We start from the raw sequence: 576,716 nt of genomic DNA on the forward strand, positions 1-576,716 counted from the left end.
GTTAACTAAGTTGCAAATGCAAAGGAAAAGCTCTTGAAGGAAATTAAAAGGGCTAATCCAGTGAACACATGAATGATGAGAAAGCGAAGCAGCCTTATTGCTGATACGGAGACAAAGTTTTAGTGGCCTGAATAGAAGATCAAAACAGCCACAACATTCCCTTGAGCCAAAGCCTATTCCAGAACAAGGCCCTAACTCTCTTCAATTCTATGAAGGCTGAGAAAGGTAAAGAAGCTGCAGAACAGAAGTTTGAAGCCAGCAGAGGTTGGTTCATGCGGCTTAAGGAAAGAAGCCATTCCCATAACATAAAAATGCAAGGTGAAGCAGCGAGTGCTCATGTAGAAGCCGCAGCAAGTCATCCAGAAGCTGAGATCTAGCTGAGACAACTGACGAAGGCGGCCACACTACATAACAGATTTTCGATGCAGACAAAACAGCCTTATGTTGGGAGAAGATACCATCTAAGACTTTCACAGCTAGAGAGGAGAAGTCAGTGCCTGGCTTCAAAGTTTCAAAGGAAAGGCTGACTCTCTTGTTAGAGGCCAATGCAGCTGGTGACTTTCAGTTGAAGCCAATGCTCATTTACCATTCCAAAAATCCTAGAGCCCTTAAGAATTGTACTAAATCTACTCTACTTGTGCTGTATAAGTGGAACAACAAAGCCTGGATGGCAGACATCTGTTTACAACGTGGTTTACTGAATATGTTAAGCCCATCGACAAGACCTACTGCTCAGAAAAAGAGATTCCTTTCCAAATATTACTGCTCATTGACAATCCACCTGGTCACCCAAGAGCTCTGTTGGAGATGTACAAGAAGATTAAGGTTGTTTTGATGCCTGTGAACACAACATCCATTATGCAGCCCGTGGATCAAGGGGTAATTTTGAGTTTCAATTCTTCATATTTAAGAAATACCTTTAGTAAGGCTATAGCTGCCATAGATAGTGATTCTTCTGATGGATCTGGGCAAAGTAAATTGAAAACCTTGTGGAAGGGATTCATCATTCCAGATGCCATTAAGAACATTTGTGATTCATGGGTGGAGACCAAAATATCAACATTAACAGGAGTTCGGAAGCAGTGGATTCCAACTCTCATAAATGACTTTGAGGGGTGCAAGACCTCACTGAAGGACGTAACTGAAGGTATGGTGGAAATATCAAGAGAACTAGAATTAGAAGTGGAGGCTGAAGATGTGGCTGATTGCTGCAATCTCATGATAAAACTTTAACAAATGAGGAGTTGCTTATTATGGATGAGCAAACAAAGTGTTTTCTTGTGATGGAGTCTACTCCTGGTGAAGATGCTGTGAACATTGTTGAAATGACAACAAAGTATCTAGAATATTGCATAAGCTTAATTGATAAAGCAGTGGCAGGGTTTGAGAGGACTCCAATTTGAAAGAAGTTCTACTGTGGGTAAAATGCTGTTGAATAATATCACATGTTACAGAGAAGTCTTTCATGAAAGGAAGAGTCAATTGATGCAGCAAGCTTCATTGTTGTCTTATTTTAAGAAATTGCCACAGCCTCCCCAACCATCAAAAACCACCACCCTGATCCATCAGCGGCCATCAACATTGAGGCAAGACCTTCCACCAGCAAAAAGATTACAGCTCAGATGATGGTTAGCATTTTTTAGAAATAAAGTATTTTTTAATTAAGGTATGTACTTTTTTTTTTAAAATATAATGCTATTGCACACTGAATAGACTACAGTGCAGTGTAAACATAACTTTTATATGCACTTGGAAACCAAAGAAATTAGTGTGACTGGCTTTATTTTGATATTCGCTTTATTGCGGTGGTCCGGAACTGAAACCGCAATTTCTCCAAGGTATGCCAGTGTCCATTATGTGATAATTTTATCCATTTCCCTACTGATGTACATTTAAGCTTTTCATGGAAACTAAAGTTATGGGAAAATCTTCAAGGTACACTGTTAGGTGAAAAATTCAAAGTACATGTAACATAGCAGGTTATTAATATGTTTTGTTTTCTAAAAGAAGATGGTAAAATAAATGCTTGAATATGCATACAGTAATTCTGGGATGATACCCAAGAAACTGGTCACAGTTATTGTGTCTGGATCAGGGAAGAGGTGGTGGAGGATAATGAAGGAGAAACTTACTTTTTACACCTTTTGAGCTTTGTACCATATACCGCGATCTACAGACACAAAGGGATTCAACACAATCTCTGTCAAAATCCCAGCTGACTTTTTGTAGAAATTGACAAGTAGATCCTAATATTCACCTGGAAATGCCAGGGACCTGTAATAGCCCAAACAACCTTGAAAAAAGAACAAAGTTGGAAAACTCATACTGACTGTGGAAGCTATTAAATAAATTGTTTGAAAAATTAACAAAATGTAATAAATTAAAAAGGGTCTATTTCATCTTTTTTTTTTAATTAATGGAGTAAAATTTTTTACGCTATTCTCAAAAAAACCAGATGGTTTTAAGTGCATTGCAACTGAAACACATCTTAAGTCAGGGAGTATGTGGACATATATATCATAATCACAGTATATATACATATATTTACACATGTACACAAAAGCGTACATGTGTGTATGTATATGTATATCATTATGATAATCCTAACTTCTAATCTTTTATGTTTTTGTTGCTAATTGTGAATGAGGTCACCCCATCTTATTGCTAAATAAATATTATTGTTATATAGGAGAACATGGAAACCCTTTTGGTGTAGTGGTTAAGAGCTATGGCTGCTAACCATAAAGGTCAGCAGTTCAAATCCACCAGGCGCTCCTTGAAAACTCTATGGGGCAGTTCTACTCTGTCCTGTAGGGTCACTATGAGTTGGAATTGGCTCAACAGCAATGGTTTGTTTTTTGTTTTTTTATAGGAAAGCTGTTGAGTTTTGAATATTTGTCTTGTATCCAGCTGCTTTACTAAGTTCTTATTAATTCTATGTATTTTTAAGTTGATTATCTTAGATTATCTAGGTGTATAATAACATCTCTAACACTGGATAGCAGTGGAGCATTGTCTGATACAGTGCTAGAACATGAGCCCCTCAGGTTGGAAGGCACTAAAATATGACTGGGAAAGAGCTGCTTCCTTAGAGTCAATCTTAATGACGTGGATGGAGTCAAGCTTTTGGGACCTTCATTTGCTAATGTGGCATGACTCAAAATGAGAAGAAACAGCTGCAAACATCCATTAATAATCAGAAACTGAAATGTATGAAGTGCGAATCAAGGAAAATTGAATGTCATCAAAAACAAAATATAATGCTTGAAGATTGATATCCTTGGCATTAGTGAGCTGAAATGGGCTGGTATTGGCCATTTTGAACTGAACAATCATATGATCTACTATCCCTGGAATGACAAATTGAAGAGGAATGGTGCAGCATTTACTGTCAAAAGGAACACTTCAAGATCTATCCTGAAGTACAATGCTGTCAGTGATAGGATAATATCCATATGCCTACAAGGAGGATGAGTTAATACAACTATTATTCAAACTTATGCAGCAACCGCTAATGACAAAGATGAAGAAATTGAAGATTTTACCAACTTCTGCAGTCTGAAATTGATCAAACATGCAATCAGGTTGCATTGATAATTACTGGTGATTTGGGTGCAAAAGTTGGAAATGAAGAAGGTTCATTAGTTGGAAAATATGGTCTTGATGATAGAAATGACACGGGTGATCGCATGATAGAATTTTACAAGACCAACGACTTCTTTTTTTCAAAACATAAATGACAATCACGCTAGATGAAATTCCCAGGAATCAAATCCACTACATCTATGAAAAGAGACGATGGAGAAGCTCAATATTATCAGTCAGAACAAGGCCAGGGGCCAACTGTGAAACAGACCATCAATTGCTCCTATGCAAGTTCAAGCTGAAGAAAATTAGAACAAGTCCACCAGAGCCAAGTACGACCTTGAGTATATTCCACCTGAATTTAGAGACATTCTCAAAAATAGATTTGACACGTTCAATACTAACGACAGAAGACCAGGCCAGTTGTGGGAAGACATCAAGGACATCATACATGAAGAAAGCAAAAGGATATTTTAAAGACAGAAAAAAAAAAAAAGACCAAAATGGATGTCAGAAGAGACTCTGAAACTTGCTCTTGAAAGTAGAGTAGCTAAAGTGAAAGGAAGAAATCATGAAGTAAAAGAGCTGAACAGAAGATTTCAAAGGGTGGTTTGAGAAGACAAAGTGTTATAATGAAATATGCAAAGACCTGGAGATAGAAAACCAAAAAGGAAGAACACGTTCAGCCATTCTCAAGCTGAAAGAACTGAAGGAAAAATTCAGCCTCAAATTGTAATATTGAAGAATTCTATGGGAAAAAATTTTGAACGAAGCAGGACTCATCAAAAGAAGATGGAAGGAATACACAGAGTCACTGTACAAAAAAGAATTGGTAGATGTTCAATCATTTCAGGAGGTAGTATATGATCAAGAACTGATGGTACGGAAGTAAGAAGTCCAAGCTACACTGAAGGCACTGGTGAAAAATGAGGCTCCAGGAATTGATAGAATACCAATTGAGATGTTTCAATAAACAGATGCAATGCTGGAAGAGCTCACTCATCTATGCCAAGAAATTTGAAAGACAGTTTCCTGGCCATCCGACTGGAGGAGATCCATATATGCGCCTATTTCAAAGAAAGGTGACCCAACCGAATGTGGAAATTATCATTAACAATATCATTAATATCATATGCAAGAAAAATTATGCTGAATGTAATTTAAAAACAGTTGCAGCAGTACATCGACAGGGATCTGCCAGAAATGCAAGCCACATTCAGAAGAGGATGTGGAATGAGGGATATCATTGCCGATGTCAGATGGATCTTCTCTGAAAGCAGAAAATACCAGAAAGATGTTTACCTGCGTTTTATTGACTATGCAAAAGTATTCAACTGTGTGGATCATAACAAATTGTGGATAAAGTTTTGAAGAATAGGAATTCCAGAACTCTTAATTGTGCTCATGAGGAACCTGTACATAGACCAAGAGGCATTTGTTCCAACAGAACAAAGTTATACTGCATGGTTTAAAATTTCAGGGAAGGTGTGCATCAGAGTTGTATCCTTTCACCATACTTATTTAATCTGTATGCTGAACAAATAATCCAAGAATCTGGACTAAATGAAGAAGAATGTGGCGTCAGGACTGGAGGAAAACTCATTAACGACCTCCATTTTGCAAATGACACAGCCTTGCTTACTGAAGGAGCCCTGGTGGTGCAGTGGTTAAGAGCTCGGCTGCTAACCAAAATGTGAACAGTTTGAATTCAACAGTCATTCCTTGGCAACCCTATGCGGCAGTTCTACTCTGTCCTATAGGGTCTCTATAAATCAGAATTGACTTGACGGCAACGGGTTTGGTTTCTTTTTATCTGCTGGCTGAAAGCCAAGAGGACTTGAAGCAGTTGCTGGTGAAGATCAAAGACTACTGCCTTCAGTATGGATTACATGTCAACATAAAGAACACAAAAATCCTTACAACTGGACTAGCAAACAACATCATGATAAACAGAGAAAACACGGAAGCTGTCAAGGATTTCATTTTACTGGGATCCACAATCAACTCCCATAGAAACAGCAGTCAAAGATCAACATACTGTATTGGGAAAATCTGCTGCAAAAAACCTCTTTAAAGTGTTGAAAAGCAAAGACACCACCTTGACTAAGGTGTACCTGACTCGAGTCTTGGTATTTTCCATTCCCTTATATGCATGCGAAAGCTGGACAATGAATAAGAAACACCAAAGAAGAATTGACCCATTTGAACTATGGTGTTGGTGAAGAATATTGAATATACCAGGACTATCAGAAAAATGAACAAACCTGTCTTGGGAGAGGTACAGCCAGACTGCTCCTTAGGAGCGAGGATGGAGAGACTTCGTCTCCCATACTTTAGACAGGTTATCAGGAGGTACCAGTCCCTGGAGAAGGACATCATGCTTGATAGAGCAGAAGGTTAATGAAAAAGAGGAAGACCTTCAACGAGATGGTTTGACACAATGGCTGCAACAATGGGTTCAAACATAGCAATGATTATGAGGTTGGCGCAGGACTGGGCAGTATTTCATTCTGTTATATATAGGATTGCTATGAGTCAGAACTGATTCAATGGCACTGAACAACAAATAACAACTATAATAACATACTCTGAAAGTAATCATAATTTTATCCTGTCCTTTCCAAAAGCCATATTTCTATTTTTGTTTTATATCCTACTATTTTTTTTATATTGAATAGGAAACCCTGGAGGCATTGTGGTGAAGAGTTCAGCTGCTAACCAAAAGGTCAGCAGTTTGAGTCCACCAGGAGCTCCTTGGAAACACTATGGGGCAGTTCTACTCTGTCCTATACGGTTTCTATGAGTCAGAATCAACTCGACAGCAATGGGTTTGGTTTTTTTTTTTTTTTTTTAATTGAATGGAACACCTAGACTCTATTGAATAATAATGATCATAATTAGGTATTTTTGCCTGGTATTAGTTTTAATAGGTATGCCTCTAAGTAATTCACCCTTTATGATGATGGCTATTATTTGTAAAAGATATTATAATTTTAATAAGAACATGTCCTTCTATTATTAGTTTTATAAAGACTTTTTTGATCAGACAGAAATTAGTGTTTAATTTTATGAAGTGCCTTTAGGTTATTTACTGAGGTGATAACTTGATTCCTTCGGTTTATTGACACAAATTCTTTATTAATAGATTTTCCAATATTCAATATCTTGAAAACCTGTGGGGAATCCTACTTAGAGTAGATGATTTTATAATTTGGTTGGATTATATTTTATTTAGGATTTTCATGTCTAGATTCATAAGTGATATTCTAGAAAAGATAATATTTTTCAAGCAAATATTCTTTTTCTTTGAGCGTCATGGTCATATCAGAGCTTTCTTCCTCTAAAAACATTTTGGTCACTCAGAAGAACATGGAAACTTAAAAATCACATCTAGAGAAGTCTCTAGCTCCAATGTCTATGCTTTGGGATTTCAGTAGAGCTGAAACTGAAACTTTAAAAAAAAAACAAAACAAAGCTGTTCTTTTAAAATTGTAAATTATGGCACACTGAAACAATTTGAGCTGGACCCACCTTCTGCTGATAAAAACTCTGTATTATAAAAAAATTAGCAACCTAGTATTATGACAAGTTTCTAGAATGTTTCAAGAAAAAAAATGGATGAAAATGTTAAAAAGTATTTAGCATATTCAAAGGAGATGATGGTTTTTAAGTATCCCAAGTATAAATGAAAACAAAGCAAACGCTTATATGTTCTAAGTGCTTCATGTACGTTAACTCAGGTAATCCTCATCAACAACCCTGAGTAGTAGGTACTATTATAACTTCCATTTTATAGAAGAGGAAAATGAGGCGCAGAGAGCTAGGTAACTTGGCCAAAGACTCTTACTGAGGGGTGGATCTCATTGAGTCTGTGCTCCTAGCACTGGCTATGTTGAGAGAAAGTTTAGAATTGTCTTTCTCTGCTTCGTATACTGTTCCGGCCTGACTTCTTTCACCCCTTTGCCTAACCGCTAACCTCCCCTAGAGGTAGAGCTACCTCCTGCTTTAACAAGCTGTTTTTCACCAATTTCAAACTGCTTTAGGACTTCTAACCTCATATATGAGATGACTCTGGAAAGCTTGTGTTTTGGCTCTCTCCCCACTGTCTGAACTGACTAGCCTATTTGCAAACAATTAGTAAACCTGGTACAGTCTGATGCAGTGACTTTGAACTGGAGGAAATGACAATTCCTAGCGCTAAAGCATGGATTGCTCCTTCAGTTCTCCTTTGACCTTTCAGGCTATTTAGATAGATGTCTGTTGGCTATTTCCTCTGCTTGGCAATTAGCTGCTGGATAACACAGATGGAAGCATTAGCCAATGGTGTCTGCGCTGACTACTCAGTTCCCAACCTAAGGGTCTGTTTATAAATGGGTTACCGGATGGCTGGCTTGTTGTGCGTGGCAAAGGGCCAATCTTTTTCTCTAATATGTGCAGGAGGGGTTGTGGGACCTCCAGCTGGCAGCAACAACCAGGAAGTTGAGACCACCACCCCCAATCTGAAAATAACAGCATGGGAGAGGCAGAAAGAAGGTGGAGAGATGGTTCGATTTCTTAAAATGCTTTTTGCGACTTAAATTCTCTAGTCTCCCAATTTATGACTTACTTAAATCAATTTTTATTGAATGAGGAGCTTTACATAACAAGTTCAAAAGCTATGTGTACTTTATTCTAAAATTTCAAGTATAGAAACACTACGTTTAAGTAAAGTTGCACGGCATTATTTCGTGGAACATTGTTGTTTGACTATACAGAACGATCTTGTATAGATGCATAACTGAGTTTTTTGAAGATGAATATTTCATGGCAACTGTCCAGTGCTCCCCCGTTCGCAGGCTCTTTATCTGACAGTCTTTTTTCCTCCAGATAATGGCTGGCAGCAACCATTGCATGGAGGTTCTGTGCTGCACTTTTGAAAAAGCCTTGAATGGAGCCATTGTTCCCCTGAGATGGTCTGCGTGTTTCACTGAACAGAGAGCAGGGTGTAAAAAAGGCACCTTGTGTGCAACTGTTGGCGAGGTTGGGGAGTGAATTAAAATCTCCAGAAAGTCTGGGCAGTGCTGTTCAGAGGAGCAATGAACCCTCTGGAAGCACTGTTAGCTCAGACATTCCAATGCGGTGAGGCAGCCTTGGGACACGGCTCCCTCCAGTCTCATTTAGAGAGCGAGTGAGGGATCGGCAAAGGACATTTTGATCCGGATCTGCCCTCTTTGCAAAGATTTGGGAAAGCTTCCATTTCCAGGGATGGGGCATTGATTGTCACATTCTGATAACTTTCTGGCTCAACCAAGCTAGACCGGACTTGGTTTCTAACAGAGCAATGACTCATTCGGAGGATTCAATGTTAACTGCTTTTGCATCCACTAGTTTGAAGCAATTTAATTCCTATGCAGCCAATTTTTTTTTTTTTAACATCGAGGGTCTCAAAGTGATTGACAATGTTTGATATTACTAGTTTCATTAAATAAATTAACATAAAACTGCCTACTAAATAAACAGTCCACCTTATTTATTGCCAGTGATGTTTCCTTTATCTTGCCTCCTCCACTCACCTGTTCAGGACAGAGTAGGGTCAGCAGCTGGAGTAAATGACTGACTACTCTCCACTGTTGTGGCACTAAACTCTCACTATCTTAGTGAACAAAGAGTTTCCTCCGAGCCCTCTTCAGAGACCTTTCTGAAACCAACTCTCTAGGGAGGAGGTAATGGTTTTCATTTAAATTTTGGTTCTGAGAAAACAGGAAAAAAGTGTAAAGACCAGCTAGCGGATTTTTCTGGTAGGCAGAATTTTTGGGTGCCTTCCAGGGCCTTCCTGCAACCTCTCTCTGTTCTGGAGGTGGGGTGGGGAGACACTTTTGAGATGGACCTGAAAGAAAGGGTTCCAACTTGGGAAAGTGTGTTTGGGACGGTGGTGATGCTCCAAGTAGGTGGCTCAGCTTAAGCGCAGGTACAGAGTTGGAATGGGAGGGGCCAGTTCAGTGCTCCACTTAGCTAGGGCATGTTTGGTTCCTGTAGTCTTAGGGAGTTAGTATGGAAGGCAGTAGGGGGACAATAAGGACCCCTTGTGGCACAAATGGTTAAGGGCTCCAGAAGGTTGGTGGTTGGAACCCACTCAGCAACTCTTTGCTCCTCAGAAGATGACCTCCTGGCTTTCTGCTCCCATAAAGATTACAGCTAAGAAAACCCTAGTGGGCAGTTCTACTCTGCCACATGAGGTCACTATAAGTCGACTCCATGGCACCTAAGACAACAACAGGGGGCCAGTGAAGGTTTCTGTGCAGACCGAAGTTGTAGAAGAGGGAGAATAATATGACTGTGGTGTGAGAGCTGACTTGGCCCAAGGGAGAGGACAGATGGTTGGGGCTGTGGGCACAGGAATTGGTCCTGATTGGATGTAGGAAAAGAGGTCAGAGATATGTAAGGGTCGTTAATAAGAATATGAAAGAGGGAGGAGGAGTAGGATTAGGGGAAAGGGAAGAGGAAGATGATTTGATTTACTTTGACTCTTGTACCCCTTGGGTATAAAGACTGTCCCCAGCGGCTAGGGAGGTTGGGGCAGAGTCTGTAGTTTCTCGCAGCTGTGAAAATCTTCATTTTTGCTTCAGCAATGAAAGAGCACTGGATGTGGAGTCCGCGAACCTGGATGGCCACTATAAACTGCAAAAGGAGTATCTCCAGTGCCTGCACAGCGCCTGCCACATTGATGATGCTGAAAAAATGTTTGCTAAATGAATGAATGAATGAATGAATGAATGAATGAACAGACTGGAGACTTGGTGCTGCCATTTACTAGAGTGGCTTTGTTCAAGTCTATCCACCGTGAACCTCAATTTCCACATCTGTCAACCAGGGGTGATCCCCTCCGGGGTACTTGTGAGATTAAATTCCCGCCGCGTTGCGGAGGTGGCGGCGAGAGGCGTGCGGAATTCCCGCCTTTCCCAGTTCCCGCCTCGCGGGAAAAAAGAGATTGCCCTGAGGCGCCCCGGGCGCGGGTGCGCGGGGCGGGCCGGGCCGGGTGGGGGTCGCGCCGCGGGCGGCCGGGCGGGGGCGGCGGCCAGGCCCGCCCTCCGCGCCCGCCTTCCCAGCGCGGCCGGAGGCCGGGGGCGGGCCCGGCGCAGGCCGCTCCCCCGGCGGCCCGGCGGCCCGCGGCGGCTCCAGCAGCCTCTCACCCGAGGCGGGCGGGCGAGTTCTGGGAAAGCCCGGCCCAGGGCGGGGGCCCCCGCTGCCGCCCGCGCCGCCGCGGTCCGGGCAGCGCGCACAGCTCAGCGGGCGCGGAGTGAGGGTGCGGCGGCGGCCCGGGCGCACACGGTACGCGGCGTGGGCGGACCCTGGTGAGCTCGCGGGGCCGGAGGGACGGTGGGAGGCGCTCACCACCCTGGTCCGCGCGCCGGGCTCTGCCTCCCGGGCACTAGCATGGTTCTCGCGCTCCCGGGCATCCGCTGTGCAATTGACACACAGTAGCGGGGGCACCCGACGGCGCTAGCTACAGGCGCAAGGACGGCAGGTCTCCAGAGAGACGCTGCATTTGGAGACTCGGGTGCGACTGGCCAGAAGAGGCAAGGTGAGGAAGCGACTCTTTATTTGGGCCGTTAAGGATCGGAGAAGGGGAGAGATGGGCAGTTTATCTCGGAATCCAGCCAAGCGGAGCAGCTTAGCTTCGCATACCTGGGGGAAGACTGTTCCCACCCACCACCAGGGAACTGAGGCAGGCGATTCCCCAGGGAATGCAGGCCAAACATCGCTTGGGCTTGAGACCGCCCTGTGAGTCCTTTCTTCACTCCTGCAGTTGTTTGCCTCAGGTCTCCACTTTATTTTGTGTGTACGGTGTGGAGGTGGCGAGTACAAAGAAGAAAAATGTAAGCTCTTTTTGTGGCGGTACCTAGCAACAGTATTTCAAGGAAAAGTGCTCAAGAGTTTGTTCCTGGAGAGATGTATCTGTGTCCAGCCCTAGAAAATTACAATGTTGGACCTGGTCCGACTTTTACTGGTAACTAGGAGAATATGTCTTTTCTCTCAAAGTCCTTTAATGCTGTAATAATGAATAACCTCCTCTAGAGCTGGAAGATCTTGGTGATGGCTGTTAGATGTGGAGTGTAAAATTGTGGATTTTTTCCCCCTTCTTGCCCGGTGTTTAAGCCATAAGACACTTGGTTCAACTGACTCAACCCATTATTCAGTGTAAAAAAGATTCATCGTTTAAGGGCTTATCAGCATATTTTGAAGTAGTGAGCTCCCTGGCTACATGTTAGATAAAATCCTCTTCATAGAAAAGTTTTATTTATACACAGTTCACAACTTAAGTTGCACTATGCAGAATTTGCCTTGAGGTCATTTAGATCAATGCAGGGTCAGTGTGTTGCCATGTGTTGTTTCTCGGGTAGATAGGTAGGAATGTATCCTGGATGGGATGGGTAGGAATAGGGTGGGACCATAGCCTCAGAAGGGGTAGAGGGAGGCCAGGAATACTTGACTCCACTAGGCAGAATTTTTAAAAGCCTGTCTTGCAGTGTGGATGCAGGTGACCCTAGAGGTACCTGCACAGATGCCAGTTGTCACTGGAAGAGAGGAAGGGGTGGACTACATCTTCTTGTAGGAAACCATGCCTTTTCAAATACTTTTTTGAAGAATGCCTTAAGATCCTTTCGTCTAGAACATCTTTTCCTCTGCCTTGGTGTCCCATCCACCCCCTTTTCACCACTCTAGTTCCTAACAATCCTTCAGACTGAGTTTTGTGGCCACTGTGAGGCCTGCCCTGATACCCTAGCCCCAAACAGCCAACTTTCCCTGCACTGATTCTGTGGCATTTTACCTTACTGTGCCTATCTGCACCCTGCCTTCTATGAGAGATATTTATGTAGACGTCTCATTTCCCTGGTTGAAGGCAGTAACTGTGGCTTTCTTGGCACAATACTTGTACTTTGAAGTCCCTCTAAATAATTGTGGGCCATATTAAATGTTAATATTTTGGTTCTATGGTGAAAATCTCTATTTTGGACAAAGAGGTAATATAATTGGAAGAATTTAGAGAAGTGTACAATACTTAGCATTAGCAGTATCCTCAATTTGCAGTTCCACAGGGGAAATTTTCTTTATACGCAGGAGCCATAAATATAATCATCTTTGGTTCATGCCTTGGATCCAGATAAGGGGCAAGAGTAAGCTGGAGGGACATCCTTCTGTCCTTCTGCTAACATAAGCTCTTTGGATGTGACCCAGGCTTGACCTGTATCATTAAAAATTCCATGCTCAAGTGGATTGTGGTAAAGCTAGATTCCAATGAAGGTGGTTGGTTTTCTTTTTCTCTTTGCAACCATTCTTAGTCACATTCTTCTCTGGGATTTTGTTCTATAGTTTAAAAAATCGTTTGATGTGAAATTTGTCACCTACAAATTTCTCCATGAATAAAGGGAGATTGACAAGAATCTGCATGGTGGAACAGTTTTCCAAAGCAAAGAAGAAGGGAGGTTTCCAGTGCTTGGGCAAGAGGAGGGATTTGCACAGAGCAAGGCTGTTTTGCACGTTGGCAGTCCCTGCCTTCCATACCCCTGGCTGACAAACAGCTCACATAGGACAACACCTGCTCCAGCCCCAACTGCTTCCCCCTCCGCCTGGGCTACTTCTGGGTGGAAAACAAAAAATAAAAAATCTCAGAGCTTCTGGGTTCAAAAGGAGAGGCAAGGAAGAAGCCAGAAAAAGTGGGAAGAGCGCAGAGTGAGAATTTATTTGATCCAGTTGTTTTTCTCCCAACATCTGGTTGAGATCTTTGGCACTGAGTGGGAGTTTGGTAGGCGGTAGGGCAGGCAGGTGACTGGGTAGCTTGGTGCTCCTGGAGGATGGCTGGGAGGTATTGATAGGGGCTTAGGGAAAAGCATGTGGCACAGCAATGTGGGGTCCCAAAGAGGAGGGTTGGAATTGGGAGTGGTTAAAGAAGGAGGAAAGGAGCCCTGGTGGTGCAGTGGTTAAAGCTCCCAGCTACTAACTGAAAGGTTGGTGGTTCAAACCCACCAGCCACTCTGCAGGAGAAAGACATGGCAGTCTTTTCCTGTAAAGATTACAGCCTTGGAAACTCTATGGGGCAATTCTGCTCTGTCCTCTAGGGTTACAATGAGTTGGAATTGACTCTGTGGCCATGGGGTTGGTTTAGTTTTTTTTTTTTTTTTTTTAAAGAAGGAGGAAGAAGATATCAAAGACGTGCTTTGCCAAGGGCCAACCACAGGGCCTGGAAAGGAAGAGAAAACTCTCTCTAGCATCATGTGGTTATTTCTGCTCCGTGGGTGCCAAACTAAGGCTTGTTTTTATTAATGCTATAATTCAGCTGTGTTATTGCTTAAATATGTTGTCATGGGCCAGGTTGGGAACCAAGCCTCCTACGGCTGCACTGTCCATTATAGTAGCCACTAGCCACATATGATGAGGCATCAGTGGTTCGGTGGTAGAATTCTCCTTTCCATGAAGGAGAGCCAGGTTCGATTCCCAGACAGTGCATCTCATGTGTAGCCACCAGTGGAGGCTTGTGTGTTGCTATGATGCTTAACAGGTTTCCGTGGAGCTTCCAGACTGAGATGGACTAGGACGAAAGGCCTGGTGATCGACTTCTAAAAAATAAGCCAGTGAAAACCCTGTAGATCATAGTGGTCCCATGTACAACTGATCATGAGGATGGTGCATAAGGTTGCCATAAGTTGGGGCTGACTGGATGGCAGCTAACAATAGCAGCAGCCACGTATAACTAAACCCAGTGCCCTCGGTTTCACATATGACTAAGTACATTTAAATTTAAATCAGTTAAAATTGAATAAAATTCAATGGCTAGTGGCTACCATACTGCACAGTGCAAATATGAACACTTCCATCATTGCAGAAAGTCTTGTCTTAGAGTACTGCCTGTTAACCTCCACGGTTTTGGTTTCTAAACCAAATTTAAGCATAAATTAAAAATTGCCCTAAAAACCTGTTGCCATCGAGTCAATTTGGACTCATTGCGATCCTACAGGACAGGGTAGAACTGCCCTATAGGGCTTCCAAGCATGTAATCTTTATGGAAGCAGACTGCCTCATCTTTGTCCTGGGGAGTAGCTCATGGGCTTGAACCACTGACCTTTGAGTTAGCAGCGGAGTGCTTAACCACTGCTCTACCAGGGCTCCTTAAAATTTTCCTAGCAAGTCTATTTAGATTAGAGTATTAGTAGTAGTTGTTGGTAACATTTTTTAGTGCTTACTTCACTACCTAGGCCCTGTTCTATACACCCTATATCTATTAACTAATTTAATCTTTACAACACTAGGCAGAGTCTTAGTTATTAGTGCTACTATAACAGAAATACCACAGGTGGGTGACCTTAACAAACATATTTTCTCACAGTTTAGCAGGCTAAAAGTCCAAATTCAGGGCACTGGCTTTAGAGGAAGGCTTTCCCTCTCTGTTGGCTCTGGGGGAAGATCCTTGTCTCTTTTCAGCTTGTTTCTTGGTTGCTTAGAGATGTCTTGCGGCATGGTGTCTCTCTGCCCCCATCTCCACTTGCTTCATCTGCTTTTATATCTCAGAAGAGATTGACTCAAGACAACCTACCCCTGTGCTTTCTCATTAGCATAACAAGACCCATTCTCAAATGGGATTATAACCACAGGTATAAAAACCCAAAAACAAACCCATTGCTGTTGAGTCGATTCTGATTCAGTGATTCTGTAGGACAGGGTAGAACTGCCCCATAGGGTTGCTAAGGAGCAGCTGGTGGATTCGAACTGCTGATCTTTTTTTGGTTAGCAGCCAAATTCTTAACCACTATGCCACCAGGGCTCCACAAGTATAGGGGTTAGGATTTACAACACATATATTTTGGGGACACAATTCTGTCCATAACAAGTGGTAAGTGCTAGAAATCTGTTATCCTTCACCCACAATGTGAAATTCAAAACAGCTCTGAAAACTGCTTTTCATTTAGCTAAAAAACTTGGTCTGAACTGATACGAGATTATTATAATCTTTATTTTTCTTACTTGGTGAGAACCATTCATATATTTTTACTTCAGAAATGATGGATGTGTTTGTTTTCCTGTGGACCCCACTGGGAGTGCTCTATGGTATATATGGTCTGTGCACTGTCGTACCATTAAAAAATCCAAAAAAACTTCCGAGTTACAGTTGCTCTACAGATTTTGGATAAGGGAGTATAGACCTTCCTTATTATGCCCATTTGGAAGAAGAGAAAACTCAGTCACTGAAAGGATAAGTAACTTGCATAAAGTCACACATCCAGAAAGTGTGGGAGCCAAGATTCAGGCGAAACAGGCTGCCTCCAGAATCCACCCTTTTGGCCACTCTGCCATCTTCATTGGCTTCTGGGCTCATCATCCAAAACAAATGTCTGAACCTTTTTTGGCTGGGTGAAATCAAATAGCTTTAACTCAGCTCATTGGAAAATTTCAGATAGGGCTGTGGCTAAATTTTTTAGTGGTTGAGGTTTTGAAATGTTACGGATAAACTGTAATAGCTGTGTTTACCAATTATTTAGCTTGTCCTTTTCCACCTGGTGCCGACCACACTTGGTTTGAGAGTTTACTATGTAAAAACTGGTAGGAAAGGTTGCTCATTGTGGGTGCTGGTAGAACCATTGGGTCTTGTTGAAACCTGGGGCATGTGGGAGTTTGCATACTCAAAACCATTGTGGGATGGAAGGTGGGGATGGCTTGGCCCTGGTATGGACTGATTCCGGGGCTATGCAGTGGGACCATTCTAGAGGCCCATGGGGATCTTGAGACTTCTTGGTGTCGTTTTAGAGGGTTTAGGTCAATCTGACTCAGTTGAAAATCTCCCCAGGTGAGACCTTGAATTTCTCATTTCTTCTGGGAGGTTGGCTGGAACTACAGGGCTGATCCAGGGTTAGGAATGGATTTTTCACTCTCCCACCCCTAGCAGTGGCAGGCCTAAGTGGTCATTTCTTGTTCTTTGTTTGTTTTTTTAACATTTAAAAAATTTGTTTGGCACTTTGAGGGACAGAGTAGTAGGGGTGGGGGTCTGGAGACCATGGTTTCAGGGGACATCTAGGTCAACTGGCATAACAAAGTGTATTAACAAAACGTTCTGCATCCCACTTTGGTGAGTGGCGTCTGGGGCCTTAAAAGCTAGCAAGTGACCATCTAAGTGCATCAATTGGTCTCAACCCGCCTGGAACAAAGGAGAATGAAGAATATCAAAGACACAAGGAAAATATGAACCCAAGAGACAGAAGGGGCCACATAAGCCAAGGCCTCCATCAGCCTGAGACCGGAAGAACTAGATGGTACCCAGCTACCACCATTGACTGCCCTGATAGGGAACACAATAGAGAATCTCTGATGGAGCAGGAGAAAAGTGGAATGTAGACCTCAAATTCTCGTAGAAAGACCAGACTTAATGGTCTGACTGAGACTGGAGAGATCCCAGAGGTCACGGTCCCTGTACTCTTGTTAGCCCAAAACTAAAACCATTCCCGAAGCCAACTCTTCAGTTAAAGATTAGACTGGACTATAAGACATAAAATGATACTGGTCAGGAGTATGCTTCTTAGCTCAAATAGACACATGAGACTATGTGGGCAGCTCCTATCTGGAGGCGAGATGAGAAGGCAGAGGGGGACAGGAGCTGGTTGAATGGACGTGGAAAATACAGGGTAGCGAGGAGTGTGCTGTCACATTGTAGGGAGAGCAACTAGGGTCTGTGTGTATGAGATTTTATATGGGAAACTGACTTGAACTGTAAACTTTCACTTAAAGCACAATTTAAAAATAAATAAATAAAGATTAACAAGTAATCAAGGAAGCAGAGATGAGGTAAGATAGATGCCAGGTCATATGGAGCTCTCTAAGAAACCAGGAAATGGAAGCTGAAAAGACAAGGACCTTCCTCCTTCTAGCCTCCTAAATTGTGAGAAAATAAATTTCTGTTTGTTAAAGCCAAAAAAAAAAAAAAATTTTGTGTGCTGTACTTTTGGTGAAAGTTTATAGCACAAGTTACTCATTAAAAAATTTATACACAGAATTGTTTTGTGACGTTGGTTGCAGTCCCTGCAATGTGTCAACACTTTCCCCCTTTCCACCGTGGGTTCTCCATGTCCATTTGTCCAGTTTTCCTGTCCCTTCCTGCAATCTCATCTTGCTGTTGGACAGGAGTTGCCCATTTGGTCTCCTATATTTGATTTATTTGTTTTTATAGGCCTGTTTAATCTTTGGCTGAAAGGTGGCCTTTGGAAGTAGCTTCAGTTCTGAGTTAGCAGGGCGTCTGAGGACCATAGTCTCAGGGGTTCCTCCAGCCACTATCAGACCAGTAAGTCTGGTCTTTTTCGCTGAATTTGACTGTTGATTTACATTTTTCTCTTGCTTTTGTCCGGCACCCTCTATTGTTTGGATGTGCATGTAAAGCTTCTATGACTTTGCCTTGGTCAGGTTTGCTGACTTCCCTATATTGTGTGTTGTCTTTCACTTCACCAAAATTGACACCTGACGGCTATCTAGTTGGAGCCCTGGTGGTGCAGTGGTTAAGGCCTTGGCTGCTAACCGAAAAGTTAACAGTTCAAATCCACCAGCTGCTTCTTGGAAACTCTATGGGGCAGTTCTACTCTGTCCTATAGGGTTGATACGAGTCAGAATTGACTCCATAGCAACAGATTGCTATCTACTTAGTGATTTCCCATCCCCAACCTTCCCCTCCCTTATAACCATCAAAGATTGTTTTTTTCTGTGTGCAAACCTTCTGTTGAGTTTTTATAATAGTAGTCTCATACAATATTTGTCTTTTTGTGATTGACTTATTTTACTCAGCATAATGTCCTTCAGATGCATCCATGTTGTGAGATGTTTTTCAGATTCATCATTGTTCTTTATTGTTGTATAGTATTCCATTGTATGTACCATAATTTGTTTATTTATTTATTTGTTGATGGGCACTTAAGTTGTTTGCGTCTTTTTGCTATTGTGAAGAATGTTGCTATGAACTTGGGTGTGCATACGTTTATTCTTGTGATGGCTCTTATTTCTCTAGGATATATTCCTAGGAATGGGATTGGTGGGTCATATGGTATTTCTATTTCTAGCTTTTTAAGGAAGCACCGTATCGTTTTCCATAGTGGTTGTACTGTGTTACATTCCCACCAGCAGTGCATAAGATTTCCAGTGTCCCTGCAACCTCTCCAACATTTATTATTTTCTGTTTCTTTGATTTGTGCCAGTATTGTTGAGATGAGATGATACCTGATTGTAGTTTTGGTTTGCATTTCTCTAATGGCTAATGATCACAAGCATTTCTTCATGTGTCTGCTAGCCGCCTGAATGTATCCTTTGGTGAAGTGTTTGTTCATATCCGTTGCTCATTTTTTAATTGTATTATTTGTCTTTTTGTTGTTGAAGTATTGAAGTATTTTGTAGATTTTAGAGATTAGACCCTTGTCAGATATAAACCCGAACTTCAGATATGTTGTAGCCAAATTGTTTTCCTAGTCTGTATGTTCTCTTTTTACTCCTTTGGTGAAGTCTTTTGATGAGTATAAGTGTTTAATTTTTAGGTACTCCCAGTTATCAAGTTTATCTTCTGGTGTTTGTCCATTGTTAGTTACGGTTTGTATTGTATTTATGCCATGTATTAGGGCCTCTAGCGTTGTCCATATTTTTTCTTCCATGATCTTTATTGTTTTAGGTTTTATATTTAGGTCTTTGATCTATTTTGACTTAGTTTTTGTGTATGGTGTGAGGTATGGATCCTGTTTCATTTTTTTACAGATAGACATCCAGCTATGCAAGCACTTTGTTAAAGAGTGTCTTTTCCCCATTTAATGAATTTTGGCCTTTTGTCAAATATCAGCTACCTGTAGACGAATGGATTTACATCTGGGTTCTCAATTCTGTTCCATTGGTCTATATGTCTGTTGTTGTACCAATACCAGGCTGTTTTGACTTCTGTGTCTGTATATAGTATGTTCTAAGATCAGGTGGTAACACTGGTAGCATAGTGGTTAAGTGCTGTGGCTGCTAACCAAAAGGTCGGCAGTTTGAATCCCCCAGGCACTTCTTGGGAACTCTATGGGGCAGTTCTTCTCTGTCCTATAGGGTCGCTATGAGTTGGAATAGACTCGATGGCAAAGGGTTTGATTTGGTTTTTTAAGATCAGGTAGTGTGAGGCCTCTCACTTTGTTCTTCTTCAATATTGTTTTACTTATCTGAGACCTATTCCCTTTTCATACAAAGTTGGTAAAGAATGCTGTTGGAATTTGGATCAGGATTGCATTTTATCTGTATGTAGATCACTTAGAATAGTTTTGACATTTTCACAATGGTGAGTCTTCCTATCCATGAAGATGGTATGGTTTCCCATTTATGTAGGTCTCTTTTGGTTTCTTGCAGTAGTGTTTTGTAGTTTTCTTTGTATAGGACTTTTATGTCCCAGGTTAGATTTATTCCTAAGTATTTTATCTTTTAGGGGGCTGTTGTAAATGGTATTGATTTCCTGGTTTCCTTTTTGAAGTTCTCTTTTTGGGTGTAGAGGAATCCAACTGATTAATCTATCTTGCTCCTTTGCTGAAACCTTGTGTTAGTTCCAGTAGCTTCTTGTGGATTCTCTGGGGTTTTCTATGTATATGATCATATCATCTGTGAATAGGGATAGTTTTACCTTTTCCTTACCAATTTGGATACTCTTTATTTCTTTTTTCTTGCCCTATTGCTCTGGCTAGAACTTCCAGCATGTCAAATAAGAGTGGTGATAAAGGGTATCCTTGTCTGGTTCCTGTTCTCAAGGGAAATGCTTTTAGTATCTCTTTGCTGAGAATGACGTTGGCTGTCGGTTTTGTATAAATGCCCTCTATTACGTTGAGGAATTTCCCTTCTATTTTTATTTTCCTGAGAATTTTTATCAGGAAAGGATATTGGACTTTATCAAATACATCTTCTGTGTTGATTGAGATGATCGTGTGATTTTTTATTTATGTGGTAGATTTCACTGATTGATTTTCTAATGTTGAACCATCCTTACATGCCTGATATGAATTCTACTCGGTCATGATGTATTATTTTTTTTGATATGCTATTGAATTCTTTAGTGGTCAAGAGCTATGGCTGCTGACCAGAACGTTGGCAGTTTGAATCTACCCAACGCTCCTTGGAAACCATATGGGGCAGTTCTACTGTATCCTGTAGGGTTGCTATGAGTCAGAATTGACTTGATAGCAATGGATTTTTTTTTTTTTTTTGAATTCTATTTGTTAGAATTTTGTTGAGAATATTTGGATCTATATTCATGAGGGATCTTGTTGGTCTGTAGTTTTCTTTTTTGTGGCATCTTTGCCTGGCTTCAGTATAAGGGTTATGCTGGCTTTATAGAATGAATTTGGGAATATTCCTTCCTTTTATATGATCTGAAATAGTTTGAGTAGTATTGGTATGAGCTTTTCTGTGACTGTTTGGTAGAATTCTTTAGTGAAGCCATCTGGGCCAGGGTGTTTTTTTTTTTTTTTTTTTTTGCAATCTCTTGTTTTGTTATGAGTCTGCTTAGTTTTTCTACTCCAGTTTGTGTTAGTTTAGGTAGGTAGTGTGTATCTAGAAATTTATCCATTTCCTCTAGGTTTTCAAATTTGTTGGAGTACAGTTGTTCGTAGTATTCTGTTATGATCCTTTATTTCAGTTGTGGTATCACCCATCTTATTTCTTACTAGGGTTATTTGTTCGAGTTATAGGGTTAATGCTTTGATTTTGGACCTTTCTTCTTTTTTGATGTGTATGCTTATTGCTATACATTGACCTCTAACATTGCTTTTGCTCTTTCCCAAGGGTTTTGCTAAGATGTGTTTTCATTCTTGTTTGATCCTGTGAAATTTTTTTTTTCCATCCTTGATTTCTTCTATTACCCAGTAGTTTTTAAGCAAGGTATTGTTCAGTTTCCATGTACTTGATTTTTTTTTTCCTTGCTATTCCTGTTATTGATTTCTACTTTTGTGGTGTTGTGATGAGAGAAAATGCTTTGTATTATTTTGATGTTTTGGATTTTATTGAGGTTTGCTTTGTGGTTTAAAATGTGGTCTATTCTGGAGAACGTTTTATGTGTGTTGGAGAAGAATGTACACTTTTCTTCTCTTGGGTGGAGTGTTTTGTATATATCTCTGAGATCAAGTTGGTTGATTATAGCATTTAGATCTTCTGTATCTTTATTGAGTTTCTTTCTGGATGTTCTGCCCTTCACCGAAAGTGGTGTGTTGAAGTTGCATACTACTTGTGGAACTGTCCATTTCTCTTTTCAATGCTGTTAGAGTCTGTTTTATGTATTTTGGAGCCCTGGCATTGGGTATATATTTATCCTGGTTATATTCTCCTGGTGTATTGATCCTTTAATTTTTATATAGTGTCCTTCCTTATCCTTTATCAGAGTTTAATTATTGCCACTCCTGCTCTTTCTTGGTTATTGTTTGCTTGATATATATTTTTCCCATCCTTTGAGTTTTAATTTGTTTATGTCTTCGTGTCTAAGGTGTGTTTCTTGTAGACAGCATATAGATGGATCATGTTTTTTAATCCATTCTGCCATTCTCTGTCTCTTTACTGGTGCATTTAAGCCATTTATGTTCAATGTAATTATCAACAGATATGAATTTACTGCTGTCTTTTTTTTTTTTTGGTGTTGTCAGCTTCTTTGCTTAATTTTCTGTGCTGAGTTCTTCTTGCTTGTGGATTTTCTTTTCATTTCTTTTGTTATTGTTGATTTTGTGTTTACTGAGTCTTCATGTTTTCTTCTTTTTTATCTTGATGATTAGGTTAGCTTGCTTTATTGTTACCTTGAGCTTTATCTTCATTTTCCTAAGTTTAAACCAGTCTTTTGTTTCTTGATATTGCTTTGACTTCCTCTCCATATGGAAGTTCTGTAACTACACTGTGTATTCCCTCTTTTTTGTCTTGATGGTGTTGTCATTTACATATTGATGTCACTGGTTCCCTATTTTCAGTCTTTTAGCTTTGTTTTATTTTTGAAAATTCCCTATCTGGGTTTGTATCTGGTTGATCTGTCCTGTGTCCTAATCTTCGATTTTTGTCTGATGTTTTTTTCTCTAACCAATTTTGGTCTGGTTTTTATAAATTCCCTTCATTTCTCTTCATCTAAATGTCCTAATTTTTTCATCATATTTGAGAAGCAATTTTGCTAGACATATAATTCTTCGCTGGCAATTTTTTTCCTTCAGGGCTTTATATATGTCATCCCATTAATTGCATTCTTGCCCGCATGGTTTTTGCTGAGTAATCAGAGCTTAATCTTATTGGTTCTCCTTTTCGATTTTCCCTAACCACTGTCAAGATTCTTCCTTTGTGTTCGGTTTTGGCAAATTTGATCGTGGTATGTCTTGGTGACTTTCTTTTGGGGTCTTTCCTGTGTGGGGTTTATTGAGCTTCTTGGATGATATCTTCTCGTCTTTCCTGATATTAGGGAATTTTCCACCAGCAAATCTTCAACAATTATCTCTGTGCTTCCCGCTGCCCTCCCCTATTCTGGAACTCTGATCACACGTTAGTTTTTTCTCTTGATATTATCCCACATAATTCTTAGGCTTTCTTCATTCCCTTTTCTGATTTTTCCTCAGACAAATTGGTGTCAAGGTATTTGTCTTCAGCCTCACTAATTCTGTCTTTCATTGTCTCAATTATGCTCCTGTGTCCTTCTGTTGAGTTGTCTAATTCTGAAATTTTATCATTAGTGTTTTGGATTTCTAGTTGCCATTTTTGTGTGGTTTGTAATAGCCTGTTTATTCTGTCATTTTGTTCTTATATTGTTTTTCTGACTTCTATTGCTTTGTCTGTGTGTTCCTTGTCTTTTTTCTGTGTTTCCCCTGATCTCTCTTTTAATCTCTTGGAGAGCTCTGTATATTAGTCTTTTGTATTTTTTATCGGGTAGTTCCATTGCCTTATCTTCCTCCAGAAGTTTTTTTTTTTTTTTTGTCCTTTATTTTAGTTGCTTGCTGGAGCCTTCATGTTCTGTTTCTTTCTGTGATTTGATATTGTCAGTTGTCTACGAGGCATCAAGAAGTTATTATATTTATTTATCGCATTTTTTTTTGCTGTGTCCTGATTTGTTTTTGTTTTGATATATCTGAGTAGGCTAGGCATGTGTCCTACTGTGGTTGCTAATCGCGCTGCTTTGAAGCTCTCACCTCCTGTGTCGGGGTGGATGGAACAGTGACTAGGTGTATGAGCCCGGCTCCCTGTTCCTTGTTCTTGTGGGGCTGCTGAGGGTGTAGGTGGGGTTTTTGGTGAGGCGATTATCTGTCCTGCTGGTCATCTGTCTGTAGGTGCAGGGGGTGTTTGTTGGTGTTGTATGTGTGCTCTGCTGCTTGCTTGTTGGTTAGGGCAAAGGTGCCTGGGTTGTCAGTCACTGCCGAGGGTAGTGTGGCTATTCTCACTGACTGTCCCGGGCAGTCATTGTTCTTTCGGTCCAACCCCACGTCTGAGGAAATTCTTGAGTAGCCCAAAGGGTTCTCCTCTGAGCATAAGAAAATGTTCTGGATGCTCTGCCATTCGTGAGAATATGGGCTCACCAGGTTCCCCCCACCCCACCATCTCTGTGTCCCGGAAGCGTGTATACCTCTTGTGATATAGTCTCTAAGGCACCTAATGGTCCTGGTGATTAAGTTAAGGATTTTGAGATTATCATGGATCACAGTCTATGCACTGTAATCACAGGAGTCTTTATAAGAGGGAAGCAAGAGGATCAGAGTCAATAGTAAGAAGTTAGAGTGATCCAAGGAAGAGGTCAGAAACCAAAGCATGCAGGTGGCTTTAAGGAGCTAGAAAAGGCAAGACAACAGATTTCCTCCTAGCGCTTTCGGAAGGAGTGCAACCCTGCCAACCCATTTTAGGCATCTGACCTATAGAACTGTAAATGATAAAATTGTATTGTTTAAACCAGTATGTTTGTAGTAATTTGTTATAGCAGCAATAGGAAACTAATACAGTGTGGAAGAGAAAAAAGAAAGTGATCAGAAGTGAAATTATAGCTACCAAAATAAGAAAACAACAATAGCCAGCATTTATTGAGACGTTACTTTGTGCTTGGCACTGTTCTAAACACTTTACATGCATTAACTTGGTGGCTCTGTGATTAAGAGTTACAGCTGCTAACCAAAAAGGTCAGCAGTTCAGATCCACCAGCGACTCCTTGGAAACTCTATGCAGCAGTTCTGCTCTGCCCTATAGGGTCACTGTGAATCAACTTGAGGACAATGAGTTTGGTGTTTTTTTTTTTTTTTTTTGGTGTAAGCCTCACAACAACCCTCTGAGATAGGTACTTTTATTATCTGCATGTCCCAGATGAGGAAACCGAGACATGAAGAGGTTAAATAATTTACCCAAGGCTATGCAGCAAGTGTTTCACAAAGTGGTGGAACTGGGACGTGAACCCAAGCAGACTGGTTCTCTTAATGAATCCCCTACACCACTCCCAGACTTAGGGATTTCTGTCTGTAGAGTCTGACAGTATCAACCACTGGATGATATGTTATTGTATGTAAGGAAAAGACAAAATTTGAATCAGCAGGAAGGAGAGCAATGTATTTTTTTTTTTCCTAAAACACCGGTTATTAAAGTACTTGGTAAGTTTTGCTATTCCTATCTCATATAATGTGTCTGGACAGCCTGACGCTGGGAGGACTATGGCTCTGGGAACAGTTCCTGTGCTGGCCTTCCTCTCTCGCTCCCACCTCTGTTCCCAAGGCAGCTTCTCCAGCTCACCACAGACCGCTGGCCCTGGCGCCCTACTGGCTCTGCTTCCCACCTCTGCCTGTTTATTGGATTTGCCTCATTCCTAACTCTCTGCTCTAGTCCTGAATTCCACCTACTTCTGGCCCCTCAAATGTTAAGACTGGAGATGGTTGGTGTCAGGGCCTCAGTGGGTGAGTTACCTCTGTGACTGCTCCTGGAACACAGTTTGAAAACCCCCCATACAAACCAATATCACTCTGAATTATGTGCTTGAGAAACAAAAGCCTCACAGCTAGAAAACCAAAAACACCCAAGGAAAACAGTGAAAATAAAACCCCACTAGCAGTCACAAAATCAAATCCCACTGTGACTGCTAGTGGGGTTTTATTTTTGCCTTTTTCCTTGGGTTTTGCTGGCTTTCTAGCTGCACGGCTTTTGTCTCTCAAGCACATAATTCAGAGTGATATTGGTTTGGACCGGTAGTTTTCAAACTGTGGTCCAAGAGTCTTTGGGGCCTCGGCAGGCTGAGGGAGATGCCGAGGGATGAAGATCTCAGTCCTCACCCTGCTTCTGCTAGAGCAGCCCTGCTCTTACTTGTTTTATATATTGGGGTTTTGCCTTAGATTAGAGGAGTTTGTAAAGAATGAAATCCATAGTTAAGGCACTAAATGTAGTAAGTATGATATGCAGCCCATAGACTTGAATTTGCAAGAAATATAACTTTCCGTATTTGTTAAAATTGTGTTTTACTAGCTTGGGGTCTGGAACCAGCTTGCTTGGATTTGTTTACATCCTGGCCCCGCTGCTTACAATCTGTGTGACCTTGTGCAAGATACTTTGCCACTTGGGACCTCAATTTCCTCATCTGGATAATGAGAGGGGTGATAGTAGTACCTACCTAATAGGTGTTGTGAGAAGCAAATGAGGTAATGTGTTTAAGGGGTTTAGAATAGTGTTATTGTTGTTCACTGCTGTCTAGTTGATTTTCGACCTCATAGTGAGCCAATGTGACAGAGTAGAACTGCCCCATAGGATTTTCTAGGGTGTAACGTTTACAGGAGCTGATCTCCGGGTATTTTCTGCCCTAGAGCAACTGGATAGGTTCAAACCACCAACCTTTTGGTTAGCAGCCAAGTGCTTAACTGTTGCGCCACCAGTGTTCTTTCTAGGAATAGTAAACAAACAAACAGAAAAACCAAATCCATTGCTGTTGAGTGGATTCCAGCTCATAGTGACCTTACAGAATGGGGAAGAACTGCCCAATAGGGTTTCCAAGGCTGTAATCTTTATGGAAGCATACTGCCATATCTTTCTCCTGTGGAGCACCTGTTGAGTTCGAATTGCTGACCTTTTGGTTAGCAGCTAAGCGCTTAACCACTGCACCACCAGTGCTCCTTAGAGTAGAACTGCCCCAGGGGTTTCCAAGGCTGTAATCTTTACAGGAGCAGACTGCCACATGTTCCATGGAGGGTCTGGTGGGTTCACACCACCAACCTTTTGGTTAGTGGCCGAGCACTTTAACCACTGCACCACCAGGGCTCCTTTTAGGAATAACATCTGACATAAAATAAGAATTCAGCAAACATTAGCTATCATTATGATTATTTTTGTTATTTTTTACTGACTATTTTTTTATGGGATGGCAGAAAAAGAGTTTAACCTTATCTCTTCATGGGGTTTTCCTCTCCAGTCTTGGTGGTGCTGCAGTTGGTGGAGGGGCAGAGGTCTTGTTTTGGTCAAAGTGCTTCACCTCTCTCCTTGCCTGGTTGGTATGGAAACACCCCTTGTTCCTAAACACAGACCCCTTCAGGTACAGTGATGCTGGGCTTCTTTTTGTGCCTGCGGCAGCCGCTCTTCCAAAGTCTCTGACGTCTCACTACCTTCTGCTAGGGTCAGGGTGCAGGTCCCCTCTGCTTTCTGGACCTTCCTTCATCTTTCCTTCCCAGCCTGCCAGCCAGTAGGGGCTAGGGTGGGAGGGTCAGTATGAAGCTTCATTCTCCTCTCTGCTTTAGCACCAAGAGATTTGTGGTCTTTACTTATAGACCCTAGAAGGAGCCCTAAGTGCTGGGCTGGTACCCTTAACCATAAATGCAGTTCAGACCCACCCAGTGGCTCTGGCCATTTGCTCCCATAAAGATTAAGCCAAAACCAAAACCCATCGCTATCGAGTCGATTCTGACTCATAATGACAGCCAAAAAAAAACACTGTGGGGCACACTATAAGGAAATTGACACAATGGCACCTAATGACAACATAAACTCTATACCCTTGAATCCTTTTCCTTCTATCCTTGAGGCTTAAATTTTGAAACAAAAGCGATGAAGACTCACAGGCTCTGTCTCCTTTCCCTCCTGACTCATCCCTCCCTTGAGGCAATGAGCTCAGGTCTTACCTCTTGTTTGGATGAAGGAAGGGGAAGATATAAGGAGAAAACAAAACAAAGCTGCTACTGCTGTGTATTTTCAACAACATAATCTTGACAAGATTATTGGGCAAAAGATACTGGCCAGTGTTATTATCAGTAATGTTTGACCAAAACCTCTTATCCCTCTCTCTGCTTAGCAGCGATGTTGTTGCTGGCTGTATTCTCTCTGCTTAGTGGTGATGTTGAGGCTGGGGTAGACTCGATGAAATGTGTTTATAAAAACAATAAAAGATCTTCAGGAGAGCCTTATTGTGCGTATACACAGTTCTGGAGCTGTAGCAAAGCTCAGCAAGCATTTAAATATTTTTATTGCTTTGTAGGACCAGCTACCTTATAATAATAAAACAGTGTAAGGCTCCTATACTCAGAATTACAGAAAAGGCAGAGGCAAGAAGAGACTTTGTTTTGATGACTTCATTTTTAGGTTTAAACTGTGTAATATCACGGACTATGGAAAATCCAGGGAATGGAAAAAAAAATCATTGGGAAAATGCATGTGACCAAGTACATACTATACACATCTGGGATTAGGATATCATATAACACAGTTTAATTTGGATATCATTGGAGTTGTTTCAAGTTACTGTCATTTTTAAAGAAAGTTTTAATTCATTTGTTATTATTAATAACATGAACTCAGGTTTCATTGATGAACGTATTTTCACCTATGAAATGTTTGCCTTGGAAGAATTAAAAAAAACCCACCAAACCCACTGCCATCGAGTTGCTTCCAACAGGGCAGAGCAGCCCTACAGGGGCAACAACTGAGGATTAAAATGTCTTTCTAATATGTGTTGGAATGGGCATATTGTAGCAACAAGCGTAATTCTAAAATCCTGCACTAAGATTCTAGATACCTTAGAAAGTATTGCTGAAGACCAGACACAGCAGCCCTACAGGACAGAGTAGAACTGCCCCATAAGGTTTCCAAGGCTGTAAATCTTTGAGAGCCGATTGCCATATCTTTCTCCAGTGGAGCGGCTGGTGGGTTCGAACCACTGAACTTTTGGTTGGCAGCTGAGTGCTTAACCACTGTGCCACTAGTGCTCCTTGGAAAAATTAAAGTACTCCCTAATAGCCAGTTTTGTCAGTCTTGGAGAGGTGGATAAAATTCATAGAAGTTAAAATACTTCTGGTACAAAATTGTGTTCCTTTTTTTTTTTTATCCAAAGGCAGAATGAATTTGGATAACAGTCAGAGCTTGAGCCTCAGACTTGGTCTGGGTCTTCTGCAATTTTCTTAAGTGCTGGAGTCTGAGCCGATTCTCAACTGTGCCACTCAGCAGGCTGATTACTCCTTAACTCAGCCTGGTTTGCTGGGCTTGAGGTTTTTCTTTCACAGTGGCTGGGGTTAGGCTTTGAAATTCACAGTGGAAAAGCTAGAGGGAGTTAGGAAAGAAATACACTCAGTTATTACTGGGATTTAAGAGAAGACAATAACTTCTTGAGCTATGTATAGAAGCGACATATAATGGCAAAAAGAACTCCAAAAACTGAATTTCTCATGCAATCAGAAAGCCTTGTGTTACGGGTGCCATCTCTTAGACCTAGGTTTTTGCCTGCTCTTTGCTGACTGCGAGTGGCCCGGCTTCCCCAAGGCCAAGTCATGGAATGGTGACAACAGGTGAAGTGTGTTCTAGTTGCAGGCAGGCAGGCCCTGATCAAATTAGTCACAGAGGCTAAGAGAGACAGCGTGCTTATTTCTAGCCATCCTGCGTAGTTCTAGTGAACTATGATTATCTAAGTAGTCAGATCTAAAATATGCCACCGATGTAGGCGACGCTAGTTTAAAAAAAAAAAAAAGGAATCTTTAATCCAAAACATAATTTTAACAACTGAAATTTTGTGTTTTATCTGTTAATTTATTAATGCAGACATTATGTGTCTGTTCATGATTTATTGAATTTTTACTATATGCTATTTCATCCAGTAATTAAAATTGAGGACTGGGAAAGAAGAGGTCCTAGTTTGGCCCCCTTACTTTTGGAGTTGAAAACTGGTCTCCTCAGAAGCAAAGCCACCTAGTTGGGGAGCTCTAGAACTGACAGGACTTTTGTTTTCAAACAAAATTGAAATCATATCATACATACGTAACACACAGTTTTGAATCCTCAATTCCTTGCTTGACATTCCATCATGAAGGTGTTTCTATGCCAAACCTTGATTTTAATGGCTGGATCTTATTTATCATGTGGTTCCATTGAGAACTTACCTATTCCCTTATTATTGATCCCCCCTATTTAAATAATAGTCCGTTGTCCAGATTTCAAATTCTTTAACATAGGGTCCTAGAAGTGAAATACTAGGCTAAAAGGCAGAACTTTTTAAAAGACCAAAATGCTCTCCAAAAAAGTAGTACCAGTTTTGCCCTTCTACTAATGATGTGCTAGAGTGATTTTTTCAGTGTATTCTTACCAGTTTTGTGGGGTCTCTTTTTTATTTTTCATTTTTGCCAGTTTGATAAGCAAAACTTGGTATTTCATGGTTTGAAGGTGCATTTCTTTTATTAATAGTAATGAAAAGCATTTTAATATATTACCAGTTTGCTTTTTCTTGGTAAATTACTTAATCATGTTCTTTGCCCTTTTTTCCCCCTAATGAATTAAGGATATAACATCTCTCTTTGGCAAGTTATTTCCTATCATTGTCATTTGCTTTTTTTTTTCCAACCAGCATTTTTTTCCTGATTATAAAATAATACAAGGTGACTTTAGAAAAATTGGGAAATAGACACAAACGTGAAAGAGAAAAAAATTTTTTTAATTAATTTTTTATTGTGCTTTAAGTGAAAGTTTACAAATCAAGTCGGTCTCTCATACAAAAACTTATACACACCTTGCTTTGTACTCTTAGCTGCTCTCCGCCTATGAGACAGCACACTACTCCTCTGTACCCTGTATTCCCCGTGTCCATTCAGCCAACTCCTGTCCCCCTCTGTCTTCTCATCTTCCCTCCAGACAGGAGCTGCCCACATAGTCTCATGTGTCTACTTGAGCCAAGAAGCTCATTCCTCATGAGTATCATTTTCTGTCTTATAGTCCAGTCCAATCCCTGTCTGAAGAGTTGGCTTCAGGAATAGTTCCAGTCTTGGGCTAACAGAGGGTCTGGAGATCATGACCGCCAGGGTCCCTCTAGTCTCAGTCGGACCATTAAGTCTGGTCTTTTTACGAGAATTTGAGGTCTGCATCCTACTGTAGAGAAAAAATTTTTACATCACCTGGAGCGCTGGTGGCACAGTGGCTAAGAGCTCAGCTGCTAACCAAAAGGTCGGCAGTTCGAACCCACCATCTGCTCCTTGGAAACCCTATGGGACAGTTCTACTGTCCTGTGGGGTTGCTATGAGTCAGAATCGACTCGACAACAACGGTTTTTTTTTTTTTTAAGAGTGATTACTAACATTCGATGCCTGGCTTTGTAGGTTTTTTTTTTTTCCTCCAAATTGGGATCATGCTGTCCTGTTTCATAGAGTCCCTGGGTGGTGCCAACGGTGAATGCATTTGGCTGCTAACCAAAGGTTGAAGGTTCAGATTCACCCAGAGGTGTTCCTGAAGAAAAAAGGCCTAGTGATATACTTCCCAAAAAATCTGCCATGAAAACCTTATGGAGCACAGTTCTACTGTGACACACATGGGGTCGCTATGAGTTGGAATTGACTCAGCAGCAACTGATTTGGTGTCATGTTTCGTAACTTGCTTTTTCACCTAACATGTTCATCTTAAGCAAGTGGATTGTGTTTATTCCTACTATGAGACACTATAAATATTAAAATTCATGTCTTTGAAATGTTATCATGTTTTTTAATGTACAGAAAATTTTAATTTCTTCGTGGTCAGATTTGTCTATCTCCTATCTCATGATTTCTTCCATGGCCTTTAAATTTTTAGTCTTTAGCCACATGCCAAGATTAGCTATTTTTAGCTTTTAGTTATACATATTATGAATGGAAGACCTAACTTATTTCCTAAACACTTAAGCAATTTTCCTACATTATTATTGGATAATTCTAGGCAATTCCTTATATATGTTTCTGTGATCAAGTATTAAGGTTATATATTGTAAAATCACTTTTATGTCTAATATATATACCTCATTCAGAAATTTATATATTTACATATATATTATAGGACAAGTTCCCTCATTATACTCCCTCAAATTTTCCTTGCTTATTCTTACAGATGAAATTTTGTAGAAGTCTCAAAAATTCACTGAGATTCTGGTTGGGATTACAATTCAGGTAGAATTAATATTTTTACAGTATTTTGTCTTTTCATTCTGATATGTAGAACTGTCCCACAGGGTTTCCAAGGGGCGGCTGGTGGATTTGAACTGCCTGCCTTTTGGTTAGCAGCCAAACTCTTAACCACTGCACCACCAGGGCTCCATGTAATTCATTTAAATGTTTTTATCTCTCTCAGTCAAGCTCCGTGGTATTCTTCTTATTCATCTTTTACTTATCATTTTTTTCTAAATGTGTTATGTTTTATCTGTAATCAACTTAATTTCTTAGCTGATTCTCCTGAGCTTTCTAGGTAGAGAAATACATTATCCACAAATAATGATTCTTTCTCTTTTAAGTCGGTACTTATAGAACGTGAATAACTAAAGAGTAAAGATAATAGACTTAAAAATTTTATTCCTGATTTTAATGGAAATGCATTTATGTCCACTAGTAAGTATAATATTGGCTTTTGCTTTAAATCACTTTGAGGAAGTAGGTTTTATTCCTGGGTGGATGTAAAAAACACAACTTAAAAAAAACCATGAAAAGGACCTGAATTTTATCCAATGCCATAAATAAATAAAAGTAATCTTCAAGGTGATTGTATATATTTTTCATGTCTACTGGTATGTTATGTTAACAGATTTTCTGTCATTAAACTATGTTCGCAGTTCGGTTGTGATTGGTTGTTATTATTTTGGTGATAGATTACATCTGTAAACTAGAGATACTAATCTAGAGCCCATTCAGATTTTTAAAAAAATTAGCTCCATTTTATCCATGGCCATCACAAGCTAATATTAAAGTTAGCTTGCTGCCCCTGAGTATGCAGAGATTGAATTCCAGGGAGCCCCTGTGCACTGAGAGTGACTGGGCAGATTCAGAATTGGGAAAGGGCTCGAGGCACTGTTTATGTGGGAGAGAGTAACGGGAATAAAGTGCATACCATGGTTTGGCTAATTGGGTCTTGTGCTCCTGTAAAAAATTTCAGTGTTAATCAAGCGTAGCATCCAAATTTGTCCTTGCAAGGTCAAACAGAATGTCATTTTAAAGCTGGGAGGAAGCCCTCATTTCTTTGTGCTCCTCACCAGATTGGCCGAATTGGAACTCTACTGTTAGAAAACTAGGGTACTGTCCTTGAGGGTTGCAGACACAGAATGTAGACCCCTTTTCTGGAGTTGTCGTTAGGTGCCGTGGAGTCAGTTCCAACTCATAGCAACCCTGTGTTCAATAGAACAAAACACTGCACTGTCATGTGCCATCATCGCAGTCAAAATCATTTAGTAGCATGCAAGTTCAATGTCAAGTTTTAGTTCTGGAGAAAGGTTAAAAAAAATGGTATACAGAAAGGAAGAGGGAAAACAGCTATAGAGCTTTAAAAGATTGAATAGCAAATGCTTAAAGTTTACATTTAACATCATCTATAGAATTCTGTGGAAACCCTGGTGGTGTAGTGGTTAAGTGCTATGGCTGCTAGCCAAAAGGTTGGCAGTTTGAATCCACCAGGCGCTCCTTGGAAACTCTATAAGGCAGTTCTACTCTGTCCAATAGGGTCGCTATGAGTCAGAATCGACTCAATGGCAATGGGTTTTTATAGAATTCAGAGGAGTCCTGAGGTAGTGCCCAACTGCTCACCAAAAGGTTGGAGATTCTGCCAAGAAGTGCCTTGGAAAAAAGGCCTGGCAGTCTACTTCCAAAAAATCAGCCATTGAAAACTTTATGGAGCATAGTTCTACCCTGACACACGTGGGGTCACCATGGGTCGATGGACGCAGTTCTACTCTGACACACGTGGGGTCGCCGTGGGTTGAAATCAACTCAATAGCAATTGGCTTTACTGGTTATAAAACTCAGAAACTGACCCAAAGTTTTAGCTCCTGTGTTTTGGAGCCCTGGTGGCACAGAGGTTACGAGCTCAGGCTTCTAGCCAAAAAGGTTGGCAGTTTGAATCTACCAGCTGCTGCTTGGAAACCCTATGGGGCAGTTCTACTCTGTCCTGTAGGGCTGCTTTGAGTTGGAATCGACTCCACGGCAACAGGTTTGGTTTTTTTGTTAGTGGGTTTATTTGTGGAGAAGTGAACCTTTGTGGACAAATGAGACAAATCTGAGCCCAAGATGTAAGAGGGTGGTTCGTTGTCTCTTCAGCTCAGCTTTCTTCACACTCTTGCACCATTTTTGTGTCACCCATCATTCCCTGACTCCTTGTTTTTTCCTATGATCTTGATTTTCCCAACCGTCTTTTCTTATCCATTCAATACTCGTATTCAGCAGCCATTTATTGAGATACTCCTGTGTGTCGACCTATGCTGGCTGATGAGGGGACACTGGTCTGTAAGATCTCCATGACTTTTGTCCACCTGAGCTTAGAGCTCAAATGACAGTACAAGTGACAACCTTGAAATTTCCAAAATTTGTGAAGCAAGGTATAGCTAACTCTCCCTTTCTCAGTTTTTTTTTTTTCTGTAGTGGGGTAGTACAAAATATCAGAAGTGAAGAGTTATTTCTAAGATTTTAAGTTTCGACAGTTTTTGTTTAAGGGCCTCCGGTAAAACTCTAACTTGACTCATGGAAAGAGGCTTCTATTATTATCGCTACTTGATGTTTTCTTCAGTAAAACATTTTCATCCTCGTTTCTTCTTTTCTGAAGAAATTTCTTCCCCCTTTGAAGAATTCTGAAAGCTAGGGCTGCTGGGAATGAAAGCACTACATTCCAAGGAAGAGACTAGGGGCACAGGAGAGGCAGCCAATGCTCACCTTGTGACCACTTCTGTGCAGTGCAGAGGCTTGGGAAAACTTGGAAAAATGCCCAGGACATTGAATGCTATTCTACTGAGGAAGCCATTCAGGTTCATCTGGAGTAACTAGTTCACATAAATGTTCTACTATTGATTTACTGCCTTATTACTCTTGTTGAAATTTAGTAGTTTTGGTTGGTTCTGTGAAGAGAATGTTAACTGCATTTCTAAATGTAGACCCAGGTCTTGCCATTGAAGAACTTGCGATCCAGTTAGGGAGACAAGGCTCAAGTACCCGAAATGTTCAATATTGCTACCCAGAAATGTGCCAGAGTCCCCTACCAGCTGTTAAATGGCATGAGTCCAGGAGAGGGAGGTCTAGGCAGGAGTTTTCTGTACAAGGCAGGAATTGACTTGATGTAAAGGGTGCAAAGGTTTTCCTACTTGGGGAAGAGTGAAGCAATCCTCAGAAGGCTAGGTCCCAGGAGAGCATTAACTGGCCAGCTGGGCAATGTCTCCTATGAGGCTTTCACTTTACTTGTTCACCTTGCATATGTGTTGGGCTTCCTCTGAGTTTTGACATCCTCCTCCATGAGTTGAGTTTCACCTTTATACTGATCACTCCAAATCTCTCCACAGCCCACTTACCACTGAGCTCCAGACCTGCATATCCAGCTGCCTATGGGACATATCCCAAAAGCTCATGTCCCAAACTGAGGTCTGTCGTTTTTCAAACATATTTCTCCCGTGTTCTCTATCTCAGTGAATAGAGCTTTTAAACCTGTTTGCTAAGACCAAAAACCTCAACTCTCTGAGGCCACCCCTGACAGAATCCATGGTTTCTTAGCACTGGGGGCTTCTCCTTGTCCAGCACTCACCAGATTGCTAACTTCCATTTTAATGTCTGTCTTTCCCAATAAGAGTGTATGCTCCATGAAGTGTTTGTCCACTTTTATTATCTCCAGCACCAGCAGAATAGTGACCCTACAACAAAAGTGCTCAATAAATATCTGTCAGCTGTTCATACAAATGGAAATTTCTTTCCATTCTACCTCCTAAATATCTCTGTAATCAAGCAGGCCCAGGTTTGAAATCAGGCTTTGCCACTTACTAGCTGGGTCACCTTGATTAAACTATTTTTATTAGGCTGGTGGTTTGAACTGTCCTAGAGTAAGAATGCTCACTTCTGTTAAAGTAAAAGCAAAGAGATTTATTGAGGGTAGTACATTTCATGAATTGGGGAAACAGGGCAGAGAGGAATCTATGAAGTGCTCCCACCTTTGGAGGGAGAAGTGAACTTTTTGTTTGGTAAGACGGAAGGATAAATGCATGACAGCTCATGACTAATAGAAAATGGGGTGGAGTATCAACACCATCATCTTCTCTTAACCATCAACACCATAATCTTCTCTTAACAACAGCAAACCCTTCCTGGAACAGCCACATTCTCACCACCGCCCCCTCCCCCACACTCTTATTTGCTAAGAGTGATTACAGTTTAAGGAAGTTGCAGGCTACATTCTCAGGAATGCGGAGGCAGAGGCTTTGGTCAAGCTAAAGTCTGATTCAAAATGGAGTCTAGTTAATAATATGCAGTTTGATTCAAATCAGCAAGTCGCCTCAATTTGTAGTATTCCTGCAGAACCCACGAGCCTTTCTGTGGGAGAAAAGACCTGGTGATCTGCTCCCATAAAGACTGCAGCCTAGGAAACCCTATGGGGCAGTTCCGCTACGCCGTATAGGGCCACTGTGAGACGGAATTGCCTCAGTAACACACAACAACAGCAGAGCGTGTATTACTGTGTTTGATAGTTGGTATAAACCAAACCAAATCTACTGCTGGTGAGTCGATTCCGACTCATAGCGACCCTATAGGACAGAGTAGAACTGCCCCATAGGGTTTCCAAGGCTGTAAATCTTTACAGAAGCACCTTCTTCCCTCGGAGCAGCTGGTGGGTTTGAACTGCCAACTTTTTGGTTAGCAGCCAAGTGCTTTAACCGCTCTGCCACCAGGGCTCCGACATGTGGTAAGTTTGTATTATTACAGAGGTGGGTTTAGAGCTAATGTGGAAAGCTCTAATGCAGATTAAGAGGCATGTTCTTTATCCTTCAGAGGTTAGAATCCATGAAACACTTGCAAGTATGTGGCAGGAAGAACATGAGCTTTGGAGTCAAGCAGATATATGTTCAAATAAAAACTCTACCACTTAACTGCTATGAGATTTTTCACAAGTTACCTACCTACTCAACTTCAGTTTCAAAACCTCTAAGATTGGGATAACATTACCTACAGTACCAAGAATTGTTGTAAGATATAAGTTAGGCAGTATGTGAAAAATGTCCAATGCTAAAAAAAGATATTTTTAAATATTCCCTCCTCCGGTGAAGCTCTGGGCTCCCTTGGAAAGAGATCTTTCCAAGGTAGTCCAGAGATTTGTCCTTGGCTCAGCCTCATTTAAAAAATTTATCAGATATTTGGACGAAAGAAAACATAAAGCCGTTTCTCCGAATTCACAGATGACTCAAAGCTGAGAGGATAGCTGATACAATAGGTGATGGAATGAAGGTTCAGGAAGACCTCAGCAGCCTGGAATATTGGGGCTTCACCAAATGGGTAGCATCTAGGAGGTGGATCAAAGCAGTCAGGGGCAAGGAGACCACTTAGAAGGCCCTTCCACTAGTACAAGGGATAGATAGAAAGGATCTGAACTGGGACCGTGTCAGTGGCAACAGAAGGAAGCTAACAGTTGAGAGGAACCTTTCAGAAAAATCACCACGATATGGCAACTGACTGGATATTTGGGGTGAGGCGTGTGGATAAGGTGGGCCAAGATGACTCAGAAGTTTCCTGTCTGGGTGCCTGGGAAAAAGAAGGTGCTAGTTAGAGGATCCCTGGTGGTGCAATGGTTAAGAGCTCAGCTGCTAACCAAAAGGTTGGCAGTCTGAATCTACCAGTCGCCCCTTGGAAACCCTGTGGGGCAGTTGTACTCTGTCCTGTAGGGTTGCTATGAGTCAGAATCCATTCCACAGCACACAACAACAATAGTTAATAGGAAGGAAGAAGAGCTGAACTGGGGAGGAGGGGAAGAGACATGAGTCTGGTTTTATACATGGTGCATTGGCTCTACCCAGCAGGAAGTTGGAAAATCAGGACTGTAGCTTGTGGGAGAGGCTGTGTCTAGAAAGAGGCATTTGGGAGTCATCCACATAGAGGTGATAGTTGAACCCATGAGTGGGAGGGGAGGGGATGGCCAAGGAGTGGCCCTTGCTGTTCAGAATCGTTAGCATTGTTGGCTCCAACTTGAGATAAGCAGGATAAACAAACCCTTGCCCGAGTGGAAATGTTTTCTACTGCCTTCCTCTGGCTATTTAACTCATTAAAGCAAAGGATGAAGAATCTCATGATAATTTCAGGTTTTTGATAATTATTCTTCATTAAGTTTTAATCACATAAATAATGCAGAAATACATTTTTGTTTGTAAAGACTGCAAACACTGTAGATGGAATAAAAGCCTGCATTACATTAATCCCTACCCAATCCTATTTTCTTTTTCAGAATAACTGTTAATTAGTTTGATGGATCAAACTAATTACAGGCTTTTTTCATGCATTTATGTGTGGTTTTGTTTTATGCAAATGGACTCATGCTATATATTTTGGTCCTCAATTTATTTTTATTATTTTTAAAATGTAACACTATGCCCTGGAAATCTTTCCAGGTAAATTTGTCTGAGTCATAAAACCACACGCGCGTGCGCGCGCGCACACACACACACACACACACACAAAGTTTATATAGAATTGGTAGGTATGCATGTACCATGTTTATTATTTAATCATTCCCCTACTGATGGAATCTCTTTTGATTCCAGCTTTTTCATCTGTCTGTCCTGCAAGTGCAATGTGTAGGAGACTGCCAGGCAGCGACCGGGGTGAGCTAATAAATAGCAAGGGAGGAGTTTACAAGCTGTCAGGAGCAACAAGACAAAAGCACACAAGGAAGAAAGGAGGCAGAAAATGCTACTTTTTAAAGTTGCCGCATGCTGGGGTGGCTGAGGAAGGAGACCTCATGGATTTGGGGATGCAGAAGTAGATGAGAGAGGCTGAGCTGTTTGCCTAGTTTTTACAGGATGGAAAGACAGATGGATGGTTGAGGTGGACTGTAATTACTGCCCATTAGTATGTGACAAGGAACACGGATGACCCAATGATTAAATGCTAGGCTGTTAACTGAAAGGTTGGCAGTTCGAGCCCACCTAGCTGCTCTGCAGGAGAAAGACCTGGCTGTCTCCTCCCATAAAGCTTACAGCCTAAAAAACCCTCTGGGGCAGTTCTGCTCTGTCACATGGGGTCACTATGGGTCAAAATCCACGCCACAGCACTTAACAACAACAGTGTCTCACAGTCTTAGCACCCTCTCTGGTCAACTGTTCAGAAGCCATGAACATCTTCCAAAAAAATCCAAATCCACTGCCGTTGAATTGATTCTGACTCATAGTGATGCCGTAAGACAGAGCAGAACTGCCCCATAGAGTTTCCAAGGAGTGCCTGGTGGATTAGAACTGCCAACCTTTTGGTTAGCAGCCGTAGCACTTAACCACTATGCCACCAGGGTTTCCATGAACCTCTTAGGGACAGCGCATTTCTGGGTCAGGCTCAGGGATTCACTGTGCTCAGTGTTGCCAGGACTCTTAGTGCCTTTAAGCTGGAAGAGTGATTGTGGGGAGAAAAGGAACAAGTGAGTGGATGCTCTCCAGATGGGGCTTTTACCTCGATCCCAGGTCTAAACCTAAGTGATCGGTTTTGGGGGGGTGGTGAGCCCTGATTTGAGAATATTTATCTTTTCACAAATATCATCAAAATGAATATATAAAGTTTAAAATTCTCACATGGGAGTCCCTGAAAGTGTATTCCCTGTGAGAAACTGGTACGTTGTTCCCTCTTCTCTTGAGTCCATGGGGGAGTGAGGCAGCTCCAGCCAAAGGACAGTCGGGAAAGGAGAGGAAGGGCAAGTCCTTTCTGCACTGCTTTATCCCAGCATGGCTGATGCTGTCTCTGGCTTTCCTGCCTTTGATGATCCTAATCATATCATGCCTCATGAGTTAATTTGGGGTAGAAGGTATTTTTTGCAAAATTTTGCAGAATTTCCCGTCTCTTCATTTCTGCTGCCACCACTGAGGACTCCGAAGAGGTTCTTCTTTGGGCTAAAATGCATGGAGTCAAGCTGCTTTTTTCTCTTCTGGTCAGCACTGACTCAGCGGCTGCCTTGTTTGGCTAGCCTTGTTAGGAAGCTGCACTGCCCAGGGTGAGACAGTCCAGCACACAGCTTCACAGGGGCAGTTCTGCATAACGACAGAGTTGCTGCTTTCCAGCATGTGAGTCAAGTCTGGCAGAAAATTTCTTCCCCTGGTATAGCTTTCCAGTTCCCCAAGCCTAGACTTCCTCCCCCTTCACTGCCCAACTCAAGTCCGCCCTGCTTGCAGCAGAGTGAAGCCTGGAGTCAGAATTAACTCAATGGCAATGGGTTTTTGTTTCTACTGCCAGCTAAGCTAGACTCACCCTCTTTCCCTGTCCTCTGGGCTCCTGGACCAATAAATGGGCTCCTCCTTCACAGGGCCTCCACGGAATGTGCCTAAAACAGCTCTGATAATATGGCCACTACTCACCTCTCTGGGTGCACCTCCCAGCCCCTCGCCACTGCCCACTCCCCACCCTTTCCCTGGCACAACCAGATACTCCAGCAATAAATGCCCAGTGCTTTCATTACTTGGTCCTTCCTTTCTGTGCCTTTCTTTGGGCTACTCATTCTTCCCCAGTGCTCTTTCCACTATACTTGAAATTCAACTTAGGCATCACCCACTGTAGAAAGCCTCCCCGACTCTCCAGCCTGGGTTTACCATCTTGTATTCTAGCTTTCTGTGTAATGTCTATCTCCCCCAGCCCGTGTGACAGAGTCTCAATCACTTCTCCCTGCTGGGGCCGAGCCCTGGAGTATACTGAGCACTGGCTTCATGCTTTGTGCACCTTACTAACTTGGAGCAGAAAACATCTTTTTTTTTAAATTGTGCTTTAGGTGAAAGTTCACAGAGCAAATTAGTTGCTCATTTAACAATTTATACACAAATCATTTTGTGACGTTGGTTGTGATCCCCACAATGTGTCAACATTCTCCTCTTCACCCCGGGTTCCCTGTTTCCATTTGTCCCATTTTCCTGTCCCTTCCTGCCTTCTCAAGCTTTGCTTTTGGGCAGGTGTTGCCCATTTGTTCTCATTTACATTAGAAGCACATTCCTCACTTGTGTTTTGTTTTATTAAAAAAACAAAACCAAACCCAGTGCTGTCAAGTCGATTCTGACTCATAGCGACCGTGTGTAATCTTTGCTTGAAGGGTGAACTTTGGGACAGACTTCAGTTCTGAGTAGAAAGGATGTCTTGAGGATTCCTCCAGTCTCTGCCAGACCAGTAAGTCCGGTCTTTTTTTTCTGAATTTGAATTTTCTTCTACATTTTTCTCACACTCTGTCCGGGACTGTCTATTGTGACCCCTGTCAGAGGGGTTGGTGGTGGTAGCCAGGCACCATCTAGTTCTTCTGGGCTCAGCCCGATGGAGGCTGTAGTCCATATGGTTCATTAGTTCTTTAGACTAATAACTTCCCTTTTATCTTTGGTTTTCTTCATTCTCCTTTGCTCTGAACATAATGGGACCAATAAATGTATCTTAGGTATTTCTGTTATAGCAGCACTAGATGACTAAGACAGTGGTCTCATACAATATTTGTCTTTTTGTGATTGACTTATTTCACTCAACATTATGCCTTCCAGATTCACCCATGTTGTGAGGTGTTTTATGAATTCATCATTGTTCTTTATTGTTGTGTAGTATTCCATTGTGTTTGTGCCTATCCATTTATCTGTTGCTGGGCACTTAGGTTTTCATCTTTTTGCTTTTGTGAATAGTGCTGCTATGAACATGGGTATGCATATATCTATTTGTGTGATGGCTCTTATTTCTCGAGGATCTATTCCTAGGAGTGGGATTGCTGGATTGTATCGTATTTCTATTTTTAACATTTTAAGGAAGTGCCATATCACTTTCCAAAGTGGTTGTACCATTTTCCATTTCCACCAGCAGTGCATAAGATTTCCAGTCTCCCCGCAACCTCTCCAACATTTATTATTATTATTATTATTAGCCAATATTGTTGGGCATTATAGTTTTGATTTGTGTTTCTCTAATGTCCTGTAATTGTGAGCATTTCTTCATATGTCTGCTGGCCGAATGTCTTCTTCGGTGAAATGTCTGTCCATATCTTTGCCCATTTTTAAATTGGGTTATTTTTCTTTTAGTTATTACGGCATTGCAGTATCTTAAAGATTTTAGAGATTAGATCCTTGTCTGATATGTTGTAGCCAAAAATTTTTTCCCAGTCTGTAGGTTCTCTTATTACTCTTCTGGTGAAGTCTTTTGATGAGCATAAGTGTTTAATTTTTAGGTACTCCCAGTTATCTAGTTTATCTTCTGGTGTTTGTGCACTGTTAGTTATGGTTTGTATCCTCTTTGTGCCATGTGTTAAGGCCCCTAGTGTTGTCCCTATTTTTTCTTCCATGATCTTCATCACTTTAGGTTTTATGTTTAGGTCTTTGATCCATTTTGAGTTAGTTTTTGTGTATAATGTGAGGTATGGGTCCTATTTCTCTCTTTCTTTCTTTTTTTTTTTTTACAGAGGAGTATCCAGTTTTGCCAGAACCAATTGTTAAAGAAACTGTCTTTTCCCCATTTAATGGACTTTGGGAGCAGGAAGCATCTTTTGGGCTCTTTCCTAGGTTTGCCCTCCTGGAAGATCCCTGACTTTGTAAGTAGCATCTTGTTATCTGAGCCCTGTAGTCAGAAAACTCCCTGAGAGGCCCCACCTTGTAATAAATAATTTTTTTTTTTTTGCATTCTGTTATGATCTGCAGGCAGAGGATCATTGTTTTTAGATTATCGACAACTCTCTCCCTAGGAAGAGTGGAGAAGTGAGGAGATGCTACACCACTGTGCTGAGGTCATGGAAGGCGGCCTCTTGAGGCACTCAGGGTTTTGTGAACTACCTCTTTACTCCCACAAGGACAGTGACCCCACATTTTTGTTGCATATTTCCTTTTACAAAGCACCTTTGTATACCCAGTCTCATTTGACCTTTCCTACCAATCGCCTTGTAAAGACAGAAAGAATTGATAATACAAAATGAAGTAAATGAGGCTGAATCATCTATTTATTATACAAATATTTATTGAGTGCTGACGGTATCTCAGATGAGGCCCTGGGAGTATAGCAGTGAACAAAACCAGCACGTTCCCAGCTCCCTGGAAGTTCAGATTCCAGCCAGGAGAGAAAATTAAGTAGTGTATAAATAAATAATAAACGATTTCCAATCATGGTCGGAGCTCAGAAGACAATTAGACGGGGTAATGTTGCTGAAGGGGATGGGTGCGTGGGGACGAGGGGCTGCTTTAGAGCAGGCAAAGCCTTTCTGAGGAGATGACTTTTGAGCTGGAATTAGAAAGAGGTGATGCCTGAGGGAAGTGGAGTGACTTGCTGAAGGTTGAGGATGAATCTGGCCCTGGAGCTGACTCCTGAAGACTCCCAGCATCCCTTGGGCTCCTGTCTTTCCTCTTTCTCATGTCCATGGAGATATGTGAGTCATGTTAGGGATAAGCTATTGGTTTGTTGTCTCTTTTCTAAACCAGTGGGAAGGAGATGAGGCATGGTTAAGTGTGTCAGGAACTCTCACTTGAGCACAGGCCATCTCCCCTAAACTTTGAATGTGCACAACCAGCCCGAAGCCGAAAAGTGGCCATCTGAGGGCCCAGCTTTTTTTCACCTTTTGTCTCTCAGTAATCCCTTCCCAAAGAGTCTCTCAGAGTTAAACCTTACCTTTTTCTAGGCCAACAAGAGCAGGGGTGTCAGAGACACCTTCCCCAAGGCAGCTAAGAGGTTAGCATCCTGCCATTTTTTTTCAAGCTCTGATGGATCGTGGGTAATGAGGAAGTGAGTGTCATTTTACAAAAAAGTCTCTCTCCCTGGAAGGTGGGGTCTTGCTGTACTCAATACAGTGTCTTTCAGTGGAGTCTGAAGACTACTAGTACCAGAAGGACCTGTGGGCGATAGGTGTGTGTTAAAAAAGCAAGCCAACCCCCCATTTCTGAGTCAGAATCACTTGAGCCAGCACCCAAGCATATGCATTTCCCGCCCCCCACATGATTCCGATGCTGATGTAAATGGGAGAATCACTGGTCGAAATCTCACGGGAAGAGCTGTGAGGATGAATATTAGCCAGGGTAGATGAGATAACTCGCAGAGAAGGCCTGCTCTGGGCAGGCAGCTGTCTGGAGTTGAATATCTGCTTCACCAGTAGCTACCTTATCTCTCCAAATCTCAGCTTTCTTATCTCTAAAGTAGAAATTATAATAATAAACATACCTCTTTGAGGTTGTTATGAAGATTAAATAAGATTATACACATAGGTGCTCAACATGGTGTCTCACGTGAAATAAACCCTCAGATCTTGATGTAGTATAGACGTGGTGGGTGTTTCGAGTATATCTTGCTTTACACACGGTAGTTATGCTTTCTTGAGGGATTGAAGTGCTTTATCTTCAGCTGCCATTCCATTGCAGGAAAGCAACTGAGGTTATTAGTCATGATGGAAAAAATTATGCCAGCAGCAATGGAAGGGGAGAATATTTTTCTTGAAAAAGCTGAGAGAGAGATTCAGGTGAAATTCCAGAGAGAGAGTGGCTAAGTGATTAGTAATAATGCAGTTATTGCTTAGCTGTGGAAAATCATAAAGAAAATGAGGCTCTGATGCCTCTCCTGGATGCTGATCACCACCCTGCAAGGGCAGTCAGAGTTGTCTAAGGAATGTTCTGGGTGGTTGGTGCTGCAGTAGCTCGAGAGTGAGGTTTATGGACATGGATCAGAAAAGCTTCCTTCATAGAATGTGGCTGGACAGAGTGGAAGATGGAAGGGCCGGGGAGTGATAAATAGGGCCCTGAAGAGAAAGTGAATAGGCCGGGTTCAGGAAACAGGGGACTACACCACTGTGATTGAGGTGAGGTGTCACATTGATGGATGGGAGAGGCTAGTTTGATCAGATTGTAGGAAGCTTCAAATGCTGGCTCCATTTGGCATAATTATCATAAATTAGCACCTTAACTTAGCAAGTATCCTGTGACAAATTTCATGTAGACCCATTAGAGTAGTTTTATGGATTGTTATATTCAGTGCCTAGCACAGGGCCTAGTACGTGGTAGGTGCTCAAAAATATTTGTTGAATGAGTGAATGAATGAATGAATAATTCCCATTGGTTGATCAGCTCATGGAAGAAAGATTGAGCAATCTGGTTGTTGTTGTGCCTTCAAGGATGAGGCAAGGTTTACAAATATACAAAATATGTGAGATTATGCATGATTTTAGAGGAACAGCAGTATAATTTTCCATGCCCCCCTTCCTTTTAAAATAACATTGAGGACTTTGAAAAAGGAATTGCTGATATTTATACAGATTTCATGATGTCCAAAAGTTATTTCTTTAGACAACATAGTATTAAACAAAAGGAGCAGGATAAAATCTGAATGTACACTATAATGTCAGTTCTGTAAAAGATATATGTCAATGGAGAAAAAACTAGAAATCATAACAAAATTAAGACTTACCAATGATATCTTTTCTACTTTATACTTATCAGCCTTTTTTCAAGTTTTCTGAAAATATGTATATAACTTATAATCAGAAAAACATAACATGTTATTTGTAAAAGAGTGTGGAATGTGGTACACTTTTGCCAAAGCTTGCTTTGTTTTGTTCATCCTTGGCACTGAGAAAATCATGAGTGGTGTTTGAAATAATGACAGAAGCATACCAGAAATGGACTCTACCTGCTGCACTTAGCAAGTGTAGTAATACTTGTGTTATGTGTCACAGCTGATTTGCTGAGAAGCTCCCACCATCAAGGACCTAGGTTTATCATACTGTGGCCCCCTCTTTTTCACCTTCACATCCCTCAACCTCCCTATGCCCCATCCGAGGCTCAGGAATGGCCTGAAGCCTGGTAGTGCAGGTCACAGCAACCCTGCTTGCTTGCTTAAGACTGTAGACTTAGCAAATAGCTCTGTATGTTTTGCTTTGAATTACCAACCAAACCCGTTGAGCAATTCCATCTCATAGGGAGCCTATAGGGCAGAACTGTCCTATAGGGTTTCCGCAACTGTAATCTTTATGGAAGCAGACTACCACATCTTTCTCCCCATGCAGTGCCTGGTGGGTTTGAACCACCGACCTTTCGGTTAGCAGCTGAGCACTTAACCACTGCACCACCAGAGCGTCTGTTTGGATTACACTGCCCTGGAAAACAGCAAGAGTGCCAAGGTATTGGCCTGCAGATGAAAGAAATTTAAAAAATCAAAACTTGTTTGCTTCACTTTTTTTTCAGTCAGGTAGGAAGTATGAATAATATTGCTTCTCCCCACTGGATGATGACTTCTTCCTGGTAAATCAAAGGCACAGCTGAAAGAATCTTTGAGTCTTAACGAGGTGTTCTATTTGCATTTTTAACTCTACCCAAAACAAGCCATTAGAGTGACATCAAGTATTTGAGTCAGATGTTGGCTTGGGCTTCTACCCAGAATTTAATGTCATTGGTGGACAAGACATCCATGAAGAGCAGGAGTAATTTTTTAAGTTTGTTGATCAGAAGTCCTTCGCTGGTGCAGGTGTTAAATATAACGTAGATATAAAAAAGAAAATGGCTGGAAATGGCATTATATACATTAAGTATATGGATTTAAATGCTTCCCATCTGCCAAGGCTTTGTGGAGGAACCTCTGTGAAGCTGTTATGTAGCTGGGAGAAGGTTGAGTTTTAGGCTAGGAGTTAGATGTGGAGGACCCAAGCAGGAAGAGGGCTGGAGGCATAGCCATGAAGAAGAGGCTGCAAAAGCTGAATCATATCTTATTGTGATTAAATCAGGATCATTTTATGAAGAAACTGTAATGTGAAACTGTGTGGGTGGTAGGTAGCTTTATTATGTTTATCTCATCTAGAATGAGTTCGTTTTCATAACATGTATTTTGAAGTCTTTGGAAAGACAATTACATTAATTGAAGAGTGAATTATAGAATGCTGTTTGAAAAAACATTTAGTGAATGGATGTGTCAATGTTGTGTAGCCACCATTTGATTAAAATTTGCTTGTAACGTGTGCTGTTGTTACCCCAGATGAATGAGGACAATTGGCTGCTTGGGGAAGCCCATTATATTTTTGATGCATGGGATGTGTAATGCAAAACCTTCAAGAAGCAACCCTAGGTTCTTCCCACTTTTCTCTTCCCTTCATTTCCAAGCTTCCAAAATGTGCTGCCTTGGCCTGGCATGAGAGCTTTCCAGCAGATTGGTTCTACTTCTTCTGCTGAGATTATGCTTAGCAAGGACAGAGCAGCTTCCAGGTGACACCGGCAACCCACGACCTTCCATCCCAGCTCCCAGAAGTGACTGTGGCTCTCTCTCTCCCCTGATCTCACTTCCCAGAGCAGAGTCCTCTTTCTTAGACCATTACATTCTCTGGAAAGTTTTCCCCAGTGACTTAGGTTCATGGTGATTTCTACCTTTCTATCTGTATTTTTTAAAATCTGCTTTATAATTAGTATTTACTGTTGAACAATTTCCTCACCCCCAAGACCTATCAGTACCTGTAGGGGCGGGGGGGCAGAGCCAGTTGCCATTGAGTTGATTCCAACTTACAGCGGCCATATAGGACAGAGTAGAACTGCCTCATAGGGTTACCAAGGAGAAGCTGGTGGATTCGAACTGCTGATCTTTTGGTTAGCAGCGGAGCTCTTAACCACTGTGCAACCAGGGCTCCATACCATGAGTACTTTATTAGTTCACATGCTATTGTGTAACATGTTACTGTTTCCTGATTTTTTTTTTTTCTTTATGAATTGGCTCTCTAATGACTAATGATTTCCCTGTAGGCAGGGGCATTGCATTTCCCTTCTTTGTCTCCAGTAAACATGTAGTCTCCAGTAAACATGTAGGACTTTAAAAAACATTTAGCTGAATGCACTAGATAAGGAACATTATCATGTACTAACATACAAATAGTACTCTACACAAAGCAATAAGTAAGCAAGTATTTGTTAAGTCTTTATTATTACAGGGCCGGGAGATAATTTAAAAGAAACAGACTTGGTCCTATATCAGGAAGTAATATGTGATGTCTTTGGAGAGATTTTTTTAATAATAAGAAGAATAAAAGCTACTAGTTTTTGAGAGGTTACTACTTCATAATTATTGTGAACATTACATGAACGACTATAATTTTTCCCATTTTACGATGAGGCAACTGAGCCTTAGCAAGGTTGTTCTTGTTAGGTGCCATTGAGCGGGTTCTGACTCATAGCAACCCTGTGTACAGCAGAACGAAACACTGCCTGGCCTGAGGCATAAGCACAGTCATTGTTATGCTTGATCCCATTGTGGCAGCCACTGTGTCAGTCCGTCTCATTGAAGGTCTTCCTCTTTTTCGATGACTCTATACCAAGCCTAAGATCCTTCTCCAGGGACTGGTTCCTCCAGATAACATGTCCAGAGTATGTGAGATGAAGTCTTGCCATCCTTGCTTCTAATGAGCATTCTGGCTGTACTTCTTCCAAGACAGATTTGTTTGTTCTTCTGGAAATCCATGGTGTAGTCACTGTTCTTTACCAACACCGTAATTCAAAGGCATTAATTCTTCTTCGGTCTTCTTTATTCATTGTCCAGCTTTCGCATGCATATGAGGTGATTGAAAACACCGCTTGGGTCAGGTGCACCTTAGTCCTTAAACTGACATCTTTGCTTTTTAACACTTTAAAGAGATCCATTGCAGCAGATTTGCCCAATGCAATGCATCATTTGATTTTTTGACTGCTGCTTTTGTGGGTGTTGATTGTGGATCCAAGTAAAATGAAATCCTTGACAGCTTCAGTCATCATTTATCATGACGTTGCTTATTGGTCCAGTTGTGAGGATTTTGTTTTCTTTATGTTGAGGTGTAAGCCATACTAATCTTCACCAATAAGTGCTTCAAGTCCTCTTCACTTTCAGCAAGCAAGGTTGTGTCATCTGGACATCACAGGTTGTTAATGAGTCTTACTTCAAACCTGGTGCTACGTTCTTCTTCATGTAGTCCAGCTTCCCAGATTATTTGCTCAGCATACAGATTGAATAAGTATGATAAAAGGATACAACCTTGATGCACACCTTTCTTGACTTTAAACCATGCAGTATCCTCTTGTTTTGTTCGAATAAGTTCCTCATGAGCACAATTAAGTCTTCTGTAATTCCCATTCTTTGCAGTGTTATCCATAATTCGGTATGATCCACACAGTCGAATGCCTTTGCATAGTCAATAAAACACAGGTAAACATCTTTCCGTATTCTCTGCTTTCGTCCATGATCCGTCTGACGTCAGCAATGATATCCCTTGTTCCACATCCTCTTCTGAATCTGGCTTGAATTTCCGGCAGTTCTCTGTCAGTGTACTGCTGCAACTGCTTTTGAATGATCTGCAGCAAAATTTTACTTGTATGTGATATTAATGATATTGATAGATAATTTTTGCATTCTATTGGTTCACCTTTGGAATGGGTACAAATATGAATCTCTTCTAGTCGGTTGGCCAGGTGGCTGTCTTCCGAATTTCTTGGCATAGATGAGTAAGTGCTTCTAGCGCTGCATCTATTTGTGAAACATCTAAACTGACATCCCGTCAATTTCTGGAGCCTTGTTTTTCGCCAGTGCCTTCAGGGCAGCTTGGACTTCTTCCTTCAGTACCATGGGTTCTTGATCGTATACTACTCCCTGAAATGGTTGAATATCAACCGATTGTTTTTGATACAGTGACTCTGTGTATTCCTTCCGTCTTCTTTTGATACTTTCTACATCGGTTAGTATTTTCCCCATAGAATCCTTCAGTATTGCAACTCCAGGCTTGAATTATTTCATCAGTTCTTTCAGTTTGAGAGTGTGTTCTTCCTTTTTTGTTTTCTATCTCTGGGTTTTTGCACATTTCATTATAATACTTTGTCTTCTTGAGATGCCCTTTGAAATTTTGTGTTCAGCTCTTTCACTTCATCATTTTTTCTGTTCACTTTAGCTATTCTATATTCAATAGCAAGCCTCAGAGTCTCTTCTGACCTCTGTTTTGTTCTTTTTTTCCTTTCCTGTCTTTCTAATGACCTTTTGCTTTCTTCATGTATGATGTCTTTGATATCATTCCACAACTCGCCTGGTCTTCAGTCATTAGTCCTTAAAGCATCAAATCTGTTCTTGAGATGTTCTCTAAATTCAGGTAGAATATACTCAAGGTTGTACTTTGGCTCTCGTGGACTCGTTCCAATTTTCTTCAACTTGAACTTGCATATGAGCAATTTATGGTCTGTTCTACAGTCGACCCCTGGCCTTGTTCTGACTGATGATATTGAGCTTTTGCATCATCTATTTCCACATATGTAGTTGATTTGATTCCTGTGTCTTCTGGCTGGCAAGGTCCATGTGTATAGTTGCCGTTTATGTTGTTGAGAAAAGGTATTTGCAGTGAAGAAGTCATTGATCTTGCAAAACTTTGTCATGTGATCCCCGGTGTCGTTTCTATCACCAAGGCCAAATTTTCCAACTATCAGTCCTTCTTTGTTTCCAACTTTCACATTCCAAGGTTAAGTGATGGTAAATGAGTTGTCTAAGGTCAGGTAAGTTGCCTAAGTGGCAGAGGCGAGATCCAAACCCAGACTGATGGGTTCCACTATCCTGGTGCTATGTGATCTTTTGAGATTTTCTGCATCATACCTTAGAGTTGAGCAGGTTGTTCACTGCACATAGGCACCTGGCTGAGGGAGCAAATGGAATTGAAATCCTTCCTGTGATCCAATTGAAAATCTGATATGTTGGGCAAAGTGTACTGTTCAATGAGTATGTATCTGTGTAGCCAGCATCTCAATCAAGGTTGGGTTTCCATCATTCTTAGAAGGTACCTTTAGACTGTTTTGTAGCCTTTCTATCCTCCACCCTTCCACCAGCCCCAGCAGCCATTGATCTGATTCAACCTTCATAGCTTAATTTTGCATGTTTTGGAACAGCACTGTCCTGTAGAACTTTCTGCAAAGATAGGCTTTCCAGTCCAGTTGCCACTAGCCACATGTGCAACTAAGGAACAGAATTTTTAATTCTACTTAATTTTAACTAATTTATGTTTAAATTGAAACAGCCACATGTGTCTAGAAGAAAGGGAGGAAGTGACTGTGTCGGCAAAATATTTCTTTTAATCTCTTTGCAGAGTGTTTCTCAGGGAAGAAAATGCATAAGTAGATAATTGTCCCATGGTTGGTTGTTTGGCATACACACAATTCAAAGATAGTCAAAGGGACTCTATATAAAGTTTAAAGATGCAAGGATGACTATAAAATTCTATTACAAGCTTTGATAGTTACCTTAGTGTTTCGTTTCCATGATGGTGTAACTACTGAGCAACTTTCACTTTCTTTGATTGGATGAAATGTTCCCTTAAAAACTTCAGATGAATTCATGGTTGTCATAGAATTTTCCTACCGCTGAATCTTTCTTTACACTGTTCCCTCTATCCAGAGTGTCCTTTCCTCTGTGTGGACACAAGTAATAGTTATCTCTGTAAAGTCCAGCTCAAACCCCTCTTGATTAGGGCTTTGTTGGGTCTGTCTTAGTCATCCAGTGCTGCCATAACAGAAACACCACAAGTGGCTGGCTTTAACAAAGAGGAAATTATTTCCTCACGGTAAAGTAGGCTGAAAGTCCAAATTCAAGGCGTCAGCTCCAGGGGAAGGCTTTCTCTCTCTGTTGGCCTTCTCATCAATCTTCCTCCAGACTAGGAATCTAGGAAAATTAGAAATAGTCAAAAATGAAATGGGACACATAAACATCGATATCCTAGGCATTAGTAAGCTGAAATGGACTGGTATTGGCCATTTTGAATCGGAAAATCATATAGTCTACTATGCTGGGAATGACAACTGGAAGAGGAACGGTGTTGCATTCATCATCAAAAAGAACATTTTAAGATCTATCCTGAGGTACAGCGCTGTCAGTGATAGAATAATATCCATACACCTACAAGGAAGACCAGTTAATACGACTATTATTCAAATATACGCACCAACCACTAGGACCAAAGATAAAGAAATAGAAGATTTTTATCAGCTGCTGCAGTCTGAAATTGACTGAACATGCAATCAAGATGCATTGATGATTACTAGTGATTTTAATGCGAAAGTTGGAAACGAAGAAGGATCAGTAGTCGGAAAATACGGCATGGGTGATAGAAACAATGCTGGAGATCGGATGATAGAATTTTGCAAGACCAATGACTTCTTCATTGCAAATACCTTCTTTCACCAGTAAAAACAATGACTATACACATGGACGGAAACCCTGGTGGCATAGTGGTTAAGTGCTACGGCTGCTAACCAAAGGTTTGGCAGTTCAAGTCCTCCAGGCTCTCCTTGGAAACTCTATGGGGCAGTTCTACTCTGTCCTATAGGGTCGCTATGAGTCGGAATCGGCTCAATGGCACTGGGTTTGGTTTTTTTTTTTGGTATACACGTGGACCTCGACAGATGGAGCACACAGAAATCAAATTGACAACATCTGTGGAAAGAGACGATGGAAAAGCTCAATATCGTCAGTCAGAACAAGGCCAAGAGCTGACTGTGGAACAGACCATCAGTTGCTCATGTGCACGTTCAAGCTGAAACTGAAGAAAATCACAGCAAGTCCACAAGAGCCAAAATATGACCTTGAGTATACCCCACCTGAATTTAGAGACCATCCCAAGAATAGATTTGATGCATTGAACACTGGTGACTGAAGACCAGATGAGTTGTGGAATGACATCAGGGACATCATCCATGAAGAAAGCAAGAGGTTGTTGAAAAGACAGAAAAGAAAGAAAAGACCAAGATGGATGTCAGAGGAGACTCTGAAACTTGCTCTTGAACGTCGAGCAGCTAAAGCAAAAGGAAGAACTGATGAAGCAAAAGAACTGAAAAGAAGATTTCAAAGGGCAGCTCGAGAAGACAAAGTAAAGTATTATAATGACATGTGCAAAGAGCTGGAGATGGAAAACCAAAAGGGAAGAACACGCTCGGCGGTTCTCAAGCTGAAAGAACTGAAGAAAAAATTCAAGTCTCGAGTTGAAATAGTGAAGGATTCTATGGGAAAAATATTAAAGGATGCAGGAAGCATCAAAAGAAGAGGGAAGGAATACACAGTCATTATACCAAAAAGAATTAGTCGATGTTCAACCATTTCAAGAGGTAGCATATGATCAGGAACCGATGGTACCGAAGGAAGAAGTCCAAGCTGCTCTGAAGGCATTGGCGAAAAACAAGGCTCCAGGAATTGATGGAATATCGATTGAGATGTTTCAACAAACAGATGCAGCGCTGGAGGTGCTCACTCATCTCAGCTTCCTGGCCAGCTGACTGGAAGAGATCCATATTTATGCCTATTCCCAAGAAAGGTGATCCAACCGAATGTGGAAATTATAGAACAATATCATTAATATCACACGCAAGCAAAATTTTGCTGAAGATCATTAAAAAATGGCTGCAACAGTATATTGACAGGGAACTGCCAGAAATTCAGGCCGGTTTCGGAAGAGGACGTGGAACCAGGGATATCATTGCTGATGTCGGATGGATCCTGGCTGAAAGTAGAGAATACCAGAAGGATGTGTACCTGTGTTTTACTGACCATGCAAAGGCATTCGACTGTGTGGATCATAACAAATTATGGATAACGTTGTGAAGAATGGGAATTCCAGAACACTTAATTGTGCTCATGAGGAACCTTTGCAGAGATCAAGAGGCAGTTGTTTGGACAGAACAAGGGGATACTGAGTGGTTTAAAGTCAGGGAAGGTGTGCGCCAGGGTCGTATTCTTTCACCATACCTATTCAATCTGTATCCTGAGCAAATAATGTGAGAAGCTGGACTATATGAAGAAGAACGGGGCATCGGGTTTGGAGGAAGACTCATTAACAACCTGCGTTATGCAGATGACACAACCTTGCTTGCTGAAAGTGAAGAGGACTTGAAGCACTTACTAATGAAGATCAAAGACCACAGCCTTCAGTATGGATTGCATCTCAACATAAAGAAAACAAAAATCCTCACAACTGGACCAATGAGCAACATCATGATAAAAGGAGAAAAGATTGAAGTTGTCAAGGATTTCATTTTACTTGGATCCACAATCAACAGCCATGGAAGCAGCAGTCAAGAAATCAAAAGACGCATTGCATTGGGTAAATCTGCCATAAAGGAGCTCTTTAAAGTGTTGAAAAGCAAAGACGTCACCTTGAAGACTAAGGTGCACCTAACCCAAGCCATGGTATTTTCAATTGCATCATTTGGATGTGAAAGCTGGAGAATGAATAAGGAAGACCAAGGAAGAGTTGACGCCTTTGAATTGTGGTGTTGGCGAAGAATATTGAATATACCATGCACTGCCAGAAGAACGAATAAATCTGTCTTGGAAAAAGTACAACCAGAAAGCTCCTTAGAAGCAAGGATGGTGAGAGTGCGTCTTACACACTTTGGACATGTCAGGAGGGATCAGTCTCTGGAGAAGGATATCATGCTTGGCAAAGTACAAAGTCAGCGGAAAAGAGGAAGACCCTCGACAAGGTGGATTGACACAGTGGCTGCAACAATGGGCTCAAACATAACAACAATTGTGAGGATGGCACAGGACCAGAGAGTGTTTCATCGTGTTGTGCACAGGGTCGGTATGAGTCGGAACTGACTCGACGGCACCTAACAACAACAACAATCTGTATGTGTGTTGATGCATAGAGAGCATTCGGAAAGGAGGTTTCCCAAAGTATTAAGAGTGGTTGTCTCTGGGTGGTTGTGGGATTTGTGTTAAATTTTAGAAACTTTTTATTTCTTGTGCTTTTTTGCAGTGTTTGAAATTTTTTACCCTAAGCATAAAAAAAAAAAAAAAATTTTTTTTTTTTAAGCATATACCTACAAAAGTCTTAGAGACATTTCCCAAAGAAAAGCAGAATGAAACCAATTTGGAGGGAGGACGTGAAAGGTGATAAGGTGTTGAGCTAGGTCGTAGCTGCTTATTTATTGTCTGTAAAGTATCTGATTGATAGGGTGTATATCTTTAAGGGGGTTGTGAAGACCTGCATGTGCTGTGAGCAGATGAGAGCTTGTGTTTACCCTTGAAAGGACATATATGTAAGGGAAGAAGGGCAGTTGAAGACTACTGGGAAAAGAGGAAGAAGGGGAAGAGGGGCATCTGTGTAGTAAAGGGCAAAGTCAGGGCAAAGCTGGTATTAGCAGCAGTGTGCATGCTGATCAGTTGTCTTGGGAAGCACAACTTTGCCTATAAAGGGATGATGTTCTTGTCTTGGGCATCCTCTGAAGTCCCATAGTGCCTTGCAAAGCCTTTGTGATTGCACTTTGCCACATTAGGTTGACATTTGTTCAATGTGCCCTGGCTTTATAAATGTGTGGGGAGGTACTAGCTATCTAGTTTATAATACAATACTCACCATAGAGCAGGTACTCTGTAGCTTGGAGAGTAAAGATAGGCTAAATTATGTTTAAAATCATGCCTTTTATAAATTAAATATATCTTTGTCTATTGCTACTCAGGGAAATTACTTGTTATTCAAACTAAACAGAAGTTAAAGAAAAAATTAAAATTTTTTGAGGGGGAATAAAACTGGAAATGCTGCCTAAAGCTGCTTTTCGAAATTGTTTCAATCTACTATTTGCTTTCTGCTTGTCACATTTATTCTTGGTTCACTTTGTCTTCTTTTTGATTAATGGAATATTTTTTATGATTCTGATTTTTTTGGCTTATTACCTGTATCTTTTTTTTTTTAAGTGTTTGCTTTAGGGTTAACAGTTTACATCTTTAACTTATCGTAGTGTATCTTCAAGTAATATTATACCAATTTATGTAGAAAATAACTTCATGACAGTATACATCCATATCCCCCCCTTTTGATCTTTGTGCTATTGTCATACATTTTATTTCTGCATTTATTAGAAGCTCCCATAATACGTTGCTAATTTTTTGGTTTAGACTGTCAATTATCTTGTAAAGTGGTTTAAAAAATAAGAAAAAAAATTTATATTTACCCATTTATTTAAGATTCCCAGCACTCTTCATTCCTTTGTGTAGATTCAGATTTCTACATGGATCATTTTCCTTCTGTCTGAAGGACTTCTTTTACCATTTCTTATAGTACAGGCCTTCTAGTGATGAATTGTTTCAGCTTTTGTATATCTTTAAAAGTATTTTATCCTCCTTTTTGAAAGATAGTTTTGCTAGGTATAGAATTCTAAGTTGACGGTATTTTTTCTTTTAATATTTAAGAGATTTGCTCCACAGTCTTCTGGTATTATTGATTGTGATAAGAAGTCTCCTGTCGTCCTTATCTTTGTTCTACTCTTCTTAATGTGTCTTTTTCTCTAGCTTCTTTGGCCTCCCCAAATTCTCAACTTTTTCTCTTCAACTCAGGAAAACACTGAGTTCTACCTGAATTCCTCTTTCCTTCTCTGAAACCTGGAAACTCTGTAGACAGTAAGCTAGGGTATTTGTAGGGCTCAATTCATTTGTTTTTAGCTCTTCCTTCAGGAATTGCTGTCCTGTGTTACCTGTAGTCCAATGTCTGAAAACCACTGCCTTTTTTTTTTCTTCCTGTTTTTTTTAAAATTGTTTAAGATGGTATAATAAATCTGGTCCTCATCTGGAAGCAAAAGTTCTGAAATGTTACATAACAAAAATGAATAGCTAAACATTAAAACTAATTTCTGATTATAAAACTCTTTCCTCAAAATTGGTCTGTATTTTGTCTTAGCTTAGATTTATGAGCTCATTTTACAAAATCCATTTAGTGCCATAGTGTTTAACATTATTCCTTTTCTTACAGGACGTATTAAAACTGGATTTTTAATTCATCGCAAGTTGGCGATGGATCAGAGTTGCAGAATGCAGTCTCGACTAAAAGTCTTCAAAAGAATTTCCTTCAAACAACAGAGGAAAGACAAGTGATCTACTAAGTTAAAATTCTAATCTAGGAGAACATATTTTAAAGGATAGAAAGTTATAACTGGGCAAATTCATTTGGGTCTTAATGTACCGGAATGAAAGAAATTTCCATTTTCTCCAAAGAATTTTATATATGAGATTATTTTAATAATCATTCATTTAAAAAAATTTTGATATGATCACCAGAGAGGAGAAAAAGAACAATAGCTAAAATCAGTGTGTTGGTCAAGATGACTTCTGAAGAAATGGCAGCTTCTGTTCTCATGCCTGTGACTCAGAGAAAAGCGGTATCTCCTCAGTCAGCTGCAGATGAAGTTAGTGAAAAGGCCTCGGACATCAGTGTTCTGAAGGCACATACAGTCACTCAGTGTAGACAGACTTCTCATACCATCTCATGCCTGGACAAACTTAAGAAAGATTCTTCTGGAAGCTCCTTCCCCAAAATTCTCTCAACAGCAAGGAAGGAAGTAATGAGCGATGAGAACAGTAATGAAAAGTGTTGGGAGAAAAGCATGCCAGATTCTGTGAAAAACCTTAACATTAACTGCAACAACATATTGAAAAACCATCGGCATTACCTTCCTCCGCGCCAGTTTTATGAAACGTGCAACTCTGTTGCAGAGGAAGGCCTGTGTTTAGAAACTGGAATTCCTTCTCCACTGGAAAGAAAGGTGTTCCCTGGAATTCAACTGGAAATAGGCGGACCTCCCATGGGCATTAGTCCTTTAGGAAATCAATCAGAAATCATGGAGACCAGCGGAGCACACCCTGACAACAACATGGCGGTTTTTCATTTTCATTATGAAGTAGACAGAAGAATGTCTGACACTTTCTGTACCCTATCAGATAACTTAATTTTGGATGATTGTGGAAATTGTGTGCCACTGCCTGATGTTGGAGGGAAGCAAAAAGAAAGTTACATGGCATATACTTGTAGCTTGATGGAATTGGCAAAAAACTGTGATAATAAGAATGGGCAATTGCAATGTGATCACTGTGACACCTTGAATGATAAATACTTGTGCTTTGAAGGTTCTTGCCAGAAAGTCAACATGTTATATTCAAGGGATAGCTTTTGCAAGGAAGATTCTAGTCTACCTGCCAAGACCTTCCTGAGCCATTTTGAGAATTTCCCTGATAATTGTGAAGATGTAGAAGAAGACTTTTTTAAAAGCAAGAAGGAGCGGTCCACTCTGTTAATCAGAAGATTTTGTAAAAATGACAAGGAAGTTAAGAAATCTGTGTATACTGGAACAAGGGCAATTGTGAGAACGCTGCCTTCTGGCCACATTGGGCTGGGTGCTTGGAGTTGCATAGTTCAGAAGAAAAATGATCTCTTATTGCCTCATGAGAGAGTAATGGAACATCTGTCAACAGTGTCTAGGCAAGATGGAAGCTGTTGCCTGTCAGAAGCCCAATGGTATCCGGTAAGAGTTTAAGGTTTCTTTTGGTCATTTCTTCAAGCTTGATCTTTTTAAAACTGAAATTGCCAGTATCTTAACTCATGAAAAGTTTTAAGCTATGTCAAAGTATGGTCCTTAGGGGAAGAATTTATAGTTACAGAAAACCAGTAGGCCTAACAGTTGTTAACTGTCAAGATTGAGTTAACTCTTCAACAGTATAAGTAAGTAACAAAATACACATGCATGTGTCATTGGAAGTAGAGAAATTAGGGGTATTCTTTGGTACTGAATGCAGGATTACAAAATAAAGACTCCTAGTAGTGGAAAAGTGACCTAGCCACTGATTGTTTAGTTGTGTCATTTGGAGATACATGCCTATGTCCTCTTCTACCATGTAGTTCCTGTTCTTTTAGATCGCAAGACCTAAAGGCACTTAGGGAGCCCTGGTGGCATAGTAGTTAAGATCTCAGCTGCTAACTAAAAGGTTGGCAGTTCAAATCCACCAGCTGCTCCTTGGAAAGCCTATGGAACAGTTCTACCTTGTCCTCCTGTAGAGTCGCTATGAGTTGGAACCTACTCAACCACACCTAACAATGACGACAACAAAGGCACTTAAATCTGGCTTCAGATCTTTTTCAACCAATGGTCCCAGTTTCTTCCTTCTTGTGGGCTTTCTTAACCTCTTTTATGCCATGGACCCTTTGGTGGAGGGTGGAGCTTATGGACCCCTTCTCACAGTAAGACTTTTAAATGCGTTAAATAAAATACAAAACATTATAAAGGAAAGAAATTAGAAATATATTTATCAAAATACTTTTTGAAATTGTGAGATAGCAATATAGGTGCTTCTTTATTAACGCACCAAAAAAATGGCATCAAGCGATGTGGTAACTATCATCATTCCCAAGTAGTCGTGAATATAAGTGAGGTAACGAACCATCCTGGTTAGCCTGGGGCTTTCCCAGATTTAACGCTGGAAGCCCCACACCCTGGGAAACCCCTTAGTCCTGAGGAAACTGTCGTGGTTGGTCACACTAAAGGTAAATAATATTTTAGGGTATCTGCCTCATTTATAATATGATATGGAACGATCTGTGATTTCTATTGGTGACAAAAATCACAGGTATTGCTAATAACTGTTGAAATATGTTGTCTGTATTCATAATAGAGGGAAATGGTAAATTTCCATTTGAGATTAGGGAAAATAAAGATTTACCTTTTTTTAAAAAAAAATCCAAATTTCCAAACCCACTGAAGTCTGTTCACAGACCTCCCTCTCTAAGTTAAGAATCCCACTCAAGAAAAACACATGATGAAACCACCCCCTTTAAACCAGATTCTTACATGTGAAGACAGCTGCATGTGTCCTTGTTTTCTCTTCTTGACTGAACAGCCCTGTTGCCTTCAACTGTTCTTTTGTAAAACTGTTTCTAGAACTCTCAGTCCAGTTTGTAACAGTCCCTTCAAAACCTGGCCCGTATAGTCACATGTCTAGGAAAAAAAAAAATCCCTTTTATTGAACTATAACTAGAACATTGTTACGTTCATCATCATTATCAATCATAGTAGCTAACATTTATTTATCATTTAACATGTGCCAGGCTTTGGGCTAATTGATTTACACACACAGTCATCTCAACTACCCTGATATTGGTATTATTAACTCCATTGTATTGCTAAGAAATTCAGGAAAGTCACGCGTCTTCTCCAAAATCACTTAGCCAGTAAGCGTTATAGCCAGGATTGTAATCCAGGCAGCCTCCACTGTTAGGTAGCTTCTCAAGGTCCGGAAAGAAATAAAACTTAGAGTAAAGGGATAGAGGAATTTTGTTCATTTCAGAGTCTGTAGATTGAGGAGTCCCATTCACCAATGCTTATGGTACCTCAGTCTTGGCCATGTTAAATATGCTAGTTCTCAACCCTTGGATGCCCATTAGAATCACTGGGGGAGGGAGTTCATAAAAAATACTGGCATCCAGGCCCCACCCTGGACCATTGACTCAACATCACTGGGGTAGGGCTCAGCCTGGGTGTTTTTTCAAAGTTCTCCTGGTGATTCTATGAAGTTGAGAGCCACTGGCCAGGAGCTTCAACTGAGCTCGTAACTTTTTTGGTCAGGACATTTTGGAAAAATTTGCTCTGTTCTAAAGACTCTGACCCTATCTGGACTCTCAGGAATGTCAGGGCTGACCTTGTACTCTGTTTGTAGATCCTTCTTTCTATGCATTCCACTGCTAACACCCAGCAAGTGTCAGCAGACTAGTTTCTGCATCCCCACATGAAACCTGAGTCATAGGTAAGGTGATTTCAGCTACCAACATGGTGTCTAGCTCTCCTGTCCAAATTTTTTCTACACAGGGAGAAAGGAGCCTGTCACAGGAGTGTGTGTCCTCTTCTGCTGTGTTGTGCCCTGTGATGACTCGCATAATACGCCCCCACCCTTCCAGGACACTGCTGCCAAAAGTAACATATCATTCCATTTAAAAATGCAGTGATTTTAAAAATCATGTATTCTTTGAGTAGAGCATTAAGAACAAAACTGGGACAATAGCAACTCGAAAGATGAGATGGGAACCTTAGGGGGCAGTGAGTTTATGTCATTGAGGGAGGAACTACTCAGAAAAGGAGGGTGAGAATGGTTGCACAATTCTAAGAATGTATCCAGTGTCATTAAACTGTACATGTAGAAACTGTTCGATTGGTGTATGTTTTGCTGTGTATATTCTCAACAACAAAATAAATAAAATTTAAGGAAAAAAAGGTCGATCAGAGGTTGGGAAAAAAAAAAGAACAAAACAGAAATGTAACTATAGTGAAGTGAATGGAAATACATTTCTTCAGAACCACTGTAATAGTCCCCCACACACTTTATATAGATACAAGGGTCATGAATCTGGTATAAATTTAAGAATACTTTTTGGCATGCCTGAACTCATTCTTCAGTTTACCTTTCTGCAGTCCTGCCGCTTCTTCTAAGGATGTATTCACTCATCCTTAGCTCAATCCTGCCTCTTTCAGTTTGTCAGATGCCCAGGGATGGTTAATTTCCAGGGAAGGAACCAGAGAGATGATGCAGCTCCGCTCCTCCCTGCTTCTTTGTCCCTGGAGGCTGGGTGAAGTTGCCATAGCTCTGTCAGGGTAGACTCCAGAAACTTCTTTCCTTTCTCTTTGACCAGGCTTAGAAAAGCCTATAGGCATTTTTATTAAGTCAAAAATGACTTGACAGTACCTAGCAACAACAACAAAGGTGAATCTGAGGGGTGGGCTGGCTGTCCTTCTGACCTTTCTTAATTAAGGGAGATTTCTGACAGGTAGAGCCCTTTCTGAATGTTCAAACCACACCATGGCAGGGGTTAATCAGTATTTCCTAGTGTGGTATTCTGTGCATCTTGTTTTTTTGTTTAGAATCTGCTGAAACCCTTTTTCAAAAGTTGCACAGATGGATTGTAACTACGTTTGCCTAGCCCCTATGAATTGTTTCTTTCGCCTAAAAAATGCAGACCATAATATTATGCTTCCTGTTCTTGGTTTCTGATTATTTTTTCATATCTGTCTATTCTGGTTCCCCCAGTCAAATTGCAAATTTATGTCACAAAACAATTTGTGTCTTAACTGTTTAATGAGAAACTAATTTGCTATGTAAACTTTCACCTAAATCATAAGAAAAAATGTAAGTTTATTTAAGGGCAAGAACTGGGTCTTATCCTTTTTTTCTCTTCTTCATAATGCCCCTCCTCCCCAGAAAAGAAAAAAAAAACAGTTGCCATGGAGTCAATTCCAATTCATGGTGACCCCATGTGTATTAGAGTAGAACTGTACTCCATAGAGTTTTCAATGGCTGATTTTTCAAGTCTCTCACCAGGCCTTTCTTTTGAGGTGCCTCTGGGTGGACTGGAACCACTAACCTTTAGATTAGCAGCCAAGCATGTTAACCCTTTGCACCACTGGACTCCTTATTCTCCATAGTGTAAGCTTAATGTCAGGTATATAAAAACAGGACAGTGTCATGGTTAGCAATATGGTCTGTGGAGTCAGTCTGCTTGACCTTAAAATTGTGACTCTAACTTCGCTGCTTACTAGTATGTGACCTCAGGCAGGCAAGTTGTTTAATCCCTTTGTCTCTAATTCACTTTATATGTAAACTGGGAGTAATGGAGTTATTGTGAAAATTACCTGAAATGCTACCTGTAAAGTCCTCAGCACAGTGCCCAGCCTGGTGTGATTCTGCTGTTCTCATCCTGGCCATTTATTATGTGCTTTTTTTTTGTGAACAGGTTCACATTTGGCCTCACCTGCTCTTTGCTAGCTTCTTACACAATGAGTTGATAGCCGTATGAATTTGAATGTATGGGCCTCAATCTGTGATGTGGTAGCTTGAACACTCCTTCCCATGCATTTAAAGAAAGTCCTCAACTGTTAACCAAAAGGTCGGCAGTTCCACCCACCAGCAGGAGTCCTCATAAACGTTTAAAGCTAGTGTTTTCATGGTTTGGCTTATTATGATGTTAAAAAAAACACAGGTTTTAATGTTAATATCGTGTAAATGTACTCACCTTGGGAAACTATATGAATGATAGTGTTGTACTGTGATTGTATACAGCTGTGAAATTGTTTTAAATGTTATAGGGTGAAGATACTCTTACAAAACCATCATGAGATTGTAATGCTCTAGAGTCAGTATATATGAAAGTAAATGATACTGCATGTAGACATGAGGTAGGTGGGGGGAGCAAGCATAATCTTAAGTGTTAAGCTGCTCATCAGAAAAATTATAAAAAATCTTTCGGAGTGTTCGCTGTATTAATATTTATGATAAATAAATGTAAAGGAACATGCAAAAATAAACAACTAAAAAAGAGGTCGCAGGCTGCTCTGTAAAGATGTACAGCCTTGGAAACCCTATGGGGCAGTTCTACTCATCCCATAGGGTCCCTATGAGTTGGAATTGACTTGACGCTGGTGGGTTTGGTTTTATTATTTGTCCAATTAATTCCTTGACCTCCTGTTTTTAATTTTTTTCCTGGATGCATTGGTCCAAATGATCCAATTAATTTATATTTGCACAGCTGTGTAGAGAATAGATTTGAAAGGAAGACATTAGTGAGGATTAATGTTTGCTGACTAATGATATTGGTATCCTCCTCCTCCTGCTTGTGAAAAATTAAAACCTGTTACAGTCCTACTCCCCCTCTCCTGCTCTCCATTTATTGGCTTCACAGGACAGGATATTTTGGCAAGAGGCTCAAGTCTCCAGGTTAAAGGTTCGTTAAGGGTGTTTTTTCTTTTTAAAAAATTCTTTACCTGCCTAAACTTAGGGGAGTTTAGATACCTAGTTATCTTGAACGTCAAGTACAGGAAGTTCCTGCTGGATTCGTTCATGTAACCTGAGTTCCACAGGCATTATGAAGAAAGCAAGGTGGCTGGGGCAGAAAGTCCACCAACTCTTGTATTATCACTTCATTGATTTCTTTGCCTTGACCTGCAAGAGGATTTACTGTACAAGAATGTGTATGTTAGAATAAAATAAGAATATTTTTTTAAATATCGGACTAAAAAAATAAACCAAAAAAATGGAAGGTTAAAATCAGCTTCTCTGTTGGTAGTTGCTATTCTGCGTTCTTCTTCTAAAATGTGTCTTTCTTCTTCACACTTTATCCTGCTCTCAAGCTCAAAAAATTAAACTTAACAGGCAATGATAATTTTTCGAGTGTCTGGCAAAAATACCTATGTCAGTTTATATGTCCTTGATTCTACGTTTTGACTCTTTCAAATTGAACTGAACTGAGCCTTGGGAGAGAGATAATGCCTCTATTATGTATAAAGGGACCAAGTGACGATAAATTTATCTTCGAAGTTGTAACTTTTACAGATGATCAAATTTCCATTTTGGTCATAGCCAGCTTTTAGCTCTGCTAGCCAGTGTTTTAATAGCCGGCTGTTGAAATAGCAGCATGTTTTGTTTTCTGGTCCAGAAATTTGGTCACCAGTAGGTTGGGTACAAGTTGAACCTCAACATAACTCAAATTTAACGCGGTGGCTTGCCAGGCTACCTCCTCTGTTACTAAGGGTTGTGTTGAGTTCATGTCATGGGTACTGATCGATGCCAGCCCTTCCTGCTGAGCACAGTGAAAGAGACTCCAGCTCCAGTTAGCCCTGGGCCGTTTAGTCACGTCTAGTACATCAGTGGAAAATATGATGGGCTCTGAGAGGCTGGTGCTATGATGATTGGATGACTTTATTAGCTGCACTGGGCAGTTTAGGAGACATTTACTTCCACGTCTCTGTAATTCGTATACTACTCCTTGGCAAGGGATGGAATGAAAGCCCTGACCCCAGCTCTAGTTGAAGGTAAATGCACTCACGGCCACTGTTCTTCTCATGGTAGCCTTGGAGCAGGATTTCTTTTTCCTTTTCTCCAGATGTCTGCATAACGAGAATTAGCAGCTGGAGAGGCCCCATGTCTGAGAATGGGCCATGGTTAGTATGTGGCCAGAAAAGGATCAGGGCCAGTGGGCAAGAATAAGATCATCAAGTGGGCCCCTGATCTAATCCACACCCTGCATTTTACAGGGGAGGGGCTCAGACAGCACAGCCCCTAGAATGACCTCTCCAGAGTTGAGTGATTGGGGGTGACCTCCCCCCATCCTGATTCAAGTACAAAAGTCCCCTCTGGGCTTATAGATGTCCTGGGGATAGTGGGGGAGAGAGGCTTCCTCTCTGGTGACCAAATGACTCAGACTTCAAAGATTTGCAGCATTAATGGGGTGGTGACTGCCTCCTTGTCCCCCATGACTGGACTAACTGGTGGATCAGGCAGGGCCCTGCCTGAAAAGCTGTTCTCAGGCCGTGGTCATTTTCTTGCCCTGAAGAGCCCCAGGATACCCAAATGGTGCATGTCAGTGGTTCTTTTTCCTAGTGGCTGGCCTGGGCATAGTCAGAGCCTCAGATTAAATAAAGTCCTGCAAAGCTCAGACATCCAAGCTTCTAACCTCAACACTTGGCCCCTTGCCTTGAACCCCAGGCCCTTCCGTCTCATTTAGGCCATCACCCTCAAACCCTCAGAAAGAGCTTGGCAGGAAGCCACCTCAGCCTTCAGCAACACAAACACTTGCTATCATCTTTCGAAGAGTAAGGAGAGCCCCATCTTTTGAAACACGGTACACAGTAGCACTTCTCCTTGGAGGGGAGGAGACAGGGTTTGATTTCTTCTTGCTGAGTCATCCTCCCCAAGAATGAGCCAAAAGGACTCTTAAAGTACCAGAAAATAATAAATAAGTAAATAGTCGGCACAAGTTGGATATTCATGTTGTTCAGCACTTGCAGTCAATGACAGAAATAGACCAGAAATTAGTCTGTTGAGGCAGTTCTTCTCTGTCCTGTAGGGTCGCTATGAGTTGGAACCAACTCAGCAGCAACCGGTTTGGTTTTTTGGTTTGGAGCCAGCTTAGAGCAGGTCCGACAAGAAATCAGAGGATTAGCTCTGTTGAAATGCAGGGAAGAAGTCCGAAGGCTTTTGAATAAAGCAGAAATGAATTGAAACCCACTCTTACGATGCTTGGGAGGTTTAAGAGTGCATTCAGGAAGACACATGACCGGAAACCGTTAGCGGCGAATGACAGACTGTCACTGAGGCAGAGCGACGGAAATACATTAGCAGAGCAGGGCTGGAACCCCAGTGTTGTGGTAGTGCTAAAGCATATGCAGTTGGGGGGCCCCTCTTTAAAAGAATGAACGTAGAATTAGGTACAAGAATAAATATTTATTTAGGATGAGAAAAGAAATCACAGCAAATTACAGCATATTTTCTTTTTTTCAAATTACAGATTTTTAAAAAGCTTCCAAATTTGGAAAAATAAGCTTAATATTTTTAATTAACTAGTTTCCACGATGAATCTTTACAATACTATACTTATGTAAGTTAACTATATGTGTTATACAAATTAGTAGCATAATCCTACATTTGGGGACTGTGTACTCTTTTTTATTATATATATATAATTGTACTTTAGATGAAGGTTTACAGAACAAACTAGCTTCTCATTAAACAATTAATACACATATTGTTTTACAACATTGGTTACCTATCCCATGACATGTCAACACTCTCCCTTCTTGACCTTGGTCTGTTTGTTTTTTTACATATCAACGATTTTGTGATAGCGTAGCATAGAGAGATAATTTGTCTTTTATCTTGCATTTGAGCAAAATGCTAGAACAAATTTAACTTTTCAAATAACCTTTGAGATATAGCTGAGATATAATTCAAATACCATGCAGTTGATCCATTTGAAGTATATAATGCAACGTTTTTTAGTATATTCACCAAACCAAAACCAAACCCACTGCCATAGCAACCCTATAGGACAGAGTAGAACTGCCCCATAGAGTTTCCAAGGAGCACCTGGTGGATTCAAACTGCTGACCCTTTCGTTAGCAGCTGTAACTCTTACCCACTACCACCAGGTTTTCCTGTATATTCACAGATTTTGTACAATTATCATTACAATCTAATTATAGAACAATTTTGTCACCCCTAAAAAGAAACCGTGTACCTATTAACAGTCACTCCTATTTCCCCCAAATTCCCACCAACCTTAAAAAAAAATCAAAACCAAACCCGTTGCCATCAAGTCGATTCCAACTCATAGTAACCCTATAGGACAGAGTAGAACTGCCCCATGGGTTTTCCAAGGAGCGGCTGGTGGATTCGAACTGCCTACCTTTTGGTTAGCAGCCGAGCTCTTAACCACTGAGCCACCAGGGCTGTAAAATGTCTGTAGTCACTCTAGTACCTTACCACACAAGGGGAAGTGTGATGAAAGGGTAGATGGTGAGGAGAGAGATGCTAATTCTGGTTGGTACATGATATTTCACATAAGGGAGTTTTCCAGGTAACTGAAGTTTATTCCCTAAGTGTCAACCATTTTCTTTTAATAAAAAGCGTCTACATAACAGTGATGGAAAAATAGCATTAAGGGTAGGGTTGCACAGTTGATTATTGTAATTGCCGTCAATAAGATGTACACCTGTAAAAAGCTGATATATTTACAACAATGACAAAAAAAGAGTAGCCGCTGCCCTGAAAGGAAACACGACAGTGAATCCCTGATGGAGCAGGAGAAGAGTGGGATGCAGATTTCCAATTCTCATAAAAAGACCAGACTTAATGGTCTGAATGAGACTGGAGGGACCGCGGAGGTCATGGTCTCTGGACCCTCTGTTAGTCGAAGACTGGAACCATTCCCGAAACCAACTCTTCAGACAGGGATTGGACTGGGCTGTAAGTCAGAAAATGATACTGGTGAGGAGTGAGCTTCCTGGCTCAGGTAGATACAGAGGACTCTGTGGGCAGCTCCTGTCTGGAGGCGAGATGAGAAGCCAGAGGGGGACAGGAGCTGGTTGAATGGACACAGGGAATACAGGGTGGAGAGGAGGAGTGTTCTGTCTTTTTAGGGGGAGAGCAGCTAGGAGAACATAGCAAGGTGTGTATAAGTTTTTGTTTGAGAGACTGACTTGATTTGTAAACTTAAAGCACAATAAATTAAAAAAAAAAAAAGAGTAGCTGCTGAGGCTGCTTACGTACAACCAGTCCTTGAACCCACGTCTGGCTGCCTCTGAAGCCTATGCTCTTAACCATTCCTCAGATGTTCCTCTGGAAGATTCTGATGTAACTAACTCCCTCTTATAACTTGGTAGAGGCAGAGATTCTCTTATTAAATGTGCAACTGTTGAGCTGGATGCGTCCTTGAGTTGTTCTTTTCTTTAAATGTGAGCTGGGTGTGACCTTTGGATGAAATAGGAGACTCGGGGAACAATATCAATTCTTAATGTGAGGAGTGTGCTGGCTATTGAAATGGCTAAGATTTATTTTTATGACTCACCCTGCTAGGGGGAGAAAACCAAGCCCGAAGGTTTGAACTTTTTACTGCATTGCTGTAATTTAGAAGTGCATTTGAAAAAGTTTTGTAAGTAAGTAAGCAAGAACACGGTCCAAAGCAAACTGTACACATCTATAGCTTATTTATGATCATGCTGCAATACCCCAAACAACCAGGAACCTCATTTCATATTTTTCCATTTTAATTTAAAGCTTTCTGTGATCTTCAAGGGTTCTACCAGCTGAACTGACTATGAAAAACATTACTCAGAAACATTTCTTTTCATAGTCACCCCATTAAAATGAAGATTTCACCTACTTCACAGGGTTATGAGGCAGGAAAAAAAATTAAGCTGGTTATGTATTCAAGTGCTTAGCAAGTATTATAAAATCTCCCTGAAACTATAACTTTTCTTATTCCATGCTCTAAGGATGTGGTTCCTTTTGGATTTAGGTATCTGAAGAAAAAGGTGACCCAAAACTATTGCAGAAATATCTAGACTAGGCAAACACACAGAAACAGAGCTTATTAGCTAATACCAGAGACAGGAGGGAGAGAGGATGGGGAGTTATTGCCTAAGGGATTCAGACCTTCCGTTTGTGGTGATGGCACCATTTTGGAAATAGATAGTGGTGACGGTTGACCCACATGGTGAATGTAATTAATGAATTGTACACTTAAAAATCATTTAAAAGGCTATTTTTTGTTGTATATCTATTTTACCACATAAAATTGAAGTAAAACAAAACCTATCACGGAGGCAGCAGAACAAAACCTGAGGCTGCCTGTTTCCTTTCATAAATGCTGCAAGCATCGAGTTAAACCTCCTTACCGAAACCCGACTCTCTGGTTTCCATTTCATGGTGCTGGCCTCGTTTCAATAACTTTATTTTCAACTTGAGATTAGGTAATTTCTGTTGCCAACACCTAGTTCAATATATCCCTATGGTTTAATAGAGTATAGAATCAATTTGTTAGTAGACTCTGTTGAGTCGTTCAGCTTCAGGAGGATTTAGCACCATATTAGGAATGGTGACACTTCAATAGTGAGTGTGGGTGTGCCTCAAGAGCCAGCATGTGGGAGTTTGGCAGTTGAAAAGGCCCATGGCTTCAGTTTTTCCAGATTGTGTACCCTTCCATCAAGGACTAATTTCTTAGCCTTAAAAAACTCTTTTCTACAACAAGGGAAAAATTTATTTCAGCTCTGAATTGGTGAATCCAAAGCTTGTTCCGTAGCAAATGCATTGTTTCTTTAACAAGGCCAAGAAAATGGTCTCAGTCCCTGGATGGGCCAGCCAGTTCTCCTTTTGATGGCCACAAACCAAATATGGGCACCGTCATGGTGATGTGACTGTGGCATGACTGATATTTTGAGGATAATTCCATTATTATGGTGACCATATTTTCCAAATAAAAAATTGGCAACTTTTTATTGAGAGGACAGAGCAGCAGGATATTTGAAATTGAGACTGTCCCAGAAAATCCAGAATGAATGGTCTTGGTCACAGTATAGAGGAAAAAGAATGTGAGTGAACCAGTGCAAAGGTGTCCTTGTACAACATGCCCAACCAGAGTGATCCTGGGTAGTACCATGTGGAGTAGAATCAAAAGAGCTACTGGAGCCCAAGGCTATAGTTTTCTCTTGGATTCGTTTATTGTGTGTCCAGCATAGTGAAGTCCAGTGAGTTCCAGTTGCCTAAAATAGGAAAATTGGTCCAGCATGAATGCGTCTCTATTGTTACGTGCCTTTGAGTCGGTTCCGATTCATAGCTACGCTGTGTACAACAGAACAAAACACGGCCCAGTCCTCCGCCATCCTCACAGTCATTGCCATGTTTGAACCCATCGTTGCAGCCACTGTGTCAATGCATGTCATCGAGAGCCTTCTTCTTTTTCACTGACCGTCTATTCTACCAAGTGTGATGTCCTTCTCCAGGGACTGATCCCTCCTGATTACATGTTCAAAGTACATGAGACGAAGTCTCGCCACCCTCACTTCTAAGGAGCATTCTGGCTGTACTTCTTCCAAGACAGATTTGTTCGTTCTTCTGGCAGTCCACAGTATATTCAGTATTCTTTTCCAGCACCACAATTCAAAGGCATCAATTCTTCTTCCGTCTTCTTTATTTATTGTCCAACTTTCACATGCATATGAGGCGATTGAAAACACCAAGCTTGGGTAGGCGTTACCTTAGTCCTGAAAGTGACGTCTTTGCTTTTCAACACTTCAAGAGGTCTTTTGCAGCAGGTTTGCCCAGTGCAGTATGTCATTTGATTTCTTGACTGCTGCTTCCATGAGTGTTCATTGTGGATCCAAGCAAAATGAAATCTTTGACAACTTCAGTCTTTTCTCCATATATCATGATGTTGCTTATTGGTCCAGGTATGAGGATTTTTGTTTTCTTTATGTTGAGGTGTAATCCATACTGAAGGCTGTGGTCTTTGATCTTCATCTGTAAGTGCTTCAAGTCCTCTTTGCTTTCAGCAAGCAAGGTTGTGTCATCTGCATATCACAGGTTGTTAATGAGTCTTCCCTCCAATCCAGATGCCTGGTTCTTCTTCATAAAGTCCATTTTCTTTGATTTTTTTTTCTCAGCATACAGATTGAATAAGTATGGTGAAAGTATACAAGCCTGATACACACCTTTCCTGATATTAAACCTCACAGTATCCCTTGCTCTGTTTGAACAACTGCCTCTTGATCTATGTACAGGTTTCTCACAAGTACAATTAAGTGTTCTGGAATTCTCATCTGGAATTCCCATTCTTCGCAGTGTTATCCATAATTTGTTATGATTCCCACTGTCAAATGCCTTTGCATAGTCATTAAAATAAAGGTCTCTAGATCGGTGTAAAACAAGTATTTGGTAATTAAATTAGTATTTTTGAGCTGGAAGGCCCATCTTCTCCACCCTTATCCAGCGCCTCATTTTATGCATAAAGTAGCCAAGGCCCAGACAGGTGAAGCGGCTTGACTATGTTCTCAAAGCTAATGGAGGAAGACACAACCAGAATCCGGGTCTCTATAGATTCCATCTCCTTATCTCTAAAAAGGGATGAAGATATGTATATGTTCTGATAGAGTGTATCACACTAGATGCTCTATTAGTGTCAGCTGGTTCTGAGCCCAGATGCCTATAGGGTTCCCAGATCCAGGTTCCTAAGACACAGCCCCTGCCCTGGAAGGGTTTGTGATGGAATGGTGGAGGCAGACTTGCCATGCTATCTCTCATTTATTCCACTGTTTTCCCAGATTGTAGATAACCTTGATTGGTGCACACTTTAGGAGATTTGTCCTGCGTTCCCTAATCCATTCTGGCATGGTTTATCCTAGCTTCAATAATTTCCTTAAGTAGCTGGCTCATCTTGTTGCGATAACATTGTTAGTTCTTTAAGCACTCCAAGATGCTCTTTTAATTTGCACATAGCCAGGTTTCGTGAGTTCATTTCTCCTCTTAGTTTAGTTTCTTTCCATCCTTCACTTGGCAGGTAGTTCTCTCTGGTTAGTGATCATAAGTCCTTCAAAGCATACAGAGCAGTGGTGAGATCCCGCCCAGTCTCTCAGGAGGATATTTTCCCTTGTTCTTTTTCTTTTATTTATGGGAAACCCCAGAACCCAGTGCCATCGAGTCAATTCCAAGAAGCAGAGCTAAATGCAAGATGCCAAGCCCAGTAGGAGGGGCCAGACTTGACCTAGGAAGAGCCAGTATGGCCTGGGCTGGGAGGGATTCAGGCTCATAAAACATTAGCATGAGAAGGACCATAGAGATCAGGCCCAACCCCTCATTTTATAGAGGAGGAAGCAGAGGCTAAGAGAGAGACCATAGCCTTGCCCAGGTCCAGTCAGTTTTCAGTTTCAGAACCGGGCCTAGAATCCAGGTTGCTTTTAAGCCAGCTCACCTGCTCCATGCCAGGATGCCAAGCACTATTACAGACCCACGGGGTATGGAGCTATGCTGATCATATAATAACAGTAAGTTGTTGAGAGCTTAGCACTCCAGTACTCCATAATGGTTAAGTGTGTGAGCTTGGGAGCCAGTCTGTGTAGGTTCAAATTCTGGTGTTGCACTTACTAGCTATGTGACCTAATGGAAGTTACTTAACCTCTCTGTGCCTCTGTTTCCTCATCTGTAAAGTGGGGTTACTAATAGAGCCTACCTCTTAAGGTTGATGTAAAGATTAACAATAACTGCCACTATATAAGTGTTTTGTTTTTTCTTTGACCCTTAAGCTTCAGTTTTAACATGCCACACACCCATTGTTGTCAAGTCGATTCTGACTCATCATGACCCCGTATGACAGAGTAGAACTGCCCCATACAGTTTCCAAGGCTGTAACCTTTATGGCAGCAGACTGCCACATCTTTCTCCTGCAGAGTAACTGGTGGGTTTGAACTTCTGACCTTTTGGTTAGCAGCCAGATTGTGGTCTAATTTTGCATTTTACTGATCCCTGATGGTATTTACTGTATCTTGATAAGTTTATTGGCCATATGTATTTCCTCTTCTGTGAAATGCTTTATATCATTTGACCATTTTCACTGGGGTTGCTTGTGCTTCTTATTGATTTGTAGTTCTTTATATATTCTTGATATTATTCTTTTTTGTTTATGTGTATTGCTAATATATTCTCCCAGTTTTAGATTATCTTTTCTTTTTTTGTAAGATTTATTTTGATAAACAAAATTCTTTATTTTTGTAGTCAAATTTATTAAATTTTTATTTTATGCTCAATGTCTTTTGTTTTTAAGGAGCCCTAGTGGCTCAGTGGTTGAGTGCACAGCTGCCAGTGGCAAGGTTGGCCGTTTGAACCCACAAGTCACTCCGTGGGAGAACGATGTCACAGTTTCCATAAAGATTACAGCCTTGGAAGCCCTATGGGGCAGCTCTTCTCTGTCTTATAGGGTTGCTATGAGTCAAGATCAACTTGATGGCAACGGGGCTTTTTGTTTTTGGTTTAAGAAACCTTTGTCTACCTGATATCTTTTATTTGTATTTTCCACTAGGAGCTTTAAGGTTGTTATTGACATTTAATTCCCTAATCTGTTTATTTTCTTCATTTTATAAATGGTGTGAGGTAGGGATCCATTTTCATGTATTTTTCATATTGATATTCATTTTCTAGTTCTCATCTTACATGCCACTTCTGTTACATATACACCAAAATCTCATACATGCGTTGGTGTTTTCTGGGTCCTTTAATCTATTTCATTGATCACTTTATCTGTCACTGTGTCAGCAACATTTGGAAGTCCTAACAACTTCTTTTCAAAAGTGCCCTTACTATTCTTGGTAGTTTGCTCTTTTTCTTTTTATTGAAGTATAACATACCGACAGAAAAACACACAAAACGTACTAAGTGTGCAGATCGGTGTATTTCACATAATGAACACAGTGATGTAACTAGCACCCAAATCAACAAATGGAACATTAGCACCCTGAAGCCTTCCATGTGTCCCCTTCCAGTATCACTCCACCTCCCCCCAAAAGTAACCAGTCCTGTCTTCTAACATCATAGATTCATTTTTCCAGTTTACTGTTTTGTACCTACTATGAATTTGTCTCATATACTTTGGACATGTTATCAGGAGGGACCAGCCCCTAGAGAAGGACATCATGCTTTGTAAAGTGAAGGGTCAATGAAAAAGAGAAAGACCCTCAATGAGATGGATTGGCACAGTGGCTGCAACAATGGGCTCAAGCATGACAACAATTGTGAGGATGGCGCAGGACCAGGCAGTGTTTCATTCTGTTGTACATACGGTCGCTGTGAATCGGAACCGACTTGACGGCCCCTAGCAACAGCAACTGTTTTGTATCTGTCTTCTTTTACTCAGCATTATGTCTGAGAGATTTATGAATAATGTTGCATGTAGTTGTAGTTCGTGCATTCTCATTGCTATTTCCTGTTCGATTTTATAAATATACCACTCTTTTCCATTCTACTGTTAATGGTAATTTGAGTTGTTCCCAGTTTGGGGCTATTATGAATAGTGTTATTCTGTTTTCTGCAAGCCTCTAAGCCCTTGCCTCAGCTGGTTCCGCCTTATTGTAATGCCTTCTTTTACCCCACTGCTTGAGATCCTGGCCATTTTACTAAGGTTGGATAAGTAGGTCTCATCCCTTCTGGGAAACTTTTTTTAGGCTACCCCATTCTACAGAGTTCTTCTCTGCAAGTACATCTGATCTGTAATTCATAGGTTGAGCCTTACGTGCAACCCTCAGAAGGTTTTATTTTGCAAAAGAAGTTTTTAAAAAATAATTATTATGTAGCAAATATGAACTAATAGGTTCTAACTACTTGCCAAAGAGGTCTTTAGAAGTTTTTCCTAAGCATGTAAATGCTGAGTTCACTTGTAGTCATATACAAGGAAATGAAGGGTAGGGGGAGGCCCCCAAGAATTTGTCCAAATCGAAGAGATAATTGGGATAACCAACTTCCATTTCATCCTTCTTCAAGAGAAAGTGTAGACCTGGTTCACAGCATGATGTGATGGAGAAAATGACCAAAACTGTTAACAACTTATGTGCTTCTGCCCTTAACTATTGCCAGTTTATGGGATAGGCTATTTGGAAGAAGTTGAAGCAGAGTGTTAATATTTAGTTTAATGCTGTCAGATGACTAGGCAATGGAAACTTGTTGACAGCATCTCCTCGGCTTTTTTCTCAGATGAAGGAATTTTGAGGACCAAAAGCTTTTGTGAACCAGTAGTGGTTTGAAATCCATTATTTCTTACTAATAGGGCAAGACATCTGAATACGCTGAATTAGAAAATGAATTCCAAACCAAGCAAACAAAAATAAGCCTGATTTGTTCAAACAAGTATAGATACTAAGACTCAAATGAGACATGGGGCTGAACGTTCATTAGTTTTTCATTTATTCAATAAATATTTAATGAGAATTAGCTATGTGCCAGGTATTATATTATTTAAGCTAGGGAAACAGTAGTGAACAAAAGAGGAAAGTCCTTACCCCCTTGACATGTGTGAATTGGGATATAGGTTCAACTGTGTTAACAATGACCAAAAATAAAAGTAGCTGAAATAAGGTAGAAGTTTATTTCTTTTTCACTCAGGAGTGGTCCATGGTTGTTTAGAAACTGCTCCACAATGTCATCTGGGGATCCAGACTGCATTATCCCTGGTGTATTTATCTCTTTCATATGCTTCAAAAGGTCTCTAGGTGGCACAAATGGTTTGCGCTCAACTGCTAACCTAAAGATTGGCAGTTCAAACCTACCCCATGGTGCCATGGAAGAAAAGAAAGAGCGATCTCCTTCTGTTAAGATTATAGCCAAGAACACCTATGGAGCAGTTGTACTCTCTAATGCATGGGGTCACTATAAGTCAGACTCAACTTGACAGCAACTGCAACTACAGTATGATCTGAGATAACTCAAGTTTGCATCCGTGTTCTCAATGATAGGAAGAAGGCGAGGGGGAAGAAGTGGCATATAAAGTATATACCCCAGGAGTTGTCCACATTACTTTCCAAAACATTCCACTGGCCAAAATTTTAAAATACAGGCACACCTAGCTGCAAGGGAATCAGGGAAATGTAGTCTTGATTCTGAAAAGTCATATGCACAGATAAACTCAAGAGTTCTGTGTCTGTAGAATGGATATTGGAGGACAACCAGTAGTTTCTGTTACATTCTTGCAGAGGGAAGGACACAATAGACAACATATAAATATATAGGTATTATACAGTTAGATGGTGACATGTGATAAGTAAAGCAGGTATGGAGATAAAGGAGGAAGAAACATAAGGGAAGAAATCTCTGATAGGGTGATATTTGATCAGGAGGCAAGAGGAACGTTTATAGTTCTCCCATTTCTAAATGTTCCTGAGCTCACGGACCTACCAGATTACTTAGAAGAAAATGAAATTGTGATTACAGAAGAGAGCAACAGTTTTTCATGAGTAGGAATCATGCTTTAAGATTTTGCCAGCTGCCTTGGTATGTCTGGATGATCAAACATCTGCTTCATCATTATAGCGCATTTTAAGAGAAACTGATTCATCTGAAAAGAAATTATGCTCATCAAAAGGACACAGTAGTCCATACATTTTGGAGATAAGCCTATACATCCCAGAACTAGTCAGAAATTTCCGATTATGTGGTGAAACACCAGGTAATGTTGGAGACCTGTCAGTATTTCTTTTCATGAGACCATGAGCTTATTTTACTAATGGAAACTTAAAGTCACCATTAGTAAAATAAACCTAGATTCAAAATTGAAATGTGCTAAGACTAAATATAATCCACAATTCTTGAGGATAGTTTAGCCTCTCTAAACATTAAAACTCTCATCAACATGAGTAAAATTGAGTACTGACAAGCATAGTACTTATAGACTCACAGGTAGGTTTTTGATCATCTGACTCACTACTTGGATGCCTTTGTTCATGTTTTTATATCTTATCTTTCTCATTAGATTTTATATTAAAAAATACAATATGTAGTATGCGTTGTAAAGAAAAATTGAAGTGTAAAATTAAAAAGAAATTGCTTGCTCTTCCTTCCCCATTTTCTCCCCATTCCTATCCCACTCTCCAAGTTAACAGTTTGCTGGTTCTTGTTCCTTTCCTATGAAATTTGCCTAGGTTTTAAGCTTTTTGGGGTAGGGATTTGGTTTTTATTGAACTTTGTAACCCTATTTACCTAGAATAGTGATTTACACAAAACAGGTTCTCAATACATATTTATTATTTGACTAATCATTGAATAAATAGGGACCAGAGAGGGGAATTTTCAAATGGAAACCTAGAGGCTTGTGAGAAACCAAAAGCAATGCCTTCAAAATTAAATTCAATTCTGTCTGAGAAGTGTTGGTAATAACCTTGGAAGGAGCAAGGGAGTATTCCCAGTGTTCCTTCCCCTCTGGTTGCTGTTTTGCTACCTCCTCCTTCCTCTGTATACCAACTCATAAAGAGATGATAAACAGAACTTTGAGGAAAACAATCTATGTGGTTGCTTCCCCCAAGCACCTCTTTCTTAGAGATTAGACATTAGGAAGCGAAGACTCGGGGGAAGACAGAAGAGGCGCCCTAGCAGTAGATAAATCTGTTACTTTTTGTCGCCTCACTATAAAATTTGCTGTGGAGTATTTTTATTAGTAATTTATTTTACAGATGTTTTTGGAGAAAGTTGAGCTCGTGCTGGTAAAAACACATCTAGACTCCACGTTGCAATTTAAACATACTGTATTTTATTTCCTTAAGTACAAGGGCAGGAATTGTTTTGTCTCCTCCCCTCCCCCCCCGCTTTTATTTTAATTAAAAAGAAGGAGGGTGGGGGGCAAGGAAGGCCAGAGTGTCTTTTCCTACTTGGACTGAAAAATTAATCATTGCTTTGGGAATTAAGGTAGTATGAACATCATGTCTCATTCCTACTTAACCAGTAAATTGCCTTTAAATATTTAAAAAAAAAAAGGATTTTTTAACACACACGTACTCACAAAAGTCTGAAGGTGTGATTCATATTAATTCCCCGAGGTTTCGTTTTTATTTTATTATTCTCCAACTCCATGACTAAAACGTTTATTTGGTGTTTGAAAATTGAAAAAGTCTGGCCTGGAATAAGTCATTTGCCGTTCCTGATGAATTGCCTTGGATGTGCTTTTAAATCCTCCTGGTGAACCTGAAGTGTACTGTCCTAAGGACTGCTTTCCAAGGGAAAATTGTTGGAAGGACCTCCATTTCTTTGAGTTTTCATAATAGTGGAATGTGTTATACAGGCAGTCTAGTGAGCAGTTAAGAGCTGGGCTCTGGACCGACTCCCGGCTCCACTGTTAACTAGCAGTGGAGCCTTGGACAGTTTAATTTATCTCCCCAAGTCTCAGTTTTTCTCATCTGTAAAATGAGAATAATGAAAATAACACCTTATCAGAAAGTCGTGAGGATCGAATGGCTGAGAAGCGCTGACCAATGCACACAGAAATTGTTAAACAACTGTTATTTGCTGCTGTGAGCATTATGATCTCTCTTACTACTATTACTGGTAATAACAATGAATTGTGCAGCTCTGCAGTATTAGAGGAGTGTGCCCTCCACATTTGGGCAGACATTCCACATATTTATTTATTTAGCATGCATGGTGCTTTTATGTTCCTTCTCTGCATTTAGGTGGTTGTTTATCGCCTGTTACCCTTTATAGATCGTAAGCCTCTAAGTAGAAGGGACCTATATTAACCTTTGAATCTGCCAGGGGAATACCAGGGTGCCCCAAGAAAGGGCTATTGAATTGTACCAGGAAGTTCTAAAAAGGTTATCAGACATGAAAGGCTAGGCCTCAGCCTGATCCAGAGTGAGGGTTCTGTCTTAGAAATATCCTTATGGTTGGTGAATGAGGGCTCAGGATAGGAATTTGAGATTTAACATCCCAGCCAGGAACCAGAGCTGCCAAGATGCTAGTCACGAGAGCCAGCCTGCTAGTCTCTGAATGAAGTTGCAAAGTAGAGCAGATTTGGAAAACAGAAGTTAGCCTGTCTTACTGAGTGGCCAGATTAAATTGTCCTTTATTTATTTAGTCTAGTAAATATTTTAATTCCAACAAGTAAATGGTCAGAACTTGAGATTCAGAGTTGTAAACTGCTGCCAGAATCTAAGTTGAAGAAACAAGCAATAAGAATGTCAGTACAAATCCTAAGCCCATTGCTGTCGAGTTGATTCTAACCCATAGCGACCCTACAGGGCAGAGTAGAACTTCCCCAAAGGCTTTCCAAGGAGCAGCTGGTGGATTCAAACTGCTGACCTTTTGGTTAGCAGCCTGAGCTCTTAACTACTACTGTGCAACCAGGGCTCCCAGTACAAATCCTAGTCTGTGTCAAATCGTTAAGGAAAAAATGCAAATCTGACAGTCTCAGGACATAATTAACAGCCTTACAATGTGAGGAGTGACTGGGTTGTACAAAAGGTTGATGTGCTCAGCTGCTAATCAAAAGGTTGGTGGGTCCAGTCTGCATAGAGGTATCTCAGAAGAAATGCCTGCCAGTCTACTTCCAAAATATCAGCCATTGAAAACTTTATGGAACACAGTTCTGCTCTGACACACGAGTTTGCCATGAGTCAGAATTGACTCCACAGCAGCTGGTTTTTGTGTTTTACCATATGAAGGGTAAGTAAAAATAAGCCCTACAAACTTCAGCCATGGAGGAAGCCAGTTTACTAATCTGTCCAGCCAGAGAAAATAAAATCAAACCTAAGCAAAAAAAAAAAAAGCTTCAAAGCTTCTGTATAAAAACAAAAAAGTCAAACCAGTTGCTATCAAGTTGATTCTGATTCATGGTGATCCCAAGTGTGCAGAGTAGAGCTATGCTCCATAGGGTTTTCAGGGCTGTGACATTTTGGAAGCAGATTGCCAGGCCTTTCTTTCGAGGCACCTGTAGGTGGGTTCAAACCACCAACCTTTCGGTTGGTAGTCAAGCACTTAACCATTTGCGCCACCCGGGGACCTAAGTTTTCTATACTGTTCTGTAAATGAAGAGGTAACAGATCGTCCCTGCTAAGCCTCTAGGCTCCAGGGATGGTTTGGAGAAAGAGAGGTCAACATTAAACCTAAGTCTGGACTTGCTCCCTTTCCTGGCCAGTGCTATCTTTACCCCAGCTCATCTTTACTTTTTAGTTCCCTCATTCTTCCAAATGTCTGGTTTCCTGAGATTTCACTGAAGAATTGCACCTTGTTGTTGTTGTAGGTGCCGTCCAGTTGGTTCCGACTCATAGCGACCCCATGTACAACAGAATGAAACACTGGTCGTTCCTGTGCCATCCCCTCAATCATTGTTACACTTGAGCCTATTGTTGCAGCCACTGTGTCAATCCATCTCGTTGGGGGTCTTCCTCTTTTTCGCTGACCCTCTACTTTGCAAAGCATGATGTCCTTCTCCAGGAACTGGTCCTATCTGATAACATGTCCAAAGTATGTGAGACGAAATCTCCCATCCTTGCTTCTAAGGAGCATACTGGCTGTACTTCTTCCAAGACAGACTTGTTCATTCAAATACCTTCTGTGTGCCAAATACTGTACAAGGAGGGCAGATGGATTAGACTCTCTTGGCCCCACAGTACACTCTTATTTCTAAAGCCCTTCTCCATTCCATGTAAACATTTTAAATGTAACCTTTGCTTTATGTTTTCAAAAGGACTTTGTCTTTTGAGTTTTTAAATAATAAATTATTTTATCATTTTGAGTTTTCAAATAATAAATTATTTATGTTGTGATTTCGACTGTGTTAAATTTGTACCTAATTGTGTAGAGGTGAGTGGGGTTGTAGTTGGTTGGTTGACATAATGTTACCTTTTGAGGACATTTCATTTACTAATTGTGATATTGGAATTTGTCTTTCAGGCTTTAGCCAACAAATTAGCTCTTCACGTCTAAATCAGTTTTTGCAGGCCCTTAAAAAGGTTGTTAGCTCTGGGAATACTACGGTGAACAGGACAAGACAAACCTGGTTTCTGCCATGATGGAACTTGTGGTCTAGCGAGGCCTTTCTTCTTTCATCAAATTACAAAGACAGACCACTAGGTGAAAAAAGAGATTACGTGGCAAAGTGGGTAGCTTCTCATTTCTGCACAGTCTGTTAAAATAACAAACACCATGAAATTGCATTTTATGAAACTTAAGTAACCATATCATTATATAGTAAATGAAATACCTTCTAATTTTAGATTCTGGGGTAGACATGTGGTAGGTAGTAAGTGTAACAATTTTTTAAAGTAATTGATTTTTCAGATTTTAACATATTACATATCTACTCTAGAAAATTGAGAAATGCAAGAAGAAGAGAAAAAAAATTGTTGGTAATCCAGCTTCTAAGGGAAGTTTACTATCTGGTGAATTTCCTTTTGATCTTTATACATACACATTAAAAAAAAATTTGGTGTTTGTCTTGTCTTGTTCACTGTAGTATTCCCAGAGCTATAGTTTTTTTTTTTTAGCTTTTTAAAACAACTTTATTGAGATATAATTCATATACCATAAAACTAACCTTTTAAAGTGTGCAATTCAGTGGTTTCTAGTATAGTCACAGAACTGTGCAACTATCACTACTATCTCATTTTAGAATACATGTATCACCCCGCCAAAAAGAAACCCTACCCCTATTAGCCATCACTCTTTATTCCCCCCTCCACCGCGCCACTGGCAACCACTAATCTTTCCCTATGGCTTTGCCTATTTGACATTTTGTATACATGGAATCATACAATATGTGGCCTTCTATTATTGGTTTCTTTCACTTAGTATAATGTTTTCAAGTTCATCCGTGTTGTAACATGAATTAGTACGTCATTATTTTTTTGTTTTGAAAAATGTATTTGTTTATCCATTATTTATTAAAATAATTTTTAGTGGGTACATATCATGCGAAGAAGGCACTCACAGGAATTAAAAAGCAAAATTCACAATCTTTTATCTACCAAAAATATTCCTTAGGGAAAAAGAGATGAATTAAAATGTAGAGAATAGTTAGTTCAAGGCCTTGCATTAATGAATATTTTAAAAAGCTTGTGATGCTGTCAGATATCAGATAAAATGTGGTTTCACAGTAAAAAAAAAAGAAGACCAAAAAACGCATTAAGTAGGTGAAATGTGAGAACCTAGCAACATTGAAATTCATTTTCAAATAGCTTACTAACGAAATGTGCAAAAGAAAAAGCAGTTAATAGAAAAAAGTTACCTTGCTCTGATAAAATCACAAAAAGAAAACAAGCATACAAAAAATTTTTCAAAAGTATGATCCTTATAGAACAATGGGCCTGAAATAAGAAAAGAATATGTCACCCATTATCTTTTTTAAAATTATTGTCGTTGTTGAGAATATACACAGTAGTACATACACCAAGTCAACAATTTCTACATGTACAATTCCGTGACACTGATTACATTCAAGTTGTCCAAGGATTCTCACCCTCCATTTCTGAATTGTTCCTCCCTCATTAACATAAACTCCCTGTCCCCTCAGGCTCCTTTCTGTACTTTCTAGTTGATGTTGTCAATTTGATCCATATAGATAGGTCTTAAAAAAGCACAATGCTCAAGGCGATATTCTTCACTAGTTAAGCTAAACTATCGTGAGGTTTTAAAAAGACTTAGGGAATATTTTTGGTTTGAGATTTAAAGATTATTCCAGGGCAGTGGTTTCAGGGATTCATCCAGGCCCTATGGCTCTAGAAAATCTAGATTCCATGAGAATGCAAAATTCTCTTCTGCATTTTTGCGCTTTTGATCAGGATTCTTCTATAGAATCTTTGATCAAAACGTTCAGTAATGGTAGCCAGGCACCATCGATTTCTTCTGGTCTCATGGCAAAGGAGGCAGTTGCTCTTGGAGGCAAAGTACTTTGTTATTTTATTGACGACTAATATGCCATTGTATGGACCTAACACATTTTACTTATCCATTCATCAGGTGATAGATATTTGAGTTTTTCCTCCTAATTTTTGACTGTTAATAATGTTACTGTGAATTTCATATATAAAATTTGTGTGGACGTACATTTTCTTTCTCTTGAGTATATGACTAGGAGTGGAGATGCTGGGTCATATGGTAATTCTGGAGTATCTTGGGTATCGAAAGTGGTTTGCAATTGGCTGCTAACCCAAAGGTTACCAATTCGAACCCACTCAGTGGCTCTGTGGAAGAAAGGCCTGGAGAACTGCTTCCATAAAGATTACAGCCAAGAAAATCCTGTGGAACAGTTCTACTCTGTTACACATGGGATCGCCATGAGTCGGGGCCCACTGGATGGCAGTGAACAAGATGTTAATTCCCCAAGCTGTTTTCCAAGGTGGCTGTGCCATTTTCATAATGTTTTATTGGCTACTTTTTCATTTAATGTTATATCATGATCGTATCTGTTTGTCACTGAAGCATTATTTGAAAACATGATTTTTAATAGCTGACTTATATTACATCATGTGGTTGTACCACCATGAGTTAAACAGTTCCCTAAATGTTGGACATTTTCAATTATTATAAATAATGATACAATGATGTCGTTTATATGCATCTTTAGAGTAAATTCCTGGGAGTGGAATGACTGGGTCAGTTCCACTTATTGACCCAGTATTTAAAGTCTTTGATACTTATTGCCAAATTTTCCTCTAAGAAGGATTAGTATCAAACACTTCCGCCAAGATCCTTCGACATGAGCCTGTCATGTCCTTTGTCCATTTTCCTGGTGAAGAAGCACCCAAGCTTACAAAATTTAGTGGGAGAATAATTTTAAGTTGAGAAGCTAAGAAAAAGCTGTATCAGTTTTCTCTTGCTGCATAACAAATTACCACAAATGTAGAGGTTTTAAACAACACAATTCATCATCTCAGTTTCTGTAGTGCATGACTCTGGTATGGCATTGCTGGACTCTCTGCTCAGATTCTCACCTGAATAAAACCCAATCAGCTGCACTGCACTCCTCATCTGAGGGTCAGAGTCCACTTCCAGGCAGCCTGGTTGTTGGCAGAATTCTTTTCCTTCTCATGCTTTCTATTCATTTACTTTGTTTTCTGTGAATTAGGAAAAGATAAGCTTTTAGTAATTGGATACACTTTTAGTAATTGGATATCTATGTTCTGCAGGTACACAGTATGAGAACTAGTGGAGTAGATTAATTGTAAGACCAGTGCAAATGGTTAACGTGCTTGGCTGCTAACCTAACGCCTGGAGATTTGAGTCCACCCAGGAAGAAAGGCCTGTGATCTACTTCCGAAAAATCAGCCATTTAAAACCCTATGGAGCACAGTTCAATTCTGACACAGTGGGGTCACCACGAGTTGGAGTCGACTTGGTGGCAACTGGTGGTTCTTAGTGTTATATTTACAATTCTTTGTTTATATGGCCATGTTTCTGCAATGAAATCCTAAATGAAACTGAATTGGTGTAATGCTGCCATTCGGGGGGACCCCTCCAAGTAACAATGACGAAAGAGATATTTCTTAATAGAAAGGTTAACTCTTCTTTTGCTTGTTAAACAAACAAAAAAACCCAAACCCATTGCCATTGTATTGATTCCGACTCATAGCGACCCTATACTTCATGTTAAAATACATTTTAAATTGTCAAGTGCCACATAAACTTTAGCTGTCATTATTATTGGCATCATTTTTTGGCAGAGCTGAGTACCATGTTCCCGTTTCAGAAGTTTGCCTGTCTCTAGAATTAAAAACCTCTTAACCACAGAGATGTCAGTAATTATATTAGCCTTTCAAAAGTGTGTTCTGTGGAACACTAGTCCTGCAAAATATTTTTTGTTATTGTCATTGTTGAACAAAACCTTCCATGATAACCCAGTTTGGCAAATATTGCCCTTCACATTCCTACTTCCCCCACTTCCATCTGCAAAGTCATAGCACACATGGTCATTTGAGCAGTCCTTCAGAAAGAACCTGTTTCAACTAGTAGACCAAGTTTTCCTTGACCATGGAATAAGCATGCTATGGGCAATGCTGATTCAGCACCTTCCTCCCTCCATTAGTGAGGGTAAGCAGAATTGAGTGGAACATCTAAGAGCTGGATGATGCCAGGAGTCTGAAGACCTGAATTCTGGTGATCTAGAACAAATCACTAGCCTGTCTAGGGTGCTCTTTCCTCATCAGTAAAGTGAGAAAGAACCCAAAACCAAACCCATTGCCATCGAGTCGATTCTGACTCATAGTGACCCTCTGGACAGAGCAGAACTGCCCCGTAGGGTTTCCAAGGAGCGGCTGGTGGATTCGAACTGCTGACTTTTGGTTAGTAGCCAATCTTTTAACCACTGTGCCACCAGAACTCCAAAATGAGGATGAGGAATTAATTAATCTTTAAATTTCTGAGTTCTTACATTACGTGATTCTACCATTTATAGTAAAGGAGAAATCTACCACGAACACAGCCTTGCCAAAAATAAAATAATAAAAACTCAACCAAAACAAATTAAAGTCATCTGCTAGACCTAAAACAATCTTTCTTCAAAAATGTGAATTTTTTAAATACAGTCATCACGTAACATGAACATGTGTACCTATAAGCGTGTATCTTGTGGTGATCTAACTGCCTAAATGACAAATTTAGGTGTCTGCTCCTGCATAGCAGACCCCCAAGGGTGATGACAATATATGAGATGTTTAAGGGGAAGGGAGAAGAGAAGCGTTGCTAAATGGAGAGGGCCATAATGGAAAGAGAGAAAAATTAGATGTGTGAAAAGGCATGAGTAGAAATCATTGACTGAGGCTTGGGGCTAATAGGCAGCCACCTTTAGTCCCTGAATACAGAAATAAAATAACAGCATTAAAGTTGTGGTTTAGACCAATTGCTCAGGCTGTGGTGCATAGGACAGATCAGAAGAGAGAATTGCTACACAGACCAGGGATGGGGTCTTGGCAGCAACTTGGTGGGCAGAGACCAGGGCTATTCCAGGTTGATGACTAAAGAAATGTAGAGAAAGGGTTGTTGGAGCCTGGTGACTCATGAGGTCTGATTGTGGGGGTAGAAGGAAGTGGTAACTCCAGGGTAGAGATCTCTGAGTAGGAAGGTGGCACCACTAGCAGTGACAGGGAAGGTCGGAAGGCACAGTAACTCAAAGGTAGAATGATGATTTTCATTAGTTCTGTTGAGTCTTGGGGAGAGCAGTGAGGCAGCCAAGTGGAACTGGCCAGTAAGCTGGGCAGGCGAGCCCATTGGGAAGTAGGACTGAGAGAAAGTAACTGTTGCTTCACTTATCAGAAATATTTGCGTGGCATGGTAATCTTACTTACTCGTGTACTATCGCCCTGGGAAAGTACCTTTGTACCCCATTCAACATGGCTTCTATCTTGTTTGAGGATGAATTTATTACCATGCTTCAAAACATTTGACGTTTATACTGCTTTTTGAGCTCCATTTTCCTTATTTATTTTTTAGTCAATGTAACAAGTGGTCCCTGTTTCAACTCAAGCACTTGGCATTCTCTTCCTGCTCCTTGATGGCTTTTTTTTTTTTTTCTCATTATGGCTTTTAAAGGTGGTGCCTGGATTTGATTAAATTTGACAGTGTTAGATTACATCAATTTATAGTAGAGGCGTTCTTTGTGCTTTTTGTTCACCTTTTAAAAATAAAAATATCCACATGGGCATTTCTTTAATTTTCACAATTTTAATGACCCGCGGTTTGTAGGTCAGGGTTTTGGTGGTGTGCAAGGCAGTGTGCCTTTGAAATTAAGGCTTTCTACATGCCTCATCTTGGTCAAGTTACTTTCCCTGTCTAAGCTTGAGCTTTCTCAGCTGTAAAATGGAACTAACCATGCTACTTGTTCCTTAGCGTGGTCATAAGACTTGGGTGAGTTGATATGTGTAATGATTTAACACAGTGCCAGGCACCTAGTAAGTATACCTAGTAAATAACTTGTCATTGTGTGCCATAGAGTCAATTCTGCTTCATAGCAACACTATACAAGAGTAGAACTGCCCTGTAAGGTTTCCTAGGCTGTAATCTTTACAGAAGCAGATCACCAGGTCTTTTCTCCCATGGGGTGGCTGGTGAGTTTGAACCACCGACCTTTTGGTTCACAGCAGAGTCCTTAACCATTGCACTACCAGGGCTCCTTAGTAAGTACCTAGTGGCAGCCATTATTATTATTATTAGAAATACAACCGTGTGAGGGCTATAGCCGATAAACCAAACCAAATACCCATTGCAGTCGAGTCAATTCTGACTCATAGTGACTCTATAGACAGAATAGAACTAACTGTCCCATGGAGTTTCCAAGCCTGTGGTCTTTACTGAAGCAGACTGTCACATCTTTCTTTCTCAGAGTGGCCGGTGGGTTTGAACTGCCAATCTTTTGGTTGGCAGCCGAGTGCTTAACCATTGCACCACCAGGGCTCGCTCCTTTCCTATAGCTGATAGAACTGGTTAAAAAATTTAGTTATATAGAAAAAAAGTAAAGACATGTAAAAATAAAGTAGAATACGGGAAATAAGATTAGCTTGCTCTAAAAGTCTGTTCCTTAGTTTTGTGAGCTTGGCAAGACTTCACTCTGCCTTGAAGAAATGAGTACTCTTGTGGCTTGCCTTACAAGAAAATTACAAGGATTAGTGCATTTATATTGAACTCCTGGACTCTTTGATTGAAAAGTAGGAAATAGTTTTTGCAGCTGTGATGAGTTAATGTTAGTATGAACCCAGGGACATTTACCAGACTTGTGTTTTTTCTGCCTGTTTTCACCTTTAATGAAATGTTCCTGTGTTCCTCAGTTGCGAGACTAAGCAAATAGCAGAGAACGTGTGAACTGCCCCATAGGTTTCTGAGGAGTGGCTGGTGGATTCGAACTGCTAACCTTTTGGTTAGCAGTCGAGCTCTTAACCACCATGCCACCAGGGTTCCTCCCAAGGGTTCAGTGAAGAGGAAGTGTGGGCCAAGGGTGCTAGAAGCTTAGCTTGGCAGGTGTCAAGGAGAACCCGTGTTGTTGTTTCCTGGTCTGAGCAAACTTTTCACAAAACTTGTTTCTCACTGGGACAAGCTAGAGAAACCAGTTGTGTAGGAAGATTATAACAGGCTGCTGCTGGGAAATGAAGCTCCTTTATTGGAGATCAGAAGATTAGCTTAAGTAGGAGATCTCTAAATGGTAGAAATGGAAAAGACAATAGCAAACCAACACCATGTGTCTGTGGATGAGGATTGAAGGGCCTTTAGGTAAGATAACCAGGGCAAACGCAAAGCAGTAATTCATATCACACCAAATAGCATTGGGATTTTCTGATGATGTGCATACCATTAGCTATCTTAATGTAGCAAAAGGGAAATTAGTTTTTATACTTATGTGATCAAGAAGATATACTCCAGTATTTTTATCCATTTTTTTGTTCAGGCAAGTAAGGAAGTAAAAGTTAACCCACAGGTGTCTAAATTGTAGCACACTGGAAGTTCAAGCACAAAAATTAGTTTTTGTTGTTGCATGCCTCCCATGACACCATTTGGGGGAACATGTCATGTGGAGTGTCAGTGTAGTGGTTAAGAGCAAAGGCTCTTGAGCCAGACTGCATGAGATTGAATCCAGACTCGACCTCTTTACAGCTGTGTGCCTTTGGGCAAATTTCTTTGCCTCTTTATGCCTTGGTTTCTTCATCTTCAAAATGGAGGAATAGCTGTATCTACCTCAGATTCCTAGGTTTAAAAAAATTAATAAATATAAAACATTAAGAACAGTATCTGAAATATAAGCACTAGATATGCGTGTTAGCTATTGGTAAAAATTATGGGCTCTGACTCAGATGGCCTGAGTTGGTGTCTGACCTTAGACAAGATACTTCTCAGTCTTTGTATTTGTTAAATGGTTATAGTAATTATACCTACCTTTTTTTTTTTTTTTAATAGAAATGAGGGGCCCTGGTGGTACAGTGGTTAAGAGTTCGACAGCTAACCAAAAGGTTAGCAGTTCAAATCCACCAGCCGGTCCTTAGGAACCCTATGTGGCGATTCTGCACTCAGAATCATAGGGTCTCTATGAGTTGGAATTGACTCACCGGCAGTAGATTTGGTTTGGTTTAACAGGACTGATGTAAGAATTAAATAAGAATTTGTGAAGCACTTCAAAATTGACGTAGTGCCTGATATACAGTTGGCACTCAATAAATGTTAACTATTGTTTTCTCGAGTTCGCTTGGCTTTAGATTTCAAAGACAACATTGATGTTGTTAGGTGCCCTTGAGTTGATTCCAACTCAGCGACTCTATTGGGATAGAGTAGAACTGCCCCATAGGGGTCCCAAGGACTGGCTAGTGAATTTGAACTGCAGACATTTTGATTAGCAGCTGAGCTCATAAGCAGTATGCCACAAGGGCTCCATGTAAAGCAGCATTATTTGTTTTCCCACTTTCTGCTTGAGAACTAAGACAACGTTATTATCTCTCAAGCATAAAGTTGGAAAATCTGAGAGGGACAGCTAGGAAGCTTGTCTCTACTTTCCCTTGCTGGGAGATCCCTCCCAGGTTTTTTGTTGGCCACTGAACAACTTACTCAGTTGTAGCCTTTCTGGATTCAGTCTCCAGACCACAGTGTTCTATAGCAGATCTTGGCAACACATCAGTTTCCAGCAAAGTATGTGAGTCATCATGGGACTCTCAAGTGTACACTTCTGAACATCATAAAACTTGTGATTCCATTAGCAGATCTCCTAAGCATCCTTCTTCCCTGATGTTCTCACTTCCTTTCATCTACTCAGGTCACCCACCAGCACCCCTTCCACTACTTTCTCATTTCTCGTCTCCACACCCACTGCTCCATGCCCAAGCCACCCCTCCTGCTGCCTTTGGCCCAATCCCAAAAGCATATCCAGCTTTTTCCCATCTGAATTGTTCTTCCAAGTGCTTCCTTTCTCTACCTTTCCTCTTGCACTCTTTGGTACACCTGCTCTTCTGTGAGCAAACCACTCTCCCTGCTGCTACTTTCCCTATAAGTAGCTTGGTTCTTAACTGAAGACATCACATACTCTGCTTTCTTTACATGTGGGGAGCCTTACCTTCTTCATGGGGAAGGAGGAGGTTTGGCTTTCTCATTGCTCTATGCTGGGAGTGGACAATTGAACTGCCACCTTCTCCCTGATTCTCTACAGGATATTCATGCCAGTCTGTCCAAGGACCTTGCTGTAGTATTGCCACATCTCATTTCCATCCTTTTAGGTTGAACACCTAGAACAGAGCCTGGCACATAAGGTGACATTCAACTATGTGTTGAGTGAACTGAATGAATGAGTGAAGATTTTTCCTAAGAAGTTTTAGCAACTGGCATGTTTTTAGCCTACTCTGATTGCATTTTTTCAGTAGATATTTATAGAGATGCTAGGGGGTGATTCACCACTGGAGATACAGTGGTGATCAAGAAGATGTGGTCCCAATGCTCTTGGAACGTGCCATTTAGTGAAAAGAAGATATATTGCATAAATAAATTAATTGCAATTGTGACAAGTGTTTGAGAAAAACCTGCAGGGTTCTGTGGGACCTAACCTAGTTAGGTCAAGGGAGATTGGGAGGAGGAGGAAGGAGTGGAGAAGCAGAGAAGAGTGTTCCAGGCAGAAGGAGCAGCATGTACAATGGCCCTGTTGAGGGAAGGAGCATGATGCACATTGAAAGGGCTGAAAAAAAATCCACAGGTACAGAAGCAGGGGAGGGGAGGGGAGGGTTAGTGAGAAGTGGGCAAGGGCCAGGCCTGGGGACTTCAGCATGCATTTTGATGTTTCTTAATATGGCCATCAACCTGCTGGCTCCACCTCACCCTGCATCTTTTTACCCATCATACATTTCTAAAACTCTTTTTGTCTTGTCTCCAACTCAGGGAGATCCCAGTGACGGGGCCTGGAGCCAACTGATCATGGTCAGGCAGGCTAGTCGGACAATTAACATGCTGTGATTCAGATCCTGGCTCCATTACCTTCTGGCTGGGTGATCTTGGACAAGTTATTTAACCTCTATGAACTTTCATTCTGTCATCTGAAAATGAAGATAATAATCTTTACCACATGGATTTGATGAAGATTAAATGAATGCAGCTTACAGCTTAGTTCATATTAATTGCTTGTTACCTGGCCATGCTTGTCCAAGACTGAGGGATGGGCCGAGCCCCTATGCAGTAGGAAACAAAGTAACCCCAGCCCTTGTTCTGCTTCCTTTTGATCTTTTTAAACAGAGCCCTGAGTAATAACTTGGTGAAAGTTCCTTTTTTTTTTGGTGGTCTTTTCTGCAACTCCTTTCTTGAGATATGATCCAAAGACTTTTTCTCACTTCTTGTTCTATTCTCTGGAGCATTTGACATCTGTGTTTAATCTTGGCCTCTCCTTCCCACTCAGCATTCCTTGGGAAAGCTATCTGTTCTTAGGTCTTCTGCTGGCTTGTCTATGACTGTTACTCTCCATGTTTGTGTATCTCGCACCCCAGCTTCTTGCTTACCTGCTACCATTACCTACCCTGAATTCTGGACATTTGTCTGCCTTGGTTACTGAGATCTGGTTCTTTTTGTTTTAACTGTCCATTGGTCTAGTTCCAGACTCTTGTGTTGCACTGGATAGGTGATACCATGTATTCCTTTTTCTCCCCTTGACTTCCGGGCTCTGGAGCCAAGGCTTGCCTCTGACACCTGCCACCTGGGGAAATTTAAACCTAGGGTTTCTACTCGTAGACCCAGACTCGTGTCAGGTCTTCTCCTGGCCTTGCCCCCTGCCTATAAAACCTCACCCTTCCACTTTCTTTATTTCTTCCTTGTTGAGAGACATGACCCTTGGATTCCTGTTCCCAGTTCTGACTCAACATATTGTAATAGAATTCACCCCTACATACATCATCCTCTCTGTACTTTGGCCAGGTTACAGTCACAGAATCAGTTGCATCATATTTGCCTGCCCCATTAAACTATGAAATCTCTAAGGACAGCAATTGGTGTTAATTATCTCTTTGTCCCCAGTATCTAGTTCGGGTCCTGGAAAATAAAAGAAGACCTTTAATGGTTTTCAGAATTAATTGGAAATGGTCACCCTGCCAGAAGAGAAAAACTAACCTGCACCACTGCACAGGAATAGAACAATTGGCTGCTAGAGGGCAGTAGGGGCCTTACCAAAGTTTCAGAGATGGTCAGCTTCAAATTATCTGGGGAAGTGTTCCATGGTCAGCTGACAGCGTCACTGAGGTGGCCTCCCTGTCTACCTGGGGAGAACTAGATTAATTCTAGATACTGATACGGCACAGAAATTGGCATGTTGATGTTGACAGCCTTTCCCCATCCTCTAGCCTGCTAAAGATAAGTCCATGTTTGTTTTCTCAGTGTCTCCTTTGCACTCTGTTCCAAAAGAGATAGTATTCTGACTTGCTAAGAGAGAAGCTAAGTTTATCTATAGAATAACGGACACCCAGAGGGAGGAGGAGAAGAACAGAGAGCTTGGAGGGGGGGTCGTTTTGCAGAAAGCACTCTTCAGCAGCTAAAGGATGAAATGGAATTGGAGAGGAAAGAGCTGGGGGGAATGGATCCGTCTCGGGCTATTTAAGAAAAGCAAGCAAAAGATTTGGAGGAACTTTCTTTGTCCTTTTTATTGCTCTATCCCTTGATCCCAGCACAATGTCTGGCATGTAAAATGTTCTCAATAAATATCTGATGAATTAATTCCTTAAATAGTATTTATGGCTGTTGGAATTGTATCTTTCAACAAATGATACCCAGACTGAACTATGTAGGCTCCTGTATTCATACCATTCATAGTATTATGGGGTTATGAGCACAATCTTTCAACACCGTAAGTCTAGTATGGTGGGGTGTTAGGGAGAGGCCAGGGCAGATGTACCAACCCGCCCCCAACCTCACAGTGAAATGGCCATGTCCTGGTTTGTTAATGATAGTTCAGTACCAAGGACAGCACTCCCTGTGTGCTCCCCCTTTCATTTTAGAGCTGCTACTCCCATGTTTGTGTGTGATTTCAATATCCTGGGCCCCTTGTCTTTCAATTACACCTGCTCTGCAAGCCTCCCACTGGGTTCAATCCAACTATAGCCTTCTCCATTTCTAGGTTTGGACTGCCAAGTACTAACAGAAAGAAATGACACTGAAGTTCACTGTCTCTTGTCTAAGCACCACCAAGCAGTCCTAAAATATCCCTTGCCCCTCTCTACCCCGTGTCCCACATATGGCTGTTCCACACCTGCATCACTCTAGCCCTTTAGTCCTCCACACCTTTGCCTTAGCGTATGATTCTGCCTCCTACTTCCATGAGAAAATTGAAGTTGTAAAATGAGAATTCCTTTAACTTCCTTTGTACTCTCACTTTGCTTTGCCCACCCTCAAAGAAAGAGGTGTCCTTTGGCCTTCTCAAAGCCAAACCACCACCTCTGGTTCTGATTCTGCTCCCCTTCCACCCATGTCATCTAGCACTAGACCTTACTCCATCTGCTATCCTTCCCCTCCTCTGGATCTCTCTTGGATCTTGCCCTGCTTACTCATCTGTGTTCCAGGCATTTGTGAGGTTCCTTAATAGTCATATGAGGTTCTTATTTAAAAATAGAGATTTGGGGATCCCATTCCAGGCCTGCTGAGTCCTAATTTTCACTGTTGTGCCCTTGCAATCTGTCTTTAACAAGTGCCCTCATTTAGGAAACACCGTTAAAAGCTCTGCCTCTACTGTTGTTGCCCCCAGATCATCCACACAAAAGCCAGAAAGACCTCTCTCAAATGCAGATCTGACCACATCACTCCCTGATAAAAGAAACTCCAAAACCCAAAAAACCAAACCCAAAAGACACTCAAGAGGTTTTAATAAGTCAGGGTCAAAGCGAGATAGACATGGCACACTCAAAATGAGTAAGCAAGGAGAGTTTAACAAAGGTACCCTTTACAAAGGTGTGGCAGGGTTTAGGGACACAGTTGAGGGCTAGTGCAGTCCTTCAGGGGGCCGAAAGGTAAGGGGAGTGGTTACTGGTCTAGAGAGGGCTGCCTGACTGGAGTGGTGATTAGCAGAGAGATACACCCAGCCTGCAGCAAAAATGCAGTAAAGGAGCGAGGAAAATAAATACCACTTCCTTCCTCCGAACTCCTGTCAGTGCTGCCCATTGGATGAGGGCAAGGGAGCCTGTAGTGCAACCTGTATAGGTCAGCCTTCAGGGCGTGGAGCATGGGGGAGAAGGGAGGAGAGTGAATATTGGAGGGGAAGATAGGGGTTGCGCAACCAGAAGTTAGCACAGGTTTCTAACCAGGGCCCGTAGGGTAGGGGCCAAACCCTCATGGTGGTACTTAATTCCCTTTTCCATCAGGCCTCCCCCTTCTGCCTCACATGCCCACCTGCAGCCTCTGTACAGATTTTAGTGGCTCTGGGCAGTCCCAGGTTGTCCCTTCTTCTGTACCTTTGCTCATGCTGCCTCCCGTGCCTGGAATATCCCCTCTGCTCTTGTCCACCAAACAATTGCCACCTTTCTGAAAAACTAAACTCAAGTGACACCATTTCTGTGAAGCCAGTCTTCATCCTTCTCACCAAGTAGAATTGGCCACTCCTTCCTTTTTGCGCTCACTGTTTTCCACATTATTCCATCATCATAATAATAGTTCACATGTGTGGAGTGCTTACCATGTGCCAGGCACTGATCTGAGAAGTTTGCATGTGTAACCGATAAAAGCCTCGTAACAACAGTATTATCCCCCATTTTACAGATTAAGAAACTGAGGCATGGGGTGGTTAAATGAAATTGGATCAGATCACCCAGCTAATTGGTGGAGCAAGGATTTGAAACCAGACAGTCTGGCTCTAGATTGCTTAACCACTGTGCCATAGAGCCTCATAGCACAGCATCACTTGACTGTGTAAATTTTTTTACATGTCTGCCTTCTTCTCCTAAACCATAAATTCACTGAGAACAGGATGGAGTTTTATTTACAATTTTCTCACCACCCCCTTGCCCTGCTCCAGTGATTAGCACAGAGCTTGGCACATAGAAGGTATTTAATAGATGAGTGAAAGGAATGAATGGGGAGTGAAGGAAAAGGAATCTTCTGTAAACATCCTCTCTTCACAATCAGAAGACTACAGTTAAGAGAAGCTAAGTAACCTATACTAGTTATTACAGCTTGTGCTATCATTTCAATCCAAGGTTGCCTGACTACAAAGCCCATGCTCTTTCTACCGTATCAGGCTGCTTTCAAGAAGGAATATAAAACTTTAATGCTATACAGTTGTCCCTGACAAAAATATGGCAAGCCACCTGCTTCATTTTATGGAGTTAGCATAACTCAGCTTGATGGAGACTGAATGCCATTTGAGGTCAAGACCCAAATTAGAAACTCTACCCAGGAATATTAAGCTAGAGCTGGGGTATGGGGATAAGGGCATGGGACAGAGAGAATGGCCCAGGTCAGAATTCAAGTTAATGTCCAAATACTTGAAATTCAAGAACCACAGTTCTGGAAGTGAAGGACAGACATTTGTAGTGAGATGTTTTGACAGCATCTGACCTAGTCCTGCCTCTTTTTGAAGCCGTGACTTGAATAAACAGATAGAAGGTGGCCATGTGTGAGTGTGCTTGTAAGGAACGTGTCTTCTGATAAGTTGGAGTAGGATCTGACCAAAGTCCGATTAAGGAGTAGGTCTGCAGGGCAGCTCTCTGGCGGCTCCAGTTCTGCAAAACACCAGCTGCCACAGAGTCATTTCCGACTCATGGTGACCCCATGTGTGTCACAGTAGAACTGCACTCCATAGGGTATTTTAATGGCTGATATTTCAGAAGTAAATCGCCAGGGCTGTCTTCTGAGGAGCCTCTGGCTGGACTCGAACCACCAACTTTTCAGTTAGTAGATGAGTGCATTAACTCTCACCACCCAGAGACTTTTCCAGTTCTGCAATGAGTCCTAAAATATTACTAGAATGAACTAGAAATGCAGTGCCAATTAACTGAGCTTTCTCTAGGCAATTCCTAACATAACTAGGAAAAAAGAAATTTGCCTTTCCCCCTGGAAGGAACTGGCCCTGAAGTAAAAACTGTTCTAAAACCTGCTGACCAGTGCTGACCTGTCTCCAAAGGAGGGAGCAAATGGCTTTACCGGTGTGTGGGCTATATACTGCAGCTACAGGCATCAGCATCAGCCCAGCAAATGGTCTGCTCTCATCAGCGGTGTTGCCGACTGCTTTTGAAAATGAATGATGTGTGGCATTGTTGTTGTTGTTGTTGTTGTTGTTAGGTGCTGTCAAGTCGATTCCTACTTACAGCAAACCTATGTACAACAGAACAAAACACTGCTGGTCCTACTCCATCCTCACAGTCCTTGTTATGCTTGAGCCCATTGTTGCAGCCACTGTGTCAGTCCATCACATTAAGGGTCTTCCTCTTTTTTGCTGACCCTCTACTTTACCAAGCATAATGTCTCCTCCGGGGACTGATCCCTCCTAATAACATGTACAAAGTATGTGAAATGTAGCCTCTCCATCCTTGCTTCTAAGGAGCATTCTGGTTGTACTTCTTCCAAAACAGATTTGTTTGTTCTTTTGGCAGTCCATAGTATATTCAATATTCTTCATCAGCACCACAATTCAAAGGCACCGATTCTTCTTTGGTCTTCCTTATTCATTGTCCAGCTTTCACATGCATATGGGGCAATTGACAACACCATGGCTTGGGTCAGGTGCACCGTAGTCTTCAAGATGACATCTCTGCTTTTCAACACTCCAAAGAGGTCTTTTGCAGCAGATTTACTCAATGCAATGCATCTTTTGATTTCTTGATTGCTGTTTCCATGGGCATTGATTGTAGATCCAGGTAAAATGAAATTCTTGACGATTTCAATCTTTTCTCCATTTATTATGATGTTGCTTATTGGTCCAGTTGTGAGGATTTTTGTATTCTTTATTGAGGTGTAATCGATACTGAAGGCTGTAGTCTTTGATTCTCATCAGCAAGTGCTTCAAGTCCTCTTCACTTTTAGCAAGCAAGGTTGTGTCATCTGTGTAACACGGGTTGTTAATGAATCTTCCTCCAATCCTGATCCTGCATTCTTCATATAGTCCAGCTCCTCGTATTATTTGCTCAGTATACAGGTTGAACAGGTATGGTGAAAGGATACAACCCTGACACACACATTTCCTAACTTTAAACCATGCCCTATCCTCTTGCTCTGTTCCAACGACTGCTTCTTGATTTATGTACAGGTTCTGGAATTAAGTGTTCTGGAATTCCCGTTCTTCACAGTGTTATCCATAATTTGTTGTGCATGGCATGAGACTGACTTATTATCTAAATTTTAAACAACATAAGATGCCTGATTTAGAAAAAAAAATGTATGCAATTAATCAATGTAATAATTAAAAAAAAAAAAAACCTGTTGGCATCAAATCGATTCTAACTCATAGCAACCCTATAGGACAGAGTAGAACTGCCCCATAGGGTTTCTTTTACTGAAGCAGCCTGCCACATCTTGCTCCTGTGGAATGACTGGTGTGGGTTTGAACTGCCAACCTTTTGGTTAGCAGCCCAGCACTTAACCAACCACTGCTCCTTTTACCCGTTTTTTAGGACCTTTCTTTTGTATAAAGCTGAACTTACTTCTTTCCTCCAGATGTCTTCCTTATACATGCTATGTGCCAGGCACCGTGCTAAAAACCTTAAACCCATTAGCACACTTAATCTTGCTAACGAATCCGTGAAGACACATTACCATCTCTATTTTACAGATAAACAAAGTGAACTTCAGGGAGGCTGAGAAGCTTGCTGAAGATAGCTAGCTAATGAGTGCGGGAGCTGAGAATCAAGCCCTGATCTTGGACAAACTCAGTTCCATGAAACTAACACTTCTTTGGCCAGGGCGTGGCCATCTAACATGGGCGTGTCCCATGCATGGACTACAAGGGCTGGACGGGATGTCCGTGTTCCCGTCCTGCTTCCCTGTTCCTCTCACACCTCGAGGCCATCCTGGCTCAGGATACGGTTCCTCAGTGCCAGTGGCAACACCTTGTGCCCAGCTTGTGGCTCTTCCTCTTTCTTCCTCCTCTGGGAAAAGGCTCCCATTACATAACTTTTTCCTGTCTCTTTGCCTCTTGTACTTCACCCCTCTGGCTGTCCACCTCAGGCAGTCTTTCCCAAGGTTCACTCATCTCACACACATCTTAAACCTCCTTCCCTCTCTGTCTCACTCTTCCAACCCTTGTGTTGTTACACTAGGAAGTCTTCCTCTTTCTTTGCTGTCTCATTTCTCCCCTTCCCCTCCACTGGTTATCACTCTTATTTTTGCCCTCTTCCCTCTCTTCTGTGTTAACTATCGTCATCCTATCTCTGCCCCCTCTTCTCCCTTCCCTTCCATTTCATTCCATTGAGGAGCCCAAAAAAAAACACCTGGGTGGTGGCTGAGTAAGAGACCGGGCTTCAGGGTGCTGTTCAGGGTGGTAGAGGACTGGATTGACTCTAGCTCTGCCACTTCTTTACCTTGAGCAAGTGGCTGAATTTCTCTTCCTCAATTTCCTCATCTCTGAAACAGGCATCAGAGAATTTACTGAGGCTGAAGGGAGATACTTCTATAATATCTGGCTATGATTATTATTATTTGAATTAGAATGTTCTTGGACAGGGCCCATAGTCTCTACTTTGTACCTTCCACATTTCCACGACTTTGTCCATTTCATTTATCACCTTGCCTCCTGTAGGTATTTGAGTTTGTGACTTACACAAATTAAATTCTAAAATATCCCCGAATTTCCATTTATTTCTTTATTCTCCTACAGATAAACCAGGGTTTTTTTCCCTCAAGTATTAACAGTAATACTTACCTGTTATAATTTTTTTCTGTTATGTTATAAACCCTGGAATTGCAATAAGGGTTTTCTGGTTTTGTTTTTTATGTAATGACGAAGATTAAATGAATGTACCCCGGAGCTCATCAGGTGGCCCTCCTCTTTGAGCTGTCCCTAGAAACGTCCACTTACCCACATGGAAGCACTGGTGAGCAGCGTGGAGATTACTGAAGATCTTGTAGTGTTGACAGAAGAGAGGGTTTACATCACACTTTCCTCAGTAACAACTTGTACTCCTCAGGAATTTTTGACTCCAATGTCTCCTCTGCCATGTTGGGAGAGTCGTTATTGTTAGCTGCCGTTAAGTGCCTGGTCACCCCATGCACAACAGAATCGAATTGCTGGGTACCATAGGGTTTTCATTGGCTGATTTTTTTGAAAGTAGATTGCTAGGCCTTTCTTCCTAGTGTGTCTTAGCCTGGGAGAGTTTTTAGTGCTCAATAAATATAAGCCAATAGATTGATTTAATTTTTTCCCCCAGTACTTTGTCTTTCTTGAAATCAGGGCTGGCGACCCTGGGCCACCTACCTACCGCACCTTTAGCCGACATTACCAATCATCATGACATTTTTTGATGAATTTAGACATGGCCTAAAAGTCTTTCATAGACAGCATCCCAAGCAGTCTCTACCAGTTGATCAGAGTTGGAATGAAATAGGGAATTTGTTTGCTATTCCTGTCTTGGTTTAGTCAACCTGGTAATTGTGTCTCTATATGGGAATGTATTATGAATAGCTTTATTAAGTGAAAAATATAGACATTTATAACAACGTTGATATAATTATTCAAATATGATACTGTCTTTCCAGGATATAAATTTCATAGCAACACACCAAAACTCTTTTAATTGATGCAAAATCTGTTTGCTTGTAGAAGGTAAGATGAGTCCACTTACTGATGTTACTAGCTGTATTTGATATTTTTCAGATTCTGTTTTTGCTTTGATCATTTTTCAGACCTTGGCATTGATTTTTTTTAGAGTAATTTTTTAATACTAAATGAGACAGCTGTATTAATAAGTCTTACTCCTCTCTTATTAAATAGACAATTTATGCCTCAACAACACAGGCCTAACGTAATATTTTCCATAAAGACAGTAGGATTTTAAGCGCCCAGGCCTTCATTCTTGGCCCTCTGAGGATTCCCTTCGTTGACTCCCTTCTTCCCTTTTTCCACTTGGCTTACTTCTTATCTTTTTAGAACTGGCTCCAGAGTCATCTTTCCTGAACCTCCACACCCTCTGATCTCCTCTCAAGCAGTGAGTGGTGATGGGAAATTTGGCAGTGATCATGCGTGGTGGTTGTACAACATGATTAATGTAATCGATAGCTCTAAGATGGACTCCTGAAAAATGTTGAATTGGCAAATGTGTTATATGTATTTTTACAACATTTAAACAAATAAAAAGAATTGGCCCCTTTCTCACCTCCATTCCTTAGCATGTTGTTTATGTTCCTGAGCAGAAGGGCTAGTCAGGGACATGTTCACCTCTCCCTCTAGACTGGGAGCTCCTTGTGGGCAGGCATGTGCCCCGCTCACCTTCCCCTCCCTGTCACCGCACACAGTGTAGGGCATACAAAAGGCACCAGTTGCATGCTTTCTGAATGATTGACCCAGTGAGACATTTTTGGTCACAGCAGTAAATCATTTTAAAGTCCCAGGCCACTAGAATTTTCATGCTGTTCAAATGTATTAATGCTCACACAGGTTTACTTGAGAAAGCATCGTCGGTGTAAAATTGGGTGAAAAATCCATAAATGTGGATTTGGGGAGTCATTCATCTTGGAAAACTGAATACTTTTTCTGTTGACTAAACTGCTGGCATTGTATATTTTTTTGCAATAAACGTGTCCTGGGGTGAAAGCATTGACGTTGGTGTCTCACTGTCTCGAGCTGAGCCTATCTCCATTTGCGTGAAGGGAATGTGTTTGGATCATATGACTGGAAGCACGCATGTCATGAGGCAACTATGCCAGCGTTTCTCTTATGACAGCAGATGATATCCTGTCCCTGAGTAAAACAGGAAAAGCGGGGAGTTTGGAGGCCTGCACTGTGACCTGGGGACCTGGGGGAACAAGCAGAATGTGTTCGGCTGTTTGGTATTCCCTTCCTCTCAGCATCGCCCTCAGGTGCCTCAAAGCATCACCCTTTGCCTCGGTTTTCCATCTGGGAAATGGATGAAAGTCAGTGGAATCATTGTGTAATATAAATAGGGAACACTTATTTCTTTTATGTCAAGTGCTGCACAGAATATATGAGCTCATTTCTTCCTAACAATAGCCATATGTGGTGGTAACACTGGGATCCCCACTTGACAGGGGAGGAAACAGCAGCTGGGGGAGGTTTTGTGACTTGCTCAAGGTTGATTGCTAATAAATGGGAAAGTCTGTGACTTGAGCCCAGATCGTTCTGATACAGAGCCTGTGTTTTAACTTCCACACTATGCTGTCTCTAGGGTAGCGCTGGAGAGCCTCATAAAAGAGCTAAATAAATAGAATGAGGGGGAGGGATATTCTTATTAAAAAAAAATATATTAGAGAGTGTTTAATAGCAAGTTCGTAAAGATAATATTTATTGCCTTGAGCGAGTTCTCAGCCTCAAGTAAAGACAGATGCTGCAAAAACTACAATGGTTGATTTGGTGACTTGAGGTCTTTTGAATCACATTAAGCTTATGCACCTGACAGGTGATTTCTGAGACTTTGCTCCATGGCAGCCCAAGTTCAGAGGACAAAGGGCTTTATTAGGGTGCAGAGGGGTGTGAACTGAGCGTGTGAGGCTCATGCTGCCGTTTTCAAAGCTGTACATTGTTGTCTTTTTTCCTACCAGTAGGTGGAAATAGAACTGAATCTTTCAGCACTGGCCCTTTCAGCTGAATCCTGGCAGGATTACTTTAATTTCTGCCTCAAAGCGGGGAAAAAGAAAAAACCTCGGAGATGTTCAGAGTGTGCAGTTAGAGGATTGTTATTCTGCAGTCAGGCTGTACTGTTTCCAGTCGGATGATCAGATAATGGTTTTAGCCTCTTGAACGGCCAGGATGCTGCCACTGGCAGCCCTGGGTCTTCTGTGAGCCCTGCGGACACCCACTTCGAGGTGGGCTTTTTTCCTGTCCTGACCACATGTCCTTTTCCAAGACTTTTATTCCCAGTTTTCAGCCTTTGCACTTGCTGTTAAATTGTGTATCATGACTTCTTTTCAGAAACTACTTTTCTGAAATAAAAATTTACTAAGTTCAAAAAGTTCAAGCTGTGCCTAAATGGAAATAGAAGAAGAAAGTCTTCCACCTCTGTTCCCCTCGCCCTATGAGGTATTCACTAACAGTTTGTTGCATGGCTATCCGAATGTTTTTCTGTACTTACACAGTTATATTTCTCCATTTAAATAAAATTGGTGCCACATAATAAATGTTATTCTGTATCTTGCTGTTTTCACTTATCATTTTATTAGGGCTTCCCATGCCTGTGTTTAGCTTTCAAGAAGTAGGTTCCCACTGGTGGCAGTGTTACCCTCCAGGACACACTTGTCCATGTCTGGAAACATTTTGCATTGTCATGACCAGGGGTAGGGGTTTGCCACTGGCATATAATGCTCAGGACAGCCCCACAACAAAGAATTATCTGTCCCCAAATGTCAGTAGTGCCAAGGTTGAGAAACTTGCTGAGGACCTCCTTCTTTGTTGTGGGTGCAGAGTGTTCTACCATGTGGATTTCCCATCCGTTTTCCTACTGGCAGCCATTTAAGGTTGTTTCCAACTCTTTGCTATTAAAAGTGATTTTGCAATGAACATTCCTTTTACATCATTTTGCGCTTTGAGACTATTTCTGCAAGGCACAGAAGTGAAATGTCTGATTATAAGAACGTTTTTTTTTTTTAAATGGGATTAAAGTTAGCTTTTTTTTCTTTTGTACTTTAGATGAAGGTTTACAGAACAAACCAACTTCTCATTAAATAGGTAGTATACATGTTGTTTTATGACACTGGTTAACAACCCCACGACATGTCAACACTCCTCTCTCAACCCTCAGTTCCCCATTACCAGCTTTCCCGTCCGCTCCTGGCTTCCAGTCCTTGCCCCTGGGTTGATGTGCCCATTTACTCTCATTTTGTTTTATGGGCCTGTCTAATCTTTGGCTGAAGGGTGAACCTCAGGAGTGATCTCATTATTGAGCTAAAACGGTGTCTGGGGGCCATATTCTTGGGGTTTCTCCAGTCTCTGTCAGGCCAGTAAGTCTGGTCTTCTTCTGTGAGTTAGAATTTTGTTCTACATTTTTCTGTAGCTCTGCCTGGGACCCTCTATTGTGATCCCTGTCAGAGCAGTCAGTGGTGGCAGCTGGGCACCATCCAGTTACACTGGACTCAGTCAGGTGAAGGCCGTGGTGGTCATGGTCCATAAATCCTTTGGACTACTCTTTCCCTCATATCCTTAGTTTTCTTCATTCTTCCTGCTCCCGAAGAGTGGGACCAGTAGAGTATCCTAGATGGCCGCTCACAGACCTTTAAGACCCTAGACACTACTCACCAAAGTAGAATGTAGAACATGTTCTTTATAAGCTATGAAGAATGTCATTTTGGAAGTAAAAAGTGATTTTTTTTATGTCCCTCAAGCCTTGAATTCCAAAAAGCAAAAGACTCTAAAAACTGAAAAATTTCTCTTAGGTCTGCAGCCAACTCATTTGGTGGCAAAACCTGATTTGAACTGATGTGAGACTGTTTAGCATGTTTATTCCCTTTAATGTGAATATTGGTACATTTTGTTGCAGAAATATTAACGTGTTTGATTACGAGACTCTGTCTCAGACTCTGATGGGGATATTATGGAATATGTAGTATAAAGATCTCATTTTTTTAGTTCAAAAGTGGATTGCGGAACTCTTCTAACTTTTTGATAAACACAACTCTGATAATCACACCTAGTTGTGTTAAAGGAACGATTTGTCTCAGGAATTAAAAATTGCAGTGATGTGTAGCATTTTGGTCTTGTAATCTCATGTGTTGGGATGAACATAAACTGGTGATTTTTTTTTAAAATAATTTTTATTGTGCTTTAAGTGAAAGTTTACAAATCAAGTCAGTCTCTCACACAAAAACCCATATACACCTTGCTACACACTCCCAATTACTCTCCCCCTAATGAGACAGCCGGCTCTCTCCCTCCACTCTCTCCCCTCGTGTCCATCTCGCCAGCTTCTAACCCCCTCCACCCTCTCATCTCCCCTCCAGGCAGGAGATGTCCTGGGCCAACAGAAGGTCTGGGGACCATGACCACTGGGGTCCTTCTAGTCTCAGTCAGACTAAACTGGTGATTTTGTTTTCAACATCGAAAACCTTTGAAAGGTGATTGAACCTATAAAGAGAAGTTGCATGTTTTCAGGGAATAATTCTTACCAGTGCCTCATATTTTTCTGTGCAAACTCTTGTTGGGTGTTGTGGAGTGCATTCCAATTCATAGTAACCCCATGTGAACTCCATAAGGTTTTCTTGGCTGTCATCTTTACAGAAGCAGATCTTCAGGTCTTTCTCCCACAGAGTTGCTGGGTGGGTTGGAACCGCACACTTTCAGGTAGCAGCCAAGTGCTTAACCATTGCGCTATCAGGGCTCTTTCTATTCAAATTAGCCCCTCAATAATGAAGCATGACCTTGAGAAACACTTCTTGTTTGATATTCATGAATATTATTAAAAACAATAATCATCATACTGAGTATATACTGTGTTTCATACTTAATGAACATTACCAAGTCCAACCTTTACAACGTCTTTATGGAAGTAATCTTTTTATCATCTTCATTCTATACATAAGGGAATGGGCTTTGGGAAGTTGATGACTTGCACAAGGTAAGGTAGCTAGGAAAAGGCTGCAGTTATAGGGCTGTATCCCAAGTGTTATTCAAAATCACTTTCCCCCATGTGGTCTGAGTTTTTTGATTTCTACATCGGTGACCATTAAAGAAAAAAAATTGGTTTTTCTCTCAAGGGTCTACATTTGGACTCGAGGGCAAATAGGTGGATGTCACTCAAGTCAAGTGGATATTTTCTTCAGAACATTAAGAGAAAGTCAGTGGAGCAAATCTGAGGTCATACAACTCTCCCACCAAGAACTCCAGTGCCAAGCATTACTTGAAATGGGGAAACGTTAATGTCCTCACTGGAGCCTGGATTTGATATGATATTAGGGAAAAGCTTTCAGTTATATTTATTTCTCTTGGTTCAATCCCAAGAAGATGTCAGTTTTCATTAAGAAAATCGGAGGTGTAAATAATATTATCTTCTGTTCTTTGTAGCAGAATTAATCCAAGAACCCACACAAGAAATTCCCTTCTGAAGTCAATTGGAATTTCTGACTGCTCAGTTTTTTGTGTGTGACCAGCTTAGGCTGAGGCAGCATCGAACAGGGATGCTCCTACGTTGGCCTTCTTAGCTGCCCCTGACATTAATGTGCTTTGCTGCCTCCGGCTCTAGAGGTTTCTCCCAAAAGCAATATACAAGGATTGTTTCCATTTGTCAATAGTTTCCATTGTTCCTTCCCACTGCAGCTCAACCTACTGACTTATGTTAAAGCTTCAAGATTGTAATTGATTTTGCTACGATGCAGGGAATCCCAGAGTATGGACTGTGTACGGACCAGTTAGGTGCTCGTGTTATTCCTTTGCCTGCCCAGCTTTTATTGTTGCTTTTAGATGTCTGTCAACTTTTCACTCATTGTCCTTCAACCTTTATCTAAGGACAGGGTGAGTTCTTCTGGCTCTTTGGTCTTTGAGGAAGACATAGATGCATCTTTCTTGATGCCTTACTGAAATACTTTTCCTCACAGTACCCTGGACTCTTTGGTGGATGCTTCTTTAGATACTGCACAAACACCTCAAAAGCCCAAGCTCCTTTCTGCCTCATGGCTTTTGTACATGTTGATCCCTCTGCCTGGAACATACTGTCCAACCTATCAGCCTCTTTTTACCTGGTGGCTAATTTCAGTTCACTTCTTCAGAGAAGCTTTCTGTGACTACCACGGCCTTTCCACTAGTCAAGATTGGCCATTATGTGTGATTATTTTATGAACAGCTGTCTCTACCGTAAGACTGAACATATTGTTAAGCCAGGGACCAGGTAGAATATCCCAGTGCAATGAATATACAGTGAATGAACAAGCAAGGCCTGTACTTCTAGATTCTTGGTCAGTGCCTCTCCTTTTAGACATTATTTTCTGAACAGCATTTTCTCTAAAATGTGTGTGTTTCTTCATATCTCTTACCTGTCTTTTCCGCTGCCACCATCTGCCTCTCTTCACTGTCCCTCTCTCGGGAACCTTGGTTCCCATTCTGGTCCCAGCCAGTCCTATCAAAAGTGACCCATCTAGGCATTTCTCTATTCTGTTGTTTCTCCTTGATATCAGTGGGGTGTTTAAGATAGTTTTTTTTTTCTTCTTTTTTTTGCTTGTTCCTAATTACTGTGAAATATCAACTGTATAGGAAAGCACAGAGAATCTTATGACAGATGGCCATGTACACTGCCCAGACTTAAAAAATTTTACCAGGTTTACCTCAGGTTTTAAAAAAGAAATAAAATGCTACAGAAACAGTTGAAGGTCACATTTTTTAAAAAATTTTTATTCTGCTTTAAGTGAAAGTTTACAAATCAAGTCAGCATCTCATACAAAAATTTACACACACCTTGCTATATACTCCTAATTGCTCTCCCCCTAATGAGACAGCACACTCCATCCCTCTACTCTCTCTTTTCATTTCCATTTGGCCAGTTTCTGACTCCCTCTGCCCTGCCATCTCCCCTCCAGACAGGAGATGCCAACATAGTCTCATGTGTCTCCTTGATCCAAGAAGCTCCCTCTTCACCAGTATCATTTTCTATCCCATTGTCCAGTCCAATCCCTGTCTGAAGAGCTGGCTTTGGGAATGCTTCCTGTCTTGGGCTAACAGAAGGCCTGGGGACCATGACCACCTGGGTCCTTCTAGTCTCCATCAGGCCATTAAGTCTGGTCTTTTTACGAGAATTTGGCGTCTCCATCCCACTGCTCTCCTGCTCCCTCAGGGGTTCTCTGTTGTGTTCCCTGTCAGAGCAGTCATCGGTTATTCCCGGGCACCATCTAATTCTTCTGGTCTCAGGTTGAGGTAGTCTCTGGTTTATGTGGCCCTTTTTGTCTCTTGGGCTCATAATTACCTTGTGTCTTTGTTGTTCTTCATTCTGCTTTGCTCCAGGTGGGTTGAGACCAATTGATGCATCTTAGATGGCTGCTTGCTAGCGTTTAAGATCCTAGACGCCACTCTCCAAAGTGGAATGCAGAATGTTATCTTAATAGATTTTATTGTGCTGATTGACTTAGATGTCCCCAAAACCATGGTCCCCAAACCCCTGAAGGCCACATTTTTAACTTTTTTTTTTTAAACAGTACACATATTGTTTTATGTCATTGGTTAAGAACCCCATGGTTCCCTATTACCAGCTTTCCTGTCTCTTCCTGCCTTCTAGTCCTTGTCACTGGGCTGGTGTGCCCCTTTAGTCTCATTTTGTTTTATGGGCCTGTCTAATCTTAGGATGAAGGGTGAATCTCCAGGGTGATTTCATTACTCAGCTAAAAGGATATCTGGGGGCCATATTCTCAGGGTTTCTCCAGTCTCTGTCAGGCAAGTAAGTCTGGTCTTTTTTTGTGAGTTAGAATTTGTTCTACATTTTTCTCCAGCTCTGACCGGGACCTTCTATTGTGTTCCCTGTCAGAGCAGTCAGTAGTAGCCAGGTACCGTCTAGGTATATGCGACTCAGCCTGGTGGAGGCCATGGTAGTTGTGGTCCATTATTCTGAAGGCCCCATTTTCCACCCGTCTTCCTCTCCCCTCAGAGGTAATCACTGTCTAGATTATTGCCAGACTGGCCTTGGGATGTCTCTAAATGGAGGACTTCAAACACTTCATATTTTTATGGAAGCAGATTGCCAGGTCTTTGGATAGGATAAGTTATCTCACTCTTGTTTTTATTTATATTTCCCTGATTACTAGTAAGGTTAAGTTTTTTCATGTTTCTTGTCTACTTAGGCTGCTTCTGTGAATTACCTATTTATATCTTTTGCCCGTATATCTATTTGGTTGTTTGTCTTTTTCTTATTGATTTGTAAATTTCACTCTATATTTGGGTTATTCCTTTGCCTATTCAGTGTGTTGCAACTCCTCTAGTCCATAATTTGTCTCTTAGCTTTGTTTATAGTATCATCAATTTTACAGAAATTTTAATGTTGTCTAATTCATTAACATTTTTCTTTATGATTGCTACTTTAAAATTTTTTGTTTAAGAAGTTCTTCCCTACCCCAAGGTTATAAGGATATTCTTCTATATTTTCCTTATAATATTTTCAGTGTTTTGCTTTTCACATTTTGATCTTTCATTCATCCGAATTTATTTTTGTAATTAGGTAGAAATTTAATTCATTTTAACCAAGCTGCCTTGTACAGTTGGGTATATTTCTTCCTTTGCCATCCTATACCTCATTTGTTTCTCTTGTTATATTACACTGCCTTGTGCCTCCAGTTTAAAATTTAATAGACGAGGAGGCGGGGCCAAGATGGTGGACTAGGTGGACGCTACCGCGGATCCCTCTTGCAACAAAGACTCGGAAAAACAAGTGAATCGATCACATACATAACAATCTACAAACTCTGAACAACAAACACAGACTTAGAGACGGAGAACAAACAAATACGGGCAGACAGCGATCGTTTTCAGAACCAGGAGCCAGCGTACCAGGCAGGTGACCTTCGGAGCCCGATTTGGGGCAGAGCCCAGGGGGGCAGATGGCACAGACAAGGGGCCCAGCCCTAGCCCCCGAACTCGTCCCGGGAGGGAGCCTAGCCGGTTGGCGCGGGCGGCGTAGTGGCGCAGCCGGTGGGAGAAGTCCCCGGGAGGCAGTGACTGATCTTGGAGCGGGGAGAGCAGCGTCCCAGCTGGGGAGCCATCCTGCCGGGAGTTTGGCGGGGAGCAGGCGTGGCGCAAGCGTGGGGATCAGCTATATTTCCCTAAAGCGACCCGGGGGGGGGCCCAGACGTTCGTGCGGGCGACGCCCACCCAGTTCGAGCCTGTGGCGCGGCGCACCGGAGGGAAAAGTCCCCGGGAGGAAGTGACTGGTCTTGGAGCGGGGAGAGCAGCGTCCCAGCCAGGGAACCGTCCCGCTGGGATTTTGGCGGGAGCAGGCGGGGCGTGAGTGCGGGGACCAGTTATATTCCCCTGAATTGACCCCGGGGGCGGGCCCAGCCGTTCGTTCGGGCGACACCCACCCAGTTCCCGCGAGCAGGTGCGGCTCACCGGAGGGAGAAGTCCCCGGGAGGAAGTGACTGGTCTTGGAGCGGGGAGAGCAGCATCCAGCAAGGGAGCCATCCCGCCGGGATTTGGGCGGGCGTGGGCGGAGCGTGAACGCCGAAATCAGCTCTATATTCTGAGGTGCTACACTCCTAGCTCTCTGAGCCCTCCCCCACCCTCCCCAGGCGGCTCCATTAACATCCGAATACCCTGAGCCAGAGGGAGAATTCAGATAGGGATCTGACTGCATTTTTTTTTAGCTGATTACCTGGAAAAACTAGTTTCCCAGTGATGGCTCGGAGACAGCAGTCCATATCAAACCACATAAAGAAACAGACCATGACAGCTTCTCCAACCCCCCAAACAAAAGAATCAAAATCTTTCCCAAATGAAGATACAATCCTGGAATTATCAGATACAGAATATAAAAAACTAATTTACAGAATGCTTCAAGACATCACAAATGAAATTAGGCTAACTGCAGAAAAAGCCAAGGAACACACTGATAAAACTGTTGAAGAACTCAAAAAGATTATTCAAGAACATAGTGGAAAAATTAATAAGTTGCAAGAATCCATAGAGAGACAGCCTGTAGAAATCCAAAAGATTAACATTAAAATTACAGAATTAGACAACGCAATAGGAAGTCAGAGGAGCAGAGTCGAGCAATTAGAATGTAGACTGGGACATCTGGAGGACCAGGGAATCAACACCAACATAGCTGAAAAAAAATCAGATTAAAGAATTAAAAAAAATGAAGAAACCCTAAGAATCAGGTGGGACTCTATCAAGAAGGATAACTTGCGAGTGATTGGAGTCCCAGAACAGGGAAGGGGGACAGAAAACACAGAGAAAATAGTTGAAGAACTCCTGACACAAAACTTCCCGGACATCATGAAAGACGAAAGGATATCTATCCAAGATGCTCATCGAACCCCATTTAAGATTGATCCAAAAAGAAAAACACGAAGACATATTATCATCAAACTTGCCAAAACCAAAGACAAACAGAAAATTTTAAAAGCAGCCAGGGAGAAAAGAAAGGTTTCCTTCAAGGGAGAATCAATAAGAATAAGTTCAGACTACTCAGCAGAAACCATGCAGGCAAGAAGGGAATGGGACGACATATACAGAATACTGAAGGAGAAAAACTGCCGACCAAGGATCGTATATCCAGCAAAACTCTCTCTGAAATATGAAGGCGAAATTAAGATATTTACAGATAAACACAAGTTTAGAGAATTTGCAAAAACTAAACCAAGACTGCAAGAAATGCTAAAGGAGATTGTTTGGCCGGATGACCAATAATATCAGGTACCAGCACAATACAAGGTCACAAAACAGAACGTCCTGATATCAACGCAACTCAAATAGGGAAAGCACAAAAACAAACAAATTAAGATTAATTCTAAAAAATAAATAAATAAACAAAATAATACACATAACAGGGAATCATGGAAATCAATAGATAAACGATCACGATAATCAAAAAGAGGGACTAAATATAGGTGAACTGCCAGATGGAGAGTGATACAAGGCGATATAGAACGATACAAGTTAGGTTTTTACTTAGAAAAATAGGGGTAAATAATAAGGTAACCACAAAAAGGAATATCAATTCCATAACTCAAGAAAAAAGCCAAGAAAAACATAACGACTCAACTGACATAAAGTTAAACATTATGAAAATGAGGATCTCACAATCTACTAAGAAAAACGTCTCAGCACAAAAAAGTATGTGGAAAAATGAAATGGCCAACAACACACATGAAAAGGCATCAAAATGACAGCACCAAAAACTTATTTATCTATAATTACGCTGAATGTAAATGGACTAAATGCACCAATAAAGAGACAGAGAGTCACGGACTGGATAAAGAAACATGATCCATCTATATGCTGCCTACAAGAGACACACCTTAGACTTAGACACACAAACAAACTAAAACTCAAAGGATGGAAAAAAATATATCAAGCAAACAATAAGCAAAAAAGAAGAGGAGTAGCAATATTAATTTCTGACAAAATAGACTTTAGACTTAAATCCACCTCAAAGGATAAAGAAGGACACTATATAACGATAAAAGGGACAATTGATCAGGAAGACATAACCATATTAAATATTTACGCACCCAATGACAGGGCTGCAAGATACATAAATCAAATTTTAACAGAATTGAAAAGTGAGATAGACACCTCCACATTTATAGTAGGAGACTTCAACACACCACTTTCGGAGAAGGACAGGACATCCAGTAAGAAGCTCAATAGAGACACGGAAGACCTACTTACAACAATCAACCAACTTGACCTCATTGACTTATACAGAACTCTCCACCCAACTGCTATAAAATGTACTTTTTTTTTCTAGTGCACATGGAACATTCTCTACAATAGACCACATATTAGGTCATAAAACAAATCTTTGCAGAATCCAAAACATCAAAATATTACAAAGCATCTTCTCAGACCACAAGGCAATGAAACTAGAAATCAATAACAGAAAAACTAGGGAAAAGAAATCAAATACTTGGAAACTGAACAATACCCTCCTGAAAAAAGACTGGGTTATAGAAGACATCAAGGAGGGAATAAGGAAATTCTTAGAAAACAAAGAGAATGAAAATACTTCCTATCAAAACCTCTGGGACACAGCAAAAGCAGTGCTCAGAGGCCAATTTATATCGATAAATGCACACATACAAAAAGAAGAAAGAGCCAAAATCAGAGAACTGTCCCGACAACTTGAACAAATAGAAAGTGAGCAACAAGAGAACCCTTCAGGCACCAGAAGAAAACAAATAATAAAGATTAGAGCTGAACTAAATGAATTAGAGAACAGAAAAACAATTGAAAGAATTAACAAAGCCAAAAGCTGGTTCTTTGAAAAAATTAACAAAATTGATAAACCATTGGCTAGACTGACTACAGAAAAACAGGAAAGGAAACAAATAACCCAAATAAGAAACAAGAAGGACCACATCACAACAGAGCCAAATGAAATTAAAGGAATCATTTCAGATTACTACGAAAAATTATACTCTAACAAATTTGAAAACCTAGAAGAAATGGATAAATTCTTGGAAAAACACTACCTACCTAAACTAACACATTCAGAAGTAGAACAACTAAATAGACCCATAACAAAAAAAGAGATTGATACGGTAATCAAAAAACTTCCCACAAAAAAAAGTCCTGGCCCGGACAGCTTCACTGCAGAGTTCTACCAAACCTTCAGAGAAGACTTAACACCACTACTACTGAAGGTATTTCAAAGCATAGAAAAAGACGGAATACTACCCAACTGATTCTATGAAGCTACCATCTCCCTGATACCAAAACCAGGTAAAGACATTACAAAAAAAGAAAATTATAGACCTATATCCCTCATGAACATAGATGCAAAAATCCTCAACAAAATTCTAGCCAATAGAATCCAACAACACATCAAAAAAATAATTCACCATGATCAAGTGGGATTTATAGCAGGTATGCAAGGCTGGTTTAATATCAGAAAAACCATTAATGTAATCCATCACATAAATAAAACAGAAGATAAAAACCACATGATCTTATCAATAGATGCAGAAAAGGCATTTGACAAAGTTCAACACCCATTTATGATAAAAACTCTTACCAAAATAGGAATTGAAGGAAAATTCCTCAACATAATAAAGGGCATCTCTGCAAAGCCAACAGCCAATATCACTCTAAATGGAGAGAACCTGAAAGCATTTCCCTTGAGAACGGGAACCAGACAAGGATGCCCTTTATCACCGCTCTTATTCAACATCGTACTGGAAGTCCTAGCCAGGGCAATTAGGTTAGACAAAGAAATAAAGGGTATCCAGATTGGCAAGGAGGAAGTAAAGCTATCACTATTTGCAGATGACATGATCGTATACATGGAGAACCCTAAAGAATCCTCCAAAAAACTACTGAAACTAATAGAAGAGTTTGGAAGAGTCTCAGGTTATAAAATAAACATACAAAAATCACTTGGATTCCTCTACATCAACAAAAAGAACACCGAAGAGGAAATAACCAAATCAATACCATTCACAGTAGCCCCCAAGAAGATAAAATACTTAGGAATAAATCTTACCAAGGATGTAAAAGACCTATACAAAGAAAACTACAAAGCTTTGCTACAAGAAATTCAAAAGGACATACTTAAGTGGAAAAACATACCCTGCTCATGGATAGGAAGACTTAACATAGTAAAAATGTCTATTCTACCAAAAGCCATCTTTACATATAACGCACTTCCGATCCAAATTCCAATGTCATATTTTAAGGGGATAGAGAAACAAATCACCAATTTCATATGGAAGGGAAAGAACCCCCGGATAAGCAAAGCATTACTGAAAAAGAAGAAGAAAGTGGGAGGCCTCACTCTACCTGATTTCAGAACCTATTATATAGCTACAGTAGTCAAAACAGCCTGGTACTGGTACAACAACAGGCACATAGACCAATGGAACAGAATTGAGAACCCAGATATAAATCCATCCATGTATGAGCAGCTGATATTTGACAAAGGACCAGTGTCAGTCAATTGGGGAAATGATAGTCTTTTTAACAAATGGTGCTGGCATAACTGGATATCCATTTGCAAAAGAATGAAACAGGACCCATACCTCACACCATGCACAAAAACGAACTCCAAGTGGATCAAAGACCTAAACATAAAGACTAAAACGATAAAGATCATGAAAGAAAAAATAGGGACAACCCTAGGAGCCTTAATACAGGGCATAAACAGAATACAAAACATTACCAAAAACGATGAAGAGAAACCAGATAACTGGGAGCTCCTAAAAATCAAACAGCTATGCTCATCTAAAGACTTCACCAAAAGAGTAAAAAGACCACCTACAGACTGGGAAAGAATATTCAGCTATGACATCTCAGACCAGCGCCTGATCTCTAAAATCTACATGATTCTGTCAAAACTCAACCACAAAAAGACAAACAACCCAATCAAGAAGTGGGCAAAGGATATGAACACGTGTTTCACTAAAGAAGATATTCAGGCAGCCAACAGACACATGAGAAAATGCTCCCGATCATTAGCCATTAGAGAAATGCAAATTAAAACTACGATGAGATTCCATCTCACACCAACTAGACTGGCATTAATCCAAAAAACACAAAATAATAAATGTTGGAGAGGCTGCGTAGAGATTGGAACTCTCATACACTGCTGGTGGGAATGTAAAATGGTACAACCACTTTGGAAATCCATCTGGCGTTTTCTTAAACAGTTAGAAATCGAACTACCATACAACCCAGAAATCCCACTCCTCGGAATATACCCTAGAGATACAAGAGCCTTCACACAAACAGATATATACACACCCATGTTTATTGCAGCTCTGTTTACAATAGCAAAAAGCTGGAAGCAACCAAGGTGTCCGTCAACAGATGAATGGGTAAATAAATTGTGGTATATTCACACAATGGAATACTACGCATTGATAAAGAACAGTGACGAATCTCTGAAACATTTCATAACATGGAGGAACCTGGAAGGCATTATGCTGAGCGAAATGAGTCAGGGGCAAAAGGACAAATATTGTATAAGACCACTATTATAGCATCTTGAGAAATAGAAAAAATGGAGAAGAACACATACTTTTGTGGTTACAAAGCGGGGAGGGAGGGAGGGAGAGGGTTTTTTATTGATCAATCAGTAGATAAGAACTGCTTTGGGTGAAGGGAAAGACAACACTCAATACAAGGAAGGTCAGCCTAATTGGACTGGACTAAAAGCAAAGATGTTTCCGGGATAAAACGAATGCTTCAAAGGTCAGCGGAGCAGGGGCTGGGGTCTGGGGAACATGGTTTGAGGGGACTTCTAAGTCAATGGGCAAAATAATTCTATTATGAAAACATTCTGCATCCCACTTTGAAATGTGGCGTCTGGGGTCCTAAATGCCAACAAGCGGCCATCTAAGATGCATCAATTGGTCTCAACCCACCTGGAGCAAAGGAAAATGAAGAACACCAAGGTCACACGACAACTAAGAACCCAAGAGACAGAAAGGGCCACATGAACCAGAGACCTACATTATCCTGAGACCAGAAGAACTAGTTGGTGCCTGGCCACAATCGATGTCTGCCCTGTCAGGGAGCACAACAGACAACTCCTGAGGGAGCAGGAGACCAATGGGATACAGACCCCAAGTTCTCATAAAAAGACCATACTTAATGGTATGACTGTGACTAGAGGAATCCCGGAGGCAATGCTCCCCAGACCTTCTGATGGCACAGGACAGGAACCATCCCCGAAGACAACTCATCAGACATGAAAAGGACTGGTCAGCGGGGGGGGGGAGAGAGATGCTGATGAAGAGTGAGCTAATTAAATCAGGTGGACACTGGAGAGTGTGTTGGCAACTCTTGACTGGAGGGGGGATGGGAAGATAGAGAGAGAAGGAAGATGGCAAAATTGGCACGAAACGAGAGACTGAAAGGGCTGACTCAATAGGGGGAGAGCAAGTGGGAGAAGGGAGTAAGATGTATGTAAACTTACATGTGACAGACTGATTGGAATGGTAAATGTTCACTTGAAGCTTAATAAAAATTAATTTAAAAAAAATCACTCACGAAGCCAAGAAAAAAAAATTTAATAGACGAATCCTCATTTAATTGATTATACTGTGCTAAATCTCATTTGGAAACTCTGGTGGTGTAGTGGTTAAGTGCTACAGCTGCTAACCAAAAGGTCAGCAGTTCAAATCCACCAGGTGCTCCTTGGAAACTCTACAAGGCAGTTCTACTCTGTCCTCCAATAGGGTGGCTATGAGTTGGAATCGTTTAAATCTCATTTAATTTGATTGTATCAGCAGTAAATAATGTAAGTATTAATACTCAACTTTGTAGGAGAGATGACTGAAACTTAGAGAGGTTAAGTAACCTTTATAGAGTCACACAGCTAGGAAGTAATTAACAGTCAGGCCTGAGTGACTTCAAAACCAAAGTGCTTATACTGCCTCTTAATCACAAATGATTTGGGGAAGAGGTATCCCTTCCACCTTCTTTGCCTGCTCTTGCCAAGATCCTTTGTTTCTAACAAGGAAAGGAAATTTTATTGAAGAGATGCCAGAAAAGCTATTCCAGTGTGTCTGAACAAAACTTATTAGACATTGTTTAGTTTACACCTGCCAAGAGCAGATTGACTTGGCATATTTTATTGCTGGAGGGGTAAAGTAGTAAATTAAAGAACCTTATAAGTATAAAATAGTTTCTATTCCAGAGAGTATAAGCGTTCACTCACGTAATGTAATCACATGTTGGTGGAACTTTAGAAATGGGGGGTTGATCTTCCTAGTAAGTTAACATTCTGGGGAACATTAACGAGTAACTTAAATATCTTCCTTCAGTTGTGTCTGAGTCATCTAGTGCTGCTATAACAGAAATACCACAGGTGGATGGCTTTAACAAAGAGACGCTTATTCTCTCACAGTCTAGTAGGTTACAAGTCCAAATTCAGGGCGTCAGCTCCAGGGGAAGACTTTCTCTCTCTATCAGCTCTGGAGGAAGATTCCTTGTCATCAATCTTCCCCTGGTGGAGGAGCTTCTCAGGCACAGGGACCCTGTGTCCAAAGGACGTGCTCTGCTCCTGGTGCTGCTTTCTTGGTGGTGTGAGGTCCTCAACTCTCTGCTTGCTTCCCTTTCCATTTTTCTCTTGAGAGATAAAAGGTGGTGCAGGCCACACCCCAGGGAAACTCCCTTTACCTTGGATCAGGGAGGTGACCTGATCAGGTGGTGTTACAATCCCACTCTAATCCTCTCAACATAAAATTATAATCACAGAATGGAGCACTACCACAAAATACTGAGAATCATGGCCTAACCAAGTTGACACATATTTTTGGGGGGACACAGTTCAATCCGTGACAGCTTCCCTTCTTCCTTCCTTTCTTTTCTTCCTTCCTTCACTTCCTTCCCTTCTTCCCTCCTTTCCTTCACTTCCTCCCTTCCTCCCTCCCTTCTTTCCCTCCCTCCCTTCATCCTTCCCTCCCTCCCTTCTTCCTTTCCCTCTTTTTTCCCTGTCTCCCTTCCTTCCTGCCTGTCTTTTAAACCTCTCTCTATAAAAGCTTTGAGCCAGCTTACAAAGATCCCTCCAAAATAAGGTAAAATAAGAAGATGAGAAAATTAATGTGGCAAAATAAACAATAATTCTTGCCATGATATCTTCATATATTTGCTAGAGGTTGGACACAATGTAGTTCTGAGCATCCTAGCAACTGAAGCAAAAAAAAAATCTGTTCAGCTACATACTATGGGCATGAGATCAAAATAGAATAGCTGCTGAGGGGATACACAGTGTTTCCTAATTCTGAGACTGTAGAGACACTTCTACCATGGCCTTTGTAAAGGGACCCTGTGTGATGAGGTGGTTGGTGCTTAACAGCATCCTCTCTCTGTGATGCTCCCTTTACTCAACCCTAAGCTCCTTGAAGGGGTAGGTACCATATGTATGTTATTCTTCATTATATTCCGGTGCCCAGCACAGTGCCTGACACATAATAGGTGTTCATAATGTATTTTTTGAATGAATGAATGTTATTTGTAACATCTGTCAGTAACACCAATGACAATGTATAAGACACAACGACAGTGTATAATATACAAACACTGATTGTATTTCTATATACCAGCAAACAAAAATAGCATCAAAACAAAAGACGTACAAGACTTGTGTGCTGAAAACTACAGAACACCCTTGAAAAGCCAATGGCAAACATTTGAGCCAATTGATTAAAAACATTTTTATATGAAGTGAAAACATCAAGACCTTAAGTATGTGGCTTTCTGATGATCTGACTTGATAGGAGACTGTAATTAAAAATTTTAGGAGGAATAGATGGGCTGGATGTACTTTTGGCAATTCTCTATGATTCTAATTTTTTGCAGCCAAGTTCCTAATCAGAAAAAACAACAGAGAACTTAAGTTTATGTTCTTCTGATGTGTAGATATGACATATTGCTAATGAAGAGTACTGCTGGGAGCTTCTAGGACCTTAGCTAAACCCAAAATGTATGGTACTGTAATTTCTTTCTGAATTGGAAAGGTGTCTGTTGGGTAAAATAAAATCAGGAGGCATGTGATATCGTTGTCAGGGTTTTTAGAGAAACAGAGCCAGTTTAAATATATATATATATATATATATATATATATATATATATATATATATATATATATATATAGTGTTGTCCTTAGCTAATATTCATCAAGCTTTTTCATAGTATGAACCTGGCACTTTTCTAAACAATTGCATTATCTCATGTAATCCCACAACTCTATAAAGATTGTTATTATCTCCTTTTGCAGAAAAGGAAGCTGGAGTCTAGGAAGCTTATGCCACTTGCCCAGGGACACACACTAGCGTGTGACTGAGCCAGAAACTGCACCCAGGTCTGGCAGACTCTGCAGCCTGTGTACCAAAACACTCTGCTACATTGTCCTCACTTGTTTCTGGCCTAATGGTAGCAAACACCAGTTTCCTCTGATTAATTAGAAGTGTTTTTCTTGGTTAGCTATGGCATGTTTATGTACTTTGGGGGCTTAGTTTTGACGTTGTTCTCAGGACACCATAATTAAAAAGTAGTCCCAATTTTAAGACTATCTTTTAGGAAAACCTAGAATTTCAGCATAAACAAGTACAGTTTGTATGACATTTGCCAAGGGTTGGCTTCAGAAAATGTATTGCTGGAACAGGGGCCTGGACACAAGGGTAGCTGTGAGACTTCGTTGCTGCTCAGCAAAGACACATTCTGTAAACATAACTGTCAGTTTATAGTTAAGACCTTGGGCATAGTGTTCAAATCCTGGTATAATAATAGAAACTTCCTCACAGCATTGTAAGGATTAAATGAGGCCAACACTTAGGGCACTTAGCACATGAGGCACTTAGAAAGCTTTTAAAAACAGTAGCTGCTAAAACACCCAACCTTTTAAAACTAGACTTCAGGGTAAAAATTACATTTCAACTAACAGCAGGAGCCCAGGTAGCACAATAGTTAATTAAGCACTTGACTGCTAACCAAAAGGTTGGCAGTTCAAACCCACCTAGCAGCTCCGTGGGATAAAGACCTGGTGATCTGCTGCCACAAAGATTACAGCCTAGAAAACCCTATGGGGCAGGTCTGTACTGTCACATGGAGTTGCTGTGAGTTGGAATGGACTCTACGGCACCCAGTAACCGTCACTGCCAGCAATAGCAGCCAGCTGTTCAGAACAGAAAGCAGCTCCATGCCCCAGAGCCTCCTGAGGCCACATGGGAGCTCTCCAGCCTGGACTTTGAAAATTTAAACATTTTTCAAATTTATTTTTAACCAAATTTAAAGAAAAGGGATTCCCACAGTGTGAAGGAGGATGCTGCAGCCTTGCCATTTCCCATGGGGGATGGGACTGAGGGAAGCTTCTTTTTGTTGGTTGAAGAAATAAGGAGAAGAGGACAAGAGCTCGGGGTGGGGAAAGGAGCACGGACTGACTGGAAGTTCTTAGCCAACTGTCTCTTCAGCTTTCCAGCCACCTTTTCTACTTCTTTAAAACCCTGGGGCTGGACTAGAAGTCTCTTCCTGTGCTGACATTCTGTGAAACCATAAATGCCTCCATTGAGCTACAGTTTAATGTGAACCCTCAGCTTTTATGGAGGGGCCATGCAGGTCTGAGCCATTGGGAAGATGTCTCTGTATCTTTTATGCAAGTCTCAGGGAGGCATTGTCCTTTATGTCACCCGGTGCCTATCTATCCTGGCTTATAAATTCCTCTTAAAATTCAGAACCAAGAAAAAGCATGTCTCTCTGCCTGAGCTCTTGCTTTTTTTCTGATTGGGTGACGTCAGTGATACACCTCAGTATGTTTCTCTTTTCGCTCCAGTTGCCAAGAAGCTCAGAGCTAAATGTGGAGGTTAGCCATAGTGGCTTCCCTCAGGCAGCTTGTGTCCCTAGATCCTTCTAAGAACTGGAGCTTGTTGTCTAAGTTCATGTACTTTAACATAGGAACCGCATCAAATCCTTTTGTGGCATGAAACGAGGGATGAATCATTCGTGCAGAACGGTGTACTAAATAGAGGGGGAAATACGTGAATGCTTCTCCTCACTGTCAGCTGCACCTGTCGCCTGGCCCTTTCTCTACTCCCAGCAAGTCTGAAATGACAGCAAGAGGAATAACAACTAGTATGATTAAGGACTTACTCTGGGCCAGGCATGTTCTAAGTACTTTACATGTATATTCTCATTCAGCAACCTTGTTGAGGGGGGCGGGGGTGGTTACTTTATTATCTCTGTTTTTATAGATGAGAAAAGTTAGAAAGGTTAAATAGCTGGGAAGGTCTCAGCTACTAAGATACCGCTCCCCTCCTTCATCTGTGGGGGACAGACACGAAAAGGGGGGCTGTCACACTAGACCCAAAGGATTGCCTTGGCCCCGGGGATCCTAGTGGTAGGGAGGCCTTGTCTAGTGCTAGTTTGTTTATGTGCATAATCAGTAAGGCAACCACAATCAAACAACAATAACCAAAAAAAGAAGGAAGAGGAGAAGAATTGGTGACCACAGAAGCCTGGGCAGCCCAGGTCCCTCCTGAGTTAGTACCTTAGGAGGCCAGCCTGGCTGTGGGGTGCTCTGCGTGTCCATGGAGGTGCTCTGCCCACCCCCGGTGGGCCTGTGGAATCTCCAGGGATTGCCTGACGTCCAGAGTTGGCGCAAAAGGAGGAGCTCATCAGCCCATTCGGCCACAGCCCTTAGCAGACCCTGCACGGTGGCAGCTTTGATGCTTTGCACTCGCTCCTCTTAGCACCAGATGCAGTGGTCTGCTCAAGAAAGGCTACATAGAGGGGCAAGTGGAGAGATTGCCATGGCCAATCATAGCCAGACTGACCACCCAGGGCCTGGCCTGGCCAACCGATGAAATAAGTACAGTCTTAACTTGGCCACTGAGGTCAGCTGGGAAGTCTAAGTGTGACCGAAGGAAACCTGGTGGCTCAGTGGTTAAGAACTCAGCTGCCAACTGAAAAGTCGGTGGTTTGAACCCACCAGCCACTCTGAGGAAGAAAAATGTGGCCGTCTGCTTCTGTAAATATTTACAGCCTTGGAAGCCTTATGGGGCATTTCTACTCTGTCCTATAGGGTGGTTATGAGTCGGAATTGACAACGGCAATGGGGGAAGTGTGACCAAATAATGTTGTTGTGTGCCGTCGAGTTGATTACAATTCATTGTGACTCTGTATGACAGAGTAGAACTGCCCCATAGGATTTCCTAGGCTATAATCTTTATGGGAGCAGATCACCAGATCTTTTCTCCTGCAGAAGCATTGGTGGGTTCAAACCGCCGACCTTTTTGTAAGCAACCGAGTGTTTAACCATTGCTCCTTCAGGGCTATTTTACCAAATAATAAAGACAAGTCATCCAAAATTTTTACATTCAGAAGAATCTCTCATTTAGCCAGTTAACAAAAATTTATTGAGCTTCCCCTCTGTGCCAAACACTGTGCAGAGGCTGGGGACACAGAAGTGAGCAGGATAATCAGGGGTCTGCTGATACGGATCTCAGGGCAAGTGGACAGACGAGTAATTCTGCAGGCTGCTGCTGCTGTTATTGTCAGTGCTGCGCTGGGGAAGCCCTGTCTTTTGTAATCGCTTTGGATGCCTCTGCCTTTAATCTGAAGGATGGTATCCTCGCTCAAAACATTTTGGCACTGCCCTGGAGGAATTGCCTTCAGAGCTAGTCTGGGCCACACAGGAAAATCCGTCTCACTACTTTATAGCCACACCTAGCTTGTGACCAAAAATGGTATTGCCAGCTTGATGATCCACTTTATTCCCCAGACTTGGCTCTGATGGCGCCGCCTGTGAGCCAAAATTTCATCCACCCTCTAAGGATGGCTATTTGCCACCACTGACTGTATTAGCAATAATTTGGATAATTCTGAAATAATTTCTCACTTGCCCAAACTCCCTTTGCCCCTTGTGCCTCTGTTATAACATTTAGGTTTTTTTGTGTTTTTTTTTTTTTTAGTATAACTGAGTCAATGGTCATATCATTTAAAGTCATGTCATAGAAATTTTATGCTGGAAGAAACCCTAGAGCCCATCTAAGGCCAACCTTTTAACTCTACTGAGATACAGTTAGAGAAGCGGATTGATGAAGGTTACACAACAGGCCAGTGCTCCTTTCAGGTGCCATTTGATTCTTGCCCCCACATTGGGCGGTCCCACCTTCTTTCAAGGGCCTTGCAAGCAGGCCAGGAAGTCTGGGGTCTGGCGCTCCTAGGCAGCAGTAGCCAAGGATTTGGTATATACATTTGGGGGAGCTGCCAGCAAATGCTCCTCCTTTGTGCAGTAACACCCTGTCCCTCTGCAGTGTGCAGAGCACATTTATGGTGGCGAGGTTGTGTAGCTTCCACAGCTGGTAGGACAATACAGGCTTGTGGTTAAGGAGCACATCAGACCCACCTGGCACCACTGCTTACCAGCTTACTAGTTGTTAACCTCTCTGAGCTTCCTTTTGTTCATCTCTAGTACAGGAACAATAATGGCATCTACCTCATGGGGTTGCTGTGAGGGCTAAATGAGCCAACATATGTACAGTGCTTAACACAATTCCTGGCATAGGGTTAACACTTTTTAAAATTGAATATTATAATCAGTAACACATTCAAAACAAAAAGCCATCTGCCTCTGGTGTCCCCACCAGTCTAGAGCTAAGCCTTACCTGTTGTATTTCCAAAGCAGATGCTATTGACAAAAATGGTTAGCGCTCCACTCTTAACCTAAAGGTTGGTTGTTCAAGCCTACCCAGCAGTATCACGGAAGAAAAAGCCTGGCGATCTGCTTCCCTAAAGATTAAAAAAAAAACAGCCAAGAAAACCCTGTGAATCAGTTCTACGCTGTAACACGTCAGATCACCATGAGTCAGAATCGGCCGAAAAGCAACCAACAAAAACATCAATCTTCTCACTCACCAGCAACTGGCCACTGGAGGCCCTGATCACAAACCCTAAGATCCTGAATGTCGATAGCAATTGCCCATCAGGAATGGTGTTTGGGACTCTTGGGCTTTCCTATTCAATAGTTACAGGGAGAAAAGCAGACCCTTTGCTTAAAGAAACAGTACCTTTCTTGGGAGCTGCCTTTACCTTTGAGGCGTTCACACTTTGGTGAGCTGGGGTACTCTGCAGCATGCCAGGTGCCCACAAACCTGGCTTGGTGCCTTCTATTACGCATTGATACTGTGTTCTTTGCTCATGTGTTCACACTGGGTTCTGTTTGCTACACTCCACCCACCCCCTACCTTTTTTTAAACCCCTACTGAAACCGTGGGAAATTGGGAAGTTCTGAATTTGTATTTGGAAAACATGATGCTCTTAGTGAGACCAGAAGAATCAAAATAGCCCTAACTTTGTAGGGGCCAGATTAAGAAAACCCAAGGGTGAGTGTCATAGCAGTTCTTACACTGCCCTGACTCTGGATCAGGGCCCTCCCATGATTCTAGATATTACATCATTTCATTTCAGCTAATGTAAACACTCAGCACCCTACATGTTGCAGGATTTTTCACTACACTTTGAGATTGGGCTTCACTTGGTGGGTCGTTGAGGTGATTAATGGTTTCAGAAGGAAGTGCAGCAGGAAGAAGCTTCGCAGGAATGGAAGAGGTGTGGCAGCACCATCTGAGATTCTGCAGAGGGATTAAGATTTGGCACTGGGCTTGGTTTCTGTGCAGCCTCTTAGGCAGAGAGCCTCAGGAGAGGGAAGCAGGCTGTCAGCTGGGGCTTTGCACACTCTCAGCCTGCCTTGAGGGTTGGTTGGCTCTTCCCCCATCTCTGCAGTACCCAAGTTTGCATTGGTAAACGAAGGATGCAGATGCTAGAGGCTTAAAGACGACCAGGTAAGGGTTCCCATTGTCTAAGAAGTCCCCCGATGTTCTTAATGGGTGGAATCCTGGGGAATCTTTCCTTTCCTCGCACCACTGTACAGTGTTAGCCAAAATACAATTCCTCTGAGACATTTTACAAAGAGGATCAGGAAAGTTTCTTTCCTTGTTAAGAGTTTCTAAAATGCTTTAACTCAAAATACTTAACTATCGAGATGCAAATTTTTCTACACTGAAATCACAGCTTTAAAATGACTTCTTTGCATTCTAGTCTACAAGATTTTGAGAAGGATCCTGAAGGCTTATTAGATGTTTGTTTTGGTTCCTTGTACAGTGGCTTGTGGTGTGTTCTGTATAAACATAGTTTAATGAAAACTTCTAATGCATTATATTCTTCAGGATATTAGCTTTTGAATAAGTTGGTTTTGTTTTTGCAGGTTTTTTTTTTTTTTTTGCTTTTGTGAATATGATAATAGAAAGGAAAATCCTTAAGTATAACTAATTTTTAAGAGGAAAAAAATCTCTATTTAGGTGTTCAGTGCAAACACATTTGATAGCATCCCTGTTGAGCTATTGTCACAAATACTGTTTTTTGATGCTTTAAATAGACTTGATTAAAAAAATAAATTTTCAGTGGAAATGTCCATAGCTTGTGGGAAAGATAATGCTGCTTCTCTGAGTGGTGAAGCTATTTACTCACAAACACATTAGACCTTTGGTAAGATTAGCTCAAGAAGAGATCATTGAAAGAGTGGTTTTCTGCTCACCCCCAACTCAATTCCAAATTCTGTTCTTTTTCTTAAAAAAAAAAAAACAAAAAAAAAACCTGGAGTTAAAAATAACCCAGAATAAAACTTAAAACCTGTTTTGTTTCTCTGTATTTGGCTAACTTCATTGCAAAGTGCTGTGTTTAAGGAATTCAAGCTATGAAGACTACTCTTGAAATGGCTCAGACAATTCTATCTGTGAATTCCTAGACCCCTTTACAAGACCATGAGATGTTTTATGAACAGATTAAGCGTTAGCTCCTTCTACAACCCTATGAGATGGATAACAACGTTAAGGAAAAAAAGTGAAGAATTGTGTCAGTGTCGCGATACAAGCTCATTTTCCTGTGTCCAAAGAAGTATGCAGTTGTCAAAGTGAGGAGAGGGGCATTTGGCACACCTCGTTGCAGTGAGGGGCATGGGGTGTCTCACTACCAGAGAATCCCAGTGGCTGTTGTGGCAGACAGAAAGATCCTAATCCCGATTGTTGTGTTAGGTGCCACTGAGTCAGTTCCGATTTATAGTGACCCTGCAGGACAGAGTAGAACTGCCCATAGGGTTTCCAAGGAGCGGCTGGTGGATTTAAAGTGCCGACCTTTTGGTTAGCAGCTGAGCTCTTAACCACTATGCCACCAGGGCTTCTAATCCCTAAAAAAATCCCTATTAGTCGATAGAAAATAAAGCGCTTTTGTTAAATGTAGGGGACTCAGACCCTACAACCATGGCTGGGTGCTCTTCAGTGAGAGGAGGTCTGTGCATCTGGTGTTCTCATTTTTTTATTTGATAGGCCCTGTTTGTTCATCTAGTCCTCTGCTTTTCTTCCTTGATCCCTTTCCTTCTTTTGGGAAATGCTGGCAGTAGGGTCCCTTGCATTTTATCTTACTTTAACCTGGCATCTTTGCCATCGTGAGTGGTTTCTTTTAGCAGGCTGGCTAATCTTAAAGTGACTTGAGGCTCGCTTTGAGAAGGTGTGAGAACAACTATTGTTTATAGGAAAAGAAAATCATGTAATGGTTAAAACATGCAAACTTTTCATTGTCCTAGTTTTGTTCTCTTCTTATTGTTGAAGTATCAAGACAGGCTATTTTTACAAAGGCTTTTCACAGTCCAGGTTAAAAAAACCATGCTGTATAGTACGGGGATGGTAAACCCTGACGTTGCCCTAACTTTGCTCATTGTCATATAGATATTTTCTTATGGCACATCCTTAGTCCTCATACACTTTTGGAAGACTGAAACAAAATATAATTCTGTCAGTGTATTTTACCTTTTCCTCATTCCATCTTCTCTGTCTTCTTCCTCCTTACCTGTCATTTTGGAGAGGGGGAAATTGTGCAAATAAACACTTGAGGAACAATTGCCATGAACTATCGTGTCCTTCTTGGAAACCCTGGTGGTGTAGCAGTTAAGAGCTACGGCTGCTAACCAAAAGATTGGCAGTTCAAATCTGCCAGGTGCTTCTTGGAAACTCTGTGGGGCAGTTGTTAGTCTGTACTGTAAGGTCACTATGAGTTGGAATCGATTCGACAGCAATGGTTTTGTTTTTTTTGTTTTATCCTGTCCTTCTTAATATACCCTTGATAAAGGTTTAGTTTGTGGGTTTTTTTTTTTTTTCCTGAGTTTTTTTTTTTTCTTATGCTTATATTCCATTTTATATAATGGAATTACATAAAGACCTCAGTTTTTCCTTGCAGTATCTTGGGGTTATTTTCATATTAGCACATACAGATTTACCTAGTCATCTTTTCAGTTGCCTGCCATTCCATTTCATAAATATACCAAAATTTATTTAACCATTTCCCCGTTTCCCCATTCATGGGCATTAAGGTTGCTTCCAGTCTTTTGTTACTATAAACATGCTGTGACTAAACATCTATTGTTGGGCACATGGACAACGGTATGAACTAAATTTCCAAAATTCAAATTTCTGAAGCAAGGGTTTTCATTTTAGCATTGCCATACTGAGCAGGCTATTAGGTTTACTGTGAGTGTAGCTGTGGGCTTGAGGTTAAGTGATGTGTTTTAATTAGACCAGGAGAATTGCTCTGTATGCACATTCCTAAAGTAGAAACATAAAGAAGACATACAAGAACTTAGGTTGCAAAAAGCCACTTTTAGTACAGGGTGGCACTCCTGTCGCTTCCACCCTCTAGTCCACATCCTGCTCCGTGGGACTCCACAGAACAAGTCTAGTCCCTTTCCATACGGTGATAGTATTTTGGAGATTTGAAGATGATAGCCATGAATTTCTGAGATCTTTGTGGGTTTCATTTCTGTCAAAATAGTAAGGCAAGCACATGATTGAAAACAATTCAGATAGTTCAAGAAGTGAAACAGTAAAAAGCCTCTTCTGATTCCAGGCACCCAGTTCTCCTGGAGGCAAACTTTGAGAGAATTTTGAAAGGGAATAAACAGTGCCTTAGAGCAATGCTTCTCACTCAGACTTTCGTATGTGTAAGAATGACCTGAACACTTTGTCTGCACCCCAGAGATTCTGAGTGTAAGATTGGGGTCAGCCCCCGGAATTTGCATTTCCAACAATTTCCCAGGGGCTCATCATGCTGGTCCGGGACCACATTTTAAATAGCACTGCTTTAAAGTGAGGCCCCCTTCTGTGTCCATTATTTTCACTTTCTTTTCCCCAGTTTTCAGAGAGGCTTCTGTTGAAATTAACGGCCACGACAACCAACTGGGTGAAAACTGTGGAGGCAAAGAAATCACACAGTCTATTTCTCGTTATCATTCTATGGAGTCACTGGGAACCCTCAACCTATGAATATTGGATGATTGCTCCAGGAGAAATACAGGGATAGCTTTCTGACCTCTGGTCACAGTATTTTCATCAACCAATTAGTATATAACCTTGTTTTACGAGTGTTTCTGTTTAAAGACCCCTTATTTAATATATGTTATTGATTCATTAACATTAAATTCACTGTCAACAGCACCATAATTCATGCCTGAAAGAAGCTTGTCTCACACATTAGTTTTTCCAAAAGGCACATCACAGCCTTCTTTTGCTTAGGAACACTAGACAGCACTTCAACACTATGCTTGGGAGCCATTTTATACAGCAAAATAAACAATAAAAAGCACAAAAATGCAGAAAACATGGCACTAAATAGAGCACCGAAAGGAGCCTGGCTGGTACAAGTGGTTTGCAATTGTCTGCTAACCTAAAAGTTGGCAGTTTGGACCCACCCAGTGACTCTGTGGAAGAAATGCCTGGCAAATTGCTTCCGTAAAGATTACAGCCAAGAAAACCCTATGGAGCAGTTCCATACATTGGGTTGCCATGACTAGGGGGCTGACTCAATGGCAGCTAACAACAACAACAAATAGACCACAGAAGGGACACCTGTTTGCAGAATGAAAGCTGAAATAAGAAGGCAGAGTGTTTGTCACCTTGTTCCACCTCAGCTGGGAATGTGCAACTCAGGTGACTCAAATTTTTGCCCACTCTGTGTATGTCCACAAATGAACTAGAAAGCACACAAGAATTGCTTTTTGGAGTTACAAATACATTTTAGCAGGTAGGCAAATTCACAAATTCAGAATCAACAAATAATGAGGATCGACTGTCATCTGAATTTGGGTGGAGAGAGCAGTAGTGATGGAGGAAGGTATACAGTGTGACTAACTCTGGCATGTGATGTGCACATATTGACTGAAGGGCATTGTGTTATGGCTGATCCTCCATAATTTTTTTACTGAGATTACAATTTGAAGTGATGTCATCAACTAAAGTAAGCAGAACATTCATTAGAAATCTTTTTTTATAGGTTGTAATTTTGAAAACATTTACCCTAATTAAATGAGCTTTGGTCTCGCAGTGGTTAAGCACTTGGCTGTTAACAAAAGGTTGGTAGTTTGAAACCACCGGGCTACTTTGCAGGAGAAAGATGTGGCAGTCTACTTCCTTAAAGATTGCAGCCTTGGAAGTCCTATGGGGCAGTTCTGCTTTATCCTATAGGGTCGCTATGAGTGGGAATCGACTCCACAGCAATGAGTTTGGTTTTTGGTTTTTCGCCTGCAACATGGGGAGATGTGCATGTGTATTCTAATAGTGGTTTCTCCACTGGTGTCTGTCCAATTTGGTGATCCAGTGGAGTCAACAAATTCTACCCATGAGGAAAGAACCATGGCAGCCTCTGCAGATTTGGACTAGTTCAGGAAGCAGGAAAGCCTTGGGGATTTCCAGAACAGTGACACTGTTTTTGCAACAGTTGGCAGAGGGAGTTACAGACTGGCACTAAATGGGTAAAGACCATCTGGTGAAAATGATGAGAACGGAGGTTGGAAATCAATAGGAAAGAAGCTGTCCCATGCACGCCCCGGGGATAAGATGCTTAACTCTCTGCTTTGGTCCTAGTACCACGACTTGGGAGAGTACAATGGGAAGGCTGTGAAGGCTAATTTAGGAAGATGAGAAAGAGACTAAAGATCAGAACTTTTCGTGGGGATCCCTGAACTATAGTTCATTCCCAGCAGCATCCAAGAGACAGGTGGAGTTTCAGTGTCCTGTTGAGAGTTGGAAAAAGGGGTACAAGGAGACAGCTGTTGAGTTTCTTAGGAATCAAAGGCTCTCTCTTTTTTAATTTTTATTGTGCTTTAAGTGAAAGTTTACATATCAAGTCAGTCTCTCATACAAAAATTTGTATACACCTTGCTGTGTACTCTTAGTTGCTTTCCCCCTAATGAGACAGCACGTTCCTTCTCTCCACCTGTATTGCCTGTGTCCACTCAGCCACCTTCTGTCCCCCTCTGTCAAAGGCTCTCTTGAAACAGGTGGCAAAGGAAGGTAAGAAGCCAAGGTCATGAAAAAGATTATTAGAGCCATCTAGAAATCCAAGGAGCCTCAGGATAAAGATGCCATCAGTATATGTCCAGGGGGTGGATATAGTAAATAGTTAATGAAAATATGGCAGGAGAAAGGGGTTATGGGCCACCTGACAAGGATAATGAGATTGAGCTGGAAACGTGAATAGGACTGGCTGAGCTAGAAAATTAGGCCAATTAGTAATAATGAGGGTGTTTACTCACTTGTAGATTGGCAAGATACCTCCCTGGGATGAATTAGGACAAACAATCATTTCCTGTGCTAATGATTTTACAGAAGAAAAGGAGTAGAAACACAGTAGAAGATGCCAGGAGTATATGTATGTGTGCCACTGTAATTTAAAGATTCTAATACGTTTAAGATTAATGGTCTAGTGCAAGAGGAGAAAACCAAGATAGTGTATACATGACAGCAGAAGTAAAGAAAACATGAATAGTAATTATGAAAAAAAAAAAAGATTTCAATACACCTCAAGAAGAGTACCAACTATTAAAAAAAAAAAAAAGGAAGAAAAACCTAAATTCCCAAACACATTTTGGGAAGCACAAAATATGACAAGATTTGAAAAAACATTTGGGGGAATGAGGTTGAGAAGAACTAGCTTCCTTTACCTACCCCACCATCTTTGGCCAAGAAGATAAGAATAAATAAACATTTGCTAAACACTTATGTTGTGCTAGGCGCTGTATTAAACCATCTGTATGCTTTACTTCACTTTACCCTCATAACTCTGGAAGCTGGGATAATAATTGCTATTTACAGATGCAGCTCAAAGAGGGTTGCTCAGGGCAAAAACACTGCCGCAGGAAACTCCTTTGAAAAAATAGAAACAATTCACAGGAGAAGAACAGGGAAGCCTAGCCAGGTAGCCCATATATAAGGGCCGCGTGTATATATATATATATAATTTTTTTTTTATATAATTCAAGGAACATTCTATAAGTAAAAATAGGAGAGTCTTTTAAAGTAACTGAAGTGAAGGAGCTAGCCAAATAATGGTAGAGCCTTTGTAGATGATCAGAATATGCGTTTGAGTAGGAAAAGAAGCCAACAGGGTTAACAGAATCTTTGCCTTGGTCTTTTTCAGAGATGTGTGTTTTGTATATCAAAATGAATATCGCTCTCAAATCATCTTTAGAAACAGAGACACTAGATCAAGTAATAGTAGATGCACAGAATATTCTAGACCTAGTTGACAAACTAGATGTGGATAAACCACAGGGACAGGTTGGCATTCATCCAAGAGTTCTAAAGGACTTCAAGGGTAAGGTTGTGGGGCTGTTGGTTAAAATGCATTTTTAGCTTCAAAAGTCCAGCAACCCCCTAAACCTACATTGTCTGGTAAATTTGCCTGGCTCCATTTCTCTGTACTACATTATTTGAAGGTAAATTTAAAATAAAATCAGAAAATGTGTTTTGGACAGCAGTGATTTTGGATTCCCAAACCCTGTTGTATTGGCCTCTTAAAGATTTTTTCTTTTTTTTGAACATTTCATTCTTGAAATTGCTGAGAATCACCCAGCCCTTTACAATAATGTAAAATAATCTTATAATTTTTCATGTGAACTCAGTAGCAAAAGCACAGAGAAACAAATGGGCAAGTGACTCAGTGTTTCGAGAAAGTATGCATCATACACTGCTGCTTCACTGAAGAGGGGGAAGATTCCTGCAGCCTCAGAAATGGATGCTCATGGCCCATTAATTAGATAAATGGCGTGCAGAGGATTTGAAAACTAATCAGCTTGTTAGCCCCTAACTGCACAGTCCAGCTGGCCAGTTTGTCTGCTGGTCTGGCTCTGCTTCCACTTGGCTCAGGCCTTCTTGCCTTCCTTGGGACCTGACTCCCTTGAGCCCTGCAGCCCAGGTGCCATGTTGTCTGCTTTACTGTAGCTAGCCCTAGGTCTCTATCACCCATGCCCTGCAGTGCATGTAGCAGAAGTAAAATGAGGGGCCTGGCCAGGTCAGAATAGAGTCAGAATTTGTGCTAAGCAAGACCAAGAGGCCAGTACAGGGAGTTGGTCAGAGTCCAAAACTAACAGAAGTAAACAAGAAATGTGGAACATGGGAGATGGGGTGAAGGTATTTAACAGGTATTTTTTGAGCTCTTAGAGTATGCCAGGCAGGAGATACAACTATGAATGAGACAGCAATTATGAGAAAGATAAACAAGTGGACAATTAGAGTGGGATTTTTCAGCCTAGGCTGTATTGACATGGGCTGAATAATTCTTGCTGTTAGGGGGCTGTTCTGTGCATTGTAGGGTGTTTAGCAGCATTCCTGACCTCTACCTGTAGGATGTCAGTGGCAACCTCCCCACACCCTGCCACTCTGCTCAGTTGTGACAACCAAAAATGTCTCCAGATATCTCAGAATATCCCCTAGGGCCCAAATTGCCCCCCTCTCCCAGCTGAGAACCACGGAAGTAGAGATAATAGGAACACATCATAGGGTGGTCAGGGGTGGCTTCCTGGGGGAAATTATGCCTAAGAGGAGACCTGAAGGGTGAGCAGCACTCAGGTGAAAGTTTGGAGGAGAAGGGTCAAGGATGGAGAAGTACCCCCGGTGGCAGGGACAGCTAGGCCTGAAGACCGGAAGGAGGAAGCCATTGGCTTGTCTAGGGACACTCCTTTTGGTGCACAACTGGATCAATCCTGAAACCAGTTGCCTCTTTCTTCTGTCTACCCCCACTGTGACCATTGGTCTTTTCTGGAAAGATACTGGTTACTGGTTTCCATTTCTGGCAGCCAAGCCCTGTGTGCCACACTCTGGGTCTTCCCGGATCTCATGTGATGATGAATTCGTTTGGGGAGGGTGATCTTGGTATCTTCACATTGGCAATGTCTCTTCTGCAGCACACCTCTTCTGGTTGGCTGCTTAGTCATCATTGTAGCTCATAGGCATGACCTTCCTTAATAGCAATAGCTGACCTTGAGCATAATCAGGTCTGGTACCCTACTAGTGGTTTTCATGCAAGATATATCATTTAATTCTCTCAGAAAACCCTTCTTAGTGGTATCATGCTCATTTTACAGATGAGTAACGGGCCTGATTTCACATAGGTAGTGAGGGGTACAACTGGGATTGGAACTTGGGTTTGCTGGCCTCTGAAGCCCATGTTCTTTATACTGCCAGACTAGGTCCTTAGCAACCCCCAAAATGCATGACTACTGGTCAGGCAGGTTAGGGGTGGACACCTAGGCAGAGAGCAAGGGAGTGACCTCAGCCCACACCTGAAGCCCCTCCCCCGCCCAGGGCTTTTTTTTTGTTTATTGGGGTGGGGCGGGAGGGAGTCATGCTTGGTCCTGGTTGCTTGTTTTTCAAATTCCTTTATTTTCCTCAGGCAATGCCCTATGCAGTCTTACCAGAATACTGTTAACATAATGTAGAGGGCATTTTCAGAGACATGTAAGTTCCGCATACCCATTGCTGTTGGGTTGATTTCAACGCATACTGACCCTGTAGGACAGAGTAGAACTGCCCCATAGGGTTTCCAAGGAGTGGTTGGTGGATTTGAACTGCTGACCTTTTGGTTAGTAGCTGAACTCTTAACCACATACATACTAAAATATGAGCTGCAGAGACAAGCCTTTCCTCAATAGAGAATGCTTTTCATCTTTTAATGAGTTAGGATAAACACCCTGGATTTACTAACACTGCAGTTTTGGCACTTGCCAAAATTAAGTTATGATTACATAACTTCTCTGAGCCTCAGTCTCCTCATCTGAAAAATGGGAATAATAAGTGTTCTTGGAAGACTGAATTAGAAAATTACATAAAGGGCTGACTTTGACTTAGTACAGTGCCTAAAGATTTCGTAAGTACTCTGCACATGATAGCTGTCTATGATTTTATTTTCATCATTATTATTATCACCAACCAATGAAAGATAATTTGTTTCACAAATTCTTACTTGGTCTAGTATTCTTTCATTCAACAGATACCTATTGAAAACCTATTATGAGCTGGGCATTATCTTGGGTGCTTCAGGTCCCTGAGTGAGCAAAGCAGGTGAAGTGCCTACTGTTATGGAAATGACCTTCTGGAAGCGGAGACCTACAATAAATAAGTAGGTGGGGAAAGGGGCTTTAAAGAAAATTAAACACTGTAAGAGGAGAGAGTGATGAGGTGATCAGTAAAGGCCTCTCTAAGGAGGAGACATAACTAAGGAGGTGAGCCTGAAAAATTCGTGGCGAAAGAGAGTTCCAGGTGCAGAGACTAGGAAGCATAAAGGTCCTGACTGTTGTATCATCCACACCATATTTTCAGTCTTTACAGATTTCGAGAGTAAAGATCAAAACAACTTTTCTTAAAGCCAAATCCCCTCTGATTTCCCTGTTTAGAAGTTGACAAGCTCCATAGCTGTTTAACAGTCGACGCTTGTTGGATGTAATTTTCTTTTTTTGTCCTTCGTATTTTTTTTTTATTGTGGTAAATGTATATGTTACAAAACGTGCCATTTCAACATTTTTTTACATGTGTAGTTCAGTGACATTAATCATGGTCCTCTTGTGCACCCATCACAACTATCCATCCAGATGTTTCCATCACCCTTAATAGGAGCTCAGTGTCCACCAAGCAATGAGTCCTCCCTTTCCACCTGACTTTCACCTGCCCCTGGTAGCCACAAATAAAATTTGGTCTCTATGCATTTGCCTATTCTGGATATTTCATATAAGTTGGAGCGTATAGAATTTGTCCTTCTGCGTCAGACTTATTTCATTTAGCGTAATGTTTTCAAGGTTCATCCATGTGGTAGCATGTACCAGAATTTCATTTCTTTTTATGGCTGAATAATATTCCACTGTATGTATATGGAAACCCTAGTGGTGTAGCGGTTAAGTGCTACGGCTGCTAACCAAAAGGTCGGCAGTTCAAATCCACCAGGCACTTCTTGGAAATTCTATGGGGCAGTTCTACTCTGTCCTATAGGGTCACTGTGAGTCGGAATAGACTCGACGGCAGTGGGTTTGGGTGGGTTTGTATGTATATACCACTGTTTGTATTTATAATCCAATCATTTGTTGATGTACATCTTGGTTGTTTCCATCTTTTTTAAAATCAATACATTTCAGTTTATCTAAACTGAGGTTGGTTTTGAAATAGGCAATCATATCATGAGCAAATATTTGTAATTTTTTTTCTCTTTTCTAATATTACATCTCGATTTTTTTTTTGGGCCTTACTTCATTGCCTAGAATTTCCAAATCAATGATGAGTGGTGATACTGTAAGGACACCCTTGTCTTTCTCCTATTTTTAATAGTAATACTGCTAATATTTGCCATGAAGTATAAACTTGGCTATTCTTTTTTTGGTAGATTTTGTTAATGTTGGGTTTGGATCTTCCTATTCCTTTTATGGTTAAGAGCTCAGCTGCTAACCAAAAGGTCGGCAGTTCAAATCCATCAACCGCTCCTTGGAAACCCTACTGGGGCAATTCTACTCTCCCATAGGGTCGCTATGAGTTGGAATTGATTGACAGCAGCAGGTTTGGTTTTTTGGTTATTCCTTTTATGCTATGATTTTTTTTTTTTTTTAGTTGTGCTTTAGGTGAAAGTTTACAGAGCAAATTCATTTCTCATTAAACAGTTAATACACAAATTGTTTTGTGACATTGGTTACTAACCCCGCGACGTGTCAGCGCTCTCCCCTTCTGTACCTCAGGTTCCCTGTTTCCATTCATCCAGTTTTTGTGTCCCTTCCTGCCTTTTCATCTTTGCTTTTGGGATAGTGTGCCCATTTATAAAGTCTCATATACATGATTGAACTATGAAGCACGTTCCTCTTGGGTGTTACTGTTTGCGGTATAAACTCATTGCCATCGAGTTCATTCTGACTCACAGTGACCCTGTAGGACAGAGTAGAACTGCTCCATAAGGTTTCCAAGGAGTGGCTGGTGGATTCGAAAAGCTGGCCTTTTGATTAGCAACCATAGCTCTTAACCACTGTGCCACCACCTGTCCAATCTTTGGCTGAAGGGTGAACCTCAGGAGAGACTTCAGTACTGAGTTATTGTGAATAATGCTGCAGTGAACACTGGTGTACAACCTCTCTTTTTTTCATAGCACTTACTTGTTAAGGAGCCCTGGTAGCACAGTGGTTAAGAGCTTGGCTGCTAACCAAAAGGTCAGCAGTTGGAATCCACCAGCTGATCCTTGGAAACCCTATGGGGCAGTTCTCAACTGTCCTGTAGGGTCGCTATGAGTTGGAATCGACTTGACCTCAACAGGTTTTGAGTTTACTTGTTAAAGAAACTATGTTGATTGTCCTGTAGAATATTCTGCCCTTTTTAGAGCACCTTGAATTACTGTTTAAAATTTACTTCTTATAAATACAGTGAGCATGAAATTGTCAGGTGAATCTGGAATTATCTTTCTTGTATTCCTTCTGTCTTAAGAGCCTCTGCCATCATAGCTGATGCTGCTCATGGTTTTTAAAGAGTGAACTGGGTGCCTGACTAAAAAAGGACAAAAAGTGTTTTCTTTACCAATGGTGTATTGAGAGCATAGCGTGAATGGTGCTGTGCTAGGCAACCTGGGAGACGCAGGGAGAGTGGACACACCTTTGGTTGGCTTTGAGGAGGTAATCACCAAGTTGGAAGGAAGAAGATGAAACATGAACCTAATAGATTAGCACAAAGCAGCAGGGTACTGGGGAGTCAAGTATTGGCTCAAGTCCAGCCTTGATACTTAACAGCTGTATGATTTTGAACAAGTCACTTCACCTCTCTGAACCCAATTTCTCATCTTTAAAATGGGGACGATAAACTCTGCCAATTAAGGATTATGTAAAAAGGATGCAACACGGGCCCAGTTCGACAACAAGGAGTTGACTCTAAGCTCTGCTTCTTCCTAATAATATCAAGGGCTAGCAGTTCTCAGGCACCTTATTCTGTGCCAGTCCTGTGCTCGGTACGTCATGAATATTATTTCATTTCAGGCCTTCGGCAACCCATTTTACAGATCACAAAACAGGCTCAGGGAAATAATTTGTGCACATTTATCTACTTAGTGAACTGGAATTTGAATCTAGGCAGACTAACTTTAGAGCTCAAACTCTAAACTACTAGGATATATTACTTTTCTCAAACAGGTTCGTCTTATGGAATTATCATGAAGACTAAACAAGACAGAATATACTTAGCACATAGCAAATACTTGAAAGTATAGTTACAAATAATAAATTATTATGCCAGTGGTTGGACAATTCTGTGAAATGTTAAATTGTGCAGAGACATCCATAAACATAATAGGAATGTGGAGACAGGAGAAGTTAACTTGGGTTGTGGTGAGGGAGGAGGTGGGTGGGATCCAGTGGGTATCTGGCCGGTATCTGGCCATTACAGGAGGTGAAAGTACATTCCAGGATAGGGGAGCATACCAAGCAGGGAGACTCTACAAAAAGAAGTGTTAAAAAAATACCCTCTTTGAACTTACTAGTTGTCCTGTCGAATACAAGAGAGTGTTTAAATGGTCAGGGAAAACACATACACACACACACATTCTTGGCCCATTTAAGAAGGCTCTGTAGGAAATTACAAAAAGAGGCAATGGTTAAGAGCCTGGGTGCCCTAAGGAGAACCTGACCCTGGTTCCGTGAGGAAAAGGGCCATGATAGAGATGGGGGAGCAAAAAGGCACTCCAGAGTCAGTAGTCTGTGGTTCCTTTTAGCCTCCCCACTGTGTGACCCCAGCACATCATTGGCCCCTCTAACCTCCATTTTGTCATGAATGAATGAGGCCTAGACAAGATGGGTTCAGTTCCTCAGTTCCACGGCTCTGAAATTATTTTTAAAGCTGGGGAAAAAAATCAACTATGGAAAACAGATTTCAGTCCTTATTAGGTTGCAAAATGGGAACAGAGACAGAACCTAGTATTGAGAAAGAATTCAAAGAAACATTTGAACAGAGACATCTTTTATATTAAGTAGACTAAAACTCCATGGGCATTCAAGTCAATGCTGGGCTTGGGTTACCAGGCAGGAAAGGAACCACAGAGGAAATCTGAGAAAGATGAGAAAAACCATCCCCTGATGCAAATCGGTATTTGTAAACAAGTGACTGAGAGTCTGCCTGGGGTGAGATGAGTTACCTGGTACTTGGGATGGCCCAGTGGTTGGTGCAGGAAAATGTGCTGGTGTCATGGCAATAGCAACCTGAGTCACAGAGCCTGTGCTCTCCGGATGGGCCATCTTGCGTTAACTCGGGGCGATGCAGGCAAAGGTTCTAAGGCACTGGGGAAGATGTCACTCCTGCCTGAAGGGGTCTGGCCCAGGAGGCCAGAAGCTGTTTGCAGAAGTTGAGTGAGTGCCAGCAGGGCAGGGCAGGGCAGACGTCTGACATGAAGTAGTATGCATGTGGAAGGAGACATGAGGGTGGGGGTGAGGGGGGCGGTGCGGGGATGGTGGTATGGGCACGTACTTGGAGCTGCCTGGGGACCTCTGAGGCTCCATTTCTGAATCACTTAAGAAACCGGATGAGTGAGGCTGACAGCTGAGTAATTGTCTGCTCTGCCTGCTGAGGAGAAGGTAGATTCTGACTAGGAATCCCAGAAAGGAGAGGAGAAAGGGTCTTCCTTCCTGTGGCATTATAACTTGTACCAGATGCACAGAATTAGGCCTCCTCCTCTTCTTCTTCCTCCTCTTCATAACACCAGCAACCATAAGCATCTCTAAAAGCCAAACATTGGGCCAGGCCCATTGTTTACATTATTTCCAAACCTCATATAGTCCATAACGTGGGCGTTATTTTTATTATCCCCATTTTGCCGCATTCCTCTTTACCTCATTTTCAGCCTCAAAACGAGCAGGTGGCAGAAATTAGGATTCATACCCAAGTCTACCAAATTCCCTTTCAGGAGACCCAATATGGATTGCGTTATTTTCAAGTCCATAGCAGTTGTTCCAATTTACCGTGCTCCCAGTAAGGCAAAAGATAACCAGCGTATTGAGCATTATTGTTTTTTTTAGTAAGTATAAAAATGATGTCTTCATATTTCTTCAGTTTGCATTTCTTTGATAACTAGTGGAGTCAAATAACATACTTACTGCCTGCCCTCCTGGATGAACTGTCTTCCTGTCTTTTGCCCATTGGTAGCCCCCTCATATTACGAATGACAACACAGTTCAGTGAGACTGAATCATCTGTCCAAGGCCACACAGCTGGTTATCAGAAGGGCCAAGGCCAGAACTCAGGAGCCAGCCTCTCCCACACAGGCCCTCCTGACTGACTCCTCCACACCGCTGCCCTTGGCTGCGCTCCCAGCCCTCTCTCCAGCCACCTTGGTGGGAGGTACACAAAGCCACTCACTCCCCGGGACTGTCCAGGGAGAAGAAAGAACAGGACAGGCAGCTCCTTGACCAAAGCAGCCCGACATAATCCTTCCTACAAAAAGCCCTAGACTCCTCTGATGAAAAATAAGGCAATCACTCAGACACAATTTAAGCTAACTGGTTTGTTTTGAAATTAAAAAAGAAGAAAAACAGTGGAGGGAGGCAGATGGCATGTTTTAAAGGAGTTCTCACTGGGGATGTGAAAAGCTAGTATAAAAACCAGCTAATAAACTGCCCGTCACAATTCCGATTCAAAGACAAATACACCTAAGATCTCACTGGGGCACTTCGGAATAAGAACTGCACTTGTGGTGAAATCCACCATTTAATGAGTCCCGACTCTCTGGCATCATGTTAAGGGCTTCTGGGATATTATCTCATTTAACCCTCATAGCCACCTGATAAGATAGATACAGTTATTATCACTGTTACCATTTTACAGATAGGCAAATTGGGGGATAGAGAGGTTAAGACATTTTTTCAAGATAGTAAGTGGCAAAGCTAGGCTTGAACCTGGGGCCTGACTCCAAATTTGTGTGCCTAATTGCTTATGCTTCCAGACACCCTGAGGACCCATATGTAGCCTGTGCAGTGGCAACAGCCCTATGGCTGGCATGCAGGGGAGCAATCTTTATTAAAACAAATCATTCCAGCCACTTCAAATAATCCAGTCCAATGCCATCTCATAGAGACCCTATAGGACAGAGCAGAACTGCCCCATAGAGTTTCCAAGGAACGCCTGGTGGATTCAAACTGCCGACCTTTTGGTTAGCAGCCATAGCTCTTAACCATTACGCCACCAGGGTTTCCATGGCATTGATAGTGTCCAGGCCACTTGTCAAGCCCCTTCCCTTCCTTCAGATTAAGATCAACCCCATTTTCAGCTCTGGTAATTGAAACTCAAGAAATTAGGTACAGTAATTTGCTGTAATCAACAACTCTAAGTGTTGGAGCTGAGAAAACCAAAACTCAAGCACCTTGCCTCTTTCTGGGCTATTACTTACCGCTCCCCCAATCCTGTTTGTGTGTGCGTGTGCACACACACATACTCCCGAACTCACTCACTCACACACGAAAGCAGCTAAGAATAAAACAGGTTCAAATAACCCAAGCAAACAGTTGGTTGAAATTACAGACTCCTAGGCAGGTGGGCACCAGGCCAGATCGTTCTAATTTCATCTGTACCAACAAACTCCTATCTCCTTTATAAAGAGAGAAGTCATTTTGATTTCAGCCATCCTGGCAGGAGCTTTTCAATCAGTGTAAATTCCTCTCGGCCCTTCCTAAGAAAAAATGAGGAACAGCTGATCCTTGTCTTGTTTAATGTATGGTTTTACGTGCTCCTTTTATGAGCTGAGTAGAATAAGCAGAGAGGAAGTGTCCTTTAAGAAAAATCAATGTGAGATGGCTCTTAGCTGCCTTGTGTTGCCGCTAGTAACTAAGGTTTATCTTATAAACACATATATACCCACTGCAAAGAGTTGGGTCCAACTCATAGCAACCCTATAGGACAGAGGAGAACTGCCCCATAGGGTTTCCAAGGCTGTAAATCTTTAAGGAAGCAGACTGCCACATCTTTCTCCCGCAGAGTGCCTGGTGGGTTCAAACTGCAAGACTTTCAATTAGTAGCTGAGCACTTAACCAGTGCACCACTAGGGCTCCTTAAACACATATATAGCTTACTGTATAGCAGGCGCCGTTCAAAGCAATGTACAAATAATATCCTCAGCATAACCCCGTGAAGGGGAAACAGGCAGAGAGACGTTAGTAACTTGCCCAAAGACACCCAGCTGCTCTGTGGCAGAGCTGGGATCAGGACTCAGGTAGCCAGACTCGTGGGTAGTAGAGAGTTGCCATTTGTCCTAACATAGAGTTGATTAGAGTTGATTATGCCCTTGTGGGTTTTTCTCACATAGAGAGAAAGGCTGAAGTTTATGTGTTCTGTGACCCGGGGCGGGGACCAAAACACCAACAAGCAATGGGAAATGAGTCAGAGCCTGTTTGTTTTGGTGATTTATTTTCTGAGAGCGGTCTGTTGAATGAATGAACAAATGAAACGTGGCCTTTTTTGGCTTTTGTTTGCCCACTTTGGTATTCTGTAATTTTTTTTCTTTTGATCGTCTCAGCCACAAATTCAGCCCCTCTTTGCATCTGGTACAGTGGAGTCACTGCTTTTCCCCCTCTGTGCATTTGACCTCTTACTCTAAAAATAAGGGCCAAAAGAATGCTCATATTCTTTGGAGAACAGATGATAGTTTTACTAGATGAGAGCGGTTTCTGCTTTAGAACAGCTGCACGTATGGAATGGAGTTATTTGAGTAACCCATTTTCAGACCTCGGCACATACATTTAGCTTAAAGTTCAACATGCGCTTTCTCAAAAAGGAAACAAATGTAAACAACGTTCTAATGTATTACCCTACACATCTGAATCCTGTTTTAATGGCTTCTCTTTTAACTCTGGTGTATAATATGTTGGTAATGGAAAAGGAAGTGCTGTTCACTCATCTCTTTGGAATGACATAAAAACTATAGAATGTGAGAGCTGGTGAGGGCCATGGAGGTCACCAAGGGGGACCCTCTCAGTTTAGAAGAGGATTATGAGGCCTAGAGAAGTTCAGTTCTCCGGGGTCCCTAAGGTCAGTGGTGGCAAACTTGGGACTGGAGCCAGACTGCTTGACTTCAGTTCAGTAACGAGTGGAGATTAAAGAGATCTGAATTGGCTAGTGCTGAAGTGGCTGGGCTGTACAAAAGGTTAACTCATGCTTGGCTGCTAAAGTAAAAGTTGGAAGTTCAAGTCTACCCAGAGGCACTTCAAAAGAAAGGCCCAGCAATCTGCTTCTGAAAAATCAGCCATTGAAGACCCTGTGGATTACAGTTCTACTTCTGACACACGTGAAGTTGGCTATGAGTCGGAGTTCAATGTGACAGCAACTAGGTTTTTTGAGGAGATGGTGGGAATGAACTCTGAAAAGCTGGTGTTCAGGGTTTCCTTGGTTCACACAGCTCCCCACCTGACCCCTCCATCCTCATCCACCATCCAATATCAGGGATCCCTGTCTGTTATCTCAGGTTTTAGATAGCAATTTTGGGCTCCAGGGTTTCCCCTGGAGAGCTTGTTCTCCCTGGGTGCCCCTCAGAGCCCTTAAACACATAAGTAAAAAAAAAAATATATATATATATACACACTTTAGGTAAAGGTTTACAGAGCAAATTATTTTCCCATTAAACAATTAATACACCTATATTTTTTGTGACATTGGTTGCCGACCTCACAACATGTCAACACTCTCCCCTTCTCAACCTTGTGTTTCCCATTACCAGCTTTCCTGTCCCCTCCTGCCCTCTCTTCCCAACCCTGAGCTGGTGTGCCCATTTTGTCTCTGAACCTCAGGAGTGACTCCATTACTAAGTTAAAAGGGTACCCAGAGGCCATATCCTCAGGGTTTCTCCAGTCTCTGTCAGACAAGTAAGTCTGATCTTTTTTGTGTGTGTGTGAATTTGAGCTTTGTTCTACATTTTTCTCCAGCTCTGTCCAGGGCCCTCTGTTGTCATCCCTGTCAGAGCATTCAGTGGTGGCAGCCAGGCACCATCTAGTTGTGCTGGACTCAGTCTAGTGGAGGCTGTGGTAGTTGTGGTCCATTAATCCTTGGACTAATCTTTGTGTCTTTGGTTTTCTTCATTCTCCCTTGCTCCAGGGACTAGTGGAGTATATTAGATGACCGTTCACAAGCTTTCAAGACCCCAGATACTACTCACCAAAGTAGGATGTAGAACATTTTCTTTATAAACTATGTTATGCCAGTTGAGCTGGATGTCCCCCGAGACCATGGTCCCCAGCCGTCAGTCCAGTAATTCGGTCCCTCAGGGAGTTTGGATGTATCTATGAAGCTTCCATGATCGTGCCTCCATCAAGTTGTGCTGACTTCCCCTGAATTGTGTACTGTCCTACCCTTCACCAAAGTTACCGCTTATCTATTGTCTAGTTAGTGTTTTTCCCTCCCCATTCTTCCCTTCCCTTGTAACCATCAAAGATTGTTCCTTTCTGAAACATGTAAGTAAAATTTGACCTTCTTCTCCTATGCACTTGCTTACCCTTTCTTTGCATGGCATCACTATTAATCTAGTTGCCCTTCTGGAGACCTAGGGCAGGATTGCAAACTTGTATCCCAGGGTCCCAATGCAATATTTGTGTATTTTAGCTCAAGGAGTCCTGGTGGCACAATGGTTAAAATGTTTGGCTGGTAACCAAAAGGTTGATGGTTCAAACCCACCAGATGTTGCAGTTTGCTTCAGTAAAGATTATAGCCTTGAAAACCCTGAGGGGCAGTTCTCTTCTATCCAATAGGGTCTCTACAAGTCAGAATCAGCAACAGATTTGGTTTTCTTTTTTTGTTTGTTTTTTTTTAGGTGCTACTATTATTTTACAGATGAGAAAACTGAGTCACAGGGAGGTTAAATTACCTGTCTAAAGTCATACTTCTAGGACAAGGCAGAGCTCAGATTCAAGCTCGGTTAGTGTAGCTTCTTAGCCATACACATAACCACTGTGCTCTAGCTAGCTCTCCTATTAATTTATTTTTAGTTACAAATGAAATGCATGCTTATCACAGTTTTAGACAATCCAGAAGTGCATACATTAAAAAATAACAATTTTTCGCCCTGAAAAAAATTTGAGATAACCAATGTGTATCCTTCTCGATGTTTTTCTTACGTTTATGAAAATATATAAGTTTAAAACTAAAATTGGCTTGTATTATACGTATTACAACTTGCCTTTTTCACTTATTGTGTATTTGAAATCTTTTCATGTTGGTAAATATATCAGTACCTCATTTTTTTTCCACTTTGCCTAGTACACCATTGTGTGTTCTGTCTGTGCTATAATTTACTTAATCAATTCTTGTTGATTAGTCTTTAGGCTATTTCTGATATTTCCCCTTAGAAACAATGCTGCCATGAACATTTCTGTATGTCTCTCTGTGCAGTGTTAACATTTCTTTCCTTATTTTTTGAAATTTAGTTGGGCAGCATTAGTATTTCTAGAGTTTAGTTTCCTTAAAATGGAATTGATCAGTCTTAGGGTATGCACACTGAAAACTGTAGTGGATAAAAATCCCTAGGTGGTGCAAACTGCGCTCGGCTAGTAACCAAAAAGTTAATGGTCCGACCCACCCAGCAACAACCTGGAAGAAACAGGCCTGGTAATCTGCTTCTATAAAGATTACAGCCAAGAAAACCCTGTAGAGCAGTTCTACTCTGTAACACCTGGGGTCTCCTGAAATGAAAACAAAATCAACAACAAAAACTGTAATGGATGCTCATAAATGGTCCTCAGTAGACTCATAAATGGCCTATGTTATCATCCTACAAATAGGGCTTGCTGTTCCCTAGTCACTCCTGTGATTTTCTTTTCCGCCATGTACAAGTTCTAGAAGTGAACGCTGGCTCCCTTCTTAACAGGTCCAGTCCTCTCTAAGAACTCCTGCTCTCAGCTTCTTATGGCCTTCTACTGCAGAGTGAACTTATTTCTTCTTCCCACATTGCTTGGCTATGGCACATCCTCCCAGCTTGTGCTCTGACTTTTGCTCTTGCTCATAACAGAGGTCCTCATTCAGGCCAAGGTTTCTTTGCTACAGTTTCTATGTCAAGGAAACTTAGAGACTCCTTAGAGAAGAGTGAACTCTGTGTTGCCTAGCTATGGTGACCCTTTACATGGAGCTGGTTGGGGTTGGTGCTTACAGTATCAGGATTTGGCTGTGTTGGTAAAGAGGACCCCATCTTGCCCCTTTATTTGAATTGCAGCAGTAAGTGTGATTCAGAAAGGAAAAAAAGAGTTGAAATGGAAGGCAAAAGTAGCGAAGAGCCTTTCAAATGATCCAGAAGATGGAAATAGGAAGGATAAAGGCATACTGCTTGCTGAACATCTCCTCAGCACAACCCCCCTTGCTTGGTGTTTTACATACATTATGCATTTAATCCCCCAGTGAGAACAGACTAAACAGATTAGGAACATTCCGTCTGAAAAGACTGAGGAGGAAGAGAACACAGTTTTCAAAGTTATAAATAGTTCAAGGCTAACAACGATGAAGAAGAAAGGAAACCTCTTAAAGTTGGAGCAAGTGAGTTTAGGACAAGTGAAGGGTAGTAAACGGTATTTCAGTAAGTAGCTAGTAAATATGTGGACTCGATAGCCAAAAGTGTGGTACAGATGGAAAAGGTAAATAGATTCTTTAAAGGTGTTAGGGAAATGCGTGGTAATGTGTTGTTACAGGACTTCTAAGGGGAATTGGAATGCTTAGGGTCCTTAGCCATTCATGTGGATATCAAGTGTTCAACCATGCTTACAGCCTTAAAAAAAAAAAAACCCAAACCCACTGTCATCGAGTCGATTCCATCTCATAGTGGCCCTATAGCCTTACAGCATTAGGGTTCATGAAACTATCTGTGGTGCTAGTGGAGAGGTGTGTGCATTCTGGGTTTCCTTCATCTTTCTTTAAATCAGACTCATTCTACTTCTTATCTCTTATAAGTTCTGGGCTTCCATTTAAGATTTCCCTTGGAAAAAAAAGGTGCATTTTGTCGTTGTTGTTATTAAAAACAACAAGTCTACAAAGTACAGCATCCATCGTTTGGTTCCACTATTGGAGACAAGCCCTGGGTTGAATGGACTGCGGGCCTTCCCCGTTGCTATAGATTGTACCCGGGAACCAGTGCTCCACCAGGACTTCTGTTGCTTCCATAGAGAGAGGGGCTAGGACCTGCCTATCTCATAGCCCAACCTTGATCCTAGTCATGAGGGAGAGTAGTTAAGAGGGAGTAAGTGTCAGCAAATGCTGTTCCCTATTACTGCAGGGACAATTTCCAGTCTGTCTATAAGACATCCCAGCCTTCACCCCTCCCTGTCTCCAGTAGGGTCTGAGCTCACCTGCAGCCACATGGGAGGGGGTAGGGTGGGGGGCTCTTCCTGTGCCCCAGGAGACGGTATTAAGTAGGCTAGGACCAAATAGTCTCAGCCCTGGCTGACAGGTTCATCCCTCCTCTGAATTACTTTATTTAACTCCTACTCTTGCCTGCTCTTTCCTTTGGATTCTGAGTCAGGAGGAAAAAAAAAAAAAAAAAACCAAACCCGTTGCTGTAAAGTTCAATTCCAAGTCATAGTGACCCTATAGGACAGAGTACATAGCGACCCTACAGGACAGAGTAGAACTGCCCCGTAGAGGTTTCCAAGGCCATAAACCTTCACAGAAGCAGACTGCCACATCTTTCTCCTGTAGAGTGACTGGTGGGCGCTAACTGCTGACCTTTCAGTGAGCAGCCAAATTGAATGTGTAATATTTTTTTACTCCAAACCCCTCTACGCCTCAAGCTCCTGTATAAAATGTTTCTGTAACAACCTTCATTGCACCATTACGAAGATTGGCTGAGATAATGCAAGTAAAGTACTTAGCAGAGTGCTTGGAATATGATAAACCCTTAATAAATGGGGTGTCAGTGTTTGTCGATGTTATATCGTTTTTATGCCTCCCACCATCACTGCCTTGCTGATATCCTGGTTCCCAGACCTGTGACTTTTGACTCCTGTAGTGATACTTGGTTATGAGTCACTAATTCCCCACCCCAACATCTGCCTACTTCTTTCCAGTCCCAGGGGTCACCTGATCAGTACCAACTTTTCTGTCTTTGACCATACCTGGGTTGACGTCATGAGGGACCGTACGTGTTAGTACACAATAACAACCTTCTTTGTACTGTTAAATGCATTTAGAGAAGTACTTTGTATTTCCTAAAGCACTTCACATGTACTGTTTCATATTTGATAGTCTTCCTTTTTCAGGTGAAGAAATGGAAGCATTGAGATGTCCATGACTTGCCCTAAGCCACGGGCTTGCTAGTGGCCTAGACAAGTGGAAACTCAGGTCCTCTGATTCCCAATCTGTTACCATTCCCTGCTAGCGTTTGTATTTACACATGAAGAGGATTTGCTTTGCTTTGGTTTATATATGACCTACAGGTTTTCCTGTGAGCAGGAACAAAATGAGAGTTTTACTTCATTGGGGCCATCCTGTAATCAGCTGCTAAAACTTAGAAAAACTGTCTGGGTATTAATGAAAAAAGGAGTATCTTTGACCTGCTTTTTTCACAGTGTTCAGGACTTACCCAATAACAGCTGTTAGATGTTTGTCAAAATTCTTGCACTCCCAAAGGCCTAAATAAACACCTGAGATAAGAAGAAAATATGACCCCAAATTAAATCAATAAATAACATAGCTCCGCTGCCTTCATGGACAGAAAATGGCAGTATGCTTATAAGAAAGAAATTCTAAATAAAATCATTTTGCTTCTATAAACAGCCAATTGAAAACCCTGGTGGCATAGTGGTTAAGTGCTACAGCTGCTAACCAAATGGTTGGCAGTTCAAATCCACCAGGCACTCCTTGGAAACTATGGGGCAGTTCTACGCTGTCTTATAGGGTCGCTATAAGTCGGAATCGACTCGACAGCAATGGGTTTGGTTTTTTTTGGTAAACAGCCAATTCTGCCATCTTAAGGCGTATTAGCTATGTTTCTCTCTGCCAAAAATCCCAAGCACTGCTGTGGATCTTGTTCTCATGATTCGCTGCAATGCTCTAATCAGAAATTTCTGGGATGGATTTTTTTTCCCCTGGCTCCTTTGATGTTCCTCAAATGGAGACACTTCAGGTTGCAGATTTGGAGTGTGCTTTTAGACTGGAGCAGAGCTGTGGTCCAGAGGAACATTTTACATGGGCTTTGATTTTAGTTAGAAGCCTTTGGCAAATCATGCTTGCCCTTCAGAAATGATATCAGGAGTACAGACCCTTTCTCATAGTCATCAAGGACATAACCGCACATTTAGAAAAAGTTCTTTGCACATATATGTAGATCACAGCAGCTTTTAGAATAGTGTAAACCTGGAAACAAGTTGAATTTACAATAATAAGGGAAAGGTTAATTAAATGTTGGCCTGAACACAGGAAGGAGTCTCACATAGCAATGTAACTGATACCTAAAGAGTTTTTAGCAGTATGGAGAAAGCTTGATTTTATTGTTATACAGAAAAAGTGAGATAAATTTTATATAATATCACAACTCAATAAAAATACACAGTGATAGTGGTATTGTGTACGATCTTTTTGTTTTTCTTTTTTTTCCAATTTTTCTGTAGTGAGCATGCATTACTGTGATAATTGGAGGGGGGGGAAGGGTTTTTTTTCTGAAAAAACCCAGGCATTGTTCTTTTCTGTTGCTAATTTTCAGTTTGATTCAGTTTATAGTGCTGGAGAAGCCTTCTCCGATTTGTCTAGAATGGTGTTTCTCAACCTCATCTCTATGACTATTTGGCGCTGGGTAATTCTTTGTTTTGAGAGGATGTTCTGTCCATTGTAGGATGTTGCCGCATCACCAGCCTCTACTCACTAGATGCCTGTAGCATGTCTGCAATTGTGACAACCAGAAATGTCTCCATGCATTGCCAAATGTCCCCTGGCAAAATTACTCCTGATTGAGAGCCACTGCTCTAGAATCATGTGCTGATGCTTTCCCAAATGCCCACTCCTTTGGGCAGAGCCACAGCATGAGAAACCAGAGAAATGAGGATGCAAGGAAGAGAGTGTCCAGAGATTAATCCGGAGGGTTTTGGTGAGAGTCGTGCCTGGGTCATGTAAGGCCTTGGGTCAGGTTAACACGGTAAGGAAGAAGGGTCAGAGAGGAGGAAGAATCCTGGAGTCCCTTACAAGAGAAGGCAGGTGCTGTGGGCACAGCCAGAAAGGCAGAGCTGATGTTCCGAGTACATGGCTCTCATAAAGACAGCATTGTAGCCAGCAGTCCAAGGGACCAGCTGGCTCAGGAGACCCAGCAAGAGGTAGCAGTGGCCTTCAGTTGTGCACAGTAATGGAATATGTAGAAATCGAAGAATGAATGAATGATAAATAAGTAAATTCATTCATTCATTCATGAAACACTTTCGTTTGCCAGAAAGGTATTTGACATCAGAAAAGTATGGCAACAGGTAGCAGGGTTCATTCGAGCTGCAGGGTGGGATTCCAGGGCAGGACTCTAACCCTTTTCGGGCAAAGGTGGGGTGAGGAAGGAGTCTGGCAAGCAACAGGTTCAGAGGGACTGAGATCGAGCAGCCTTGGTCACAGGAAGGAGGCAGAAGGCTGTATTCCCAGTCTGAGATGGGAATGAAAGCAGAAATGCAGTTGACTAGACACGGTGGAGCCTGCACCAGAGAACTAAAGCTCCTTAAATTCCTCCTGACACGGAGCAGGGTTGTCCTCAGAGACTGGGGCAGCACGTGGTTTTCGGGTAGAAAGAGCAGGGCCTCAGATCTGGAGGTAGATGGATGGGTGATCAGAGAGCCCAGCAGGGCATTGCTCTGTGGGCTGTATACTTGGGGACAGACTGTGGACGGCTTTGGGCCTAGACTGAGACATATATACTTGGTCCTGTAAAAAGGGAAGGGAAAAAAATGAATCCATTTTCCTATAGAAAAGATCTCTAGAAATGGATCAAAGAATGTGTCCTTTTTCAATTTTAATGGATACTGCTAAATTGCCTTCAGAATGACAGTATAATCATCAGTGGGTAAAATATCCTTTTGGCATTTTATAGTGCTTGAGTAATAAATTTATTATCTTAAATTTATATACAGGTTTCCAGCTATTGCAGCTTTGCTTTCATGACCTGTTGTTGATCATATCTGTGATTTATGTGACACCTAGTTAGGGACACAGTCCCTAAGCATGAAATTTTTCCTATGGGAAAATGTAACTTGGTTTGTGACAATCCACTTTATGACGTGCTTTCAGGAAATAACGTGTGGGCAAAAGTGGAGGTTGTCTATAAAGCGGATGTTTGTTTTATCCGTTGTGAATTTTTGTGTTTTTGTCTCTTTTGATGACTAATTTATTTTCAGTCATCTTCTAGAGATATATATATTTAATAAAGCTTGAAATTTTCTTTTTAAAAGTGTGTGAAGCACAAGGTAGATAAATGGGTGGATGAGTAAAATGGTTCAGACTGAGTGTTGTATATGTATCTTCTATTTCATGGACTAAATGCATTCGATCAGGTTGGACGATATGAAATATCTGTTTTTATAGGTCAAAAGAGGCAAGTTATCAGCAATTTCATATGGCTCGGTCTAATAGTAATGTTGACTATAAAGAAAACTTGTGTGACATGAATATTCTGGTTTTTATTGCATTCTTAAAAATTTAGAGATTCACTTCCCTGAAGACAGAACTATAAACTTTTGGCTGTGTATCATGCTGGGCATGGCTGGAATTCAACAAATTACTCTTGCTTAGAATTGTTGTTTCTGTTGGAACAAGAGTTCTCAACCCAGGCTGCTCATGGAATCACTTGGGAAACCTTTAAAAAATACTGATACGTGGGCCTCATCACGGGCTGACTAAATCAGAATCTTTGATGGAGTGGGAGTGGGAGGGACTCAGGTCTCAGGGGTTTTTGTTCCTCAGGTGATACTAATGTGCAGCCAGGTTTGAGAACCACCACACTAGAATTTCACTTTGAGGAGCCTCAATAAAGCTTTTCTATGCCTTACCCCCCAACCCATTGCCATCAAGTCAATTCTGACTCATAGTGACCGTATAGGACGGGGTAGAACTGCCCCATAGCGTTTCCAAGGAGTGGCTGATGGATTTGAACTGCGAGCCTTTTGGTTAGTAGGTTAAGCTCTTAACTACTGTGCCACCAGGGCTTCTTCTATGCCTTAAGAAGCAAAAACACAACACCACTGCTCCTAGCCTATTTCTCAATTTTGCTTTGGACCAACAAGGTACAAATATGAAACAAAATTGTGTGGGTCTCAAAGCTGCTTGGGCTCTGGCCACCTCTAGTTGAAAAATTTTTTTTTTTACTTTCGTTAAACCCTTGTTTTTGTTTTCACTTATTGGATACCTACTATATGCATGGTTCTATGCTGGGTGTTTTGGGGAAGTAGATTAATGACTAGTGGAAAGAGAAGAGTTTGGTCCTTTTAAAAAGTCAGAGAGTTACATGAACTATAGGCAAATCTCTGGAGACAGAAAGTAGATTAGTGGTTGCCTAGGGTCAGGGAGGTTGGAGGGAAATGAGGAGTGATTGTTAATGGGTACAGGGTCTTTTGGGGGGGGTGACAAAAGTATTCTAAAATTGTGGTGATGGTTGCACAACTCTGTAAACGTACTAAAGACCATTGAGTTGTATACTTTAAATGGGTAAATTGTATGGTATGTGAAGTATATCAATAAGCTGTTATAAAAAGCTAGGGGGGTATTTTTAGCTAGAAGGACTTTACACAGAATATATGAATTAGGAACCACAGAGGATTAACTCCGTGCTGTATATCTGTTCCTTTCCACTGGGAAAGGTGCTTAAAATGGGGAAAATAACTGAGAGCAAAATAAAGTAAATCCTGCTTGGAGGAATTTAGTTACCGCCTCTATTCCAGATACATCTGTGTGTTACAAATGGTAGATGGGCGAGAAGCCATGCAGGTATCCTGGGACATCCACGGGAGAAGAAAAAACAACAACTTTCATAGAATATTATATTAATTCATTTAATCATCACACAATGATCCCAATTTTACCACAATGAAACCAAGACACAGAGAAGGTAAGTTCCAGGGTCACACAAGTAGCCAAGCAGTGATACTAAGGCAGCCTTAAAGAATGAGTAGGATTCTGATAGGAATATGGAGACAAGGGCGTGTGACGTGATGGGAAGAGATGGGAATATGGAGACAAGGGCATGTGAGGTGATGCAAGAGCAAGAAGGCAGGAAAGCTGGGGTGTGTTGAGGGGATGGATGGAATGTAGCTTGGTTTGACAGGAGTAATGGGTTCGTGTAGGGCAATAATGGAGGAGGAGGCTAGAAGGATGGATGGCAAGCGATCACGTAGGGGCCCTCATGACCATGCTAAGGAAACAAAAGGCTGTGGGGTGGGTGCCAATAGAGATAATAGAATTAGATAATCAAAGCAAGGCTTAAGAAGGCCATGTTCAATTGTCTAAATGAAGAGATATGTGTGAGTCTGAATGGGTGTCTCTGGGTATTCAAAAGCAACTGTAAGTGTATTGGAGTCCATGGGTGGTGCAAAGATTAAGCACTAGGCTACTAACCGAAAGGTTGGAGGCTAAATCCACCCAGAGGTGCCGCAGGAGAAAGGCCTGGTGATCTACTTATGAAAGCCATAGAAAACCCTCTGGAGCACAGTTCTACTCTGGCACACATGGGGTTGCCATGAGCTGGAACCAACTCGATGACAGTTGTTTTGGTTTGGGGCAAGTGTATTGTCTGACCTGGCCACTGGGAACAGCCCCCAAAAGAGAAACCACAACACCCTGGGGAAGCTGAAAAGCCTCCATAGGACCTGCCTGTGTTGTTGTTAGGTGCCCTCGAGTGGATTTCAACTCATAGTAACCCCATATGACAGAGTAGGACTGCCTCTTGGCATTAATCTTGACAGAGCAGATCATCAAGTCTTCCTCCTGTGGAGCTGCTGGGTGGGTTCAAACCACCAACCTTTTGGTTAGCAGCTGAGCACTTAACTGTTGCGCCACCGGGGCTCCTTAGGACCTCCCTTAGCACCTTGTATTTTTTGCAATGATAGTGAAGTCCCAGCCCAGGGAGGCACTCACCAAGTCCAGAATGCTCCCGGCATTTGCCATCAAACATCCTGGACTAAAAGGCAAACCCTCCAAAGGAGAAGGAAAAGCCCATTCTCTGTCGATGTCCCTCACTCTCCCCAAAGTAGAAGCAAGTATGGTTTCCCAGCCTTTTTTTTCCTTCCAACTGGGACAGTTGAGGACAAACAGGAATGTGGCTACGAGGGGCAGAAGAGGAAGGAGGAACATCAGGGACTGTGTCCACCCAGTGTCTGAGACGTCAGTCTGGTCTCTAGCAATTTTTCATCCCCATGAAGGCATTCCCCTCCAACTTCCTATGCTAGCTCTGCCCTACTCAGGGCTCAGTTTATTCATGAAGGTTTTCCCATGACCTTTCCCTTTTCCAATTCCCTGTCGTGCTTGGATCTTTATACCAAGCCATGCAGCACCTCACTCAAAAGTAGCTTTTGCCTCAGCTTTGCCCAAATAGGAAACCCTGGTGGCATAGTGTTTAAGAGCTATGGCTGCTAACCAAAAGGTCGGCAGTTTGAATTTACCTTGGAAACCCTATTGAGCCTACTGTGTTCTATAGGGTCGCTATGGATCAGAATTGAGTCAATGACAACAGGTTTGGTCTTTGTTTTTGCCCAAATAATCAAGTTTATCGCCTGTCTCTTCTTTCCTTTGGCTCTTGTCCCCTAGATCCACAATAGGTTAATGCTGTTATGCTCTGCGGAATGTTTTGCCCTTACATGATTCTAGGCATACAGTAGCTCCTCACTCCCAGTGAATTCAGCCTGTTTCCAGTGCCTTTGGCCTCCTCTGAACTCTCAAAGCCCCAGTTGCCTGAACCCCTCTTTTCTCACTTATTATCTCCTCCTTGATCGTATTAGCTTTCCTATTGCCTGCCCAACCTTCCCAACTAGTGCTGGTCTTGTAAAGAGACACCCGATGAAGCAGAGTTGAGTCATCAATTAACTGGCGAGCACTTCATGGGGTAGTGATGAAAGGTGATAATTGTTCTGGTGTCCAAAACCAGGTTTAACAGTAGGATGTCTCAGGAGCACATTCATGTCAGACACGCCGTTCTCACTCTTCCTCCTGCCCCTGCCTCCTCTTTCCATCCCTAGCTTCAAAATTTTATCTTTCTGTGACTCTCTCCTCACCGACTTCCTTACCTCCTTCCCCCACACACCCCAGTTGGGAAGTAGCTTGGTTACAATTTAGATCTCGTTTATCTTCTCATCTGCTATGCATACAGCATCGAAATTTTTTATTTTCTGTGTCTCGTGTCTGAAAATAATAATAATATTTTTTTTTTTTTTTAACTTTTGTGTGTGGCTTCTGATTGATGTTGCAAGTGGGGAAAGAATTGACGGCATTTGACAGGAAAAGGTTCCCGATATGCCTTAAGAATTCTTAGTATTGTGTGTGGGGCAAAACTTGGAAGAGTAGACAACAAAACCTGTTGGAGGAGACAGATGGAAACCAGAATTAGCCCAGGCAGGGTCAGCCATGCATGCCTTCCTTCCTGATACAGGATATGCTCTGCCTTCTAGGAGAGATTGCATTTGCTTCTCCATGGCTTTAAGGTAAAGACTGAAAAGGAGTAATTTGGAGGGAGGGTATCATAAGAAGAGAAGAAGAGCTCCTGATGTCATCTGTAAACCCCCGACTCTTTCTACAGCCTTCTTTCCAGCTTCTGCCTCTCATTCCTGATGCCTGTGTTTCCTAGTTTGTAGCATTTCATAGTTGCTACCCGTTGCCGTCGAGTCGATTCTAATTTATAGCAGCCCTATAGGACAGAGTAGAACCGCCCCACAGGGTTTCAAGGAACACCTGGTGGATTTGAACTGCCGACCTTTTGGTTAGCAGCCGTACCTCTTGACCACTAGACCACCAGGGTTTCCAGATCATAAATAAGGAAGAGTTGAGTGGTTCACCAGTGGTAACTGGCAACAGTGTGGCCAATGCTGGGTCCCTGTATGATGTGGACCTTCTTCTCCTATCCTGGGTGCAACAAACAGAGCCCTCTTTCTTCTCTCCTTCAAACTCACAAAGTGTGAATGGCTAAGCAAGGTTGGAGATTTTACGATGAGGTTGGAAGATGTTAAGAGGAGAAAGTGTGTAGGTAACCAGCTTCCCAATGAACAAATGATGACACAACATTTGGACCATAGATGATAGAACCCTCCAGCGGAACCCTCATTTGTCCCTAAAGGGGTGCCCATTGACACCCAAAGCAGCTGCCAAAATGACTGGAATTTAAACAGAGGTATGGTCCTATCCTGGAGCCCTGGTGGCACAGTGGCTAAGAGATCAGCTGCTAACCAAAAGGTTGGCAGTTCAAATCCACCAGCCACTCCTTGGAAATGCTGTGGGGCAGTTCTTCTCCGCCCTGTACGGTCACTGTGAGTTGGAATCAACTCATCAGCAGCTGGTTTGGTGTTTTTTTGTTTGTTTGTTTTGTTTTGTTTTTGGCCCCATCAGGAGTCTGTGGGTGGTACACACAGTTAAGTGTTTGATTACTAACTGAAAGGTTGGCGGTTTGAACCAATCCAGAGGCATCTCAGAAGAAAGGCCTGACAGTCTGCTTCTGAAAGGTCATAGCCTTGAAAACCATATGCAGCGCAGTTCTACTCTGCACACATGGGATCACCATGAGTTGCAACTGGCTCAGCAGCAACTGTACTTATATGGCCCCTTCAGAAGGCCCCTCTTTGTTCAGCTCAGCACCATATTCACTGTGCTTCTTTGGCTCCTACCCCCTCTGCTAGGAGTGAGCCTCTACGACTACCCCTCCCTGTAGCTCACCGAATCCGTGTGCTCACATGCCAAACAATGGCTGCATTGACTTCGGTCATCCCCTGCCTTTGACATTACTGATAATGTCTGATAAATGCAGGTGCCAAGTACCAGCTGAAATAAATTCAAGAACTGTTTCATGAGTCCTCATTGTACTGCATACCATGAACCACTAGATCGTTGAGAGTACAAGGCAGAGAAGATCCTTGGAACACCACAACACAGGTGGTTGATCCCAGTGGGGTCATTAGTGTATATATTGTTGTTGGTGCCATTGCCTTTAATTACGGCAGTGGACCTCTGCATAGTGTACTTTATAAGCTCTTAGAAAATAATGGCTGTGCTAATTACTTAGAACTCCCACAAAATGAAGGAGAACAGGATTTCAAATTGTTGCAAGAGAATCTGGAGACAGGGAAAGCTCTTAAGTCTACTTTTTGCACAATAGAGCTTCATACCATTATTCTATATATAATCTTTTCACCAAAACACTGTCGCCTGTTTCTGTCAACAAAAGACCTCTTTGTTTTGATAGCCAAGAAAAACCTTAAGCTCAGTAGAGACAACACAACAGGCTTTTAAAATTGTAAAATATAACAGCTAAAATGCCTTATTTTTGGAATGTAAATTGGAAAGGTGTTTTTTTTCCCCCCATGAAACTTTAGTCCTCAGTTTTTATCAACTTTAGGGTTTTTTTAAATCATATGCATGCAGTTCTTTGGAATGCAGTTCAGGGTGACAGCAGACTAGGCAGGAGTGAGGTAAAAAGTGGCAACTTCCTGCACCCCGAGCCCTCCAGACATGTTGTCTTTGACCTTCCTTTTTCTTAGTATGATCCTACCCCTGAACATACTTGCTCATGTACACAAAGCTGAGAGCCACTGTAACAGGACAGAAGTACTCTATTCAGGCATAGCCGAGGCAGAGAGCTCTTGACTCATCACTATGAACTTGAGTATAACTCTTATGCTACTACCTGTTTACTTATTTATTTTTACTTTGATATTTTGAAACCTCCTTGAGGGCTTACCTTTGCACTGTTGTCTTCCAAAGACAGAAAGAAAGGTGATATTTCCTTCAGAAACTTTCCTTCTCTTTCTGGATCTATACCTCCTACCAGACAAGACCAGCCCTAGGTCCTGGTCCACCCAGTGGGATGCCTGTGAACATGGTTACATTATGGTTCTGAATGAAGTGGATGGTCTCTCTTCCATTCCAAGCTGATGTGTTATGGGCACTTTGTCCCTTTTCATTGGTTTTTTAATTAACAACAAGGGAACCACCAAGTTATAAGAACTCTTAGGGGTTATAATCGCTATCCCATTGTTGCCTTAAGGGCAGAGACAGTCTTGTCTGATATTACGTCTTTAGTACCTAGCATGATACCCCGAGAAGGGGGATATTAGCATAAGCCTCTAGCTGGAAACCTTTTTTTGCTATTGAAGGTGTTTTTGTGGCAGTTTGCTTAGAAAATACTTGTGAGAGGAAATGGTTCTGGGCTAGAATTGCATTCCCTTGTTAGGACCTAGAAGGGCCCTACTTAACTCCCCACATTCATTGCTACAACCACATGGAATATCTTTGCACACACTGTTCTCTCTGCTTAGAACATTTCCCTCCTCTTACCTTATTTCTCCCTCACTTTGCCTAGCTAACTCTTGTCCTCAGGCTGTGTCTTAGATGTTCCCTTGTAGGAGAAGACTTCTTTGCCCTTCAAGACGCCCCTCTGTGTTCTAGAAGCTCTTTGTGCTTACACCATCGCAGACTTGCATGCTGTAATATAATTGTCCATTTTCTTGCCTACCTTCCCTGATGCTTGGTACCTTCTTGAGGACAAAAAAAAGAAAAACTGTTGTATTCATTTTGTCTCCAGGTCCTGGCACAGTGTCACATAGAATTCAGTACATGTTTGCTGAGTGAATGAATGAATGGAGTCCAAACAAGGAAGGCATTCTTAGGCACAGATTTTTTTATCCTTCAGAAATTAAAGTGCAGCCAGAGATCTTGTCCATGTCTGCTCTGGGTGCCAGTCCAATCTTCTCAGGACACCCTGGGGTGGGGACCCCTGCCTAGCCTGCTTATGACTTAGGCCCTTGTCTTAGTCATCTAGGGCTGCTATAACAGAAATACCACAAGTGGATGGCTTTAACAAGGAGAATTCTCACAGTTTAATAGGCTAAAAGTCCAAATTCAGGGTGTCACTCCAGGGGAAGGCATTGTCTCTCTGTCAGCTCTGGAGGAAGGTGGGTCTTGTCAATCTTCCCCTGGACTAGGAGCTTCTCTGCACAGGAACTCCAGGTCTAAAGTACATGCTCTGCTCTGGGTGCTACTTTCTTGTTGGTATGAGGTCCCCAACTCTCTGCTTGCTTTCTGTTCCTTTTATCTTTTGAGAGATAAAAGGTGGTACAGGCCACACGCCAGGGAAACTCCCTTTAGATTGGATCAGGAAGGTGACCTGGGTAAGGGTGTTCTAATCCTCTTTTGCATAAAATTACAATCACAGAATAGATGACAACCACACAATACTGGAAATCATGGTCCAGCCAAATTGATACACACATTTTGGGGGAGACATAATTCAATCCATAGTAGCCCTCCTAGAGACTGCCTTTTTTCTGGACGTAAGGGCCCAGGATTCCCCCAGCAGGCCAGGCTATATTCCTATTCTGTATCCTTCCTCAATTTATCTATCCTGCCCAGGTCCCTTCTGCCATTGTCCTTCTAGATCCAACAGGCTCCATGTCCTCCTGTCCAGTCTGAGGGCCCCTGAGAACCTGGTTGTCTCTATTCTATTTGCTCTGCCTAAAGCATGTTCACTAACTGATTGTTAAGCCAAATTCTACCCTTGGGTGAAACTTGAGAGTCTGTACGGCTTGTTCTAAATAACTTTCAAGACTTATTGGTGAGACTGAGGCTTTGAAGTGGGTGCCATCATTCCTGAGCCAATTAGTCAGAATCAGCAGCCAACTTACATTGTGTCCTCTTTCCAAGGGCAGGCCCAGTGTTGGCTCACCCACTGAGTTCCTGTTCCCTGGGGACTTAGGGAGGTGACCATTTACTTGGCTCCCCTTGGAGAAGAGACTTTCAAGAATTTAATCACTGTGGACATCCAAGGCACAATAATGGATATACATTCACCTGGAGTAACAGAAGAAGAAGGAAGGGAGACTCAGGAATAGGAGGAAATGGAATGTGTGGCTGATTGCTTCCATGAACAACTGCCTCCTTTGCCATAAGACCATAGGAACTGGATGGTACCCAACTACCATTATTGAATGTTTTGATCAAAGATTCTATAAAAGAATTCCAATCAAACGGGGAAAAATGCAGAACAGAATTTCAAATTCTCATGGACTCCAGACTTTATGGAGCCATGAAAGGTAGATGAACCCCTGAAATTATTGCCCTGAGATAATGTTTAACACTTAAACCAAAAACAGCCCCTGAAGTCTTCTTAAAACCAAATTGTAGTTTATTTTAATTAGTAAAAATATCTGCCTTAAGCATTACACTCTTTTAAGAACTATCTACATGGGATGAAATAGACAATTGCAACTTGAAAGATTGAAAAAGAACCTTAGGGAGCAGTGAGTTTATGTTAATGGAGGAGGAAAAACTCAGAAAATGAGGGTAAGAATGGTTGCAGGACTCAAAGAATCTAATTACTGTCATTAAATTTTGCATATAGAAACTGTTGAACTGGTGTATGTTTTGCTGTATATATTCTCAAAAACATTAAATCATTACATTTTTATAGTAGAAGAAAAACAATGCATTCAATAATGATAAACCAATAATTAATAAACTAATAATTAGAGGAGGGTCTCTGTTTACAAACCCTACTAGACAACACTCCTCTCATTCCTACCTTCTTCCCTTGCCCCTAGAACCAAAGGTCAAAGGAGCAAGATCAAATGGGAGTGAAGAGAAATGAGGGATGGAGAAGAGTGATGGGACAATGGGAATAAAGAGAAGAGAGAGGGAGGTGGTGGGGAAGGTAGGAAGATCAGGGCAGTACAAAAAAAAAAGGGATGAGATTCAGAAAAAAGCAAGACGGGGTATGAAAGTGGGGAGGAGTAAGAAATTTTGAGGGTGAAGAAATCATGGGGACCAGGAACAACCTGAAGGGAAAGAGGAGAACAGTGGAGAAGTGAGAAAAATGAAGGAACCTAGGATCAGAGAAAGGACTCTCACTATAACTTCCATGTCAACCAAGTAGGTTAATAAGCTGTAAACCAAAAACCAAACCCATTGCCAGGGAGTCAGTTCTGACTCACAGCAACTGTATAGGACAGAGTTGAACTGCCCCATAGCGTTTCCAAGGAGCAGCTGGTGGATTCAAACTGCCGACCTTTTTGGTTAGCAGCCAAACTCTTAACCACTGTGCCACCAGAACTCTGAATAATAAGCTACCATTTATTAAATGCCACATACATGCCAAGTGTGGTACTAGAGTTTTGCATTTATAACATAGAGGGCTCTCTAGGCCAAAGCTGAATTCAGAGTTTGACTCTTTGTGTGGCTGTGGACCAGGAAGTACACAGCTTCCCACGTGGACAGCACAGCGAGAACACAGTCTGTGAGCCTCTGAGCCACGGCAGCAGCACCGACTAAGGGATTTGGGAAAGTTGGTGTTTGTCTTGCAGGGACTTGGTTCCCATGTGATTCATTAATTGATCCATTGCTCCTTAAAACTGCAGAGAGCCTGGTAGTTCAGGCCATTAAATCCCTTCTATCGGCCTAATTCATGGCCTGACATCACAAGCCTAACAACATAATCCATTTGTCCTGATTTGATTTTTTCTTTTCAAGAAGCTTCCTTGGCAGCCAGGTTTTATGTTTTCTCATTAAGGTATGAGTCATCAATGTGGTAATTCCCATTAGAATTTGTATCTTAGACATGATTCATCTTTGAAAATATTAAGTGGGAAGCATCATTTACAGAAAAGCCTGTTACATTAACATCCACAGGGAATTTCTGGGAGAGGTGCCCCTTCATTCAGCTAACGTAGGTTGAGTTTTGCCCTGTGCTGGACTTTGAAATATAGAGATGAATAGGACTTCACTCTTGCTCTCAGGAGCTTCCACCTAGAAGGGAGATGACAGGAACATAAATGCTTATGGGATGGATGATATGATAATAAAAGGGAACATGCTCTCCTTAAAGTCAAAGGCAGTGGTTCTCAAACTTTAGCAGTAATTCAAATCACCTGTAGGGCTTATTAAAACACTGACTTTTGGGGCCCCAACCTCAGAGTTTTTGATTGAGTAGGTCTAGGGTGGGGTCCAGGAGTCCCTGCAGAGTGCAAATGGTTAACATGCTCGGCTGCTAACTGAAAAGTTGGGAGTCCGAGTCCACCCAGAGTGCCTCGGAAGAAAGGCCTAGAGATATACTTCTGAAAAATCAACCACTGAAAACCCATGAAGTACAGTTCTACTCTCACTTACAAGGGGTCACTATGAGGGTAGAATAGATCTGAAGGCAACTGGTTACTGATTGGGGTGGGGCCCAGGAATATGCATTTCTAACAAGTCCCAAGGTGATGCTGCTGGTCTGCGTATCACACTTTGAGGACCACAGCTCTAAGGTTCCAATTATTCCACCCGTTTTTCTATTGTCTACTGTGTGCCTATGAGTGTGCTTTGTGCTGGAGAAAAAATGTTGCATAAATCATGCTCTTAGCCCCCATGGGCTCTCACAGCCTGGAAGTGGGCAGTAAACAGTTACTTCCGTACTTCACAGAAAATGCCACAATAGTTTTGCCTAAAGTACACTTGTTGTTTTTGTTGTTAGGTGTCATCAAGTTGCTTTCAACTCATACCAACCCTATGTACAACTGAATGAAACACTGCCCAGTTCTGTGTTATCCTCACAGTTGTTATGTTACAGCCACTATGTTAATCCGTTTCTTTGAGGGTCTTCCTCTTTTTCGCTGACCCTCTATTTTACTAAGCATGATGCCCTCCTTTAGGGACTGATCCCTCCTGACAACATGTCCGAAGTACGTGAGATGAAGTCTAGCTATCCTCGTTTCCAAAGAGCACTCTAGCTGTATTTCTTCCAAGACAGACTTGTTCATTCTTTTGACAGTCCATTCAATATTCTTTGCCAACACCATAATTCAAATGCATCAAGTCTTCTTCAGTCTTCCTTATTGATTATCTAGCTTTTGCTTGCATATGAGGCGATTGAAAATATCATGGTTAGATGCACCTTAGTCCTCAAAGTGACATTTTTGCTTTTTAGCACTTTAAAGAGGTCTTTTGCAGCAGATTTGCCCAATGCAATACATCATTTGATTGTTGACTGCTGCTTCCATGGGTGTTGATTGCGGATTGAAGTAAAATAAAATCCTTGACAACTTCAATCTTTTCTCCATTTATCAAGATGTTGCTTATTGGTCCAGTTGTGAGGGCTTTTGTTTTCTATATGTTGAGGTGCAATCCCTGCTGAAGGCTGTAGTCTTTGATCTTCATCAGTAAGTGCTTCAAGTCCTTTTCTCTTTTAGTAAGCAAGGTTGTGTCATCTGTATATCCCAGGTTGTTAATTAGTCTTCCTCCAATCCTGATGCCACTTTATTCTTCATATAGTCCAGCATACAGATTGAATAAGTATGATGAAAGGATGCAACCCTGAAGCACACCTTTCTTGATTTTAAACCATGCAATATCCCCTCATACTGTTCAAACTACTGCCTCTTGGTCTATGTACAGGTTCCGTATGACCACAATGAAGTGTTCTGGAATTCCCATTCTTCACAATGTTATCCATAATTTGTTATGATCCACACAGTTGAATGCTTTTGCAAAGTGAATAAAATACAGGTAAACATCTTTCTGATATTCTCTGCTTTCAGCCAAGATCCTCTGACATCAGCAGTGATATCCCTTGTTCCATGTCTTGAATCCAGCTTGAATTCCTGGCAGTTCCCTGTCCATGTACTGCTGCAACCACTTTTGAATGAATCTTCAGCAAAATTTTAGTCGTGATACTAATGAAATTGTTTGATAATTTCCGCATTCTGTTGGGTCACCTTTCTTTGAAATGGGCACAAATATGGATCTCTCGCAGTCTGTTGGCCAAGTAGCTGACTTCCAAATTTCTTGTCGTAGACGAGTGAGCACTTCCAGCTGCATCCGTTTGTTGAAACATCTCAATTGGTATTCCATCAATTCCTGGAGCCTTGTTTTTGTGCCATGTCTTCAGTGTAGCTTGGACTTCTTCCAATACCATTGGTCTTAAGCATATGCTACCTCCTGAAATGGTTGAATGTCGTCCAGTTCTTTTTGGTACAGTGTTCTGTGTATTCCTTCTATTTGCTTTAAATGATTCTGCATCATTCAATATTTTGCCCATAGAATCCTTCAGAATTGCAACTTGATGTTGAATTTGTCTTCAGTTCTTTCAGCTTAAGAAATGCCAAATGAATTCTTCCCTTTTGATTTTCTAACTCCAGGTCTTTTCACATTTCATTATAATATTTTACTTTGTCTTCTCGAGCTGTCCTTTGAAATCTTCTGTTCACCTCTTTTACTTCATCATTTCTTCTGTTCACTTTAGCTACTCTGTGTTCAAGAGCAAGTTTCAGAGTCTCTTCTGACATCCATTTTGGTCTTTTCTTTCTTTCCTGTCCTTTTAATGACCTTTTACTTTCTTCATGTAAGATGTCCTTGATGTCTTCCCAAAACTCATCTGTTCTTTGCTCATTTGCATCTTTGTTCAGTGCATCAAATCTATTCTTGAGATGGTCTCCAAATTCAGGTGATTATACTCAAGGTCATATTTTGGCTCTTGTGGACATGTTTTAATTTTCTTCAGCATCAATTTGATGTTGCGTGTGAGCATTTAATGACCTGTTCCGCAGTCAGCCTGACCTTGTTCTGATTGATGATATTGAGCTTTTCCCTCATCTGTTCCCACAGATGTAGTTAATTTGATTCCTGTGTTTTCTATCTGATGAGGTCCACATGTATAGTTGCAGTTTATGTTGTTTAAAAAAGGTATTTGCAATGAAGAAGTCATTGGTCTTGCAAAATTCTGTCGTGACCTTCGGTGTTGTTTCTATCACCAAGGCCATATTTTCCAACTACTGATCCTGCTTCTTTATTTCCATCTTCCACATTCCAATCACCAGTAATTATCAGTACATGCTTGATCAGTTTGAGACTGCAGAAGTTGGTAATATTCAATTTCCTCATCTTCGGCATTAGTTGGTGGTTGGTGCCTAAACTTGAATAATGGTCGTGTTAACTGGTCTTCCTTGTAGGCGTATGAATATTATCCTATCACTGGCAGCATTGTATTTCAGGATAGATCTTTAAATATTCTTTTTGGCAATGAATGCAATGCCATGCCTCTTCAATATGTCACTCCTGGCATAGTAGACCATATGATTGTCTGATTCAAAATAGGCAATTCCAGTCCATTTCAGCTCACTAATGCCTAGGATATCGATCTTTATGCAGCTCATTTCACTTTTGACAACTTCCAATTTTCTTAGATTTATACTTCGTACAGTCTACATTCTGATTATTAATGGATGTTTGCAGCTGTTTCTTTTCATTTTGAGCCATGCCACTTCAGAAAATGAAGGTCCCAAAAGCTTGACTTCATCCACATCATTAAGGTCAACTCTACTTTGAGCAAGCAGCTCTTCCCCAGTCATATTTTGAGTGCCTTCCAACCTGAGGGGCTCATCTTCCGGCACTGTATCAGACAATGTTCTCTGCTATTCATAAAGTTTTCACTATTTTCAGAAGTAGACTGCCAGGTCCTTCTTCCTCGTCTTAGTCTGGAAGTTCTGCTGAAACCTGTCCACCAAGAGTAACCCTGCTGGTATTTGAAATGCTGGTAGCAAAGCTTCCAGTATCACAGCAACATGTAAGCCACCAGTATGACAAACTGACAGACTTGTGGTGGAGAGTGCATTCAGAGTATAGACAATAATCGTTTATTTCTGGCTGAATCTCTGGGAAAGCTACATAGAAGAAGCAAAATTTGAATGAATGGGTAAAATGTGGGTTGGAAGATATGTGGAAGGGTATTTCAAGTTGTTAAATTCCCAGATTATTGAATTGCCTAGGACGTTCTCTTTCATGGCTTTTTAGATGTTTCACATAGTAATAAAGGTTTCAGCTTACTTCCTGTAGAAGCTGGTGGCACAGCTCTGGTTAATTGGCCTGGTCTTAGCAAAGCCTTTATTTTTGGCTCTCTGGAGTCCCGTTTGCTCAGTGTCTCGTGCATAACCTCCATACTGTCAGTAGAATGGAATTCTCCACACAGGCACTTGAATGAAATGTGGAATAGAGCAAAGAAAATGGGCTGCTACCAAAATCCTCCTCCCCATCTCTGCCACTGTGGTCTCCAAGCTGCCTCAGCTACCACCCCTTCGATCAGCCTCACTGCTTCTTTTGACTCATCAGGAAATAACGGTGGCGCTTGTATCACTACATTTTGTTTACACACAGACACCCATCAGAAGTCAAACATCCAGCATCTTTCTCCCTCCCAAACACTGTTGCTAGATTCCAGAAGTTAGGGAAGGAGCCTATGAGACCAGTAAAAGGGGTTTCCAAAGCACAGTGCAAAGCTCTTACTCTTCATTCCATAAGAGAGGCTCTTACATATTTACCCAGCCTGTTAGCACATAGTTAAAATAAATGTGATTATTTGTTTTTCTAGTTCAGGTTACTTTCAGAGCCACATTATGAGGGGGATAAAGAGACTAGTGGAAGAAGATATATAATCCATAGTGAGAAATGACAGCTGATATTGAAGGAGAAAGCTAGTAAGAAAGAGGGAAACAGCAGAACCTAACTAACTACTGTATTAGAGAATATTGATAATCAAAATGAAGGGTAATAATTAATACCCTCCATCCTCCGTTTACAAGTATGGCTCATAGAACAGCAACTTTAAGGGGACATTGGAGATAATGTTGATTGATCCCTTTGTGTTAAAGGTAAGAAAACTACAGAGCCAGAAAGTTCAGTCATTTGCTCTATATCACAGAGCTCATTATTAACATAATTATTAACATTACCATAGTCTCTGTGGAGCCCTGGTGGCCAGTTGTTAAGAGCTCAGGCTGCTAACCAAAAGGTCAGCAGTTTGAATCCACCAGCCTCTCCTTGGAAACCCTATGGGGCAGTTCTACCCTGTCCTGTAGGGTCGCTATGAGTCTGATTCTACTCTATGGCAGCAGGTTTGGTTTTTGACATAGTCCCTATAACTGAAACTTAATATTTTGAGTTAAATTAGGACAGTCAATCCCTGAATCCATATCTTGTTTTTGTAAACCCCATGATCCTTCTGAATTATCATTTCCACAAACAGTTGGCATGGAGAATAGATCAGATTGAATACTCTCAACTCTAACCAATTAGCAAATAATCACAGAATAATGTTAAACTACTAATGAACTTCTCAGGCCAAGTTTGGTTGGTAGCGATTAGAAGCTCACTTGGTTGCAACTATTTTGAAGGCTTTGTAAAATGTGATGCCATTTCATGTGATTTCTGTTTCTGGTGGTCAGCAAATACAAGTGACAGTACAATGTCACCTGTGGTTCAGATGAATTGAATAGCTACACTACCAAAAAAACTAACGGATTCTAGCCAAGTTCTTGGCAAAGATGTAGAATAGAGAGATTCATTCATTCGATCAAGAACTGTTTATTGAGAAGCTATAACGCCAAGCACTATTTTGTTGTTTTTGTTGTTAGGTGCTGCCAAGTCGATTTTTAACTCCTAACATTGCCACATAACAGAGTAGAACTGACCGATAGTGTTTCCTAGGCTGTAATCTTTACGGAAAGGAGCCCTGGTGACACAGAGGTTAAGTACTAACCAAAAGGTCCGTGGTTTGAACCCACCAGTTGCTCCGTGGGAGCAGTCTGCTTCCATAAAGATTACTGCCTTGGAAAGCCTATGGGGCAGTTCTGCTCTGTCCTATAGGGTCACTATGAGTTGGAATCAACTTGATGGCAGTGGTTTTGGTTTTTTGATTTGGAATCTTTACAGAAACAGTTTGCCAGGTCTTTCTCCCTCAGAGCTGCTGGCTGGGTTCAAATTGCCAACCTTTCAGTTAGTAGCTGAGTCCTTAAACATTGCACCACTAGGGCTCCTTTACCCATTGCCATCAAGTCGATTCCAACTCATAGTGACCCTATAGGACAATAGAACTGCCCTATATGATTTCCAAGGAGCACCTGGTGGGTTCAAACTGCCAACCTTTTGGTTTGCAGCCATAGCACTTAACCACTATGCACCAGGGTTTCCTGGTAAGGCTCCTTTAGCACTATTTTAGACAGAATTAACGAGAGGTAAAGCCCTCACGAAGCTAGCAATCTAGTGGGAGGAGACAGACAATAAGCGGAGAGAGATGGAGGGACCATTAATACAATTACTCCCTCTTGTAAAAGGTTTCTTTGACATCTCTAGTAGGATTCCCTAACTGTTCAGTTTGGTGGTTAGCAGCACTGGCTGAGATGGATAACCCTGATACTAAGTCCTAGCTGTGTGAACACACTTTCAGCAGGATCTCTTCAAAGAGTTGTCGTGAGGTTAAATGAAGTCATGTCTCAAAGCTCAGTGTCTAGATCAGTTTAAGCACTCAACAAACATTGCAGTTATTACAAGTATCATTACTAAGAGTTAATGGACACCTAAGTAACAAGCCTTCTCCGTGTTGAAAGATTTCAAAAGATATGCTGTCAGATCTTGAGCATCATGACTTTTCATAGCTCTGACCCTAGAAAGACATCTTTCAAAACAGAGCAAGTATGTAATTGACTGTCCTTGAGAAATATCTTCTTTGGCCCCAATAGAGGTTAAAACAAAGCCCTTTCTGGCTACACGGAAGTTTCCTCTTGGATGAGTGCTGTTGACCTGGTGGGTCTGGCTGCTTCGTGCCTTTCAGTGTACTGAAGTCTGGCTTTGTCTCTGTCTGAATTACCCTGGCTCTCTTCAGCCTTGGTATGTTTGTTTTATTTTGTTTGGATCTGCACTCCATGTCCCAGTGCTGGTTTCTATAAGGCATCCCGCTTTCTTGAGTCAGGAGGAACTACAAGTGTTTTCTTAAGTGATGTCTAAGCATTGCTTGCTTTTCTGCAAGTAACTTTGTAATATCAAGGTCATTCTGCTCAGACCAGTCCTGGCCAGGTCATTCCACAGTACCTGCCATAATGGGAGTAGTTTAATACCATGAAAAAAAAAAAAGATGAAGAGGATTTATTTACTATTCACAGTGGTTGTTAAGCATGGGAGCCATGAGGGGTGCTTTTTGCACATTAATCTATAACTATCTATAAATCTTGAATGTCTAAGAACTTAAAATGACCACATTTAGAAACCTTCACTCGACCTAATAAAAAAGGGCCTTTCCTTTCCACACCCCCAACAATTTCAGCAAGTCCTATAGAGTCTACTTGTAAAATAAGATATATTTGACTATATATAATAATCTTTAATTTTTAATTAACTTATTTGGTCTACCTGTTTATTTTCTGCTTCCCCCAGTAAAGTGAAGCTCTTCTTGGTCACCACTGTTGACTCTCTAGCAATTGGGGTGGATGCAACGTATGTGCTCAGTAAATCACTTGCCGATGAATGAATGGACACCTAGCTATTTAGTGAGCTTGGATGCCATGTTGTGACATGTTAATTTTATCTCAAAAGAGATTTTGTCCCATAGAGGTCAGTAGTCTGTCTAGTTTTCAGCACCTTGTATTAAATTAATCAAGTGAGATAAAGTTTACATATATATTTTCACTTTGTAATTTAAAACCGTAAATCTCCATATAAAGGAAACATATTGGGTCATTCATTAGTCATAACTTGAGTATTTCAGAAGTAATTTAGGGTGACCGTGAAAGTAATTATCCTGAATAAAAACAATAACAACAGCCTTACAAACATCATGTAAGCCTCTTGCCAAATAATGATTAGATCCTGAATCCCACTGTTTGGGCTTTGGATGTGACCATGTATAGTGCAATGGATAAAGCTGGACCATAGAGTTGCACAGACCTGGGTTTGAATCCTGGCTCAGCCTCTTACGAGCTGTGTAATATTGACTGTATTTTTCGGCTTCTCGAGGCTACTTTCTCCATTTGCAAAAATGAGTCAACCTCTTAGGATTAGTGTGTGGAGTCAAACCTCACACAGGTGAAATACTTATTATCGTGCCCAACACACCATTATTGTATCAGTTAACTTTTGCTGTGTGACAAAAAACCTAGTAACTTATCACAACAATCAGCATATGATTCTGTGAGTTGGCTGGGTGATTCTCCTAGTCTGGGTCAACTGAACTCTGCTGGGCTCTCTCATGTGTCTATGGTCAGTTTGTGGGTTGGGCCAGCAATCGGATGACGTAGCGTGGCCTTACTTATGTGTCTAGCTATTGGCAGGCTGTCAGCCAAGGTAACAGGAGTGACTGGGCCATGCAGGCTAGCTTGGGCTTCTTCACATGGCTGTTGTTGTAGGGCTCCCAACAGCAGTAAGAGAGGACAAGCTTCAACGCATAAGTGCTTTTCAAGACTCTGCTTTCATCATCTTTGCTAAAGTCCCATCAGTGAAAGCAAATCACAAGACCAGTCCAGAGTCAGCAAGGGTAAAACTATGTTCATTTTTGCAGTCTACCACAATCATGACCTTCACCATCATCGTAACAGTGAATATTTGTTGAATATTTGCTAAGTGTCAGGCGCTGTTCTAATCACTTTATATCTGTCAAAGCTGTAGTTCTCACCATAATCTTATGAAGTAGTACTACTGGATCTCCATTTTGGAGAAAAGGAAACTGAGGCACTGTCCAAGGCCACACAGCTGGGAAGCAGATGAGCTAGGATTCAAACCAAGGCTCCAGAATCAAACTAGTAATGAGTGTTTTATTTCTGCTCTCTATATGTGAGATTTTTCTTGATTTTTAATAATGTATGATCTAGTAAGACTATAACTGATTTTGATGGGTTCTTGGAGCATTGCTATATCTACCACCACTTCATCCTCATGTTAGCACTCTTTCAACAAGCACCTTGAACTCAGCTCATCCAGTATTGTTATGACTGGGACATGTTAATCCAGATGTTGGTATAACCTTTTTGATCTTTCTGGCTCTTTGTGGTAGAGGGGTTAGCAATGGCAGTGGCAGTTCACAGCTTCATTCTTAGCTCTTAGTCTCTTATTCCTCTAGGCAAGCTTGGGGGCTTGGAAACAAGTGGCTGATAGCAGAGCTGGATGATCAGCTAATATATAAATAAGCATTTACATGTTTATTAGTAGTTTCTTGGAGATGAGCTGCAACACCCCTTGAGAACAGAGACCATGGCTTTTCTCTCTGTATCCCCAAGCAACTAGCACAGGGAAGAGCTCACGTAGGACAAATAGGAGGAGCTCAGTACATGTTTGATGTATATATCTACATATGTATCCACATTCCATTAAGACAGGGGTCACAAACACATGCTAATAGCAGTCAGATATCGGCCAGGTGTGATCATTAGAGACTTGTGGGAACTGGCACCAACTGGAGAACTCATGCTCCATCTAACTTGACATCACATGGGAACGCTGAGTGTTGCCAGATTGTTCCATTTTTCTGGAGATGGTGAAACTTCAGAATTTTATGTAAACTTCCCTGATTTTAAACACTGTGCATCAGATGACGCAGGTCTGCTGGCTGAATCTGGCTCATGGTCTGCCATTTGTGACCCCTATAGTAGATGCTTGTTGTTACCTCTATTGCGTTATAGCTGTCCTGAAGGCCAGAGGAGAATCCGTCAAAGACGGAATGGTAAAATGATAAGACAGAAAGGAAGGATAGAGTGATTGTCACTTTCAGAGGTTCCACAGAGGTCAAGGAAATGAGAATAAGAAAAGGCCATTAGATTAAAGCAAAATATTCCACAGGCTAAGTGTTCACTTAAATAAAATCCACTGTCAACTAATATGGGAAATGCTCATTCAGTTAAATAAAATAAATTTTTTTTTTTTAAACTTCCACCCATCTGATTGTCTTTAGTTATGCAATGTAAATCTCCAAATGGGGAATGTTTGTCAAGTTTCTCAAACTTCCGTGATCAAGGAGTCCTTATGTCATGCAATTCATTCTAGATCTAATGCTGGAGGAACACACCTTGGGAATACTGGGTGAGGGACTGAGTGAGCCACTGGGGTCTGTGAAGGTGTGATGTGGAACCTGGAATGGATCAGATTATGGGTGAGAGCATTATGAGGCAGCGGAGCAGCTTGGCAAGCAAAGAATGTAGACCAACCCACCAGTAACTAGGAACTGTCAACACATTAATCTTTTTAAAGCAAAGCCTTTTTAGCATCAGTCCTCTGCTAAAACAAGTAAACAAAAAAATCAAGGGTTCCTGCTTCTGATGGGTTAAAGCCCTTCACTTCATAGTCAAGGCTCTCCTTTATCACACAAACTTATCTTTCTAATCTCATTTCCCAGTTATTCCCTACGCTAACTCTGTACTCTGAACACCCTGCTCTACTCGCTGTCTTTAGGGCACATTCTGTATTTTGCAGCTTCTTCACCCTTCCTTGCCACATGAACTGCCTCCCCCAGCTGTTCGCATAAGAGTCTTGCCTGTTTTCCAAAGTCTCGGTCAAATTCTGCTTTCCCTGTGATACCTTTTTTAACCATCAAGCGTCATGGTGGGATCTTTTTCTTTAACTTCTAGATCATTTATTCCTGAAGGATTTGCTTGGGACTTAGTGTGTTGGGTACTGTCTGTTTTGCAGCTGAGGGAAGAGAGTCATGTCTTGAGCTGTGCTGCTTTCTACCCCCATTTGGCCTCACAATACACCCAAATAAGGTTAGAATGGTATTATCCAGCAGTATGTAAGAGCAAACGTTTAACCCTATCACTTTGAATTTCATAGACTGTGCGTTGTTGTTACAAAACCGCCTGTTCTGAGGGTAGAGGAGTTCATTCTCTCCCCACAGTCTAGCCCAATCAATAGTGATGGCACCATTTCATTTTGTCTTCATCATCTAGTGCTGCTATCACAGAAATACCACAAGCGGATGGCTTTAACAAAAAGACATTTATTTCTTCACAGTAAAGTAGGCTAAAAGTCTAAATTCAGGGCATCAGCCCCAGGGGCAACCTTTCTGTCTCTGTCAGCCTTCTCATCAGTCTTCCCCTGGACTAGGAGCTTCTCTGTGCAGGGACCCCGGGTCCAAAGGATGTGCTCTGCTCCTGGCACTGCTTTCTTGGTGGTGTGAGCCCCCAACTCTCTGCTTGCTTCCCTTTCCTTTTGCCTCTTGTAAGAGAAAAGGTGGTACAGGCCACACCCCAGGGAAACTCCCTTTACATTGGATCAGGGATGTGGCCTGAGCAAGGGTGTTACATCCCACCCTAATCCTCTTTAACCACAAGCAGAGATTATGATTTATAACACATTAGAAAATCACAAAATGGAGGATAACCACACAATACTGGAAATCATAGCCTAAACAAGTTGACACATATTTTGGGGGGACACAATTCAATCCATTACACATTTCTAGATACTGAGCTGAGTACTTTACATGTATTATCTTACTGAATCTCACAACTTCCCTTAAGAAGGCTTGTTATCACCCCCATTATACAACGGAAGAAATTGTCTCAAAACAGTCAAGTCACCTTATTCATGGTCAGAGAGCTACTGAAAGTAGAGCCAGGTGTCAGATCCCCACATATCTATCCCTGAAGCCTGGACTTACTCTGACCCAGCACACTATCCATGGCCACACTGGCCACCAGAAATTTAATGATAGAGGATTAAGCTAAGAATTCAAACTCTGCCTTCATGTGGTAAGTGTATACCATTAGGCAGATGAAAACAGAGTAGAAATCTCCCCAAGGTCAGTACAGTCTGAATATCAGGTAAGTTCTAGGTACATTCTAGGGTCTCATAAGGACCTTGCACAGCTCAACAGAGGCCTCTTGAGTGCCCCTGGGCCCTGGCTAAGGTGAGATTTGGAGTATGCAGCATCGCAGGGCCTAGAGGGCGTGGAAGGTCCTTCTCATCCCTGGTTACTTATTGATGTCACTAGAGAGGGTGACCTCTATTTCCACCCTGCTGTAAGGCTTTTGCTTATCTGCCTATCTCCCTTACTAGATTATAAGCTCTTTGAGGGAAGAAGCTCTCTTATTTTTCCAAGCATGATTGATACCAGTATATAAACACTTAATAACTGTTTGTTGATTTGATGAATGAATAACGAGTCATCCAAGGCAAGGGACTCAAGGTAGCATGATGGAGACAACACGATATAGTAAACTTTTACCCCACCATCAGAAAGCTGGAGTGACTTACCCTATGTTATGGTGCTTCCTGTTATTTATACACTTCCCAGAATGCTTGACAAAACTCAAAACTTTTCTGCAATAATGTCAAACCTCATTATTGTCAGTCCTCATCTTCCAAATTAGAGTGTGAAATCCTGCAGCACGAGGGGTGCGCGTTACTCTTTGCCCATGCCCCGTATCTTTCAGCAGAGTTCCTTGCACGAAACGCACGATGAACGATTGCATTGGTATGGTTGGGAACCTATCCTAGTAGTCCAAACCTGAGATAATTCGTGATGAATTCAGATGATAAAGGCAGAAAAAATCAGGATAGTGAGAGACACAAGGCAGGAAGAGTGGGCAGGATTTGCCAGTTCACTGGAAGTGGATGATAGAGAAAGAGGAAGATTAAAAAGAATTCAAAGACTTGGACCTCAGCTGATGCATCGAAGGTTTATGCCTAAGGAAGAAATAGAGAAGCTCTCCTTCCACATGACCTTTTCAACCTCACTTCATTTTGGGCATGGAGAAAACATTCCTCATGAATGTCAGGCCAGAGTGTTCCAGGCAGGCAGACAGACATGGGACAGTCACTTGGGAGAGTCCAAAAGGACAAAAAGGAAAGGTTTGCCCTTGTCCCTCTACAGAGGAGCTTTGCTCTGCTGAGGAGAAATTTGACCTGAACATAGCTTTGATTGGTACAACTTGTAAGTGCTCTGTTTGATAGCAGCATTGTTTGAATGGTCTATTTCATAACTACACACAGCTTTTCCAAATAAACCGTGTCTGTAGAATGTTCAGGTTAATGCATGAGTCTAGTGCTCAAGAGTGTTTGTGCTTAGAGCCACTGAGCCTTCTTTCTTAATAAGTCATCTTGGCGTTTTGTCGACAAGCTAATTTGCTTTTCTAAGAAACTAGATTAATACTTCCTGTACTTTGTGCTATTCACAGATCTACAATCCAGTAAGACGAGGAGAAGAAATAGAAGATACAATTGGATCTCTTATCCATTTCTTCAGAAAGCTCCCAGCCTCTGAAATAGCCCATGGAAGGATTAGCAGTGGTCCATGCTTAAAGCAATGTGTCCAAGACACTGTATGTGAGTATCGCGCCACCCTCCAAAGGACTTCCATATCTCAGTACATCACCGGGTCTCTCCTAGAAGCAACCACATCTTTAGGAGCAAGAAGTGGCCTTCTCAGTACTTTTGGAGGATCCACTGGACGAATGATGCTGAAAGGTATTGTGTGAGATTTCACTTTTAACTTTTCACCTGTGAGTGCAAAATAGGACACTTATGCATCTCCTGATGGAAAATTGAGTTCACTTATCAGCAAATTTCAATAAAGGTTATTGCTTTAGGTGAATAGAAAAAAGTGGTCCGTCATCAAAATCCCTGTCATGGATTGAATTATGTACCCCGCAAAAATGTGTGTATCAACTTGGTTAGGCTATGATTCCCAATATTACATGGTTGTCCTCCGTTTTGTGATTGTAATTTTATGTTGAGAGGATTAGGGTGGGATTGTAACACCACCCTCATTCAGGTCACCTCCGTGATCCCAGGAAAAGGGACTTTCCCTGGGGTGTGGCCTGCACTGCCTTTTATCTCTCAAGAGATAAAAGGAAAGGGAAGCAAGCAGAGAGTTGGGGACCTCATATCACCAAGAAAGCAGCACCAGGAGCAGAGTGTGTCCTGTGGACACAGGGTCCCTGTGCCTGAGAAGCTCCTCGATTAGGGGAAGATTGATGCCAAGGACCTCCCTCCAGAGCCAACAGAGAGAGAAAGCCTTCCCCTGGAGCTGACACCCTGAATTTGGGCTTGTAACCTCCTAGGCTGTGAGAGAATAAATTTCGCTTTGTTAAAGCCATCCACTTGTGGTATTTCTGTTATAGCAGCACTAGATGACTAAGACAATCTCTTAAAGTATAAACATTCCACATAAGAAACATTAAGATTTTGAGATTTCGTTATAGAAAGAAGTAAATGGTTAAGAGGCCATCTTTAATTTTCAAAAAAATTTATTTAGACAGGTGATTGCTCCTAGTGGTACCCCATGCCAGATGTCAGTTGCTGTGATAAGATGCTTGTAAACAAGTGTGATCATGTGGTCGCAGTGAAAACCAAGTGCTTGAGAACAGAGTGGACTATAGTTCTCTTTCACTCCCAGAATCCAGAATCAACAGGTTCAGCATATTGACCAGAAAAGCCAAACGGCATCTTAAAAGGACAAGATAGCCAATCATCTCACTGAAAATGAAAGCCAATGTTTTTAAAATGGGGTCTCTCAGCCTCTGAACTTCCCAGCTACTTCCCATGAGTAGCAGATAGGCAGGTCAGAAGTGGCAGTGCACCAAAGGACCTTGGAGACTTTGTGCTCTGACAGCTGTCACAACCTGCTTGGCAGCTTTCCCTGGCAGGAAGCTGCCAGCCAGACAGGGACCACACAGATCAGTGTTGCACTGCCGATGGGCTGCCAAGAGTCTGCTCTGACATCTGGTCATTTCTCTCAGGCAGAAGAGCTATTGTCCCTCCACAGCGAGCCCTGAGACCTGAGGCCAGTGGGCCAGTGACCTTCCTCCCCTATCCTCTACCTCCACCTATACCTCCACACACACCCTTTGCAGACCTGAGAGGAAACCACCTCACTGTGTATACACTCTGGGTGCCATGTTGGTTTGGTTTCTGGAGTCATCTTCCCTTCTGTGTATTGATTATAAAAGATGCATGAAGGAAAACAAGATATGGCTACATTAATCCGGGAGGATAATGAGGAGGACCTGGGTTTCATCCTCAGCCGGTGCACCTCATGTGCCCCTACCGCTCATCTGACAGTGGTGGGTTACGCATTGCTATGATACTGAGCAAGTTTCAGCAGAGTTTCCAGACTGGAACAGACTAGGAAGAAAGGCCTGGCAATCTACTTCTGAAAATCACCCATTGAAAACCCTGTGGATGACAATAGTCCAGTTCACAACCAATTATGGGGATGGTATAGAATCAGACAGTTTACTTCCATTGTGCATGGGGGGCCATGAGTCCGGAGCTGACTCCATGGCAGCTGACAATAACAACAATGGGGAGAAACCTGGTATCATGTTTTTCATTCATTCAGTATATATGGTTTTTGAGCTCCCAGTATGGGGTCGCTATGAGTCGGAATCAACTTGACGGTACTGGGTTAGTTAGTATGTGCTAGGAAACCCTGGTGGTGTAGTGGTTAAGAGCTACGGCTGCTAACCAAAAGGTTCGCAGTTCAAATCCACCAGGTGCTCCTTGGAAACCCTGTGGGGCAGTTCTACTCTGTCCTATAGGGTCGCTATGAGTCGGAATCAACTCGACGGCAACGGGTTTTGCTTTTTTTTTTCCATTTAATATGTGCGAGTGCTGGGTAGGGAACAAGACATAGTTCCTGGCCTCATGGCAATTGTCTCTAGGTCGTAAAGACTTTTCTCTGCACACAGGAATCATAGTTTCTCTGCTCTGATGTGGCTCCCCGTGACTGCCAAGGTGTCCTCCTAGCTTATATTCTCCGTCCTTGCTGTTCCTGGGAAATTGTGCTGAGATTGGCATGTGGAATTGGCATTACTTCAGTGCTTGCGGCTATATGCCAGGGCCTCATCCTGTAAGTGAATCAGCCTGTGTTTACCAGATACACACTCTGCCCAGCAGCATGTAGGTGTTATGGGAGATCCTAATGAAATTCAGGTCCATTTACTTCCCCTTAAGGTGTTTATATTCCTGATGAGGAGACCAGATTTGCATGCACCACGACTTCAAAGAATAATGTGAGACTGCAGAGAATTAAGTGCCAAATGATGTGGAAGTGGCTCTAAGTGTCCAAAGAGTTTGGAGCGGGAGTTAATGTTCTATATGAAAATGGCTTGGCTTGAAACCTGAGGCCTCAAACAAACAAACAAAAGCCAGCAAAAGTCACTTTCTTTCTTCTCTGTTAATTGCACAGGGACAGGTTTTGAGGCCTCCTGACCAAGGCCAGCCTGCCTCCAGTCTTACAAGGACCTATGGGAAGAGTAAAGATCAGACCCTGATAGATCAACGTCCCCTGTTCAGAGACTCACTGGACCATCAGCTAATGTATTAAATTATATTGGGTGGTACAGTGGTTAAGCATTTGGCTGCTAACCAAAAGGTTGGCAGTTCAAATCCATTAGCTGCTCTTTGGAAACCCTATGGGGAAGTTCCCCTCTGTCCTGTAGGTTCTCTTTGAGCCAGAATTGACTCAATGGCAATGTTTTTTGTGTTTTTTTTTTTTTTTTGCACAGGAGTCAGGAGTTTCTATAACCTTCTGTTTTGCAGTTCTGCAGTGGTTTCTGATGACACTCTGTATGTAGCTCCTGCTGAATAATACAGTTAGCTGGTTGGCTTCGGCCCTAGGCTTCCTTCTATGACGTCTGGCCTGCTGTCGTGAAACCTTTATCAATTTCAGGTCCCCTTTCCGTGGGGTTTTCAAATGTTATTTGTGTCACAGTTACACATATGTTTCTTTAATGTGCAATGGAAGAAAACACATTAAAAACCCAGATGGGTCTTCGAGGTCACAGAGTATTCACTGCCTCATAAACCATTTTGGTTTTGAGCTATGTTGGCCATTTGCTCTGCCAGGGGGTCTGGAAAACATGCCAGCTGCTGTGATTTGATGGTCTGTATAGCTCATGTTTTCCCTGAAATCAAGGCGGGTGACAGCTTTCAGTTCTGTAGCACTAATGAAAATCAATGGGGAGTTTATAGTGTACACTCAGTCCCCAGCTTACAAATGGGTTTTGTTCCAAAAGTTCATTTCTCAGGAGCCGTGTGGAACTTAGAAAACTGTCCTGGAGAAGCAGTATTAAAAGTTGTGATTTGGTTCCCAGATTCTTGTCCCCAAAACCTCTTTAACTCATAACACAGTTGTAATCAGTACACTTCCCATGGAATGAAAGGAAAAAAAAACTACTATTGGAATACTGAGAATCAACCCGCAAGAAAAAAGCCATACAACGGAATTTTAGGACATTTCTTATTGAAGGGAATAATTGTAATTCAAGATGAGTATAGAGTTAAATGAAAACTTTTATGGAGACTTGGACCATTTCAGAGATTTTAGACATTAGCAGCTGTAGATGATATCTTTATTATGGTTAATTTCACTTCAAAACTCATACCTATACTAAGGAATTAGAAAATTGTCCCACTAGCTTATTTATTTATTTTCTTTTTTAATGGAGACTTAAAAATAGAAAGAAGAAAGAGGGAGACAGTACAGTGGTTAATTCCCTTACTCCCACCCCAACCCCAGAGGGAAAGGGAAAGGAAGAGAATCAAAGAGAATGATCTCTTCTGAGAGAGATCTTGTTTGAAGTGGATTAAATGGAGCCTCGAATGGTAGAGAAAAAGGAGGGGCAGGTTATGTAGGTGTTTGGCCCGAAGCCTATTAAGACAGAAGAAAGACCCAAGGATGTGGAAGAGAGATAAGAAATCAGACAGCTTTTCACATGGCTTCCACGTGGCCCAAGTCAACCCACTTGACTTCTGGAAGTGGTTATGGTTACAAGATGGAGGTTGGGGCAGCCTGCAGTAGGTGAGAATAGGAGGAGAAAATATCTAACCAATTGTTTATTATTCACAGGGCATTTACTAGTTAACTCAAGGCTTGAATGACTCCAATTCTGCAGCCTTGCAGTTTACCACAGTCTCTGGGATTCTGCTAACTCTTTAATATCTCCATGATCTTCCATACATCCAGTGGCTTAAGTGGCCCTAGAAGGACAGCCAACAGTCAGCACACAACATTCCTGGTTTTCTGCCTCCAGAGTTGCAAAGGATGGTTAGTCTACTAAGTTGAAACTTTGCCAAATAATGAGAAACATTTTTTGACATGAGCCATTGATCAGCAAAGGTGTGCTATCTCAAAATGGAAAATGGAGAGCCCACACCATCCAGCCAGGGACTTTCCCTAGTTTGAAACAGTTAAGATCATTTTACTTCCGTGTCCCTGCCCCCTTCCCCCCTTCTCATCAACCTTGCTAAAATTGAAAGACTGACTCCTTGTAGCAGTAGAGTCAAAAGAATTACTGACTTCACTAATCAGGAATTTTCTAAATCCAACAGCAGCTTTTCTTTCTTTCTTTTTTTTTTCTCCAATGTTTTGTGAAAATTACAAAAGGAAGATAAGTAAAAAGCAAGAAGAAATTGAGAAGACTAGTAGTAATATAAAACACTGAAACAACGAATTAGACAAATAGTGTTAAAAAAGAGGTTTTCTCAAATAATGCAGCTGAGTGGTTTTTGGTTTTGTTTTTTTTTTGTACTTTAGATGAAGGTTTACGGAACAAACTAGTTTCTCATCAGACAGTACACACATTGTTCTATGACATTGGTTAACAGCCCCACGACATGTCAACACTCTCCCTTTTCAGCCCTGGGTTCCCTATTACCCCTTTTCCTGTTCCCTCCTGCCGTCCAGTACCTGCCCCAGGGCTGGTGCGCCCCTTTAATCTTGTTTTGTTCCGTGGGCCTGTTCAATCTTTGGCTGAAGGGTGAGCCTTAGGAGTGACCTCATTACTGGGCTGAAAGGGTGTCCGGGGGCCGTACTCTCAGGGTTTCTCCAGCCTCTGTCAGGCAGCTGAGTGTTTTGGAATGCACTTGTTGTACCAAACAGTATAATAAATTTAGAGCATTAAACTCATTTTTCCTTCTTAAATTGTTGCTAAGTGAAGTTTGTAAATGAATGAATTAAATATTTACGTATAACCAGGACAAAGCTTAGTTACCCATATTTAAACTATATAGTAGAAAAGAAAACTTCATTATTCATTTTGAACCAGTTTGAGTGTGTGTGTACAAAATGGCTATATTAAAGTTCTTGGTTATATGTAGACCGTGGATAGAGTATTAACACGAGAATAGACAGTTCCTCATAGATTTAATATTTTCTTTGAAAATAGGAAAAATTTTGTTTCGGATAGAAAGTTCTAATAAATTTTCAACTTATTTTCTTTTACTGCAGTAAGGATATCCTCTGTGTGTCTTTTCTGAAAGTTAATAGCTGTGAGTATAAAAACAAGAAGTCGTAATAGGATTATACACGCACATTTGAACCGTGTGACTGTACCTCGTAAATAATTAAGTTTATAAAAGCTGTCTTCTTGACTTCCTCATAATCAAAACAACTGCCCTTTACATGCCTACCAGGCAGGGAAAGGCATGTGCATAGCTCTAATGCCAAGATAGGGTTTATTTAAAGAAATTCCCTGATTTATCATTTTCATGACCTTGGAATTAAATTTTCTCGATGTTTAAAAGCACGCTCTAATGTAATACAGGGTATGTTTCTGTACCAGTTAATCAACTGAAAAGTATTCGTTAACTGCCTACTATGTTCTAGTGCTATGTCATCTCTGGGAAGAATGCAAAAGATTACATCTGGGAGTCTTCAACTTGTAAAAAATTATTTCTCCCTCCATAGAAAATGTAAAGTTAGGTTTCAGGCCTCCTGAAGTAAGCCCTTACTACCTCCAGAGAATTCAGACAGTGCAGGAGTACTCAGCTAATAGTGGAATCTGTAGTTTATGGGACCAGGAAGTGTGGTGGACACAGTGACAAAAGCCCTCTGCCTTGTGACCACAGGTGGTCAGATATCATCCAGGAGTGTGACTCTATCCTTAGGTGTCACCTAAGGGTGTGACTCCATGCCCAGGTGTGACTTTATGCTCAGGTGTGACTACATGCTCATGTGTGACCAAGGAATGTGACTCCATATCCAGGTGTGAACTCTGAGGAGTGTGACTCCACGCTACTGCTCATAACAAGGGATACCTCTCCAAAGAGCCAGTGAGGAGGGCAGTTATGCACCTCAAATATTGCTGGAGACCTGATGTTTCCTGAATGAAAACAATTATGTGTAAAAGTTGGTTGGAGGAAGGGTCAAGCAGAGGGATTACATACTGTAAAAAACGGCTTGGGGGCAGTGGCAGACCTCCTCCAACCCCACAAGAGGGGAGGAGAACCAAGACCAATAGCACAAAGCTGATTCTTATAAAGCGAAGATCTGACATGCCTTCTCTCACCGCTATTTTTCCCAACTCTGACAGTATCTGTCCCTCGCACAGCACTCTGCTTCTCTGCTGGATTCGATAATTCATTGCAATGGCCACACAGAACTCACAGACCATACTCATGGTTATGGGGTTTACAAGGGAAGTAACAGCTACAATTCAGGCTTAGGAACACTCAGGATACAGTTCTTATGTCATGAAACCCTCTTCCCAACCATGCTCACAGGCACACCTCTTCCTGGCCCTAGACCTCTCCCCAAAGGCCCTCAGCTTTCTCTCTCCAGGGGCCGGGAAGCCCACCATGCTGTCTCCTGCTGCTGGGTCTCTGCTGCCGGTTCTCTCCTGCCTCTGCTTCTCACCATCTTCAGGGTTGCAGCTTTCTCTCTCTCTTTCTCTTGTTCAGGAGCTTCTCAGCACAGGGGTCCCAGGTTCAAAGGATGTGCTCTCCGCTCCTGGGTTTTCTTCCTTGGTGGCGGTAGGATTCTTGTCTCTGCTCTGGAATCGGCTTTCTTTTAAGGAAAAACTGACCAGTTCCCTTGGTGGGCCACAATTACCCTATCAAACAGTCATGCCCAATCACCTTGGTGGATGTTTCAAGACCATGGCTAGAAAGGCCACACAAAAAGCAATCCATATACATCACACATAGTTTTTGTGAATTTCTTCAGGATGACATCACCATTACTGCTATATCTAAAAAATTAAACTCTTCCATCTATAAAGAGAAAGCTGGCCACGGGGATGGGTTAGCATTGTATAGAATTATAGTAATACTCGTTAACAGATTTTTCAGTTGTTGCTGTGTGCCAGGCATTGCTCTGAGTGCTTTGCATGTTGTGATTTCACTGAAAACCATCTCACAGATTGGTAAGGGAGGCACTACTGAGGAGGAAACTGGGGCCTAGTGATATTAAGAACTTGCCCAAGGGTACCCAGGTAGTCGGTGATAGAGTCAGGACTTGAACTCAGACAGCCTGTGGTGTGCTTCCTATCTCCCACACAAATGTACGCACCCCTTTATCTGCATTATTTCATTTAGTTCTCATGACATAAATTATTAGTACCAGGAAACCGAAGGCCAGAGAGCTTAAGGGACTTGTCCAAAGCCACACAGCTAGTAAGTGTATGCTGCCATCCCAAATCAACCTGTGCCAAGGCCTGGGTCCCAAGCATGATAGAGACATGTCTGCAGCTCTCCGGCAGCACTATGTATTTGGGCCTTGTTTTGGTTATTTGGAGGTTTTTCTGGCACTGGCTCAAATGTTCATGTTCCTCTCACATACATACACCTCACCTGGCACAGGACTGGGCACAGGACAGTCCATAAACCCTCCTAGGATTGAGTGGTGGGTATGTTCACAGAATCAGAGAACCTGGAATTGTCAGTGCTTTTTGATAACACTTAATTGATGGTGATCGTTAACATCAGACTTGTACTATCTGAAAGTGCAAATACATTCAGGAAGTTTCCCAACTGGCACAAAAGACAGTTGGTCATGTCCCAAAAGTTGTTATTAGCACCAGAGCCCTGGAGTGGTTGCAGGGTTTAGGCCTTTCTTACTCCTTATCTGAACTCCTCTTCCTCCTGCCCAGGTGCCTGCTGCCTCTGGGGGTCCAGAGCACCTTAAGTGGGTGTCCAGCCTATCTACTCCTCCCTCACAGCCCTGGTAAAAACATCTGTTCGTTCTCTCTGCAGTAGATCTTAGCTAGGCTTATGAAGATCATGACCCAGTTGGGTTAGAACTGAAACCTGAAGCCTTGACTGATGAGGAAAGCTTTCTCGGAAGGGTTGGGGGACAGATGGAGGAGCTGAGCTTTCCTGAAGACAGGAACGGGGATCCCCACAAAGACACGAGACAGGCTCAAAAGGCAAAGGGAAGAGCACACTACTGGTCTACCAGCCTGCTCTGGCCAAAGCCTGGGAGCACAAGAAATAGGTGGGGGAGGTAAAGCTGGGGTTGTGAGAGAAGGTAAGTCTCCAGGGGGCTATATTATTTAAAAAACAAACAAACAAACAGAAAAACGAACTCATTGCCATCAAGTGGATTCCGACTTGACTCATAGCAACCCTATAGGACGAAGTAGAACTGCCCCACAGGGTTTCCAAGGAGCAGCTGGTGAATTTGAACTGCCAACCTTTTGGTTAGCAGCTGAGCTCTTAACCACTGTGCCACCAGGGCTCCTCCTAGGCATTGTAAATAGAGGGCTTGGGATTTCCTTTGTTAGTGATGAGGAAACATGTAAGGGTTCTAAGAAAGGGTGTGGTGTGATCAGATTCAGTTTTCAGAAAGATCCTTTTGGCCGCAGTGTGGAGTGGGGCCTCACAGGGTGTCATCCTTAGCCCACCTGTGTCAGAGCTGCCCAGCATGAGTGTCCATAATAGCGCTTTTTGGACTTCTCACCTAAGCTTACCAAATTAGAATTTCTGATAATTCAGGTGAGTTTTTGCATGTTGAAGTTTGAGTATGCTTGGTAGGGAAGATGGGTGGGGGAAAGAGTAGTGAGAACTGGTGGTATTTAGGAGGCTATTGATAAGGCAGTGTTTCTGGTAGAAAACTGGTGACACATTTCTGCAATTGGTGAAGAATTACAAAAAGGCACCCCTTTCCTGCACCCTGCGAGGGGATGCAGCCTCATGCCTGGGCATACTGCTTAGTTCACAGTGTGCACCCTGGATAAGCACCTCTGTTCTGTACTCAGCCTATTCACCTGTACTAAAAAGTCAGAGTCCTTGGGTAAGACGTAGAATGAACAGATCTTGGAAACTGAATGCATATGGTGGCGAGAAAGGGAGCTGAGTCTAAGGTGAACGTTATCTTATAAAAAAAAAATTCTTTCAGGTCTTTCTAATGTGTGTTTAGTGGTTTTTATCCTAAAAAGCAATGGGATTGTTGAATCATGTGCCACTTCTCCCCCTACTATCACTTCAAGAAACTCAGAAATCTAATCACGACAGTGACTAGATCCAAGGCTCCCCTAAAAGTTTGCTTAACACATAATGAAACTGAGCTCCCGAATATTTAAAATAAAAAACAGTTCTAAAATAGTTCTAAAAGTGCTAAAAACCACGTGAATAGGAAATTGTGCTTATCCTGAAAGAGGCAGGTTTAGAAGGTTAATGAGCAGATGGATTACATTGGGGAATCAAGAAACACATCTAAATTGAAGGGTAAAAAGAGAGCCTTAATAGTATTTAAAGCAATTACCAATAGGAAAACAAAACTAAAAAATATATACTTACAGTAATTGAGAGGAGTAAGCCAAATTCCTCATCTTTCATCAAGGTAATTTGATGCATTCTTCTTAAAATAGAGTATTTAAGGAAATAGAAGTGTAAACATTTTAAAGATATAACCGCCAAAGAATAAACATAGAAACTTTGTAAACACAGAGAGTTTGTTGAAGTAAGGTGAAAAGAGGGGCTCAGAAATGAATAAGACAAGTGTTATTTGGGCCATCTTTGTCCTGTTGGAGCCCTGGTGGCATAGTGGTTAAGCACTCGGCTCTAACCAAATGGTCAGCAGTTAGAATTCACAAGCTGCTCCTTGGAATCCCTATGGGACATTTCTATTCTGTCCTGTAGAGTCCTTATGAGTCAAAATAGACTCCATGGCAACAGCTTTGCTTTTTGTTTTGTCCTGTTAGGACTGTCAGCCTCTGAGTTGTTTCATGGTTAAAAGAACTTGAATGTGGGCATCATTTTATCTTGGGTTGGGGTTTTGACTTCAACACTGTATCGCCTTGAGTAGATTATATAACTTCTCTAGGCTTCAGTTTCTGCACCTGAGAAGTGGAAATAATAAGAGCACTAACTTTGTAGAGTTGTTGTAAGGCTTCAGTGAGATAGATATACGTACACACACAGACATATAGAGACCGAGATAGGAGAGAATGAATTTAGCATAGCGTGTGGCCCTTAGTATGTATTTAATAAATATAGTGATGATGATGATGCTGGTGATGATGATTGCTGCACCCTTTACTATAGCACCTTGAAATGCCAGCCTTTCACTATTCTTAATTCAGAGGCTCTGCTTCTAGCCCAGCCATAGATGCACACAAGAAGGAAAAGTACTCTCCAGGTGTTCCTGGCTATGGGCCCGGAGCATTAATACCTCATGGGACACCTGAGAAGGGGGTATTTAGTGGCTAGAGGCCCCCACACCTATATAATTCCTTTAGTTAGATTTTCCTTAGGACTCGTGCATTAGGCCATTCATTGATTCCTTCTTTTATCAGATATTTGTTGAGCATCTACTATGTGCCAAGCACTGTGCAAGCCCTGTGTATGTAACAATAAACGGAATGCAGTCTGCTTTCAAGGAATTCACCTCCTAGTGGAAGAGACAGACAAAGAAACATGCAATTTTAGGGCAGTGTAAATGCCTTAGTTGAAGTAGGGAAACAGAGGGAAGTCCCCATCCATCTAGGGTGAAGTCTAGGGTGAAAACCATGCAAGAGCTTGGAGAGATGTGAACACATTATTTAGCCAGTGAAAATAAGCCCTGGCCTGTAATATGAAGCCTCTGTTGTTTCTGCATCATTTTCCCCAGATATCATCTCTGTTCTCTACAGAGTAGAAAAGCATTTACTTGTGGGATTGGGGAGTCTTGTCTAGAAATCTGTGATTGGTACAAAATTTAGTGCTCAAGTTAAAATTTTTACATTTTTCAGAAGATGACTTACTCATTACAATAAAATTACATGAGATTTTCAGAACATGAAACTAATCCTTTTGAGTGTTTCTAAGTTGTTTGTTGTTTTAAAGGACTAAAACTCATTTGAATGAGCTATGAAAATTCTTGTCCATGGGAACATTTGTAGAGCGTGATGGAATATGCTTATAATCTGTATGTAATAACATGTAGTTCAGTAGCAAATATTTAAGAGGAAAAAAAAAAGAAGACTTCAAGATAGTCTGAGTCATTATTATAACTTCTTTTGGAATTGAATCTCATAACCAAGAAATCATAAAGAAATTAGCAGTGCAGCTAAAGTCACAGAAGGGCATTTTTAAGCATGTTTAGTTTTCGAGAGACTGAATTCTGACAGAAGATATTTCATCATCTTCAGGACATCTAGAATGTTGTGACGATGTAAAACACGTACATGGTATTCAAAGTCTTTTAACTTCATATTTCATTATGACAACAAATTTTTGAAAAATATCTTCTGATATTAACACCACACGTGATTCCACGAAGGCCTGAACAGACTTAGACTTCACACCCTCTGAGACGTGCTCCCTGGATTTTACAGTCACCAGAAACACCCTTGGTGGCAGTGGTGGGTGGGAAGTACTTTACCCCATTTATTCCCAGAGTCACATTTTTGCATTAATAAGCAGACTCATTTAAAATCCATTTCAAACAGATACTATCATGGGTGATCTGGGGGCCTGGAAGGGAACCAAGACTCCAAAAAGTTTCAGAGACCCTCGCAACTCATAGGATCTGGCCTTATAGACTCCCAGGCCTTGAAGCAAACTCTTTAATGGCACTTGAACCCAAGTCTGACTGATTCCCAAATCTGAGTGTTTTTTTTTTTTTTTTCTAATTGTGCTTTAGATGAAAGTTTACAGAGCAGATTAGTTTCTCATTAGGTGATTATTACATATATTGCTTTGTGACACTGGTTGCCAACCCTGCAACGTGTCAACACTCTCCCCTTCTCGGCCTTGGGTTCCCCATTTCCATTCGTTGAGCTGTCCTGTCCCCTCTTGCCTTCTGCTCCTTGCCCCTGAGCTGGTGTGCCCATTTAGTCTCGTATACATGGTTGAGCTACGTGTATTATTGTTTGTTTTATAGGCCTGTCTAATCTTCTGGTAAAGGATGAACCTCAGAAGTAACCTGAGTACTAAGTTAAAAGGGTATATGGGGGCCATACTCTTGGGGTTTTTCCATTCTCTGTCAGACCCCTAAGTCTGATCTTTTTTTGTGAGTTTGAATTTTGTTCTACATTTTTCTCCAGCTCAGTCCAGGACCCTCTATTGTGATCCCTGTCAGAGCAGTTGGCGGGTGGTAGCCAGGCACCATCTAACTGTGTTGGGCTCAGTCTGGTGGAGGCTATGGTGGTTGTCGTCCAAATCTGAGTTCTTAACTACTAGAAAACACTCCAGTATTATCTCCTGTTCGGGTCTCAGCCAGGTGTTTTATATGAAATGTATGTATTAGTATGTTAATGTGTGTGTATGCATGTGTATATATGTACATACATACATACACATAGTAAACATAGAGCCCCTGATTTGAACCAAGGTCCATCTGACTACAGAATTTATCATTTTCCCACATATTTGCTGCTTCCTTTACCTAGAGACCTCCAAGGACTTTAAGGACATCTCTTTGCAGGGCCAGGACCAGCCCTTTACTTCCAGGACATACTATTCTATCTCTGTGGGTAAACAGTGCTTTTCCCACCTACAGCCCAGTAGTCATAGCAGAGTCAAGTAAATGAGACATGGTGCTCCTGTCACTAATGGACTGAGTAAATGTGCTGCTCTCTGCCAGGGAAGCCACACAGTGCCTGGCACATGATAGGGGCTAAGAAAATATTTGTTGAATGAGTGAATGAACACAGGCACACAACTCCAGGCTATCACACAGTTAATGCAGGAATGTTTAAAGTTCTCTGACTCTATCCTTTGAGTATCACCAACATCAAAAGTTAGTTTACCAGCAGTGACTGCTTTTCAAGCATCATTTCCAAAAATCATCTGGGCCTGTCCTCGGCCCTGCCTAGTTCATGACGGCAGGTAGACAGCAGATGTCTTCCAGGCTGGCAGCTCAGACCCTGTCCTCTGAGAGCCGTACGTTCATCTTCATCAGCCTCAGAGCAGGAGAGTCCTGCCCAGTTGGGAGGTATTATCCCATGGATCCTTTGTCTCTGGTCTGTTTCTGTGGATGCCTAGTGCCCTCACACATCTGGGGTAGGTGGCAGATGCTTCCAAGGGGCTTGTCTGTTAAAGTGGGCCCTTGCTGTTGTTGAGAAAAGAGAAAAAGAACAGAAGGGCTGGCCCCAATCTCTGTATTAGCCCTGCTTTGGAAGGTCCAGGGACTACTCTTCCTTGAGCCAAGGGGTGAGGTGCCTCCACTCTCCAGCCCTCTAGCCAGGAGAGGAATCCCTATTCCCTCTGTAACTTTAAGAAGGCTCTGTTCCCTATGGTTATCATACATCAGCACATCAGAAAGAGGCCACCAATGGTGATAATTCATTTATTTTACAAATATTTATTAAAACCTATGCTGTCAGGTACCAGGGATAGAACGGACATAGTCTCTACCCTCCTGGGGCTTACAGACCAATAAGAAGTCAAGTGATCATTAAAATAAATGACAAACTGTAACTATGGTACTTGCTACAAGGGAGAGGGACATGACTGTGTGAGACTCTCTAAAAGGGGGATTTGACACAGGCAGAGAAGGCTTCCCTGAAACAGTGATGTTTGAGCTGAGGTCTAAGGTCGAACAGAAGCTGTTTAAGAGAAAAGGGCTAGAAGAGTGTTCCAGGCATCAGGAATAGTATGCTCAAAGGCCCGGTGGCAGCAGGGATTGTGGTAAATTTGAGGTGTGGTTGGAGATCAGAGAACTGGCAGCAACAGCATACCAGGAAAGTCTGGACAAAAAGTGCCATATATAGGTAATGGGTGCTTACTGTGTGCCAGGCACTATAACAAAATTTTTTAAACGTGTTATGTAATTTAAGGAGCCCTGGTGGTTAAGAGCTCAGCTGCTAACCGAAAGGTCAGCAGTTTGAATCCACCAGCTGCTCTTTGCAAATCCTATAGGGCAGTTTTGATCCAGGTGGGTTGAGACCAATTGATGCATCTTAGATGGCCGCTTGTTAGCATTTAAGACCCCAGACGCCACATTTCAAAGTGGGATGCAGAATGTTTTCATAATAGTATTATTTTGCCAATTGACTTAGAAGTCCCCTTAAGCCATAGTCCCCAAACCCCTGCCCTTGCTTCGCTGACCTTTGAAGCATTCGGTTTATCCCAGAAACTTCTTTGCTTTTGGTCCAGTCCAGTTGAGCTGACCTTCCATGTATTGAGTACTGACCTTCCCTTCACCTAAAGTAGTTCTTATCTACTAACTAATCAGTAAATAACCCTCTCCCACCCTTCTCCCCTACCCCCCTCGTAACCACAAAAGTATGTGTTCTTCTCAGTTTCCTATAGGGCAGTCTTACTCTGTCCTATAGGGGCTCTAGGAGTTGGAATCAACTCAGCAGCAATGGTTTGTTTTTGTTTTTGGCTTATGTAATTTAAACCTCACGTTTTTACATTTGAAGAAACAGAGGCACAGAGAAGTAAAACAAATTGCCAGATAATACAGTTTCTTGATGGGAAGCCATCAAAGAGTTTTAAGCAGGGGGTGTAACATGATAAGAATTTGCACTTTAAAAGGATGGTTCTGATCAAAATAAACTAAAGGTGCCCCTACCTGCTCTGCCCTTTCCAGCCCTCATTGTACTGAAAGTAAAAATATTTTAATTTGAAACTGTCATGGAAATTGAATCTCAAAATAAATACCCAGATGGCATTAGCTGAAAGGCCCTGTAATAATTTTGAGGGCGTGGGAAAAGGAGGAAGTGGCCTGGTAACCCAGCTTCCTCTAATTCTTGGGAACTGTAGTCCAAGAAATGGGACTAAAAGAGAGGCTTGTGATGTAAACTAGAAATGGAGATTGAAGACCTTCACCGTCTAGGGACCCCCAAACAAACAAACAAACCTGGTGCCTTTGAGTAGATTTTGACTCATGGCAACCCCATGTGTGTCAAAATAGAATTGTACTCATAGGGCTTTAAGGTACAGATTCGTCCTGGTTCAAACCTCTGCTGACAATTTGCATGTCCACCCTAGATACTGAATCAGAATTTACATTTTAACATGATCCCCAGGTGATTCTTAGGTATAATAACATTTTGAGCACCACTGCTCCCTAACCAGCATCATTAGCATTACCCAGGAACTTGTTAGAAATGCAAATTCTAACCAGACCAAACCGGTTCGAAGCCCTGCTCTAAACACATGAGAGGAGAACCTCTTTCACACCAGCATCAGTTGGAACTCTCCCAGGCATATAGGAAGCATTCTAGGCAAGGGAGGGAGCATGAAATAAAGGACCAGAGTTGGAATAAGTGCAGTGTCTCGGGGGGACAATGAGGAAATGATTCTCAGCAATGAGTTTGTGGGTGAATACAGTGAGGAAGAAGGTCAGTTTGGTAGGATGTGGTTAAAATTTGGAGAGCAAGGTGAAAATTTTGTAACAGCAATAGAGAACCATTGCAGGCTCCTAAACAAGGCAAATTTTCAGAAGGTTAGACAAACTGGGGCATATTAGGGCCGAGAGACTGGAGGCAGGGCCACCCTCCGTAGTAAGGAGGGTGATGATTACAAACCTGAATACTTATTCCTAGACTAGGAACTGGTACTCTCAAGATAAAGGGCCAGAAGCCAGCGTGAGCCCATGTCGTTTTCGTTGGCACAAGACAGGAAAAGTGCTAGCCTTGAAAATTCACCATCAGCAGGAGAAAAATGAAATGTAATAAAAATTACAGTCAGTCAAGAATGGAGGCATTTTTACTATGACACAGTGCCATAGTGAAAATTTCCAAGTTTGCGCCAAGGGGTAGATGCTGCTGAACTTCTTCCCCTGAGGTAGGGCATTTGAGTGCTCTTGGCGCAGTGGGCTCAGCAAGAGGGCTGGGAGCAAGGCTTACATAAAGCATAGATCTTGCCCAAATGTGGAAAACCTTTCGGGACGTTAAAACCATTAGGGATCCGTAGCCCTGATTTGAACCAAGCAGAATAAACAAACCCCTGCCCAAATTGGAACTCCTTGGATGCCTTTCGGAGTTATCCAAGTGGAAAGGCTGGAAGCCTCCAGGGTCTTCCAATGGGTTAATGTCTTGTTTCAGCTGCCCAGCTAGAGTCTGATGAGACTCCGTGTGTGCATCATTCCCTCTTCTGTTTCGAAGCGTCTTAACACCACAGTTGCACACCCACGAGTGCATGGTGTTCTAAACCTATAACGTATATATTTTTTGTCTTTTTTCTGCTAATGGGATGTTAAAGTCCAGCGAGAGCTTTTGGAAGCATATTACTTATTCAGGAACCGGATTGGAAAAGCTCCAGAGAGCATTCACATTTTCCATGGACAGGGTCTTGGTACATTCCCAACCTTGATTTCTATTTTCAATATCCTTTGTCACTCTTTCCAGCTCAATAGTTTAGTTAGTTTTCTATATGCATAACATAGCGTAATTTAGTGTCTGTCTCCCCAGAACAGTTAGGTGGCATATTTTTCAGACTCTTTCATACCATTTAAAAAAATTGGGGGGGGGGGCAGGAAGGGGGCCTAGAGGGTTGTGAATGTTCATTCATTCAGTAAATAGTCAATGCAATGCATGCTGTGACCTGGACTGTATGCTAGGCATTCTTCGGGGGCAATGGGGACGCAGTTTGAAGAGGAATAGAACTGACTGCCTGGTATTTACAATCTATTACAAGGTAGAGATGGAACATGGAGGACTTTCCAGGCAATAGCAGGAACTCAAGCTTAGCTGCAGGATGTGTCTCCGAGTGGGGGATAGCAAGGGGTCAGGTTTGGCATGAGGGAGGGAACATAGAGCGACTGTGGGAAATGCAGCTGGAAAGGGCGCCCTGGTTGGAGGGCCGTCTATAGCTGTGTGTGGGCCCTGGGTCAAGGCAAACCTCAAGGGGACAGGGATCCAGGACACCAGCTCTTCCTGGGTCTTCCCGTCAGAGTTCATCTCTCCCATCCATACCCGGCCCTTCCCGGGGTTCCAAGCTGCATCAGCCACGGTCAGCACCTCACCTGCCTCAGAAGGGCCCTCTAGTCCAATGGCTAGCTCAGTTAGCTGATAGACAGGAAAATTCCTTTCCCCTTCTCTAGCTTAGCTATGAGAAAGCTGGAATTTTTTTTTAGGTAAACTTTTGTTTTTAAAAAAAGAGAGGGAGGGAAAAAGGGAAAGAAAGGAAAGGAAAGGATAAACAGATGTACCAAAACAGCTATGTTTAGTAAAGCACAGACTTATTACTCACTTAGCAAAAGCAGGTCACTTATTAGCCTTGCCAGTGGATTCCATTTGTGGGACTTCTAGTTTTAGTCTCCTCTTTGCCTCTACTCTGTCTGGTCTTAGAGAGATTAAACCAGCTATCTGAGGAAAGGCCACTGGCGTGGCTGCCGTGTTCCTTCCAGAACCTTCTGACCCCTCCATAGAGGGCCCAGGTCTTCATTGCATTTGGCCCTGGTCTGTGTCACATGCCTACTTGTTTATCATCTCTCCACCTGTTCATTCAGTGACAGTTATCAAGGACTCCTCCATATGAGGCACTCTGCCAGGTGTTGGAGATAGCAGCATAAGATACAGTCACTGCCTTCAAGCAGCTGCCAGTGTTGAGGGTTCAAACAGCAGTACTGTAGACTAAAGACAGCACAACAAAAGGACCCAAGGCTTCATGGAGTGATGACAGTGTGTGTGTAATACGTGCATAGTACCTGTCATGGATTGAATTGTGTCCCCCAAAAATATGTGTCAACTTGATTAGGCCATGATTCCCAGTATTGTGTCCTTGTCCTCCATTTTGTGATTGTAATTTTATGTTAAAGAGGACTATAGTGGGATTGTAACACCCTTACCCAGATCATGTCCCTGATCCAATGTAAAGGAACTTTCCCTAAGGTGTGGCCTGCATCACCTTTTATCTCTCAAGAGATAAGAAGGAAAGGGAAGTGAGCAGAGAGAGGGGACCTCTACCACCAAGAAAGCAGTGCCAGGAGCAGAGCACATCCTTTGGACTCGGGGTCCCTGCACAGAGAAGCTCCTAGTCCAGGGGAAGATTGATAACAAGGCTGACAGAGAGAGAAAGCCTTCCCCTGGAGCTAACACCCTGAATTTGGACTTTTAGCCTACTTGACTGTGAAGAAATAAATTTCTCTTTGTTAAATCCATGCACTTCTGGTATTTCTGTTATAGCAGCACTAGATGACTAAGACAGGACCCCAAAGTGACTACTTAGTACTTACCAGTTGCGGTTGAATCAATTCAGAATCAGGCAACCCCATGTGTGTAGAGTAGAACTGCGCTCGGTAGGGTTTTCGGGGCTGTGACCTTTTGGAAGCAGATCATGTTTCTTGGTGAGTTCAAATTATCAACCTTTCGGCTAGTAGCCCAGCACTTAACCATCTCTGCCACCCAGGGACTCCTTACTCAGTGTATGTTTGGACATAAATTCTGGTGATTTTGTTTGGGGGAAAAAATAAGGTCACAGCTTTCTCACTTTGCATTAAAAGCAAAAAACCTGCGTTGCTTTAAAAATATTCGTATTAAGGCTATTTTCTACTCAGTTACCTTATTTTGACTCAAATAAGATGTACCTTTTGTTTGCCAACCTCACCTTCCCCACACGAGGTATTTTCATAAGCGCTGCTATGCCAGTTTTTTTTTTTTTTTTTTACAGCATGGCTGGCAAACATAGAAGGTGCACGTTATTTGCATAAAAATACGGTAGTACAAATTGAGAAACTACGTATTTATGAAGTGACCCTTGTGTATTAAAATAACTTTGACTTAGGCTTCTATGTTGAGAGTAAATTTTTGAGGAACAGCTTCAAAGAGCCATTCTGGGGGGGCCTCAGAATTGGTTATTCAATCTCTCTGAGCCTCAGTTTTCTATATCTGCAAAGTGGAACAGTAGTCCTATAAATTAAAAGCATGTACAGGCATTCATTTTGTTGACTATAGACCATCATAGAAATGTAAGCTACCGCTGCTACAGTTGTGAAAAATCATGATGATTATGATGATGGTGGTGGTTGTAGGTGTGGGTGCGTGAACCCAACTGTGGCACATTCTCAACTGTATCCAAGGCCACCCTGCTTATGAAACTTGTGGTGAAACTCATTCCAAACAGTGCTTCTCAAACTTCCAGGTGCATACAAGTCTCATGGGAATCTTGCTAAAATGCAGATTCGGATTTACTGAGTATGAGGTGGAGAGCAGATCCCACATTTTTTTAGGGGATTCTCAGATGATGCTTTTGGTGTTGGTCACAGGTCTTCATGTTGAGTAGCAAGGTTCTAAATTTCTTCTAGAAGCCTCTTCAGGGGATCTTTCCATGTCTCCTGGCTTTTGTGTCACCCACCTTGCCTGAGATGAACTAACTCATCCTCTGAGGCCAAGAGCATCTGTGCCAGGCCCATACCTGGCCTTGGATTAGGATCCCTGCCTGCCCCACACCAACAAGAGCCACATCCTGCTGCAGTGTTCCTGAGTTGCTGCCATAAGCAGGAGGTAGTTTTTTCTGTTCTGGTATATTTGTTCGACTCCAAGCTGAGTTCTAATCTTTGACCTTGAAGCTCAGTGTGGTCAGTTCACCCAGCCTTCTTGAATCGGTTCTTAGAACCCTGGGGCATTGATCTGAGCCAATCAAGTACACAGCAAACTGACTTCTAAACCCAAGTACTGGTTTTCCAATTTCTGAGAACTACATGCAGCTCAATTACTGCAAGTAATAACAGCAGCAACTACAATCAATAGTAACAGTTACTATTTTTTGAATCAGGAACTACATGCCATAAACTGTTCTAAGTGCTTCAGCAACATCAACCCTCTTGCAACTCAAAATGTGGTCCCAGGACCAGCAATACCTCAGGGCACACCCGAGACCTCATGAATCAGAACCTACGTTTTTAAACAAAATCTCCAGGTAAAGACCTGGGTTCAAGTCCTAGCTGTGCCACGTACTAATTGTACAACCTTAATCTTTTCTCTTTTGCCTCTATCTTCAGTCCCTTGGCCTCATTCAGTTTCAAGGCCAATTTAAAAATACTCCAAGTTATTTCCATTGATAAAGGTATTTGGGGTTTCTCTTTGATGCCAGGGTATGTAGTGAACAATTGTTGGACTCACTCGGAATGGCCAGAGGAGATTTCTGGTTGGTGATTGTTCCTGTAAAGCCAGGAGGGGCAGCCAATTGGGTCCCTTCAGGTGAAGGGATTACAGAGTAATGAGATCTGACCCGCCACCTGTCAGAAAATATCATCTTCTTGTATTTTTTTTCTAATATATTTATATCTGAAACTGTAGACAAAACGGAAATCTCCTTGGAAGATATAACAGACTTGTGAGTAATTCACCTTCAGCAGAGTGAAGAAGCCACATGTTCTACATGGATTAACGGCCTATCTCCCCCTTTGTCTGTTTTCATGTGCTTATACATTAGCAAATATTACTACCCTCCCAGCTTTCATGACAACCTGCCCCAAGTGCATGTAGAAATAAGCAGGCTTTCTATTAGCTTCTATGCTATGTTTTTTTTTTGTGTACTTCTCATGTATCTAAAACAACCTGGTGAGATAGGATTATGATCCCATTTTAAAGATGAGAAAACTGAGGCAATAGGTTGGTGCCCTTATAAATTTCAGTTGGTTAAGCACTACTTTAATACTTATTGAAGGAAAGACTGAAAGCTGAAAAGGGGAAAGATAGCTGGTGACCTCAGCCCTTCGTTGCCCTGAACTGTTCCCATCTGGCCCCAAACTTGCCTGTGCCCATCCACAAACCCAAGCCTGGGGTTAGTCTAAGTGGATGCCCCTGTTTTAGAAGGCTATTGAGGGAGCATACTTTGTGGGGATCCCACCCGTCTTCCAACCTCAGAGGTTTGCCAAAGTCTTCCTTCTAGCCGCACACGGTGTTTTACCTGTGAGAAGTTTAGGAAAATTGATTTTTCCCATCTTCTCATATCTTCATTATTGTTTCATACTTATTCTAGCTGGGAGTTCACAGGAAGCTGACAAGATAGCCTGCTCTGCTCTGACAGGTTAATTACAGGGTTAAGCAAGGAGTGAGTGGCTGAGCAGGGATTTGAACTTGGGCCCAAGCCAATGCCCCTGAGCACTTTCCTGGTCTGTGTCTGGAGCCCTAGGCTCCTCTTTCACCACTCTGGCTGGTGCACCTGCAGTGAGAGAAGGTTCCCACGCTCTCCGACCTGCACAGTGAGAGCTGGCAGCTGTCCAGCAGCAGTGGTTGTGGACTTCAGGTGCTGGGCAGCCCAGGCCATCGACATCCACTGTGGGAGCCAGACCTCTTCGTCTCTGCTGCTCAGGCTCACTGGAGAGAGGCCCACAGCTGTTCAGCTTCCAAGTCCAGTGACTGTTTTATACAAAATCAGAGAGGAACTGACCTCAGGAAGGAAGTGTAAGGTCTCTCTCAGACCTGTATGTTTCCTTTACACCTTCACTGGGCTGGCCTCCACCATCCTCTCACCTCCCATTGTCATCATGGACGTCACCTCGCAGAGCCAAATGGCCTTTCTCACCTTCTAGATTTTGACTTAAGAGGCACTTTGTCAAGATTCAAGAGTCCTCTTGGTCTTTCACAGCAGACAGCAGTCAGGAAGCTGTTGCAGACATTCATGCAGGTGGACATTGAGTGAAAGCAAGGAGAATGGGAAGGAAGGAACCATCTCCTACAACACCTGGTGGATGAATGGTTGCAAACTCTGCTCAAGATATGGAGGCATAACAGATGCCTCCAAGACTGTCATCTGGGAAAATGAAGGTAGTACCATAAAAAGAAAGTGCAACTTTAGATGTAGTTTGGATATCTTGAATTTGAGATATTGGGACATTCAGGTTGACACTCCCAACAGAAGCACCAGGATTTGGGTCTAAGCGAGTTATTTGCTTATCTGTGATGGTTACATCTTTTAAGAGGAGCTTTTCTAGGAGGGGACAGAGAGAGATGAGCAAAGGACTGAGATGTGTAGAACTCAGGCTGGGGGCAGGGAGAGGGGAGATTCAGGAACCAGCTCCATGGCTGAAGAGTTGGGATAGCTTAGTGTCCTAAACCCAGGACTCTAGAAAGTTTTGAGGAGATGAGGGCAGTCCATGATGTTGGGCTGTAAGTAATAGATTACCACGCTGTCTCCATGAAATTCTATGATGTTTTTAATGCACCAAGCCTTAATGCCTCTGCGTGTATCATTAGCCACTTTGACATAGCTATTTTTTTATTATTAAAGGTGGGTTCGAATTTGTCAGTAAAGATCTTCTAGTAAAATCATCAAACATGCTCAGGAAGTCGCTAACTGCATAATCAAATACCAGACAGAATCAATATCACCATCACATAGGTTGAATCCATATAATAGGTACTCATTGAGTATTTGACTTGAGGTAGCATCTGGTCAACAAATGGGACACTGAATCCTATGACCTTCCAGGGTTTGGTCCCATTTCCATTGAAAAGGGGGAATGAACTGTCTGCACATGAACTCTGGTACTCGAAGTACAAGAAATGGTTAAGAAGATAGTGGTAAAGTTTGAACAACATTGTAAAATGTAGTTAGTGCCACTCAATTGTACACTTAAAAAATGATTAAAATGGCAAATTTTATGTTATGTATTTCTAACCACAGTAAAACTAAAAGACAGAAAGGAAAAACAAAATGGTTGAGCACATGAATTTTGGAGACGTATGAGCGTGGGTGAGAGTCTTGCCCTTACGACTTACTACATGTGAATATTTAGACAAGTTACTTATCCTTTCTGTGTTTTCAGCTATAATATGGAATATTAATTGTACTCAGCCCACGAAGTTGCTGGGAGGACTAAATGAGATATTTAAATAAAATTTTGCGAGTAATGTGCTTAGCTGAGTGATAGGTTCTATAAATGTTATCAAGTAATATCATCAGTATTATTATTATTCCCTTTTATGGGCCACACAAGGTGGGAAAAAGTTTCCATGTGCATATGTGTTTTCCTCATTAAGTTACGTGACTTTGACCTGCCCAAAGTCCGATACAGGTCACTGCTACAATAAGATGTTCTAAATCAGAAATGAAATCCACGGGTTAAATTATAGAACTAATTTTATTGATACTCATATTGTCAGACATTGAAAATATGATTATAATGAACAAAAAAGAATATATGTTCAACATGAATTTTTTTTTAATCTGTTTTCTTCCTTTAAACAAATACAAATTTTAAAAATACTAGAGTGTTTGTGATTTGAAGTCATGGTTACAGTCTTGTCTCAATTTGCCATCTGTTTTTGTCCAATGTACAGGTCCAAGATAGACCCAGAATTGCACATAGAACATAAATGTCTACTGGTCTTCTTTCCCGGTTAGATTGTATTTAAACACAGAATTCATAAAAATGAATGTGCAGTTAAACATATAAAAATCAATCAAAGTAATTCACCATATTAATAGAATAGTGGACAAAAACCACACGGTCATCTTAATAGATAGGGAAAAAGCATTGACAAAATGTTTATCCTGATAAACACATTCAACAAACTACAAATAGAAGGCAACTTTCTCAACCTGATTAAGGGCATCTACAAAAAACCCACAGATAACAACACACTTAATGGTGAACGACTGAAAGGTTCCCCTCTAAAATCAGAAACATGACAAGGATATCCACTCTTGCCACTTCTATTCAACATTGTACTGAAAGTTCTGGCAGGATAATTAGGCAAGAAAAAGAAAGAGAAGGTATCCATATTGGAAAGGAAGAAGTGAAACTATCTGTATTAGCAGATGACATGATCTTGCATATAGGATTCTAAGGAATCCACTAGAAAATTATTAGAACCAATAAATAAGTTCAGCAAGATTGCAGGATACAAGGTCAGTATGCAAAAAACGGTTGTATTTATACATTAGCAATGAATAATCCAAAAATGAAGTTAAGAACATATGTTTACACAAAAAATTATACTTGAATATTCATAACAGCATTATTCATAATAGTCTTAAAGTGGAAACATCCCAAAGGTCTATCAACTGATGAATGGATAAACAAAATGTGATTTACCCATACAATAGAATAGTATTCAGCCATAAAAAGAAATGAAGTATTGAGTCAGGCTATACTGATGAACTTTGAAAACATGCTAAGTGAAAGAAGCTGGTAGACATAAAGGGTCACATATTGTATTATTGCATTATACGAAATGTCCAAAAGAGGCAAATTCATGGAGACAGAAAGTAGATTAGTGGTTTCTAGGGGTCGTAAGGGAGGGGAGTTAGTGAGGAGCAACTGCTTCATGGGTACAGAGTTTCTTTTTGGAGTGATGAAATTTTCTAAAATTGATTATAGTGATGGCTGCACAGCTCTGTGAGTATACCAAAAACTACTGAATTGTACACTTAAAATGGTGAATTTTGTGGTATGTGAATTATATCTCAAAAAAAGAAAAGCAACTACATAAATAGCTCAGCAATATTTTAGCGTGAAAGGATTTAACTTGGAGACTGCTCTGACATCTTGATCCGTTTGCTGATAATGCCAAGCTGGAAGGGACATGAAACATTCTCTTTATAGAGGGAACGGCGGCAGGGTTGACAACAGAAAGTTTTTTGGGGGGGGCATATTTTTTAGACAGGGAGTCTATTACTACAATGTTTGGTAAGATATTATGGACATTTCTTTTTCTGTGAATTATTTGAGATCTTTGGAAAGAAATTTTGATTCTGCCAGGCACCATACCAGAGGATACAGTTACAGGTTATAAAAACAAAGCAGAAGTTTCCATAGCCTGGAATGGTTTGATATATAACTAAGCCTCCCCATCCTAGGACAAATGGCTCCAGAATTCCTTCTTTCTCTTTCAAATGATCCATTACTGATGATGATAAAAATGGCCAACTGCTGAGTGCTGAAAAGGTACCAAACATTTTAAATGCATTTTCTCATTTTAATTTCCCCATCAGTGCAGATGTAGTTTTTAACCACTATTCCCTGGTGGCATAGTGGTTAAAAACTACATCTGCTAACCAAAAAGTCGGCAGTTCAAATCCACCAGGTGCTGCTTGGAAACCCTATGGGACAGTTCTGCTCTGTCCTACACGGTCACTATGAGTCAGAATCGACTCTCGGGCAACGAGTTTGGTTTTGGGCTATGAAATAGTTGGTAAGTAACTTACCCAAGGTCCTGCAGCAAGTCAGCAACGGAGCTGGGCAGAGACCCCGGTCTTTGTGACTCCCAAGACCTTGCTCATAACCATTGGATTATACTCTCCGTTTCCCTGTTTTCTGCCTCTGTAGAGCTTCCCCCCAACAGCTTCCAGCACCTGAGATTCTAACATACCAAGTAGATGAGTCAGCCAAGTGGAGAGGGAAAGCCCAGAATGGGAGTCTGGGGACTTCAGCTCTATACCTGACTTTGCCACTGATCATTCAGCTCTGTGACCTTGGGCAAAATCTTGAACTCTCAGAGGCGTGGTTTCTTAATCTGTGAAGTGTGGAAGATTCAACCCAACTACCCTTGTAGTTTACTCAGTGTAATCAGAAGTAGGCAGCCAGTGAGAGATACTGATAAAATAGTTAACGTGCTGTAAAAAGAATAGGCAAGAAACTATTGTTTCCTGGAAATTTCTCAACGTGGCTGTGGATTTATTTCCTTTTTTACTGTGTTATTATGTAACATAATAAGCACATACAAACATGTATTTACAAGACTGTTTATGGTTGCACAGTGGTTATAGCGCTTAGCTGGTAGCCAAAGGGTGGCAGTTTGAACCCATCAGCCAGAGGCCTGCTTCTGTAAAGATGTACACCCTTGCAAACCCCATGGGGCGGTTTTGCTGTGTCCTATAGGGTTACTATGAGTTGGCATCAACTCGACGGTAGTTGGGTTTTTGTTCGTTCATTTTTGGTTTATTTATAATAGTAAAAATTGTAGACATAACATTAACTATCAAAGAGCTATTAAAAATCAAATACTAGACTTCTAGAGTTGGGAAAATATGCACTAGAGAGTAAGTCGAGTTTTTTTTTTTTTTCTTTAAATGTTAGAAAAAATTGTGCTCTCTGATCATAATTTTGTGAATATTGTGTGTATCTATAGAAAAAACATGAAATGTTATAGCAAAAATATTAACAAATTCTGGGTATAGGGTTATTGATGATTTTAAATTTCTTTATACTTTTCTCTGTTTTCCACATTTCTACAGTGAGCACATATTTTCTTTAGAAATCAGGAGTGAAAGCTGTTTTTTATTCTTGAGGATTCTGTCAGGTGGTTTTCTGCTGTGAGGCTCTTCAGTCCAGTAAAGTTTTTTCTGAGTATATCTTAACTCTTAATCTAGGCATATTGCAGTTTTCTTTTTAAGTACTGACTTAGAAATATTATGCTTCACTGATTTTATAACCTTTATCTTTTTTATGTAATGTTGCGAACAGGCCAAACACATTTTGTTGCAGGATTTGTTACTGGGAAAAGCAATAGGAGATAATGAGAAGGAATCACCAATTAACGAACCGTTTTCTAAACTCATCACTTCCCTGTTGAAAAGCAATTTTCAGCTCTGCCTGAGATTTAATGTTTTAAGCCAACACTAAAGATTGTTCGATGTTAGTACTCTTTCTGTCTTCTTTTACATAATTGGAATTGCCCCTTTCAAGGACTAGTAAATTGTGTAGCTGAATCTAACATTTAACTTCAAAAAACATGACTGTCTACAAAATTAATTCAAATTAAAGGAAAATGGGGAGAGTAAATAGACTAAAATTTTCCCCTGCTTTCTTTTCTAATTGTAATTTGAAGTAACTTTGCAAAAGAATATTGCGATATTGGGGGGAGGGAGCTGGAGGGATTTGAATTACTGAAATGCTGAACCATTTTGTGTCCAAAAGATGAGCTTTTATTCTCTGGAAGAATTTTTCAGATATCCTTTTAATTTTTTAAATACTGTTACATGTGCATTAGGGAAAAAGTTAAACCAAACAGAACTGTTAATAGTTTGGTGTGAACTGTGCAGACATGTAAACATATAACCCGTTGCCATTGAATCAATTCTGACTCATGACGACCCCATGTGTTAGTAGAACTGCACTCCACAGTGTTTTCAAGCCTGTGGCCTTTTGGAAGCAGATCACCAGGTTGTCTTCTGAGGTGTCTCTGTGTAGACTTGAACCTCCAACCTCTCAGTTAGCAGTTGAGCACATTAATCATTTGCACCACCCAGGAACTCCATACAAACATTATCTATATTTCTAAATTCTTTCTCCCCAATAGGATCATATTTCCATTCCATCTTACTTCTGTTGAACAATTTTCAGTACATATAGATTTACAATTTCTGTCGGACAAAATCTTAGAAGTGGAATTTCTAGGACAAAGAGTATGCATGTTTGAATTTTGCTTTGCCTTCCAAAAAGGCTTGTACCCATTTCATTCCCCTTCCTATCCCCCAGAGACTGAGCATGAGAGATAAAAGTTTCAGAAGCAGAGCCAAGTGGCGGCTTCTCTCTCCCGGGTTTTGATAGGATGTAATTTAAAGTCATGATCAGAGGGTATCATCAGCTGTCATGGAGAGGGGTTACATTTTACAGCAATCGAGGCTGCCAAACATCCATTCCAAAATGCAGACAAATTAAGCACTTTTGTGTGTTAAGACCACAACTAAACTACCAGCACACTATAAGGCTAGTACCACGCTCCATAGTACATTAAAGTCAGATTCCTATGGGCATGATCCTGCTTAACTCTCCTTAATCCATACACAGAAAAAGCTCTGTGTGTGTGTGAGAGAGAGATAGACAGACAGACACAGACACAGTAGGAAATCAGGGCAATCTGTTCCCTGTGCAGAAGATGGCTCAAAATGCTGAGTGTGATAGAGGGTGGACCCTCTGTTCTGTCATCTGTAGAATAATCATACCTGCCTTGTGAGAACTGAGTTACTTGATGTGAAGAGCCAGTGAATGGTGAGGAACTAGAGCTAAATGAGTAACTACTGTTGAGACACTAGAAAAGAGTTAGGATGACCAAGCTGGGAAATCCTGGATGGTAAAGGTTTTTTCTTTTGTGGTGAATACATAGGTAACAAAACACTTGGCCATTTCGGTGTGTTTCACACGTGCAGTTCAGTGACATTAAATGTGTTCCTCATATTGTTCAACCACTGGATGGTAAAGTTCTGAGCACCTTGCGGAAAAGCTTGAGGAAATTTCTAACGTTCTGGTTAATATGTACTGGGCAATACTACACTGTCCTTACCCCCACCTACGTCCTGGGTCCCTTGCACCTGCTCTTTTAATTTTCACCATGGCATTTATCACCTTCTAACATGCATCGTTACTCATTTATTTTAATATTTATCTGTCTCCTCTTCTAGAATGCTCCATAACAACAGGGATCTTTTCCTGTTCACTAAATCCCAACGTGAGCGTAACCTGAAACAAAGCCTAGCGTGTCGTAGGTACTCAGTAAGTGAATGAATGAGTTCCTACCTAGTGTTTCTTAAACTGCTCACATGTATTGGCAGCTAATGACAGGCAGGCCCCTGGACACTGAGCAAACCCAGGATAATTCAGGCTCGGCTTGGGGTAATACAAAGAGTACTGGGCCAGGAGCCAGAGTCTGCAGGTTCTGTCCCAGCTTTTGCCAATTCCGTGGCTGACCACTCACAAGCTGTATTACTAGGCAAGTCACTTAGCAACTTGATTCAAGCTTTAGAAAACATAGGATTAGCACTGTCTACCCATCAAGGCTTCCTCGAAGGAGATTGTGTGAGATGATTTTGTGGTGCAACAATTAAGCACTTGGCTGCTAACCAAAAGGCTGGCGGTTGGAACCCACTCAGCAGCTCTGCACGAGAAAGACCTGGCAACTTGCTCCTGTAAAGATTATCCCGCTGCAAAAAAACAAAAAACCAAAAGGAAACCCATTGCCATGGTATCAATTCCACCTCATAGCAACCCTATAGGACAGAGTAGAACTGCCCCACAGGGTTTCCAAAGAATGGCTGATGGATTCAAACTGCTAACCTTTTGGTTAGCAGCCAAGCTCTTAACCGCTGCACCACTGGGATTCTCTGTAAAGATTACATCCTTGAAAATCGTATGGGGCACTTCTACTCTATCACATGTCACATCAACTTGATGGCACTTAACAACAGCAGCGTTTCAGAGGAGGCACGGCAAAAATTACTGAATGTTTTTAGTTTTGATTAAAAAAAAAAAATCAAAAAAAGGAATGAATGGAAGTGGCAGGTTTTGCTGGGCTCTAGCCCAAGCCTGCAGCTCTTTGGTGGGCTTGGGATCTGAACAAGCATTTCTGAACAAGTGCTAACATGGAAAGAGGGAGCAGCATGGTGGTGATACAGGGACAGGTCCCCAAGGCACTGTATGCCAGAGCAGTGAGTGAACGATTATCAAGGAAAAATGCTCACCAAGTTTCAAGGCTTATCCCAGGGCCCTGCCTGGATATTTCTGGGCTGTGCAGTTTGTGGACAGCCCCTGGGAATGGCAGCTTCTGGACAAGGCCAGGGGCTGGTGATCACAGGTAGGGAGGAAGGAGAGGAGGGCCCTGTGAGCATGGCAGGAGGGCAGGGGCACTGCTCCAGCCCTCAGAGCAGCATCCCTCGAGGGAACACGGCCTGGAATTCCCACCCTCAAGGTGGTGTGATTGCCTAGATTTGCCCCAGAACCCAAATGAGATTCGGTTATTGTTTTGCTTTCCTGAAAATTGGATTAATTCTCTCATCCGTTCCAATCAGAGACAGTAACCAACACCATCTGGAGACTGTTAAGAGGGCGGACCTTGCCTCCTATAGGTGTGCCTTTAGCACTAGCCTGACTTTATCTGTAAAATGGGAATTGTAAGCATACCTACCTTTGCACAGGGATTGTGAGAACTAAATGAGCTAATACATATCAAGCACTAAGAATAGCAACTGGCACATAAGTATTTGTGTTCACTATCGTCATAATTTTTATTAAGCCAATCTTGTTTTGTTTTTGTTTTTTAAGTTAAACCATGTGCCTGGGAGTAACCACAACCAGGGGGATTTTTCCAGGGGTCTAAAGGGTCGCTATGAGTCAGAATTGACGCGACGGCACTGGGTTAAAAGCAATAGTCATTTAATCAGATAATTGGCTTCCCAAGAGATAATTAAAATGTTTGGTAAATTGATATAGTACATTAAAGCTAGACTCACTTGAACTATGGAAATAAAATTATATTAATGTAATGACAGGTCATGGAGTCTATAAAGCAGACCAACACTGTTATTTAACAAAATCACGTGAATCAAATCCCAAAGCAAAGTTTATATGACACCTCATTCCTTCAGTGCCTTAAATAACTTTACTAGGAATCACGTTCCCAAACTAAACTGGAGAAGAAATGGAAATTGAATCCAAATATTTTGAATATATGAAAAGCAGACACTAGAACTTCTGTGTGCTAGGCATTTGGGAAGAGGAGCCCTGGTGGCACAGTGGTTAAGCGCTTGTGGCTGTTAACCAAAAGGTTAGTGGTTCAAACCCACCAGCAGCTTCAAAGATGTGGCAGTCTGCTTCCATAAATATTTACAGCCTTCGAAACCCTATGGGGCAGTTCTACTCTGTCCTACAGGGTCAATAGGAGTCAGAATCACTTGATGGCAGCGTGTTAGGGATTTTGGCGAGTGCTGTCTTAGAAACAGTGGGATGTTGGAAGGCACAGAGTGAAAGCTGTTGAAAGCTAATCACTATTAAATGGCTCAACAGGAGCTCCAAAAGACCACAGGAAGGTTCCTTGCTGCTGAGTAGAAGGAAGGCCATGCAATCCCCAAACCCCATTGTGGTTGAGTCGATTCCAACTCATAGCGAACCTATGAGTAGAACTGCCCCATAGAGCTTCCAAGGAGCAGCTGGTGGATTCAAACTGCCGACCTTTTTGGGCTGAGCTCTTAACCACTGTGCCACCAGGGCTCCAGCCATGCAGTAGTGGCACTTTAGTCTTAGCTCCCCCAAAGCCAGGTCCATATTTCTTTCTTCTCTCCCTCTTTCAATCCAGTTTAGTTCAAAAAGTACATTCGAATGCCTTCCTGTTTGCAAGGCACCATTTACTAAGAAGATTACAAAGATGAATGGGACTGGGCCCCTGCCCTGCTCCAAAGAGGAGACAGACAAGTGAACAAATACTTTCAAATATAAGGCAGATTAAAATATGTTCTTATGTCCCACCACAGCACTACGAGTTCAGAGAACCAAACCCATTAAACTGTTGCCGTCAAGTTGATTCTGACTCATAGAGACCCTACAGGACAGAACAGAGCTGCCCCATAGGGTTTCCAAGGAAAGGCTGGTAGATTCAAACTGCCGACATTTTGGTTAGCAGTCTGAGCTCTAGAGAAAAAAAAAAAAGGAGCTATTAATTCCAAAGTAAGATGTCAGAGAAGGCTATATGGAGGAGAAAGCGTTGGAGCAAAATAAGGGGAAGAGTATTCCAGACCAAGAACAGCAGGAGCAAAGCCATGGGACTGTATTGGCAGGTAATATTCTGAGTTAAGAGAAAATAATCTCTTGTGATCTTTATAGATTGGAAAGTGTAGTGGGATATGGGCTTGAAAGACACTTTGGGGCCAGATGACAGAAGGCATTGAATGATAGGGAACTCTTGCAGGTTTTTTTAAAAGGCTGGGATTGTTTTATTATTTTAGGGACATGACTTTGGCTACAGCATGATAAATATCCAGGTCTCCTGCATGCTTAGTTGCCATATGCACACACATGTAGGTACCTCCCCACCCCCAAGCCTTCTTCCCTCTTCCATTTCTATTGACTATGCTCAAACCCACTGTTTTAGTTATCTAGTGCTGCTAGAATAGAAAAACCACAAGTGGATGACTTTAGCAAACAGAAATTTATTTTTTCACAGTTTAGGAAGCTAGAAGTGCAAATTCAGGGCACCAAGTCTAGGGGGCGGCTTTCTCTCTCTGTGGGCTTTGGGGGAAGTTCCATGTCTCTTTGGCTTCTGTTTCCTGGTTCCTTGGAGATCTCCATGTGGCTTGATATCTATCTTCCCCTATCTCTGTTTGCTTAATCTGCTCCCTTTATATACTGTTTCAGAGATTGACTTAAGACATACCCTATGCTAATCCTGCTTCATTAACATAACAAAGACAATCCTTTCCCACATGGGATTCTAACCACAGGCATAGAGCTTAGGATTTACAGCACATATTTTGGGGAGGGGACACAATTCAATCCATAACACCCACCCTCAATGTTGTTGTTGTTGTTAGGTGCCCTCGAGTCGGTTCCGACTCATAGCGACCCCATGCACAACAGAACGAAGCACTGCCCGGTCCTGCACCATCCTTACAATCGTTATGCTGGGGCTCATTGTTGCAGCCACTATGTCAGTCCACCTCATTGAGGGTCCTCCTCTTTTCCGCCAACCCTGTGCTTTGCCAAGCATGATGTCCTTCTCCAGGGACTGATCCCACCTGACAACATGTCCAAATTATGTAAGACACAGTCTCATCATCCTTGCTTCTAAGGAGCATTCTGGTTGTACTTCTCTCAAGACAGATTTGTTCGTTCTTTTGGTAGTCCATGGTATATTCAATATTCTTCCCCAACGTCACAATTCAAAGGCATCAATTCTTCTTCGGTGTTCATTATTCATTGTCCAGCTTTCACATGCATGTGATGCGATTGAAAAATACCAGGGCACACCTTAGTCTTCAAAGTGACATCTTTGCTCTTCAACACTTTAAAGAGGACCGTTGCAGCAGATTTACCCAGTGCAATGCGTCTTTTGATTTCTTGACTGCTGCTTCCATGGTTGTTGATTGTGGATCCAAGTAAAATCAAATCCTGGACAACTTCAATCTTTTCTCCATTTATCATGATGTTGCTCATTGGTCCAGTTGTGAGGATTTTTGTTTTCTTTATGTTGAGATACAATCCATACTGAAGGCTGTGGTCTTTGATCTTCATTAGTAAGTGCTCCAAGTCCTTTTCACTTTCAGCAAGAAAGGTTGTGTCATCTGCATAACACAGGTTGTTAATAAGTCTTCCTTCAATCCTGATGCCCCATTCTTCTTCATATAGTCCAGCTTCTTGGATTATTTGCTCAGGATACAGATTGAATAGGTATGGTGAAAGAATACAACCCTAGCACACACCTTCCCTGACTTTAAACCACTCAGTATCCCCTCGTTCTGTCCAAACAACTGCCTCTTGGTCTATGTAAAGGTTCCTCATGAGCACAATTAAGTGTTCTTGAATTCCCATCCTTCTCAATGTTATCCATAATTTGTTACGATCCACAGAGTTGAATGCCTTTGCATAGTCAATAAAACATAGGTAAACATCCATCTGACATCAGCAATGGTATCCCTGGTTCCACATCCTCTTCTGAAACTGGCCTGAATTTCTGGCAGTTCCCTGTTGATATACTGCTGCAGCCGTTTTTGAATGATCTTCAGCAAAATTTTGCTTGCGTGTGATATTAATGATATTGTTCTATAATTTCCACATTCGGCTGGATTTCCTTTCTTGGGAATAGGCATAAATATGGATCTCTTGCAGTCAGTTGGCCAGGAAGCTGTCTTCCATATTTCTTGGCAGAGATGAGTGAGCACCTCCAGCGCTGCATTGTTTGTTGAAACGTCTCAATTGGTATTCCATCAATTCCTGGAGCCTTGTTTTTCACCAATGCCTTCAGAGCAGCTGGGACTTCTTCCTTCAGTACCATTAGTTCCTAATCATATGCTGCCCCTTGAAATGGTTGAACATCGACTAATTCTTTTTGGTATAATGACTCTGTGTATTCCTTCCATCTTCTTTTGATGCTTCCTGCATCCTTTAATATTTTCCCCATAGAATCCTTCACTATTTCAACTCGAGACTTGAATTTTTTCTTCAGTTCTTTCAGCTTGAGAAATGCCAAGTGTGTTCTTCCCTTTTGGTTTTCCATCTCCAGCTCTTTGCACATGTCATTATAATACTTTGTCTTCTCGAACCGCCCTTTGAAATATTCCGTGCAGTTCTTTTTCTTCACCAATTCTTCCTTTTGCTTTAGCTGCTCGACGTTCGAGAGCAAGTTTCGGAGTCTCCTCTGACATCCATCTTGGTGTTTTCTTTCTTTCCTGTCTTTTCAGTGACTTCTTGCTTTCTTCGCGTATGATGTCCTTGATGTCCTCGCTCAACTCGTCTGGTCTTCGGTCACTGGTGTTCAATGCGTCAAATCTATTCTTGAGATGGTCTCTAAATTCAGGTGGGATATACTCAAGGTTATATTTTGGCTCTCGTGGACTTGCTCTGATTTTCTTCAGTTTCAGCCTGAACTTGCATATGAGCAATTGATGGCCTGTCCCACAGTCGGCCCCTAGCCTTGTTCTGACTGATGATATCGAGCTTTTCCATTGTTTCTTTCTACAGATGTAGTCAGTTTAATTTCTGTGTGTTCCATCTGGCGAGGTCCATGTGTATAAACCCTGTGCATGTGTATAGTCGCCGTTTATGTTGGTGAAAGAAGGTATTTGCAGTGAAGAAGTTGTTAGTCTTGCAAAATTCTGTCATTCTGTCTCCGGCATTGTTTCTATCACAAGGCCATATTTTCCAACTACTGATCCTTCTTCTTTGTTTCCCATTCCAATCACCAGTAATTATCAATGCATCTTGATTGCATGTTTGATGAATTTCAGACTGCAGCAGCTGATAAAAATATTCTTTTTCTTCATCTTTGGCCTTAGTGGTTGGTGTGTAAATTTAAATAATAGTCGTATTAACTGGTCATCCTTGCAGGCGTATGGATATTATCCTATCACTGACAGCGTTGTACTTCAGGATAGATCTTGAAATGTTCTTTTTGACAATGAATGCAAAACCATTCCTCTTCAAATTGTCATTCCCAGCATAGTAGGCTATATGATTGTCCGATTCAAAATGGCCAATACCAGTCCATTTCAGTTCACTGATGCCTACGATATCGATGTTTATGCGTTCCATTTCATTTTTGATGATTTCCAATTTTTCTAGATTCATTCTTCTTACAGTCCATATTCTGATTATTAATGGACGTTTGCAGCTGTTTCTTCTCATTTTGAGTCGTGCCACATCAGCAAATGAAGACCCCAAAAGTTTTACTCCATCCACATCATTAAGGTCAACTCTGCTTTGAGGAGGCAGCTCTTCCCCAGTCATCTTTTGAGTGCCTTCCAACCTGGGGGATGGGCTCCTCTTCCAGCACCATATCAGACAATGTTCCGCTGCTATTCTTAAGGTTTTCACTGGCTAATGCTTTTCTGAAGTAGACTGCCGGGTCCTTCTTCCTAGTCTGTCTTAGTCTGGAAGCTCATCTGAAACCTGTCCTCCATGGGTGACCCTGCTGGTATCTGAATACTGGTGGCATAGCTTCCAGCATTACAGCAACATGCAAGCCCCCACAGTACGACACACTGACAGGCATGTGGGGGCCCACCCTCGATACCTGTCCTCATTTCTCTTCATTGATGGTTAGCAAAGGAAGATGAGGAGTCAGTGGCACATTTTTCTTTCTCTGCAACTCTGCCAAGTTTAGTGAAGTGGTTTGGGAATAGTGTGCTCATCACTGCTTCTCCTGAAAATGGAAAGTCAAGACCCTGGGGGGTGGGAAAAGTCCATAGGTGGTGCCAAAGGTTAAGGACTCAGCTGCTAACCAAAAGGTTGGAGGTTTGAGTCTACCCAGAGGCATCTCTGAAGAAAAGGCTGATGATCTACTTCCGAAAACTCAGCCTTTGACAACCCTATGGAGCACAATTCTACTCTGACGCACATGGCGTCTCCGTGAGTCAGAATCAGCTCAACGCCAACTAGTCTTCTAGGAGGGGGAGGAGAGCAGGGCAGATAGATATCAGAAAGAACTTTATAGCAAGAAAGACAGCACAGAATTGTCCACCGGGCAGACACTTGGGTTAAGAGACCTACATGATTTTGAATGGCTCTTAAATAAATATTTGTTGTGGAGAAGACCAACCCTTGTGTAACCATGACTTTGTTACTTTATTTCAGAGCGCCAACCAGGCACCTCCATGGCTAATTCCAATGCCCTCCCTTCAAGTACAGCTGGGATCAGCAAGGAACTGATTGATCTGCAGCCTCTCATCCAGTTCCCAGAGGAAGTTGCCAGCATCCTGATGGAGCAGGAGCAGAATATTTACCGAAGGGTCTTGCCGGTTGACTACCTTTGCTTCTTAACCCGGGACTTAGGTACTTCCGAATGCCAGAGGTCCCTGCCCTGCCTCAAAGCATCCATCTCAGCATCAATTCTTACATCCCAGTATGGAGAGCACAATACCCTTGAAGATCTTGTGATGAGATTTAATGAGGTAAGAAGTCACTTTTGTAATTGAGTCACTGATAAACAATTTCTAAGCATGATTTTCCTTATAGGGTTGTCTATTACTGATATGTCATCTACTCCCTGTCTTACTGCTTCCATGATAGTTGTTTTTCGTTCCAGGCAATGACGTAGACACACCATATTGTCGCCTTCCCTCTCACTTCATTGCAACCTACCCTTAGGCCTAATTGATCTTATCTCCATCCCACATCATTACCAAGTCCATCTATCTTTCTCCCTTTGGATAAGCAGACTTCTGATACCCAGTCCTGCTTTCTTTCTACCCTTTCCAAAACATTCTGTCCAGACTCAATTTCAAATATTCTATTCCCATGGGTACTTTTCCCGTGGGTACTTTTAGGACCAGATGTCTCAATTTTTAGTTTTGAAACCATGATCCTTGGCCACAGCTATCTAGCCCACGTACTCTTCCACCATCAGACCTCCTCAGCAGAAACAGAGGAACCCACTCACCTGTTTCAGGAGAGTGAGGAGGAATTGTGGGCTTGAGGGGCACCGAACCACCACCAGTCTGCTTTCTGTATCCCATCAAGATCCTCAGCCCTGCAGAAGTCACTCCAAAGCCTTCGACCGTACCGGAAGCCAGTTCTAAAGAGGGCAGGCCCGACTGGAATCAAGAAACAGGAAAGAGGCACTACAAGGGGTCTAGGGACTCACTGGAAGGTAAAGAGCCAATGGCTGCATGTCCCTGTGGGGCTGGAGTAAGTAAGAGGAGCCGGGGGACAGGTAGGTTTCTGCGCAATGCTGTGGTCAAGGGTTGCTACACTCTAGGGCTTAAAGAGCACTTTTTCCCCATGATATAACCACACACCCAGAATTTTGTAATCTACGTTTTATTTATTTTAGATTTAATTTCCCTTGCTCTGAATATTGTTGTTGTTAGGTGCCGTTGAGTCGGTTCTGACTTAGCAAGCCCGTGTACAACAGAAGGAAACATTGCCCGGTCCTGCTCCATCCTCACAATTGTTGCTATGTTTGAGTCCATTGTTGTAGCCATTGTGTCAGACCATGTTGTTGAGGGCCTTCCTCTTTTTCACTGATGCTCTACCTTACCAAGCATGATGTCTTTCTCCAGGGACTGGTCCCTCCTGATAATGTGTCCAAAGTACATGAGACGAAGTCTCTCTATTCTTGCATCCAAGAAGCACTCTGGCTGTACTTCTTCCACAACCGTCTTGTTCATTCTTCTGGCAGTCCATGAGCCTTTGAATACTAAAACATACAATTTCAATGTGTATATTTTTTGTTAGTTGACAACTCCACAAATGCAATTGTTTCCTATTTTGGTCATTTAGAAAACTCTAACTAAATGCTAAGTAGATGCTCTTCCTAACTATAGCAGTTCACTTGCAGCCTCCTTGACCTGCCAGTCATGATCTTGATGATACCATGACCAGTAACCATGATAAGGCCCAGTGAGCATACAGAGTGTTAGAGGGTGAGCTCAAACAGTTCTGTGCACAGACATACACTGAGCACCATTTCTCAAAAAGAGATCGCTTACCCACAGGAATAGCTGATATCCATTTAGTTCTGTCATGCTGTTCATTTTACATGTACTACTTATGTGCTGCTCACAACCCTGTCGTAAGCTCCGTTTTACCAGTGAAGAACCTGAGACACAAGGAGATGAAGTCACGTGCCCAAGGTTAGGTTACATAGGGGGACGGTGGTAATACTGAGATTCAAATACATGTAGTTGGGCCCCAGAACTTGGGCTTTGAACCACCAAGCTATCCTGTCTCTCATCTCAGGCTTGTGTTTGGAGTACCCTATATCAGTTGCTGTTGAGTCAATTCCAACTCATGGTGACCCCATGTGTGTCAGAGTAGAATTGCACTCCGTAGGGTTTTCAGTGGCTGATTTTTCTCAAGTAGATCAACAGGCCTTTCTTCCAAGGAGCCTCTGGGTGGATTTGAACCACTAACCTTTCAGTTAGTAGGCAAGCACTTAATTGTTTCACTCAGGTACTGTGTTGAGGGTGGTGCCTGCCTAAACTGCAGATTCCTGGTCCCACCCCAGACTGAGTAAAACAGAATCTCTGGGAGTCCACATGAGAGCTTGAGAACCACACTGCCCTCCAAGTTGCTTTTTAAAATAAATAGCCTGATGTTCTTGATTTTCCTTACTGATAAAAAATGAAGTGGAAACTGAACATTCCAGTAAATGGAGTCTTTTTATTAGTGGATTTTACAAATTATTTTAAACATTTGGGTTAAGTCTACTCACTTTCAAATCCTTAGGATTCTATTCCTGTCTTTTTTTTTTTTTTTTAATCCCACTCGAACTTAAAAGTGATTTTCTTAGGCCCTTAAAATCTAATTTTAAATTAGTTTTGGAGAAAAAACTTGGGTTTCTTCCACTCACTGCCATAAGCTTGGGAATCAAATATGACCCAGTGATTTCACTCGTGATGTCACGAACTGCAGCTGGGTTGAGGCGTGCTTTGGACTATCTCTGAAAATAGTTTAGCTAAGCAACTTCAGAACATAAACAAGATTTCTGGGAAAACACTTCAACTACTTGAGAGAACAGTCTGTTTTCAAGTATTCTCAAGCATCTATTTTCATACAAATAATGAACATACTGATTAAAAATCAGTGTTAACCAAAAACCGTAACCAAACCCATTGCCACTGAGTCAATTCCAACTCACAGCAACCCTATAGAACAGAGTAGAACGGCCCCATAGAGTTTCCAGGTAGTACCTGGTAGATTTGAACTGCTGACCTTTTGGTTATAAAGTCATTAAAGGTAGACCCCAATTGATCTTCAGTAGGCAACAATGGCGTAGCTAAATTCTAGTTGGATTATATACCTTAAGGAGGCCTGGTGGTACAGTGGTAAAAGCGCTCGGCTGCCAACCGAAAAGCCAACTGCTTGAACTCACCAGCCGCTCAGAGGGAGAAAGATGCGGCAGTCTGCTTCTGGAAAGGGTTATAGCCTCAGAAACTCTATGGGGCAACTGTTTCCTATAGAGTTGCTATGAGTTGGAATTGACTTGAGTGCAGTGCGTTTTGGTTTGGATTATATACCTTAGGGTAAAAAAGCTGCTTTATATTAAAATAATTCTTAAATTCAAATTTTTCACCTGTTTAAAATGACCTTGCTTCCAAATTAGTGTGGCTTTACTTTTTGTGAGGAAAAGGTAGGAAAGGCATTGGCATTTATTTACTAGGTGCTCTGGAAAAAAAAAAAAAAAAAATTTTTTTTTTTCTGGACTAGGTATTTTCACATTTTTAACCCCATTTTATCCTAAAACAGTTACATAAGGCAGTTTTCATTATCCTTGTCTCAAAAATTAAAAAAAGAAACTTAAACAACAAAATAAATAATCACAGTATTAGATTATGACCCACAGAATAAAATAAATATTCACGAGTCCATGTTGACATAAATGAGTTAATAAATAAATGGGGAGAAAATACAGCTCTTAAGAAAAATTCTAATTGGAATTTATTAATTGATAAATGTAGGAGGAATGAGGAAATAGAAAACCACTTTTAGAACACCCACAGTACTAACTGTTGCAAGCAAGAACCACAAATGAACACTAAAATTATTGGCCAAAAGTATGATGAGAAACAGGACATTTGCATAGTCTTAAATTATCTGTCTGCAAGATTATTTATTAATTACAAAGAGTGCACTGCCTTAACCAAGTGCACTGCCTTTACCAAGTGGTCATGGTTCACATCACCAGTAATAAGACATAGCGACATGTACCTCCTGATATGACGCACTGAGGAGGACATAACATTTCTGTGGTGTTCTTCCCAAAGATGCATCACTAAATCTAATCATGAAAAACCATCAGATAACCCCTAATTGAAACACATTCTACTCTTCAAAAGTGTCAAGGTCACGAAAGGCAAGAAAAGACTGAGAAACTGTTGAAAACTAGAGGAGTTTAAGAAGACATGACAGCTAAATGCAGTTTAGGATCCTACTGGATCCTGGACTAGAAAGAGAACATCAGTGGGGAAACTAGTGACGTTCTAATAAGGCAGGTAGAATATATTAATGTTAGCGTCCTATTCTCTTCTTTCTCAACTGCCTCTGTACTTGTTGAATTATCAAATTCAAGTTTGTAATAAAAATAGAATTGCTGATGTAGGATCTAATTAGCCTTAGATCTCCTTTCTCTCTCTTTCTTCCCTCACTTTCTATTCCTTTTCCAAATCTCCCGTGCACCCGTCCTTTTTCTATTCCTCTTCTGTTTCTATTTTGATCCAGTTTTCTATTGTCTACATTTCATTCATTCCCATTTACTCAAGACATTTCTTGAACACCTTCTATGCTCTAGCCATTTTCTCTTTTTTCACTGGTGTGTCAAACATATTTTTAAAACATGAGAAATCAGCAATATATGATGAAAATTTACCACATTATTAGCCCCATGCTTACCAAAAAAAAAAAAAAGAACCCATCACCGTTCAGTCGATTCTGACTCATGCAACCCATACGACAGAATAGAATTGCCCAACAGGGTTTCCAATGAACAGCTGGTGGATTCAAACTGCCGACATTTTTGGTTAGCAGCCAAGCTCTTAAGCACTGCACCACCAGGGCTCCATCCCATGGACAGGTTCTATAAAATTGAGTACACAAAATAAATTCACTTTCCTCAGTAAAAGGAAAATATATGTTCCTTGGAACATTGGAGAATCTTAAAGACAAGAGAGAGAATATTAGCTCCATTGCAGGAGTGCTAGTCACTTAGTTGAGAGGTGAATGCCTTTATTAGTGCATTCAATCATTCCATTAACATTTACTCAGCTCTTCTCAGAAGCAGGGCACTATGGTGCATATGTACTAAGGAAAGTGAATTACGGCCGTGGCTGCCAGAAGCTGCCAGTCTTAAATTGTAGTCAGGCATGGGCACATAGAACCAAAAAAAACAAACCCGCTGCCATCGAGTCGATTCCGACTCATAGAGACCCTTTATAACTACCAAAAGAGGCAGAAAGTAAGTGCAGTATGAGTGGCACAGACAGTGAGCATGGACGTGTCAAGAGATCATATCTATGTGGGTGATCAGAGCTCTCCCTGCTGAGCGCTGGAGTTTGGAGTTGGGCTTTGAGGATAGAAGGAATAGACAGGTGTCATAAGTTGAATTATGTCCCCCCAAAAATGTGTGTATCAATTTGGCTGGGCCATGATTTCCGGTATTGTATGGTTGTCCTCCATTTTGTGATTATAATTTTATGTTAAAGAGAATTAGGGTGGAATTGTAACACCCTTACCCAGGTCACATTCCTGATCCAATCTAAAGGGAGTTTCCGTGGGCTGTGGCCTGAACCATCTTTTATCTCTCAAGAGATAAAAAGGAAAGGGAAGCAAGCAGAGAGTTGGGGACCTCATACCCCCAAGAAAGCAGCACTGAGAACAGAGCACCTCCTTTGGACTTGGGGTGCCTGCACCTGAGAAGCTCCTTGACCAGGGGAAGATTGATGACAAGGAGTCTTCCTCCAGAGCCAACACAGAGAGAAAGCCTTCCCCTGGAGCTGACACCCTGAATTTGGACTTGTAAACTTCTAGACTGTGAGAGAATAAATCTTTATTAAAGCCATCCACTTGTGGTATTTCTGTTATAGCAGCACTAGATGACTAAGACAACAAGGAAAGTCATGGGGAAGGGGTGCATTCTGGACAAGAAGACAACCAGACAGTTCTTGGTATGAGCAAGACTGGTTTAGGGAGGCAGCTGGCTCCTGATTGTCAGTAGAACATGATCATGAGCTAAGAGTTTCTCAAATTCCAACAGCTCTTTTTACAATGACTTAATTGTAATTCGAGGAAAGGGAAGAAAATTCCTGGTGCCTTGCTGGTAATGTTGCATAATGTTTGTTCTTAGGAAAGTATGGTTAAAATGCAATTCATTAAATAACTGAGAGTGTTTGGCCTGCATTAAGGGAGGCCAGGAGATAACTTGTTTAAAATAAATGTAACTTATTTCCCTTTGTTGCATATTCAGCATTATTCCAAAATATTCAAACTTTTCATTTTGATTTGACTGTGTTTTGACCTAGTTTCTTAGAGAAGATGATACCTAAACTGGAAAACCAACAACTAAGCAGCTAGAGGGTCAAAGTATAAGTAGGGCTTAGCCAGGCAAATTGGAAAGGCTATCTATCCTAAGAGGAAAGGTCAGGATAGGAAACAGCAAGGTGCATTTGAGTAAATAGTAGTCCTTTCAGGGTTCTGGTCCTTGACACTGACATAGGAAATGATATTGGAGAGGTAGCTAGAGACCAGATCTTAGAGGGCCATCAGAGGAGCTAGACCTTATTTTGAAAGCAGTAAGGAGTGCAGGGGAATGACATGATCAAATTTACATTTTAAAAAGAACTTCAAGGGCCACATAAACCAGAGACTCCATCTGCCTGAGACCGAGATGAACTAGATGGTACCCAGCTACCACCAATGACTGCCCTGACAGGGAACACAACAGAGAGTCCCTGATGGAGCAGGAGAAAAGTGGGGTACAGAACTCAAATTCTAGTAAAAAGACCAGACTTGATGGTCTGACTGAGACTGGAGGGACCCCAGAAGACATGGCCACCGGACTCTCTGTTAGCCCAGAACTGAAACCATTCCTGAAGCCAACTCTTCAAAGATTAGACTGACTATAAAACATAAAATGATACTGGTGAAGAGTGAGCTTCTTGGCTTAAGTAGATAAAACATGAGACTAAATGGGCAGCTCTTGTCTGGAGGCGAGATGAGAAGGCAGAAGGGGACAGAAGCTGGTTGAATGAACAAGGGAAATACAGGTTAAGAGGAGGAATGTGCTGTCACATTGTAGGGAGATCAACTAGGGTCACATAAGAATGTGTGTATAAGTTTTTGTATGAGAAACTGACTTGAATTGTAAGCTTTCACTTAAAGCACATTAAAAAAAAAAAAAAAAGACCTTTAGATGCAATAGGAAGAATGGACTATGAAAGGGCCACAATATAGTGGCAGGGAGTTCAGTTAGAAGTCTTTTAGACAAATCTGGGATAAAGATGATGGTAGGAATGGAGAGAAGGAGACGGATTTGAAAAACATTTTTGGGAGTTAGTTGGTGGAATATATTGGTTTATTGGAATATGGTGATGGGAGAGAGGAGAGAATCAAAACTGGTAACAAGAGTTCTACCTTGGGATATATAGTCTGAATGTTCAGTGGTCTGGACTGGGAATATAGATTTTAGAGTTCTTGCTAGCAGGTAATTGAAACCATTAAGGAAGACGAGATTGCCCAGGGAGAGTGTGTGGAACAAGAACGGTAGGCCTACGACAAGAATGCCAACAGTGAAGGTGGTTGGGCCTATGAAGGAGACAGAGAAGGAACAGAAGAGAAGAACAAAGGGAAGCAGGGGAATGGAATGCTGGTGAAGCCAAAAGAATATAGTTGTAGGAAGGAGAGAGTAATCAAATGTGTCAAAAACAACAAACAAGCTTTGTAAGGTGGGAAATAAAATATGTCTGTTTTTTTTTATGAGTCTGACTTAGTTGAAGGAGACCAGTCTTGACCTGTCAGCTGCTTTTAATGCTAACACCTGAGGAGTGTGAGTGCTTTTTATTGAATCGTGACTAGGATGCAATGTGCCTCCCCATTCCCTATTCTTCTGCCCTGTGACAAGACTGTGGAGCACACCAGAGAAGCTTCTTAGTGCCTTTAAGAAAGTAGTCATCTCTTTATCCTTGAAAGTACACAGAAGCATGTGCAAGGGACTGGTCCTCAAGATCTATATTGGGGATAGGCTTGATCCTGCTTTGTTTGGTGTGGAAGACAGGTCTTCCTGAACCTTTTTAATTTGGACACCTCTCTCTAGTCATGTTCTTGACCAGAAGCCCATTTTCCTGGCTTTCCCAGAAGCCAGTGTTCTCTTTCCCCCTTCAGGTTGAGCGGCCTTTCTTCTTGGCCACCCACAAAGTCTCTTGCTTTGACAGTCTCAAATCTTATTGTTCTTTTTTCTTTTCATTTCTCTATCCAGCCTCTAACACACATTCTCTTTGATCTGTGGTTTTTAAGGCTTTGTTGTTGTTGTAATTCCACCCCCCCCCTTTTAAAATCTTTTTTAGAAGAGACAGGGGGGCATTTTTTGTAGATACTTTCACCAAAGAAATCACATACTTGTTGAGAAGGGATAAGAGGGAAATAGAGATTGAAATTCATTCTTAATCCTTTGGCTTTTCTCCCCCTTCTTTTTGCAAAGCACTGTGTTGGGACAGGGCGCTGGAGGGAAGTATTCTGGGACCCATTTAAGGGGTTGGGTCACTAGTTCTCCAACCTTTTGTCACCTCAGTATGGCCTCTAATACTGCCATCTTGTCCACCCACTGATGGTCTTTGGGGTTGGAATTCTTCATTGTGTGCATCTATGGTTAGTTCTCGAGACCTGTCAATGGAATGAATTTTTGGCTCCCTAACCTGATATGGTGGCACAGTGGTTAAGAGCTTGGCTGCTAACCAAGAGGTCGACAGTTCGAATCCACCAACCGCTCCTTGGAAACCCTATGGGACAATTCTGCTCTGGCTTATAGGGTCGCTATGAGTCAGAATCGACTTGACAGCAATGGATTTTGTTTTGTTTTAACCTGCCACTGCTCATACCACTCTCAGCCACTCCTTTGTGTGACAGACAGTTGATTTCTCTGGCTGGGCAGTGGTTTTCAGCTTCAGGAGGCCATTAGCAGGTTCAGCTTTTCTTATGTCCTAAGAGGGCAGATTTTGTTTAGACCATTTTGTCTGAGCTCCTCTTTTGGACCAACTGGCCCAAGGGTATGTCAGGAGCTCTTGGCTGAGGCCCTCAGTTACACTGATACCTCACAAACCTCTGCAGGGATTTTATCTGGCTCTTTGCCACAGGTGACTTTCCTCCAACCCCTTCCTCTTGGTCAACCTAAGCATTAATCAGTTTGTTTCCCCCAGCCACACAAACGTGGACAGCCCAAAGTAATACTCGGTTGTCACTTGTTCCTTCCACCCGATTGGTTTCACCAGATGTCAACTCAACAATTTAAAGGTTACCCCATCCATAAAGAATGCCAGGGTTCAGCTTAGCTTCCTGGGAGAGGATTGTAAGAATGAATAAACCACCTCGCCTGAGAAGAGCTGTTTGAGCCTGGGTCCTTTCAGTCAGGATCCCGTTATGTACCTCCTAAGTGATGGTGATCACTCTGGCAGGTTCCAGCGTCTAAAATTCTGTCTGGTCATAACTAAGAAAAGACCATTTCAGCACAGTAAGGAAAACACATGGCTTGTGATAATGGTGGGGTGGGGGAACTGTGTCCTCATGTCTGAATATGTTCCCTCACTTAAACCATTTGAGAAAAAATACAATTTTTTTAACTTGTCTAACCATTTTTTTTTTTTTCTTTAACCATATTTAGAAAAGTTTCCTGTCAACACTGCTTCTTCCTCCTTATGTGCAGACAGCCCATCAAATCATCTGTTCAGGACTGCTATTCAAACTTTCTTCCTCAAATCTGAATACTCAGGGGGTACATTTCTGATAAAGTCCCCTCAGGTTAAGGAAAATTTTGGCTAATCTCTGAAAGACCAGATTTCTCATGGGGAAGGCACATCTCCCCAAAGGCATACCTCTGAGAAGCAGATGTTACATTCTCTCCCCTAAACATTTCACTGCATATTTCTTGGTTGACAGTGATTATGCAGGAGCAGAAATTTCTGGACTAAAAAATACCACAGACAATTAAATCAGAGACCCAGCTCTGTGGGGCAGCATTCTCCACGCAAGGTTATTTGTAGGCGGCGCATCTGCATTGGAGCTGATTGACCCCTATTTTAGTTATGAACACCTTGGTGGCGTAGTGGTTAAGTGCTATGGCTTCAAATCCACTGTGGGGCAGTTCCACCCTGTCCTATAAGTCAGAATCGACTCAACAGCAATGGATTCTTTTTTTTTTTTTTTTAGTGCGGCTATAACAAAAATACCTCAAGTGCCTGGCTTTCTCAAGGGGAAGGCCTTCAGTCTGTGTCGGTTCTGGGGGAAGGACTTTTGTCTCTTTTCAGCTTTGGGTCCTTGGTGATCTTCATGTGATATGACACCTATCTTCTATCTCTGCTTGCATCTCTGTGCCTAATCTGCTTGTTTTATATCTCAAAGGTGATTGGCTTAAGACACACCCTACACTGATAAAAAAAGACCTCATTAATATAATAACAATGTGTAAAGATTAGTAAATAAACACATTTGAGCCTGTGTGTACCTTGCTTACTGGTTAATCAGTCCCTGTGTTTAGTTAAGCATTTTGTAAAATTAGTCTCTGAGATCTTTTCTGCACATGGAGGAGCCAAGGAGACATGTATTTACATATGTTTTCTACTCTGTAGCTTGCTGAGAATCCACATTTGCCTAGAAGATTTAAACATTCCTAAATCTAGCTGCCTTCTGAATGCCTCCCCTGGGCTTTTTTTATTCAATAACTTCTTATTGAGTACTAACTCTGTACCAGGTGCTGTTTTATGCACTGAGAATACAGCACAGAATAAGACAGGCAAAGTCCCTGCCCTCACAGAGTTTACATTCTAGTAATATCTAAAGGCATCTCAAACATGGCCAGAAAAGGACCATTGACTTCTCCCTCCCCCGTTGCATACCATCCAGTATATTCCCCCTTGCCCACACAGCCATTTTCCCCACCTCAGTTAATGGCACTAGCATCCACTCAGGTGTTCAGGCTAACAACTCTCATTCCCAACATCCAAACAATCAGCAAGGCGCATTTGCTCTACTTGTAAAATACGTCCTGAACTCTGCCGCTCCTGAACTCAATTGCCACCACCCTCAACCCAGCCACTATTGCACTTAACCTCCAGTACTACATTCACTCTTGGATACTGTATAAATCCATTTTCCACTCTCAGCCAGAGTGAACTTTTATAAACAGAAAGCTGATCAATCAGGTCACCCTTCTGCTGAAAATCCTCCAATGGCTTCACTTTGCATTTGGAATAAAATCCAGAATGCCAAAACCCTGCATGATTTTGCTCCTGCCTACTTCTCCATCCTAACTTTCTTCCACTCACCCTCTCTCTGGCTCTGTTCCAGCCCACTGGCCTTCATTCTATTCCCTGAATATGTAGAGCTGGTTTCCTCTGCACGGCCTTTGCACTTGTTGTTTTTTCTGCCCAATACCTTCTTCCCTTGAATCATACCATAGTTGGTGCCTTCTTGTGGTCTTAATTCAAAAGTCAGAGAAGCTATTGATTTGTTTACTCTTTTCCTATAACCCTAGATTAGAATATAAGCTCTGTGAGAGGAGGAAACATTTCTGTCTGGTTCCTTGCATAGTGCCAGGTACATAGTAGATGCTCAATAATTAAGTGTTTAATGAGTGAACAATGCTAATCGATGTTAATAGGTGTTCGTGGAAGTTGATGCAGTTAGAAATACAATGAAAAGCAAGACACGGTCCTTTATTCATGGAATTTGCAATCTAGGTCAAGGCATATAACACGTAAAATATTGAATAAATATACACAAGGCAAAAGAAAGCAACACAAATATTACCTATGATGTGATAGAGCACAATTAAAGAGGTGTCATGGGTTAGTGGGAAGAGTATGATTCTGTTGCTAGGTCTGGATTTGAGTTTGGGCACTGCCACTTACTATGTATGGGACCCTGGGCAAGTAAGTGACATAGACTGATTTTAGTTTTGTATTCCTCATGTGTAAAATGGGATACTTTTATGAGCTTCAAATGTGTATTGGTATAATTAAATAAGATAATGCATATAAAAGTAATTAGCACACTACCTGGCACAGGACAGGTATTCAGTGCTAACTGGTGTGATTCTGTGCTAAATGGGAGACAAGAAATGTGGGGGCCATGGGTGTTGAAGAGAGAAATCACACATGCACATCCACCTTAAGGAGGGCCAAAGAGAACTCAGCCTTGGAGGCTGGGAAGACTGTAGACGGCCACAATTACTAACTTCAACATTGATGAGGAGGGTGGTTTTGATTATCTTATGTACTCATATCATCCACCAATGTAGGGAATCTCTTCCCTGGCAGCTTATTACCGATGAATTAATTCAAAACCTCCAAAGAGAGCACACTCACTCCGTTTTCAAAAATCCGTTGTGTTGATGGAACTTGAGTTGTTTTAAAATTCTTCCTTAAACCAAATTAAAATCTGCTTCCTTATAAATTCTACCTGTCAGTCCCAGAGGACTAATAGAAATTCTGTCTTTCTATGGTTTGATTTTCCTGAGGCTGGACATTCCCCATATCTTCAAAATGTCCCCTGTTTTTCAGTATTCCTCTTAAAATGAAGCCCTGAACAGTGTTCTGTTCTGAACAGTAAAACTCTCCCTCAGGGACAGTTAACCCAGTAAGCAAGGTAAGCACAGGCTTAGTCATGCTTACTTACTAATCTGTATTGAACAATTTCACATTGCTCATTTTCACTTTGATGTGATCAAAGATGTGGTGAAACCCATGTGCAATTGTTCACTACAGATGGTCTGGTCAGCAAGGTAAGTGCTGTGTTTACCTTGCCTATTAGATAATCCACCCCTGTGTGAAGCTTGATTATCTGCCCAATCAGGGGCTATAAATTTGAAAAGAGACTTGGATTCTGTAGGAAGGTGCTGTGGGGTTGGGAGAGAGATAGATGCCAGCCATACCTAGAAGAAGAATCTTTGGTATGGTGAAAATGTGAAATTGTTCACTACAGATTAGTAAGTATAACTAAACCTGTGTTTACCTTGCCTACTGGATATTCTGCCCCTGCTCTCCCCGCTCATGATTGGGTCATTCCCCTGCTCTTCATGCCTCTTTCCATTGATTATGCTTCCTATCAGCTGTGTGTGTTTTTTAGCCCAGCTGATGGTCAACTAACACCCCTAGAAGTTTAACGCACAGTTCACCACCAAGCTCATCTTTTCTCTGTGCATAGGATGTTTTGTTGTGTTACGTGGATATAATATTTTATATCTACTAAGTGAAATTCAAGCCGGATTTAGAAGAAGACATTGAACATTGCTGATGTCAGGTGGATCCTCGCTGAAAGCAGAGAATACCAGAAAGTTGTTTACCTGTGTTTTATTGACTATGCTAAGGCATTCGACTGTGTGGAGCATAACAAATTATGGCCAACATTGCAGGGGATAGGAATTCCAGAATATTTAACTGTGCTCATGAGTAATCTGTACATGATTCAAGAGGCAGTTGTTCAAACAGAACAGGAGGATACTGCATGGTTTAAAGTCAGGAAAGGTGTGTGTCAGGGTTGTGTTGTATCCTTTCACCATACCTATTCAATCTGTATGCTGAGCAAATAATCTGAGAAGCTGAACTATATGAAGAACAACGGGGCATCAGAATTAGAGGCAGACTCATTAACAACCTGCATCATGCAGATAACACAACCTTGCTTGCTGAAAGTGAAGTGAAGCACTTACTGATGAAGATCAAAGACCACAGCCTTTAGTATGGATTACACCTCAAAATAAAGAAAACAAAAATCCTCACAACTGGACTAATAAGCAACATCATGATGAACGGAGAAAAGATTGGGGTTGTCAAGGATCTCATTTTACTTGGATCCACAATGAACACCCATGGAAGCAGCAGTCAAGAAGTTAAAGGATGCATTGCATTGGGCAAATTGGCTGCAAGAGATCTCTTTAAAAGTGTTAAAAAGCAAAGATGTCACCTTGAGGACTAAGAGGCACCATGGTGTTTTCAATAAAGTCATATGCATGCAAAAGCTGGACAATGAATAAAGAAGACCGAAGAATTGGCCTCTTTGAATTATGGTGTTGGTAAGAATATTGAATATACCATGGACTGCCAAAAGAACGAACAAATCTGTCTTGGAAGAAGTACAACCAGAATGCTGCTTAGAAGCAAGAATGGTGAGACGTCATCTCACATATTTTGGACATGTCATCAGGAGGGATCAGTCCCTGGAGAAGGACATCATGCTTGGTAAAGTAGAGGGTCATCAAAAAAGAAGAAGACCCTCAATGAGATAGACTGACACAGTGGCTGCAACAATGGGCTGAAGCATAGCAATAATTGTGAGGATGGCGCAGGACCAGGAAGTGTTTCATTCTGTTGTGTGTAGGGTCACTATGAGTCGGAACCAACTGGACGGCACCTAACAACAACAAATTGTATCATTTTGAGCATTCAAGCTTGTCAGATTACTTTTGAATCTTAATTCAGTCACGTGTTGAATTAACTACCAACTGTATTCATGTCTGATAAATGTCTCAGTATGTTTATCCAATTGTTTGTAAAAGTTCAAGCCAAATAAGAATTAATAGAAGGCCCTATGGCACATCATTAAGAGACTGCTCATCAGGTTGGTGTTGAACCATTAATCCCCTCTTTGCAAAGTGTTTTTAAGCCACATGTGAATCTCCTTAACTCCACAGTTATTAGACAGATGTCTTTCCATCTTGTCTCTAGGTAAAATTTGAGATACTCTGAGAAATAACTTCTTAAAACAAAGACATATCCTTGATATGGAGGTCAAATTATCCTATCAAAAAGAAAGGGAAAAAATTTGGTTAATTAGACAACTAAATCCTTGAGGAAGACTATTTATATATATTGATGATGATGGGGAAATTAACAGTAGTAGCCACCGTTAATCCTATGCCTGGGCATTTGGGCACATAAAGGTGGGTATCATTGTTTCATTTTACAAATAAAAATCTAAGATTCAGAAAGACTACGTAATTGCCCACTATCACATAGCTAGAAAGTTTCTGGGTGGTGAAAATGGTTACTGTGCTTGGCTGCTAACCAAAAAGTTGGAGTTTCAAGTCTACCCCAAGTTGCCTTAGAAGAAAGGTCTGACAGTCTACTTCTGAAGAATCATCCATTGAAAACCCTGTGGAGCATAGTTCTAATTTGACACGCACAGGGCCACCATGAGTCAGAATCAACTCGATGGCAACTAGTTAGAAAGTAGCTAGGCCAAGATGTAAACTCAGGCTTCTGTGACTCCACACCAGTAACTCTTGGTTATATTGCTATGCGTATAGTACTGTGCATCTGGTTGCTCAGTTAAGTCTTGTCATAGGAAATACTGTAAATAAAAAATTGAGGACATAAAATGCTGGTTTGTTTGAGAAATCTTTGGAGTAACAAGACCAGAGTGGCATTTCCCAGTGTAAGTTCTATGTGATGTCCGTATATATTCCATGGAAAAATAGTGCCCCATGGTCTAACACATATGCCACATGCTGGGCAAACAATGCTACGATTTTTCCCACTGCAGAACTTCTCAGGTCATTTATTATACTAACATGCATTGAGATTCTTCCAGAATGCACCATTTCACAAAGGACTTTCAATGAGTTCCTGCAGGCCCAGTTTCTATTACATAGAGTTTCCCAGAACATATTTTAGGAAACTGTCATGTAGATGGGCATTGAGAAGGTGGACCTGGGCCTTAATGCCTCAGCCTCCCAAGGCAGCTTGGCCACAGTCTTAGTCATCTAGTGGGTGGCTTTAACAAAGAGAAGTTTATTCTATCATAGCCTAGTAGGCTAGAGGTCCGAATTCAGGTTGCCGGCTCCAGGGGAAGGCTTTCTGTCTCTGTCAGCTCTGGAGAAAGGTCCTTGTCATCAGTCTTCCCTTGGTCTGGGAGCACCTCAGTGCAGGAATTTCAGGTCCAAAGGACACGCTTTGCTCCTGGCACTGCTTTCTCGGTGGTATGAAGTCCCCATATCTCTCTGCTTCCTTCTTTCTTTTATATCTCAAAAGAGATTGGCTTAAGACACTACATAATTTTGTAGACCTCATCAGTATAACTGCAGCTAATCCATTTTATTACATCATAGTGATAGCATTTACAACATAGGGAAATCACATCAGAAGATAAAATGGTACAAGGGAATCATGATCTAGCCAAATTGACAGATATTTTAGGTGGACACAATTCAATCCATGACAACCGCAAACCCTTCAAGAGACAGAGAAGGAGCTGGAAGGGGTGAGGATTTGGCTCCAGATCAAAGCAGCGCAGATGCTATGGAAGGTGAGGTCTGTGCCTCTTCTGTCCTCGCATGAGGGTCTGGGTGTACTTACGAGGTGAGACATTTATCTCGTGATTTGGATTCCATAAGCCTAATATGAACACAAATTTCATTCCTTTATTATCAGACCTCATACTTTCAAAATTATACAGATGCTAAAATTTTGCATTAATCATTAGGGTAGAAAACATGTAGGACTGGCCATGGGTAAAAGTGCAGCCAAGAAGTTTGTTGGCATCACCACCCACTACACTCCTAGCCACACAGCAGTCCTCTATCCTCGTCACCCCCTTTTTGGGGTACCTACAGCCACCAGGAAGCCCCAAACCCCTTAAAGCCACACCTCTCTTCCCCCCCACCTCCTCAGTTCATATATGCGTTGTACTTTACTACGAGAGTTGTCTTGTAATTTGTAAAATATTCTCAAGGAAAAGTAAAATCATCTTTTATTTGTGGCAGTTCTTTATTTGGGTCAATCAAATATATAAATGCAAAAAAAAAATTCCCTGGAGGCAGAAAAAAAAATAGACATCTGAATATTTGTAGTCCTTCAATCTAAGAAGCCCTCTATAGCCATAGAAAATGTGATTTCTTAATTTTTAGCTGGAGAAAGCAACAAACAATCTTGGGGAAAAAGTTTAAAGCCTTTAAATTAAAACCATTAATCTAATGATGTACACGTTTACACAGTGTCTTTGCAGTTGTGCAGAGCTTTCCAAGTGCATTATCTCATTCAGACCATATATGGCAACTCTGAATGTGGATCTCAAAGGTTGCTTAAAGGTTAAGGTAATGAGTCCTTAGTTAAGGGTAGTGCCTGACACATAGTAGGTATTCAACAAATGTTAACGGTTTTTACTATTGCTATCAGCATCTTTGTCATCATCTTGTGAGAAAAGATTCCATTTAGGACATGCAAGTTTTGGGCTGAGAGTAAAGCAAGGCCTTTGAGTGGATGCCCTCCAGACAGTGGAAAGTAGGAGCCTGGAGCTCCTGTACTAGATGAGCATTGCAGATGCAATTTTGGACTAATCCCAGTAGAAGGGATGGGTGAGCCCTAAGAATCACTTGCTTTTCTAAGACCTCAGGTGTGAGAGAGAGCACAGGCTCCAAGGATCCAGCTGTGCTAGCATCCACTGCCATGGCGGACGGTAAAAGGATCTGGTGAGAAGGAAAATGTGGGCGTCACAAGAGACCCAGGCAGCATAGGTGATGGAAACCAAGGGAATCTCAAAGATGAGTGTAGCGATCCTGAGTCAAAGAAGTTGAGAAGTGTACTGCTGGAGATTCCAGAAAAGCAAACAGATCACAGAATGCCATAGCATTTCTCCTGTCTCCTCTAAGCAGATCACACCTGAAGTGTCGTGTCCTGAAGCCACATTTGCAGGAGGATTTCTAAAGACCCGAGCAGGGAGAACACTAAAAAACCATGTTGGACAAGCAACAGTTGAAGAAACTTGGACTATTTTGCCTAGATGAGAGAAACTTCTAAGGGTGTCAGCATGGATACTTTGGGTAATTGAAAGGTTGCCATGAAGGTGGAGATGAGTTATTCTTTGTGACTTTAGCAGGCCAAACTAGATCCTGTCATCAGGAGATGCAAGGTGATAGATTTCAATGCAGCCTTAGAACAGGCTGCCTTCCTGAGACAGCGAGCTTCTTATAACTGGAGATATTGCACACAGAGGCTGGCTGACTGCAATCCTGGGAACAATCTCCTGGTTTTGGTTGGGAGGTTGACTTAGATCAAAATACAGTGCCCACAGCCAGATCTGCTCCACCACCTGTTTTTGTACAGCCTGTGAACTTAGAATGCTTTTAACATTTTTAAATGATTAAAAAAAAAATCAGAAGATGAATAGTGTTTTGTGATAGGTGAAAAATTGTACGAAATTCAAATTTCAGTGTCCATACATAAAATTTTATTGGAACACAGCATGCTACTCATTTACTGTGCTGGTTTCATACTTCAGTGGCAGAGCTAAGCAGTTGTAACAGAGATCAAATGGCTCTCAAAGCCTAAAATACTCATCATCTGGCCTTTTACAGAAGCAGTTTGCCAACTTTTGATCTAGGTGATCCAGCGGTCTTTTTTCAACCAGGAGACTATCAGGGAGAAAAGTTTTTGCCGGAGATTTGCGACCGCATGCACCCTGTTAAGTTTTCTTGGCTGTGACCTTCTGGGCATAGATCACCAGGCCTTTCTTCCAAGGCACCTCTGGGTGAACTCAAACTTCCAACCTTCCGATTAATAGCCCAGTACTTAAACTTTTGTGCCACACAGGGACAGTAGAAGGTGTTATGGGTCACTTGGAGACTGCCATCATCGTAGCCTGCAGGAATGGAAAACTTGGGTGCAGTGATGAGAAAATGTAGATAATGGATTTGAGAAAATGTAGGGAATAAGTTGGGGAATACCCGTCTAAGATGGAAATGGAGTGTTGACACATCACAGCGGTTGGCAACCAATGTCACGAAACAATACGTGTTTTAATTATTTAATGAGAAACTAATTTCCTCTGTAAACTTTCACCTAAAGCACAATTAAAAAAAAAGAAGAAGAAGAAGTTTGGCAGCAATCAAAGGTGAAAACTTGGATGGTGGCTGATCAGAGCAACACAGGAAAGGGAAGGTATTTTCTTAGAATAGGAAGACATATATAAGTTTGTGTCAGGAGAAAGACATAAAAACTTTTCCTGTGCTTGATGAGCCCAATGGTATTCCTAGTATCTGCTTTATTTTACAGCACAGTTAAATATATCTGTTGTCATATCTCTCAGCAAGAGGGGATTTTCTAAATGTTCTTGTTTATAAAAGTGCAAAAAATTTTTGCACGGAGAGTCATGCTTTTGTTGGCAAAAGAAAGTGAGCACTTGCTGATTTTCTGGCAATCCTAACAAAAATCCTGAAGTGTATTTATACTCTGGGGGCCAAAATGAATTTCAAAATGACAATGCTCAGATACATAATCAGCCCAGCTTTCCTCTTCTGCCTCCACAGGGTTTAACAACTTTGTCATCTCTTCCTCTGAAATCCACTTCTGCAAGGGAGTTGAAACTAATTCTCTCTGCTGCTATTTAAACACAAGGAGGGTTTCCCTGCTAGGGCTCTCAATAGCTGGGTCGGAAACCAATGGATGAGATAAGGAGGCTAAATCCAAAGAAAGTGTGATACGAAATTGCCCTTTAAAAAAAAGCAAATTATTAGTGCATCTCAGAGCGCGATTTCCTTATTATCAGCTCCCAACAGTCACAAGATTGTTTACTTCACACTGTTTTTAAGTATGATGGTGTTCGGGTAGAATTTCAAGCTAGACACAATAACTTAAGTTACTGTTCGTACTCCAAATAAAGCAAGATACCTATTAAATGGTCAAATACCAGTAACTTTTTGTTATCTGTGCCAGTAAGATACTGTGTGAGTAAAAATTCACACAGAACCAAATATCCTACTTTGGGTAATGGTTTTGTCATCCTTTCCCAGGGGAATTAGGTGACAACTATTAGCAGCAGTTACATTTACCCAGTTATTTTCACATTCATTCCTTGTCCCTGTGGCAATACCAAGAGAGAGTTCCCTGCTCCTAATTCTTTATTTTTGTTGTCATTAGGTGCCATAGAGTCAGTTCCTACTCATAGCAACCCTATATACAACAGAACGAAACACTGCCCAGTCTTGGACCATCATTACAAGCATTACTATGTTGGAGGCCATTGTTGCAGCCACTGTGTCAGTCCATCACGTTGAGGGTCTTCCTTTTTTGCTGATTCTCCAAGCATGCTGTCCTTCTCCAGGGACTGGTCCCTCCTGATAACATGTCCAAAGTATGCAAGATGAAGTCTCGCCACCCTCACTTCTAACGAGCATTCTGGCTGTACTTCCTCCAAGACAGATTTGTTCATTCTTTTGACAGTCTATGATATGTTTAGTATTCTTTGCCAACACTATAATTCAAAGGCGTCAATTCTTCTTCGGTCTTCCTTATTCACTGTCCAGCTTTTTCATGTATATGAGGTGATTGAAAACACCATGGCTTGGGTCAGGGGCACCTTAGTCCTTAAAGCCAGTATATAGTGGTGCAAATATTAGGATTGGTCCTATTGTTTGTATGTGGATTCTAGAATACAGAAACTAGATCTAATTCTCAACATTTTTAATCATGCCCCCTTTTCACAAACATTAAAAAATCCCATATTCATATTCTTTGAAATCTCAAAATATTTTAAAGTATTAATAAAAACGAAGCACTCGTAATGCTGAATATACATTTTTAAAATATTATATGTTCTCTTCTCCTCTGCTTGCCCTGCTCCCAAACCTGTCCAAGACTGTCATCTTTCCCTCGTCCCCAAGTTGAGAGTCATTGCCTTAGAAAGGGTGGGAGGCTAATTCATACGACCTCTGCCAGGGCTCCTCTACTTCTAGGAGTTTATGATTTAGGGATGAATTACGCAAACCTTAGAGTTCCAACTATAGCCCCCTTCCAAGAAAGAAGTCCCTGTTCGAAAGGACATAATGAGAGATGGAAGTTTGGGGCCGGTGATGCCACCCTAAGATCTGGAAGCTTCCCTCTCACCACCCCCCACCTCCCCCAGGAAGGACAGCCACATAACATGACTTATATTTTGGAAGATAAGAACTCACCAGGTGATTCCCTTTTTCTTAGGAAGATAAAGCTAGTAGTAAAAATAATGATGTTCTAGCTGGGTTGTAAGCAATATTGCTCCTTGAAGGTTTTGAAAACTTTTTTCTTAGAAATCCATAAGAAAACAGTAAACATACATCTGTTTGGTATAATTTTAGGACTCAAATCAGGTGACTCCGGACTGTGGCCATGAGTGCCTAACTTCAGGGAATTTCTTTCAGATGTGTACGAAGAATCTAGAAGAGGCCAAGGAATTTTTTGACAAGATCATGAGTCTGGAATCATAGTTCTGCCCCTAACCAGCTGTGTGACATTGAGCAAGTCCTGTAGCCTCTCTGGCCATGAGTTTTTGCCCATAAAACAGAGGATTTGACCAGATGACCTCCAATGCCCCGTAGAAAATGAGCTCTGAAGTCCATTAGCTCCAAGTTTGAGTCCAAACTACATTCTTTGCATGACCTAGGGCAAGTTAGTGAGCCTCTCTAAGCCATTCTTTGTCCATCTGTGAAGTGAGGATAGTACTTCTATATAGGGTTGTCATGATCAGTAAATGTCACCTATTGTTTTAAAAAATCCTGTGATGTTTATAAGGTGAATCATAAGTAATACTGAATTGAAAATATTCCGTATGCACTACTTCGTTGTCATAGAGGACTAAGATATTCTTAGAAATGCTATACCCTATTTGCAGGGGAGGAAGGGATAGTAAGCGGTCAGCCAGTAAACAACGAATGGCTTGTGGTCTATGGGGAGGAGGTTACACTTGGGGTTCTTACTATTACTGTATCCTATAAATTTTAACATGGAGTATACTCATCTTTATTCCTTTCAGATAATCGTTTCTTGCTTGATCTACCCTCAGCCTGGTTGTAGCAGCTAGGCAGGGCCCCCAGAAGAAAAGGAGCTACACTCCCAGCTAAGGGGAAGGAAAACCTCTTAGGGGTGGGAAAAGAGAGTCCATAGCTTGCCTTTCAAGTAAGGAATTTAGGGAGAAAGGGCCCCACTCAGGCATAATGAGCTGAGACTGCCTAACCCAGAATTATTCTACTTTTAGCATCGTTTCTTTTATTTATTTTGTTATTGGCAATTTACTGTTTCAGTTTTACTATTTTTTTTTTTTGCAGCTTTATTGGGATATATTTATATATTTCATATCCATAAAATTCTCTTATTTCAAATATATATTTAAGTAGTTTTTAGTTTGTCCAGAGTTGTGCAACTATCACCATAATCTAACTTTATATTTTAGGCTGGGTTCTCTAGAGAAGCAAAACCAATGAAGCATGTATATTTTATAGAGAGAGAGAGAGGAGTCCTGGTGACACAGTGGTTAAGAGCTCAGCTGCTAACCAAAAGGCGGCAGTTTTTTGAATCCACTGGTCATTCCTTGGAAACCTTACGGGGCAGTTCTACTCTGTCCTATAGGGTTGCTATGAGTTGGAATCGACTTGTTGGCAACGGATATATATAGAGTGAGAGAGAGAAAAATTTATCTCAAGGAAGTGGCTCATGTGGTTATAGAGACTGCAAGTCCTAAGTCAGGGGTCAGGCATCACACTGGAGACTTCTCCTGACTCACGTAGCTGCAGGGGCTGACAAACCTAAGATCAGTAGATCAGACATCAGTCTGCTGGCTCACAGGCTGCAGAGGCTGATGAATCCCAAGATCAGCCAGGCAATACAGCAGGCCACTGGCTCAAGTCCCAAGAACTGGAGGTCAGATGATGACGAGCTGGATGCAGGATCCAGAGTGAGCAAAAGCCAGCAAGCTTTGCCAGAACATTCATATGTATTGGATACAGGCCACGGGACCCAAGGAAATTCCCTTTACAACTGATTGGTTGATCATAACAGATCATATCATGGAGATCATTACATTATATCACAAAATGGAGGATAACTACATCATTACATAACTGCCAAACCACTGAGAACCCTGGGCCCAAGTTGACACACAGCCCTAACCATCACGCTTTAGAACATTTTCATCAACGCAGAAAGAAACCCCATGCTCAGTATCAGTCACTGCTCATCCCTCACCCCCACCCCCTACCTCCAGGCAACCACTACTTCCTGTCTATGGATTTGCTTTTATGGCTTTTTTACATAAATGGAATCATGCAATGCAACAAGTGCTCTTTTTTGTCTGGCTTCTTTCACTTAATGTACTGTTTTTAAGGTTCATTCAGGTTGTAGCATATATCAGTATTTCATTCTTTTTATGGCAGAATAATATTTCCATTGTGTTGATGTGCCACATTTTGTTTATCCACTCATCAGTTGATGGACATTTGGATTGTTTCCACATTTTGGCTATTGTGAATAATGCTGCCGTGAACATTGGTGTAAAAGTATCCATGTGAGTCCCTGCTTTCAAGTTTTTTGGGATATATACCTAGGAGTGGACTTGCTGGGTCATATGGTAACTCTATATTTAGCATTTTGAGACATTACCAAACTGTTTTCCAAAGCAGCTACACCATTTTACATTCCTACCAGCAATATATGAGGGTTCTAATTTCTCCACATCCTCAGCAACAATTTGTATTTGTGTGTGCGTGTGTGTGTGTGTCTTTTTGATTATAGCCATTCTAGTGGGTATGAGGAGCCCTGCTGGTACAGTGGTTAAGAGCTTGGCTACTAACTGAAAGGTCGGCAGTTCAAATCCACCAGCCGCTCCTTGGAAACCCTATGGGGCAATTCTGCTGTGTCCTGTGGGGTCGTTGTGAGTCAGAATCAACTCAACAGCAACAGGTTTTAGTGGGTGTGAAGTGGTATCTCATTGTGGTTTTGATTTTATTTCCCTAATGCCTAATAATGTTGAGTATCTTCTCATGTGCTTATATCTGTGTATCTTCTTTGTCTATGAAAATTCTTTTCAGCAGTGTTTCTGACAATGAAGCATGACATTAAGATACAGTCTTGTCTTTTGTACCTTGACTACTATGATTCTGAGTCCTCGAGTATGAATATGGGTCCTAGGTAGGGAGAGGGAGAGCTCTACTTCCAAGTGTGGACAGAAAGAGAGTAGTCAGAGCTTAGAACTTCCACTTTAACAGAGACTATGTCTGTAAGTAACGAAGAGGGAAAAGCAGTTGTTTTCTAGACATGTGTCCATTCTCAGTAGAATTTTATACTTGAAGGTTAAAGACCTGGGTTCAATTCCTGCCTCTTCTTGGTGACTTTGAACATGTTGCTTAGTAGGTAACTCCGCTTCATTGAACCTTTGCCTCCCTCCTTCAATTATCTTTTCTACTATTTTTTTGAAGTATAACTTACATACAGTAAAATTCACCCTTTTTGGTTAACAGTTGGAGTTTTGACAAATGCACTCAGTTGTGTAACTATCACCACAATCAAGATAGAGAATATTCCTTGCATTTCACAAGTTCCCTTTTGCCCCTTTGTAATTAATCTTCTCCCCCTACTTTGAACCTCTGGCAACTACTGATCTAATTTCTATCTTCATCCTTTTACCTTTTCCAGAATGTCATATAAATGGAATCTTAGAGCATGTACCCTTTTGAGCCTGGCTTCTTTCATTAAGCATAATGTATTGGAAATTCATCCATGTTGTTACATATATCTATAACTTCTTCCTTTTTTAGTGCCAAGTGGTATTCCATTATACAAACCTACCACCATTTATTTATTCATTCACCAATTGCAGAACATTCATTGGAAACATTGGATTATTTCCAGTTTTTTTTTTTTTTTGCAATTATAAATATAGCCACTAAATACATTCACAAATGGGTGGATATAGGTTTTCATTTCTCTTGGGTAAACATTAAACCATTTTGCAAAGTGTTTTTCAAAGTGACTATGTAATTTAGCATTCCCAATAATAACATGTAAGAGTTCCAGTTGCTCCATATCCTAACCATCACTTATTGGTGTCACAAACCTCAAAGAGGATAACAATTCCTGCCTTACTAATCTCTCAGAGTTCTTTTGAGGATAGAAATAAAAGTCAAACAGCATATGTAGAAGTGCTTTGTAAACTGTTAATGCTAAACCCAAGTAAGAAATGCTGCTGCTGATGATGATAATGATATTGCCTACTTATCAGATGTAAAACCTGCTTGCCATGTGAGCTAAATGTTTCATTTTTTTCCTCTACATCTTGGCAAACAAAGTAAGTTATAGCAAGTCCAGAGCAGTGAGAGATCTTGCCATAGATGCATTCTGGTATTTGTTTTGGCTCCAGTTTTTGAAGTTTTCACAGAAGCAGATAAATGATCAAGATGTAAATCATCAAATGGGAGTCAGTTCTGAAACAAAAAATGACCCTCTGCAGTCAGCATGACAAACAACATGACGTTCTATGGGAGAAATAAATGAGGCCATAGAAAAGCAATCCATTGCACCACAACAGCCTGGCCAGGCAGTGTCCCTAGGGTAAGGCATTTGGGATAAATGTGCAACAGTTAAGAGAACTGGCTGTCTAAAATGCCCCACTACAGTGGAAGTGGGAGGAGTAGATAAGAAGATTGACAAAGTAATCATTTCAACCTACTTTTTTCAAATTTGAAATATATTTTTTTCCAGTTAGAAACAGAAAGGTGTAAGAAACAAAAAAGCAAACAGCTATTTCCTTGATGTCAGTACAACTTGTGTTTAGCTTAATATGCAGGTGGTTACATATAGAAATATTTATAGATATGTGTATATACCAAGGTTAGTATACACATATATATTTTCTTGCTCTGTCAGCTGAAAGGGCCTGGAAGCAACTGATACCCTAGTAGCAACGAGCACACCAAGTGTCCTGATCTTGGTTTTTAATACCATTCTCCAATAAAAGAATCCAGGGCTCCTTGGATAAATGGCTGATCCTAGGACTGGGACAGGAAATACACAAGATGAGCCTGGAGAATCTGGTAGCGCCAGAAAGTAGGGAAGTACCAGAACAAAACCATAATGATGAGGGTATGTCAAAGGGATACAGGAGCCAAATGAGAGAGCTCCCAATACCCAAAGCTGGAGCAATTGGAGCAACAAAGTAAAAAAGTAGTATTTTATTCATAACCTAAAGTGTAAAGTAAATATCCATGTGTCCATACTGATATAAATAAATGATTTAATAGATAGGTAGGTAGGTAGATAGACAGATAGATAGATAGATAGATGCATCACCCATGCAAAAGAATTTCAAATAATTTATATAGCTGCTTCACCTTCAAGGAGAAGGAGCATAACTGCAGTATGGAAAGGAAGGAAAAGAAGAGTAACTTTACAGTGCAGAAACTTGACAAACACTACCTCAGCCTAGTGATCAAGGTTATGTTGAGAGCATGCACCCTTGATATGATGTGATGTTGACAGCACTTTGCCTTTGTGATTCTCCTCCCAAAAAGCTCTTTCCTTGATGTTTTTCCAAGAGGAAAACATCAGCCTAATCCCAACTGAGGGATATTCTACAAAATACCTGACCAGCAGTCCTCAAAACTGTCAAGATCATCAACAACAAGGGAAGTCTGAGAACCTGTGACAGCCAAGAGGAGTCTAAGGAGACATGAGGACTTAATGTAATGTATCCTAGATGGGATCCTGTGGGGAAAAAAGGACATTAGGTAAAAACTAAGGAAATCTGAATAAAGCATGCTGCTAGTTAATAATAGTATGTCAAAATTGGTTCTTTGTGACAAATGTACCATACTAATATAAGATGTTAATAAAAGAGGAAACTGTATCTGGAGTATATAGGACCCTTCTCTACTATCTTTGCAATTTTTCTGTAAATTTAGAACTATTCTAAAATAAAATTTTTATTTAAAAAAAAACTCACAAAATAGATCTAAAGTTTCATTTGTTTATTTAGAAAACTTTGTCCATTGAAAAAACATTACCTGAAAATTTTTCAGTTTGGTATCAATGAAATTTATAACAAGAGATGTTCTTTTATAAGGTGTATGACATTGGATTGTGTGGTCCTCAAATGGGACATTTATTATGATTTTTTTCATAGTAGCTCACTGAAAGCAATTCCTGTCTTGATTTCCCAAGAGGAAGATGGCTCAATATAATTTGGGGGCATTTCCTTTCAAAACTTTAAGGGAAAAAATGGAGAAGGAACTGGTATAAAATAAAAACCCAGCAGGTAATTGATTCAGAAAATCAGGCACAAAATCCAAGGCCACTCTTGCTGCCAAGGTGAAAACAAAATCCAACTTTTGGTTTTAGTTTGTTCCTTTAAATGTTGTTTAGTTTTACATTTCAAGTTAACAAGTAATTGCAACTATACAAAGAAGATCAACTTACAGATGTTATAGAACCCAATGTGTGTAATGTGATCCCCACGTATACAATATGCCCATATAACAAACAGCTGAACCATCTAAGTCAGTCAATCAAAATGTTCTACACTGAGGGAAAACTCCCATATTCCTTTTATCAACTTAATTTATTTGTGACCACAAGTACCCTTCTCCCCCAACCCCCAAGATGATAGTGATGCCTTTAAAGGATATGTAGCAGTTTAATCTTTCATTGCTTTCTAGTGAACTTCCTGTAACAGAAAGTTTCTGACAAGATGTTTTTACATTTAGATCCCAGATAGCTGTCTATGACAAAACTAAGCCAAGAACTTCACCACCACCACCCCATAAAAGCTGACGCCCACCACCACCACCCCCAGGACCCACTGCTGCCAAGCACTCATTTTGTCAACTTGGGCTGTGACCTTAGGACTTTATTAACTTTTCAAGGGAACTTTGGCACATTATAGGTTCGCTTGGCCATTTATGACTTGAGGACAATGTGAAGAAATCCGTCCCTTGGCCACAAGCTATATAAGTGCAGCAGAGTTAGACAGTTACCAGGTACAGGGTTTGTCACTGATTTGATTCATCCTGTTGTGAGCCTGGTTCATCAGAGTTTCCATCTAAAAATGGTCATCCCTGCAGCTACTGCAGCCGAAAGGACACAAGTCTGTCTTCAGCTAAATTTACCCAGCCCCTCTTCAGTACCTTCCATGACTACTGTCTCCTGTCAGGTTTTTCTTTTTGATTTTTGCCCAGTTGGCTAAGTAAAATAGCTATTGACTGGTGCCAGTAATTGCTGTAACCTGACTCCATAATGGTAATAGATCCTATCGTTGCTGTTGTTAGCTGCGGTTGAGTCGGCCCCTGACTTATGGTGACTCCATGCACAATGGGATCAGACTGTTGTGATCTATAGGGTTTTCATTGGCTGATTTTTTGGAAGTAGATCAACGGCCTTTCCTTCTAATCTGTCTTAGCTTGGAAGCTCCACTGAAACCTGTTCAGCATCATAGCAACACGCAAGCCTCCACTGACACACCAGTGGTGGCTGCGCTTAATGAGCATTGGCCAGAAATGGAAACTTGGCCTCATCCATGGAAGGTGAGAATTCTGCCACCGAATCATCCAAAACCAAAATCAAACCCATTGCCCTCCAGCCTATTCTGACTCTTAGCAACCCTAAAGTACAGAGTGGAATTGCCCCATAGGGTTCCCAAGGCTGTAAATCTCTACGGAAGCAGACTGCTATATCTTTCTCCCATGGAGCGGCCGGTGAGTTTGAACCACTGACCTTTTAGTTAGCAGCCAAGCGCTTAACCACTGCGTCAGGGATCCCTTACTGAATCAGCACTGCCCCTTAATAGATCCTATTAGGTAAACACTTAAGCAAGTCGGGCACTGCTCTGCGTGTTTCACCCAGAGGACCTTATTTAATCCTCTGCATAGTCCTGGGGTGTAGGTATTGTTCCCATTTTATGGATAGGAACACTGGAGCTCAACAACTTAGAAGTACTTCAGCTAGTAAGTGGGAGAAGTGGGATTCAAGGCAGTCTGCATGCCTCTAAGGCCCCTGTCCCATAGTGGCACTGCAGTCAGACCTCCCTCCTGCTCCCTGCTCCGGATTGTGACCCCCTCCTCCAAGCACTTATCAATACCTGTCAGTCTACCTTGAATATTTACCAAAGTTAGCATCTCCTGAACCCAGCTTTACACTGGGCATTTTTTCCCATATGAGAAAACATAAAAGAGCAACTAGGGTGTTTACTTCATATTAATGTTTTAGGCAGAGATTAATATTTTAAATGCAGTCGGTCATACTTGATTTGGGAGTATAAACCACCATTTTAAAATTTTCACAATATAGAGTTCTTCAGTCCTTGTTGAACTCATTATATCCTTCTTCTTGGTGACCTCACACTCCTCATCAAAAATATGATAGAAACACCTCAATTCCTAAAGCTATTTCGCCCATATCCCCATAATTATGTCTAATGTTCCAAGGAGGTTTGGAAGGTTGCTAGAGCTGGGCTTCCATAAGCAGAAATGAAAAGATAGGAGAACATATCTCCCTCTCTTCTGTACCCTGTCGCCCTTGTGCATTGATAGTGAGGAGTGGAGGGAAGATCATACAAGTCACAGCCTTGGCTTCCTCCCTTAAGGCAGATCAAAAGGGAGGAAAAATACATGAATATCCACAACATGCGAAGTCAGAAGAAACATTTTGTCTTGAATTTGAAACAGTATAGGGTAGTGGAAAAAATGGGGACTCTTGGCTCCAGTCTAAAAACATGCATGAACTAGCCCTTGTCACTCTTAGCAAAGCCAACCTCTCTGGGCCTTATTTTCCTTACCAGTAAATTGGACTGTTAATGTATTATTTATGTTCCTCCTACTTGCAAAAAAAAAAAAAAAATGGAGGAAGTTTTGTTTAAATGATGGAATAAAAAGGTTAGAATCATGCAACAAGGCGGGATAGAGGGGATACCTACTGGAGAATGCCTAGACTTAGGGAAACCGATGCCATTGAACTCAGAAGTTGGTCAGAGCTTCCTAGCAGCCAAGGCAAAAAGGGAGACATGATGGGTTATATTGTTCTCGTTATCTAAAAAAGGAGGAGGAAGAAAAGGGAAGTAGGGAAATAAAGAAGAAAAAACACAAGAAGACAAAGAAGCCTTTTGAAGAATCTTCAAGAAATCAAAGCTGCCTTCTATAATTGAACTATGGGAGAAATACTTTTCATTTATCCTGTTGAAAATGGACAGTGTCTTCAAGAGCAGTTTTAAGGACGAAAAAAATTTGCAGAAACAGTCTGCAATTTTCTACTGACCCTCAATGAAAGGATGTGTTTAAAACATGGCTCTGTAAAGTTTTGCAGGAAGGGAGCTGAGGTAATCTAGTCCAGGTGTGTTGCTCACACACAGTCTTAACTTGGCACAGGGATAAAGCTTCAAAAATCTAAGGAATGAATACTTGGAATGACCCTTAGGATCTCTTACTTGAATATCAGTTGCTTCAGCCAAGCTTTTAACATAACATGAGTGACATGCTACAGACAGTAGAAAATTGAGATTCCTAGCAAGTCCTTTTACATATAAAAGTAATTTAGGCTTCTAAAAGTTCTCCTCCTCTCCATTATCCTGTCCATTCCTCAGGGTACACTTACTTAACCACCTGCAGAGAGGGCCAATGAATTACATCTAATCTAATCTAATCTAATATATAATAATATACTGGAATCAACTCGACGGTAGTGGGTTATATATATATAGTTTTGTATAAAATATGTTGGAGAAAGGCCCTTTTTTTTTTTTTAATTCTGCTTTAGGTGAAGGCTTACAGAGCAAATTAGTTTCTCATTAAACAATTAATACACATTATTTTGTGATATTGGTTGCCAACCCTGTGACTTGTCAACACTCTCCCCTTCTCGACCTTGGGTTCCCCATTTCCATTTGTCCAGCTTTCCTGTCCCCTCCTGCCTTCTTGTCCTTGCTCCTTGGCTGGTATACCCATTTAGTCTCATATACATGGTTGAGCTACGTGTATTATTGTTCATTTTATGGGCCTGTCTAATCTTTGGCTGAAGGGTGAACCTCAGGAATGACTTCAACTGAGTTAAAAGGGTGTCGAGGGTGGGGAGGACATGCTCTTGGGGTTTCTCCAGTCTCTGTCAGACCAGTAAGTCTGGTCTTCTTTTGTGAATTTGAATTTTGTTCTCATTTTTCTCCCACTCTGTGCAGGATTCTCTATTGTGATCCGTGTCAGAGCAATCAGTGGTGTTAGCCAGGCACCATCTAGTTGTCCTGGACTCAGTGTGGTGAAGGCTGGGGTAGTTTTGTTCCATTAGTCCTTTGGACTCATCTTTCCTTTGTGGCTTTGGCTTTCTTAATTCTCCCTTGCTCTGGAAGGGGTGAGACCAGTAGAGTATCTTAGATGGCCACTCACAAGCTTTTAAGATGCCAGATGCTACTCATCAAAGTATGATGTAGAACATTTTCCTTATAAACTATGTTATCCCAATTGAGCTAGATGTTCCCTGAAACCATGGCCCCCAGCCCTCAGCCCAGTAACTCAATTCCTCAGGGAGTCTGGATATGTCTATGAGGCTTCTATGACTATGCCTTTGTCAGGTTGTACTGGCTTCCCCAGTATTGTATACTGTCTTACCCTTCACCAAAGTTGCCACTTATCTATTGTCTAGTTAGAGTTTTTCCCTCCCCACCCCTCCCTCCCTTGCAAGCAACAAAGATTGTTTCTTTCTGTGTGTAAACCTTTTCATGAGCTTTTATAATAGTGGTCTCATACAGTATTTGGCCTTTTGTGATTGGCTTATTTCACTCAGCATAATGCCCTCCAGATTCATCCATGATGTGAGATGTTGTGGGTTCGTTCTCATCATTGTTCTTTATCGTTATATAGTATTACATTGTATGTAAGTACTATAGTTTATCTATTCATCTGTTGATGGGCACTTAGTTTGTATCTGTCTTTTTGCTATTGTGAATATTACTTCTGTGAACATGGGTATGCATGTGTCTCCCAATCTCCCCGCAGCCTCTCCAACATTTGTTATTTTCTGTTTTGTTTTTTTTTTTTTTAGTGCCAGTAATGTCAGGGTGAGATGGAAATCTCATTGTAGTTTTGATTTGCCTTTCTCTAATGGCTTGTGATCGAGAGTATTTCCTCATGTGTCAGTTGGCTGCTTGAATGTCTTTGGTCAAACATCTATTCATATCCTTTGCCCATTTTTTAATTGGATTATTTGTATTTTTATTGTAGAGGTGTTGGGTTTTCTTATAGATTTTAGAGATTAGACCTTTGTCAGATTTGTTTTAGTCAAAAAATTTCCCCAGTCTGTAGGTTCTCTTTTTGTGCTTTTGGTGAAGTCTTGAGCATAAGTGTTTAATTTTTAGAGAATCCCAGTTATATAACTTGTCTCCTGGTGTTTGTGTATTGTTAGTTAAGGTTTGTATTCTATTTATGCCTCATATTAGGCCCCTAGCATTGACCCTGTTTTTTCTTCCATGATCTTTATAGTCTTTGGTTTTATATTTAGGTCCCTGATCTATTTTGAATTAGTTTTAGTGTATGATGTGAGGCATGGGTCCTGTTTCATTTTTTTACAGATGGATATTTGGTTTTGCCAGCACCATATGTTGAAAAGACTATCTTTTCCCCATTTAATGGATTTGAGGCCTTTGCCCAAGATCAGGTCACCATAGGTGGATGAATTTACATCTGGCTTCTTGATTCTGTTCCACTGGCCAGTGTGTCTGTCACTGTACCAGTACCAGGCTGTTCTGACTACCATAGCTGTATAGTAGGTTCTGAGGTCAGGTAGTGTGAGGCCTTCTACTTTGGTCTTCTTCTTCAATAATGCTTTACTTATCTGGGGCCTCTTTCCTTTCCGTATAAAGTTAAAAGGAATTGTATTATTGTGTGACCCATAGTGAGGAAAGGAGAAAAGAAATTTCATTTTCTACTATAACGATTGCTATTTTGTGATTTTTTTTTTTTTTTTTTTTTGCTACAAACATGTATTACTTTCAAAAATAAAGTTAAACCAGAGGCCTAGGAAGGCGGGAGGGATGAGCAAGAATGAGAATATGAAGTACAGTTGCATGCAAATGAATTTGAAAAGGTCTGTTTAACAAAAAAAAATAAAGTTCTGCCCATGAAACCCTAGGGCAGTCCTGTCACTTAGATGACACTCCGTAAGTGTTTATTGAATGACTAAATGAATAGAACATGGAAGAGAGGACTAGCCTACAGGAGCCTGAAGGTGAAGGTGTTAGCTGGTTGCCTTGACAAGAAAACAAATGTGACTTCTTTAAAACCCTTCATTGTGAGTAGGGCAGCATCCTAAAGCCCTTTCCAGAATGAGCAGCCCCAAAATGCATCCCAGATACTTAAATGGGCTCATCTGTCAACCAAAGTTATGTAGAATTATATATTGGGGCAGGCTGCCAAAAAATGACATTTTGGGTTCAGGATCATTGAAAATGAGCTCTTCCTCCTGTCAGCAGTCAGCCAGCACTTTTGGTTGCTTCTTGGCTTCACACCCCTGGAATATCATTTGTTTATTCAGTCATTTATATAGAAATCTTGATTGAGTGCCTACTGTGTGCCAGTGAAAAATCATCCATGCCCACATGGACCTTCCATTCTAGTCAGAAGGAGACAGATAATAAACAAGATAAATAAGTGAAATATGGTGTAGTGAGTGCTATGGAGGAAAATAAAGCAGGGAGGAGATATAAGAAGTGTTCGGGAAGGGTGGCTATTTCGATGTTAAGTGGAATGGTGAGAGAAGGCCTCACTAAGAAGCTGGTAGTTGAGTAAAGACAGGAAAGGGTTAAGGGAGTGAGCTATATGGCTATCTGAGGGAAGACCATTCCAGGCATAGAGAACAGTAAGTACAAATGCCCTGAGAAGGAACAGCAAAGAAATCAGTGTGGTTGGGGTGGGGAAGCAGTACAAGATTCAGTCGGAAGGCCTGATAATATTGAGCCTTGTAGGCTGTTGTAAGAGCATCCAGAATGATATGGGAAGTCACTGGAGAGTTTTGATCAAATTGTATTGTATTCTTCTCTGACTTTCTTTTTTCACTCAACCTGAAATGCGTCCATGGTGATGTGTGTACCTATGGTTGATTCATTTTCATTGCTGGTCTGGGTTATATTATTCTATTTGGTTCTCTTTACCATTCTATTATTGAAAGAAGGCTGGGTTGTCTCTCTCGCCTCACTCTGGCATAACCCAAGTCCGGCCATGAGGAAACATCAGACAGATCCAGGTCTATAATCTGACACTGTCAAGGACATGAAAGACAGGGAAAGATGGAAGGACGGACTGTTCCAGACTGGAAGAGACTGAAAAGACCTGAGAACTAAATACAGTGTCTGGTCCCAAACTAGCAGCATCAGCATCAGCATCAGCATCAGCATCGTATGGGAGCTGGCTGGAAATGCAGAACCTTCCACCTGCCCCCTGGCCTTCACCCGAGACCTGCTAAACCAGAGCTTGCGTTTTAACACAATCCCCAGTAATCTCAGAGCACGTTAAAGTTTGAGAATGACCGGGGCCCTAAATCAGTGGTTCCCAAACACAAGGCTTTATCAGAATCACTTAGGAGAACTTTTTTTAAAAGACAGATCTCCTGATTTGGACCTTTAATGATGGAACCTGGAATTGGGTATTTTTGAGAAACTCTCCCAGCTGGTTCTGACAGGCCCCTACAGTCAGGAACCACTGGGGTCTAAATGGTCTTGTCATATGTATGAGTGGACAAAGCTGGGTTCGTTCCAGTTGAACCTTGAAACACAGGTTGGAGAACCATGCTAGTCATCACCAGGACGACCACTCCAAGCACCACGATAAGACCCCAAACTAATACTTCAATGCGAGGGTGGAATGTAAATAAATATTGCTGGTTCACATTTCAAGAGTTTCCAGAACATTTTAGTGGATTTGAAAAATACTTTTTTAACAGATTGTTTGTACAAACATCATACTCTTTCCAGACCTTGTTTGGCGTAGAGTTTAATCAGATTTAAAATGGAGAGCGTTCTTTGTAAGGTTGTATGTTTCTTTTCTTCCAGGGCATGTAAAACAAGACATCTGGGTTTTATCATTAAAATACTAAAACATGTCCAGCACTTTTAGGAAATTTAGGCCTGAGTTTATATGCTACAGGTGTTGAATATATTTGATAGAAGGTTGTAGTCTACTCATTGAAAATGAAAAGGAAAAAAATTATGTACCTATTTCTTTTCAGAAAAATAACTTGATAAAAACATTTAATTAAATCTTTGTGTTTTCTAGCACTTAAAAAATGGGAGAAAAGAGAAGGAAATTTTTCAGTCAACTTAAAATGAAAATACCTAGTTTTCAGATATTCTTTGTTTCATATTATACACTCCATTCTCATTAACTCATAGCAAAATTTGCTTTTGCTATTTGATTAACTTCTGCCAATTTACCTGTAGTACCTCACAGGCATAAAAAACCAACTTCCTCTATGAATTTTTTGCCTCTCCACAAAAGATATAAATACAGAATTTGAAGCATGAGGCTAGGTATAAAATAGGCATATTCTATGCATGAGTCTAAGAAACGATGTCATCTTGTCCCATCTTGAAGCAGAGAGACCAGGGAGTGGTTGAATAATGGAACAGCGGGGGAAATTAAATAAGACATAAAAAAAATGTGAATTCAAGTTCGAAGAAACACGACATTCAATATAGGTGTCTCACAAAACTAAATGCCATACATGGCATACTTGCCCCATGTTAGTAAAATTGACGTTTCCACTGTGCTTATGAGTATGTAAAGCACTTTCACATTATTTCCTTTAAAACTACAATTCTGCAAGGTAGCTGTTGCTCATATGCCTGCTTTGAAGTTGAAGGAACGGAAGAGAGATTAAGTAATTGGCCCAGTATTACACGGCTAGTAAACGTTAGAGCCGAGACTTGAACCCAGCTCACTGGCTTCAAACTTGGGTTTGTCTCCTCAGCATCTAGTAAAGGGCATTTGTCCAGTCAGCATATTTTTGTCTTTTGTTTTTTGGTAAAAATGTGTCACTTTTTAGTACTTGAATGGTGCTTTTTACTTTTCAGTTTCTGTCATCTATACCCTAAGAGTTTCCCAAGTAAGAGACTTCTTGAGCCAGATATAAAACCTTCCTTTACCCTTCTGGAGATCCAACTGAAAGGTCGGAGGTTTGAGTCCGCCCAGAGGCATCTCAGAAGAAAGGCCTGGTGATCTACTTTAGAAAAATCAGCCACTGAAAACCCTACGGAGCGCAGTTATACCCTAACACACGTGGGGTTGCGATGAGTTGGAATTGACTCCACAGCAGCTGGTTGGTTTTACCCCTCTGAGGCTAAAACTCATCCTGTCTTTACAGAACAAGTACTGCCAGGTGTTTGGTCTCCATGCCCTTCTTGTCAGTGTCCATGTAACTCTTAAATGACTAGACCCCTCCCCCTCAGCCCCATACAAGTCTACCACTTTTACAGAAACTAGCAACACACTCCAGAGCTTCTTTAACTGAATATCCCAAAGAAAACGAGCAGGCTTTAACTTCAGTCCACTCAGCAAAACCACTCCAAAGTCCCCAATGCATTGCCCCAGTCGCCAGTATAAATCACCTTCCACTGCTGGCCTGAAGCTTACTTCTTCAGCCTCCAGGGTCCAAGGTTTGCATTTCTGCAGCTCAGGCCCTTGGGTATGTGCCCATTGAGCTGTTAATCAGGGTCCCTGGCCCATAATTAACCAGTGACCAGCTGCCCTCTTCCTTCCTGAAAGAGATCCTAGCAGTAATTTTCCCTGAAGGGGGCTCTTCCTATCATCTTCTTTCCCTCACAAAGTCGAGGAGGTTTCCTTGGCTCTTTGACCTCTCACTGTCCTGCTATCTCTAATGAAGACGCGGAGCAATCGCTCCAACTTCTTTCATGTTACTTCTTCCCTGTTTTCCTAGAATTTTGCCCCCAAAATCTCCGGTCTCTTTTGCCCTATCTTTTCCATAGCTGGTCTGCAGGGCACAGCTGGCATCCCACCTCTGGCTAAAGCTGAGGGGAAAAGTTTAACCTCCAGCATTACTGAAATTCAGCAGGCAGGTCTGCCACCACTTCTGCCTCTTGGAGTCTGTTCAGTCTAACCATGGCTATACCATTGCCCTGACTCTTCTCTCTTTTGTTCCTTGGGCTTTGCCCAACTAGAACCCACTCCGCCATCTCTTAGACTACCAGAGTTAGAAGTTAGTGTCATTAACAGTTCCTGTAGCTCTCAGCTTTCCTCCTCCTCACCATTGGACCAGGCTAGCTCCTTTCTGGCATGCAGTACTTCTTCCCAGATTCACCTGCCCCAGAAGACCCATGGACAGAGGGATGAAGGAAGAAACGGAGAGGTAGTAGTATATCAATTCCTTTTCACAAAGATAACTGAAGGCCAACAGGTTTTGATGCTAGTATGTAAGAAACATTGGTTCAGGTCAATAGACCTGGTGTCTGGCCCTGGCATTGCCACTGACTAGTTGAGTGACCTTGGTTAATTCACTGAATCTCTCTGGTCCTCAGTTTCTCCGTCTGTAAAATAAGGGAAATGGGCAAATAACCTTTAAGATTCTTTCCAACTCTAACATTGCATTATCGTTAGCTCCAACATTGATTGATTTAGTTGTCACATTATGTGGTAGAACCACATGGCTAAAAGCTGGTCCACTCTCTGAGGCTATTTCCTCCAGACAGTGTTGGGCATGAAATAATAATGCCCATATGCCTTAATCTCTTCATTTTTGATTATAAGAAAAATCTCACTTTATGTCTTGGCTTTGTAATTCCTCAAATGACATATTGATTCCAGATTTATACCACCAATTAGAGAACCTTATGCTGCCATTTCTATTTCTACCTCCCCCAACCCACCCACCCCTAGCAGTTTCTAGAGATGAAGGGATGTTTTTTCAAGTCAGGCAGGTGCAGGGAGAATTCTCTAACCCCAGGATATATCTGCTCCAGGCTAAAGGAGCTTGAAGAGACCAGCCAGTTTAGCCCAGTGCCAGTATGCCAGGGTCCTTCTAGATATTAATTAGCATTCCTTTGAAATAATATTACACAATCAAAAGAACTTGGGAAACACTGAATATTAGCCCCTTCTTGGAGAATCACCGTGCACGTGAGCATATTAAAGACTCCAAGAATTATTGCCAGCAAAGAAACCTGTTTAACTTTACCCCAGCATTTCCCAAACTTATATAGTCCCAGACACTTTCTTCATAAACTACTTGTTAACGTCTCGTAGAAAATGTTCCATTGAACACAGTTTTGGAAACATTGCCATAAAACATTGCTAACTTATTCTATCTGAGTCTTTGGAGCAGAAAAGGATAACAACATCTGTGGAGTATTTATTGAGCACCTACTATATGTAGAAGATGTGGGAATAATTCAGAGTTGGCAGATCAAGTGGCTACCAACCAGGGATTCAAAACTGAAAATGCAGAGGGACAGGTAGACAATCAACAGACAAGACAAATGAAGTATGACTCACAGTGTGGAAATGCAGGAACCCAGCCCCTGGGCCAGGCCACAGTTGTCTGACTTCCCCAGTTGAATTCCTCCTCCCAGCTGTGAGTTTCAAGTTCCTTGCTTTGCTTTGCCAGGACGGTTTTCACTCAGCCAGTTACATGATATCATGGATGTTCATTGTTCTTTTTTGTAGATTAGGTAGTTGATGAGGCACATCAAATAATTTTACTCTGGACTGAACATCCTAGACTTTTTGCCTTTCATGTATAGCTTTGTTGGTTTTTAGTCAGAAATGGGATCTGTGCTTTCCCCAGAAAAGATGTCCTCCCTTTCACAAAGCAAGGAGGATGTTGAAATGGCCAGTGTCACATGATGTGGTTTAATTCCACTCAGAAGAAATTGGTATTAACTGCAGACCAGGGTATTTAGTGCTTCCTGGGTAAAAGGTCCTGGTTCTCAGCGTAGCTGTCCTTTTGGTACCTGTTTATGACTCTGCGTTCTTTTTCCAAGTACTTCACCACTTACCAATCCATAGCCATGTGTCCCCACCTCCTCAGACAGCCCTCACCCTCATCCCCCTTCCTCATCTCCTGTTTCCCACCCTCACTGCTAACTTTCCTTAGACATTCTATTGATATTTTCTTTCTGAAATGTTTCCTTTCCCCTTTTCCACCTTCCCTCTACCACTCCTTTCTGGCCCCTTTGAAAGTTATGAAGGATCATTCTTTCTGAGGGTTTAATCTTCAGGAAGTCTTTCTCTGCTAAACAGAGGAGGGAAGCTGGCACTGTTATCAAAAGCCAACACTGTTTCCACAAATGCTGTTTCTTGAAGAAAGAGCTGGTTATTGTTATTTTTCTAATTATCATTATCAGTTGACATTTATTGACTATGTACTGTTCTCAGAGCACCGGAGTCCTTTATGTATATTTTCTCTCACTTTTAATTTTATTGCGGTAAAATATATATACTGTAAAATTCTCCACTTGAACCATTTTTAAATGTACAGTTCAGTGGCATTAATTATATTCACAGTGTTGTGCAACCATCTCCGCTACTTACTTCCAAAAGGTCTTCCTCACCCCAAGCAGAAGCTCTGCCCATTAAGCAGTATCTCCCCGTTGCCCTCCTCCTCCCAGTCCCTTGTAATCGCTAATGTACTTTCTGTCTCTATGCATTTTTTTATTTTAGCTATTTCATATACGTGGAATCATATAATATGTGATGTTTGGTGTCTGGCTTATTTCACCAAGCATAATGTTTTTCCAGTGTTTATCCATGTTGTAACATGTATCAACTTCATTTCTTTTTATGGTTGAATAATATTCCATTGAATGGGTATACCACTTTTTGCTTATCTGTATATTCTTTTTTTTATTAGTCAAAACACCCCTATGATACAGTATATTTTGTTATTTTACAGGTGAGGACATTGAATCTTAGGGAAGGTAAGAAACTTGCTCAAGGTTGTAGAAATATTAAGTGGCTGAGCCAAGAAATGAACCTGTATTTCCTTGGCTCCAATCCTGTATTCGTCACCGTCACGTGCACTGTCTTACTACCGCTCACCCCCAAGTGGAACAGACATTTTGAGAAGACAGAACTCTGGTTTTGTTTTTTATTTTTATTTTTTTAATTTTATTGTACTTTAGGTGAAAGTTTACAGCATAAATTAGTTTCTCATTCAAAAATTTATAGACAGACTGTTCTGTGACATTGGTTGCAATTCCTGCAATGTATCAGCATTCCCTCCCCTGCTTCGCTTTCTATTCCAGGTTCCCCGTGTCCATTAGTCCAGTTTTCCTGTCCCTTCCTGCCTTCTGTCTTTGCTTTTGGGCAGGTGTTGCTCATTTGGTCTCCTATGCTTGAACTAAGAAGCATGTTCCTCACGTGTGTCATTGTTTGTTTTATAGGCCTGTCTAAACTTTGGCTGAAAGGTGGATTTCGGGAGTGGCTTCAGTTCTGAGTTAGCAGGGTGTCTGAGGCCATAGTCTCAGGGGTTGCTCCAGTCTGTCAGGCCAGTAAGCTTGCCCTTTTTTAGTGAATTTGAATTTTGTTCTGCATTTTTCTTCCACTCTGCCTGGGACCCAGTATTGTGATCCCTGTCAGAGCTGTCAGTGGTGGTAGCCAGGCACCATCTAGTTCTGGGATCAGGCTGGTGGAGGCTGTGATTCAAGTGGTCCGTTAGTCCTTTGAACTCGTATTTTCCTTGTGTCTGATTTTCTTCATTCTCTTTTGCCCCAGACGGGATGGGACCAACAAATGTATCTTAGATGGCCTCTCGCAAGCTTTTGAGACCCCAGATGCTACTTAGCAAAGTTGGACGTAGAACATTTTCTTTATGAACTATGTTTTGCTAGTTGACCTAGCTGTACCCCTAAACCATGGTCTCCAGCTCTCAGCCCCAGTAACTCAGTCCCTCAAGATGTTTAGATGTGTCTAGGAACCTTCTATGACTTTGCCTTGGTGAAGTTGTGCTGATTCCCCCTATATTGTGTGCTATATTTCCCTTTACCAGCACTTCTCTACTATCTAGTTAATGATTGCTCCTCCCCACTCCACCCCTCCCACGTAACTTCCAAAGATTGCTTTTCTCTGTGTGTAAATCTTTTCTTGGGTTTTTATAATAGTGGCCTCATACAGTGTTTGTCCTTTTGTGATTGACTTGTTTTACTCAGCATGATGTCCTCTGGATTCATCCATGTTGTGAGGTATTTCCTGGAATCATCGTTATTCTTTATCATTGTGTAGTATTCCATTGTGTGTATATGCCATAATTTTTTTATCCATTCATCTGTTGATGGACACTCAGGTTGTTTCCATCTTTTTGCTGTTGTGAATAATGCCACAGTGAACAGGAGAGTGCATGTCTATTCATGTGACAGCTCTTATTTCTCTAGGATATATTCCTAGTAATGGGATTGCTGGATCATATGGTATCTTTCTTTCTGGCTTTTTAAGGAGGTACCGTATCATTTTCCATAGTGGTTATACCATTTTACATTCCCACCAACAGTGCATGAGGGTTCCAGCCTCTCCGCAACCACTCCAACATTTGTTATTTTCTTTTTTTTTTTTTTGATTAGTACCAGTAATGTCAAGGTGAGATGGTATCTCATTGTAGTTTTAATTTGCACAGAATTCTTTTTTTTTTTTAATTGTACTTTAGTTGAAGGTTTACAGAACAAACTAGTTTCTCATTAAACAGTTAGTATACATATTGTTTTATGACATTGGTTAACAACTCCACAACATGTCAACACTCTCCTGTCTTGACCTTAGGTTCCGTATTACCAGCTTTCCTGTCCCCTCCTGCCTTCTAGTCCTCGCCCCTGGGCTGTTGTGCCCCTTTAGTCTTGTTTTGTTTTATGGACCTGTCTAATATTTGGCTGAAGGATAAACCTCGGGGGTGACTTCATTACTGAGCTAAAAACGTGTCCGGGAGCCATACTCTCAGGGTTTCTCCAGTCTCTGTCAGGCCAGTAAGTCTGGCCTTTTTCATGAGTTAGAATTTTGTTCTACATTTTTCTCCAGCTCTGTCTGGGACCCTCTATTGTGATCCCTGTCAGAGCAGTCAGGGGTGGTAGCCAGGCACCATCTAGCCAGGCACATCTGGATTCAGTCTGGTGGAGGCCGTGATAGATGTAGTCTATTAGTCCTTTGGACTAGTCTTTCCCTTGCATGTTTAATTTTCATTCTTCCTTGCTCCCAAAGGGGCGAGAGCAATGGAGTATCTTAGATGGCCGCTCACAGGCTTTTAAGACCCCAGACGCTACTTACCAAAGTAGAATATAGAATATTTTCTTTATAATAAACTATGTTGTGCCAATTCAGTTAGATGCTCCCCGAGACCATGGTCTCCACAACCCTCAGCCCAGCAATTCCGTCCCTCAGGACGTTCGGATGTGTCTATAGAGTTTCCATGGTCTTGTCTTATACAAGTAGTGATTTGCATGGAATTCTGGTTTTCATCAGCTTTATTCACTAACAAGTTTCTTTCACAGAATTGCACTCCTGCACATATGTACTAAACAGACAGCAGATTGAATAATCTTCTTCTTTTTTTACCAATCTATTGTATCTACCAGTGTCCAGTAGGGCTAGGATGTCATTGATCTTGGTGAGTTGCCAGCACCGTTTGTTTCTTCCCACAGATGTGTCTTCAGGGAAACATGCAAAGCATTTTATTTTCTACCAGCTCCCTCCTTGTGTATATGTGGGCATGTACACAACTAGCTTTACTGCAAGGCAGAGTACTGGTATGCTGTCTTACTTTTCTTATGCTTGCTCCAGCCCCTCCTGCCCCCCATGCCTAGCATAGTTCCCAGCAAATTCACAGGCACATAGTCATTGTTGTGGAAAAAATAAGCACTGTGATAGAGATATAAATAAAGTGCTTTGGGAGGGCAACAGGGATGGCAGAAAGACTGGAACTTCCAGAGATGGGCAAGATGTAACCACCAAAATGGGCCTTGTACTTACTCAATCATACTATAATTATTAATTATAATTTAATGTTATTTCCCCCCACAAGGCTCTAGCTACCTGAGGCCAGTTACTACATCTGTATCGTTTATGAGTACCCAGCATGGTACATGGTGCACATATGATACTCAATAAGTGGTTGTTCAAAGAGAGGAGGGAAGGTCATCTCAAGCCAAGATATATTTGTCAGGACTATTTCTTTTTCAGTTGCAAGCTAATAACGCTCAACTCAAGCCTGCTCAAACAATAGCAAAAAAAAAAAGGTATATTGGTTTATGTGTATGGAATCATCAGAGAACTTCGGATATGGCTGAATCTAGGAATTTGACCAATGTCCTCAAGAATCCGTCTTCATCTTTCCTTGTGTTGACTTCATTCTCAGACAGGTTTTTCTGATATTATGGCAAAGATGGCTGCCGACAGCCCCAGGTTATATCTTTACAGTTTATGGTTCGATGAAAAGAATGTACCTTTTTTCCTGATAGTTTCAGCAAAAGAATTAAGAGGGGCTCTAGTTGGCCTGGCTTGCATCATATACCCATCTATGAATGAATCACTGAGATCAGGCAGGCCTGAAGACAGGGTTAGATCAGCCTCATGTAATCTGTATAGATTAAGATGGGGCACAGGGTTATTCACCAAAGAGATGTTAGACAGCCATAGCCAACCAACAAACATAAACGGCTATATATCACTACAAAAGGAAGCAATTTGAACAATGGCATAGAGATAGGAAACAGTACAAAACACAGCAGGACTGGAATGTCAGGTAGAGAAAAGAGTGACCAGCAGCAATAAGAATTAATGCTGAAGATACAAGTTTGGACCGGGAAACACCAGCCCTGAAGGCCAAAAAAGAGGTTTAGAGTTTGTTTTGTAGATCATTGTGATGCAATTCAGGGAGAATTCTCCAGGAGCCTTTTGGGGGCCTTCCTTCTCCCCTCGGTGTCTCTCCTAGGCAGAGAGTCATCAGTGAAACTGTGCCAAGCCAGACAAGGAATTCAAGAGACTCTTCACCACCACTCCATGTCAAAGAGGGATGCCTGGACATGTGTAAAATGCTGGTCACTGTATCCTCAGTACTGAGACCCCAGCATGAATAAGTGATGGCCTCTTCCTTTAAGGAGCTTACAGTTGGTTGGGGAAACTGATCTGCGACAAGGTACTATTAAATTACATGTATAAGGAATTGGGTGGTTATAATAGAAAGAAGGATATTTTATTCATAACGGGGAGTCAGGGAAGCCTTCAGAGAAGAGGCATGTGTGAGTTACCCTCCTACTAGGAAAGGATGCTCAGGGAGCAAACCCTTCTAGGGCAATTACAGATCCTTTGTGGTCCATCCTTGTAGTTAGGAAGAGGGTCTTAGAAGTTCCTGTCTTCTGAATCTACATGTTCTGTTCCCTGGAATTCAGCTTCTGTACAATCAGCGGTAGTAGTTGTTGTTACTGTGTAATATCGACTCATAGCGACCCTATAGGACAGAGCAGAACTACTCAATAAGGTTTCCAAGGCCAAAATCTTTATGGGAACAGATCAACAAATCTTATCTCCCGAGGTTCAGACAGCCGACCTTTTGGTTAGCAGCTGAGCGCTTTAACCATTTCGCTACCAGGGCTTCTTAAACAATAGGAATAGTAGTAACAGTAGTAGCAGCAGCAGTAGGAGTCACAATAGTAAACATTTAGAGCCTTTAACTACCTGCTAAGTATTTTGCTGAGATCTATGTAATATCTCTAATTTCACCCGCTTGATAATTTTATGAGGTAAATACAATAAAACCTGTGAAAGCCAGAATCTGTGCAAGGCAGAAACCTGTCAGAGAACGAAAACGCAAATAGTATTATTCCCGTTTTCTGAAAAGGGAATTGAGACTCGGAGAGGCTAGGTGGCTTGCCACAGGGACATCCACAAGGAAACAGTGGAACTGTATGTTGAGTGCAGGTCCACCCAACTCCAGGATCCCTGTTCTCCACCCGTGTTCTATGCTGCCTCCCTCTGGCTTCTCCTTCCTAGTTCCAAACAGGTTGCAGCCCAAGTCTCAGGTACAGTTAGCTCAATGTGAGGCTAGAGAGCGTGATTTACAAAGTCGGATTGACACTACGAAACTGGTGCTTGAGCTCTGACTCAAAGCTCAAGGGTGGAGAAGAAGAACACTCTACCCCTGCACTAGTTTTTAAATGTCAACATGCATGAGAATCACCAGGGAGTTATCTAAAAATGCAGATTCCTGGTCCCCAGCCTTCAAGAGTCTCATATCTAGGGCTAGGTGAGGCCTTGGAATCTGGATGCCTGGACATGTGTAACATGCTGGCCACTGTATCCTCAGTACTGAGACCCCAGCATGAATAAGTGATGGCCTCTGCCTTCAAGAGTTTGATATCTAGGACTAGGTGAGGCCTTGGAATCTGCATTTGAACAATCACCCTACCACCACCAGCACCAATGATTCTGATGTAAGTTGTTCCACATTTTGAGGAGTGCTGTGTGGGCAGGTGTGTGTGCCCACCCACACTAGTTCACAGGTATGTTGGTAAAGCTCCATGGAGAACAGGTATAGATGTGCTACTGCATATAAACTACTTGAGACCTACCTTTGTCTAGACTTTCATTGTCTTCTTTAGTTTTCACCATTTGAGCCCAGCCTTTGCAGTTAGGGTGACCAGATACACATTACAAAGAATCATCTTCCTATGAGAACTTCTGCTCAGCCTGTTCAAAAAAACTTTTTGGCAGAAAGTCATTTATCCCCTTATTCTGGACCTGGGAAAAGCAGTAGGCAGTGTTCATTCAGACCTTTTCCCAAATCTCTCTGAGAGTTTGGAGGCTGAGAATCCTCCCTGCCCACTGCCTCTTGGGACCCGGGGTGGCCTGCCTGTCAGCCAGAGGGCCCTGAACATCCCCAAACTGGAGATGTGGGAAAGATGGTCTCTGTCCTTGAGGGCTTTGAGTCTGGAAGGGGAGACCAAACAGACCATGTGATAGAGTCAGGCACACAAATGTAACAAAAATAAACCAGTAGTGAGAGTCCAAGTGCAGACATAGTTTTGCACTCAAGATTTTATATAGTCATAGAGAAACAGGAAGAAATTGGAAGTAAGGTGCTAGGTGAGCCATCAGGAAAGCCTTCCTAGACAAACCTAAAGAGGTTGGATGGGGTTAGGCTGTAAAGGGCTATGGATAATATGCTTAGGAGTTTGTTTTTGAAAGATAGCCCAACAACTTTTTAGGCAGACTAGAAGCATGGTTAAACCTGTTTTTAGAAAAACCCCTTTGGTAGTAGTATAGAACATGATGAGAGTGAGGAGACTGTAAAGAAGGATATCAGTTAGGAAGTTATTGCTAGGATCCAGGAAAGAGGGAGTGCTATTCTGAACTAAGATAGTGCCATGGCTCATACACCAAAGGCATTTCTAAGTAAAACCAGCAGTATTTCATTGATTAGTTAAACATATAGAAACTAAGAATGACTTTACTTGGAGGACTCTAGAATGACCCCTATTCCAATTTAAATTGCATACCCTGCTAAGTAAATATCCTTACACAAATTCGTTCATTGTATCACTTTGCCGTTTAAAAACTTACAATGACTCTTTAAACAAAAATAAAAACCAAATCTGGTTGCCCTCAAGTTGATTCCGGCTCATAGCAACCCAGAAGGTTGGAGTAGAACTGCCCCATAGGGTTTTCAAGGCTGTAATCTTTATGGAAGCAGACTGTCACATCTTTCTCCTGTGGGGTGGCTAGTGGGTTTGAACCACCAACCTTTCGGTTAGCAGCCAAGAGCTTATCCACTGTGCCACCTGTGCTCCATAATGACTTCTTACAGGCTATCAAACTAAGATTTCACATACAGTTCATCTGCCTTCTCCACCTAATCCTTTCATTAGTTGCACACAGAACTACCATACCATTTTCATTTATTTCTACTTTTTTTAATCTTTGTTTTCATTGTTAGGTGCCATCGAGTCGGTTCCAACTCATAGCAACCCTATGTACAACAGAACGAAACACTGCCCAGTCCTGTGCCATCCTCACAACCATTGTTGTGCTTGAGCCCATTGTTGCTGCCACTGTCAATCCATCTCATTGAGGCTCTTCCTCTCTTCCACTGACCCTCTACTTTACCAAGCATGATGTCTTTCTCTAGGGACTAGTCCCTCCTCATAATATGTCCAAAGTATGTGAGATGAAGTCTCGCTATCCTTGCTTCCAAGGAGCGTCCTGGCTGTACTACCTCAAAGACAGATTTGTTTGTTCTTTTGGCAGTCCATGGTATATTCAATATTCTTCACCAACATCATAATTCAAAGGCGTCAGTTTTTCTTTGGTCCTCCTTATTCATTGTCCAGCTTTTGCATGCATATGAAGTGATTGAAAACACCATGGCTTGGGTCAGGCGTACCTTAGTCCCCAAAGTGACCTTTTTGCTTTTAAACACTTTAAAGAGATCTTTTGCAGCAGATTTGCCCAATGCAAACCTTTGTTTGGTTTCCCTATTTTAATGCCTTTCCCACTTAAATATGTATGCCAATTAAAATCGTATAGATCTTCAAATTAAAAAAAGAAGGAAAGAAAAGCCTCCCTAGAGGAGGTAAGCATGATTCATTCATTCATTTCCCAACTGTCTTTAAGCACTTACTGTGGGCAGATCTCAGTTGATCGCTGCCACTGCTACCTATGAACACAGCAGACCCAGTTTGCCTTCATGGGGGACCCAGCACCAAATGTGCATGGAGACTGGGGTCAAGGAGAAGTGGGACTTGACGGAATGCACAGCACATGGACCTAGTCCAGGCAATAACGCAGGAACTTTCTCCTGAGGAAAGTGAGGTTTTCATCTGATTCCTGAAGGTAGCCCTGCCCATGACGTTAGTGGGGCCAGGCCACAAGTACAACAGAGGACCCAGCCTGTGGTCTGCCCTCCTTCTCTTCCCATCCTGGCTCATGTGCACATGTGAAAACCCTAAAGCCTCGAGGTCAAACTCCATCCTCACACCACCACCACCATCACCTTGGTAGCTCTTGGTCCCACTTCAGGGCTTTGATCCAGGTGAGAGGTCCTTGCAAACCCAAAAATGGGCTTGGGGCTGTTTAGACAGGGAATTTGGGAGCCCTAGATCCAAAGGGTAAATGATCTAGAAGTGAGTGATTGACCTCTCCACTTCACGGACCTCTCATTCTGTGAAGAGGAGCACAGCTGGATCAAGGCCAGTGTGGGACCCTCTAAATGTAGGTCCTAGAGCAGCAACCCTGATTACAGGGTCTAGGGGCAGTTCTGCCTAAAGGATGAGGAGAAATTAGCTCAATAAAAAAGTGTGTGGGGAGGGAGTGGAGGGGGGGTGATGAGGAAGCCTTTCCAAAGAAGGAAAAACCAATACAAAATCCCTGAAAAGAGAAAAAGCTTAACACCACTGAGAGCAGAGGTATGGTGGGAGAGGTGAGGTGAGCCTGGAAAATGGACGGGGGCCTAGGGGACCAAGGTAATGACTGGCCTTTACAAATGAGAACCAAGGAAAGGTCATTTTGAATGGAGCAAGAAGATTCCTTCCAAACAAAGTTAGTGTGATGCCAATAAGGTATTTGATGGGAGAAGAGAGAGCAAGCTGTTCAGTTTGGCTAGACCTAAAAGTGCAGAGAAAGGAAAAAAAAATTTTTTGGAGCCGCGTGATTGTGGAGGAACGATTAAGTGCTTGGTTGCCAACCAAAAAATTGGTGGGTTGAACCCACCCAGCGGCTCCACGAGAGAAAGAGCTACCCCCGTAACGATGACAGCATAGAAAACCCTATAGGGCAGTTCTATTCTGTCACATGAGGGTCAGTATGAGTTGAGATGGCACCTAACAACAGCAACAACCAAGAGGTTGGAGTCACTGGGGTAAGCACAGAGCTTTCTTGGAGAAGCTCTTAAAGAACTGGGCCAGGGGCCAGACTCTCTCTTCATTCCATGCTGACCATTGAAACAAGACAAAATAATCTGCCACATTTAACACCTTTTCCTTCTAGGGACGCTTCTATGCCTGAGTCGTAGTGCTTGACATTTACATGATTTTTATGTTTTTCTCTGTGATTTCAGTATCCAGAAATTCCTTCTGGATTGGCAACACATCCCATTTTCCACATAGTAAACATGAGACCACCTTTTATGCTTTGGGCAACATATTGACATTTGTCACGGAATCCTCATTTCCTTTTTGGTGCAGTTTATTTTTTCATAATTAGAGATGATGCTGTCAATACTTAATGCCTGCAAAATTATAATACATTAGGCTGTAGTAAGAATAGTCCCTGAAGTCTGTAAACAAATGTTGGGGAGTGTGTGTTTGTGTGTGTGTGTGTGCGCACGTGAGTGTGTTTATGATAACAGTGCTTACATAATCTCAACAACCAGGCCCTGGGGACTCACACTTGGAGATGGAACAGTTGGTTTAAATTAGGTTTCCATGTGAAATATGGTATCGCTATTTTTTTCCTCATGTTGTGGGAAAGTATATGGAAAATGATTGGACTGATAGGAAATAAGTCTGGTTGCATGATCAGGATTAAGACAGGAACCCAGTGGTGGTCTCCACCTGCACTTTGAAGCAGGCACCCCCAGAGGAGATGAATTAACCCCTTCAGGCCCACTGGCCCAGTAAGTCACTACATGGCACAAGAAGAACCTGAAAGAACAGTGACTTTCCAGAGACATTGATTTTCATCAGTTTTAACAAGAAAGGACCTGAATCCATAGGAAGAATATATTCAGAAGCCTCAGCAACTAATTAGTTGGGTGGCTTTGAGGAAGCCATTTTAACTTTTCAGTAAAGAAAGCAGTTGGATTTCCAGCTCAAAGTGTTGAAGAGTTTGTGATGCTAAGTGTTTGCTGATGATTTCCCATAGCAGATGGGGCTCATCAAAGCAAATCTTACTAAATGAAGAACTGGGCAGAAGCACCAGGACACTAAGTCTCTGTCAGCAAAATAGTTTCTTGCTCTGGCAGGCTTGCCACAGCCAGGGTTTGAACAAAGGTGACTTTTAACCAAGTGAGGGCACAAAGCATGGAGATGGTGAGCAGGGATTGCTCTTAGCTGTGGATATTTGGTACCTAAGAGGGGTTTACCTTCAGGAGAATTGTTCGCTCTGGGAATGCCAGAGGGCTCTGGAGTGCTCAGGGCAGGCCCAGGAGATTGGGAACAAATGGTCATCTTCTTCCCCAGGCGCTTGAAATTCCTTGCAGGATGACCTAGACTAGAGCTCATCCTTGGGATCGATTCCAAATTTGTTCTCCCGACGTTGCTCAGTGAAATTCAGAGCAGGTGGACAGCAGAGTTGCACGCTTGGAGCCCTGTGGGCTCAAGGCTGGGCTCAGGGGTGGCAGGTGGCCTGTCCTATTTCACTTGAACTGATTTCAGAAGAGGCGGATTATTACTCCAGTGCCCCTGGCTGGTGCCAAGTTGTTGTTGTTGTTAGATACCATTGAGTCAGTTTCTGCTCGTAGTGACCCCTTGTCATGGAGTAGAACTGCCCCACAGGGTTTCCCAGGCTGTAATCTGTACAGAAGCAGATCACTAAGTTTTCCCCCTGCTGAGCTGCTGGGTGAGTTTGAACCACCAACCTTTCCATCAGCAGTGGAGCGCTTAACCATTTGTGCCACCAGGGCTCCTTGATACCAGAGTATAGCCCTGTTTTATGACCAAAACTCCTGTTGTTGTTTCCCTGTTTGTTTCTGTGCAGGGATAGAAAAGTGATGTTCAACATCAGCACTTTGCCATCCACTTGTGGTATTTCTGTTATAGGAAACCAAAAAAGCCTGTTGCCATCAAGTTGATTCCGACTCATAGTGACCCTGTAGGACAGAGTAGAACTGCCCTGTTGAGTTTCCAAGGAGTGGCTGGTGGATTCGAACTGCTGACCTTTTGGTTAGCAGTCGAATGCTTAGCTGCTGCACCACCACGGCTCCTCTGCCGGCACTAAATGCCATTAAGTCTTATCACTTTGTCAGCTTGTAAGCAGTATGCCTTGGACCTTGAACTCTTTTTCTTGCAACTGTCATGGGTCACCATGAACCATGTGTTCGGGCCTCACTCTCCCAGGCCGGGGACATGAGTTGCCAAACCTAGTGCAGCAAATAGGGTAAGTGGGGTCAAGAGCAAGGCTTTGGTCTGTTAATAACAGAGCTTATCAACCAGGATGGAAACAGTAACTTACACAAACACTAGTGTCCACGCACCAAAGTATAGGCAGCCTCGAAATAACCTTAGAGATTTCTCAGATGATTTAGAGGCGGCATAGCATAAAGGGAGGATTTAGATGAGGATTATTAGTAAATACTAGAGCCCAGTCCCTGTGTAGTAGGAAAAAAAATCACATTAGAATTAGTTCAAGCCTAGAGTTGGAGAACATTAGAGTTCGTGTATACACATTAGACATTGAGTAAGTGATTAATAGTGCAACTCTGGCTCAGATGCCCAAGTTCAAATCCAGGCTTTGCCACCTCTTGGTTGGAGACCTTAAGCAAGTCCCTTAGATCCTTTCTGCTTCAGTTTCCTCGTATATAAAAGGAAGATAATATAGCCCCTTCCTCTTAGGATTGCCATGAGATGTAAATAAGTTAACATATGTAAAGAACTTAGAACAATGCCTGGGATACTAAAACAAACAAAAAAATTGTTGCCGTCAAGTAGATTCCAACTCATGACAACCCTGTGTGTATCAGAGTAGAGCTGTGCTCTGTAGGGTTTTCCGTGGCTGATTTTTTGGAAGTAGATCTCCAGGCCTTTCTTCCAAGGTACCTCTGGGTAGACGCAAACCTCCATCCTTTCAGGTAGCAGCAGAGCAAGCTAACTGTTTGCACCACGCAGACACATAGTAGTGTGTGCTATTTAAGTATTAGTTACTATTATTGATTCATTTGATTAGCATAATAAATAATGCATTTGTAAAAGATAGTTCAAATATATATAAATCAAAATTATCCTTAGGCCTTATTTTCCCATAGTCTCATGGAATTTTATAGCTCGAGAGGGATTTTATGAATTACCTTCTCCAGCTTCCTTATATTAAAGATGAAGAGATACAGAAAGGTTAAGTGACTTTCTCAGAATGCCATAACAAAGAAGTGCTCGGCTGGGTCTTTTGCTTTCTTAATACCAAAAAAGAGTTTCTTGTGAAAAAATAGTTATCAGGCTTCCAGGCCATCGTTTCAGTGGGTGTTCCCCTCTTCATTTTCCAGGTGAGCTCCTGGGTGACGTGGCTGATCCTCGCGGCAGGCTCCATGGAGGAGAAGCGGGAAGTCTTTTCGTATTTGGTGCATGTGGCCAAATGCTGCTGGAACATGGGCAACTACAACGCTGTCATGGAGTTCTTGGCTGGCCTCAGGTAATGTGTTTATCTGGGCATAGTTTCCTTTTAACAGCTGAATGGCACTAACTTCATTGCCAGGGTAGCTTCAGTTTGCAGTGATTATTTTAGCTCCACAAGCCTTGTCCATCAGAGATGTCACAAGTTCAGCCCCTGTTGACCATTCATGATCCTAGTTAACTGTGTCTGCTTTGATCCCATGCTCTTGCCAAATCGAATGAAATTACCTGGTTGCTTAACCCATCAGCCCCATCACTGCCATCTCTCCTTCCCTTTCTATTCCGTACACCCTACTGTTATCTATCTATCTACCTATATCTGTCTCTCTTTCTCTCTATCTTACTGTATGCCAAGCACTAGGCTAGGCATTTTTCATGCATTATATATTTTAATTCCAAAATAATTTTTTGAGGTAGGTACTATTATTATTCCTACATTATACGAGAGGAAACTAATGTTTAGAGAACTTAGATCATTCACCAAGGTCACCTGGCATGGCTAGGACTCAGGCAGCCTTGATTTCAGAGCCCATACTCTTAGCCACTATGATATCCTGTTCTTACGCATTCTCCATCCAGCTAGTAACAAAGATCGCCGTTCTGCCAGTACTGTTTCCCCGCCTTATTCCTTTTCACCCTTGGGGATCTGGCATAAATTGCTGCCCCTCACTGCCCTGGGAGACAGCGTATATGAGGAAAAGCTTGAGTTATACAGTCAGAATGACAGGAAATTAAGTCCTGGTGTCCTCATCAAGGAAACCCTGGTGGCATAGTGGTTAGGTGCTACGGCTGCTATCCAAAAGGCCAGCAGTTCAGATCCACCAGGTGCTACTTGGAAACTCTATGGGGCAGTTCTACTCTGTTCTATAGGGTCACTATGAGTTGGAATCGACTCAGTGGCAATGGGTTTTGTTTTGTTTGTTTGATCATCATTAAATAGCTGTGTGACCTGGGCAAGTTATTTGACCTCACTGAACGTTAGTTTCCTTGTTTGGAGAATGGGAATAATAATAAAAAGCACCTACCTCTAGGGTTGCTCTGAAGATTCAATGAAAGAGTAGAAAATGTTTAGCATGTGTGTCCAGCATATAGTAAGACTTCATAAGTAGTAACTGTTTTTGTTGTAATTGACTAAGATTCACCTTCCCCATGAAGGTTCTCACTGTAAGTGGATCTTGCTTCACAGCAGTATAGAGATTTTACTTTGACTCTCCAGGTCCCTGCATATGAAGTGGGGATGGAGGAGAAGAGGAAAACTCCTAGAGTTGGACATTTTTCTTCTTTTTGAATTTCCTTAGTAAGAATAAACTCAAATGATCATGTCACTGGCATTTAGAATGATCCTACAAATGCACCAGGCATGGCTCAGTGCTGTGGTGTATGGGAGGAAGGGAAAAATGGAAAAAGTATTGGGAGAACAGGAGGCTGTTCTCCTAGATGATTTTTGTTTTATTTCTTTTTAATTATGATTTTGGTGAATGTTTACAGAGCAAATTAGTTTCTCATTAAACAATACAGATTGTTTTGTGACATTGGTTGCCAGCCCTGCAATGTGTCAACACTCTTCACTTCTCCACCCCAGGTTCCCTGTTTCCATTCATTTAGTTTTCCTGTCCCTTCCTGTCTTCTCGCCTTTGCTTTTGGGTTGGTGTACCCATTAGTCTTGTGTGCATGATTGAACCATGAAGCACTACCCTCACGTGTGTTATTGTTGGCCCTATAGACCTGTCTCATCTTTGGCTAAAGGGTGAACCTCAGGAGTGACTTCAGTACTGAGTTAAAAGGGTGTCCGGGGGTCATACTCTTGGGGTTTCTCTAGTCTCTGTAAGACCAGCAAGGTTGGTCTTTTTTGTGTGAGTGTGAATTTGAATTTTGTTCTACATTTTTCTCCCGCTCTGTCTGGGACCCACTATTGTGATCCCTGCCAGAGCATTTGGTGGTGGTAGCCGGGCACCATCTAGGGGATTTTTGTTTTATTTGTGATAAAGTTTCTACAAAAATCCTGTTACTTTTAAGAAAAAATGATCAAGTTATGATTTAAAAAAAGGTCTGTTTTAATGGTGATTATCCTTCTGTGTGGAGCGTGGGTGGCACAGGCAGTTTACAATTGGCTGCTCACCTAACGGTTGGTGGTTTGAACCCACCCAGTGGTTCCAAAGAAGAAAGATATGGTGAACTGCTTCCATAAAAATTACAGCCAAGAAAATCCTATAGAGCAATTCTACTCTGTACCACATGAGGTCACCGTGAGTCAAAATCTACTCCATTGCAATGAGTTTGGGTTTTTTGGTTTTATCCTTCTGTGTTTGCCTGGCAAGATGGTGCTAGCTTTTGTCTGGAGACCTCGCTTCCTCTCCATGTGGATGTGACTGTCCTCACAGCATGCCCGCTGATTTACCCAAAGTAAACAATCCAAGAGAGCAAGGTGGAAGCGGCAATGCCCTTTATGTCCTAGCCTCAAAAGTCACACCCTGTAACTTCTGCCATATTGCCTTGGTCACATAGGATTGAACTGATTCATTGTGGGTGGGGATTACACAAGGCATCAATACCAGGAGGTGTGGATTGTTGAAGGCCATCCTGGAGACTGACAGCCACATACCATAGGTTAGGGATTTCAGTTGATACAAGAATGGCCTTAGGATAACCCAGGGAGGCCTAAGTTGAATTTGTCTTTCAGACCCAACTTAGTTTGAATAATTAACTTATCTCACATGCCTGTATCTGTTTTGCTCTGCCCTATTTAATATTAATAATTAATATTGAGCTTCCGTTTATAAAAATAATATTAATATCATTTAGTGAAGTAGGTGGATCTGAATCCTAAATAAGTATTAAAACTAAAGGAAACTTGGAAGGTCAAAAGAATGAATTTGTATGGAATTCAGGTGATTTATTGTAAACTATATTACTTCTCTTCATTCTTAGAAAAAAATGTCGTTGGACACTGGAAAAAACTGTCGATGGGTAAGAGTGATAATTACAACTTGATGAGCATAGTTAATGTCACTGGTCTGTACATGTGATGATTACTGAAATGTCAAGTGTTTTGTTACATGTGTATTTAACACACACACACACACAAAAGAAGTCATTTATTTGTAATAGGTCAAGAAAAGTCCTAAAAATGTGGCAGTTTATGGACCAGTCTGACATTGAGACCATGAGGAGCCTGAAGGATGCCATGGCTCAGCACGAATCATCCTGCGAGTACAAGAAGGTGGTGACCCGGGCGTTGCACATTCCTGGCTGTAAGGTGGTTCCATTCTGTGGGGTGTTTCTGAAGGAGCTCTGCGAAGTCCTTGATGGAGCTTCTGGCCTCATGAAGCTTTGCCCACGATACAACTCCCAAGAAGAGACTTTAGAGGTGAGGCCTTTCAAAATCATCATGAGTCAGGGTCATGCTGACACCTGCCTCACCACTCCTGTGGGAAGGGATAACTTATTAAATGCAGAGTTATTTGTTGTTATGCTCTTATTGGATAACAAATAGGTCCTTGAAAGTTCTGGAAAAAAGAATGCCGGCTAGCACTGTCATTGGCTTAAAAACATTAGGTTTGTTTTAATGGGCCAATGTGTAAGTACACGTGGAAAAGGGTGTTTTTTTGTTGTTGTTGTTTTTTTAAGGTTGATGGATTTTTCTTCTCTCATAATGGTTGGGAATGTCTGAATACAGAGAATAAAGAAAGTTAGGTGAGAACAAAGAAAAGGAGGAGTCAGTGCTATTTCATCCTTTTTGGGAGGACACTGGGAAAACGGTGCCTCCGTGTTAAAGATGCATTCCAGGCTCCTGGTCACAGTGACCTCAATTCTCCCAGGCTTGTTCCTTCTTTTTCCTGACTCCCATGTGGAGAGAATGGTATGAGCTGTGACTCAAGACACTGGGCATTGGAGAGAAGGGACATTAAGAAACTGGAAGGGAAAGATAATGAAACATCCCTGTAAGGTGTTTAGAAATGACAAAAGGTACTAAAATGGGGAGAACCTTGGGGATAATTTTGAGGTGTCCATACCTTGAAGTCTCAAATCTATGGTCATTCTTACTGTGATGACAACACTTACTGCTGACCTTTCTCACTCACACACACAAACATACCCCTTCCCAGTGGGATTGAGAAGACTCTGCTAAAACAACTTCTTCTGTGTCACCTGGAACAAAAACGTGGCCTTGGTGCCTGGATTGTTGAGAGCTCCTGGCAGGTACAGGTTACAGCTCCAGTTTGCATCTCTCTGGCTTATGAGCTGGAATAAAAGTGCAACAAACGGAGGAGGGAACCTCAAGTTCCCAAGCTTCCCCCACACCAGTTCTCTCACTTCTCAGGAAGAGGGAATGCTGCATTCTTGGCCCAGAAGCCTTTGTGTTACCATAAGATATATGGGAAATAAACTAAAATGTCACCTTTCTTTAATGTTTTCCTTGGGTCCCAGTAACTTTATCTAGTTCCATAGAATAATATTCTTTTGTCATTGCTTTTCCGCAATTCTCACTACAAGGGTAAAATGACCTTGCCTTTCCTCTGTAAACTGGCTAATCTTCTCCCTGGGGAACCTTGAAATAATATTGCTTTTTGTGTTTTAAATTCAAAGTGGAGTGTTGGCTCCTAGAGGGGCTAAAGTTGTCTTAGTGGAAACAAGAGTGAGTTTCGACATTTCATGTGGTGAAATGAAAACAATGTTTTTCCTGGAGGTTCTTGCTTTCTCTCTGATAAAATATGCACAAATGCCGTTATTTATGACTATTAGGATTTAGTTTCCCTAGCCAAGTAGGTTTCTCAGGCATATCATATTAAGTTGAAACAGCAAATTCTCCATGTATTTCTCTATAGTTTGTAGCGGATTACAATGGACAAGATAATTTCTTACAACGAGTGGGACAAAATGGCTTAAAGAATTCAGAGAAGGAGTCCACCGTCAATAGCATCTTTCAGATTATCAGGAGCTGCAGTCGAAGCCTGGAGGCGGAGGAGGAAAGCAGCCCCAGTGAAGGAAACAGCTCCAGGAAAAATTCCTTGAAGGATAAAACTCGGTGGCAGTAAGTTTTACATTTTAAAAAGAAGGAGACTTGCTTTTTCTTCCACGTTGGTTAGTCTTTTTCCTACTTCATTTTGGTTTTATGGCCACACTTAATAGATTCAGTGGTAGAAACCTCGCTTTCCGTGTGCCAGACCCAGGTTCAATTCCAGCCAGTGCACCTCATGCATCGCCACCAGACCCAGCTGTCAGTGAAGACTTGTGCGTTATTATGATGCTGAACAGGTTCAGCAGAGCTTCTAAACTAAGACAAACTAGAAACAAAGGCCTGGTTCTCTACTTCCAAAAAAAATCAGCCATTGAAAACCCTTTGGGTCACAGTGTTCCGATCCCCTTGTGTATGGGGTCTTCATGAGTTGGGGGCCAACTTGAGAGCACCTAACAACACCACCACTATTGTTAAAGCCTTTTTTTTTTATATTCAAACTTTAGTAATTGTGAATCAGAATTTGGCTTTCTGATTTGGTTGCTGTGTTCTACGATTACTGCTCATAATTTAACTTCTTCCATCTGTTATCCCTAAAAAAAAATTAGGGCTCTTCTGCCATTTCTAAAAATTTAGAAAATTAAATCTCAGGGTTAGAACCATGATCTTTTATTTGTTTCATAGTTTCTGAAGCAATCGTTTTCATTAATTACTGGGCAGGGTAGTGGGGTTGTCTTAGTCATCTAGTCCTGTTATAACAGAAATACCACAAGTGGATGGCTTTAACAAAGAGAAATTTATTTCCTCACAATAAAGTAGGCTGTAAGTCCAAATCCAGGGCATCAGCTCCAGGGGAAGGCTTTCTCTCTCTGTTGGCCTTCTCATCAATGTTCCCCCAGACTAGGAGCTTTTCACACAGGGACCCTGAGTCCAAAGGATGCTCTCTGCTCCTCGTGCTTCTTTCTTGGTGATATGAGGCCCCCAACTCTCTGCTTGCTTACCTTTCCTTTTTATCTCTTGAGAGATACAAGGTGGTGCAGGCCACACCCCAGGGAAACTCCCTTTACATTGGATCAGAGATGTGACCTGGGCACAGATGGTGTTACAATCCCACCCTAATGCTTTTAACATATAATTACAATCACAAAATGGAGGACAACCACACAATGCTGGAAATCATGGCCCAGCTAAATTGATACACATATTTTTCGGGGGACATAATTCAATCCATGACAGGGGTGGATATTAAAATATTTTTAAATCAAGTATACTGACTTAGCTCTGTGGCTCTGAGTTAGTAGGTGTGGGATGGTACCCAGAAGTCAAAAATTTTAACAGCCCTCTCTAGCCTCTGGGTGATTCTGAGTCTGGTGGTTCAAAGACCTCACTTTGAGAAACACTGCTCTGTGTCGTGTTTTAAAGTTAGCCTGGTTTACAGAGAGCAGCTATGGCTTTGTAATTGTTCTCTTCTTACAGTTGCTGTTCATTGGGGGGAATTGTAGTCTAGGCAGACATTTTTACCCACAACCAAATGAAAAGTGCAGAAATCAGTGATTTGGGGCCATGCCTTGCATCTCTTCAAGGCCATTTGCTCATGGTCACACCTAACTTCAAATGGCCAGACAGAGCCTAGCCCAGGTGGAGGAATTTTTTAGGACCATCACAAGCTATAGGTCTTCTGGATTGTATATCTTTGCCACCAAAAGTATTTATTTGTAGTCAGCACTTTTGAGTCATATGATGCAATGATCTCGGAGTCCTTATATTTGTGTATGTGTGCTTGTGAGACTTTGCTATCTGTTTCACCAGGCCTTTTCTGATTGCCTGTGTGTGTTTGTGTGTGTGTGTGCACACGCATGTGCTCATGCACCTAGAGTGAGAAGGATGACATTGTTCTTAGAACATAATGTCAAACCATTCTTTGGAGTTGTAGAGCCAGATGCTTAAAATCACCTGTGAACACAAAAATGAACGTCTTGTGTCTGAATTCTTAATGCGTTTATTTTTTAAAAAGGTAAACCTAAATTCCAGATTTCCCCGCACAATCTTTGGGCTTTCATTCAAACCTCATCATTCTCCCATGGAACACCCAGACATTTGAAGGTTAACTGTTATGGCCCTTACCACAGTGTCTCGACCCTAAATCTCAACTGTCTCACAAGTATCTTCTAATTTTTTTTTTCTTAAATCTCAAATCAGAGATCATTTGGAAGTTTCCTCACTAACAGTCCTCTTTCAAAACATGCGAACACTTAGGTTTTAAATGGTCCTCAGTAGTTGCTGACATAAATGGCAATCTTCAGAGGGAGAGGAGTCCCTGGGTGGTACAAACAGTTAACTACTTGGCTGCTAAATGTTGGAGGTTCAAGTCCACACAGAGGTGCCTTGGAAGAAAGACCTGGCAATCTGCTTCAGAAAAATCAGCAATAGAAAACTGTTTGGAGCACAGTTCTACTCTGACACAGTGGGGTTGCCATGGGTCAGAATCAACTTGGTAGCAACTTTTTTTTTTTTTTGTATAGGGAGAGGACCATCTATAAATAAGCACATGGCTGCACGGGAAGCATATCAGAATGTTACAGCTATCTCTGTATATAGATATCAGTTATACATCTACTTCCTTCCACAAAGGATTTTCTAGATTTTTATAAGAATAAATATGAGTAATTTAGGAATATTAAAGAAAAGGGAAAAAAAAGACAGGGAAAAATAAAACATACAAAAATGTGTATGCTACACAGTCCTGTATTGTAACTAAATTTTGTTCTAAGCTTCTCAGTGGCCAAAGAAAAGAGTAATCATAATTCATGACAAGGTTCACAGTGTTTGTAAGAAAAATCAAACACATACAATCAGGAGAAGCACAGCTTTTCCTCATACTGAGATCTGGCCAGAATGTCTTCCTGAAATCCTACTATAACATATATGTCTATTATTTTAGAATCATAGGTAATTTAGATATCTAATATTTAAAATAGTTAGATGATGCCTAAACAGTCTCATATAGGGTCTTTTTATTACAGCCTTCATTTGGGGTTGTGTGTGTGTGATTGTGTGAACATGTGTGTTATTTAAAAGATGTCAATTTTTCTGAAATACTTTTAGACATGCTACCTTTGAGCCTCAGACTTTGAGCTTTCCTTTGTCATCCTTTCCTTTCCCCTTGGGTTCCTTCAAGTGCTAAATTACTTGCATCATCCTGTCACCTCTAATGATATTTTTATTCACAATTTTCTGCTTGTTCCCTTGTCCTAATCATTTGTCATCTATATTCACTCCCATCTCCTATTTTCCAGACCCTTTTGTAAGCACTCTTAGAAAGGAAAAAAAAAACGGTGAAGTCAGATTGAAATCCTCACGCTGAAACAGCAGACACTATGTACCTAAGTACCAGTCGTAATTTCCTTACCACGAGTGATTGCTACTCTGAAAGGAACCTCTAAATACACAAGGTGGGGGGCGGAGGTGTTTAATAGAATTAACTGAAACCAGATCATAAAACACTGTTTCTGGGACCATCTGCTGGGACTTGGGAATCCGTTCCTGAACCAGAGTCCCACGTTAAAATGGATTGTGTGTGGTAAGGGAATTTCCAGATCCCGAAGCCCGTAGAAACTGTGCTTTGCTGATGTGGCTACAACAAAGACTCTACCAACACTAACCTCCAACCCCTGTTCATGTGGCAGCAACCAAGCCTCTGAAAACTACAGCAAGAAAGAAGGGCCAATCTTAGGGCCCTTTGGTTCACCTACCCTGAAGGATACTATTAGAATTCTTCTCAAATCTCACTGCTAGTCTGGCCAGAAAACTCACCAGAAGCATTTAAGTAGTCGAGGAAGGTGTTAGGTTAATTAAAAGCAAGAGTTTGGGAAGCCGTTTAAAACACTAGATTTTATTATAGGGAACAGCTGTAGCAAGTCATTTTTAAAGGGTATTAGATTTTCTTTTATCCGAAAAGATTGGATTTGACCTTGTTTATCTTGATGATTCTTGTTCAAATAATCATGTTAAATTTCTAGGAGGTAATGAATAGTCGCACAGAAAATGTATAAACAGGCTGACACATAACCCATTTTTTGCCTAATATAAGATTTTCATCAGGAAATATAGAAAAACATTTGAGACCCGGAACCTGTGTAAGGCAGAAACTTGTCAGAGAAGGAAAACTCAAATATTTTCCACTAAAACACGCGATAGGAACGTGGTAAGACTGCACCCTGTCAAAGGTGGAAAGCTTGTGAGACTCAGAAAAACAAGGCAGTCCCATCAAGTTCTGGCTCTCACAGGTTTCACTGTACTAGAAAAGTCCCATTTATGGCTTCTAACTCAAGGCTTTTAACTCAAGGATGCTACAGAACCTCTTCGGGGTTAAGATACAAACCCTCCTGTTTTTACTCCTTGGTCCCTTCCTTAAAGCGTATGACCCACCTTTGGCAGGGCGGTTTCTTCACTGGTGAACCACATTTTTATCTCTGGTTAACTTTATTTCATTCTTAAATAGCTCTTAAAGTTCCACCTTATTTCTTCTTGTAAACCCACAGAAACTTGTCTTCTGAGAGAACCAGACACATAAATGCATAAAATTCATTTTATCTCCTGTGAGACAAAAACTACTAGTTTCCTGCTTGAAATGAACTTATTTCATCACAAGCAATTGTCAGTTTTATAGTAGACATTAGTGTTCCTGGACTAATGCTTTTGAATGGAATTATTAACATCTGGCATTAGTTCTTTTTGTGCCATAAAATAGAAACTGACACCAAAAAAGACAATGCCCCCTCTCTCCCAGCTTACATTATCTCTGAGCAGAGGAAACAGGCTCCAGAAAAGCCTTATGATTTTTCTTTCCAGAAACATTTGCTCATAATGCTTGCAGTTTTTCACTGGAAAATACTTGATTTAGCTCAGAACCAAAATTAAATGGGATATGGGAAACACCATTTCTTTTTCTTGCCTTCCTCCAAGATCCTCCTGGCCTTGGTAATCCAGGTTCCTGACCCAGGGAAGGGAACTTGCTAAATTTTCCAAGCAGACTTTTCCTTGATGTACACACACACACACACACACGCGCACATACACACACACAGAGTCAAGCCCAAGTCAAGGCTAGTTGTTCTTGCTCCTCTGACCACCATGACCATGTCCCGTTGAGTGTCTTTGCGCTGGGCATTTTGTTATTGTTAATAGAGGTACTTCTAGGTCCAGCCTATTGAGCCTTACTATCACCTGTTTTAGCCCCATCATATTGAGTTGATAAATTTTATTTATGATTTAACTAGAAGGCAGTAATGAAGATCACAAGCCTTTGAGTTAGATAAGTTAGAATCCCACATTGGCTAGGCATCTTCTGAGCTGGATAACCTTGAGCAAGTTACTTCTCCTTTCTGAACCTCAGTGTTCTCCTAGGTAAAAAAGAATAATAAGTGCAAAAATATATGTAAAGTACTAAACAGTTCCTGACACAGGGGAAAACTAAAAAATGATGAAGGTTGTTACTGTTGATACAAAAATATAATAACTGATCTAGTAATATCCTTTCCTTATGCCTATGGTGGACACATTGATAATTTATAAGGATTTAGAATACTGTTATAAAAAAAATTACTCTGCAGTGGATACTGGTGATACAACATAGAGAATGAAATTAATGTCACTAAATTGTACACAAAGAATGGTTGAAATGGCAAATGTTTTGTTATGTATATATTATCACAATAAAATTTTTTTAATTACTCTGCAATTTTAGTGTTTTATATTTCCTATGCTAATTTCAATTCAGAGTAGGATAAAAAAAAATGAAGCCCAATTTTAGTGAAAGGCTTTTGGTTGCTCTCACTTCTGAGAATGGGACAGACCAAATTTGTGTCTCTTTCCATCAGGTTTATAATTGGAGATCTGTTGGATTCAGAAAATGACACCTTTGAGCAGTCCAAAGAATGGGACCCACATGGAGCAGAAGAGCCACTGAAGGCCTTCGACCACGGCACGGAGCTCATCCCCTGGTATGTGCTGTCCATTCGAGCTGACGTGCACCAGTTCCTGCTACAGGGAGCCACAGTCATCCACTATGACCAGGACACGCACCTCTCTGCCCGCTGCTTCCTCCAGCTTCAGCCTGACAATAGCACCTTGACCTGGATAAAGCCCATCACTGCCTCCCCAGCCAGCACTAAAGCCAAATTTGGTGTGCTTAGTAATACAGTCGAACCTGGCAAATTCCCGTTACTGGGCAGTGCTGGAGTAAGCGGACTGGCAGAGGGAGTCTTGGATTTGTTTTCAGCCAAAGCTGTGTACATGGGACACCCGGGCATTGATATACACACTGTGTGTGTTCAGAACAAACTGGATAGCATGCTTCTCTCAGAGACTGGTGTGACGCTGCTGTATGGACTTCAGACCACGGACAATAGATTATTGCACTTTGTGGCACCAAAGCACACAGCCAGAATGCTCTTCAGCGGATTGTTGGCACTCACTAGAGCTGTGAGAAAGATGAGGAGGTTCCCTGACCAGAGACTGCAGTGGCTGCGGAAACAGTACGTCAGCCTCTATCAGGTAAGGGGTGCACTATCACTCTTTCCTCAGTAGCATAACTCTCAAGAGCACCCACTCTGTAACCCGACTGCCTGGGTTCATGCTCCCAGCTCTGCCCCTTACTATCTGTGTGACCTTGGGCAGCTTTTATTAACCTCTTGATGCCTCAGTTTCCTTATTTATAAAATACATAACAATTTTATATCTTATATATAACTAGCGATACCTATTCATAGGGTGATTGTGATGATCAAATGATTTCCTATGCATACATAACGTGCTCAGAATAGTGTCTGGCTCTTAGCAGGTGCTATCATCATTATGAGAAGGAGCCCTGGTGGTGCAGTGGTTAAGCCCTCAACTGTTAACTGAAAGGTCTACGGTTCCAACCCACCAGCAGCTTCTCGGGAGAAAGGTGGAAGCCTGCTGCCTTAAAGATTTACAGCCTTAGAAATCCTATGGGACAATTCCACCCTGTCCTCTAGGGTTGCTATGAGTCGGAATTGACTCAACGGCAATGGGTTTAGTTTGGTTTAGTTGACCTGATACATTGGAAACCTCTACTTTGGAAACTGAAATCCTGATTCATCGCCTAAGAGTCCAAGTGATTTTGAAGAGTTATTTAACTTACTGTGTATTATTGCCTAATTGTAGAACTCCTAAGGTTAAAAGACACTTTCCTAAATGCTGAATAACTCATACATTGAGTGTTTCCTAACCAGGCTTTTCATGGCAGCAGCCCTAAGGGGCAGTTTCTCACAGTCGTCTTCTTAAAGGGAGTGAGTTTCTCATTAGCTCTAAATTAGCAGATATTTTAATACTCCATGGTGGACAGGACTGTCCTGACCCAGATGGTGAGAAGAGGCATTGGTATGTTTAAGGAGTAAGGAGGGCGCAGATTGTTCGGAAATTGAGTCATAGGCCCCACCACGATGTGACTGTTGAAATGGCATCATCAAATGAGTTGTATCAAAATCTTCAGTTTTTCTTTGTTATGTTTTTCTATCTTGATGGGGAAAATAATTATCTTTTTTACTGATGTCACAGAACAAAAAGAAATATGGCTTCTATCACTCAAATAGCCAATTTCATGTACTTTTCAGAGTTCTGTCATGTTTCTGACAATTTAAATAATTTTTTTTTCTGGGAAGTCAGTGGTGACTCATACAGTGCCCACTTCCCCCTTTTCTCATACCCATGCAATGCTTATGTGTAGGGATCATTTCCTGGATAACTAACTAAATTAACTATTTAATTAATTAATAAGAAGGTAGGCCCATGTACATGGTTATCCTAATGCTACATAGTCCCTGGAGAAGGTCATCATGCTTGGTAAAGTAGAGGGTCAGCAAAGAAGAGGAAGACCCTCAACGAGATGGATTGACACAATGGCTGCAACAACGGGCTCAAGCATAACAATGATTGTGAGGGTGACGCAGGACAGGGCAATATTTAATTATGTTGTGTATATAGGGTCGCTATGAGTCAACTCAACAGCCCCTAACAACAACAACACAGTACAAAGCCAGTTTTAGTTAACTCATCTAGAATGGGAACCAAAGGACCTGCTTCCTGTCTCCTCCACAGGGAGCTTTCAGTTTACTTGCCTGCTTTGAAAGAAAGGTCTTCAGGAGCTGTTAGGAATATTGATTTTTAATTATAGTCATTCCTCTGTCGTCTAGAACTATGAAATCCATCAAACCTGGAAAGAGTCTTTGAGCTCAATTCCAAACACTGTCACAAAGCCTATGCGATTTATTTGCTTTCTTTGTTTCTGTCTCAGGCTTATAGCATAGGTAACTGAATTTACACATAAGGCGTATTTGGTTTTCTCATTCATCCGGGCAGCCTTCAGTTCTTGCTGAAGGAGCCACCAGCCGAGACCATGAACAGCAGAAGTAAGAGGTGCCTCTGGGGCAGAGACAGGGGAAATGACCTGAAGAAGAGAGGCATGCGTCTTGGTCCTGCCCAGCTGCGTTGGCACACCCCACCCCTTCCTCCACCCCTGGCATGGAACCCGCAGTGCAAAAGCACAACATCTACGTCACTACTTCTGAAAGCCTAAGTGCTGCTCTTCCACAAAGCGTTGTTCTACGTGAGCCATTTACTTAGGGACATGCCTTAGAAACGGATGCTTAAGACTTCTTTCTAAAAAATGTGGAAAAGGCCAATGAACTGATCATTTTCTCAACATATAGACCAGAGACATAAAAAAGATGCCCATTTGGTGCTCACAGAACAAAAGGTCAAATAAGCATGCTAAATACCCTTCTTGGTGATTTCCAATACAAGTCAGTACAAGTTAGCATATTAAAAAATATATAAAGGCTCTGAGAAATCCCCATGTACAAAAGAAACCTTTTTAAATTTATCTACAAGTTAAAGAAATGTGTGAAAAGTCTTTTGTGTTTTTCCAAATTTCTATTAACAGTCATTTAAGAGTTTTATATATATATATATATATATATATATATATATATATATCCCCAATTTGGGAATGGCTGATATAGAAGATAATCTTTCCAACATCCAGATCCCTTATGTGGTGAGTGTATATGAAGTTACTTTCAAACACCACAAGTATTTTAGTACTGGTGTATTTAAACTGATCTTAAAAAAAAAAAAATTTTTTTTTTTTTAATGGAAGTAGTAATGAGAGAGAAAGCAAAAGGTAAGAAGTAGTAACATTTGTAGTGAAGCCTAGGGAAAACAGGAAAATGCGAGACAGTAAGCTTGCAGAGGGATATTGCTATGGGGTGTGGAGGAAAGACAGGTATCGTGAATTTTGGCTTGAACTTATCATGGGCAGAGCAGAAGGCCCATCTTTGGAAAGAGTGAGCAAGTTACATACCATTGAACTTCTTTGGTCGTAAGCAACAGAAACTGACTCTGCTATCTTAAGTTAAAAAAAAAAAGGATTTATTCAAAGGCTGTAGATTAGTGGATTAGATTAAAAGACGGTCTTCAAAATGTCATATGCAAAGATTTGCCAAGAGGCAAAAGTACATGTATATGTTTTAGGGAATCGATTTCCCAATCTTCGACTTCCAAGTGAACTGTTTTCTAAAGCTGAGAATGTACCTTCACTCACACCCACGTGGAAAAGGGTTCATCTTTCACTCATCTCAAATCTTACTGTGCTGTGAAACGAAAGAAATGTTCAAAATACATTGGAGTTTCCAGAAAGCCTCCTTTAATGACTAAAATAAAGCATCCTGCCTTTTCCTGCCCTAAACATATTTCTGTTAAAACCAAAACCGACCTCATTACCATCGAGTTGTTTTTGACTCATAGCAACCATGTAGTACAGAGTGGAACTGCTCCATAGGGTTTCCAGGGAGCAGCTGGTAGATTCAAACTGCCGTCTTTTTGGTTAGTAGTGAAGCTCTTAACCACTACGCCACCAGGGCCCCATATTTCTGTTAGGGATGTTAAAAATAATCAAAACTCTTAAGAACTATACAGATATCTGTATAGTTCTTGGGATCAAAGTGACAACAAAAAAACCAAACCAAACCTGTTGCCATCAAGTTAATTCTGACTCATAGCGACCCTATAGGGCAGAGTAGAACTGCCCATAGAGTTTTCAAGGAGCGCCTGGTGGATTCGAACCGCTGACCTTTTGGTTAGCAGCCATAGCACTTAACCACTACACCACCAGGGTTTCCAAAGTGACAACAGCAACTTGAAAAATTAAGGAATTTTAGGGGGCAGTGAGCTTATGTTAATGGGGGAGGAACAACTCAGAAAAGGAGGGCAAGAATGGATACACAACTCAAAGAACATAATCAGTGTCACTAAATGCTACATGTAGAAACTGTGGAATTGTTGCATACTCTCGACGACAACAACAAAAGAAAAAAATTAAAACTCGAAGAAATTGAAACATAAGGTTTATTCTGAGCAGTTATTCTATATGCATATAAATAAGGAGACCATTCTGATTCCAGAAAAAAGCAAATGGCTTGAAATTTGCTAGTTACAATGAAGCTTATAAAAAAAAGGAGAGTAGAAGATCAACCATCGGCTAATCTTAGTATGATTAATTGAACCCTGCCCTCCCCATTTTTCTGGGATCAACTGATACCAGGTCACAAGGCAGTCACTGGCTCTCTGCTCACCTTCAGCCATGGCTTTTGAAATTCAAATTTAGTAAACTTGGATTCCAACCAAGGAAGAAAAGAATAGCAACTTCCGGTAAAAGAAAAGCCGCTGGCAAGATTAATTTTGGTCAGGAATTTCTTTACAGTGAATATTTACTTTCATCATAAGAAACCCTTAAAATCAAAGTAAGTTGTCTGTTATTAATTTTTCCCTTTGACAAGGTAAAAATTGGCCTCTGTTGGGATGTTCTGAATTTTAGAAAAACCAAAGGAGTGGAGATTAATGATGCTGATTCTTTTATATATAATTGTAATGGGTGTATCAAAATTTCCAAGATTTGTTGGTTAAAATCCATAGATAAAAAATTTATAATTTTTTTCAGATTCAGTATATATTATTCAATAAGATAACCAACCCTAAACCCATTGCCGTCGAGTCGACTTCGACGCAGCGACACTATAGGACAGAGTAGAACTGCCCCATTGGGTTTCCAAGGAGCAGCTGGTGGATTCAAACTGCCAACGTTTTGGTTAGCAGCCGAGATCTTAACCACCACCCCACCAGGGCTCCATTCAAGAAGATAGTTAAAATTAATTACCAAACTGTGTCATGAAATGTTTACTCCAATTTAGAGCCAATCTTAGTGTCTTACTAGCAGGGAATCTGTTCAGCAGACCTGCCTCAGGAGGAATGATCTCCAGCCATTTTCGTCCTCTGTGTCACTGCATTCAAGATTCCTATTCCCATGTGGGAGATTCTGATTGGCTTATTTGGGTCATCTGCTGATTATTGGTCCCCTTGATTGGCAGAGCCATCAAAACTATGTCCAATGGAAAATGGATAGGTAAAGTAAAAAGAAGGAGGAAACAGATAATGGACAGGCATAAGTCTCAGATGCCCACTGCAAGAGGTTACCAAAAGTTTTCCCAGTCAAGTACCCAAGTTACTCAGGATATCAGGCTTCACAACAGGATACAGGAAATGGGAATTCATAACTCCAATTCATACAATCAGAAAGGCACTGACCATTAGGATGAAAGAGCAAGCAGACACCAAAAAAGCCTCTTTGTTATTTGCATATTATTGGTAATAAAACAAAATATATTTACAAGTACTTGGTTGGAACTGCAAAGAAGGGATAGCCTTAAAGGTTTTCAGAGAGTAAAGACAGTATATGGAAATTAGGCCTGTTTTATATGTTCTGAAGTAGCATTGATACCGTATTTAATTCATATGCCACTTTTTGTGGTTTTATTAATTGGCTTTACAGATTTATGGGGAGAATCATTAACCATTGTTTAATTAATTAATAAGTTCTTGCTGCTGCTCGCTTACAGCATGTTGGACAGAGTTGCCAATTAAGAAGCAGCTAAACCATTGCCTGCCCCTTGGGTATGTTTTTGCTCCTCCCAGCATCATAATGTGCATGGTGTTCTGAGTCCCATGAGCACTCTCTATTCATGGATTTCAGTCACTCTAGCGGATGACAGCCAAAGTATTTGAGATGTTCCTCAGGGTCCTTGAAAGTAAATTTCACGTATGCCACATACTGTATATTTTAAATCAAAATATCCTAAGCTTAGATGAAGATCAACCTGCAGTTTTGCAATGACAGGCAAATTGAACTTGGTTTTACTTAGATAGATTGACACACACGTACCCAAGTCCTCTAAAGCTCTAATTTGCAAGGTCATAATGAATTCTCCTACAATGGGAGTTCTGTAACATAATCTCTGAAATTTGTTTTAATCATAATTGAATGTGACCCTGTTAAAGCAAGTCACTGGAACCTAGCAGGGAAGCCACTAGGACAACAGAGACGTGGTGAAATCCCCCAACAGAGAGTCCCAACGGTTAAAAAACAGCCACTTGGGTGGCTGGATCATTATCCTTCTGTGGCCACCTGTGCTTTTCCATCTCTATGGAAATTTACTGGAAGCCATTAATGTATTTATTTCTGCATTACTTCCCGCTCCCTTATGTGTTCAGCTTGTGGTTCTTTTACAGGAGGATGGACGATATGAAGGCCCAACTTTGGCTCACGCTGTGGAGTTGTTTGGAGGCAGACGATGGAGTACTCGAAATCCCAGCCCTGGGACATCAGCCAAGAGTGCTGAGAAGCCCAACATGCAGAGAAACAACACCCTGGGCATAAGCACCACCAAGAAAAAGAAGAAAATTCTCATGAGGGTAGAGTATTCTGTGTTTATTAAGCATAAAGCCCAATTCTCTGGGACTATTTTATGGTCTACATCTTCATAAGCCACTTTAGGTCATTGAGATTGGGGAAAAGATGGGTTATGAAACAAAATACAAGAGCTTACCAGGTACTTCCTGGGTACGGGGCCCAGCCCTAGGAACTGAATCAACACTAAAAGAAAGACGGGGTCCATAGAGGGATGCAGACATGTAAAGAAATACAATGAGATCTAAATGAAAGTCATTGTTGAGTCTGTCTGCAAAGTGCTATGGGAGCAGAAAGAAGGAAATTAAAAGGGTAAGAGGCAGGCATGGAAGGTTTCACAGGGAAATTTATTGATGGGTCTTGAAGGATATGTAGGAGTTTATCAGGCAGACAGGATTGGGGGAAGCATCCCTGGCAGAGGAGACAATGTGGAGGTATCAAAGACTAGACTTATTCAGGGAAGCAAGTGTAGTTCTGAGTAGTTGGAGAATGGCCTCTGTCATGGACAAGGAAGGCTAGAAAGGGACAGTAGGGTCAGATTATGAAGGTGCTAGTGGGCCAAAATGCTATATGTAGAAAACAATTTAAAATATAGTATCACCTTAGCCCAAAAAAAGCAATGGGGTTTTGCTTCATAGTTACCTAGAAAGAGTCCTACTCTTTGCATATGTGAGGTTATTAATGCTAAAGGTGAACTTTACCTGCTTCATAATTCTGTCTCTACACAGAGATTCCAGAGGTTCTATACCTCCCCTGCTCTGCCTCCCACCCCTTATAAAAAAAAAACCCTTATAGTGAAGGCTAACCAAAATGTCGGCAGTTTGAATCCACCAGGCACTCCTTGGAAACTGTATGGAGCAGTTCTACTCTGTCCTGTAGGGTCACTATGAGTTGGAATCGACTCAATGGCAAGGGGTTTGGTTTTTTTGGTTACTGAGTTCACCATGTTTTTTTTTTTTTCTTTTGAGTTCACCATGGGAGGCAGTGTGGAAGGTGACTAGGTCAGGAAATTGAGACCCGCCTAAACTAAAGCCATGATGGGAGAGAAATAAAAAGTTGTGAGTTTTCTGTTCTCAGGGTGAGAGTGGAGAGGTAACTGACGATGAGATGGCAACCAGGAAGGCCAAAACGTACAAAGAGTGTCGAAGCCGGAGTGGTTCTGATCCTCAAGATATTAATGAACAAGAAGAATCAGGTAAAGCAGCATTTTCACATCTGAAATAGATTTTTTTTTTTTAATGTGGGAAAAAATATGCATTTGGTTTTAAATTGCAATTTAAGTATTGTGGGCACTTGTGACAAAATTCGTTATCTTGGTAAGTATACTTACCTTTGTTTTTAGCCAGATGATGAAACCCAAGAGGTGTTTTTGCAAGCATAGTGAACATGGAAGAAAATTCTTATTAGCTGACTTGTTATTGCTGAAAAGGAATATTGTATATACAGGATACAACTTAATGGATTAGACTAGTGATTCTCAACCCTGCCTAGACATTAGAGCTTGTAAAAAAAAAAAAAAAAAATCTGGATAATCTTTAAACTTTAAACCTGAAATCAAAACTACTATCCCCTGAAGTCTTCTTTGAGCCAAAAAATAGCTTATCTGAATTAAGTACGTCCGTCTACTTTGAGCATTGTGCTTTTAAAGAGTTTGCTATGTAAGATCAAATTGACAGGGGCAACTCAAAAGGTTGGATGGGCAGTTTAGAGGGCAGTGAGTTTAAGATAATGATGGTAGAATAATTTGAAGATGGATAGCAAGAATGGTAGCACAACCTGAAGGATGTAATCAGTGTCACTGAATTATACATGTAGAAGTTGTTGAAATGGTATGTCTTTGGCCATGTATACTTTCACTAAAATAAAAAGAAAATGTCTAGTTGCCCTGGCCACACCCTAGACCAAATGAATCAGAATCTCCATCTGGAACCTAGACATCTATATATTTTTTAAGCTCCCTAGACGATTTTAATATATAGCCAGCTTGAGAGCCCACCAGATTAGTCCATTCATCAAAATACCTTGATGCCTCTTGTATAGAAATCAGCTACATAGATGGATTTACTCAGATATTTAAAGGCATCTTTGATTTGATTTCTGAAGGAAAATATAATCTGAGTCATTGTCTGTCTTCTGTCCTTCATCCTTACAGAGACAAATGCCATCACCAGCCCTCCTAACCTTCTCCCTTCCAGAAGAGCCCACTCTTTGACCACGGCTGGGTCCCCTAGCTTGGCTGCCGGGACATCATCTCCCATCAGGCCAGTGTCCTCCCCTGTGCTGTCTTCTTCAAACAAGAGCCCGTCCAGGTGGGGCCTTAACATGATAAAACAGGGGAACCCTCACATCACTGAAGTTACATACGAGGGCATATTTTAGTTGTCTATGGGAAAACTGCGTCTAAATTTGACTTATAGTTAAGCTGATATAAAGGAAAATTTAAATGCCTCTGATTTTCCTAATTGTATATTCCTACTTTCTCTTATTACTATATCAGTACCCAAAACCCAAACCCAAACCCTGTTGCTGTCAAGTCAGTTCCAACTCATAGTGACAGTATAGGACAGGGTAGGATTCCCCCATAGGGTTTCCAAGGAACAGCTGGTGGATTTGAACTGCTTACCTTTTGGTTAGCAGCCGAGCTCTTTACCACTGCACCACCAGGGCTCCATATCAATACCAGTACCTATAATTGCTTCTAATTATTTGAGAGACCAGTCCTTCAAAGATCGGTAGCAGTAACAAAACAAGCTGTGATTCTCTAAATCTGCACTGTCCAATATAGTAGCTGCTAGCTACATGTGGCTATTTAGATTTAAATTAATTAAAATTGAAAATTCAAATTTGGCATCAATTAAGGGTGATGGTGGCACAGCATAATTAATGTAAGTTGTATACCGGAAGAAATGTTGTATTGGCAAACGTTGTGTTATATATATTTTTTAATAACAGTTAAAAAAAATGGAAAATCCAGTTTCTCAGTCATACTAGCCACATGTTAAGTGCCCCGTAATCACAATTGGAGCTTGTGACTACTATGCTGAACAGCACAGTTATGAGAACACACCTACCATTGCAGAAAGTCCTATTGGACAGCCGTGCTCAAAGTGAGGAATAAATCATGAAGTTTTAAGGTAGGCTACTTGATCCAGTTTGCTAATGAGTAGAATATATTTCAATGCTTTTCTTATATGTGATATATGATGCATATGTCTGAAGAAATGAATTCAACTATTGCAGCAAGTTGGATATAATTCTAAAACTGGTTATAATAGTCAATTATTCTATAAAGACCATCCAAATTACAGACTTGAAACAACATCTACTCTCACAGAAGAACTAATATTAAAATGAAAGCCTTTCAAAGGAAACTAGAGTGCCACTTCGTCTCCCTCTGTTGTTGTTGTTGGATGCCATGGAGTTGATTCCAACTAATAGCGACTCCATGTGACAGAGTAGAACTGCTCCATTGGATTTTTGGCTGTAATCTTTATGGGAGCAGATCACCAAGTCTTTCTTCCATGGAACCAGTGGGTGAGTTCAAACTGCTAACATTCCTGTTAGCAGCTGAGTGCTTAACTGTTATGACACCAGGGCTCCTTTCATCTCCCTCTACCCTACACTTAAGTTTAAGAAATACAGAAGCACCAGAACCAAGCTAAAGCAGGTCCTGTTTATCTAACAAAGGAGTGGAAGGAGGAGCCCTGGGAATGGGCCTGTGCAGACATTGGCTTTGTGAACGTTGATTTCACACACAGAGGTCTTCCTCTCTCAAGGAAGCTTGCTATTGATAAGAACCCTGCAGTAAATCATCTTTTAAAGGGAAGAATCCATTCACAGTGTGAGTGTTGCACTTATAATTCAGGCTTTTTACATTCAGAGTTCTACAGTTGGTGAAACTGGGTAACAGGTGTATGGGTATTCTTTGTACCAGTCTTGCAACTCTTCTGTAAGTTTAAGTTTATATCAAAATAAAAAGTTACCCAAAAAGCAGATTTTTTTTCTTACATGATATCTTTAGCCTATGCAGTATACTGGGTAAATAAAGTAGGCAGATCAGCTGGATGAAGTGGCCCTTCTCTTTGTTTCAGTCACTCATGAGCAGGGAAAAGAAGGTTCGAGTAAGGAAGGAAAATCTTTTAAAATAGGGTAGAAGTAGAGAAACTAACATGCTACATGCAAGATCGCAGGGCCCAGCCACAGGACAACATGGACCAGGATCAGCTAAGCTATTCTAAATAAGAAAGACAAGGCAAGAGAAGAAAACTCTAACGGTGTTAACCGGAAAAGAAAAACTGAGTCCTAATTCTAGAATGGGAAACAGTGGACAGATAGAGTTCCCTAGAGTCAGTGGAAGATGGTTTCCTGCAGACAGTAGCTAGCCCTGGGACTGGAAGGAAGACAGGGAATTTATCTGTTTAAATGCAAATGAAGGAGCCCTGGTGGCACAGTGGTTAAAGTACTTGCCTGCTAACTGAAAGGTCGGCGGTGAGAAAGATGTGGCAGTCTCCTTCCATAAAAATTACAACCTTGGAAACCCTATGGAGCAGTTCTACTCTGCCCTATAGGGTCGTTATGAGTCAGAAATGACTCAACAGTAATGGGTGGAAACGCAAATGATGAAGCCACTTTATCTGGCCTTTTTCCTCTTCTCGAACCTCCACCCTCTACTTCCCATGCCACGCTGGGGACCAACAACCTATGCCTACAAAGCAGTATAAATCTGTGCTCTTCCATTAATAGAGGTGACCTCCAGACATCAACACAAAATAATTTTCCATGAATGAATGTTATCAGGATTGAGGGTAAATTGGGTATTCATTACAATATTCTCTATACTTTCTCGCATACTTGAAATATTTCCCCAAAATACAAAGACAGAAACCAAAAAGACCTCGTTCACTGATTTGACTAAAAACCATGGTCAAAATTTTCCTCTTACTATTTTGTCAATGAACCAGTATAGAAAACAGGAAACGTTGTTTTTTTGTGAAACAGCAGGCTGACATTCTGACTGAGTGTACTGATGTTTTTATATTGAATAGATACAGACTTGGCAGGTACAAAATATAATCCTAGGCAAAATTGGCTTCTTTCCACTCTTAATATTTTTCTGACTCACATTTTCCGTTAATATTAAAGGCCCTTCCTTTTTTTCGTCTAAGAACTGCTTAAAACAGGAAAAAGAAAAGACAGATTGATACATTCAGACTTTCTTTCCAAATGTGTTTCTATAATTTTGAATATAGAAAGGAACACACATGATTTTTTTACAGATTATGATTGAGTAATTTGGGCCTCTTTTTTTTTTTTTTAAATGACTCTTCCTCAGAAACTCGGAACCTAGGAAGGTTTTTGCCCGTCAACTTGTGATTTCAGAGGACTAGTGGAAGAATATTCATCTCGGCTTTGTGCCCTTGTTAACTAGGCTGCAAAAATGAAGTGGTGTCTTTATATAATATGTTTTACTTCCTGTGACACAACCGTAGTTTGATTTTGAGAGAAATGAAAAGAGAGCCTGGAAAATAACCTCAACTTTAAATAACTTGTAATCCATCTTTTTGCTTATATTGCAAATCAAAGAATGACTCTTGGGGCAGAATGAAAAAATCAGCGGGCGGTTTTGCCCATTAAGGCCATGTCTTTGTTGTAGTGCTTGGAGCAGCAGCAGCTGGCACGGGCGGATCAAAGGAGGAATGCAGGGCTTCCAGAACTTCATGGTTTCAGACAGTAACATGAGTTTTGTTGAATTCGTTGAGCTGTTTAAATCATTCAGGTACGACGTGCTTTCTCCTTATTCTTTTTCAGCCCCACTTTGTTCTAACAATACTAAATGTGAGGTGTTTTCCGTTCTCTGTTCAGTGTAAGGAGCCGGAAGGACCTCAAGGATCTTTTTGATGTCTACGCGGTACCCTGCAGCCGATTGAGCTCCGAATCTGCCCCGCTCTACACCAACTTGACAATTGAGGAAAACACCGGTGGTCTTCAGCCTGACTTAGGTTTGTTGAACATTCTGAGGTTTCCCTTTGAGACCTCCCTGTCTAAAAATGAAGTTCAAAGGAGTCCCTGGGTGGCGCAAACAGTTCAGCGCTCGACTACCAACTGGAAGATTGACCATTTGAACCCACCCAGACACCCCTCGGGAGACAGGCCTGGCGATCTGCTTCGGAAAGGTCACAGTCTTGAAAGCCCTGTGGAACAGTTCTACTCTGCATACATGGGGTCGCCATGGGTTGGAATCAACTGCATAGCAACTAACAACAAAAACGACCTCAATCAATAAGACAGCTTCCTTCATACCAGCTGGCATAAAATTCAACCAACAAGGGAATAAACTAAAAATGAAGTTCAGAGCTCCAATCGCACAAACCTTCAGCCTCCCCCACATCTCCAAAACACTTAGAAAATTATTTCAGGGTGTCACCTGGTGTTGTTGAGGGTGGGATGCTATTGACATTTGAGGCAAAGAAATTCATCATTGGATGGGCCTGTCCATGTATTCCAAGGTATTTAGCCAGTTGTGCCCTTCAGTCATTGTGACAGCCAAAAGTCCTTTCTGGCCCACTTTGGTATGTCCACTAGGTGGGTGGTATGTCCCAGTTGAGAACCACCATGGTCTCTTTCCTGCCTATAAGCAGATTAGTGCTCAGTCCCAGAGAGGTACAAATGGGTACTCAGTCCCAGAAGATACCTGTCTGCCTTTTTGACAAGGAGATTCTTTAATGATCTCTGCAGAGCACTCCCATTTGAAAATCCAGGACATTTTTCCGATTGTGTAAACCAGATTGCCTAGTTCTTTTATCTCACTCACCATCACCACCACCATTACCATCTCAACCCATGCTTTTTTTTTTTTTTAACCACCCATGCGTTTTTATGCCTGTTATTTTTCTCTACTTGCTGGAAAATGTAAAAACAAAAACTGTTCTCTTTCATGCAGTTGCTTCTTAAGTATTTAAAAGTTTGTGTTGTCCATAAGCTAAGAATATTAACCATTATTAAACCTTAGCCAAAAATGTGAACAGCTATGAATTAGTCAAATGATTACACTTTTAAGGTACAGAAAAACAGTGATTTTAAGGGTATATCTTCAGTCTTTACAAACATAAAAATATAGAAGTAGTTATTCTCAAAAGCCAAATTTCACATTTGGCCTCAAGTCCTTAATTGATTCTACATCTAGTTCCCATCTAATATTGAAGCTCCTGGAATTTTAAGATCATGGACCTAGCTCTATCTTAGTTTCTTTTATTTATTGATTGATTCATTATTTATCCCTTCGGCTATATGAAGCCAGCAGTAAGCACTGAGTTTGATGGCTTTTTTAGTCAAGTTGGTGAAGAGTTTCTCTAGTTTAGTAATTCCACAACACCATAAGCTCCAAAGTGAACTTTGTGAACGATGCTGGCTATCTTGTCCATGTTCTGTGGGTGGTTCTGTTTCAGATTTGTTGACCAGAAATGTCTCGGATTTGGGGTTGTTCATTAAAAGTAAACAACAGCTTTCAGACAACCAGAGGCAGATATCTGATGCCATCGCAGCTGCAAGTATTGTGACAAATGGGACTGGGATTGAGAGCACGTCCCTGGGCATATTTGGAGTTGGCATACTCCAGCTCAATGACTTCCTAGTGAATTGCCAAGGAGAACACTGCACTTATGATGAAATCCTCAGCATCATTCAGGTTTGTACAGATGTTGTGTATGCACATATATGTAATGCCTCTTAGTGTTTTTAATAGTTTTCTGCGGAACGTAAACTCTGTCCATACTTCTTCCAAAAGCCTTCAAGCCTGGGACAGAAATGTTGTTGTTGTTGATAGGTACAATCAAATCAGTTCCAACTCATAGCAACCCTATGTACAACAGAACAAAACACTACCCAGTCCTGCGCCATCCTCACAATTGTTGCTATGTTTGAGCCCATTGTTGCAGCCATTGTGTCAGTCCATCTCATTGAGAGTCTTCCTCTTTTTTGCTGATCATCTTTTTATCAAGCATGATGTCCTTCTCCAGGGACTGGTCCCTCCTGATAACACGTCCAAAGTACGCAAGCCGAAGTCTCACCATCCTCACTTCTGAGGAGCATTCTGGCTGTACTTCTTCCAAGACAGATTTGTTCATTCTTCTGGCAGTCCATGGTATATTCAGTATTCTTCTTCAACATCATAATTCAAATGCATCAATTCTTCTTCAGTCTTTCTTATTCATTGTGTAGCTTTCGCATACCTCTGAGGTGACTGAAAATACCATGGCTTGAGTCAGGTGCGCATTAGTCCTCAAAGTGACATATTTGCTTTTTAACACTTTAAAGAGGTCTTTTGCAGAAAATTTGCCCAATGCAATACGTCACTTGATTTCTTGACTGCTGCTTCCATGGGTGTTGATGGTGGATCCAAGTAAAATGAAATCCTTGACAATGTCAACATTTTCTCCATTTATCATGATGTTGCTTACTGGTACAGTTGTGAGGATTTTTGTTTTCTTTATGTTGAGGTGTAATTCTTACTGAAGGCTGTAGTGTTTGATGTTCATCAGTAAGTGCTTCAAGTTCTCTTCACTTTCAGCAAGGAAGATTGTGTCATCTGCATAACACAGGCTGTTAATCAGTTTTCCTCCAATCCTGATGCCTGGTTCTTCATATAGTCCAGTTTTTGGGATTATTTGCTTAGCATATAGATTGAATAAGTGTGGTAAAAGGAGACACAACCCTGACGCACACCTTTCCTGACTTTAAACTATGCAGTATCCCCTTGTTCTTTTTGAACAACTGCCTCTTTGTCTGCGTACAGGTTCCTCATGAGCACAATTAAGTATTCTGGAATCCCCATTCTTTGTAATATTATCCATAATTTGTTATGATCCACACAGTCGAATGTCTTTGCATACTCAATAAAACACAGGTAAACATCTTTCTGGTATTCTCTGCTTTCAGCCAAGATCCATCTGACATCAGCAATGATATCCCTTATTCCACATCCTCTTCTGAATCTGGCTTCACTTGTTGGCAGTTTCCTGTCAAGGTACTGCTGCAACTGTTTTTTAATTATCTTCAGCAAAATTTTACTTAAGTGTAATATTAATAGTATTGTTCAATAATTTCTGCCCTTTCTGTGGAATGGGCACAAGTATGGATCTCTTCCAGTCAGTTGGCCAGGTAGCTGTCTTCTAAATTTCTTGGCATAGATGAGTGAGTGCTTCCAGTGCTGCATCCATTTGTTGAAAGATCTCAGTTGGTATTCAGTCAATTCTTGGAGCCTTGTTTTTCACCAATACCTTCAGTGCAGTTTGAACTGCTTCCCTCAGTACTGCTGGTTCTTGATAGGCTACCTCTTGAAATGGTTGAACATTGACCAGTGCGTTTTGGTATGGTGACTCTGTGTATTCCTTCCATCTTCTTTCAGTGCTTCCTGCGTCATTCAATATTTTGCCCATAGAATCCTCCACTATTGCACCTACAGGCTTGAATTATTTCTTCAGTTCTTTCACCTTGAGAAATGCAAAGGATGTTCTTACCTTTTGGTTTTCTAACTCCAGGTCTTTGCACGTTTCATTATAATGCTTTGTCTTCTCAAGCGACCTTTTGAAATCTTCTGTCCTGCCCTTTTGCTTCACCATTTCTTCCATTTGCTTTAGCTTTCCATTCAAGAGCAAGTTTGAGAGTATCTTCTGACATCCATTTTGGTCTTTTCTTTCTCATCTTTTTAATGACCTTCTCTTTCCTCATGTATGATGTCATCCTATAACTCGTCTGGTCTTTGGACATGAGTGTTCAATGTGTCAAATCTGTTCTTGAGATGGTCTCGAAATTCAGGTGGAATATAGTCAAGGTCATACTTTGGCTCTCATGGACTTGTTTTACAGGTTTTTTTTGTTTCTTTTTTTTAATATCAAGAATATAAGTGTTCTTATTTAACGTATAATTACCATAGGTCCTAGGGCTTCTCTGACTCAGCATCTTTGATAAGGAATCAGTACAGGATTCCTTCATATTGTTCCAGCACAAGCAACAAAATAAGTCTAGGTTTTTGGCTTCATATGTCAGCTAATTGGGAATCAGCAGATGAGCTGTCCAAAATTGGCTTTGATCATTGATAATGCTAAAAACGTGAGGTTATCATCATATTATCCACTGTTTGTTATATTATTATTGAGCACAGACACTGTACCAAGTGCTGTATGTAAATTATCTCATTTCACCACCCACCAATCTATGACATATTTGCTGTTATTTTCCCTATTTTCTGCTGAGTGAACTGATACAGTTTGTTTTCCTGTAAATCAGCCTTATTCTTTTCTCTGCACCTCTTTTTTTCTCTCTAATAAGTATGGTTAGTATAAAAGAGTCACATATAATAATTTTTTATTAAAAACTACAGTTTACCACTGCATTGCTAAATTAGTTCAAATATTTGGTTTAGATGTTTCCTGATGAAAACAGAACAGTTTAAAAAATGATGTGGTGGTTTTTTTCCGCTCTTAGTTTCCTTTACCCAAATAACTCTTTTTTTTTTTTTTTGTATCTTTTGCAGAAATTTGAGCCTAATGTTAGTATGTGTCACCAGGGCCTAATGTCATTTGAGGGATTCGCAAGGTAATTTTTGAAATATCTTTTGCCTGTCATTTAAGGGTATTCATTTTCCCATGCAGTCTTAAGAAAATGTGTTTCATCTAGGTTCCTGATGGATAAAGATAATTTTGCCTCAAAAAATGATGAGTCACAGGAGAATGTTAAAGAATTGCAGCTACCCCTCTCCTACTACTACATTGAATCTTCACACAATACCTACCTCACAGGCCATCAGCTCAAAGGAGAGTCCTCAGTAGAACTCTACAGCCAGGTACTGAGAATTCCACTTGGAATATTGTTCTCATTAACCTTTATTATTTTCATAACCTCCATGGCCACAAAAACCAGACCCCAGCTTCCTTGGAAGAGCTTGTGGAGTAAAACTACTGTTTGAAATGTGAGGAAACATAACGTGTGGGAAAGCAGCCTATGTGTACAGTTGTTTTCTTTTTTTTGTTTGTTTTTTCCGGCTATCTATACTTAACCTTTATTCTAGGCGCACACACACACACACAAGTATTTGTTTGAGAATCATAGCCTTTAGATCCCAGTCTGACCTACCCTGACTAAAATTAGATTTTCCCATGGGAAAATTATCTAATCATTTCATAAATGCTAAATAAATCAATATATCGTAGTGGGAAAGCATAGTAGAAAATACAATTTTCTATGGAGTTATTCCCGAAGATTTTGTTTGTTTTGCTTTGCAGTTTGTTAGACAATCCGTCCATCCCTATGGTAACCAACTTAGAAAAAAATCTGCCCAGACTGTAGGCACTGTCTCTACACAGGGGAGATTCATGGGAATGCTCTTTAAAACTCAGTAAGCTCTCTAGAATAGAAAAATGTCTTTTTGACCTACACATCCAACTTTTAGTGATGTAATTGTCTCTCTGTGTCTATTGCCTGTGACTTCCTCGTCTGTGCTGCCTCTGTTCTTAACTCCTACAGGAGGAGTTAAGTGGGAACGAGCTAGGCTCGGCTGAGGAGATGTGTATGTGAGTGTGTGTGAGTGTGTCAGTCTGTATCTGAGGATTATAATTATACTGTTTATACAAACCCAGCAGCAATGACTCCTTTTCCAGATTAGTCCAGATATTCCTTAAAGCATAGGGCAAATTTCTATCCTGAAGCATAGAAAATATATTTTAGACCCTGTATTCTAAGGTACCTTCATTTTTAAATGAAAATGTTACCTTAGAATAGTGGTTTCAAAATGGGAGTCTCTCAGGAGACCTCAGCGACTAAGCTTGAGATGAACAAGCAGCAGACAAGGAACGGTCCCATACTCAGCCCCACTGCAGCCCAAGTACTACTTTTGTATGTGCTCTACCTACTGGCCTTCCATTTGGACAGAGAATTCCAAGGCTAAAAGAGTTTAAAATGTATTTTTCTAGGGAAAAAAATGTATATATGTAAACATACATACACAAAATCCATTTTTCTAGGGAAAAGAAATGTATCTATGTAAACATACATACACACATATTTGTATATATATCATTATACATATATGTATATTAACATATGTGTCTGTTTCTCCCAGGAAAATAAGCCAGGACCAATGTTCTAGATTTAATTCTCACTTCACTTTTCTATTTAACTTCCAGCGTTTTTTTAATCCTTAACACCGTACCCCAAGTAGAGATTGCCACAGCTGAAAAAGGAAAAGAAACTACAAGTAGACTCTCAGACATGTTTAAACCTAGCATGAAGATCCCTTTTACTTCATTTCTTACCACTCTCCCTTGGCTCCCCTACTTCTCTGTGTAGAAGGAGCCCTGGTGGCTCAATGGTTAAGAGCTTGGCTGCTAACTGAAAGGCTGGCAGTTCAAACCAACCAGCGGCCCCACAGGAGAAAAAACCTGGTGATCTGCTCTCGTAAAGATTACAGCCTAGGAAACCCTATAGGGCACTTCCACTGTGTCCTGTAGTGTCGCTTTGAGTCAGAATCAACTCAACGGCACACAGCAACAATTCTGTGGGACAGATAGGAGGTGAGAGTGAGCCATGTTCTTCTCACCTGGAGATTCCTGCCCTGACTTTCCTCCTCTAGCAATATATGGAGGTCTTAGGGTCATGCAGACTTTGGTAAAGACCTTTAGTCCATCACACTGAGAAGCCATCCAATCTGTCACCAGTTGGTGAACATTCTTTCCAGGCAGGCAGCCTAACCACAGAGATGAAGCAGCCCCATATTCTGGCTGCCATATCCCACAGCAACTTTCAGCCAAGGCAATACCACTGAGATACTTTAGCTGCTGAAAGAAGCTGATAGCCTTGGGATTCTAGGCCACAGGCTCTGGCTATGTAACGTGAAGAAGCTACCAGTTATCTCCAACAAAATAAGAGGCATTCCGCCAGCTGAGTTTTGTTGCAGCAACTCCAGTGACTACTAGCCTCTAGTATTGGATTTCTGTCACACGGAAATAGTCATGATGTATCTGCCTTTTGGTTTGGGTTACTCTTCCATTATGTGGCAGTCTTTTAAAGTAGTCTGCAGTTTGAGTTATACAGAGGAAGAAGTTACTCCAAGCAAATGTTATAGAGCTGCAGCTCAAGGACATGTGTCAGGAACTCTGCTTCCAGCTCTAGATCCAGGATAGCAAATAGGTATCATCTCATCTGGTTTATTGGTGGTGTTTCCTGGAACACTTTATTGAAGAAGGTATGAGAGAACAGACAAAGCTTAGGGAGCAAGTGTGCTGTGATTGGTTATTGATGCCTTCCATGGGTATGGACAGGGAAATTTATGGATTGTTTGCCATCTCTGCTGTAGATGCTGTTCTGGGATTAGACACAAGAAGTCCTTGATGACTCCTTGCTTCTACCCTTCTTACATGCTACATGTCCATAGCAAAGGTTTTAGATGATAGCACAATTTGGATCTAAATGGGGAGATTTTATCCTGATTGGCTTAATATAAATGTTTGGTCAGTTGATTAAGGAATCAGTGGCCTCATATTTTCTGGACTGTGGCATCAGCACTTTTGCCTCCACTGACGTCTGCCCAGATAGAGCACTGCTGCCCTTGTCTGGCTCTCTAATTTCAGGGTGTGCCATGTATGGGTCCCCTGAGGGACCGAAGTTGTTGGGAAAATGGTCATATGTTTTTGCTATCAAATGTTACCTTCCAACAATATTCAATTCTGGTAAGTACTCTTTCCACCTTAATCTGCCCTCTCCCTTCCTTCCTTACCTCAGGTTAATTCTGGCCTTTGACCAAAGTACAATATTTATTTTAAATCTCATGTACTTTTACTTTAGTTCTGAATGTGAACACTGACTGATATGCAGAAGAACGTGCTGGGTTTAGTCTGAGGCTATATCTCTGGGTGTTCATCTGGGTGGACTCATTCATTGATCACACAGGTTCTTCTGCAAGGCTGTAGGAGCGTGGAGTTGGACTGCTGGGATGGAGATGATGGGATGCCAATCATTTATCATGGGCATACACTGACAACCAAGATCCCCTTCAAGGTAATGCTTCATACCCATTGCCGTCGAGTCAATTCTAACTCATAGTGACCCTATAGGACAGAGTAGAACTGCACCATAGAGTTTCCAAGGAGCGCCTGGTGGATTCAAATTGCCAACATATTGGTTAGCAGTCATAGCACTTAACCACTACGCCACCAGGGTTTCCAATGCTTCATAGCTTTCTTTAAATTATATCACAAAAAGGCATTGCCTTTATTCATCATTTAAATTAGTGTCTCTACCAAATTATACTTTAGGTCTAGGGTTCTTATCCTGGGTCTGGAAGCTTCACGAAATTGTTAGCAGTATTGTATGGAATGTGTACATGTTCATTTTACTGGGAGTTGTTCTAGAACTTTCATCAGATTCTAAAATTTGACCAAAGCTTAGCACCTATTACCTTAAATTAGTCATTGAATAATAATATTGTTGCAGTTTTTACATCATAAAATGATATATAAAAGTCAGGGGCTCTTGTGATAGGAATTAAAGGCCAAGTGTCCTGCTGACGAAGGCCAGCATCGTGTGTTAAGATATGACTAAATATTTAACATTATAGGGTAATGAGAATTGGTTCCACTAGTCACCCAGGATATTGGTTTCATTGGATTATTGTTTCAGGTTTTGGTAACTTATTAGTTCATGTGTGCAATTACTGTCCTCATTCAGAGGGCCCTGGGCTATTTTTTCTCTAAAGCATGGCTGGGCTCGGAAGGAATATTATTATTTCCATCTTATATGGTGGCTAAAGTGCATATTCTCATTAACTCATTTTCCTATTCATCCCTCTTAAAACTCTTATACTCTTAATTATATTGGGAGGAGATGAAGTTGCTAACTATACATACACATACGCATAAATATATGTGACATACGTCTTATTGTCCAAAATAGATTGCAAAGTCCTTGAAAGCAGGACAGTATCTTATGCCTTATTATGTTTGCTGCTTATTTAAAACAATGTCTTTTACCTAGAACATATTCAACATATATATAGCTTTGTTAAATTCACTGTACTAATAGATGTTTTGGAGCCCTGGTGGCAAAGTGGTTAAGACCTCGGCTGCTAACCAAAGGTCCGCAGTTGGAATCCACCAACTGCTCCTTGGAAACCCTATGGGGCAGCTCTACTCTGTCATAGGGTCGCTATGAGTCGGAATCAACTTGACAGCAGCAGGTTTGGTTTTTTGGTTTTAATAGTTATTTATTGTAGTATGTGAGCAAACTCAACATCAGCAGTTTACATAAAGTCTTTATAAAAAATGGCCTTATGCTTTTGTTTGATTTGTAAATGCAGCACAATGCTTTTATACATTTAAAAAATAAAAGCCACCTTTGGCTGGAGTCTGCTGTATATAACTATTTAGATGCTTTCTGCAGCTCTAAGTACCTTGCCTTCTGACCGCCCTGGATGGATGTCTGGGCTCTAATGAGCTGTTTTGGCCCTCACAGGAAGTGGTCGAAGCCATCAATCGCAGCGCCTTCGTCAACTCTGACCTGCCAATCATCATATCGATTGAGAACCACTGTTCATTGCCTCAGCAACGGAAAATGGCAGAAATCTTCAAGGTGAGCTCTCAGCTAGTAGGTAAGCTGGTATCTTGGCCCTTTCCTTGTGACTGTCATTGAGTTTTACATGGGGCCACCGTGAACCACATCACAGCTGGACCTTGGCCATGAAGCGCATAAGGTTCTGGGACCCTCAGACTTAAGGACTGGGCTGCCCTGGAAGCTCGGGCTCTTTTTTGAGTGCCCCTTCTTCTCAGCTGGAGTGATATAAGCATGTGGTCCCCAGATCCTTTCCAGAAAGCCTTAGAAGGTAGGATAGACCCACTCTCCAAGAATAGTCTAACAACTCCAGCACACAAGTCAGGGATATGAAAAGCTGAAATATCTCAGGGAAAATAAGTTAAATCCTTTTGTGACCACACTACAGATGTCCAGATATGGGGATCCAAGTTGGCAAGGAACAGGGGGTGGCCAGAACATTTGCTATGTTAACAGTCAGCTCTTTCTTATGTAAGAGAACTATAATGCAGAGATTTCGGGTCAGCTATTTCATTATACTTCTTCTTCCTCCAGCAGTAGAGGCATTTGCAGGAATATGGTCCTCAGTGGAAGGGAGTGAGGGGCACTGAGAGAGAAAAATGTCCCCAAATACTAATGCAGCAAAACGAATTAGCGTTTCATACTGCCTTTCCTTTGTTATTGTTTAGAATAATGATCTCTAAACTTTTCTGATTGTATACCCCACCAGTGAAGTATTTCAGCATGTATTCCTATGGTGTATTGGTTGACTTATGTACAAACAATACACAAGCCCTACTCGTAAGTATATTTTATGCATTACTTAAAATGTGCAGAAAATAGAAAGTAAAAGAGAATGACATAGAAAAGATGAAATAAAGAATATTTTTAAAATATAGTAATTATAAATTTAAAAGACTTTGTCCTCTCATTAAAAATAATAGAAGTAAATTTATTGTTTATTTTTATCTAACCTTTGAATAAAAAAAAAAATAGGTTGCATTATTTTTCAAATTGTTGTCTTAAGCTTTGTGATCAGTGACTTGGAAGCCTGGTGTGATTGTTAAGGTTGTGTGTCAGCTCGACTGGGCCATGATTCTCAGTGGTTTGGCACTTATGATGTAGTTTGGCAGCCGTATGATAATGTGATCACCTCCATGATAAGATCTGCTGTGAGATCAGATGAAAGGGAGTTTCCTTGGGGATGTGGCCTACATAGAATATAAGTGGACTTTCTGGCAAGGTTCGTGGGCCTTTGCTTGCCCTGGATCCTGCAGCTGGCTCCTGTTTATCTGACCTCTGGTTCTTGGGACTTGAGCTAGCAGCTTACCTGCGGTCTTACTTGCCAATCTTGGGATTCTTCCGTCTTTGCAGCCTGCGAGCAAGAGCCCTGCTGTCTGACCTGCCAATCTTGGGTTCACCAGCCTCTCTGGCTATGTGAATCAGGAGAAGCCTCCAGCCTAACCCACGGACTGAGGTCATTCCAGCCTGTACAAGCACATGAGCCATTTCTTGATATAAATCTCTGTCTGTGTATATTTATATGCTTTCCTGGTTTTGCTTCTCTAGAGAACCCAGCCTAAGACAGCTGGTTTTAAGTTTAGTTTTTTTTTTACTATTTGGTTTCAGTGGCTACAGTAGCTGAAAAAGACACCTGCTAAAGACACACGGATCCAGATAGAAAAAGGGTGCCATGAGCTATACTTGCCAAGTGATGATTCTCATTTCTCAATTCCATCCATTGAAGATGCAAAGGTTTTTGTTGAAATTTGGCTAGAAAATATGTGTTTCCTGATGTCTATCAGTTCTTCTAGAAACTTATCGAAAGGGTATTGCCTCTTATATCTTTCACAAATGAAACTCTGCTACAACCCTTCATTTGGAAGATTTTTAACTATTAGAAAATCTTCCAAGTTTCTTGAGTGTACACATGAGAGGTTCCTACAATGAAATCACGCAACGCTAGAAATATTTCCAGACATCTGCTTTTAAAATACTTATTTTCAAAACACAGATTTTGCCTAACAGTAATTACTTTCTTACCCACTGTTAAAACATCACCTTTACCATATACCATCCAATTAAATGTGATTTTATTACCTATATTATTTTTTTATATTATCTAATAATAACAAACTATTGCCACCCACTTGTCAATACAGGAAAAGTCAGACCTTTTGGACTCTTTTTTTTTTTTTTTTAAGAAAAATGCATAACTTAGAAATACCCCTTTAACTTCTTTGTCTTGGTATGAAGTGTGAACTTCTATGTGGCATAAAAAATTATCATGGTCACTCTTCATCTCATTTTAAAGTATTTTGAAGGAAAAAAAATTTATGAAATTAATCATAGTGGTGACATCCGTTGTCACCCCAACTGCAATCATCACAATAGGCTGATAGCAAAGGAAGGTGTGAGGGACCCATTGCCACTTTCCCCAAGTCATGAGTCTCTTCCTTGTCCCTAAGAAAACATTCAGAAAAGCACATGACGTGTGTCTAACATACATACTGAGTCAGGGTGCCATTTTGAATCTGAATATTAAACATTAATCAGCTTCAATTTTTGTTCTTTTTTAATTAAAAAATAACTAGAAATAGAAATTGCCATAATTTCTTCCCTCATGCCAATGGATCATCCTAACATGCCACCCCCCCCCCCCCAGGGGGCTACACATTTCTCTTTGGAGACTAACACTCAGAAAATCTTTGAGAGGATATTGCAGTTGTACTAACTGGGGGTAAATTCTCCCTGTATTCTTTCATCTCTGTTCCCATTCCCTACATCCTCCAAAATTTTTATTCTTTTGACTTCTTACCCACATCAAGAACAGACCGTATACTACAAACCACAGCCTCTGTGAGCTTCTGTTTTCTTCCTTAGTATATCAGACCCCAGAGCATTTTCCTAAATAAAGAGGAGAGCTGGGAGAGTGGCCCAGACCCTCCTCCTGTCCTTCTAACCAGCCCCTTCCTGCCAGGCAGAATCAATGGAAGGAAAAATCAGCTTCTTTCCTAGTTCCTCTTCCTAGGATGTTTAAAACAATTCAACAGGGCCAAAATATCTATTTGTATAATTCAAGGGTAGGTAGAAGTCACTGATTGTGTATCTTTCCTTTATTCTTTTTAGACTGTGTTTGGAGAAAAGCTGGTGGCTAAATTCTTATTTGAGAGTGATTTCTCAGATGATCCAATGCTTCCCTCAGCTGACCAACTAAGGAGGAAAGTCCTCCTCAAAAACAAGAAGCTAAAAGCCCACCAGACACCAGTGGATATTTTAAAGCAAAAGGTACTCTTCTCTTGTCAAAGAGGTTGTGTGTGTTTTTGTGCCCAAAACAAAGAAATTAATTTCGTGCTAACCTTTCAAATGACCTGCTGGGTAACCAGTTTCTAAAGATTGAGTTTCCTTGAATAATATATTTGATTTTTGACTTCCATTTCAGAAACCAATGAATACTTTTATCTTGCTCCTCTAAAGTTTTACTTTGTGGAATTGATTTCCCACGGAATGTACGTCTGTTATTTAATTTGCTGTGAGCCGAGCAATGTATGGCTCTTGTCTCCGGAACTGGGCTTTGGAGCTGTCAAGTCCCACAGTGGCTGCTATAGTACCTGTTATGGAGAGCCCCAAGGAGCCCTAGTTAACGCTCAGCTGCTAACTAAAAGCAGGGTGGTTCAAACCCACCCTGCATCTTCGTGGGAGAAAGACCTGGCAATCTGCTCCTGTAAAGATCACAGCCTAGAATATCCTATGGGCAGTTCTACTCTGTCACATGGGGTCGTTATGAGTTGAAAATCAACTTGTCGTCACACAACAACTGGGAGAGCCCTCTTTAGGGAAAGGGGCTATGCCCTCTGGGGTCTGGAGCGGAACCCCAGTAGCAGCAGCCCTGTGACCGCAGCGTTGACGTGGGCAGTGTGCGACCCCAAGGCACTCCCACATCTGCCTCACCCACGGATTTCTGCACCACAAGCACCACAAACCCACCAGTGTAGGGAGTTCAGCCCAGGTGTCCATGGAAAATTTCAGGTCCATGACCACTGAGTCCATATGCCGGACTGAACCTAGTTACTCCACAAAATGACAGCTTCTAAAACTGTTTGTCCTGTAGGAGGGCACTTAGCCATCCCTACAAAGTCACTTTTGGATCAAGAATGAGGATACCTCGGCACCATGCAAGGGTAGAACAGCACAGCTCAAAGAGCAGGACCAACTCAGAGCTAAAACTAGGTCAAGCCTATAGCTTTTCATTTCTCTGTGCGATCACCTCCAAGACTCCAATCCTGCTTTAGTGGTTTCCAGAGAGTGAAAAATTTAGCAGAAGGATTCCATGTGGCCAACAAATTTAAAACCTTTGTCCTAAGTCATTTATTAAAAATGTCAAGTTAAATGTCCACTTAGACCCAGTTGAGTAGTCAATTTGGAACAGTCCTAAAATCTTGTAAAAGCTGCAATTTGTAGAAATCACAGGCAGGGCTTGAGTTTAATGATATGCAGCATGATCTTGGAAAAAGAACATTACCGTACTTTTAGGCAAATAACGCGCACCTTCTATGTTTGTTTACCAACTGCTCCCTCCTCCTGCAAGGTACTTTGTACATAAAAAAAAAAAAAAATTTTTTTTTTTTGTACATACGCTATGCTAATTTTTTTAAAGCAACAGGAAAAAAAATTGGCAGAGCAGCACTTATGAAAATACCTCATGGAGGGGAGCTGTTGGCAAACAAACCTAGAAGGCACATGTTATTTGTGTAAAAATACAGTAGATGGTGAGCAAAGATATCAGGTTCTAGCCACTGGCTCTTTCACAAATCAGCCTGTGACCATGGACCAGTGAATCTTGCTGGGCCTCCATTTCTTCATCTGTAAAATGAGAATATTAAGATAACTACCATACTTTTATGCAAATAACACAAGCCTTCTATGTTTCTTTTCTAACCATGCCCTCTCCCGCCAAGGTATTTTCGTAAGTGCCGCTATGCCAATTTTTTTTTAATGTTGCTATAAAAAAAATTAGCATAGTACACTTACGAAAATACCTGGGGAGGGGGGGAGTAGAGCACAGTTAGCCAACAAACATAGAAGGCCATTGTTATTTGCATAAAAATACGTTATTCTAAAATGACCATTCAACCCCCAAGTTGAATTGTGGGACCCCTATCACACTTACAGACAACTCTGTAAACATTTTGTTATCCCACTTCTCAGGCTCCATTTCCAGTGTTTCTTGCCGTTCTAGAACATTACTGTTTCTCTGAGGGGCCCCTTGGAACATCTCATCATCTGCTGTTCTAACAAGGACCACGGATTTTTCAGATTGTCCCATACACCCACAGAGGGATTCTGGGTGGCCCACAGTCGAGGCTGATTTAGGTGCTTGTGTGGAGTCGCTAAAGGGTGCAAACGGTTAACGAACTCAGCTGTTAACAGAAAGGTTGGAGGTTCTAGCCCACCAAGGCCTGGCAGTCTACTTTTGAAAACTGAGCCATTGAAAACCCTATGGAGCACAGTTCTACTCTGAAACACATGGGGTTGCTATGAGTCAGAATCAACTTCACAGCAAGTAGTTAAATCACCTACTAGCCTTGGTAGTTCAGAGAAAACCTAGATTGTTTCAGCTGCTTCCTCCATGTTATTTTCTTTATCCAGGAACTACTGTCCATCTTCACTGCCCAGCAGATATAGCTGCCCCATACACTATTAATTGTGTATACCCCTATGGCCTTAAAGGCATTCAAGATGTATTTGAATGTTCTTGAAGCTGTTGCCTTTCCCATTCTTATCACAGTCATTTTTAGTGACTGGTGGTTACTACTGAATAGATCATATTGTCATAGAAGTCTTCTTTACATTGGGCCCAAATCATCCTTCTTGTTACTCTATTCATTGGTCTTACTTCTTCCTTCTGCAGCTGCATGGACTAATTTCATACCTAGAAACCTATCGTGTGTCTCTGACCAGCTTTTCTCATCTCCAAGCTAAACATGCTTATTTTGTTAATAGTTTTTCATAGGACGTGGCTGCTAAGATTCTTCAGTTTCCATTAAGAATATTTTTAGATTTTCTTAAATTTGTGGATATTCTTGAATTTGTCGGTCTTAAAGTGTCATCTCCAAAACTAAGCTCAGTGCTCCCAATATGGTCTGACAGTACAAGAACAGTGAAACCATAACCTCCTTTAATTTGAACTTATACCTTAGTTAATGCAACCCAAGACTACTCTTGCTTTTTAAAATCTTTATTGTATAGTGGGCTCACATTGAGATTATGGAAAACAAAGAGTTCAATTATTTTCACATGAACTGATCTCTCCATTTTGGTGTGTTTACAATTCATTTTCACCTTTCATGTGCAGAGCCTCGCATTTATCTTGGTTAAATTTGCTCTTCTTGGCTTTGGGATGTTATTGCAGCCTACAAGATTCATTGTGAATTTTGTTTGTGTCATCCAGTGTGTCTGTTAGCAGTTTTTTAAACTGTTCGTCATCTTTATTATAAGTTGCCCTTGAGCCAGCCAGCCAAGTGGAGAGCTTTGCGGTCCTTCTTAAAGAACCTCCCTCCAGGTTAGGTGATTATCAGTCCAGCCTGGTGCTCTCTCTCGTGCAGCCCACATTCCTCCAGAGTCGTCTTCAACAGCTTAATTTGCGAAACAGGAAACTGAAGCCTGGCCGTTCATGTGACTTGGTGAAGGCCACTCAGCTCACAGTGTCAGAGCTAGGATTTGGATTCAGGTCTTCAGGAAACACCATTTCAAAGGCCGTACAGAAGACAGAATACACTGATAAAAATCACCTAGGGCACTTTTAAAACATGGAGCCTTAGGCCCAAACCTGATCTATTAAATCAGAATTTCCAGAAGAAGGCCTGGAAATCTGTTTATTTTTAAAAATCCTTCTTATTTCATCCTGGAAGTTCAAGAAACACCACTTATCTGTTATTTCCCCCACAGTGTGTTACCCTTATCCAAAAAGGCTAACAAGATTACTATATGGGAGACTTGCTAACTCTTGGCAATCACCTCTTTCTTTTCTGAGTTCTCACAAATCAACTAATTAATGATACGTTCTGAAATTTTATCAGGTAGCAACTTGACACTGTGCACAGTAAAATATCCATAATTTACCTTATCCTCATTTTTGGAAAATGGGATGATGTAATCCCATTTCCAGTTTTCTAAGACCCTTTCCAAACCTGCATGATTTCCCAGAGGGGACCAGTAAGGACTCCACGGTCGTATCTGCAAGACCTTTCAGTTCTGTGACAGGCTGTGGGTCTAGACCTGGCATTCCTGACCTCAGTTGAGGCTAGGTGAATGCCTAGAAGTCCAGTGTGCTCAGACCCAACCCCTAATTTAGAAGACTTGGGTCATTCCCTTACAAAGGACTCACCCTCAGAGTACAGACTGACTCAGAGTGGGATTTTTGAACGCTACAATCTTGTGCTGAGGCTCTTCCTGAGGCTCCTACCTGCATCCCATCAGAATTCCCCAGGATTCTCACCAAGGCCACCTGAACTCCAACCCAAGAGATTCAAGTAGTTCATACTATATGGCTAGAGGCTGGGGAACAGAGAAGCGTAAGGGCATGACTCCTTCACGGACATGTCTGAGCCAGTCTTATCAGACCCCCGACCTATATCTGGATTGCTTTTATTCAAAGGCTGGGTCTTGTTTTACTGCCCCAGAATAAGTAAGATATTGGCAAACGTTTTGTAGTCATCCTCAGAAAACAAGTGTGTCAGCGTTTGGCTGTCTGTTTGCCTGTCTCTGCCATGCTCGCCTGCTGAAAGGGACTTCCTGCACTTGAGGGAGCATTTGAGCATCTAAGAGGCCTTGGCACTTGCTTTCTGACAGTGCTAGCCTGTACGGCTCTGAGTGGCATCGTTCCTATTACATAGTTCCCACACTTTTCTGCCAGAGTTGTGTCTACCAGGCTGTTTGAATCATCCTTCCCAGCACTTGGCTCAAGCTTGAATGCTTACTGAGTCAAACAGACTTGCTTTTGTGGCTCACTTGTGCCTAGACCAGATTTCCCAAAGTTTTGAAGCATGCTCATTCTATGAGACACTCTGAAAAAAGAAGAAAAAAAAAAATTCCCTGGTTAAATAAGCGTGGGAAATGCTGCCCTGGAGGTCTTCTTTAAAGAACCGTGATGTCCTTTAGTATATTAAATGAAGACCATGTTAAACCATGTAGTAGGAACGGGTTTCAGTTTGTTTATGTTGCAGTTTCCATATTTCATTGTGTTTTATTGTTATTGTAATTGTTATACAATGCAAATATTTATCCTCTGGAGAGTTAGTGTTTCAAAAAATCCACTTTGAGAAATTCCAACCTAGACAGCAGTTACTTGGAGTAGACTACATTGTAAAATATTTTGTGTAGCTAGAGACATAGACAAAATTGTATCTTTCTTATGGATATATTTTGATTTTAAAGGCAATATAACTACATTTCATAAAACTTAGGGAACAGAGAATTTTTTTAAATTGTTCTTTAGATGAAAGTTTACAGAATAAACTAGCTTCTCATTAAACAATTAGTACACATATTATTTTGTGAAATTGGTTACCAACCCCACAACATGTCAACACTCTCCACTTCTTGACCTTGGGTTCCCTAGGACCAGCTTTCCTGTCCCCTTCTACCTCCCAGTCCCTACCCTGGGCTGGTGTGCCCCTGAGAATTATTTCTAAACATACATAATTCCAAGGCCAAACACAGCCTGAATTACAGGGGTTCTTAACCTTAGGTCCCCAGGTGAAATTCAGGGGTCCATGAAAAAATACTTCATCTTCGTTTGAACTAACCTCTAGCTGAAATTTAGCATTTCCTCCAATTATAAATGTAGGCAATAAGCCACAGTCCTGTTGTCAGTACCTGTGTTTTTGTCACCAACAGAAATCACGGATTTTGCATATCACAAGACAGTTGTTGCTTGTGTCTCCAAGAATTATTTATGCTCATGACTGTTTCAAGAAAGTGACTAGACTTACCATAAACATTTTTTACTGTTAGTAAAGAAAATGTATATTTCTGTGTCACTAATTTGCTCTTTTAATATCTGATAACTATATTCAACATTATTTGTTTTCTTTGTATTGTCTGCATTGAAAACATTCTGAGAAGGTATTCTGTCTCACCAAACTACCAAAGGGGTCAATGACACTTAAAAAAAAAGGTGAAGAACCCCTATTCTATTAACATTTAATACCTAGTCTTTTTAAGCATGTTACTATGTATATAACAAATGGTACAGAACTGTATATCTATTTACATGTACATTTGCATATTTACATGTATATAGAGCATATATGTACGTATGTAAATACACGTGATTCTGTATCCTCTGTTCAATGAATGTATATATCACAAGCATTTTTTTCATGTCTCCTTCTCTCAAGTGTCTATACCATAGTTTACTGACTCTGCTCCTCTATTGTTGGGCTTTGAGGTTGTTTCTTGTTTTTAATTCACGCAGGTAGCTTTTCCTATATTTTGGATTATTTCTTTGTGCTAGGTTCCCAGAGTAGATAAATTACATCTTCAGACCTCTGTTGACTTGGGTCTTATGATATCACCTCCCAGTAATTCCAGTAGAACACAAAGGCACATGACCTCCCTGGCAGCGCATGTCCAGTTTCCCAAAGTTTCTAAGTCTCTTTAGTTCATCTGATTTATAGTTCAGATAAAGCCTGTTGAAAAAACTTTATTTAAACCAACAACAATTCTTTTGGTTTCTTTGTCCGTGGGGATTCTAACATTTTCTCAAGGTCAGAGGCCTTTAGATGTTATTTTAAGAAGGGGAAAAAAATGGTTTCCAAGCAGAGACTTTTGCAAAATTGATGGGCTGATTCATTTCTTCAGTCATTTGGGATTGATGCTGGTTCCCCAAAGCACCCAAGGTTTCTGGTGGAGGCTTGCCCCTGGGATCCTGAGTGGCAGGGCCCTGCACACAGCTTCACCGTGATTGTTTCTAAAATCTCCAGAATTCCTCCTGTAGGAATGTTGACATTGGCCCGAGTGTTGACATTGCATTTCAAATGAATCTAGATTTTTTTCCCTTCTCACAAATGAGTCAAAATAGGATAAATCGCTCTTAATGACTATGGTAAGCATTAGATGGTAGTTTCGAAGGCTATAAATGAAAGGTTAGCAGATTTAGTCTCTGCAGCCTTAATTATTGCTATCTTTCAGGCTCATCAGTTAGCGTCCATGCAAGCTCAGGCTTATAATGGTGGGAATGCCAATCCTCCACCTGCTAATAATGAGGAAGAGGAGGACGAAGAGGATGAATATGACTATGACTATGAGTCCCTCTCTGATGGTAAGAGAAACAGAATACCGCTGTGGGAAGGGAAATGCCTGAATGGTTTTCTGTTTTTTTTCTTTTTTTCATAAATAAGTCTGGAGTTGCATAGACCAACAATACAGATTGCTGTAATACTGTCCAGAAGTTTCTGAATCCAGTCACATACTGAGGACCAAGCAAGGAAAGGGATTCTGATATCCACTGCACCCACCACTCAAGGAAAGAAGGGGAGGGTGTGGGAAGTAACACGGGAGTCATTCCTAAGATGAGTTTCTAAAGGACGAGGTGGAATTACAGCAGAGAGACCCTATTTTCACCCATTCTGTTTCTTTCTGGTGTGGTGGATTCTCTTCAGAGGAATCTAGAGTGTGGCTGAATCTTTTCTCTCCCCTGTGCCACCTGCAGGGGGCAGTGTCACGTTTCTGTACTTCCTCTTAACCCTTTGCAGTGGAGTTGATTCTGACCCAATGCGACCTACTTTTCCCCTTTCACAACTTTCACTGTGGCTTTCTAGGAGGATGGGAAAGAAAGAAGTTTCATTTCCCTCCCCACCCTGGTTCTCACATTAATAGGCCAACAAGATTTCCCTCTGGCTGGAACCACCAATGAGATAAAACATGGGTGATGGCTAATGGCACAGTTCAAAGAAGTCACATGAATGATATTAAGTACAGATTACAAGTGAAGGGTTCTTCTCACATGAGAATTAGGTTTCAAGTGTGTTTCATTTGCAGTACAGTGGTTAAGCTTTGGGCTGCTAACCAAAAGTCAGCAGTTCCAATCTACCAGCTGCTCCTTGGAAACCCTGTGGGGTACTTCTCTGTCCTACAGGGTGGCTATGAGCCAGAATCCCCTCGAAGGCAACATGTTTGGGGTTTTTTTGGTTAGTGTCATTTGCTGGAAACTGCACCAAAGTGTTTCTCAGATACTGTTGCTGACAGTAGTCTTCCATTTTGGCAGCTTCTGAAAGACAGCAATGTAATAATGAGAAAATGCCAAGGTTCCTATGTACATAACTATTATGTATGTAGAAGGTATTGTTTCTATGTAGAAGCATTGTTTGGCTAATATGCAGATATGCCCAGGCCACCATTAAGACAGCCAAGCCACTCTACTCCAGATATCTCTTCTCACATTCCACAGCTGTCTTAGTCACATTTCAGTTCCAGGAGCTTCTGTCATGGCTAGCAGTCATAGTCTTTGGGGAAGTCCCTGTCTTCCCCCAAAATACAATCCCAGACTATGTCCATTTAATATTTGTCCTTAGTTTTTTAATAGTTGTTTGCTGCATGCCATCAACTATAAGTCAGTTTACTTCACCTGAAATCCCGTCAAATAATTTGAGAGGCATGTTCTCTCATGGAGGAGCCCTGGTAGCACTGTGGTTAAGCGTTCAGCTGCTCTCCCAAAGGTTGTGGTTCAAACACCCCCGCATCTCCGGAAGAGAAAGATGTGGCAGTCTGCTTCCATAAAGATTACAGCCTTAGAAACCCGGTGGGGCAGTTCTACACTGTTCTATAGGGTCACAATGAGTCGAAATCAACTGGACAGCAATGGGTATTCTCTAATGGAGGGGTGGAAAGAGGGAGAAAATTAAAAAGAGTCAAGATCATTCTTTGCAGTATATACCTGAAAAGTGGGAAAGTAAACATTTTTATATTGACTTATTCTTTCCCATGGATTTCTACTACAGTCGTGCCATGAACTAAAAGCTAGTTTACCTCACCTGAGACTCCATCAAAGAATTTGAGAAGCGTATTCTCTAATGGGGGATCCCTGGCGGTGCAGTGGTTAAGCGCTTGGTTGCTAACGGAAGTAATTTGAGGTTGCCCCACAGAGTAACAAAATTTTTCAGAAAGAAAATGAAACCACACTTAAGAAACCAACCAATCCAAATGTCATTTACCCCTGAAAGAAGTTAGTCCCAACCCACTGACATGGAGTAGATACGGACTCATTGCGACCCTGTAGGACTGAGTAAAACTTTCCCATAGGGTTTCCAAGGCTGTAATGTTTATGGAAACAGATGGACACATCTTTCTCCTGTGGAAAGCCGCTGGTGGGTTCAAACCACCTACTGCATTCAGTTAGCAGCCAAGCGCTTAACCACTGTGCCGCCAGGGCTCCTTGAAGTTAAGCCACTGGAAAAATAAACTCACTTTATATTATAAATCACTCTTAGGCTTTCTCTGTATATTTGAAAGCAGGAAAGAAGGCTTTATTATTATCGATATAAGTGTTTTTGATTTGAAAATAAAATGAACAGGTAGTGAAAGGATCTATCTAATTTATTTTCAGTTGGGCGAATAAAATTTAGCTCCTGAATTTCTAAGATTTGCATGTTTTAAATCCACATGTGTACGCGTGGACAAGGGGTTGTTAAGTGGAAGAAAGCAGGCCACCAGGCTTTACTGTGATGGCCTGCGAGACCTTGGGCAGTGTCCTTCCGCCACTGTAGGCCTCAGGCCCCTCAGATATGTCTGAAAAAGGTTCTGCTCAACATTTGCTGATGTCTTCCCCGCTTTTAGTACTAAGTCTGTGATTCCTGATGACTAAGTCCACGACCACCACATGATTATTTCCGATTTCATTAAAAGGATCTCTGACCGGATTCCCAAACAAGCCTTGTAGTTATTCGCAAACGAAACTTGTTTAAGCTTGTCCTATTGAGGCTTCCTTATGCCAGTCGTGGTTTGTGGCGCCTCACTTATCTTTGTGCTTTCCTTTACCGTCTTCGCTTCCTCCAGCTGGGATGAGAAGAAAGTATAAACCTGCCTGCCGTGGGTAGTACCACTTCCAGCTTCTTAGGGGAACCTCAGAGATTTCTAAACTCTCTAGAAGGATGGGTCGCTTTGAAAATCAGTCGGAAGCTGTGACCAAGTCTCCTTCAAGAAATGTGCTCTCAAAATTCTGCATACAGTTCCAGGCCTCCTGTGGCCCCTGTAGGCATCCCAGGCTAAGAACCCATCTCTGGAATCAGGGTGGTCCAGTTATCTATGTCACAGCGCTAGTCCTCAATTTTCATATCTGTAAAAGCCTCTTTTGGCCATAAAAATGAGATGATTTTTAGCCACAAAGTTACATCAAGAAGACCCCTAAGGAAGTTGCAAATGAGGCTGATATATATATCAACAACTGCTCTGACTTTTGGATAATAAATCCTTAACAGATGTTTATTTAACTGAGTTATAATTTATAAACTCAGATTGAAGCTGACAACTAATAGGTTCTTGCCCAGCAGACTAGTGAATTGAAGTCAGCCAGACGCAGGGTTGGAAGAACAGAAAGGTTTATTCACAGTTTGCAAACTGGGAAGCAGGCAGGGTCTCACAGCCTAGGACTGCCAGCTCCCTGAACTAAGGTAGATTTTCCCCTTATATAGGGAGTGACATACATATTCATGAATAGTGAGGGGAGGATCTTCAGTCTTGTGATGCCTGTCAGTCCGCATGATTTTTGTGAATTAAGTTTTTGCCCACGGCTCTAAAAATCCTGCGTGCAGGCCTAAAAAAATGGCAAGGGCTCACTATTGTCACCCCAGGAAGGTGGCATAGTGGGTAAATTTGGAGTTGGTGGGCCTGTGCCTTGGCCTCCTGCCAGGAGAAGAGAGGCAACCTGGTGAATCAACCAGTCATGGTGAGGTGTTGTGAAAGTTGTAACAAAAATGTAACAAGAATAGACTTTTCTCAGAACACTGTTACGGGATGGTCAATAACCCTCTGCCTGCTTCAAGATTAATTCTTTTCTCTACAGCCTTGCTATTTACCTTGACTGCTTTGAGGATGCTCTGGAACACAAATTTTAATTTCCAACTTAATATAGATGTATTCTATCACAGTGTATGATCGCAGCAAATCCATCAATTCCAGACATTTGAAATAAAGACTTATTGGGTGTACTGTGATAGTCGTAGCTGAAAATATGTAATACGAAGGTGGCAGCTTTTGGATGATTCACATCACCAATGTTTGCACTTCCTTTATCGCTAGCTTTTGCGTCCCTTTAAAGTCAAAGTGTTAAATGCTTAGACGATTTCTTGTTTCGTTTACCTTCAGCTGTTGCCATTTAAGCTTTGCTTCATGCCTTAGTTTATCTGTCTTTTTTACTTCGTTTTCCTTACTTATATCCCCTTTCTGATTCTGTTTTTCTGTAGCAGATGTCCTTACTGCTTCTCCTGCTCCTAACAGTCAGGAAGGTAAACACCATTCGAAGTGGGCATTTTAACTGCATGAATGTCAGTGTTCTGTTTCCAGTTTCTTAGGCCTAATTAGCATGAAGTTGGGACACTTCCGTGAATAAAAGCGTAATGACATGATCTCTCTCATTTACTTCCTGGCAGCCTGCATGGCGCTGATTTGGTATAAGGATATTTTGGTGTAAGCATCTGTGGTCTGGTGAGATGGTAAATCTTGGCAGAGAAATTAGTTTTTTTTGTTGTTGTTCCATTTCCAACGAGCATAATCACGATCTATCTCTAACGTTTTTAGAGTCACTTTGAGTAGAAATACCCAAAAAAGAACAAAGTATAAGATTATCCATCACATTTCAGATATATTTTCATTCCTGTCCTTAAGATTATCACCTAATAAATTAATAAACAATTATGAAAACTTTACATTCCAATTAATTATACTTGTGAATGCTTTGCATTGCAGATAACAATAAGGCACTTTCCCCCTAGTTTTGACATTTCTGGACTTTTTAAAGTGAAGTGATTAAATCATATGTGTGTCATCTAGAAGTGCTTCAACCACTAAATCCTTCCCAAACGTGTGCTGTCAGCTTCCTGACACAGGATGTCTTCCATGAGGCTTGCACTGTTTGTCCCCTGTATGAAGATGTGCATTGTCATTTAGATACCTACATAGTACCAAATTAGTCAATTCAATCAAAATAAATGTTCAAGCCATCATTATTTTGGTAATACATAGCCAGAGCCTCAGTCTTGCAGAGAAACACAGATACGTGTGTGTCCTGGCTGTGATCTAGACTTTTAGCTGTTAATTGAAGCATTCTGTTCTTGTTTGCTGAGCCTGCCAACTCATTTTCAGACAACATTCTGGAAGACAGACCTGAAAATAAATCATGTAATGACAAGCTTCAGTTTGAGTATAATGAAGAAATCCCTAAGAGGATAAAGAAAGCAGATAACTCTGCTTGCAACAAAGGAAAGGTGGGTAAATGGTATCTATGAAGTTACCCTTGGACCATGGTACTCCTTGTCAGTTTCAGGTAGGATTCTACTCCCTCCCTCTCCCCTCCCTTCACCTATCCCCTTGCTTTCCTGTAGATGCCCAAGCCCACATGGCGGTGAAATGGGGCACCCACCTGCCATTTGTAGAAGGTTAGTCATTGGTTCATGCAGGCAATACCTACTGATTGTGTAATGTGTGGCAGGCAGGTAGGTGGCACTGCAGGTAGTTAAGTGATAGAGAGAAGCATGTGACAGTGCTTGTAGATAAGGACAAAGAGTGGTGATTACACAATGTTATCAGAGTATCAAGGATAGGTTCTTAGGGAAGATGATGTTTGAGAAGGAAGATTTGACCAAGCTGACAAAAAGAGGGCATTCGGGCCAAGACAACAACCTTGGCAAAGACAAGGAGACAAGAGATGGTCTGGTATGTTCAAGGAATAAGTTTTAAGGGAGTTTGGGATGACCAGGATATATGGGGACCAGATAGTGGAGTATTAACAGTGGAATGACACTGAAGGTAGATGAGATACCTACCATCAAGGGCCTGCCTCACTGTATATAGACTCTGAGCAAGTCTGTAGACATAGCTGCAGTAACCTTGTTGGAGAACAGAATAACGAAATATGTTGAAAATTTGGGGCACAGAAAGTACATAATCATCTCTTCATTCAACAATTATATATTGACTGTTCCACATTTAAGATACTGTACTATGTCCTGAAGGAAAAGGCAAAGCTGAATTAGACTCACCCCTTGCCTTCTGAAAGTGTTTATAAAGGCCTTAGGCCATGTGTGTGGATAAGCATAAAGCAAGGTTAAACATACTGATGGTACGAGAGAGATACAGATAAAGAGCTTTGAGGTTTCCGAGGTCGGTGCATATACCTTCCATGTAAAGTGATCTCCCTCGATAGGTTTATGACATGGAGCTGGGTGAAGAATTTTACCTTCCTCAGAACAAAAAGGAAAGCCGACAGATTGCACCAGAGCTTTCTGACCTTGTCATCTATTGCCAAGCAGTAAAATTTCCAGGTAAGAGTAGGCAGTGTTATCTGTAACATTGAAAGATACTCTATGACATTTGCTTTGTGAATGCTCCCAAATTAACTAAATTGTGTAACTGTAATCATTGTTATTTTCTAAACATTTATTGTTACTATATTTTGTTTTGATGCTCAGGGAAAATACCGTAAAATGTTCATTTTCGAAATCACTCAATGTTTTTTTCATGATAATAGTAATAATAATTACTAGTAGCTAAAAATTTATTAAGCACTTACGTACCAGGATTTGTGCTAAGTATTTTACATACATTATCTTACTGAGTATTCATAATAGTCAAATGAAGTAGGTGGTATTATTCTCATTTTTAATTAAAACTAAGTCTGAGAGAGAGGAAGTAATTTGCCCAAGGTCTCAGAGTATATCAGTTTAGACTTTTGTTTTGAAAGTGACAGAAATTGGCTTAAGAGGGCAATTTATTGTCTCATGTATCAAAAATGAATGGATACACAAACTTCAGGTATAGCTTGATCCAGGGCACAGTCTTTGTCTCTCCCCATTTCTCACTCTGCCTCTTCTGTGTTGGCTCTGTTCCCTTTGTGGTTGCGATATGACTACTTGCATCCAGATTTGAAACTTTTCCAGAAGTTCCAGGAGTAGTTTCACTGTTTCTCATTGAGTCCTTTGCTCATCCCTGAACTAATAACTGTCCAGGCGAGTGGCAGTTCTTTGTTGGACTGGTGCCTAAGTCACATGCTCCATTCTTGAGCTGAATAGACAGGCTCTGCTAGACCACCAAGGCTAGGATTTCATTGGAAGAGAGAGTATCCCCAATTGGTCATTTCTACAAGTACAGTGAATTTATCTTCATCTCAGTTAATAAATGGTAAAACCATGATTCTGAAGCCTGTCTGACTCCAAAACTCTGCTCTTAAACATTACACTGCCTTGCCTTTCTTGTTAGGGTATGTTATCAGTGAACCCACTAAATTATGTATTCTACAAATGGGGTACCAGGAGGTGGAGGGCAACCACTAAAGTCTACAAGTATGTGGAGATCAGAAAAATTCATCTCTGCTGACATAAAGGATTCCCTTGCACAAGATTTCTGAGGACAGAAAGGCAGCTAGGATGGGGGCCCAGTCTAAATGTTAGTATACGGAGTATATAAATTTGGCCTGGAGAGGAAAGTTAAAATGCCAGCCCTCATCTTGTCAAGATGATCTGAATTCATGTCCTGGCTCCCAATAGGCTGTCCACAGACAAATTCGGATTTCTAAAGAAAGATAAAATCTCATGTTTTCTGGTGAATTTATTCCTAAATGCCTATCAGACTTCTATAAGCTGGTTACCTCAGACTTTTCTCTCAAAGCTCAGCTACCGTTAGATATCCCAACATCTACATCTAAAACAGAAGCATTCTCATTCACAGCCACAAGGAGAAACACTGATGAGCTGAAAGACCCTAAAATTAACTAGGAAGATGCAGCTGAGGAAGAGAGACAGCCACCAGACCCACCACATAGGTTTAAATCCCAGCTTGACCACCTAGTGACCTTGACTTGGGACAATTATGTAACTTCTCTGCACCTTGGGGTCCTTATCTGTAACAGAGGAGAAATAGTCCTAACTTTCTGGGTTGTTGTAAAAATTAGCGATAAAGTGTATAATGTGACTAGCACACTATCTAGAAAATAGTTGGCTTTCAGGAATTGGCAATCGTCTTTGTCATCTGTGTCGTTGTTGTCGTCAATAAATGGGCCAAGAGAGCAGATGAAGTTTCTTTGCTATTCTTCAGGTTACTTGTCTAGACACCTTCCCATCATCCAGAGTTCCTTCCCTTTTATTGACCACCCAGGCCTCGTTTTCGTCTCCTCCCCCAACCCCAAGAGAGCAACCAGGCTCAGCACAGAGGGACCTACGTGCCCCCAGGGAATGTCAGCATGTGCCCAGATGTGTGCAAAGCCTAAACCTGGTCCCTCATTAGTTTTTCTTGAGAGAAAATCCTTTGTCACATAATTGCATGGAGAGCAAATTCACGCACACTTTCAAAGTAAACGTGACAACACACCAGTCCAAGAATGTACATCTTTTTTAGAGAAAAGAAATTTAGAAGCTTTACCTGCTACAGACTGAGTACTTTTACTGAACAAGACACTCTACTAAGTCTGTAGATACACATTATCTCCTTTAATCCTAACCACACCGTTGTATAGAAGAAGAAGGAGTGGTTTGGAGAGGTTAAATTGCATGAGGTCATACTGCTAGGAACAGGGTTTAAACCTGAGAGTCCCGTTCCAAAGCCTATGCTCATAAATACTACTTTATCCTGTCTGTCATGATGATACTCTTGGTAGGTATATGTTCATCTCAAAGAGGACCTCCTGAGTGCTGCTTAAGCTGAAGGAATTACTCCCTAATGGTACAATTGTAGACAGTGGGAAGGATTTAGAGGCAGTTCACAGCTGGGAGGGCATTCACTGGTGCCTTTAAATCACTCCTCCTACACCAGAGCCAGGTTTACGTTTATTTCCTCATTTAACAAATACGTATGAAATTCCTACTGTGTGTCAGGCACTGTGCCAGGCATGAAGGACCGTGAGAATGGTTGGACCAGGACTGAGAAAGAAAAGCTATGAAACATCACTGTCATCATATTTCCCATGTAATCCTCAGACTAATCCTATGAGTGAGTTCCTATAATTATACCCATTTTGAAGATAACCAAGCTGAGGAACAGAGAAGTTAGATGATAAGTCAAAGCTCATACCAGCAAAATTGACTGACACTTGCTGACACTAAAGCTCAGGCTCTTAGCCGTTCTTTCATGTCCTCAAATGGGGTAATTCGGCCCTGAATAATTAAATATTGACTGCAGCTCTTTCTTTTCCTGCATTTCTTCCAAAAACGTCCTGGTGCCCAATTAGCTATGATACACATATGCCTTTGTGGTCACTTGTAACAATCATGCAGTTCTTATCTCATTTGCTTGCAGAGATAAAAAGCTGTGCTATAATTGCCTACGATACTCTTATTAATAGTACAAAAATGCTAGTAGGGACTCTGTACTAGGCTACAAGGGAGTAGTAGGACTTCAAAGTAAACATTAACAGGGATGGAAAATGTTGCATTCCCTTGCTTGTAGTTTTTGGCTTATTTATTTTCATTTTATGGGAACAGGCCTGTCAACTCTAAATGCACCTGGCTCTAGCAGAGGAAAAGAAAGGAAAAGCAGGAAGTCCATTTTTGGCAATAATCCGGGCAGAATGAGCCCAGGGGAGACAGCATCCTTTAACAAAACATCTGGAAAAAGTAAAGTCACCTTCTTACAATATCTTTGCTTGACTCTGCATGCAGGATAATTCAGATATTTTACTGTCTGAGCATTTCTCTTGCATTTTTTTTAACACTTTTGTGTTTTCAAGAGTGTCCATATTGTCTAAATGTGGTATAATTACTTTTTTAAATCACCAATTTACACCTTTAACTTCCTAAAAATAACATTTTACTGGGGATATTCTAACAGTGTCTGCCTCAGCCGTGAAAATCAGAGCCAGAGCCACCTTGGAACATTCTCATGTTTCTTGGACCTGTGCTCTTCACCATGGTAATTCCAGAAGATAAATCCATTTTATTTCTAGTTACTTTTTATTATAAAAGTAATAAATTCTCATAGTTAAAAACTCAAACAATACAGAATATTATTAAAATTCCTTTCCACTCTCAATGTCCTGGTTCCACTCCCGAGAGGTAACCACTATTAACATTTTATTGTATTTCGTTCAAGGAAAATAGGATCCTTTTTAAGATAATTCAAACTGAACATACTTGTATAACTTTTATACTCATTATAAGTTTTCACATAGCTTTCTGTACATCGAGCTACCTCATTCTCTTTAATACCTGTGTGTTATTCCACTGTATGGATACACCCTGACCACTTCCTTGCTGATAGAACATTTGAGTTGATTCTTGTTTTTTTTTGCTATAAAGAACAATGCTAGCATAAACGTCCTTGTACGTATGTTATTGTATATTTGTACAAATATCACTACAGGGCAGATATATTTCAAAGTATGTCAAGGCTTTTAATTTAAACTGGTATTGCTACAGTCATTTTAAAACTCAGCAGCCACCATTTTGTTTCAAGGTGTCTGGACGTTAAAATTTTACAAATAAAATTTAACATGTTTTAGGATGTTAATACCGGGTGGTACAAACAGTTGGACAGTTAAAATTTCACAAATAAAATTTAACATGTTTTAGGATGTTAATACTGGGTGGTACAAACAGTTCAGCACTTAGCTACTAACCAAAAGGTGAGTGGTTTGAATCCACCCAGAGGCTCCTCAAAAGAAGGGCATGGTGATGTGCTTCCAAAATATTATAGCCGTTGAAAACCCTGTTGAGCACAGTGATACTCTGACATACATGGGAATCAACTCAAAGGCAACTGATTTGGTTTTTTATTTTTTATGATGTACTGTGATTATTTACCAGGATATCATTCATGTTTATCTTTGAAAAATATTTAAACTCTTCCACACTGATCTTTCGGGAGTTTAGGTTCTTTCGAAGGAATACGCCAGACCTGGGAAGAATCGTCTTCCCCTCTTAACTCAACCACATCCCTCAGCGCAATCATTAGAACTCCCAGATGTTATCATATCTCGTCGCTGAATGAAAATGCTGCCAAGCGTCTGTGTCGCAGGTATTCTCAGAAACTGATCCAGCACACCACCTGCCAGCTGCTGAGGGCATACCCCGCTGCCACCCGCATTGACTCTTCCAACCCCAACCCTCTCATGTTCTGGCTTCATGGGATCCAGCTCGTTGCACTGAACTACCAAACAGAAGGTAAGGGGCCTGCTTTGCCCGGAAGGGTGCATCCTGACCTCCCTTCTTTGCATTTTATATTTCAGTAAATGTAGTTTGATAAACAACGTTTTTTAAAAGGGGCACGATTCTAGACTGGAGCACACCGTATGTGAATGTAAAGGTATGGATGATGGAAAACAGATATGAATTTGATACTGAATTGTGGCCTTGATGTTTCAGAGTTAAGGTGACAGAAAAGAACCTTGAAGGGACCCAATATTCTCCTGGTTCTGCCCCCTTTTTAACATTTTAAACATAAGACCTTTTTAAAAAAAATATTTTGTTGTACTTTTGGTGAAAGTATATACAGCAAAACAGGTTCCCATTCAACAATTTCTACACATACCGTTCTGTGACACTGGTTACATACACTGTGTTAATATTTTCATTATTTCTATTCTAGTTGTTCCATTCCCATTAACTTAGTCTCACCGCCCCCCAACCTTCTCATCTAGGCTTTAGAGTAACTGTTGTCCATTTGGTCTCATACGTAAGATTTTTCTTGACAGAGTTGTGTCTGTTTTGTTTCTAAAGAACTTTTGGGCCAAGGATTTCTTAATACTCTTTTAACCTGTCCCTCTATGTTCTTGTAGTCAAAAAGTGGTATCCCTCAAAACCCTTTGCAAGTTAAAGCCATTACTACTTCTTCTCATCCCTTTGAGATTGAGATGAAGAATAATAAATAGGCAGTGCTCCAAGAACAGGAGGAAAACAAGTATATGAATTACATGAACAGAGAAAGTTGTGTTCATGCTTCTCCCCTGTTGATGTGACTTTGATCTGCCTCTCTCCCAAACCACATCTCACCGTGAGACAGGTACTATGCTAAATTCTTGACCCATATTATCTTTTTATTTTTATTTTTTTATTATTATGCTTTCGATGAAGGTTTACAGAACAAACTAGCTTCTCATTAAACAGTAAGCATATTGTTTTGTGACATTGGTTACCAACCCCACCACATGTCAACACACTCCCTTCTCGACCTTAGGTTCCCTATGACCAGCTTTCCTGTCACCTCCTGCCTTCTACTCATTGCCCCTAAATGGTATGCCCATTTAGTCTCGTTTTGTTTTATGGGCCTGTCTAATCTTTGGATGAAGTGTGAACCTCTGGAGTGACATCATTACTAAGCCAAAAGGGTGTCCGGGGGCCATGTTCTTGGGGTTTCTCCAGTCTCTGGCAGACCAGTAAGTCTGGCCTTTTTTGTGAGTTAGAATTTTGTTCTCCAGTTCTGTCCGGGACCGCCTACTGTGATCCCTGTCAGAGCAGTCGGTGGTGGTACCCGGGCACCATCTAGTTGTACTGGGCACACTCTGGTGGAGGCTGTGGTAGTTGTGATCTAATCTTTCCCTTGTGTCTTTAGTTTTCTTCCTTCTCTTTTGCTCCCAGTGGGTTGAGACCAGTGGAGTATTTTAGATGGCCACTCATAAGCTTTTAAGAGCCCAGACACTACTCACCAAAGTAGAATATAGAACAATTTCTCTATAAACTATGTTATTCCGATTGAGCTAGATGTTCCCCGAGACCACAGTCACGCAGCCCTCAGCCCAGTAATTCAGTCCCTCAGGGAGTTTGGATGTGTCTATGGAGCTTGCATGACCTTGCCTTGTACAAGTTGTGCTGGCTTCCCCAGTGTTGTGTACTGTCTTACCCTTCACATTGACCCATATTTTCTTTTTTAATCTTCACAACAACCCTAAGGGGTTATGATCCCCATTTCTCAGATGGGGAAATCAAGACACAAAGCAATTATTTCCCCAAGGTCACAGAACGACTTGTAATAATAAATACAAAGACTATGGAAGTTTAGGAGTCCCTGTGTACTTCCAACAGTTAATGCATTTGGCTGCTAATCAAAAGGTTGGAGGTTCCAGTCCACCCAGAGGCACCTTGGAAGAAAGACCTGGCAATCTGCTTCTGAAAAATCAGCCATTGAAAACCCTGTGGAATACAGTTCTACTCTGACACACATGGGGTCGCCATGAGAGTTTAGAAGAAGAAGAGTTTTGTCTCTCTTGGTTATGGGGGAAGGGAGCTACACAGAAGAGGAAAAGAGTAGATGAAGAAGACTTCTTAGAAGCTCGTTCAAGCACCAGTCTTTTCTGTGAACAATTAAGTAAGTGGCACACATTTCTTATCCTTCCTCTCATGTGACTGAACTGAATCAGATCTTAACACTGTGCTGAACCATAAAAGCAGAGCTCAGCCTTGTCTCTAGCCAAGGTCAAACCACAATTTTAGCTTTGGGAACAGCCAGCTACCTGGTACTGATACCAACAGTACCCATTTGTGGCTGCCCCCGCAGACACCTGGATAAAGATATCAGTCATGTTTTTCACCCTTGCTCTATTTGCTTCTTTCATTTTGTTTAAACTAAATAAGATAATGCAGATGAAGTATTGTGCTTAGCTGAATGCCTGGCACATAGTAAGCATTCCACAAATGGTAACTATCATTAAGTGTGTTTGATAAGTTATGAAAACAGTATGATTTGGACTTACAAGTGGAAATAATAATGGAATATTTTCAAAGTTGTAAAAATTTTATTTTCCGTTTCTTTTCAAACCTGTCCTGAGCAGCTTACTGGTTCACATCTCTGGAACTGTCTGTAGCCCTATGTTCACTGGCGCCCTGGGTTATTATGATACTAAAATATTTTAAGTAAATTGAAAATAACTAGCAAAATGGGCTCCTGAAGGAAACGGAAATGCATTTCGTTTTGGATGTGCCCTTTCTCCTGAATAGCCGAGACTGGCACAGACACACTGGCTTCACTAATGGCAAAGGGAGGTACAGCTGAAGGAGACACAGGGAATCGACACTCTGCTGGTCACCCTCCACACTGAGGCTGCAGCTTGGCCTCCACTCACCCCTGAAGGCTTTGCCTCTCTCCCAGATCAACCGGGTCCACCTTGGGGAGGCGGATTGGCTGTGTTGGGTGAACTGAACAGCTTCCGTGGATCCATTTTATTGATGGTTTTATACTTGATGGCATATGATAATTATGGCATGGTTGTTGTGAGAATGAAATGAGGTAACAAAAAGTGAAATGCCCTGTACAAATTCAGGTACAGCCAGTGTAAGAAGCATTGACTGGGATTCTAGTCCAGGTTCTGCCCTCACTACCCTGCTGGATGACTGCAAGCAAGATATCACCGTTGTCTGGTCCCCAAATTTTCTTCTCTGGTCTTCCTGCTCAGAAAAATGAGAGATATATTTAGTACATTAGTTCAGCAAAATTCTACTGAGCATTTTCTGTGCTAGCTACAATGCCCTTGGAAGGACCTGAAGACACCCCTGGGTAGGAGTGCCTGGCTCAGCAGGGAGCCTCCCCGGGAACAAAGACTTAGCTGTGAGTACAGTAAGGGCAGAGAGAGGGACCATGAGCTGACCTCAAGGGTCTCTCCCAGCTTCAAATTCTGTCCTTCTGGGACCAGGAAGAGGGGGAGACAGGGCAGGTGTCTTTGGGGAGGCCCTGTCGTACAGGGGGTTAATGTACAAGCTCTGGGGTTATACAGTCTTGGGCCAGCTCTGTCACTTCCTAGCTGTGTGACCTTGGGCCAATGACTTCACCAAGTGAGATTTTTGTTAAGAAAAAGTACATTAAAGTTTTGGAAAATTATAGGTTAGAACACGGTGCTAACAAAATCAGGCCTCGAATGCAAATGGGTGTTGACTTCAAATCATAACATAATAAAAACCAACCAGTTGCTTTCAAATCCGTTTTGACTTACTGTGACCCCACACGTGTCATAGTAGGACTGTGCTCTATAGGGTTTTCAATGGTTGATATTTCAAAAGTAGATTGCCAGACCTTTCTTCCAAGATGCCTGTGGATAGATTCGAACCTCCAACCTTTCAGTTAGCAGTGGAATGTGTTAACCATTTGTACCACTCTACTGTTTATTGAGCACTTTCTCTGTGCCAGACATTGGGGTAGGGCCTTGCACACATCATCTCATGTATCTTTACAACACTCCTATGAGCTGTACGTTTTATATGGCTCTGGAGTTTTGATTCGGAGCTATCAGGCAGGCTGTCTGGGTTCGATTCCTACCCTCCACCACTTACTAGTTGTATGCCTTGGGTATTTTCACCTCTTTGTGCGTCTGTTTCTTTATCTATAAACGTGAGGATACAAAAAGGATCTGGCTCATGGGTTATCATAAGGCATTGATGCACATCACGTGCCTAGAATGTGCCTGGAACATAGCAAGAGCTCAGTAAGTATGACCTACTATTTTTCCTGTTAACAGTACATATCCATTATGCATTTACCAACTCTCGTGAGCCGGTTTGCTTCCCTCTTAGCCATCCTATGCTATGGTTGTGTTTCTTTGTCACAGAGTCGCCTGGGGAGAGAGTTTTCTCCCACTGTGGGCAAGACAGCTTGTCCTTCACAGGTCAGTCATGCCAGGGCTTGCAGTGGTCTGAGAGACAGGGTCCAATGCACCCATTTTACAGATACAGACACTGAGGCCCACAGAGGAGCTTTCACATGTCTCAGACATCTTGCCCCAAGAATTCCTGCACACATCCCTGCCAATACCACGTGCACACAAAATTTTTACACACCAGCCAAGTGGGGGCCACCTTCCCATCAACTCCGTTGTGCTTGCCACACTTTGCCTTGATGTTCGTCCATGTAGCAAAGTTCACTGCACATGGAAGGAATATATCAGAGGGAGCAGTCGTCAGGTGTGTCTCATAAACATTTGCTCATTTGGGCAATTTTTAAACAGATTTGCGCCATCAGATGAGCATTTGAGTGTGGAAGAGCCCAGAAACGGTGCAGGAATCCAATCGTTCACAAAACAACTGTGCCAAATAAAATTTGGCCGCGAAGACTCACAGCCGTTGTGAGAGTTCCCAAAGTTTATGATTGAAGGGATTATAGACATGATGCGAATCATATGTGATGGTGATTTTTTTTTTCATATTTAACTACAATAAAAAAAGAGGTAGAAGTATTACAATTTATGAGTTGAAATTCAGATTTCAAAGAAAAGCTATGTTTTTCTGGCTGTTCTGTTCTTTCTTGGTTAAATTAAGATTTTATCTTACATTTGAAAAAGCAAGAATTGGTCATATAACTGCCTGTATGGTTTGGTGTTTGGGGTAAGAAAATGCTATTATTCCTTTGTAAGATTCAGTATAAAATGAGGTATTTCACAAGGTTTTTCAGATAGATGTGGTAAATTTTTTTAAGTGACAGGCCCTGGCTGGGAGTAGATTTTTGGAAATTCCCTAAACTTCTGTTTATCTGGAAATGTCCCAGTTTCACATTCATATTTGAGAGACAGTTTTGCTGGATATATGAGTCTTGGCTGGCAATTTTTTTTTCCTTCAAGGCTTTATATATATCATCCCATTGCCTTCCTGCCTGCATGGTTTCTGCTGAGTAGTCCAAGCTTACTCTTATTGACTCTCCTTATAGGTAACTTCATTTTTCCCCAGCCAGTCTTAAAATTCTCTCTTTATCATTGGTTTTGGCAAGTTTGATTATAATATGTCTTGGTGAATTTCTTTTGGGATCTACCTTGTGTGGGGTTTGATGAGCATCTTGGACTGGTATCTCCTTGTCTTTCAGAATACCAGAGAAGTTTTCTGCCAACAAATCTTGAACAACTCTCTCTGTATTTTCTGTTGTCTCCCTGTTCTGGTACTCCAGTCACTCATAGGTTATTTCTCTTGATTGAGTCCCACATGATTCTTAGGGTTCCTTCATTGTTTTTAATTCTTTTATCTGATATTTCTTTGAATATATGTGTGCCAAGTGTTTTATTTTCAATCTCAGTAAGTCCAAGTTCCATTTCTTCAATCCTGCTCCTCTGGCTTTCTATTGAGTTGTCTGATTCTGAAATTTTACTGTTAATCTTCTGAATTTCTGATTGCTGTCTCTATGGATTCTTGCAGCCTGTTAAATTTTTCATTATGTTCTTGAGTAACCTTCTTAATTTTCTCAGCTGTTTTATCTTTGTGTTCCTTGTCTTGTTCTGCATTTTGCCTTATCTTCTTCCTGACCTCTTAAAGAGTTCTGTATATTAATCTTTTGTATTCTACCTCTGGTAATTCCAGGAATATTTCTTCATCTGGAAGTTTCCTTGATTCATTGTTTTGGGAGCTTGTTGAAGCAATCATGGCCTGCATCTTTATGTGATTTGATATTGAGTGTTGTCTCTGAGTCATCTATAAGTTATTGTATTAATGTATTTTCTGTTTGCTTACTGTGTCCTAGTTTCTTGCTTTGTTGTTTTGATATACCCACATAGGCTGCTCGAGTGAGCTAGCGTGCTTATTGGTGCCTTTGAAGCTCTAACGTCCTGTCACCAGATGGCTGAGCTTACCAGGTATATGAACCTAGTAGTCCATTCACTTTTCTTGTATGGATTCAGCTCAGGTGTCCAGGTAGTTAGTCACCAGGTTTGTGGTGCAGGCTCTCACCTGCAGTCTTAGAGGAGCAGGGGTGATTGGTGTAGACACAGGTATCTGGTTGCAGCAGGGGGTCACACTCTGAGCAAGGCAGGGGGCTGACAACCATCCCCCAAGTGTCTGTGAGGAAAGCGCATCTCTGTTCCCTAGAGTGCACAGGTGGGTGGGCTCTGCAGACAGACTATGGGTACCCCGGGCTTTTGGCTGTAAGGACTGGGAGACACCACTTATCCTTGGGCCCCTGTCTCGGATGGCTAGGTGGTGTGGGTTGAACCACCAGTCCTTAGGCCCCTGATGTGGGTAGTTGAGGACCCCACTTAATAGGCAGGGTGGTGTCAAACATCAAAAACCTGCTTCTCCTCTGCACAGCTGAAACGGTTGAAGTCAGACCTCAGGCACATACACTATTACACTATGTCAACAAGGGCCTAAGCTACTGAAATGGGCCCACACAGGTCCATACAGGGGTGAAAGGCATTCAAAGTCCATGGACAACTTGTGCCTGGACAGGAGACTCTTCTACCCTGAGTTCTCAGTTTAGGGGAGCTGGCAGATTATTTTTTCCTCATTTGTAAATTTGTTCCTTCTCCAAGGCCAGGATAATGGCTCAGGGCACATAGCAGAACCTATCTCAGGCCCAGGGAAATCAACCGCCACTGAAACCAGCTTGGGGGCTGGGGCAGAGGGAGGAGGGATCAGATAAGTAGGAGAGAGTCCTTTCGAAAGGGGTGCTTTTTGATCCACGAGGTAAATTAGATGCAAGCACTTATCTTTTGCTGAGAGTGCTGTTCTTCGCTGATTCCGGAGGCGTGAGTGGACTCTGTGCTGCTCTCTCTCTCCCGCTGAGGAAACCAAATGCTACCACCAGCCCCATGCAGTAGCACCAGGGGATCGGGCCTACGCCACTCGCTGTCTCTCACCGAGGAAACCGTGTCCTGAATGCCACCACCAGCCCCGCCACAGTTGTGCCACGGGATCAGGGCTGAGGGGTGAGGTTCCCACCAAGTCAGGTCCGGCAACTCCTTGCTGCTTCTGTCTCTCCCTCCCCCTGTCACTCAGCCCAATTTCTTAACTTTGCCTTTTATGTTCAGGGCTCCTACCTTGCCATATATATATAATCAATTCACTTGTTTTCCAGTCTTTGTTGTAAGAGGGACTGCTGGCCTTGCTGGGGGTGGAAATGGTGGGTATATTCCATAAATTGTAAGCTCCATGCAGGCAAGGAGTTTTGTCTCTTGTTTCCTGTTGTATGTGTGGTGCCTAGAACACTACCTGGCACATGGTAAGTGGGTCTGTGGAATGAATTAATGGGTATCTCTTCTTCATGCTTAAGCTTAGGGAAAACCAATGCAAAGTTCTCTTGAGGTTTTGTTTGTGTATTTATGTGTGTTTTGTGATAAATATATATGTAACAAAATATTTGCCATTTCAACAGTCTTCACATGTACAATTCAGTGATTATTAATTGTGTTTATCATGTTGTTCAACCATCACCATTATCCATTTCCAAATTTTTCCATCATCCGTAGTAAAAGCTGAGTGACCTCTAAGCAATGCATCCTCTTTCCCTCTCCTTCCCACCTGCCTGCCCCCAGTAATCACTGATACCTTTTGAGTTTTAAAGTAAGTTTATAAGAAGACACTTTAATGACAAAGTAACAAGCAGTATTGGGTTGCTTTTATTTGTTTATTTATTTTATGCTTTGCAGATCTCCCTTTACATTTAAATGCTGCAATGTTTGAGGCTAACGGTGGCTGTGGTTATGTTTTGAAACCTCCAGTTCTGTGGGACAAGAACTGTCCCATGTATCAGAAGTTTTCTCCATTGGAACGTGACCTGGAAAACATGGAGCCTGCCATCTATGCTTTAACTGTAAGTGGGGTCTCTACTGTCAGAATATAGTTAGGCATTTAAGCCTTCCTGGTTATGAATTCAAGGTGTTACAAAGCTGTCATGTCACAATTTTGACTGCCCAGATTTTGTTCCCAATAGAATTTCTTTAGCTTTCAGTGGCTATGGTTTAAGTATGCTGTCACCAGGCACTGGTATTTGCCAGAGCCAAGTAGATGGAGTTACGAGGTTCCTGCTTCACCTGGTACTGATGGTAATTCTGTCTTCCAGTGCCCACAGAATCATAGCCATGAGTATATCCTATAAAAGTTGAGCTCCTTGTTAAAGCAGCTAGCCTTAAGCAAGCATCAGGCAAGCTAACATCAACATGAACATACAAGTAGGCATTTTTTTCCTCCTTATAGTTTAGCCATTATTGTTCCTAGGCCTTTCCTAATTCTCTTCATTGTCCAGTTAACTTAATGTCAAAACTCCACAGACTGCCCTTAACAAGAGAACCGTGGTAGCTTTTCAGTCTGACACACACTTTGATCAAAAAAAAAAAAACCTGTTGCTATCGAATGAATTCTGACTCATAGCAACTCTATAGGACAGAGTAGAACTACCCCATAGGGTTTCCAAGGAGTGGCTGGTGGATTGGAACTGCTGACCTTTTGGTTAGCAGACAAGCTCTTAAACACTGCGCCACCAGGGACAGATTATTTCCCAATCCCTTCCCTCCATCTTGGCTGATAGAAAAAAAAAAAAAAACCTACTGGGTGGATGATAGGAAAGAAAGGGAGGGAGAAGGTTACCTCTTCTCTCCATCTCAGATCCATCTTCCAAAGGAAGAATAATGAATAGGGAATAATGAGTGGCCCTATGCCCACAACACCCCAAACCCCTGGGATAACCCAATTTATAGTTTTTCCTGCCACTCGAAGTGCTGTTTCTCTTTACCTGAGACAGTCAGTCAGTAGTAGCTCCTTCTCAGTTTGACCACTTCAGCTAAAACTGAATGTAGTTTTTTCTGTTGACAAAATGTTATGAATTAATTTTTAGCAACATGCTTTATGAGTTACTCCAAAAGTATTCAAGAAAAAGATCTTGAAGTTATGAGATCTATTCCTGCAACACTTTGCATAGACTATTAGTAGCAAATTTGCAGTTGCGTTATATAAGGTCTTGTGCTTTTCTCTCACTATCTGTGAGAAACTTAATTTCATCTTACTTGCTTTTTTGTTTTGTTTAACATTTTGTTGCATTTTTGGTGAAAACACAGCAAAACACACTCCCATTGAATAATTTCTACACATAACGTTCAGTGACATTGGTTACATTCTTCACATTGTGTCAGCATTCTCATTATTTCCATTCTAGTTTTTCCGCTTCCATTAACTTAGTCTCATTGCCCCCCAACCCACCCCACCCCCAAGTTCTCATCTATGCTTTAGAGTAGTAACTGTTGTCCATTTGGCCTCATATAGATAATTTTTTAATACAGTGCAGTACTCAAGGGTACCATTCTTTACTTTTTGAGCTAACCTGCTATTTAGTTCAGAGGTGGCTTCAGGGCATAAATTGCTTGGTTTTTTAAAGATTTTTGAACATTGTGAACATTGAAAGGTTACAGTTAGGTGAATGCTCTTGACAAGAGGCTTTTCACATGATTACAGTCATGTGATTGCCTGATTATAATCACTTACATTTTTTTTTTTTAATCAGCTTTATTAATCATTTACCTTGAACATTCCAGAGTGTCCGTTGTCTGCGTGGAGGGAAGGGGAGAAGTTGTCTTTTTTTTTTCGTCTTCAGTGACTTAGATCCTTTTTTCCTCCCTAGATTGTCTCTGGTCAAAATGTGTGCCCTAGCAACAGCACAGGAAGCCCATGTATTGAAGTTGACGTCCTGGGCATGCCCCTAGACAGCTGCCATTTCCGCACGAAGCCCATCCACCGAAACACTCTGAACCCCATGTGGAATGAGCAGTTTCTCTTCCGAGTTCACTTTGAAGATCTTGTATTTCTTCGTTTTGCAGTGGTGGAAAACAACAGCTCGGCAGTAACTGCTCAGAGAATCATTCCACTCAAGGCCTTAAAACGAGGTAGAATAATATTGTCAAAACGTTGACCATTGTTGTAATGGGGCAGTGGAAGTCCACAGTTCCTTATACTCGTCTCTCTACTTTTGTGTATGTTTGACATTTCCTGTATTAACAAGTTAAAAATAAGAGGCAGAAGGAAATGAATTTGAACACTTTTTGAGTGCCTCTCGAATGAAGTTTTTCCTTTACCTTTTTTAAAAATCTGAAGTATTAGCAAATTCTCTTATAAATTACAAAGGTGCCCTGGTGGTACAAAGGTGCCTCAGCTGCTAACTGAAAGGTCATGGTTCGAACCCACCAGCCACTCCATGGGAGAAAGCTGTGGCAGTCTGCTTCCATAAAGATTTACAGTCTTGAAAACCCTGTGGGGGAAGTTCTACTCTGTCCTTTAGAGTCGCTGTGAGTTGGAACCAACTGTACGGAAAAAAAAAAATGAAACCCGTTGCTATTGAGGCAGTTCCAACTCAACAACCCTATAGGACAGAGTAGATCTGCTCCCTAGGGTTTCTAAGGAGCACCTAGGTGGATTCAAACTGCCGACCTTTTGGTTAGCAGCCAAACTCTTAACCACTATGCCACCAGGGTTTCCAACTTGACAGCAGCAGATTCTTATAAAGTGCAGCCTCCCCCACCCTTGCTGATGTTGGAAGTAGTAGTTGTTGTGTACCCATTTCCACACATCCCTTCCCAGCTTGTACCCATAGCATGCTGGCATTTCAGAAGCAGGGATTGAAGTAAGGAGGGAAAACCGAGAGGAAGGTGGGTTGGGGTGTGGTAGCGGTAGTGGTAAAATTTTACCTTCCATGTGGGAGACCCAGGGTTGATCCCAGCCAATGCACCTAATGTTGTCACCACCCATCTGCCAGTGGAGGCTTCCATGTTGCTCTGATGCTGAACAGGTTTTAGCATCATAGCATGAGGTCACCATGAATCTGAAGCTGAGACTCAAGGGCAGCTAACAACCACAACAGGGACATAAGTGAGCCAAGGTTGGAATCAAAGCTCAGTGTTGGAAGCCAGGGTGGTGGTAGGTGTGGAGCAGGGGAGGACAGAGAATGCTGAGCAAAGGCCAGAGCTGTTGGCTTGGGCTCCACGCTTCCTAGCTCGGGGCTTGGATTGGCTTTGTGGCACTCTGGGGAATTTCAGCTTGTTGTGCCTGTCCAGAATGTCTGTGTGTTGCCTCTCCAACTTTGACAAGCCTATGAGTCCTCTGGGGCTCTTGGTAATAAAATGCAGATTTGGATTCAGTAAGTCTGGGGTGTGGTTTGATTCCACATTTCTGACAAGCTCTCAGGGGATGCTGACCCTACTGGTCTGTTTGGAGTACCAAGGTTCTAGCACATAACTCCTCTTACCACCACACTCAAGCTGCCGCCCTCTGAACTTCACAAACACGTTAGTTTCCTATTTCTCCTTATTTCTGTTTTTCATTGTGCAAGTAGCCCATGCTCATGACTGAAATGTGAAAAAGTACAGAGAAGCAAAATTTTTAAAAATTTTAAAGTATCCATTTTCCCATCGTTCAGAAATCAGCACTCTGGTTGTGTATCTCTTGCTTTTTTCTCCACCCAAGTATGTACACATGAACATACATGTTTTTAACAAATAGGCCATCTACTATTAGTGTTTTGCAACTTACTGGTTTTCACTTAGTAATATATAGAGTGAGCAACTTTCCATGTTAATAATGATACATCTACATTGCCACTTTTGTTTATTGTGCTTTAGGTGAAAGCTTACAGCTCAAGTTAATTTCTCATTCAAAAATGTATACACGTATTGTTTTTTGACATTGGTTGCAATCTCCACAATGTGACAGCATACTCCTCCTTTTCACCCCAGGTTCCCTGTGTCCATTTGTCCAGTTTGTGTCCCTTCCTGCCTTTTTGTCCTGCTTTTGAACAGGAGCTGCCCATTTGGTCTTGTGTATTTGATTGAACTAAGAAGCACATTCCTCACATGTGTTATTTTTTGTTTTACAGGCCTATCTAATGTGGGCTTCAGGAATCGTTTCAGTTATGGGTTAGCAGGTTGTCCACTTTTAACCAGTGCTAGTACCAGTTGGATCAACTCTGACTCATGGTGGCCCTGTGTCAGAGTAGAGCTGTGATCCGTAGCGTTTTCAGTGACTGATTTTTTCAGAAGTAGATCACCAGGCCTTTTTTCCACAGAACCTCTAGATGGACTCGAACCTCCAACAACATTTAGGTTAGCAGCCAAGCACATTAACTGTTTGCACCCTCAATTGTTAGACTATTTTATGACCACTGAAGCTGTTCTAAGGAGCTGTGGTAGTGTGGTAGTTAAGCACTCAGCTGCTAACCAAAAGGTCAGCTGTTTGAACCCCCCAGCCGCTCCCCAGGAGAAGGATGTGGCAGTCAGCTTCTGTAAAGATTTCAGCCTTGGAGGCCCTATGGGACAGTTCTACTGTGTCCTGTAGGGTTGCTATGAATTGGAATTGACTTGACAGCAATGGGTTTGGTTTTGGGTTTGGAAGCTGTTCTAAGGTGAATTAAGAAAGAATATTTGTAAAACAGGGATGACTGGAGATGCCTTGCTATAAAAAATGATCAGGTTTTCCTACTACTGTTTTCTGTTTTACTTGAAGTTAGAAACAGTACCTAGGTGCGTTAATTACCCCTGGGTGGCCCAAAACAGCCTGTAGGGAGCAGCACTCTCCCTTTGAAAAGGTGCTTGCTGGTGGCCTGCCATTTTATGGTCTTATTTCCACCTGTCATTTATGGCTCTCCCTGGGGTGTCCCTTTTGCAGAGCCCTGGGGTTAACAGTCTTCTCCCAATGCTGCATTATTCTAGGATATCGACACCTTCAGCTGCGAAACCTCCACAATGAAGTCTTGGAAATTTCCAGTTTATTCATAAACAGCAGAAGGATGGAAGAAAATTCCTCCAGCAGTACCATACCAGCCTCTTTGGTAATTAAGTTCTATTTCCAAAGCACCACTGGGGGGATTGCTACACTGGAGGTAGGCTTTCTTGTGATACAGGAAAGCGGTCTATTAGAATCATTGATTAGGTAGTTGTAAAAATAATAATAATAATAATAATGGCTGACACCTGCTAAGTACTTTGCATGAATTAACTCACTCAGCCCTCTAAATAACTTCATGAGGCACGGCTTAGTATCATCGCCGTTGTACAGATGAGAAAAGTAAGAGCTAAGTACCTTGTTTGAGGTCACACAGCTAGCAAGCAGCAGACCAGGATTTAAGCCCGGGCTCATCTGGTGCCAAAGCCTGTGCTGTTCATGAGTGCATTACAGTGCCTGCCAGGGAAGCCAGCCAAAAATAGCAAAGTGAGGAAAGAAGCTGATTAAGCAAAGCCTAGTAGGAAGCATCTTGGTACTTCTAGAAACTATAGGCTAGACCAGGAAAATCCTTTGCTTCTTCCCAGTCCCTGGACGGATCTCACAGGCAGAACAGAGAGGTGTGGGCAGCTGGTGGTGTGTGACTTGCACCCTGGCTGGCACTTGAGATGCAGAATCTGGACCCTTGGGGGATGGGAGGAGGATACCATAAAAAGTGCCTCGGTTGCAGAATCTGCATTTTAACAAGTTCCCCAAAGAAGGTAGTGTCCGTGGAAGTTCAAGAACCATTGGAACAGTGCTCATCCCATTAATGCTGGTTGGTTGTTTAAACAAGAAACTGTTTCAGTTAATTGGTTAATTACATTATGCTTCCGCTTTATTAAAATAAAAATAAATTTAAAAACCACCACTGTTCAGCTACCCTCTTTACATCTGTAATAATCTGGTTGCTTTTGTGTCAATCCTATACTGTAGCATAGTCCTAGCAACCTTTGAAACAGCACCTCATGTGCTCACAGTGGCCCTGGCTTTGGCCACTGCTTTCCTTTCTAGCCTTCTCTTTCCCTCACCCATGTCAGTTTTTTCTCTTTGTCCCTGACTTTGTTTTCTTAGGTTTTCCTCCTTTTCCCTTCATCACTCCACAGTAACCTTGGCTGTATATTTGTATCACCTGGTGAGATATAAAACAATCCATGTGCCCAGGCCACACCCCAGGTCAAAAACTGGAATCTCTGTGAGTAGGGCCCAGGCATCAGTATTTTCAGAGATTTTCATGTGATTCCACTGTGCAGCGAAGGTTGAGAACTGCACTTGGGCCAGGGTGGAAGTAGGTATTGCCTCCACCTTGTGCAGAGGATTGTCAAGCAGAGACAGGCTGCCTGTGCCAAAGAGCAAGAGTCAGGTGCTTTCAGAAAGGTGGGACCGGGCTTAGTGCCCAGTCCTGGGTCAGTTGCCCTCAATACCTATCAGCTGAAGATTCCGCACACAGCATGCCATCCTTGGGGTTCCCAGGCAGCGGCATCTATGTTTGGTAACGTGTTTTTTGACCCACGGAGGGTATCACCTTCCATTCCCCAAACCAGTATCTGGAGATCATTCTAGACTTCTCCTGCTCTCTCTCACTACCCCCAGAGCCAGTCATTTAAGGCCTTTCTCCTTACTGTCCCTCAAATCCCTTCATCTCTATCCATCCCCATTGCCATATCCCTCATTAATTCTCACCTGGCTTGTGGCAGTGGGTTCCTAACTGGTCTGTCTTCCTCTGGGCTCCTCCCTCTTCTGTCTATCCTTCTGTGGGGCCCCCCAGACTATCTGTCTATAACCTAAATCTGATCATGTCACTGCTCTGTTTAAAACTCTTCATTGGTTCCCTGTTGCTTTTGGGGTAAAGTTTATAGCAGAGGTAACAGAGGCAAATGCCAGGAGGCAGCAAGGAAATCCTGTAAATGTGCATAGTGGGCTGGGAGCTGGGCAGACACTCAGAGAAAGTAGCTTGTTCCTGGGTCACTTAAAGGAACTGCTGCTTCCCAGCTCTCAGCAATGTCGCCAGGTCTTCTGATTTTTGAAGAGAATCAGGAAATCTGTATTTTCATATAAAATCTTTTGTTTGTGAATGTTGGGAACTGTTTCATTTCTTAAAAAAAATATAGTGCAGGCTAAACCATACAATTTAAGGGTATTTTATTGTATGCAAATCATACCTCATTAAAATCAATTAAGTAAAAACACTCTGTCTCTCAGGTCACCATTCTGCCACTTCCAATCTAATTTTTTTAACCAGTGGGACAAAGCCCTGCATGGTCTTGCTTCTACTAGCATTTATATTCTTCTTCTTTTCTACACATCAATCACAGAACTCATTGAGGTTCCCAGAGTGCCCTGCTCTAGGCCACCTCTAAGCTCTTGCCCACCCTTCCCCTGATAAGTTACATTGATCCTTCAATATTTAGGTGATGCCGCTTCTAGGAAGCCTTCTCTCGTTTCCCCAAACCTGGGATAGGTGCCCTCCTCTGGGTTCCTAAGGAACTTACCATGTTTCTTACAATTGTCCACTTTCGTTAGCTGCTGTCATTCAACTGGAAGTCCTTGAGGGCAGGGATAATGTCCTATTTGTCCCTGAATCCTCAGGGTCAGACACAATCTGATTGACTGTAAAAAACAAACAAACAAACCCATTGCTATCAAGATGATTCTGAGTCATAGCAAACCTGTAGGACAGAGTAGAATGCCCCATAGGGTTTCCAGGGAGCAGCTGGTGGATTTGAACTGCTGACCTTTTGTTTAGCAGCCAAGCTCTTAACCACTTTGCCACCAGGGCTCCTGATTCACTATAGGCCCTCCATAAATACTTTTGTATTTTGTTTTGTTTTTGACTTCAACAGACAAAATTTATTTTCTCACAGTTTTTTTTAGGAGGCTAGAAGCTATTTTTGTGTTTTGAATGAATTAATATATCTTAATGTCCAAAATGCTCAAAGAACTGTGATTTACATACACATCTACACAGCTCTCCCTACCAGGCATGCTTTTTTTTTTTTTAATTGATACCTTATTTTCTTTTTGGTGAAAATACACACCACAAAACCTGTTCCCATTCAACAGTTTCTAGACTTAAGGGTCAGTGACATTGGTTACGTTATTTACATTGTGTCAGCATTTCCATTATTTCTGCTCTAGTTGTTTCACTCCTATTGATTTAAACAGTTCTAGTTGTTTTCACTCCCACTGACTGCCCCCAGAGGTATTTTCACAAGGTGCTCTGCTAATTTCTCTTTTTAAGGCAACATGTAAAAAAAAAATTGGCATAGCAGCCTTATGAAAATACTTCAAGAGGGAGGGTGCGATTGGCAAACAAATGTAGAAGACACCCATTATTTGCATATAAATACGGTAGATAATTTTTTTTTAAAGAACACAGTATTCAAGAATGACAATCTTTACTTCTTGAGCTAAACTGTTGCTTAGTTTAAAGGTGACTTCAGGGAATAGTTCGGTTCAAAATTTGAAGAGTAACTCAGGTTACTAGTCTTGGGGTCTCCTGCAGTTTCAGTAAGTTCAGTAAGCCTGGATTCTTTAAAAATTTACAGATCTGTTCCACATTTTTCTCTCTTTCTATTAGGATTTATTGTGCTCTTGATCAGAATGTTCAGTAGTGGTAACTGGGTAACAGATGCACTTTTCATATTATAGCTCTTTGTGTGCCTCGAAGGTGAGCTCCCCAAGGGCAGGGCATTTTATTTGTTATCTTATCATCTAAAAATTCTAGCTCCGTGCCCGGAAGAGAGCAGGAGCCCAATAGATATTGTTGAAAGTCAAATCGTAAGTAAAGACTAACATGCATTTCAGCTAGTATCAGTTCCCTACTTAGATAGAAGGAGGCACTTCGATTTAAAACAAATAATATTTTGGTGTGCTGCTAAATTTCCTCACTAGACAGTTCAGGAAAGATGTACCCCCAAAACATATGTCGGATTATAAAAGGATTCTCTCCTTTTGCATTTGCATGTCTCTGAACATACTTCTAAGTACACTTCTGTGTTGAATACAGCCTCAACATGTGATTTACAGTGAATGAGAAGTCATGTGATTTTCTTGACAGATGTTTAATACAGAAGAAAGAAAATGTTTGCAGACACACAGAGTCACAGTGCATGGGGTCCCAGGTCCAGAGCCCTTTACCGTTTTCACTATAAATGGAGGCACCAAGGCAAAGCAGCTTCTCCACCAAGTAAGTCTGCTGACCCCATGATTGGAAGAATCCAGTGTCTAATATGTATGGATGTCCCTGTGCATCTGTGTGTAGATGTGTGTACGTGCCTGTAAGTGTGTACACATGCACACACATATCCACAAATGTCCATGTTGATGACCTGCCTTTTGGTTATTTATAAATATGGTATTCAACATCGAGTCCCACCCAAGAATGATCTTAGAGGATCAGATACAGATGGTACTATGGTACCTTAACTTGTAGAGAATGTTTGTTTGTTTTTGGAAACACTGGTATTTTATTGTTTTAATGAAAAGAACCAAACTAACCAGAGAATCAATCACAGATACAAGGAATTTTTGGAAGCAGCTTTCTGATTCCCAGAAATTGAATTCAGCTCCACTGGTCCTGATGTGGAGCCCTGGTGGTACAGTGGTGAAAAGTTACAGCTGCTAGCCAAAAAGTTGGCAGTTCGAATTCACCGCCACTCCTTGAAAACTGCCAGGCACTTCTACTTTGTCCTGTAGGGTCACTATGAGTCAGAATTGACTCAGTCGCAGTGGGTTTCAGGTTTGGTCCTGATGTGCTTAGCTTAAGAGAAAATTGCTTACTTAGTCCCAGAGGTCCTGTTCGTTTAGGATAATTAAAGAAAATAAACTTCTCTGGGGAAGCCAGCACAACCTGTACAAGGCAAGGTCATGGTAGCTCCACAGACACACTCAAACTCCCTGAGGGATGGAATTGCTGGGCTGAGGGGTGTGGGGACCATGACGTTGGGGAATATCTATCTCAATTGGCATAACATAGTTTATAAAGAATATGTTCTACATTCTACTTTGGTGAGTAGCGTCTGGGGTCTTAAAAGCCTGTGAGCAGCTGTCTAGGATACTCCACTGGTCTCACCCCTTCGGGAGCAAGGAATAATAAAGAAAACTAAAGATAGAAGGGAAAGATTAGTCCAAAGGACTAATGGATCACATCTACCACGGCCTCCACTAGACTGAGTCTAGAACAACGAGATTGTGCCTGGCTACCACTAGTGACTGCTCTGACAGGAATCACAATAGAGGGTCCCAGACAGAGCTGGAGAAAAATGTAGAACAAAATTCTAACTGAAAAAGAAAGAACAGACTTGCTGACCTGACAGAGACTGGAGAAACCCTGAAAGTATGACCCCCAGCCACCCTTTGAGCTCAGTAATGAGGTCACTCCTTCAGCCAAAGATTGAACAGTCCCATGGAACAAAACAAGACTAAAGGGGTGCACCAGCCCTGAGGCAGGGATTGGAAGGCAGGAGGGAACAGGAAAACTGGTAACAGGGAACCCAGGGTTGAGAAGGGAGAATGTTGACATGTCGTGGGGTTGTTAACCAATGTCATAGAACAATGTGTGTACTAACTGTTTGATAAGAAACTAGTTTGTTCTGTAAACCTTCATCTAAAAAGTACAATTAAAAAAAAAGAGGAGGCAGGGCCAAGATGGCTGACTAGGTAGAAGCTACCTCGGATCCCTCTTGCAACAAAGACTTGGAAAAACAAGTGAATCGATCACGTTCATGACAATCTACGAACCCTGACTATCAAACACAGATCTGAAGAGTTGACCTGAGTGACAGAGACTCAGCCAGCGCAAGCAGGCTGCACACTGATGCGGCTAACGAGAGCATGAGCAACCACGGGGAAGCAGCAACTGTTTTCGGAGCCTGGAGCCAGTGTCCCAGTCAGAAAACTTTGGCTCCGGGCTTTGGACTGGACGCAGGGGAGCTGAGCACGGCTTCCTGAGACGGCGCAAAAACGGAACGCAGCCCTAGCCCCAGAAGTGACCTCGGGGGAAGCCCAGCCAGTGCACGCTGGCTGACAGGAGGAGAAGTCACCGGGAGGCAGTGACTGGTTTTGGAGCCTGGAGTGCAATGTCCCAGCCGGGGAACCTTGGCGCTGGGCTTTGGACTGGGAGCAGAGGAAACTGACCACGGCTTCTGAGACAGCACAAGCACAGGACGTGGGCCTGACCCTCAGGGACAGTCTCGACCCAGCCAACACACACAGGCTACAGGCCTTTCGGGAATCTCAGATAAAACAGACATCACCAAGCAAGAGAAGTAACTTTGTTTATGTTCCTGGGTGCTACTCTCTCCTATCTATCTGATCCTTCCCCTCCCCTTCCCAGGAGGCTTCATTAACATTGGAATTTCCTGGGCCAGAGAGTGAGGTGCTCTGCAGGTTTGTTAGTTTGTTTGTTTTTCTCTTTTCCTAATCCATTCTCCTGGTCTGACAGAAGCAGCTACAAAAAACCCAGGGACCAAAAATCCTCCCCTGACATCCCAAAATTGGACTGAAAATACAGAACCAGCTCCAGCCAAGCATATGAGATCTACGGTCTAGGGCTGTCATCCCTACAGGGAACAAGGTGGCTATTATAATGCAAAGGCAATTCTGATAGTGATCTGACTGTAATTGTTTAAGACAAGTTTCCCAGGTCTGATATCTCTACCTATTAAACAGGGCCCTCACTGACCCACAAAGGGGAACTGAGGGCTGAAGCTCCACCCAAACCACTAGCCTTTTGCCATAGGGGTCTGAGGATAGTGACACCTACCAATCTGTAGAGGTACATGCATTGGGTGCCTAAGGTACAGCTGCAGAGCCCACACACCAAAGTGCTTTAGGAATAGAGACACACCTACCTCACTGGCACTTGGGGGAAGCCTGTCAGCATCCGGCCTCCCCAGGAGTGTGACCCCCTGCTGCTACTAGAATCTGGTACACACAACTATCACCACTACTCCTCTAAGTGAATAGGTGACAGTCTACACCACACACTTGGTAATCCAAAATCAGATTCTACTCAAGAATAGTGAATGGACTCTTAGGCTTATATATCTGGTAACAGCCCAAACCAGCTGGTATTAGGACATAACTAATTCAAAGGCTACAACAATCAAGACAGTGCAACCTAGTAGTCCATCTACGTATACTGAAAGAAAACAAAACAAGATAAGACTTAGTGAACAAATATAAAATAAATCATTACAATATCTTATAGATGGCTCGGAGACAGCAGTCGATATCAAACCACATAAAGAAGCAGACCATGATTGCTTCTACAACTCCCCAAATTAAAGAATCAAAATCTTTCCCAAACAAAGATACAATCCTGGAATTGCCAGGTGCAGAATATAAAAAACTAATTTCCAGAATGCTTCAAGACATCAGGGATGACCTCAAAAATGAAATAAGGCAATCTTATTTTATATACAGAAAAAGCTAAGGAACACACTGGTAAAGCAGTTGAAGAAATCAAAAAGATTATTCAAGAACATAGTGGAAAAATTAATAAGCTGCAAGAATCTATAGGGAGACAGCATTCAGAAATCCAAAAGATTAACAGTAGAATTACAGAATTAGACAACTCAATAGGAAGTCAGAGGAGCAGAATCGAGCGATTGGAATGCAGAGTGGCGGAATTGGAGGATAAGGCAATTGACACGAATATAGTTGAAGAAAAATCAGATAAAAGAATTTAAAAAAATGAAGAAACCCTAAGAATCATTATGTGGGAGTCTATCAAGAAGAATAACTTGCGTGTGATTGGAGTTCCAGAACAGGGAGGGATAACAGAAAATACAGAAAGAATAGTTGAAGATCTGTTGGCAGAAAACTTCCCTGACATCGTGAAAGACGAAAGGATATCTATCCAAGATGCTCATCGAACCCCATATAAGATTGATCCAAAAAGAAAATCACGAAGACGTATTATCATCAAACTTGCCAAAACCAAAGATAAAGAGAAAATTTTAAAAGCAGCCAGGGATAAAAGAAAGGTCTCCTACAAAGGAGAATCAATAAGTTCAGACTACTCAGCAGAAACCATGCAGTCAAGAAAGCAATGGGATGACATATGTAGAGCACTGCAGGAGAAAAACTGCCAGACAAGGACCATATATCCAGCAAAACTCTCTCTCAAATATGAAGGTGAAATTAAAACATTTACAGATAAACACAAGCTTAGAGAGTTTGCAAACACCGAACCAAAGCTACAAGAAATACTAAAGGAAATTGTTTGGTCAGAAAATCGATAATATCAGATACCAACACAACACAAGGTCACAGAACAGAACATCCTGATATCAACTCAAATAGGCAAATCACAAAAGCAAATTAAGATTAATTTTAAAAAGAAAAAAATGCTCAAAACAGGGAATCATTGAAGTTGTTATGTAAAAGATCACAAGAATCAAGAAGAGGGACTGAATACAGGAGGCATACAACTGCCATATGGAGAGGAAAACAAGGCAATATAGGATGATACAAGTTAGGTTTTTACTTAGAAAAGTAGGGGTAAATATTAAGGTAACCACAAAGAGGTCTAACAATTCCATAACTCAAAATAAAAACCAAGAAAAACATAACAACTCAGCAAACTTAAATTCAACTACTATGAAAATGAAGAGCACACAATTTACAAAGAAAAAGTCTCAGCACAAAAAAGTAAGTGGAAAAATGAAATTGTCAACAACACACACAAAAAGGCATCAAAATGACAGCACTAAACACGTAAAACGCTGAACGTAAATGGACTAAATGCACCAATAAAGAGACAAAGAGTCTCAGACTGGATAAAGAAACACGATCCGTCTATATGCTTTCTACAAGAGACACACCTTAGACTTAGAGACACAAACAAACTAAAACTCAAAGGATGGAAAAAATATATCAAGCAAACAATAATCAAAAAAGAGCAGGAGTAGCAATATTAATTTCTGACAAAATAGACTTTAAATCCACCACAATGGATAAAGAAGGACACTACATAATGATTAAAGGGACAATTGACCAGGAAGATATAACCATATTAAATATTTATGCACCCAATGACAGGGCTGCAAGATACATAAAACAAACTTTAACAAAACTGAAAAGTGAGATAGACACCACCACAATTATAGTAGGAGACTTCAACACACCACTTTCGGAGAAGGACAGGACTTCCAGTAAGAAGCTCAATAGAGACTTGGAAGACCTAATTGCTGCAGTCAATCAACTTTGACCTCATAGACTTATACAGAACACTCCACCCAACAGCTGCAAAGTATACTTTTTTTTCTAGTGCACATGGAACATTCTCTAGAATAGATCTCATATTAGGTCATAAAACAAACCTCTGCAGAATCCAAAACATCAAAATATTACAAAGCATCTTCTCAGACCACAAGGCCATAAATGTGGAAATCAATAAGAGAAAAATCAGGGAAAAGAATTCAAATACTTGGAAACTGAACAATACCCTGCCCAAAAAACACTGGGTTATAGAAGACATTAAGGAGGGAATAAAGAAATTCATAGAATGCAATGAGAATGAAAACACTTCCTATCAAAACCTCTGGGACACAGCAAAAGCAGTGCTCAGAGGTCAATTTATATCAATAAATGCACACGTACAAAAAGAAGAAAGAGCCAAAATCAGAGAACTGTCCCTACAACTTGAACAAATAGAAAGCGAGCAACAAAAGAATCCATCAGGCACCAGAAGAAAACAAATAATAGAAATTAGAGCTGAACTAAATGAATTGGAGAACAGAAAAACAATTGAGTTAACAAAGCCAAAAGCTGCTTCTTTGAAAAAAATTAGCAAAATTGATAAACCATTGGCCAGACTAACTAAAGAAATACAGGAAAGGAAACAAATAACCCAAATAAGAAACGAGATGGGCCATATCGCAACAGACCCAACTGAAATTAAAAGAATCATATCAGATTATTACGAAAAATTGTACTCCAACAAATTTGCAAACCTAGAAGAAATGGATGAACTCCTAGAAAAACACCACCTACCTAAGCTAACAAAATCAGAAGTGGAACAACTAAATAGACCCATAACAAAAAAAGAGATTGAAAAGGTAATCAAAAAACTCCCAACAAAAAAAGCCCTGGCCCGGACGGCTTCACTGCAGAGTTCTACCAAACTTTCAGAGAAGAGTTAACCCCACTACTACTAAAGGTATTTCAAAGCATAGAAAATGTTGGAATACTACCTAACTCATTCTATGAAGCCACCATATCCTTGATACCAAAACCAGGTAAAGACATCACAAAAAAAGAAAATTACAGACCTATATCCCTCAAGAACATAGATGCAAAAATCCTCAACAAAATTTTAGCCAATAGAATACAACAACATATCAAAAAAATAATCCACCACGACCAAGTGGGATTTATACCAGGTACGCAAGGTTGGTTTAATATTAGAAAAACCATTAATGTAATCCATCATATAAATAAAACAAAAGGTAAAAACCACACGATCTTATCAATTGATTCAGAAAAGGCATTTTACAAAGTCCAACACCCATTCATGATAAAAACTCTCAGCAAAATAGGAATTGAAGGAAAATTCCTCAACATAATAAAGGGCATCTATACAAAGCCAACAGCCAACATAATTGTAAATGGAGAGAGCCTGAAAGCATTTCCCTTCAGAACAGGAACCAGACAAGGATGCCCTTTATCACTGCTCTTATTCAACATTGTGCTAGAGGTCCTAGCCAGAGCAGTTAGGCTAGACAAAGAAATAAAGGGCATCTGGATTGGCAAAGAAGAAGTAAAATTATCTCTGTTTGCAGATGGCATGACCTTATACACAGAAAACCCTAAGGAATCCGCCAGAAAACTACTGAAACTAATAGAAGAGTTTGGCAGAGTCTCAGGTTATAAAATAAACATACAAAAATCACTTGGATTCCTCTACATCAACAAAAAGAACACCGAAGAGGAAATAACCAAATCAATACCATTCACAGTAGCCCCCAAGAAGATAAGATACTTAGGAATAAATCTTACCAAAGATGTAAAAGACCTATACAAAGAAAACTACAAAGTACTAGTGCGAGAAACTAAAAGGGACCTACGTAAGTGGAAAAATATACCTTGCTGATGGATAGGAAGACTTAACATAGTAAAAATGTCTATTCTATCAAAAGCCATCTATACATACAAGGCACTTCCGATCCAAACTCCAATGACATTTTTTAATGTGATGGAGAAACAAATCACCAACTTCATATGGAAGGGAAAGAAGCCCCGGATAAGTAAAGCATTACTGAAAAAGAAGAAGAAAGTGGGAGGCCTCACTCTACCTGATTTTAGAACAGATTATACAGCCACAGTAGTCAAAACAGCCTGGTACTGGTACTGGTACAACAACAGGCACATAGACCAATGGAACAGAATTGAGAATCCGGATATGAATCTATCCACCTATGAGCAACTGATATTTGACAAAGGCCCAGTGTCAGTTAATTGGGGAAAAGATAGTCCCAGATAACTGGGAGCTCTTAAAAATCAAACACCTATGCTTATCTAAAGACTTCACCAAAAGAGTAAAAAGACCACCTACAGATTGGGAAAAAATTTTCAGCTGTGACATCTCCGATCAGCGCCTGATCTCTAAAATCTATATGATTCTGTTAAAACGCAACCACAAAAAGACAAACAACCCAATCAAAAAGTGGGCAAAGGATATGAACATGCACTTCACTAAAGAAGATATTCAGGCAGCTAACAGACACATGAGAAAATGCTCTCGATCATTGGCCATTAAAAAAAAAAAAAAAGATTTTTTTTTTTGAGAAATGCAAATTAAAACTACGATGAGATTCCATCTCACTCCAACAAGGCTGGCATTAATCCAAAAAACACAAAATAATAAATGTTAGAGAGGCTGCGGAGAGATTGGAACTCTTATACACTGCTGGTGGGAATGTAAAATGGTACAGCCACTTTGGAAATCTATCTGGCGTTTTCTTAAAAAGTTAGAAATGGAACTACCATACAACCCAGAAATCCCACTCCTCGGAATATACCCTAGAGAAATAAGAGCCTTTACACGAACAGATATATGCACACCCATGTTTATTGCAGCTCTGTTTACAATAGCAAAAAGTTGGAAGCAACCAAGGTGTCCATCAACGGATGAATGGTTAAATAAATTATGGTATATTCACACAATGGAATACTACGCATCCATAAAGAACAGTGACGAATCTGTGAAACATTTCATAACATGGAGGAACCTGGAAGGCATTATGCTGAGCGAAATGAGTCAGAGGCAAAAGGACAAATATTGTATAAGAACGCTATTATAAGATCTTGAGAAATAGTATGAACTGAGAAGAACACATTCTTTTGTGGTTACAAGAGGGGGGAGGGAGGGAGGGTGGGAGAGGGTTATTTACTGATTAGTTAGTATATAAGAACTACTTTAGGTGAAGGGAAGGACAATACTCAATACATGGAAGGTCAGCTTAACTGGACTGGACTAAAAGCAAAGAAGTTTCCAGGATAAACTGAATGCTCTGAAGGTCAGCAGAGCAAAAGTGGGGGTTTGGGGACTATGGCTTAAGGGGACTTCTAAGTCAATTGGCAAAATAATTCTATTATGAAAACATTCTGCATCCCACTTTGAAATGTGGCGACTGCGGTTATCAAGCGGCCATCTAAGATGCATCAATTGGGGGTCTTAAATGTTATCAAGCGGCCATCTAAGATGCATCAATTGGTCTCAACCCACCTGGATCAAAGGAGAATGAAGAACACCAAGGTCACACGATAACTAAGAGCCCAAGAGACAGAAAGGGCCACATGAACCAGAGACTTACCTCATCCTGAGACCAGAAGAACTAGATGGTACCCGGCCACAACCGATGACTGCCCTGACAGGGAGCACAACAGAGAATCCCTGAGGGAGCAGGAGAACAGTGGGATGCAGACCCCAAATTCTCATAAAAAGACCAGATTTAATGGTCTGACTGAGACTAGAAGAATCCCAGCAGTCATGGTCCCCAAACCTTCTGTTGGCCCAGGACAGGAACCATTCCCGAAGACAACTCATCAGACATGGAAAGGACTGGATAATGGGTTGGAGAGAGATGCTGATGAAGAGTGAGCTACTTGTATCAGGTGGACACTTGAGACTGTGTTGGCATCTCCTGTCTGGAGGGGAGATGGGAGGGTAGAGAGGGTTAGAAACTGGCCAAACGGTCACAAAAGGAGAGAATGGAAGAGGGAGCGGGCCGACTCATTAGGAGGAGAGTCAACGGGAGTATGTAGTAAGGTGCATATAAGCTTATATGTGACAGACTGACTTGATTTGTAAACTTTCACTTAAAGCACAATAAAAATTATTAAAAAAAAAAAAAGATAATAAACTTATCCATAACACAAGTTTTGTGGCCTTAACTCTTTTCAATTACTTCAATTCCCTAGGATAGTTCTCCTCTACCCTGACTGCACTTTAGAACCATCCCACCCCAGACCAACTGAATCAGAGGCTCAGAACCTCTGGAGGTGGGGACCAGTCATACTGGGTTTTATTTCATTTGAACTCTCCCTGGATGATTTTAAAGTACAGCCTGGGTAAGAACCATTTTCACTGAACACTGTACTCTAAGTTCCAGAACAGCCTTCCTGGGGAATTGCTTGTCTTTAATTATCTAGGGGACACTTGATTCTGTTTCCTCTGGGCAAAGATATCCCTTTCTTTTTTCTTATTGTGCTTTAGGTGAAAGTTTATGTTGCAAATCGTTTCTCTTTCAAAGATTTATACACAAATTGTTCTGTGAGATTGGGTGCAGTCCCTGTAGTGTGTCAGCACTCTCCCCCTTCCTTTACACCCTGGGTTCCCCATGTCCATTTGTACGGTTTTCCTGTCCCTTTCTGCCTTCTCGTCTTTGCTTTTGGGCAGGTGTTCCCCATTTGGTCTCATGTATTTGATTGAACTAAGAAGCACGTTCCTCCTGTGTGTTATTTTTTGTTTTATAGGCCTGTCTAATCTTTGACTGAAAGGTGGACTTCGGGGGTGGCTTCAGCTCTGGGTTAGCAGGGTATTGGGAGCTATAATCTCAGGGGTTGCTCCGGTCTTTGTCATAGACTAGTAAGTCTGGTCTTTTTTGTTAATTTAAATTTTGTTCTGCATTTTTCTCCCGCTCTTCCTGGGACCCTCTATTGTGATCCCTGCCAGTGCAGTCAGTGGTGGTAGCCAGGCACCATGTAGTAGTTCTTTGGGGCTCAGGCTGGTGGAGGCTGTGGTTCATGTGGTCCATGATGCCTTTGGACTAATATTTCCCTTTTGTCTTTGGTATTCTTCATTCTCCTTTGCTCCGGACAGGATGGGACCAATAGATGTATTTTACGTGGCTGCTCACAAGCTTTTAAGACCCCAGACACTACTCAGCAAAATAGGATGTAGAACATTTTCTTTATGAACTATGTTTTGCCAGATGACCTAGATATTTCCCAAGACCATAGTCCCTAGCCTTCAGACCCAGTAACTTGGTCCCTCAAGGTGTTAGGATATGTCTTGGAAGCTTCTATGACTTTGTCTTGGTCAAGTTGTGCTGACTTCCCCCAATACTGTGTGTTGTCTTTCCCTTCACCAAAGTTAACACTTGTTCACTATCTAGTTAGTGATTTCCACTTCCCACTCCTTCCCTCCCTTGTAACCATCAAAGATTATTTTTTTCTGTGTGTAAACCTTCTTATAATAGTAGTCTCATATAATATTTGTCCTTCTGTGATTGACTTATTTCACTCAGCATAATGCCCTCCAGATTCATCCGTGTTATGTTTCAAAGATTCATCATTTTTCTTTATAGTTGCATAGTATTCCGTTGTGTGTATGTACCATAATTTGCTTATCCATTCATCTGTTGACGGGCACTTAGATTGTTTCCATCTTTTTGCTATTGTGAATGATGCTGCAGTGAACATGGGTGTGCATGTGTCTATTCATGTGATGGCTATTATTTCTCCAGGGTATGTTCCTAGGAGTGGGATTGCTAGATCGTATGGTATTTCTGTATCTGACTTTTTAATGAGGTGCCATATTGTTTTCCATAACAGTTGTACCCACAACCTCTCCAACATTCGTTATTTTCTGTTTTTTTAATTAGTACCAGTAATGGGTGACATGGTATCTCATTATACCTTTGATTTGCATTTCTGTAATGACTAATGATCAAAAGCATGTCTTTATGTATTCGTTAGCAGCCCGAATGGCTTCTTTGGTGAAGTGTCTATCCTTTGCCCATTTTTAATTGGATTATTTGTCTTTTTGTTGTTGAGGTGTCAAAGTATTCCATAGATTTTAGATATGTCAGATAGGTCGTAGCCAAAAGTTTTTTCCCAATCTGTAGGTTCTCTTTTTATACTAAGGTGAAGTCTTTTGGTGAGCATAAGTGTTTAAGTTTTAGGAGCATCCAGTTATCTAGTTTATCTTCTGGTGTTTATGCATCATTAGTTATCACTTTTATAATACTTAAGCCATGTATTAGGGTCCCTAGTGCTGTCCTTATTTTTTCTTCCATGATCTTTATCGTTTTAGGTTTTATATTTACATCTTTGATCTATTTTGAGTTAGTTTTTGTGTATGGTGTGAGGTATAGGTCCTGTTTCTTTTTTTTACAGATGGACATTCATTTTTGCCAGCACCATTCGTTAGAAAGACTATCTTTTCCCCATTTAATGGACTTTGGTCTTTTGTCAAACATCAGCTGATCATAGGTGGATGGATATAAGTCTGGGTTCTTGATTCTGTTCCATTGGTCTATGTTTCTGTCATTGTACCAGTACCAGGCTGTTTTGACTACCATGGCTGTATTGGTCCTGAGATCAAGTAGTGTGGACCTCCTACTTTGTTCTTTTCCTCCAATATTTTTCTGCTTATCCAGGGCCTCTTTCCTTTCCATATAAAGTTGGTGATTAATTTTTTCATCTTGTTAAAGAATGCTGTTGGTATTTGAATTGGGATTGCATTATATCTGTAGATCACTTTGAGCAGAATTGGCATTTTCACAATGTTAAGTCTTCCAATCCATGAGCATGGTGTGTTTTTCTATTTATGTAGGTCTCTTTTCGTTTCCTGCAATAGTGTTTTGCAGGTTTCTTTGTATAGCTCTTTTATGTCCCTGGTTAGATTTATTCCTAAGGAGAATAATTTTTTTTTTTATTAACTTTTATTGAGCTTCAAGTGAACGTTTACAAATCAAGTCAGAGTGTCACATATAAGTTTATATGCACCTTACTCTGTACTCCCACTTGTTCTCCCCCTAATGAGTCAGCCCTTCCAGTCTCTCCTTTCGTGACAATTTGGCCAGCTTCCAACTCTCTCTATCCTCCCATCCCCCCTCCAGACAGGAGATGCCAACACAGTCTCAAGTGTCCACCTGATATAAATAGCTCACTCTTCATCAGCATCTCTCTCCTACCCACTGTCCAGTCCCTTACATGTCTGATGAGTTGTCTTCGGGAATGGTTCCTGTCCTGGGCCAACAGAAGGTTTGGGGACCATGACCGCCGGGATTTCTCTAGTCTCAGTCAGACCATTAAGTATGGTCTTTTTGTGAGAATTTGGGGTCTGCATCCCACTGATCTCCTGTTCCCTCAGGGGTTCTCTGTTGTGCTCCCTGTCAGGGTAGTCATCAGTTGTGGCCGGGCACCAACTAGTTCTTCTGGTCTCAGGATGATGTAGATCTCTGGTTCATGTGGCCGTTTCTGTCTCTTGGGCTCTTAGTTATCGTGTGACCTTGGTGTTCTTCATTCTCCTTTGATCCAGGTGGGTTGAGACCAATTGATGCATCTTAGATGGCCGCTTGTTAGCATTTAAGACCCCAGACGCCACATTTCACAGTGGGATGCAGAATGTTTTCCTAATAGAATTATTTTGCCAATTTACTTAGAAGTCCCCTTAAACCATGGTCCCCAGACCCCCGCCCTTGCTCTGCTGACCTTTGAAGCATTCATTTTATCCCGGAAACTTCTTTGCTTTTGGTCCAGTCCAGTTGAGCTGACCTTCCATGTATTGAGTATTGACCTTCCCTTCACCTAGAGCAGTTCTTATCTATTAATTAATCACTAAAAAACCCTCTCCCACCCTCCCTCCCTCCCCTCCTCGTAACCACAAAAGTATGTGTTCTTCTCAGTTTATACTATTTCTCAAGATCTCATAATAGTGGTCTTATACAATATTTGTCCTTTTGCCTCTGACTAATTTCGCTCAGCATAATGCCTTCCAGGTTCCTCCACATTATGAAATGTTTCACAGATTCGTCACTGTTCTTTATCGATGCGTAGTATTCCATCGTGTGAATATACCACAATTTATTTACCCATTCATCCGTTGATGGACACCTTGGTTGCTTCCAGCTTTTTGCTATTGTAAACAGTGCTGCAATAAACATGGGTGTGCATATATCTGTTTGTGTGAAGGCTCTTATTTCTCTAGGGTATATTCCGAGGAGTGGGATTTCTGGGTTGTATGGTAGTTCTATTTCTAACTGTTTAAGAAAACACCAGATAGATTTCCAAAGTGGCTGTACCATTTTACATTCCCACCAGCAGTGTATAAGAGTTCCAATCTCTCTGCAGCCTCTCTAACATTTATTATTTTGTGTTTTTTGGATTAATGCCAGCCTTGTTGGAGTGAGATGGAATCTCATCGTAGTTTTAATTTGCATTTCCCTAATGGCTAATGATCGAGAGCATTTTCTCATGTATCTGTTAGCTGCCTGAATATCTTCTTTAGTGAAGTGCATGTTCATATCCTTTGTCCACTTCTTGATTGGATTGTTTGTCTTTTTGTGGTTGAGTTTTTACAGAATCATATAGATTTTAGAGATCAGGCGCTGGTCGGAGATGTCATAGCTGAAAATTCTTTCCCAGTCTGTAGGTGGTCTTTTTACTCTTTTGGTGAAGTCTTTAGATAAGCATAGGTGTTTGATTTTTAGGAGCTCCCAGTTATCTGGTAGGAGAATAATTTTTAACAGTTCTTCAGCCACATAAAACACTGGGCTGTACAAGGATAAAGATCAGACTGTGTGGCCTTCCCACAATGTACTCTTTCCCTCCAAGCTTGAACATGAGCCTCTTCATCCTTCTTAACTCAGAGCTTACTAGTCAATCAGAATTTGCACATGAGCAGATTGAAGTCTGCTGGCCATTCTAGCGGTTGGCTTCCAGTTCTTAGAGCATCAGGGTGGACCATGTGGCCAAGAAGATACCTTCGGCCCTCCAGCCTAAGGCCTTCCTTTGCATGTTGAGCAAACTCCTTGGTCCCCTTCCCCTGGCCCTTGCTGTTGGCCTTGAGGTCTTATCCCTCTTTGGGTGTGAAGAAGCATGGAGAGCCTAAAACAAGAGAATGAGAGCCTACTACCCTGAGCCCTGTAACAGAACTGGTGTAAGCCACTCATTCCATGCCATTCCTGCCCTGTCTTATCCAGGGATCTTTGTGACCTTCTGCAGGGCCAGGGTTTCCTCCCCACGGGAGGACTTGTAAGGCGAGGAACAAAGAGAGGCCTTTAAGAGAGAGCCGCTCCTCAAAACCCCAAGGCAGGCTTCATGTGTATTCCTTTTCTCTTTACACTAGAAGTTCCACCCCTGCTTGGCACAATGGCCTAATATCCTTGCAGACTATATTATCCTTAACTAATTTCAGAATTCCTTTTCCTTTTTGGGGTAGTCCAAGGGGAGCAAAACTTTTGAGCTCCCAGTGAAATTAAGGCATATGATGAAATGTAGCTGGGATCATATAATGTATGGGCAATTCAAAACTGATTGAATGATTGTACACAATAGTCAGTGTTAATAAATAATTCTCCTGTTTAAGAGGAAGTTGCTGTGAACAAGTAGGGGTCCTATTGCCCAACATTTTATAGGTGACTTAAATAGAATCAGAGAAAATAACAGATATCAAATTTCATAGATTATCAAACACATGCTACTGTGAGGGGTTTTTGTTTTTTTAAATCAATCAGTCCATGAAATTCAGTGTATACAGTCACAAAGTACTCTTGGAGTTTTGGAAAATCTATAAAATGTGAGGATATAAAGTTAGGAAATATTCCCATGGGCCACCCATAAAAAGCAGCCTTACTTCATTGTCACCCCCATGTAAATAATCATGTGGATGTAAAGGGAGGACTGGGGAGTGGGTGACACCAGCTCTTCCGTGGAGGTGACCGTGCTCACCAAGCTACCCTGGAAGCTATATGTCCTGACATATTCCTGTAGTGGTACTTGTATGTTTAAATCAATCCATTTGCCTTGGCCCCATGGAGTCAATAGCACAACATCTATTATACATCAAGGCCTGGGGTGAAGGAACACAGTTTTCTTGAGGTTTTTCTGCCCCCCACCCTTCTCAGAATATTCTGGTTTTCCTCCAACTGAGACGTAACAGGGCCACGTGATAACTCGTAGTTGCATCATTGGCAGGGGCCTGAGGAGAAGGGTGTCTACTTACTCCAGGCCAGACGGTGGCAGCCTTCTCTCTGTCACCCATCACAGGAAGGCAGCAAAGGGAGCTTCTTCACCGTGACTGACCTTCACCCTCTTCTAGTTCAGCCTTTTGCCAGTACCCTGTACAATAAGAGGGAGAAAGAATAGATCAATAAAAGTAGTCATAACAATGGGTAGAAATTTTTTGAGTTCTCATAATGTATCCGTGTTATGCTTTATAATGAGTGCCTCAGTTGTAAAATGAAACACAATTAAAAGGTTGTTACTCTTATTATTTATTCCTCAATGAGGAAACCAAGTCTCCAAGGGGTTAAATATCTTGCCCAAAGCCTCACAGCCAGTAACTATTAAACACAGACCTCAGACCCAGGTCAGTCTGGCTCCAGAGCCTTGTCTCAACCACTCTGTTTTACCACCCAGAGTCAGTAGCCAACAAAGAAAACAGTGCTCTAGGCATGCTGTCAAGAGTTTATTAAAAGGAGAATTCCCAAGAAGTTAGATCAGATGAACATCGAGCCCTGTGAACCTTCCGTTAGAAGATGACTGAGTATTTCCAACGCGAGAAAAAAAGAGATTCTCTTGGTAAAGACTAGGTTCCTGTGTTACAGGATTACAAAGAGCTAAATTCGAAGGCTAAAAAACCTGAAAGGTTTTAATTCAGTAAAAGCTCTCATTCCAGCAGTGGGAAAAGTAGTTACGCTGTCTGGGGATTACGAAGAAATTGTGCCATTGCCCAGAGTGAACATAAACAATCATTTTTAGACAGAAGAAAATTCTTAGATCTTCCAAAAAGAATTATGCAATACTCCAGAGTAGGCTTCACTTATAAGTTGAACATCAAACATATCCAGACAACCATGTAACATGGACTTGATTTGAATGAAAGTTTTTTGCCTCTCTTCAGAGGTGTGTCTCAATTTGCCTTTGCTTTTTCTTTAGATTTGGACGACTGAGCAAGGCACCAAACCTATCACTACAGACTATTTTTTGATGGAAGAAAAGTATTTTATACCTAAAGAAAAGCATGAATGCAGGAAACAGCCGTTCCAGAGAGCCATTGGTCCCGAAGAAGAGATCGTGCAGGTTTTAAGCAGCTGGTTTCCAGAAGAGGGATACGTTGGCAGGATTGTCTTAAAAACCCAGCAGCAGGAAGTAAGTGTGTCCAGGAGCAGCGCACACAGAAACATCTCAGTATTGGAGTAACCATCTCACCACTCACCACGCCCATCTAATTTAGAATCTCCTGTAATTCCAACTCAACCTATGTTATTCTTCTTATGTAAATGTTGAGAAATTATTTTATCAGAGGGTTATCTCTGAGTTACAGAAATTCAGTCTAAAAATCCTCACTTATTAAACCAAGGGAGCAAGAATGTAAAGAATTAAAATTCCATGTGTGTGTCATCAGCTGTGGGTCCGGTATTTTTAATGTGTGAAAAGACATCATTGTGAGGGTTATGTTAGTGTCTAAACCAAAAAACCAAACTCATTGCCATCAAGTCAATTCTGACTCATCGCGACCCTATAGGACAAAGTAGAACTGCCCCATAGGGTTTACAAGGAGCAGCTGGTAGATTCAAACTGCCATTAGCAGCCACGTTAACCACTGAGCCACCAGGGCTCCTATTGTGTAAAGTAAGGCCTATATAGGTATTTTATGTTTAAGAGTTAACTTGCTTTCCTATTAGTACCAATTTAAGTCATAACTAATAAAAGATTCTATGCTTACAAACAAAACAACAGTATTTCTTTGAATATATGACTTCCCACAAAGTAAGAATCATTTTGCTACCTAGGTCAGAATTAATAAAAATGTACATAATGTATGCTAATATTCCCATTGGAGGATTCCTGGTGCACAGTGGTTAAGCACTTGGCTGCTAACCAAAAGGTCAGTGGTTCAAATCCATCAACTGCTCTGTGGAAGAAAGATGTGGCAGTCTGCTCCTATAAAGATTACAGCCTTGGAAACCCTATGGGGGCAGTTCTATTCTGTCCTATAGGGTCGCTATGAGTTGGAATCAACTCAATGGCAATGGGTTTGGTTTTTGTGGGATATTTCCGTCCTCATTCCCATGAAGGAAACAGTACAACAACTACCATGTTGGCTCTGGATTGGTTGGCTCCTTTTTGACCTTGCTGATGGAGCACCATTGGTTTTTTAATTTGTTTCAGAATCTACTGCTAAAAGCCCACTAATTTACTGCCATTTCTTAAAGTGACATATCAGGTCATTGCTCTAGTAGAGAAATAATGCCTCATGAGATGCCCTTAAGGAGACAGTTGAGTCACTTCAACGATTTGATTAAACAGATATTTTTTGAACACCTAATACATACCAGGCCCTTTTCTGGACGCTTGATCTGCTCCTTGTAGGCATTTCCTGTAATAGGGCTTGTCTGGTAAAATGCTGATTGGTGGTTCATGCTGGCTGGGGCACAACAGAGATGACAGAGAGCCAGTTTTCACCCTCTACTTTTTGTGAACAGGGCTTGCAACCTCTACAGAACTCCGGCATCTCCTCTGGGAACCAGAACTGCCTCCTTCCTTTCCTAACCTTGCCTCGGGCCATAAAAAGACACTTAATTGAGGCAAAGAAATATAATTGTCTCTCCAGCCTCCCCTCCCCATCAGATACACAGATTGCTAAAATTGAGAACAGGCAGTTCTAATAACAGTTGCTTTATAGGAAAATAACAGATGTCTTTGCTGGATACTTGAAAAAAAAAAAAGCCATCCTTAATTTCTTTGTAATTTTTTTTCCGTACTTCTAATTGTCTTACCTCATTAATTGTTGTTGAGTAGATTCCACCACCAGGAGTCCTTATCTCATTAATTAGCTGCATGTAAAAACTGTCCTCTGAGTGACAATGAAGGAGCCCTGGTGGCAAAGTAGTTAAGCGCTCACCTGCTAACAGAAAGGTCATCTGTTCAAACTCACCAGCTACTCCACAGGAGAAAGGACCTGGCAATCTGCTCCCATAAGGATTAAAAAACCTAGGAAACCCTATGGAGCAGTTCTACCCTGTCCTATAGGGTCTCTATGAGTCAGAATCAACTCGACAGCACACAACACACAAGTGACAATGTCGGTGAATAAGTATATTTTTAAACCATATATTTGCATACAGTGTTTAAAGCTCTCAAGCACCTACTATTTTTGAATGGCCCCATGACAGAATCAACACCATTTTACACATGAGGAAACTAAGGTTCATGGCAGAGTCAGAAGAAGAAAGAACTCAGGTCTGAGTCATGAGCAGTGTTCTTTCCACCAGCCTGTGCCGCCCAGGCTGAAGCTATGTCAGTCCTCAAGGAGCACTGTGGGAGGCCTGGGAGGCCGTGGGAGGAGTGAGCTGGAGAAAAGATGGATGAGCTGTTGGGTATCACTAATGTGGTTTCTATTAGTTTCCTAGGCTGCTGTAACAAATTACCTCGAATTGGGTGGCTTAAAACAACAGAAAGTTATTCTCTCACGCTTCTGTTGACAGGAAGTCCAAACTGAGGGTGTCAGCAGGACCATGCATGCTCTCTCCAAAGGCGCTCGCGTCCTTGTCTATTCCAGTTTCTGGTAGCTAGAGGCATTCTTGGCTTATGGCAGCATAACTCCAATCTCTGCCTCTGTCTTCACATAGCTGTCTTCCTTGTGTGTCTCTTCTCCTCTTTGAAGGATTCCACCTCATAGCGACCATATAGCACAGAGCAGAACTACCTCATAGGGTTTCCAAGGCAATAATCTTTACGGAAGCTGACTCAACACATCTTTTTCCCACAGAGTGGCTGGTGGATTCAAACGGCCAACCTTTCGGTTAGCAGCCAAGCAGTTAACCACTACACCACCAGGACTCCTTCTTATGAGTATACTAATCATAAAGAGATTAGGGCCCACCCTAACAACTTCATGTTAACTGATTACATCAGCAAGGAACCTGTTTCCAAATAAGGACACATTCACAGGTACTGGAGATTAGGGCTTGAACATACCTTTTTGGGGACACGGTTCAGCCCATGACATGGTTGGAAGGACAGAGGAGGTTAGGAATGCCTGTATGTAATTTAAACTGTCTATTTTTTTTATGACAGCAGGCAGTAGAGACCTCAGGAGTAGTTGCTTAGTAAAGGCTGGTGGAAGAGAAAGCATTTTGAAGGAAAACAAAAACAAAAAAAAACCTGTTGCCAATGAGTCAACTTCCGCTCATAGCAACCCTATAGGACAGAGCAGAACTGCCCCATAGGGTTTCCAAGGAGCAGCTGGTGGATTCAAACTGCGAACCTTTTGGTTAGCAGCCTGAGCTCTTGGGGGATAAATGTGAAGGGAAGGCTAGCACGAGTTTTCTGACAGGGAGAATATGGCAAGTTCTCCTTTACGTGCCGTTGTTGGGAAGAGATTTTTGAAGTAACAGAAATACATCTCAAAAGAAAACAAATCACATTTAACGTATCTAGGTTTGCCTGGTGCATGATGATATCCAAAAAGGATTTCCGGATTGAATAAATGAATTCGGCAATTATTGAATGCAAGAAGACACTATCATAGTGGAGATTGGACTATAAGTATTTCCATTTATTTTATTCTATGGACCTAGTAAGATAATATAAGCAGGGTAACCATATATTAAAAAACCCCAAACTGCTGTGATCTCTGATCTCTCCTGCCTGCCTTTTATGATTTTCTTATCTCCAGGCTGTCAGTGCTCCTTCCTCTGACAGCTCCTAGATTTGAAATCAGACAAACCTGGCTGTCTCCCTAATTAGATGACCTTGGGCGGGTCATCTAATGTCTGTAAGCTTCATGCCCTCATTTGTAAAATCTATAATAAAAACTAAGGGGCACTGGTGTTGCAGTGGTTAAGTGCTCTTAAAAGTAACACCTAGTGCATGGGTGCCGGGATACTTAGCTACCTAGAGCCTTTTTTGTTTTTTCTTCCTTGCTTCTTGATTTCCAGAGTGTTGAGATTACAAATTACATCATGTGTGTTATCCCCCAACCCTTTGACTGGTTAAATATCATATGATCAGTGCAATAACACATTATGCAGTCAGTTAGATCTCTAGGAATTGGCATGAAATAATGACTGCAGTCTTTCAAGTGTGGGAAAAAATAAGTTGTAGTAAAATCTCATTTTGTAAGATAAAAATAGGCAGTAACTCTCCCCTCGTAATATAATGAATGGGGTCCAAAAAATTCAGTGATATAAATTGTGGGTCCCATGATTGAAAGGTTAATGCTACGATTGAGGCAAGCCTGTGTAGCTGACTGGCAAGAAGCTCTAGGAACCAGTTTTTTCTGATCCTGGTTGCAGTTTGGCGCCACCTGGTGGCTATTAGTCATTCTGCCTTTAATAAAATCAGCGGGGAGGATTCTGGATCCCGTGGCTGCTTGAAACTTCCAAGATACCTACAGTGATTCTTAGGTTCTTCAGCTTCGTTAGCACCATCTCAGTGACTAGATCTGAGGAGATTAGGCTAGGAGAGTGCTGGCGACCTTTCTGCCAGACTCTCACTTCCTGAGACGGGGTTGCCTACTGTTCGTTTGCCTGGCATCTCTGTCCCCTGTTCCCCCTTGCAGAAGATCATTTTAAGCTACTCTTATTTCGTAATGGGGGCTGAGAAAAACACAGGAGCCAAGTGGCAATCATATTATGTCTAAATTCAAATAGCTCCAGGGTTTTATTGTGTGTGTCTGTGTGTGTGTATATATATGTATATATATACACACACATATATATTCATATACATGAAAATACATTTGTATATGTATTTTATAATACAGAGCAAATGTCTAAAAGGATATAAACCTAACAACAGTGGGTTTTGTGGAGACTGAGGTGGGAGAGAGAATGAAAAAAGGAGAGAATGGGAAAATTTTGCTTTTTTATTGATATATTTCTGTACTTTTAAAAAATTTTTACTCACACTTTTTTTTTTAAACATAGAACCAAGAAGAGAAAAGCATTGTTCAAGACGACAGAGAGGTGACCTTCAGCTCAGAGGAGGAGAGTTTCTTTGTGCAAGTGCACGATGTTTCTCCCGAGCAACCCCGAACTGTCATCAAAGCGCCCCGTGTCAGCACTGCACAGGACGTCATTCAGCAGGTGGAAGCCTCTCCCTTTCCTAGGTGTAAATTATTGGGTCAAATCAGCTGTCTCTGCATTGGCAATTCATTTTATGAATGAAGTTCTAGAAGAGTGGGGTCCAGAGAAGGGAGAGTGTGCCTCTTAGAGGCTGGGAAATATTCATTCCTTCAACAGATACTTACCTAGTGATGCATACAGTTAAATAATCGGCTACTAACAGAAAGGTTGGCAGCTTGAACTCACCCAGAGACACCTCAGAAGAAAGGCCTGGTGACCTGCTTCTGAAAGGTCACAGCCTTGAAAACCTTACAGAGCTGTTCTACTCTACAACACATGGGGTCACCATGAGTCAGAATCAACTCAGGTAACAGGTTTGGTTTTGGTTTACTAATAAGAGTCAGGCTTTATACAACATGCTGATAATAATGAATTTAGGTGACTCTGCAGAGTTGTAATTTCATTGTACCAGAAATGCTTAAATCAAGACTGAATGACCACCTCTCAAGGATCCTACAGAGGGCATACAGAAAGCCTCTTCCCTCCTCTAGGTCATGCTTCTTTGTTTACATGATTTCAGAGAATTTTGTTTCCTTCCTTCATACCTTGTCATGGTTTACATTCATAAAACTCTCATTCGAGAAGTAGTATCATGTAATGGTTAAGAGCAGCAGCCCCACATCCAATTGTTCAGAGTTCACATCCCAGCTCTACTCTTTATTAATTGAGATCTTGGGCAAGTCATTGAACTACTTTGTGCCTCGGTTACAGTGGTATGCTGGTAAGCTGTCACTTTAGGGGAAAGAAAAAGCCCTGATTTGTAGCATTTGCCAATTTCTGTTGTGTAAATACTCCCACCATGTCTGATTTTACTAGCCTGTTCCAGCTGGCTCCATACCACCACTGTGCACTGTTACTGCATAGATAACACGGGGATAATAGCTCTCTTCACTGGGCTTTTGTAAGGATTAAGTTAATGATTACTAAGCTGTTTAGCACAATGCCTGGCACACGGTAAGCACTGTTTAAGTGCTATTTGTTATTCTTATTGCGTGATCATTTGGTTAATATTAGTTTCCTCGATAGACCTTGAACCCCAAGAGGACCCAGACTTACGTCTCTTTTATTCACCTTTGTCTCCCAAAGTATAGCACAGTATCTGGCACACAGTAGACCCTCAGTAAACACTGAATGAACAAATAAATGAAAAATATTTTTGCATTATATGACAGGTGAGACCAGATAACTTCTAGAAGTCCTTCAATATCCAAGACTTTGTGATTAAAAGGCAACCTAGTGGGGCAGGGGAGGCTGCCAAGATCCAGGGTTCTGCCACTCACTGGCTCCAGGACCTTCGTGTTTCTGGTCCTTAGTGCATGCAGAAAGTCAGGTTCAGGTCCTTGTTCTGTTACTTAGTGTGTATCCTCTGGAATTTGCTTAACCTCTGGAAGCTTAAGCTTCATCTGAAAAAGGAAATACTAATGCCTAAATCATGGCTGTTGTAAAGCTAAATATAACTACACAGATGTAAAACGAGGAATTGGATGACATAATTGGGAAGATCCCCTCCATCTTTAAAAGTCTGTGGTTTTTTCCACCTGAAAGTTTAACTTAAAATGAAAGCAAGCATTGGGGATACTGAATCTTTATTCAGTTGATCATAACTTACCTTTCAGACCCTATGCAAAGCCAAATATTCCTACAGCATTCTGAGCAACCCCAACCCAAGTGACTATGTACTAATGGAAGAGGTGGTGAAAGACCCTGCCAACAAGAAGTCTTCTACCCCAAAGTCCTCCCAGCGGGTCCTTTCGGATCAGGAGTGTGTGTTCCAAGCCCAAAGCAAGTGGAAAGGTGCAGGAAAATTCATCCTTAAGCTAAAGGAGCAAGTGCAGGTAAACCCAAATTATTTGACACACATAATCACATTGTAATCGCATTTGGGAGGAGAAAGTTCCTGAGTCAAGGAATTTAGTTGGGAGAAAGGATTAGGTTGGCTCTGTTGTCACTGTATGAAAAGAAATGCATTCCCTCTGTGGTTAACCAGTCCTGAGAAGGAACCCCCTTGGCCCTTCATTCCAAAGCTCTGTCTACCAGAGAGGAAAGAAGGAAAGGGCTCTTTCTGATACAGTGTCATGGGATTGGGGTCCCTGAGTTTAACCGGATACCAATGGGAGGTTCTTTTTCTCCACAGGCATCCCGAGAAGATAAAAGGAAAGGCATTTCCTTTGCAAGTGAACTCAAGAAGCTCACCAAGTCAACGAAACAGCCACGAGGACTTACATCACCGTCTCAACTCTCAGCCTCAGAAAGTGTCCCAAGCAAGGAGGAAAAACCTATGGGCAGCTTCTCCTCAAGTGATGTGATGGACTGTCGGCAGTGACCAAGGGCAGTGTGTCACCCAGGTAAACCAGGTCATTGCAGCATTCTGAAACACGGCTTAACTTAAACTACTTTGTAAGGCATGGTTTGTACAGTATCTTTGTCTTTTCTAAGAGGAAGTCCTCTGAAAGCATGTAAGAATGGTACCTTAAAACAGAAAAAGGGTTCTAAAGGTATTTATTGTAACCTTGCCATTTATGATTTTAGAGCTCCTTTTATATTTTGTAGATGACTAAATTAAGCCTTAAGGGGGCAACCAACATGCCCATAGTACTACAATAGCCTGAACAGAATGTTGCTGTTGTTGTTAGCTGCCATCGACTCAGCCTCCAACTCATGGCGACCACATACACCAGGGAACAGAATGCCGCCCAGTCCTGCACCATCCCCGTGCTCAGTTGCAGATTGGCCCGGTTCAATCCATAAGGTTTTCACCGGTTGATTTTCAGAAGATCACCAGGCCTTTCTTCCTAGACCGTCTTAGTCTGGAAGCGTCACTGAAACCTGTTCAGCATCACAGCAGCATGCAAGCCTCCACTGTCAGATAGGTGGTGGCTGTGCATGAGATGAGCTGGCCAGGAATAACGTACCTTTCCGACCCTATGCAAACTTAATTATGTTTGCATAATCAAGCTCTCTTAATTATTGGTAACTCACGTGAACATTCTTGAAGAACACCTGTGGATCATTCAGATTTTATTCCTTTTAGATTCCTAGTTTTAGATTCTTCTAATTTAGGCTTGATTTCATCTCAGTGATCTCATCTTCTGCCTCAATTAAATAAATGAATGAATCTGGCATCCAGGATGTAATAGTTAAAAAGAAAGCAAAATAGTGGAACCACCTCCATCCTGAAGCTGCAGTAAATGTGGGGCTTCAGCTGTCTGCTCACAGCTGGGTATTCAAATACAGAGTAAATTTCATTCTACCTTGAAGCACATTTTTTATATGGGACCTGAATCAAAGTATGTGTGGGAACCACTTTTCACACCTCTCACTTAGTTTTTAAGGAAGCCAGGGGATTATTAAGGCCCACTTTTCACCTATAGTGTTGTATTTCTCTTGTTTAAAATCCACAAGAGACCAGCAGCATGGGGAAGGCATTACTGTTCATACTGCAGAGCTTCACTATCTGTCTTTATCACAATCGGGTATTTCTTATATAAAAACCAAAAAACAAACCAACCTGTTGCCGTCAATTCAATTCCGACTCATAGTGACCCTATAGGACAGGGTAAAACTGCTCCATAGGATTTCCAAGGAGCGCCTGGTGAATTCAAACTGCCGACCTTTTGGTTAGCAGCCTCTTAACTACTACACCACCAGGAGTGGTATTTAGTACATGATATTGCAGAATTGCCAGAGCTCACAATTGGAAGTCCACTGATACCGCTTGACAGAGCCAAATTTGATTTATAACAGACCACAAGAAGGCCCACCATATGACCGTCTATCTACATTTAAGGAGCAACTCCTAATATAACTGATGTCCCCTACTACACTTGCAAGGAGCCTTGGTGGCTGAATGGTTAAGAGCTATGGCTGCTACCCAAAAGATCTGCAGTTCGAATCCACCACCTGCTCCTTGGAAACCCTATGGGGCAGCTGTACTGTCTTATAGGGCCTCTGAGTTGGAATCGACTTGATGGTAAGGGGTTTGTTTGTTTTTACTAGCAAAACTCTTTCAAAGCAACAGACAAGCCCAAATACAGGAAATTTCCTCCTCCATATAATATCTGCATATCCAACTATTCCAAGAAGTTCAAGGTTGTTTCGGTTCTGTATGCAGACTTATCAGAAAGAAATTCTGGAACTATGGCAGCAGTTCACATCACATAGCATCAGATAATTTTAAGTCTCCACAGAATAGTGACGCTCTGGGCTGTACCAGACTCTGAGAGGGTTCAGCACCCATTTTCTGTTGAAATACATCTGGTATCCCAGACTAACCTTCTTTTCTGTCCCAGTGTTACTGAGACAGGGAGTACTTCCTCCAAAAGCCATGTGAGCCATAGAACCAGCCACCAGTGTTGAGCCTCTCCAGTTTATAGAGTTGACTCCCCATGGTAGTAGGTCTATAAGCATGCCATGAAAATACTGATCAAAATTTTAAATATTGCATTCCATATCAAGAACCTAGCATCAGATAAATCATAGGTGTGATAATGTTATGCACATCTCCATATTATAACCTCTGTAATGATATAAAAAGGAGCCCTGGTGGTGCAGTGCTTAAGGGCTTGGCTGCTAACCAAAAGGTCAGCAGTCCGAACCTACCAGCTACTCCTTGCAAACCCTATGGGGCAGATATACTCTGTCGTATCGGGTTGCCATGAATTGGAATCGACTCGGATGGCAATGGGTTTTTACAATATTAAAGGAGCCCCGGAGCCACAATGGTCACGTGCTTAGCTGCTAACTGAAAGGTTGGTGGTTGGAACACACCCAGCAGCTCCACAGGAGAAAGACACGGACGGCAATTTGCTTCTGTAAAGATTACATAGCCTAGGAAACCCTCTGTCACAGGAGGTCGCTCTAAGTCTAAATCAACTGAAGGGTACCTAACAACAACATGATACAAACAATGAAATTACACTACGGTTACTGCTCTACATGTAAGGAGCCCTCAGTGTGGTACAAGATTACATTAAGTTCTTAAAAACACAGCTCCATTAGAAATTTGATTTAAAAAGAATACACTTGCTATAATGAACATCACTAATTTCTTATATATTTTAGGCGAGTTGGGAAGGGTAGTAGTGATTTTGATGGTCTTTGGATTCAGTTTTCCTGTAGCAAGCAGACATTCAGAATCATTCAGTTGCCTCACAGCTTTGTTTGAAGAGCCTTCTCTTTAAAAATAGGCATCGTTGTATATACGGGAAAATACATACCTCATACCTCCTTTACAAAGGGGTCCTGGTGGCACAGTGGTTAAGCACTCAGCTGCTAACCAAAAGGTCAGCAGTTCAAATCCACCAGCTGCTCCACAGGAGAAAGATGTGGCAGTCAGCTTCCCTGAAGATTAGTCTTGGAAACCCTACAGGGCAGTTCTACTTTGTCCTATGGGGTTGCAATGAGTCAGAATTGAGTCTACGGTGTTATCTCCTTTACAATGGTGTTTCCAAGAAAGTGCACTTTGTGAAAAAGGGCCTTTCTGTATATGCTCTTAAGAAAACTAGTATTTTTACTGCTTTCTGGGTGACGTATTTCATGTATTTGTTCTAAAATGATTACTTCTAAAGTTTCAAGGTTACCCCTTAGTAAAAGTCTAAAATTTTCTAAGTTAGTATTTACCTTACTCATGTTTGAATATACAGTTTAAAGAATTCTTCCTTAAAGTTGAATAGTTTAATGTCATATTAAAAAAATCTAATAGAACTTTCTAAAGAATGCAGTGTTCCAGGGCAGAAATGGCCTAATGTTGTAGCTCCTAGGAACATCATGTTCTAACCTCATGAGTTCACAGGAAATAGAAAGCTTCGCCCCAAGTCCATCCACCAGAGCCGTGGGTTTCTGTTGGTTGAATTACCTGGAACCCTTGCTACACTGTAAATGTCTCTGTTCTTTATTTTAAATATACTAACAAGCGTATGTGTACATTACAGGTGAAAATCTTTTGGCAAGAAGTTAAAGTCAAGAAAGAACATGGTGGAAATAGACTTCCTTATTTTCATTAGACTTCAAACTGGAAACCGATGCTTTCTGAACTGAAGCCTTCACAGATGATGTGAGGTCCATGTTGTGGATAAGCAGAATGGCACAGGGCTAGCTACCAATCAATTTACTAACGAATGACATCAAAGAAGCCCAAGAGGCTGCCACTTTACAAATGCCAACAGTGAGAAAAACCATTGCTGAGCTTACAATAATTTAGAACAAGGGTCAGCAAATTTTATCTGTAAAGGGCCAGAGAGTTAATATTTAGGTTTTGGGGACCATATGCTCTTCTCAACTATTCAACTCTGCAAAAGCAGCCATATACAATATGTATGTGAATGCACATGGCTGTTACAACAAAACCTTACAGACACTGAAATTTGAATTTCACATAGTTTTCATGTGTCACAAATATTCTTGATTTTCAACCATTTAAAACTATAAAAACTATTCTTAGCTCAAGGGCCATACAAAAACAGATGGCAGGGTGGATTTGGCCTGAGGGCCATAGTTTGCCCATCCCTAACCTAGAGCACAGTGGTCTGAAAACAAGAAAGCTTTTTGGCCACACATTTTATGGCTGATAATTGGAAGATTTTGGGCATTGCAAATGTAAATATGTCCTATAACCTAAGACTCATTAAAATGGAATTTAGTTTCCATTTTGTGTGCCACAGTGCACTGTCCTTTAAAATTTCAATTATAGAATTTTTTTTTAAGTTTATTGCTTATATATTCACAGATTATTCTGTTTTTGGTTTTCACAAAATGAATTTAGAATGATGTACAATATCTACTGAGTTATGACGTCTTAACAAGGAGCTTAACCATTTTTTTAAGCAAAAGTAGAGTTTGTGTTTAAATTTATTTATTTTATTGAAGCAAGGTTTGTACTGACACTGTCCTTATATATATTTATTATACATAGCTTTCTTGACATAGCTTATGGATTAGAAGCATGAGTGGTTTTATCTCACCGTTTGAAGACAAATCTTCTAAAAAGAAAATGTGTGCTCTTAACATCTGAAATGGGCCAGCATTTTATGTACAAAAAGCTTCATCTTTATTTCTGATTAGCTGAAGAGCTGTTGATCCAAGGTGTACTTGCCATCTAATGTAAATTATTTTTTAAATCTTGCTGTATTAAACTATCAAATAAGTGTAAAGGATTCTTCTTATTCTCGGCATGAAGCAAATTATGGCTTTTTAAAATGAAACATCTGTGTTCCTATAAAGTAAAATCCAAACTTTTATCTTCCTATTGATATCATTAAAATTTAAGGCATTTTTCTTCAAAGTACAAAACACACTAAAAATCCTAGCCTTCACTTTGAGAAGTTTTTGTTTTTTTTTTTACCAATCCTCATGGCCTTTCCATGTTCTAAAAACAGAAGTGTTAAAAATACACCACACAGCTCTCATGTCATTTAAAGTTCTCAGTGACCCAAAGCCTCAATGCTAGTATTTCATTTGCTGGTGGGCACAATTCAGACTACTAGTGTGATACAGCTTATACAGCACTAAAGATTCCTTTTTAAATCAAATAGTCTATAACAAATGCACAATGGTAAACCATTTTTAAAAATATTTTGGCAACACTTCATCAAGTCTCTATAGACTAACAGGAAATCCTGGTGGCATAGTGATTAAGTGCTGTGGCTGCTAACGAAAGGGTCGGCGGTTCAATTCCACCAGGCGCTCCTCAGAAACTCTGTGGGGCGGTTCTACTCTGTCCTATAGGGTCGCTATGAGTCGGAATCGACTCGATGGCACTGGGTTTGGTTTATAGACTAATGGGTATTTATTTCTGTGGTTTGGCTTACCATGTGTTGAAGGCTGAGATACTGGTCTAATTTGGCTAGTCAAAATGAACACCATGCAAAGTAATGAGATGAAAAGCAAGACTGGTCTTTCAGGTTTATTATTTGGCGTTGACTAAACTCCCTGTCCCCAGAGCTGTTGATCTGGCTGCAGCACAAATCTGAAATTTACCGTGAGACTAGGTTAACAGGTGAGTAAACCCAGCCTATTGCCTGTGTTGCTGCCCAACTTGATCATCACATTTCAAGGTGAAAAAATGTACTCTATTGTATTTGAGTCTTTGAGATTTTAGGAAGGACACATTGCTCAAAAGTGCAAAGTCTACCATACAATACAACTGACCCATACAACCTGGCATTTGCCAAGAATATTTTTATTTACTGCTTATCTGAATTATGCCTCTATAACACAGCAAATAAGATACTGTCCTTTGTTATACATCTGGACTATACCCACTACCAGGACTATACCCACTACATTTATACTTCTCACACTACTAAAAATCTGAGTAGTTAACTCTTATCAGTAAAGCTAATATGGAGAAGAGTTTAAATATGCAAACTGGGCTCATTAAAGGATTTCCCAGAAAAATATTTTAAAGAGCTTCACTAAAAGCAAAAGAGGGGCACAAGCTGTATCCCTCTGTCAGGTAGTGTCAACTTCTAAAACTACAGCTGGCAAGAAAGCATTAAAGAATCCAATGTGATGTGTGATGCTTGAATTGGTTGTTTTGCAAGATAATATAAAATTATAGAAGGATGTTAGGAAATTGGGTTAACTTTGGGATAAATCTGCATGAAGTAATGATACTATCTGGGCAAAAAGTGCTTCTTGAGGTAATGCCTCTTTTCATGTCATCCTTAGAAAGTAAAAGTTGTTCATAAATCCCCCAGTTGAGGGTAAATATGGGGTAGCCTAGATTCAACAAAAGTTACAAGTGCCTTGTTTTAACCAAACTTGCTTTCATACAAAGGCCTATCTCCATGGCTTTGAAGATACTGGAGGCTCATTAATGAAAGAGGGCCTCTCCTACCATATGTACCAGTTTCTTTTTTTTTAATCACATCTTCCCCTGACTCTGTTTTCTCCCCTTCCAATATTTCTGTAGATCTCTTCTCTGCTACCCAGAGACCTAACCACCAAACCAGACAAACCAGACTCACTGCCGCTGAGTCAATTCCAACTCACAGCAACCCTACAAGACAGAGTAGAACTACCCCATAGGGTTTCCAAGGAGCGGCTGGTGGATTCAAACTACTGGCCCTCTGATTAGCAGTCGAGCTCTTAACCACTGTGCCAGCAGGGCTCCAGACTCCTAAAACCAAACCAAGCCCACTGCCATCAAGTCAATTCCGACTCATAACAACCTTATAGGGTTTCCGAGGCTGTAAATCTCTACAGAAGCAGACTTCCATATCTTTCTCCCATGGAGCCGCTGGTGGTTTTGAACTGCCAACCTTTCGGTTAGCAGTCGATCACTTTAACAACTGCGCCACTAGAGCTCCTTCCAGACACCTAAAACTTAAAAAACTAAAGCCAACTGCTGTTGAGTCAATTCCAGCTCATAGCGACCAATTCTTAAAGGCAATCAAGGCTTGCTTACTAGGCCAATAAAACTGAGCTGGCTTTAAAACAGAGGTCCCCAACTATGCTCCTATGCCACTAAAGAGGAGGGGGATGTTCCTGGCTGTTCTCTTTGGTCCATACTTGGGTCAACACTTCCCATCATACAGTATATTGTGCACAATTTATGTGTTCTCTGCCTTATTTCTATCAACTTCCTAAAAGCAAACTTTGGATGAGGAGTAAAGATTATAACATAACACCTGAATCTCCACGATTACCAAGCTATTTTTATTCATCTCAGCCGCTCCTTGGAAACCATATGGGGCAATTCTACTCTGTCCTATAGGGTCACTATTGAGTCGGAATCGACTCAACGGCAGTGGGTTTGGTTTGGCTTCTCTTAGGTCTAAAATTATGCTTAAGCCTGCCACCAAGCAGGCCTCTAAAATATACCCTATTTCAGATGTCACAGGCCCCTGAACTTTGGAACAATTCATTCGTACACTGAGTCTTATATTTTTAAAGTTTTGTGTAAATGATTTGACTCAGCATGAAAAATCACAGAAGACTATGTCTTATACCCATTATTACCCTACCCAACGTTTAAGTGCCTAGCACAGTGCTAAGCACACAGTAGGTGCGCAATATTTATTTAAAATAAAAATTAAGGCTCTAGCTTAGGAGAGCCTCGAGGTGTGTGTGTGTTATCATTAATGATTACATTATTCTGAAAATGAAACTCATCAATATTATATGGTTGTAGAAATTGATTCACAAATATATTTCATCCTCAAATTCATATAAAAAAAGATATTCAAATTAATACTACACATATTACTTATGGTTTCACTATGATTCTCTACATGTATAGCAAGAAAGTTAAAAGCATAATACAAGCCTGAAATAGCTGGTGTATTTCCATTTTAAAACTGAGTTTTCACCTGGACTGCAGTTTCTCCTGCCGAACTGATACATAAATGTATTTGTATATGTATGGAAAATAAACGATTTGTGACATGTGCTGGTAACACCCCTAGACTCCGCTTTATATCTGAAAGGTAGCTTCATAGCAAATATTTATATACTGAATCATACATTCTCATTACTCAAATTTGTTTTTAGGTGTCATCTAGTCAGTTTCCAACTCATAGCGACCCTAAGTACAACAGAATGAAACACTGCCTGGTCCTGCGCCATCCTCACAATTGTTATTCTTGAGCCCGTTGTTGCAGCCACTGTGTTGCTCCATCTTGTTGAGGGTCTTCCTCTTTTTCACTGACCCTCTGCTTTACCAAGCATGATGTCTTTCTCCAGGCACGGATCCCTCCTGATAGCATGCCCAAAATATGTAAGATGAAGTCTTGCCATCCTCGCTTCTGAGGAGCATTCTGGCTGTATTACTTCCAAGACAGATTTGTTCATTCTTCTGGCCGTCCACGGTATATTCAATATTCTTCGCCGACACCGTAATTCAAAGGCATCAAATCTTCAGTCTTCCTTATTCATTGTCCAGCTTTCACATGCATATGAGGCGACTGAAAACACTATGGCTTGGATCAGGTGCACCTTAATCTTCAAGGTGACAAATAATCAAGAGTAAAAATATCTGACCTCAGAAACACTTTTTAAAATCACATATAAAAATACGCTAGAAGATTAACATGAACTGTTAAGCTGATATCCCTAACTTTGCTGGAACAGTAAAGGAATGTTCTATTTCATTTCATCAGAAAAAAGGCGGGGAGGGTCTAAAGTCCAGACTCTATGGCTCTGAAACAACAAGAGATCAATTTAGTTGGGCTGTTGTGCATTTTTAAAAAAAATTTCTCACATCCCAAGAATAAGAAGCAAAGAAAGTAGATACTTTGTTCAACTGCTCACAGTAGAGAAAGTTTATAACCAGGTCATCAAAACACTTACTTCACAGACCATTCCTAGAATACAGGAATAGCTGTTATATAAAATGCTGCTTTATAATTATATTCATAATAATAGGCATTTTACCTCCCCCCCGCAAAAAAAAGGAGAGAAAGAGCCCCCCACTGGTTACCTTTTGTCCCTAAAACAGAAAAGTCGCACATTTGGTTTTTCCAGCCTGGAGCAATCCCTCCCTGTCACCCTCCAAAGCGTGTCAGAAAATGCAAAGAACTTCAAAGAAACTCGAATCACACTCAGACTTTCTTTGAACGTAGCCATAACAAACCCTCATCCAGCAAGAACCAATGAACCTGGGGTCGAATTTCAAGCTGTTTTCTCCTTTTGCAAAAATCTTCATAAAAATACGTTCACTCAAATTTAAAATGTTTCCTGTTTCCATCTATGGTGTTACAAGAAAAGATTTGGTTATAAAAAGTAGCTGAATAGTAAAAAGCACCCTCATGGTCTTGGTTTTTCTGTACCTTGATTTTAACCCAGCAAATGCATTTCGACAAGATTCAGTCCAAAAAAATAATATGTAGTTTTTAAAAGGCATCGTCATTAAGAAAGAAATTTCAAAAAACTTGAGGAAAAAAGGCTTTCAATTAATGAAATGACATTTACAGAATTAGGGCAGAAACCGGTGCCACACAGAGTAACTCTTCCTCTTCTGTTATTTGTTCTTAGAAAGTTTCTCTTGTATAAAAAGAAAAGGTCCTTAGCTTTATGTGTACCTGCACAAACACATAAATAAGCAAAAAAAATCCACAGACTGTTCATTCTTTCACTATCGTAGCGATGGTTCCAAATATTTCGTGAAATCCAGAGGAATCTGAGTAGCAACTTCATTGCAATGTCTTTTGATTAGCTGATTTAAATCTTCATTCAAAAATGAATCCCCTTGTAAAACCTTATCCTGGAAAAATATTAAAAGATAAATTCAAAGTTACATATACCAGTGGGATGCAGACCCCAAATTCTCTTAAAAAGATCAGACTTAATGGTTTGACTAAGACTAGAAGGACCCCAGGGTCATGGCCCCCTGACCTTCTGTTAACCCAAGGCAGGAACCATTCCCAAAGCCAACTCTTCAGACAGAGATTGGACTGGACGATGGGATAGAAAAAGATGCTGGTGAAGAATGAGCTTCTTGGATCAGGTAGACACTTGAGACTTGGTTGGCATCTCCTGTCTGGAGGGGAGATGAGAGGGCAGAGGGGGCCAGAAGCTGGCGGAATAGACACAAAAAGAGAGAGTAGAAAGAAGGAGTGGGCTGTCTCATTAGAGAGACAGCAATTAGGAGTATATAGCAAGGTGTATATAAATTTTTGTACGAGACACTGACTTGATTTGTAAACTTTCCTTAAAGCACAATAAAAATTAAACAAACCAAAGTCACATATGCCTTAAGAGAATGCCAAGCTGTAGGCAAAGCCAAAAGTGGAAACCGCTGACACCAACACGTGAGAGGTAACAGCAGATGCTCATTCAGGTCTGGGACACGTCCGATATTTAATGAAATAGTCTCATAATCGTCTCTACAGAACTCCAACCCCACAAAGCCATGGTACCATCGACTTCTAAATATGAAAGAAAAAAAACCTACAAATAACTAAACATATTAGAGTTAGTTTCTAAGAGACATTAGTTTTTCTTCTTTCGAAAAAAATAAAAAGTATTGCATACCTTCCTTTTGGAATTCAGAGGTTCAACGGGAGGATTAAATGTCATTGCGGCCATGCTGTAAGTCTCAAAAAGTTCAGCTGCAGTTCTGTAATCACAAATATAAAAAATGTCAAGAACCACCAATATCTGTATGATTTGGAAATAATTACAGATTACCTACAAAGAATGACACATGATTCTAAACACATATATTAAGGTATAACATAATTCTGCTTTTGAAACCAATTAACCAGCTCACCTAAAATAAATCATAAATTCCCATTTATATCAACACGGGGCAATACAGGTCTGGTGTACATTTAGAATACCGGCCTGGAGCACAGGAAGAAGGCTGAGCAGGAGATCTCAAGCTCTATATGATCAAATCCCAACACAACGGGTAATATGACCACCTTATGGGGGCAGAGGAGCAAAGCACAGAGTTATCCTCCATAGACTCTGAACACAGCTCAACCCTTCAGCAGTGGGCCTAGATTAAGGGTAAGGAGAGGAGTTTTAGGACAGAATACATGTCTCTGCCCGTGACATGTGAATGAGTCCTTAATAATTTCAGATTAGTTCATGTTCTCCAAAGGAAACAGGCAAGGGTTGTGATTTAGGCTCATACCTAAAGCTTCATGCTCCAGGGAAGACCACCGTGAGTACCGAGTGTCTCCATTCTCAAGATTTTGCAAAAAATCCATTCATCCTAACATTCCTCCAGAGAAGGAAACTTCTGGCATACAAGAGGCATACATTCAAAACCTCTGATGCAAACATATCAGAAAGGGATCATGAAAAAGAAAAGTAACAAAGAATCTGTTTTTTCCTTTAAGAAAAAGCAAGGCTGGGAGAGGGGTAACAGGCGAGCAGTACAAAGGAAATAAAGAGATAAACAGCCATGTATTATTTAATTAATAAGGTAAAAAGATCTCTCTCTCCTGCCCAGAACGAAAGGAATGGAGAACCACAGAGTTCATGTGTCATTACAGGGGCAGCAGCAGACTGTTGCCAAGTTAAAATATAGGCCTAGTGTTGCCAGATTCCCAGTATTTCAAGAAAAGCTGGAAATGAAATTTTTTATAAATCCTTCCAATATTTAAAAGATAGCAACTAATTCAATTTTTGTTCAAATTCTGAAGAGGCCAGAAAATCAGTCTGCTGGGCTACAGGTGACTTGTCTGGGACCCGTGAATTAAAGAGACCAGTGGGCTTGCAAAGAAAAAGGTCTGCAGCAAACAACAGAATGTCCATTCTGAGTGGTGGGCACATGGGTGTCTCCTGTGCCACTTTCTCTCCTGTCTAACTGAAGAAATTCCTCATTAACTTTGTGGGAGGAGGGACTGTTACTATTTTTTCAACTTTTTGGTATTTTTGAAAATTTTGAAAATAAAAATTTGGAGAAAAAGAAACTTCTTTTAAGAAGACTATTTTTCCTATCTGGGAGAGCATAAGGCAGGCACAGGAAATACCCATCTGAGCTCCTGGTAGGCCAGAAGGCACTGAGCAGAGATGGCTGCGAGGAGCAAAGAGAGAAATCGCAATAGTGTTGCCCCACGGTCAGTGTCCTGAAGCACCTTTGTCCTCTCTATCTCCTGTTTCTCCCTTCCTTGCCCTAGCTGAACAATTAAAAAGAAAAAAAAAAAAGGTAGTTCACTTTGGTTGGACTCATGGACCTCCACATAAAAAAAAAACCTATAAGCAAACATGGTATTATTTGACCAACTGCTGAACCTGAGTATTGGGCATATAGGGATTCACTGTAGCATTCTCTTTTCCTGTTACAAATAAATTTTTTTCATAATGCAAAAAAAAAAAAAATTTAAGCAATGACCCAACAAACAAAATCATAGTAAGTACCTTTCCTCTTGAGAGCAATTTAGGAATAAGAAATGACACCAAATCCAGATGCATGCCCAGCACTTTTACTTTTCAAAACAAATTACCTTATAAAACAGATGGGTATCAACTGAATTTTGTAGTTTTATAAGAAAACAATGCGAAATACTACCTTCGGCTTAACCCTGGTTTGAGAGCTCTGGAGCCTTCAGAAGGCGCTCCTGCGATCAGGTGAGCTGCAAAAATCTGCACTACGGGATGGTAATGTCTCTGAAGAGGAAATAGGACAGCACAGTGTGCACCGGTCAGTACTTTACAAAATATGAGCTATGGCAAAGATGCTCTTTAATTATTACAAATTTTTAAAAGCCCTGTATGTGTATGTAATTCATAAGAACCTACGTACACACAGAAAAATTATCTTTGCTCAGGGGATACAACATAAATCTGATCGATGAACAACTTACCCGTCCTTAGTCTTGCTTTCACTGTATGAAAAGAAAAATCAAAAAGCAATTTCTCTTTCAGAGTGAAAAGAATTGCTAGTTTACAACAGGTTTCCTGATCCTTCTATTTTCTACTAATCTCACTCTAATGCTGTCCAAGGTGAAACCACCTTGAAACTGGGCCTCTATCTAAGTCTCCTTGGATCAGATCCCATATATACCTGATAACAAACCCTGCTCTACTATGAACGGTATTAGGCAAGACTTCAGTAAATCTTCTACAATCTTGCCCCATTAAACTGTCATTATTTTCTGCTTCCTTAGAAAACGTACTTCAACACTCCAAAGAACAGTAAGAGCAAAGTAAAACCCAGCAGATTAAAACAGGAGTTCTAGGAAAGGCAGTCGCAGAGCCAAATATATTAAGTACTCTAACAACAGCAATAAAAAACAGGGTCACTCTTACCCGGAGTGCGTGCAATTCCCAAAGAGCAGTGTTCTGAGCATTACAGTACTCGGGCTCATCCAGCTCGGGGAGGAAGACCCCACTTCCCTGAGATTCATTGTCAAGCAATAGATCGGTTTTTGGGAAGGTCTGCAAAAATGTCACATTTTTAATAAAAACAATTTAAATTTATAAGAGAACAAAAAACCCAAAGAAATTTTTTGCCTTAGCTTGTTTTTGAAAGAACTCATTTTATCTTGCTAAGTAAAATATTCTTTTTACCCAGCAATCCCACTTTTAGGAATCTTTTCTACAGACATGTTTATATTAGGACATGATAAGGTTATTCACTGTAATATCATTTGTAATAGCTAAATATAAGAAACTATCTACCCATCAAAAAAAGAAATGCAGAGAAGCATAAAAGCCAGACTGCCTAAATTTAAACCCTACCTCTGCCACTTCCAACCTGTGTCACTCAAGGCAAGTTACTTAGCCTGTCTGGACCTCAGTTTCCCCATCTGTAAAACGGGGACAATAATAGTAGCACCCTCGCAGACTTGTTACGAAAACTCAGTGAGTTGGTAGAGCATCTATAGCAGTGGTAGGCACGTAATAAGAACCATATTGTTTTGTTAATCAAATAACTACATAAACCTTTACATAGTCATTAAAAAGAATCCAGTAGTTATGTTTGTACTGATAATGGAAATGTGCCACCACCTGTAGGTGATCACTTGCAGAATAATGTATAGCATCATTCCCTTTCCATTAGAACATTGCATGGTTTCTGTGTGCATTTCATGTGTTTATATATGAATAAAAATATGTCTGCTGAAAGGATACCACCAAATGATAGAAGTGTTACCTCTGGGGAGTGTCAATAGGAGTGGAATGCTTTCCTTTTTTAATTTAATGTACTTTTATTACCTGATTTTGTAGCAAGTGTGAATTACTTTGTTGTTTTTTTAATTGTTGTTGAAAGTATACACAGTAAAACATACACCAATTTAACAGTTTCGACATGGACACTTCAGTGACATTGACTACATTCTTCAAGTTGTGCAACCAATCTTGCCCTCCTTTTCCAAATTGTTCTTCTCCCATTAACATGAACTTACTGCCCGCCCCCTAAGCTTCCTATGTGCCCTTTCTAGTTGCTGAAGTCAATTTGATTCCATATAGATAATTCTTCAAAAGAGCACAATGTTCAAGGCAAACATTCTTAACTAAATAAGCTAATCTACTGTTTGGTTTACAGAAGGTTTCAGAGGATATTTTTGATTTAAGGTTTAAAGATTACCCCAACTCAGGACAGTTTTGGTGGTTCATTCAGCCGCAATGGCTCCAGAAGTCTGGATTCCATAAGAATTTGAAGTTCTGTTCTACCCTTTACTCCCTTTTGATAAGATCCTTCCATAGACTCTTTGATCAAAACATTCAGTAATGGTAGCCAGGCACCAACCAGTTCTTCTGGTCTTATGACAAAGGGGGCAATGGACACAATAAGGCAAGCATTCCATTTCCTCCTCCTATTCTTGACTCTACCTCTTCCTCTGATGCTTCAGCCACATACAGACCAACTGTTGTGCCTTGGATGGCCACTTGAAGCTTGTAAGACCCCAGGCACTACCCACCTACTTTGATACTTAAAATAGTAATGTAAATTGGGGGAAAAAAACAATGCATCGAACAAACAAGAAATCCACCGTACTATAAGAACTTAGTCCTTCTATTCACTTGTATCACTACTTACATGCATTAATGTTCTGTTTGTCGCTAAAATACCAATGCTTGCATTTGGAAGAACATGAAGAGCAAGAGTAGAAAGGCGCTTGATGAAGGCAAGGGCTCGCTGCTGAGAAACCTGCTTTCTGCGCTTAGTTAGCATAACATCCAAGCACTGGAGTACAATCTCGACACCTTCATTGGTAGCACCTAAAACAGCAGGTATACACTTCAGGGATATTCTTCTCATTACTTTTTCATTATGCAACTTGAATTCCAGGGAGACTCAAGGTAAACCATTTCCCTAACCAATGAGGCAGTGCTGTACTGTTAAGGAGATATACCACACCTGCCGTCAATTCCAGAAGTCCTTGCCAAGTTTTCTATAAGCTTAAATATAGACAGGTGGCACTGGCAGGTCAGCATTTTATGTACCACTTCTTATTTCTCATTTCTGATTGACTATAACACTGGTCACAGCATATTCTTAAAAGATAATTTAAAATTTTTCATTTTACTATAGTAAAATACATACAAAATTTTCCATTTTAATCATTTTAACTATACAATTCAGTGGCATTAAGTACATCCACAATGTTGCTCAACAATCGTTACCATAAGATCAGTATTTATTAAAGACACATTATCTACCAAACATACCTGCATGTAACTTGAACAGTGTTTTGTAGAGATGTGTATAGAATTTCATTGGATCAATATTGAGAACATCACCTTTGAAATTACAACAAACATCATCAGTTGGGTATGTTACAACTTCCAAAGCCAAAGCAAACAAAACCTGATTAAGAAAACATCTTACCCTGGCCAGAAAGAATATGAAAAGCAGTCTGTACACAGTGAAGACTTTCTCGGTAGCTTAGGTCCTTGAGAGAGCAAGAAAAAAAAAAGGATACTGAGAATCATAATTACCATTTATATCTTAAAAAATAATTCATTAATAGAATTACTTACACCAGACTCAATCAGCGAATGGAGAACTACTAACAAATCATCAAAAAACTCCACATTTATAAGGTGGGCAAACCTAAAATCAAACAAAACTTCGTTAACAGGTAACCCAAAAGCAGAAACAAAGCCACTAAATATTAAGCTTGACTTTAAAATTGTATTTTTAATATCCCTTATTTCAAAATGCTCGCTATGATGGAATGATGATGATTACTGATACTCTTCATTAATGCAGACTGGCTGTTTCGACGATTCATCCAAGGGTGAACACTACTCAGTAGAAAAATGCTTCTACCCTGACAAAGAAGTTGCTAAGGGCAAACAACTACCCTGCAGAAAGCTTATTAGCCAACTAGTGGGCTCTAAGTCAAAAAGGAGCTTCTAGGGAAACACGTGGTGGGAAGAGGGAAAGAAGAGAATATTCTGCTATTTATGAGAATACGGACCCTGTGACAGCTTTGAAGAGAAAACGAAAAGAATCATAGACCTTTTGATCTGACCTGTCCAGATCAGTGTCTGCTATGAATTATCTATGTGATTCTAGGTAAGTCACTTGACTATCTTGTAGTCAGTAACTGAGACTACCTGATACGGCTGAAGAAAAAAACTGTATGTGATACTAAGTGTGAGAGCACTCTATAAACTATTAGGTACTGAAGTAGTTTAAAGTCAGGATATCTCTTCGATATTAATTGAGAGCCTTTGACACTACGTAAATCTTAGAATGAGAAAGGACAACCCTTTTTGGGAAGCAATTTGGCAATATTTATCAGAATTTAAAATGAGCATACCTTTGACCTGGTCATACATTTCCATAAGTGCATAAAGATATACATACACACATTTTCAGTGCAGCATAGGGAACTGGCCAAATACAATCTTATATATCTATAAAACGGAGTATTATTAGCTTAAAAAAACATATACATCTATATACAGTCATCCCTCAGTATCCAAAGCAGGCTGTTTCCAGGACCCCCACGGATACCAAAATCCATGGATGCTTGAGTCCCTTATGTAAAATGGCATATAATTTGGATATAACCTACATACACCCTCCTGTTATTTTAAATCCTCTCTAGATAACTTATGTAAATGTTATGTAAATAGCTATTACACTGTATTGCATAAGCAATGATGACAGAGCACCAGGCGAACGATGCTCAAACACCAAGTGCCGGAGAGAGACCGAGGATTTGTGAAATGGTGGGAGGCTACAGCAGGGTACGCCTACACATCATTTCACTCATGTGGATTCAGTGTAGTGCTTGGCACACAGCAAATTCAAGGTTTGCTTTTTGGCACTTTTTTTTTAATCAAACATTTTCCATCTGCAGTTGGTTAAGTCCGTGGATGCAGAAGCTGCTGACACAAGGGCCATACCCAGGGCAACTAAAAACAAGTTACAGAACAGTATACACAGCATGGTTCCATTTGCGTGAAAGAAGGCAGTCAGACAGACCTATATACGTAGATGGGAGGGGGGCTTGTAATATTTTATTTTATATCCTTTGTATTATTCGATAATTTTTCAAATGAGCATGTATCATTTTAATTTTTTTTTTTAAATAAAGGAATTGGTCATTAAAAAAAATCAAACAGCAGGCTCTACCCAATGTAGGAATTATCCTTTTTCCTTAAACACTTTCGATGACAAGGATCACAATACCCTACAAGGAAAAGCATCTCATCAAATAGCTCTAGTTCTTTAGAAATTCACGTTGAAGAGAAACTTGCCTTTCCTATATCTGGTAGCCATTCATCCTATTTCTAGCTTCTGTGGAAATACAAACTGAACTGGTTACTGCTTCTACCGCTGCACTAATAGCGGCAGCCACTAGTCACGATGGCTGTTAGGCACTGGAAGTGTGACCACTCCAAGTTGAGACATGCTCAAAGTGCAAACTATATACTTGTTTTCTAAGACATAAAAAAATAACGTAAAATACCTCATTAATAATGTTTGGTAGTGATTGCATGTCAAAATAATATTTTAAATGATAAACTGAGTTCAATAAAATATATTAAAATTAATTTCACCCATTCCCTTCTACTTAAGGCAGATAATACAAGATTTTTAATTACACACATGTGGTTCACATAATAATCCTAATGGATAGCACTGTTCTACAGGACACCTCTTCAAATAATTGTGGAAAGCTATCTTGACAACCAGGAGCCCTGATGTCACAGTGGTTAAAGCGCTCAGCTGCTAACTGAAAGGGCAGCTGTTCGAATCCACCAGCCACTCCGTGGGAGAAAGATGTGACAGTCTGCTTCCATAAAGATAACAGCCTTGGAAACTCTGTGGGGCATTCTACTCTGTCCTGTAGGGTTGCTATGAGTCAGATTCGACTCAATGGTAACAGGTTTGGTTTGTGGTTTGGTTATCCTGACAACCACTGCCTCAGCTCCCTCCCCCAACAATTTCACAAGTGTTATAGAACATAACAAATGATCTAAGCAGGAACAGATTACATGGGAAGAGAGAAACATGCGAGCAGGGCTAAGGCAGGCTTAAGAGTCATCTGCCTGAATCCCTCAAACGGCGACAGTAGATGACTGAGTACAGTGTAAAAAGAACAAGAGCTGAGAGATGAACCTTCAGAGCACCTGAAATTTTGTAGAGAGAAGAAAGGAACTAGTGACGGAGATTAAGAATTAAAAAAAAAAAAAAAAGTTTTGAAATGAGAAAACCAAATAAACAGTGTTATGAATAGTTTCAAAAGGAATGGGAACTGAGAAGCACACTGGGTCATGGTTAGTGAAATCCGAGGTTACTTATCCATTTAGAAATAATCTAAAAGGTTTCAACCTACACAGCCCTTACTTGGCAAGTCCTTCTAGAACTGCTGGCAGGAGGGGTGACTTCTGGGCCTTCTTCAATATTCTAAAGTAGGTTACAAACACAATATTCAGAGTCTCTGTATGCTGGCAGGAGAAACAGAAAAAATGACTTCAGTATAACCTAATATACTTTCTCATGAGTTAGCATAACTATGACTTTCTAAGCTCAATCTTTTTCCCTTCCCACCCCTCCTGAAAGTCAATCTTTGAGGCTTTAACAAAAAAGCTATTTCATAAAACTAGCACTGACCACATCATAGTTTTCTGCACATCAAAACAAATCATATCTTAAACTTCATGAAATACACCAAAATTATATAACCACACAGTCTGAAACACTATATCTCCAGTTAAAATCATTTAACAAAACATTTTACAAGCATAACAGAATGTGAAACTGCCTACCAGTTTAAGTTTTTTCTCAGTACTCTCTGAAGCTTCTGCCTCCCGAAGCTCTCGTTCTAGTTTCTCTTCTGCCTTCTTCCACTGAAAAGATTAGGAGGAAAAAAAAAGATAAAGAATGTGTGCGTATATACCACTGAGTGAAAACAGCAAGCTTCAGAAAAACTATGTAAATATTATAAATCACATAAAATATATGTGATACAAATATAAGCAAAGGTAGAAAAACACAGATAAGAAGTACACACAAATCAAATTTATGATGGTGGCTGCCTTCTGAGAGGAAGGCAGAAAAACAAGAATGGGAAGAGCAACAAGGAAGATTCGAACTTTATCACCAACAGTTTGTTTCTTTTAAAAAACAAAAAACTGAAGTAAATCCATTAATATTTGTTCTTTGTGAACAGTGAATACAAAGGATATGCTATATTATTTTCTGCAGTTTTCTATAATTTAAATTTTTCTAAATAGGTTGGCGGAGGCAGAAGTAGTAACATGCTGAGCCCCAAAATAATTCTTATTGTTAAATCACCTATAATGTAGAAGCTAATCATGAAAAATATTTCCCAATCACAATTATATACAATGCATGAAATCAGATACTCTATACAAATGCTATAAAACATCAATATTTTCTACTTTTTAAGCAGCAAATGATGGTTGCTAAGCTGCTGGAGGCCCAGATTGAGGGACAGACTCTTTCTCTCATGTGACATTCGCTGTGGAAGCATTGTCACCTTATGGGATCTTTCTTTTTGCCCCACGACTACTAGATATAAAATTTTATGGTTTAACTCTGATTTTAACCTGTGCCTGTGTATGCTATGGTCTTAATCTAAGGTCAAATCAAACAAAGGGAATACTTAAAAAAGGAAATACATCAAACCTTTCTCTGCATTCTTGATAGAGTTTTTCTTTTTTCCTTGAAAGTCATGAACTTTTTTGGTTTATTAATGTCCTCTGTGTCTTTCTTCACTTCTACTTCCTTGATTCTTAGGCACAAGAATGTTTTTAACATCTTATATTGAAAAAGAAAACAGAAATACTTGACTTAGTATTTCCACTGCCCTAGAACACTTTATCCAGAAGATCAAGCATTTACCATGCCTTTCCCTTCATTCACGCAAGGACTCTGAAACATCTTTTATCACATTTTCCACAAGAATCTATTACCTTTGTGCTAAACACATTCAGTAATTTGATTTACAAAAGGACACTAATATTTGGCTACATATATAAAACATTATTTGCAGTCTAGTGAGTACATGGAAGAGCAAACATACTACTAGGCATAAAGGATTACAAAGAGGGACAGGCCAGGAAAAGGTCTGAAGCAGTAAAGGAGGATGGAATATAAATTAGATATTTCTGAACAAGCTTTAATTTAACAAATCAGCTTCAGTCTTGCAGGTAACAGTGCTAATCTTCAAGCTCTTAATAAAAAGTTATATGAAGACCAGCACTATTAATTTGGAGAAAGCTTATTTTTTCCTTTAAGTTAATGGTTCCCCAATTTGTTAAGCATTAATAGAATCACCCAAACGGCTTGTTAAAACACAAATTGCTGGGCTCCATCCCAGGAGTTTCCGATTCAGTAGATGTCTGGGGTGAGGCCCAAGAAGTATAATTTCTAACAAATTCCCAGCTGATGCTGGTAGTTCAGGGACCACAGTGAGAACAACACCTACTACTCCTCACTTATTGACACATTTCACATTTACAACTATACTAAAAAATCTACTATCTCAGTATTTTGCGCGTTAACAAGGAGCCAGACCGGGGGGGGGGGCGGGGGGGTGAAGGAGGGTGGGGGGGCGAGGAGGGGAGAGCGAGATGTAGGGGAGGAGAGCGAGATGTGTGAGAGGGAGTAAGGCCGTGTAGGCTGTGAGCAGTGTGGTAATGTATTACCCGTGTTGGCCCGAGGCAAGCACAGGGTGTCAAGAGGTGCTTCGGGGAGGGAGGCAGGGTGCAAGGAGGTGGCGGGAGCCAGGGCCGCAAGAGTCAGGCGAGGGCTTGGAAGTCTTGAAAGTCTCTTCTTCAGAAGAGTCCTCTCTGCCATCTCCTCAGCCTCCGCTGGGCCCAGGTAGCCAGGCTTCACCTGCCCACAGGTCCAGGAGCCATAGGCCACCGAGGGCCATCTCCAGTGACGGCAGAGCAGGAAGGTGGAGAGGCAAGGCACTGGGATCCAAGCAAAGGCCTAGAGCGCAGCCAGGTGAGCACAGCCAGCTACTCCAGAAGCGGTGGGCAACCCCCGACTACCATCAACATCCCCAACCCCCACAGGCTCCGTGGTGGTGCGGAAGGAGAGCCCGCTGTGCCATGCCAATCCTGAGACACACCAGGGGAGAAATACTGGCACCAAAGACACTCCGACTCTCGCATAAGGCTGATTTTCAAAAGCCTGGTCACTGGAACCTAACCATGTGAATAAATGAGGAGTGGGTGTACTAACTTAAGCCATTTAAAAAACTCAGAAACTAATCTGGGACTCGCTGTTCCGTGTGCTACATTAGCCATTCTCACATCCAAACACAAAGAACAAATGGAATTTAAAATCCTGCACTTTCCCTGGAGGAAACCATACCGCTGACCTCCTGTAGTCACAGCAACATTTTTGGAAAAATTTCCGGTTTGTGTTATCTTGATGTTCCAATATGCACATTTGTAGGAAAGCTGAGTATTCCAGATTAGAGCGGCAATTAAAGCACTGAACGAAAACAAGGAAGAACTAAAGACATAAAGCATGAACCTGAAGTCATTTCAGGTATCAGAAAGATAAACTGAATATTTTATAGGTATCCTCTGTGCTCATAAAATATCACACACAAAAGAAAATAACTCCAAATTAAAGATGGTAGGTCTGATTCTAACATCACTAAAGTCAAAGTTTCCCTATGGCTGAGTTTCACATTCAAGGCTTATGATTGGTCATTCTACAATTCTGAGTAAAGAGACTAAATATTTTCTCTTAAGTCCAATATTTGTAATTATAGTGGTTCAACCAAAATTATCAGTTTTAAGGAATGAAAGGGTTTTGATGGCAAAGAAAGACTTTGAATTCAGAAAATAAGACAGAGTAGAAAGTAATAGCTTAACAACCAAAACTATATGACTAAAATAAATTTAGTAAAAATATCTAGGACCCAAATGAAAAAAAAAAAACTATAAAACTAGACTTAAGAGCATAAAAGAGGTTTTAAACAAATACCAAGATATACAATGTTCTTGAATAGAAAACATCAATTCTCTAAAAATTTTAATTTTCCTAACTAATCTATACATTGAATCAATTCCAATCCAATTATCTGTGTAGACTATTTTGGGAAGGGGGAGTAAAAAACTGATTCTAAATTCCATCTGAGGTATATAAAAATAAGAATATTTTAAAAAAATGAAATCGTTCATCTTTTATCAATTATCCCCCTTCTGATAAATATCATCCTACCATATACCCAAATACACTGTAGATACAAGGCACAATAATGAAAATAGTATAGTCTCGGGAGACATCTAGGTCAACTGGCAAAACATAGTTCATAAAGAAAATGTTCTACATCCTATTTTGGTGAGTAGCATCTGGGGTCTTAAAAGCTTGCTAGCAGCCATCTAAAATACACCTATTGGTCCCATCCCATCCGGAGCAAAGGAGAACGAAGAAAACCAAGTACCCGAGGAAATTATTAGTCCAAAGGACTAATGGACCACATGAACCGCAGCCTCCACCAGCCTGAATCCAGAAGAGCTAGATGTTGCCCAGCTACCACCACCTACTGCACTGTCAGGGATAACAATAGAGGGTCCCAGACAGAGCAGGGAAAAAATGCAGAACAAAACTCAAATTCACACACACAAAAAAAAACCAGACTACTGGTCTGGCAGAGACTGGAGGAACCTCTGAGACTATGGCCCCCGGACACCCTGCTAACCCAGAACTGAAGCCACTCCTCAAGTCTACCTTTCAGCCAAAGATGAGACAGGCCTATAAAATAAACAGTAACACATGGGAGGAACGTGCTTCTTTCTTGGTTCAATCAAGTATACGAGACCAAATGGACAACAACCTGCCCAGAGGCAAAGGCAAGAAGGCAGGAAGAAACAGGAAAACTGGACAAATGGACGTGGGGAACCCGGGGTGTAAAAGCAAAGGGGCAGAGTGCTGACACATTGAGGGGACTGCAACCAATGTCACAAAACAATCTGTGTATAAATTTTTGAATGCGATACTAGCTTGTGCTATAAACTCTCACCTAAAGCACAAAATTTTTTAATTTTTTTTAAAAAACCAGTATATTACTTGCAAAGACCTAACTGAATCAAGAGAACAGAAAAGAGTTTAAAACAAAATTCTGTGTGTGTAGGACTTTAGTATACAATAAAAGCAGCATTTAAAATCAACAGAAAGAAGAAAATGGTATTGGAATAATTGGCTATCGATTTCAAAAACTATATATCACATCTGCATTCATACCATATGTACACAAAAGATGTCAGATGATCAAATATTTAAATATAAAAATTAAAACTACAAGTCATCTGGAAGGGAAAAAATCTATAAATATCAGAATTGAGGCTTCTATAAAGACAAAAATTCAGTCACATATTTAAAAAAAAAAATGACAAAACTGATTAAAGCATAAAGCTTCTCTAATGCAAAAAAGACCATAATACAAAATTAAAAGGCGTATTAGTCCAAAGGACTAATGGACCACACCCCCCACCAGCCTGAGCCCAGAAGAACTAAATGGTACCCGGCTACCACCACTGACTGCTCTGACAGGGATTACAATAGAGAACAAAATGTAGAACAAAATTCAAATTGACAAAAAAAGACCCCAACTACTGGTATGACAGAGACTGGAGGAACCCCCAAAACTATGGATCCCGGACACCCTGCTAACTCAGAACTGAAGCCACTCCGGAAGTTCATCTTTTAGCCAAACATTAGACAGGCCTATAAGATAAACAATAACACACATAAGGAATGTGCTTCTTAGCTCAATCAAGTAATTGAGGCCAAATGAGCAACACTTGCCCAAAAGCAAAGAGGAGATGCAGGAAGCAATTGGAAAACTGGACTAATGGACGTGGGGAACTCAGGGGGGATAGGGAAAGGGGGACAGTGCTGACACATTGCAGGGCCTGCAACCAGTGTCACATCACAAAACAATTTGTGTATAAATTTTTGAATGAAAAACTAATTTGCACTGTAACTCTCATCTAAAACAATAAAATTTAAAAATAAAATTAAAAGGCAGAGTGACAAACAGAAAAGTACATAATTTGCAGCATATGTAACAAAGAGCTACTATCATTACTATACAGTGTAAATTCCACAAACACACACAGTTTTGTTTTTATTGTTCACCTTTTTATCCCCAGAACCTAGGCTAGAGCCTGGCATATAGAAGATATTTATTGAAATTAATGAATGTAAAAAAACCAAAACCAAACCCATTGCCATCGAGTCGATTCCGACTCATAGCGACCCTGTAGGACAGAGTAGAACCACCGCATAGAGTTTCCAAGGACCTCTGGTGGATTCGAACTGCTGACCTTTTGGTTAGCAGCTGTAGCACTTAACCACTGCACCACCAGGGTTTCCAATGAATGTAAAGATTATCACAAAACAGTATGAAAAACAAATACCCAAGGAGAAAGTAGAAACTCAACGCAATTCACAAAAGATTAAAATGATGAATAACTATATGGAAGGAAGCAAAACTTCACTAATATTAATTGAACTAATAATAACGTTTAAATTATTTAATAATTTAAAATACATATACATGTGCAATATATACCATTTTTCACCTACCAGACTAACAAAGATTAAACAGTAAAAATATTCAGCATTCGGTAGGTTGTGGGGATATGACATTCATATCAACAGTGGGAACATAAATGATACGACATTTTTGGTGGGCAATTTGATATTACCTCTCAAATTTTTAAACATGTATACTGTCTGATCCAGTATCTATCCTTTAGAAATTTAACTCATAGAAGATGCACGCAAGTATGAAAAACTAGTATCACCAAAGACATTCTCTATAAGAAGGACTGAAACAGCAAAAACCTGGAAACCCAGCTGTCCATCAAATAGGGGGAAATATATTCATATAAACCAAAAGACCCGTTGTCATCAAGTCGATTCCAACTCATAATCACCCTATCGGACAAAGCAGAACTGCCCCATAGGGTTTCCAAGGAGCAGCTGGTGGATTCGAACTGATAACGTTCTGGTTTAGCAGCTGTAGCTCTTAACCACTATGCCACCAGGGTTTCCATATTCATATACTGGAATACTATATGAGAAAAAAATGAAGCAGTCCTATAGATAAGTCCACAACGTAAGTACTATATATAAGACTACTATATAAAATGAAAAAATTCCAGAAGAGTTTTGATACTATAAACCCATTTTTTAACATAAAAGCAAGCATATGTCTGTCTATACTTGCACAGAAAAACATTCAGAAGGATATATAGGCAGTACCCAGGTTACAAACAAGATACATTCCTAACCGTGTCTTTGAGTCGTATCTGTAGCTAAGTCAGAACAGGCGCAAAAGGTTCTTATTTAGCCTTACTTTAGTGCAAGAAGAGTCTTGAAGCCTTTTCAATGATTTAAAAGCGGAACTTGCACCAAGTGATGGTGACTGGGATGAAGGGTTTGTTACTGAGTAGGGTTTCAAAAAGTGAGGGCAAATTTACATAACATTACAGGGCAGGTAAGGGTTGTCCCTAAGTTGGACTTTTAGAACCCAGGGGCCTGCCTATATACCAAACAGTGGTTACATCTACTGTAAATTGTTATATTCATAAATTTCACTTTTATAAAGAATAAATTCCTTATAACAACTGGAAATAAACTTTGTAGTTTAAAAACAAGTAAAATGCAAAGCAAAAGAAGAAAGGCTTACCTCTGGCCTAACGTCATAATTTCTGCCCTTCACAAAACCAGAAATTACTTTAATTACACCAAGGGAAGCTTGGCCTAATTTATCTTGTTTAAAGAGTTTCTTTACTGCCTCACAGCACATATCAGATATCTGAAAAACAAAATGTTACACTAAACCAGTGTTTCTCAACCTCAACACTACTGACATTTGAGGCTAGGTAATTCTTTGTTGTGGGGGCCTTTATTCACTTTATACCAGTAGCACCCCCCGCCAACCATAACAATCAAAAATGTCTCCAGACAAAAGAGAATGAAGAACACCAAAGACAAGGAAAATATTAGCCCGAGACAGAAAGGGCCACATAAACCAGAGACTCCAGCAGCCTGAGACCAGAAGAACTAGATGGTGCCCAGCTACCACTAATGACCACTCTGACAGGGAACACAACAGAGTCCCTGATGGAGCAGGAGAAAAGCACGGTGCAGAACTCAAACTCTAGTAAAAAGACCAAACTTAATGGTCTGACTGAGACTGGGGGGACCCCAGAAGACACGGCCCCCCAAACTCTGTTAGTTCAAACCTAAAAGCATTCCCAAAGCCAACTCTTCAGCCAAAGATTAGACTGGACTATAAGACATAACATGATACTCACGAAGAGTGTGCTTCTTAGCTCAAATAGATATATGAGACTAAATGGGCAGCTCCTGTCTGGAGGGGAGATGAGAAGGCAGAAAGGGACAGGAACTGGTTGAATGTTCACAGGAAATCCGTTATGGAAAGGAGGAGTGTGCTGTCACATTACAGGGAGAGCAACTAGGGTCACGTAACAATGTGTGTATAAATTTTTGTATGACAAACTAACTTGAACTGTAAACTTTCACTTACAGCACAATAAAAAGTCTCCAGAGATGTCACTGAATTGTGCATGTAGAAACTGTTGAATTGGTCTATGTTCTGTTGTGTATATTCTCAATAACAAAAAAAGTCTCCACACGTTGCTTAATATTCCCTGGGAGGAAGAAGGGGGCCAAAATTGCCTCCTGTTGAGGATCACTGCAATAAATTTATTTTCAAATACCTTTCTTAAAGAGATAGAGTTTAACAAAGTAGCCCTATTTTACTAATAAGTAATAGATTCAAAAGAATTTTGAGAGGAAAAAAGAAAATCACATCATCTATTATTGTTCTATTAGGAACAAGAGCAACCCACCGACTTTGACATGTCATTCATGAGAGGGACAATCAACACAATGATGTTGTTGTGAAAATTAAAATGAGGTAGTGCCACCAACAGCTCACACAGGCTCTTCACTGCCACTTCTGCCAGTCCTTTATATGCTTTTAAGGAAACTACATTACTTTTCTTCAGCTTTCTTTGCTTCCAGTCTAGTCAAAAGAAAACTGTAGTTACTTTACTTATGGGTGAACACTCAAATTAGCTTTCTTTTACAATAATATGCAAGCAGTATGATGAAAACTCAAGACACAGTGCTAATACTTAAATATGAGTTGTGACTATGCTTAGGCAAGAAGCATAAATCTTATACTGAACTTTTTCTACCATCATCCACTCTTTGATTCTAACCACAATTACACAAATTTTGACTTTTCATATTGGCATTAGATCAAGTTTCTCTGGTGTGGGAAAAAAGGCGGGAGAAGGGGCTGGATATGTTAAAGGAGTCTCTGGGCTGGACTTCTTCCAAGGAATTTCGCAAAACACCAGACTGTAACTCAAGATGCCTGGATTCAAATTCTAGTCATCTGCTAACGGGCTGGTGAATATGAGCAAGTTCCAACTTCTCTGGGCCCCAGTCTTTCCAAAATTTCTAAAATCTACATCTTTTCTTCTAACTTGCTGATGCTTACTGTGGTATCTCTGCCAATAACCATGAAGTCCAAAAGAGATTCAAATTTTCCTTCAAAATACCAGTTTATAGTTCTCCTAAAGAAATTTCTACATACATCCCATGCTACTGTAATATAGTGTCTTGAATGAGAATATGAAAATATGCCGGTCTCTCTAGAGTAGGTTCAATATCTCCCTCTATACTACACACACGCCAGAGTATGGGTAAGAGTATGTTTTAAATCTGTTTCTCATATATGTGATTTTTCTTCAGATTGTATTCACAAAAAATAACAACAGTATCTTTTATTTCCTTGGAGCTGACAAGACTTCATAATGCTTCAATCAACTTAGAAAGTGTCTATACCTGCACTTCCCAACATACCACTAGCCACATGTGGCTACTGAGCACCTAAAACGTGGCTAGGCCAAATTGAGATGTGTTTCAAGTGTAAAATACATACCAGAGTTAGAACTTAACAATAAAAAAAACTCAATAACTTTAAAAAATGATTACATGTCAAAATGATAATAATCTGGATATATATATACATACAGAATATACTAAAAATTAATGTCATTGCCTTTCTACTTTTTTTTAGTATGGCTATATTTTTTAAAAATAGTATGTGTGGCTCAAGTTATATTTCTACTGGACAGTGTTGGTCTACACAGAGCTCCTAGGCCCATGTATCACCAGGAGAGTAAATGCTAGTAATGAAGTTCCAGTTGGGAGGCTAGGGCACAGAGGCGACATCCATGCTACCCACTCCCACTTTATTCCCACCACCTTCATGCCCTTATTGGGCCAACAGAACTCAATAGTCCTGTTACATGTGAGACAGCAACTCGGCGATCCTAAGGCCCAGCACTGAATAAGGGAGCCCAAATAGGCCAAGTGAAAGAACCTGGTCTAAGCAATTGAGTCTCTTCCCCACTCATGCCTCAATTTTTCCTGTGTCCTTCCTATCGTGAAGATAGTTAATGATCTGACAGAAGAGTTTATCATCCCTAATAATTGATGTGTAAGTCCATTTTCAAGGCACTCATTATATCCACTCCAAGTTATCCTTCCCTTCTGATAACCATTTATTAATTCAACAAGCTAATGTTGACTGGAAGAGATTCTTATTTGTGCCTCTTCCAAAGAACAGAGTGCAGAAATTATCAAACAGTATCAGTATCACATATGGAACTACTGACTAGGTAAAGGACAACAACACTAACAGTTGACATAATACACAAAGCAATTTGACTATGCGGATCATAACAAACTATGGATAACATTACAAAGAGTGGGAATTTCAGAACACTTAATTGTGCTCATGCAGAACCTGTAGACAGACCAAGAGGCAGTTGTTCGAACGTAACAAGGACTGCATGACTTAAAATCAGGAAAGGTGTGCATCAGGGTTGTAGCCTTTCATCTTACTATTAAATCTGTATGCTGAGTCAATAATCCAAGAAGCTGAACTATATGAAGAAGACCACAGTATCAGGATTGGAGGAAGACTCATTAACAACCTGCAATATACAAATGATACAACCCTGCTATGCTGAAAGCCAAGAAGACTTGAAGCACTCACTGATGAAGACCAAAGACTACATACAGCCTTCAGTATGGATCACACCTCAACATAAAGAAAACAAAAATCCTCACAAGTGGACCAATAAGCAACATCATGATAAAGAAAATACTGACGTTGGTAAGGATTTCATTTTACTTGGATCCACAATCAACACCCACAGAAGCAACAGTCAAGAAATCAAACGACATATTGCATTTGGGCAAATGTGCTGCAACACCTCTTTAAAGTGTTAAAAAGCAAAGAGGTCATCTTGAAGACAAAGGTGCACCTGATGCAAGCCATGGTATTTTCAATCGTCTCATAAGCATACAAAGCTGAACAGTGAATAAGGAAGACAGAAGAACTGATGCATCCGAATTATGGCGCTAGCAAAGAATACTGAATATACCAGGACTGCCAGGAGAACGAACAAATCTGTCTCAGATGAGTACAGCCAGAACATTCCTTAGAAGAGAGGATGGCAAGACTTCATTTCAGGTACTTTGGACATGTTATCAGGAGGGACCAGTCCTTGTAGAAGGACGTCACGCTTGGTAAAGTAGAAGGTCATTGAAAAAGAGGAAGACCCTCAATGAGATGGACAGTGGCTGCAACAATGGGCTCAAACGTAGTGACAATTTTGACTATGGTGCAGGACCAGGCAGAGTTTCGTAAGGACGTCACGTTTGGTAAAGTAGAAGGTCATTGAAAAAGAGGAAGACCCTCAATGAGATGGGCAGTGGCTGCAACAATGGGCTCAAACATAGTGACAATTTTGATTATGGTGCAGGACCAGGCAGAGTTTCGTTCTGTTGTACATAGGATAGCTATGAGTCAGAACCAACTCAGTGGCACCTAACAACAAATAGGTGGTGAGATCATTAACGCTGTGTGTCAACTTGGCTGGGCCATCATGCTCAGTCGTTTGGCAGTTAAGTCATATGATGATGTGATTATCTCCAGGATGGGATATGATATAATATGATCACCTCCATGATGTGATCTGCTATGAGCAGCCAATCACTTGAAATGCAGTTTTCTTGGGGGTGTGGCCTGCATCCAATATAGGTGGACTTTTTGGCAAGGCTCATGGGCTTTTGCTTGCACTGGATCCTGCAGCTGGCTTCTGTTCATCTGACCTCCGATTCTTGGGACATGAGCTAGCAGTTTACCTGCCATCTTGCCTGCCGATCTTGGGATTCGTCAGTCTTTGCAGCCTGTGAGCCAGGGCCCTGCTGTCTGACTTGCTGATCTTGGGTTCAGCAGCCCCTGAGGCTACGTGAATCTGGAGGGACCTCCGGTCTGACCCACATCTCACCCTCTACAACCGTGTGAGGCATTTCCTTAACATATATCTCTCTGTATATGTATTTATACACTTTACTAGTTTTGCTTCTCTAGAGAGCCCTGCCTAAGACAGGTAGTAAGTGGCAGAGCCAGTTTTACGGACTGAATTGTGTCCCCACAAAATGTGTTGTAAATCCTAACTTCTATGCTTATGATTATAATCCCATTTGGGGATGGGTTGTCTCTGTTATGTTAATGAGGCAGGATTAGTGTAGGGTGTGTCTTAAGCCAATCTCTTTTAAAATATAAAAGAGATTAAACAAGTAAGTGAGTAGAGGAGAGATGGGGTAATATAGATGCCAAGACACATGGAGATCTCCAGGGAACCAGGAAGCAGAAGCTGAAGAGACAAGGACCTTCCTTCAGAGCTAACAGAGAGAGAAAGCCCTCCCCTCGAGCTGGCACTCTAAATTCAGACTTTGAATCTCCTAAGCTGTGAGAAAATAAATTTGTTTGTTGTAAAGCCATCTGCTTGTAGTATTTCTGTTACAGCAGCACTAGATAACTAAGCCAGGATTTAAACTCGAGTAGTCTGACTCCATACTGTATCTTGACCATACATTATACTGCCTCACCACATAGCACGGAAAACAGAATTCACCTTCCTGATCAAAACGAAATCTATTACATACTTCTAATATATGTTTAATATACCTTTAACCATTTGTTCCAGATTTTCCAAATAAAATTTGTATTGGCTAACCAGGCCTTCTTCAAATTCTCTTAATTTCTGGGTTTCTTTGCGGATCTGAAAAGATCAAAATGATCAATCGTTTCTTTAAAATTAAAATATTAAAATCCAAAAATGAGCACAAAATGCGAATGCCTACTATATACCTGTGCTGTAAAACAAAACAAACCCCACCTCTAGCTCTCCAAAATCTCCAGCTTACTTTGTGCAGTAGTTACATCAAACATTACCTTGGTAGATTTTTCTGCTTCTGTTAGGGGGCGGATTTTATATGAAGGAGTAATGTCTTTAAACAACTCCATCAAAGAAACTACCACCAGCTTTCGAACAGTAACAGCCACATCAGGATCCTGTTCCATTAGCATGGAACGTAATTCTTTCAATTTTTTAACCTGTTAAAGAAATAACTTGTAAGGCTAGAGATATTATGGCAAAACAATTATGAACAGAAGACAACAGCCCCCACATCTGGCACAATAAGTGGGATTCACAAAATGACTAACATGTCATTATTCAGTTAAGCCACACACAGCTGTACACACGATTCACTTTGACAGATAAATCACTACAATTCTATGTTAATCGTATTTATGTTAAATAAGTAGTCCAAAAAATAGTTTAAATTTATTGATTTATCTAACTTTATGTTAAAATGTATATACACACCAATCAAATACAGTGGCCACAGATATACCAATTAATCAGAAATGAAATGTACCACCAACCTTAGCTTCAACAAAACTCATAAAAAGATCATTGTGTCTTGTAATGCAGAAATGAAAAATTGATTTCAGCAAATGTGCTTGCTCTGATCAACTACTAATGTCTGCTGGAGTGCTATCTAGAGAAGCAACATTCTGACTGGTTAGCAATATCCACCATAAGCAAGGAATAGGGCAAATACGCCGCCACCTATTTGCTATTCCTACATTGTGGACAATAAGCATGAGGCTTCACAGTTAGAAGACCTGGGTTGCAATCTACCGGCTGCCGAAAACTAGGAACGCTTGAGTTTTTTAAGACTCAATACCTTCACTTGTAAAGTAAGATCAGTAACTCTTTTGTGGTTTTGTAAGTGATTAAATGAGATAATTTAAGTCAGAAATAGCCCACGTTCTTCTCAATTCTGCTCCAAAACTTCCCCTTACTCTATTAGAAAAGGACATGTACTACTCTAAAGCACACCCACGCGAAATTGCTATTTTCTATAAATGTAAACATAACAATGTATTTTACTGTTAAGTAAATAATTGTCAAAGGATGCTATGGACACAGTAACAACAAAACCACCTTAGATGATTTTATGTATACTTTATCATTTAATCCTAACAACAAAATTTTGAAATAGATACTATCTTCTTTTTAGAGATGATAAAAATGAGCCAGGTAAAATGACTTAACTAAAGCCACATAGATAGTACTTAACAGAGGAAGACTGAATCTTAGGTTTCCAGTTCAGGTGTTATAACTATCACCACCATCACAACTGTACCTGTGGCCCAATGATAATTCATTACAATTCTCTGGCTCTACTTCACTTAAAATATTTTCCACTTAAAAGCAGTCCTGAACTAATGTCACTGGTTTGTTTTATAGCAGGTTTCTTATCTTAAGAGTTGGAACATTAAGTCCAGTATCTTCATTTGGGAAGAGGAAAATAGGACCCAGAAAGTTTAAGTGACTTTTCTAAGATCACAGAAGAAATTAAGTTCAGACATAACATTAAGCTAAGGTTCTGTCCACTCTCTTATTCTAACTCAGCTACTATTTTTAGTTAGTGCTTTTCCTTTTCACGTACGCTTGTAGGTAACAAGAGAGCCTTAAATATTTATACCACATCTAATATAAAGAACTGAAAGAAATTCATATACCTACATTACTTTCTGGATCTGATAATATGGCAGATGCTAAGGCTGCAATATGCATTTTCTTCTCCTGCAGTTTTTTCTTTCTCTCAACTAAATGTTCTTCTAAGGTCAGCTCTGGAATGGAATCTTCGATGATCTCTGAAAGAGATTAGGTTTTCCCTCTTAAATTTTCCTCTATTTATAAGTATCCAAGAACTATAACCAATAATTTTACTACAGTAGTAACAAATAAAAATGATAATTAAAAAAAAAAAAAATTTTTTTTTTTTTTTTTATTGAGCACTTACCACAGGCCAGGAACTCTACATTTATTACTACACATTACCCTCTTGACAATCCTAAGAGGCAGGTACCATTAGTAGCCCCATTTGGTAGATAAGGAAACTGAGGCAAAATGAGAGTAGGAAACTGAACTCATAAAACCTGGCAGAAATGGGATTCAAACCCAGGCAGTCTGGCTCCAGGGTTCACATTCTTAACCACTATTTGAATAAACCCGCAATAATTCGAATTAGTTAAGGGAAAGGACAATCTGATTTAGTTTTTCTAAAAGTATATAATATCCTCCCATGGTTTCAGGGGATATCTAGGTCAACTGGCATAACAAAGTTTATTAAGAAAATGTTCTGCATCCTACTTTGGTGAGTGGCATCTGAGGTCTTAATAGCTTGCCAAGTGGCCATCTAAGATGCATCAATTGGTCCCAACCCACCTGGTACAAAGGAGAATGAAAAACACCAAGAGACAAAAGGGCCACATAAACCAGAGATTCCATCAGCCTGAGACCAGAAGAACTCGATGGTGCCCAGCTACCACAAAGACCACCCTGACAGGAAACACAACAGAGTTCCTGTTGGAGCAGGAGAAAAGTGCGGAGCAGAAATCAAATTCACATAAAAAAACAGACTTAATGGTCTAAGACTGGAGGAACCCTCAAAGTCATGGCCCCCATATGATCTGTTAACTCAGAACTAAAACCATTCCCAAAGCCCACTCTTCAGACAAAGATTAGGCTGGACTATAAAACATAAAATAATACTCATGAAGAGTATATTTCCTAATTCAAGCAGATACACAAGACCAAATGGGCAGCTGCTGTCTGGAGGCAGGATGAGAAAGCAGGAAGGGGCAGGAGCTGGTTGGGTGGACGTGGGAAGCCTGGGGTGGAAAGAGGGAGTGTGCTGTTACATTATACGGATTGCAACTACTGTCACATAACAATATGTGTATGAATTTTTGTATGAGAAATGAAATTGAGCCATAAACTTTCACCTAAGGAATTTTAAAAAATTGGAAAAATAAATAAAAGTATACAATATTCTCCTTTGCTTTCAACTCTGTATAGTACTTTGAACTACACAAAACATGGCCATCTTAAGAAATTTACAGGGAACTAACTTTAATAAACACACAAGCATAATTTGTAACAAGCCTATGAAGGATAACTGAAAACAGTTAAACAGGTGACCATAATCTCATTCACACTACTAAGTATAAGTAAAATTTAACCAGCACATTTTGTTACAAATTCCAAGCCAATATAGTTCCAAACGGGAGCCCTGGTGGCACAGTGGTTAAGAGTCCACCTGCTAATCAAAAAGGTCGGCACTTCAAATCCACCAGCTGCTCCTTGGAAACCCTATGTGGCAGTTCTAAAGGGTCATTATGAGTCGGAATCGACTCGACGACAATGGGCTTTTTGGTTTACAGCTCCAAACGATACAGTATTTCTTTCAGTTTAACTTTGATCAGAATAGTCCCAGATATTAGAAAACCACAATCAGTTATCTAACACAGACATGGGCAAAGAATACTTCCTCTAAGAAAGAAACAAATGACTTCTTACCACAAAATCTTTTTTTATAATTTAAGGCTAAAAATAAAATATTAATATTTGTAGACAGGTCCTTTTCCCACAATTATAAAGAATTTGGAACAATAACAATTAATAAGACTCTATGCATGTCTGGTCATTAGACTGTGTAAATGTTCCCATAACAAAAAACAAAAACGGATCAAATTCCAGAGATGACTTTTTAAAATGTAGAAAAACATTCAAAACAAAATGACCTGTACTCCAAAAATGCACGTTCCAGATTTTATCTAAAATTAATTCACATTTACTATTCTAAAAAAAAAAATGTAATTCTCAATGTATAATTTAGTAACTATAAAGATGTAGCCCATTACCTTCCTCAAGTCCCTTTTCTTCTTCTTGATCCTCTTCATCTTTGTTACTGTCAATAACTACATGGAAAGTACGTGAATTAAAAATGTGAGCATATACTTACTTAAGTGGCGAAACTATACAACACAACAAATTAGGTTCCCATTTAACCATTTTTATACAACTTGTTCCATGAAAGTGGTTACATTTTTTACAATGTGTCAACATTCTCAATATTTCCATTCTTTTTATTCTGTTCCCATTAACCCAGCTTCCCCACCTCTCCTTAGTGTCCCATCTTTGTTTTAGGGTAAATGTTGACTGTTTGGTCTCACAGAGTTGATTATTTAAGAGAGTACGGTATTCACACGTGATATTGTTTATCTCATAACCCATCCTTTTATTTGAATGAAAAGTGACCACTGCCATGTTTGTTTCTTGCCTGGTAGTTTCATAGGTATGTGTTTTGTGATAAATAATGTGACTTCCCATCTTTGACTTCTGGAGTTTTCTGCGTAATACCTTTTAAAAGAAAAAAGTTAAATGAAAGAAGAAAAAAAAAGATGGCTAACACAGGATGGTTAGTATGCTCTAATTTTAGATATGACAGAACTTGGGGAAATAGTCTTGGTGAAGCCTGTAGCTTCATTTGTCCTCACAGTACAATGGATACCTGAGATAATTATCTGTACTTCCGGCCAAAATTATCAGGCTTGTTACACGACTAATTGCAGCTACACTTATTTTGCAGATTATCTTTCTTTAAAAAATAAAATTAAATTCTGAATGAAAAAAAATGTGATAATATTAAAATCGAGCTGAAATTTTAACTAACACATCAGCTGATTAAATTCACCTGGCTTCTCCCTGGTCTGTGGAATTATACCACTTTTATCTTTGATAGGAAGCAAATGAATGAGTTCTTTCTCTGGTGCAGTTTGCAGAGTTCTCGGTATTTTTTCATATTTCTCTATAATGCTTTCGTGCTTTCGTTTCTTGGCATGAACGGGTTCGCTGAGGGGGAAAAAAGTCATATTAGTATACGTTAATCTTACTATATTAGTTTTAATGTATTTAAAAAGCAAACCCAGAGATCTACCATTTTAAAAGCAAAGAAAAATAAACCATAGCCAAACCTTCAATAGGTGTAGATATTGGCACCTAGACCAGTGCCCGGCACATAGTAAGCACTCAAATAGTAACTGAGTAAATTGATGATGCACACAGTCTACCACAAAGGTTCCAATTACACCTACATCATTTTCTCCTGAGATGAAAATAAAGGTGAAGCTTTCAGCAGATCCTTTTTTGAAGAATATTCCACAGAGCCAAGGAGTGACATCATATTATTCTACTTTTTTAGCATGGACACTGGAGTTAAAAAGGTCTAAGTTTAAATTCTAGATCCATTTCTTGGGACTGGGGGGAAGCTGGTTACTTCTCTATAAATGGGAGCAATACCTGCCTAGGAGGGTAATGGGGATTAAGTGAGACCACGGCCATAAGGAACTCAGGACTGTACTGCCAATGTCTCAAACGTGAGAACAGTATCCCCCCCCCACTCTACTTCACCATTCAGACTTAAAAGAAATACAGGCAATTCCCAGGTTATGAACGTCTGACTTATGTAGTTATGAACTGATCCTCATAAGCCTATTATATTAAAAATTCAAGGTACATACAATGCTTTGTAATAACAAACAGGTACTACTCTGTGGCCCACATCAAAACATTATTAGTATTACCGTATTGTTATGTTAGAGATGTTTTAGTGTATCTGGAAGTGTTTATGTTTTTCATGCACAGCAAAGTACAATATATACTAATATAAACATCTGACTAACTGACCTTTGATATGAACCGTACCTAACTGTTTCAATTTGCGTACGAACTCGACTTAAAGGCAGACTTAGGAAGGAAACTCGTTTGTAATCCAGGGACTGCCTGTAAATAAAATCTGCTTGTCTTAATCACGAGCATACTTTCTTAAGATATAAACTGATAAATATGGTTTACTATTCGTAAATATTGTGCTGAACTGTGTATCTTACACTCATCATCTAAGTAAAAATCAGAACCAAGTTTTTAACATTAGAATGATGTGGCAAAGAATGTAACCAAAGGTCACTGAACTGTACATGCAGAAAATGTTGAAGGGTGTATGTTTTGTTATGTATTCGTCACAAAAAAAAAAGGTGACTATAATCTAAATGAACTATTACCTGGAAGAAAGATCTCTTGTTAAAAAAGATGCTCTTTGTCCTAAATCTCTCATTAACTGTAAGTCATCTTCATCCATCATATCTAAAGGAAGGGCTTCCTCCTCTTCCTCCTCTTCCCACTCAATCCTTTTACCTGTTCCACACATACACACACACACAAAAAAAGAAAATCAGAAAAACTATTATAGACGTAGAACTCACTGTATTTCTGTGTCTACAGTAGGAATATCTGTGCTTTCCTAATACCCCAGTCTAGTGTCTCTAAATGGGAGTGCCATCAACATGTTGGACAAGACAATCCTTTGCTGTACTAGGGCATCCTGAGCTACGCAGGGCATTGGCACCTCTGACTCCTGCAATCTAAATGACAGGAGCACTCCCAGGTCACTGGAACAACCAAAGCTTCCCCATATTCTGAAACACCTTTCAGGGTGTTTGAGCCCCTTAGCTCCTACTCATTTCCAGTGCCTTTCACTTTCATTCCACTTTAGCCACCTTGTCCAAGAGCTACATCCCAAACCTCAGGGGCTCACTGCACTCTCATACCACATTTTATCCTTCCAACTTTCATTCAGCTACTTCCCCTGCACTACTTCTTCGACCAAATATACACACCTTCAATCGTCTGACCCTTTCCACTTTCTCCCTATCAACCGATGTGTTTTCTCACTTAGATTATATAGTCTATTATCTCAACCACTCTCCTGCCAATATCCAAGAGAACACAAAGAGCTTCCTTCTTTCTTGAAACACTTTTCTTCTGATTTCTAAGACACTGCGCACTCTTCGTCTTCTTCCAAATTCTCTGGCACCTCCTCAGACTCCTTCACAGATTTTTCCTTCTCTATCTGTTTCTCAAGCAGTAAAACCATGATTCCAGCTTATGGAGACCCCAAGTGTGTCAAAATGTAACAGTGCTCCACCAGGTTTTCAACGGCTGATTTTTTTGGAAATACACTGCCAGGACTTTCTTCTGAGGCACTCCTGGGTGGACTTGAACCTCCAACATTTCAGTTAGTAGCCACAGCATAGTAACTATTTGCACCACCCAGGAATTCCTTCTTAAATTCTGTCCTTCTCTAATTCTCATGCTAGTCTCCACCCTGATTTTATCTAAGTCCAAGGCTACGAGTTTGAATCAACTGGCTGGCACACAACAACAACAAGGCTTCCATTACCATCTACTTGCTGATCATTCCCAAAACTATTCTCTCTAAGCCAGATGCTTAGATCCAGCTGCCTGTCACGCAGATGTCCAACATATAAAAATAAATAATTTTTTTTTTAAACATATACGATTACTAACACATCCTCTTTAAATTCTATTAAAATTTAGACAGAAGAGGTTTAGGAAACATCTAACTCAATCCTCCCATTTTTGCAGGTGAAGGCCCTGGAAATTAACTGACTTTGACCAAGGACACACTGACAGTAAGTAACAAAATCAAGAGAAAAGCAGTTTCCTGACTTCCTGTCCAATGATCTTTTATTCATTATAATATTTTGCCAAAGGTTCAAACTGAAAATGTCAAGATTAAGACAATGAGATGGATATGGGAAGACTGAATAAAGAGCTGTTCAGTAAGTAGTGTTGTTAGTTGCCGTCCAGCCGATTCTGACTCACAGCCACCCATGTATGCAGAGTAGAACTGCTCTGTAGGGTTTTCAAGGCTGTGAATTTTATAAGCAGATCACTAGGCTTCTCTTCAGAGGCACCTCTAGGTAGGTTCAAACTGCCAACCTTTTAGGTAGTAGTCAAGCGCTTAACTGTACCACCCAGGGAGATGAAGACAAATACAAATTCCTTAAGGGTACCAGTAACACTGTTGTAAAAGAACTGGGCTAAGTCAAAATGTATCATTTCTTACCTGTTTTGAGTACTTGGAGTTCTTGGATAGTTTTAAAAAGAATGACCCAGAAAATCATAGCCCAATTTCACTTCAAGGTTCCAAAAGAAAATAAAACCATACATTTAGAAATCTGGAAACCCTGGTGGCATAATGGTTAAGTGCTATGGCTGCTAACCAAAAGGTCAGTAGTTCGAATCTACCAGGCACTCCTTGGAAACTGTATGGGGCAGTTCTACTCTATCCTACAGCGTCACTGTAAGTTGGAATCGACTCGACAGCAAACAGGTTTTCTTTGGAAATCTAGGTGCACCTTGGCAACACTCTGAAATAAGCACCAGAAAAAAGTATTCATACCTTAGCTAACTGCCAGTGAATGGAAAGTGGCAGCACTGGCACGTTGTTCAACATTTATTTACACGGCTATTCTAAGTTTATCGGAGACCTGGTGGCCCGGTGGTTAAGAGTTCAGCTACTAACCAAAAGGTTGGCAGTTCGAATCTACCAGCCACTCCTTGAAAATCCCATGGGGCAGATCTGCCCTGTCCTATAGGGTCACTATGAGTCGGAATCGACTGGACAGCAACAGGTTTATTTTGGAAACCCTGGTGGCATAGTGGTTAAGTGCTACAGCTACTAACCAAAAGGTCGGCGGTTCAAATCCACCAGGCGCTCCTTGAAAACCTTACGAGGCAGTTCTGCTCTGTTCTATAGTCGCTACGAGTAAGAATTGGCTCAACGGCAATGAGTGTTTTTTTTTTTAAACTCTAAGTTTGTTTTCCCACGAATCATATGTTCAGATCTGCTTTCAAGACAAACTAAGCAAAGGCTAGCTTTTTCTCACAATGAATACTATATTACAATGTTTTCTCATACTGACTGTGATAAAACATACAGGACTACTATTCTTACCAAGTCTTAGGAAGATCTGGGAGCAAGAAAAGAGATTACTAGAAAGCAAAGCTATTTCCATGAAGAACATTTTAGAACAAATCAACGGAAACTACAGGACATGAATGCTTTCACAATTACCTGGTCGTTTTTCCTTTGGGTCTTCCAATGGGATGGGTTTCTTAGACACAGCATCTTTCACAGCTTGCCTCAGCTTCCTCTGTTCTTTTCGGTATTTCTTGAGAGTGCTTTGTTGTTTAAACTGCTTATTTTTTAGCTTGTTTTCAAGTTTGACTTTACTTGTTTTTAGCAACTTCCGAAAGCTTGGAACTTGTTTTTTGTTTCTTCTCTAGAAAACAGGAACAGAAGGAGCTTTGTATATCCCAAATTTAAATTATTTTTAAAATCCAGTTAAAAGAAATGTAAATTTCATCACACCCTCTCCATAATTTTCTGTCATGGATCTTGCATGTAAGATTTGAAATCAAACTATGTCACTAATCCTACCAAATGGCATCAGAGCATCAGTTATTCAGCTTGTACTCTTCTTGACCAGAACCCATACTGCTAAAACAGCCCTAAGGCCCAAAACAGGTTAAGAACCACTGACCTAAAAAACCTAGTGGTGGTGAATGGTTATTCAGGGTTAGCTGAGCATCCAGAGTTTAGCACACTCAGAGCAAAATGCTAGCTGTCTTTAACAACGACAACTAATATATGCTGCTTTACCATCTATAAAGTGTTCCAATACATTACCTCCAACAGCCTAATCAAGTAATGATTGCTGTTATCCTCACATTACTTATGAAGAAGCCAAAGTTCAGAAAGTTTGTGTGACTAATCTAAGCTAAGGAGGGCAAAATTGAATTCAGGTCTGTGGGTTCCAACTCTTGCTGCTTATTCCTAATTCATAAATCCAAACCCCAGGGGCTAGCTTTAATTTTCTGTGAGAACCAGAGTAAATCACTTGCTTTCGTATCTCCTTACCCTTTAGCAGGTAAATAAACTCGTGTCGGGTCCCATGACTCCTAAACTGAGAGCACAAGCCAACTTCTCATGTGTAGAATGAGGGGTTCAGAAAAGACATTGAAGTTTCACATCCTATGGCCTCCTGCGGCCGTGCATGAGCACAGTAGACTAAGAATGAGCCCGGGCTAAGGGGGAAGCTGACAGCGCCATAGGGGCCAAGGGAGCCCGAATCTGGGCCAACGCCGCGTACACAGGACAAAAGCACATCTAAAAGCTACACCAAGCAGCGACTGTCAGCCAGCGGGGCCCTAAACCGCAGGGACTGGACTGCTGCAGATACTTACCGCCTTCATCCTTAGGCCTGAAAGGATCTGACAATGTCACCAGACCCAGGGAAAACAGACAAGGTAATCCACGAAACCCAAGAGAAGAACACACGTGCTTCCACCGCTACGCTTCCCAAGCCGGAAGCTCCCTCCGTCCCCGCCCCGTCGTCCTACGCCGGAAGTGGGGGGCGGGACTTCCGTGGGGGTGTCTCTGAGCGCGCTCCCTTTTGGCGATGGACTCCCGACCCTGGGCCGTCATACCCCCAGCGTGCGCGCTCAGGGCGCGCGCGGAGCCTAGAGAGGATTAAGAGACCAAGAGGGAGGACCAAAGGAAGTTTAAAGTGTTTTTTTACTCTCTCCCGTTGCACTTGCCCTCCGGTTGATTTGGACTCATAGCGACCCTATAGAAACCTAGAGGGCTTCCAAGGAGCGGCTAGTGGTTTCGAACTGCTGACCTTTTGGTTAGCACCCAAGCTCTTCACCACTGGCCATCAGGGCACTGCTTTCTATTAAAGCCTTAGGGAAGTCTGGCGCCTCTCAAAGAGGACTGGATTTCTCCAATCCCCTTACTGCATTTTGTGCTTCCCTTCACATTGCCTATCCACCCTTCTGTTAGAGATACTGATTTTTGTGGTTCGTGTGACCCTAATACCTTGCAATGTGTTTTCTTCTTTTCAGAATGGGTGATTGAAAGCTTGACATAACTAACGCTATAATGATACTGTAAGCAATCTATGAACGTTTTTTTTTATTGCGCCATCTGCACTTGTCTCCTTCCAAAGGGGTGCGGAGCCCTCTTGGCTCCTGTGGCCTTGGTCTCTCTCCTCTTGTTTGTTCTCTTGAGAAATGGCCTTCAGCCTGCAAGACAGCAGCTAGGGAGGCTGCCTGGTGCTTTTAGTCTGCAACTTTTTTCTTGCTCCTTAGCTCAGTCAAAGTGGACTTGGCAGGCCAGTTCCACTAGCTGAGAGGTTCTTAGGTAAGTTTTTTCAGCCTGTTACAAACATGCAGATTAGCGTCCAGATGTCCAACATGCATATCTTTAGTTTAATAGTTTTTGTAGTTGTTTTGTGATGTATATGACCATCTGTGGGCTATGTGCTTAAAAACATTAGGTAATCCTTGCCAAAATGATACCTAAGCTCTGATGTAAAAATTGCTTTTGGGGGACTCCATGAAGCACAGCCGGCGTTGCTGTTGGGGCTCCTCTGTTGGTGTCACCTCCTAGTAAACTTTCTCTTTCTGACTTGGAGTACATTTCATTGGCTCAGCTGCTCCAGGGCAGGGACCCAAATCAGGTAACAGCCATAAAGCCTTGAAGGCAGAGAAAAGCTTATCCTTTTACCTGATGCCCAGCTCTGGCCTGGCCTTCTGTGGGCACTCAGGGCAATTTGTGGAATGGTGAATGAGCTTTCAAGATCCTTCCTGCACTCAGAAATCTATAATTCTTTTTGTTGTTGTTGTTGTTGAGAATATACACAGCAAAGCATATAGCAACTTAACAGTTTCTACATGTACAATTCAATGACATTGATTACATTCTTTAAGTTGTGCAACCACTCTCACCTTCCTCTCCTGAATTGTTCTTCCTCTGTTAACATAAACTCACAGCCCCTTAAGGTTCCTATCTAATCTTTTGAATTGCTGTTGTTACTTTGATCCCATATAGGTACTTCTTAAAAAGCATAATGCTCAAGGCGGGCATCTTTTACAAGTTAAGCTAAACTATTTGCTTTTAAGAAGACTTCAGGGGATGTTTTTGGTTTAAGTTTTGGAGACTGTCTTAGGACAATAGTTTCAGGGGTTCATCTAGCTTTTATGGCTCTAGAAAGACAATTCCATGTGAATTTGAAATTCTGGTCTACATTTTCTCCCTTTTGATCAGGATTCTTCTATAGAATCTATAATCGAAATGTTCAGTGATGGTAGCCAGGCACCATCCAGTTCTGGTCTCATGACAAAGGAGGCAGTTTTCATGGAGGCAATTAGCCACATATTCCATTACCTCCTCCTATTCCTGAATCTCCTTTTTCTTCTGTTGCTCCAGGTGAATAAATACCAATTGTCATGCCTCAGATGGCTGCTTGGAAGCTTATCCAACTATCCAACGAACGAACCAAAAAAAAACCAAACTCATCGGCATTGAGTTGATTCTGACTCATAGCAACACTATAGTATGCAATGAACTAGGAAGTAGAATTTGTTGTTATTATGTGCTGTTGAGTCAATTTTCAAGTCATAGCAACCCTAGAGAACAGAGTAGAACTGCCCCATAGGGTTTGCTAGGCTATAATCTTTACAGGACTAGATCACCAGGTCTTTTCTCTCATGGAACTGTTCATGGGTTTGAACCTTTGACTTTTCAGTTAGCAGCGAAGTGCTTAACCATTGTGCCACCAGGGCTCCTTCAGGAGGTAGAATAGAGGCACTAAATACATTATTAGGCCAACTAACTGGGATGTCCCATGAAACCATGACCCTAAACTTCCAAATCAAGGAACCAAATTCCATGCAGTTTTCAGTTGTACATAAGCAGTCTCAGCAGCTACTGTTTTGTTTTTGGTAAATGTATATCACACGACTTTTATTTTGAAACATTTTTGCCTTAATTCTAATCATTGTCTAATAAAGCATTACATCAGTGAGACATCTGCATTTCAGTATTTTATAACAATTCACTTTGTGTAAGTAGTCTCTTTGGACACGTTATCAAGAAGGACCAGTCCCTGGAGAAGGCCATCATGCTTGGTAAGGTAGAGGGTCAGCGAAAAAGAGGAAATGCCTCAACGAGATGCTGCACACAGTAGCTGCAACAATAGGCTCAAACATAGCAACAATTGTGAGGATGGCACTGGGCAACGTTTCATTCTGTTTTACATAGGGTCACTATAAATCAAAACCTACTCGATGACACCTAACAACTAGCTAACTAAAGGAGTCCCTGGTGGTGCAAATGGGTTAACAAGCTCAGCTGCTTTCTGAAAGGCTGGCAGCACCTTGGAAGAAAGGCCTGCTGATCTACTTCTGAAAAATCAGCCATTCAAAACCCTATGGAGTACAGTTCTACTCTGACACATATGGGGTCACCATGAGTCGGAGTCTTATTTGATGCAGATGGTCAGTAACTTCTGTGTAAATTCTACTGCCACTTAAGAATTCTACCAAAGTCATTAATTTTAACAGGAAGATTTTTTTCCTAAATAAATTTAAGTATTCCACTTTAGGTTATTTAAAAAAAAAAAAAAAAACACTCTCGTTCTCACATGGCTCTTTCCTCGGACATGGGCTGGCCTTGCAGTCCTGAGTGAGGTGGAAAAAGCATGGAGAGGCACAATGGATTTTGGTCTTATGAGGCTGAGAAGAGACTAGCCAATTTCTGGATCCCACCTCAAAGACCAAGAATCTCATTCTTTCTAGGACTCCCCTTCCACCTCCCTTCCAGCCTCTCTAACACTTAGCTCTTTCTCCTTCCAAGCACACTCTCAGGAACAGCTAAGAGTCTGTCCCCATGGAGTATTACTTCATCAAGCAAATTGAAAACATCAGCTTGTGCTCTTCCCAAATGCCTGAATTCCTTCCCAAACATATCAATATATCTATGGTCACTCCAACATTCCCTAACTCCTCCCAATTTCATCATACTCTTGTATCATTAATTATCCCTACTCTCTGGTGGGTTCTTTCCCTCACCTGCTCCCACTCTAACTAATCCTTCCCCTCAACCTATAAACATATTCAAATCTTTTCCATCCTTAAACATTTTTTCTAATGACTCTCTTTCCCTCTAATTGTTGTTGTGTCTTCCTCCTTCCCAGTTTGTCCTTACTCTCAGACGAAGAAAATAAAAAGTATTCTCCTGGTGGCTCTACTTCCTCTTCTTTATTAACACAGCCCAAGCATGTGTTAGCTTTTTTAGGAACTATGTCATATTCTTGGCTCATTTTAAGTTTATAACCAACTAAAATCTCTGGATCATTTTAAAGCAATTGTTGCCAAGCTAAATCTCTCCTGTCTTGAATTTGAACAATTGGTTGTTTGAGCCCAAACTTAGAAATGCTATTTTAATCTTACTGGTTTCTAAATTCTGTCGTGTTCAGCTTTGTGTCATCTTCCATTCACTCAATCTACTATTGAGCCCAATTTGGGCTCCAGATCCTCTTGTATGCTCCAGAGGTAGGACAACCCTGAGGCATCTTTCACATTGTCTTCCAGAGGTCCCCAGAAGGATGGCACCCCACCTGCAGAGTTAACCGACTCATCAGAACATTCGTATTGGTGTCCTCTTCTCAGCCTCACTTGGCCACCCTCCTATTACTGGACTCACCTTCAAAATAAACCACTTGCACTCAAATCCTTGACTCAGGGTCAAATTTGGGGGACCCCAGCCTAAGACAGCTACCACTTATTGAGCAATTTTTGTTTCCCTTAAAATAAATTATCTCATTTTTTCCCCATAGCAATCTTATGAGGAAAATATTACCACTGTTTTAAACTTGATGACTCCAAGGATTTGATATTGTAGTGTAGCCAAATCTGTGTTTACACCACGTGGGAAATTTAACAAGATGCCAGTCCCACTAATGGGAGTGGTTTTCAGCAAAAGGGACAAAATGTCTTAAACTCCTTTCCTACTCTGCAATATGAGGAAAAAATTAAAAAGGGATTTTCCTAGGGTTGTGATATATAGTCTTCTCTATGTAGGATTTTTGTTGATAAAGTAAACTTCTAAGACTTGACATTTCCTCTTTGTTTATTTGCGTGGGCTGTTCAGAGCCATTCTTAAAGTATTCATTGCCTTTCAAAACCTCTAGGGAAGGGGAAGTAGGTCCCGCACACAAAGTCATGCACAGTTTCTGATAGTCCCTTGGGCAGCACTAGTTCCTCACCCGCCTCTCTGTACCAGACTCTGCCAGGAGCTCTCTTTGAAAGCCTATTCTGTGAAACAAGGACTTATTGTTTCTAGGTCTCTATTCTAAAGCTGCTGGGAAGTATAACTGAGCAGGAAGAAGAATACAGAATGAAACTAATATCTAAAAAAAAAAAAAATTTTTATAAGTAGCATATATATCACCCTCAAAGCTCCCACAATGCCACCCCTGCTAATTCTAACATTCTCCACTCCACCCATGACCAAAGCTCAAGTCCTTCCTCTGATTACAAGTTTGGAAATACATCTGTTCATAGGCTAATCCACATACACTCTGAAGACCTGCTTGGGTGGCATTTGTGTTGCTGGTTGCTCCTCTTCTCTAATCTGATGCTACTGATTCTATTAAAATCTATTTGGGTGAATAACTGGTTCTACACAACATAAGTTAAATAAATTAAATAAGTGGGTATCTCTGAGATTTATGAAACGGTCTGGTTGATCCAAAACATTTGTTACTCCAAGAAGATCTAACCATAAAGAATCTCTTCTTGGGCCCACAATCAGCAATGGAACTTTTCGATATCCTGTGTAAGACTTTTTTTTTTTTGGTAAATACGTATACAATCCAAAATATGCCAATTTAGCATTTTTCACATGTACAATTTAGTGATATCAATTACATTAATCATATTTTGCAAGCACCACCAATATCCATTGCCAAATTTCCATCACCATAAATAGAAACAATGACTTCCCCTTTCCTACACCCTCCCACAGGAGTGGTAACCATTAATAAACTTTGATCTCTATACATTTGCCTATTCTAGATATTTCATGTAAGTGATATCATACAATATTTGCCCTTTGTGATCTACTTTCCTTTGTAAGACTTTTTAACACCTAGGAAAAAAAGAGGGGGACTGATGGTTTCCAGAGGTGGCAAAAAATGGAAGTTGGGGAAGGAGGCTAAGTCAAAGAAAAGTCCCCAAACCAGCTAGGCTTTAAAAGTAATGTAACATGTAGCGTGTCAGATAGTTCAGTAGGCATATTAGTTACCTATTTGCTATATAAAAAATTGGAGCCCTCAAAACAAGGGATCATTGATGTCAGTATGTAAAAGATTACAATAGTCAAAAAAGAGGGACTAAATACCAGAGGCATAGGTTTTATATACGGAGAGGAAACCAAGGTGATATAGGGTGACACAAATTAGGTTTTTACTTAGTCAAATAGGGGTAAATATTAAGGTAACCACAAAGAGGTCTAACAATTCTATACTTCAAAATAAAAACCAAGATAACCATAATGACTCAGCAAAAATTAATTCAACTACTATGAAAAGGAGGAACACATATTCTACAAAGAAAAACTTCTCAGCACAAAAAAGTAAGTACAAAAATGAAATTGTCAATGACGCACAAAAAAAGGCATCAAAATTACAGCATTAAACTCATACTTATCTATAATTACGCTGAATGTAAATGGACTAAATGCACCAATAAAGAGACAGAGAGTCACAGACTGGATTAAAAAACACGACCTGTCTATATGCTGCCTACAAGAGACACACCTTAGACTTAGAGACACAAATAAGTTAAAACTCAAAGAATTGGGAAAAATATATCAAGCAAACAACAATCAAGAAAGAGCCGGAGTGGCAATATTAATTTCTGAAAAAATAGACTTTCGAGTTAAATCTACCACAAAGGATAAAGAAGGACACAACATAATGATTAAAGGGACGATTTACCAGTAAGATATAACCATATTAAATATTTATGCGCCCAATGATAGGGCTGCAAGATTCATAAAACAAACTTTAACAGAATTGAAAAGTGAGATAGACACCGCCACAATTCTAGTAGGAGACTTCCACACACCACTTTCGGTGAAGGATAGGACATCCAGTTAGAAGCTCAAAAGAGACACGGAAGATCTAAGTGCTACAATCAACCAATTTGACCTTATAGACTTATACAGAACACTCCACCCAACGGCTGCAAAGTATACTTTCTTTTCTAGTGCACATGGAACATTCTCTAGAATAGATCACATATTAGGTCATAAAACAAGCCTTTGCAGAATCCAAAACATCGAAATATTACAAAGCATCTTCTCTGACCATAAGGCCATAAAAGTAGAAATCAATAACAGAAAAACCAGGGAAAAGAAACCACATACATGGAAACTGAAAAATACCCTGCTCAAAAAAGACTGGGTTATAGAAGACATTAAGGAGGGAATAAAGAAATTCATAGAATTCAACTAGACTGAAAACACTTCCTACCAAAACCTTTGGGAGACAGCGAAAGCAGTGCTCAGAGGTCAATTTATATCAACAAATACACACACACATGAAGAAAGAGCCAAAATCAGAGAACTATCCCTACAACTTGAACAAATAGAAAGAGAGCAACAAAAGAAACCGTCAGGCACCAGAAGAAAACAAATAATAAAAGTTAGAGCAGGATTAAATGAATTAGAGAACAGAAAAACCAATGAAAGAGTTAACAAAGCCAAAAGCTGCTTCTTTGAAAAAATTAACAAAATTGATAAACCATTGGCCAGACTAACTAAAGAAATACAGGAAAAGAAACAAATAACGCAAATAAGAAGTGAGATGGGCCATATCACAACAGACCCAACTGAAATTAAAAGAATCATATCCGATTACTAAGAGAAATTGTACTTTAACAAATTTGAAAACCTACAAGAAATGAATTCCTAGAAACACACTACCTACCTAAACTAACACAAACAGAAGTAGAACAAGTAAATAAACCCATAACAAAAAAAGAGATTGAAAAGGTAATCCAAAAACTCCCAACAAAAAAAAAAACCCTGGCCCTGAGGGCTTCACTGCAGAGCTCTACCAAACTTTCAGACAGAAGTTAACACCACTACTACAGAAGGTATTTCAAAGCATAGAAAAGGACGGAATACTACCTAACTCATTCTATGAAGCCAGCATAAGCCTGATACCAAAACCAGCTAAAGACAACAACAAAAAAGAAAATTACAGACCTATATCCCTCCTGAACATAGATGCAAAAATCCTCATCAAAATTCTAGCCAATAGAATTCAACAACATATCAAAAAAATAATCCACCATACCCGGTATGCAAGGATGGTTCAACATTAGAAAAACAATTAATGTAATCCACCACAACACAAGAATCACATGATTTTATCGATTGACGCAGAAAAGGCATTTGACAAAGTCCAACACCTGTTCATGATAAAAACTCTCAGCAAAATACAAATAGAAGGAAAATTCCTCAACATAATAAAGGGCATCTATACAAAGCCAACAACCAACATCTTCCTAAATGGAGAGAGCCTGAAAGCATTTCCCTTGAGAACGGGAACCAGACAAGGATGCCCTTTATCACTGCTCTTATTCAACACTGGGCTGGAGGTCCTAGCCAGAGCAATTAGGCTAGATAAAGAAATAAAGTGCGTCCAGATTGGCAAGGAAGGAGTGAAATTATCTCTATTTGCAGACGACATGATCTTATACACAGAAAACCCTAAGGAATCCTCAAGAAAACTACTGAAACTAATAGAAGAGTTCAGCAGAGTATCAGGTTCCAAGATAAACATACAAAAATCAGCTGGGTTCCTCTACATCAACAAAAATAACATTGAAGAGGAAATTACCAAATCAATACGATTCACAGTAGCCCCCAAGAAGATAAAATACTTACGAATAAACCTTATCAAGGATATAGAAGACCTATACAAAGAAAACTATAACGTTCTACTGCCAGAAACCAAAAGGGACCTACAAATGTGGAAAAACATACCTTGCTCATGGATAGGAAGACTTAACATAGTAAAAATGTCTATTCTACCAAAAGCCATCTATATATACAATGCACTTGCAATCCAAATTCCAACGACATTTTTTAATGAAATGGAGAAACAAATCACCAACTTCGTATGGAAGGGAAAGAAGCCCCGGATAAGTAAAGCATTACTAAACAAATAACAAAGTGGGAGGTCTCACCCTACCTGATTTTAGATCCTATTATACTGCCACAGTCAAAACAGCCTGGTACTGGTACAACAATAGACACATAGACCAATGGAACAGAATTGAGAATCCAGATATAAATCCATCCACATATGAGCAACTGATATTTGACAAAGGCCAAGTGTCAGTTAATTGGGGAAAAGATAGTCTTTTTAACAACTGGTGCTGGCATAACTGGATATCCATTTGCAAAAAAATGAAACAGGACCCATACCTCACACCATGCACAAAAACTAACTGAAAATGGATCAAAGACCTAAGCAAAATCTACACCATAAAGATCATGGAGCAAAGAATAGAGACAACATTAGGAGCCCTAATACAAGGCATAAAGAGAATACAAAACATTACTAAAAATGCTGAAGAGAAACCAGATAACTGGGAACTCCTAAAAATCAAACACCTATGCTCAACTAAAGACTTCACCAAAAGAGTAAAAAGACCACCTACAGATTGGGAAAAAATTTTCAACTATGACTTCTCCGACCAGCGCCTGATCTCTAAAATCTACATGACTCTGCTAAAACTCAACCACAAAAAGACACACAACCCAATTAAAAAATGGGCTAAGGATATGAACAGGCACTTCACTAAAGAAGACATTCAGGTAGCTAACAGATACATGAGGAAATGCTCTCAATCATTAGCCATTAGAGAGATGCAAATCAAAACTACAGTGAGATTCCATCTCACTCCAACAAGGCTGGCACTAATCCAAAACACACAAAATAATAAATGTTGGAGAGGCTGTGGAGAGATTGGAACACTTATACACTGCTGGTGGGAATGTACAACCACTTTGGAAATCGATTTGGTGCTTCCTTAATAAGCTAGAGCTAGGACTACCATACGACCCAGCAATCCCACTCTTCGGAATATGTCCTAGAGAAATAAGAGCCTTTACACAAGCAGATATATGCACACCCATGTTTACTGCAGCACCGTTTATAATAGCAAAAAGATGGAAGCAACCAAGGTGCCCATCAAAGAATGGAATGGATAAATAAATTACCGTATCTTCACACAATGGAATACTACGCGTCGGTAAAGAACAGTGATGAATCTGTGAAACATTTCATAACATGGGGAAACCTGGAAGGCATTATGCTGAGTCAGTTGCAAAAGGACAAATATTTTATAAGACCACTATTATAAGATCTTGAGAAATAGTTTAAACTGAAAAGAAAATATTCTTTCATGGTTACGAGATGGGGGGAGGGAGGGAAGGTGGGAGAGGGGTATTCACTAATTAGTAGATAAGAACTACTTTAGGTGAAGGGAAAGACAGCACACAATACAGGGGAGGTCAGCACATTTGGACTAAACCAAAAGCAAAGAAGTTTCCTGAATAAACTGAATGCTTCGAAGGCCAGCATAGCCAGGGCAGGGGTCTGGCGACCATGGTTTCAGGGGACATTTAAGTCAATTGGCATAATAAAATCTATTAAGAAAACATTCTGCATCCCACTTTGAAGAGTGGCGTCTGGGGTCTTAAATGCTAGCAAGTGGCCATTTAAGATGCATCAATGAGTCTCAACCCACCTGGGTCAAAGGCGAATGAAGAACACCAAGAACACAAGATAATAATGAGCCCAAGAGACAGAAAGGGCTACATGAATCAGAAACTACATCATCCTGAGACCAGAAGAACTAGATGGTGCTTGACCACAACCGATGACTGCCCTGACAGGGAACACAACAGAGAACCCCTGAGGGAGCAGGAGAACAGTGGGATGCAGACCCCAAATTCTCAAAAAAAGACCAGACTTAATGGACTGACTGAGAGTGGAAGGACCCCAGTGATCATGGCCCCCAGACTACAGGACCCATCCATCCCTGAAGCCAGCTCATCAGACATGGGTTGGACTAGACAATGAGTTGGAAAGGGATGCTGGTGAGGCGTGAGCTACTTGGTTCAGGTGGACACTTGAGACAATGCTGGCACCTCCTGCCTGGAGGGGAGATGCGAGGGTAGAGGGACTTAGAAGCTGGCAAAATGTTCGCAAAAAGAGAGAGTGGAAGGAGGGAGCAGGCTGTCTCATGGCAGGGGGGAAATAATTGGGAGTATGTAGCAAGTTTTGTATGGGTTTTTGTGTGAGAGACTGACTTGATTTGTAAACTTTCACTTAAAGCACAATAAAAATCATTAAAAAAAAAAAAAATTGAAGCCCTGGTGCTGCAGTGGTTAAGAACTTGCTAACCAAAAAGTTCAGCAGTCTGAATTTACTAGTCACTCCTTGGAAACTCTTCGGGGCCATTCTACTTTGTCCTATAGGGTTGCTATGAGTCAGCATAGACTAACAGCAATGTTGTTTTCTTTTTCTTTTTAAATATGTATAACAAATTTCCCCAAAACTTAGCAGCTAAAAGCACTAATAAACGTTCATTATTTCAAGTAGTTTCTGAGAGTCTCGGTTTTGAGAGTGGCTTTCTGGAGCTGGAGTTTGAAGTCTAGGTGTTGACCAGTCAACTGAAGACTTACTGAAGCTTGAGGATTCATTTCCAAGATAACTCATTCACGTGACTGTTTCCAAGTCCTCAGTCCCTTGCTGGCTATTGGCAGGAAGCCCGTTTCTCACTATGTGCACCTCACCATAGAACGGCTTGAGTGTTCTCATGATATAGCACTGGCGTCCCCCACAGTGAGTTGACAAGGAGAAAGTGCCTCAGTGGGATGGATCGCTTTTGTGTGGCCTTTCTCACCTCAGTCTTGTAACTCCCACCCAGGTGATTGGGCAAGACTGTGAAGATAGGGTAATTGTGGACCGCCAAAGAGATTGGTCAGTTTTGCCACCCTTCTGGGCTTGAAATGAGCCATCTGAGAGATAGGAAAGAGAATATCCCACCACCATCAGGAAAACAGGAGCAGAGAACATGTCCTTTGAACCTGGGATCCCTGTGCTGAGAAGCTCCTGGAACAGGTGACAGAGAGAAAAAGAGAGAGCTCCAGAAGCAGATATGACAGCAGGAGAAGGAGTGGTGTGCTTCCTAGCCCAGCCCACAGAGCAAGAAAGCTGAGTGCCTTTGGCCAGGAGGCTGGCTGGTGGAGTATAGCACATCTGAGCACTTATTGGCAGAGCTAAAAGCTTTGTAATAGTTGCTTGGCCAGGGGAGAGGTTGAGGGCCAGAGAGGTGTGTCTATGAGCACAGCTGGGAAGAGGTTGTCCTGATGGAAGAACTATACCCTGTGTGTTCCTCAACCTGAATTATAACCTGTTACTTCCGTAATAAACCCCATAATCATGAGTATTGTCTGTGAATTCTGTGTGACCATTGCAATGAATTATCAAACCCAGCAGAGAAGTAGAGTGCCGTGGAAGGGACAGCTGTTGTCAGAATTGGTAAAAGCGTTGGAGGGTGAAGGCCACATCTCACTCCCCGCTTCATAGGAATCAACCTTGGGCTGTTGATTTTGATTCTCCTTCCTCCTTGTGACATTAAAGGAGGTTAGATGCCACCCCACGCCATTTTTACAGTGCCAGTGCATTTTTAAAAAATATTTTATTGTATTGTTGGTGAGGAAACCCTGGTGGTGCAGTGCTTAAGTGCTCAGTGACATTGGTTATATTCTTCACGTTGTATCAACATTCTCATTATTTCCGATCTAGTTGTTCCATTCCTATTGACTTAGTCTCACTGTCCCCCGAGCTTCTCATCCGTGCATTAGAGTAACTTTTGTATCATTTTGGTCTCATATATTTTTTAAAAAAGTGTAGTACTCAGGGATGACATTCTTAACTTTTTGATCTAACCTGCTATTTAGTTAAAAGGTGACTTCAGGAAATAGTTTTGGTTCAAGGTTTAAAGAGAACCCCAGGGCAGTAGTCACGGGGATTCCTCCAGTCTCAATGGGTCCTGTAAGCCTGGATTCTTGGAGAATTTGAAGTTCTGTTCTACATTTTTTTTTCCTATCAGGATACATCTAAGCTCTAATCCTTTTTAAGATATAGTCTTGGAAGTTGTCATTTCTGCTATTCAGTTAGAAGTGAGTCACTTAATCCAAACTGCACTTAAGAGGCTTCACCTCTTGAAACGAGGAGTATCAAAGAATTTGTGGACGTATTTTAAAACCAGAGGTAGATTCAAAGACATTGTTAAGCATCTTTTGTTTGGACCTGGGTCAACACTGAGAATTCAAACACAAATCATTTTTCAATCTCCCAGGACAAGAGAAAAAGAAGTTTTTATGGAGGTGGTCAAGAGGCAATTTTAGAACACAGGACATTACAGGGTTATGATAGGTTTAAAATAATTCCCCTGGCAGGGTTTTGGAACCATAGGCACACCCCCCCCCCCCCCCCCCCGTGAGTGACTGAGTGACTGCTCTAAATTCTGGAGAAAAGAGCTGAGTTTGTCAACAAAATAGGTAACCAAAAATACCTGGAGGAACCACAATTAAAACTTACAATAATCCAATGGAGTAAGATGGGTCCATACTTAGGATTCATCTCATCAGTTAAATTTTACTCATTTTAAAACTGGGGACAATGCTACTAACCAAAAGGTTGGAGGTTCAATTCTACCCAGGGGTACCTTGGAAGAAAGCCCTGTTAGTCTACTTCAGAAAAACCAGTCATTAAGAACCCAGTGGAGCACAGTCCTACTCTGACACATTCGGATCACTTTGAGTCAGAATTGACTCAATGGCCACTGGAAAAAACTGTGAATGAGGTAAAGCATACGAAGCACCTGGCACAAGAAAGGTGTGGTAAACTTGAGAAATAATCCTTCCTTCTTTCTGATACTTCTTTGAGGATATTTGCACAGCTCTTCCACTTTGAATCTCTTTATCTTTCTCAGTACATTCATTTATCTTTTAACTCATTCATTTATTCAAGAAATATTAATTGATCATTTACTCTAGCCACCGTGCCAAGTGCTGAGAAAAAGCACATGACGGCATTCCTGCACTTGTTGAGCTTATGGTCTACTAGTGGGAAACACATTAATCAAAGAACCACGCAAATAGGCATACATTTACAATGATTTAATTGTAATTAGTGTCACAAAGGAGTGAGTACCTGGTGCTATAGAATATCATAATAGGGCTAAATTGTCTGGTCAGGAAGGTTATAGAAAGCTTCTCCTGAAAACTGACAATTGAGCTGAGATCTGAAGGAAATAGAAGTTAACTGGGCAGGGCGGTGGTGGTGTAGAGGTGAGGTGGTTAGAATTTCTAGCACAGGGAACAGCATATGCAAAATCCCTGTGATTAGGGGAACCGCAGGTTTATCTACTGGTCAGAGTTTGTCAGTCACTTTCTTTTTTCCTCTTTCCTCCCTTCTCCGCCTTTCCTTCCTTCCTTCTTCCCTCCCTCCCTCCTTACATTATCATCACTCAACCATGCAAGGACCCTCTAGGTTGCTTTTTTTTTTTCTCTGTATATCCTGTTTATTCCCCATTATGGATCAAATTATGCCCCCCCAAAAAATGTGTATCAACTTGGCTAGTCCATGATTCCCAGTGTTGTGTAGTTGTCCATCATTTTGTCATCTGATGTGATTTTCCTATATGATGTAAATCCTGCCTCTATGATGTTAATGAGGTAGGATCAGAGGCAGTTATGTTAATGAGGCAGGACTCAATCTACTAGATTAGGTTGTGTCTTAAGTCGATCTCTTTTGAGATATAAAAGACAGAAGCAAGCAGAGACATAGGGACCTCATACGAGCAAGGAATAAGAACCAGGAGAATAGTGTGTCCTTTGGACGCAGGGTCCCTGTGCTGAGAAGCTCCTTGACTGGCATGACCTTCCCCCAGAGCCTACAGAGAGAGAAAGACTTCCCCTGGAGCTGGTGCCCTGAATTTGGACTTCTAGCCTCCTAAACTGTGACAGAAAAAATTATAGCACACTAGATAACTAAGACATTTCCTGTTCAGCAATTCCTTTCTCTATTCTTTCATAGGCAGACATTTTAACTCATTTAATGTAGATATTTTATTTGTGTTCTTGTTAAAATACATCTTTGTTTTGTGTATATGTATTTTTAATTTATGTAAATGATATTGTATCATTAAGCTCATTTCTTACTTTTTTCACTTAGCACTGAGTTCTCAGCATCCATCTATATTGCTCAGTGTGTATCTGGTCCGTTGTTTTAATTGCTGCATACTGCTCAAAGGTGGTTCATCCACCACTTATTACATATTTATTGAAATTTCATACTTTCTGCTGTTCCTTGCCACATCAAAACAAACAAAACTCAACACTCACACACTGTAATGAACATCCCCTAGTATGTCTTCTTAGTGATCCACGAAAGAATTTCTTTGAAGGGCATAACTGGGAACAGAGTTGATGCGTCATAGGTTGTACATACACTTGATTTGACTAAGTGACTCCAACTGGGTGTCCAGAATGGCTGCAACTATCAGAAGTTTTCTGATATAATGTTCCCTGATCCCCACTGTTCTCCATTAGAGTATCCCGGATTCTTCTACCCAATTCTTTTTTTTTCCTCTTATATCTAATTCTTTTATTCTTCACAAACTCATTTTGGAGAGGCCATCAGGGTTATATTTTCCCTCAATAGCCTAGGTCCAGAGCCAGTTTACCATATCCCTTTGGGAATTCACAACACACAGAATACTAAAGATATTCACCATCTTCTAAAAGAGGTTTCTGCTGTCTTTTCCTAAACACTTAAAGTATTGTAAGATTATCTTTTAGTTTATAATTTGCATACTTCTCCAAATTTCTGTTTTAATCCACAAATGCTTCTTAGGCTTGAGGGCCTGTAGTCACTAAGGTGGACTGGAGGCAGGTTGGACCAAAGAAAAATTTTGACTTAGTCTCGAAATAAATGTAAATGGGTAAATGACGTGTGTGGGGACTGGGGGTAGGTTCAGATACTGTAGTAGTCAAAGAAAAGTAATTTCAAATGGTCCTTTTACTCATATAAAAAGTTTTTTCAATAATTTTTTTATTTTTGTTGTCATTGTTGAGAATATACACAGCAGACCATACACCAATTCAACAGCTTCTGCATGTACAATTCAGTGACACTGATTACATTCTTCAAGTTTTGTAATCATTCTCACCCTCCTTTTCTGAGTTGTTCCTCCCTCATTTACCTAAACTCAATGCTCCCTAAGAGTCCTATCTAATCTTTCAAGTTGCTGATCTCATTTTGATCCCACATAGATAGATCTTGAAAGAACATAGTGCTCGAGGCAGACTTTCTTTACTAAGTAAGCTAAACTATTGTTTGATGGATATTTTTGGTTTAGGTTTTAAAGGTTATCTCAGGGCAATGGCTTCAGGGGTTTGCCCAGTCTTTATGGGTCCAGAAAGACTGGACTTCATGAGAATTTTAAATTCTGTTCTACTTTTTCTCTCTTTTGATCAGAATTCTTCTACAGAATCTTTGATCAAAATGTTCAGTAATGGTGGCCAGGCACCATTCAGTTCTTCCGGTCTCATGCCAAATGATGCTTGTTCCTGGAGGCAATTAGCCACACATTCCATTACCTTTTTTATTCCTGACTCTCATTCTTCCTCTGTTGCTCCAGGCGAATAGAGACCAACTGCATTGGATAGTTGCTTGCAAGATTTTAAGGCCTCAGGCACTATGTAAAGAACTAGGAGGTAGAATAGAGGCACTAAAAGCGTTATTAGGCCAATTAACTGGGATGTCCCATGAAACCATGATTTTAAGCCTCTAAACCAAGGAACCAAATCCCTTGAGGTGTTTGGTTGTACATAAGCAGCCTCAGCAGTTACACTTTCTTGTTGTTGTAAATATATCTATCTATCACACAACTTTTGCCAATTCAACTTTTTACAGGTATATAATTCATTGACCTCACTTACAGTTATTGACTGTGCAACCCTACCCTTAATCAACGTGATTTTTCCATCTCCTTGAACTGAAACTCAGTACGTCATAAGCAATAACCCCTTTCTCCCACTCCTGGTAACCATACAAGACTTTGGTCTCTATACATTTACCTGTTCTTATCTTTTTATGTAAATGATGTCATACAGTATTTGTCCATTTGTGACTGATTTATTTCACTCAGCAAAAAGTCTTCAAGCTCCATCCATAATGTAGCATGTATCAAGACTTCATTTCTCTTACAGGATGAGTACTATTCCACTGTACGTATGCACCACACTTTGTTTATCTATTCATCTGTTGATGGGCATTTAGGTTGTATCCACCTTTTGGGTACTGTGAATAGTGCTGCAGTGAACACTGATGTACAAGCCCCTGTTTTCAAATCTTTCAGATATATGTCTAGGAGTAAAATTGTTTGACCATATGGTAGTTCTATTTTTAGTTTTTTGAGGAACTGCCACACTGTATTCCACAATGACTGATCATTTTGCATTCTATAAGCAATGGATAGGATTCTAATTTCCCCACATCCTCGCCGACATTTGTTATTTATTTATTTATTTATTGCCATTCTAGTGAGAGTAAAAAGGTATCTCATTGTGGCTTTGATTTGCATCTCTCTTATGAAGCTGAGTATCTTTTCATGTGTTTGGTGGTCATTTGAATGTCCTCTTTGGTGAAATAGCTTTGTAAAAAGAAGTTTTTTTAAGCAGAATTTATCCATTATTGGTGAGGGCTCAGGAAAATGATCTCTTTCACACAATGCTGGTGGGGAATGTAAAATTGTATGGTCTCTCTGGAGAGCAAGTTAGCAATGTGGACTGAAGGCCTTTAAAATGCATGCTTAAGAAAAAGTTACAGATAAGGAAAGGAAGAAAGCTAGATAGATTAATTCTGTGGTATCGGATTTGAATTGGATGTATCGGTATGTCTTCGAAGAATACAGCCAGAATTCTCCTTAGAAGCAAGGATGGTGAGACTTTGTCTCATGTACTATGGACATGTTATCAGGAGGGATCAGTCTCTGAAGAAGGACATCATACCTGGTAAAGCAGAGGGTCAGTGAAAAAGAGGAAGATACTCCATGAGATGGACTGACACAGTGGCTACAACAATGGGCTCAAACATAGCAATGATTGTGAGAATGGCGCAGGAGCAGGCAATATTTTGTTCTGTTGTACTTAGGGTCACTACCAGTAGGAACTAACTCAACGGCACCTAACAAACAACATATATACACACACATATATACACATATTTATTTCATACACACACACACATATATATATATACTCACACATTTCTTATCTTTGCTGAGAGGGCCTAGAAGCAATGAGACTCCAGTAGCAATAAGCACACCTAGTGCCTAGATATTACTTTATAAACACTATTTTCCAATAAAAGGAACCAGAATTCTTTGGAAAAATGGCCATTTCCAAGGCCAGGGCAAGTAAAACACAGAAAAAGAGCCTGGAACATTCCGTGTGCCAGGAAAGTAAGAGAGTTGCCCAAAAAATGATGGGAACCTGTCAAAAAGACACAGGAGTCAACTTAAGGGACACTCAATGTCCAAATCTAGGACAAGCTGAGCCACAAAATAAATAACGATAGCAGTATATTATAATACACAGAATAAAATGAGAATTTATCAGTCTGTGTGGATACAAGTAGACAGTTGGATAGGTAAATATATAAATAGAAGAGAGAGGGAAGCTCTTCTTTACAATAGAATTCCAAATAAACTTAGAAAGAATAACAGAAATAGTTGCCATTTAGCAAACACCGTAGTAACAATTGTTTCAGTCAAGATTCATAGAAGTATGATGAGCAACAGGGTGCTTACATCGTTTCAAAGTATATTCCCACAAAATAGTTATTAATTGCAAAGGGGAAAATAGTTACCATACAGCGAGAAACCTGGTAGACACCGCCTTAACCAAGAGTCAAAGTCAGCATCACCAGTAATGGACCAAATCAACACTGCATGCCTTCTGAGACATAACATTACTTCTGTGGCATTCTTAACAAAAATGTATAACCTGAATTATTTATGAGGAAATATCAACCAAACCTAAACTGAGGGACCTCTTACAAGATAATTGTCTGATCCTCTACAAAAGTGTCACGGTCATGCAGACCCAGCTACATAAATTGAGGAGCCTAGTGCAAATTACCATGTGGGATCCCATCCTCAAAAATTCTTAAGAGTTAAAAGATTAAACCAAATGGGGAGTCCTAAGTGCAGTACAGGTTGAACACACAGGATGCTGGCCCTGAGGTCATGAAAAATAAAGACTGAGAAACTATCCTGCCTGGGAGGGGTGGAAAGAGACATGAAAACTAAATGGAATGCTTGATCCTGCACCAGATCAAGGGGATTAGTGGAATAAACAGCAAAATTTGAATTAGGTCTGTAAATTAGATAAATAGAACTATATCAATGTTAAATTTCTGATTTTGATAACTCTACTGAGGTTATATGTTAATATTTGGGGAATCTGAGTGGAAAGCATATGGAAATTCTTTGTACTGTTTTAGGAAATTTATGCAAGTCTAAAATTATTTCAAAATGAAAAGTTTTCATATAGTAATAATAAAAGAGATATGGCAGTTCAGTGAGCATCGTAGGAGCCATGGAATTTGTCTTGGAAAATAGAACTTAAAGCTAGATTTTTAAGAATGGATAAGAGTTGAATGAGAAGAAATTTAACTGAACACAGGAAGGGAACATTTAAAGCAATAAATTGGCTTTTAAATCTACTTTAAAAAGTAGAAAGTATGTCAACATCATTTTCACTAGCCATTCCATTTCTGATAAATTTTCTTGAGAAAATAACCAAAGATATGCACAAATATTATAAACAGGAAAGTTTGTTGCAACACTGTTTACAATAATGAACAATTGGAAACCATCAAAATGTCCAGTAACAGGATGTTGGTTAAATATTCTTTATTTCATCCACAGAATAAGAAATGGCACAGCAAATTAAGATTATCAAAAAAAGGAATATTTAGTGAACTCATTTATTCGTACAGCAATATTTACTGAATACTTTTTACATGTCAGTCACTGAATAAGCAAGTGAATAAGATTAGAACTTCTATGGCTTTGTAGAGTCTACACTCAGGGAAGTCAGGGATTAGTTATTAATTCATAATAGTTTTATTATATAAAATAAAAATCAATTTATAAAACAGTATGTTTGGTATGATCCCAATTTATGAATTAATGAATATTAAATATATATGCCTAAAAAGACTGAAAAGTATGTATATATGTTAACATTCATTATTTCTAAGTGACAGTATTATTTGTTTTGTTTTAAATTTCCGTGTTCTGTTACATAACATCAACCTGTTATACTTTTGTAGTCAGATTAAAGATGTCACTAAAAAAAAAACCAAATACTTAACCTACTTCAGATCTAGCCCTGACTGTTTCTGAAAATAATATTAATTTGGCAAACTTTGGTACTCTTTATACTGAAATTATATAAAAACTCTCATTTGATTATGATAGTAGCAACTATTTTCAGTATCTATCATTGTTTTTGGAGTCATGGCGGCTCAGTGGTTAAGAGTTCGGCTGCTAACCAAAACGTCAGCAATTTGAATCTACCAGCTGTTCCTTGGAAATTCTATGGCGCCAGTTCTACTTTGTCCTGTAGGGTTGCTATGAGTTGGAATCGACTTGATGGCAACAGGTTTTTTTTTTTTAATCATTGTTTGTAAGTTTGTCTATAATTTTACAATTTGGATTTATAGGTACTTTTCCTCCAAATGTAGCTTCACGCCTTCTTGGAGAATAAAAATATTTGCAGCTCTAGTTTTATTTGGGACTGCATTCTGGGACATTCTTTTAAAGATTTAGCATTTAAAAATTTTTAACATACCATAAAAAGAGAAGTGTGAAAATCCTCATTTCATTTTTTAGGCATTTATTGAGATATATAAGCTGTTTTATACTTTATCGTATTTGTAGTATGCAATTTTGTGTTGTTCACTACTTTTTATTTAATATTATTTTGTAAATATTTTACACATTCCTACATTTCTCTCATTTTAAATCATAACCTTTGCTAATATACCTAGTTTTCCACCACACTTCCCGTGTTATTGACCATTTAGGTAATTTCTAACTTTTTACAATGAAACATTTTGCTGTAAGCATCTTTGTATAGTTTTTATTTTCTTCTTTTGAATGATTGCCTTATGACAGATTCTGAGTAATATGATTTTAGCGCCTCTTATATGTGGCACCAATTTGTTTCCCCAAAAGATCAGTGTGCATTTCTAAAGCATTTCATCTGTCTCTTGGTTTGTGGCTGTCCAGTTGTGGCTTACCAAATAGCAGCTGCTAAGGGTTCTTACTATCACTCATTTGCCACACTTATCTCACCCTGCTGAGTTAATCCGCAATACGCATCCTTTCAGTACTTGTCATCTAACCATAATCCACAACCTTAGTCTTACTCACCCTCTCTTATCAGCTGAGGTCCTACCAGGCATGCACAGAATGCTATTTAAGCCATCTGCAAGAGTGGAAGGTGATTTCAGTAGTAATACAAGTGGCATAGTCTTACAGAAGGCTGTACATCCTCACTGCTTTACGGAACTTTCTTTTGGATTTTTTTACCAAATGTAGTCCACATCTTGTCAACCAACCTTCAAAGGGACATCTGACCACATTTTTGTTTAGTCAGTTCATCCGAGACTCTCAGCCTTTCGATCAGTATATACCGAGGACAACCTATGGCTGTTTTTGGTCTCACTATTGAGTACTGATACAAAACAAATCACCCATAGACAATGAAAATTACATGCTTAATGTTTTTGTGAGTGAGTGTGTGCGTGTGTGTGTGTGTGTGTGTGTGTGTGTGCAAATGCTAGCCAAAATAACTATAAAATTACAGCTGTGGTAATGGCTATAAAGAAAAAGGTAAAAGGTCAAGATGCTATAAAAGCATGTGACAGGAGCCAAGTCAACTGATGATTGGGGAAAGGGGTGTCAGGGAAGGCCTCTCTGAAGTGGTGACATTAAAACTGAGTCCTGAAGGAAGATTAGGAGTTAGCTAGGTTAACAAGGTGAGAAGAGTACGCCAGGCAGGAAGACCAATATGTATGAACCCCCCTAGGCAGAAGGGGTTTAAGCCACTAGGGGTTTAGCACATAATTTTAGGAAAAATGGGCAATGTGTCTGAAACATGATGAGTAAGGAGAAGAGAAGTATGAGATGAGGCTGGAAAGGTAGACAAAAGTAAGTCTACCAAAGGAACCTGAGCCAGGTCATCATGAAGAACATCCTATATACAGCAGAAGCATGTAGAAGGATTATTGTAGTAGATAGGACAAAAAGAAGGCCATCATGATTGAAGTTCAGAGAGTGTGGGAAAGGAGGCTGGACAGGCAAACAGACCATGAGGAACCCTGTAGGCCATGAAAAAGATATTGTCCTTGGCTTTAAGAGAATGGGAAGCCACTATATTTGGATTAAGGAAGAGTAACACTCTTAAAGAGAGCTTAGAAGAAACAGTGAAAAATGCAGGAGAAAAAATGAAGTCAATAAAGTAATGAAAACTAAGGAAAAAGAATGTTTCTTTTAAAATGTTAGAAGATTAAATACGATAATGACTGAAAAAGCAAGATAGGATGTATGTTTATAAAAAAGTACCTTGGCTGTAGTGTGGCAAATTGTTCGGAGGTGGTCCCCAGTCGATGTGGGGAAAGCAGTTAGAGGTTAATTCTGTCATCCACCAAAGAGGTAGTGGTAACTTAATCAGATATGTGGGTATAGCATGAAGTAAATAAATTGAAAAGATATTTAGGAGATAAAACAGACAGACTTTGTTGATTACCTGGTGTATCGGTTTCCCAGGACTGCTATAACAAATTACCACAAACTTGGTGGCTTAAAACAACAGAAATTTATTCTTTCACAGTTCTGGAGGCAAATAGTTCCATATCAAGGTGTGGGCAGGATTGGTTTCTGTGAGAGGCTCTGGGGAGAGAATATGTACCGTGTCTCTCTCCTAGCTCCCACTGGCTGTTGGCAATCCTTGGTGTCTTTTTGGTTTGGAGATGCATCACTCCAGTTTCTACCTCTGTCTTCACACAGCCTTCTTCCCTGTATATCTGTGCATTTTCTTCTTTTCTGTCCCTTACAAGGGCACCCATCATTGATTTTAGGGCCTACTCTTTCTACTCCACTATGGTCTCATCTCAAGATCCTTACCTTAATTACATCTGCAAAGACCGTTTTCCAAATAGGATCACATTCATAGGTACTAGAGGTTGCTGTTTTTAGGTGCCATCAAGCTGGTTCCAATTCATAGTGACCCTACGTAAAACAGAATGAAACACTGCTCCTGCACCATCCTCACAATAGTAGGTATGTTTGAGCCCATTTTTGCAGGCACTGTATCATCTCATGTCATTAAGGGTCTTCCTCTTTTTCCCTAACATGATGTCTTTCTCCAGCGACTGGTCCCTCCCGATAACATGTCCAAAATATATGAGATGAAGTTTCACTATCCTTGCTTCTAATGAGCATTCTGGCTATATGTCTTCCAAGACAGATTTGTTCATTCTTTCGGTAGTGCACAGTGTATTCAACATTCTTCATCAACACCGTAATTCAAAGGCATCAATTCTCCAGTCTTCCTTACTCATCGTCCAGCTTTTACAGGCATAGGAGGCGATCGAAAACACTGTGGCTTGGGTCAGGTGCACCTTAGTCCTCAAAGCAACATCTTTGCTTATCAACACTTTAAAGAGGTCCTTTGCAGCAGATTTGCCCAATGCAATATGCCATTTGATTTCTTGACTGCTGTTTCTATGGGTGTTGATTGTGGATCCAAGTAAAATGAATTCCTTGAAAACTTCAATCTTTTCTCCATTTATCATGATGTTGCTTGTTGTGCCAGTTGTGAGGATTTTTGTTTCTTTATGTTGAGGTGTCATCCATATTGAAGGCTACGGTCTTTGATCTTCATCAGTAAGTGCTTCAAGTCCTCTTGGCTTTCAGCAAGCAAGGCTGTGTCATCTGCATATTAACGAGTCTTCCTTCAATCCTGATGCCGCATTCTTCTTCAGATAGCCCAGCTTCTCAGATTATTTGCTCAGCATACAGATTGAATAAGTATGGTGAAAGGCTACAACCCTGAGTCATACCTTTCCTGATTTTAAACCACGCAGTATCCCCTTGTTCTGTTGGAACAACGGCCTCTTGGTCTATGTACTCGTTCCTCATGAGCGTAATTAAATGTTCTGGAATTCCCTTTCTTTGCAATGTTATCCAGAGTTTGTTATAATCCACACAGTCAAATGCCTTTGCATGGTCAATAAAACACAGGTAAACATCTTTCTTGTATTCTCTGCTTTCAGCCAAGATCCATCTGGCATCAGCAATGGTATCCCTCATTCCACGTCCTTTCCTGAACCTGGCTTGAATTTCTATCAGTTCCCTGTTGATGTACTGCTGCAACTGTCTTTGAATTATCTTTTCTACTCGTCTGTCAGTTTGTCATACTGTGATGGCCTGTGTGTTGCTATGACACCGGAAGCTATGCCACTGGTATATCAAACACCAACAGGTTCACCCATGGTGGACAGGTTTCAGCGGCACTTCTAGACTAAGACAGGCTAGGAAGAAGGACCTCCCCCCCAAAAAAAAAGGTCAGTGAAAATCTTATGACTAGCAGCAGAACTGGGGGTTAGGGTTGAATATACCTTTTTTTTTTTTTTTTTGGAGGGGGGGCACAATTCAGCCCAATATACTTGGCTGTGGGGTTAAGGAAGAGAAAGGGCTTATGCAATTAGATGGGCAGTACTGTCATTCAGTGTGATATGGAGCATTGGGAAAGAGCAGATTTGGAGGAGCCAAACACATGTTTAGACTTGGACTTATTGGGTATGGGTTGACTTTGCAACCACCAACCAGAGGAGTTGGGTATACAGCTGAAATATAAAATCTGGAGAAAATGGCGGATGGTGATGGTATGTATTAAGATTGGGAATACTGGAAGAAAACTAAGAGTAATATTAGGCATGTTATGTTTATGATGCCTGGATGACATCTACATGGGAATATTAAGAGGCAGTTGGATTCTAAATTTGGAGCTATAGACACAGATTTTAGAGTTGCCAGTTTACAGATGATAATTTAAAGTTTTGGAAATTGATGAGATTGTCTGGATTAGTGAGGTTGAATGAGATGAGAAGAGGGTTCAGGATTATTCTATTCTATTAGGAAATTTCGATTTAGGAGGAAATTGAGAAGTTGTGGCCAAAGAAGTAGGAGGAGAGTAGGAGGAAAACCAAAAGAGTCTGGAATAGGAGGAAAGCCGAAAGATTCTACAGTAGTAGAAAGTAAGCAAACAGAGTCCTTCAAAATGGAGAAGAGTGATCAACACTATGAATACTGTTGAAAATCAAGCAAAATTGAGGCCAAAAATTTTCGACCGAAAAAACCAAACCTATTGCCCTCCAGTCGAATTTTGATTTATAGCTATCCTATAGGACATAGTAGAACTGCCCCATAGGGTTTCTAAGGCTGTAAATCTTTAGGCAAGCTGACTGCCACATTTTTTTCCCGTGGAGCAGCTAGTGGGTTTGAACCATGGACCTTTCAGTTAGTGGCCAACACTTAACCACTGTGCAGTCAGGGCTTCTCTTCTACCAAATTTAGGGTGGGGAAATTATTGATAGTAAAGAATTAGGGACAGAAGCTAGAATGGAGTAAATGGAATGTAAGAAAATGGAGACAGAATATGTAGACCTCTTTTTAAAAACTTTTCATTTGGAAATAATATCAAGCTTATAAAATGTGTAAACATAATAGCACAAGGAATACTTATATATATTTTTCCAGATTTGCCTATTGTTAACATTTTATTTCATATACTTTCTCATTTACCCTGTGTATGTGTGTGCATGCATAATTTTCCCCCTAATCATTTGAGGGTAAATGACATATATCATGGCCCTTTACCCTTAAATGCTCCAGTGTCCATTTCCTAAAAATAGCAATTTTTTTTATATAACTGATATAACAATGGTCAATTGTAAATTTCAATCCATATGTCAACTGTGTCAGCTCATCTATTAATGCTCTTTATGAAAAAAACATAACTACTCTGTCCTCTAGGGTTGCTATGAGTCGGAATGGACTTGACGGCACTGGGTTTTTTTTTACGAAAAAAAATTTTTTTTTTCATAGTATAGAATCCAGTCTAGGGGCACATATTGCATTTAACTGTCGTGTTGTTTTAGCCTTCTTTAACCTTGAACATTTTCACAGCTTTTCTGTAGCTTTTGTGAAACTGACATTTCTGAAGAATATATTTTCTCCGTCTAATTTTTTTTTAATAGAACTTTCCTCATTTTGAATTTGTCTAATAATTCTGTGTGATTAGACTCAGGTTATGTATTCTTAGCTGGAGCACTGCCTAAATCATGCTGTGGAGCACTGCATAAGTCATGTTGTGTCCTCAGGGAAGCACATCCAGCCTCCAGAGATGCACAATGTATAGACATCTTTTTAAAGAATCTTGGTTATACAGGGAAGGAGGGAGATAAGGTTGTAGGACTAAGACAGTATTCCTCAAACTTCGCTGCAAATTAGAATTACTTGTATAGCTTTTAATATTACCAATGCCAAGGCTTCCTCCTCCAGAGATACTGACTTAATTGATCTGGGATGGGGCCCAGGCATCGATATTTTAAAAAACTTACAAAGTTTTCTAATGTGCAGCCAAACTTGGCAAACACTGTTTTAAGAGCGGTGATTGTGGGGATTTAAGATGATAGAAGATAACTAAAAAGCCCCCTGCCGTCGAGTCAATTCCGACTCATAGCAACCCTATAAGACAGAGCATGTTTAAATGCTCTTTGGAAATTCAGAATAGCAAGGAAAAGACTGAGGATTAAAGAAAGGTCGGCAGTTTGAACCCACTAGCCAATCTGAGGGAGAAAGTTGTGGCAGTCTGCTTCCATAATGATTACAGCCTTGGAAACTCTACGGGGCAGTTCTATTGGGTAGCTAGGAGTCAGAATTGACTGGATGACAATGGTTTTCTGTAGAGCTTTGTAGCCTTTTGTTGATTAATTGAGTACAACTGCAGCAAATTAATTGATAATAAGGGATCATGGTACCATATATCACCCAACTGTAGACATTGAGGAGTAAGATATTGATGTAGAATATGACCACTTACAGTAATTTGGAGAGTTTTGTGGAAGTAAATTTCCTTAGTAAATGTAAGAATCTAAGTATACCAATAACTCTACACATTTTAACAAAGTGAATTTTTTAAATTGTACTTTAGATGGAGGTTTACGGAGCAAAGTAGTTTCTCATTGAATGATTAATACACACGTTGTTTTGTGACATTGGTCACATGCCATGACATGTCAACACTTTCCCTTTCTCGACCTTGGGTTCCCTATTACTAAATTTCCTGTCCCCTCCTGCCTTCTTGTCCTTGCCCTGGGCTGGTGTGCCCATTTGGTCTCATTTTGTTTTCTGGGCCTGCCTAATCTTTGGCTGAAGGGTGAACTTCAAGAGTGACTTCATTGCTGAAGTCACAAAAGGGTGTCTGCGGGCCATACTCCTGGGGTTTCTCCAGTCTCTGTCAGACCAGTAAGTCTGGTCTTTTTGTGTGTGTGTGAGTTAGAATTTTGTTCCATGTTTTTCTCCAGCTCTCTCTAGGACCCTCTGTTGCGATCCCTGTCAGAGCAGTCGGTGATGATAGCTGGGTACCATCTAGTTGTGCTGGACTCAGTCTGGTGGAGGCCATGGTACTTGTGGTCCATTAGTTCTTTGGGCTTATCTTTCCCTTGTGTCTTTGATTTTCTTCATTCTTCCTTGCTCCAGATGGGGTGAGACCAATGGAGGATCTTAGATGGCCTCTCACAAACTTTTAAGACCCTAGATGCTACTCACCAAAGTAGAATGTAGAATATTTTCTTCATAAACTATGTTATGGCAATTGAGCTACATGTTCCTCAAGACTGTGGTCCCCACAGCCCTCAGCCCAGTAAATTGGTCCCTCAAGGAGTTTGGATGTGTCTACGGAGCTTCCATGACCTGTCCTGGACAAGTTGTGCTGGCTTCCCCAGTATTGTGTACCGTCTTACCCTTCACCAAAGCTACCACTTATCTATTGTCTATTTAGTTTTTTTTGCTTCCCCACCAAAGTTAATGAATATTTTACAGCAGACATTGCACATATAATTTAATATGATTTATAGGAATGTATGCAGATACCCTATTATTTATGCCTAGAGTTATAGTGATGTAATATGTTATAAAATTTTTTTAATTTTTATCGTGGTAAAACATATGTAACAAAATTTGCCCTTTTAACCATTTGTAAGTGTACAATTCAGTGACATTAATTACATTTACCATATTGTGCTACCATGAGTACTATTTCTAAAGCTTTTCCATCACCCCAATCAGAAGCTCAGTACCCATTAAGAAATAACTCCTCATTCCTCCCTCCCGCAGCCCCTAGGAACCACTAATAAACTTTTATATCTGGTTTTTTGTTTTTGGTACTTGCCTATTCTAGATGTTTTGTGTAAATGCGATCATACAATATTTGTCCTTCTGTCTGACTTGTTTTACTTAACATCATGTTTTCAAGGTTCATCTATGTAGTAGCAAATATATCAGAACTTCATTTATCTTTATACATGAAAAATACTGCATTGTATGTATATAGTACATTTTGTTCATCTACATATTCATCTGCTGATGGACACCTGGGTTGTTTTCACCTTTTGGCTATTGTGAATAATGTTGCGATTAACATTGGTGTACAAGTGCTGTTTGAGTCTCTGCTTTCAATTATTTTGGAATTTCAAGTCATACCATAATTTTATATTTAACCTTTTGAGGAACCACCAAACTGTTTTCCATGGCAGTTGCACCATTTTGCTTTCTCACCAGCAATGCACGAGTATTCCAATTTCTCCACATCTTTGCCAGCACTTGTTATTTTCTGTTTTTCTGATCATAGCATTCTAGAGGGGGTGAAGTGGTATCTCACTGTGGTTTTGATTTGCATTTCCCAATGACTAATGGCATTGAGCATCTTTTCTTGTGCTCATTGGCCATTTGTATATCTTCTTTGAAGAAATTCTGTTCAGATCCTTTGCCCATTATTTGATCGGGTTATTTGTCTTTTTGTTGCTGAGTTGTAGGAGTTCTTTACATATTCTTGATATTAAGCCCTTATCAGATACATGATTTCCAAATATTTTTTCCCATTCTGTAGATTATCTTCTGACTTTCCTCATAACATCCTTTTGATGCCTTACCTAAAAATCTATTGGCAAATAAAAGATCCTGAAAGCTTATCTCTCCATTTTCTTCTAAGAGTTTTATAGTTTTAGCTCTTATATTTAGGTCATTGATCCATTTTGAGCTAATTCTCATATACGGTGTGAGGTAGGGGTGAAAGTTTTTAATGCCAAACTTAAGAAACTGCAAAAAAGATATGCTACACTTTGAAAGTAGAAGTTTTTTCTTTGTAAAATAGGATAGACATTACTCACCTAAGACAGTAAATATTATTGTTGAAAGGTGGGAAAAATATCAAGAACCCTTGATAAAATTTATTAAGCATTACATTTTATTGTAGACAAAGTTTGAAAATATAAACATGTGTTTCAGTACAGAAGTTTGTACTGAGAATATAGTAGAGTTGCGTGGTTCATAAAACCTTTGTTGCTTTTGACCACGGGAGTGGAAGGAGATTAACAAAAGTGAACCATTTAGAGAAACTGAAGTTTAAAAATGCATAGAGAAAGAAATGTAGTTGTAGCCAGACAGGAATAAGTTAACTAATTAGGCAAGGTTTGACAGCAGAAACAAATTTGCAAGGTCAATTCTCTAGGCAGAGAGGAAAAAGATTGAAAAGAAAAAAGATTGAGCTTAAACATCCTAGGCTGTATTCTTCTTTTTTGTCATATAGCTATCACTATGTCTATACCTCTCCAACATTAGCTTTTCTTTTTTAAATTTTATTGTTTTAGGTGAAACCCAATCTTAGCTTTTCTACCTGCATCCTGAAACTCATTTTTTCCTTTATCTTAAAGGGCTTAATACTAATGGACGCTAACTATGACCTTGCCTCGGTCCTTCCCCAGGGCCTTCAAAAAGGCTCATTATACATATCTATATACTTTTTTTTAAATATATATATATACACTTAAGGTTTCTAAAACTGAATGATGGGTACATGGATGTCTGTTTTAATTACCTATTTTATTATCCTTCCTACATATTTGTATAAAATGCAAGTAGGAGTAGTAGCATTGTCAGAATCTGTCTGACTTCCAGAGTGATAATGACCAGGATCAGCCCAAAGCTGATTCCCTCGAGGTGGACGTCAGACATACCTCTGCTCTCCAACCTTTTCACAAATTCTATCAGCAGCTTCTTCCCCACAGCATTCTCAACTTCTCTGCTGGGTTTTATAATCTGTTGCAATGGCCACACAGAACTGACAGACCATACTTCAAGCAGTTTATTTAGGAATAGGGTACAACTTGGGATCAGGATCAACAGGCTACTACTCAGGATCAGGATCAGCAAAGTCTCCCTTTAGTGCAGGCAGCTTTCTCAGCTCCTCTTGGTCATGCAAGCCTCCTCTCAGCCCCCCCTGAGGACAGGCTCCTCTTGATCCACCCAACTGTCACCACTGACTCTGCCACTGGGCCCCTTCTGGGCCTCTTGCTGTCTTTGGTGTTACAGCCCTTGACCCGTGTTACAGCTCTTTTAGGAGGTTGATTTCGTCCTCTTTCTCTCTGTCTTCTTCTCTCTTCTTACTTCATTCTGCTTCTTTTCCTGCTTCTTTCTGTCTGAAAAACTTCTGTGGGGCTGGCTGTATGTATACACAACTCCTTATCAATTTCAAGGCATGCCCCTCCCAGCAGGGGGCCACAAACTGACCAATCCCCCCTTAGTAGGCCATAGACATTTCATTTGCATAGTAGGCAATAGTCACCTCATTTGCACAGTAGGCTATAGTCACCTCATTTGCACAGTCCATAGTCACTTCATTTACATAGTATGTTGTCCAATATCTACAAAGTGCATACCAATCACAGGACACCTTGCAGACCAGGGTCAGACAAAAAGTATCACACCAAGTTGTTTAAAGCTTACCCAGGAAATGTAACAAACCCTCTATGGTAGAAAACTAGGGCAAAGGTAACTCCTTAGGGTTTAGGAGAAAAATCTCTTCAGCTGTTTTTCCAAAGAAACATGGCAAAAGGCTACATAAAGGAACTCATTTCGCCAGTGTTATATTCACCCTTTTGTATATATGTACATATTTTCTTACAAGATTTTTTTTTTTTAAGGCTTAGCATACTGCTTCCTCTATTACTCCATTCTTCTATTTCTAGACTTTCATTGACACACTTCTGGAATGAGTGGTCTATATTTGCTGCTTCATTTCATCCATAACTGATGCTTCTGATTTTCTTGCAATCCAACTTCCTTGTTCATCCTGAAATAAAGATATCTTAGTGTTTTGCTAAAGCTCCAGGTCTCTGTCCCCACTAGTATTTTTATTGTCAACGCCCCAGGTTTCTGTCCCCACCCACATCTTTGTTTCTTTGTAGGTGATCGTCATCCATGAGGAAACCCTGGTGGTGTAGTGGTTAAATGCTACAGGTGAGTCATAATCGACTCGATGGCACTGGGTTTGGTTTTTTGGGTTTGGTCATCCATGATTCACCTAGTTCCATTACAAAGACGACTCCAATCTTCATCTTCGAACCTAAGTCTTACCCCAAGTTTTAGAATTCTAATTCTATGCTGAATATTTCCTATCAGTCTTTCACTTTACCAGATCTATTTTCTCTATCCAATTCTCTATTTCTTCAAAACATATTGGTTTCATTCTAAGAGCTTTGTAGTAATTGTTGGCTACTCCCTCTTCTAATACTCCTCATATTTCATCAGTTATCAATCACTTCTTGTGATTTCTACCTTAAACATGCTTCATTTCCACTCAGTTGTCATCATCCCATTTTAACTCATTATTGCCAGGTGCTGGAATTATTTCCACAATCCCTTTCTGCCTGACTCCACTTCCTATCTATCCCTCATTAGGTGATAATGAAGATCGTGAAATACAGAGCGATGTGATGAAACATGGTGTTGGATAAGAAAGGTAGCTTTGATAGCATTGTGGAAGACGAAGAAGGGTGTTGTTACGATGTCGTGAAGTCCTGAACTGTGGCAACAGGAATAGAGAAAATGGATGTGAAATCGACTAGTGGTGACCAATTAGAGATTGAAGGATTTACCCACATCTATTTTTTTTTATTCTACTCCCATAAATCAAGTACGTCAAGTGAATTTTTGCTAAGTGAGCACTACCCGCTTCTGTAAGACCTGTCACGCTCGAAGTTGGCCAACCAGCCTCCACCATCCAGATGGCGGATCCCAGATTGGCGGCCTGAGAGTGTCATGGAGCGGGGCTCTCTAGCTACCGTCTCTATGGTTCGGGGAATCTCCAGGTCAGGACTTGACCAGTCCGGCTTTTGCGCGTGCGCGAGCCGGGCGCGTGCCTGCCCTCCCGCAACTGTCCGAACCTCCGGGTGGGAGGGGTGCGTCTGGGAACGTTGCGGCGGCGGCCGCCGCGGCCCCAGCACCCAGTGCGGTTCCGGCTCCGCGCTTGCGCCCGGGAGCCCTCGGCTGTCTGTTTAGGCGGCGGTCGCTCGGGCCTCAGATGGTGGGTCCCGAGGATGCTGGAGCCTGTTCGGGAAGAAACCCCAACTCGCTCCCAGTGCCGGAGCCCGCGGGCCAGGACGGGAAGATGATCCGGGCCACGGGCGGCTTTGGCGGAGGCGTCGGCGCTGTGGAGCCGCGGGAGGAGGAGGAGGGGGAAGACGAGGAAGAGGAGGAGGAGACGCCGCCTCGTCAGCTCCTTCAGCGTTACCTCGCGGCGGCTGGGGGGCGGCTGGAGCCGGGTCTCTGTTACTGTCCGCTCTCCGTCGGCCAGGCCCCCGCCCCGCCGCTCTCGGCAGCCCCGCGCGCGGGCGCCTGCCAGCCGGGCTCAGGCTCCAAGCTCGGCGGCGCGGAGGTGGCGGCGGATGGCCGCGCGCCGGGGCGCGGAGGCATGACCAACGGGGACTCGGGCTTCCTGCCGGACTGGGACTGTCGCGACCCGGAGGAGGCTCGGGGGCTGCACCGCGCGGGCGGCCGCGAGGCGCGCGGCCGCCGCCCGTGCGGCCGCCTCCGCCTGGAAAGGCCTGGTGACGAGGGCGCGGACGGCGCGGGCAGCCCCTCCGACTGGGCCGCGCCGCTGGAGGACCCGCTGCGGAGCTGCTGCCTGGCGGCGGCCGACCCCGAAAAGCACGAGGGCGCGGGCAGCGACTCGGGGGGTAGTTCCGTAAGCGGCGGCAGCAGCGAGGACTTGGAGCACCCGGCAGCCGGCGCCAGGGGTCCCGAGGAGGGCGCGTCCCCAGCCGCCTCGGCCGAGAGGACTAGCGGGGGCGCGGGCGCGGAGTCGCGCTTGGGCTTCTCCGACGTTCACTGCAACTCTCGGAACACGTTCGAGGTGAGCCGCCGCCAGAGCGCCGGCGACCACCTGCCCCCGGCGGCAACGCCGCAGCCCCTCTCGGCTGCGGAGCAGGGCCCCGTGGGGGCCTCGGCCCGGGCTCGACGGAGCGGCGGCTTCGCCGAGTTCTTCGCCAGGTACAGCCCGGGGGCTCGGGGAGGTTTCGGGGCCGGGGGCAGGAGCGTTCAGGAACTGACTCGGTGGTTACCCCCTTGCGGGCCCCTGCGCGCGTCAGGGCTTGGCTTTGATTTATGAACCGGGGAAGAGGAACCCAGTCTACATGGTCAGTTTGGGAGAAATTGAGAGGTCTTTGGGAAGCGAGTCTTTCTGTTCCTCTGTCGGCCAGAGGCCTTACCTGCCATTCACACCTGGTTTCTGTGCATTCAGGTCCGCCAGCATGCTAGTGCTATATCTGTAGTTTTGTCTTTTCCGGAAAAGCATACAAGCTTCTTCGGCCCCAATTTGATTACTGTAGAACAGGACTCCGTTGGTGTGGGGAGACGCGTGTGTGTACGGGTGTGGTTTTGTGAAAGAAAAAGGGAAGTCACTTTGCACAGTGTCTATTTGCGTGGAGTCTAAATCCATTCAAGTAGCTTGGAGATACCTGAAACTAGAAGGGATTGTGTGTAGTAGTACTTAATCACTTATTGCAGTGACCTTTCTTTAAATGTGGTCAGTTTGGTATTTAGAACATGATCCCAGCTCTTTTATATCGGAAATCCCTCTTCTCTACTTCTCCAGATAAGCTTCTACTTTTTTTCGGCAACTGCTTTTAATTATTTTAGGACAACCTTTTTTCTTTTTTGTAGTAAATATAGACAACAGAACATTTGCTATTTCAATAAAATTTTCATGGTATTCGTATTGGAGATTTGATGTGATAGTCTCGAAATTAAATTACGGAGTTTTGTTGTTTTAGAAATCCAGAAAGCCTGTTGCCGTCGAGTTGATTCCGACTCATAGCGACCCTAAAGGACAGAATAGAACTGCCCCATAGGGTTTCCAAGGAGCACCTGGTAAAGATAAGAAAATATTCCCAATTTGTAAGTCCTCCTTTTCAGAGTTACATTGTGCTTTTCGTACCCTTTTCAGGGATCTTAACTACAACCAAATGTGAAAGAAACTTAAAATTCTGTACAGTTTTAGAGGGCAATACAATTAGTGTGCATATATGTAGATGCACAGGCACAATTTTCTGATTGGAATTTATATTTCTCATTCCTCTTTCTACGTTCTTACCCCTTGTTCTGGCTACTTGTGTAAGTTTACAAATTACACTAAAGTTGCTTAAATCAAGATTGAGAATTCTTAATTTTGTGTCACTCATAGTGAGATCTGCACTTGTGCCTGTGCCGTTGTTAGGCGCCCTGGAGTTGATTTCAACTCATAGTGACCCATGTGACAGGGTAGAACTGACCCATAGGGTTTTCTTGGCCGTAATCTTTATGAAACAGATCGCCAGGTCTTTCACCCAAAAAGCCGCTGGGTGGGTTTGAACCACCAACCTTTTGGTTAGCAGCTGAGCGCTTAACCATTTGCACCACCAGGGCTCCTTACTTGTGCCTAGAGTTGTGAAAATATATTTAAAGCTTGTAGTGGCAATATTCTAAAAAGTCTCAAGATGAGTTAAGCTTATATATTTGTGACCCTCTGTAGCCTCGGATGTTTATTGGTTATTGTATTAATCTTGGTTGTGTTTTGATGCCAGGTATCGGGGCAGTTGTAGACCTGTGAGGGGCTATGGAATTCACTAATTCAACCGGTATAGCCTGAGTGCTTGCTCTGTGCCATGCATTGAGAATAGAGATGGTTTGGACAGTGGCTTCTGACCTGGAGGTGGGGTGCAGGATAGTGGGCATTAAGTTTGAAGACAGATATGTATGTATTGCAATTTATGAACAATAACAAGGCAAACCTATTATAGGTAGACTTCATATTATTAGCAGTAGGTGGGAATTTTGATCTAATTTTTAAATTTTCCTTAACTGGTAGGCTAATAGGACTTTTATTAATACAGCTAGATAACGCTTAAGTGGTCACTTATTTATATGTGTTAGAGCACTGGATTTGAAGTAAAAAAAAAAAAAATTTAGATGCCCGAAGTTAATTTCTCTAAGCTTCATTTTTCTTAATTGAAATGTGAATATTAAGACTCTGGAAGCCATTGTTTCCTTTTTATGGCATTCTTGGAAAAAGACAGGGTCAGAGAGAAGCACAATTTTTTCAGCATTTGGCCAAAACTGTAACTGGACTCTGAACACCTTAAAGGCAGGGACTGTGACTTTTTTTTTTGCTCAATCTGTAATATTTAGCACTGGTACGAGAACCCCATGCAGGTGGTGTTGAATTGGCAACTTTCACGGACCCCTTGTCTTTATTGTTCTCTAGGTAATATAATTTTTACCAAGTCCTCCCATCTCCCAGCAGAAATACCCCTTTCCCCAGTAACCTAAGAGATTTTTTCTTTCTTGTGAACAATTGCCATTCTCAACTCTGAAGCACCAAGTGAGATCTCCCTTTGGGGATATCTTGTTCTAGAATGGATTCTTGCTCTTGAATGCAACCCCTATTTCCACTTCATTTTTAGATGAGGAAGCTCAGTGTCTAAAGAAGGTAGTTTAGTTAGCTATTAACAGAGCTAGGATTAGAAATCAGAGTTCCTGATTTCCAGTCCAGGTTTACATTCGATCACAACACTGTTCACCTGTGGCTCTTTTATGTCCCACCTAATTATTCTCTAGCCTTCCATCCTCCATCCCTCCCACTCCCTCTGGGCAAATTTATAACTAATAATTTTTAGAAACAGTTTCATGTTTAACTTATGGAAAGAGGGGGACATTTTATAGAAATATATTTAATAACTGCAAAGTGTTATACAACCATTAAGACACATAATAGACAGGATTTCATTAACTAGGGTAGAAATTATGGGAATTTGGTACATGATGAGACTACTCTCATTTTGGAGGGCCTCAGTGGTCAATTCAGTGGTTATGCTTTCCTTCTTCTCCAGATAGACTTTCTGTTTCAGCCCATGTTGGGGATTTACTTCCACTTCATATGGGTACCTCGCCGTGTTTATGGTGACTTGGCTATGGGAGCCCTTCAAGTAACATTCTCCTGCATCCTTGGTCGTTTCTTGTTTATTAAAGTTTTGAATGCTAGCTGGATATGACTACCCATTACCTCCACCAGCTCAGCAGTGAAGGAGATCAATTTTTTTATTGTTGTTATTGTTGAGAATATACACAGCAGAACATAAACCAATTCAGCCTTTTCTACGTATACAATTTAGTGACATTGATTACAGTCTTTGAGATGTGCAACCGTTCTCACCCTCCTTTTCTGAATTGTTCCTCTCTCATTAACATAAACTCACTGCCTTCTAAGGTTCCTGTCTCATCTTTCCAGTTGCTGTTGTCACTTTGATCCCATATCCAAAACCAACCTGTTGCCGTCAAGTTGATGCTGACTCAGTGACCATATAGAACAGAGTAGAACTGCCCCACAGGGTTTCTAAGGAGCAACTGGAGGATTCAAATTGCCGACCTTCTGGTTAGGAGCTGAGCTCTTAAACATTGTGCCACCAGGGCTCCTTAGTATCATATAGGTAGTTCTTAAAAGAGCGTAAAGCTCAATCAAGGCAGACATTTTTAACTAGTTAACCTAAATTATTGTTTGGTTTTAAACAGACTTCAGGGGTTATTTTTGGTTTAAATTTTAAAGATTATCTCATGGCAATAGTTTCAGGGATTCTTCCAGCCCCCATGGCTCTAGAAACTCTGGATTATATGAGAATTAAAAATTCTCTTCTGCATTTTCCCGCTACTGAAGAGGAGATGAATTTTTTAAATCTCTTGCATTTGCAGGCTAGCCTGTGTTCCTCAAGGATCTCTGTTTTTAAAATAAAGTAGCTTTAAACAATTTCAGGGATTCTTAAGCAAATTTATGTCTCAATTGTTTTCAAACCAGAATAGTTTATTTTTTATATAGACACACTCTCTATAAACGCATTTTTTTAAGGTCATATAATACTTCTGAGGGTTGTTAGGATTGCATTGGCATAGGTACTGTTGTTTAGGAGCATGTGTCTGTTTTTCCTGGTAGTGTTGATAATTTTTTACAAAGTCTTCATAATGAATCATAAAAACTTGGTGGCTTTAAAGGGCACAGCTAAGGTAGGGAAGAAACTATTGACGTATTTCCTCCTCTATCTAAAAAAAGAAAATTGAATTTAAATGATTTTGAAATATCTAGATCCATGTGGCTTTCCTTTTAATTGTTGAGTCCTGAAGCTTCATAAATGTTGGGGCAAAAAACTGTTTTTATACGCTCTTTTTATAACAGTTGAGCTGAATACGGAAGACTAAAGGCTCTTTTAGTGATTTTTTTTTTCACATCTAGACAGTCTTTGTTCCCCCCAATTAGAAAATTGATGAGCATATACTTGTTATTAAGTATGATACTGAGAATTTTAAATTTCTATAGCTATAACTTTTCTTAATTTAAGATGTTTTTCCTTTGAACAGTTGCCATTCTTAACTATGAACCTCCAGGTGAGATCTGCCCAGAATTTGACTAGTTGACAAAATCATAATTCTCCTGACTGAGCCATCAGAGACCTTTGTCAGACGGAGCTCTCTTATTTGTTCCACAGTGTTTATTTCTTCCAGCCAACTAAATACAAAAACTGCGGTTTCATACCAGTTTCTCAGAAAATCCCTTCTTCAATATCTCCATAAGGAAAAGACAAAACATCAAACTTCTGATAAGTTTTAAAAGATTTTCAGAGCTCCCCAAAACAAGTAATTCTTTATTAGCGGTGTGGTACAATTATTTATAAAGAGAATGAAGGAATATCTATTGAAATTTATATTGGATTTTTGTTATTACAAGAAACTATAAAAAGAAATGGAAAAACATTCATTTCCGTGTCATTAATAAAACTTCTTTGGACATTTTATACATATGTATAAATGTGTATGTATACATATATATAAATTTGTATATGTAAGTTGTTGTTACTAGCCATTGGGTTGAAGGCCCCATGTGTGCAGAGTAGAACTGCCCCACAGGTTTTTCGATGCTGTGACCTTTCAGAAGCAGATCACCAGACCTCACTTCTGAGGCACCTCTGGTGGGTTTGAACCACCAACCATTTGCACCACCCCAGGTGCCTATATGTATATGTATGTTAATATAACTGTTTAAAATTTTAGAAAAGCTGAAAAGAATGCATAATTAATTGCTCTAGAATAAAAGTAAGAGTCTGTTAGGATTTTAGAATGTTATCAATATACCCATTATAATAACATTAAGTTGAGGAGCAAATGGTTCAAGAGCCTTTTGTATCCCTGTATCTGACTCCCCCTCCCCTTCAGATCCAGCATTTTCTTAAAAGAAAACAAACCAAACATTGTAGAGATCTGCCTTGAACATGGGAAATCCAGCACTGGTACAAGAACTTCACCTTAGAAACTATGTTTAAGGTAGTAAGTTGTTGTTAGATGCTGTTGAGCCAGTTTTTGACTCCTGGTGACCCCATGTGACAAAGTAGAACTGCCTCATAAAGTAGGTTTGAACTACAAACTTAGAGATGTAATACTCTCCATATACATTAAGTAGAAAGTATTTATATAGGGAATCGTCAGTTTTTGTGGGACCAAGATAATTTACTCAAACATATTATTTTGAAGGGCTCAACTAAATTAACATTTTAACACTGTAGTCCGGTAAACAAAACAAATAAAGCACGCTGTTGTTGTTAGGTGCCATCAAGTTGATTTCCACTCTTAGTAACCTCATGTGACAGAGGAGAACTGCCCCACAGGGCTTTCTAGGTTGTAATCATTATGGGAGCAGATCAACAAGTCTTTTTCCCGAGGACTTGCTGGGTGAGTTTGAACCTCCAGCCTTTCATTTAGCAGCTGAGCGCTTAATCCTTGCCTTACCAGGGCTCCTGTAAGGCACACTATTACTCTGATATTAACTTGGAGTTACTTGTTGGTAGAAGTTTTCTGAACTACCCAAAATGGGCATTGAGCTTTTTTTTTTTTTAAATAAACTTTTATTTTAAAACGGTTTTAGATTTTCAGAAAAGTTGCAAAGATAGTATAGAGCGTTCTGTATACTCCTCACCCTGTTGACCCAGTTGTTAGCATCGCATTACTGTGGTACATCTGTCACAACTGAGGAGTGGACCTTGGCATTACTGTTAATTAAACTCCAGGTTTTATTTGACATAGGGATTTTGACTTTTATTGGGCAGCAGTTGTGTTTTACTATAAAATCGAAGTGGAAGAAACTTCAAAATGGAACAACCAGACTACGAGTAAGAAAATATTGACACATTGTGAAAAATGTAACTAATGTCATTGGTCAATTTGTGTGGAAATTATCAAATAGGAACCTAAATTGCTGTGTAAAGTTTCACGAAAAAACACAAATGCTATTATTATTAAAAACAAACACAAAAAACAAACCAGGAGGCCTTAAGCTGTTGGTGAGAAGGTAAACTTAGAAAACTTTTTTAGAAAGCTGATTTGTAGCAGTAACATTAAATTTATTTGTACGATTTGATCTAGTAATTCCATTTTTGTGAACTTGCCCTGGTGTATTAAAAAAAATTGGAGCCATTTTGAAAGACGAAAATTAAGGGAATGCATGTATTATGACATTTTTATATATCATTGAGTGTTACAATTCAGTTATTGAAATCATCTTTAGGAAGAGTTTATTTAATGGTATGGGGAAACTTTTGTAACAATGTTGAATGTGTAAAACAAGATACAGTGTGGTGTCAACTGTGTAAAATAAAATTCTTAGAAGTTAGAGAATATGCCAAATTAAACAGTGTATTTTTCGGGGGAGGGGGGAAATGGAAGAAACTTCAGGGATCACCCTATCTAATTTCTTAATACTCTATGGAAAATGCCGTCATGGGAGAAATCTTTTATTTGCTGGACATGGTCTAACAAGATGGTATTGATTTAATAATGGAAGTGAGTTAGGCCTGGTAATGAGTTGTTCTTCAGGTGGACCTACAGCAGTGATTTTCAAAGCTTTTCAGTTCAGAGTACTTGGGGGCAGCATTTAGAAAGATTTAACAGTACCCGTTTATCCCTAGGAAAAAAATTATAAAAGTATATGTTAATTCTTCTTAATTTCATTTGTTTCCAAAATTATGTTTACATATTTTCTTTTTTTGATTCTTTAAAAAATTCTGTGACCTAGGAAAAGTGGTTGTTGTGGTATGTCATTGAGTCTATTCTAACACATAGCAACCCCATGTGACAGAGTAGAACTGCCCCCTAGGGTTTTCTTGACTGCCATCTTTGTGGAAGCAAATCACCAGGTCTTTCTCCCCCAGAGCTGCTGGGTGGGTTTGAACCACTAACCTTTTGATTAGCAGCCAGGCACTTAATTGTTGGGCCACTAGGGCTTCTTTTCCTAGTCTGGGTAGGATTTATTATTATTATTTTTTTTTACAGTTTTTTTAAAAAAATTGTGCTTTAGATGAAGGTTTACGGAACAAATTAGTTTCTCATTAAACAATTAATACACATATTGTTTTGTGACATTGGTTACCAACCCCACAACATGTCAGCACTCTCCCCTTCTCTACCTTGAGTTCCCCATTTCCATTCTTCCAGCTTTCCTGTTCTTTCCTGCCTCCTTGTCTTTGCCCTGGGCTGGTGTGCCCATTTAGTCTCATATACAAGATTGAGCTACGTGTATTATTGTTTTATGGGCCTGTCTAATCTTTGGCTGAAGGGTGAACCTCAGGAGTGACTTCAGTACTTAGGGATGTCTGGGGGCCATACTCTCGGGGTTTCTCTAGTCTCTGTCAGACCAGTAAGTCTGGTCCTTTTTTGTGAGTTAAAATTTTGTTCTAAATTTTTCTCCCATTCTGTCCAGGACTCTCTATCGTGATCCCTGTCAGAGCAGTGGGTGGTGGTAGCTGGGTACCATCTGGTTGTGTTGGACTCAAAGTCTGGTTCAGGCTGGGATAGTTGTGGTCCATTAGTCCTTAGGACTAATCTTTCCCTTGTGTCTGGTTTTCTTCATTCTCCCTTGCTCCAGATGGAGTGGGACCAGTGAAATATTTTAGATGGCCACTCACAAGCTGTTAAGACCTCAGACACTACTCATCAAAGTAGTATGTAGAACATTTTCTTTGTAAACTGCGTTGTTATTTAAGCTAGATGTCTCCTGAGACCATGGTCCCCAGCCCTCAGCCCAGTAATTTGGTCCCTCAGAGAGTTTGGATGTGTCTATGAAGCGTCAATGACTTTGCCTTGGTTGAATTGTACTGACTTTTCCAGTGTTGTGTGCTGTCTTACCCTTCAGCAAAGTTACCACTTATCTATTGTCTACTTAGTGTTTTCCCTCCTGCCCCTTCCCTCCCTCATAACCATCAAAGATTGTTTTTTTCTGTGTATAAGCCTTTTCATGAGTTTTTATAATAGTGGTCTCATATAGTATTTATTCTTTTGTCATTGATTTATTTCACTTAGCATAATGCCCTCCAGATTCATTCACGTTGTGAGATATTTTGCAGATTCATCATTGTTCCTTATTGTTGTGTAGTATTCCATTATGTGTATGTGCCGTAGTTTATCCATTCATTTACTGATGGGCAGTTAGGTTGTTTCTTTTTGCTATTGTGAATAATGCTGCAGTGAATATGGGTGTGCATATATATTTACAGTTATTTGCCCAAAGTCAGATAGCTTGATTAATAAAATATTTATTTATTTAATAAATAGTGGAAGAATCAAAACTAGGCTATAAATCAGATTCCTAGGATTTGAAGCTAGGAAGTGTTGATTGATAGTTTTCCCCTACTGCAGAGATTTCTTAAACTTTAGTGTCTGGAATTACCTGGGGATCTTGCACTTCATCAGACCCCTTCTGATTCAGTAGCTCTTGGGTGGGGTCCAGCAGGAATCCAATTATTTAACAGGGTCCCTCATATAATTCTGATACACGTGGTCCCAGACCGTGTTTACTAAAATAGTGCCCTAATTGATAGGCATATCTCCAAAAGCAGTTACTGAAAGAAGGTACAACACATATTTGTAGCTCACATGCTTTTTTCATTTAAAATTGTCTAATGTGGATACCGGAGCACTGCTGGCACAGTGGTTAAGAGCTGTGATAAGCTATGGCTACCAACCAAAAGGTAGGCAGTTTGAATCCAACAGCTCCCCCTTGGAAACCTTATGGGGCAGTTCTGCTGTGTCCTATAGGTTTGCTGTGATTCAGAACCCACTCAATGGCAATGGGTTTTTGGTTAGTATAGGTACTATGTAATTGATTAGTGTAAACAAACATACAATAGAGAACAGATGAAGACATACAAATATTGAAGTGCTTTGCTAACCTTCAATGGGTTGAACAATTACCTTTGCCTAATTAAATCTCAAGGTTCCGAGTGGAACAAATGGTTTGTGCTTGACTACTAAGCAAAAAGTTGGTAGTTCGAACCCACCCAGAAGCACCTCGGAAGAAAGGCCTGGTAATCTGCTTCCATAAATATTACATCCAAGAAAACCCTCTGTAACGCATGAGGTCGCCATGAATTGGAATCAGCTGTTAGCCTCCTTTTTATTTATGGGAAAGATCTTTTACTTATATTACATTTCATGTTGTTTAGATAGCCACACTTGCCTGTTTTGTGAAAAGCTTTAACTTACAAAATCTTACTGAAGTCTTCTCAAAGTGGTGTGATAAATTTACCTGTCTATTTACAGCTCATCAGAAAGGGTGTTAATTTACCTTCTTTTGCTGCTAGTTATAATTCTTTGTCCATGCCTTTAAGAAGAAATCTTGCACTTGCACATGGTTTATGCCTCTCCAAAATGTGCTGCTTCAGCCTTTCTTGCACTTCTTATTTCTGTGTCCAAAAGAAGAGAGGGAAACCCATGTGACTGTCTGGGTTTTCAGCAGACTCTTCTCAGCAAGTAAGAGACGTTTACCTTAAGAAACCAAGCTACAAGTCACACTCTTACTTAGAGCTAGTTTGAGAGTGAACTTGATAACGTGGTAGATTTACCTTTGAATTTGGCTTTTCATTTTCTTTTTAATTTGAATTTTATATTGGATACATTTTTGTTGTTAAAAAATATTTCCATGTGCCTGTCTCTAACTCCACACAGATTAAAACATTTAAAATTTGGAACTGAACATGATAGTTTTGAAATCAAATTATGTGCCGTTTTCTCATATTTTCCCAAATGTACAACTACCCATTGTACGTTGAGGCATTATATAGTATTTCCAGATCTGATTTTCATCTAGACTGTTGTAGCCATCTTCTACTCAAGTAGGGAAAATACGTTTTGTTTGTGTCCCAGGAAAATTATTCAAGGACTACAACAATTTACTTTTTATTGATGGTGTTAGAAAAATATAAAGTGCTCACATTATGTGCTCTGGAAAAGCATGGTAGGGAATATAAAATAAAACTAAAGATAAAGACTTTGTTTCCACACTGTTCAAATTAAGGCAGTGAGAAGAAGAAAAGAAAATTGGAAGTTTTGCAGGTATGGTTAGAGGTGAGGGAAACTGGTAGAGAACAGGTTTTTCTGCATAAAATGCTTGCTTATAGAGAAAAAAAAAAGGCTGAAAACAATAATGTTAGGTAAAAGTTAGCCCTGTTGCTAGGTGCTTTGGCCTTTGAGCTTCAGAGTATTACCACAGGTTATCTCCACATCTTTCTTATTTTTTTTTTACTCTTGCCTACTTCATTGTCTTTGTGTTTCTGGTCACTTCTTTCCATCTAGGGAACTGCTGTGCCTTTCTGTCTATTTCTTTGATACTTCTTCTTAACTTTCCTAATGTCCCCATCCCCCCTCTTCTTAACTTTCCTAATGTCCCCATCCCCCCTCTTCTTAACTTTCCTAATGTCCCCATCCCCCCAGCATCTCTTTACAGGCCATACGGTACAACTGAAATATTTTTTCTAATGACAAGCTGTATCTATAAGGTTAATTTAGGCTTTAAAAAAAGTTTAGGTTGTTAATATGATAGAATCAGTTATTAAAAAGTACATGTGTCTAAGGGTGAAATAAATACAATGTACAGATGGGTGCAGTGTATTCTTATTTGAGATCCAGTGCTAAAAGGAAAGGAAATTTTCTCCTGTACCACCATGGTATATATAGTAAACAGAATTAAAATCCCTTTCTCCCATGAGAAGAAAATTCATTGTTCATTACCAGGATGATGTACTTAAATATACTAATGTAAATTAAAACATTAAAGTTTTAAATCTGTAAAAGGTCCCAAGTGAATGAGTAATTTGTGTTTTTGAAGAGTGACAAAATTGGAGTTTTTTTTTTTTTTTTTTTTACTTACATGGCCCTTGACCTCCGTACCCCCTCTCCCTCTTTGGATTGACTATTTCACTTGATTGGTACTACCTAGAATTAAAGAGATTAATAACTCTTAAATGTTGTTTGGAAAACAGATTTTGTGGCTCAGAATCAGGTGATGATGATTGTTTTACTCTTACATAAGACTACAGAAATACAATCTGTTGATTTAGTTGTTCATTTAATGGAAACATCATAATATCATGTAGGAAAAGAAAAGGTTAGCTTGGTCAGGAGAATGGTTTTACCTTTGTTATATTATAAGAAGATGGTTTGTATCAGGCATACCATCAATTCAGAAAGTCCTTTTAGGTCAGACTTGAGCAAAATATCAATAAAACCAAACCAAACAAAAAATCAACAACTCTAGAGTTAAATGTTTGCCTCTTTGTCCTTAGATGTTTAGGCACCTGATACATCATTATTTAGCCACTGCTTGAATTCTTTTACTGACAAGGCAGTCTACTGAGGGTGTTAACTTGTTAGAAGTTTCTTTATGTTGAAGCACAGTGTATCTTTTTATGTGCTCATGGTCCTCATTTTTCCCTTTAGAGCTTTGGAGAACAAGTCAGTTCTTTTATATGATCATCCTTGGGATATGTAAAGATTGCTACTAAACCTTTTTTTTTTCTTCTTGAACCCTCTTAGCTAAGCATATACAGGTCTTATAAGTTAGTTTGCAAACTCCTTACTATTCATTGAGCCCCTGTTTTGTATATTAGGGATTAGGGAAATTTGGTAAGTAAAACATTAAAAAATTTTATAATGGGAGAGTCACATTAATAGATACAATGTTACCTGATTAGTGTTATCAAGGAGGATACAAGGATGCATCAGTAGCACTGAGGAAGGAGTTATTAACTTTTGGGGTGGGGAGTTAGGGAATTCTTCACAGTAGATAAAATATAAAAGCTTGGTCTTTTACTAATGAGAAGGGTTTGGATTGGAAGGCCGATAACAGTACATGCACACAACAACATATGCAGAAATATGCATGAAGTATGACAGCACTTTTGGGGACTGCAAACACTCTTTAATGTGATCCTCTCTAGGGTCTGTGAGGTTGAATGCCAAAAACCAAGACAAAAAGGATGGGACTAGATTATGGAGGAGCTTGTATGACAGAACTAAGGAGTTTAAACTGGATTCCACAAGGGGTGGCATGGGACCTTTGATTGGTTTTTTAAACAAAGGGTGACATGCTTAGAGTTGCTTTTAGAACAGAGACTCTTGTAGCAGTGTGGCAGATGATTTGGGACTTAAGAAACTGGGGTTTGGAGACAGTTATAGTAGTTTATGGGTGTTTGTTAGGCTCCACATCAAAACGTAATATCTGGATACCCACTGCCATTGAGTTGATTCCAACTCATAGTGACCCTATAGGACAGAGTAGAACTGCCCCATAGGGTTTCCAAGGAGTGGCTGGTGGATTCAGACTACCAGACGTTTTGGTTAGGAGACTGAACACGTAACCACTGCGCCACCAGGGCTCTGATATCCAGATGAAACCTGTTACTGTCAAGTCAATTCTGACTCATAATGAACCCTACAGGACAGAGTAGAACTGCCCCGTAGGTTTTCCAGGGAGCAACTGGTAGATTTGAACTGCTGACCTTTTGGTTAGTGGCTGAGCTCTTAACCACTACCCCACGAGGGCTCCCAGTGCCCAGATAGTTGATGTAAATAACTTCAAGTAAATCTTTAAATCCTCATCAGAAGGGAGTGCTAAAAAATTGAGTGACATATATTTATATCAGTAGCTTTTTTGGTGAGGATTTAACAGTGGTAAACTTTGAACCCAATTTTTGCTTTGAGAGAATTGGGTTGATAAAATAGAGAGCCTTGTGAAAAATTATTTGTCTGCCACGTTTTGTGAGGAATTTGATGAGGGAGATAAGCCAGAATAGCTGTTAGGCTAGGTGTTTTACTGTTGTGGGTCAAAAGGGAAACAAGGTTAGGGGAAAACCAGAGTGTGTAAAGCTGTTGTTGCAGAGTTAAGTCTTTATGTTCAATGCATAAGTTCTATACATTGCTTCATAAAAATGGATTGTGACAAAGTCCGCAGCAATATGGCGGTGTGGGCAGCTCCGTGCTCCTACCTCTACACCAAAACACTAAAGAAAGCAAGCAAAAACTGGAAGAAACACCCTTGTTAGAACTCTGGAAACCGGTCAGAGGGTTACAGTGACTAAATGAATCTTGAATCAAGAAAAAGGCAACCTCTAAATGGTAGGAAAGCTTTGGTTTTCTACTCACCTGTACCCCACCCCCTTCTCAGCTCAACTGGCTGTCATAAGTGGTGGCAGCTGACACTCCTGGAGAAGGATTAGCTTGGTCTCTGGCTCTAGAACAAGCACAGCAGACATTATTTGCAAATTATTGTGTGTGTCTGTTCTAACCTGTCTGGGGACTGCCTTAAGGACTGAAGCAAGGTACTTATCTCAGTTTGGCCTGTCTGAGAGCTCGTGCAGGGCTGAGGGGCAGTGGCAATGACCTAAGGCTGTAATCACCTGTAGCAAACTAGGTCTAAAGAGTGCGATTAAGGCATACAGTAAACACCTAAAGACCAGAAGGAAAAGCCTAGGAGAAAGTTTCTTTGGGAAATTAAGGCTTTCCAAAGTACTATGTATATGGGGGAAAGATGCACGCCCAGCAATTACCTGAGAATTTCACCTTGGCTGAATCCTAGATTCAGCGCAAGCCTGGCTAAATGTTGAAAGAGGGCTCAGCACAGAGCCAATTTTCAAAGACTGGAAGAGGTGTTTTTTGTTGTAGGTGGTGGTAGTGGTGTCATTGTACCCACCTTCCCTCCTGCATTCAAGGAAATCTCTGTCAAAACACCAGCTGAACACAAGCTAAGGAACAGAGACTTTAATGTCCACACGCATCTAGGAAGGCAGTGTTTGTGAAAAATAGGGGAATTCACTAAAAAAACAGGCAACTATAGCTTTCAAAAATTAAAAAAAAAAAAAAAAAAAGCCATAAAAACAAAAACAAGAAAACCTCAGCAAACCGTGGATAAGGGGAACAATCTGATTCCCAGAGATACCACCTTATAATAGTCAAATGTTCCAGTTTCTACAAAGAATTGCCAAGGCAAAGAAATAGAAAATATCCTTTTAAGGAAACAAGCAAAAATACTGCAGCTGAGAAGTACAGTAACTGAAATGAAAAATTCACAGAAGGGGTGCAGTAGCAGATTTGAGCTGGCAGAAGAGAGAATCAGCAAATGTAGGACAATTGAAATGATAGAGTTTGAGAAGCTAAAAGAGGAAAGAATGAAGAAAAGTGAACAGAGCCTAAGGGACTTGTGGGACAACATTAGGTAGATCAACATATACATTATAGGAGTCCCAGAAAAAGAAAAGAGAAAGAAAAACTATTTGAAGAAATAATAGTTGAAAACTTCCCAAATTTGATGAAAGACATGAATCTACACATCCAAAAAGCTCAACAAACCCCAGGAAGGATAAAGCCAAAGAGATCCACACTGAGACACATTATATTAAATTCTCAAATCAAAGACAAACAGAAAATCTTGAAATTGGCACAAGGGAAGTCTTTGGTTTGAAAGCTATAGGCAGTTGCCGTAAGCACATTGTTTACTTCAAATTGCGTATATATTTTGAGGAGGCTTATGGACCTCTTGCAGCCCGTTTGTAGAGGTGCATTGATTCTTCATGTAGGACCTTTGGCCTAGATACTCTCTAATGTCCCTAAAAAAAAAAATGTCCATTGCCATTGAGTAGATTCTGACTCATAGTGACCCCACAGGACAGAGTAGAACTGTGTCACAGGGTTTCCAAGGAGTGGATGGTAGATTCAGCTGCTGAAGTTTTAGGTTAACAGCTGAGCTCTTAACCACTGTGGTAGCTCTAAAATAGTAGTTTTTAAAATTGTACTTTAGATGAAGGTTTACAGAACAAACTAGCTTCTCACTCAACAGTTGGTACACATACTGTTTTATGACGCAGGTTACCAACGCTGTGATCTGTCAACACTCTCCCTTCTCAACTTTGGGTTCCCTGTTACCAGTTTTCTTATCACTCCCTGCCTTCTAGTCCTTGCCTCTGGGCTGATTGTGCCCCTTTAGTCTCGCTTTGTTTTATGGGCCTGTCTAATCTTTGGCTGAGGGGTGAACCTCGGGAATTACTTCATTACTGAGCTAAAAGGGTACCTGGGAGCCACACTCTCAGGGATTCTCCAGTCTCTGTGAGGCCAGCAAGTCTGGTCTTTTTTTGTGAGTTAGAATTTGTTCTGCCTTTTTCTGCAACTCTGTCCCAGACCCTCTTTTATGATCCCTGTCAGAGCAGTCAGTGATGGTAGCCAGGCACCATTTAGTTGTACTGGACTCAGTCTGGTGGAGGCTGTGGTAGTTGGGGTCCATTAGTTCTTTGGACTAATCTTTTCCTTGTATCTTTAATTTTCTTCATTCTCCCTTGCTCCTGAAGGGGTGAGACCAGTGGAGTATCTTAGATGGCCCCTCACAGGCTCTTAAGACCCCAGATGCTACTCATCAAAGTAGAATGTGGACATCTTCTTTATAAACTGTGTTATGCCAGTTGAGCTAGATATTCCCTGAGACCATGATACCCATAACTGTCAGTCCAGAAATTTGGTCCCTGAGGGAGTTTGGATGTGTCTGTGGAGCTTCCATGACCTTGCCTTGTACAAGCTTTGCTGGCTTCCCCAGTATTGTGTACTGTCTTATCCTTCATCAAAGTTACCACTTATCTATTGTCTATTTAGTGTTTTTCCATACTTACCCCTCCCCTCCGTTGTAACCATCAAAGATTGTTTCTTTTTGTGTGTAAACCTTTCTCATGAGTTTTTACAGTAATGGTCTCATACAATATTTGTCCTTTTGTGATTGACTTATTTCACTCAGCATGCCTTCCAGATTGATCCATGTTATGAGATGCTTCATAGATTCATCGTTGTTCTTTATCATGGCGTAATATTCCATTGTGTGTATTTACCATAGTTTGTTTATCCATTCGTCTGTTGATGGGCATCTAGGTTGTTCCCCTCTTTTTTCTGTTGAGAGCAGTGCTGCAGTGAACATGTGTGTGTATGTCTATTCATGTGATGTCTCTTACTTATGTAGGATATGTTCCTAGGAGTGGGATAGCTGGATCATGTGGTATTTCTAGCTTTCTAAGGAAGTGCCATATTGTTTTTCAAAATGGTTGTATCATTTTGCATTCCCACCAGCAGTGTCTCCAACATTTGTTATTTCCTGTTTTCTTGGTTTGTGCCAGTAATGCTGGGGTAAGATGGTATCTCATTGTGTTTTTGATTTGCATTTCTCTAATGGCTAGTTGGAAACCCTAGTGGCGTAGTGGTTAAGTGCTGTGGCTGCTAACCAAAAGGTTGGCAGTTTGAATCCACCAGGCGCTCCTTGGAAACTCTATGGGGGCAGTACTGCTCTGTCTTATGGGATCACTGTGAGTTGGAGTTGACTCGAAAGCAACAGTTTTTTTAATGGCTAGTGTTCGTGAACAATTCCTCATATGTCTGTTAGCCGCTTGAATGTCTTCTTTGGTGAAGTGTCTGTTCATTTCCTTTGCCCATTTTTTAATTGGATTATTTGTCTTTTTGTTGTAGAGGTATTGGATTTTCTTGTAGATTTTAGAAATTAGACCTTTGTCAGATTTGTCATAGCCAAATTTTTTTTTCCCAGTCTGTGGGATCTCTTTTTCACTCTCTTGGTGAAGTCTTTTGATGAGCTTAAGTGTTTAATTTTTAGAAGATCCCAGTTATCTAGCTTATCTTCTGGAGTTTGTGTGTTGTTGATTGTTTTATATCTGGTTAATGCCATGTATTTGGGCCTCTAGCATTGGTCCTATTTTTTCTTCTATGAACTTTATAGTTTCTGGCTTTATACTTAGGTCTTTGATCCATTTCAAATTAGTTTTTGTGTATGGTGTGAGGTATGCGTTCTGTTTCATTTTTTTTGCAGATGGACATCCAGTTTTGCCAGCACCATTTGTTAAAAAGACCATCTTTTCCCCATTTGATGTCCTTTGGGCCATTGTTGAAGATCAGGTGACCGTGGGTATATGGATTTATATCTGGGTTTTCCGTTCTGTTCCATTCATCAATGTATCTGTTGTTGTACCAGTACCAGGCTGTTTTGACAACTGTAGCTGTATAGTAGGTTCTGAGGTCAGGTAGTGCAAGTTCTCCGACTTTATTCTTCTTCGGTAGTGCTTTACTTATCTGGGGCTTTTTCATTTCCCATATAAAGTTAATGATTAGTTTTTCCATCTCTTTAAAGTACGTTGTTGGTATTTGGATCCAGATTGCATTGTATTTGTAAAACGCTTTGGGTAGAATTGTCATTTTTGTTGATTCTGTTGTTTTGCTAGTCTCTCATTTATTTCTGCTCCGATATTTATTTTTTCCTTTCTTCTAGTGGCTGTGGGCTTTTTTTTTTTTTTTTTTTTTTTGCTGTTCTCTTTGTTTGAGTTGTGTAGCTAATGTTTTGATTTTGACCCTTACTTCTTTTTTAATGTGTTTTTCTGTTGCTATAAATTGACCTCTGAGGACTGCCTTTACTGTGTCCTAAAGGTTTTGGTATGATGTGTTTTTATTCTCATTTGATTCTAGGAATTTTTTGAATCCATGTCTGACTGCTTCTGTTACCCAGTGATTTTTAAGTAGGGTGTTACTCAGTTTCTGTGTAGTTGGTTTTTTTCTCCTTCCTCTTCCTGTTGCTAATTTCTACTTTGATGGCATTGTGGTTAGAGAAGATACTTTGTATTTTCTCAGTGTTTTGGATTTTGTTGAGGGTTGCCCTGTGACCTAAGATGTGTCTGTTTTGGAGAACTTTCCATGTGTGTTGGGAAAGAATGTGTACTTTGCAGCTGTTGGGTAGGGTGTTCTGTATATGTCTGTGAGGTCAAGTTGGCTGATCATGCCCTTTAGCTCTTCCGTATCTTTGTTGAGTTTCTTTCTAGATGTTCTGTCCTTTACTGAGAGTGGTGTGTTGAAGTCTCATACTATCGTTGTGGAATTGTCAGTTTCTCTTTTCAGTGCCGTTAGAGTTTGTTTTATGTATTTTGGAGTGCCGTCATTGGGTGCCTAGATGTTTATTGTGGTTACGTCTTCATGATGGATTGTCTTTTTAATCATCATATAGTGCCCTTGTGTATTTTTTGTTGTGGATTTTGTTTTAAAATATATTTTATTTGAGATTAGTGTTAGCACTTCTGCCCTTTTTTGGTAGCTGTTTGCTTGATATATATATATTTTTCCATCCTTTGATTTTCAATAAATTTATGTCTTTGTTTCTAAGGTGTGTCTCTTGTAGACAGCATATTGATGTATCCTGTTTTTTAATTCATCCTGTCAGTCTGTGTCTCTTTATGGGTACATTTAGGCCATTTATATTCAGTGAAATTATTGGCAGGGGTGAGTTTATTGCTATAATTTTGTACTGCTTTTTTTTAGTGGTGCTGATGTTTTCCTTGTTCCTCTTACTTTCCTGTGCTGAATTCCTTTTGTTTGTGGATTTTTTTTTTCATTTCTTTTGTTTCTGTAGATTTTGTTTCTACTGAGACTTTATGTTTTTCTTTTTTATTTTGATGAATAGGTTTGTTAACTTTCCTTTTGGTTACCTTGAAATTTATCCTTATCTTTCTAGGTTTGAACCAGTCTGTTATTACTTGGTATTGCCTCCCTCTCCTTTAGGAAGTTCTATACCTACACTGTTTATTCTTTCTTACTGTTCTGATGTTGTCATTTACAGATTAACTCTCTGGTTCCCTGTTGTAATTCTTTTGATTTTGGATAATCCTTGAGAGTTCATTTCCTAGGTTGATATCTGGTTGGTATGATCTTGCATCCTAGATTCAGGCTGTGGTTTAATGTTGCTGTGATTTCTAGTTGTGAATTTATTTTGGCATTTTGTTCCTTTATTATTTTCCTGAACTTTTCCATTTTTTGGTCTGTATTTTCCATGAATTTGCTTTTTCCGTGATTTGTCTATTTTTTCTGTATTTTTGTTTGCTTTTTTGCTTCAACTCTTGGATTGCTTTGAATATTAGAGATTTGAATTCCCTCTCGGGTAGCTCTAGTGCCTTTCCTTCTACTGGAAAGTCATCTGGTGTTTGATTTTAGATGCCTACTGGAACCATCGTGTACTTTTTTTTTTTAAATATGTTTTGATATTTTCTGCTGCCTTTGGGGCATTCGGTAGTTATTTTCTTTGTTCATATATTGTATATTTGTTTTGTCCTGCTTTTTTGTTTTATTTGGTTATGTCTGAGCAGGTGGGTTTTGTGTTCTTTGTTGTTGGTTGTCTGTGGGCACGATACTTTTCACCTCCTTGTCCAGTGGGCAGTGCCAGTTGCTCAGCTGTGGTGCAGTAGGGCAGGTTCAGTTGAAGGGTAGGGGCTGGCATGGGTTGTTTGTGGCACATAGTAGGGCAAATAGGGCAGGCCGGTAGTCAGCGCATGGCAGGTTCCAGTAGGCTGTGCTTGTGCTGCTCGGGTTTATGATGTTCTGCGCATGGTGCAGGTAGGCAGGAAGGAGGGAGAGGTTGTGATACGTGGAGCTAAGATGGGTATGTGAAAGAAGAGAGATTAGAGAGAGAAATAGGAGCCAAAAAGATTGAACAAACAAACATACAAAAAGAGAGGGCTAAGGAAGCTTGCTGTTGGAGTGGAGAGGTGAGAAACTGAGACATGGAGAAAAAGAGGAAAAATAAATAAAAATTAGAAAGAAAATAAAAGAATGAAAAGCTTCCAGGGATCCCACCAGTGTGGCTGTGCAGACTGGGGAAGTGGCTCTGAGGCTGTGCAGTATAGCCTGGCTAGAAGGGGCAGAGATATCACACAGCGCCAGGTATTCAGGAAGCAGGAAAAGAAGGTAAGTATGGAGAGATGAGAAGCTGAGAATTGAAGAAAGACCAAAAAAAAAAAAAAAAAGAAATGCCCCCAGGGATCCCACCAATGCAACTGTGCAGAATAGGGAAGTGGCTCCCAAGTCGCACAGTACAACCTGGCTAGAAAGGTCTCCCAAGCTGCGAAAAGAAAGAGAAAACAAAGAAACAAAACAAAATGGCCCTGGGGATCCCATCAGCTAGGTGGCACAGACTGGGGACCAGTTCCCCAGCCGAGCAGCACTTCACTGCCTTTCAAGAAGAAGCAACGATGGTGCGTGGAGCCAGGTGTTCGACAAAAAGGGGGAGGAGGTAAGAGATAGGGAAGAAACCAAAAGAAGCGGAAAAAAGTAACATCAGCAACAAAGAAATGGCACTGATGGAGCTGGCCAGTGTGGGCAGGGCAGATCCAAGTGGCATGGAGCTGAGCCAGTGCCTCCCAGCCAAGAGACTGTGGTCAGTGGGAAATGGCAGCGACTGAGTGGGTTGAAGAAGGCTGGAAGGTGGAACAGCATATATCATTGGTTACTGGATACTCTCTCGTCTGCTGAGAGCTCCAGGAAGCTGCTTTCCCATATTCTCTGTCCACCAATCTCTGATGTGGGTGGGGTGAATCCAAGCATCATGAAGCCAGGACCTCCCAGCTGGGTGAGTGACTGCAGTCAGCTAGGAAGTGGCAGAGGTCGAGCATGGGGGGAGAAAGATGGGTGGTGGGAAACCATATATCACTCGTTACCGGGTGCTCTATCTCCTGCTGGAAGCTCTGTGAACCTGCTTTCCTGTATTCCCTGTCCACTGATCTTCGACAGGAGTCCAAGATGGCAAATCTGTGCTGTGTTAACGGTTCGGGGACCTCCACTCATATCCTTCCTCACTCTGTGTTCTCTGTCAGTTTTTTATTCCATTCAGTGCTTGGCTGAGTTCTTTATCTCTTCATCTGATGCTTAATGGTACCAGAATTAATGTTCGTGTCTGTTTTACTTAGTTTTTTGGGTCTGTGCTGTGGAGGGACAGTGTGGAGCTTCTGTTTATAGCACCATGTTGGCTCCGCCTACTTTTTAAGAAAACTCTCACTTTCAGCCTGTAAATTCTTTTTACAAAGAGTAAATGATATGTAATTTCTTCTCTTTTGATAGTTCTGATCTCAGAAAATATCTATTGAGTAGGGTTTATTGAATAAAAATCTATTTTTGTTTTTAAATTGTTAGCATTTGTAATGATGACAAAGATAATACCCAGAAACAGCATGGAAAAGAAAATTCTTGGAATTAAAAAAAGCCTAAACTATCTGGCAAAAGAAGTTTTTTTTTTTTTTGCATATAGTCAGCTAAAGTCTTTCAAGTGAAAAATGATTGAGGTTTAGAAAGAATGTAAGTAACCTCTGGCTAGCTCTTTAATCCCGAATGCTCAAAGGTGGCCAAAGTACTAAATTTTAAAGAGACAGTAATTTTTTGAATTATGTAGCCTGGCGTGGCATTCCATAATCACTAGATAATGTTCTCTTTTTGGCCTTCTATTCTTTGGGGAAACTTTTAAGTATAAAGTCCAGGAAGTTAATGCATTTTCAGTGGCCCAGCTTCCACTGAGATGGAGTTTAAAGATTAGGTAATGATTTCTGACTTTTTAAAATTATTTTACTTTAAAAGTTGGTTACCTCCCTGTTTGGAAAAGTATTCTAATTCCTTTTAATGTCAACTCTATTTAAGTGATGATTAGAAGTTATCTAGCGAACGTAAAAGCTTAAAATAGTTATATAGATGTAAATGTTAAGCAAAAACTGGGCCCTTTTTTTTTTTTCTGAGAGTGCTGACGTTGTTAGCGGTAAGAAAATTCAGGATTAGGTAGCCACAGTTTCCTGTAGTGTCAAATTCCACAGTCTAAGAAAACTATGCAGTTTACATTACGTTCTATCCTATGTAACTCCTTTATGTGTGATAACAAATGAAATCTTGGGAAAATGCAGACAGGCAAACATTTGTGAAGCAAATATTAACAGATATTAAAAAGCACGCATCATTTACCAGCCTTTATTATAAATGCGATTAAGGGAGAAGGCAGATAAATGGTTGTATTGCTAGGTTTGTTTTTTTTCCCCCTAATCCCCACATCATTTTTTTTTTTCCCTTTTCTTGGTGTGCTTCTTATCTTTTTCTTCTTGACATTTTCTGCCATATGGAAACGTTAACCTGCTGTTCCTCAGCCGTCTCTGTTTCTCAACTGGTGCAACTGACTTTCTCGATTCTTTCTGCTTTAAAGACAGGACAAAATTAGTGGAGAAATGGAATATTGTGTGTTTGTGTCTCTGCATTTGTGTAGAGAAGTGCTTGTGCAAACATGGTACATACGGTGTTGACTGGGGTGGAGGATGAGTTTGAAGAGAAAAAATGGTAATTACCATTACCATTCTCTGTGCCCTGTATGTACTGACAAGATTGTCACAGACCAAAGAAAAATTAGAAAATACATAGTTCTTAACATTTCCAGTATTTTTGAAGCAATAAAACACTTTTCAATTTATAAAAACCTGACTGTTAGGGTCTTGTGGGAAACCACCACATAATACCCTTTTATCAACCTGTTCACTTTTGGAGTCAATACAAAAAAGACATAGGAAACACAGATGGGACCTTAAAACACCAGCTTTAATACTGATAAAATTTGGGTTAAAAGACATGGCTTAGATGTGTGGCTGCAGCGGGCCTCCTAATACTTCACCTGAATTAAATGTACTCAGCCAGTCCTTAGCACAGCAGGCCTTTCCTATGGGGCTGGAGGACAAGGGGGCTGTAGAGGACACTCAGCCTCATAATAGAAGAGTAGAGCAGTCCTCTCTGCTGTTAAGCAGTAATGTTTGTCACCAAAATTCAGCTCCTCAGGTGAAGATGAATGAGGGGGCAGAGAGAAGCTAGAAGTGTTTCTCCCCAGTTACCCTCCCCCAAAATGAGAAGACTAGAATAAGAGTGACCCCTCCTCCCAAGACTGTGGTAAAAATCTCATTCATACAGTCAAGCTCTGCCTCCACAATTTGGAGAGAAAGAATTGTTCTCTCTTTAGTGTGTCCATGCTGCTTATGCATATTAATTTGTTTGACTAAGAAGCTTTTAAATTTGAATATATTGGGGGTAGGAGAAAGGGAATTTGTGTGTGTGTGTGTATGTATGTATGTCTGTCTTGGGTTTGAAAAGGTGATGAAGAGCCATCTAGTTCCACATATTTATTTGCATTGTGATCTCAACATCATTAGTCCCCTAACAGTGAATTGGGGGACAAGGGATGGGGCATGAGAGGAACAAGGGAGTATGACATATTTTTGGCCTATTTATGCACCTTTCGTTGTGTTTCCCCTTAAGATTTAATAAATTGTTGGTTTTGTTCCTAGGCTAACCAGTAGAAACCTGTTTAACTGTTCTATATATTTGTAATAATATTCTAAAGTTGCCTTTCATTATAGATGTACGCCACCTGGCTACATTACGGCATAAATAGTTTTGTGATGGGATAATCTGAAAATGCAATTCAGAATTTCTTAGTGGCATAAGAAATTAATGTTGAACATTATTGGATGATCTTTCTTAACAGTTCTATACCTGTGAGCTCATATTTCTTTTATGGAAGTTTCTTAGTAATAACCAAAGTTTACTGAATACATAAATGGCAAGGTATTTAGGTTCTACTTTTTCATATGAGAATGTGTTTGATAGCGATTACAATATGTAATTGTAGGCAAAGCTGTAGAGACATAACCACTTACAAGGTTCCTTGTAAAATTCTGCACATGGAGAATTTTCTGATGTGGTTATTACTGTCTTTTGGTATAATTGCATCTTATATTTGTAGTCTCTTTATCTACTGCTGTGTTTGCATTATCAGCCAGGTCACATTATTTGAAGCTGTGCTGCACCGAGTTTATAAAGAAATGCTTATGCCATTATATTTTATCGTTGTTGTTAGGTGCCCTGAAGTCACTTCCAACTCATAGCAACCCTGTGTACTACAGAACAAAACATTCCCCAGTCCTGCACCAGCCTCACAATTGTTGCTGCCCTTGAGCCCATTGCTGCAGCCACTGTGTCAGTCCTTCTCATTGAGGGTCTTCCTCTCTTTCACTGAACCTCTTTACCAAGCATGGCATCCTTCTCCAGGGACTGCTCCTTCCTGACAACATGTCCAAAGTCCTTCCTGATAACATGTCCAAAGTACGTGAAATGAAGTCCCGCCATCCTTGCCTCTGAGGAGCATTCTTGCTGGACTTCATCCAAGACAGATTTGTTCGTTCTTCTGGCAGTCACTTGTATATTCGATATTCTTCGCCAACACCGTAATTCAAAAGCATCAGCTTATAGGTTTTTAGGTTTTAGATTTGAAGCAAATAAGACTGTGGTAAAGATCTGATTGCGGCTCATGATTGGAGTTGGGGGTAGGTGCAAAAGAGAAAGAAAAAAAAGAAAGAAACGAATAAATAGGTGGTTTTTGTAGACTTTTTTCAAGAGCTAGTTGATTGTATGAGGGCATCTGATGCAGTAACTACTTGTATATGATGATTAAACCAAGCTTATGTGTAGAAGTGAATTTACCCTAAGAAGAGTACTTAACATCTGAAATGTTTGTCTGCTTTGGTGCAAGTAAGTATTCCTCAGCTCTGTGACAGAAGTGAATGCCCAAGGCAATGTGGGAGGAGGCTAAATTTGTAGCTCCCCGACTGTGGATTAAGAATATGAAAATCTATTAACTGTTTTGGTTAGTGCTCTTCAGTTGCTAGCGAGTCCCAGTTGGGACATTCGATTTATATAACTTATTAAAAGCTAGTACTTTTTGATATATACAAAATAAAATCTGTAGTAGATACATGAGCTACGATGCACAGTTACTGGGGAACCCTTTGCCCAATCTCAGAAATAGAACATTATCAATATGTTGGAAAATATGGATGTGAATGTCTTGGTATCCTGTTCACCCGTAAGAGGTGATAGTATCCTAATAGTATTCAGATAGTATCCTGAAATCTCTTGCTTTTTTAAGCAATAGTTTACCACAATATATTGTATGGTTTTACTTATTTTTGAGTTTTATAAAAATGGTAAACTCTGTACTCTTTTGCATCTGGCTTTTTTTTTTAATTTAAATCAGCATTGTTTTTAAGATTTATACACATTGAGGATGTAGCTTTGGTTCATTTTCACTGCAGAATAGTAGTATATTTAAGAATACATGACCATTTAAGTTTTCTGTCAGTGGATTTTTGGATTGTTAAAAAGTTTTTGCTCTTTTGAACAATGTTGCCATGTATATTCTTAGATATGTCTTCTGGTGCACATGTCCAGGACTTTCTATAGGGTATGTAGCTAGAAATGTAATAGCTAGATAGATGTTTAAGCACCTGGCTGCTAACCTGAAAGGTCGGTGGTTCAAACCCACTAACTGCTCCATGGGAGGAAAGACCTGGCAATCTGCTCCCTTAAAAATTACAGTCTAGTAAACCCTATGGGGCAGTTCTTCTGTGTCAGATAGGGTCAGTATGAGTTGAAATTGACTCGCCAGCACACAGCAAGAACAACAGGGCTTGCAGCTGTTCAACTTTATGAGCTAGAAACAAATGTGATTACACTGATGTAAATTTCTAGCAATGTTCATCACTCTGTAAAATTGGTATTATCAGATTTCTTAGCTTTTGTCATTCCAATATGTGTAAAATGTTTTTCTGGTTTTATTTTATGAACTTCCTATTACCAGTGAGGCTAACTATCTTTTGAAAGATCTCTTAATTTGACATTTCTCCCCTTTATGAAATAGCTCTTAATATTCCCCTTTCAATAGAAGTTATTAATTTTAATGTGGTGATTTTATCAAGTTTTAAAAAATGATTAGTGTTTTTAGGCCTCTTTAGATGTTTCACTACTCTGAGATTAAAAAAAAAAACTATTTTTTTCTAAAACTTAAAAGTTTGCCTTTCATGGCTAACAGATACATGAAGAAACGCACATGATCATTAGCCATTAGAGAAATGCAAATCAAAACTACAATGATGTATCATCTCACCCCAACAAGGCTGGCATTAATCCAGAAAACACAAAATAATAAATGTTGGAGAGGTTGTGGAGAGACTGGAACACTTATACACTGCTGGTGGGAATGTAAAGTGGTACAGCCACTTTGGAAATTGATTTGGCGCTTCCTTAAAAAGCTAGAAATAGAACTACCATACTGTCCAGCAGTTCCACTCCTTGGGATATATCCTAGAGAAATAAGAGCCTTTATATGAATAGGTACATGCGCACCCATGTTGGTTGTGCACTGTTTACAGTAGCAAAAAGATGGAAGCAGTCAAGATGCCCATCAATGGATCAGTGGATAAATAGTGACATAGTCACATAATGGAATACTACACAATGATTAAGAACAACAGTGAATCTGTGAAACATCTCATAAAATGGAGGAATCTGGAAGGCATTATGCTGAGTGAAATTAGTCAGTTGCAAAAGGACAAATATTGTATGAAACCACTGTTATAAGAACTCACAAAATAGTTTAGACAGAAAAAAATATTCTTTGATGGTTATGAAGGTGGGGAGGGAGGGAGAAGGGTATTTACTAACTAGATAAACCAAAACCAAACCCATTGCCCTTGAGTCAATTCCAACTCATAGCAACCCTATAGGACGGAGTGGAACTGCCCCATATGGTTTCCAAGGAGTACCTGGTGGATTCGAACTGCTGACGTTTTGGTTAACAGCCATAGCTCTCAACCACTATGGCACCAGGGTTTCCTACTAACTAGATAATAGACAATTATATTAGGTGAAGGGAAGGGCAACACACAATACAGGGGAAGTCAGCATAACTGGGCTAAACCAAAAGCAAAGAAGTTTCCTGAATACCATCAAATGCTTCGAAGGCCAGAGTAGCAGGGACGGGGGTTTGGGGACCATGGTTTCAGGGGACGTATAGGTCAGTTGGCATAAGAGAATGTATTAAGAAAACTTTCTGCATCCCACCTTAATGAGAGGTGTCTGGGGTTTTAAATGCTAGCAAGTGGTCATCTAAGATCCATCAATTGGTCTCAACCTGCCTAGAGCAAAGAAGAATGAAGAACACCAAAGATGTATAGTAAAGATGAGCCCAAGAGACAGAAAGGGCCACATAAACCAGAGACTTCCATTAGCCTGAGACTGGAAGAACTAGCAACTAGCCGGTGTCCAGCTACCACTGATCCCTGCCCTGACGGAACACAACAGAGAATCCCTGATGGAGCAGGAGAACAGTGGGATGCAGATCTCAAATTCTTGTAAAAAGACCAGGCTTAATGGTCTGACTGAGACTGGAGGGACCCTGGAGGTCATGGTCCCCGGACTCTTTGTTAGCCCAAGATTGGAACCATTCCTGAAGCCAACACTCTGGACAGGAATTGGACTGGACAGTAAGATAGATAATGGTACTAGTGAGGAGTGAGCTTCTTGGCTCGAGTAGATACATGAAACTATGTGGGCAACTCTTGTCTGGGGGCGAGATGAGAAGGCATGGAGGAACAGGAGCTGGTTGAATGGACATGGGGCATACAGGGTAGAGAGGTGGAATGTGCTGTATCATTAGGAGAAGAGCAGCTAGGAGTACATAGCAGCGTGTGTATAACTTTTTATATGAGACAGTGACTTGATCTGTAAACTTTGACTTAAAGCACAATAAATTAATAAATTAAAAAAAAAGTTTGCCTTTCATATATTTAATCCATTGGGAACTGACTCTTTTGTTTGGTATGTGGTAGGGGTTAAATTTCATTTTCCCTCACATAGATAGCCAAAGCTCCCAGCACCATTTACTGAATGATCTATTCTTTCTTTGGTGATATGCAGCACTGCCTCTTTTTCCATTTATGCTTGAGTGTGTTTCTGAGTTCATTCTCATTCCATTGATCAGTTTCTTTATTCCTGGGCCAATACCATAAAAAACCATCCTAAAAACTATAGTTTTATAGTAAACTGCGATATCTGGTAGGGCCTCAGACTTTCCTTTTTCTTCTTTAAAGTGTCTTGGCTATCTTTGATGCTTTATTCTTTAATATAAATTTTAGAGTTGGTTTTCTAAGTTCCTCAAAAACCTTGTTGATCTTCTGATTGGAATTGCATGGAATCTATAGATAAATTTGGGATGAATTGATGTTTATATGGTAGGGTCTTTGAACACGAGCTGCCTTTGTTTTTAATTAGGTCTTCTTTAATGTGTTTCAACAAGATTTTATAGTTTTCTTTATAAAGGTCATATTAAACACCTTGGTTAGATTTATTCCTACATTTTGTTGCTATTATATCTCTTTCAATTTTTTCATTTCTAACTGTTATTAATGGATAAAACAGCCAAAATTGAATTTTTTTATCTTATAGTCTATCATCTTGTTAACATATTATTTCTAGTAATTTTCTAGTAGATTCTTGAATTTTTAATGCATATTTTCATACTGTGAAGTATGAATTTTGCTTATTCCTTTTCACTCCTTCCACCTTATATTTCCTTTCCTTGCCTTATTGCATTTCATAAGATTTTCTGTACGGTGTTGACTAGAAGTAGCAATAGTGATGGCGTTCCTGTCTTGTTCCTGATTTTAAAAGTATACGTTTCTGGCATTTCATCGGGAATGACATTTACTGTAGGTTTTTGGTAGATTTTCTTTATCAAGGCAAGGAAGCTCTCTCCTATTCCTCTTTTAATAGTTTCTAACGAAAAGGTCAGCAGTTCAAATCCACCAGCCACTTCTTGGAAATCCTATGTGGCAGTTCTACTCTGTCCTATAGGGCACTGTGAGTTGGAATCGACTTGGCGGCAACAGGGATCATGAATGGGGTGTTTAATTTTACCAGTCTCTCTTCTGCATTTATCGAGATAATCATTTAGTTTTTTTTTTCTTCTGTTAATACGTTGAATGATATTTAAAATCTGAAGTTTGACCACCTTTGCATTCCTGGAGCAAAGCCAACCAATTTCTGATTTATTTATCTACCTTGTACAAGATATAGTTTGGTAATATTTTGTTTAGGACTTTTTCTTATATGTTCACGAGTTAGTTTGGTTTGTAATTTTATTGTCGTATACTGTTCTTGTCTAGTTTTGCTATTGAGTTTATATTGGCTTGTTAGATTTTTTTTTAAATAATATTTTATTGTGTTTTCAGTGAAAGTTTACGTAGCAAATTATGTTCCCATTTAACAGCTACTACACAGTTACATGCTACATATGAACAGGAACTGATGGTACTGAAGGAAGAAGTCCCAGCTGCACTGAAGGCATTGGCGAAAAAACAAGGCTCCGGGAATTGATGGAATACCAGTTGAGGTATTTCAACAAATGGATGCAGTGCTGGAAGTGCTCACTTGTCTATGCCAAGAAATTTGGAAGACAGCTACCTGGCCAGCCAACTGGAAGAGATCCATATTTATGCTTATTTACAAGAAAGGTGATCAAACCCAATGTGGAAATTATCAAACCATATCATCAATATCACACGCAAGTAAAATTTTGCTGAAGATCATTGAAAAGCGGCTGCAGCAGTACATCCACAGGGAACTACCAGAAATTCAAGCCAGGTTTAGAAGAGGACATGGAACCAGGAATATCATTCCTGATGTCAGATGGATCCTGGCTGAAAGCAGAGAATACCAGAAAGATGTTTACTTGTGTTTTATTGACTATGCAAAGGCATTCAATTGTGTGGCTCATAACAAGTTATGGATAACATTTTGGAGAATGGGAATTCTGGAACACTTAATTATGCTCGTGAGGAATCTGCACATGGATTAAGAGGCAGTCATTTGAACAGAACAAGGGGATAGTGCATGGTTTAAAGTCAGGAAAAGTATGCATCAGGGTTGTGTCCTTTCACCGTACCTATTCAATTTGTATGCTGAGCATATAATCCCAGAAACTGGACTATATGAAGAAGAACAGAGCATCAGGATTGGAGGACAATTGATACGCAGATGACACAACCTTGCTTGCAGAAAGTGAAGAGGATTTAAAGCACTTACTGATAAAGATCAAAGACCATAGCCTTCAGTACGGATTACACCTCAGCATAAAGAAAACAAATCTTCATGACTGGACCAATAAGCAACATCGTGATAAATGGAGAAAGATTGAGGTTGTCAAGGATTTAATTTTACTTGGATTCACAATCAACACCCATGGAAGCAGCAGTCCAGAAATCTAAATATGCATTGCATTGGGCAAATAGGCTGCAAGAGATCTCTTTAAAAGTATTAAAAAGCACAGGTGTCATCTTGAGGACTAAGGTGCACCTGACCCAAGCCATGGTGTTTTCAGTCGCCTCATAATACGTGCAAACCTGGACAGTGAATAAGGAAGACCAAAAAAGAATTGATGCCTTTGAGTTGTGGTGTCGGTGAAGAATGTTGAATATACGATGACTGCCAAAAGAATGAACAAATCCGTTTAGGAAGAAGTACTTCCAGAATGTTCCTTAGAAGCAAGGATGGCGAGACTATTTTGGACATGTTATCAGGAGGGATCAATCACTGGAGAAGGACATCATGCTTGGTAAAGTAGAGGGAAAAAGAGAAAGACCTTCAAGGAGATGGATTGACACAGTGGCTGCAACAATGGGCACAAGCTTAGCAACAATTGTGAGGATGCCACAGGACTGGGCAGTGTTTAATTGTGTTGTGCATAGGGTCATTAGGAGTCAGAATCAACTCGATGACACCTAATGACAATAGCAACAAAGTAGAGGGTCAGCAAAAAAGAGGAACACCCTCAACAACATGGATTGACACAGTGGCTGCCAACAATGGGCTCAAACACTGCACTGACTGTGAGGATGGCACAGGATCGGGCAGTGCTTTGTTCTATTGTACACTGGGTCACCATGAGTCGGAATCGACTTGATGGCACCTAACAACAACAACAAAGATTGTTCGGAGACATAGGTTACATTTTTTTTTACAACGTGTTAACGTTGTTAATATCCTAGTGCATGTTTCACTTCTAATAATCTGGTTTCCCTGTCCCCTTACCCTTTCATCTTTGCTTTAGAGTGATAGTTGACCGTTTGGTCTCATGTTGATGATTTTGTAAAGGTGTGCAGTATGGCCTTTTAGATTTGACTAGGGATTACACTTTCTTTCATTCTCTAAAATAGTTTGTACAATATATGTATAATCTGTATCTTGGAAGGTTGGTAGAACTTTCCTATAAAATTCTCTAGGCCTGTTTTTTCTTGGGGAAAAGTTTAACTATTTCAGTTTTGAAATAGTTTAGGGATTTTAGTTACGGGACTATTGACATTTTCTATTCTGAATCTATTTTGATAAGTCTTATTTTCTTTGAATCTGCTCATTTTGTCAAAATAATTGAAATTTTTGGCAAAGATTTATTCATAGTATTCTCTTGTCTTTTAAATTTTTACTGTATCTGATTTTATGCCCTTGCTTTCATTTCTAAATTTATTTCTGCCTTTTATTTTAAAATAAATCTCAGTATAGGTTTTATCTATTTTATTAGCCTTGAAAAAGACAAAATTTGAAATTGTTGAGCCTCCCTATTTAGTTTTTAGTCTAATAATCTCTTGTTTAACAGCTTTGTGGAGATATAATTTACATACCATAAAATTTTTGTACGGTTCAAGTAAATGGATTTATACAATTTGTGGTTTTATACATCTAGCTTCTTTCATTTAGCATGACGTGTTTGAGGTTCATCAATATTGTAGCAGGTATCAGTAGTTAGTTCCTTTTTATAGCCGAGTATTTTTCCATCATGTAGATATATTTTGTTGATCCATTCAGCAGTTAATAGACATTTGGGTTATTTCTACTTTTTGGCTATTATGAATAATGCTGCTGTGAACGTTCCCATGCAATTCTTTGTGTGGACATGTGTTTTCCTTTCTCTTTGTTAGACATCTAGGAGTGGCATTGATGGGTTGTATGGTGATTCTATATTTAACTTTTTTAAAACTGCCAAACTGTTTTCCAAAGTGGCTGTACAATTTTACATTTCCACTAGCAATATATGAGGGTTTTAGTTGCTCCGTGTCCTTGCCAATATTTCTTATTGTCTTTATTTTTTATTACAGCCATCCTTGTGGGTATGAAGTGGTATCTCATTGTGGTTTTAATTTGCATTTCCCTAATGACTTATGCTGAGCATCTTTTCATATCCTTAATAGTTTTTCATAGATCTTTTTGGGGTAAAATGTCTGTTCAAATCTCTTGTCCATTTTTTTTAACCAGGTTTTCTGTCTTATTATTTAGTTCAAGAATTCTTTGTATTGTCGGATACTTAGGGTGCAAATATTTTCTCCCAATCTGGACTGTTCTCTCACTTTTTTTAACGATGTCTTTTGAAGTAACAAAAGTTTTAAATTATGGTGAAGCCCAATTTTATGACGTTTTCTTTTATGGATCATGCTTGTGGTGTCATATCTAAGAATTTTTTGCTTAAACCAAGTTGAGAAAGATTTTCTCCTATGTTTAGGTCATCGATTTGAGATTTTTTTCCTTTCTTTTCCTTTTTATTGTAGTAAAAAATATATAACAAAATGTTTGCCAATTCAAAAGTTTTTACTGTATACTTCAGTGACATTGATTACACTCATCATGTTGTGCAACCATTACCGCTGTCCTTTTCAAATGACTCCACCGCTGTTAACAGAAACTCCTCGGAGCCCCTAAGCAGTGGTTCCCCGTTTCCCTCCCCCATCGCTGGTAACCACTAATAAGCTTTGGTCTCTATACATTTGCCTGTTCCGTATAAATGGGGTGATAACAATATTTGTCCTTTTGTGACTGACTTATTTCACTCAGCATCATGATTTCAAGGTTCATCCATGTTGTAACATATATCGGGACTTCATTTCTCTTTATGGCTGAGTAATATTCCATTGTACGTATATACTACATTTTGTTTATTCGTGTGTTGATGGACACTTGGGTTGTTTCCATCTTTTGGTTATTGTGAATAGTGCTGCAGTGAACATTGGTGTAAAGGTTTCTGTTTGTGTTCCTGCTTTCAACTCTTTTTGGGTATGTACCTAGGATTGGGATTGCTAGATCTGTGGTATTTTCTTATGTTAAACTTTTTGAGGAACTTCCAAAATTTCCCGCAGTGACTTTACCATTTTCCTGCTAGCAGTGGATGAGGGTCCCAGTTTTTCCACATTCTTGCCCACACTTGTTATTTTCCATTTTTTTATCGTCATTCTATTGGGAATGATGTGATATCTCATTGTGATTTTGATTTGCATCTCCCAATTCACTAATGGTGGGAGAAAGATATGGCAGTTGCTTCTGTAAAGATTACAGCTGTGAGTTGCAGTGGTCTTGACGGCAGTGGTTTTTGTTTTTTTGGTTAATGACTAATGACACTGAGTGTCTTTTCATGTGCTTGTTGGCCATTTGTATATTCTCTATAGTGAAATGTCCATTCAAGTCCTTTGCCAATTTTTCAGTTGGGTTGTCTTTTTGTTGTTAAGTTTAGGGGTTCCCTATGTATTCTGGATATTAAACCCTTATCAGATATATGGTTCTCCAAATTTTCTCCCAGTCTGTAGGTTATCTTTTCACTTTGTTGATAAAGTCCTTTGATGAACAAAAGTTTTTAATTCTTACGAGGCCCCATTTGCTGCTTGTGTTTTTAGTATCATATGTATTTTTCTTATATCAGCATATAAAGCTATAAATTTCTAAGCATTGCTTTACCTGGCATCCCATAAAGTTTTGTTATATTGTGTTTTCATTTTCATTCAGTTGAAATTATTTTCTAATTTCCCTTGTGATTTCTTTTTTGACCCTTGGGTTATTTAGAAGTGTGTGGGTTAATTTCTGAATATTTTTGTATTTCCAAATTTCCTTCTTTTTTTTTTTTTTTAAATTTATTCAGTTGCAACCAGAGAACACACTTTGTACGATTTAAGTCCTTTAAAATTTACTGAGATTTGACTTTTGGTCTAGCATGTGTTCTGTCCTGGAGAATGTTCTGCTTAGTTTAATAGTCTTTTACTAATGCGTTTAATCCATTTAAATTTGTTGTGATTACTGATACGTGTTTACTTTTTCCCTACTGTCTATTTGCTTTATATTTATTATGACTTTTTCTCCTTTCTTACCTTTTTATTTAAAACTTAATTGACTGGTTTTCTTCTTGTATTTATTTTCTTATCCTTAAAAAAAAAAGTCCTGGTTTCAAAGTTGTACATTTTTTTTTCTGTTATTCTATTGGCCACTCTTGAAATTTTACTGTGAATGCTTAAAGTCTAAAGTTAATATCTCAAAGTGCTAACCTTGAAATAATGTGTAAGAACTTAGCATGCTTAACTCTAATACCCTTACCTTTACCTTTCATGTTATTTTTGTCCAGTATTTTAATTTTCTTCTCTTTCGATCTCATAGATTGGACATATTATTTATCATCAGACATCACATTTATCTTTATTTCATACAGAATTCTTTTTTTTTTAGGGTATTATCATGGGAGAAATTTTTTTATTGCGGGAAAGATATATGTAGCAAAACATTTGCCAGTTCAACAATTTTTACATGTAAAGTCAGTGACATTGGTTATGTTCATCATATCTTGCACAATTACCACTATTCTGTCCCAAATTACTCCACATCATTAACAGACAGTGCCTAAGCAATAACTTCCCCTTCCCCCTCCCTTACACCCCTTGTAACCATTAATAAGCTTTTGTCGCAATACATTGGCCTGTGTCATGTAAGTCAGATCATAGAGTATTTCTCCTTTGGTGACTGAGTTATTTCACTCAGCGTAACTTTTGTTTCATATTTTTTAATTGTACTTTAGATGAAGGTTTACAGAACAAACTAGTTTCTCATTAAACAGTTAGTACACATATCATTTTATGACATTGGTTACCAACCGCACAACATGTCAACACTCTCCTTTCTTGACCCTGGATTCCCTATTACCAGCTTTCCTGTCCCTTCCTGCCTTCTAGTCCTTGCCCCTGGGCTGGTGTGCCCCTTTAGTCTTGTTTTGTTTTATGGGCCTGTCTAATCTGTGGCTGAAGGGTGAACCTCAGAAGTGACTTCATCACTGAGCTAAAAGGGTGTCTGGGAGCCATACTCTCAGGGTTTATTCAGTCTCTGTGAGGCCAGTAAGTCTGGTCTTTTTTTGTGAGTTAGAATTTTGTTTTACATTTTCCTCCAGCTCTGTCTGGGACACTCTCCTATGATCCCTGTTCAAGCAGCCAGTGATGGTACTCGGACACATCTAGTTGTACTGGACTCAGTCTGGTGGAGGCTGTGGTAGTTGTGGTCCATTAGTCCTTTGGACTAATCTTTCCCTGTGTCTTTAGTTTTCTCTATTCTGCCTTGGTCCTGAAGGGTTGAGATCAGTGGAGTATTCTACATGGCCACTCACAGGCTTTTAAGACCCCATATGGTACTTACTGGATTGTAGAACATTTTCTTTATAAACTTATGTTATGCTGGTTGAGCTAGATGTTCCCTGAGACCGTGGTTCCCATAGCTCATATAGAGTTCTTGCTTAGACTTAACCTCTGCTTCACTCCCCCCCACCCCCCATACACACCATTTGGTCTTGTGTCTTAGGCCTTTCTTTTGGAATAATTTTCCTTCTTTCTGAAGTATATTTTTTGAAAGTTCCTTTGGTATAAGTGTTGATAGGACATTTTCTGTTTCCGTTAAAAAATATTCTTATTTGACTCTTATTTTTGAATGATAGATTTGCTTGGTACATAACTCTAGGTTGATAGTTATTGTCTCTCAACATGCTAAAGATATTCCGTTGTCTACAGGTTTCTATTGTTGCTATTGAGAAGTCTCTGTCAATCTAACCTCATTCCTTAAAAAGTGATCTATCATTTATCTCTGTTTTTTAATATTCTTTATTTGCATTTGTGTCCCTCACTATTACAGTATCTCTAAGTGTGGCTGTCCTGATAAGTTTGATTGATGAGTCATCAGTTCTGGAGAATTCTTAGCGTTATCTCCTAATACACTGCCTCTCTAGCATTCTCTATTTTCTCCTTCTAAGACTCTGGTTAGAAATGTTTAGATCTTTACATTCTATATTGAAAATCTCTTATTCTCTGATGAATATTATCTCTCTGGTGTACTCTTTATTTTTTCAGTACTATCTTTGAGGTCCCCAACTCTTTCTTCAATTGTATTTAAACTACTGTTTTATCAGTTTACAGGTAGTCCTTGGATTATGAATGAGTTCCATTCCTAAGTCTGTCTTTAAGTAAAATTTGTATGTAAGTTGGAACAGTTAGGTATGGTTCGTATCTAATGTCAGTTAGTTAAATGTTTGTCTTAGTATACAGTATATAGTGTAACTTCCTATGCATAAAAGCGTTAAACACTTCCAGGTAGACTAAAACATCTTTAACATAATAATACAGTAATAATTGTTTTGATGCGTGTCGCAATGTAGTGCCCATTCTTTATTATGAACCATTGTATGTACCCTGAATTTTTAATATAATAAGTTTTACAGGGGTTGGTTTGTAACTGTGGGTTGTACATAAGTCGGATGTTTGTAACCTGGGGACTGTCTACATTGAGTTTTCATTTCAAGAATTTGAAGAGTTTCTCATTTCTATTTTTTTTTTGCTATGTTTTTAGATCCTTCTAGTCATTGTTGATTTTTTTTTTTCTTTTTTGCTCATTTTTTGTTAGTTTATCTTTTTTGCCTTCAATGTTTCATAAGCGTTCTATGATCTATCTGGTAATTTTCATTTTAGAAATACTTAGAGACCTACATCTGCTTGTTGTTTTTGCTGATTCTATTGTGATAATTTATTTACTTTTAAATGTGTGTTTGGTGATATGTGATGGAGAACTTGTTATTTTGTGGAAAAACTGGAAGCTGAAATTCAGAGTCCCTTTCCCCTAAAAAGCACCATCCAGTAGAAGTTCCTGTGATAATGAAAATGTTCTATATCTGCATTGTTTAATATGGTGACCAGTAGCTAAATATGGCTAGCAAACACTTGAAATGTGGAGTACAGCTCAGTGTGAACCCTCCAGGGTCAGAAAGACCATATGGAGTCTTCAGAAGGAGCATGGCTTGATAGGAACCCTTTGGAGTGCGGGGGGTGGGGGGGTCATATGGGGACTTGCAGAGGAAGTGTGGCTTAGTGGGAACCCTCCGAGGTACCGGTGGGCTGTGTGGGGCTAGCACAAGGAATTGGGACACTGGTGCTGGCAGGAAGTCTTTGGGGCACCAGTTTCCATATTGAGAGGGCCATGGGAAGGTTATCTCCAAGCCAAGTCTGCAAGTTTGTGCCAAGTGACTACATGTTCTGGGCACATGGCTGAGCAGAGTTCTTTTGGACGTCCTCACATCCATTCCACTGACCCACACTGTGCAACAGCTGGAAACCACAGGGGAGTCCCTTCCTCCTGCAGTACCCTCTGTTGAGAAAGCTTAACTTACATGCTCATTTTAAAGGAGAAATGTTTACTAGAATTCCATCTATTATCACACAACATATATTGAAGAGTGAACTTGGAGCTAAAAGGCAATAAATTGATAAGTGGTACACAAGATAGCAAACGCTGTTTAAATTAACAGGCCATCCTTTGAGGTTGACATTTTTATAAGTATCCCTGGTCCTTAGTATATTCATTACTGAAAACCTCCAACTTAGAGATCTTGTTGTTGTTGTTTTTAGGTGCCATCGAGTTGATTCCAACTCACAGCGACCCCTACGCACAACAGAACAAAACACTGCCCGGTCGTGCGCCATCCTTACAATTGTTGTTATGCTTGAGCTCATTGTTGCAGCCACTGTGTCAATCCACCTCGTTGAGGGTCTTCCTCTTTCCCGCTAACCCTGTACTTTGCTGAGCATAATGTCCTTCCCCAGGGACTGATCCCTCCTGACAACATGTCCAAAGTATGTAGGACACAGTCTTGCCATCTTTGCTTCTAAGGAGCACTCTGGTTGCACTTCTTCCAAGACAGATTTGTTCGTTCTTTGGGCAGTCCATGGTGTATTCAATATTCTTCGCCAACACCACAATTCAAAGGCGTCAATTCTTCTTCAGTCTTCCTTCTTCATTGTCCAGCTTTCACATGCATATTATGCGATTGAAAATACCATGGCTTGGGTCAGGTGCATCTTAGCCTTCAAGGTGGCATCTTCACTTTTCAACACTTTAAAGAGATCCTTTGTGGCAGATTACCCAATGCAACGTGTCGTGTGATTTCTTGACTGCCGTTTCCATGGCTGTTGATTGTGGACCTAAGTAAAATGAAATCCTTGACAACTTCAGTCCTTTCTCCATTTATCAAGATGTAGCTTATTGGTGCAGTTGTGAGGATTTTGTTTTCTTTATGTTGAGGTGTAATCCATACTGAAGGCTGTGGTTTCTGATCTTCAGTAGTAATTGTTTCAAGTCCTCTTCAGTTTCATCAAGCAAGGTTGTGTCATCTGCATAATGCAGGTTATTAATGAGTCTTCCTCCAATCCTGATGCCTCGTTCTTCATTAGTCCAGCTTCTGGGATTATTTGCTCAGCATACAGATTAAGTAGGTATGGTGAAGGGATTCAACCCTGACGCACACCTTTCCTGACTTCAAACCAATCAGTATTCCCTTGTTCTGTCTGAACAGCTGCCTCTTGATCTGTGTAAAGGTACCTCATGAGCACAATTAAGTGTTCTGGAATTCCCATTCTTCGCAATGTTATCCATAATTTGTTATGATCCACACAATCGAATGCCTTTGCATAGTCAATAAAACACAGGTAAACATCCTTCTGGTATTCTCTGCTTTCAGCCAGGATCCATCTGACATCAGGGATGATATAACTGGTTCCATGTCCTCTTCTGAAATCGGACTGAATTTCTGGCAGTTCCCTGTCGAGATACTGCTGCAGCTGTTTTTGAATGTTTTTCAGCAAAATTTTGATTACATGTAATATTAATGCTATTGTTCTATAATTTCCACATTTGGTTGGATCACCTTTCTTGGGAATAGGCATAAATATGGATCTCTTCCAGTCAGTTGGCCAGGAAGCTGTCTTCCATATTTCTTGGCATAGGCGAGTGAGCACCTCCGGCGCTGCATCTGTTTGTTGAAACATCTCAATTGATATTCCATCAATTCCTGGATCCTTGTTTTTCGCCAGTACCTTCAGAGCAGCTTGGACTTCTTCCTTCAGTACCATCAGTTCCTGATAATTTACTGCCTCTTGAAATGGTTGAACATCAAGTAATTCTTTTTGGTATAATGACTCTGTGTATTCCTTCCATCTTCTTTTGATGCTTCCTGCATCGTTTAATATTTTCCCCATAGAATCCTTCACTATTGCAACTCAAGGCTTGAATTTTATCTTCAGTTCTTTCAGCTTGAGAAACGCCAAGCGTGTTCTTCCCTTTTGGTTTTCTATCTCCAGCTCTTTGCACATGTCATTTTCATAGTTTACTTTGTCTTCTTGAGCCACCCTTTGAAATCTTCTGTTCAGTTCTTTTACTTTATCATTTGTTCCTTTTGCTTTAGCTGCTTGACGTTCGTGAGCAAGCTTCAGAGTCTCATCTGACGTCCACCTTGGTCTTTTCTTTCTTTCCTGTCTTTTCAGTGACTTGCTTTTTTCAAGTATGATGTCCTTGATGTCATTCCACAACTCATCTGGTCTTCGGTCACTAGTGTTCAGTGCATCAAATCTTTTCTTCAGGTGGCCTCTAAATTCAGGTGGGATATACTGAAGGTCTTTTGAGTGCTTTCCAACCTGGGGGGCTCATCTTCCAGCGCTTTATCAGACAGTGTTCCGCTACTGTTCATAAGGTTTTTACTGGCTAATGCTTTTCAAAAGTAGACTGCCTGGTTCTTTTTCCTAGTCTCTCTTAGTCTGGAAGCTCAGCTGAAACCTGTCCTCCATGGGTGACCCTAATGGTATCTGAATACTGGTGGCATAGCTTCCAGCATCGCAGCAACACGCAAGCCCCCACAGTACGACAAACTGACAGACACGTGGGGGAATAGAGATCTTAGGAAGTAGAAAATTAAGTTGTTATATATTATCTCTTAGATGAAACCTCCAGGGTGCCCTAAGTAGAAGTTACTCTAGATTGTCATCTGTTTACTTCCATCTCACACCCAAGGAAAGTAAATGTTTCTTTTCTTTTTTATAGATTACTCCACATTCTTCTTTTAGATCCATGTTTTGTAGGAGTTCATACATACCTTTCTAAACTTGATGACAGCCTTAACATTATGCATGAAAAACTTATTTCCTCATTTTCAGTATGCTTTTAAGAACATATATATTTATATGGCATCCTGAGTGCAGGATAAACCTAGATATTTAGGACTTCAGATAATTTGGAATGATGTGTAAATGTATATGCAAATTAAAATCTTCTTAATGCTATTTATAGCTTAGATGAAGGGTTGATATTCAGTTGGATTTGTTAGTATCTTATCTAATTGGTCAGTGGCATGATGCCTTAGTCATTGTGTTGATGGATGCATATTTTGAATATCAACTCTGCTTCCTTGTGCAATAGGTACTTTATATGGTTCATTAGTGCATATATATAAGGTAAAATCCTTGACCCTTGTGCAGAGTTTTTAGATTTTCCAGGGAGAGATACTTTCTTGCTTGGTAATAGATTGACTCTTTAGCAGTAAACTTTCCTGCACATAGCCTGTTCTAGGAAAAACTATATATATATATATATGTTCTAACAACAGAGGATCAGTTTTCATTACAAACAAATTATTAGTGAAACAATTCTTACTGAAATATTTTTCCCAAATCTTGTATTATTTGATCCTTTCACTATTTTATATAGGTTCTTTAACATTTTTGTTGTAAAATTCTTGGCTTTTTTTGTGCAGTCACATCTACTGTATTTTGTAGCTGATTCAAAGCATGTTTACATTGTTTACGGTTGCCAACCTTCTCCTAATTCATATCTTTAGTATCTTTGTTGATTGTTCTAATACTTCTAAGTATACAGGTATACTTAATTGAATTTTTTCTTAATTTAGGTAATGGTAGCAGAAATTATATTTAAAAGCTTTTTGTGTTTTGAGAATAAACATGCTTTAAAAATTACCATTAAATGGCTCCCTGGTTACAAAAAAACACAATTCATATAACTTTTCTGTGTTTCAGAAACCTTTTTCCAAAAAGGACAAAGGAACTCAAATCAGTTGCCCATAGTGCTCCTGGTTGGAAATTATTTGGTAAAGTACCTCCCAGAGAGAACCTTCAGAAAACTTCCAAAATCATTCAGCAGGTAAGTACTAATATAGCCATGTAGTTTGTCTTATCTTTTCAAGCATTCTGTTCGTGATAATTAACCATATCCTAGTATTACTGTTATTTTTCTAGATAAAAACTTTTGGGATTATAGATATTTATAGTAGCTTTCTTAAATTTTTTTTAAACATATCACAGATTTTCAGTTACCTTTTGTGGTTTTGTGAAAATTCTTTAAAGTAATGAAACTTTGATTTTCTTTCCTAGTTGTTTGTTGGATAGCTTTTTTTTTGTCTGTTTTACTTATTTAATTACTCTCACCACATACTTTGATTCCCAACTGAATATGGTAACATTTGCCAGTAGCACAGATTTTATGGGGTTAGTAGTTATGGACTGATGAAATAGTAGATAGCAAAAAACTGAGTAAATTATGAGGTTGAACTTTTTCTTTTGTTTCACTTCCCTGATGTTCTGCCTAAACCAAGGACTTCGTAAATGAGAAGGCTGGGTACATAATCCATTTCTACTAATTTAGGATCCGGTACTCCTGATAGTTGCATTAATGTCTGTATCCTTGAATTCTCAAGCATCTCAGATCTTATTTGACTTATGAACTTGTGCTCCTTAGTACTGGGAGACAGTAAGACTGAAAAGTAGTGAGACTGGATCAGTTTGCATGCTGCGTTTTTAATTTCAGAGAAGTTGTTGTTCAGAAGGAGATGTACAATGAACTGATTGCTACTTCTTTCTTTCCCAATCATAGTTTACCAGATATAACACAACTGGCATTTATAAAAAATATCACATCCATATTGGAAAAAATACCTTTCCTTTAATGATTTAATAGCGTTCTTTTCATTGATGAAAAAGCTAAAAACAACAACAAAAATCCTGGTTTCCCAAATAATATAGGGAAATAGTGTTTAGGTCTTTAAAAACTTTTATTGCAATTAATTTTATTTACAAGTAATTAAGTTTTAAATAGTTTTTATAGCTGCTGGGATTAAAACAGTAGTGCCTAGGCACCCTGGTGTGCTGCAGCTAACACACAGGGGCATCATAAAAAACCAAAGCCAAACCCATTGCCCTCAAGTCGATTCTGACTCATAGGGACCCTGTAGGACAGAGTAGTACTGCAATAGGGTTTCCAAGGCTGTAATCGTTACGGAAGCAGACTACATCTTTCGCCCGTGGGTTCCAACTGCTGACCTTTTTGGTTAGCAGCTGAGTGCTTCGCCCCTGTGCCACCAGGGCTCCTTAACATACAGAAAAAAAAAAAAATTTTTTTTTTTTTTCTGTTAAGGGGCACCATAAAATTATTTTTAAAATTTGAGGCAAATAGTGATACTCCATATGTGTCGGCTACCTCGCAGAGTGTAAACTTAAAGTAGTACACAGTTTCAGCATTAGATGGTGATCCATTCTTTTATTTGACATCATATCTTTGTGAATCTGGGTTTTCTGAGGTTGCTGTGGTAAAAATCAGATACTGTGCAAAAATCAGTGTGGAATTGGAAATGAGGGTGGTGGTGTCCTGTCTGATTTCAAGGTTTGAGAAAACTGTACAGTGCCCAACAGGTATATATGTCCAATTAGTAGTTAGTCGTGTGTGTGTTTTTTAAGAATAAAGCTTTTTCCTTCAATTCATGTGTATTGTTTTTTCAAATGGTTACTAAATGTAAGGACATAAATTCTTATTAAATTGTTTGGACGTAACTACTTATTAAAGAGAACTGCTAGGTATTTGTTTTGGTCTAGGTGGTGCTGTAAAAAAAATTACTGAGGCACTAAGGGCACTGTTAGCCAAGAAAGTTGGGGAGCCTCTGCTACAATGACATTTTAAGTTTTAGTTCTTCTCTTTTTGGTAAAATCTGAAAGTAACTTCTCTTGGCTAGAGTTTTTCCCGAAGACCAAGTTTGCCCTCTAGAGGCAAAACGGATATCTTGCTATTGAAGGTTTTTACTACAGGTGTCCTTAATTCTATTGTACAAACCAGTTGCTGTTCAGTTGATTCTGCCTCGGCGACCCTGCGTACGTTAGAGTAGAACTGTGCTCCATAGGGTTTTCAATGGTTGAGTTTTTGGGAGTAGGTCACTAAGCCTTTCTTTCGAGGTGCCTCTGGATGGACTTGAACCACCAACCTTTTGGTTAGCAGTAGAGCATGTTAACCATTTGTACCATCCAGGGACTCAGACTTTATGGTAATTTACCTTAAATATGCATATGCATACATTTTTATGCAGACTAACATTTTGTGATATTTTCTTACCGTAGGTCTCTTAAATAAATTATTGGTTGGGTAATTACGTGTTTTCTGGTACGTTATATGTCCTTAATCTGTTCTATTTATTTTGGAAAGCAAAGGCCTTACATTCTCTCTCTCTCTTTTTCTATGTTATGTGAGAATTAGATGAGCGCTCAGGGAAAGGACAACTCATTCACGTGTGGAAAGAAGAAGTGGAGTTGAAATGGAGTTGCTATCCTCTACACCCCCACCTTTGGCCCTTTACAATTGATGATTTCTCCAGCTATGTGTAGGTGATAGTGTATATCTTGATGCCTTCCTGATTGTTCCTTTTGTTTTCTTGGACGTGTGATGGATAGGCAAGTCACTCTTCCTCTGACCCTTTTTCCATCCTCAGTTTGTGTATCTTTTCATGTGATGGAAGAAACCCTGGTGGCATAGTGGTTAAGTGCCACAGCTGCTAGCCAAAGGGTCAGCAGTTCAGATCTGCCAGGCGCTCCTTGGAAACTCTGTGGGGCTTTTCTACTCAGTCCTATAGGGTCGCTATGAGTCGGAATTGACTCGATGGCACTGGGTTTGGTTTTTGTTTTTTTTTTTTGGCTTTTCATGTGATGGAACGTTTTCTTCCTCTTTCTTTCTCCTTTTTCTGCTTCTGTACATGTCCTCTAGTCTCCATTTGTCTTAACTATGCTGTCCTCTTCCCTGCGATTGTCATTTTTCAAAGTGGGCATGGCTCTCTTTATAGTAATGGTAACTTTATAACTTCATATCTCTGTTCCAACTTGAAAACATTTTTCACAGCCCTGATTTTCAAACTCCATGAAACATTATAAATGTAAAAGTACGTTTGAGTTCCTTTACAAAGTACTTTTCTCAGATGGATGTTATGTTTGGAATCAGAAATAAAAAATGAAGATATTACCAGTAAAGCAATGAAGAATGCTAGGACACGTCTGGTGTGTTTCAGGATAGAGTCGTAAGCCCTTATGGCTGTAGAAAATGAAAGTAGTAATTCAAATGTGAAACTGCCTGGAAGAGTAAGGCAGTGCTAAAAATACTGAGGTAAAAATACCTTTGAGCTTTGGAAGGATGCCTTACTTGCTTTTTCGAGTGGCAAAACAGTAAGATTTACTAGGAGATCAGAGTAGTAGTAATATTACATTGGATAATAATTTTTTTAAAGCCTGAGTATAATTATATTATTGGGCCCAAATTCTTCTTTTTTAAAGGGAGCAGCATCTCTAAGATTATATTAAGTAAAACGGAAAAGTAAGATTTGGTTTGTAAACTTTTCTTGATTAATTACTATGATGTATAAATTATAATATAACTTATATTTTAACACATGGTTATATTCTCCTTATAAAAATAAAATGTTATAGGAAGATATATCGCATTTCATTTTCCCTTCATATTTTAGGCCTTCTAAAATGTATTTGAACCAATGGAAAACACATGTATTTTCGTGTATGCGTTTTTATATATGTAGTGTTACAATTTTTTTTGCAATTTATTTCAGAGAATAAAATGTTCTTCTATATGAACATATACACACACACAACATGCACACACACATATATATGTTTGCTTACGCTGAACCTGCACGTAGACCAAGAGGCATTCGTTAGAACAGAACAAGGGGATACCGTGTTGTTTAAAATCAGGAAGGGTGTGCGTCAGGGTTGTATCCTTTCACCATACTTATTCATTCTGTATGCTGAGCAAATAATCCCAGAAGCTGGACCATATGAGGAAGACTCATTAACACCTGTGATACACAGATGACACTACCTCGCTTGCTGAAAGCAAAGAGGACTTGAAGCACTTACTGATGAAAATCAAAGACTACAGCCTTCTGTATGGGTTACAACTCCACATGAAGAAAATAAACATTCTCACAACTGGACCAATAAGCAACATCATGATAAATGGAGAAAAGATTAAAGTTGTCAAGGATTTCATTTTACTTGGATTCACTGTCAACACCCATGAAAGCAGCAGTCAGGAAATCAAACAACATGTTGCATCGGGCAAATCTGCTGCAAAAGACCTCTTGATAGTGTTGAAAAACAAAGATGTCACTTTGAGGACTAAGGTGCGCCTGACCCAAGCCGTGGTCTTTTCAGTTGCCTCATATGCATGTGAAAGCTGGACAGTGAATAAGGAAGACCAAATTAAGAATTGATACATTTCAATTATGGTGTTGGTGAAGAATACTGAATATACCATGGACTGCAGAAGAATGGACAAATCTGTCCTGAAAGATGTACAGCCAGAACGCTCCTTGGAAGTGAGGATGGTGAGACTTCATCTCACGTACTTCGGACATGTTTTCAGGAGTGACCAGTCCTTGAAGAAGGACGACATGCTTGGTAGAGGGTCATTGAAAAAGAGGAAGATCCTCAACGAGATAGATTGATACAGTGGCTAGAATGGTGGGCTCACACATAGCAAGATTTGTGAGGATGATGCAGGACCAGGTAGTGTTTTGTTCTGTTGTACATAGATTCGCTTATGAGTCAAAACTGACTTGACAGCACCTAACAACAACATGTGTATATATACACGCACACATATACATGTATGCGTGTATATATATAATTTAACCTTACATGTTTTACACCTGCAGATTTTCAGAGATAAGTGAGGTTTGTAAGTGAAAGATAACCTGTTGGTTAATTTTTTTTTTTTTTAATTTTATCCCTATAGTAAATTTTATTAAAGGTCTGATAAATTTTGGTGCTTTTTGTATTAACAGTAAAGACACACAGAATCATTTTAGGATATAGCAAAGCGAAACTAACCTGTTTGGCATTTAACCTGATGATCAGTTCCCAAATCACAAGAATATTCATGATACTATTTTATGAGGATTATTACATGTGCTCTCTTGCAGGTGTGAAATTCTTGCTTGTGGCCTTTGAACCAGTTGGTGAGCCATGTTAAAAACTGCATCTATTGTAAAGAGTATTTCAGTTATATTGTAGTTCAGTTGACCTAGGTTTCTGGTTTTTCTAAAATAATAGGCTAAAGTTGGAATGCAGCTAAATAGCTTTTCTTACCTCCAAACTAAGTAAGGATTATTTCAAATGAGCTGTGTTGTGTATAATTGTAACATGATTCCATACTAGATTGAATATATCCTATTTATGTAAACTGACAATCTTTCACTAGAAGGTGATCTTTTTTCTGCTAGGTACTGTTTTTATACTGGCATCTTTAATTTTAAAATATGATTATTTAGGTGATGATTCAAGTTTTTAATCAACAGTCATGTCATTTTCTGGGTAAAGTTTTAGTTGGGTAGTTGATCTCTTGCTGAAACTTTTGACAGACAAGACAAAAAAATTTTTTTAAGACACTGATTTCTTAATCTGAGCCCTTCAGATTATCTAAAAGTATTATAGGTCACTCTCCTCAGTTAAGTTTCTGCTTTTGAAATTTTTTACAACACAAATGAACACTAACATTATAGAAAGGACCAGAATATCTATGTTTTGTGAGCACTAGTGGCGTAGTGGTTAAGTGCTACGGCTGCTAACCAAATGGTCGGAAGTTCGAATCCGCCAGGCGCTCCTTGGAAACTCAATGGGGCAGTTTTACTCTGTCCTATAGGGTCGCTATGAGTCGGAGTCGATTCGAGGGCGCTGGGTTTTTTTTTTTTTAATTAAATACGTAACACTGTGAACGTGTTTTCTGGTTACTGCAATGATGTGTGTAACATTTGAACAGTTCATTGGTTTTAATGATGCTTAAATACAGATATCCTTGGTTTAAAATATGGCTGAGTACTGCAAAATAAACTCGTTCCTTCATCACTGTTAAATTGTGGAGGGGCTGAGTGTCTTAGTTATCTAGCGCTGCCATAACACAAGTGGATGGCTTTAAGAAAGAAAAATTTATTTTCTCACAGCTAGTAGGTTACAAGTCCAAATTCAGGACATAGACTCCAGGGGAAGGCTTCATCTCTCTGTTGGGTCTGGAGGAAGGTCCTTGTCCTCAATCTTCCCCTGGTGAAGCAGCTTCTCAGGTGCAGGGACCCCATGTCCAAAGGACGAGCTTTGCTCCTGGTGAAAGAAAAATTAATTTTCTCACAGCCTAGTAGGTTACAAGTCCAAATTCAGGACGTCGGCTCCAGGGGAAGGCTTTCTCTTTCTGTTGGGTCTGGAGGAAGGTCCTTGTCCTCAATCTTTCCCGGTCAGACAGCTTCTCAGGTGCAGGGACCCCGTGTCCAAAGGACATGCTTTGCTCCTGGTGCTGCTTTCTTGGTAGGATGAGGTCCCCAACTCTCTGCTTGCTTCTCTTTCCTTGAGAGATAAAAGGTGATGCAGGCCATACCCCCAGGGAAACTCCCTTTACCTTGGATCAGGGAGGTGACCTGAGCAAGGGTAGTATTACAATTCCATCCTAATCCTCTCAACATAAGATTACAATCACAAAATGGAGGACAACCACACATGGCCTAACCAAGTTGATATACACATTTTTGGGGGAACATAATTCAATCCATGACACTGAGCTATGTTGAAAATTTATTTTTGAAATTATTCATATTTATAATTATTTCACCCTTGTATTTTAAAAAATTTTATTTACTTAACGTATTGTCACCTTCAAGAGGTTGTGAATAACTGCCTTTCCAGCTGCATGTGTGTCCGTTATTTAATGTTAATGATGAATTATTATGTGTTTTGTATGTGTGAATACATAGGGTCGCTATGAGTCGGAATCGACTCGATGGCACCGGGTTTGGTTTCGTTTTGGTTTTTATGTGTGAGTAAATGGATTTCATAAAACTTCATTTGTATGGTCTGAGGATTGAGAGCAAAAAACCAAAAGCAAACCCAGTGCCGTCGAGTCGATTCCGACTCATAGTGACCCTATGGGACAGAGTAGAACTGCCCCATAGAGTTTCCAGTGAGCACCTGGCAGATTCGAACTGCCGACCCTTTGGTTAGCAGCCGTAGCACTTAACCACTACGCCACCAGGTTTCCTAAGATTGAGAGAGGAACTCATAAAAGCTCAGGACCTGAGCATCTGGGAGAGGGGAGAAGTATGAGCCTCAAGAGAGAGGGTTAAATTAGTTAAAGAAAAAGACTAAAAACAAGTCCTCACAAATTGGACAGGGTAGAATTTGGGGAGAATTTTTTTTCCCTGTTAGAAGAGACAGAGACTTAGAAAGGGGTTACCCTTTGAAAAGATACTTAAGAGTACCTGTTATTTGATTACGTGAATATAGTTTGAGTATTAAAATTATATTAAAAGTTCTATTCATTCTCTCTCAGACTTAATATATATTGGGTTTTAAACTAGATTAAACAAACAAAATTGTGCTACTAATTTTGCCAAAATATAGTTTACTGAAATTAACTCCCTGTGGAACTAGTTTTTTATTCCAGAGGTTTCAGTTAAACTTGGGTTCTAAGATGGGTTTTATCTCTACTAACTCACAGAATTTTTAAATATAATTTAGAATCGGCAAAGGCATCAAAATTGCCTAAACCTTGTGTACCCTAATCCTGGTTTCCCTGGCTCTTGGATCAAGTTGTGTAAGAGAGCCCCTTTTACATGGTCTTGCAGTGGTTAGAGATGGCAAAATGGGGAGCTGCTTCTGTTTTTGACTGTCTATAAAATGTTCACCATGGAAGCTCAAAACATGTAAGAGTTTACTTATTGATGTGGGTTTAACATTAGTCCTTTTAAGAGAGTATTCCCAGTGTCCATGAATGATTTATCACTGAGCCTCAAAGTGGAGCCAGTCAATGTATATACTATATCAGTGTAGATATCGGGCTATTTTGACTTTTTCCTTGTCTTTGGAAGAGAAGCTCCTATCTACTATTCTCTCTTACCCCCAGTCCCCATATTTTACTTCTTTAGGCTCCTGCCACTCTCCCTGTGAACCCACAGTTTCATCTTTTCTTATATTTCCATTGTAGTCCACTTTCTTTCTGAATGATCTCTTTTAGAATGTGGAATACCATTTTGCCACCAACTTAATGTGTGACCTGATTTGAGCAAACTCTAAGCCTTTTCTCTAGCAGAATTTAAAGGACAAAATTTTCGAATTGATCCTAGATTCTTCTCTAAGATTTGACTTTTATTTCAATGAATACATATTTATTCAACAAAAACTGTGTATAATACAATAGACATAGTGTTAGGTTCTTGGGATATAAATGAAAATGAGGCCTAGCCTTTGAGTTATTCCGGTATAAATGGGGGCGGAGGCGGTGGTGGTGTCCATATATAACTATGGTATAATAAGTACTGTAGAAGAGTTGTGAACAGGGTGTGAGAGTACAGATGAGTAATTACTTCGGCTCAGAGATGACATGTGAGTTGTATTCTGCAGTACCAGTAAGAGTTCCCTAGGTTAAGATGAAGAAAGCCATTCCACATAGAGGAAACTGAAGAACAAACAGGAATGAGCCACCATGTTTGAGGAATAGTTATTAGGCCAGTATAATAAGGATGCAGGGAAGATGGTGATCAGAGAATTGAATTTTATCCAAAATACTTTTATATAAGGTAATGAGATATCAAATTCGTATATTAGGAAGATAATTCTAGAGGCGTTATAGAAGCTGAATTAGAGGAGGGTTAGTCTGCAGACAAGAACATTAAAAATTTATTGTAGTGGTCTATGATTGTGGTTTCCAAACACAGCAGTTAGAATTACTTAGGGAATATGTTAAAAAATACAGATCCTTTGGCCCTATAAATATGTTCTTAATGTAAATTTTGTGTTTTTTAATTCTTGAGTTCCTAGTTGGTTCTTTTTCACATCTGCTGTATCACTTTTTACAGTTTACAGCTCCCTGCTGAAATTTCAACCTTGGCATTTATCTCCTTAAACATAATAAGTGTAGTTATTTCACAGCCTGTGTCTAATAATCCCAATGTCTGGAAATCCTATAGGTCTGTTTATGTTACATATTATTTCTGGTAATTTTTGCTTATTGTTTCTTGCCTCTGTGTGTTCCTAGTTATCTTTGCTTGGGCGCTGGACATAGTATTTGAAACATATGTAGAGGACAATTTGAGGGTTAAGATGATACCATCCTTCAGAAATTTGGGTTTATGTCTTCCAAGTGCTTGGTGGCATTAACTATCTAGTTTTTTTGGCCCATTCAGATGATACAAAGCTCAGATGCAGTCTTTCTTAGCCATTTTTCTTATTATTAAGTAAAAATTGATTTTTGATTATTAAACCAACTTTGCTTTCCTGCGGTTAACTCCATTTAGGAACAGTTTGTATCCATTTTATAGGTTGCCAATTTCGATTTCCTAATATTTTGCTAAGGATTTTTGTTTTTGTGTTCATGGGGAATATGGGTCTGTAGTTTTCTTTTAACGTCTTTGTCTCATTTTGGTATTGAGGATAACGCTGCCGTTACTGAATGAATTGGGAATTGTTTCTTCCTTCTCTTTTTTCTGAAAGAATTGTGTAGAATTGATGTTATTTCTTTCTTAAATGTTTCATAGAGTTCATCAGTGAAATCACCTAAGTCAGAGTTTCTCAGCCTCAGCACTATTGACATTTTGGGCCAGACAATCTTTTGTTGTGGGAGGCTGTTCTATGCATTGTAGGATGTGTAGCAGCATCCTTGGCCTCCACACTATAGATGCCATTAGCACACACCCACACACAGTTGTGGCAACCAAAAATGTCCCTAGACACTTTTTACCCCAGTTGAGAACCATTGATCTAAGCAAAGCCTGGTGAAAGGTTTTTAGCTATGAGCTTAGAGAGTTAGCTGAGTTTTATCAGAAATACTTTTAAAGAGGGTATTGAGACATCTGATAAAAATTCATGTATTAGATAATTCTGGAGATACTATAGAAACTGAATTAGAAGAGAGTGAGTCTACTTGACAAAGACATTAATGAAATTTATTGTAGTAGTCTATGATTGTGGTTCCCAAACACTAGATTATACTATTTTTATTGTTGTGGAGCAGATTTTAATTATAAGTTTAATTACTTGAATTGACACAGGGCTGGTCAAGTTTTCTTTTTAAGTTAGTTTTGGAGCATATCTTCCAAGAGATTTTTACATTTCATCTGTGTTGTTAAATTTATTGGAATAAAGCTGTTCATAATATTCTATTGTCCTGATGGATATGTAATGATGATCTCTCTTACTTTTATGATGTTGATAATTTGTGTCTTCTCTCTCTCTCTTTTTTTTGACCAGTTTACTAAAAGTTTATCAATTTTACTGATTTTTAAAAGAAACATCTTTTGTTTCACTAATTTTTATCCCGATGTTAATGTATTTTGTTGTTTTTGCTCATGCTTTTGGTGTCATAACTATGAATCCATTGTCAAAAACTAGGTCTCGAAGCATTACTCCTATGCTTTGTTCTAAGAGTTTTCTAATTTTACTTCTTACATTTAGGTTTGTGAGATCCATTTTGAGTTAATTTTCATATATGGTGTGAGGTATGAGTCCAATTCATTCTTTCTCATGTGGAAATCTAGTTGTCCCAGCACCATTTATTGGAGAGACCATTCTTTCTCCATTGGATGAACTTCACACGCTGGTCAAAAATCAACAGTTAGCCGTAGATGTATGGGTTTATTTCTGGACTTGTACCCTGCCATTTTGCTGAATTTATAAGCTCTAGAAGCTTTTTTGTGGATTCTTTGGGGGTCTATATATAGGATCATGTCATCTGCAAATAGGGATAGTTAGTCTTCTTTCTTTCCAGTATGGATAACTTTTATTTCTTTTTCTTGCCCAATTGCTCTGGCGAGTACTTTTGGTACAATATTGAATAGCAGTAGTGAAAGCAGGCATCCTTACCTTGTTCATGATCTTAAGGGCAAAACTCTAAGTCTCTCTCGGTTGAGTATGATGTTAGCTGTGGGTTTTTCATAAATTCCTTTCATCGTAATGAGGAATTGCCCTTCTATTCTTAGTTTGTTGAGTGTTTTTACCAAGAAAGGGTGTTGGATTTTGTCAAACGCCTTTTCTGCATCGATTGAAATTTCATGTCGTTCTTTTCTTTGTTCTTATTAATGTGGTGTACTACATTGATTGATTATTAATGCTAAACCACCATTCTATTCCTGGAGTAAATCTCACTTGATCATGGTATTATAATCCTTTTAATATGGTGTTGGATTCGGTTTGCCAGTATTTAGTTATGGATTTTTGCACCTGTATTCATAAGGGATATTGATCTGTAGCTTTCTTTTCTTGTGGTATCTTTGTCTGGCTTTGGTATCAGGGTAATTCTGGCCTCATACAATGAGTTAGGAAGTGTTTGTTTCTTCCTCTTCTATTTTTTGGAAGAGTTTAAGAAGGATTGGTGTCAATTCTTTTTAAATGTTTGGTAGAATTTACCAGTGAAGCCTTCTGGTCCAGAACTTTTTTGTTATTGTTGAGAGATTTTTGATTACTGATTACGTGTTATGTGTCTGTTGAAATTTTCTGTATTGTCAGTTTATATAAATTGTGTGTTTCTAGGAACTTGTCCATTTCATGTAGTTAACTAATTTTTTTTGGTGTTCATACTAAAAGGATCTTACGGTCCTTTTTATTTCTGCTGGGTCAGTTGTACTGTCCGCACTTCTATTTCCGATTTTAGTTATTCTTACTCTCTTTTTTCTTTGTCAGTCTCCCTAAAAGTTTGTTGATTTTACTGATCTTTTAAAAGAACCGACTTTTTTTTTATACTTTTTGTTGTGCTTTAAGTGAAAGTTTACAAATCAAGTCAGTCTCACACACAAAAACTTATATACACCTGGCTAACGACAACCCAGTGCCGTCAAGTCGATTCCGACTCATAGCGACCCTAAAGGGCAGGGTAGAACTGCCCCATAGAGTTAGTTACCTGGCTACATACTCCCAGTTACTTTCCCCCTAATGAGACAGCCCGCTCTCTCCCTCCACTCTCTCTTTTCATGTCCATTTTCCCAGCTTCTAACCCCCTCTACCCTCTCATCTCCCCTCCAGGCAGGAGATACCAACATAGCCTCAAGTGTCCACCTGATCCAGGAAGCTCACTCCTCACCAGCATCCTTCTCCAACCCGTTGTCCAGCCCAATCCATGTTTGAAGAGTTGGTTCCAGGAATGGTTCCTGTCCTGGACCAACAGAAGGTCTGGGGGCCATTATCACTGGGGTCCTTCTAGTCTCAGTCAGTCCATTAAGTCTGGTCTTTTTATGAGAATTTGGGGTCTGCATCCCACTGCTCTCTTGCTCCCTCAGAGGTGCTCTGTTGTGTTCCCTGTCAGGGCAGTCATCAGTTGTAGCCGGGCACTATCTAGTTCTTCTGGTCTCAGGATGATGTATTCTCTGGTTCATGTGGTCCTTTCTGTCTCTTGGGCTCATAATTACCTTGTGTCCTTGGTGTTCTTCATTCTCCTTTGATCCACGTGGGTTGAGACTCATTGATGCATTTTAGATGGCCGCTTGCTAGCGTTTAAGACCCCAGACGCCACTCTTCAAAGTGGGATGCAGAATGGTCTCTTAATAGATTTTATTATGCCAATTGACTTAGATGTCCCCTGAAACCACGGTCCCCAAACCCCTGCCCCTGCTACGCTGGCCTTCGAAGCATTCCGTTTATTCAGGAAACTTCTTTGCTTTTGGTTTAGTCCAGTTGTGCTGACCTCCCCTGTATTGCATGTTGTCTTTCCCTTCACCTAAAGTAGTTCTTATCTACTATCTAATTAGCGAATACCCCTTTCCCACCCTCCCTCCCTCTCCCCTCACGTAACCACAAAAGAATGTTTTCTTCTTAGTTTAAACTATTTCTGAAGTTCTTATAATAGTGGTCTTATATAGTATTTATCCTTTTGCAGCTGACTAATTTCACTCAGCATAATGCCTTCCATGTTCCTCCATGTTACGAAATGTTTCACAGAAGCATCACTGATCTTTATTGATGTCTAATATTCCATTGTGTGAATATACCATAATTTATTTATCCATTCATCCATTGATGGGCACCTTGGTTGCTTCCATCTTTTTGCTTCTGTAAACAGTGCTGCAATAAACATGGGTATGCATATATCTGTTTGTGTAAAGGCTCTTATTTCTGTAGGATATATTCCAAGGAGTGGGATTGCTGGATCGTATGGTAGTTCTATTTCTAGCTTTTGAAGGAAGCCCCAAATCGACTTCCAAAGTGGTTGTACCATTTGACATTCCCACCAGCAGTGTAGACGTGTTTCAGTCTCTCCACAGCCTCTCCAACATTTATTGTTTTGTGTTTTTTAGATTAATGCCAGCCTCGTTGGAGTGAGATGAAATCTCATTGTAGTTTTGATTTGCATTTCTCTAATGGCTAATGATTGTGAGCATTTCCTCATGTATCTGTTAGCTGCCTGAATGTCTTCTTTAGTGAAGTGTCTGTTCATATCTTTTGCCCATTTTTTAATTGGGTTATTTGTCTTTTTGTAGTTGAGTTTTTGCCACATCATGTAGATTTTAGAGATTAGAGGCAGATCGGAAATGTCATAGCTAAAAACTTTTTCCCAGTCTGTAGGTAGTCATTTTACTCTTAAGCCTTTGGATGTGCGTAATAAACTTCTGGTTTTGTTGTTCTGTTTTCTCTGTTTCATTTATTTCTGCTCTGATCTTTGTTATTTCCTTTCTTCTTGTAGCTTTGGGGTTAGTTTGCCCTTCTTTTTCTGGTTCCTTGAGTTGTGTTGTTGTTGTTAGGTGCTGTTGAGTTGGTTCTGACTCATGGCAACCCTGTGTATAACAGAATGAAACACTGCCCGCTCCCGTACCATCTTCATGATTGTTGTTATGGTTGAGTCCATTGTTGCTGCTTCTATGCCAATCCACCTCATTGAAGGTCTTCTTTCTTGAGTCGTAGAATTAGGTTATTGACTTGAGATCTTTTTAAAGTAGGAATTTACTGCTCTAAATTTCTCTCTGAGCACTGCCTTCACTGCATCCCATGATTCTTGGCATATTGTGCTTTCATTTTCATTTGACTCTAAGTATTTTCTGATTTCTCTCTTGATTTCTTCCTTGATCCTTTCCTTATTTAATAGTGTGTCATTTAATTTCTTTGTATATTTTCCAGTTTTCCTTTGGTTATTTCTGGTTTAATTCAGTTGTGATTAGAGAAGATTCTTTGTATGATATATATATATGTATATATATATACGCCCCTATACGCACACATTTTTTTTTTTTACATTTTAGGAAATTTTATTTTGCAGGTAAAAACACGAGCTCTGCGTGTTGCCCATCATAGTTTTAATAGCTCTGTTTGTTCCACTCTTCAAAGTTTCAGGTTGTTTTAATTCAGCCAGCATCTAATTATTGCAGCTTTCCAAGGTGTATGGTATGTCAATACACCGGTCTCTGCAGCTGCCTTTCCCCTTCAAACATGATTCCTTACCGTTCTCTAAGAATAAGCATTTCTAGACTTTTAATTAAAAGCTCACAAAATGACAAAATATAAAACGTAGTCTGAGTAGTTGCTTTGTTCTTGTATTCTTTTTCTTTCTTCTTTCCTTTTCCTTCTTTCTTAGCTCAAGGTTTAATTTTCAGTTTTCAGTGTCTCAGCATTCAACAGAGAGTGAATAATTTCCCTTTGAATGTGTGTAAAGTAAATCATACTGTGATTCAGGCAATGGATTGGCAGTTCTCACGAGGCTGGCTAAGTGCCTGTGGGAAACTGGGAGTCAGGAGGCCTGGCTTCACTCCCTGCCTTGTCACTGTGTGCAAGTCAGTTCCCATCCTGGGTCTCAATTTTCTCATGTGTTATATAACCAAAAAAAAAAGTAGCAGGGGAGACGGAGGTGGAGAGGTAGAGAGCTTGTTCTGTAATGGCAAGCTGGAAGTGCCTTCAAGAGTCAAATAGAAATAACACAACGAATGGAGTGACCAAGTAGGGACTGGGCAAAATGGAAGACTTCATGTCCCATCTTAAGGGAGCAGCTGTTTCTCAACTCCAAGTAAACATCCAATGTTGGATCTGATTTTTTCTAGAGACACTAGAAATGAGATTTTTTTGTGTGAAATCTCCCAATTATTAAGTGTTAGCTAGTAATTTCATTTTCCGAAATGGTGTAGCCAAACAAAAATACCTACAGCCCAAATTTAGCCTGTAGGGCAACAGTTTGCTACTTCTGATCTGGAAGACTATAAGGCCCATTCTAGTTCTAAGATTCTGTCACTATGGTCTTGTCTATACTTCGTTCATTACATGGTGGTACAGCTTTCGTCACCATCAATAACAAGCATGTATGATGCACAGCTACTGTAAGAGGAACACAGGCCCACCACTGGAGATGTGATACAAGCATATACGTCCATCAAAGCCTTAATGGACATAGATACAACCATCCTGTGAGGTAGAACTCACCTGTCTCCTTTATACAGATTTCTCCAACCCATCCCCTGCCCCCACCACAATCCCAAGCAAAAGAAATTCCTCTCTTTTACCTGCTTACATCACCTTGCATAAAACTCTTACAGTACTCATTATACCTTATTATAATAGTCTATTTCCAAGTCTCTCTTTATCAATAGGCTCTAAGCTCGCTGAAAGCAAGAACATATCTTTTTCTTTTTTTGTTTATCTAGCATCTATTGTTAGCATCTAGTTTAAGACCTGTCACCCTGTTTGCATACAAATAAATTGGCCCAGTAGGAACACTGGACACAGACTGGGTTGGGCATCCTATATATGGAGCTTACAAAAAGATATATGGATTCGAATTTTTTTTCTTCTTTTTTTTTATCTTTTATTTTATTTACATTTTTATTGTGCTTTAAGTGAAAGTTTACAAATCAAGTCAGTCTCTCATATAAAAACTTATACACACCTTGCTATATACTCCTAATTGCTCTCCCCCTAATGAGACAGCACACTCCTTCCCTCTACACTCTATTTTCATGTCTATTCCGCCAGCTTCTGAATTCCTCTACCCTGTCATCACTCCTTCAGACAGGAGATGCCAACGTAATGTCATGGGTATACTTCATCCAAGAAGCTCATTCTTCCCCAGTATCATTTTCTATCCCATAGTCCAGGCCAGTGCCTGTCTGAAGAGTTGGTTTTGGGAATGGTTCCAGTCTTGGGCTAACAGAAGGTCTGGGGACCATGAACTCCAGGGTCATTATAGTCTCAGTCAGACCATTAAGTCTGACCTTTTTATGAGAATTTGAGGTCTGCATCCCACTGTTCTGCTCCATCAGAGGTTCTCTGTTGTGTTACCTGTCAGGGCAGACATCGGTGGTAGCTGGGCACCATCTAGTTCTTCTGGTCTCAGGCTAATGTAGTCGCTGCTTTATGTGGCCCTTTCTTCCTCTTGGGCTCGTAATTACCTTGTCTTTGGTGTTCTTCATTCTCCTTTGATCCACGTGGGTTGAGACCAATTGATGCATCTTAGATGGCCGCTTGCTAGCGTTTAAGACCCTAGACGCCACACTTCAAAGTGGGATGCAGAATGTTTTCTTAATGGATTTTATTATGCTAATTGACTTAGATGTCCCTTGAAACTATGGTACCCCAACCCTTCCCCCTGCTACACTTGCCTTCCAAGTGTTCAGTTTATTCAGGAAACTCCTTTGCTTTTGGTTTAGTCCAGTTGTGCTGACCTCCCCCATATTGTGTGTTGTCTTTCCCTTCACCTAAAATAGTTCTTATCTGGTATCTGATTAGTGAAAACCCTCTCCCTTCCCCCTTCTCATAACCATGAAAGAATATTCTCTGTTTAAAATATTTCTTGAGTTCTTATAATAGTGGTCTTATACAATATTTGTCCTTTTGCAGCTAATTTCACTCAGCATAACGCCTTCCAGATTCCTCCATGTCATGAAATGTTTCACGGATTCATCATTGTTCTTTATTGATGCGTAATATTCCATTGTGTGAATGTACCATAATTTATCCATTCATCCATTGATGGGCACCTTGGTTGCTTCCATCCTTTTGCTCTTGTAAACAGTGCTGCAGTGAACATGGGTGTGCATATATCTGTTTGTGTAAAGGCTCTTATTTCTCTAGGATATATTCCAAGGAGTGAGATTGCTGGATCGTATGGTAGTTCTCTTTCTAGTTCCGTAAGGAAGCGTCAAATCAATTTCCAAAGTCGTTGTACCATTTTACATTCCCACCAGCAGTAAATAAGTGTTTCAGTCTCTCTACAGCCTCTCCAGTATTTATTATTTTGTTTTTTGTATTAATGCCAGCTTTGTTGGAGTGAGATAGAATCTCATTGTAGTTTTGATGTGCATTTCTCTAATGGCTAATGATCGTGAGCATTTTCTCATGTATCTGTTCGCTACCTGAATGTCTTCTTTAGTGAAGTGTCTGTTCATATCCTTTGCGCATTTTTTAATTGGGTTATTTGTCTTTTTGTAGTTGAGTTTTTGCCATATCGTGTAGATTTGAGAGATCAGTGGCAGATCGGAAATGTCATAGCTAAAAGCTTTTTCCCAGTCTGTAGGAAATCTTTTTACTCTTTTGGTGAAGTCTTTGGATGAGCGTAGGTGTTTGATTTTTAGGAGCTCCCAGTTTGTTTTCCCAGTTATCTGGTTTCTCTTCTGCATTGTTAGTAATGTTTTGTATACTGTTTATGCCATGTATTGTGGCTGATAGTGTTGTCCCAATTTTTTCTTCCATGATCTTTATCATTTTAGATTTTATATTTAGGTCCTTGATCCATTTTGAGTTAGTTTCTGTGCATGGTGTCAGGTATGGGTCTTGTTTCATTTTTTTGCAGATGGGTATCCAGTTAGGCCAGCACCATTTGTTAAAGAGACTCTCTGCATTTAACTGACTTTGGGCCTTTGTCAAATACCAGCTGCTCATATGTGGATGGATTTATGTCTGGATTCTCAATTCTGTTCTATTAGTCTGTGTGTCTGTTGTTGTACCAGTACCAGGCTGTTTTGATTACTGTGGTGGTATAATAGGGTTTAAAATCAGGTAGAGTGAGGCCTCCCACTTTGTTCTTTTTCAGTAATGCTTTACTTCTCTGGGGCCTCTTTCCCTTCCATATGAAGTTGATGATTTGTTTCTCCATCTTATTAAAAAATTTCGTTGGAATTTGGATCAGAATTGCATTGTATCTATAGATGGCTTTTGATGGAATAGACATTTTTACAATGTTAAGTCTTGCCACCCATGAGCAAGGTATGTTTTTCTACTTATGTAGGTCTCTTTTGGTTTCTTACAGTAGTGTCTTGTAATTTTCTGTGTATAGGTCTTTTACATCTCTGATAAGACTTATTCCTAAGTATTTTATCTTCTTGGGGGCTACTGTAAATGGTATGGATTTGGTGATTTCCTCTTTGATGTTCTTTTTGTTGGTATTGAGGAATCCAACTGATTTTTATATGTTTATCTTGTATCCTGATTCTCTGCTGAACTATTAGTTTCAGTAGTTTTCTTGAGGATTCTTTAGGGTTTTCTGTGTATTAGATCATGTCATCTGCACGTAGAGATACTTTTGCTTCTTCCTTACCAATCTGGATGCCCTTCATTTGTTCATCTAGCCTAGTTGCTCTGGCTAGGACCTGCAGCACAATGCTGAATAAGAGTGGTGGTAAAGGGCATCCTTGTCTGGTTCCTGATCTCAAGAGGAATGCTTTCAGACTCTCTTCTTTAGGATGATAATGGCTATTGGCTTTGTATAAATGCCCTTTATTATGTTAAGGAATTTTCCTTCTATTCCTATTTTGCTGAGAGTTTTTATCATGAATGGGTGTTGAACTTAAATGCCTTTTCTGCATTGATTGATAAAATCATGTGGTTCCCCCATCTTTTGTTTTATTTATGTGGTGGATTACATTAATTGTTTTTCTAATGTTGAACCATCCCTGCATACCTGGTGTGAATCCCACTTGGTCATGATGAATTATTTTTTTGATATGTTGTTGAATTCTATTGGCTAGATTTTTGTTGAGGATTTTTTAATCTAAGTTCATAAGAGATATATATAGGTCTGTAATTTTCTTTTTTTGTGGTGTCTTTACCTGGTTTTGGTATCAGAACTATGCTAGCTTTATAGAATGAGTTTGTGTGTTTTTTGTACTTTTCTATGTTCTGAAATACCTGTAGTGGTAGTGGTATTAACTCTTGTCTGAAAGTTTGATAGAACTCTGTAGTCACGCTATCTGAGCCAGGGCTTTTTTTGACTGAGAGTTTTTTGGGTTACCCTTTTAATCTCTTCTTTTTTTATGAGTCTATTTAGTTCTTCTACCTATGTTTGTGTTACTTTAGGTCGTTAGTATGTTTCTAGGAATTCATCCATTTTTTCTAGGTTTTCAAATTTTTCATAGTAATCTGATACGATTCTTTTAATTTCAGTTGGGTGTGTTGTAATATCACCCATCTCATTTCTTATTCAGATTATTTGCTTCCTCTCCTGGTTTTCTTTTGTCGGTTTCGAAAGTGGTTTATCAGTTTTGGTCGTTTTAGCTCTTTGAATTTTCTATTTTCTATTTAATTTTATTCTGCTCTAATTTTTATTATTTCCTGTCTTCTAGTGCCTGAGGGTTTCTTTGGTTACCCTCTTTCTCTTTGTTCAGGTTGTAGGGATAATTCTTTGATTTTGGCCCTTTCTTCTTTTTGTATATGTGCATATATTGAAATAAATTGACCTCTGAGCACTGCTTTCACTGTGTTCCAAAGGTTCTGATAGGAAGTGTTTTCATTCTCATTGGATTCTATGAATTTCTTTATTCCCTCCTTAATGTCTTCTATAACCCAGTCTTTTTTGAGCAGACTATTGTTCAGTTTCCAAGTGTTTGATTTCTTTTCCCTGCTTTTCCTATTATTGATTTCTTCTTTTATGGCCTTATGGTCAGAGAAGATGCTTGGTAATATTTCAGTGTTTTGGATTCTGCTAAGGCTTGCTTTATGACCTAATATGTGGTCTATTCTAGAGTATGTGCCATGTGCAGTAGAAAAGAAAGTATACTTGGCTGCTGTTGGGTAGAGTGTTCTATGAGGTCAAGTTGGTTGATTGTGACATTTAGATCTTCCGTGTCTTTATTGAGCTTCTTTCTGAATGTCTTGTCCTTCACCAAAAGTAGTGTGTTGATGTCTCCTAGTATAATTGTGGAGCTGTCTCTCTCACTTTTCAATGCTGTGAGAGTTTGTTTTATGCATCTTGCAATCCTGTGATTGAGTGCATAAATATTTAATATGGTTATATCCTCCTGGTATATTGTTCCTTTAATCAGTATATAGTGTCCTTCCTTGTCTTTTGTGGTGTATTTAACTTTAAAGTCTCTTTTGTCGGGAATTAATACTGCCACTTTTGCTCATTTTTGATTGTTGTTTGCTTGATATATTTGCTCCATCCTTTGAGTTTTAGTTTGTGTCTCTAAGTCTAAGGTGTTCCTCTTGTAGGCAGCAATTAGATGGATCATGCTTTTTTTTTAATCCATTCTCCCACTCTGTGTCTTTATTGGTGCATTTAGTCCATTTACATTCAGCATAATTTTAGATAGGTATGAGTTTAGTGCTGTCATTTTGATGTCTTTGTGTGTTGTTGACAGTTTCTTCTTTCCACTTAATTTTTTGTGCTGAGTAGTTTATATATTGTCTTTTGTTCTTATTCATTGTTTTGATTTTCTTTCTGCTGTCCCTATTTTTTTCTTGTATTTTATTTTGATAAGTAGGATAGTTTGCTTTGTGGTTACCTTAATATTTATCCCAATTTTTCTAACTTTAAACCTAACTTTTATTTCTTTATATCGCCTCATCTTCCTCTCCATATGAAAGATCTACAACTGCATTTCTTAGTCCCTTTTTATTGTTTTAATATTGCCTTCTTTTACACAAGAACATCGCTGTTTCCCTATTTTGAGTGGTTTTTAATCTTGATTTATTTTTGTGATTTCCCTGTCTGGATTGACATCTGATTGTTCTGTCCGGTGTTCTAGTCTTCAATTAATACTAGATATTATTGATCTTCTAACCAAAGAACTCCCTTTAGTATTTCCTGTAGTTTTGGGTTGGTTTTTACGAATTCCCTAATCTTATGTTTATCTGGAAATGTCCTAATTTCACCTTCATATTTGAGAGACAGTTTTGCCGGATGTATGATTCTTGGCTAGCAGTGTTTTTCCTTCAATGCTTTGTATAAGTCATCCCATTGCCTTCTTTCCTGCATAGTTTCTGCTGAGTATTCCAAGCTTATTCTTATTGACTGTACTTTGTAGGTGACTTTTCATTTATCCCTAGCTGCTCTTAAAATTCTCTCTTTGTCTTTGGATTTGGCAAGTTAGATTATAATATGTCTTGGTGACTTTTTTTAAAATCTACCTTACGTGGAGTTTGATGAGCATCTTGGATAGATATCTTCTCATCTTTCATGATATCAGGGAAGTTTTCTGCCAACAAGTCTTCAACAATTCTCTTTGTATTTTCTGTTCTTCCTCCCTGTTCTAGTACTCCAGTCACTCATAGGTTATTTCCCTTGATAGAGTCCCACATGATTTTTAAGATTTCTTCATTTTTTTATATTCTTTTATCTGAATTTTCTTCAAATATATTGGTGCCAAGTGCTTTATCTTCAAGCTCCCCAATTCCGCCTTCCTCTTGCTCAGTTCTCCTCCAACTTCCTACTGAGTTATCTAATTCTTTAATTTTATTGTTAATCTTCTGAACTTCTGATTGCCCTCTCTCTATGGATCCTTGCAGCTTATTAAATTTTTCATTATGTTCTTGAATAATCTTTTTAATTTCTTGAACTGCTTTATATGTGTGTTCCTTTGCTTGTTCTGCGTATTGCCTGATCTCCTTCCTAATTTCATTCCTGATGTCTTGAAGAGTTCTGTATATTAATCTTTTGAATTCTGCATCCAGTAATTCCAGGAAGGCACCTTCACCCAGAAGATCCATTGATTCTTTGTTTTGAGAGCTTGTTGAGGTGCTCATCATCTATTTCTTTGTGTGACTTGGTATTGACTGTTGTCTCCGAACCATCTATTAGTTATTGTATTAGTTTATTTTTTGTTTGCTTACTGTATCTTAACTTCTTGCTGTGTTTTGTGTTGATATGACCAGATGGGTTGCTTGAGTGAGCTAGCTTGAGTGTTTTCACCTTCGAAGCTCTGACGTCCTGTCTCCAGATGGCTAGAGCTGTTATCAGGTATATCAGTCTAGGAGTCCTTTGACTTTTCTTGTATGAATTCACCTCAGGTGTCCAGGTACCTGATCATCAAATGTGTCGTACAGGCTCTATCCTATAGTCTTAGAGGGGCAGGGGTGATTGGTGTAAGTACCGGTATCTGGTTGCAGCAGAGGGTCACACTCGGAACAAGGCAGGGGGCTGAGAACCATCCCCCAAGCGTCTTTGAGGAAAGTGCTTCCCTGTTCCCTAGGTCGTACGGGTGGGTTGGTTCACAGACAGACCATGAGCACCCCATGGTTTTGGTTGTAAGGACTGGGAGGTACCAGTTATCCTTTCAACCCTGTTAACAGGTGGCTGGGTGACCTGGGTGGAGCCATCAGTCCTTATGCCCCTGATGTGGGTAGGTGAGTACCCTGTTTAGTAGGCAAAGTGGTGTCAAATACCAAACACCCACTTCTCTACCACACAGGCGAAACGGTTGCAGTGTGCCAGTAAGGGCCCATTCTCCTGAAATAGGCCGACACTGGTCCACGCAGGGGAGAAAGATATTCAAAGTCCGCAGACCATTTATGCCTGGATAGGAGCCACTTCTGTCCTGCGCTCCCCTACTCAATGGAGCTGGAAAATTGTCTTTTCTTCCAATTGTGAATTTATTCCTACTCCAGGGCTGGGAGGATGGCCCCAGGTGCTCAACAGGGTCTGTCTCAGGCTCAGGGAAATCAACAGCCACTGAAGCTGGCTTGGGGGCTGGGGGCATGGTAAAATATATGCAAAGTATTTAGCTTTTGCTGAGAGCACTGTTTTTGTCTGGTTCCGGGGTTGTGAGTAGGCTGTGCAGCTGGCTGCTTCTCCCTGAGGAAACTGTGGCCAAATGCTACTACCAGCCCGCCACAGCTGCTCCTGGGAATGGTGCCTGAGGGCTCCCCATGATTCAGGTCCGGTAACTCCTCTCTGCTTCTGAACCATCTCTCCCTCCCCTTGCCGCTCAGGCTGTCTTCTGACTTTGCCTTTAATGTTCAGGGCTCCTAGTTTGTCATAAATACAGTTGTTTCACTTGTTTTTTTGGGTCTTTGTTGTAAGAAGCATTGCAGGAAACATCTGACTATTCCGCCATCTTGGCCCTGCCCTCCGATTTTAATGTTTTTTTAAAAATTATTGAAATTTGTTTTGTGCCCTAGCAGATGGTCTGTTCTGGAGAGTGCGCTTGTCCATGTGTATTGTGCTGTTGCCGAGTGTTACATATATGTGTGTTAAATGTAGTTGACTTACAGTGTTGTTGGAGTCCTCTATTTTTTTTTTTTTTTATTAACTTTTATTGAGCTTCAAGTGAATGTTTACAAATCAAGTCAGTCTGTCACATATAAGTTTACATACATCTTATTCCGTACTCCCACTTGCTCTCCCCCTAATGAGTCAGCCCTTCCAGTCTCTCCTTTCATGGCAATTTTGCCAGCTTCCCACTCTCTCTATCCTCCCATCCCCCCTCCAGACAGGAGATGCCAACACAATCTCAAGTGTCCATCTGATATAATTAGCTCACTCTTCATCAGCATCTCTCTCCCACCCACTGTCCAGTCCCTTTCATGTCTGATGAGTTGTCTTCGGGGATGGTTCCTGTCCTGTGCCAACAGAAGGTCTGGGGACCATGGCCTCTGGGATTCCTCTAGTCTCAGTCAGACCATTAAGTATGGTCTTTTTATGAGAATTTGGGGTCTGCATCCCACTGATCTCCTGCTCCCTCAGGGGTTCTCTATTGTGCTCCTGTGAGGGCAGTCATCGATTGTGGCCAGGCACCAACTAGTTCTTCTGGTCTCAGGATGATGTAGGTCTCTGGTTCATGTGGCCCTTTCTGTCTCTTGGGCTCTTAGTTGTCGTGTGACCTTGGTGTTCTTCATTCTCCTTTGATCCAGGTGGGTTGAGACCAATTGATGCATCTTAGATGGCCACTTGTTAGCATTTAAGACCCCAGACGCCACATTTCAAAGTGGGATGCAGAATGTTTTCCTAATAGAATTATTTTGCCAATTGACTTAGAAGTCCCCTTAAACCATAGTCCCCAAACCCCCGCCCTTTCTCCGCTGACCTTTGAAGCATTCATTTTATCCCGGAAACTTCCTTGCTTTTGGTCCAGTCCAATCGATCTGACCTTCCATGTATTGAGTGTTGTCCTTCCCTTCACCTAAAGCAGTTCTTATCTACTAATTAATCAATTAAAAAAACCCTCTCCTTCCCTCCCTTCCTCCCCCCCTCGTAACCACAAGAGTATGTGTTCTTCTCAGTTTTCACTATTTCTCAAGATCTTATAATAGTGGTCTTATACAATATTTGTCCTTTTGCCTCTGACTAATTTGGCTCAGCATAATGCCTTCCAGATTCCTCCATGTTATGAAATGTTTCACAGATTCGTCACTGTTCTTTATCGATGCGTAGTATTCCATTGTGTGAATATACCACAATTTATTTACCCATTCATCCGTTGATTGAAGTCCTCTATTTTCTTATTGATTTTCTCCAGATGTTCTGTCCATTATTGAAAGTGATATATTTGATCTCTCTTATTGTATTATCTGTTACTCCCTTTAGCTCTGTGTGTGTTTGCTTCATATATTTTAGGACTCTGATGTTAGGTAATACATATTTATAATTGTTATATCTTCTTGATGAATTGATCCTTTTATTTTCATCCCTTGTAACAGATTTTGGCTTAAAGTTTATTTTGCCTGATATCGGTATAGCCACTGCAGCTCTCTTTTGGTTACTCTTTGCATGGGATATATATATATATATATATATGTATATATATATATATATATATATATTTTCATCCTTTCACTTTCAACCTATTTTTGCCTTGGGCCTAAGATATCTCTCTTGTACACAGCATATAGGTCCATCAGTTTTTTTTTTGTTTTTTTTTATTAATACATTCTGCCACTCTGCCTTTTGATGGGAGTGTTTAAGTCATTTGCACTTAAGGTAATTACTGATAAGGAAGAACTGCCATTTTGGTATTCATGTTTTGTGTGTCATACCTTTATTTCTGTCAATTTTTGATTTATGTGCTTTGAAGGTTTTTTGTTAAGTGTATACACATTTAGGATTTTTAATACTTCTTGGTGAATGGACACCTTTATCTTTAATGAACTGTCCCCCTTTGTCTTGGTACTATTTCTTATTCTGAAGTTTTTGCGGGATTTTAATTTAGTCACTATAGCTTGCTTTCGCTTAGTGTTTACATGATATCTTTTTCCCCATTCTTTTACTTTTTATCCATCTTTATGTTTAAAGTGGATTCCTTTAAAAAGCTGGATCTTACTTTTCTAAGCAGTCTGAAAACCTCTGCTTTTTAAATGGAGTGTCATTTAAAGCTATTATCAATATAAAAAAACCAAACCAAACCCAGTGCCGTCGAGTCGATTCCGACTCCTAGCAACCCTATAGGACAGAGTAGAACTGCCCCATAGAGTTTCCAAGGAGCGCCTGGCAGATTTGAACTGCTGACCCTTTGATTAGCAGCTATAGCACTTAACCACTACACCACCAGGGTTTCCATTATCAGTATGGTTGGGTTTAAATGTACTATTTTGCTGTTTCTTTTCAAATTGTCCTGTCTGGTCTTTCTTTCCCTTTTTTTCTTTCCTACCATTTTTTTGGGGGGAGGGAATTAAATATGTATTTTTAATACTCCAGTTTTTATCTCCACTATACTGGAGCCCTGTTGGCACAGTGGTTAAGAGCTCAGCTGCTAACCAAAATCAACATTTGATATGAATATACCAGCTGCTCCTTGGAAACCTTATGGGACAGTTCTACTCTGTCCTGTAGGGTCACTATGAGTCGGGATCAACTCAGCAGCAACATTTGGTTTTGGTTATTAGTTTATTAACTATACCTTTAGCTATACCTGCACTACAAGGTGTTAGCTATACCTTTGTTTTTTTCAGTGGTTGCTCTTGGTGAGCAATTTGCAAACTTTTTGGTCTCACAACCCATTTGTATTCTTAGTTATTCAAGACTTCAAAAGAGCTTTGGTTTATGGGGATTATTTCTATCAAATGTTTCTGCATTGAAAATTAAAACTGAAATGTTAAAGTATTTATTAATCCTTTTAAAATAACAATATTAAACCATTATGTGTTAACATAATTAGCATATCATTTATTAAAAATAACTATTAAAAAAACTAGTAGGAAGAGTGACAGCGTTACATTTTTGCAAATCCATTTAATGTCTGACTTAATAGAAGAAGGCTGGATTCTCATATCTAATTCTGCATTCAATTTCTTGCCATATGTTGTTTTAGTTTAAGTATATCAAGAAAATCTGGCTCCACACAGGTATGTAGTAGTAAAGGGAAGAGTATTTTAATAGCCTTTTCAGATAATTATTGATATTCTCTTTTGATACCACTCCAGAGCTCATCAAGTGATAGTTTCTTAAGTGTGGAATCTGAAACCACGCAACTTAGTTTTATTAAAATCTGTTGGTCTATCTTGTACTTCGAATGGATTTTTTTCCCCATGCATGGTTTTGTAACATCACACATTGGTCATTTGGAAAATACTGGTTCACCAAACTGTACACATCTTTGACATGTTGAAACATTTCATTATATGATATCAAAAATTAAAATAATATCACCACTAATCTTATCTGAAAAATTGAAGTATTGGAAACTGTGAAGCTTTTTATTTTTACTTCAAAGGCTGAATTTTATTATTGGCAACAATTACTGTCATTTGTTTTCCTTGAAATCACTCTCTTCATCCTTTTTGTTTTTGCTTTAATAAATTTTTATTTTGGAATAATTTAAATTTACAGAAAAACGGCAAAGATAATACACAGAGTTCTTGTATACCTCTCTCTCAGTTTCCCCTGATGTTAGCATATTACATCATCCAGTTCATTTGTCAAAACTAAGAAACCAACATTAGTACATTACTATTAAATGAGCTCCAGTCTTCACCCAGATTTTACCACAAATCCCCTTTTCTGTTTCAAGACCCAGTTCAGGATACCACATTGTGTTTTTTCATCGTGTCTCCTTAGTGTCTTCTTGCCTTTGGCAATTTCTTAGTCTTTTCTTGTCTTTTATGACCTTGACACTTTTGGAGAGTACTGGCCGGGTATTTTGTAGCATGTCCCTCAATTTGAGTTTGTCTCATGTTTTCCCCATGACTTGACTGGGATTATGTTTTGGGAGGAATACCACAGAGATGAAGGGCCTGCTTCATCTAATGTTGAGAAAATATCTGCCAAATACTCAAGTCTGAGTAACTATAGTTTGCCATCAGTTGTTCTTTTAAATAAAAATAGTAAAATTTGATGCCACTGCCTTGATTCGTGCTGGGGCACCAGCAATATCATACAGCGTTAGCTTTGACAACATTAGCGTATATATCAGCACTGTGACAAAGAAAAGTGTTAGCATTATTATGAATATAGCTTTGACTTTGCACACTCTATGGAAATATCTCCGGAACCCTCAGGGGTCCTCTAATGACACACTGAAAACCATTATAGTAGGTATTTTTGTTTTAAAAAGTCAAATATTCTCTAAAAATTAAAACGTGAGAAAATGTCTTTTATATTTATACATATTTAGTACTTCTGGTGCTTTTCATTTCTTTGCATAGTTCCAGTTTTCAGGTAATAAATGTTATTCTTGCTTAAAAAGTTTCCTTTAAAATATCTTATAGTACAAGTCTACCGACAACAGAATCTCTCAGCTTTTGTTTGAAAATTTTTTTATTTTTGAGATATATTTTCTCTTGGTATAGGATTCTAAGCCAACAGATCCTCTGTAATCCACCCCCCATTTTTTTTCCAGCAATTTAAAGAGTTTTCCAATGTCTTCTGACTTACATAGTTTCAGATCTTACGTCCGGTCATTTCGTTTTGGTTCTTCTTATGTAATGTGTTTTTCTTCTCTAGCTGTTTTTGAGCTTTTCTTCTTAACCCTAGTATTTATTAATTGGATTGTGATATGCTTTAGTGTGGTTTCATTTGTGTTTATTCTTCTTACAGCTAGTTGAGTATTTTGTCTGTGGGCTATAGTTAGCATGAAATTTGGCAAATTTTCACCCATTATTTCCTCAAGTAACCCCCCACCCCACCCCAATTACATATGTTGGGTTGCTTGATATTACCCTCTCTCTTAGTCTGGGTTCTCTAGAGGAGCAAAACCAGTGATGCATATATAGATAAATAGAAATTTACTTCAAGGAAATAGTCCATGCAATTGTGGGGGTTGGCAAGACCCAAATCTGAAAGCTTCTTCTGGTTCACGTGGTTGCAGGGGCTGGCAAATCCAAAGTCTGCAGGTCAGATTGAAGGCCTCATGTGTCCCAGGAACTGGAGGTCAGCGACAAGAAAAGTGCAGGATTGAAAGAGAAAGCTTTGGCAGAACGTCCATCTATATTCTGGAGGCAGGCCCCACTCCCAAGGAAACTCCCCTTTCAACTGATTGGCTGCTCATATCAGATTACAAAATGGAAGATGATTACATAGTGTTTGCCAAATCACTGAGAATAATGGCCTAGCCAAGTTGACACATAGCATTAACCATCACACCCCATAAATCTGTTTGTTTTTTTCAGTTATTAATTTTGGATAGCTTCTGTTGTTACCTCCTTAAGTTCATTGATACTTTCTTTTGAAGTTTCTAATATACAAGATCTGAAATGAAAATTTCGTTGGATGGTATTAACCAAAGATTAGATACTGCAGAAGAAAGTAAGTTCACTGATAATTTCTTAGTTGCAGGGGTGAATTAGCTCTTAAAAAAAAAAAAAAAAAGCTACTCTAGACCTGAAATAACAAAGTTTATCAACAAGCTATCAGAAATTCACATGATGTGCAAGAAATTTAATTTCTGGACAGAAGACAGTCAAACATTGTTCTGTGCTCAACAATGTAAAATCCACAAGGTCTGATATCTAATAAAAAGACCTTCTGGGTCTCTCCTGAATGTCCTGTGTATTCAGTGATGACTTCTCATTTTGGTTGCTGGGAATGTACTAATTTACATCTCTGAGTGAGCTCCGGGAGCTTTTTTTGCTCACAGCACCTCAGGAATTGTTCTTTTCTTGCTACTCTAGCCCATGGATTCCAGTCTCCCTCAGCCTTCCCAAACTAGTAGCTATGCTCTTTTTGGGTTCTCCGTCCTTACACTGATGACCAGAAATTGCCACCTGGCACAACAGTGGGGTGATAGGTTTACTGTGTTTGTTCCCTACTTCGTCAAGGATCACAAAGGTGGTTTTCAGCAAAAAAGTTGGTGTGAATTACCCATTCTTCCAAGTTGGAACTTACCCTTTCTGAAGAGTTTTTTGGCAGCTTTTATATATAGTTTTTTGGAATTTAGCTGAAATTCGAATAATGACTTATTTACATTTTTAATTATACTTTCAAATCACATGTAAAACAGTATATTAAGAAATAATGCCTTTTGATTTATGTATAACAAAAGAGTTTTATTCCAAACTGCATCCATCTTTGGTGTCAATGTGTTTAACATCACTGTGACCAATTTTGGGGTCTTTAACAGCTTTCAGGAGCACATCATCTTCACTGTTGTCACAGTTGTTGAAGATACAGTGACTTTTTTTTCTTTTTTTTTATTGTGCTTAAAGTGAAAGTTTACAGTTCAAGTCAGTTTCTCATATAAAAACTTAATACATGCATTGTTATGTGACCCTAGTTGCTCTCCTTATAGTGTGACAGCACACTCCTCCTCAGTACCCTGTGTTTCCTGTGTCCATTCAACCAGCTCCTGTCCCCTCTGCCTTCTCATCTCACCTCCAGACAGGAGCTGCTCACATAGTCTCCTGTGTCTGCTTGAGCTAAGAAACACACTCCTCACCAGTATCATTTTATGTCTTATAGTCCAGTCTAATCTTTGTCAGAGGAGTTGGCTTTGGGAATGGTTTTAGTTTTGGGCTAACAGAGTCTGGGGGCCGTGTCCTTTCAGGTCCCTCCAGTCTCAGATCATTAAGTCTGGTCTTTTTACTACAATTTGAGTTCTGCATCCCACTTTCCTCCTGCTTCATCAGGGATTCTCTGTTGTGTTCCCTGTCAGGGCAGTCATTGGTAGTAGCTGGGCATCATCTAGTTTTTCTGTCTCAGGCAGGTGGAGTCTCTGGTTTAGGTGGCCCTTTCTGACTCCTGGGCTCATACTTTTCTTGTGTCTTTGGTGTTCTTCATTCTTCTTTGCTCCAGGGGGGTGAGACCAGTTGATTCATCTTAGATGGCCACTTGCTAGCTTTTAAGACCGCAGATGCCACTCACCAAAGTGGGATGCAGAATGTCTTCTTAATACACTTTGTTATGCCAGTTGACCTAGATGTCTCCTGAAACCATGGTCCCCAGATCCCTGCTACTCTGTCCCTTGAAGTGTTTGGTTGTATTCAGGAAACTACTTCGCTTTTGGTTTAGTCTAGTTGTGCTGACTTCCCCTGTATTGTGTGTTGTCCTTCCTTTCACCTGGAATAATTCTTGTCTCCTATCTAGTTAATGAATACCCCCCTCCCTCCCTCTCTCTGCACCGTCATAACCATCAAAGAATGTTTTCTTCTGTGCTTCAACCTTTTCTTGTGTTCTTATAATAGTGGTTGCTATGAGTCGGAATCGACTCGATGGCAGCGGGTTTTGTTTTTGTTTTTTTTCATATAACATGTCCGTTTGTGACTGACTAATTTCACTCAGCATGATGCTTTCCAGATTCCTCCATGTTATGAGATGTTTCATGGATTTATTGTTGTTCTTTATTGTTGCTTAGTATTCCATTGTGTGAATATACTTAGTTTGTTTATCCATTCATCTGCTGATGGGCACCTTGGTTGTTTCCACCTTTTAGCTATTGTAAACAGTGCTGCAGTGAACATGGGTGTGCATATATCTATTCCTGTGAGGGTTTTTATTTCTCTAGGATGTATTCCAAGGAGTGGGATTGCTGGATCGTATGGTAGTTCTATTTCTAGCTTTTGAAGGAAGCGCCAAATCGATCTCCCACCAACCATGTGTAAGTGTTCCAGTCTCTCCATAATCTCTCCAATATTTATTATTTTGTGTTTTTTGGATTAATGCAAGCCCCGTTGGGGTGAAATGGTATCTCATTTTAGCCAAAATTTTTTTTTCCCAGTTCGTAGGTTGTCTTTTTACTGTTTTGGTGAAGTCTTTGGATAAGCCTGAGTGTTTGATTTTTAGGAGCTCCCAGTTATCTAGTTTCTCCTCTGCATTGTTAGTTATATTTTGTATACTGTTTATGCCATGTATTAGGGCCCTTAGTGTTGTCCCTAATTTTTCTTCCATGATCTTTATCGTTTTAGATTTTATATTTAGGTCTTTGATCCATTTGAGTTAGTTTTTGTACATGGTGTGAGGTATGGGTCTTGTTTCGTTTTTTTGCATATGGGTATCCATCCAGTTACGCCAGTACCATTTGTTAAAGAGACTGTCTTTTCCCCAGTTAATAGACTTTGGGCCTTTGTCAAATATCAGCTGCTCATAAGTGGGAAGATGCAGTGATTTTTAAGTCTGTGTATAATTGTGTTACTAGAAATTCCCAAATGCAGTAAATTAAAAAATTTGTTCTGTGTTTATAAAATTTTGGTATCTACAACCAAAAAAAAAAAAAAATTTTTTTTTTTACAACCTAGTCTCTTACTGTGTTGTTTTTTGAAGTAATTTTAAACAGCTGTTTATGACAGCTTGCAATTGTGTGGTTATACTTCTAGGAATCCTCACTGGTTTTGTGTTAAATATTTCTGTCGTCCCCCTCCAATTAAGAAACAAAATAAAACAAAAGAAAAAAACGTATCTCTTGGGCACCTCCCTAACCAGCACTGGTAGAGATAATTTCACAATAACGTCTTCTCCAAACATTATTTTGCTGTTCAAGTTTGATAAAGAGAAAGCACACATAATATGAGAGATGTTTGCTGTTTCAAAGGGATTATTTCGAGGGAAAGCATATTTTCCATTTAGGCATATATCGTATTTCTTTGCCTCAGAATAGTAAGTTTTCCTGTTTTATGCTCGTGAAGATTAGTGAAACAGTTGCCTACTATTTATTGCTTATTGTACTTAGAATTGCTAGTTTGATTCAAATTTTTATTCAGTAGCTAGAATAAATTATTCTGCAGATATTTTTGCCAACCTGCCTCTATCATTAGTTTTATATACCATCCTAGTTATTTCAATTAAATTACATATTTCATAGAACAGAATATTTTGAGTGGAAGATGAAGAATTAAGTTAAATTTAAAAATTAACTGGTTTCATTATAACATCCTGTAGAAATACATCCCATATGTAAAAAGAAAGAACTAAATGTCTCTTGTTTTACATTTGACAGGGAGCTCTCAGTTACTTATAAAAGAGGTCAGTCAAAACTTTGTTGACAGAAAATGAGGTAGATTGATATATATTTTCACCCAGTGAAGGTATTATCTAACTCCCAAACCCATTGCTGTTGAGTGGATTCTGACTCAGCCATCACACAGGAGAGAGAGAATGGCCGCCTAGAGTTTCCAAAACTGTAGTCTTTATGGAAGCAGACTGCCGTATTTTTCTCCCATGGGTTCAAACCACCAACCTTTTGGTTCGCAGCAGTTAACCACTGTGCCACCAGGGCTCTTTGAAGGTATTATAGCCAGCGTTATTTACTTTTAATATTGTACACTTTTATTATAACAACCTGTAAAACATCCAGTATTTAGTTTATTACTAAACTATTGTTCATAGAAATATTTGACGTTGAGTCAATTCTGGCTCATGGTGACCCTGTGTGTTGCAAAGTAGAACTGTGCTCTATAAGATTTTTAAGGTTGTGTGTGACCCTTCAGAGTTAGATCAGCAGATCTTGCTCCTGAGGCCCCTCTGAGTGGGTTCAAACCACCAAACTTCTGGTTAGTAGTCGAATGCTTAACTGTTTACGCTACCTAGGGACTCCTTATAGTAAATATATACATGTCATGTAAGGGAATTTTTATTACACGATAGGCATGCATTTGAAGTGAAAATGACCAGAAATTCCAACTATGAGATTTTTTTCCTAAATTTTATTTATTTTGTTATTGTTGTTGAGAATATACATAGCAAAACATAGAGCAATTCGGCAGTTTCTGCATGTACAATTTAGTGATATTGATTACATTCTTTGAGTTGCATAACCATTCTCACCCTCCTTTTCTGAGTTGTTCCTCCTTCATTAATATAAACTCACTGCCCCCTAAGGCTCCTATCTAATCTTTCGAGTTGCTGTTATCAGTTTGATCCCATATAGTTCTTATATATAGATAGTTCTTGTGGGGCCCTGGTGGTATAGTGGTTAACATCTTGGCTGCTAACCAAAACGTCGGCAGTTTGAATCCACCAGCTGCTCTTTGGAAACCCTATGGGGCAGTTCTACTCTGTACTATAGAGTTGCTATGAGTTGAAATCAACGGCTGGCTACAGGTTTGGTTTTTGGTTTTTAGACAGTTCTTAAAGGAGCGCAATGGTCAAGGCTAGACTTTTTTACTAATTAAGCGAAACTATTGATTGGTTTTAAGATGACCTCAGGGATATTTTTGGTTCAAGGTATAAAGTTTATCTCAGTGCAGTAGTTTCAGGGTTCATCTACCCTCTAACTCCAGAAAGTCTTGGGTCATTAGAACTTGAAATTGTGTTTTGCATTTTCCCCCTTTTCATCAGGATTCTTCTATGGAAGCTTTGATCGAAGATTCAGAAATGGTAGCTGGACACCATTCAGTTCTTCTGGTCTCATGGCAAAGGGGGCAGTTGTTCATGGAGGCAATTAGCTACGTAGTATCCTCCTCCTATTCCTGACTCCTCCTCCTTCTGTTGCTCCAGGTGACTAAAGACCGATTGTTGTGTTGTGGATGGCTGCTTGCAAGCTTTTAAAACCCCAGGCACTGTGCAGTGAACCAGGAGGTAGGACAGAGGTGCTAAACACATTATTAGGCCAATTAACTAGTCCCATGAAACCATGACCCTGAACTTCCAAACCAAGGAACCAATTCCCATGAGGTGTTTGGTTGTACATAAGCAGCCTCACCAGCTACTCTTTTTACTGTTGTAAATATATCCATCACCCAACTTGTGGCAATTCAACTTTTTACAGGTGTACAGCTTCTTGACAGTAATTACAATAATTGGCTGTGGAACCCTCCCCTTAATCAGTGAGATTTTCCATCACTGTTAGCCCCCTTTTTTCCCCCACCTCTGGTAACCACTAATAAACTTTGGTCTCTATTCATTTGCCTTTTCTTGTCTTTTTATGTAAGTGAGGTCATACAATATTTCTCCTTTTGTGATTGGCTTATTTTGCTTGCCATAATATGTTCAAGCTCCATTCATACTGTAGCATGTGTCAAGACTTCATTTCTTCTACTGGCTGAGTAGTCTTCCACTGTATGTATGTACCACATTTTGTTTATTCATTCACCTGCCGATGGGTATTTAGGTTGTTCCCACCTTTTGGCTATTGTGTATGGTGCTGTAATGAACACTGGTGTACGTGTCTCTTTTTGAGTCTTCACTTTCAAGTCTTTTGAGTATATACCTAGGAGTGGATTTGCTTGATCATGTGGTAGTTCTATTTTTAATTTTTTGAGGAACTGCCACACTGTTTTCTACAATAGCTGTACCATTTTCCATTCCTCCTAGCAATGAACAAGGGTTCCAGTTTCCCCACATTCTTGTCAACATTTGTTATTTCCTATTTTTTTTTTTTAATCTTAGCCATCCTAGTGCGAGTGAAATGGTATCTCATTGTGGCTTCCAACTATGAGATTTTATTTGATTATAATTTTAAATGAATTCTCATGTATTCTAACTACTGCTCAATTATTTGAGCACTGTTTATCTACTCCCCTTGACTCAAAAATTACTTAAGAGTATCTGTCCTTATTATAAACAATTTTATGTTCATACTGTAATGGACACCTGTTGTTTAATGCTCAGTGTCTGCTCTTCCTCCTTCAAGGTAACGTAACTTAACTTTCTATGGGGAACCATCTCTCCCTTGTTATTAGTTAAATGGTTTGCCTCAGCTACAGGGGTGGGCCTTGGTTGACTTAAACTAATCAATAAAACTTATTTCTCAGTCCATTGTGATTCTTTGTGGAATGGAATATTTACTGGGAATGTCTAGGAAGGGTGCTTTCTTGTTCTGTTACTGAAAGAACAGCTGGAGGATCTTTGGAAGTTATGGTACTCTATAAGGATACGACAACTGGCACTACTGCAGAGATGATTGCAAGCAGCAAGCCAGCCTCCAGATGAAGCCTAGAGGAGGGCAAAGCTGAGAGAGCAGGGAAAAGTAGAGTCTGATGATGCTGTGAACTTTTTGGTGAAACAAAGTCCAAAGTGAGCTAAATGTATGGAATATTACTCCTATGACCTGGTAACTTCACCTAAATCTATTCGAGTTGGGTTTTCTGTCACATGTAATAAAAACATTCTAACTGATAAATAGGATACCATCTTATCAAATTTGAAAGTACTGACATTTAATGTTTTACTATTCCTAATATAATTTGCAATTCAAATCACATTAGGGTAACATCTCTACTCAGCAAATCTTTGACTCACTTGAGCTATGTAAATCTGTTAGGGATTAAATTGTGTCTCCCAAAAAGTTATATTGAAGTTATAACCCCCTTGTGCCTGTAAATATGAGCCTGTTTAGAAAAATGAGGTCATACTAGAGCAAGATGGGTCCTAAAACTAATCCTTTCTTAATGGTGTCTTATGAAAAGGGACAATAGATATGGAGAGATATGCATGGGGGAAAGACCATGTGAGGAACTGCCTACAAGGCAAGGAATGGCAAGGAGTGTTCAGGGCTACTGACAAGGTAGGATCCTCCCTTAGATCTGTGGCCTGATTTAGACTCCTAACTTATGAAACTGTGAGACGGTATGTCTCTTTTTTAAAGCTGTTCACTTTGTGGTATTTTGTTACAGCAACCCTGGGAATCTAAGACAGAATTTATACTGTGTTCAGATGAGGATGAGTGATACTGTGCTGTTAAGCTTTTTTTCATTCTCCTCCAGAAATTCGTAACACTTTCATGCTAAAGATCTGTGTTGGGACATGCTAGAATATAATTTCTTAAGTGAAAAATATTTGAGTGACAGTTCTTTCTTTACAGAGGTCAGTCTGAAAGTAGATACAATAAATGACCTTTTAGCTACTTCATTGCGAGTCATTTTTTATATTAAGTGTATGCCTACTAAATTAATTTTGTATAAAACACTACTTTCATCAAAGGTAGGTTTTATCCAGCTTTCAGTGGTTATCCATTGTCTTCATGATGAAATCCAAACATTTTAGCCAATGAAAAAAGGTCCTTGTAATTTAGCCTGTGCCTTTCCAACCTTATTTCTCATTGTTTTTCTTATCCAGTGAGATAATCTGTTTCCCTAATCCGTGTTGTTACTAGTACCCTCTGACTCGTTATTTCCAATCCTTTCTGCTATCATTTTTGCCCAGTTCTGATGCCTTTCTTTTTCAGTAAAATCTTTGTCAGCTTTCCACCATGGCTATAAGTGATCTCTCTTACAAACCAAACAAATCCTACTTTATTTCTTATTGTAAGAAAAGTCAAACAACACTGAATAAGTAAAATAAATGCCTCTTCATTCTTAGTGCAACCCTCCAGAAGAAAACCTCTTACTAGTTTAAAATCTTTGATATCCTTCTGTGCATATTTAAGCATATCTGACTTGTTCGATTATCATTTCCGGTGGCTATCATATTGGATAGCACAATTCTAGAGGCTTAATCATTTTTAAGTTTGAGTTTTCTCTTGGCAAGAATATTTCAAGAATAGTGGTACGTACTTCGTATTGCATCATGACAAGAAACATACAAGGTCTGGTGGTCTCTTTTTGTGATATTAAGATGGATCATTGATTCAGTTATTGTCAGCCTAATCTGCCCATTTTAAAGTCCCCTGTGACCTTTCATTGAATGGTTTTATTGATCTCATTCTTTAAAATTGTCATAGATAGTTACGTCACCGTCTTCTAATATGATAAGATAGTAGATCAGTAAGAGGCCAGGCTGTGGAGTTAGACTGCCTGCCACTTCCTGGTTGTATGGCCTTGGGCAAGTGACTACACATTTATCCACTGTGAGTTAGCTATCTCATGGGGTTGTTTCAGTGATTAAATTTGTTAAGTGTTTAAAACAGTGCATGGTACATGGTAAATGTAAATAAACATTAGCTGCTATTATTGATATGAGGTCCCTGGATAGCACAAATGGTTAAGTGCTCGATTACTAGCCAAAATGCTAGTGATTTGAACTCACCCAAAGGCGCCTCAGAAGACAGGCCTGGTGATGTGCTTCTGAAAGGTCACAGCCTTGAAAACCCTATGACGTAGTGCTGTTCTTCATACATGGGGTCGTCATGAGTTGGAATCAACTCAACAGCAAGTAACTACAACATTATTAATATATTGTTTTAAAAGTTTTATTTTGCTGTCTATTCACTTGGTATTTGTCTGCATAGAAAATGCTGTATTGGCTAATTCTGTCTGGCCGTGAGACCAGGTCACATAGTAGGAAAACAAAGTACCATTTAAATGACAACAAACCTTATATATCTCTAGCATCTATGATTTTTAATAAGAAAAACCTTAAAAGTGGCTTGTTAAGTCTGGAAAAGAAAGATTGAGCATAATTAGGTATATATCCCAGAAGGTAGGAAAGTAAATTTCGAAAGAAAGAAAAAAGTATGACCCTCCCATGGCTTGCATGTGTGTGTGTATGTGTGTGTGTGTGTATAAATATATATATGTAATCTATCTAATTATAGATAGGTTGGTAAATATATAGGTAATAAAACATTTACCATTTCAACATCCTTCACATGTGTAGTTCAGTGACAGTAAATATGTTCATCATGTGGCTTAGCCATCACCATTCCTGAGTTTACCCCATGGCTTTTGACTCTGAAAGACTGGATGGTTCTTTGAATGAAAGTTAATAAAAACGAGCATACACAATCCTAAATAATTTGAGCAGGGAGAAGTCTCTAAAACCCCAATGTGGTTATGCAAGGAAACTGTCAGATTAACAGCACACAGATTTAATAGGTGGAAAGGGAGATGCAGAGCTGAAAATTATTAAACAACAGTACAAACCTTTATCAACAATGATAGGAACCACAAAGTAAGCCGATGTTCATAGAAGACGCTTAAAACAACATAAATTGTTTTCTAAAAGTAATATCTCAAATAAGTTTCAAGAAAATTGTTAAATTTTTAAGAGAGATGGAATCATCAGTTCATGCTTTGCAACTGTTTGATTCAGTAGGGAAAAATAGTCTTTTAGTTGGAAAAGATACAATAACATAAAAAGGTATTATAGGCATGGTAGGTAAGCAGCTAGTAAGTGAAACACATGACTTCCTTAAGTATATTCTGCTTTCGTCATTTAAACTAATGTCCCCTCTAGCTGCAGTGGACTGGCAGATCTGCTTATGAAGTCATTGAATAATCTTTGAGAATTTCATGAAAATTGAAATTTTTAGGAGAGATGACCAAATGCTAGCTGATTTTTTTTTTTTTTTTAGAAAGGGGAAAATGTGGGTTCTGGAACTTACAAGCCAGTAAGTTTGTTACTGATCTTTGGCAAATTTCTAGAAAGAAGTTTCTGAGCATTTATAAAAGAATCCTCTAATATAAAAGTTTAAATGGATCCACCGAGAACATAGCTTGCCAAATTAACTTTATTTCTTTCAATAGAATTGTCAGTTTGGATGAATTAAGAGACATACTATAGAAACAGTTTCTTAATTTTAGAGAAGCTGTTCACAGAGTCTTTGGATATATTTTTGCCTAAGATTAAATTGGCGAAGTGTTGTTTGGATTTAGAACAAGTAGGTAGATTTGTGGAGCCCTGGTAGTACAGTAGATAAGAGCTCGGCTGCTAACCAAAAGATCGGCAGTTGGAATTCACCAGCTGCTCCTTGGAAACCCTGTGAGGCATTCCTACTCTGTCCTGTACGGTTGCTATGAGTCAGAATCAACTCCATGGCAGTGAGTTTGGTTTCAGGTAGATTAGTAGTTGTCAGATTTACAGTCATTTGAAATTCAGAACCAGCATTTGATTACAGATTCAGTGTCACCCTTGATTGAGATGTTCAAAGCATCACAAACTAGGTTGTCTGTATTTTGCCTCAACATTTTCACCAGTGATACGGATGTAGGCTTATCTGCTTGTAGATTACTCAGAGCTGAACATGGATAGCTGATAACACAAGGCAATCAACATCTCCCTAAAAACTTAATTAATATAGCACATTTTTATCTCTCCCGCTCTTAACACACTTTGATATTTTATATGTAATGTGGATTCATAATTTAGATTGTTTGGAGGAAGAAAAAGTGAATTGTATTTCTCATCTAATATTTTTACCAAATTAATGTAGGAATTGTAAGTGCCCCTTAGTTATTATAGCATAATATTTTTAATAATACAAATTTAATAATCCAAAGTGAAAATTGGAAGTCTTTGCATAAAGTATATTTTTATTTGCTTTAGGAATATGAAGCACGAACAGGGAGGACCTGTAAACCACCACTTCAGTCTTCAAGACGTAAGAATTTTGAATTTGAGCCACTTTCTACCACTGCCCTGATTCTTGAGGATCGACCATCGTAAGTGCGCTAGTGATCATCAGGAACACTTTTATATTTTATTTTAACACTTCTATATTTTAAACAAATTTATTTTTGTTTACTGTTTCACTTAAAAGATAATGAGAAATTAGATACAGAAAAGACCTTATTTAAAAAATATTTTAAAGCCCAGTCATGTGCTTTAAAAACTAATAGGGGAAGAGTATATTGATGATATCCAAGCCTTACGAGGATTTTCTAGAGGTCTGTATGAGTCAGAATATGATATACAAAATCTTGGCTCTTTGTATTTATTTTAGCTCTACTCTGTTCTAACAGGAAGCCCTGGCGGTGTAGTGGTTAAGTGCTACAGCTGCTAAGCAAGAGGTTGTCAGTTTGAATCCGCCAGGTGCTCCTTGGAAACTCTATCTGGCAGCTCTACTCTGTCCGGTAGGGTCACTATGAGTCACAATCGACTCAACGGCAGTTGGTGTGGTTTTTTTTGGTTCTGTTCTAACAATCTCAACGTGATAGGGCAATTACGCTTCCTTTCTTGACCAAACATCGTAATACCGAGCACAACATTTTAGTTTCTTCTCTTCTCTGTATCCCTAAAAAAAGCTGCTGTTTTCAGTATATTGTCTCTGATTTGTTATCAGTCAAAACACCTCCCCTAAAGTAAGACTGCTTGGTTCTTAACGCCTTTTCTCCTGGGTTCTCTGGATCTATTCTTTTTTCTGCTAGAGTTCTCTTTCCTTCCAGTATAAAAATTCCTAGATTTTCTGGTTATTTTCTTGGTCTATGGCTTTTTCTACCCAATATCCTGATGAGCTTGTGGAGCTCTGTGGCATTGTGGTTAAGAGCTCAGCTGCTAACCAGAAGATCGGCAGTTCGAATCCACTAAGCCGCTCCTTGGAAACCCTATGGGGCAGCTCTGCTCTGTCGTGTAGGGTCTGTATGAGTTGAAATCAACTTGATGGCAGTGGTTTTTTTATTTTGATGAGCATAATAAAAAGATCTGGAGCCAAACACAGGTAGACATTGAAAGAGAAGAAAAACAGGATATGAAAGTATATTATTTTTGAATACTTGTTTCATTCTTTCGTACTGGAGAATTAATGATCCTAATACACTTTTATTAGGATTTGATGCATATGTATATATTTATTTTTTCCATTGTTACAAAAAGTTTTTCAGAAATTTAGTTATGGGAATATGTCTAAGTTTTATTTCAAACTTGCTGCCAGGGAGAAGAACCGAATCAGGCCAATTCAAAGACCCCTTTCTTGGTAGAGCAGAGACATACATAGGAAAGTAAAACTGGTTAGAGAAGTAAGAAAAGAATATCTCTTTCAAGACCTTTAGACTCTTGACTGATAATCAGCTGAGTAAGTGAATAAGTTCCCAGAAGAGCTTTCTTAAGTTTGTTAAAATTAATCCAGAATGGCTTATGCTTTTTACCAGGAATGTTAATTTCTTATCAGAAGGATTCTGTGAAAATATTATGCAGAAAGTTCTGTTCTGACAGTTTTTTGAGATAAAATATTCTTTATACCATCCTCGATTTTATAATCAAATCTGTGTCTTTAAAGTCCTGCCTTCAGGCCTTTCCTCATATTATTACCCTCTCTTGGAATGTTATTCTCTTCTACTACTCATCTACCCAGTCCTTTAAAGATTAGGCTTTATCTTTTCAATCAGGTCTTTGTTGGCTTTTTTAACCTTCAATGATACCATTTCTAGAAACTCCTTTTCTTGTAAGCAGTTCCTCAAAATGATGTTTTATGTAATTGTCTTGAAGTAATGTAATACACATAATAACTTCATGTAAGAAGATCCCAGTGTAGCCAAAAAAATGCATAGACATCTGAAAAAAGAACCGTTCTTTTATTGAAATATCAATTATAATAAATGCGTCACTTTTATTCTGATTCTTTGGAACTTTGCTCATCTGTAATATAGAGATTGAATTTGATCCCTGCTGTTCCACTCTGATGTGCTGTGATTTAATTAACAATTTGTTTACCTTTTTATAATTTGGAGGAGTCTTTTTTTGGAGAGGGAAGTAGTTTATGTGACTTACATTTATGTAATTCAAACAAACAAAGGTTTTCTTCCGTAGTGTTGGAATATGGAGGTGCCTGTTCACTCATTCCTCTTCTTTCCACTTCAACCAACTGAAGAATAAATATAGGGAAAAGATGAGAACAAAAACTTCAGTTTTACTGAAGATAAAATCAAATGGGAGTACGTGGATGGGACCTGAGTACTAAATGGCATGTTCTACTTTATCTCACCTAGAATAGTCTCCTAGCAGATTAGAGCCAACTAACATCCACCCAGTTACATAACCTGAGGAGCTAGAGCAGAGGTCTGTATAATCTTTAGACCTCTTCTGTGTCTGTCTGCAGCCAGGTGCAGGATACAGCCTGTCTTGCTTTTGAGTTTTCATATGTTAATAATGTCACTACTTCAGCTATGAGGTGGCATCTGTGAGGGAATAGAGAAGAAGGCAGAAGTTCTTCCTTAGCATGGAGTTAATGGTGGAAACTTTCTCTTCTTATATAAGGAGAGGAGGAGTTTCTCTCTCTAAAGAGAGTTTGCAAATTGGTGTTACTTTTTCCTTTCTTGTCATCTGTAATTTGCAGCAGCATCCAGAATCATTGACTTCATAGGTTTTTGTAGTTGGAGCTTTTCTTTACATATGGAGCAGTTATAGTGTTTAATCATCGGAAATCTCATTTAAAAGAATATTAAATACAGAAAATCCTGTAATTTCATCCTTTTGTTAATTTTGTGTTTTTCTCTGCCTATTTGTATCCTTATCCATCTCAAAATAAGGACATCCTTGAGGAGGAAGATAAGAGCATATTTATGAGCTGATTGTGTTGATATGAGCTTCTTCTGTTTTTAAATCACTGATGGTAGCGCAGTGGTTAAAGCGGTCAGTCGCTAGCCAGAAGATTCGGCAGTTCGAAACCACCAGCAGCTTCTCAGGAGAAAAGATGTTGCAATCTGCTTCCATAGAGATTTTACAGCCTTGGAAACTCCATGGGATCACTATGAGTCAGGATCAACTCGATGGCAGTGGGTGGATGCTTATGGTACTCAGGGTGTGTGTTTTTTTTTTTTTTTTTTAACCACCAGTGGATAGACTACCTCCTTTTCTCTTCTGAGTTTCTTCCTAAGTCACTACTCTGCATACTAGTGCCAATACAATAGTATAAATCATTAAAGAAACAAGTGAAAAGTAACAAAAGGTATAGATTTTTATGTGATATCTTTGAAAAGCAGCAAATGTTCATACTATGTATTTTAGCTTGATGTGCCATCTTATATATTCATTAATGGTTTCTTGTTTTGACTCCATAACTGCTACTTCCATAAAAGGTGGGAATCATATTTTAAACCATATCTGTAATGTAATAGCATCTGAGCCTGTGTACATTTGGAGGAAAGATGAGAATCAAGGTCAGCACTAAGTTGGCACCTTTGAGATGGAGATCAGACATACCTCTACTCTCAGCTTTTTTATGTCTTTTGACATATCCCTCAGCACTCTCTACTATCTGCTGGGTTTGATAATTCGTTGCAGTGGCACACACAACCCACAGACCATACTCAGGATTATGGGGTTTATTAAGGGAAGTAATAGGCTACAACTCAGGATCAGGATCAACTTGAAAATAACAGGCTATACCTCAGGAGACAGGATACAGTTCTTCAGTCCTTCCAACTAAGACAGTTCTCAGCTTCTTCTCATCCATGCCTGCAGGCAGGTGGCCCTTCTCTTGGCCGTGCCTGCAGGCAGGCCTTCTCTCAGCTGTGCCCACCTTCAGGCCTTCTCTTGACCTGTCTTCTGCCTAGGCAAGTGATACAACTCTTTAGCTCAGCCAGCAAGCCTCCTGCCCAAAGACGCTCAGCTCTCTTGCTCTGTGGGTTGGCAATCCAACTGCAACTGCCAATGCCAGTCTCCTGGTTCCTGCCGCTTGTACTGCTGCCACCGTTTTTCTGCTACTGGGCTTTGCTGTTTTTGCTGTTGTTTCTTACCATTTTGTGCCATTTCCAGTGTTATAGCTCTCTCTCTCTCTCTGTCGTGTCTAGGAGGTTCTCAGTGCAGGAACCCTGGATCCAAAGGACGCACTCCACCCCAGGCTCTTCTTGATGGTAGTGAGGTCCCCCTAAACTTCTGTGCAGTTGGCCCTTATGTTAGCCTACTTCTTGTCAATTTCAAGTCATGGCCCTCCCACAAGGCCACAAACTGACCAGTTACCTTGGTAGGCCATAGTCAGTTAATTTGCATAGTAATCAATCTGTTCCCGCAAGGCTACTTAATCCTATTGGGTGGTTTTACACACCCTATTTGCATAGTAGACCAGTCAATACCTTTACAAGATTATGATCCAGCAAATCATCTCAGCAGAACTATAAACCCAAGGCCAGAAAGGCCATATATAAAGTGAAATCCATTAAACTGCAGTATCTTTTTCTTGTAGTGTTTAAGAGTATTGAGTGTCTTAATTATATTCATTCAGCCTTTGATTTTTAAGACAGAAAAATCTTATTTTAAAATTACTTCTCCAGACAGATGACTGCAATATTAGTATATTTGTGCTTTATTCGCTATCAAAGACTGGTAAGATATTTAACATGTAGTTCATTCAACTTTGGCTGTAATTACTGAACACCTACTATGTAGCAAAGTTTTTGCATGTATGATGATTTGAAAGGCACATTAGGACTTAGAATAATTGGTAAGCCAATTATTATTTATATACCATTTTGTTTAGGGTATATACAAGTATGTTTACTTTAAAGACTTTTTTTTTAACAAAGTCAAACCACAAGGGAAAAATCCGACACAAAGCTACCTGAAGAGATCTGTTTCCTGAACAGTGTTTAACTCCTTACTGCAAATCACTTCATAACCAAGACTGAGGTGCTTAAGACTGATATAAAGCTATAGGGTAACCTATTTCTGCTTGAAGTCTTCATTCAAGACTAGGTCAGGATAATTTGAGGAATTATGTCTAGAAAACTAGATGTGGGAGTTGTCTGTGAAACAGCATGTTTAAAGGGAGACTACTCTCTTTTGGGAAAAGCTCAACATCAGCAGTCAGAACAAGGCCAGGGGCCAAACTATGGAACAGAACATCAATTGCTCATATACAAGTTCGAGTGGAAGCTGAAGAAAATTAGAACAAGTCCATGAGAGCCAAAGTATAACCTTGAGTATACCCCACCTGAATTCAGAGACTATCTCAAGAATAAATTTGACTCATTGAACACTAACGACCAAAGACCAGTTGTGAATGACATCAAGGCCATCATACATGTAGAAAGCAAAAGATCATTAAAAAAAAAAGGAAAGACCAGAAGGGATATCAGAAGAGACTCTGAAACTTGCTCTTGAACATCAGGTAGCTAAAGAGAAAGGAAGAAATGATGAAGTAAAAGAGCTGCATAGAATATTTCAAAGGGCAGCTCGAGAAGACAAAGTAAAATAGTAAAATGTACAAAGACCTGGAGATAGAAAATCAAAAGGGGAGAACACTCTTTGCGTTTCTCAAGCTGAAAGAACTAAAGAAAAAATTCAAACCTTGAATTGCAATATTGAAGGATTCTATAGGGAGAATATTACATACTACAGGAGGCATCAAAAGAATGGGTCGATGTTCATTCATTTCAGGAGGTAGCATATGATCAAGAATTGATGGTACTGAAGGAGGAGGTCCAAGCTGCACTGAAGGCACTGGTGAAAAACAAGGCTCCAGGAATTGATGGAATACCAATTGAGATTTTCAACAAATGGATACAGTGCTGGAAGCACTCACTTGTCTATGCCAAGAAATTTGGAAGACAACTACTTTTCCAACCAACTGGAAAAGATCCATATTTGTGCCCATTCCAAAGAAAGGTGATCCAACAGAATGCAGAAATTATCAAACAGTATCATTAATATCACACACAAATAAAATTTTGCTGAAGATCATTCAAAAGCACTTGTAGTAGTATATTGATAGGGAACTGCCAGAAATTCAAGCTGGATTCAGAGGAGGACATGGAACAAGGGATATCATTGCTGATGTCAGATGAATCTTGGCTGAAAGCAGAGAATACCAAAAAGATGTTTACCTGTGTTTATCGACTACGCAAAGGCATTCAATTGTGTGGATCATAACAAATTCTGGATAACACTGGAAAGAATGGGAATTCCAGAACACTTAATTCTTCTCATGAGGAACCTGTACTTAAACCAGGAAGCAGTCATTTGAACAGAACAAGGGGATACTGTATGGTTTAAAGTTAAGAAAGTTGTGCATCAGGGTTGTATCCTTTCACCATACTTATTCATTCTGTATACTGAGCAAATAATCTGAGAAGCTGGACTATATGAAGAAGAACATGACATCAGGATTGGAGGAAGACTCATTAACAACCTGCGTTATGCAGATGTCACAACCTTGCTTGCTGAAAGTGAAGAGGACTTGAAGCACTTATGGATGAAGATCAAAAACCACAGCCTTCAGTATGGATTACATCGCAACATAAAAAAACAAAAATCCTCACAACTGGACCAATAAGCAACATCATGATAAACGGAGAAAAGATTGAAGTTGTCAAGGATTTCATTTTACTTAGATCTACAATCAACTCCCATGGAAGCAGCAGTCAGGAAATCAAATGACGCATTGCATTAGGCAAATCTGCTGCAAAAGACCTCTTTAAAGTGTAGAAAAGCAAAGATGGCACCTTGAGGACTAAGGTGCGGCTGACCCAAGCCATGGTGTTTTCAATCGCCTCATATGCATGCAAAAGCTGGGTAGTGAATAAGGAAGACTGAAGAATTGACGCGTTTGAATTGTGATGTTGTCGAAGAGTATTGACTATACTGTGGACTGCCAAAAGAACAAACAAATCTGTCTTAGAAGAAGTACAACCAGAATGCTCCTTAGAAGCAAGGATGGCGAGACTATATCTCACATACTTTGGACATGTTATCAGAAGGGATCAGTCCCTGGAGAAGAACATCATGTTTTGTAAAACAGAGGGTCAGGGAAGAAGAGGAAGACCCTCAACGAGATAGATTGACACAGTGGCTGCAACAATGGGCACAAGCATAGCAACAATTGTGAGGATGGCGCAGGACTGGCCAGTGTTTTATTCTGTTGTGCATAGGGTCGCTATGAGTTGGAATTGGCACAACGGCAGCTAACAACAACAACAACGTAGTAGTAGTAAAAAGCAAAGATGTCACTTTAAGACCTAAGGTGCACCTGACCCAAGCCATGGTGGTTTCAATTGCCTCATATGCATGTGAAAGCTGGACAGTGAATTAGGAAGGTGGAAGAAGAATTGATGCCTTTGCATTATGATGTCAGCAGAGAATATTGACTATATGATGGACTGCCAGAAGAACAAACAAACCTGTCAGGGAAGAAGTACAGCCAGAACGCTTATTAGAAGCAAGGATAGCAAGACTTCGTCGTATGTATTTTGGACATGTTATCGGGGGGAGCAGTCCCTGGAGAAGGAGATCATGCGTGGTAAGGTAGAGGGTCAACGAAAAAGAGGGAAAGCTCTTAATGAGGTGGATTGACACAGTGGCTTCAACAATGAGCTCAAGCATGGCAACAATTGTGAGGATGGCACAGGACTGGGCAGTGTTTTGTTGTGTTGTACATGGGGTCACTGTGAGTTGGAACTGACCTGACAGCACCTAACAACAACAAGAAGTTTCTTATTAACTAGACTTTTATAATCATGGTTTTGAGACATAGTTTTGTATCTGCCTACAGTCGATGACCTTTGTTCTCGTGCATAGTTTATTTCCATTCCTTACATAAATGACCTGGATGGCAGATTCTGTTCTCTCTTAGAGTCAGACCTGCAGTATCTATTATGGTTGCCACCAGCTACCTGTGGCTATCTAAATTTAAATTTAATAAAGTAAAATAAAAAATTCAGTCCTTTAGGGACACTAGCCACATTTCAAGTGCCCTGTAGTCACACGTGGCTAGTGGCTATTGTGTTGGACAGCACAGAAGCATTTCCATCACCACAGAAAGTTCTAGCACTAGTCTAGACTATGATGTAGGGACTGTGAGGATGTGCAGAGAAGAGCTCTATGTAGAGCTGTAAGTTCCGCCTTCTCAATAAATAGAAGACCGTATCCTCCAAACTGTGCTCTTGTGTCTACGCAGGTTTTTCCTCTGGGACTTGTGGAAAAGAAACAACAGAGATTGCAACAGCAAAAGACATTAAGCTTCACACCACTAGAGGCAGCATTCTAGGTGAAGGGAATGAACAGGGTCATTTGGTGGAAGGTAATATAAGTGTTTAGAAATCTTAAAAGTAGGGTTTATAGTTTAAAAACTGAAAACTAAGTTTCAACTAATCTGTTTCTGTGCTGGTAAAATAACGTCTAGAGGTAAATGAAGTATAGCTGTCACTGTCATCTAAGCAGTTTTCTGTATCCGATCGGGAAAACAGAAACCACTGTAGTAATTTCAGAGAGATGAAATTTAATAGAGGAATTCATTACAAGGCTGTTAGAAGGCTAGAAAAGCAAAAGAAGGGAATATAAGTTCAAAAGATTAATAACCCCAGAAAAGCATTTACTGCTCTGAGCTGGAGGATCAAAAGGGAAAAGAGTATTATTCAGAGTCCAGGGTCACAGTTTTTTTGAAAACCAGGTTTATATTTAACTTCTTCCTATTTGTTCCTGTGGTCTTATTTTCTTTGCAGGAAATAAAGTGTCTTTTCTTCATATGCTAATAACATAATTTATAATGAAAGGGGATACTGTAATTGTTTTTGCATGAGAATATATAGGAATGCATCATTATTTTTATCATAACAATTCTCTTCTAATTCAGGGAAACACTTTTTCTGAAATTAAAGGAAAAAAAAAAACCAAACCCGCTGCCGTCAAGTCGATTATCGACTCATAACTACCTATAGGACAGAGTAAAACTGCCCCATAGGGTTTCCAAGGAGGGCCTGGTAGATTTGAACTGCCAACCTCTTGGTTAGCAGCCGTAGCTCTTAACCATTATGCCACCAGGGTTTCCATCTGAAATTTAGGAACAGTTAAACCCATTATTCTTCTTTGGAATCATACTGGACAATTAGTCCATCCAGAGAGCAGGACGAGATGAGAGAAACAGCTTTAAATATTAAGACTTAAGGGAGTTTTAAGGAGCCCTGCTGGTACAGTGGTTAAGCACCAGGCTGCTTAAAGGAGGGGGTCAGTGAACTGAAAGGCCGCTAACTGAAAGGTCGGCGGTTTGAACCCACCAACCGCTCTGTGGGAGAAAGATGTGGCAGTTTGCTTCTGTAAAGATTTACAGCCTTGGAAACCCTGTGGGGCAGCTCTACTTTGTCCTGTATGATAGTAAATGAGTTGGAATCGACTAGATGGCAATTTATTTATTTATTTGGTTTAAGGGTGTTTTAAGTACATATAGGCAATAGTAGGAGTCATAAAGTTTAAATTGATCTGGTGTAAGGTCTAAATGCAGTTGGTTTTGAGAGTGGCTGGAGTCAGGTGAGGTTTTTGTAGATTCCCTTTATTGCTTTGAGGATGTTTCCTTCTATTCCTGAGAGTAGTGGTTTTTTTGTTTGTTTTTAAATCATAAATGAGTATTGAATTTTGCCAGATGGCTTTCTCGACATTCATTCACGTGGATGTTCTTTTTATTCTGCTAATATGATGAATTACATTGATTGATTTTCAAATGTTGAGTCAGCCTTGTATTCCCAGGATAAACCCAACATTGTCCTGATGTATTATCCTTTGTATATATTACTGGCTTTGATTAGCTAAACTTTTCTTAAGGGTATTATTCATGAGGGGTATTGGTCTGTAGTTTTTTTGCATAGTCTTCATCTAGTTTTGGATCAGGTTAATGTTAGCTCATAGTCCCTGGGTGGTGCAAACAGTTAAGGGCCTTGGTACCTCACTGAGAGAGTAGAGATTCAAGTCCACCCAGAGGTGCCTTGGAAGAAAGGCCTGGCGATCTACTTCTGAAAAATCAGCCATTGAAAATCCTATGGAGTAAACTTCCACTCTCACAAACATGGGATAACCATGAGTTGGAAGCAACTTGATGCAAACTGGTTTGAGTTTTGTTATTGTTAGCTGCTGTTGAGTTGGCCCCCAACTCATGGCAGCCTTATGCACAATGGAACAAAGTGCTACCTGGTGCTGTGCCATCCCCTTGATTGTTTATGGATCAGATTGTTGTGATCCAGAGAGTTTTCATTGACTGATTTTTTGGAAGTCGATCACCTGACCTTTCTTCCTAGTTTGTCTTAGTCTGGAAGGTCCACTGAAATCTGTTCAGCATCATAGCAGCATGCAAACCCCACTGACAAAACAAGTTATGGCTATGTGTGAGGTGCATTGGCCAGGAGTCACACCTTGGTCTCCCGTATGAAAGGAGAGAATTTTACCACTGAACTGTCACTGCCCCCACGGTTTTAATGTTAGCCTCATAGAATGAATTGGAAGGTATGTTTTCTGGAAAAGTTTACATGTAATTGTTCTTCTTAAAAGCTTTATAGAATTTACTCATGCAGCCTTCTCGCTGTTTACTTTGTAGGAAGATTTTTATCTATAAATCTAATTTCTTGAACAATATAGGGCTATTTAGGTTATCTATTTCTTCTTGAGTGACTCTTGATATTTATGTTTCAAGGAATTTGCTTATTTCATCTAAATCATTGAATTTATTGGCATAAAGTTATTTATAATATTCCCTTATTATCCATTTAATGTATGTAGAACCTGTAGCAATACACTTCCGCCTTACATTCCTCATATTGGTCATTTGTGTTTTTTTTTTCCTCTCTCTCTCTCTCTCTTTTTTTTCCCCTGATCAGTATGGCCAGCAGTTAATCTTTTTTTTTTTTCTCCAAAAATCAGTTTTTGTTACACTAGTGCTCATTGCGGCATCATTAATAATAGCCAGGAGGTGGAAACAACTCAAGTCTCCATCCTCAGAATAATGGATAAATCAAATGTAGTATATACATACTTTAGAATATTATTCCACCATAAAGAGGACTGAAATTCTGATACAGTAAAATCTGCAAAAACTAGAACCTGTGTAAAACAGAAACCTGTCAGAGAGGGAAAACTCATGTATTTTCCACTAATAGAGAGTGATAGAAAAATGGCAAGTCTGCTTTGTCAAAGACGGACTACTTGTGGGACCCAGAGAAACAAAGCAGTCCTGTTGAGTTCTGGCTCTTACAGGTTTCACTCTATATACTATGACATGGGTAAACCTTGAAAGCATTATGCTAAGTGAAGTAAGCCAGACATAGAAGGACTAAGACTGTATGATCCCATTTATATGAAATATCTAGAATAGGAAAATACATAGAGAGAGAAAATAGATTACTGGTTATCATGGGCTGGGGGGAAGCGGGCAATGGGAAGTTGTTTAATATGTACCGAGTTTTTGTTTGGGGTGATAAAAAAGTTTTAGAAACAAATGCTGGTGATGGTTGTCCAAAAATGTGAGTGTGATTACTGCCACTGAATTGTACACTTGAAAATGGTTAAAATGGCAAATTTTATGTTGTATATATTTTACCCACCAGGAGGAGCTCTGATGGCATAGTGGTTAAGTACTGGGTTGCTAACTGAATCCACCGGTGGCTCTGCAGGAAAGAGATGCAGCAGTCTGCTCCTGTAAAGGTTACTGTCTTGGAAGCCCCGTGGGCAGTTCTACTGTGGCTTAATGGGTAGCTGTGAGTCTGAATCAGCTCGATGGCCGGGGTTTTTTTTTATACCACAATAAACAAACGTATTACAAACTCTGTAATACGAGTTTAAAACTATAAATTGCCTTTTGAGTACTCTTTTAGCATCATTGTACAAATTCTGATATGTTGTTTTCATTTCATTCCGTGCAAAATATTTCTAATTTCACTTGTGATTTCTTCTCTGACCCACATGTTATTTAAAAGTGTCTTGTCTGGTTTCTAAGTATTTTGGGGGAATTTCTAGATACTTTTTATTATTGATTTCTAATTTAATTCCTTTTTGCTTGGAGAAAATACTTTGGATGATTTCAGTATTTTAGAATATATTGAGGCTTGTTTTATGGTCCAGATGACATCTATCTTAGCCTTGGTTGGAGTGGTGTATATGTGACAGTTTCCAGTTGGTTGATAGTGTTGTTCAAGTCTTCTTTATCCTTACTGATTTGCCATCTACTAGTTCCATCAATTATTGAGGGAAGAGTGTTGAAATCTTCCAATATAATTTTGTATTTGTCTTTTTCTCCTTTAAGTTCTGTCAATTTTTAAGGTAGTTTAAGCTCTGTTAGTAGGTACATACATCTTAAGGATTGTGTGTCTTCTTGGGTAATTGACTCTTGTTATGAACTTACCCTCTTTATCCCTAATAATATTTTTTGCTGTGAAATTTAGCTTCTCTGACATTAATGTAGATACTTAAGCTTTCTTTTGAGTAGTGTTAACACGATATATAATTTTCTATCCTTTTACTTTTAACTTGTGTCTTTACGTCTAAAGTGGGATTTTGTAAAGAACATATAGTTGGATCTTTTTTTTTTTTATCCATTCTCACAATCTTTGCCTTAATTTAATTGGCGTGTTTACATTTGATGTGATTACTGATATGTTTGTATTTAAATGTTACTGTCTTGTTGTTTTTCTCTTTGCCCTGTTTGGTATTTCTCTGTCTTTATCTTGCCTTCTTGTGGGTAGAATGTTTTCTTAACATTTGATTCCATCTGTTATTGGTAAATTACCTATACCTCTTTGTGTGTGTTGTTTTTAGTAGTTTCTTTAGAGTTTACTATATATATGTGTGTATATATAACATATGTGTGTGTGTAATTTTTATATATATATATATCTGTCTAACTCTTCAAAAACTACCTTCAAATAGCATTATGCCATTTCACATATACCTTAAGAACATTATAGCAATATACTTCCATTTCTCCACTCTTGACCTTTTTGCTACTCTGTCTACATTTAATTTTTACCTATGTTATAACCCCACAATACGTTTTTATTAGTTTTTCCTTTAAGCCTTCTATAATGAGGTTGCATAGCTCCCAGTTTCCATCTGATATCACTTTCCTTATTCCTGACGGACTTCTTTTAACATTTCTTACAGTCCTGGTCTTCTGGTAGTGAATTTTTCTCTTTGTAAATGGCTATAAAAAGGAAGGAATTACTAAGTTTAAAATAAGCCTTTTAAAAATTGACTTAAGTAATTTTCTTTTTCAGTAATCTTCCTGCCAAATCTGTGGAAGAAGCTTTACGTCACCGACAAGAATATGATGAGATGGTGGCTGAGGCTAAAAAACGAGGTATAAAATTTAACTCCAAATGGTATAGTTAATTTCCTTACCTCGTGTTGGTTAATTTCAACAGGATGATGGATGCTGAGTTTGATCAAATCAGTCTTCAAGATGATGCTGAATTCTTATTTTTCTCTGCTATTTTTTTTTAATAAATAAGCTTGATTCTTATAAAAAAAAAACAGGTATAAAATGTCATACCAGAATCATAGTTTTTATGCAAGTACTTTTACAAAACTAATATTAGAAGGAAGGAACAGACTGACTATGAGGTACGTTACAATTTCTTGGACTTCTTGGATTGTTATCTGAATTTGTAAATGAAGATATTTTTCATGAATTTCACTTCTTTTATGGTTTTAGGCTTTTGATAAATTTAATAATTTTAACAATTTAAGACAGCTCTTTTTATGGCTGTGAGAACATGATTTGACATTAAAATTTGCCTTTTTGTCTTATAAAGTCTCCCTAAGGACTCTCCGGAGTCCCAGTTGTGTCATTTTGCCAGGCATATAAATGTATACTCTAATGTGTGTGCATTTACACATTTATTCATTAATTCCCTCCTACAACCAAAGAAAATAAGGATAATTTAATAGTATTTACTTACTAACTACCGATAGTTCAGGAGAAACAGTTTTAGAAAATATTACACAGCTCTATCTCTCTTTAGACCTTTGCTTTATCAGCAATATTTTTTCCTTTGACTTAAGTGAATAGAATATTGTAATAGTATACGGTTCTGCTTTGTGCACTCTTCCGGAAATGAAGTTGAGTCTTTAATTTTAGAATAAATATAAAATAGAGGCCGCTTACACTAAAAGGCCTGTTATTTAAACATTGAGTTTATTTTACTATATAGTTCTTGAAATATTTCTAATATGACCAACAAATTTTTATTTAATCTGAACATGGACTTACTATTTGATTAATATTTAAGATAGTTGTTAATAAAATGATCCTAACAACATGACATAAAATAGAGAACATGAAATTAAGAAATCGGAAGACCACAGATTTAATCCTTTGACACTACTACCTGAATGTAACACTCTGAATAGGCCTGATGTTAAGTTTCCTCCCTGTAAAATGTGGAGGCAGGTGGACTAGATTAGTGGCTTTCAGGCCTCTCACATTTAAAAAAAAAACAAAAACAGTGGAACCCTCTTTCAAGAAATCTTACATACACTCTGAATATATGAAACAAGTAAAAGAAAGTGGAGCTGCTTGCTTGGCCTCCTGCTTGCCTCTGAAGACAGTTTGTGAGACATGAGTAAAACACGATTTGAAAACAGTTTGACTACCTCATCTCTAAAGTGTCCACTGTTTCTCAAGTTATATAACTATCGATTTATAACTCACTTATTTCTCTCTCTATTTGAGGCATCTCTAGTTTCAAAATTGTAACCTTTGATCCCTTCTGGAAATGATGTTGTGTGTAGAGGTGTATGTTGGGGGATTTTTACTTCAGTATGATTGGCAAAATGAAACATCACACTAAAAAAGGGTTTACTGTAACAATGTTGTAGGTAAAATCACTTTCTAACGTCCTTTGGTTTTATGTCAGGAAATTCATAAAATCCTTGTATGAAAAAGTGGTATTAGTTGCTCATAATTATTTTTCACATAGTTAATTCATGACAGATTTCAGTTCATGATTAATATATGTAAATAGAAATATGTCATACAGTAATCTACTTAAGGGATTTTTCTGGCCTTTGTTCCATTAATTTTTGCAGCATAAAAAACAAACCCGTTGCCATTGAGTTGATTTCTACTCACAGCGACCCTATCGGACAGAGTAGAACTGCCCCATAGGGTTTCCAAGGAGCGTCTGGTGGATTTGAACTGCTGACCTTTTGATTAGCAGCCATAGCTTCTTAACCACTACACCACCAGGGTTTCCTTTGTAGCATAGGAGATACTGTTTCAAAATTTATGTTAACCAGTTTCATTTTCTTTATCTTTTTCCTTCCCTTTCTTCCTTCCTGTAATTATCAGAGTATTCTTTTTGAAAAGGTTTTTTTCTAGAATTAAGTAGAAGGAGGAGGAGATTTTGATCTAGCTCATTTGTATTGAAATAATTCTTACTTGTTTAAAACAGAAATTAAGGACGCACATAAAAGAAAAAAAATAATGAAAGAACGATTTAAGCAGGAAGAAAATATTGCAAGTGCAATGGTAATTTGGATCAATGAAATACTGCCCAATTGGGAAGTAATGTAAGTAAGCAGATTTCTCCTGAATTCCAGTTTGCCTCCAAAGATCTCATGTTTCCACTTCTATATTTTTATTACTTCCCAGCATGTATCTTATGCTTTGGCTAAATTGTGCTACTGACAAATGCCTGAATATTTTCATGCTTATTTCTGTGGCTTTGCTTTTATAAATCCTTAATACCTGCTTCCCTTGCTGACCACCCTCTATGCCTGTCAAAATCTTACTCGTCCTATGAGATCCATCTGAAATGCTAGTTGATCCATGAAACTTTTAAAAATTTCATCAGTTACCATATTTTCTTAATTTCAGTTAAAACATGTACTACTGAAAAAATAGCAGATTTTTGGAAAAAAATGTTAAATATGTACATTGAATGTAAGATACGTTTATTAAGTGTTAAATATTAAAATGATTTTTAAATACCTCTCTCATAATCAAGGAAATATGGTATATATGATATTTCCCTTCTGTAAATGTCACACCATGCTTTGAGACTAATATACCTCTTGTCTTACTTTGCCTTCTGTGTTTTGATAATATTTTTGTGTATGCCTATCTACCCTTTAGACTGGAAGGTAGGAGGTATCTTTTGCAATGTCTAGTGTAGGCTATACAATGAGAATTTGTTGAATATTGGCACAATGTAACAGATATTATATTAGACTCTTTATAAGTAATCTCATTTGTTTCTTAAAACCATTATAAGGTGTATGTATTTTTATCCCCTTTTTTCTTACAGAGAAGCTCAAGGTCAGAGAGGTTAAGTAATTTGCCCAAGGCTATACAGCTAGTAAGTGGTTAAACCAGATTTGAACTCAGGTCTATCTGACTCTAAAGCCCACACTTTTAGCAGATTACATTGCCTCTCAAAGATTAGGAATTTACATAGATATTTTGTTTTTGGTACCGAATTGGCAACATATATTTATATCCCTTTTATCCTTTTTTTTTTTTTTCGTAATTGTCCTCATACTTCTGATTGTCTCATTGTGTCCTTGGTATAAATAGCAACTACAGAAGGCAACTTCCTTTAAATTACTGTTGTCCATTTTTGGGGTACTGTGTATTTGTAAAGGAGCCCTGGTGGCACATTAGTTAAAGTACTTGGCTGCGAACCAAAAGCTCGATGGTTCGAACCCACCAGCTGCTTCACGACAGAAAGACCTGGCAATCTGTTTCCATAAAGATTACAGGCTAGGAAACCCTATGGGGCAGTTCTACTCTGTCCTAGAGGGTCACTGTGAGTCGGAATTACCTCAGTGGGACACAGCAACAACATACATTTTTCAGTTTTTGTTGCCTGAAAGCATGAACTCAAAAGAAAGAATGCATCACATATTTATGTTCTTCAAAATCATTCAGTCACTTGGCCATAGACTAGGTGAACCATCATGCAACTAGTATTTTTTAATATAAAAAGTAACTTTCTCCTTTTTTCTCCCCCTTTAATTCTAGGCGTAGTACAAGAAGAGTTCGAGAATTGTGGTGGCAGGGATTGCCCCCTAGTGTCCGTGGGAAAGTTTGGAGTCTAGCTGTAGGAAATGAACTAAATATCACTCCTGGTTTGTATTCTGTGTTCAGTTACTCCCACACTTACAAATAGCCGTCTCCAGAGTTACAAAACAGATGAGTTGACTGGCCATTTAAAAAGGCATTGCCATACTTAATGTCATTTTAAGAGCATGCTTCATTTTTCCTCCCTCTACAACCTGATATTATTTAGTAAGTTGCTGTATTTCATATTATATAAAAAAGATTTGTGGTTTTCTTTTAGTTTACAACTATCAATAACATCCTTGACATCTGAATATTATGTTGTTGCTGTTAGCTGTAGCTGAATATGCCCTAACTCGTGACAATACCATGTTTCAGTATAGGTAATTTCAAAAACTTCTGGGGACTCTAGGTAGCAGTGAATGAATAAGTATATATGAGGAAAAAGAAAATAATCTAGTTACGGAAAGGCTTCCTCTTTATCCAGCTCCCCCCCTCCCCCCTCCAAAAAAACATAAATATTGGTAAAAGGCTAGAAACTTCTTTTCCTACTTTTCTACCCAAACCAGTCCTTTTGGATTCTTTTTTTTTATTATTATTAAAAAAATTAAAGTTTAAAATCAGAAAAGGAAATGAGGACTCTTAAGGAGCTGTGGTTTTATTTTCTTAAATTTCTTAAAACCTTAAAGGAGAGGAGTAAAATGTAGAATAGTTTTGATGATTTTTTTTTTTTTAATTAGATAAAAGATAATATTGGATCAGGGAAAATATAAAATGGTTAATAAAGGTGCTAAAGGTCTGAATGATGATGATAATACTGGCACTAGAGAAAGACTTAAGGACTCTAACAATGGACATAAAACATTGTTCCTGTTACTTTTTAAATTTTTATCTACATACTCACTGACAAAAAATTCAAGCAGTAGTAAAGTCCGAGCAGTAGTACTAATGGTAAAGTAGTAAACTTTAAGTCTCCTCTCTTCTACCCCAACTCCCACTCTTGATCCTACTATAGGTACTGTTAGTAATTTAGTATATGTTCTTCCAGACCTTTTTGCTATGCACCTAAAAAAGTGTGCATCTATATATGATAATTTTTGAGGTTTTCTTTTTCTTTTATTTCCTACAAAGAGGAATTTATAGCACAATATTATTCTGAAGCTTGTTTTTTTCATGCTGTGATCTATCTTGGATACCCCTCCTTATCAATACATACAATTCTACTAGCTGCATGTTTTCCACTATAATTTATAGAACCATTTTCCTAGTGATAGACAAATCAAAGACATATATATTAAAACAACATCAGGGTATTTTTTTTTCACCCCTCAAATTTAAAGAGATTAAAATGAATGTGAATTACCCATATAGGATATATGATGGAAAATAATTTGGAAATATTTATCAAAGCTTCAAAAACATAACCTTTGACCTATTTTTGCAAATTCTAAGAATTTATTTTAAGGATATAATCAGGATTGGGTGTAAAAGCTTTTCTACAAGGATGTTCATTGTAGCAGTCAGTATTACGTATAACTGGACAGAATTATATCAAAATATAAATATTTCTTTTTAGTCTTAAAAGTGATTCCATCTTTGGCTTGGAATGATCATGTGATTTTTAAAAACGAACTTTCACAATTATTCTATAATGAGATTTTTAACAAGAATTTTTTTAAAGTTTTTTAAATAGAATCTAAGGGAAGAATAATAAGTTTGAATTTAACTTAGAAAAGGTTTGATTCCTTATGACTTAACCATCCTCTCCAAATATGAATAAAACTTTCTTTCATTTTCTGTTCTTCGAACAGATTAAAAGGATGTGTTTTTACATTACAGTCAGAGATTTCAGTTAGACTTTAAAAATCCTTGGTATTAAGGACTGTTGAATATAATGGAATTGTTTAAGGGCTTAGAAATTGGTTTTGCAGTATCAGTTCTTCTGACCCCGGTTACCTAGAGTTAGGCCAAACTTCACAGGTTAGGGGCGCAGTCCTCCACAGGACTGCCCTCACTTCAGATGCCAGCTGCGAGTTTGGAGGTTTCCAGGCTGCCTGCATTTCTAACCAACTGGCTAAAAATTTGAGGGTTCCCAGCATCCCCTCAAGATACCAGCTGCAAGCTCAGGGGTTCCAAGGACACCTGCACTTCTGACCAACTGGCTATAAATTCAGCAGTTCCCATTTCCTCCTTAGGTTTAATAATTTGCTAGAACAACTCAACAGAAATCAAGAAAGCACTATACTTATGACTCTAGTTTTATTACAGCAAAAAAGGATACAAATTAGGAGCAACCACACGACGATACACCTAAGGGGAGGTCTGGGAGTGTCCTAACTCGAATCTTTTGTGTCCTTTCCCTGTGGAGTCAGAACACATCACTGTCATCGTAAATTGATGTATTTTCAATCAGGGAAGCTCACCTGGGCTTTGGTGTTCAGAGTTTTTATTGGGGTTTCATTACATAAAAAAACAGAAAAAAAAATTTATTTTTTATTTTATTTTTTTTTTATAGGCATGATCAATTGAGTCATTAGCCATGTGATTGAATTCAATCTCCAGCCCTCTTCTCCTCCCCTGATAATGTATGGTGGGTCTTTTTCAAGTGGGCAGACCACACCACTAGTCACCTTGTTAGCATAAACCATCAGGTGTGGTTTGGAGGCCTTCCAGGTATAACAAAGACATTCCAGTCACTCAGTTAATTCCAAGGAATTGTTGGGTATTTATATGTTTAAGAATGGAAGGAGTATTCAGTCCCTTCATTTTCACTAGTGGTGGGAAGGATGCTAAATTTTGAACAAAGAAGTTATTTAATGGCTCTAGTAGTTTGATTCTTTATCTGTTATTTTTTTTTTTAGTCATGAAATTTATAACCACTAGACAATAGTAACTAAGAATAACGGCTCTAAAGTCAGGCTAATGCAGTTCAAATCTTGGTTCCACCATGTATTAGGTTGGTGACCTTGGGCAAATTACTTAACATCCAGAAGTCTTAGTTTTCTTCATCTGTAAAATAGGGATAGTATTATTGACCATCTCAAAGGATTGTTCTGACCGTTATTAGTGTTAATGAGTATAAAATTATAGTGAAAGTGAAATTTGCTGTGTATAACATCATCATTACCAGAAAATCAGAAAGTGAAACATATACCAAAAGCAAAATATTCTCTGTTCAAGTGCAAGGCACCATCTGCTCTCCTGTTATAGATGCAAAATAAGTGTGGCATGAGGAGCCAGGCGCGGAATTGAACTGAGATGAAGGTCTTACTATCATAGATAAGTACTGTATATCTTCTCTGGAGAGATGTCCTTTGATATTTTTGAGTTCAGCAGCACATTTTTATTATTGGATCAATGTTGTGGCTCCCAGAAGTGACAGATTTTGCCTGGTGAGCCTTTCAGTTTTTAAATTTGGGTAGAATAGTGAAACTGGACCTGACTTGGAACTAGCTTGAAACCATAACATTTAGATTTCAATTTGATACCTGATAACCCCAAAATAATTGTATATCTAAAATTTAAAATTGTATCTGCCTCTTCCAAATCATTGATGGAGTTGGGCACAATAGAAATATGTAAGTTTGGATTTTTTTCTTCTTTTTTAATTTCCTGTTTTCAAACCGATTAGTAGGATTGAGAAGTGAATAGAAGTGAGACGAGATCAGAATAAGAGTCCGTTTGAAGTATATGTATTCAGCTATTATAATGGTCTTTTTCTTGGAAATATATAGAATAGTTGTAGTACTATCATACATTGGAGTACTATGCAGCTGTTTTAAAAAACTAAAGCAGATCTATATCCACTAATGTGGAACAACTCCCAGTTAACGCAAGATGCAGATCAGTGTATGTAATATGTTGTCATTTTCTTTTTTTTGAAGGAGTATATATTTGTGCATGTGTATTTTCATCTTTGGAACGGTTCATGAAATTTCTAGCAACTATAGTTTTGTCTGAAGAAAGGAGAAGGAAATTTATTTTTCACTGTATAATTTTGTACTGTTTGAATTTTTAAAACCATGTTTACCATTAAAAATAATTAAAAAAAGATTAATTGAAGCAAAAATTTTTCTTGATATGACAGGCAATAAATAAATGTTGGTGTTTGGGCAAGAAATATTTTTTGCTGTTCTTTTGTCACTGAAATTTATTATTTTTATGTAATTAACAATGTTTAGTTAGAAGGTAAAAACAAAATTTGAGAATTAAAAAAATAAATTTTTCTCTTCCTGAAGTTTAATAAGACACTGCATCTGCAAGAACAGTGGTAGTCTCAAAAAAAAAAAAAAAAAAATTGGGCATTTAAATTAAAGATGGGGTGGAGATTTTTGTATGTAGATGTTTGGCCAAATCTGTGTGAAGTATAGGTAGCTTTAGATAGCAACATCCTAATGGGGAAACCAGTTTCAGGATAGAAAATCAGAACTAGCACTTATCAAGGGCCTATAAGGTACCAGAAGCTTTACATAAATTACTTTCTTTAATTATCAGTAACCCTATGAAGTAGGTGTTATTTTTCCAGTTTACAGATGAAGAAAGCTGAGTTCCAGAGTGGTTAAGTAACTTTTCCAAAGTTCCACAGGTAGTAAGTGGCAGAGCTGGAATTTGAATCTAGGTTTCACTGGCTCCAAAAGTCATGTTTCTGCTGCTCCACGATGATGCTCCTTTACCAGAAGCATCTCTTCCTGCCTTGTGTCTACCTTCTGTATTGTTGCTACTGGGATGATGACTCTACAGTATTTTTATTTTATCTTTCTGGTTGTATAATGAATAATTTTGGTAAAGCAGGTGCTTCAGTTTGCCACGTTTTTGATGCTTGGTTTTTTTTTTTATATTGGGGATACCTGACTATATAGGTAAAGAGTAAAAAGTTAATATATAAATGTATTTATTACATATTCATGAATTTTGTCTTTTCCAGAACTTTATGAAATCTTCCTCTCAAGAGCAAAGGAACGTTGGAAAAGCTTCAGTGAAACAAGTTCAGAGAATGATACAGAAGGTGTGATTTTTTTTTTTTTGCATCTCTAGCTTCTTTTATTCTCTAACATGCGTAATGCCAAACAATATTCAAATGTTTATTTATTTATTTATTTATAATATACTTTAAATGAGGTTTAGAGAGCAGACTAGCTTCTCATTAAACAATTGATACACATATTGTTTTGTGACATTGGTTGCCAACCCCAAAACATGTCAACATTCTCCTCTTCTCAACTTTGGGTTCCCCATTACCAGCTTTCCTGTCCCCTCCTGCCTTCTCTTCCTTGCCCCTGGGTTGGTGTGCCCATTTAGTCTTGTTTTGTTTTATGGGCCTGTCTAATCTTTGGCTGAAGGGTGAACCTCAGGAGTGACTTCATTACTGAGCCAAAACAGTGTCTAGGAGGCCATACTTTCAGGGTTTCTCCAGGCTCTGTCAGTGAGTTAGAATTTTATTCTGCATTTTTCTCTAGCCCTGTCCAGGACCCTCTATGATCCCTGTCAGAGCATTCGGTGGTGGTAGCCTGGGCACCATCTAGTTGTACTGGACTCAGTCTGGTGGAGGCTCTGGTGGTTGTGATCGATTAGTCCTTTGGACTGATCTTTCCCTTGTGTCTTTGGTTTTCTTCATTCTGATTTTTTAAAATAAGAATTTCAGAATGAAAATCTAGCCTCTGAAGATAATAGCCTGATTTTATACTGTGTGTCAGGAACTGTGATAATTGCTTTAAATACATTAGTCTCATTTAATCTTAATAACCATGGTAGGTAGTAGCATTATCCTGAATTATATGGAAGGAAACCAAAGCTCAGAGAGGTTAAATAACTTATAAGCAGTGAAGCTGTAATATAAACCCAGGTTGTTAGATTCCAAAGCCCCCAGGATTTTCAGCAGGGCTTTGAACCGGTTTTTCCTGGTTCAGTCGTGGCTGAGGAAGCAAAACTGGAACAGACCCAAATTTTTAAAATTGGGGCGAACAGGAACAGGAAAAATTAAGATTGAAGCCCTGCTAGAAACTCTGTCTCCCTCTTAGAAAACAAGGACAGCCTACGCGTTGCATAGCAACCAAATCGCTTGCCCACCAGATTTTGAGCAGACGTGGAAACAGCGATACCCCGCTGAAAGATGGTGACGGAATACTCCACTCTAAACGTGTGTCACTCGCCACAGTCCTGCCAGTAACCCAGTCTCATGCATCAGGCTCCTGAAAGGGCTCACTATGCCTCTTCTGAGTCTCCCATTCCAGGACATCAACTCATAAATTTCCCCATTCTGGTTATTGTTCTGGCTCACCCAAATGATAAAAATTTGGATCTGTTCCGTTTTTGCTTCATTTGCTGTGACTGAACTGGCTGGAACCAGTTTGAAGCCCTGGATTTCAGTCACAACTGTAAGACTGAAGAGTTGAGGTATTTGAAGGCTAAGCTCTTCTTAATCTGAAGATAAACAGTCTTCATACCTCACCTGTGACTTCCTGTCTCTTACCTCTCCCAACTGACTTTCACACACTCCCTAATATATTATTTATAATTCTTATCATGCTTTTATCCTTTGTTCATTTAAATCACTCGTAGTCTCCACCTTTGCCTCCACCCACATCAGTTTTTTTTCCTGATAATTTCAGGGAAAACTCTTTGTATCATCCTAGTTTATTAAATTTAGGTAAATTTATTCAACCAACTATCTTTAAATAACACAGAGCCTGTTTGTTTGCCAAGGAGTCCTGGTGGCAATATGGTTAGGCATTCATCTGCTAACTGAAAGGTTGGTGTTTTGAACCCTTCTAGCTACTCCATGAGGGAAAGACCTAACGATCTGCTCTTATAAAGATTACAGCCTAGAAAACCCTATGGGGCAGTTCTGCTCTGTCACATGAGGTTGCTGTGAGGTGAAATTGACTTGATGGCACCTAACAACAGCAACATTTGCCTGCCAGTCACTTATTCTGCATTTGTTCTATTTCATAGAAAACAAACCCCCCTTTCTTGCCTATAAGTAAAATTCTAAAATGAACATGGCTTAGGATAAGAAAAATGGTGGTTTTCTATGAATATGTAGACAACTGTGTTACATTCCTTGAATATTCTTCCTTCTGTTTTAGAAAAAATGAACATTGTGGTGCAGGGGTGGGAATTGACTAAACAGTGTTAAAGGGAATATTTGATTTGCAAAAGGGTTCATGTAAGTGTCATCCTGAAGCCTGTTAGCTGTGTCAGGTGTTTGTGAGGAACTAAATATGCAAGGAAAGTGAAGATGTAAGGAGGGTCTCAACTGATTCATTGTTCTTTTCAGACTCAGTTGTATGAAAAATTGAAATGATAAGTTTTCACTTCTAACACATTTTGTCATGAATAATTGAATGTGGTTAAGAGTTGTTCCACTTAGAAACACTGTTCTATTTAAATTAGTATTTACTTATTTCCTGGGTGTTTATAATTTGCACTTGGCATTTAACATTTTTGGTTATGATCTTTTCAAATATTGCTTCTGCCTATCTCTCTTTGCTCTCCTTCTGGGACTCCAGTTACATGTGTATTACATTGTTTAAAAGTGTCCCGCAATGATCAAAAAACTGGAAAACAATAGATGTTGGCAAGGTTGTGGAGAAACTAGAACCCTCACCCATTGCTGGTGGGAATGTAAAATGGTATACCCACTGTGCAAAACAGTTTGGTGGGAGCTCAAGAAGTTGAACATAGAAGGACCATGTGACGCAGCAATTCCAAACCTAGGTATATACCCAGAAGAAGTAAAGGCAAGAACACAAACAGAAACTTGCACAACAGTGTTTATAGTAGCACTTTTCACAAATACCAAAAAATGGAAATAATTGAAATGTTCAGCAGATGAATGGATAAGCAAAATATGGTATATACACACACAGTGGAATACTACTCAGCCATAAAGAGAAATGAAGTCCTGATGCATGCCACAACATGTGTGAACTTGAAAACATGCTAAGTGAAATAAGTCAGTCGCAAAAGAACAAGCACCGTATGCCCTCACTTATATGAAATAAGCACATATTTGGAAACCAAAGATTATTAGCAGTTATCAAGGGTGGGAGGAAGGGGGAAAGGGGAGTGTTTGCTTAGGGGGCATTGAGTTTATGTTAATGGTGGTAGAACGATTTGGAAAAGAATAATGAGAATGGTTGCACAACTTGAACGTAATCAGTGTCACTGAATTGTACACGTAGATATTGTTGAGATGGTGTATGTTTTGTCAGGTATATTTTTACTACAGTTTTAAAAAAGATGTCCCATAGGTATCTTACATGCTGTTTAAAAAAAATTCTCTTTACTCTCTGTGCTTCAGTTTGGATAATTGATGTTGACTTATAATCAAGTTCATTAACCCTGTCTTCTGCTATATATAAAAATAGTCTGCTATTAAATGTGTCCAATGAGTTTTTCATTTCAGGTATTATACTTTATCGTTCTAGAATGTCCACTTGGTTCTCTTTATAGATTCTGTTTCTCTGTTGTAATTCTTCGTCTTTCCCTACTATACATTTCCCCTCCATCTTTTCCTCTATTGTCTTTAACATATTTATAATACTTTTTTTTTAATGTTCTTGGCTGTCACTTCTAAAACTGGATCATCTGCAGGTCTGCTTCCATGACTAAGTTTTCTCTTGATTATAAATCACATTTTCCTGCTTCTTTGCATATCTTAAAATTTTTAATTTCATGCCAGACATTGTATATAAAAAGAATGTAGAGACGAAAGTTGATGTGTCCTCCTGAAGGAAGCGTGCTCTTTCCTGTTAGGCATTTGGATTAGCAGTTGATCACCTCAATCCAGTCAGTAATTGAACTAGGCTGGGGCAAGTTTACAGCTTTATATAGACTTAGCTCTCCTCATATTTCAAATTTCTTAATGAGAGAACTGTTCTGTTTTGATTGCAGGTCGCTTCCTCCATTGAGACTGTCTTTGGGTGATACAGGTTGATTTCATTCTGTCTTTCCAGAATGCACTGCCCCAGCACTCAACGAAAGTTCTATGGAGGAAAACCAGATATACATTCAGTGCTCCTCCAGATTCTTATCTATCACATTAACCCTAGTTGGCCATGAAAAACTCTTTTAGTTTCTCTTTCCCCCAAGCCAAGTAACTTTGTCTGTGGAAAGCCTGATCCTAAGCCCATGCCCTAGACTTGGCAAATGCTCTAGGGAGAAAAAGAACTCTTCCTTTTCTGAGATTTAAATCCTCTAGACCTTCCTGTGTCCACAGCTCTCTGACTTAAAAAAAAAAAAAATGTGGTATTTGTAATTTATTTGTCTTTTCCTAGTTGTTATGGTGGGAGCAGTATTCTGCCCCTACTTAGGCTTCTGTCAAAACTGGTAGCAGAAATCCTTTACCATATAATTTTCTGATACGTGTAGAGATATTTTCTTCACATAAGCAGCTCTAATTTCCAACAAAAGCTATGTGGCATTTCTTGAAATTTCTTGATTATCCAGCTTTTAACTTTCCGTAAATAACATATATGCTATGTGATTATCCTGTGTTTACACAACTGACATTGTTACAGACAAGTAATTATTTTAATTTTTCTACTTGGAAAATGCAGGTGTATCTGTTGCTGATCGGGAGGCCAGTCTGGAATTAATTAAGCTAGACATATCCCGTACCTTTCCATCTCTCTACATCTTTCAGAAGGTGAGGGTTTCTAACCTGCTTATAACAGTATTAAAAGAAAAATCTTTTAATATCCAAGGGAACAAATTCTCAAAATGCATAGCCATAATTTAAAAAAAGAAAAAAAAAGGCAAAGCTTTAAAAATTTAAAAAAAAAAAAATTTTTTTTTTTTTTTAAATTAGGTACATTTATATAAAATGTGTGAAGCTGGTAGGAAAAAGTTAAAATAATTTGTATTATTTTATTTCACTGACATTGCAGTTAGCATAACACGCATCCTTTTTATGCAGTAGGTACTTGATGAATTTTCAGTAAGATGAATTTCTTCATTTTATTTTTTATTTTACTTAGTTTGAATCATTACAATATAAAGAAATTTGTCCCCCAAACTTAAAAATTTTCAGCACCTTCCTTATAGAATTACCATTGAAACAGGAAGAAATGTTTTTTTTTTTTTTGTACCGAGGCTGTTTTGAACTTGCTTACACTTTATGATAAAAGAATATGAGAAAAGATTGCGTTTATACATACTTTTCACATAGAATTCTATACCTTTAGATTGATAAAGTAAAATGAGATAAAACTTTTTACTGTTAAGATTAAAATTATTTATACAGTTTAATTTAGTTTGGTTTGCTGTTTTTCTTTTGCTGAAATTGTATTATATAAAACGAAGCAGCCTGTATTAATCATACACTTACTGTGCTAAATCTGTGTCTTTAAAATTGTACACAAACTAGGTAGATGGTATCCATCATGTAAGTTTGTTTGGCTTTTTTTTTGTTGTTCACAATTAAATGTATTTTTTATTAATACTTTAGATAACATCTTGACAGAGTATACTTAGAATATTTTTGACAATTGTTAAATACACTATCTAAAACAAGTAGTCATTTAGGAAATGTTAGAGCTTATTAACATGCTATTTGAGAATTACAATGATTACTTGTATAGTTTCAAATTTCATTTTTCTCTCCTAAGGGTGGCCCATATCACGATGTCTTACATAGTATCTTAGGGGCATATACATGTTACAGACCTGATGTTGGTTATGTAAGTATTGGTTTCAATCTGTTGTTGTTGTTTTTTTTTTTTTAATGTAAACGTTTTATCTGTATTTTTATCAGAGTACCTTAATGTTATATCATCTCCCACATGTCTGTATCTCTCTGTCTTTTTTCTTGAGTTCATTTATTTATGCTGAGAGCAGTCTTCCAATCTCCTGCCAGGGGCTGATAAGATTGGCTGCCAGCTTTTTGGGAGGGCGGCTGGGGATTTCACTATTCAGTATATGTAAACTTTTTATTTACGTATTTATTGAACTTTAGATGAAGGTTTACAGAACAAACTAGTTTCTCATCAAAGAGTACACACATTGTTGTATGACATTGGGTAACAACCCCACAACATGTCAACACTCTTCTTTCTCAACCCTGGGTTCCCTATTTTAAACTTCTTATTTAATGCTCCTCTTATCAGCGTGGTGGATTATTCCCCTCTTTCCGACCCCACTTTCCCTGACTGTGCCTCTAGAGAATACACCTCTTATGTTCTGCCAGGGTGAAAGAAAGATAGGCACCTGCCCATAAAGAATAGGGGAGGGAATTTGATCCTTTTTACAGACTTTCAACCAATCCTATTTTTAGCCCTTCCCCTCAGTTTCAGAGGTTCCTGATGACTTCAACACCTGAGCCTTCCAGGGTTTTGTGGCCAGGATTGGCTTGCTGCTTACTGGCTTCCTCCTCTGCAGATACTCAGTTTCAACATTCTCCACTTTAAGTTAAAATTTCCAAAAGGCTATTGACATCTTTATCTATTGTTTATCTCCTCTTCCGTTCTCTTTGTCCTCCTCGGTTAATATTTATCTTTTTCTTTACTGTCATTTTAATTGGATTTTAGAAGGGAGCAAAGAAAAGTGTGTGTTCAATTCGCCGTGTTTAACTAGAAGTCACAAAACCTTCATCTTCTCACCTTTACCTTAAAATAGAGAAATTTTAGGGTTTACTGTAGGGTAGCTATCTGGTACAACCCACTTTGTTTTCTTGCATGTTCCCTCCTTCATTTTTCATTCATTTGCATACCCAACAAAATATTTATTGTGTGCTTATTACTATATATACCCAGGAATTGTTCTAGGCAATTGGGATACTTCAGTAAACAAAAGAAAAATTTCTCCTTATGACGCTTACAGTTTAGAAGAAGGATACAGACAATAAACAGCAAATATAATAAATTAGTGACTGTTGTATTAAAAGGAGACAAGTGCTATGGAAAACGTACAGTATGGTAAAGGCTGAAAGTGCTAAATTTGGGGGGAGGGTGTGTGTGTGTGTGCAGGCTGCAGTTTTTTTTTTTAATTTTATTGTGCTTTAAGTGAAAGTTTACAAATCAAGTCAGTCTCTCATACAAAAACTTACATACACTAAAAAAAAAAAAAAAGAAAAAAGATTTTTTTTTTTTTATATACTCCTAGTTGCTCTCCTGCTAATAAGACAACACATTCCTTCTTTCCACCCTGTATTTCCATGTCAATTCAGCCAGCTTCTGTCCCCCTCAGCCTTCACATCTCCTCTCCAGACAGGAGCTGCCCACATAGTATCATGTGTCTACTTGATCCAAGAGGCTCACTCCTCACCAGTATCATTTTCTATCTTGGAGTCCAGCCCAATCCCTGTCTGAAGAGTTAGCTTTGGGAATGGTTCCAGTCTTGGGCTAACAGAAGAAGGTCTGGGGACCATGACCTCTGGGGTCCTTCTAGTCTCAGTCAGACCATTAAGTCTGGTCTTTCTACGAGAATTTGAGGTCTGCATCCCACTGTCGTCTTGCTCCTTCAGGGATTCTCTGTTGTATTCCCTGTCATGGGAGTCATTGGTTGTAGCCAGGCACTGACTGGTTCTTCTGGTCTCAGGCTGATGTAGTCTCTGGTTTATGTGGTCCTTTCTGCCTCTTGGGCTTATAATTACCTTGTGTCTTTGGTGTTCTTCATTCCCCTTTACTCCATGTGGGCTGAGACCAATTGATGCATCTTAGATGGCCACTTGCGAGCGTTTAAGACCCCAGACGCCACTCTCCAAAACAGGATGCAGAATGTTTTCTTAATAGATTTTATTATGCCAGTTGACCTAGATAGATATCCCTTGAAACCATGGTCCTCAAACCCCCACCTCTGCTACGCTGGCCTTTGAAGCGTTTGGTTTACTTAGGAAACTTCCTAGCTTTTCGTTTAGTCCAGTTGTGCTGATCTCTCCTATATTTGTGTGTTGTCTTTCCCTTCATCTAAATTAGTTCTTGTCTACTATCTAGTTAGTGAATACCCCTCTCCCTCCATCCCCCTTCTCGTAACCATCAAAGAATATTTCCTTCTCTGTTTAAACTGTTTTTTGAGTTCTTATAATAATGGTCTCGTGCAATATTTGTCCTTTTGCAGTTGACTAATTTCACTCAGCATAATGCCTTCCAGATTTCTCCATGTTATGAAATGTTTCACAGATTCATCATTGTTCTTTATCAATGCATAGTATTCCATTTTGTGAATATACCATAATTTATTTATCCATTCATCTGTTGATGGGCACTTTGGTTGCTTCCATCTTTTTTTTTTTTTTTTTCAATTTTTATTGTGCTTTAAGTGAATTTTTTTTTAAGTGAAAGTTTACAAATCAAGTCAGTCTCTCATACAAAAATTCATATGCACCCTGCTATATACTCCTAATTGCTTTCCCCCTAACGAGGCAGCCCACTCCTTCCCGCCGCTCTCTCTTTTCATGTCCATTCCGCCGGCTTCTGACCCCCTCCGCCCTCTCATCTCTGTTCCACATATGAGATGCCAATGTAGTCTCAAGTGTCTACTTGATCCAAGGAGCTCATTCCTCACCAGCATCTTTTTCTATCCCATTGTCCGGTCCAATCCCTGTCTGAAGAGTTGGCTTTGGGAATGATTCCTGTCTTGGGCAAACAGAATGTCTGGGGACATGACCTCCAGGGTCCTTCTAGTCTCAGCCTGACCGTTAAGCCTGGTCTTATTACGGGAATGTGAGGTCTGCATCCCACTGCTCTCCTGCTCCCTCAGGGGTTCTCTGTTGTGTTCCCTGTCATGGCAGTCATCAGTTGTGGCCAGGCACCATCTAGTTCTTCTGGCCTCAGGCTGATATAGTCTCTGGTTTATGTGGTCCTTTCTGTCTCTTGGGTTCATAATTACCTTGTGTCCTTGGTGTTCTTCATTCTCCTTTGATCCAGGTGGGTTGAGACCAATTGATGCATCTTAGATGGCCGTTTGCTAGCATTTAAGACCCCAGATGCCACTCTCCAAAGTGGGATGCAGAATGTTTTCTTAATAGATTTTATTATGCCAATTGACTTAGATGTCCCCTGAAGCCATGGTCCCCAAACCCCCACCCCTGCTATGCTGGCCTTCGAAGCATTGAGTTTTGATTCAGGAAACTTCTTTGCTTTTGGTGTAGTCCAGTTGTGCTGACCTCTCCTGTATTGTGTGTTGTCTTTCCCTTCACTTAAAGTAATTCTTATCCACTAATTTTTTTTTAATCTAATTAGTGAAAACCCCTCTCCCTCCCTCCCACCTTCCCTCCCCGCTCTTGTAACCATCAAAGAATATTTTCTTCTCTGTTTAAACTATTTCTTGAGTTCTTATAGTAGTGGTCTCATGCAATATTTGCCCTTTTGCAACTGACTAATATCACTCAACATAATGCTTTCCAGATTCCTCCATGTTATGAAATGTTTTGCGGATTCTTCATTGTTTTTTATTGATGTGTAGTATTCCATTGTGTGAATATACCATAATTTATTTATCCATCCGTTGATGGGCACCTTGGTTGCTTCCATCTTTTTGCTATTGTAAACAGTGCTGCAGTGAACATGGGTGTGCAGATATCTGTTCATATAAAGGCTCTTATTTCTCTAGGATATGTTCCAAGGAGCAGGATTGCTGGATCATGTGGTAGTTCTATTTCTAGCTTTTGAAGCAAGCATCATATCTATTTCCAAAGTGGTTGTACCATTTTACATTCCCACCAGTATGTAAGTGTGTTCCAGGCTCTCTGCAGCCTCTCCGATATTTATTATTGTGTGTTTTTTGGATTAATGCCAGCCTTTTTGGAGTAAGATGGAATCTCATTGTAGTTTTGATTTGCATTTCTCTGATGGCTAATGATCATGAGCATTTCCTCATGTATCTGTTAGCTACCTGAATGTCTTCTTTAGTGAAGTTCCTGTTCATATCCTTTGCCTGTTTTTTAATTGGGTTATTTGTCTTTTTGTTGTTGTGTTTTTTCAGTAACGTGTAGATTTAGAGATCAGCCGCTGACCGGAAATGTCATAGCTAAAAACTTACTTTTAATCTGTAGGTAATCTTTTTATTCTTTGGTGAAGTCTTTGGATGAGCATAGGTGTTTGACTTTAGGAGCTCTCAGTTATCTAATTTCTCTTCTGGTGTTTGTACATTTCTAGTAATATTTTGTATACTGTTCATGCCATGTATTAGGGCTCCTAATGTTGTCCCTATTTTTTTCTTCCACAATCTTTATCATTTTAGATTTTATATTTAGGTGTTTGATCCATTTTGAGTTGGTTTTTGTGCATGATGTGAGGTATGGGTCTTGTTTAATTTTTTTGCAGGTGGATATCCAGTTACGCCAGCACCATTTGTTAAAAAGACTTTCTTTTCCCCAATTAACTGACACTGGGCCTTTGTCAAATACCAGCTGCTCATATATGGATGGATTTATGTCTGGATTCTCAATTCTGTTCCATTGGTCTATGTATCTGTTGTTGTACCAGTACGAGGCTGTTTTGACTACTGTGGTGGTATAATATGTTCTAAAATTGGGTAGTGTGAGGCCTTCCACTTTGTTCTTCTTTTTCAGTAAGGCTTTATTTCTCAGGGGCCTCTTTCCCTTCCATATGAAATTGGTGATTTGTTTCTCCGTGTCATTAAAAAACGTCACTGGTATTTGGATCGGGATCGCATTGTATCTATAGATTTCTTTGGGCAGAATGGACATTTTTAGAATGTTGGGTCTTTCTATCCACAAGCAAGGTATATTTATCCACCTTTATGTAGGTCTGTTTTGGTTTCTTGCGGTAGTGTCTTATAGTTCTCTTTGTATAGGTCTTTTACATCTCTGGTTAGATTTATTCATATGTATTCAATCTTCTTAGGGGCTATTGTAAATGGTATTGATTTGGTGATTTCCTCTCTGACGCTGTCTTTGTTGGTCTAGAGGAATCCAGCTGATTTTTGTATGTTTATCTTGTATCCTGATATTCTGCTAAACTATTAGTTTCAGTAGTTTTCTTGAGGATTCTTTAGGTTTTTCTGTGTATAAAATCATGCCATCTGCAAACAGAGATACTTTTACTTCTTTGCCAATTTGAATGCTCTTTATTTCTTTATCTAACCTAATAGCTCTGGCTAGGACCTCCAGCAGAATGTTGAATAAGAGTGGTGATAAAGGGCATCCATGGTCTGGTTCCTGTTCTCAAGGGGAATGCTTTCAGTCTGTCTCCGTTCAGGATGATGTTCGCTGTTGGCTTTGTATAAATGCCTTTTATAATGTTTAGGAATTTTTCTCCTATTCCTATTTTGCTGAGAGTTTTTATCATGAATGGGTGTTGGACTTTGTCAAATGCCTTTTCTGCATTAGTTGATAAGATCATGTGGTTCTTGTCTGTTGTTTTATTTATGTGATAGACTACATCATTTTTCTAATGTTGAACCATCCCTGCATACCTGCATATGAATCCCACTTGGTCTTGGTGAATTATTTTTTTGTTATGCTGTTGAATTCTATTGGTTAGAATTCTGTTGAGGATTTTTGCATCTAGGTTCATGAGGAGTATTGGTCTGTAATTTTCTTTTTTTGTGGTGTCTTTACCTGGTTTTGGTATCAGGGTTATGCTGGCTTCATAGAATGAGTTTGGGAGCATTCCATCTGTTTCTGGGCACCGAAATACCTTTAGTAGTAGTGGTGTTAACTCTTCTCTGAAGGTTTGGTAGAATTCTCCAGGGAAGCTGTCAGGGCCAGGGCTTTTCTTTGTTGGGAGTTTTAAAATTACTTTTTCAATCTCTCCTTTTGTTACGCGTTTATTTAGTTGTTCTGCCTCTGTTTGTGTTCGTTTAGGTAGGTAGTGTGTTTCTAAAAATTTGTCCATTTCTTCTAAGTTTTCAAATTTGTTAGAGTACAGCTTTTCTTAGTACTCTGTTATGATTCTTTTAATATCAGTTGGGTCTGTTGTAATATCGCCCATCTCATTTCTTATTCGGGTTATTTGCTTCGTCTCCTGTTTTTCTTTTGTCGGTCTGGCCAGTGGTTTATTGATTTTGTTAATCTTTTCAAAGAACCAGCTTTTGGTCTTGTTAACTTTCAGTTGTTTTCCTGTTTTCTATTTAATTTAATTCTGCTGTTATTTTTATTATTTGCTTTCTTCTGGTGCCTGAAGGTTTCTTTTGTTGCTCCCTTTCTATTCAAGCTGTAGGGATAATTCTTTGGTTTTGGCCCTGACTTCTTTTTGTATGTGTGCATTTGTTGATCTAAATTAACCTCTGAGCACTGCTTTCACTGTGTCCCAAAGGTTCTGATAGGAAGTGTTTTCATTCTCATTGTCTTCTATGAGTTTCTTTATTCCATCCTTAATTTGTTCTATAATCCAATTGTTTTTGAGCAGAGTGTTGTTCAGTTTCCATGTGTTTGATTTCTTTTCCTTGATTTTTCTCTTATTGACTTCCAGTTTTATGGCTTTATGGTCAGAGAAGATGTTTTGTAAAATTTTGAGGTTTTGGATTCTGTTAAGTCTTGTTTTATGGCCTAATATGTGGTCTATTCTGGAGAATGTTCCATGTGCTTTGGAAAAGAAAGTATACTTGGATGCTGTTGGGTGGAGTGTGCTGTATTTGTCTGTGAGGTCAAGTTGGTTAATTGTGACATTAAGCTCTTCTGTGTCTTTATTGAGCTTCTTTCTGGATGTTCTGTCCTTCACTGAAAGTGGTATGTTGAAGTCTTCTACTGTTATTGTGGAGCTATGTATCTCACTTTTTGATGATGTTAGAGTTTGTTTTATGTACCTTGAAGCCTTGTCATTGGGTGCATAAATATTTAATATGGCAATATCCTCCTGGTGTATTGTCCCTTTAATCATTATGTAGTGTCCTTCCTTATCTTTTGTGGTAGATTTAAGTTTGAAGTCTGTTTTGTCAGAAATTAGTATAGCCACTCCTGGTTTTTTTCAATTGTTTGCTTGATATTTTTTTCCGTCCTTTGAGTTTTAGTTTGTTTGTATCTTTATGTATAAGGTGTGTCTCTTATAGGCACCATATAGACCGGATTGTGTTTTTTTATCCATTCTGCAACTCTCTATTCATGCATTTAGTCCGTTTACATTCAGCGTGATTATAGATAGGTAGGAATTTAGTGCTGTCATTTTGATGCCTTTTTTTGTGTGTTGTTGACGGTTTCATTTTTCCACTTAATTTTTTGTGCTTAGTAGTTTTTCTCTGTAAATTGTGTGTTCCTCTTTTTTGATTGTAGTTAATTTTGGTTTTTGCTGAGTCTTTATGTTTTTCTATGAGTCAGAATTAACTCGACGGCACTGGGTTTTTTTTTTTAATGTTTTTCCTGGTTTTTATTTTGAAGTTAGCATTGTTAGCCTTCTTTGTGGTTACCTGCATATTTACCCCTATTTTTCTGAGTTTAAACCTAACTTTTATCTCCCTATATTACCTTGATTTCCTCTCCATATGGAAGATCTGTGCCTACTTTATTTAGTCCCTCTTTCTTGATTTAATGTTGTCATCTTTCACATAATGACATCACTGATTCCCTGTTTTGAGTGTTTTTTTTTTTTTTTTCCATCTTGATTTATTTTTGTGATTTCCCTATCTGGGTTGATATGTGGTTGCTCTGTCCTGTGTCCTAGTGTTGGGTTGATATCCGATATTATTGATTTTCTAACCAGAGAATTCCCTGTATTATTTCTTGTAGTTTTCTTTTGTTGTTTGCAAATTCCCTAAGCTTCTGTTTATCTGGAAATGGCTTAATTTTGTTTTCATATTTGAGAGATAGTTTTGTTGGATATATGATTTTTGGCTGGCAATTTTTGTCCTTCATTGCTTTATATATGTTAATCTGATTTTTCTTCAAATATATTGTTGTCAAGTGTTTTATCTTCAATCTCACTGATTCTGCCTTCCACTTCCTCAGTTCTGCTCCTCTGACTTTCTATTTAGTTGCCTAATTCTGTAATTGTAATGTTAATCTTCTGAATTTCTGATTGATGTCTCTCTATGGATTCTTGCAGCTTATTAAATTTTTCATGATGTTCTTGAAAAATCTTTAATTTCTTTACCAGCTTTGTCTGTGTGTTCCTTGGCTTGTTCTGCATTTTGTCTGACCTCCTTCCTGATGTCTTGAAGAGTTCTGTATATTAATTTTTTTGTATTCTACCTCTGGTAATTCCAGGAATATGTCTTCATCCGGGAGAGTTCTTGATTCTTTTTTTGGGGAGTTTGTTGAAGCAATCATGGTCTGCTTCTTTATGTGATTTGATATTGACTCTTGACTCCGAGCTGTCTATAAGTTATTAATTTATTTTATGTGTGCTCGTTGTGTCCTACTTTCTTGCTTTATTTTGTTTTGATATACCCAAATAGGCTACTAGAGTGAGCTGACTTGATTATTGGAGCCTTTGAAGCATTAATGTCCAGTTACCAGATGGCTAGAGCTGTTACCAGGTGTATGAGCCTAAGAGTCCATTCCCTGTTCTTGTATAGATTCAGCTCAGGTATCCTGATAGTTGGTAAGCTAGTGTGTGGTGTAGGCTCTCACCTTCTATCTTAGAGAAGCAGTGGTGATTAGTGTATGCATAGGTTTTTGGTAGCAGCAGGGGTCACACCCTGAGGAAGGCAGGGGGTTGACAACCTTCCCCCGAGTGTCGACAGCCTTCCCCCGAGTGTCTTTGAGGAAGGCATGTCCCTGTTCTCTAGAGTGCTGTGGTGGGTGGGCTCTGCCAGCCATACCATAGGCACCCAGTGCTTTTACCTGTAAGGACTGGTAGGCACCATTTATCCTTGGAGCCCTTTCATAGGTAGCTAGGTGGTGTGGTTGGAGCCTCCAGTCCTCAGGCCCCTGGTGTGGGTAGGTAAAGGCCTTGTTAGCTAGGCAGAGCATTATCACACATCCAAAACCTGCATCTCCACTGCACAGCTGAAACAGTTACAGTCAGGCCTCAAACAGATTTGTCCTTGCAATCTAATAGCCAGATCTTATCTGGTGTAGTGGAGCCACCTGGATCCATGCAGGGGTGAAAGGCAAAGTCTGTGGCTCACTTGTGCCTGGGCTGGAGCCACTTCTGCTCTGAGTTGCCAGATTAGGGAAGTCGGCAGTGTACTTTTTCCCCCGTTTGTTAATATCTTCCTTCTCCAAGGCCAGGAGAATGGCTCAGGGAGTGCAGCAGGACCTACCTCAGGCTCAGGCAAATCTACTGTTAATGAAGCCACCTGGGGTAGAGGAAGGAAGGATCAGATAGATAGGAGAGTTTTCTTTCAAAAGGAGGAGCTATTAGATCCATGTGCTAAATTAGACAAAATCACTCTATCTTGTGCCGAGAGTGCTGTTTTATCTCAGATTCCAGAGGTGTGTGTAGCCTGTGTGCTCTGGCTGGGTCCTCACCGAGATTACCCCAGGAGGTTAGGGCTGAGTCCTGCACTTGCCTTCTTTCACTGAAGCTGCCATATCACCAAAAACTACCATCAGCCCCGCTGCAGTCGCACCAAGGAATTGGGTCTGAGGTGGTGCCGCGGGGTCGGCAGCTCCTCGCTGCTTCTGAAGTGTCTCTCCTTCCCCGTCACTCAGTCCGATTTCTTAACTTTGCCTTTGATGCTCAGGGTTCCTAGCTTATCATATATATAATTGATTCACTTGTTTTTGGGGGGTGTTTGTTGTAAGAGAGATCACGGTAAATGTCAGACTACTCTGCTATCTCGGCCCCGCCTCCCAGGCTGTAGTATTAAAGAAGGTAGTCAGGTAGTCCTCATGGAGAAAGTGAGATTTGAGCAAAGACTGTCTTCAAACTCTCTTGCTCATGTACTCTGTAAAAGAATTGTAAAACTATGTATCCCCTTCATGTTTTAAACTTGACATTTAAAGTTTTCATAAATTTCAATAATCGCAAAGGATTTAATTAAAAAAAAATTTTTTTTTTTTAGCACTTGTTAAATGTTGACATTTCAAAATAAAACTCATGTCAATTTTTAAAAATGGCTCAGTGAGATTAAATACTATAGTGATTCCATGTAGACCATCCATTTAAAGAAAACTATGTGAATAAGCTCTTCATTAATATTTTACATTTTTGCTTTTTTTCTCTGAGCTTGTCTTTCTGTTTCATTTCTCCCACAGAATTTTATTTTAATATAACTTTGCCTGGAAATTTTTTAGTCATCACGTTATTGTACTTTTGCTACGAATATGTACTAGTACCATTAGCCGTCGAGTTGATTCTGACTCATGGCGACCCCGACTGTGCAGGGTACAACTGTACTTCATACGGTTTTCAGTGGCTGTGACTTTGAAAGCAGATCACCAAGCTTTTCTTCCTAGGTGCCTCTGGGTGGGTTTGAACTGCTACTCAGTCAGTAGCTAAAGCACTTGACCGTTTATGCCATCCAGGATACTCCACAAGTACATAAATGAATTAAAATTTAAAAATTAGTCTTATTTCTAATACGCATAATGTTCTAAATATTAAGTTTTTCTTCTGATTTCTGTTGTAATTATAATTAGTACACAACTGATCAAAACAACAAATATACTAGAGAAACTGGATAGCTGGTAAATAAAAAAAAAATACAAAAGTAAAAAAAAAAATTGCTTTAATGATCTCAGGTGATGACTCAGTTAGGCCTTCCTTCAATTTTATTTAAAGCAGAAGACTGTTAACTGAATTGCAAAAAATATTTGTTACCAATCATTAAAATCATTCATTTTCTGTTTCTGGAAAGTGAATAAAGAAAGCTTTTATTGAGACTAAAACCTATTACTTATATACTTCCACTTGAGAGGAACTTTAGTTTAACTTGATACATACAGAAAAAGTTGGGAAAATTAAAATATCGTTTCTGTGCATAATTTTTACAGCATGTTTTTATTGCATTGTATTTTTTTAATACATATTTTACCTTGGAGCTGCAGATTTTTTAGCTATTATAAACTGTATTGGGAAACATATTTCATGACATGATTTGATAAAATGGGTTTTTAACTGTCTTATTGAATAACACATATCAAATCTAGAAATAAAAGTTTTATCTGTGGGTTTTATTCAGTGCAACTTGGGGGGAAAAAAAACTGGTAGTCTTGGTTTATATCCCAGTTACATTTAAAAGTACCACTAGCACCAATATGTACTGCTTTTACCATTGTCTTTGTTCTCTTGGGACTCTCCCTTAAGGGCTATGCATTCTTTGACAATAGATGTGGTATGGTCACTAAATGAAAATTGCTATTACTACTCTCTTTTCTACCATATAATTTAATTCATTTGTATATACACACACACACACACATGCACACACACATATATATACACACGTGTATACACACATATATACATATATACACACATACATATATATACATACATATACATATATAGTCATATATATACATATACATACACACACACATATATATGATAGGAAGTTAGAAGCTTTCAACAAACCGGTATTTAGAATTTCAGGTTTCATGTGTTTCATGCCTCAGAGTAATGGGTAGGGACTATGACTTTCACTTGCTACTGTGAATGCAGTGACACTCTAAGGCATGTTTAGAAAAGAATACACATGTAAATTGAAGATCTGGGAAAGGACTCCTTTAAAATCATCAGTGAGTGTGTATTCTTTGAAAAGTCTGTATGTACCTCCAAGGGTACATTTATTCCAGTTTTAAGACCACCACTGTTTAGACTGTTGAATTATTTTAGTTTTCTACTGTAAGAAAATGGTTATAGATCACTTTGGGGTGGAGCAAAAATCTCTAGAGGCTAAGCAATAGAGACCCTGATGGTATTTTGCATACCTCTCCCTCTCCTACCTCAGTGCCTATTTATGAATGCTTTGGTTGTGAATTGTGGAGTTGACTCCCTCATCTGGCTTTCAATTTCAGTTCAACATCTCCATCTTCTTATAGGATATATCCACCTGTGTATTCTATAACCATAAACACTTATAAGGATTCTTCATCATCTTTCAATATTTGGGTTCCAGCCTAACTTCTAATTTCTGTGACCGATTCCGTCATTTTTACAGTTATCAAGACTCAAACACTATCATCACTTACTCTTGTTTCTCACTTATAATTGTCCATTGATAAATCCAATTAATTCTTCCTTTAAAATGTTGCTTTCTAGTGGCATTAAGAAAAGATCCTGAGCTTTAGTAGCAGACATTGGGTGATTTGAAACAACTCAGCTGGTCATGAATTTATGATTTTGGGATGATGACTTTACTTTGCTCAGCTTATTTTCTCATCTGTAAAATGGATATAATACTACCTCATATGATTGGAAACCCTGGTGGTATAGTGGTTAAGAGCTACGGCTGCTAACCAAAATGTTGTCAGTTCAAATCCACCAGGCGCTCCTTGGAAACTCTGTGGGGCAATTCTGTTCTGTCCGATAGGGTTGCTATGAGTCGGAATCGACTAAACAGCAATGGGTTTTTTTGATTGGATAAAGAATTGTACGGAACCTTGTACATAGTAAAGAATCAACAGATGATAGCTATTTCATTGACTCAAAGATGCACATCGTGAAACATTTTATCATCTCTGAAATCGGAATGCATTTTCTAGTCATCAGTTAGGCAGCAAGCGGTTGGAACATGGCTGTCATTGCCTGTATAGATACTTCAAAATTTGGAGATTGGTTGTCAGTGGCTTGGAAGAAAACCCAAGAGTTAGGAATGAAGACGACTTAAATGCTGCATAATCGGTGCTTTTGTTCGCACTAAGAAGAGAAAAAAGACATCAGTGACTGAGTCGATAAGTAATACAGAATATTCAAAGGCAATGGACTCCGAAGAAATTGTAGAGAGAACTATTTTCCTTATTTTCTTTTCATGTATGTACAAGGGTGATATATGATAAATTTGAATGAGCTTTAAATAACTGAGTATACATAAAATAAAAATTCTAAGTGATAAGCATTGTATCCTCATTTTATTGACATTTTTTTTTCCAGTGGTATGTGAAATAATGGTGTCTTACAATGCACAGCATCTTAGTTTAATTAAATATATTTTTAATCCCTTCTATTTACTTTGCTACCATTCTGTTATGTTGTTGTTGTTGTTATGTACTGTCGAGTTGGTTCTGACTTACAGCAACCCTATAGGACAGAGCAGAACTGTCACATAGGTTTTCCAAGGAGCAGCTGGTAGATTTTGGCTGGTGAGCAGCCAAGCTTTTAACCACTTACTTTTTGACCCTTCATCCATTCAGCAAATATTGTAGTATTAAGAATACAGTGGTGACACTTTGAGTCAGACAATGGTCCAGATAAACTAGTGAGACCATTTTGCTCTGGGTGTTGTGCTTTTTTTTTTTTTTTTAAAGAATTCAGTCTGTTTTGGGAAACTGACTCCAAAGATCATACTGAGAGTTATGTTTAGAGTAAATCAGTAATCGGTTTAATTAGTCTTCAAGACAGTGTCCTGAAATACCTGTCTAATGTTTGTAATCAAACTCTCACCCTATTACTATGCAGAAAATTATCTTAAAGAAATCAGGTTCTCAGAGGAGATCGACTTCATGGTTCAGACTCCGTTTTTGTCTTAGGTTCTACTTCTGCTTCTGAGAAAGTGACCCATGACTGTTAATAGGTAAACGAAGGAGGGGCAGCTTGCCCTTGGGAAGAATACTTAGTATGTTTTAAACAGATTAACTGGAGACCTCCAACAGAAGTCCATCTTGTATTATCTTGCTAATCATGAAGTCTCTAGTGGAAACTTGGTTGTCACATGTAAATTTTCCTATACCTTCTATTTTCTCTAGACAAACTTTGTGTGCTCCTTATGGATATATGTTTCTGTGTGGTAAATCCAACTATACTAATTTAGATTATCCCTTTCTGACTGACAGTGAATTTACGTGGGTAATCTCTTGTTTAGATTCCTGGCAAATGCATGGGCAACACACTTCGGAAACTTCAGGATTACCTTTAGATATTCATAGTAATGATGCTAGTAAATACTTGAAGGGTAATGTTAATTTATCACCCATTGTAAAACGAGAGTCAGAAGAAAGCCCATTGGAGTAACACTGAGGGTGGGGTCAGTCATTTCTAAGAGGTTTAATTCCTAGTCATGGTATAGTTGAATTTGAGAAATCTTTAAGAAATTTATCAATCACTGTGGGACAAATAGCAGACAAAGTTGCTAGTGGGATGGAAGCACAACAGTGATTTCTGAACTCATAAACGAAGCTGACATGAGATAACAGAATAGCCTTAGATTTTTATTATCCCAAGAAAGTATAGTCTGTGCTGTAGCAAACAGCTCTTTGTTGCATTTGGATAAATAACATGGAAGTAGAACAAGGTATACATAGAATTAGACAGCAAGCTACTTGGTTACACACTGTAACACTCTTAAAAACAACAGATTTATTTGGCTGATTACCATCAGCAATAAGAACATGGGCTAGATCACTATTGCAGGGACTAGTAATATTCTTAGTCTATATTCTGACAGTATTAGGCATAATAAAACTTATCTTCTATTGTCTTACACACTTAAAAGGCCAAAGAAAAGCCTTGGGCTGAAATGTTATACATTGATTCTGCTCACTTAGGCAATGCGATTGATGAGAACATCACTCTTACTTAAGATCCTGGTGAAGAACCAGATGGTATCCGGTGGAAAACCAGCACCGTGAGTTTAAAGAGCCTGCAATGGCCGCCATCTAGGAGCTCGTCTAAGTCCAGGTATTGATCATCGGTGTGTTATCTCCAGTCTCTGATCAACAGGAGGGAATCACTTAGGAAATAATATTGTAGTCATTATTCCCTGTCCTTGAGCATAGAGAATGTGAGCTGGCTGAAGCTGGGCTCAAAAGGACACATCAACTGAGCCCTGAGGTAAAAAGACAATTAAAAAAAAAAAAAAAGACAATAGCTAGGATAATTTTGGAAAGTATCTTTTAGGGAATCTTTCACATAAGCCAATCAACGAGAACACAGAAGACTTTCCACTTTTATCTTTTTCTGTTAGCATTTAGTGAATAGAAAATTTGTTGAACCAGTGAAGACCCTCTTCCTGAAACCTGTAGCAATGATTGTTAAGAAAGACAATTCAAAATATAGGATCACAGTTTCTAGCCAGTCATTGAAAAGGTAAAGCTTTCAGTGGTTTTGCCCATTTTGTAATATTAATATATATTGGTCCTTCTATAATAGTTCCTTGGACTCAGGCAGACATGGCTGTGGCAACATGCTACTCTGTTTTTCCATTTGTGCTTATTCTGTAGTATTTGTTGGACTCAGGCAGACATGGTTCTAGCAGGATGCTTGTCTGTTTTCTTTTGCCTATTCTGTAATATTTCCTTGGATTTGGGCAGACATTAGTTCTAGCAGCATGGTTGTCTGCTTTCCACTTTTGCCTTTTTGAATATATGCTAAATAAACCTCCTTTTTGGTTTAAAAAAAATACAGTGCTGAATTAGGTAAGATACAATCTGTTAGTTTCCTATTGTTGCTGTAACGTATTACTGTAAACTTAGAGGTTTTAGATAATGCAGATTTATTATCTTACAGTTCTGGATGTCAGAAGTCTGAAGTCCGAAATGGAATTCACTGGTCTCAAGTCAAAGTGTTAACAGGGCAGTGTTCCTTATGGAGGCTCCAGGGGAAGAAATCATTTCTTTCCGTTTTTCAGCTTCTAGAAGCCACCTATGTTATTTGGCTCATGGCCCCCTACCTCCATCTTCAGTGTCAGCAATGTAGCATCTTCAGCTCTCTCTGATCTTCTGCCTCCCTCTTACAAGGACCCTTGTGATTACTTATAAGGAACCACCCAGATAATCTAGGATAATCTCTCCACTTCAAGATCCTTAATTTAATCACACCCGCAAAGCCCTTTTTGCTGTGTAAGGTAATATATTTCCAGGGTCCAGGATTAGAATGTGGACATCATCTCTGGGGGAGGGGAGTATTATTTTGCCTACCACAGTATCTGTTCTCACGGAGCTTATATTCTAGAAAATCAAATACCCAATTACTGTAGTCTGCAAAGAGCACTCAGAAAAAGCCAGGCAAGTAGTAGGGAAACCAAGAGAAGTTGGGTCACAGAAGCTAAGGGAATTCTGCTAAGAGGGTTGGAAAGTACACATTGGTTTTTGCAATAAATATCATTGATGATTCTGGCAAGAGAAGTTTCAAGATAGTGATAGAGTGGGAAGCCAGACTTAAGTGTGCTAAAGAATAAAAAATCAAAACCAAACCTGTTGCTATCGAATCGATTTCAACTAATGGTGACCCCATATGTTACAGAGTAGAGCTGCTCTACAGGGTTTGTTTTTTTTTTTATTGCGCTTTAAGTGAAAATTTACAAATCAAGTCAGCCCCTCACACAAAAACATATACACCTTGCTACATACTCCCAATTGTTCTCTCCCTAATAAGACAGCCCATTCCCTCCCTCCACTCTTTATTTTTATGTCTATTTCGCCAGCTTCTAACCACCTATACCCTCTCGTCTCCCCTCCAGGCAGGAAATGCCAACATAGTCTCAAGTGTCCACCTGATCCAAGAAGCTCACTCCTGACCAGCATCCCTCTCCATCCCATTGTCCAGTCCAATCCCTGTCTGAAGAGTTAGGTTTACATCCCACTGCTCTCCTGCTCCCTCAGGGGTTCTCTGTTGTGTTCCCTGTCAGGGTAGTCATTGGTTGTAGCTGGGCACCATCTAGTTCTTCTGGTCTCAGGCTGATGTAGTCTCTGGTTTATAAGGCCCTTTCTGTCTCTTGGGCTCGTAATTACCTTGTGTCCTTGGTGTTCTTCATTCTCCTTTGCTCCAGGTGAGTTGAGACCAATTGATGCATCTTAGATGGCCGCTTGCTGGTGTTTAAGACCCCAGACGCCACTCTCCAAAGTGGGATGCCAAATGTTTTCTTAATAGATTTTATTATGCCAATTGACTTAGATGTCCCCTGAAGCCATGGTCCCCAAACCCCCACCCCTGCTATGCTGGCCTTCGAAACATTCAGTTTATTCAGTAAACTTCTTTGCTTTTTGGTTTAGTTTTACAGGGTTTTCTTGATTGTAATCTTACAGAAGCAGGCCACCAGTCCTTTCTTCCATGGTGCCACTGGGTGGGTTCAAACTGTCAAACTTTTGGTTAGAAAGAATAAAAAGGTAGTTGAAAAAATAGAGATAGTGATTGCAGGCAACCCTTACAAAGTATTTGGCTGAAAAGAGTCCAATATACAAATCTTTACCAGAAGTAAGTGGACCATATAAATTTTTTTTTTTTTTAATGAAAGAATGTTCTTCATTTCACTTCTTGTCTCAAAAATGTACAATATTTATTCATAACCCAGAAGCAGGCATCCATACAGCTTAGCCTTTTATTCAAGGGCTTTTATAATTTATAAATACATCCTACTTTTCCAAATTTCTCACATTATTCCTATTGTAAATCTTGTGCTTCAACTAGCCAGGTCCTATTTTTCCCACGTCTGTGTCTTTGCTCAGGCTTCTTTCCCATATTGAAATGTTTTTTTTATTTCTTCCCCCTGCTTTTCCAGGAATCTAGCCTCACTTTGTCAAGCCACACAACCTCTTTCTTGGAATTTTAGCAGAACTTTTCATAGCTCTCCCTTATTCTTAGTTCCTTATTTTCTACCTAAAACAGATGTATTATAATAGTGAAAATAATCTCCTGGTTTTGATTAAACTTTGTGATTCTGAACTCTATTTTGAGAGAATTCAGATTGAGAAAAAATGAAAACTAAATAGTAGTACCCTGAGATAGGCTTTTATAGTAAGTGAAAGCTGATACATTTTTTCTTTTTTAGAAAAATTTCCTGATACTTTTTAAAGCTATACCACGAGAACAAGAATGTAAAATTAGGGAGAGTTTGTGATTACTAGTAGGTTTTCTATTTTTAACCTTTGTTGGGAAGAAAAAAATAAATCTTGGTTAATTCTACTTTGTTATGTCACTTTGTAAATTACAATAAAATAAACTATAGAATTTTTATTGTAAGCACATTTTGATTAATTTCTTTTCCTTTTGAAGGTCCAAGGGATGTCCTTCATTGCAGCAGTACTCATTCTCAATTTGGAAGAGGCAGATGCCTTCATTGCATTTGCAAATCTCCTGAATAAGCCATGCCAGTTGGCCTTTTTCCGTGTGGATCACAGCATGGTATGGACATTTGGAATGGATCATGTTTTCCCTTGACTGTAGGTTTCTATAGTCTGAACTCACTTGTTAGAATGAAAATAATTAGGAGACTCAGATAATCTGATCTAATATGAACTTTTCATTGAATTTTAGTTTTATGAATACTTGAGAAAATTCAGAAAGAGGTGCTAAAGATTTTCTGTTAATGCTTGATTAAGGATTTAATTTCTCTATTTCTAGCTTATGCTCTCTATATTGGTATTTCTATCTGTAGATGTTGAAATACTTTGCAACATTTGAAGTATTCTTTGAAGAAAATCTCTCTAAACTGTTTCTTCATTTCAAGTCTTACAGTCTTACACCAGACATTTACTTGATAGACTGGTAAGTGATAACATATATAACATCTTAAAAAGAAATAAAATACTAATTTTTATGTGTCTTAGGAACTAAAGTAAATCTCATGTATAGGATCATGCATTTAGAAGACCCTTCCCTTACAAATAGAGAAACTCCCACATTTTTAAAAGAACATGGACTCTGGGTTGAAATCAGAACCCCTCAGTTTCTGTTTCAGTTTCTTATTTATAAAACAGGAATAATATCTACATCTTGAGTTGTAGTGAGGCTAAGTGTTTTATATGGCTTATCATTCAGTGCCTAGGACATACTAAGCTCTCAGCAAAAGTTAGTTGCTATTCTTAACACACAAGGGCCTATGATCATTGTAGTAGTGTTTCTTTACAGGAGGCTTTGTTTTTTTTCCTCAAGGTTTTATCGAGCTTTCTGACAGAGGAATGATGCCTCATTTCGTGCTAAGGTCTTTTTTGACCTTTCCGATACCAGCACTTTTGTATTAACTTGCAGGGTTTGCCTAGGGCTCTGAACAGCAGTAGCCAGTTGATCTTAAGATAGGTTGTTTTAAGAATACATATGGAATATTTAAACTTTAAATCCTAATCACACAAAACCGGTGGCTTTCGTGTAAATGATATTATTAAGCTTTCATAAAGAAAAATAAATAAATAATGCCATCATTAAAATATGTCTTCCCAGTTGCTTGGGGCTAATTTTATTTAGGCTATTTTTTTTTTTTTTAACTAAGTTATTTTTCAATGTATTCTCTTCCATTCCCACTAGGAACATTAGAATTCCTTTGGGAAGGACCCAAGATAATGGGGAGAAGAAAAATTTTATATCATGGGACCCAGAGAACCAAAATCATATACTGATTCTGAGAAATAACAACAACTCAGTTGTCAGTATTTAGGAGTGATGTGGGGCATATCAGAATCAAAACTGGCAAAGGGAGCAGGATGTAACTAATGAGTGACTACTATGTTCTAGAAACTGCACCTAGGCACTGCTTATACCCTTACTTATTTTGTACAGTGGGTTAGTGTTCTACCAAGAGTATGCTTTGTTTGTTAGGCAATTAAATACGTATTTATAATTTAAGAAGTAGATGTGGATTTTTGTTCCATTGACTCTGTTGAGCTCTTTACATACAAGTTCTAGAATCATTTAAGGAAGAAAAGAGAGGAAGGAATAAGGGTATTTCAGGGGGTCAGGAGTCTTTAGTTTCTCCCTCTCAAGTTCTGTCACCATTACCTCAAATAAACACACAATCTAAATTAAACTGTATACTTTTCTTTGCCAAGGCAACTTCAAGACAAGTCTTCTAACACCCCCTGCTCCCCACTTTCCCAGTAAGAATACCACTCCAGAGCACCAGTGAATAAAGAATCACATGATCAGACATTGTCAGGAAGGATGGGAGAAGCTATTCTTGTGGTTCTGTTAGAGGGTTTACATGCCCCAAAAGAAGTAAGCAGAGCTTGGCAAGGGGAAAAATGTAGTGGCTGTTTGTGGAAGAGGAAGAAAAAGAGAAGTCAGACTTTAAGGATTTCTGTTAGGTACTAAAAGATGATACATGGGTTCCTCATACAATAAAAATAATAATTAGCTTTTATTGAGCACTTCTTATGTGCCAGGCACTGTTCTAAGCACTTTACATTTATTAACTCCTTTAATTTTCAAAACAATCCTGAGAGGTTGGTAGTATTATCATCCTTATTTTATTGATGAGGAAGCTGAGGCGCAGCAAGGATAAATAACTTGCTCAAAGTTAACACAGCCAATAAGTGACAAATCTAGGATTGAAACTCAGGCATTATGGCTTCAGAGTCTTTACCTCTAACCCTCTGGCTATCCCGCCACTCTGGTTTGTATTAGGACTTACCTTTATGTAGTAAAGTTGTAAATTCATATAATTTTGTTTATTTAATTTCTGACTACTTAAGTTCATTGAAGGAAGGAACTGTATCTTATTTGCCTTTTTATTTCTAATTAAACAGTTTTCATAGAGTGCTTAATGAGTGAGTGAATAAATGAGTGAAAAATTTAAATGACTTTTTTTCTCCCTAATTTTAGGATCTTCACATTGTATAGCAAATCACTACCACTGGATCTAGCCTGTCGAGTCTGGGATGTATTTTGCAGAGATGGGGAGGAATTTTTATTTAGGACTGGATTAGGAATCCTCCGATTATATGAAGATATTCTCCTACAGATGGACTTTATTCATATAGCACAGTTTCTAACTAAATTGCCAGAAGACATTACATCAGAAAAACTCTTCAGCTGTATTGCAGCTATTCAGATGCAGAATAGCACCAAAAAATGGACTCAGGTAGGATGACAATTTCCTCCCTCTAATAAAAAAAAAAAAAAATAGATGCATTAAAATAATTGATGTCCTGTAAAACAGTTATGTATTAAAGTGTTAGTGCTTAAATTTAAAATTAAATTAAATTAAAAGTATATGTATTTTGAAAATAATTTTTGTCTTTGATAAAGCAAGACTTTAAAACAGATTGCCCCCCCCCCCGCTTTTTTTTACCTTTCCAAACATGGTTTTATTTTTATGTAAGTCCAGTAACATGAGTTTAATGAAGTGCAGCCCACAATAGCTATGTATTTGCCAGAGCAGTTATATAATTATGTTGGTATATCAAACAGATAGCAATTGTATTAAACACCTGCTGTGTACAAAGGATGAGGCAGTGGTGGTTCAGTGGTAGAATCCCTGCCTTCCTTGGGTTTGATTCCCAGCCAATGCAGTTCACGTGCAGCCACCACCTGTCTGCCAGTGGAGGCTTGTGTGTTGCTATAATGCTGAACAGGTTTCAGCAGAGCTTCCAGGCTGAAATGGACTAGGAAGAAAGGCCTGGTGATCTAATTCTGAAAATCAGCCAGTGAAAACCTAATGGATCACAGTGGTTCGATCTGCAACCAATCATGGGGATGGCAGAGGACTGGGCAGTGTTTTGTTCGGTTGTACATGGGAGTCACCATGAGTCGGGCCAACATGATGGTGACTAACAACAACAACTGCATGTACAAAGAGTTTACAGTAGAAAGAATATAATGTATGAACCTGGCTTTTGAGAAGCTTAGTTCTGTTAGAGAAGCAAACATACTAGTTGCTGTTGTTATGTTAGGTGCTGTTGAGTCTATTCTGACTCATAGCGACCCTGTACAACAGAATGAAACACTGCCCAGTCCTGCACCATCCTCATAGTCATTGCTAGTTTGAGCCCATTGTTGCAGCCACTGTGTCAGTCTATCTCATTGAGGGCGTTCCTCTATTTTGGTGACCCTCAACTTTACCAAACTTAATATCCTTCTCCAGCGGACTGGTCCCTCCTGTCACATATCCAAAGTATGTGAGATGAAGTCTTGCCATCCTCGCTTCCAAGGAGCACTCTAGCTGTACTTCTTTCAAAACAGACTTGTTGATTCTTCTGGCAACCCGTAGTATATTCAGTATTCTTTGCCTACACCAAAATTTAAAGGCATTAGTTCTTAGGTCTTCCTTATTCATTGTCCAGCTTTCTCAGGCGTATGAGGTGATTAAAAATACCATGGCTTGGGTCAGGAAGCATGTTAGTCCTTAAAGTGATATCTTTGCTTTTTAACACTTTAAGGAGGTCTTTTGCAGCAGATTTGCCCAATGCCCTACATCGTTTGATTTCTTGACTGCTGCTTCCGTGGGAAACATATTAGTAGCCTAAATGACATAAAACATAACATTATCACTTATCCATGAATGATAACAGACAAACATTATAAGATCATAGTTTTATTGCTTATGAAAATGAAATGTAGAAATATTGGTCTAGAAAATGTTCTGTTACCACAGAGTAATTTCAGATGATTTGGCAAGTGATGAATACTAGAATCCAATCATATTCTATAAAATTGTGTTTAAAAATACAAGGGAATTTGGGAAATGGCAATTTCTCTGGGGACAGAGTTAAGTATACAAAAGCATTTTCACATTGATGTTGTTGTTAGGTGTCCTTGAGTCAAGTTTGACTCATAGCGACCCCATGTGACAGAGTATGTCCCATAGGGTTTTCTAGGGTATAATCTTTACTGGAACAGATTGCTAGGTCTTTCTCCCTTGGAGCCCCTGTGATAAACTATAGTTATTTTAATATCTTTAATCTGAGTGGTAGTATTTGAGGATTAATCTTTATTTTATGTAATTTCCAGGTTTTTGCATCTGTAATGAAGGATATCAAAGAAGGAGACAAGAACAATAGTCCTGCTCTGAAAGGCTAACCTTCAAAATTAACAGACTAAGTGAAATACTAAAAAGCTTTTTTTCATAACAGTTTTTTGTTTCCTATGTAAAAAAGCATGTAGGGAAAGTGTTGGGGAAATCCAAAAGAATTAAGAAATGGAAAACTGCATATTTTTAATTCCATAGCTGAAGTAAGGAAATGCCTATTGACAGTATTATTAAAAAGTATTTTGTAGGAGGGGCCATTTTACAAAGGAAAAAGTTTAAATAGCTAGTTCATATTCCATAATTTGGAATGAACAGTTTAATGCAATGAATTTTTAAAATAGTCTTGGAGATACTTCACCTTTTTACAGCATCTTTTCTTTTTTAATAATTACCACAAAGGCACTTTTGGAGGTCAGAGTGGGACTGTTCAAAACTACTTTAACATCCAAATATTTGAAATAAACACATTAGAACAGATACTATCTCCAATTCTAACTAACCTTTTGAAGATATAGACCAAGAATAAGCAATTTTGGCTGCAAATTATTTAAGTCACTCAAATTGTCATTTAGCTTCATTCACCAGTTCAGGCATATTTAGGTTATCTGGGACTGGAAATATTGGTGCAAGATTGTTTAACATTCATTGAGGTGTTTTTAATGTGGTGTTGTGTCTGTTTGCTTTGAAGAAACTGTTTCTATCCCTTAAGGAATTCCTGTCAGAGAATTTTAGCCTTTCTGTTTCTAGTCTAAGAAATTGTTCATCTAGTAATTTAACACTAGGAAAACTAAATAACTGGTAGAAGGAAAATTCTTTGCACTTTACTGGACTTAAGGCTTGACTTTGGGAGTAAGTCCGTAATTATAAATGAGGTTTTTTCACTGGTAAGAGTAAAAAGTAATAAGTTCTGAGAGTTCTTAAGCAGCATGCTACTTTGCAAGACTAATTTTTTTAGTTAAAAATTCTCCACTATCTGTAGAAATAAAATTTAATTCTAGTTTGAAATTTGAAATCTTAATATGTAGTCAGTTCCTGACTTGTAAAACATTGTGCATAATTTTCTGATCAATGGAAATAGAATAAAAGATAAAATTAACTTTTTCTAATGAGTCTAACTTTGATGATATTGTGGATAAAGAAATTATTGATCATTGGTAAATTGGCATTAAGTTTACCATCATAATATATTTAATTTTTGAACCTAAAATAAATCACTTGAGTATTATGATAACCTTTATAACATGCTGTTTGGTTAATAATTAGATTTGTAGTGTGCTTTCATGTTGCAGTTTGATTTGAAACAACAGTTAAGCACGCTGTTTCTGTTAGTAGTGTATAGTCTTCAAACTAACAAGCCTGAGATCCTTGTTAATGTAGTAACTGCCTCTTTAGGAGTATGGGACCAGAGTGCCCCTGTGTTATTTTTACTCCCTGGATCATTTTAGCCTAGGAACTACTAGTGGGACTCTCAGAAGTTAACTCCTGTCATAGGGGCTTGTTTCATGGAAACCAGTAGTAATAAAATATTGAAGGAATATCCAGGGTCTTAATAGGTTTGGGAATGACCATTTAACTCTGGTAACTACTTCCTTGGTATTGATGGCCCCGATAGAGGGAATGTAACTCCTGGCAGTAATCTCACTAAGGTTATACTACATGCCTAAATTTAATCTTACCTTTGTGTATGTTTCCTAAGTTGGACCTAAGTTACTGTATTTCTTTTTCTTATTTTTCTTATTGTACAGTTTCTTTACCTTTCAAGTATAAATGTGTATATAAAATGTAAATACAAGGAATTCATTAAAACCACTAGTAACAATTACTTTGTAAATAAAACTTATAAGCAGAATAATTACTTGAAATGAGTCTTCCTTACTGTTGGGATATCTGGTTTAACTAATCATTTAACTAATCAAATTTTTCTTCCAAGGGATGCTTTAGGCCTTTAGTTTCTTTGAACTTGCAATACTGGCATCTAAAATATTGTTTATCTTCCCTTGGACCTCCTGTATAGACAATATGTGGCTGTTCACAAGGCCAGTGTATGACAGGTTTTTTATATTAAAGTGTATTTTTAATTAAAAAATAACTTCTCCTAAAATCCTCAAGGTAATTTGAAATTGTATATGGTGTTTCATTTGTCTAATCAATTTGGGATGTGTATACAGTTGTTTCTCACTCCATTTTTCCTTTAGCCCAGGTATACACCGCACTGTTTAAATGCTACTAGAAAACTCTGGAAAGGAGCCCTGGTGGTGCAGTGGTTAAGCACTCAGCTGCTAACCGTAAGGCTGGTGGTTTGAACCCGCCAGCCACTCCATGGAAGAATGATGTGGCAATCTGCTCCCATAAAAATTACAGCTTTGGAAACCCTATGGGCAAGTTTTACTCTGCCCTGTAGGGTCAATATGAGTCGGAATCATCTCAGCAGCAATGGGATTTTTGGTTAGAGGGCTCTAACAACTAGCATAGTTTTCTAAAGTCAGCTTTTTCTGATTACTTTTGTATTGATGACTTTCATAAAATATTATTGGTTTGTGTATATTTGTGTGACTTTACAAAAGTAAGGTGGCATTTGCAAAAGGGCATTGAGATTTCCAAAGCTTTTGACTTCAAGATAACAGCCTCACTGTAGCTTAGGAACTAATGCTACTTTTACCAAGAACAGTCAACTCTTTAAAGTCCACACTATTGGAGGGTAAAATTCTAAAGTATATAGTCATGAAATAATTTATCTTCATAATGTGATATGGTTTATGTTAATTTTTCATTTCCTATTTTTGTTTGAATAAGATAAAATTATATACCAAGAGCATATTCAGATGGCAGGGATTGGTATAAAGGAGGCAAAAAAATATGAGGTGTAGCATTGGAAAATCAGTCAGACTTTATTTTGCCATGACTAAAGGTAATGTTGGAAACCCTCATGGCATAGTGGTTAAGAGCTACGTCTGTTAACCAAAAGGTCAGCAGTTCAACTCCACCAGGCGCTCCTTGGAAACTCTATGGGGCAGTTCTGCTCTGTTCTATAGCATTGCTATTAGTCGAGTCGATTCTGATAACGTCAGAAAACAAAGTCTTAAACCTCTGAGGGAAAAAAGTGATTGTGTATTGAATTTATATCATTTTGCTCTTGTCAAGAGAATCCCAAAGTATAAATTTCCAGATGTAGTAAAATCTCATTAATTAGAATTTCACTGATTCACAGCACATGAAAACTAAAATGGAACAGAAGTTTTAAACAAGATTTCAGGGAAATTAGCCACTTGAGAGAGAGAATGCCTTGCCCTTTGAAAGCATTGCTTACTTATAAGAGTGCAATTGCAAGAGAATGAATGCATGAATATTTGTGAAGCCCTGATGATATGCCAAACATTCGTTGCCTCTTAACATTTTAGTAGGCTTCATAAACTTGCAGGGCTTGGAAAGTTAGCAAAACTGCATTTCATTCCAAAGGTACAGTGGTTCATATTGACCTTTCCTAATTCCCAATTATAATGAGGTTTCAATGTGTGTATTTCATTCTGTGGGCTGGATTTGTTTTCTAATAAACATCAGGAAGGAAATTTAACTTTTTTTTTAATTGCATTGTAAATGTTTCATCTGTTGAACATTGAAGTAAATAAAACTCATGATTTTATTTAAGATAAAATGACTTTTATACTTTTGCCATGTATTTGGAAAACCTTTTTTTTTAATACAGATGTAAATAGGAAACTGATAAAGACTTGAGGGGCTATATAAAACTGATAATGTATATAAACATTTTCTCATTTTTAGTCATCAGGCATAAAGCTATCATAACGGTATTATAAAAGCAGAAAATGAAGCTTCATATTTTCCTGATCTAGGCAATAAGGATAATCAATTTTGTAAGCAGATGACGTATTTTCACTACTATATTATAAAAACAGGCTTTTGATTTTAGTATCTGTATTTTTAAGAAACTAATATTTACTCAATTAAAACTACTGTATACTATAAAGGGCTTTGAGGGCCTGTGTTAGGACTTTAAGAAGATAAATTTGAAAGCATATGAATGACAGGTTTTTTTTCTGTCTGCTCCTGTAAAGATTGTTTGTTATATTGTTGTTAGGTGCCGTCAAGTTGGTTCCAACTCATAGCAACCCTGTGTACAATAGAACAAAACACTGCCGGGCTCTGCACCATCCTCACAAATCATTATTATGTTTGAGTCCATGGTTGCAGCCACTGTGTCAGTGCATCTTGTTGAGGGTTTTCCTCTTTTTTGCTGACTCTCTACTTTACCAAGTGATGTCCTTCTGCAGGAACTGCTCCCTCCTAATAACATGTCCAAAGTACATGAGACAAAGTCTCACCGTTCTTGCCTGCAAGGAGGGAGCAGTCTGGCTATACCTCTTCCAAGACAGACTTGTTCGTTCTTTTGGAAATCCGTGGTATATTCAATATTCTTTGCCAACACTATAATTCAAAAGCATCAATTCTTCGGTCTTCCTTATTCATTGTCCAGCTTTCGCATGCATGTGAGGCAATTGAAAATACCACGGCTTGGGTCGGGCCCACCTTAGTCCTCAAAGTGACATCTTTGCTTTTTAAAGTTTAAAAGAGGTCTTTTGCAGCAGATTTCCCCAATGCAATATGTCGTTTGATTTCTTGACTGCTGCTTCCACGGGTGCCGATTGTGCATCCAAGTAAAATGAAATCCTTGACAATGTCAACTGTTTCACCATTTGTTATGATGCTGCTTATTGGTCCAGTTGTGAGGATTTTTGTTTTCTTTATGTTGAGGTGTAATCCCTACTGAAGGCAGTAGTCTTTGATCTTCATCAGTAAGTGCTTCAAGTCCTCCTCGCTTTCAGCAAGCAAACTTGTGTCATCTGCATATCACAGGTAGTGAATGAGTCTTCCACCAATCTGGATGCCACATTCTTCTTCATGTAGTCCAGCTTCTCAGATTATTTGCTCAGCATACAGACTGAATAAGTATGGTGAGAGGATACAACCCAGAAACACACTTTTCTTGATTTTAAACCATGAAGTACCCCCTTGCTGTGTTTGGACAACTGCCTCTTGGTCTATGTACAGGTTCCTGGTAAGCGCAATTAAGAGTTCTGGAATTTCACTTCTTCACAGTGATATCCATAATTTGTTATGATCCACACAATTGAATGCCTTTGCATAGTCAGTAGACACAGGTAAACATCTTTCTGGTGTTCTCTGCTTTCAGCCATCATCCACCCAACATCAGCAGTGATATCCTTTGTTTCACGTGCTCTTTTGAATCTGGCTGAATTTCTGGTAGTTCCCTGTCGATGTACTGCTGCAACCACTTTTGAATGATATTCAGGAAAATTTTACTTGTGTGTGGTATTAATGATATTGTTCGATAATTTACACATTCTGTTGGATCACCTTCTTTGGAATGGGCACAAATATGGATCTCTTCCAGTCAGTTGGCCAGGTAGCTGTATTCCAAATTTCTTAGCACGGATGAGTGAGTACCTCCAGTGTTGCATCCATTTGTTGAAACATCTCAATTCGTATTCAGTCAATTCCTGGAGCCTTGTTTCTTGCCAGTGCCTTCAGTGCAGCTTGGACTTCTTCCTTCTACCATCAGTTCTTGACCATATGCTACCTCTTGAAATGGTTGAACGTCGACCAGTTCTTTTTGGTCAAATGACTTTCTGTATTCCCTCCATCTTCTTTTGATGCTTCCTGTGTCATTTAATATTTTCTCCATAGAATCTTTCGCTATTGCAACTTGAGGCTTGACTTTTTTCTTCAGTTCTGTAAGCTTGAGAAATGCTGAGCGTGTTCTTCTCTTTTAGTTTTTTAACTCCAGGTCTTCGCACATTTCATTATAATACTCTACTTTGTCTTCTCAAGCTGCCCCTTGAAATCCCCTGGTTAGCTGTTTTACTTCATCATTTCATCCATTTGCTTTAGCTAGCTACTCTACGTTGTCAGAAACCCTGGTGGCGTAGTGGTTAAGTGCCACGGCTGCTAACCAAAGGGTCGGCAGTTTGAATCCACCAGGCGCTCCTTGGAAACTCAATGGGGCAGTTCTACTCTGTCTTATAGGGTCTCTATGAGTCGGAATCGACTCGAGGGCACTGGGTTACTGGGTTACTCCATGTTTAAGAGAAAGTTTCAGAGTCTTTTCTGACAACTATTTTGGTCTTTTCGTTCTTTCTGGTCTTTTTATGACCTTTTGCTTTCTTCATGTATGATCTCTTCCCACAACTTGTCTGGTCTTCGATCATTAGTGTTCATTGTGTCAAACTTATTCTTGAGATGGTCTCTGAATTCAGGTTTGATATACTTAAGAAGCACAAATGACAGAATAGCCCCGGGAATGGTTTTTTGGGTCAGACCGATCAATGACATTGCTCCTTCCTGCCAGGACCCTTCCTCGGTTTTTGCCCCTAATAAAAGCTGTTTCAGCTGTTGTTTGGCAGGCCATCTTGGCAATATAAGTCCCAGCATACTCCTTTGCTTGGCCAAATAAATAAAGCTGCTTCTTTCACTTTCACCTGTTTTGTGTTTCTGTATAGCCATGCTGAGCGAGACCTGAGACCCCCAGTAACATTTTTGGTGAGCCAGCTAGGAGAACATTGCGTAGTGTCCAGAGAGGCCTGCCTGGGACTGGCACGGAACACCCAGCGTGCATCAGAGATTTCTTCAGAAGTATCTCATCCCATTTCTCGAGGCAGAGCTGTCTCAGACTCAACAGCGGCCCTCGGAAAGCAAGAGAAGAACCTTGGAAACTCCAGGAGTGATTAGTTTGGGATTTGGTTTGTAATTCAACCTGATAGCCATGCCATTTGGACCTGCATTGAGAACCCTTTGATGCTCTGGTATCCAAGCAGGAAAAGAGAGGCAATAAGTGCTAGGTGTTTAACCAGTGTATTGCCGGCTTTTGGAGTTTGGTTTGTTTAGTTAACTTTTTTTTTTAATCAGAGAAAATGGTAAATTAGTAAGAGCATCCCTGAATACTCACCCCTAGGGTATATTTTAAAACATCGGGCTAAGTTTAGTTGTGACCCCATGAAAAAAAAAGGATGGTTTTCCTTTGTAATACAGGTTAGCCAATAATACAATAGTATGATACAGTAAGTCCCGACTTGGAGACCAAGAACACTAGCTGAAAGGCAGCTTATTGGATTATAATACTATTTTACAGCTAGATTTATATTGTACTAGAAATGGAAAACTTGGATGGGAAACACTATGTAGTAGCCTTCATGTCACTGTATAATGATGAGACCCAAGAGTCTTGTAAGATTTGTGTCCAGAGAGAAACTGAGAAACCTTCAGCCCTGTATTGACAGGAGAGGAGCCTTATGATCCATTGGGGCTGCCACAGCCACCCTCTCCATACCTTCTCGTGCCATATCAGGGCTTGGGAGAGGCAGCGGCTGCTGGGGCCCCTGAGGCAGGGAGAGGCCTCCTTTCTCTGCCCCATACGAGTCAGGGAATGCCGTATCAGGTTCCTGATTCAACCCAACAAGAGCCCATACCTGGGCAGAGCCATAATCAGGGAGCAGCAGGGCAATACCCTCTTCGGCAGACCCCAACTGCCAATCTGGACCAGCTGGGGGCCGTGTGAGGGTCCATATCCCCTTCACCATCATGAACTTCAACAACTGTAAAAATCATACCCTAGGGTACTGCGAGGACCCAGTCAAAACCTGTGAGTTGTTTACCTCAATTTTCAACTCCTTTGACCCCTCGTGGGGAGATTGTCAGTCTCTTTTAAGCACCCTACTAACCTCGGAGGATTGACAAATGGTGATCAAGAAAGCCCAAGAGGAAGCCCAGTGCTGACACGACGATCAGCCAGGTTACCCTGTACAGGAAGAGGCCATCCCCCCGCCGCCAAAATCCAAAGTGTAATCCTAACAACGAAGCCCGGTATGGTAGGCTTACTCTTTACCGGGACTGTTTACTGGTTGGACTAAAAAATGGGATGCCAAAACAAAAAAGCCGAAACAAGATATATGAGATCAGACAAAAACCTGATAAGGACCCCTCTTGTTTTTTAGAATTTTCACCACTTTCAGACAGACAGTATACTGATTTAAACCCAGAGCAATCCGATAATGCCAGGATGGTTAACGCCATCTTTATTGGGCAGAGTGCCCTGGGCATTAGAAAGAAACTCTGAAAGTTGGAAGGGAGTATAACCATGAGCATTGGCTACATGGTAGCGCTGGTATTCTGGGTCTATAATAACAAAAAAGGAAAAGAAAAAGGCACAAGATGCCAGAGATCAGAGGGCTAAGTGACAGGTAACCTTGTTGGCTACAGCCCTACAGGGAGGCCCTCAGAGGCAAAGAAAAGGAGGGCCCCCCAATGGGCAGGGCCTGCAATAAAGCCACCTTGGCAAAGGCCAGTGTGCCTGCTGTAAGGAAGAAGGCCGCTGGAAGAAAGAGTACCCAAAGCTGCTGAGGTCATGCACGGGGGCTGCCTCAGCTGCCAACCTTAAGTTTAGAGGAAGACCCTGACAAGAGGGGACCAGAGGCAGGCTCTCCACCGAACCTCTGGTTATAATAAGTGTGGAGGGAAAACCGACTAAGTTTTGGTGGACACTGGTGCTACCCACTAGTTTTAACTGGCCCAGTGGGTCCAGCCTCTTAAGAAAAAGATTTCTGTGGTGGAAGTATCGAGGAAGGAAGATACCTGACCTTTCCTCCAACCTTTAACCTGCTCCGTCCCAGGAAAGGTGAAGACCCTGACTCACTCCTTTTTGTGTATGTCAGAATGCTCTCTCCCGTTGTTGAGGAGGGAACTGCTTAATAAATTACAAGCCAAAATCTATTTGAACGAGGACAAATACATGTCAGTGTTCCCACTGAGCATGGCTGGAAGGCTCATCTCTTGCTCTTGAAAGACAGAACCTCATCATCCAGGACAAGTCAAGTGTTTTTTCCAAATCAAAACTTAGAGAGGAAGATCAGTCCCACCATTTGGTCTATCCAGTGGCTGGGATGAGCCCACACCGTGGTACCGATCAAGGTCCAGCTGCTACCCGACGTTATACCACCGTGGGTCAGACAGTAACCACTAAACTGAGAGGCCCAGGTGGCCATTCATTCGACTTTGTTTGGGTTCAAAAATTCGACTTTGTTTGGGACCGTCTTGGCCAGAGAACTTCAGAGACCAGTACTGACTAATGAGGTCCTTCTGCAATATGTGGACAATCTTCTTATTGCAAGTAATAAGTAATTTGATTACAGTATTAACAGAGTGGCTGTTTTAAAATTTTTGGCCAAGGCTGGATACTGAACATCCACGGAAAAGGTTCGGATTGTGTAACAAAAGTTTACTTATTTAGGGTTTATCATCATTAGAGGGCAGCGAGAGCTGCAGCCCAAGAGAAAACAGGCAGGCTGCTGACTTGCCCCACCTGGGAACCATAAACAGCTCTGCAGTTTCCCGGGGATAGTGGGGTTTTACAGGATTTGGATCCCTAATTTTGGACTATTGACCAAACCCCTCTTATGCTTTTTTGGAAGGGAAAGAAACAGATTGGTTTGTATGGACTGGCCAAGAACAGGCAGTATTTGAACAAGTTAAAAAGGCCTTAGTGGAGACCTTAGTGGACCTTAGTGGAGCCCTACGTCTGCATAAGTCCTTCGATTTATTCATTCATGAGCAGCAAGGTATAGCAGCAAGGGCACTCGCTCAGCATTTGGGGTCATGGAGGTGCCCAGTGGTTTATTTTTCCAAAATCCTGGACGTAGTGACCCAAGGATGGTCAGCTTGCTTAAAGACAGTTGTGGCAATGGTTCACATATTGAAGGCAGCAGAAAAGCTTACTCTGGGACGATTGGTATGAGGACACATGGCACACTCAGTTTTAGCCATCCTAGAGCAAAGGGGCAGTCATTGGCTATCCCAAAGCCAGATGACCCAGTACCAGGCTGCCCTTGTGGACAATCCTAATGTCTAGATACAACAGGCCACGACTTAGAACCTGGCTACGCTCCTCCCTACTCTGCCCCTTGGTGACCACATACATCATGACTGTGTTCAAACTGTTGATCTTACATATTCTAGCCAACCGATTTACAGGACCAGCCTTTGACTACTGCTGATCTCGAGCTCTTCATCAATGGGAACAGTTTCACAGGAGGACAGCTCTAGGCGGGCTATGGGATTATCAACCTTACCACAGTTCTAGAGGCAAGTGCTCTCCCCAGGGGTATCTCAGCTCAGAAGGCACCCTTTTCTCTAAGTATAATACCTCAGGTTTAGATTGCAGCAATGTGACTAGATGACTTAGGGGCTTACAGTATTCATGAACAAGGTAATCTGTAAAACAATACCAGTGTCTTGTGGGGGAAACTCTTGTGTCTCTCCACAGGTACCCCAGTTCCCACCTGGCAGACTGTTCCACTACCTGAAGTGCCCCTACACGTCACCAAGCCCAGAAGCTAGATATTTGTTAAAGCCTGGGATGCCATACCAATGTTTGATCCGTGGTGCATAAGTATTAGCTTGCTTGCTCTGTTTGTCCTAATCTTTTACCTTTTGTCCTTACTGTGCCTACTGCCATGGAGATTTAATCACTTTTCCTGTTCTTGATAGACCTTCAGTACTTCTCAATGGACTAAACTTTCACTGCCAGAGCTCCTTGTTCTAAGTAAGGAAATGTGGGTCTTACTTATTAATTTGTCCCTTGTTTTAACCCATGTGAAAGCAGCTCCATGGAAGACTAATAGTCTAGTTCAGTTAGCTCAGGCTACGGCCCAGGCAGGACAACTAACAAACTGTTGGGTGTGTTATCACCACCCACAAAGTAAAGATTCAAGTCTTCCAGTTGCTATTGCCATAAATAACTTCAGTTCTGTCCCTAATGCCACTCTCAGCAATACTTGGCTCATCCCTACGTACCTTGTAAAATTAAAGACAACCCCACAGTACAGTTTTAACATTACCTCCTATTGTTTTACCTATTGAAATGACACTGTAAGTGGAGTGCTGTTTAACAGTGTTTTGTATTGGGCCAAAAATCAGCAACAATGTAATACTTCAAGCAACTATAATTATACATGTTTGGCTAGCACCACTGGTCATAGCCAAACATACAATTGTACTCCTTCTTCCCCAAATGTCTCTGGAGGCAGCCTATCCCACAGCTACTGCCTATACAGAGATTTTACAGAACCTAACGAAGATAAGACCCGGTGCCCAATTACATGGGCTATAAAAGCTCGGATGCACATAGCCCTAGGACAAGCCATTA

At 40.2% G+C, this 576,716-nt stretch overlaps 3 protein-coding genes across 10 annotated transcripts; 2 read left to right on the forward strand and 1 right to left on the reverse strand.

The window, feature by feature from the left end:
• Window positions 1-10,736: 10,736 nt before the first annotated feature.
• On the forward strand, window positions 10,737-362,606 carry PLCE1 (phospholipase C epsilon 1). 4 transcript variants are annotated; one of them, XM_049855298.1, is made up of 34 exons: window positions 10,737-11,146; window positions 42,391-42,519; window positions 56,674-58,219; window positions 173,132-173,420; window positions 210,058-210,374; window positions 262,068-262,213; window positions 265,303-265,561; window positions 267,021-267,226; window positions 273,031-273,706; window positions 279,797-279,979; window positions 281,052-281,169; window positions 282,127-282,283; window positions 285,628-285,750; window positions 285,837-285,973; window positions 287,420-287,658; window positions 290,506-290,567; window positions 290,649-290,814; window positions 293,916-294,023; window positions 295,476-295,592; window positions 298,680-298,838; window positions 305,745-305,874; window positions 310,911-311,032; window positions 311,971-312,088; window positions 315,239-315,370; window positions 316,625-316,915; window positions 325,081-325,244; window positions 327,045-327,306; window positions 330,121-330,239; window positions 334,230-334,358; window positions 350,567-350,779; window positions 355,564-355,722; window positions 357,378-357,596; window positions 357,896-358,106; window positions 361,692-362,606. In XM_049855298.1, the coding sequence occupies exons 3-33, from the start codon at window positions 57,023-57,025 to the stop codon at window positions 358,082-358,084; spliced, it is 6,906 nt and encodes a 2,301-aa protein (XP_049711255.1). In that variant the 5' UTR covers window positions 10,737-11,146; window positions 42,391-42,519; window positions 56,674-57,022; the 3' UTR covers window positions 358,085-358,106; window positions 361,692-362,606. The 4 variants fall into 4 exon arrangements, with proteins under 4 accessions (XP_049711255.1, XP_049711254.1, XP_049711257.1 ...); XM_049855297.1 differs by lacking the exon at window positions 42,391-42,519; XM_049855300.1 differs by lacking the exon at window positions 42,391-42,519 and having other exon boundaries at window positions 282,127-282,235.
• Window positions 362,607-366,140: 3,534 nt separating this feature from the next.
• On the reverse strand, window positions 366,141-400,169 carry NOC3L (NOC3 like DNA replication regulator). The gene is made up of 21 exons (XM_049855304.1): window positions 400,054-400,169; window positions 398,882-399,089; window positions 396,003-396,135; window positions 394,637-394,794; window positions 393,804-393,860; window positions 391,621-391,751; window positions 389,976-390,137; window positions 389,709-389,802; window positions 385,501-385,676; window positions 384,312-384,440; window positions 378,275-378,406; window positions 377,392-377,472; window positions 376,970-377,070; window positions 374,143-374,215; window positions 373,991-374,054; window positions 373,831-373,902; window positions 373,199-373,380; window positions 371,464-371,592; window positions 370,724-370,821; window positions 368,734-368,818; window positions 366,141-367,963 (listed from the first exon to the last, which is right to left on the reverse strand). The coding sequence occupies exons 1-21, from the start codon at window positions 400,060-400,062 to the stop codon at window positions 367,835-367,837; spliced, it is 2,403 nt and encodes an 800-aa protein (XP_049711261.1). The 5' UTR covers window positions 400,063-400,169; the 3' UTR covers window positions 366,141-367,834.
• A 32,220-nt stretch (window positions 400,170-432,389) lies between these two features.
• Window positions 432,390-567,351, forward strand: TBC1D12 (TBC1 domain family member 12). 5 transcript variants are annotated; one of them, XM_049855305.1, is made up of 13 exons: window positions 432,390-433,500; window positions 474,750-474,873; window positions 514,720-514,835; window positions 528,075-528,157; window positions 530,253-530,370; window positions 531,824-531,930; window positions 536,787-536,867; window positions 541,423-541,511; window positions 542,473-542,544; window positions 560,797-560,925; window positions 561,179-561,288; window positions 563,338-563,596; window positions 565,465-567,351. In XM_049855305.1, the coding sequence occupies exons 1-13, from the start codon at window positions 432,533-432,535 to the stop codon at window positions 565,531-565,533; spliced, it is 2,325 nt and encodes a 774-aa protein (XP_049711262.1). In that variant the 5' UTR covers window positions 432,390-432,532; the 3' UTR covers window positions 565,534-567,351. The 5 variants fall into 5 exon arrangements, with proteins under 5 accessions (XP_049711262.1, XP_049711264.1, XP_049711265.1 ...); XM_049855307.1 differs by having other exon boundaries at window positions 433,215-433,363; window positions 565,465-567,350; XM_049855308.1 differs by lacking the exon at window positions 474,750-474,873 and having other exon boundaries at window positions 433,308-433,500; window positions 565,465-567,350.
• The last annotated feature ends 9,365 nt before the right edge of the window (window positions 567,352-576,716 follow it).

Source organism: Elephas maximus, chromosome 16 (assembly GCF_024166365.1).
Source record: "Elephas maximus indicus isolate mEleMax1 chromosome 16, mEleMax1 primary haplotype, whole genome shotgun sequence".
NCBI lineage: Eukaryota > Metazoa > Chordata > Mammalia > Proboscidea > Elephantidae > Elephas > Elephas maximus.

Coding starts and splice junctions, on each gene's coding strand:
- TBC1D12 (XM_049855305.1), top strand. CDS start 432,533: ATGGTGGGTCCCGAGGATGCTGGAGCCTGTTCGGGAAGAAACCCCAAC. Junction 474,874..514,719: donor CTTCCAAAATCATTCAGCAG/GTAAGTACTAAT, acceptor TATTTGCTTTAG/GAATATGAAGCACGAACAGG. Junction 542,545..560,796: donor ACAGACCTGATGTTGGTTAT/GTAAGTATTGGT, acceptor TTCCTTTTGAAG/GTCCAAGGGATGTCCTTCAT.
- NOC3L (XM_049855304.1), bottom strand. Junction 390,138..391,620: donor TATCAGATCCAGAAAGTAAT/GTAGGTATATGA, acceptor TTTCTTTAACAG/GTTAAAAAATTGAAAGAATT. Junction 371,593..373,198: donor CAAACAGAACATTAATGCAT/GTAAGTAGTGAT, acceptor ACATTTTTGCAG/ACCTTCCCAAAAACCGATCT.
- PLCE1 (XM_049855298.1), top strand. CDS start 57,023: ATGACTTCTGAAGAAATGGCAGCTTCTGTTCTCATGCCTGTGACTCAG. Junction 265,562..267,020: donor CCCAAGAAGAGACTTTAGAG/GTGAGGCCTTTC, acceptor ATTTCTCTATAG/TTTGTAGCGGATTACAATGG. Junction 279,980..281,051: donor AGAAGAAAATTCTCATGAGG/GTAGAGTATTCT, acceptor TTCTGTTCTCAG/GGTGAGAGTGGAGAGGTAAC.